The 507,535-nt window shown below is 55.8% G+C and overlaps 5 protein-coding genes and 1 long non-coding RNA gene across 21 annotated transcripts; 3 read left to right on the forward strand and 3 right to left on the reverse strand.

The window, feature by feature from the left end:
- The first annotated feature begins 9,522 nt into the window (after positions 1–9,522).
- On the forward strand, positions 9,523–78,489 carry ELFN1 (extracellular leucine rich repeat and fibronectin type III domain containing 1). 4 transcript variants are annotated; one of them, XM_082713869.1, is made up of 3 exons: positions 9,523–10,347; positions 49,190–49,327; positions 74,783–78,489. In XM_082713869.1, the coding sequence occupies exon 3, from the start codon at positions 75,050–75,052 to the stop codon at positions 77,522–77,524; it is 2,475 nt and encodes an 824-aa protein (XP_082569995.1). In that variant the 5' UTR covers positions 9,523–10,347; positions 49,190–49,327; positions 74,783–75,049; the 3' UTR covers positions 77,525–78,489. The 4 variants fall into 4 exon arrangements, with proteins under 4 accessions (XP_082569995.1, XP_082569996.1, XP_082569998.1 ...); XM_082713870.1 differs by lacking the exon at positions 9,523–10,347 and adding an exon at positions 10,504–10,791; XM_082713872.1 differs by lacking the exon at positions 9,523–10,347 and adding an exon at positions 13,690–13,878.
- A 39,678-nt stretch (positions 78,490–118,167) lies between these two features.
- Positions 118,168–428,737, reverse strand: MAD1L1 (mitotic arrest deficient 1 like 1). 6 transcript variants are annotated; one of them, XM_082714045.1, is made up of 18 exons: positions 428,500–428,737; positions 426,065–426,224; positions 423,004–423,144; positions 420,825–421,004; positions 418,118–418,242; positions 417,213–417,294; positions 416,180–416,310; positions 415,979–416,093; positions 414,324–414,385; positions 369,606–369,692; positions 307,708–307,852; positions 265,156–265,296; positions 249,150–249,206; positions 227,450–227,538; positions 207,486–207,576; positions 187,230–187,437; positions 160,660–160,850; positions 118,168–118,637 (listed from the first exon to the last, which is right to left on the reverse strand). In XM_082714045.1, exons 2-18 carry the CDS (start codon positions 426,212–426,214, stop codon positions 118,479–118,481), a joined length of 2,154 nt encoding a protein of 717 aa, XP_082570171.1. In that variant the 5' UTR covers positions 426,215–426,224; positions 428,500–428,737; the 3' UTR covers positions 118,168–118,478. The 6 variants fall into 6 exon arrangements, with proteins under 6 accessions (XP_082570171.1, XP_082570172.1, XP_082570173.1 ...); XM_082714046.1 differs by having other exon boundaries at positions 428,463–428,533; XM_082714047.1 differs by lacking the exons at positions 369,606–369,692; positions 414,324–414,385; positions 415,979–416,093; ... (5 more) ...; positions 426,065–426,224; positions 428,500–428,737 and adding an exon at positions 353,070–353,091.
- LOC309854676 lies at positions 148,678–157,314 on the forward strand. 2 transcript variants are annotated; one of them, XR_014306347.1, is made up of 2 exons: positions 148,678–148,875; positions 149,895–157,314. It is a non-coding gene; the product is annotated as an uncharacterized lncRNA (long non-coding RNA). The 2 variants fall into 2 exon arrangements; XR_014306348.1 differs by having other exon boundaries at positions 154,196–157,314.
- Positions 428,738–429,520: 783 nt separating the features above from the next.
- MRM2 (mitochondrial rRNA methyltransferase 2) lies at positions 429,521–447,768 on the reverse strand. 3 transcript variants are annotated; one of them, XM_082714066.1, is made up of 3 exons: positions 447,760–447,768; positions 432,958–433,247; positions 429,521–430,665 (listed from the first exon to the last, which is right to left on the reverse strand). In XM_082714066.1, exons 1-3 carry the CDS (start codon positions 447,765–447,767, stop codon positions 430,223–430,225), a joined length of 741 nt encoding a protein of 246 aa, XP_082570192.1. In that variant the 5' UTR covers position 447,768; the 3' UTR covers positions 429,521–430,222. The 3 variants fall into 3 exon arrangements, with proteins under 3 accessions (XP_082570192.1, XP_082570193.1, XP_082570194.1); XM_082714067.1 differs by lacking the exon at positions 447,760–447,768 and adding an exon at positions 434,833–434,883; XM_082714068.1 differs by lacking the exon at positions 447,760–447,768 and adding an exon at positions 434,602–434,871.
- On the forward strand, positions 434,887–445,645 carry NUDT1 (nudix hydrolase 1). Its single transcript, XM_082714072.1, has 4 exons — positions 434,887–434,998; positions 436,465–436,633; positions 444,981–445,126; positions 445,354–445,645. The coding sequence occupies exons 2-4, from the start codon at positions 436,482–436,484 to the stop codon at positions 445,524–445,526; spliced, it is 471 nt and encodes a 156-aa protein (XP_082570198.1). The 5' UTR covers positions 434,887–434,998; positions 436,465–436,481; the 3' UTR covers positions 445,527–445,645.
- Positions 445,951–485,574, reverse strand: SNX8 (sorting nexin 8). 5 transcript variants are annotated; one of them, XR_014306332.1, is made up of 12 exons: positions 485,126–485,574; positions 460,949–461,139; positions 458,767–458,884; positions 458,381–458,502; positions 456,597–456,677; positions 455,515–455,675; positions 454,792–454,924; positions 451,944–452,012; positions 450,190–450,339; positions 449,674–449,823; positions 448,429–448,595; positions 445,951–446,810 (listed from the first exon to the last, which is right to left on the reverse strand). XR_014306332.1 is itself a non-coding variant. In XM_082714053.1 (11 exons), the coding sequence occupies exons 1-11, from the start codon at positions 485,229–485,231 to the stop codon at positions 448,485–448,487; spliced, it is 1,392 nt and encodes a 463-aa protein (XP_082570179.1). In that variant the 5' UTR covers positions 485,232–485,574; the 3' UTR covers positions 445,951–448,484. The 5 variants fall into 5 exon arrangements, 2 of the variants coding, with proteins under 2 accessions (XP_082570179.1, XP_082570178.1); XR_014306333.1 differs by having other exon boundaries at positions 449,674–449,820; positions 485,126–485,260; XR_014306334.1 differs by having other exon boundaries at positions 458,767–460,576; positions 485,126–485,181.
- Between the last annotated feature and the right edge of the window lie 21,961 nt (positions 485,575–507,535).

The following is a 507,535-nucleotide window of genomic DNA, read 5'->3' on the forward strand; positions in this document are numbered from 1 at the left end:
CCAGCCTGCTCCGTGCTGTTTGCCTAAATTTGTTCAACCTCGTCTTCCCACGGGACCCACATGGCCACCACCGACATCTGTGGGGACGCAGCAGAGGAATGCCTAATGAGGACTCGGCGTGGCCCCACCATGGAGCACAGGCTGGGACAGATGGTCTATCATTACCCATTTTTATTAATTACTGGCTCCACGTGCCTCGACTGGCTCCCGAGCCCCAGGCTTGCCGGCCGTGCGAGTCCCAGCTATTCTGGAAGTAGAACCAGCCCTGCATTTAGCTCAACGTGCGTTTCTTCCCGGCTTCCTTTGAGACCAGACGTTTCTGGCTCCGAATGGTCCCCGGGGTACGAGGCCGGCCGAGGAGAAGCAGGCATGCAGCTGCCACCTGCCCGGGAGGAGGCTGCAGAGGGCCCGGTGCAAGGACAGCCTGCGGTGTGGGGGGTACAGCCAGGCGCTGGGGGGCCCCTGGGGACCTAGCTCAGGGCTGGGGCTGCCCGGAAACCCTCCTGATACCTTCCGTCTGCTGGCCTCTGGGAACAAGGGGATCGTCCTCTCCATCTTGCCACGGGGCCCTGCGGACCCCTGAAGCTGTGGCAGGCTTGTGCTCCCGTTGGAGTCCCTCCTGGTACTGGCAGAACCTGGCCTGCTCCGGGCCAGCGCTCCAGTGTCTCATTCGACTTCTGGCAAGTCCCTCTCTGCCCACGGCCTCTGTGAGGGGTCCTCGTGTCCCGCGAGAGGGAATAGAAAGGGACAGGGACCGCCCCTCCTTTGGGGGTGGGGAGAACCAGGACCCCCCCAGGCCATGTTGGGACCCATGGTTGGGGGCTCGCTGCCAGCCAGGGCACCGAGTTCCTCGGCTCTGTGTCCAGCCTGTTAGGCCGGGAGATAATGGGACATGAAGCCCAAGATTTCTAGTCAATAAAAGGCGCCTTGGAGGCTTTTTATATCCTGCTGGTGTCACCCTGGGTAGGCGTTTTATGTGCTGCCCACCTGATGGTCTGTCATAAAGCTGGGTCCTTGCCCTGCTGGAGTCCGTCACTGCCTGTCTGTCCTGGGCTGCTGCCGGCAGAGCCCAGGGAGCGGGGACACCACAAGAAATGGGTTCTAGGAGCAATGCTGGTGGCTCCGTGACCAGAAGAGTGGGGGAACTTTGCAGAGATCCAGGGGAGGCGATGAGGTGGGGGGAGGGGCACGTGGGACATGCCCTGGGAGGCCTCCGAGGGAGACCTGCCTGTCTGAGCTAGGCTGAGGGCCCGGAGGGGCTGGCCTGAGGAGCCACCCTATGGGGGTGGGAGTGGGTGTTCAGCCCTGTCCGAGACAGAGCCTGGTGGGACATGGGTGGTGCATAAAGCCGGCAGCCTCCAGGGTGGAGCAGTGCTGAGCTCCCTGACACTGGAGGAAATCAAGCAGGCCCAGATGCCCCTTGGCTGAGGAGGTTCAAGTGGGAGAAATAGAAAGGCCAGGGTCACAAGGGGAGGATTTTTACCAAAGTAATTATGGGGTGGGTAGAATGTCCTGGAAGCAAACAGTGGAGGGGATGACCTCTGGGGCGAGGGGAGGGGCCCCTGTCGCTCTCCTGCCTCTCACGTGAATTGGTACTTTAATGGAGGCCATGGGCTCTGGTCCACGGCAGGCAGTGATCTCCACAGAGCGGTTCCAGGTGGGATCAGAGCCTTGTAGCTGTAGATGACAGGCCCGCCACGGGGGGTGGCTCCCAGGGCCTGTGTGACCCCGAGCAGCTGAGGCAGGTAGCGATGGCTGTGACTGGGGGCCATGGCTCCAGACTCTTGCTCCTACGTGTCTCTGACCTGCGATCAGGCCAGAGGAGGGGCTCAACCAGGGAGCAGGGAGGTGCTGGCCTCCTTCCCGAGGAACCTGCTCGCTTGCTCCCTGCAGTGGAGGGAGGGCTGGCTAGGATTTCCTGCTTGTGCCTGGCTTCCCAGCACCGTGGGGGCCCCAAGTAAGTGGCCTTTCTATGAGGAGTTGGGACGGTCTGCTCGTGGGTGGTGGGCGGTTGGCCCTTCTCTGGGAAAGCCCCCGCTCTCTGGATTCCCCCGCTCATCCCTGTCCCAGACTCCCAGCCCATCCTTCCCCAGACTGGGGCTTCAGAGTGGGACCTGATGAGCCCCTCCCTGCAAGGTACTCTCTGACCCCACAACCACAGCCCAGGTGACAGGCCATGCCTGGCACCCTGCCCAGCCCAGGACACCTACGCTTGTCCTAAGGACAAAGAGGTAGGACGAGCCAGACCAGGCGTGGGCACACTAGCTAGACAGAGGCACCACCAGCAGCAAAGTGTGGCAGTGCACAGGGGATTGCATCTATGAGGGGGATGATCAGTGGGGGCCAAGGCCCTCCAAGGATCCAGGCTGCTTCTGAGGGTAGGGAGGGATTGGGGGAAGGCTCGCTCCAGCCGCGGCATGAGCTAGAGAATCTCCCCTGGGTCTAGGCCGGCTGATATCCTGGGCACACTGGCTGCCCCCACCTCCACTCTTCCCCACTGGGTCTCTAGAACCTGCTTCAGGCACAGTTGGATCTATGTGTCTCATGTCTCCAGGCTGCACAGGGCCAGCCCACAGACCCACAGGCCCCTCCTCGCAACTCCCGTTGTTTCGGGTAGTGACCAACCTCTTGAGGAGGGGTCACAGGGCAGGGGTAGGAAAGGTATTCTCAGGGTGTGGATTGGGGCAGAGACTCATGCTCCATGGGCTAAAGTACCAGATGCTTCCTGAACATCAGGCACGGGATGTCTGAGTTCTTGGGGGCAGGAATCCCTGGGCAACTGTGTTGCCTTGGCCCTGGGGACTGTGGGAGGCCCTGCTCAAGAGAGTGTGGAAGGAAGGCCGTAGGAGGTGCCCCAAAGTCAAGAGCAGGCCTTTCCCCTGTAACTTGATTCTCAGAGCCTTTTCTCCAGTCATTTTGCCACCTCCTCCAGGAAGCCACCCCGGTTGCCTGGGACAGAATTAATATCCTCCTGGCATTTGCAGCACCTGCTGGTGAGAATATTAGGGAATATTAGTGCCCAGGCTGTGTGACCTTGGGCAAAGGGCTGGAGGTCTCTGAACTTCCTTTATAAAATGGGACTAACGCATGGACTTTCTGGGTGACTGAAGTAACCCAGATGGGGATTGTTGTGGTTGAATTGTGTTCCCTCCCAAAAGACATGCTGGAGCCCTAACCCTCAGCCTCTCCAAGTGTGGCCTTATTTGGAAATAGGGTCTTTGCAGACGATCAGGTGAAGATGGGGTGATTAGGGCAGGTCCTCATCCAATAGGACTGGTGTCCTTAAAGAAAGTGGGGGACAGAATTTGGTCATGGAAACAGGCATGCTCAGAGGAGGAGATGCCATGGGACTGCAGTGGGGTAGGCACAGGCCATGGCACGCCGAGAACTGCGTGGGAGTCCAGACCCCTGGGGAGCTTCCGTGAGAGCTTAGGGAAAGGACCCCATGTGCTGTGGGCTCCCATGTGGCCCCTGGTTGCTGCCGCCAGCAGGGAGCCTCCAGAAGGCACTGGGGACCCTTGTGGGGCTGTTCACTCCCCCCCACATCCTTAATCCACCTCCCCCAGAAGAGAAAACCTGGTGGTTGAAACTATTTTTAAGAAACAAAGTACATCTCGTGCAAATGCCTGTTCTGTTACCTTCTGATGAAGGCCTGTCTTAGTAGGATGAGTGGCAGAGGGGCAAGGGGGCGGGGCTGGGAGCTTGGGTCCCGGCCCTTCAACACACAAGGGGTGTGAGACCCTTCAGGACAGAGAGGAGGCAGCCTTCCCAGCCCACCCGGCCCAGCGCACCTCTGCAGCTCCTGGGGTGTGAGGCCCCGTGCCTCTGCCCATCGGTCTGTCCTTCCTGCTGCCATCTAGCCTATGAGTGGTGGCTGGTCATTGGCCCTGTGCTGGGTCCCGTTGCTCCGAGAGAGCCACACATTTGAGAATTCAGGGTGTCTGCGGGGCAGGGCGCCCGTGTCCTTCCCCATGGCTGCAGCACCCCACGTGACACACATTCTTGATAGCAAAGCCAGACAATTTGGAGAAATAGCGCGGCAGGGGTAGAAAGAGAACCACAAGCACACATCATTCTGCCAAGACTGCCCCCATGTGCCTAGATCCTTTTTCTTCTTACAAACTCAGAATTAGACTTGCTATGCCACAGGAGCCAAAGCCATACTGAAAAAGAACAAAGTCAGGGCATTCGACTCCCACTGTCAGAATTTCCTATGGTAATCAGGACAGAGTGGTACTGGCTGGAGAGAGTGGCAGGAGAAACGTATACATCAGTGGGGTAGAACTGAGGGTTCCAGGGGAAGAATCATTTATTTACAGTCACTTTTTTTTCCAACAAGGACACCAAGACAGTCCAGTGGGGGCAAGAAAGGTCTTTTTGACAGACGATGCTGGAACCACTGGACGTCCACAGGAAAAGAATGAAGCTGGACCCCTACCTCACACCATATGAAAAAAATGAACTCAATGGATCAAAGACCTAAACAAAAGAGCTAAAACTATAAAACTCTTAGAAGAAAATATAGGAGTAAATCCCGGTCTTCGGATAAGTCTTTTTGGATGTGACACTGAAAGCAGAAGCAAGAAAAGGAAAAATCGGTCTTCATCGGAATTAAACACTTTTGTCTGCAGACAATCCCAGCAAGAAAGTGAAAAAGCAACTCATACGAAGGGAGACAATATTTGCAAATTATACGTCTAATGATGGATTTGAGCCTAGAGTATATAGAGAACGCATATAACTCAACAATAAAAAGATGAATAACCCAGTTTCTAAAATGGGCAAAGGACCTGAGTAGGCATTTCTCCAAAGAAGCACATGGAAAGTGCTCAACATTATTAGCCATTGAGGAAACGCGAGTCAAAACCAGGGAGAGGCACCAGGATGGCTAGAACCGAAAAGACAGATAATAGCAAGTGTTGGTGGGGATGCACCATGTTGCTTGGGCTCTGGAAGACAGTCTGAGAGTTCTCCAAGAAGCTAAACAGAGATACCACCTGACCGCGCAAATATACCCATAGGTGTGTTCCCAAGAGACAGGACAACCCAAGCTCGTGCAAAACCCTGCTTTTGAACATTCACAGCAGTGTTGCTGGCCGTGTCACAAAGGCGGGGACGACCCGAACGCTCATTTGCTGATAAATGGACGGTGTGGTCTCTCTATGCAAAGGGATCTTATGGCACCATTTCAAGGAGTGAAATTGTGAAATGCATGACATTTAGGACTCATGAAAACTATAATGTTAAGTGAGATCAGCCAGTCACAGAGGGTCACACATCGTATGATTCCACCGATGTGAAATTTCCAGAGTATTGAAATCTACAGAGACAGACAAGAAATCAGTGGTTGCCTAGGGTTGGGGGCAGGTGGTTGAAGTAGGGAGTAACTGCTAATGGGCATGGTGCGGGGGTTCCTTTTGGGCTGAAATGTTCTGAAGCTGGATGGTAGTGATGGTTTTACAACTCTGGTAGACTCAAACCCACAGAATTGTACACTTAAATGGGTGAACTGTATGATGCTTAAGTTACACCCCAATAACGGTGTGGGACAGAGGAGTCTGACCTGGTGCTTGGGGACCCCTTAGGCAAGTCTTGGCCGCCTCTTGATGTTCAGTCTTCTCTATAAAATGGGGCAGGATGATCTGCCTGCCTTGTTACTGTGGGGACCAGATCAGGTGACAGATAGGAACCCATTTCTCAGTTTAATGTTTCATTTGAAGATTTCATTTTGTATTTACATTTATTGCGAATGGAAATGTACGCGCATTGTACAAGATTCAAATGGGGACATGGTGGAAAGTCAGCTTCGTTTTCTGGGGTGATGGAAATGTTCAATATCTCGATAGGGGTGGTGGTTACCCAGATGTGAACATTTGCCAAGACTCATAGAACTGAGCCCATAAGAACTGTGAATTTCACTGTCAATAAATAACACATTAAAACATATTTTTAAGTAAACCTCTTCCCTCTCTCTGCTCTGTGTCTCCCAGCACCCCACCCCCACTTTCCAATTTCCCACAGGATGCACAGTTGTTGTTTCTTTGCACACACAAGAAGAGAAAAATTTTTTTATATCCCTTTGGTACACAATGTAAAAAAAAAAAAAAAAGCACTACATACACAGATCTACCCTTGTTTTTTCCCCCTAAAAACATACCCGGAGATAAACTCAAACACTGGGTTGGGAGGGGGAGAGGAGAGAGGCTCACAGAGCTGCTGAGATACCCGTATGGCTGTGCTGGGATACGGCTAAGTGCCTCTGTGGTCAGCGGATGTTTTGGATCTTTCCAATCTGCTGTTATTATGAAGAGTGTTTCAGTGAGTAACCTTGCGGATAGGATTCTGTCATTTTTCACAATTGTGAGCAGTATCTGGAGGATAGATTCCTAGAAGGAAATGCTGGGCCAGAGGGTATGTGCATTTGGAATTTTGACGTCGTTTCGGAGATTCCAAGAGTGTCTGCTTCCCTGCACTATGGCAACGGGGTGAGTTATTAAACTTTTTAGTCTGCCCATGTGACAAGCAGAAAATCTCTCAGAGTAATTTTAATTTGCATTTCTGCTGGCAAGTGTGAGACTGGGCCCTTTTTGGTACATTTCAGCATGCTCTTCATTTCTTTTTCTGTTCATAACCTCTGACCAGTTTTTCCCCCTTGGGTATTTTTCTTATTGATTTGTAAAAGCTCTTTATATATGGGGACATGGGCTCTTTGCTTGGGACATAAGTGGCCGTATTGTTTCTTTTGTAGGTTCTACAGATGTTTGTTGTGACTGTAAAACTCTGAGCACAGGAAAAAATTGTCACTATTTTTCTCTGAGTACCATTTTTTTAGAATAGGTGTGGCAGGGGTTCTGGTCCATATGAGTCCCAGACCCTTGTGTTCCTGCCCCATGTCCAAGCACACCCTTGGGTGACTGATCGACCACCTGGACCAGTTACTTGCAGCCAGGCCATCTTTAGAGGAGAGAAGAGTGGACTACAGGGGTGCGGAGACCTTGGCAAGTCCTCTTTTATTCTTTTTTTTTTTTTTTTTTTTTTTTTTTAGATTTTATTTATTTATCAGAGAGAGAGGGGGGAGAGAGCAAGCACAGGCAGACAGAATGGCAGGCAGAGGCAGAGGGAGAAGCAGGCTCCCTGCCGATCAAGGAGCCCGATATGGGACTTGATCCCAGGATACCGGGATCACGACCTGAGCCGAAGGCAGCTGCTTAACCAACTGAGCCACCCAGGCGTCCCAGTCCTCTTTTATTCTGAAAGCATGCTTGATCACCCCCTCTGTGCTGGTGCAGTCGGTGCAGTCTGTGGTACAGCAAGCCCTAGGTGAGTCAGACTCTCCTGCTCCCCGAACTAACTCACAGTCTGGTGAGAAGTCCTGGGTGGCCGGTCCTTGGCTAGGGAGTGCCAGGGCAACTGGGGGCACCGGCACAGATGGAAGGTGGCAGCCCCAGAGCTCCAGGGCCTCCCTTGCTCAGCTCGCCTCTCCCTAAATGGCATGGGCAGGGTGGGTTGGTTTGAATACAAGCAAGAATCTTGCTGTGCTAGTTCCTTCTGAGGGTTGGTCTCCCTGGCAAATGGGACCTGATAAAGGGGCTCACTTGTAGGGTGGCTGTGGGGTGGAACTGAGTTGAAGGGAGCAGCACGCATGTGCCTGACACATGGATGGGGCTGAAACTTACAATTCCCCACGGGCCTGCTAGCCCGTGTGAGGGCGAAGTGTTTGGGGGGACACAGAGCTGGGTACCCCTACGAGTGGCAACAGCAGCGGCAGGTGGAAGCCGGGCTGTGAGGTGGGAGGGGGCGCTGGGGTGTTCCCCACCTGGGCGGTCCTCCTAGCTCCAAGGGGATGGGGGGGGGCCTGGCAGGGTGAGATTCGGGCTGTGTAGAGACATGCAGTGTGTGGGTATGCAGTGTGTGTCTACAACAGAGGCTGTGTGGGGGGCATTCAGGAGGAGTGTCTGAGAGAGAAGACTGAGATCTTGCCTCACAACAGACACACAGAGGGTGGGGAGGGCCGTGGGGGGGGGGGGGCTCCAGCTTTATTTAGCCCAGAGAAGGACTCTCTCCAATCTACCCCCTGGGACCCCTCTTCCCAGCTTGAGGGCTGTCTTGCCTTTTGGGGGGCAGCAACCCAAGTCTGCCCTCCCCAAGAAAACAAGGGCATATTTCAAGACCTCAAGGAGCTGGAGAGGGAGTCAGGGGGTGAACGCAGGAAAGGGCCGAATGCCTGGCGGGACGACAGTTCCTGGGGAACCAGGTCAGGACTTTCAAGGCCCTGGCTCACTGGGCACAAAGGACTTGGGGAAAGGGGCTGCATGCCGGCCAGGGCTACAAAGGAGCAGTGCACCTCCATTAGGGACCTAGGTAAAAGAGACCCCGAGGCCAGCCTCTGTCTCCACGCCCGTTCCCAGGAGGTCTGAGAGCCCCTGCGCCTAGACTCAAGGACAGCACAGCTCCAGACAGTGGCTTCGTCCTTGACCATCAGCCTCTGGTCCACGAGTCCAAGCGAAAGGTGGTGGCTTCTCCCCCACGCTCCCAACTATCCCCTTTTAGGGTATCACCTGCAGGGACTTGACGAGGCCAGGGGTGGGATAGGAGGAGCACGGAGGGTGGGCGGCCGGCGCAGCAGGCTAGATGGAGTTCATGGGCTGTGGAGAGGCCGCTGGACCGAACCCAGACCAGAGCCCCGCGCCGATCCTCGGCAGGACAGCGTTGGGCCCAGCTGCTCGAAGTCTCACGCGTAGCTCCCACCCCGCCCCCGGCCACCTCTTGGGGTGGGGGGGAAGGGCACCCCAGGGAAAACCCCCTCGCCCTCCAACAGACCCCTCCCCTTTGCCGCGCGCGCTCTCCCAGGCACGCAGTCTGGCCCAGGCGCCTCCCTCCCTTCGCCACCCCGGGCAGGAACGCGCAGCAGGTGCGCAGGGCCGGGGGCGGAGTCCGGGGGTCGTGCCGCGCGCCCGCTGGGGTACCCACTCCGCAGCTCCAACGCCGCGGCTCGGGAAGCGGCGCGCAGGCCGTGCCGGGCGGGGGCGCTCTTGAGCCTGGTTTGGAATTTTTACCCACCGCGCAAGCGGCAAGCTAGGGCAGGGGTGGTGGGCAGTGGGCGGTGTGGCCGCTGGGTGTGGGCTCGGGGCTTCTAGGGGGCTGTGGATTTAGAACCCAGTTTAGAGGCCAGCCGAGTGATTTCGGATCCCCGGGTATTCCGGAGGCGAATGAAAGGGAAGGGGGGATTGGTGGGAGGGAAGTCTGCCAAACGGAACCTTCCGGGAATCGGAAGGGGCCTGGGTGATCCTGCGCCCCCACCTTCTCCCCAGCTGAAGGTGGGGGTGAGCAATGGGAGAGCTGGGGGGGAGATCAACTATTTGGGGGAGGGCACGTCCCTGAGAGCCCGACCACCCTTTCGCCCCCGCCCCCCACGTGCCTAGCCCTCCTCGTCCCCGGATACGCGCGCCCCTGCGGGCTGTGCATTTGCACTCGCGGACGCGCGCGCCCACACAGGGTCTGACTTCAGGTCAACTTTCACGCGGCTCCCCGGGTGTGTGTGCACACGGCCGGGTCCGCACGCGCGTGCACACCCTCCGTCCCCGGTGCCCTCCTCCCGTCGCCTCCCAAAGTCTCGACTCCGAGACCTTGGGGGCTTCAGCTCCAAACGGTGGCCTGGGGCGGGGGGCGGGGGCGCGCGGGGCGGGCCGGGAGCAGGGGGCGAGGCAGCCTCTGGGCTCCGCACGCCGCCCCCACAGCGCGATCCAACTTCCCCTCCCGAGGCCCCCTCGGGACACCCCCAGTCCGCCGACGTGCGGGAGCCACACAGCCGCCCGCCCTCCGGCCGCCCCCGCCCGCGTCCCCCGCCCCTCCTCCAGCCCTCCCCGCTTCGGCTCCTACAGGAAACCTTCGATCACGCTCAGAAAGAATGTGCTACAATCTCGGCGCTGCCGCGGCCGATACCGCGCCCGCGCCCGCGCCGGAGCCGAAGCCGAAGCCGGAGCCGAAGCCGGAGCCGCCGCCGCCCCGCCTGCCCGGCCGGCCCCGGGCTCGCAGCGCGCGGTCCCCGCCGCCGCCGCCGCCCCGCGCTCGCCCCGCGCTTGACGCAGTGAGCGCCGCAGCCCGGCTCCCGCCGGCTTCGCTCCGCTCCCGGTCGCAGGCCGAGCCCAGCCCGGCGGGCTCCGGGAGGGGCGGGCAGGGCGCGAGGGGGAGGAGATCTGTCTGGAGCCAGCGAGCCCGGCGGAGGAAGAGGAGGAGGAAGGAGGGGAAGCCGCCGCCGCCGCCGCCGCCGCGCTCCGGGGATCTGGGCGCGCGCGCTCCGCTCGCCGGCGACGGTGGCGCCAGCCCCCGGCCCGCACCCGGGCCCAGGTATGAGGGGGACGGTGGGGTAAGGGGTTACGCGGGGCTGCAGGGGCGGGGGTCCCCTCTGCCGCAGCAGCGGGGCTGGTGGGTCCCCGCCCCTGGGGGAGGCGGGGAAGATGCTCTCCCGGGCGTCAGTGGGGGCGGGCGCGGGGTCCCCGGCGGCTCTTGCGGCCCGGGCCGCTCCAGCCCCCGCGCCCTGTCCTGGGCGTCCGCGCCGGGGCCGAGTTCCCCCGCTCGTGTGGCTTCGGTTGCGGCGCTTTGGGTCCGCGATTTCGGGGCACCCCCCCAACACACACACCCTGGGTTCCGAGGCGGGCGCACCCGAAGTTAGCGGTCGCCGAGCGCCGGCCGGTCAAACTTCCCTCCCCGACGCCGCGGCCCGAAGGCCCGGGACGCCGGACCCCTCGAGCCAGGAGGCGCCTCGGGGACCCCAAAACTTTCCTGACCGCTGTGAGAGCGAAGGACGGGCTGGGCAGGGAGGGGGACAGGGTGGTCTTGCCTGTGAGTGCGAGTGCGTACTGGTAGCCGCGGTGCCCCAAGTTGGCCCCGGGACTGCTCCCCCAACCTAGAACCCCATCTCGTAGCGGAGGGCGGAGAGGGAGCGGACTAAAGGCGCCTAGCATTCGCGCAGCCAGGATGGGGGAAGCAGCGCTCCTCCCTGCGCTTCTGGAGCCCTGGAAGGGGTGTTGCAGGACACCCCCCCCCCCCGCCCGGTTCGCCCGGCTCTGCCCGCAGCTGCCGAGCCCGCGGAAAGGACCGGGTTTGCAGCTATTAATAGGAGCCTGTGACCCAAACCTTTCCAGGCCCTGAAAGCTGCGAAGCTGGGCTTGGCTGCGGGGTGGGGCGGGACCCCAGGCCCGGAACTGGCTCCCTTCCCGGCTCTCATCGTCTCTGTCCTGTCGCTCTTCCCTCCACGCCCCCCCCCCCCCATCCCTGCTCTACTCCCGGCCTTTCCATCCCGGTCTTGGGGTGTCCCCCCCAACTTTTTCTCTTCCCAAACTGCACGGTGTGGCCTGTGGCCGCCCAGTCAGTCGGGGGCCCGAGCCAGATTGGCGCGATCTGAGCACAGTCCCCAACAGAGTCCTCCTCCGCCGGATGGGTGTGGGGTTCCTGGGGCCAGATTGCCAGGGATGAGCGGGGATTTCCTCCCATCAGCGCCTCTTCTCCCAGCCTACACAGTGAGCCGCGACACCTTCGAACGCCCCGCCACCCTGCAGGCCGGTTGCTGCCCCATTTGAGGGGCAGTGGGGAGTGGGGTGGTCGCCCCAGGCAGCCTTGGGGCAATGTGGAGGGCATAGGGACTCGCGAAGCTCGGGAGAGGGTTTGGGGGTGTAGCTACAACTGCCTGTGTAGGGGCGGAGGCAGTGTCCTGGGGGCTTCTCTTTCAGCGTCTCTTCCGCACCCCCGAAGGCCCAGGAGGTTTCCGTCTCCTGCCGCCACCCCATCCCAACACTCAGGTCCGAGCTTGAGTGGATTTGAGGATTGGGGGGGGGGGGTATGGAATACTTCTTCCCGTCTGCGTATCTGCAGAGCTCAGCTCCCAAGCGGCTTGGGGGTCTTTGTCCCCCGGGCCCGGCCCCGCCCCCTCCATTAACTGGGGGACCCCCCAACTGCCTTCTAGCGCTCCCGTGCGGCTCTCGGCAATCTCAGCTTTGGTGGGCGAGGTGTCGCATCCTTTCTCCTTCTCTGGGTCTGGGGGTGGGGTAGGGGGCGTGGATCGCAGTCCTGGGTCCCTGACAGATGTCCTCGCCACGGCGCCGGCGTCTCTGTAACAGATTTAATGACTTACACGCAGACCGCCAATCGGCGCGGACACGGGGGAGGGGCGACCCAGATGAGACTCAGGGGACGAGGTCACAGCCAGAGGCGCAACCTCTGCTCAGGGTGGGGGACGCAGTGGTAAAGACCCTGACCCTAGCCATTGGGTTCCACCTCCTACCTCTGCGCCCCCCATTCTGGGCTTTGCTCTCTGCACCTCCCCACCGATCCTCAATCCTCCCTTCCTGCGGTTGAGGGACCTTCCAGCGAGGACTTCAGTCCCGTCCCCCTCTTTGCCCCCCATTGACCTCTGAGTCCCTCCGTGGAGCCCTGACACTGGGCACACATATACTTGCTTCGGGGATGGCCAGTGTGGGTCAAGGGCGGGCTGAGGCCTCTGGCCTCTGCTTGCAGGCTGCAGAAATGGGCTCATAGCCCTTGCTACAGCGGAGTAGTGAGAAGGTCCTGATGTCAAGTCTGGGCAGGAGCCTAGTACAGTCCCTGGCACGCTGGAGACGTGCATCAAAAAGCCTGCCTATCCTTCTGGAACCAGAGCTGCTTGGCCAGCGTGGGTCTGGGGGAATCAGTCAGAAAGGGAGCGGTTGGTCACCACTGGCAGGGGTTTGCCTCGGAAAGGCTGCATGGGGATCTCCGGTCATTGCTGTGCGTTTTCTGTGTAGAGTGAGGCCAGAGGCTAGAAGGTTGCTTTCTGAGACCTACTAAGAGAGAGGGACCAGGGTTGTCTCTGGGGGAGGATGAGTTTTGCCCCCATTCCAAGTGGCAGCTGGATAGACCTTGTGAACAGCAGGGAGGAGAGGGGAGACTTGTCACCACGCTCTCTGTCCCCTGTGCTCAGGACTGGTATATCTGAGGCTTCCAGTACCTATTTGGTGATAAATGGGGGGCCTTGGCCTCCACCGGCTGGGACAGGAGTGTGGGTAGGGGGCAGCCCAAGGAGAAAGGCTATACACAGCTCAGATGTCCTAAATGGCCTCTTCGCCTTCTTCCCCATGCTTCAGCCCTGACCCTGGAGCCATATGTGAGTGGGGTACACTGACCCCCCCCCATGAGGGGCACCAGCTAACACCCCCTTTATGCATCTACCCTCAACAGAGCTCCAGCAGACAGGCAGGAGGGGGCTACAAAGCACAAATTCTGGCCTGGCAGGGGGTGGCCAGCTCAGAACCTGCTCCCCCCCTTTCCTGGTCAGCCTTCTGTGCCTGGGCAGGGCTGGGGGGTGACTCGCCAGTCCATATAGGACTTGCTTGTGCTGTGGACGTTCATTCATATTCCCTTTTCTGTCCCCACACACTATAGGATTTATCTTGATTTGCTGCCTTTGAATTGAGTCAACTCTTTTGTATGCTCGGTGAATTGCCCAGCTGCTGGCGGGGAGCGGAGAGCGTGCCGGGGGTACTGAGGCCGGGAATCATAGGCGGGCGGGGACAGGAAGCGGGGAGGGGGCGCTGCCCTGGCGGGGACTCTAGTGAGCTAGCAGGCCTTGAGCTGGGAACCTGGCTGGCCGAGGGGCATGCTCAGGCCTGCCCGGCTGGAGCCAGGAGTCCGGAGGGGTCGGGAGGCTCTGTCCTGGGGGCCGAGGCTGCCCCTCGGCCTCTGCTTTGGATGGGCTGTGTGGCGTGGGGCAAACGTCGGGGTCCCTCTTGACTCCGTTTCCTCACCTGTAATATGCGGGAAGAGGGGCTTCCACACGCAGGTTGTGAGGGTCAAACTGAACGGGAAGAGTGTGGGAGAACCCCCGGAGTCATCCCAGAGGTGGGGGTGAGTGAGAGAAGGAAGGGGAGCTAGGGCTGGGGAGGGGGGCGGCCCTACCTGTCCCCCCTCCTACCGCGTTCTCTGCGCCCAGGTCTTCGTCTTTTCCTACGAGGGCCGGACCCACGGGCCCACCCAGCCCTGGCGTGGCTTCATGTGGTGGGGGTCGTGGGTGGCTCAGGTCAGCACCAGCAGTCGCGCGCTCCCCTACCCGCGCGCCGCCCTCCGCCCCCACCTGGATGGGGGAGGAAGGGCAGGAGGGATCGCGAGGAAACCAGCCCTCCTTCGCTTTCTAGTACCCCCTTCCCCGGCCTGCCCCACCCCCCTGCACCCTGCCCCCCCGCCCGGCGGCCGGGAGGGAGGGGAACCGGGCGAGCGCAGGCTCGGAGCCGGACTCGCGCGGGGAGCGAGCGGGCGGGCGGGCGCGGGAGGGGCGGGGGGAGGCGCGGGGCGGGGCCGCGCGCGGATCGATGGGCGAAGCTGGGGAGGAATCTCAATCCCCGGAGCGAAGTTAGAACCTGGAGGACGGCGGCGGCGGCGGCGGCAGGCGCAGCCGCGGAGCACGGCCCGGCGGCAGGTAAGCGCGGCGCCGGGAGCCCGAGGCGAGCGCGGCGGGCGCCCAGCCCGGGACGCGGGACCCAGCCGGAGCCCGCGCTCTCCCCCTCGCCCCGGGCCCCGTGCGCCCTCGCAGCGTGGCGGGCAAAGTTGGAGGAACTTGGGGCGGGCGCGCGGCTCAGCCGGCGGAGCGGGGTCCGGGTTGGGGTCTTGCTCCCCCCACCCCCGCCCCTGTCGCTGCTTCCCGTCGCACCACTGCTTGCTCGCGTGGTCTTGCTCCTTCTTCGGTCTTCTCTTGGCTGCACCCTTCGCCGTCCGCGGCAGGTCGTGTGCCCCAGAGCTGCTGCTGCTCCCAGCGGCCCACCCTCTGCGGCCTTGGGTCCGCGACCCCGGTGGGTGTCCGCGGCACCATCCCCGCCCGGTCTGCCTTCCAGGCGTCTCGCTTCTCGCCACCCGGCGGCGGGACGGTCCCGGAGCACTCGGGGGAGGGGCCGCGTTCCGTGGTACCCCCCGGGGGAGTTGAAGCCCCGGTGTGGGGGTCGTGGGCCTTTGCCTCTGAACTTGGTGAATCTTCTCCACCCCTCCCCGACCTTGTACCCGTTCTCATTGTCATGGCTTTTGGGGGAGTGCAGCTGAGCCTTCTTGCCCCAGTCTGCTTCTAAAGACAGGCATCTGCTTTTCATCCTTTAAAATCCTCGAATCACCTGCTTGAGGGCCTCTGGCATCAAAATCAGACTTCCAAGCATCACCTGCGTGACTTTGGAGGCACATGACTTTGGAGCCTCAGTTATCACATCTGGAAAATGGGGGTAGGATGATAATGTGTAATTTATGGAGGAAACACCACGATGGAGGCTTAACACTGGGAGGGCCCCGGGAGTCCTTTCCTCCAGGCTTGGGAGACCAACCCAGGTTTGCACTGCCCAGCAAAGCCTCAGGTGTGAACTGCTTCTCTTTGGGCCGGTGCATCATGGAGTCCTTGCTTGGATGCAGCTGTAGCTGCCTTTTCCCTGCTATATTGGGCTGAGGGCTGTGCAGAGAGCATTCCCTGGGTCTCAGATCCTACAAGCCTTGGGGACAGAAGCTTTTGAAATGTGCGGAGTGCACGGAGTTAGGAGAGCAAACCTCTCCACTCTGTCTTTCACAGGGGCCATCTCCAAAGAGACCCCCAGCCTCTGCCCAGCCCCAAAAGGGAAGGAGAAATTGGGGCTCTGTTGTTTTAAACCACAGAGACTCTGATCTTTCCCACCTAGGCAGTCCCCTGGCCTCCCCTGCCCTGGGTCCTTGCAGCTTTCAGCTTTTAACTGAACAGCCTTGCGGGGTGGGGGTGGGGGGCGCAGAATCATTACCCCATGCCAGGTTTGTGCTCCACTTTGTCTGAAGAGGAGAAAACCCCAGAACTAGAGAGACAAACTTCAGACAGTGGGGCTTGCTAGAAGGGAATGCCTGTCTTTACTCTGGGTTTAGGGTGTTGGAAACAGGCCAGGACCCAAGCCAGCACTTTGGTCCCTCGTATTCCTGGGCACATGCCCACGGATTGGGGGTGGGGGGCTCTGAACACCTTCCAGTGGACAGACGATGTCGGAATCAGAAAGGTTGGGAGCCATGAGCTCCTGGCATTGGCTGGACCCTCTCCTGGGGACAACTGTGCAGCCCTCCTGATGGTGATAGGCTGGTCGCCTGTGTGGGATTGCCGAAAGCAAGCAATTCTCGACTCTCAGAAAAGCCGGGATAGGCACCTTATCTGAAGGCCTGGCAAACGGGGTTGCGGGGGTGGTGGTGTATGCCTTCACCTGTGGCCAGAGGAAGGGAGGAAGAACAATGTCCCTTTCCTCATCAGCCCCATGGAACTCTCTGGAAAGCTCAGAAATTCTTCCAAATGCCTTTGGAAGCAGGTGCCTCACACCTGGCCTGGGGAGAGGCTTCTGCTCCCCGCACCCCCCAAGGAACAGGTGGTCGTAGTCCCTAGAAGAGCCTAGGGCCAGAGCCTGGACCTTCTCTTAGACTCTGGGATTTGACTCTTTGGACCCTAAATGTCTCCTCGTCAGCATCACCTGTTTCAGGGAAGAAGCATTAGGCCAAAACTGTGGCCGTGACTCAGGTCAACGGAGTGAAATGGAACTGTCAGCCTGGGTCCCACATCTGTGTGTCTTTAGCACGCACACGTGTGCACACACACCCCATTGTAGGTTTCAGAGGGGTTTTCTAAACACCCAGGAGCCGGGGCCCCTGCCCCACCCCCTGTTTCTTCCCCCTTAGGGGCCCAGGGCCAGTCAGCAAAGGACCCTGTTCCCAAGGATGTCGAAGCAGCAGGGAAATTGAGCAAAGCTGCTTGGATTTGGGGTGTTCGTATATCTCCGTGGGAAACAGGCAGACCGACCCTGTGGATGCCCACCGAGTGGGTGGCGGAGAAAACATACGGAGGGAGGACACAGGATAAAAAATGCCCATGAGTGACAGGCAGGAGATAGATCTCTGGGGCCGGGTGACAGGGCCATAAATTTCCGGGCGTGAACCTGGAGCGGCTGTGGTATTGCCGCGGACGCTGGATCCGTTTATCATCTCCGCGGTCCCCGCCGTGCCCCCCAACAGCGCCCTTCCCTTTTTGTTTGTCGTGGATTCTGATTTCTTCCAACACAGGCTCAGGTGTCCGCTGGCCTTGGGTGTGTGGCCGACGGTGCCGCCCACGAGGCGGGGGGGACTGGAGCTCTGACGTGGAAGGGACCTTGCCACCATCCATCCCAGCACCTGCTGTACATGTGGGGAGACGGAGGGCGGGCTGTTGTCTGAGGTTGCAGAGTGAGTGGGGGCAGAGAGGGCGGTAAAGGGGTCCCGTCTCTGTGTAGTGGTTCTGGGCTTACTGGGCGGGCATGGATAGCCTTCACGGCTAGGGACAGCTCCTGTTCCCTGTGCACCCCTGACCTCCCAAACCCCCTGTGCCAGCCGCTGGCCCTGGAGGGGAGCAGGAATGGGGTGGAGCTGTGGCTGCTCGGTTCCTTTCTCTGGGCCTGCCTGTCCCTCGCCCTCCACCCCACCTGCCCAAGTCCGGCAGGCTGAGACCTGGCTTCGTCAAGCTCTCCTGGGGAAGAGGAGAGGTTATAGGGACTATCCTGGGACCTGGTGGCCGTATGGGGGCAGCCCTTCGAGCTGGAAAAGTCCCTGAAGGTTTGCTCAGCAAATATATTGAGGACCTACTGTGCTCTCTGCCTGGAGCCTTGGGACGAGACTGCGACAGAGCTCTGCTGTTGGTGGGGCTTGTGTCCAGGGTGGGGACCCATATTGTAGACACAACCATACAAACGCACACATGCAGGCCTATCTTCCAGAAGGGTCTAGCATCAGCTAGAGGTCACACAGCTACAGGGGGGTGGAGCAGGGCTGGAATCCTCCTGGGAGGGAAGCAGGACCAGGTAGGTGCTTGCCTCCTCCAGGCTGGCCTCAGGCTTAGAGACTAAGCAAGAACAGAGAACCCAGGGCAGCAGGGGCTAGGGTTGACCACTTTCTTAGGGTCAACAATGGGCAAAATTTGGCTCCCTGCTCTGGGGGAGCAGTGGGGAGACTGAGTCACAGAGGCTGGCCCAGCGTCTGAGTACTGGGGCCAAGGCCACACTGAGGCCTTTCAGTGGCAGCCTCCACCCCTCCCTGCCCAGACCCTGGGGCTGTTCCATGGCGCTGTCTGTGACTCAGCCTCCCTTCCTGCCTGACAATGAGCCTTAGTTCCTCAGAATTAATGGCCAGCCTTGCCTTCAGGGTTTCCCTCCTCTGTGAGCTGGCCTCCAGCTCCTCCTTGGGGGACTGCCCTGCCCTAGGTCTGGGGGCTCCCAGAAGAGGGGTTGGGCCAGCCCCCTAAATGGCGGGCAGGATTTGGATGACCTAGAAGGAAGGAGCAGACATCTGGGCTCAGAGGCCTTTGGGGGAGCAGTGAGCGGAGCTGGGGGAAGGGGGACCTTCACAGGCAGCTGGGCAGGGAGGGGGCGGACCCCACACCAAGGCCTGAGGATGCCGTTCAGGGCACCTCCCTCCACCAGGATGGGCTCCCACGGCCATGGGGCTTGGCGCCCCCCATCAGCAGCCCTCAGTGTGGGTCTGTGGCACTCCACGGTGCCTCTGATTTGGCCCTTCTGTATAACAGATGGGGAGACTGAGGCCCAGATAGCACAGCAGGCCGGTGTCAGAGCAGATGGGGGTGTCCGGGCTCAGCCCTGCATCTTGCCTTCACTCTCCCTTGCAGTGAGCACAGGGTCTTTGCACGGCTTCCCTGCCTCCCAGATGGGGCTGTGGAGGCCCTGCCTGCTGCTCTGTGGGGTGAGGGTCAGGGTGTGCACATGCATACTGGCCTGTGGGCCGCAGCCCCCCTTTACGTCAGCTTTCTTCTGTCTGCCCCTCCAGTGGCTACTTCTGCAGGTCGGTGTTTAGGAAGCCCGGGGCCCTGAGAGCCGTCTGTGTCTGCAGATGGGCACCGTGAGGCAGGAGCCCTGGGCCGTTCCTGGAGACGTGCGGGGGGAGGGCAGCCTGGAGGCTCCCCTGTGTTCACCGACAGAATCTGATTTTGTTTCCAGCAGGATCCAGCCAAGGCACCTCCCTGTCATTAGATCCCTTTAGTTTAAAAACCACGGAGACACAAGGGCAGGGCACCATGCACTGCCCCCGCTCAGGCATGAGGACCGTGCAACAGGCTGGGGGGGGGGTGCTAGGGGGAGAACAGCAATTAGGCAGCGGGCTCTTGGGGGCCCTGACAGCACACTGTCTGAGCCATGGGGAGAGGCTGCAGACAGGCAGATGTCGGCTCCTGGCCCCTCCCTAAAGGCCACATCTACCAACCCGTTCCCCCACGCCCATCCCGGAAGCCCAAAGGGCCGGGGACCCCCCAGATGTGTCTCATGAGCCTGTCCTGGGCCTCCCCGCCATCTGCACTGAACGGTATGCCCTGCCTCTGAGCGCCCTCAGAAGCTTCTGGAAGGACCCGGCTGCTGGTCAGGGGTTGGGGGGTGGCTGAGCCTGGTGCTTTCATCTGTCAAATGGGTCTGAAGCATAGCCCGGTCGTCGGATGCTGGGGCTGGGGTGTCACAGGCCCTGGGCAGGAGGCCCAGGTTGTGCGGTGGCTTTCCTCCTCTCCTGGAGCCTGGTGTTCTCTGTAGTGGGAGGGCAGCTGGGCTCAGCGTCCAGCTGAGTGTGAAGGGATGTGAGCTCCGTGGAGGACAAAGTTGCTGCCACTCACGGGGCCCCCAGAGCCTCTGTTTTCTCCCGTTGGGGCCTCAGCCCCACAATCCTAGCTTCCTCGGGGAGGCCTTGGCTTGGCTCTAGTGTCCCTCTGTGCCCTGCCGTGCAGAGGCAGGGACAGAGGGTGCCGGGGAAAGGGCCAGGAAGTGCGAAAGCCCTGGGGAGCAAGGTGCCTGGTGTTGGGGGAGGGGCAAGACCAGCGGGCCAGCCACCAGGAGCAAGAGGCCGGTAGGCGGGGTCAGGGGGCCCCCCACGTCTGGGACGGTGGCAGAGCTCTGGGAAGAGCTGGGTCCCTTTCTGTTTGCCTTGGGGAGCTTTTTGGGGAGTTCGAGCAGTAAGCAACGAGGATAGCTTCTCTGTTTAAGGGATCCCCCTGGGGGCAAAGGCAGGGTTTTTAGGGGTGCGAGTGGGAATGGGGCACCCAGCTGGGAGTCTCTGATGTCTGGGAGAAATGGGGTGGCCCGAATCAGGCTGATGGCACTGGCGATGGAGAGACAGAGGCATAGGCTGCCTGTGTTTTGGCGTCGCCTAAAAAATCAGAGCTGCGTTCCTATAGAGAAGGATATCCTGTAAAGCGAACCATTGCCTATGAGTGTCCGTTATGAAATGAGGCATGCATTGTGCAGGGAACCGGATTGTGTAAAGCAAATCCTCTTGGCCCTTTGACATCCACTAGCATTTCAGAGAGATCTTTCCATGGGAGCTGAACACCCCCCCCCCCCCCCCCCCCGCCGACACAGATGGGTAGGAGGCCCCCCAGGGTGGACGTGGTGCCCAGCCCTCAGGGGGCCGGGTGCAGGTGGAGTGCCAGAATGTTCGTGGCCACGGGCAGGTGAGCTTCCCCTTGGAGACACGCTCCTCGGGTCTGGGTTTGTGAGCGATCGCCTGTGTGCCGCGGCGTGCATTCTGTGTGCACGTGTGTGTATATGCGCTCACACACGCATCTGCACCACAGCCACCTAGGGGAGCTGCCCCCTCTACCTCCCAAAGACAGGAGCAGGAAGCGGCTGTCGCCCGACGAAGGGCACCTTCCCGGCCAAGTCCTCGGGCTCAGGGCTTAGATGCTGGGACATGAATTTGTTGTCTGCTCTTTTTATTTTTTGCAAATTCAGTAGAGCAGACCGAGGGTTTAAAATGAAGGGTGCCTGTTGGGCTCCTGGAGGCCCCCTGCTCAGACTGCCCGCGCCTGTGGGCCTGGGGGAGGAGGGCAGGCCAGACGCGGGCCTTGGAGGCGTCTGCCGTCTGACAGACACAGGCTTATTTTGGTGTCCTCATTATGCTGTCCTCACAGAGAAAGAACATGCTAGGTCTAAAGGAACGTGATTCGCCAGAGACAGCTTTTTAGAAAAACAACTCACCAGAAACCCAGTGTTGCCACCGGCCTTAATCCATACTCGTCGGGGCTGAAGTGGGCAGCTGTGCCCGGAAGGCCAGGACACCCACGCTCTGCCAGGCACAGCGCACACGCGTGCACACACGCATGCACTTACACAGGGCACCTCTCCCACGCTCGTGTGCAAGCACACCACATGCTCTCATCTCTCCGGTGCACGTGCAAACCTACCAGCCGGCTCTCACTCGGACACAGGTGTGGGGACACATGCACACTCACGCCCAGGCCCTGGACGAGTCTGAAGCTGTCGGCACGGGCTCTGGGGTTCTTGAGCACACGCACCGCCGTGCCCAGCCGCGTCCTCTGTCACACCCCTGTGCCGTTGGACGTGGTGCTGAAGTTTCCACACATCTTCGTGCAACCCCCCCGGCGTGCTCCAGCAGGCACACATGCCAGGTGTGCTCATGCCGTGTGTGCCGATGCACACACAGGGGTGCATTTCTCTCTGGCAGGGCTGGGAGGAGGGCTCCAGTGTGCCGCTGGGTCCGGGGCTGTGGGGAAGCCCAGACTCTCGTGGCGCCGGTGCCTCCCCGCTTACACAGTCGGGAGGGGACAGAACCAACCACACAGCACTTACAGCTCCCACCGTCCTGTGAGGGGAAATGTCTGCAAATTCTGAATTCGGGGGACAGTCCCCATTTGGGGGGGACAGGAGATGGGAGGTACTTGGTGGGCCATGCTTCAGAATCAGAGCTTTGGGGCTGTTCCAGCTGGGGACCCGGGCTGGGATGGGCAGGGACTCAACCCCTGGTGCTCGGCCACAGCTGTCTGGCTTCCTCAGCCACCAACTCCCTGTCATCTCCCAGCAGCTCAGGACCCTTCCCTCCTGTCTCTAACTGTCCCTGCTGACCCTAACCTCCATCTCAGGGGGGCTCCTGCAGCCACAGGACCTTGCACCCCGTGTGCTTAGCTCACTCACAGGCCACGCACCCCGGTCATCTTCACAGGGACAGGGAGGGAGGGGCTGTGTGCCCATTTCACAGACGAACAGACTAAGGAATGAGCCGGTGACTTGGGCCAGGCTTGCTGCTCACCAGAGCCCAGATCTGCCCATCACAGACACCTCCCACCCCAGCCCACTGCAGCTGGCCCTCTGCCCATTTTACAGATGCATAAGCTGAGCCTCCCTGAGGAGGGGGAAAAGTCACTAGCTGTTGACAGCCTGGAGCTGGCTCTGGCCCTCGATGCGGAGGAACCAGGGCCCTGGGCGAGGGGCCGCAGGAGGTGCTGGTGGGGCCCAGGCCACCCCCTCTCCACCCCGCCTAGAGTTCTTTGTCGGACATGGTCAGCAGGAGTCTGGGACCGAGGCAGCCTTGGATTTCGATGGTGGGGAAGCAGCCAAAATTGTAGGGAAATGACCCCGAGGTCATGTTTGGAGTGAAATCCTAAGGGGGACAGGGCAGCAGAGGCCGATGGCCTTTGGTGACTCGTACGGTGTTCTGGAGGGACTCTGGTGGTCAGGAAGGCCGGGTCGAGCAGAGGCTGCGTGGTGTGCGTGCAACGTGGCCTTCAGCCGCTTGTCGGAGGGATCATTCACCTACTGTGACATTGGAGGTGCGCGAGCCTCCTGGGGGGTGCTCCTCCTGGTTTCCGCACACTAGCAGAGGTCCTTGTCCTTGAGCACTCCGTCCCCCTGGCAGGGACCCACGGCTCTCTCTATAGACTCCCCTTTTCTGGACATTTCCCATCAGTTGAATCCTACAGCATGTGGCTTCCTTCCCATTTTCCAGGTTCCCGAATCCGTAACCCAGGGTAATAGCTTGTTTTACTTTCGGGGCTGACCAGGATTCCATTTTTCGCTGTACCAGGTTTCATTTATCTATGCGCAGATCTCCGGTGTTGGGATGGTGTAGAGTTTGGGACAGGCATGAATGATGCTGCTTCCTTTGGTGTAGAGGCTTGGCGTGGACATGTGTCTTCATTTCTCGGGCAGGGTCCCTGCGGTGGGACTGTCCCATTGTATGGTAAGTTCGTGTTTAAATTGTTAACATGCGGTCAAATGATTTTCCCATCAACACAGTTGAATGTTTTTCATGCACTCCTGAGATATTCTTCTTACTTTTTGGATACAATTTCTGTTGAAATCTTTTGCCCACGTTAATTTGTCTTACTGAGTTTCGAAACCATTCAAAAGCATTGAGTGAATTCTTTCTACATTTCGGATACAAGTCCTTTATCAGAAGTATGACTTGCAAATACCTTATTCCCAGTCTGTAGCTCATCTTTCAGTGTTTTAAAGGTGGCTTTTAGAAGTTTTTATTTATAGTAGACTCTGCTTTTGTCCATTTTTTTTCCCTTTACTGTGTTCCGTTCTCATTTTTGGTACTTGAGAATTCTTTGCTTAACCCAAGGTCACCAAGATTTTCCTCTACATTTTTTGTTGTTGTTCTATGAGTTTTAGAGTCTTAGTTCTTGCATTTGAGTCTGTTGTCTATTTTTTTTTCCTAAAGGATTTTATTTATTTATTTATTTGTCAAGAGAGATAGAGCCCAAGCAGAGGGAGGGGAGCAGGAGAGGGACAGGCAGGCTTCCCGCTGAGCAGGGAGCCCAATGTGGGACTTGATCCCAGAATTCTAGGATCATGACCTATGTTTCACCGACTGAGCCACCCAGGAGCCCTGCTGTTGTCCTTTTTTTTTTTTTTTTTTTTTTTTTTAGAGAGAGAGAGAGCAAGAGCACACAAGCAGGCAGGCAGAGAGGCTGGCAGAGGCAGAGAGAGAAGCAGGCTCCCTGCCGAGCAAGGAGCCCATGTGAAACTCGATCCCAGGACTCTGGGATCATGACCCGAGCCGGGCGGCGGCTTAACCCACTGAGCCACCCAGGCGTCCCACTGTTGTCCTTTTTGAAGTGACTATTTGGGCACAGTGTGTAAAGGTCTGAGTTTAGTTTTCAGTATATGGAGACCTGATTATCCCCACACCATTTTTATTGAGGACTAACTTCTCTGCATGAAGGGTTCTGGGTAGCATGAGGGTAAAGTTTTGTTTGTGGGGTCTTGCTTCTATTCCACTGATGCTCCTGTCTGTTCTGATGTCTGAACAGCCTTGACAGCATTGTGGGCAAGTTTTTCAAGTGTGTAATGTAAATCTTCCACGTTTGCTTTTCTTCCTGAAAAACTGTTCTGGTTATTCTAAGTCCTTTGCATTTCCATGTAGACTTAAGGATCAGATGGTCAATTTCTTTTTTCTTCCTCATTTTTAGAGAGTGAGAGTGAGGGAAGGGGGAGCAGGGAGTAGCAGAGGAGGAGAAATCCTCAAGCAGACTCCCCACCCAGTAGGGAACCCAATGTGGGGCTCTGTCTCATGATGATGAGATCATGACCTGAGCCGAAACCTAGGGTTGGATGCTTAACCTACTGAGCCGCCCAGGCCTCTGAGTTGGTCAATTTCTTAGATAATTTAGATGATTTAGAAATTGAGAACAATTTAGGGAAAAAAAAAGGCTGCTAGGATTTTGATGGGCCCATGTTTAATTTATCTGTCAATTTGGGTATATTAAGTATCCCAATCCATGAACATGGGATGTCTCTCCATGAATTTAGACCTTTAATTTCTCTTAGCAATTTTTTGTTTTCCATGTGCAAGTCTTGCTAATTAAATCTCTTTTGTTAAATTTATTCCTCAATATTTTTTGATACTATTGTGAGTGGAATAATTTTCTTAATTTCATTTTCAGATTGTTTGTTACTACTACCTAGGAATAAAATTGAGTTTGATATATTGATCTGTTATCCAACGGTCTTGTTAAATCTAGTTATGGGCTAGTTCCAGTGGACTTTTTGTGGACTCCTTCGATTTTTTTTCATACAAGAGCATGTCATCTGCAAATAGGAGAGTTTAACATCTTCCCTTTCAAGCTAGATTCCTATTATTATTTTTCTCGTCTTACTGCACTTGGTAGAACCTCCAGAATCATGCTGAAAGGCAGATGTGCTTTGCTATTGGCCCTGGCTCTACAGGAAAAGTGTTTGGTTTTCCACTGTTAAGTAAGATGTTGGTCATGGTTTTCATAGATGGTCTTTTTGGGCTGAAGAGGTGCCTTGTACTCCTGGTTGTGCGTTTTTATCACGCATGGGTGCTGGGTTTGGTCAGGTGATTTTGTTTTGTTTTGGTTTTTGCATCTGCGACATGGTCATGGGGTTCTTGTCCTTTTGTCTATAGTCGTGTGATATGGGACTGGTTGATTTTCAGACACCAGCCCTAAACCTAGCCTAACTTGCCTTCCTGGGATAAGGGCCACCTATATAATCCTCTTTATATGTTGATGGATTTGGTTTCCTAATCGTGAAGGATTTTTGCACCTATGTCCGTCAGGGATATCAGTCTGTTCTTTTCTTATGATGTCTTTGACTGGTTTTGGTATCAAGGGAAAAAAATGCCAGTCTCAGAGAATGAGTATGGGTTTTCTTCCCTGTTCTTTTCTGAAAGAGTTTGTTAAAGTTCAATATTATTTCTTTAAATATTTGACAGAATTTACCACTAAAGTCGCCTATGCTTGGACTTTTCTCCTGGGGGTATTTTAAATCATTCATTTAAAAATGGTTTAAATCTATCCAGGTTTTCTTGCATCAGTTTTGAAAATTTTTGTCTTTTAGGAATATTGTACTTCATCTAAGTTGTCTAACTTGTTGGCATCAGGTTGTTCATAATATTTCTTGAACCTCTCTTTAATTTCTGTAGGACTGGTAGTGATGTTTCCTCTTTACTAACTGCTTTTATAACTTGGGTCTTCTCCCGCTCTCCATTCTTGGGCAGTCTAGCTAAAGGTTTTCCATTTCTGTTGATCTTCTAAATTAACTGAATTTTGGGTTCATTGATTTTTCTCTATTTTCTTCTGTTTTTTATTCCATCAATCTCAGCTTTATCTTTATTTTTTCTTTCTTTTTTTTTTTTTAAGATTTTATTTATTTGAGAGAGAGAGATAACGAGAGAGCATGACCAGGGAGGAGAGGGAGAGGCAGACTCCTGCCAAGCGGGGAGCCCAACACGGGACCTGGTCCCAGGACCCTGGGATCTTGACCTGAGCCGAAGTCAGACACTCAGCCATTGAGTCACCCAGGCTCTCTATTTCTTTATTTTATTTGCTTTGCATTCAGGTTCCTCTGGTTTTCTTTCTTTCTTTCTTTAAAGATTTTTAAATTTTATTTATTTGACAGAGAGAGATCACAAGTGGGCAGAGAGGCAGGCAGAGAGAGAGACGGGAGGGAGCAGACTCCCTGCTGAGCAGAGAGCCCAATGTAGGGCTGGATCCCAGGACCCTGGAATCATGACCTGAGCTGAAGGCAGAGGCTTTAACGCACTGAGCCACCCAGGCACCCCTCCTCTGGTTTTCTAGTTTCTTCAGGTGAGAACTTAGGTTATTAATTTTTTTTCTTTTCTGATATGCATTAAAATCTATACATTGCAAGAGAAGACCTACTTTTAACTTCCTCTCATAGATTTTGGTGCATTTTGGTTTTATTTTCATTGAATTAAAGACATTTTCTAATTTCCTTGGTGGTTTTTTTTTTTTTTTTTGACTCATGGGCTATTTAAAACTCTAGTTTACTTTCCATATATTTGAGGAGATTTCTCATGATTTATTTCTTTTGTTGATTTCATTTCAGTTCCATTGTGGCTGGAGACAATACTTTCTACAATTTCATTCATTTTAAATTTATTGAGGTTCATCTTACAGCCTGGCACATGTCTGCCCTGGAGAATGTACCATGTGTATTTGCAAAGAATGTGTGTTCTGCTGGATGGAATATTCTATAAATGTCAGTTTGGTCAACTTGGTGATGGTACTGTTTGTTTTCTACAACTTTGCTTGTTTTCTGACTATTGTTCTTGTCAGTTATTGAGAGTGGAGAATTGAAATCTCCAACTATTGTTGAATTGTCTGTTTCTCCTTTTAATTTTGTTGATTTTTGCTTAATGTATTCTGGGGCTCTTTCATTATGGGCATAGTCACATAGAATTATGTCCTCCTGAGATATGGACCTGTTTAGCATTATGAAATGTCACTCTTTGCCTTTGGTTTTCTTTCTTTCTTTCTTTCTTTCTTTCTTTCTTTCTTTCTTTCTTTCTTTCTTTCTTTCTTAGCAGGAGAGTGTGGGGAGAGAGAGAAGGGGTGTAGTGGGGGGAGAGAATCTAGAGGCTCCAAGCCCAGCATGGAGCCCGACACAAAGCTTGATCTCATGACCCTGAGATCATGACCTGAGCTCAAATCAAGAGTTGGTTGCTTAACTGATGGGGATCCTGGGTGGCTCAGTGGGTTGGGGCCTCTGCCTTCAGCTCAGGTCATGATCTCAGGGTTCTGGGATCGATCGAGCCCTGCATTGGGCTCTCTGCTCTGTGGGGAACCTGCTTCCTCCTCTCTCTTTCTGCCTGCCTCTCTGCCTACTTTTGATCTCTGTCTGTCAAATAAATAAAAATAAAATCTAAAAAAAAAATGTTGGATGCTTAACTGAATGAGCCACCCAGGTGCCCAAGCCTTTGGTAATATATCTTAGTCTATTTTGTCTGATACTAATGTGTTCAGTCCCGCTCTGTTACGTGAACTGTTTGCACATATTTTCCCATCGTTTTGCTTTTAACATGGTTGTATGTTTGAACCTAAAGTGCAACACTTTTAGATAATCTGTACTTGGATCTTGTTCTTTTAATCTAGTCCAACAATCTCTGCCTCTTGATCAGGCTGTTTAGTCCCTTTACATTTAACGTATTTTGTATTTGATATGGTTACACTTTTCTTATTTTCTACATGTCTCCTCCTTTTCCTCTTCTCTTTCTCCTTTGTTGTCTTCTTTTGTGTTTAGGTAAATAATTTTAGTGAGCTGTATTAATTCCTTTGTTAATTTTTAAAACTACATTACTTTAAGTTGTTTTCTTAGTGGCTGCCCTGGGGATTAGAATGTGCATCTTAACTCATTGCACGTGATTTCAGATTAACACTAATTTAATTATGGTGAAATATGGAAACTCTGATTCAGTGTAGTCCCATTATCTCTTTTGTCCTTGTTCTGTTATTGTCATATATACTACATTAATATCTGCTAAGGCCCCAACAACATAATGTTATGATTATTGCTTTATGTAATCTTGTTTTAATTCTAATATATAATTTTTTTTAAAAGTTGTTTATTTTAGAAAGAGAGGGCATAAGCTGGGGGAGAAGCAGAGGGAGAGAGAGAGAATCTCAAGCAGACTCCACGCTGAGTGTGGAGCCAAATGTGGGGCTCAGATCTCAGCGCTGAGATCATGACCTGAGCTGAAACCAAGAGTTGGATGCTTAACCAACTGAGCCACCCAGGTGCCCCTAATCTTATGTTTTTAAAAGAAGTTAAGGAAAGGGAAAGAAAGACATTTATATACGCTTTTAAAAAACTATTTAAGCTTTATTAAATTTAAAATTATCCATGTGCTGAACATGGAGCTCGAACTCACAACCCCGATATCAAGATCTGCACTCTCTTCCAACTGAGCAAGCCAGGCACCCTTTATGAACTCTGGTGGCTGCCCACACATTTGCCATTTCTTTTTTTTTTTTTTTAATGATTTTATTTATTTATTTGACAGAGATCACAAGTAGGCAGAGAGGCAGGCAGAGAAAGAGGAGGAAGCAGGCTCCCTGCTGAGCAGAAAGCCCGATGCAGGGCTCGATCCCATGACCCGAGATCATGACCTGAGCCGAAGGCAGAGGCATAACCCACTGAGCCACCCAGGCACCCCACATTTGCCATTTCTGATGCTCTTCCTTTCTCTCCATGGATGTGAATTACAGCCATTGTCTCCTTAGAGCCTACAGGACTCCCTTTAGCATTTCTCCTGAAGCAGGACTGCAGCACTGTCTTCTCTTAGTCTCTGTCTGTGATGGTCTTTAGTTTGTCTCCATGTCTGAAGGGTAGTTTCATGGGATATGGAATTCTTGGCTGACATTTCTTCTTCCAGCACTTTGAAAATGCTACTCCACTGTCTCCTCCCCTCCATAATTTTGGATGAGAAGTCAGCCATCAGTCATACTGTCTTCACCCTGCACAGGATGGACCACTTTCCTCCATTTTCTCTTTATCTTTTAGCTGTTTGATGATGGTGTGTCTAATGTGCAGGTTTTGTTTTCATCCTCCTTGAGATTTGTTGATGTTGCATTTGTCAGGGTCATGTTTTTCATCAAATTTGGGAAGTTTTCAGCTATTATTTCTTCAGATATTTTTCCTGCTTCTCCCCGCCACCCCATCCTGGGACTTCCATCACATGGGTGTTGGTGTCCCTGATGTCCCACTTGTGTGCAAGGCTTGGTTTGTTTTCCTTCCCTACTTTTTCTGTCTTAGGTTGGGTAATTCCATTTGATCTGCTTCAGGTTTACTCATTCTTTCTTCTGCCATCTCTTGTGAAGTTCCCACTTCAGTTAGCATACTTTGGAATTTCAGAATTCTCCTTTTTTGAATAATCTCTCTCTTGGGGGTTCTCTATTTTTGAGTCATTGTCATACTTTGGTTCTTTCTTCTTTTTTTTTTAAGATTTTATTTATTTATTTGACAGAGACATAGTGAGAGAGGGAACACAAGCAAGGGGAGTGGGAGAGGGAGAAGCAGGCTCCCCGCTGAGTAGGGAGCTCCATCCCAGGACCCTGGGAACATGACCTGAGCCAAAGGCAGAAAGCCGACATTCAATGGCTGAGCCACCCAGGCACCCACATACTTTCATTCTTCAAACATAATTGTCTTTCTTAAAAAAAGTTTTGTGATCACTGTCTTGAAGTCTCTGTCTGTTATATGCAACATCTTGTGACATTCATGGACAATTTTTATTGACAGTTTCTTATTCTGAGTATGTTTTACCCTTTTCTGTTTCCCTGCCTGTCTTGCAATTTGGGGTTGAACAGGGGCATTGTAGATAATATTTTGCAGCAGCTCTAGATTCCGATCTCTCCCATCCTTGACCCCAAAGTTGGTATTTTTGCTGTGGATATTTCTGTTTTGTCCCCCTCCCTATTTTAAGTCCTGCTATTGTATTGAATTCTGGCTTCCCAAGGATCGTCTCTGTGTTACTTTAGCCTAGCGGTCAGTTGGTGATTGGTCCAAGGTTGTGTGCAAACACCTGGAGCCGGTCAGTCTTCCACTCTCTGCCAATGAATCTGCCTGTGGGTCTAAGAGCACATTTAAAGACCAGGCAGTTTTCAAGCCTACCTGGTGCTTACTTTCTTCCAGAACCTCTTGTGTCTCCTCTGTGTTATGTCTGCAGGCTCTCAGTAAGCCAGGGATATGTGAATTTCATGGGCCCTCTCTGCTCTCTCCTGTTCATGTGCACAGCCCATCAGCTGGGTGCACATGGAGAGCTTATAGAGCATTGCTACGACTGTCACATTTCATGTCTCTCTCTGTCAGAGTTCCGGCTAATCCACTGGGGTGTTGCTGCCCAAGTCAGGATCACAGGCTCTGCCTGGTAGAATTTCAGGCTTTCCCCATTCCCTTGTGCCGAGAGTGCCACTTATCACGGACACCACTGCTGCTGTTCATGAGTTTTGTGTCTTCTGCTCTGAATCAAATCAGCCTCTGGCAGTGAAGCTTCTAGTTTCGTTGGCCTTCCATGCCCTTTGCTGCCCTATTATGATGGTGCACCAGCTGAGTTGGGAGTGGGGAGATGGGAACAGTTTCAGGCAAGAATGCCCCCTTTACCCTGTCTTATTCAAAGTTCAGCTGTTTTTCATGCTGAAATGCCTTTGGTCAGTTTCTAGGATGTTGAAAATGTTATTTTTAATCGTTTTGACTCTGTTTATAGTTGTTTTGGTGACAGGATTTAGTGACCTTTTCACTCTAGCATGCTACGAGTCCCACCCTGTGGTATTGTCTTTGGAAAACAAAACTCTGAAAAACTTAGCCTATGCAGCTCCGTAAAATCATATGATGGAATTCATAGAAGAAGCTTCTAGATCAAGAAGTGAGACATCACCCACGTCTCATAGTGCTTCTGCTTCTTCTGTTATCACTGCTCCCCTTTCCTCCTCAAAGGGAAACACTTCCCTGATTTTTCACACCATAGATTAGTTTTTCCTGTTTCTGTGCTTTATAGGAACAGAACCACACCATATGTGTGCTCTTGAGGCTGGTTTCTTTTGTTCAACAAGATATATATGCGTGGTCCCTAAACGCCGGCGCGACGCTGTATTGTATCACGTTCATCTCGTCTACCATGGACATACATTTGGGTTGTTTCCGGTCTCTGGTGCTTACGGACAATACTGTTGTCAACGCTCTTGTACTCGCCATTTGTGGGACAGATACCCAGCAGTGGGGTTGTGGGTTTGTTCCGATGTTGGATTTCAGTAGCTACCACCAAACAGATTTCAGAAGTGGTTGTGCTGATTTTTACAGGAGTGCGCCTCACCTGCTGGTTATCCTAGGTCCTTGCCAACACTTGATATTTGCCTGTCCTTTTAACATGAGCCCTCCTGGTGAGTACCTTTTCATAAGTAGATTGGCCACTTGGATATTCTCTTTTGTAGTGCATCTGTTCAAAATCTTGACCCATTTTTTCCCCCTACCGAGCGGTTTGTCTTGATTCCACATTTGTAGAAATTCTTTGTATGTCTATAAACATGTCTATTCTTGATTATGTAGGTTATAAATATCTTCTTCTATCCAACGTCTTGGCTGTTTACTTTCCTGGTTCTATCTTCTAAAGAGAAGAAGTTCTTGGGGTGCCTGGGTGGCTCAGTCGTTAAGCATCTGCCTTTAGCTCAGGTCGTGATCCTGGGGTCCTGGGATCGAGCCCCATATCAGGCTCCCTACTCTGCGGGAAGCCTGCTTCTCCCTCTCCCACTCCCTGTGCTTGAGTTCCCTCTCTTGTGGCCTCTTTCTCTCTCTCTGTCAAATAAATAAAATCTTAAGAAAAGAGAAGAGAAGAAGTTCTTGATTTTATTGTGGTCCAAGTCATCCTTCATGGTTAGTGTTTTTCATTGGCTTATAACAAAATGTTTTCTCATTTCAGGTTCTCAGAGATGCTCTTCCATGCCATCTTCTAAAAGCTTTATTGTCTTACATTTGACAGCTAGATTTGTGGCCCAACCGGCATTAATTTTTTAACTACAGCTGGAGGTAGGGATCAAGTTTCAGGTCTTTCCATGTATTAATCCAGTTGATCTTACATCTTTTATTAAAAATACCATCCATTTTTTATGACATCATTTATAGGAACTTAATCTTGTTTTATGTTGGGGTTACTGTAGAGTCCCATGAAGTCATGAGAAATAATTCAGAGAGATCCCGCATGCCCTTTGGCAGTTCCCGACAGGGATGCCGTCTTGCAGGAGTGTAGTACGGTGTGACAACTAGGATAGGGACAGTGACACCGTCGAGATGCAGAACATCTCCACTGGCACAAAGTTCCATCTCATTGCCCTTTATGGCTACGTTTAGCTCCCTGCCCCCAGCCCCGTCTCTGATCCTGGTAACCACTACCATGTTCTTTCTGTAATGAGGTCTGTCCGAGTATGCTCTAAAAGTGGAATCATATTCTATGTAAACTGGGGATTGGATTTGTTTTCAGCCCAAGTCCCCAGAGATTCACCCAAGTTGTTGTTTTTATCAATAGTCCACTCCTTTTCTTTTCTTTTTTTTTTTTTTAAAGATGTTATTTATTTATTTGACAGACAGAGATCACAAGTAGGCAGAGAGGCAGGCAGAGAGTGGGCAGGGGGTGGGGAGCAGGCTGCCCACTGAGCAGAGAGCCCGATGCGGGGCTCGATCCCAGGACCCTGAGATCATGACCTGAACTGAAGGCAGAGGCTTTAACCCACTGAGCCAACCAAGCACCCCAGTCCACTCCTTTTCTGACCGAGTAGTAATTTCTGACTCAGTAGTAATGCTTTTTTTTTTTAAGATTTTATTTATTTATTTGACAGAGAGATCACAAGTAGGCAGAGAGGCAGGCAGAGAGAGGAGGGAAAGCAGGCTCCCTGCTGAGCAGAGAGCCCGATGCGGGACTCGATCCCAGGACCCTGAGATCATGACCCAAGCCGAAGGCAGAGGCTTTAACCCACTGAGCCACCCAGGTGCCCAGTAGTAATGCTTTTTGACCTTAGCCTCTCCTTGTAGCACACGGTATATGGTAGGTATGCAGGTGTGTGTGCTTTGGAGTAAGCACAATTTCAGTCACTGTCCCTGGCGTATAATGTGTCCGAGGGCTGAGAGTACAGATGAACAAGTGAGGGGACCAAAGCATGGAGGGCCACACAGGGAAAAACACAGATTCCCAGCTCAGTCCCTACAGCTATGGTTGCTAAGGAACCCTGCACGTATTTCTGGGTGTTTGGTATAATTGGGATTTGCCAGCCGAACCAGTTGCCCTGGGATCTGTAGAGGGCTCACCCAGGGAGGCCTAGTCCCACCTTTGCTGGTGGCTGGAACCCAGGGTGCCACAGACTCTCGAGAAGCATGGAACTGGTGGCAAGGGGGAAAATGTATCTTTTTCCTCTATTTGTAGTCACTCTGTTGGATCTCCTAACCATATTGTCTATTCGTGGTCCTCCGAGCCCGCCCGTTTTCCTGGTGGGGCCCAATTCAAAGCCTGTGCCATCGCGTGCCCATTGTAGGCAGCAAGTCTGAGGTTCTCAACCTGGTTCACGTGGTCCTGAAGCAGGGCTGGTGGGGGCTGTGGGGCTTTGCTGGTGCCTTAACTTCCGGTTTTCTCCAAGGGATCTCGAGTTGGGGAGAGGAGCTCTTCCCCAAGCAGGCAGGGCTCGGAGGCAGAGCTCTTGAAGTTCCTGGCATTGTGGAAAGGTCAGGGTCAGGGTTTGGAGACTGGGCTCTAGCCCTGACCCACAGCTGGCAGACTGTATGCTTGCCGCATTCTTTGTATATCTGTGATTGGACACGTGGCTCGGCGAGGTGGTGAGTATAGAGACAGGTAGATGAATTGGATGATGGGGGGCGGTGGACTGTGGAAGGATGAATGAGTGGATGGGTGAATGACTAGACGGGTGCATGGCTGAAAGCTGGATGCACCTATGTGGACGGTATAGATAACAGATGCTCCTGTGGGGATCAGGAGGGACAGCGTCCGTACGGACGTCCAGGGGCTGGAAGAAATGGGAGCAAGAAGACTTGGTTGAAAAGATTAATGTTGTCAAACGGCAGATAGAGACCCTGGGCCCCCTAGAAGTGGCTTGCCCAAGCTCACAGAGCCCAGTGGGAGCAGATCAGGGGCTTGACGCCCCCACTCTGCCCGAGTCCACACTCAGGTTTCTTTCCACCAGCAACCCCCCTGGAGAGGCGGGGTGGAGACCAGGGGTCAGGTCACCGCATGTGAAAGCTGGCAGGGGTCCCGGCACACAGGGCAGGTCGAGCCCCCCACAGGCCAATCTGCAGATCCAGGGGCAAGGTTCTGGGCTCCGGTGCCCCATCCATGACTACTACTATGTTCTCCGCACGTCCAGTGAGCGCCTCCCGGCAGCAGATCTTCATTCAGCCCCTGCTGTGTGCCTGGCCCCATATTAGACCCCGAGGGAAGCAGAGTGGGTAAGACGCTGTGATCCTGGACACGAGGGGGTTTATCACTGCCCGCTCGGGTTTCTTATCTGTAAAGGGGAAGGTTTGGGGCGTAGGCAGCTGAAGGTTACACTGAGCTGGGATCCCCAGCTCGCCAGACCTCGTCTACCCTGGCTCTGCGTCCACGCGCTGGCTACTGGGGCAGGTTTTCTGTGGATATCAGCGGGCTGTGGGAGCTGACCGTGTGATGGGAATCCATGTGGACGACAGCCTCCCCCGGTGGCTGTCTTGGCCCCGCACTGGGGCTGCATCTGAAGGCTGGGGCCAGGGAGCCCGGGAAATGTTTAACTTTGAAAAATGGACCTTCACAGCTCATTAGGCCTCAGCGGCGCGGCCCGGTGCCTCGGGCGGCTGGGGAAGAGGGAGATGCCACGGCATGAAATCACTGAAGTATTTAAAGGCCAATTCTGCATTCCTGAGCAGCAGCGTCAGCTTGCTGAGCCCGGCCGTCCTGGGCCCCAGGATGGGCTGGTGCATGGGTGCCCTGGGAAGCTGGGACAGCTGGGGTGGCTGGCAGTGATGGTCCTGGGACCAGGGACTCCTATCATCTGTCCCTGCAGGTGGTGACCCAGTCCCAGGTCAGACCCTTCTAGCGTCTGTCGTTTCCTGGCTCTGTGACCTTGGATAAGCCATGTCTGACTCCAAGCCTCAGTTTCTCCACCTGCCACCTGCACTGTGACTTGTGTGCCAAACGGAGGACAGGAAATGGACACTGCCCAGGAGGGGTGGGCAGGGGCTTTGTAGCCTCCTGAGGCCGAAGGAGCCTTTCTCCTGGAGGCAAGGAGGCTGGGCGCACCCTCCTCCCCCAGGCTGCAGCCATATTCCAGCTCTCAGCCCTGCTCACTGGACCCGGATAGCTCCATCCAGCTTGCCCAGCCACAGCTGGGTTCTCAGAGGCCCCCTCATAGCACTCTTGCTGGTTGCGGGGACAAGCGAGGCTGTGCCGATCGGGCCCGAGGTCCCTCCCTCTGTCCTCATGGCCACTCACTGTCCACCCTGGGGCAGTGGCTTCTCTCTCCCCAGCTGGGCCAGAGGGCCCTGTGGCCTGGAGGCAGGGAAGGGGAGTGGGTTGCGGGGTGTCTGAGTGGAGCTGAGGCAGCGAAGCAGCACTAGAGCCGGTCAGTGGTGGCCACGGCTGCAGGGGCCCAGCCAAGGGAAGTCGTGTTGCATGAGCTGCTCATTGTGTCAGACGCGGAGCGGGATGCAGGAGGCGCCCGGGGCCAGGGACCCGCGTGCCGGTCTGCTGCTGGAGGGGCCGTGTTCCACCGGACTCTTGGGGCCCTCTTGGCCCCTCCTCCAACCCCAACCCGAACGGCTCTGGAACTTTCTGGGGGCTCAGCGACCTTGCATAAAGTGAGCGCTTTCTCTGAGTCTCTGTTTCTTTAATTGGAAATGGGGAGAAGCTTCCTGAATCCCTCTCCCGGAGCTGTGGGGATGAAGGAGAAGAAAAACAGGCCTCCTCCCTTTCCCAGCAACCAGAGGGGACCATGGTCAAGGCTGTGGGCGTGTGCCCAGCCTGCACGCTCCCGTGTGGACATCTCCGCGGTGGCCGCAGCTCCGTATGAACACAGACAGGTGTGTCCACACACTCCCCGTGACCCGTCCCCATGGCAACCCCCTGCGCAGAGCAGGTGTCTGGGAGACCCGAATTGGTGCTGACAGGTGGGGCCCACGTGACAGGTTCCCCGGAGGTGGGCCGAGCCAATCAGGGGCCCTGGGCCGGGGCTTTAGGAAGATGTGAAGGTGCTTTCCTGTTCCCAGTCAATGCTGCTCACAGACACAGCCAGGAGCCCTGTTTGTAGTCCCATCCTGCTTTGGGGAAAGGGAAACTGAGGATCGAGCCAGCTTGGGGTGGGGGGCCCTGCCTAGCCCTGCAGCTGTGGGCCCCACCCACCTCCCTCTGGAAAGAGCCCGGACTCTGCCCACACCCACCGCGGGCTCCCAGTCTTGGAACTCCCTCCCCATAGGGCCGAGTTTTGCCTCTGCCGTTTGGCTAATTGTCCAGGACCTTTACTGCAAGACCAGGCGGGCCCAGCCGTGCTCCTCCCTTTCTGCCCTGAAGTCCGGGCTCAGCTGGCAGGGTTCCCATGGCAACCGTGGTGCGTCACAAAGGGCCAGGACGGAGGAGGGGATTCCTGGCTTCTCGGTCCTCCGGTCCATCCTCTGCAGGCATGAGCTGTGTGACCCTGGAAGTGGGTCCCGAGCATTCGCCTGCTGCCCAGAGACAGGACACTGTCCCCCCCCGCCCCGACCAAGGATGCCCCCACCTGTGCACCTGCAGAGACCCTCACAGGATCAAGGCCGGCCACCACACTTGGCCGGCCCAGCTGCTCTTTGGCAAGCTTCACCTGGCTTTGAGGGCAGCTGGCCAACACACCTGATCCACAGGGGTCCCATGACCACCCCAGCGGCAGACCCTGCAGGGCTGGAGGCCTTGGAACCTGCCCTTGAGTTTCTTGGTCTCATTGGAACCGACATAAGATTTGTTCCTGAAAAAAAAAAACCCTTTCCAACAGACTCTTGCCTCCCTGACGTCTGCCACAAGCCAGGGTATGGCTGCTGACCACACTTGCCATGCTGGGGCCCTCGGCTCTGCACGGGGACATAAAGGACCCTAGAAGCCAGCATTGGGTCTGTGCCCCTTCCTTCTCCATCAGCATTCTGAGACATTGCAGGTACAGGTTACCGTGAAGGCCATCCGCGTCCCTTGCGTGCTCTGGGTACGCGCAGGGAGCGACCGGCCCTGTGACTTCAGTGCCCACCTTCCAGCCGGGCCGGGCCTGTGACGCGTTGCTGTCGCTCAGTGGGTCCACGCAGATGCTCCTGCTGACATGGGTGCCGGCAGCCTCTGTTCCCTCCATGCTTGCGACCCCGGGCAGAGCTAGTCCACATGGAGGGGGGTCCCACTGGCTCCATCCAGCCCCCTCCCAATGCCAGCCCATATCCTCTCCCTTTGGGTTGTACTTTCAAGGGTCATGGATCCAAGTGCAGGGCAGGAATGAGCTCATTGATACACATCTAGGGCAGACGCTGCCCAGAGGCAGAGAAAGGGATATGGCTCTCCCCACCACCACCCTCCTGCCCCCCACCATGGCCCCTGCTTTTAAAGCCTGGCTGGTATTGGCTTAACTGGTCCCCATTCACTCACCCCCAAACATTTCCCCAGCAAAGCCTGTGGGGCCTACTCAGTGCCAGGCCTAGGGGCTGCAAGACAAAGTCCGTCTTCTCATGAGGTATGCATTTATTGAGCTCCTACTGTGTGCTAAGCCCTGAGCTAGTGTAGACCCCAGGGCACAGCCATGGAGGAGAGGGCACTGCAGCCAGTGGGGGTGACGTGAGTGAGGGAGGAAGGGAGACAGATGCTAGAGTGATTGGGCTCTGCAGAGGTCCCCTGGTTGGGCAGTCTACTAGCGGCCATTGTGAGGCTCCTTGAGGTGGGGCAGCCTGGGAAGACATCTTGGAGGAGGTGGCATTGCACCCCCTGACACTCAGTTTGAAACCCTGGAGAAGCCATTGCCCTTCGTGACCTGGGCTCGCCGGCAGGGGTAGGGAGAGTGTGCTCCCAGCTAGGGAGAAGGGGACAAGGTGGCCTTCCTCCTGAGGTATAGAAGAGAGACACTGCCACCATTCTTGGCGAGAGAGATGCTGAGAGTCAGGTTCCAGAAGGGGTAGGGACTGCGTCTCACGCCTGCATTGCCACCCTCGGAACGCAGACGAGGCTCCGGACAGTCCTAGGACAGCTGTCTCTACCCACCCCCCACCTCCCCCTGCTGGAGGTTATCTGGGCTGTTAGTGGGGCACACGGATGGACACCAACCACAGGCCTCTTTGAGCTCCCACTCCTTCCACAAGCTGGAATGGAGCACTGGGGTGGCCTCAGGGATGTGGGGAGTATATGGTCGGGGTTCCTATCCCAGCTGCCCTCCCACTGGCCTTGGGGCCTCTGACGCTATTACCTTATCCATCGAAAGGATCCACAGTGAGAAGACAGTTGGCCCGGGGACACATCTGTGAAAACCAGCATCTGCCAGATATGCAATATTTTCCCTATGATTTCAGGCCCTTTTCAGGGGTGACCCGCCCCCCCCCCCAGCCCTACCCGTTCTTCTGGGACTACGTAAGGCATTTGTCATCTCTGGTGAACCACTTGTGGATCTGGGAGCAAGGGCACCGTGAGGAGCCCTTGGGCCTTCCCACGGGACACCATGTCCAACAAGGAGGCAGCCGGTCTAGTGGGGGCTTCTGAGCAGGGTGAGAATTGGGAGGGCAGCGACTTGTTCCTGCTCCTCAGTTTCCCCACCTGTAGAATGGGTCTCAAGAGAGGCCTCACCCCCCTGGGGTCGGGTTGGTGGTAGATGAGAGATGAGACTTGTGCGGTAGTCAAGGTCCCTGAGCACACGGTCGCTGCCACCCTCATCACCATCAGCGCTAGCCTGGAGGTCAGCTCGGAGGCGGTGGGCAGAGAGACAGGTGCCCAGGCTGGCTGGATGTGGGCTGGGGTCGAGGCTTCAGTGCTGGCCTGGACGGGAGGGGACAGGAGGGAGTGAGGGGTCATGGCAGACTCCCAGACCTGCTTCCTAGGGGCTTTTCCAGGGTGCCTGCTGTGGGCTCTGCTGCGGGTTTCATGTCCTGTGTGCCTACAGTGCAGTATCTCACCAAAGTTTTACCCAATTGCACTCCAAGGGGACCTCAGCCTCATTTCAGCAAACAAGAAAATTCTCAGCCTCATTTTCGTGTCTCTAATAAGCACGTATCGAATTTACGGCCTTTACATACCACCGGTGAGGCGAGTGCCTTCTGAGAATTCCCGCCTCAGGTTGCTGCGGTCTCTTTTCCCTGCTCGCGCCCCGAGCTCCCTCTGACTTTGCTCGGCGGTTCGGCGCGTGGGTCGCATCGGAGGAAGGGTCCGGCGGCTGTCCGGGTCCACAGTGCGCCGGTCAGCACAAACACGGGTGATATGGGCCAGGCATGTAAATATACATGATAAATAGTCTGTTACTTATTTTTTTATTTCAGAAGGGGTCCCCGTATTTCTTCCCTGAAGGAGGTTTGGAGATGCTGCTGCAGGGTGGAGGCAGGAGTCCCGGTCTGCCACTGGGCGCTGAGCACGTCTACGCTTTGGAGAATGTCCTTCTGGTCTTTTCTTTCTTTCGACACGAGAGTTTGTTACAGTGTCAGTATCCATCTCTCCTTTAAAAAACAAAACAAGGGGCGCCTGGGTGGCTCAGTGGGTTAAAGCCTCTGCCTTCGGCGCAGCTCATGATCTTGGGGTCTTGGGATTGAGCCCCGCATCGGGCTCTCTGCTCCTCAGGGAGCCTGCTTCCCCCTCTCTCTCTCTGCCTGCCTCTCTGCCTCCTTGTGATCTCTGTCAAATAAATAAATAAAATCTTTAAAAACAAAACAAAACCCTTGTAAGAAATCGAAGTGCACAGATAAGTTCCCGAACCGCAGGTTACCGCTGAGCACATCTTTGCAAGGTCTGACCAGCATCCCGGTCCGGAGGCAGAACGGCCCGGCCCCCGTGGAAGCTTCTCGTTCTCGTGCCTTCCCGGGGCCAGGCCCCTCCCCGGGCAGCCATGGTGTCGGCTCACCAGCCACCTTCTCTCCATCTCTGTGCGGAGTTGGACGCTATGCGCTCTGTCTGGCTTTGCTGGTGACATTCACTCGGCCTTGTGGGTTTCCCGTCTTCACTGTGGCGTGGTCCTCCCAGGCACCGAGATACCCACTCTGGGAAGGAGCAGCCTGTCTCCCACGGCTGGACACTGAGGCTGTCTGAGACTGGGCTGCCCTGGATAGCCTTGCTAAGAACCTCCTTCCTTGACCATGTGTGCATGTGGGTATATATTTGTGTGTCCGCCTGGGAGCGGACTTGGTATGTCCGGTTGTTTACTGACCCTGAACGATTTCCCAGTTGCAGAATATCCATCAGCATTACCGAAATGGCCGGGCTGCGTTCAGTAAGGCTGTGCTGCAATTGATTTAGTCATTCTTCTGCTCACTTAGGCTGCTTCTCACCTTTCTCCTTTTCTGTAATAAGTGGCCGTGGAAGTCTTCGGCCATACATTTTTTTTTCCCTCTATGGAGTTATTTCCTTATGAGAGTTCCTTAGGAGGAAGACTGTTGGCTTGAGGATATGAGCTTTTCTCCTACACCCCGTGGCTTTTACAGTACGTACAGGAGAAAACAGAAAAACCTCCAGGAAGATAAGGAATGATTATTGAGAGGACATCAGTGTCAAGGGGAAAGCAGAGAGAGCCCGCCTAGCACTCCTCCCCGATCGCAGCCCTATTTGCATCCCGAGCAAGGCAGCCGGCATCCCCAAACAGTTTATCCTGGCTCGGCCCGTTTTTGACATTTACATAAATGTGTCCGCAGCGTACACAGTCTTACCTGACCACCACCTTTTGGTCGACATCATCTGGGGACGAATCCTAACCCATCCCGAGGTGCTGTCTGTCCCTCCTCATTGCTCTGGAGTGTTCTGTTCCAGGACTAGCCCAGGATCGTTGTCCCCACTCTGGGGCCAGGATGAGCCTCTCTGTGTCTCTTCTGCGCGTGGGCCACCGAGGCAGGTTTACACCAGGGAAGGGGATCACCACCGTCCGGCTGCACAGCTTCGCACCACCCTGTTTCCCAGCACAGGGCACGGGGCTCTCACCTTCCCTGACGCACCGTGTCGCCAGGCTGTGGAAGCTTCTCTGTCTTCCCGGCTCATGAAGTTGAGCATCTTTTGGGGTTTGGGTTTTGTGGCTGTTTGGAGGTCCTCGCTTATGAAGTGCCATTTCAAGACCTCTCCTCATCTTGTTACTGGGGTTTCTGTATTTTATTCATTCACGTGTAGGAGTTCACAGATTCCGAGTGAGAAAGCAAACATTCTCTCCGCATGGAAGGAAGACATCCACCTTGTAACGTTTGTGGCCTGCGGTTTTATTCTTTTTATAGTGTATTTTTAAGAGCAGAAATTCTTCATTTGTGCACAGTAAAGTTTATCCATATATTCTTGTGTGCGTGGGTGGGAAGAAGTCCTTCCTGGCCTCCAAGTCATCAGTGTATGTTTCTGTGTCTCTAAAATACATAGTTCTTTTCCCGTTTGGGTCTGCAATCGACCTGGGATTGATTCTGCGTGTGGTGTGAGGTAGGGGTTCAAGTTCATTTCCCTCCCCCCACCCACACACAACCTAATGATTGGACTGTCCTTTCCTCGCCGGGCCTCCTTTGTCACATCAAGGGTTAATTCCTAGGTCAGTTTCTGAGTTTTCTGTTTTGATCCCTGGGTTCATTTGCCCAATCTCCTATGAAGACCACACTCTATCACTGCAGCTGCATAATAAATCATAATTATCTGATAGAGTGAAACCCCTGCTCAACATAGTTATTTACGGCTAGAACTCGGAGAATCAGCTTGTCAAGTTCCATGCAAAGAAAAAAAAAATCTGCTGGGATTTTGATTGCAGTTGCTGTGAGTCTATGGATCAATTTGCAGTGTTGACTTTTTAATAAATGTTTATTTTCTACTTACTGCAGATGTATACACATCCAGTCCCTGTTTGTGTATGGGTTTTATACCCAGCGCTCTAAGTAAGCCCTCTTATCCATGACTGTATTTAGACATTCTTTGGGATTTTTTTTTTTTTAATGTACACAATTGTAGCACCTGGGAAGAGCTACAGTTTTCTTTCTTCCTTTTGAAGGTGTATCATTTGTGTTTCTTTTTCTTGTCTTACTGTAGTGGCTGAGACCACTAGCAGAGTGTTGGAGAGAAGTGGTGGTAGTGGGCATCCTTGCGTCATTCTTGATCTCAAAGGGAAAGGCCTAGTTCACCATTTGGCGAGTTGTCTGCTGTAGGCTGTGCTCCTTTTATAAGCATTCAATTGGTATCACTGAATGACTCCCAAAGAATTGTGCCGTTTTCAACATAAGCTTACCAGCACTGGGTATTATCTTTAGAGTTTTTTTGTTTTGTTTTGTTTTTGGGTTTTTTTTTCCTGGAGGGTTGGTTGGTTTTTGTTTTTCCATCATTGTTTCTCTGATGAGCCTAAATGGTGTCTTACTGTATCTCTTTTAAATTTGCATTTTCCTGATTATGCAAGAGGTGGAACATTGTCCTACATATTCATCAGCCACCTGTGTTTTGTCCTGGGCTTCGCTTCCTCCCTCCATTTGTTGATACATTGTTGGTGTTTCCCTAACAAATCTGAGTGTGTTCTTTACAGAATGAAGATAGGTGTCATTTCCCTGTCACATTTGCTACAAATGTGTTCCCGGTGTATGTTGTATCTCTTTTAATTTTTGTTATTTTTCTTATGCTCCCTTTCCTTACTTTTATATGGTCAAATCTGCCTCTTTTCTTTTACAATTTATTCTATTCCTCCTGAGCGTGGAAGGCTTGTCTCCCTCCTGAGGACTGAGAAGTATTGAATTCTGTTTTCCTCTAGCTTTTTTTTATGGCTTAATATTTCATATTTAACTGTTTACTCCGTCTGGAGTTGGTGGGGCTGTGGGGTGTGAAGCTGGGAGTTAATTGCTTCTGCTCTTTACCAGGGGAAGGGGCCTCATTTGCACTTCCAAGTCTCAGGGCTCTGGCTTCCCCACATCTAGGCTGAGCGGGAGGAGATTAAAGGGAGGAGGGAGTCAGCCCCCGCATGCAGTCAGCCCTGGGACTGTGGTGCTGTAATTACCTTCGGGACAGTCCCGTCAGCTGCCTCTGCCTCTTTTTAAGTCAAAAGCAGAGAGCTGTGAGCCCAGTTCAGCAACATCCTAGGGCAAATCTCTTAACGTAATTGGGACTCAGTTTCCTTATCTGTGAAGTGGGCATACTAATGACGCCTGTCCGCTGGGAGTATATGTGTCGGGTGCGTCCTGCAGAAAGCAAGAGGTCAGGCAGCCCTGTCCAAATCCTGGCTCATCTGTGCGACCTTGGGCATGTGATGACACTTCTCTCTGGGCCTCAGTTTCTCCATCTGGAAACCAGAGTGACAGTACTGTAGTTGCTCCTCGTGGGGCCCTGGGCCATGTGTCTGGTTCTTAGTTCTCCAGCAGCTAGGCATTGCGGGGTTGTTACTGCTGCTCACCTTTGGGAGAAGGTGAGGAGCGTCTCTGTGGGTGGGGGTTTCCAGTGTGGTCTCTGGGTAGGGCCCTGGCCCAGCTGTGATGGGGAAAGGAGAGTGGGGGTGGGGAGAAGTGGCATGGCACAGAAGGCCCCTCCTCTTGCAGCTCTAAGGGGGTGGGGCATGCCCCCCCCTTCCCCTCCTTACTCCCCCAGCTATGGGGGGATGGGCACGCAGAGCCCAGTCTCTTCTTCCTGATCTGGGCAGAAGTAGAACACGGTGGCACACACACACAGTGCCCGCCCTCCACAGCCACACATGCCCGGATAGCCATGCACACATATCACAGACACACGCAAGCCTGGACACAGACATGGAAACACATGCACGGATAGACCCACCACCTATGTAGACTCACGGGTCAGAAACACATGTGCTCTAATACACAGAGGTGCAGAGACAGTGCGCCCAGCACACATGTGTGTGCACGTGCACACAGGCCATGCACACACCAGGCATGCATACAGCCATGCACACAACACAGGCACATGCACACACACCAGGTACACATATACACACATGTGTGCACCATCCCAGATGCATGTGTGCACGTGGGCACACACTCACACCAGGCGCACACACACACACAACACATGAACACATGTGTACACAAACACACCAGGCACACATGTACATGCATGCACGCACACCCCAGACACACACGTGCACACACAGTCACACTAGGCACACATGCATACATGCACATGCAGTGCATGCACACACCCAAGACACATGTATGTGCACACATTGCACACACCAGGCATGTGCACACATGTGCACACATGTATGCACACACATTGCACACACCAGGCATGTATGCACACACACGTGCACACATGCATGCATGCACAGAAGTACACACACACATACACACGACGTACGCATATGACTGGCAGAGCTGTGCTCCGGGCCACAGCTGGTTTTCAGCTCTCCTGCTCCCATCATGCCTCTGCCTCGCCCTTGCAGACCAGGGCCCTCCCTGGGCAGCTCCCACTCCTGTCAGCCCTCACCTGCCCCGTGCCCCGCACAGTCAGGAGCCTGGCTTGTCCTCTCTGGCACTTCAGTTTTTGAGGTGATGCGGATGGCCTTCTCTCTTCTCCTTGCCTCCTCTCCCCCCCCCCCCCCGGTCCCCCCTTCTCTTCTTACCTCTCCTCCCTCCTGGCATTCACTTTGTAGGAGACACAGCAGGGGTGGGACCTGGGGCAGGAAAGGCCACCGAACCTTCTGCACCCAGGGGCCGCGAGAGCCCATCCAGCTCCCTCCGTAGGGGTCTGCACACGCTCACGATTATCATGAAGATCTGGGACCGGCATGGGACCTGCTCCCTGTGCCTGACCTGCCACCTGGAGCCTTGCAGGGGTGGGTGGAGGAAGGGCCCGTTAGCCTCCCTCAAGACCCCTTGGGATGGAGCAAGGTCACTGGGGGGCAGAAGTGAGCTCAGGACTGGCTCTTTCACCATAGCAGCCCCATAGGGGTCTGCTTGGAATTCTGAGGAAGACCCAAGAAGACCCTAGACAGCTAGGCTTGCCTGCCCAGCCTTGCCACTTGCTCCATGGCTCCCCTCTAAGTGGGAGGATTCTCCCCCGCCCTCTGCCCCCAGCATTCCACCTCCAGGTGTCAGTGCAAGTCCCCAGCGTACAGTAGGGGCCTCACTAATGCTTCTGAATGGCAGGCAGGGGACTTGAGTGGGTGTATCACGATTGCTGAGGGCCTGTGTGTCCCAGGCTGTTGGCTCTGCTGGCCCTCCAAGGCTCCAGGTCCCCTTAGGCCTGCTGGAGTTCTTGGCCCCAGTGAGGGCAGCCCTACCTGTCCCATCAGGGCGTTGGGGAGGGAACATTGGACTTGGGCCCCAAATGATAGGGATCCAGCTGTGGGTAGATCTGGGAGGAAGCCTTCCAGGCTAGGGGGTACCTATGCAAAGGTCCTGAGGTGGCCACATGCTGGGGGAGGAGGAGGGATGTGTTGGAGAAACAGAAAGACAGAGGAGTGGCGGAAGGACAGAGCCTAGAGGAGTGAATGGTACAACCTGAGGTTGGTAGGTGGGGTGGGGCCCCTAGGAGAGCCCCAGGGCACCCAGAAGCAACCTCATTTCCCAGGTGGGGGCCTGGCTCCTCAGAGGGGAGGCCGAGCCAGGTAGTGGGGCAAGTCCGACCCGACCTGGGATGGGCATCTTTCTGCTCGCTGGGGTTCCTCCCTTGCCCAGCCTTGGTGGGTGGTGGGGGGCGGGCTGGAGACTCAGGGGACCCCGTGGGTGGGGCAGGCACAGCTGTGGGGAGCCCAAGCTGCTGGCATCAGCAGGAGCCCCTCCTCCTTACCTCGCCAAACAATCATTGCACAAAATATGCAAATGGTATAATTACTGTTATTTGTTTTGCTGATATAAGTGTTTGAAATGCAAATGTCAAGTTTGGGCACATTCATTTTCCCCACCCCTCACCCTGACGTTTGCAAGTCTACTGTTCAGCCCTGGAAGCAGAATTTGGGGCCCCCCCCTCCTGCCTCTTCCTCCTTCTCCTCCGAGGCGACTGCTCCCCCGACAGCGACAGCAGCTCCCTCTGCAGCCTGAGGGACACCCAGGCTCCCCACTCAGTGGTGTGCAGGGGTTGGGGGAGGCCTTAGAAGGGAGACCTCCCATTCCATTCCCCTCCCCTCCCCTCCTTGCTGTGTGATCAGGGGCCAGTTATACTTGGCCTCTGGGAACCTCGGTTTACCTGTCTGTGTAATGGGCCCCCCCCCCAGCCTCCCGCTGTGGTGTGTCTGATCGCCATGCTCTCTGGCTCAGGAGTAATTCTATCGATGGGTTTGGGCCTCAGTTTCCCATCTGTAAAATCCTGCACGGATGTGTTCCCAGCTGTCACGTGGAGACATAGGGCTCCTGGACGGGTGCACCCCCAGATAGCATGCAAAAGATGTGTGTGTGTGTTTTCCAGGGTGGGTCCCTGCCTGTGGCTCCTCCAGCCCGGGTGCTCCCTGAGGTTTCAGGGCTTCCAGGCCAGTGGGTTCTGACAAACCTGGGCTTGTGTGACCCAGTGGGAGGTACCCACCATCATCCCCATTCAACAGGAAAATCTGAGGCATGGCCTGCCGGGGTTTGTGGTGGTCTCCCTCTTGAGCGTGGTCGGATGCCAGCTCTGTCTAGTGCCTGGTTCCTTTCTGGCGGCTCCCTGCACCATGAGGCCTGAGGGCCGGCTCCTCCTTTCTGGCCTCAGCAAGCCGCTCCCCCTGGAAACCCTCTCCCCGATCTGCCTGCACCTCGCAGCCCAGGGCCAGGGAGGCCCCCTGTGTCAGATCACCAGCTTCACCCGAACCCCACCCGCCGCAGATCCCACATTATCGACAAGGTGCTGGGACCCCTCCGTTTCCAGCTGCATTGCCGAGTGAGGTCTTAAAAGCTCTCGGACCGACTCGGTTCCAGGAGGAGCTCAGCCCCAGAGAGGAGCGAGGCTTCCTGCCAGGCCCTGCGGGTCGACGGGGCTCAGGGCTTGTGCCAGGGATGGCACCGAGAGATGCCCTGGGTTGGGCCGATGAAGGTGAGAGTGGGTGTGATCCAGGGGCCGGTGGGTCGGGGCGGCCCACGCGCGACCTGCCAGCCCGGCCACACTCTCTGGACTCAGCCCCTCCAGGCCGCGTGCCGGTGGTGGCGGGGCGTGGGTGGTGGGCTACCACCTGGATCCAGCCTAGAGCCGGCATGTGGGAGGCCTGGGGTCCAGTGTGCCCGTGAGGAAAGTGGAGGGTGTGTGTGCGTGCACAGGCGTGCGTACACATGTGTGAACAAGCACGTGGGATCCCAGGGGGTGCTCGTGGACAGTGAGTTCTCTAGCCCAGGCACCTAGTCCTCGGTTCTGAGAACACAGCCCACTTGCAGGCCACAAGGCACCTCCGCGCTCAACTGGTTTCCACTCACACGCGCGGTGCCCCGGCTCATGTTCCACCTTCCCAGCTTTGCCCTGAGGTCTGAGGGTGGCCAGGAGCCCGCATCCCAGCCCTTCCCATGGCCCGCCCAGGCTGCAGCCACGCCTTGTGGTTCCAAAGCAGTTTCCTTGTGTAAAACCTGGGATTCTTTGCAAAGTGGGGCTGGGCATCCCGTGAGCACTCAAGAAGCTTGCATCCCTGTTCCCCGCCGGCTTCACTCATGTAGCGGCCGGGGAGGCCGTTTTCAGGCTCCCAGGCCCAGGAGAGGAGAGCAGGCCCTGGCCAGGTGGGCAGCAGGGAGAGGGCCTTCCCGGCAGGTGACCCATGCGGGCAAAGGCCCGGGGGGCAGGAAGGAAGAGGCGTCCAGGTGCCTGGGCCCTGGGCCTCAGCCTGGGGGCCTCCCCAAGACGGGTTTGCCCTTATTAGCATATTCAAACGCAGTCCATTATTATTTCAATTAGCTGTTAGGTAATTAGCTCTAATTGATGAGCATTCTCCCACCTCCCCACATATTTTTTGGTTATTTACATCTGCTTCTAAACCACAATTTCAGGTAATTACGTGCCACTCACTCAGACGTTTGCGTGTGCACACACACACACACACACACACACACGCACGCACCAGCTCTTCCTCACACCACGGGTTCTTTCTTGCCTTCCAATTCCTGCTCCTGGCCCTGGAGCCTGGGGGTTCTTGGCAGGGGTGGTTTGCACAGCTGGGGCAAGGGGCCCCTCTGGCTCCTGTCTAGGCCCTCCTGCAGGGCCTCAAGGGAGTCCCCTTTTCCCGAAGGTGCCACCTGCCCCCTCACCCCTCATCCCATGCTGCATTGTGCCTCCGGGTTTGGTCTGACACTGCACTTTTGTGCTGTGGCCTGGGGCGTGGACATCATTCCCAGCCTCCGCTTCCCTGTCTGCAGAATGGGGACCCAGTGTGCAGGAGTGTGGCTGAGCGGGGCATGTATCCAGGTCCACAGTGAGCCTGTGCGCGGCTGCCGGGCCTGCTGCAGGGAAGGAAGGGAGCAGGGAGGGATGCAGCCTCATGGGCAGGTGGGGGAACCAGTGGTGGGCGGACTCACTGGGCCAGCGCGAGCCTCGGCTTCCCGGCTGGTGCCCTCCCATGTCGTCGGGGACCTGGTCTGGAGTCCTTGCTCTCTGCTCCCCAGCAAGCACTCGCTTGTGGCGTGGAGGTGGGACCTGCAGGGAGAGGCCTTGCCCTGGGTCTTTGTGTAGCCCACCTCCTTGGGGGGTGAGGGAATCAGAGCTGGTCCCCCACACACACCTGGGCTGCAGCAGTTGGGGGACCCACCAAGTGGGAAACAGCAGCTGTGACCAAGGCCCCTCCACCCACCCCCCACCCCCCGCCCCACCTCCCCCTCCCAACCCGTCTGACCTGCCAAAATCTTGCCTCAGGCCGTGTTCCTCTCCCTGCCCTCTGCCCTTGGGCCGTGGGCCTCTGTGGTGTTGGTGTGCACTTGGAGGCCGATTCTCCGTGCATGGGGCCAACAGGATGGATGTCCCTGTGGCTCCTGCAGATGGGATCTTGCTCAAGCTGCGGTGGCTCCCAGCGCCCTTCTCACTGGCGTCCCATTCTGTCTCCCTGCAGTGGCAGCTGCCTGGGTGTCCATGTGTTGTTCCTCTGGGTCCTGGAAGGTGGAGAAGACGTGCATGACCCCCGCAGGGAGGAGCCCGCCAGCCTATACTGCCCCGGTGTGCCGTGTCGCCGCCGGGCCCTAACCGGAAGGTAAGGGGCGCTCTGGCCCATCCGATGCGCTCAGCGTGTTGGGGGTTGGGGGGAGGCCGGTCTTGAAGACCTGTGTGCTGGGGTCACCGTGCAGGCGTTGGGGGAGCCAGGCTCAGGGTCAGGCTCAGCTGGTCCACGGAAACAGAGGTCCCCACATGGAGCTGCTGCCCAGCCCACGGGGCATTCAGGCCGAGGAACGGGCCACTTCAATGTGTGCACAGTGGGGTTGGGGCTCCACCGTCCCCCCTGGTGAGTTGGGGTGCCATGTGGGTTTCATCCTCTACCACCTCACGGTGCTGGGCGCTGTGCTGTGTGCTTCCGTTACATGTCGAAGGCCAAGTGTACGACGCGCCGTGTATTAATAGGGACTCAACCCGTGTATTTGAAAAACAGGGTCTCCTATGGAAAAAGTGACCCGGAATGCCGACTTGAGCGCCTCAGGAAGGGGAATCGGGCAGCCTTCAGGTGACACAGTGGGTGTCCTTGCGGCCTGGGGCGCTGGGCGTGCCCAGAGTTAGCTTCCTCAGCACTGTCCCAGGTCACAGAACCCCTCTTGCCCCCTGTGCATTGGACTCCGCCGTTGGGGGCCTTTCCTGCAGGGCTGGGACTGACTTCTGTTTGCAAACCCAGTTCTGGTGCAGGTGCTCCTACCCGGGAGGTGGCCCGTCTGTTGGAGCTGGGTTGTCCTGGCTCGCGTGACCAGAAGGGGGTGAGTGACTCAATACCTTGAAATGTGTGTTTTAGGGTTTGGAGTTTTGCGACATGTTGCTTGCCTGCTGCATCCGGCCACTGCGATCGTGATACTCAGGCTCTTCCAATTCTGATGCACCGAGAGAAGAGAGGGAGCATTTGGGAATACAGGGCTCTGTCCTTGGTAGCAGGGAGGAACAGAGACTCCTAGAACTTCCAAGGGCATGCCTTCTTCTGCTGGTGTCTTTAGCAGGCTCCCCAGCCTTCTCCATGGCTTTAGCAGGAGACTTCCAGGAGGGGAGTGCCGAGGGGGGAGGAGAGCCCCCCATGAGAAGAAAAGCGGGGCGTTTTGGGCAGAGGGACCGGCTGGGGAAGCAGAGCTGAGGCGGGACAAGCTTAGTGTGTGTGAGGTTCACGGGGAGACCAGGCTCGCTGGAACCTGTGGGCGTGGGAGCCATGGGGTTGCAGGGCGGACAGGGGCTAGGTCACAGGGCGGGTGAAGCTGCCTGGTCATGTTCCTCCAGATGTCCACGGAGTGCCTGCCATCTGCCAGACACTGTGGAGCTAGAGACACACATCCCTCTAGGAGCGCCGAGTCTAGAACGAGGGAAGGGGTGTGAGGTCATACGGTTCATTCCATGTGACGGCTGCGTCCCTTCAGCGGACATCAGGAAAGCCCGGGGTGAGGGGCTGGGGTCTGACCCCATCCCTGCCTCTCATTTCATGGGACAGTGAACAGCACCTACCCGTCCACAGGCCTCAGTTTCTCTGTCTGAAACATGATGGTGTCCCCTGAGGCTAAGAGTTGCTGAGAGGGCAGTGTGTGTGGTCTGGGGTCAGGGTCAGCTCTGACCGTGCCAGGACACAGAGACCCATGCAGCAGTGGGGCAGGCGGGCCATCACAGGCTGAACAGCACCCCTCAGAGGTGCTGGGGCAGTTGGGTCTAGGCTGGGCGGACTTGACGGTGCTGACCCCCGGGCATGGGCCAGCCAGAGCAGGATTTTGGCCAAGACTCCTGGCGATAGCCCTGTGCTTTCCCACCTCTGTGCATTTGCATAGAGCACCCTGTCTCCCCACTCTGCCTGTCCTTGGGGTGGTATGGGTGTCCCATAGACCCTATTCTGATGACTTTTGCATGTAGAGTTTTGAAAGTCACCTACTACTTCTGACCTCCTGTTTCTTATCTGTAAAGTGGAGTAATAACCTCTCCCAGAAGGTGAGCATTCAGCAGGACGTGCAAGTTGCTTGGTATACAGTAGGCAGTTAAGAAATTCTGGTGGTTATGCCCCCCTTTCTGAGCACAAGACAGCAGAGTCTCAGGACGTCACGTCCGAGCAATGTTTATTCTCTGCCTTTTTCGAAGCCCACGCTCAGGCTTCCCTGAGTTGGTCCCAGGTCCCTGGAGCCCAGGGGGAGCCCGGCGGGGCTCAATCCCCCCATCAGCCCCAGACCCTTGCGTCTCTGTCCTCTCCCTCACCTCAGGGCCTCGTGTTCTGCCCCTCCTGAGCCTGGCAGGTGGCAGTTGCTGAGCGAGTGCGCGCCGAATGAATGGAAGGATGTTTCCCAGCCTGGCCCACCTAGGAGGCAGGTGAGAGACCAGATGGCCTGAGGCTCCTGCAGGGTCCGGCAGAGGCATACGGACACCACACGGCGGTTCAGGAAGGTGGGTGCGGGGCGCACTGTTCCCGAGATCCTGCACAGACACAACATTTTATCATGCGGCGAGTTGAACTTTCTCAGTTCTATTCCTGCCTCCCTCCCTCCTCCGTTTCCTGGTCCTGAGGCCTCGTCCCTGGAAGTTGCTTTACTGAAGCAATGACTAAGAGGCCAGAAGGAGGCTTCTGTGTGTTCTGATGACCCCAGGTGACCTGCTGGCCCCAACCCAGCCCTGGCCCTGGCCCTGTGTTCAGCACCAGGGAAAGAGCCACGGCCAGCCCCACCCTGGGCCCCTGGGTGCCGTAGAAGGCATGCTGGGAAATGGAGTCTGGGGGCTGGGGGTCAGCAGAGGCAGAGCCCAGCCTCCACTGTTAAGACCCCTGCCCCCAGGCCTCAGTCTTCTTCTCTGGGAAGTGGGGGTGATGCTTTCCCTAGCATAGCCACTCACCTTCTCCGTTGCACGTCCTGCCCCTCCCCCAGCCTTCCGACAGTCCCCCTTCCCTCCCCCCTTCCCAGAGCAGAGTTATTTATCTGCCTGACGGTGACAGGAGGCAGTGGCTGGAGTTAGAGCTGCTGTCCGGAGATCAGCTGGCGGTTGCAGAGCAAACAGCCCGAGCTAATTAGCAAAAGGTCACTCCAGCTGCTCGAGCCCCGCTTCTGAAGTCAGGCCTCACAAGTCGGGCTGGAAGGAACCTGGGACTTTGAGTTAGTGGCTTGGTTACCAGGACAGCTTCAAACCCCTGGCCACGGCTCATCGCCTGACTGCCCAGCCCACGACTCTAGGCTTCGTTCGCCTAGAGATTCCCAGCACCAGGGGTCCAGCCGTCCGCCCCCTGCCCCAGGCTGGACAGTCCACAGACACTGTGTCCCCAACCCATGTTGGAGGGCGGGCCTCCCCCACAGAGCCCAGGGGCAGACTGTCCCCAGTGGTGGAAGTGTGGGGCTGGGCAGTAGCCGCCCATGTGCCCCCACATTCCCTCTGTGTTCTTACTGTTTTTCTTTAAGTAAATTCACTTTTAAAAAACTTAAATAAATACATTTATTTAAAAGGGAAGTTTTATAGCACTACTACAAATGGAAAACAAGCCTCCTTTGCCATAAATAGAATTCATAATCATAAAAATAAATTCAGTGGAAACAAAACAACGTTATTAAATTCTAGTTGGATGCTGTAGCCCAGGGGAGGCTTGGAGCCCAAGGCCTGCTGTTGCTTTATTAAAAAGGGAGAACAGGAAGTGTGCAGAGGTGTTCAACACTTACCAGCCCCAAACCGAGACTTTCTTTTTGATGTAGTTAGAAGCCCTGAAAAGAATTACATTGAAGGTAACTTTCTTCATAAAAGAATTCAGCATTATTTTCTGCTGCATCAGCCAGGGATTTGGTTTGGCTGCATGAAACGGAGACCCTGTCTTATGATTGAGCCCCGCATAGGGGCTCCTTTCTCATGGAAATATGGGATGGCTGTAGTGTTGGTCCACAGCCCAAGGAAGCTGTCAGTCATCACCCCACATAGACTTCTTCTTAGACATTCTTAGCATTTGTCCTCATGGCCTCGAGATGGCGGCGGCTTCTCCAGCCATCATGTCTGCATTCCAGGCAGGAAAAGCAGTGGTGAAGAGAAAGGAGTGTGCTGGCTGAGTCGGTTCCTTGTTATCAGGAAGATCATGGTGGGCACTGGAGCCTGTGCTCTCACCCACCATGGTCCACTGTTGCCTCACGGACATTCTCACTGAAGAGTTTGCCTGTTGGCTCTATATTGATGTGCTGTCTGTCATTTTCCAGGCAGTAGACCCCGGCCGTGAGGTCACATGCTGGCATCTGTGGAAAGAGTCACGACCCATCCCAGGGCACCCTCCTGGGGCCTCCCCTTCCCCCACACCTGGCTTCTGCTGCCCACAGTGGGCCCAGCTCAGGGTGGACCCTGTGCTGTCCCCACTACCCTTCCCTGTCCTCACCACCTGTGGGGCGAGGTGGGGGGTGTTGCTGGAGAGGGTCCGGGCTCAAGCTGCCCACCTCTGGGCTGCCCACAGCTCTCTTGGAGTCCTGGTTCCCCGTTCTCCCTCTCCAGCCTCCCTGAAGCCCCTTCTTGGCAGTTTGGTCTCTCAGCGGGCAGCCCAGCAGGCCGCAGGGCTGCATTTCTGCTGCTATAGGTCTTAATTTGTTTTCTCATTTCTCTGTGGAATGCGCATCCTGGGTTCCTGGCTCTAATGAGCAGGAGGAGTGGGCGGGCCTCGGGGTGCCTCCCGCCTCTGGCCTCTCTCTGGCTTGCAGGCCCTGGGGACCCCTCCTCTGTCGGTGCAGGGCTCCTGGCTCGGCCCCTCCTTGCCACAAGCTTTGCTTTTCGGCCTGAGCTGCTTCTCGCCTCCTCCCGTCATAGATTTTATTCCTGCCTCTGGCCTTTGACCCCTATTTTTGCCACCAGTGCAGGGGATCCCACTACAGACCCCATTGCTAACCAGCTGTGCAGTCAGGGGCAAGTCACTTAACCTCTCTGTGTTCTTTGTGTGACGGGGACCACAGCAGATTTTCCTCAGATCTCTGATAAAGTGAACGAGAGGCGCCCCGCCTGTGCCTCTCCTGTCCTCTCCCCACCAACTCCGGCTTTGTGGATGTCCACATTCTGCACACATGTGTGTAAGCATCTCTGCGTAGGTGTCCCCATGGCCCTGGGGGGCTGGGGGCTGCGGTGCCTGTAGCCATCCTGCCCTGTCCCCCGGCTCCACGTGGTCAACGCCAGGGACTCACAGCGGCCTGGCGCCCCAGCCTGTGGACCCTGAATCCGGCATTGGAAGTGGGTCAGGGGGTCTGCGGAGAGGGGGAGGGTCTGGCAGGGAGGCCTCGTGCAGCCATGGGGTTGATGGGAGAGGAGGGGAGCTGGTGGGGGGAGAGGAGCTTGGAGCAGCCCAGAGGAAACCAGCAGACAGGGCTGTTTCTCACAGTCATGATCTGATACGGAGGGACGTGGCCCAGAGCTCTGGCAAGGCTTCTCTGCCAGGATGAGGGGGAGGGCGCAGCGGGCTGGGGGAGGTCTCCCTTCCTGAGCACCTACTCTGCACAGGCTTTCCATCCTAGTCCAGAAGACTCTGCACCACCTCCAGTACTGGGCCTTCCGGTCCAGGGGCCCTGAACAACTGCCCCAAGGTCTGCAGGTAGAGGGAGGTCGTGAGTCCTGCCCAAGGCATGTGCCTGGGGGGTCTGACATGCGCCCACCTTGCAGAAGTATCTGGGCTCTCTGATGGGGAGGAGGGTACACAGGGGCTGCCTGCAGGGACTCTGCTCCAGGCTGGCCCTCGCCCTGGCACACGGACGTCCCCAGCCTGGCCGCTTGGCACTGGGCCCTGAAATGCGGTGTGTACATCAGCCGGTGGCTCTTCTGGGCTTGCCAGCGGCTGCTCTGAGTCTCCTGGGGAAGGCAGGTGGGGGCAGGGCCTGTGCTGCTGTCCTACTGTGTGCTCCCACAAGCCTAGTTCTGGCTGGGGATGTGGCTCAGGGGGGCGCCGACCCTCCCACCCCAAGACACGACCATGAATGCACACCGGGCTTGGGACAAGAGATGCTTCCCGCATCTCCACTGTTCCAGGTGGGGCCTGGGATACAGCCCCCAACCCCTGACAGCAGGGCCTCAGGAAGTCTGTCATGTCTTCTCCTGAGCATCTCTGCCTTTCTGAGTCTGGGTTTGAGCTCTTCTGAGGCCGGCAGGGTTGGCCTTCCCCATTTTTGCCTCCGGGAGCATCTAGGCGGGCCTGAGGTGTCCGGGGTCCTGACCACTCGCACAATGTCAGCGAGCTGAGTGCCACCCGTCCCTCCTCACCACGCCCCGGAGGTGAGCTCCCCACCAGTAGTATCCTGTCAGGTAGCCCTGACCCCCTCTAGTGCCCCTTTCCACATCCAGGGTCTGGTGTGGACACACGTGTCCTGGCAGATGTCTGTGGCTCAGAGATTGCTCCCTTCCCCAGTCCCGCCTGCCCTGGTCCCTCCTCCGTGTGTGGCCAGGACAGGTCCCCCTGCACCTGTCCCGTGTGCGTGCTGTTGGAGCCCTTCATAGCCGGACTGTGTGTTGGTGGCTGGTGTCAGCACAATGGACAGGCACCTGCTATCCATGAGAATGCATCATGATGCCCTGGGGTCTGGGGTCAGCTACGTCCTCATGCAGACCGCGCTGGTTCTCTGCCCAGTGCGGGCCAAGGGGACAGAGGAACCCCAGACCAGCATGGCTCTCTGAAGTTCTTATAACTCTCTCATAATTTCTTATGTCCCCAGCTCCCAACGGCCGGGCATCAGTGGCTCCCTGGGGCGGTCTGCACACCCTCCAGGGTAGGGCTTCTCCATGTCACTGCGTCGGGACGGCTTTTGCGTCTCTGTGGCCGCGTGACAGCTTTCTGTCATGGCTGCACCGCTGGGAGCTGTCTGTCTGCCTGTGGACGAGCGTTTGGGTAATGTCCGGTTTGGGGCTATCCGAGTACGGCTGCTGTGTACACCCTGGACTCCCGCACAGGTTCCCATGCGCTCTGTCGGGCGTATCTCTGCCTCTCGGCTCCGCCCACATCCCTCCCTTGCCCCTCACTGACCGGGCTCCTGCCCCCTCTCCCGCGGACTGCAGATGCTTCTGCTCGATTCCCTGCACATCCACAGTTGTTCTGCAACAGTCCCTTTTCCATCAACAGCCAGAGTCGTCATACGTCGTCTGCGCCAAACCTTCAGTGGCTCCCTATTGCCCCTGAGATCACATCCGGTCTCTGGCAGGGGCACCGGGGTGAGATCAAGGCTCCCAGCAGCCTCTCGGGTCTTTTCACCCCCACCCTCCTGGCTCTTCCGGCCTCCTTGGCCCCTTCCCCTGCCCTGTCTCCCCCACTGCCTTTGTAGGGTTGGTCTTTCACTGTTCAAGTCTCTGCAGAAATGTCAGCTCTCTGGGGGAGCCCTCCTGGGCCCACAAGACCAGGCTGCGTCCCCGGCTGACCCACGTACTGGTTGAAACTTGGGCGTCCCTCTGCAGCCCATTAGCCCTGCCTCTGGCACGTGGCAGGGACTCGCTTGCCAGGTGTGGACTCTGGATGGGCAGGTCAGAGCTGCAGCCCCCATGGTGTGGGTGCACGATCGGGGAGCTCCAGCGTGGCGTGGTCAGTCACCCAGCCGGTCCGCAGAATGAGGGACCGCCGACACGGAGCCGGTGGGGACGTGTTCCTCCCAAGGCAGCTGGCACGAATACAGAGCTGTCTTGAGAGCCAAGGACATAGCAGGGCCCAGAGGGCTGGCCTCGGACCGTGGAGGGATGGGCACTGTGGTCCAGCAAGGAGGACATCCCTGGGGAGGCCCATGGCTCCTGCAGCCTGGCCCTGGTGGGCTCTGGCCACCCCCACCTCTGTCCCAGCCCCAGCCCAGTCCACAGCATCCCAGCATGCTTTCCCGTGTGAGCCCAGCCTGGCCGGACACCTCTCCTTTCAACCCCACAGCACACCTGCTGTCCTCCTCAGGAAGAAGCCCACATCCCTGAACCACCCCCCCCCCATCTGGACAAAGCCTCTACCCATTACCTCTTTTGGGAAGAAGAAGGCAGAACCAAGGGGGTGGTTCTGCCTGGTCCGTGAGCTTCCTCCTCCTGCTTTTCATTTCCCCAGAGGCCTTGTGGATTAGGTCAAGCCCCTGTCCGTGCAGGGGGCCGGGTGGGGAGGGAGGCCTGTCTAGCCTCCAGAAGGGGTACTGGGCCATCGTCAGCAGCCCAGCCCGACCTGGGGGTGAGGGCAGGGGGTAGACCAGATGGCCCTTTGTCCCAGCCTTTGTGTGGCAGGAATGGCAGCGCGGGGCTCTGGCCCCGAGATCCTCAAAGCCCCTTCCTGCTCCAGGTCCCCGCGGGCCCTTGAGACCACCTCTCCCTTCCCGGGACTGGCTCCTCCTCCCCTGAGCCTCCTTCCTGTCTTCGTACTTAGGTCTCTCTTCGTGGGATGGGTTGGTATGGTTATCTTGATCCTACAGTGCGAACGTTGCTTCGTTATTACGGGAATCAACCGCAGCTAAATACCGAGTGCGCTCAGCCGCGCTTTCTCCGGTGGCCCCCGGGGCTGTCCCACTGTCCCATCCACTCTCCGGCCCGGTCCCCGCCTGGCCTCCCCCCAGCCTCCACCTGTTTCCTCCTCAGCAGAGCGAGGACGGTGCACGCTTCTCCGCTCCTTCGCGGTGCTGCGTGTGTGCTAACGTTTACAGAAATGTGCGACGGCGCTGGTAAAGTCAGACCTCCGTGGCGGGAAGCCGCCGTTCCGGTGACAGGTTCCCAGCCCTGCGGGGCCGCTGCGGGCCTCCCACGAGGCCGTCACCAGCCAGGTGGCATCTCTGTCTGCCAGCCTGGGCACTCGACCCCGCTGCTCCAAGGCCCCCATGGGTACTGGAGCGGCAGGCAGGTGGGGGCAGCCTCCTCCCACCACCCCCCCCCAATCCCTGCCCTGGGCTACGGCACAGCCCCAACGCCCTGGAGCTGCAGGAGGGCTGGAGAGAGCTCAGGAGAGCAAAGCCTTCATCCTGGTTGTGCTACAATCTTCTGTGTGATCCGGGGAAAATGCCTTTCCTTCTCGAGGCCTGAGTGCACACCCTCACAAGGCTGAGGCCAATGTCGGGAGGTTCTCTCGATGTGGTTCCTCAGGCACCCGGCTTCGTGGCCACCCCTGTCTGCCGCTGCCCAGCCCTGGCCTGGGCCGGGCACACAGCCGCTTTCAACACCATCAGACGAGTAAAGGCCAGAGCTCAGGGCCGTCGGTCAGCTTGCCTGTTTGTTGGGCGCCAAGCTACACACCTGCCAAGCTCCATCCGTCAAACCTTTCCTCCGCGTGTGGTCAGATGCGGGAGGGGGTCAGGTTTGAGGAGGGCCTTGTGAGGGAGGGACTGTCTCCAGACACCACGGGTCAACATTAGTGCTCTGACGACCAGGACGGGGGACACCCGTGACCGGGGCAGCCCTGGAACAGAAAGGAGATCTGTCTCCCCTCTCTCCTCTCCTGTGACCCTCAGGCTCTTTCTTCCCCTCTCTGGTCCTCAGTGCTCCCGTCTCTGCAAGGGGGGGCCGTGCACACCTCGCCGAAGGCCCCACGCCTGCAGCTCCTGGGGCTGGTACCCCCACCTTGTGTTTAGCCTGATGGGGGGCCTAAGAGCCTGGGCCTGGTCCTTAAGGCCAGAGAAAACAAAGCATGAGCCAGAATCTGTGTCCCAACCAGGACAGAGGACACATGGCCCGTGGCACAAACGCAGACACCCAGGCCCTACACTGGGACCTGTTGAATCAGGAGTAGAGATGGGTCCCGGAAGTCTCTGTTTCGTAAAGGCTCACGAGTGATGCTGACTGTTTTCCTGGTTCTAGGCCACCCCCCTGCTGGGGGAAGTGCCCTCTCTGACATCCAGCCTCTCCTTGCACACCTCTGACGACGGGGAGCTCAGTCGCACACAGCAGCCCATTCCTTTCCAAAACATTTAAAAATGTATTATAAAAGTATTGCAGACTTCTCAAAGATTTAAGAAATCTCAAATATTTCACTAATTATGAAATATTTAATACAGCTAAAGGTGTGAAGAGTGATACCCTGAGAACCCGAACACTGTCCAGCTGAGTGTCAGTCCCCGCCCCCCCGCCCCTGCCGGGGCCTCTGTGTGCCCCTCTCAGACCACCGCCACCCGCCACCTTTCTTTCTGAACTTTCCATTGTGGTAAAATACACCAGAATTGGGCTCATGGGCTCCGTGCGTCTTGATCTTTGTGCGATGCCACCTAGGTGTTTCCCAGGGAGGCCGTGTGTGTTAAACCTTGGTGAGCAGACTCGGGGAGTTCTCTGGGAGGGTGAAAAGGTCCACCCCAGGGCCTGGGGTCCTGCTCTGCAGGCGGCCTCTCAGCCAGACACCCCCACGCCGTCCCTCCCACCTTCACGTCTGTGCTCCGCCAGCTCCGTCGCTTTCAGACGCGCCTTCCTGGGTCTGTTGGCTGCATCACGTGTGGGTAGGCACTGGGGCTCTGGGGCCAAGGTGCCTGGGTTTCAATCCTGCCCCATGACTAAGCAGCTGTGGAAACTCAGCCAAGTTCATTAACAACTTCGTGCCTCTTCGGTTAGGTGCGTAATACTACTTCCTGCTTCACAGGACTGGTCCCAGTTCTGAATAGTTTGATAGACGAGAGTTTAGCTCCTAGAAGGTGCTCTAGGAGTGTGGGCTCTGGTCATGTTCCTTGGAGTCTGGAGCCAGATGCTCTGAGCACAGGCTGAGCCGTGCTGCCTAGAGCCGGGTCATCACCTTCTCTGTTCTCCCTGCTATATCTCTATTAAGTCAGCCAGTTACCTTCTCAGGTGGCCACATTGACCTGTCCAACTGGCTCTCGCTTCATTCTTTTCCCCACGGGTGATGTAGAGCCATGCTGACCCCTTTCTGGCGTGCTTTTTGCCCTGAGATATTCGTCGAGCTGGAGGGAGTGCTTGGCTCCCGGTCCTGGCCTTCAGCCTCTGTCCCCTTCCTACAGGTTCTCAGAGTTCATCAAGGCTGCTGCTCACACGGATGACGACAGAGCCCGGAGACCTCCCCAGATAGCCCTGTGGGTGCCCCCCAGCCCCTGGATGTGTTCTGCACCTCCCCCGACTCTGCGGTCACTCTGGGTGCGCGGTCACTCTGCCACCCAGGCAACTGCCCTGTCTTGTGCATGCCTGCTAACTGGCCCTATCCCCTGTGGGAGGCTCAGTCCCCAAGAATGTCACACTGTCCTCTAGGAGCCTTTGGGGAGGAGCGAGTGGGGGCAGGTGCCCCTGGCCTCCTAGCACCTGCCGGGCAGCCCAGGGACTGGGGTGGTGACCCCTGGAGTCCCAACGCTATGTCCCAGAGTCCTTCCCTGAAGTCCCTCCCCATAGCCGTCACCGGGGCCTGACACTGGGGGTGGGGGGTAGGGTGCGGGCGGCCAGGGGGGAAAGCAGCTCCCTCCACGCACAGAGGTGAGGCCGGTGGCCGGTGGTATCTCTGACGACAGACGGACAGACGGCCGGCCGACAGACGGAGGCCCAGAGCCAGGCGGGCAGGCGGTGAGGGGGCGGAGGCAGTGTGAACCGAGGCAGTAATGTGCTTGGCGATGAAGGATCGCGTCGCGGAGGGGAGCGCGTCCTCACACCCCACTTGGGTGCTTTCCAGCACTGTCAATTACGCCGAGAATTGAATGTCCTCCAGCTGCTCCGGCGGTCGGACTCCTGCCCGCCGCGAGACAATAATTAGACGCCCGTGTGTGCGTGCGGGTGTGTGCGCGTGAGGTGCGGCGGGGGCAGGCAGAGGGCCCAGGGCTGCCGGGTCACACTCTGGGGACACACACGTGAGGTTGCCACAGACACTTCCTCCCTGCGGGTCTCAGGGGCGCTCGATACAGGCCTCCCCGACCCTCACCTTGAAACTGCCCCGGGAGGGGGACCCAGGTCGCCATCTCAGCCCAGCCCCCTGCCCACCATGCTTCCCGGCTTCCAGTTTCACTGACCTTGGCCCTTTGAAGGCTCCAGAGAGGCTCTATTTAGAACAGCGGCATATGGACCTCGCTGGATTTCTTGCTCAGACATATGCTGGGAGGCATGGCACAGCCAGACGGCGCTCCGGTCCCCCTCCCCAGCCACACACGCAGAGGGAGGCCTGGCCGGAGCAGTCCCTGGCCCCACATGGTGGTCCCCAGCACCCCTGGACCTCAGGGACATGGGTGGGACTGTGGGAGAGGGGAGCCCGCCATCCGAGGGCGTCTGCGGTCACTTCTCACCTGGGAAGGGTCCCTGAGCACCTCTTCTCCCAACCGACCCCGCCCCCCAGAACACAGACCAGTGTGCTGCTTGGGGGATAGCATTAGGGAGAATGGAGCCTGTGTTCCCCACCTAGAGGAGGGGCGGGGGGCTGCCAGGTGCCCCCTCCCACGGGACATGTTCTGCATGTTCTTAAAACATGTCTGTGTCCCTCCCTGGGTCAGAGGCTGTGCCGCTGGCTGCCCAGCCCCCACCGGGACTTCCGTTCATGTCCTCGTCCAGCTGGCTGACTGCAGGCCCTTCCCCAGAGCCGTCTGGCAGGGGGCTCTGGCCGTGCCCCTGAGGGTTCATGCTCAGCTCCTTGCACTTGGGAGCTCTGCTGTTCGCACAGCAGGGAGAGCTGAGGGGTCCGGCTTGGTCCTTCCCCACCCGGAGCTTTCTGGAGGGAGCCCCGCCCCTTTGCAGTGTCCCTTTGGGCCAGAAAACCAGTGGGAAGCAGGGCCAGACCGAGCTCCCAGGACCCTGACCCCCGGCTGGGCCCCCCAGCAGCCTCCACTCCCCTGCCGTCAGCCCGATGTTGGGGGGCAGGCTCTGGTCGGCTCCATGGCTCCTGCCCCCGAGCCCCGGCCCCTCCCCACCCCCACAGAGCGTCTCGATGACTAACAGCAGAGCGGCCCCTTCCAGATCAATCCCATTGCTGGTCTCACGGCTATAATTAATGTTTGCTGTGTCATTAGATTGATTTTTTATGGACTCTGAGAGCTGGCGGGCCCTCAGAGGGACAGCTGTGGGCCGACTGCAGCCCACCCCCTGGGAAAGGGGAACCCAACCCTCCAGCTGCCCAGGCCTGCCTGCGCCCCCTGGACTTTGCATCAGCTCTTCTTCAGCCCTGTTCCCACATCCTGGCAGCAGCCAGAACCTCACGCGGCCCTGTCGGGTGTGGCATGGTGCACGAACACGCGTGTCTTACCCAGGCCCCTTGGTGAACCTGCGGGCTCCGTGCACTGTTCCCACTTCCCAGAGGAGACAAGATGCAGCTGAGAAAGTCCAAGGGGTCTGGGGGCAGATGGTTTGCACCCCATGAGCCTCTGCTTCCGGGGACACCTGCCACACTGGGTCCTGGCTGTTCCCAGACGTGGCTGCGTTTACCTGTAAGCAGGGGCCCATGGCCCCGTTGGTCAGGGAGGTAAACTGAGCCTCCAAAGTGAAGGCATCTGCACAAACCTGCTGGCCTGGAGAGCACCAGGGCCTGAGTCTCTCGCGGGTCAAAAACACTGTTGTCCAGGCCACTGCCCAGGGGCGTGGGCATGGACGGGCCTTCCTTGACCCACACACCGCAGGCCCCGCCCCTGCAACACCCCCCCACCCGCCCGACCTGGCAGGCGCCCCCTCCTGGACTGTGAGGGTGAGGAGCTCCCTGTGATGGGCGGGGTGGGGGGGGCGGTGCGGGGCTCTCCCGCTCCCTGTCACTGTCCTGCTCTGACACGCGGCATTGTGTCATGTTGCCATGTAACAAACCACGCCGAAGCTTGTCGCTTTTGGTGGCGGCAGCTGCGTCTGCGTGTCAGCGGCCGAGGGCCATGCCCAGGACAGATAGGTCTCACTTCTGGCAGCGCTGGTGGCCAGTGTGGTCAGGACCACCAGATTCAAGGGATGCAGAGACAGACATCCTGTGCAGGGGTAGGTCCAGGTCCCAGCATGGCAGGCGGACAGTGAGATGGTACCATCTTCCAGGGGTGTCCTTCCTGCCAAGCCCCTCACTTCTGCGGGGTTTCTCCTCAGAGGGGCCATTCTGAGAGGGTCCGGGCCTTCCCTCATTTTGTGTTTTCCGTGCCCCTGATGCCCGACGTGACGTCCATCCGTCTGCCTGTGGGTGACAAGGAACACAGACCAGGAGGCCCTGCAGGGTCCTCTCGGCGGGTGGTGTCACAGTCCTGACCTCCCCCAGGCTGGTGTCCACTTTCCCAGCACATTTCCCTGCCGTGTAACCGGCCTGGAGCTAACCCCGAATCATGAAAATGTGGAACGTACTAACAATGAACGCAGGGTGACAGTCCCTTGACGGAGTGGTCCGTGGTGTTTGCCCACATGGCTTTGGGAACACGTTCGCCGGGGAGGGGCCCCAAGCTCAGAGACCCGGGAGTCTCACCGGAGCGGGAAGCTGCTGTCTGCAGGAAGTCACCCCGGTGAGAGAGGGTGAGAACAGCCCCAGACTGTGAACACTGTACAGAAACGAGACCTCACCCAGATCTCACCCCGAGGATGGCATCAGAAATCCTCTCGGTGAGATACACACAGATCCCGCTTCCCAGAACGTTAGGTCATCCGCTGTGATTAGGTAGGATTTATCAGAAGAATTCAGAGATGGCTTAATAGTGGGGAAACCTGTTAATATAATACATAACAACCTCAACAGGTTGGCCGCGGGACCCTGTTGAGAAATGACAAGAAGCATCTGACAAAATCTAGCTCTGGTTTTCCGATCTTAAAGGAACTGCTAAAAATGGAACCGGGGATGGTTTCTCATCCCGGTCAAGAAACTGTGTCCCAACTTCACAGCCAAGACCATGCTAAATGATGAGATTTTTCAAATTCCTGGGAGTTCAAAAACTTTTATTTAAAAACAAAAACAAAAACAACCACCACCAACAGAGCCCTTTATCATTGTCCAGAAATCCTGGACATAGCAATAAGACATGAAACAGAATTAAATGCGCTGTCTCTGGGAAAGAATTGTAATCATTTGCCGGCAGCCTGATCGGAGGCCTGAGGAAACCAAGAAGCCACTGAAGTGGTCACTGGAGAACTTGGCGAAAGTAGCGGGCTGGATATTGAACAGACACACACAAGTCAGTCATTCTCATCTGTACCCACTACAGCTGGTCGGAAAACATAATGAGATCAACAGTCCCCGCTCCCAGTGGCAACAACACACACACCCCGTGGGATTCCCACGAATGCAGTTATGAGAAAACTTTGAAATCATCATGCGGAACTCTGCAGAGTCTTCCTGGGAGACCAGAGGGACAGCGGGCGTCACGGGACAGGCCGTGCTGAAATATTACAATCCTGAAGGTTCTTCCGAAGTTAATTTGTGAGGCTCCGTGGGGTCCCACCTGCGTCTTGGCTGCGTGTTTGGAAGAGCTGTGCCCAGTCACCTGGGAGAGGGATGCTGAGCCAAGGTTCTGGAAACGGAGAAGCATGAAAGGGTGTCTATCATCCTCTGTGGGCAAGCTCATTACAGAGTTTATGTCCCAGGGACGTAAACAGGGCCGTTTAGGCGTCACAAGAGGGGCGAGGGGCCACTGATAACAATGGCGCGGTCCCCAGCAGAGGTGTCCATACCAGTGCAACCGTGAGCCACCTGGCAGGGTGTGTATCTGGGGTGGGGGGGGCTCCACGCATAGTGCCACCGAACAGCAGGTGTGTGGAGACCGTCCAGGGAGAATCAAGACATGGAGCTACCCTCCCTTCCAGGTGACGGACTGAGCACCTCCACAGGCTCAGTCCCCGTCCACTGCCTACCCTGTGCCTGGGAGGGACGCGGAAGAGCCAGCCACCCGTGCCTGCAGCCCCCAGTCTGGCTGACAGGGCAGGACGCACAGGGGCACAGCTGGGCCACTTCATGCTTATGAGGGGAGACCCCAGCCCCTCTTGGGAGTCCAAGCAGAGACTACAGTGGTGGCTGGGGGATGTGTCCCAGGCTGAGAAACAGCAGCTTAGAGAAAATGCAAGAGAAGCAGGTTGACCATCGTCTTACAGGGCAAGATGGGGGCAGAGAGAGGTAGACAGGCGGGGACATGATCTCTCTTGAGGGCACTGGAGAGCCATGCGGGGTTACAGGGGGAGGGCAGGCTCGACCTGACTCACCCTGTGGGGCATCACAGATCAGCCGAGGGAACAGATGATTCACTATATGGTGTTGGACGTTTCATTGCCTGTTGATATGGGGTTGGGGGGACCAATTTTACCCCTTCATCCCAGTGAAATGCTTTCTAGGTTGGACCATAGAGATGTGAGCAGACAGAGGTGATGTCTGCTCTTAGAATGGCTCGGGGCTCCCCAGGCCGCCAGGCAGCAGACCCCGTGCATGTGTGTGTGTGTCTGTGTGTGTGTGTTTGGATTCAGTGACAAATTAAGAACAAGAGTCTGGGCCCAGGCCTGCCCATGGTGCTGGATTCCCCTCCAGAAGCCTCTTTCCTGGGACAGGAGCCTGAGGTCCCTGGGGCACAGGGGCTGCAGAGAAAGGGGGTCTTGTTCTCAGAGCTCCCGGGGAGCCTGGGAAGGATCCTTGCCCCTGGGAGCTGCAGCAGCCTCCTGACAGGTGTCCATGAGGGGCCCTCGAGGGAGGGGTGGCTTCTGGAGGGAGAGGGCCTGTGGGGGGGGGGTGGTCCTGGCTGTGGCCGAGGGGGCGCTGGGCAGGCTGTTTGGTCGGAAGCCCCGTGTTGGTCTGGTCATGTGGGGAGAGAGCCCCATTTCCGACGCGGAGACCCCCTGCTTGCCAAGGGACCCTACTGGCTGTTCTTCCCCAATCTTGGACTCTCCCCAGGACCCCTCACCAGAGTGAAGACGCCATCCCAGCATGGCCGGTGATGCCGACACATAGCCGGGGGCCCGGTTAGCCCAGGGACAGAGTGTGTCTCGGCTCTGTCCCTGGCCCGGGTGGGGTCACCGATGCTGCTTTAGGTGGGACTTTGCTTTGGACCTGGTTTCCCCCCTTCATGTGATGTTTGAGGAGCTGACTGCTGTCTTACAACCTCTGCTTGAAAACCATGCCCCAGATCTTTAGTGCAACTCGTAGTGGCCGGAAACTGTGCTCGGAGAAAATCATCACAGCAGCGGGGACTCGAGACAGGACCTGATGGGTGAGCAGGGTGGGCAGCAGTCCCCGTGTCTGGGTGCATGGCCCCGGCTGGTGGAGCTTGGGGACAGGGGGGCAGTGTCCCCCGAGGCCCTCCCAGCGGTCTACGTTGCCCTTTGCCGGAGATGCGAAGAGGGACAGAATCCCCGTGCCCAGAAAGGGCTCCCAGAGCTCAGGGTTCCTGGGGGTTTAGGTTCGACTGGGAAGAGCAGAACCAGCGCATCTCCAAGTGCGGTCTCAGGCTGGCCATCCCTCAAAACAACTGGAGAGATTCAGGTCAGACTAAAGATAGAACTTCCTGGCTGCCAGGGTTAGGAGGGTGTGATGGGGAAGAGTGCCAGGTGTCCCTTGGACACCCAGACCCTTGCCTGGAGTCTGCAACATGCTTCCCGACGGTGGGGGGTGGGGGCGGTGTTCCTGGAGAGGGTCACGTGTCGCCGTCCGGCCTCCCTGGAGGCCAGCCAGCCACCCTCTCCCGGTCCCTGCCAGTGCCTGAGCAGGAAACCATCGCAAAGTGATTTCTCCCTCCAACAGTGCCGTACATCATGTTTTTTTAATTTAAAAAGATGCCCAGTGGAAGCATAACAGACCATTAAATGTTTGGATCCCTAATTAACTCAGAGCAGCCGGGAGCTGCGGGGCCTGGCGGGACAGGGACGGAGGGAGCCCGGCGTTGTGGGGGCCAGACTCCAGCCCCCAGCCTTGCCTGGGGCCTTTGCTGCTGTGCCTGCCCCTCCAGGAACCCTGGCCCAGCCCCGCCCCGGGCTGCAGCTTGGGTTCCAGCTGCAGGGTTTCCCCTGGAAACCCCGGGGTAGGGCTGGAATTACCAAGCGAAGTGGTGGATTCTGATGCCATGTTCCCTTGCCCTTGCTCGGGGGGAAAGCCTGGGCTTGCTGGCTTTCCCTCCTCTCCGTCTTCCTGGGGGTGCTCCCACACAGGAGACACTCGCTGCACGTGGGGTCCTATAGGAAACCGGAGACCACTGCTGTTTGCATGCTTGCTGCCCATCCCGGACTCTAGCCAGGCAGGCTGAGGCTCCGGGCTCCGGGGGACGCCCAAGGTCACTGGGTGGGTGAGGTATGTCCTCCCTGTTCTCCCTGGGCCCCATCCCGTCACCTTTCCCGGCTCCCTCTGCATGTACCCTTGTGGGGTGGAGGGCAAGGGACAAGGGACGGTCTCTCCACCGTGGGCCTCCCAGCCTGCCTCCCAGAGGACGAGGGCAGGGCCAGCTGAGGTCGGGGGCTTGCCAGGCCGACCCTGTGGCCAAGTCCTGAGGTTGGAGCCCGGCTGAGTCAGCACTGCGGGCCGGCCGGCTGCAGGAGCCCGGGCCAGCCTCCGTGGGTGAATACGGAGCAGGAGCAGGGAGGGCAGGCTCAAGGTGGGTGATGAGGCTGGGGACGGCGCCCGCTCGGCCCCAGTGCTGGGGGCACCGGGATGGGTAGCTCCTGAAGTCAAAAAACCCCCAAGGCCTGTCCTGCTGGCCTGCTCAGTCCACCCACACGGCCTGGAACAGTGCATTCCCTCCCCTGCCCGCCTGAGGCCAAGGGGCTGCCCTAGGAGGAAATGAATATAGAGCGCGCGTACATGCAGGAAGGTATGGAGAGTAAGGTCGTGTTACCCTCGCCGTGAGGCTGTGAGGGATAAGCCCCCGTGATCTCCATCTGCCAGAGGAGGAAACAGGCCCAGAGAAGGCCAGTGACTTGCCCAAGGTCACACAGCCAGAGCGTGGAGGAACCAACATTCGTGGCCCGGCCTGGGGGCCTGGAGCCCCAGCCGGTGGTGTGCCCCATTCAGGTGGGCGGGCCCGGCCCCCCTTTCCACCACCACCACCCCACCCCGGGCTCTGCTGGCCCAAGGCCCTGGCATCTGCCCCACAATGGCACTTCCCACTGTGCCCGTCGCGGCCCCGGGGCCTCTGCGGCAGAGCCCGGCTGCAGCGGCAGACAAACGTTCGCAGTAAACATGATCTATCGGCCAAACATTGGAGTGGTAAAAAGTTATCGATCTCTAACTTCCCGCCCATCTCCCCGCCTCCCCGTGTGCCTGGCGCTCAGCCCGTTTCCCTCGGGATGTGAGAGTCGGGCCTTGTGCAGAATCCCCGGGCCAGCGCTGGCCCCCAGTCTGGGCACTGAGATGGAGCAGAGCAATGGTATTTTTAGGCAGGTGATTATGCAAATCTGGCCATGACAAGTTTAAAAGCCTGGAACCACCATATTTCTTTATTTCATTAGTGGCAACATGTCGGCAGGGTTGACATGAGGGAACAGAGGTGGGACCAGCCTCCTGAGCGCCAGCGTCCCCCCAGGCAGCGGGTGGAGGGGGCAGTGTGTGCAAACGCCAGGTGGGGGGGGGGTAGGAGCCACCACGTGGGACTTGGGGCACCTCCACTTGGAGGCACCTAGCTCAACCCTTTCTTTAATGTTATAGGTGGGGAAACTGAGGCTGGGAGCAGGCCAGGCTGGGGCAGGTCCCTGTCCCTGTCCTCCCCCACTGTCGCCAATTTTCCCCACAACCCCAGGATTGAGAGGGAGGAGGGGGTCCCGCCTGCCAGCCCAGTGCCACCATCATGCCTCAGGCTCTCGGGAACAGGGAGTCTGGGTTCCTCTCCTGCCACCACGCCCTTCCACTCTGGTTCCGAGACCCCTGCCCCATTCCTGGGCACCCTGCACACCCTGCGTGGGGGCTGTGCTCTCATCACACGTGCCTTCTGCCTTCTCCTTCTCACCTGGGATGCCCGGTAACCCCTCTTTGCCTAACAAACTCCTACTCACCTACTAGAACCCTTCACATGGCATCTCCTAGAGGAGGCCTTCCCTGATTGCCTACAGTTTTCCAGCATCTTCCTGGTACTGAGCAGGCCTCCCTCTCGTTCCCTGCTGTTCCCCCAGTGCCCCATCCGTGCCTCAGGGACCTGTTCCTAAATATCCGCTGCCTGGCGCGTGTCCCTGCTGTGGACGAGGATGCGAACGAACGCCAGGGCCCTCCTGGCAGGGGCTGGACCGGACGTGGGTGTGTGCGGGTGCGTGCGGGTGCGGGACCGTCACACGTCTGGTATTTTCTGCAGTCAGGCTGGGCCTCACTCTGAGTGGCAGGAAGACTCGTCCCTCCCTGCCAACCCCAACCCCCCGCCCCAGTGCCGTCCAGATGTGATGCTTCTTTAGGAAAGTCCAACTTCTTTCTTTCTGAGGGTCCTCTCCAAGCTCGTGCTCTCCCCGCTTCCCTTCCAATGGCCAGATGCTGCATCACCCTCCAGGACAGGCCCCTGCCCTCAGCCGGCCAGCTCCCCTCCCGGATGAATACACCTGCTGGGGGGCTTACACTGCCCGTGGCTCCCAGACAGGGCTTTGCACCAGGCATCCACCCTGGGGTCCCCTAGAGTGCCCCTCTAACAATAGCCGAGCACATTTATAGGGAATCCACCCTCCCCCTCTGCATTCTTGGGGTTCCGTCCAAGCCCCCAGCTCTGCACGCCCCGGGGCTGGGGAACGCTAGTCACCCCTGCCATCTGCACCCCCCCCCCAACCAGGCCCGTCCCTGGGTGGCCCCGTGAGCACCTCCCCATCCCTGCAGGCCTGGGTGGGGCCAGACACCCCCTGGGCAGCCAGGGGCTCCAACTGCCCCCTTTCCAGGGGGACCCTCCACGGGGAGCTGTGGGGTCAGTGGAGCAGCTCGGGTGGCCTGAGTCCTGCCTGACTAGCTGAGGCTCCCTGGCTGGTCCTTTCTCCTGGGCCACAGAGGGCACTGTGGCTGTCCCCTGTCCCTGTGGAGGGCAGTGATGAGGCTTAATGAGGTGATGGCTCTGGGACTTGTCCCCATGGTCATGGTGATGACGGGAGGGGAGCCCCTTTCTAGGCCCTACTGTCTCTCCTGTCCCTCCCCACTGGTATCTGATGACCTCAGGACAGTCCACTTCAGTGACCACTGTCAGATCCCCCAGGCACATGTGAACATGCATGTGCAGACAGGCGTGGGGCCGCAGATACAGTTTGGCACACAGGTCCCTATACACATGTGCAGACACACAGAAGGCTGGCTGTCGTGTGTACGTGATCCGCCACTGTGCAGGGCACCACCTGGGGCTGGGGTGCTTTTGGTCTCTGCTGGGACATGAGGGGGCCCCAGGCTCTACACCCACTGACTAAGGGCAGAAGCGAGGTGAGCAGGGACTGGCCCCGAGGCTATTCTGGTCAGGGCCAGAACTCATGCCCCGTCCCATTGGGACGTGCCAGGCTGCACCTGGCCCATCTGTCCTTCCGAGGTGTGGGGTCTCTGTCACACGGCCTTGCAGGGGCCAGCGTGAGGCGTCCGTGAAGGGAGGGGGCAGGGGTCCAGCAGGATTCCTGGGGCTGAGGGAACGTGCTCAGGGTTCTCTGTCCATCAGGCGAGGTGTGCACGGAGAAACACTGTGGGGGGCACTGGAGTGTTTTTGCCAAGTGAGGACATGAGGCCGACGTGTGTTTCTCATCCCGCTGGATGTGTCTGAACCCGCAGGTCAGAGGCGGCTCGGGTGATGTGGCTCACAGTGACGTGGGGTGGTCTGGATCCCTGCAGGGCAGGGGTGGGAACAGCTCCCTCCCACGGGTCCTGGGGAAGGCGGCATGTTTGGCTCCCATTTCACAGATGAGAAAACAGAGCTGACGGCCGATGCCTGACCCCATGCAACTCCTGCCTGTCAGCTGACGCTCTGGGCGGGAGGCGTCCCAGCCGGTGGGACGTGGGGTCTGGGCACTGGGGGCAGGGAGGGAGCCAGCAGTGACTCCAAGTAAATAAGCAAGTACTGGGCAGGGGCTCGGAAGGGGTGCTATTCCGATGGGGGAGCTGTGAGCTCTAGGATCCGAAGCTCTTGCTTGGCGGGGAGGGACCAGGCCCTGCAGCCAGAAGGACGGGGGTGGTGCACACGCGGTGGGGGGGGAGGCGGCGGATGGATGGGGCCCCAGCAGGCGAGGCCTGGTAGGTCCCGGTGGAGCCTGGGTTTTCCTCTGCTCCCTCCTGGAAGAACGGATGTCATCCCGGGTTGTGGGCGGGGATGGCGGAGTGGCAGGATCCCATGACCGTGCTCCAAGGTCCCCCCGGTTCCCGTGGCTGCGGTGGGGAGGGTGGATTGTGGGCAGCAGGAGACGAGGTGGGAGCCCGGCCAGAGGGGGCCGTGGCTTGGACCAGCGCGGCCTCGGCGGCAGAGGCCCGGAGACGACCCCAGAGACCCAGGGAGGTGGGGGGGATGCTTTTGCTTCTGGGCTGCATGTGGGGAGAGGGGAGAGCGTGCTCCAGGATGGCGCACTGGTGTGGGGTTTGAGGAATGGGGGAGTGGGGCACGAGCTCACAGGTGGGGGGGGGAGCTGTCCGTGAGCCTCAGGGGCGCTGAGATCCCCTCGGGGAAGTGAGCAGAGGCGGTGACAGCTGAGGCCGGAGTCTGGCCTCAGGGGCTGTGGAGGGGACCGGTCGGGAGGAGCGGCTGCTCCCAGACCTGGAGCAGAAGGTGCTCCAGGAAGAGGCTGCTGTGGAAACAGTGTGCCCCCAGGGCTGGCGAGATGGGTCGCTGGTGACCATTCGGGGTGGACACTGCCTGGATGGGCTGGAGGGGGGTCTGGTCAAGGTGCTTCTGTGGAATGTAGAACTACGCTGTCCAGGACTACAGTACAGCTCGAGCGGCCAGCGGCCACATGGGGCACCACGAGTCGGCAGGGATGGTGTGGAGGGAGAGGTGCTGGCAGAGGGACCCCCGGCCTGCAGGGGTGCGGGTGGCAGGGTTAGGTGGGGGCTGCTGTGACACAGGCCTGTGCCTCCCACATCTATGGGTACGTCTGTTTCATGAGTGACCAGTCAGGCATGGAGGACGACGTGTGTGTGTGTGTGTGTGTGTGTGTGTGTGTGTGTGAGAGAGAGAGAGAGAGAGACGGGGGTGGGGCTGGCGCTGGGGCCCGTTACCGACGATGGGCGGTGAGCGAGTGAGTCCAGGAGGAGGGGGCAGGCCAAGGGACAGCATGCCACCTGAGCAGAGCCCTCCCAGCCGATCAGGCCGTTTCCCTGGGCATCCGTTTCCGCTCAGGATGCCCAGTCCCTGCAGCCGAGGGCCTCCTGGAGGGACGAGGTGCCTGCAGGTGTGGACACCTAGCCCTAACAGGAGGACGGGGCCACTTGCACTGGGACCTCAGACAGGTCTCCCATTTCCCATCTGCACAGTGAGCTGTAGAAGGAGAATCCTGGCGTCCCTCTGAGGCCAGGTCTTGGGGGCTATAAGAGGGCAGAGGGGAGCAGCCAGCAGGGTCACACCCAGACTCCTAGCATGTCCCTCCCCCTGAGGCCGCCCATCCCCCCCAGAGCCCAGGCTCTGGGGGCAGGCATGGCCCACGAAGGTGAGAACAAGACACCTGCCAGGCCAGAGGGAGCGCCAGAGGCGGGGGGGACGTACCCTGTCCTCAGGGCAGGGGGGCCAGCCCTGCCTCCCTCATCACATGGCTGGCCTGGTGGAGGCAGCTCCGGGGGAGGGGGCGGTTCACAGGGGAGACAAGACGGGTCCCCAGAATCATGTGCCTGTCCCAAGATGCTGCGTTCCTGGACGTGGGCCCTGGGGAGGGTGGGGCTGGGCGGGGGGCTCACACCCACCACATGGGCAGGCTTCCATGGAGCCGTGTTCTCCCGAAGGCACCCCTGTCTGCATGCACGGGTGCTAACATGGGTCCCAACATGTGTGTTGGTACAGCCTCCCCCTCGCACATGCAGACCCCAGCTCCCACGTGTGGGAGCCTGCCTGCGGGGTGAGCCCCCCGTCCCCCACCACCTCCCTCGCCGCACACAGACCCACGTGTGCGTGCTGCTCCCAGAGCCGCCAAGGGGCCCAGCGGCCCTGGCGGGGGGCGGGGGGGGGGGTGCAGGGAGAGGCCTGTAGCCTGGAGGCCGTCCCTCCTCCACCGGAGTCTGCCTGTGATAAGGCTTCTTCAGGCCCCTGTAATCCTCCTTAACTTGACTTTGGGTTATTTTGAGCAAGAGATTAAAGGTGATTACAATCAGCATTGCTGAGACGCCACACTTCCTAGACAGGCTCTACGCACCTGCTTTCAGCAGCGGGAGCCGGCCTGACCCTGTTGCCCCCACCTGCCTTACCCGCGCCGGGGGGGCCCCTGGTGGAGGGGCAGGGGCAGGTACTGAGATGCCCTCCGTCCTCCCCAGGGACACCATGCAGGGACCCCACCGTCCCCCCGACAGACTCCCTCCCTGTCCCACCGGCCAGGGGAGGCCCCGTGCTTTGCAGGAAGTCACACAGCCACAGGCTGGCCAGGAGGACCTCGCCCCGGGTCCCTCCCCGTCCCATCTGGCCCCCATCTGCCCCCCATCTGCCAGTCACTCTCCTCCCCAGGAGCCAGATCAAAACAGTGCTCTGTGAAGTTTCCGAAGGGGAAGAAAATCCATTTCACATCATTATATTTTGTTCCCTAATTTAAGCTGCCTCAGTGCAGACTAGTTGCAAACGTCAATATCCGTGAAATACACTCAGCTGGCTGCCGGCCAGGCCACAGAGCGGTGACAGAGGCCGGCTATAAATCCAGATGTTAACGAGGAAAGGCATGCCTGCTCTTCTGTCCCGCAGGAGACCTGGGGTGGGGGGCAGAGGGCGGGTCCCCCAGACCAGAGGTCCTCCCGTTGGCGGGAGCTGCTGTGTCCAGCCCCATCTCCCTGTGCGCAAGCTCCCCAGTCTGACCCAGGAGGGACGGTCCCATCCTGGGTCTGTGCAGGGGCCGGTGGCCATCCCCTCACACTTGTCTCAGGAGCTGGCTGGCAGAGCTGGGAGAGATGGGGCCTTTCCTAGGCCCCGGATGGGGGTGTGGGTGGGCACGGGGGCTTCTTGGCAGAGTCACTCCTCTCTTCCCAGCCTTTCTACTGGGATCCACCCACGAGGGGGTGGTGGCAGCCTCCTTTCTCCTGAGACCATCCAGTAGTCTAATTTGGGGAAACTTAGGGTCAGAGGAGTGTGATGTGTGCCTTGACCCAGTGCGGGAGGGCTCAGGCCCCCAACCTGGCCGTCCCTAGGGCCGGCTGCCTCCCTGCGCCTCCCTGGAGGGGAGCCAGAGGCGCCCTAGGCCCTGGAGGAATTTATGTGCTGGGGCTGAGGACCCTTAGGCCAGGGCTCCAAGCACCCTCTGCAGGTGGCTGTGAGTCTGGCCGGGCCCTCCTGGGAGAGGACGTCCCTGATCCCCAACCGTCCCGCAAGTGGCCCTGCCTGTGCCAGACCCATAGTCCTTGAATCTCCAGGGCCCAGCCCAGCAGGTGGGGTTTTGTCGCCTCTGGGAGGAAATGGGTCTGGGGGCCGGGGAGGGCTTGGGATGGGGGCTTCCCTTCACTCCCTCCCTCGAGGCACAACCTGTCCTGTGCCCTTCTGGTACCCAACATTGTCCCGTAGGACCATGGGCTCCCCCAACATGCCTTCTAGTTTGACTGGGCAGCCCGACAGGGCCTTGCTCCTCCGCGGTGGGGCCTGCCGGAACCCCAGCCCCTCCTGATGCTCTCCCCTCTTCTGTCTTGCCACAGGACCGTGGAGCTGGAGGTGCAGGGTGGAGCAGTCCAGACGCCCGGGCCGATGGGGGAGGCGACCACGGCCTCGGCAGGACATAGGCGCATGACCGGGGGCCTGCGGCACTGAGGGTGGCAGCCGGCTCCCAGTGCCCACACGACGCCAGCATGCGGCCTGGGACAGGACACCCCTGAGCGCGAGCGCCGGCCCCTTTGGTTCCTCCAGGGTCTCCCGGCCGGTCCCGCTGGGCAGGCGGTGCGGGCTGTCCCACGGAGGCCGTCCCCATGGCTGGGTGCCTCTGGGGCGCGCTATGGGCGTGCGTGGCGGCCGCCATCCTGCTGCACGCGGGCGGCCTGGCCCGCGGAGACTGCTGGCTGATCGAGGGCGACAAGGGTTTCGTGTGGCTGGCCATCTGCAGCCAGAACCAGCCGCCCTACGAGGCCATCCCGCAGCAGATCAACAGCACCATCGTGGACCTGCGGCTGAACGAGAACCGGATCCGCAGCGTGCACTACGCCTCGCTGAGCCACTTCGGCAACCTCACGTACCTCAACCTCACCAAGAACGAGATCGGCTACATTGAGGACGGCGCCTTCTCCGGCCAGTTCAACCTGCAGGTGCTGCAGCTGGGCTACAACCGGCTGCGGAACCTGACGGAGGGCGTGCTGCGCGGGCTGGCCAAGCTCGAGTACCTGTACCTGCAGGCCAACCTCATTGAGGTGGTCACGCCTGGCGCCTTCTGGGAGTGCCCCAACGTCGTCAACGTCGACCTGTCCATGAACCGCATCCAGCGGCTGCACGGCACCACCTTCGCCGGCCTGGCCCGGCTGTCCGTGTGCGAGCTCTACAGCAACCCCTTCTACTGCTCCTGCGAGCTCCTGGGCTTCCTGCGCTGGCTGGCTGCCTTCGCCAACGCCACGCACGCCCACGACCGCGTGCAGTGTGAGTCGCCACCGCTCTACGCCGGCTACTTCCTGCTGGGCCAGGGCCGCCACGGCCAGCGCAGCATCCTCGCCAAGCTGCAGTCCGTGTGCACCGACGGCGCCTACGTGGCTGAGCCACCCCCTGTGCCGGGACGCCTGCCCCCGGGCCGTGCGCCCCCACCGCCCCCGCCCCCGCCGCCCCCCGAGCCCAGCGAGCCCCCCTGTGCCGATGAGGACTGCTTCTCCGGCGACGGCACCACGCCGCTGGTGGCGCTGCCCACGCTGGCCCCCCAGGCTGAGGCGCGGCCCCTCCTCAAGGTCAAGCAGCTGACACAGAACTCGGCCACTATCACGGTGCAGCTGCCCAGCCCGTTCACGCGCATGTACACGCTGGAGCATTTCAACAACAGCCGCTCGTCCACCGTGTCCCGGCTGACCAAGCCGCAGGAGGAGATCCGCCTGACCAACCTATACACGCTCACCAACTACACCTACTGTGTGGTGTCCACCAGCTCTGGCCTGCACCACAACCACACCTGCCTCACCATCGGCCTGCCCAAGCCGCCCGGCCCGCCCGGCCCCGTGCCCAGCCCGTCCACGGCCACGCACTACATCATGACCATCCTGGGCTGCCTCTTCGGCATGGTGCTGGTGCTGGGCGCCGTCTACTACTGCCTGCGCCGGCGGAGGCGCCAGGAGGAAGAGCACAAGAAGGCGGCCGCGGCCGGCAGCCTCAAGAAGACCATCATCGAGCTCAAGTACGGGCCCGAGCTGGAGGCCCCCGGCCTGGCCCCGCTGTCCCAGGGCCCGCTGCTGGGCCCCGAGGCCACCACCCGCATCCCATACCTGGCAGCCAGCGAGATGGAGCCGTACAAGCTGGCAGAGAGCGGCGAGACGCCCAAGGCCAGCAAGGGCAGCTACATGGAGGTGCGCACGGGCGAGCCTGCGGAGCGCAGGGACTGTGAGCTGGGCCGGCCCGGCCCCGACAGCCAGAGCTCGGTGGCCGAGATCTCCACCATCGCCAAGGAGGTGGACAAGGTCAACCAGATCATCAACAATTGCATCGACGCGCTCAAGTCTGAGGCCACCTCCTTCCAGGGCGGCAAGGCCGGCACCGGGGCCGTGTCCGCGGCTGAGCCGCAGCTGGTGCTGCTGTCGGAGCCACTGGCCGGCAAGCACGGCTTCCTGGCGCCCGTCTACAAGGACGCCTTTGGCCACGGTCTGCAGCGGCACCACAGCGTGGAGGCGGCCACCGGCCCGCCGCGTGCCAGCTCCTCGTCCAGCGGCTCCGCACGCAGCCCGCGAGCCTTCCGCGCCGAGGCCGCCGGCGCCCACAAGGCCGCCGCTGCCGAGGCCAAGTACATTGAGAAGAGCTCCCCTGCCACCGACGCCATCCTCACTGTGACGCCCGCGGCCGCCGTGCTGCGGGCCGAGGCCGAGAAAGGCCGCCACTACGGCGAGCACCGGCACTCATACCCCGGCTCCCACCCGGCCGAGCCCCCCGCGCCCCCCGCGCCCCCGCCCCATGAGAGTCTGGGCGGCCGCAAGGCGTCCATCCTGGAGCCGCTGACCCGGCCGCGGCCTCGCGAGCTGGCCTACTCGCCGCTGTCCCCGCAGTACCACAACCTGAGCTACTCCTCCAGCCCCGAGTATGCCTGCAGGACCTCCCAGAGCATCTGGGAGCGCCTCAGACTGAGCCGCCGGCGCCACAAGGACCACGAGGAGTTCATGGCGGCCGGCCATGCCCTGCGCAAGAAGGTTCAGTTCGCCAAAGACGAGGACCTGCACGACATCCTGGACTACTGGAAGGGCGTGTCGGCCCAGCACAAGTCCTGAGCCCACGGCCCGCGCCCACCCCGCACCTTCCCCGGGACTCGTGACGCCCACGGGACCAAAAAGGACACAAGACCCACTGCAGCTATCGTAACCCAGAGACTCCCACGCAACGCGCCACACACGTACACACGCGTAGACACGCACAGAGACACATGCACACAGACACGCTCACACAGGGAGACACGCGCATGCGTGCACACAGACACGCTCACACAGATGTGCACATGTGTACACAGACGTGCACACAGACACGCTCACACACAGACACACACGCAGCCAGGGTGGAAGCCTGGGGCCCCCAGAGAGCGCAGGGAGGGGGCGCTGCCAGTCCCAACAGAGAATGAGCCGTGGCCTCCACACACCCACACACACGTGCGCGCGCACACACACACACACACACACACACAAGGGACTTGAGAAAACTGTGTCTGGGGATGGGGGTGGGGGAGGGGACTTTTTTCATTCTCTTTCCTCTTGGATTCTTCTCTGCCTTCTTGATCTTACTCTCTGTCTTTATTTTCTTCCTTTTTTAAACAAAAAATAATAAAAGTCAAGTTCTCTTAAAGACATAAAACGCTAGACACAGAGTGGCCACCCGGCTCCTCCCACGACTGCCTCGCCCAGGTTTGCTGTGGATCCCTGTGGGTCCCCTCCCCGGTCCATTTCTTTGCTGCCAACTCCAGAGGCCACCAAAGAGGCACAGAGCAAGCGAGGCAGCCGGGTGGCCTCCAGGACCTGCCCGGAGCCCTGTGGGGCGCGAGGGGCACTGGGGAGGGCTGTGCCTGGGGTGTGGCTGGAAGGGGCGCGGGCTGGGCGTATGTGCTCTGTCTTCGTCCCCACTGTACGCTGTCGTCCTCCCGTTGTACAGAAAAATATTTCTATATTTGCAATGTTTGCTGTAAAACGAGAAAGAGACTATGTCTACTAAAAAAAAAAAAAAAAATCTGCAAAGGGAAAAACCCAAATGCTTGTACTGGGTTTTTACTCTGGGGATTTAGGGAATGATTTGGGTTTATGTGCTGTTTAGTGGGGGTTTTATTGATTTAGGCCTTGGGCTGGGGCTCTGGGGTTACAAGCAGAGTTACCACTAAGCCCTCCTCCCAGGAGAATAGGAGTCACCCCTGGAGACCCAGAGCGGGGGAGACACGAGAGCCCATGCCAGGTTGGAGAGGGGGCAGAGGCAGTGTGGACAGGGCTATGTGTCTGTGACGCGTGGGTGTGAGTGGGTGGCCAGAGGTGATGGGTGGCTGATGCGGCTTTGCCGTTGAGTGGGGGTGAGCTGGAGAGGACTGGCAGGTGAGTCAGAGTCGGGGGTGGGCCAGCCTAAGCCCCTTGGCCAGACCCACAGACAGCTCACTGCACGGGCACCTCGCCTTCCCCAATGTGGCCCCAGATCTGGAGTTAGTAAGCAGTTGGGAATGTATGAACCACTCCAGACCGTCCAAACTCCAAAGCAAAGCCCCCGTCCATGGCCAGTGCCAGTGGTCTTTGCTACGGAGGCCACAGTCTCCCTCATGCCTGGCCCCAGTCCTGGGTCCAGCAGAGCCACCTTCCCTCAGGGAGTGGGTGGCCAGGGCCCTGCGGGGACTCCCTCCCTTCTTCTGCTGGCCCTGAGGCTGGCCCACCAGCCTCACCCCATCTCCCCAGCGCTGCTGGCCTGGCCACCCCAGGCCCTCCCTGTTCCTTCCTAAGGCCTCACCCTCTCTGCCAAGGGCAAACGCAGACTCAACCGAGGAAGACCCGATTGGGCATTGGCGGGAGAAGGTGCTGGATCCCAGAGGCAACAGGGACCCTGGGAGATGTTGGGGCGGGGAGCAGAGGGGTGCAAGCGGGTTTTCAGAATCTGGCAGGTCAGTAGGAAAGGAGTCAGGACTGGAAACAGCTCTAAGATCAGCAGCCTCTGCTAGTATACCTCCAGGGACAGGGAGCTCACCCCTCTTGTCAGCTCCTTGCAGCTTTAGGTCACTCCCTGGGACTGAGGGGAAACCAGTGGCTTCCCACAGGGCCCAGCTCCCACCCCACCCCTGGCCCTAGTGGCCACGCAGCACTGTGGACAGGCCCAGTCCGCCCCCCACCTGCTCCTGACCTCTATGTCAGCCGACCCCGTTGAGGGCCTGTGTATGAGGCTTGTGTGGAACACATGACCCTGACTGGTCCCCATGACCGGAGCCCCTCCAGAACGGGTCATCTCCGAGGACTAGGTACGCCTCCTGCTCCCTGCTTGCCCCGATAGGCCCAGGCCTTCCCAGCCCCGGGCGGCTCCTCAGTCTCTGCCATGGGGCCCTGGGAGGACAGTGCAGGGAGCCTGGTGATGGGCAAGGGGGCCCAGGGAAGCAGGGGCAGGAATGGGGTGGGGAGACCCAGAGAGAGCACTGCCTGGCCCAAGGTCACAGAGTGACGTGGGACAGTCCTGGCCAGGGGACAGAAGTGGGGCCAGGCCTCTCAGCCAGCTGCTTGCTGTCACCGAGGAGATAAAATTGGCTATTTATAGGGGCTTGGAGAACAACGGGCACAGAAGAGAGGTGCGTGCCCTGGGCAGGCAGGGCGGCTGGCCAGACAGACCAGGTGTGTAAGAGGGACACGTCACCACCAGGAGCACTACCCCGGGGCAGGGGCCTTGGGGGAGGGACATGCAGAAAGGGGGAGGCAGGTGTGTTGTCTCTGGAGCAGCCAAGAAGCCCGTTCCAGAAGCACAGACCCTCCCGGGAACAGCTAGGGCCCTAGAAAGGCAGCTGGATGCCCAATACCAGGCCCATTCCGAGACACAGATGTGTATGTCACCGTGCCCTTATTTGAAAGAGGTAGTGACATCAACAAGAAGCAACAGCATGGGATGGGAGAGACAAACACTTATTAAGCACCTAATGTGTGCAGAGCTCCATGCGGGGCACTGTTGGGCCCTGCCCCCACCCTTGAGGAGCTCACGGCCATCAGGGCACCTAAGGCAGAAGCAGGTGACCCAGCTCAGGGTGGTGCGAGACCTAGGAGGCCAATGAAAGTGGGGAAGCCCAACAAAGGAAGAACCTGGAAGGCTTCCTGGAAGGGGTGGTGTTTGGTCCGGATAAGGGAATCGTAGTGAGGAGGGGGTTGGAGGCTACAACATCAGGAGAGGTTGGCGTCCTGTGGGCTCAGGACTGAGCTCTGAGTGCAGGCTGAAGACCTACAAGGTACACCCTGCCCTTATCCGGGATCGGCACTCCGTGTCCCCAAGGTGCCGAGTGGGCAGCTTGCCAAGGTGCCCAAAGGGCAGCTCTTGGTCTGTCAGGTGACAGCATTCGAAGGCCAAAAGCAGACGCCCAAACCAAGGTTCTACCACTCAGGACCATGGCAGACGCTGCTGAGACGCCTGCCCCTCCTCCACCACTCGGGGTCACGGTGGTGGCCGAATGGCACATGGGACCAGACTGGTTATTCACCAGGTATCCACAGACACGATAACACTGCATTGCAAACAACCCCAATGCATTATTGCTCACACCCCCGGAGGGTCGGCGCTCTGGCTCTCACTCAGCCTGTCTGTGTCCTTGGGGCGGCTGGTGGGGAAAAGGGAGGCAGCTGACACAGACGCAGGAGACACAGACGCAGGGAGGGCTGAAGAGTTAGGTCTATCTGCGCACAGATGCCAAATGCGGGGAGACCTCAGAGCACAGGGAGCAGCAAATCCAAGACGGGTATTCCTTAGGTTTCACACATTTCTCTCATTCAAACTGCGATTACAGATCGCCTACTGTGTACCGGGATGCTGGAGACGTCAACGACACCCGTCTGCTCCTTTGAGAGTGACTCAGTCACGGCGCCCACAGGAAAAAGGTGATAACACATCGCACAGTAATTCAAGGGGGGATGCCTACAAAGGGACGCTTTCCGGAGAGAGGGGATAGGGGACCCATGCAGGATAGCAGCAGCCATGTGGGCAGCTCATGGTGGCCCATCGGCATAAGGGAGAAGTCACGGGACGAACCGTTGTCAGAGACCCGCCAGTGCCCTGGAGAGGGGCCTCCAGCAGAGGACCACCAGCCTGAGCTGACTCCAAGGAGGGAGCAGGGGCCCATGTGTCCCCCCCATGCTTCTCCCTTCCCTGGCAGGGCTCCCCTTGGCTGAACAGCCAGAACCCCAGGACTCAGCCCAGGGATGAGATCCATACTTATCAGTCAAGAAGGCAGCAGAGAAGGACGTAGGGAAGGGAGGGGGCGAATGGGAGAGGCAGCTGCTGACCTGCCAGCCCAGCAGCAGTGATGGAGTGCCAGGGGGGACATAGAGGAGGAGACTGTCGGTGCCTCGTACTGGGGGAGACTTCTTGGGGAGGCCAAGACCCCAAAGGACAAACAGGCTCTGGGAGATGAGCATGGGACCCACCCTGCCCCAAGGGGCAGGTAGTACCCAGTGGGAGGTCAGCGTCTGGGGCAGTGTGGGGCCAGGGCTGCTGGGACCCCCAGGCTGGGATGGCCCGCCTTGCAAGCATAAAGAGATGAGAGTCAGGCTATAGGGGCCCCACGATGGCAGTTTCTAGAACAACCAACCACCTCTATTGATTTTTTTCTTATCTCAAAAGTAATCCTTTTACTACATAAACTTTAGAAGAGAGTTAACCATAAAGAAGAAAAGAGCAGTCACTGTCTCACCATCCCAAGATAAGCCATGGGTCACATTTTGGTGCGTGTCTTTCTAGTTCCTCTTCTCTACAAATGCAGCAGGCTTGGGGTTTACATACTATCTACCACCGACTGTGCCAAGGAACGTGTTCTTGCTTTCTGTACTGCGTACCTCCCTTCTGGTGCCTCCGTTCTCCTTGAGGGGGTGAAGGGTGTGGCACATAGAGACGGGAGCCACACCAGGATGTTTGCAGGATCTAGTAAAGGCACTGATGATGTGTGTGTGTTGCGGTGGGGGGGATTGCCGCTAGTGGTTGAGGAAGAGGGAATGAGGCTTATTGCTTCATGGAATGGCTGGTCTTCACTAGCACCATGGACAGCTCACCCACCTGCCCCAGGCAGACTGGGTGGTACCAGGAATTAACGCGGGGGCAGGGGTAAACATGCGGTCTGGAGGGAGCTCTCCTTCCGTCACCGCACACCCATGGCACCTTGTCTCACTCCACTGCATGACCTTTTTGTTCTTTCTGGGAGGTTTTTTGTGTTTCAGTTTTTACAATGTGAAATAATCATAGGGCCACCAGAAAGAGTACATAGTCTCCGAACTCCCCCACTCCCCGACGTGAAGATCTAACTGTAGTACAGCACTGAAAGCAGGAAGGTATTTAGTCTGTGGGTATAACTGTGTTCACCAAGCTACGGATCTTACCCAGCATTCACCAGCCTTCACATGCACTCCCGTGTGTGTGTGGTCTGCAGATGTGTCCGGGGTATACGGCTTTGTGTAAACGCCACCACGGTCATGACGCAAAACCACCCCCATGGTTCTCCCCCATGCCTCCAGCTCCATCCCTGTCCCCTGGCCCCACTAATCTGTTCATCTCTGTCCTTTTTAGAATGTTCTATAAATGGGATCAGACACTATGTAACCTTTGGATATTGGTTCTTTCACTGAGCATAGGCCTTTGAGATCTGTTGGGTTCACGCATGTATCTGGTATGTTCCTTCTTATCGCTGAGTAATATTCCGTTGTATAAATGACATGCACCGTTTGACCATTCGCCTCTTGAAGGACATTTGGGTTGTTTCCGATTTGGGGCTATTACAAATAAAGCTGCTATGAAAATCTGCATACAGGCTTTGGTGTGAACTGAAATTTTCATTTCTCTGGGATAAATGCTCAGGAGGGCAATTGCCAGGCTGTGTGGGAAGTGCCTGATTCCCATCAGGAACTGCTCCCCTGTTTTCCAGCATGGCCGCACCATTTTACATTCCCATTTTAGATTCCCGAAATATAATTTCTCCACACCCTCGCCAACAGTTGGTATTGTTGCTTTTTTTTTTTTTTTTTCATTGCTCTCATAGTTTTCTGGTAACATCTCGTGGTGCTTTTGATTTCTATTTCTCTGATGTCCAGTGTTGTTGAACATCTTCTTATGTGTCTACTTAACCATCAGTATCTCTTCTCTGAAGAAATACTTATCTTTTACCCATTTTATGAATTTTTTGTCTTTACTGCTGAGTTTTGAGAGTTCTTTGTGCTTTCTAGATACAAGACTTCTGTCAAATATGTGGTTTGCAAACATTCTCTCCCGTCTGCAGCTCATCTTGTCTTGTCCACCTCTTAACAGGATCTTCTAAATTAAAAACAAAAGTTTTTAATTTGTTGAAATTGTGTTTTATTATTTTTTTTTATTATTTTAGGCTTTTGGTATCATATTTAAGAACTCTTGCCTGGCCTTGGGTCCTGAACACGTTCTTTACATTTTATTTTAGTGAATTTATAGTTTTACTTTTCTTTTCTTTTTCTTTCTTTCTTTTTTTTTTTTTTTACATTTAAGCCCATAGCCCATTTTGAATTCACTTTTATAGAAGTTTAGGTCAAAGGTCCTTTGGCCATTGTGTTTTTGTCTGTGGACGTCCAGTTGCTCTCATACTACTTGTTGGAGAGACTGTCATGCTTCTATCAGATGGCTTTTGCCCCTTCATGAAAATCCAGCAGCTGCACTGTGAGGGTCTCTTTCTGGGCTCCCCAGTCTGTGTTTCTCTCTCCACCAGCACTGCGCTGTCCCAAGTGCTGAAGCTATAAGGTGATCTGGACACTGAGCACAGTGGCTCCTCCCACTTCACTCTCCTTCAAAATTATTTCAACTATTCAAATGTCTTTGCCTTTCCATATAAATTCTAGAATAAGCTTGTTTTTATCTATTTTAAAAATCTTAGAAGGATTTTAATAGAAATTGTGACAAACCTACCGATAAATTCAGGGAGAACAGACACCACTCTTTTTTTTTTTTTTTTTTTAAAGATTTTATTTATTTATTTCACAGACGGAGATCACAAGTAGGCAGAGAGGCAGGAGGGGGAGGGGGGGAAGCAGGCTCCCTACCAAGCAGAGAGCCCGATGCGGGGCTCGATCCCAGGACCCTGAGATCGTGACCTGGGCCGAAGGCAGAGGTTTAACCCACTGAGACACCCAGGGGCCCCCAGAAACCACTCTTGACTCTTCTAAGTCATGAACATGATATGCTGTTCCAGTTGTCTGAGTATCTTATTTTCTATGAGCGTTTTTCAATGTTCGGCATATAGATTCTGTACTGGTTCTGTTAGATTTATATCTATTCCTTTTTGTCTTTTTAGCAATTTTGAGCGGCACTGTTTTAAATGTCAGATTCCCTGTTTGTTGCTAATGTGTAATAATGTGATTGATTTTGGTGTTGGGCTTGTTCACGGCAACCTTGCTGACCTCACTTTTAGGACCGTCTCTTTTTGTGTCTGAGGATCATCTTCTCTCTGCAGTGTGCATTATATGGTATTAATATATCCACACATTTTGGGGTGCCTGGGTGGCTCAGTGGGTTAAGCCTCTGCCTTCGGCTTAGGTCATGGTCTCAGGGTCCTGGGATCGAGCCCCACATCGGGCTCCCTGCTCGGCAGGGAGCTTGCTTCCCCCCGTCTCTCTGCCTGCCTCTCTGCCTACTTGTGACCTCTCTCTCTGTGTGTCAAATAAATAAATAAAATCTTTATATGTGTGTGTGTGTGTGTGTGTGTGTGTGTGTGTGTTTTAAAAGCCAGTGGTTGCATAGTATATCTTTTATCATTCTTTTACTTTCATCTTATATATATAATTATATTTCAAGTGGGTTTCCTGTAGGCGGCATATAGCTGGGTTGTGTGTGTGTGTGTGTTTTAATCCATTCTTTCATTCTCAGTGTTTTAATTAATATTTTTAGACCATTTAGAGTAATTATTGATGTGTCAGGGCCCAAGGCTGACATTTTATTATTTGTCTTCTGTTTGGTCCCTGTTTCTTGTTTTTCCTGTTTTTCTTGTTTTCTGTTTCTCGCCTACCTGTTGGTTATTTTAACCTTTATAATTTGCTTTTTTCCCCCAATCCATATTTTCTTAGTGTATCTTACTATGTATGTTTTTTTAATGGTATATTACAAAATGCCTATGTAACTTACCACAATCTAACTGGTATCAAAATTTCATCACTTCCAGTGAGGTGTAGAAAAGTTACTTCCATTTAGGTCCTTATATCCCTCCTAAAATAGAACTGTCTTAACTATTTCCTTTACATACATGGAGCCCTATATCACTCTATTGTTCTTTCCAACTTCCTGAAGTTTCAGGCCTCTTTCTGTTATAAATTTCTTTCTATTTGGAGAACTTCCCCTAGTAATTATTTATTTATTTATTTATTTGTATATTTATTTATTTATTTTTAAAGATTTTATTTATTTATTTGACAGAGACAGAGATCACAAGTAGGCAGAGAGGCAGGCAGAGAGAGAGGAAGGGAAGCAGGCTCTCTGCTGAGTAGAAAGCCCAGTGCGGGACTCGATCCCAGGACCCTGAGATCATGACCTGAGCTAAAGGCATTGGCTTTAACCCACTGAGCCACTCAGGTGGCAGGGCTACCTTTAAAAAATTACTATAGGGTCCCCTATAGTAATTTTTTAAAGGTAACCCTGCCAATGATAAATTCTCTTAGTTTTCCTTCATCTGAGAATCTCTTTATTTCCTCTTAATTCCTGGAAGATATTTTTGCTGGACATTGAGTTCAGATTTTCAGAATTCAAATTTTCTTCCAGCGTTCCAAAAATGTCACTTTCTGGCTGTCATGGTTTTAGGTGAGAAATACGCTGTTCCAAGAGTGGCTCCTTTGCAGGTGTTCTGTCATTTCTCTCCAGCTGCTTTCCAGATGCTTTCTTTGTGTTTAGTTTTCAGACCTTTGATGACAATATGTCTCAACACAGATTTTTTTTCCTATGTAGAGTTTGTTCAACTTCTTGAATCTGTATGTTTAGGCCTTTCACCAAGTTGGGGAAATTTTTAGCTCTTCAAAATATTTTTTCAAGTCACTAAAAGTAGGCTATTTGTATAATCACTAAAGTTTGAGATACAGCCAAGAGCTAGGGCAGGGTTGAGTGATAAGCTTCATCTCCCCCAGGAGGCCACTCCTTCAAGGCAGGGAAAGGGGCTGCTTTCTCATACACAAAAACACCCACACACAGAGAGTCAAGGAAAATGAACATAGAGAGGAGCATGTTCCAAATGAAAGTACAAGATAAAACTTCAGGAAAAGACCAAAATGAAGTGGAGTTAAGTGACTTAACTGTTAAGGAGTTCACAATAATGGTCATAAAGGTGTGCACCAAGACTTGGATGAACAAAGTGAGAATATCAACAAAAGGGTAGAAAATACGAGAAAGTACCAGAGAGAAGACACAGAACTATGGGGTATAAAAACTGAAATGAAAAATACAGAAGGGGCACCTGGGTGGCTCAGTGGGTTAAGCCTCTGTCTTTGGTTCAGGTCATGATCTCAGGGTCCTGGGATTGAGCCCCGCATCGGGCTCTCTGCTCAGTGGGGAGTCTGTTTCACCTCTCTCTCTGCCTGCCTCTCTGCCTACTTGTGATCTCTGTGAAATAAAAAAAATTTTTTTAAAGAAAAATACAGGGCACCTGGGTGGCTCAGTGGGTTAAGCCGCTGCCTTTGGCTCGGGTCATGATCTCAGGGTCCTGGGATCGAGTCCCACATCGGGCTCTCTGCTCAGCGGGGAGCCTGCTTCCTCCTCTCTCTCTCTCTGCCTGCCTCTCTGCCTACTTGTGATCTCTCTCTGTCAAATAAATAAATAAAATCTTTTTAAAAAAATAAATAAATAAAAGAAAAATACAGAAAAGGGACCCAGCAGCAGATGAGATGAAGTAGAAGAAAGGATCAGAAAACTCTAAGATGGAGCAGTGGAGCTCACCAGATCAGAGAGCAGGAAGGGTGAAAAGGAGTTAAGATAGCATAAGGGTATTACTGAACAACCAGGGGACCAACAAGTAAAAAACAAAAAGTAAAAAAGTAAAAAGTGAAAAACAAGGAGGCCATCTTAAAAGCAGCAGGAGAAAAACAACTTTTGTGTACAAGGGAACTCTTGTAAAACGTTTACTAGCTTTCTTGGCAAGAACTCTGCAGGCCAGAAGGGAGTGGTATCATGTATTCAAAGTACTAGAAGAAGAAAAGGTTTTAACCAAGGATATGCTACTCAGCAAAGTTGTCATTCAGAATGCAAGGAGAGAGAAATAGTTTTCTAGGCAAGCAAAAGCTGAAAGAATTCATCACCACCAGACCAGCCTTACAAGAACTGTTAAAAGGACTTTTTAAAGCTGAAACAAGAGGGTGCTAATTACTAACAGGAAAACATAAGAAAGTATAATTCTCAAAATTCAGAATTAATCCACTGTTGTAAAGGTGGTGGGTTAGTCACTTACAAAACTGGAGTGAAGGTTAAAAGACAAAGTAGTAAAGGATAGCTACAATCATTTATTAAGGGAAACACAAGATAAAAAGATGTACTTCATGGTATCGAAGACATAAAGCATGTGTGAGGGGGAGTGAAAATGTAGAGGTTTGGAATCCATTAAAGCTTCCATTGTTATCAACTTAAAACAGACTGTTACAAGTGTAAGTTGTCTTATGTATGCCTCATGGTAACCAGAGAACAAAAGTCTATGGTAGACACACAAAAGAAAAAAAAAAAAAACCCAAGCACACTACTACAGGAAATCATCAAATCACAAAGGAAGGGAACACGAGGAACAGAGAAACTATAAGACACTGGGAAACAATGAGCAAATGGCAAGAAGTACATACCTATCAACACTTATTTCCACATAAATGGACTAAATTCTCCAATAAGGAGACACAGAGTAGGGGCACCTGGGTGGCTTAGTCATTGAGTGTCTTAGTCATTAACCTTCTGCTCAGGTCATGATCCTAGAGTCCCAGACTGAGCCCCACATCAGGCCCCCTGCTCAGTAGAGAACCTGCTTCTCTCTCTTTGCCTCCCCCAACCCCGCACTCCTGCTCTCTCCCTTGCTCACTCTCTCTCTCTCTCTCAAATAAATAAATAAAAATATTTTTTAAGAAGATGCAGAGGAGCTGAATGGATTAAAAAACAGCAGCAACAACAACAACAAAACCCAAGACCCACTTATACAATGCCTGTAGGAGGGAGACTCACTTCAGATGTAAGGACACACGGAGACTGAAAGTGAAAGGATGGGAAAGATATTCCATGTTCATGGAAACCAAAAGAAATTTGGGGTAGCTATACTCCTATCAAACAGAATAGAACTTAAAACAATGATTATAATAAAGGGGGAAAGAAGGGTTCTACATAATAATAAAGGGATCAATCCAACAAGAGGATATATTTATAAACATTTACTCACCCAACATAGGAGGAGCACATAAGTATATATAACAAATTCTAGCAGACCCAAAGGGAAAAGTCAACAACTATAATATAAAAGGAGGGTTTAATACACTTACTCAATGGTTAGATCTTTCAGACAGAAAGTCAATAAGGAAACATTGGCTGACATGTCAGACAGGAGGAACCTGACAGATATATACAAAACATTCTATGTAAAAACTATAGAACACACATTCTTCTCAAATACACATGGAGAATTTTCCAGGAGAGATCACAGGTTGGGCTCCAAGTCTTAATAAATTTAAGAAAATTGCTATCATCTCAAGAATCTTCTGCCCACAAGGGCATGGAACTAGAAATCACAAGAAAACTGGAATACTCACAATTATGTGGAGATTAAACAACATGCTACAGAACAACCAATGGGTCAAAGAAGAAACCAAAGGGGAAATAAAAATATACCTTGAGATGAATGAAAATGGAAATACAATATACCAGAACTTACAGACTGCAGCAAAAACAGTTCTAAGAAAAGAAGCTCCAGTGATAAATGCCTATCTCAAGGAACAAGGAAAAAGCTCAAATAAACCCCCTAACTCCACATCTCAAAGAACAAGGAAAAAGGAAAACCCAAAGCAACTAGAAGGAAGGAAATAATAAAGATCAGAGAGGAAATAAATGAAAGAGAGCCTAAAAAGTCAGCAGAAAAGATCAATGAAACAAACAGCTGGTTTTTTTGAAAAGACAAACAAAACTGATAAACCTTTAGCTAGACTTACCAAGAAAAAAAGAGAGGACTCAAATAAATAAACCAGAAATGAAGTAAGATGTTATAACTGGTACAGAAATACAAAGGATCATAAGAGACTACTATGGAAAATTGTATGCCAACAAATTGGACAAATTAGAAGAAACGGGCAAATTCCTAGAAACATACAACCTACCAGGACTGGATCACAAAGAAATAGAAAGTCTGAACAGACTGGTTATTAATAAGGATATTGAATCTGTAATAAAGAAACCTTCCAAATTAAAAAAAAAAAAAAAAACAAACAACCTTCCAATAAGCAAAAAGTCCAGGACCATATGGCTTCACTAGTAAATTCTACCCAGCCTGTAAAAAAGAATTAATACTAGTCCTTTTCACATTCTTCAAAAAAAAATATAAAAGGGCTTCCAAATTCATTGTATGAGGACAGTGTTACTCTGACATCAAAACCAGACAAGGATGCCTCAAGAAAAGAAAATTATAGGCCAACATCCATGATGAATGTAGATGCAAAAATCCTCAACAAAATATCGACAAATTGAATTCAACAACACACTAAAAAGATCATATACCATGATCATATACCAACAACACATTAAAAAGATCATATACCATAAATAAAATAATAATATTTTATTTATTTATTTGAGAGAGAGGGAGTGAGCAAGAGAGAGAGCAGGTGTGCGGGATAGGGGCCGGCAAAGGGAGAAGCAGGGTCTCTGTATACATTGCATATACCAATAAATGATATATGATTTATTCCACGATGCAAGGATGGTTCAACATCCACAAATCAAGCAATGTGATACACTACATTAACAAAATAAAGGATAAAAATATTTGATCTCTCAATATGTGCAGAAAAATCATTTGATAAAATTCAGTATTCTTTTATGATTAAAAAAAAAATCTCTCAACAAAGTGGGTACAGAGGGAATGTACCTCAACCTAATAAAGTCCATACAGGACAGGCCCACAGCTAACATCACACTCAATGTTTAAAAGCTGAGGGCTTTTCTTCTAAAATCAGGAATAAAACAAGGATGTCTACTCTCATCACTTTTATTCAACATGGTGCTGGAAGTCCTAGCGAGGCAAGTAGGAAGACAAAGAAAATGTCCCCAAGTCAGAAAGGAAGAAGTGAAAGTGTCACTATATATATATATATTTTTTTAAAAGGTCTTATTTATTTGTGAGAGCGAGCAGGGGCAGGAGCAGAGGGAAAGGGAGACACAGACTTGATGTGTGACTCGATCTCAGGACTGAGATCACAACCTGAGCCGAACCAGGAGTCAGATGCTTAACTGACTGAGGCACCCAGGTGCCCCCCAAAGTGCCACTATTTACAGATGACATGGTATTATATATAGAAAGCCCTCAAGACACCACCAAAAAGCTATTAGAATAAGTTAATTCAGTGAAGTCACAGCCTGCAGACTTAAAGTACAAAAATTGGTTGCATTTCTATATAATCTAATACCAAACTATTAGAGAAATTAAGAAAACAATACCATTTACGACTGCACCAAAAAGCTTAAAATACCTAGGAATAAATTTAATCAAGTTGGTGCAGTCCTGTACACTGAAAACTAGGATACCGATGGGAGAAATTGAACAAGACACAAATAAATGGGAAAGTATTCCGTGCCATGGATTGGAAGAATCAATACTGTTGAAATGTCTGTACTACCCAAAGCAATTTATAGATTCAGAGCCATCCCTATAAAAATTCCATAGAATTTCATTTTTCACAGAAATAGAACCAACAGTCCTAAAGTTTGTATGGAACCCACAAAAGATGTCAGATAGCCAAACAAATCAATCTTCAGAAAGAACAGAGCTGGAGGCATCACAATCCCTGATTTCAAACTCTATTATAAAGTTAAGGGAAATGAAACAATATGGTATTGGCAAAAAATCAGACACATAGATCAATGGAACAGAACAGAAAGCCCAGAAATAAGCCCACATATACATGGTCAACTATAATAAAGGAGCCAAGAATATGCGATAGGGACAGGACAGTCCATTCAATAAACGGTGCTGGGAAAACAGGCCAACCTCCTGCAGAAGAAAGGAACTGGACCCCTACCTCACCCCATACACATGAATCAACTCAAGAGGGATTAAAGACTTGAGTGTAAGACCCAAAACCATAAATCTCCTAGAAGAAAACACAAGTAGTAAGCTTCTTGACCTCAGTCTTGGTGATGATCTTTTTGGATTTAATGCCAAAGGCAATAAAGGCAAAAATGAACAAACAGAACCACATCCAACTGAAGAGATTTACAAAGCCCAGGAAACCATCAGCAAAATGAAAAGGCAACCTGTGGAATGGGAGAAAATATTTACAAATTGTATCTCTGGTCGGGGGCTAATGTCCAAAATATATAAAGAACTCACACAACTCAGTAGCAAAACAAAAATAACCTGACAATTAAAGATGGGGAGAAGACCAGATGGGCATTTTTCAAAGGAGACATACAGATGGCCAACGGGTAGATGGGAAAGCACTCTACATCACTCATTATCAGGGAGATGCAAGTCCAAACCACAGTGAGGTATTACCTTCCACCTGTAAAATTGTTGTTATCAAAAAGACAAGAGGTAACAAGTGTCAGCGAGGCTGGGAGTTAACGGAAGCCTGTGCCCTGTTGGTGAGAAGGCAAGCTGGCTGCAGCCCCTCTAACACAGGGCAGACATGCCTTACCATGTTAAAAACAGAACTAGCTTATGATCCAGCAACTCCACCCCTGGTCTTTACCCTAAGACAGACGCTAACTTGGAAAGATGCTTCTTGTGGCAGACCCCATGATCACTGCAGCATTATTCACCACGGATAAGACACAGAAGCAGCAAAGTGTCCGTAGATGGACAAATGGATTAAGAAAAAATGCAACATCTACACACGCTGGAGTAATAACCATAAAAGAAGGAAATCCTGCCATGGACAACAGCACTGTTGGGTCCCGAGGGCATAAACTAAGTGAAAGAAGTCAGAGAAAGACCAATAGTGTGTGATCTCACTTCCATGTGAAATCAAAACCAGAACAAAACCAAACTCACAGATACAGAGAACAGATTGGTGGTTGCCAGAGGTGGGGTTTTGGGGTGGACAAAATGGGTGAAGGGGGTCCAAAGATGCAGACTTCCAGTTATAAAAATCAGTAAGTCCTGGGGCTGTCCCATACCCCACGTTTCGTGTGGCACTGCAGTTACCACACTGTGCTGCGTCAGAAAGAAAGTTGATCGTAAAAGACCTCACCACAAGAAAAAATGTAACTCTGTGCTGCGATGGATATTAACAAGACTTACGGTGGTGATTGTTTCACAACATACACAAATACTGAACCACCATGGGCCACATCTGAAACTAATGTAATATCTCAGTTATATCTCAATTAAAAACATGTTTCAGCCCACATTCTTTCTTCTCTTCTTCTGAAACTCTGCTGGCACAAGTGTTAGATTTTTCATTGTTGTTCACAGATTCCTAACAGTTTGCTCATTTATTTCCAGTCTGTTTTCTCTCTGTTGCTCAGACTGGGTCATTTCCAAAATAGGGCTTCTGGTTTACAGACTCTTTTTTCCCCCTGTTGTCTCTAGTATTCAGCTTGTCCAGTAAATTTTTAGTTTCAGTTCTTGCATTTTTTGGTTCTCTAATTTCCATTTGATTTTTTTTTTAAGGTCTTCTATTTCTCAGCTCAGATTTTCTTTTTCATGTGTTTCAAGAGTGTTCATAATTGTTTGTTGAAACATTCTTTAGGATTGCGGCTTGAAAATACCTGTCAGGTAACCCCAGTGTCTCCCTCATGTTGCTGTTGGTTGTCTTTTCTCATCCAAGCTGTGATGGTTACGGTTGTGGGGATGATACGTGGTTTTTACTGTGTGCATCATTGTTGTTCTTTAAAAGTTTCTCTCTCTCTCTTTTTTTTTTTTTAGCATACAAAGAGTAGTGATATTCAGAATCATTAATGAGTTGGATAAATACAGAACCAGCCAATGGAAAAAAGAGTAACCCTAGAGGCAGACTCTACACAACCAGGATGTCCATAACAGTTCATCTAGCCTCATGAGCAGCCCTGGAAAAATATCTTCCTGAGCTCTCTGGAAATATGAACTATAATTATAAAAAAATCCTTTTTCCTGTTTGCATTAATTTTTGCTATTAGATGCATTGCTCGGGTCTCCTGTGGGGGGTCTGCTCTCTGTTTGTATTCAAGAGAGATGCTCTCGTGAGCTCACTGTAACCTTTCATGCCTAGACAGGGTCTGCCAATTTTGGCGGCAAGAGGGTGAGCCGGAAGGACGTTTTGTTGGGAGACACCAACAGACGATTCATAAGGCTCTTATGCTTGGGCCAGTTTCTCTAAAAGTTATCCTCTAACTTCCCAAGTGCCCTCATCTGGGAGGCAGGGGAGAGGAGAGACCCTGACCTTCATCCTTGCTTTGCATAGAGCCCTTCTCTTCCACTGCCTCTGGGGTCCCTGAGCCCAAGGTCTTTGTGGTTCTCCCTCCCCTGGGAGTAAACTTATAAACAAGAAAGTCACCCGGTGGTTTTCCTTCTTCAACCGGTATAGTCACTATATCCTTCAGATCGTCAGCGCTAAGATTCGTGCTACGTGTCACGCACTCTCTCCTCTCCCATGCCCCTGGAAGGGCGTGCTATCTGTGAGCCATCCTGGGAGACTCGAGAAAACAGTCACTCATGTTGTCTCCCGTGGGACTTAATTCTTTCCTGTACCTTGCGTTGAAAAAGGCTACGGAGCCTCTGTCCTGTCTTATGGCAAAGGCGTGAGCACTGGTGACCTGTGTCAGCTGGTCTTGGCCACGAGCTGCCCCGCGGCGATGGGCACAATCTCTGAGCCCCTACATGGCGGGTGGTGCAGATCACCCCGAGGGCGTCCTGCAGGAAGGCAGCAGGTGGAAGCAGTGGCAGCAGCTGGAGTGCGGGACGGCAGATGGGTGAGCACAAGCCTGTGGCACCTGCACAGGGCAGCAGCGGCATCTGGTGTAGACCCCCACAGCCACACGCATGAGCACTGGCTTCTCACAGCAAACCCATCCTGTCTCATCACTGCCTCTCCGGGATGCGAGCGGGATGCCGTTCCTGGCACACTTATAAGAGAAAGGTCGCTGGGACGAGCTCTGGTCCCCACTGGTGCAGCGGACCCCAGCCCCCAGCTGGTGCACATCATTCTGGACTCTCCTTAGCCTCCTCCAGCATGAGGCTGCTGGGGCTGGGGGAGTGGGGGGGCACATGCTGGGTAGCTTCCTCATTTCCATGGCAGCGCAGAGAGATGGCCCAGAAGTCACCCAAGCATCAGATACATTCCTCCCTGTCTCCCTCATGCAGGAGCTCCCTTACTGTCCCATGCCCATCCTGGCCAGGCACTCGCTGGTGTGCTGTCCCCTCTCTTTGCCAAAAGGAGCCCAGCATGAACAAGCAGAAGCCACAGCTCCTTGCCCCAAGTGGCCGTATAGTCCTGTGTCTGCTGGGCTGCTCCCACACAAGATGCCACCCCCTCACCCCAGGTCGCCTGTCCCTCTGCGTGTGCCCCTCCCCGCCCACACTCACATGAGCCACCTGGTCCCAGGGAGGGGCTCCTCTCTGTCACCAGCCACATCTATATTCGGCCCCTCACCTGTGTAGTCAGGAGGGCCGCCTCTCCTGCTAAAGTTTTAGTTCGGGATCTCTGGAAGCAGAGCCCGGAACAGGAATGCTCGGCAGCAATGGAGGAGGCCGTCCTGGGGGGCACTGAGGGCTGCAGGAGGGGCAGAGGAGGGAGGGTAGGTGGGGAACTGGCCCCTCCTGCGAGGAAAGTCCCTCCTGTGCCCGACTACCTGGCGATGATCCACAGGGAAGGTGTCAGGCATGGACGCAGGTGGTGGCCCGCAGTGGCCGTGGGGCCCCAAGGAATCCGGGGGGACCTCTCCACGCCCACCTGCCTGCTGCACCTGGGAATGTGACCTGGGCATGCATTTGACTCTTAAAAGTTTTGAATACTTTTTTTTAGCAAAATAGAGCCATCTTTCTTCTTTATAGATTCTCCTATGATTACAAGACTCTGTGGCCGCCTAAGCTGGAAACCCAGGTGACCAGCTTCTGACTTTACCGTAACACTGACCTCTGCTGTGCGCTGAAGGGGGACAGCTTGCCGACCCTCGGGATGCCAGGAGGGCACCCCTTAAACTGCCCTGCCTGCGGCGGCCGCCAGTCAAAGGAAGCCCCGGCGCAGGGTCCCCCTCCCCTCCCTCCCCACTGGGGACACGGTGCGCCGTGGGCTCTGATCCTGGCCCGCCCCGGACAGCACGCAACACGACCTTTTCTTTCAGTTTGTAATAAGGCCTTTATGCCACACGTGCAAGGCTTGGGAAGGTTTGTGGGTCTGATGATCCTAGAAGGTTTCTTCCGAAGAGTGCACCAGACGTTCAACAGCATCATAGACCCACCCAACCCGCACCCATGGGCTCCAAACCCCCGTGAAATCCTCTGGTGCGCTCGTGGCTGCCTCTGGGCCCGGAGGCCTTGGCTCGCTGGCCTGTCTGCCCCTCTCCACATCTGTGCTGCTTTCGTTCCTTTAGCTGCTGATATGTTTACTGTCCACTGGGTCAGGCTCCTTCCTTCGTCTTTTACAGCTTCAGTTCTCCTTGGCTGCCCTGGTGTGGAGGGTGCGTGTGTGCGCCCGTGTGCATGGGACCCTCCCGTGTCTTCCTTCTGCCCAGGACTCCCCATTTCCCGGCAGGGAGGCCTTCCCCGTGGCACTGTCCCCACTGAGGGGGTGACACGGGGATGAATCTGGTCCCTGGGCACAGGGATGCCTCCCCGCTCAGGCAGGAACCGCTGGTCCCTTGTGAGATGTGGTGTGGGATTCCAGGAAGGAAACAGCTTCCTCTTCTCTGGGGTTACCCCCGCCCCAGAAAGAGGGAATGAGTCTGGGGTCTGAGAAACGCAGCAGCAAATAAGCATAGTTACTGAGCACTTTCGACCTACCGGGGACGTTCTCCAAATTTCACAAGTACGGACACAGGTAACCCAACCCGATGTGCTCGCCGGGGGTGATGCTGGCGGCACTTAGTGCCTGGCTGGACCCCAGCGTCGACATCCAGACTGGCGAGTGCCAGTCGGATCTGGGCTCTGAAGGGAGGCCCCACTGACCCACTTTGCATACGAGGAACCGAACCTGGAGACGTTTACACCGTGCCTCGGATCACATTGATGGCCGTGGGGTGATCCAGACTCCCTCCTAAATCTGGAGAGTGGTCTGGGAGTGGACAGCCCACAGGCTGCAGGGGTATGCCCTGGTGGTGAGCTCCAGTGCCCAGCTGGGAGGACGGCCATCCTCTGTCGCTGCAGGAAGCTGGAGGGACGGTCCTTGGTCGCCTGTGGGACACTTGTACACAGAGCTGAGGGCTCTAGGGTGTTCTCAGCCTTGAGGGAGGGGAGGCTGGCTCTCCGGGCTCAGACCCTGCCACGCTGTCCTCTGCCCCCTCAGCTTCCCAGCTGCTTCTCGGCACCACTGACACTGGAGACAGGGATGTGCTTAGGCTGGGGTCCAGGGGTGGGGGGACCTGAAGCTCACTGCTGAGAACGGACGTCCAGACCCGTGACTCTGCTTGTGCTCTCCCAGTGCTGGGATTGCCAGCGGAGTCACGGCAGGCCAGAATTAGCTCGGTCCCCTTGACCAGGGCCTCATGGGCTGCCGCCCGCATTTCTGAGAGTAGGACGAGAACTGACATCATCCCATCACCACCAGACATCCACTCTCGGGGACATGGTGGGGACAGGTGAGGGTCACCTGCCAGCCTTGCCCCCCTGTACCACTCTCCCGTGTTTCTTCTGTGTTTCAGGTAGGCTGGCGACCGGGCTCGGCCAGCCGGAACGTTCCATCCCTCTGGTAGGGCTGTGCTCAGCATGTGACACCTGACATGCCCATTTCTGTCCCCGGTTTGGAATCAGGACGTGAACGGCAGCAGCGAGCGGGGAAGGGCAGCTGTGAACGTGGTTCCCCTGCGCTCTGCTGAGCTCCAGATATGCAGCCCTTCTTGTAAACACATCCTCAGATTTCAGAAAACCGAATCGTCTTCAGAGGTAGAAGTTAGGCAATGGCTTTGTTTTCTTGATACATTCTTTAGTTTTAAAACAGAAACAGGCCAGGGCGCCCAGGTGGCTCAGTGGGTTAAAGCCTTTGCCTTTGGCTCAGGTCATGATCTCAGGGTCCTGGGATCGAGTCCTGCAACAGGCTCTCTGCTCAGCAGGGAGCCTCCTTCTCCCTCTCTCTCTCTCTGCCTGCCTCTGCCTACTTGTGATCTCTGTCAAATAAATAAATAAAATCTTAAAAAAAAAAAAACGGGCCTTGGAAAAGGAATAGTTTTGATTTTTAAAAATCACGTTCCATCAACTATCTCGCTCATAAGCCAAGACTTGCTCTCTCCTGAACCATGATTACGATGCTTGTGGTTTGCTCCGACCCGCCCGGTGATAGGTGCCCTGACAAGACTTTGCAGGTACCAAATGGGGAGCATAGTCCGGAATATCCAGGAGGCTCGGTGTGATGGTGTGATCACCGATCCTGAAGAGCAGGGACCTTGTCCCTCTGGGGCTGGAGCTGTGACGGCAGGAGAAGGTCAGACAGGGAGGAAGGACCCGTCTCGCCACTGCCGGGCTCCGAGGGTGGAGGCCACCCGCTGGGGGCCGAGGGTGGGGGTCCCTGGAAGCTGGAAAGCCCAGGACACATCTTCTCTCCCGGAGGCTCCCCAAGAGCTCCAGCCCTGCCGCCACCTTGGTTTCGGCCGGTGAGGCCTCACGGGGACTCCCAGCCTCCCCCATGGTCAGCGGGCGGGCGTTACTCCGAGCCACTGTGGCGGGGAGGACTTGTGACAGGGCCCCAGCCGCCCCTGCTTCCCCAGGCGCACTCCTCAGCAGGGGAGTGAGGCCGGCAGGAGGCGCTCACACAGAAAGCCCTAAGGACCCCATAGGGTCATGAACTTGCTTTCCGGCTAGCTGTGGGCTGCGGTGTTGGGCTGCACGGGGCCAAGCGTCAGCGGGAGGCAGCTCTCCCCATAAACATTGCTCTTGGCAGGGGATGTGGTGGGAACGTGCCTACGGGAAGCCCGCGTGGGTGACCTGGTTGGGGTGGCCGTCACTGAGCGCCATGCCTCGGGGCGGGGGGGATCAGCCCACAGACATGCAGCCGCACACAGGCTCAGGGCCCCAAGTCCCAGATGGATGTGTGGGGGGCTGGCTCGTCCTGGAGGCTCTGGGGAGACCCCGTCGTGGCCACGCCCCAGCTGGTGCCTGCGCACACCCCATCTCCACCTTCACCCTCCCGTGTGGTCCCCGCCATGTGTCTGCGTCCCGATGTCCCCTGCTTGCAAGGACGCCAGCCAGACCGGGCAGAGCCTCCCCCAGCAACCTCATCTTGACTTGGTCATGTCCTCATGTCCCGAATCCGGTCACTTTCACAGGCACTGGGGGTTAGCACTCTAATGTCCTTTTTTGGGGGAGGTGGTGGGGGCACACAACTCAACCCGGCGTCCCTGAGATGCTCTGTCTGCCCCGGTGGCCATGGCTCTGGCCTGCTCCTCCTGCGTCCTGGACAGCGTGGGCCAAGGAGTACCTGCCTCTGGCCAGACCTGACCATGCACCTCCTCGAGCAAAGTCGCCTGGTTCTGGTGACCTCCTTCGGGCGGGGACCTCGTCACCTCCAAGGAGAGCAGCGCTGACTTGAAAGTTCTCCAGTTTCTATCCCCGAGACCTTTGGCCTCTCTGACTCCACGCTGTCATTATCTGAAATAGGCTCCTTTCCCACGATGCCCCATCCCAGAAACAGGATTTGTGTTGGAAGACTTCTTTTTAAAAAATTAAGGTCTTGGTTTACAGACGGTAAAATCCAGTTTCTCTGCGGTACAATCATAAGAATTTGGCAAACGCTCAGAGCCGTGCAAACACCCCTCGTAGCTCCCTGCCCTCTGCACCCCACCCCCGGCGCCCTGCGGGCCTCTCAGCTCCCGGGGGGTCTGCCTTCCCTGCCCAGAGCTGGGCATCGCTCCCTCCAACTCAGATGACGAGCGGGCTGCAGGTCTGGCTTCTCAGGTCAGCACAATGCTTTTGGGATTAACCCCAGGTGGTTGGCGGAGCTGCTGGCTCACCCGCTCGCCGGCTGCAGGACATCTGGCTTTTCTGGGTGTTTTGAAATGGACAGTAAAGCCACGAGGAACTTTCAGACACGGACTTGTGCGTGAACGGAGTTTCTGATTTTCTGTGCTTAAGCCTTTCCAGCAAACACTTAGAGCCGTTCGTCTATTTGCCTTGTCCCGAGGGCGATGTGCTCATTCTCCACATGCTTATTTGCTGCCCACGATCCTCCTTGGAGACACGTATGTTGAGATATTTAACCCCTTTTTTAAAAAAATTCGCTTTTCTTACGGCTGAGTTTGGAGACTTCTTTGCCGAGGACAGGAGCGTCAACGGGTCTGCGACTGGCGCGTTTCCTCCGCGCCTGGGAGGGCCTTTTCCTTCTCCTGCTTCATCCCGATTTCAGCCAATTCACCCACAGTCTCTCGTTCGGAGTGTGGGCTTGTGCTTAATTCTGAGATCGCCAAGGTTTTCTCTCATGTTTTCTCCTAAAAGTGTTCGTTTTCGGTTTGGTATTTGGGTCTGTGATCCGTTTTTTGTTTTGTTCTGTTCTGTTTTTTTAACTTTCTGCGTAGAGTGGGAGAGTAGATCAAGACTTGGGGAATTCATGTGTTTCGCCAAGTCTGAGAAGTCTGGGCCACAATTTCTCCAAGTCTTGTTTGGGTGCCGACTTCCCCTCGCCTCCTGGGGCCTCGCTGGCAGAATGTTATTCCGCGTGGTGCCGCCGCTCGGGCTCTGGGGGCCCGTTCCTTTCCCCGGCTTTGATTCTTCCGTCTGTCCTTCAGAGCAGTGATTCTTCGGATCCTTCTGGGGACCCCGCCCCCCGCCTCCGCTCTGCTCCTGGGACCGAACCCCCAATGCTTCCTCCCGGATGCTGTGCTGTTTCAGAGACAACATTTCGTTTGGGTATTTTCCAGTTTGTTTCTCTGCAGAGAAATTCTATCCTCCTGTTCGCTTCAAGACTGTTGACCTTAAGCTCAGAAGGATGGTCCGAAAGTATTGGCTAGATTTTCCGGAGTCGAGGAATTCTGGATCACGCCGTGCGCGTCTTAGCCTCTCCGTCCGCTGGATACTCCAGAGAACGCTGCTTTCTTCTTGGGGCTTTAGCCAGTGGTTAGACCCAGACCTCAGGTTCCGGTTCCTTCTGGGGCGGCGGTTCCAATACCGCACAGTTTCCAAAGTTGGGTCTATCTGGTGCGTGGGCCGCTGCGAGCTCAGTTTGGGATTTGGGCGGCAGCCCCGTCCCCGGGCGTCTGTGCAACAGCTCGGGCATGAGGCAGGACTAATGCTGGTTACACACAGAATCAGGCTGTGCCCCCAGAAGCCATTCTCCCCACTGATTTCCAGAAGCCCCTTCGCCCCGTGCTACGCCGACACAGACGCATCTCTGCTCAGCTGACCGTCCTGTCCTGTCTTCGAGAATGGGATCGCTCCCATGCCAGACCCTCACCAGCAGCTCTCCCCAGGTCCTGGTAATGGGGAGGCCAAGGCTCTGGCTCTTCCGGACCCTTTGGTCTTGCCTGCAAGTTCTAAGGTGGGTCTGTCCAAGTCCTACAAACATCCCATGTGTTCTCCCTGTGAGTGACCACCTTGTGGCAGTGCCGGGCCTCTAGAACACGTGCCCTTCTCTGTTCCAGGCGTGTTATTACGGACAGATGGGATGCTTTCTTTTCTTTCACCTGTTGGGATCTGTTGAGATGACCAAAGATTTTCATCCTTTGCTCTGTTACTGGGGAGAAGTGCACAAGCCCGTCCGTGCTGAAGCACCCTCTCAGCCCCCGGGACAAACGAAAGGGGTAATGACACGTTATGTGGATGTTTAATGTGTCCGAGGGGGGTCGGCTATAAGAAACACCTCCGGGATTTTGCGTCCGTGTTTACCGGAGGCTGCCCACGCGTCCGTCCTTCTTCTTGCCGTCCTGCTGGGGGTGGCCATGAAGGTTTTCTAATCGTCACAGAAATAGCTCGGCAATGTTCCCTTTTGTTCTCTTTTCCAGACGACTCTAAATAAGATGGGAATCACCTTCGGCCTTGAATCAGCCTCGCTAGAACCTGCCCGTACAAAGGGCTGAGCCGGGTGCCTGGGTGGCTCAGTGGGTTAAAGCCTCTGCCTTCAGCTCAGGTCACGATCCCAGGGTGCTGGGATCGAGTCCCACATCAGGCTCTCTGCTCCGCAGGGAGCCTGCTTCCTCCCCCCGCACCTCTCTGCCTGCCTCTCTGCCTATTTGTGATTTCTCTCTGTCAAATAAATAAAAATTAAAAAAAAAAAAAAAGGGCTGAGCCTTGGTTTTTCCTGTTATGGGAAGATTTCTAAATCCCCAAGTTTTCGTTGCGGTTACCACTCCGCTCGGGCTGGGCCTTTGTATTTTTCTGGGAACCTGTCTGTTTCGTGGATGTGTTCACAGTCCCAGCAGAACTCCCTCATTAACTTTCAAATGCATCCGGTCACCTGTGGCTGCGTCTGCTTTTCCAATCCTCGAACTCTTATTGCTGCTTTCTATTAGAAAATCGATCGGTCTTGCCTGACGTCTGCCAGCCCCGCTTCGTCCGCTCAAAAATCCAACTTTATGTCTGCCCGTCCCCCGCCTCACACCGTCACCGGCCAGTTCATTCATTTCTGGTTTCAGTTTTCTGTTTCTCCCTCCGTGTTCTGCGTTGTTGCTAACTTTTAAAGTCAGATATTAAATGCATTACTTTTTAGTTGTTTTTTATTTTTTTTTCAAAGATTTTGTTTATTTGACCATAAAGTAGGCAGAGGCAGGCAGAGAGAGAGAGGGAGAAGTAGGCTCCCCGCTGAGCAGAGAGCCCCCTGCGGGACTCGATCCCAGGACCCTGAGTTCATGACCTGAGCTGAAAGCAGAGGCTTAACCCACTGAGCCACCCAGGGGCCCCTTTAGTTGATTTTATCCCCACATATCCATTTATGATTATAAATTACCCTCCAAACACCACATGGTATTTATTTCATTATCCTTTTTAATGGTATTTTCATTGTTATTTAATCTTAAAAAAAATTTTTTTTAAGATTGTTTTTGTCAAGGAGAGCGTAAGTGGGGGAGGAGCAGAGGGCGAGAATCTCAAGGAACCATCCACGACCCTGAGCCGAAATCAAGAGTTGGGTGCCTGACTGAGTACCCCAACCAGGTGACCCGAGTCATAAGTACTTTTTAAAATTTCTTACTCTTGAGTCACTAGAAGTGTATGTTTAAGTTCCCAGATTGAGGTTTTAGGGTGTCTTTCATTGTTACAGATCCCAAGTCTGTTTTTGCGGGGATCAGAGAGCGCCTTGTCTACACCGCTGGCCCCCCTGCCCGTGGAGAGCAGAATCAAGGCAATCGCTTAGTCCCCCCGACGGGGTGCCCTGTACCCACCAGCAGATCATCTCCCATCACTGCGAGGGGAGCACCCCAAGCCCCTCCCAGATCAATTGCGTTGCTTCCATTACCCAAATCCTTGAAATCTTTCCCAACGTGCATGGGTCTGTTCTGTCGCGGACGAAGGGGCTCGGACGTCACCTGTGTGGGGGTCTGTGCCTCGCTCTGGAGCAAGATCCGAGTTACTCTGTACTTCGTGAAGCGGAAACTTAACTCTTCCTGTTCCTGGCAAAGCTTTCTGCATCTTGATTACAATGTTCGTCTCCTTTTTACTTTCGGTCTCTCGCCGGAGGGAAGTCTTGGGCGGGTCTCCCCTAAGCCTCCGGTGCAGGAGCGCGTGGTCTAGCTCACCTGTGTGCTCTGCTCGGAACACGATGTTTCTGCCGGACATTCAGACGCATTTCTGCCGTTTTCTCTCACTCCACGCTTTGTCCTTGTCACGCTTGTCTGCAGATTCTGTCTTTTCACTCTCTGATTCCGAGGCTTTCCCCCTCTTCCTTCCTTCCTCCCGTCTTTCCCTCCTCCATCAGTTTGCCCATCAAATGTGTCTTTTTTGGGTTATTCTTAGAAATGCACACCTGATCCAACGGAACATAAAATTAACCAATACTGCCCCTGTCCCCAGATACCATTTGAGAACGTCGGGATGCTTCTGGAATTCAGCCCCCGGGCTCTGGTGCCCTCCCTGTGGCTGCGTCCGACTGGTTGTTCGGGGTTTCCCGCCCTCAGGATGGATGTCACCGCGGTGGCGTGTTGCCCGTGTCCCGCAGCCTCAGGCCCGGAGGACCCGCACGTGTTGACGCGGACCTCCAGACGTCCGCGTAGGGACTGCTCTCCTTTCCCACCAGTCCTCCAGCCTCCAGCCCTCCCAGAATCCTGCATCTGCTGCACGTTTGAAGGACAGTTTTGTTGGGCGTCCAATTCCACTGTGTTTCGTAACAGTTATGTTCCCTCTGAGCTTGGAGCCCGACGCCCTTCGGCTTCTCCGCCTCCCTGCACAGGTCCCAGGAAGTGGCTCCCGTTTGTCCCCGAGGGAGCACGGGTGGATGTGGCCCCCTCCTGCATGGCTCTGAAGACACCATCCTGGGGTCCCACCTCCTCCTTCTGGAAACGGCCATCTGTCCTCGGCTCTGGGACACTCTCAGCCACGACCCCCTTCAGAGGCGCCTCCCCACTGCCCTGGGCTTCTCTGTCTGGGGCACTGACCTGATACCCAGCCTCGGTCCACTGCTGGGGAGGGGGGCGGGGGGGGGCTCCTCCTTCTGCAGCTGCCCCTCCTCCCTGCCTTGCCCCTGCCCTGCACGCTGGTGTCTTCTCCGGGCTCCTTCCCCCTCCGCCAGCTGTCTCAGCTCCCCTCAGCTGCATTTGTGGTTTAATCTTTCTAAGGAGTTAAAATGTTTTGCGTGTGTGTATTGGTCCTATTTTGTTCCTTTCTTACCCAGGTTTTATATTCTCTCACGTTGCATCTTTAAACATGTTTGTTTTACAGCCTGCTTTTGCAAAGTCCAAAGTCCAGTGTTTACCGCGTTCCATTCATTATCTGGGGAGATCATCTGCGTGTTGCCTTGCTTTCTTGTAGGTTTTGTGATTTACGAAAACATTTCCTATGTATGTGTGTTTTACATAAATCTATAAATAATTTTGCTCAACCTTGACCCTGGAAATTCTCTGAGATCTGGGCTGAGAAATGTGCGTTTGTTTGGGGCAGACACCCAGCACACTACAGGATCACTTCCAATTAGAATTCTTACCTTGCCCTTTTCGGAGTCATGCAAAGAGCATAAAATTCGGTGTGTAAACCCGTATCAGCACTGACCAGTGCCACAGATTCCCAAAGGAATTTTTAAAACACCCAGACTTTCCTCCGGACTCAAGGTGAGACCATTTCCTCCCTAAGAATGGGGGCATTTTCTCCTTCACTGTTTGGTGAGGGTGCAGCAGGTCTGAGTACTGGTGTGAGGCTGGGGTCTCTGGCCCCACCCACCTGCATCCCAGGGGTGGGGGGGGGAGCTGGGAGCCCCCCCCCCAACCCAGGGCACAGAATAGCGGGCAGCCAGCTTTGCCCTTGGGCACTGCAGCTGAGACCCTCCCCCAGCTCCTGGCCTCAGGTCTCAGGTTTCCCTTGTCATTCAGACTCCCAGTCCTGGTCTCTCCCAGGCAGGGGTCTACCTACTGGGGGAGGGGGACAGGGGGCAAACAACCCCAGGACCTTGGGTCCTGCACTTCTCCGACTTTGGCTCACAGCAGGGCACTTGTGAGATGAGCTTGCTGGGTCCCCCCAGAGTTTCTGATTCAAACCTCGGAGTATGGTCCCAGGTTCTCAGGTGACGTCCCCCAAGTCCTCCCAGGACAGTGCTCCCTCAAGCATACCGCACACAGGGGTGGGCACAGCAGCGGGTTTCAGTGAAGCCACCCTCACTGCCTCAGAAGTGGGGTGCCAACAGGGGCGCCCCAAGAATCATCCAGGTAGCTGACTGAGACGCACACTCTACCTGCCATTCGTGCTAATACGGGCTGCCAGGAGCCAGCCTTAGCGTCTACAGAGCCTACTAATAATGTGGTTTTTTAATGAATTCCATGTTTCATTTATTTCTTCTCCCTAGTTTCCTTTTAGGTATGTTTGATGTCTGAGTTCTTGGCTTTCATTATTTCTCATTAAATGATGGGAATGTGGGGTCCTGTTTCCCTCTGGTGTTCTGGCGGAATCCCCCGTTCTCAATACCTGACATTCTCTCTATCCTTACAGAGTTTAAGGGGTGTTTTATTTCCTTTTCGAATGGACTAGTTTAGGAGAATATTTTATGAGTCTAGCCATAAAATGCTTATTAATTACAAGTTATGTTGCATCGCCGTTTGGGGATATGGTATCATAAATATTGATTTTTGTTGTTGTGTTTTGAGATACTGTCAATCTTCCTAAATGTTATACAGGACTTAAAAGGTATGTTCTCTGATTGAATGAGAAACAGTAGGAACATATTTGTGTCTTAAGTAAATCCTGGTAATTATGGCACTCAGAGTTCCTCCAACTTTTCTTGTGTTTGCTTCCTGGATGGAGTTGTGCTGTGTCCCCAGCTCGGTGCCTGGAAGTTTCCAGATAGCAGTACAGGTGGGGGCAGCTGAGGGGGCTGGGGGGGGCATTCAGAGAGGAAGCCCAGGGGGTAGAGGTGGGTTAGGCTGCTGCCCACGGAGCCTCTCCAGCTCTGCCCAGACCGGTTCGTGTTTGTGGGCACCCTCGCTTGCCCCCACCCCTCCCTGCCCAGCGGAGCACCCCCACGCCTCCCGGCCTGGATCTGTACTCTGAGCCCCAGGGTGCCCTCTGGGTCATCCCGCCTTGGCGCACACTTCCTGCCCGCCCCACTTAAACGCCGTGTAGTTTCTCTCCGATTAGATCTGGATCAAAACTCGAGAAATGAGACCGAATAAACCCGAAGCCACAGGACAGAGCTCATCCAAACAGCGGGGCTGTGCAGGGTGAGAAAAGCAGCCACAGAAAAATCTGCAAAACCAAATCTGGTTCTTTGAAAAGCTCTGTCGAATGAACACATCTTTAGCTCATGGATGAGGAGGGGGAATCAAACATCACCGGTCTCACCGCAAGAGAAGGTCCGAGGGACTGTTTCCTATGAGCCCCTGCCTCCTGCAACCCGGGCACCATGGTCCACGAGTGGCGCAAACCACCAGAACTCGCTCAGAGAGCAACCCTGCGTCTAGTGAGGCGCGAGCCTCCAGTCCCGGCACATCCCCTGCACACGGCGATCAGAGGGGTGACCGCACGCGGCGCAGGAGGATAGCACGCTGACAACACCAACATCTGCTGAAGACCTAGGAGAAATGAGATTTTCAGAATGTGCCTCGGTCACACAGACCCAACCCCCTTTTTGAAAAGTAGCAAGTTGAATCCAGAAACGTCTGGCCAGGATGGGGCACTGTGACCAGTAGGGCTGCTTCCAGGAATGAAATGTTGGTTCAACATTAAAAACAAGAAAACCCCAGTGGAATTTGCCACATCCACGAAGGAGAGAAGCCGCGGGAGGACCTCACCAGGTGCAGAGGAGCCACAAGTGTTCGTAATAAATACTCCGAAAATCACGGGCTGGACGGGGCTGGAGTCTAACAAGGCTTCAAGCTACCGGGGAGCGTCCGTGCTGGGAGGCTGCACACCTGCCCCCTTTGCAAACAGAAGGGGACACCAGCGTCTGCGCCCCTGGGGAGCACGGAGCCGTTCATCCCGCCCAATGGTCTCAAGAAGGAAAAGGGAGAAAGACTGCATTTGAACAAGTAAATCATCTTTACCTGCAGACACGACTGGCGTGCACCGTGAACGCAAAAGGATCTACGAACCACCAGGACCATGAGTTTGTGCAAGCTCAGGAACATCTGACTTTGGGACTCAAAGCGGCAGGGAGGGAGGAGGTCCACGGAGGGAGGAGTCACGAGCCATGGGACAAAATGCAAAGCCCAGGAACAAGCCCCCCCCCCCCAATAAGGTGCCATGGCCATGACCTGGGCGCTTGGAATCCTGGGGCTGGGGTGGGGGGGGTCACTTGCAGCTGTGGGTCTAGAACGACTGGATGTTCCCGGGGAAGAGGGCGCCTTCCCCTCTCACCGGCCGTGAACTCGGTCTGAGATGGACCCCACAGCCCAGCATGAACACTCATAACGTCCAGCTTCCAGGAGGAAACAAACCTACAATGTCTGCAAATCAGGAGGCCATGAACAGTCTCCACTACCACGTGAATCCACGGACCCTCACAGCATGACGGACTGTGCTTAACTACAACGAGAAACTTGCGCTCGTCCAGAAGTTTGCAAGCCCGCAATCTGGAACGCGGACGGACGTCTGACAAAACGTGTGCGTCCCGGATCGTGTGGAGGAGTCCCCCCACATCGGTGAGGGAAAGGGAAATAACCCGATTTAAAAGCAGGCAGAACCCCTCTTGACGTCTGGCCACACGCACATGGGGGCTCCGCGTCCCCACCCCATCCTTGCAGCAAACGCGGAGCTGAGCAAACAGCACCAGCAACGCGCAGATCCGGCCGAGAAGCGAGGTCCCCGCGGGAGACAGAGAATCACAACTCACCGGGGCGTGGGCAGGTCCTCAGCTTGCGGGCGGACACCTGGGCGCGAGGGGCTGACGGCAGAGGTGGCATGGTGACGCTTGGGGTTCCGTTCTGGGGACCGCAGACCCGTGAGAGCCTCATCTCCACAAGTCCTACCTGGTTCTCCCCTTAAGTATGGAAGAAAGGCCACTTCCTGCTTCCTGCCTCCTGCTTCCTGCCAGCAGAGGGAAGAGGTCCCACCAGATCAGCCAAATCCTGTCCCAACTCGTCTGCCTGGGACCAGCCGTTAGCCAGAGCCCACCTGGCCTGGCGGGGAGGGGTTCGCAGGTAGATGGAGCCCACCTGGCCCTGGGGGTGGGGTGAGGTTTGCAGACGCTCTGGCTAAAAGAGGCTACCTGTGACCAGCACAGTTGAAGACCGTCAGCCTCCTTACGGGGCAGGAAAACACAAATCAAAACCTCAAGGAGATACTGCTCAGGAGGGTGGCTGAGGAGCAGGACGGATGCCACGTGTCCCCAAGACGGGGAGTCCCCAGGACGCGGAATCCCGAGGACGCTTTTCCGCGGAGTAGGGGTGGCCAACCCTTCTGGCCGCAGCTGGGGACACTAACTGAGGCCGAATACAGGTTCCCTGGACTTGGTGGTGCCAGGCACGCCCCCCGCAGAAACGCCCAGAACACTCGCCCGAAGGAGGGGACCCAAGGTCTCTGTGGGGTCCCGACCTTGAAGGGCAGCACGAGAAACCTCCCCAGCTCCTGCCCACGAGAGAATGGACGAACCACTGCTTGCCCCTATGGCGGGGTTCTTTGTGGTAGTGGCAGTGGGTGCACCCAGGTTCGCCACGCGCCGGCCCCCGCAGCCCAGCAGACACTACCGCTCACGGGAGCCCAGGCAGTGCTCCGGGCTCCAAGACACGGCCTCTAGCCAGGGCACAAGGACAGTGGGTCTAAAAACACAATGTATATCCTTTCTGCTAGAAAACGCCAACCACCATCTGAGCCGTCCGTGAGTCAGCCACGGGCCACCGGCCGTGGGGACAAATGCGATAGTAACAAAATTGCTGGAACACGGGGGATCTGCGAGGGTGACCCAGGACACCAAGGGAACAGGTGCCGTTGGAAAGATGGTGCTGGCCGGCAGGTTCCTCACGCTCTCACGGGGCGAACCCGGCTGGGATCTTCCCACTGCCCCCAGGTGAGGGACGGGCTAAGTGTCCGGAGGTCACGATCCCTCCACTTCCGCGGGTGGCATCATCCCAGCGACACCGTCTGCTCCCGCCACCGTGGCACATCGCGACGAAGCTGGTAGAAACAGAAGGGTGAGGGCTGCTTGCAGGAAGATGATTTGGAAGGGGACGAGGGAACTTTCTGGAATGTCCTGAGCACAGTTGGGGCTTGGGTGGCACACGTGTACTGATTTGTCACTGAAGGCTTTTCCACCTCGTGTGTTCGTTTTGCTTCGAGGGGAACCAAACCCCAGCATCCGGGGGGCATTCCAGTCGGCCTCCCAGATGCGAAGCTGCCCGGGATTCCTTTGAGATGCGTTAGTAAGAGGGACGGACGGACATGTGATAAAGCATTCATGCGAGGGGAGGTGTGTTTGTGTTTCCTGTCCAAGTCCTTCGGCTCCGCTAGATGTTCCTCTGTCACAAGAAGCTCGGGGGAATGAAAGTTGCTCGGGGCATCGTGGTTGGCGGGGTCCCGGGCACGACATTGAGGAAAAGGAGCCAGACACGGGCGAGCTCACACCGTGGAACTTTGTTTACAGAAAGTCCAGGAGCAGCCCAGCTTCTGCAAGGGTCGGGCTCCCAGGATGTTTTGTGCTGGGGGTCCCTTATGATGTATGCATTTTACTAGTATTTTTAAGCTTCAGTAAGAATTTACACCATGGAAACGCTTGGGTAAACAGGGATGGACCCGGAGGTCTTCACCCCGGGCAAAGGCTCCAGCTGCCCACGGCCCCGCGGTCGTCACCCTGAGGCCGTATGCACGATCTCTTTGACATAGCACCCCTGAGTCCTCACAAGAAGCCGGAAGCCTCCCCTGACATCCCAGGGCCGCTGTCCTCGTGGGGCGGGTCGCCTGTAATTGAGACGGCTCTGTGGGGACACCGTGGCTGCTGGGGAGGAGCGGAGCCCGACGCAGACCTGCCCGCTGGCACGAGCCTGATTTATGAGGGCGTGGGCGGAGGAGGGCCACTCGGGGAAGAGGACGCCCCGTGGCAAACGCTGCCGAGACAATTAGTTATTCGTGTGGAAAAAATGAAATTGGATTTCTGTCTCTCGCCATAAATAACAGTCACTGGTAGAAGACAGTGCGGGCTCGTCTTTGCCAACTCCCCGGGTCGGGGAGAGACGCGAGGCCCGCAGCCCGCACACGAGTGGCACATCGGCGGGAAGAGCATCTCCCGGAGGGCGTGTGGGGCCCAGTGAGCCGCCGGCTCACCCCTCGGGGGCCTGGGCTGCCGTGAGGCCGTGGGCGCGGCTCGGGGTGCGCGGGGAGGGCGGGGGTGGGGGGCTGGCGCCCTGGGGAATAACAGGGCTTTCTCTCCCAGGACCTGGCATTCTGCTCCTCATTAAACCCTAAGGAAACGGTCAGTCCTGAGCCCAAGGAGACTCACTCTGGGTCATCCTGGGCCCACGTCCACGCGGCAGGTGAAGGGACACACGCGAGCTCAGAGCGTCCCCACGGGGGAGTCCGGCCCAGAGGTGGAAGGGCACAAGCACAGGGCTCGGACGCCAGAGGCATCACACGGGTGGGTCCCACGCCGCGAGCGCGAGAGCAAGCTGAGTCATGTGCTGTTTCCCGTGTGTGTGACCCCAGCAGGAGGTCGGGGGGTGCCCCGCTCAGGGCCGTGGGGAGCTGGGGGGCAGAGGTGTGGTCACGGACCTGGAAGCCCTCCAGCTCCACGTGGCGGCGTTGGGAGGGTCCCATCGCGGCCCACGGTGCACCCCAGATGACACCGTCTCACCCAACAGGTTCCCCTAGGACACGACTGAATTAATGAAGAACAGAAGCAGAGCGTTTCTTACGCCCAAGCATCACGAACAACCCCGGGCCCGATCAGTGAGTCATGCTTCCTGCTGCTCGCGGGATGGGCTTCCAACAACATCTGCGCTCACTCATACCGCCTTAGTGCCTTGCACCAGGGCTTGCCATCCCGGGGCTCTCGGCGCCCTCGAGCCTTCTGCTGGCTGGACCGCGTCTTCGAGGAAGAGCCTTGAGCAGGTGCGGCCTTCCCCTTCCTTCTCCGCCAAGTGCACCCACTCCGACGTGGGGACCGCGGCTCCCATCCGTCTGTGTGGGGCCGCACTGCCATTCAGAGTCCCGGTTTGAAGGGCGGACACCTGCCGCTCACCTGTTTCCTCTGGAGGGAGTCCCCGTTCCAGCCCAGATGCCCTGGAGGTTCGTCTGACGCTCACCTGGGGGTTCCTTCAGCTGGGAAGTGGGGTCAGGGGTCCCTCCGCCCACCTGTCCTCTTTCCCCTCACGTAGACCCTGCCCAGTGCGCCTTCCCTGGCCTCCCGTCCCTAGACTTTGTCCCGAGTCATAGTCACAGGTTAGAAACGCAGCCCCAGGAGCCCTTGCTGGGCCCAGTGTGGTCGGAGCCCATGCTCAGAGGGACACCGTGTCCCACGCAATGACCTGTGTGACATCATGTCCCCTCTTGAACCCGGGGCTGGGGATGAAGACACAGGGGACGGGCACTGTCACTGAGAAGCAAGCTCCGCCCTGGGCCTCTGCCCAGGTGGTCGCCGCCCAGATGAGCTGTCACGGGAACCCCCTCCCCTCCTAGCGGGATCGCCCGTCTCTAGGGGAGAGGAGTGTCTCTGCTCTCTGCATGGTGTCTGATACTGTTTATCTGATACATCTATTAACCGTATTTCCCTAAATATTTAAACACTTGCACAATTAATGAATCCCAACCAGAAAAATTAACCAATAAAATTTCCCAGATATTTAGATATTGATTATAAACTTTCATCAAATGCTTCTAAATGTTTAATTAAAATCGCTAGCTAAATATATCAGATTTGTTTCAATCGCTATAACCGCCTTCACAACCAGGACCAACCTACGTGCTAAGGGCAGAGTGTCTTTGTCTTCCCCAAATTCTCATGCTGAGGGCGGGACCCCCAGCGTGACTAGAGACCCTCCAGGAGGTGGTGATGGTGGTGACCGGGCCGTGGGGCTTGTGTCCAGACGAGACAAAGGGGACGCTGAAGAGCTCTCTCTGGCCTCGGTGAGGACACCACCGTTGGCCCGAGGCCCCCCGCCAGCATAGAGATATGGGAACGTGATTGTGTGCTTTTGTGAAAAGGCTGCGCCCCGCCAGGAGTGTGGTCCCGTTGGCAGGGTGTCTCTCAGTGTGAGAAAAGCCTTAGGTATGGTTTCTGACCCACCAGCTGCCCGCGGTGCCTCTTCTCTGCTGTTCTCACGCCTTTCCACGGGTGCGGGGACTTTCCAGAAATACAGAAAGGACATGCCCTCCAGCGGCCTCGCCAACACGATCTGGGTTCTTCTCAAACTCACGTCTTCCCTGTGTCCACCCCAGTGAAGCCGGCCGGGGGGCTGGTCCATCCCCATTGGGGGCCGCCGCCTGCAACCAGCTGCGGGGACCTGGGTGGTGCTCCCGCTCCAAGCAGTGCTCACACCACCCGCGGACCCATGGCACCTCCTTGTCCTGGACAAGTAGCATCCCCAGGAGGTGGGGGACCCTCTTCCTCCTCGGGATAGCCCTGTGGCTGGTGTTCTGCAGATGCAGCTTTGCCACACATGTGTGCACACACACTCAAGGGGAACAGTCCGCAGGCACCGTGACAAGTTTCTAGGTGGTGGAGTGACATCTGAGACTTTCCTAGACTTTCCAAATGTCTTCCAAAGACCGGCGTGAATCAGAACAAAATATTCCCAGACAGGTTTGTTTCTTAGGCAGGAAACACCACCGCTGCCTCCAGTCAGGGATGTGGGGGCAAGGGGCCTGCTCCCCGAGCCTGGCTCATTACGCAGCGGCCAGCCATGGGGACCCGGACCCCCAGGCCAGGCCAGTCACACACAGGCCAGCCCCGAAGCGGTTAAGAGGCGCCACCAATGCAAATCAGGTTTAATTAATCCTTTTCATCAGTTGCAAATATACCTTCTGAACCCTATTAAAAACATGAATATGCAAATGCAGACCTTTTTAAATTCTCATTTTCAAGGACTTGGTGTTGGGGTTTGATTAGTGAATTCCGTTAACAGCCTGTAAACCTGGTGCAAAATTTAATTTCCATTTTAAGTTAAAAAAAAAAAAAAGAAAAAAGTCATGAAGGCTGTTGGTAATTGAGCTAATTACGGTGTTATACTAACGAGACCACACAGGGAGCCCCAGCAGGTGGAGGGGGCAGCAGCCGGGCAGGTCCCAGTGGCTCCTGGCGCCCTCTGGGCGGGCCCCCAGCTGTCAGTCTATTTTCTGGATGTGGAGACTGAGGCTCACGGTGGGGAGGAGGCTGGGAGTCCTCCAGGCCACCATATGGCAGCTGGGCTCCAGGGGAGGAGGGTCCTAGAGGAACTGAACCTGCCTTGAGCCACCCTGCTAGGGCCCTGGTCTGTGGGGGATGCCGCTCACCGCTTCCTGGCTCTGCTGAGTCCCCATGAACTCCAGGGTGACCTGCTGGGACATCCCCTTGTCTTATTAATTAAAGACAAAGACAGTCTGACCCATGTTGCGAGCACAGGAAGCCTGGAGGGGCCCGTGGTGCGAGACCCGGTCCTGTCCCCATGGAAGCAGGCGATGAGCACAAAAGACAACACTGGGTTGCCCAGACGTAGTGTACTGTAACATGAACATCTCCTTAATTATTCATGAGGATTACACATTGAAGTGACATTTTGGAATCATTGTGACAGCATGACCTCACTTCACCTTAACCTCCTCTTTCCAGACCCCCATCTCCCAATACATCACGTTCCAAGGTCCTGGGGCTTGAATTTGTGGAACACAACTCAGCCCCTCACGGGGATGGATTAGGCGAGACGTGGGGATGGCAAGATGTGATGGGACCGGCGGGTCTGAGGAGTCCGGGTCTCAGAAAGAGTGACAGTTAGAAACCACCCCCAAACCACCACTCATTCTCCAAAAGGTACATTTGGGGAGTCTGGAGCCGAGCATGGGGCTGGGACCAGAAGCCCAAGAGGAAGGTTTATGAGCAAGACGGACTTGTTAATTTCAGTCTGGGACTTAGTTCCTCTTTTGTTTGTCTTGTTTTGGCTTTTGTTCATTTTTTTTAACAGAATGACCCAAATGGCTCAGAACTATGACAGTTCTGAGAAATGCTGTCAATTTTAATTTAAAATGAGACTCGGGTGTTTTTGTACATTATTGTTTTCAATAAAACTTCCTAAGTGTTTTAGGAAGAACAACAGCATAGCCCCAGTGAAATGCATCAGTAGATGCTTCCACAGAAAACCTCCAAGATGAGTCCCTGAGAACAAGGAAGCTTTAGAAGCCATGGCTACTGCGCCAACCCCACCCGCCGTGCTGATCCAGCCTACTTCCCTGTGTCCGCACGTTAGATGTGCCGTCCGTCCACGTATCTGAAGGGTTTGGCCGGGCTGAAGGGTGGCTCTGTGTGCGTTGAAAATCCGTTCAGTAAGACGAGTGGCAGCTGCACTCGGACCCATGCTCCATCACCAGCCCCTGTGCTGTGTGACTTTGGGCAAAGCTCTGCTCCTCTCTGGTCTGGAGCAGGACAAGAGGCCATTGAGCAGAGTCATGCACATGTGAGCATGTGCATATACATGGCACACACAGCACATAGCCACGCACATGCAAAGGCACACACCTACAGGCGTGCACAGACACACAGTCCCCCACGTCCACACGCCTGGACCTTGCTTGGCCCTGGCGTCCTGGTGACGACAAACCATGAGGGAAACAGTCCAAGGCAAATCCAGGAGCTGGGGTCTTGCAGAACATGGCTGGGAGGGCTGGGCATGTAACCCAGGACAGGTCCCTGCCCTTTCTGGACCCAGCGTCGCTGCAGGGTGGGGAAGAACTCCCAGGTGGGAGGGAGCTTTGTCGATTAGGAGGTTTCCAGGCTTTGCAGCCTCTGGTCAAATGTGGATTCCCATCGGGTTGGTCCAGGCAGGCCAACCTGCACCTCTAACAGCCCCCAGGGCTGCTGGTGTGGTCCCCACGTCATGGCTGAGGGAGACTGGGTGCCAGTGGGGGTGGGGGTCCCGCAGAGACCCCAGCAGGCGGCGCTGTCCTCCCTGGAGCCTCCAAGGAGCTGGAAGGGGCCCTGTCGCTCTCAAATCCTGTTACATCCTGCCAATTAGAGTTTATCGCTGTGGCACTAATCCCTTAAAATTAGTCATTAGCGGCTTAAGAACCATTTAGCGTCGGGTGCCCACTAATGAGTTGGCAGAAGTGGGGATCTGCCAGAAAGAGCCAGAACTTTCGTGGCCTGGTGGCTGGGACCTGGCTAGGACCACGCCGTGAGCTGTCTGTGCCTCCCCGGCTCCCCGAGTGGGTGGCTCCACGGGGCCTGGACCAACTCCAGCAGCAGTGCCTGAGCCAACCTGGGGCTGGGGGTGTCGGCGGGAAGTGTGCTCCCCATCAAACCCGGGAGTGCAGGCCTTGGAGGGAAGGGAAAACCCTGCCATCAAGCACAGTGATGGTCCACTGCCGGCCAGCCCTGTGTTGGCGCTGGGCGGGCAGGCTGGGCCCCAGTGGCTCTGCAGCTGGAAGGGGCCTTGGAGACCCTCTTTCTGTGGAGGGAGGAAGTTAGGGGCCGTGGCTGGGATGAGGCCCATGTCTGGGCATCTGGACCCAAGCCAAAATGCGCCTGGTGCCCACCCTGCAGCCAAGGCTCCGCCAAGCTGAGACCTAGCGGGCACCCTAACTGGAGAGGTGACAAGAGCCTCGGGGATGGGTTAGGGATTCTGGACAGAGATGGCAGTGGAGTCCTGCAGCCAGGGGCTGCTGCCTCCTGGCATGTCGGCATTGGGCAGGTGGTGGCCATGGGACCATGTGTCCTATGGCCAGTGGGAGGAGGGACTGTGGCACAATGCAGCCAATTCCTCAGCCCTGACGCAAAGCTTTCCAGAACATTCCTCTCTTGCCCAGGTTGGTGTTGTAACCAATAGTACCCACTTGGCGGGGCATCCCACGGGGCCCCTGGGCCTTGGTGCTCACCACTCCCTTGGCTGCCTGCTGGGCAGAGGTAAAGTTTCTGTCCTATCTCTCGGCCTATCCCTTGAGGTCCCAGCTGCTGCCAGGGCCCAGCTGGACCCCCCTCCTAAGCCATCTCAGTGAGCACTAGCCCCCTCCCACCACAGGGATGGTGCTGGTACATACAGACTTGCTTGAGCAGAAGGGTTCCCACACCTCCCTGAAGGCTGCTGGTGGGCAGGATGAGACCCGGGGCTTGGCTTGGGCTGGCATGTCCCCCGTGCCTAGAACAGAGCCCCGCACACAGTGGCTGCTCACAAAGATCTGAGGGGATGAGTCCACTCTGAAGCCGGGACCCCCAGGAGTCTTCTCCCCGTGCCCCACGAGGAGCTGGTCCGGAGGTGCTGCTGGCTCCTGCTTGGGGAGCGGGGTTCTGAGTGTCGTCTGTGTGGCGGATGTGAGCATGCTGGGGGCTCGCAGCACGTGGTGCCAGGGCCACAGAGGGCACCTCGGGCTATGCAGGGCATGAAGTCCGCCACACTGGGCCAGAATCCCCATTCCAACAGGCTCATGGCCTGGAAGCCCCTTGACCACACCAGGCTTGTTCTCTCATCTGCAGAGTGGAAAGAGCCAAGGTCCCCCACTCCCCGGCTGTACTGTGATCAAAGGAGCCAGGGGGCTCGGGGGCCCAGCAGGAGAGCCTGGTGGACTTGCAGCTGACCTTGGTGGTGGCTCCGGGGCAGGCCTTGTCTCTGAGGCCCATGTCCACAGTCCAAGCTCCAGAGCTGAATGGCCCTGGTCTCCTTCAGCTTTGCTGCGTATGGGGACTTGGGGATGTGGGGGCAGGAGGCCAGGGCTGGGGGTCAGGATGTGCACCTAGAGGGGACACTCAGGGCACGTGCCCCCTGGGCTCCAGGGAGCAGGTGGACCTAGTCTGGCCCCATCCCCTGCTGCCAGGGGCCTCAGAACCCACCACTTGGCAGCATTGGGGTGCTGAGGCTACTCCCCCGGCCTCTGCTGGGCTCAGATAGCGGGCTCAGTGCACAGCATGATTGTGTGCCTGTGGTGAGGCTGCCCGGCCACGGGCTGGCGCCACTGACGCAGAACCGGGGCGGCTGACGTCAGGACTCATTTTCCCCATGACTGCTGACAGGCCTGGCGAGCCGAGCTGTGCATGTCAATGAGGTGGGGCTCCGGCCTCCCACACCAGGCAATCCGTCTTCTGTCCCCCCACCTCCTGTGCCGGGGGAGGGGGCGGACCCCACCCCAGGCCCCCCAGGCCTCCAGGCCCCCGGTTGGCGGGCCCCCTCTCACGCCCGGAGCTATGAGCACAGAGGCCGTAGTCCCTCCCACACCTGCAGGTCCCCTTCCCAAGCAGGCAGCCCCTGTCGCTGGGCCCCAGACTGGCCTGCAGCAAACTGAGCCCTGGGTGCCCGGGTGTGCACACTGCTCGTCCCAAGGGCACTAGACCGAGGATGGGACTGTGGAAGGGCTGGACTCTTTTATGGGGGCCTGGGGTTTCAGAAGACCCCACCCCCATGATAGGCCCGGCGAGTCCCAACCGGGCTTCCACGGGCGGGTGCTTGAAGCCTCCTTCCTGGCCAGGATCTGAGGCCGCACCCCAGTCCACATGGTAGGCAGGTGGCTGGAGTCTGGAGTCCGGGAGGCGCTGTGGGCACTCGGCCCCATCTGAGCACCTGCTCCACTTCCTGTGCAGGCGATGGTGGCACCTGGGCCGCGACCCACTGCCCCCTGGTGTCCAGTGTCTGCCTTGGGGCCAAATGGAGGGTTGGCAGAGCGAGCCTGTCCGCTCAGACACACACAGTGAGACAGGCAGGGTGGCCAAGGAGCAAAATTTATTTCATGAGGAGCAGGGATGTCGGCCAGCAGCCCACACTGGGGAGGGGAGACCACACGGCCCCCAGGCCTCACCTGGACCTGCCACAGCGCACGTACTGGGGGTGGGGGAGGGTGGATTCCTCTGTCCCTCTGGCAGCTCGGCCACCCGCTGGCTCCAGGGGACACCCACAGGGCTCCTGGGAGGAGGGCCAGTGTGTGGCCCCGGAGCTGGACTGGGGGCGTCGGGGGAGTGGCTGCCTGCCTCCCCCGTGGAGCTGACTGGTCGGCTGCTGCCGGGCGTTGGGCGCGGGCTAGGCCACGGTCTGGCGGCTGAAGAGGTCGAGGGTGAGGGCACTGAGGAAGGCCGGGATGCTGTCTTGCCGCAGCAGGTGCAGCTCGATGAGCTCCTGCACAGAGCTCGAGAACGCCGTCTCCAGCAGCTGCATCTTGGCGCCCGACGGTCCCGTGGCCTGCGAGGGGAGGAGGGACACAGGGAGGACAGCGGTCAGCATGGTGGCGGCCTGGGGCTGCCCCTTCCCCTCCCCTCGGGCCCCCCCACGACAGGACAGGGAGCAGTGGAGACCCTGTCCTATGATGCCCCTGGAGGGTTGCTGTAGGTGGGGGTCAGACAGGTGCAGCGCTGCCCCCATGCCCAGCAAGGCTGGGCGTCTCCCCCTTCGCAGTGGGCGGTGGTCTCACCCACGTTTGTGGGACCTACAAGACTGCTCCTCCCGGTTGTCCCATCTAGCCCTCCCCGTCCTCAGACCCCGGCGCAGGGCAGCTGCCTGCACGTTCCCCAGCTATGCTGGAAGGCTGCGAAGCTCTCTGGGGGTGCCGACACCCCCTCCTGCAGCCCAGGGGATGCAGGCCAAGCCGGAACCTCATGCCCACGCAGGCACTGGCCACTGGGTGGGGCGCGGGGCTGCCTCTCGAGTTCACATTCCATCTCTTCCCCATCATACCATACTGGCCACAGAAGAGGGGGTTCCCACAGGCAGCACTGCTGGGATCGTAACTCCGCTCAGGTGGCCTTGCTGACAATACCCCTCTGGCTCAGTTTCCCCATCTGTGTAGTGAGGGAGCAGCAGTCTAGAGTCCTGCTGGCCTTTAGGAAGTGGCTGTCAGGGGGCTGGGGGGCCGGGCAGTCCCAGAGAACACAGGTGTGTGTGTGTGTGTGTGTGTGTGTGTGTGTGTGTGGTTCCAGCTTCAGGGCTGCAGAGGGTGTGGAAGAAGACAAGTCTGTCCCACGGTGACTGAGACCAGCCTCCAAATGCCTCAGCTCCAAGCACTGTGTGGGGCCCAGGGCAGGGCTCCCCAAAACCAGCTGGCCGTCCCCTCATGTGCAACTGGGGAGAGACCAAGGCCCCGAGTGCTGCCCCCCCCCCCCCAGGTCACGGGGCAGGTCTGGGCAGAGCTGGGCCTGGGCCACAGGGCCAGCTCTCCAGGCCAGGTGCTCCCGGACACGGGGTAGAGGACAGCCAGGGATTCTGGGCCGGAGTGTGGACAGAGACCTCAGGGTGCCTGAGCACTTAGGCAGGGGATTCCCAGTGCCCGGGAGACTCCCAGAAGCAGGGAAGGCTGCCTGACCACGGACAGCACCCTGCCGGCTCTGCTGTGGGCCCCACCTGGCAGGGAGCTGAGCCTGGGGAGTAGGAGCACCTGGGGCCGGCGGTAGCCCTCAGGAATGCCCCCTGGTGGCAGCAGGCTGGGGGTGTCTGGGGGCTCCTGCCTGCCGGATGGGCTGGGAGCACTGCTAGGGAAGGTGGGACTGTTTGCCAGACAGGGACTGTTTCCCTGTGTCCCTTGAACCCCGTTCAGCAAGGTGAGTGGCAACGGCGGGGTGGCATATGGGGTGTCAGGAGCTGAGTAGGGTCACTGGGGGGCAGCACCCCCAAAAGAACAACTTCCTTCCCACTCTGCACATGGAACCTGGGCAGCTCAGGGGTGGGCTGGGGACCACTGCCTGCCCTGAGGACCACACTGCCCCCTGTCTGGAGAGTCCCCACTCTGGATGACGGAGGATCCCTCTTTCCTGGACAGCTCTCATGAGGAAAGCCTTCTCCCCTGGGAACCACCCCTGCCACGCCTGCTCCCTGCTGTGGATGCCTCGGGTCCTAGGCCTGGACCGGCCTGTGAGAGGGAGGTGCGCTCCCTCCGAGAGCCCAGAGCCGAAGAGGGCTCAGCCCTCCCACGAGCCCGGAGTGTCCCCCAGTGCTCCCCGCACTGGTTTGCAGTGCAGACAGGCCTCTGCTCCCTCCTGAGACTGCTCCCCCCTCCCTGAGCAGCCAACCCTGTTCCCTTGTCCACTCCTACATTTAGCCTTGTCAGAGTTCAACACAAACCATTTTTAAACAAAAGTAAGAGAAACCACTCTGACCTTTTACCAAGAAAATCCTTTCATTTCTGCCTTCTGCTCAAATCTGGATTTCTTCCCCTAAATGTCACAGGGGCTGATTCTCTGCAGCTGTCGGGGGGAGAAGCCAACGCAGGGCAGGGGGGAGGTGAGGGAGGCCACGGCGCTCTCCTGGCTCGGCAGCTGAGGGACAACCAGCCCCTAAACCGGGGACCTTCACTCTGCACGGCGGGCCTGCCTGGGACCCCTGCCCCCAGGATGGAGGTGGTCTTCCACCAGCTCAGATCGAAGAATGTCATTCTCTGCGTGCCTCCCCAGGTCCCCCGGGGCTGCGGACATGGACCAGGCTTTGTTTGCACGCATCAAACGTCCCTCGTGGCTTCCAACCCCGAAGCCCCATCTTGAGGAGCAGCACAGCAGAACAAGCCAGCACAAGGCCCGTCCCGGACACATCAAGTCCACAGGTCTGGTATTCAGGAAGCGCTGACGGTCACTCTAGACTGCCAGGTACATGGCGACACTGGCTGTACCCGGGGCCCTGGAGACCCCGGGCCTTGGGTGGGCTAGAAGGAGGTGTGACCAAAGCCATGTTCTCATCTCAACCCAAGTCAAGGCAAAGCCAAGCGTTTGCGACCCACCAGCCGCCACTGGCCGCACCTGCCCACTCCACGGTCGGAAGGGCCGAGTCCTCGCTCGGTGTGGCGCCATGCGGCTGCCAGAATGCGCCCCTGAGTTCGCGGCGCGGATCCATCTCTGCCAGGCTCCGCTGTGTGCAAATACCACCCAGTCCCCAGGTACCTTGTAAATCACTCTAATTAGGGGCTGTTCACTTAAAATTAGAGAGTGATTTTTTAAAAAGCAAATTGCCCAGTAAGACGTGTTGGCTGCGGCTGGAAATATTTATGGGCTGACGGCTGTGTCTCTGCCTCCTCTGCCCCCGGCGTCCGGGAGTGACAGGCTGTGGTGTGGCTGGCAGCTGCCCTGTGGCGTGAGGGGCCCTGTGCCACAACGAGGCCTGCGCTGCCCACGGCTGGCCGAAAGGCGTTCCAGCAGCCCAGACCTCAGCCAGGCCTCGCCTCGGGGCCTCCTCCTCCTTCCGGATGGCAGGGCAGGGCCTCCCTCGGAAGGATCGGCCCAGACCTCATTGAGCAGGTCTGTCCACCATGGCATGTGTCTGTGGGGAAGGGTCAGTGCAGGGGAGCTGGGGGCGTCATGGGCCGGAGGGTTCTGCCGCTGCGGGTCAGTATAAGCGAAGTGTGCGGCGCTCATGCGATGCCTGGCTTGAAACGGATTTTTTAAATGCAGTCTGGCCACCCTCAAGTCTATGGCATCCCAGCTGGCAGACGCTTTGCGACACTCCTCTCATGAGATGCCCTGAGAAGAGGATTGTCTGCCTGAAAAGCAGAGACAAGAGCTCCCATCAATGGTCCCCTCCCAAGCCCCCCAACTGCAGGGGTGGTGAGCCCTGCAGGAAGGGCCTAAGCATGAGGGGCTGCCTGCCACGTGCAAGGTCACCTTTTGCTTAGGGCACCGACGACTGTCCCATGTGTGAAGAATCAGGACGAATCCAGAGATGAACCCACGGCAAGGGGTGGGCCCCCAAATCCTGATCTGAACAGACAAGACGTGCACAATGCAACAAAACTATAAAACAGGGAGCAGAAATGCTACTCCCTCAGGACACAGGGACCTGAGTATCGTTTCTGCGAGACTGTGGCATCGCACCTTGTCATGACAGGGTACCATCGCCTCCGGGAGCGGTAATGCAGGACGACCTGGAACACCCTGGGGTCTGAAAACAGAAGGCGGCACATGTCACAGTGACTCAGGAACCTCAGCTCAGTGCACGAGACACGAGAGGTCACATGGCCCACTTCCGTGGCCAGTGGGCCCAATGGGATAAGGCATGCCATCATGCCTTGTGGGGTGCACAGGGCAGAGCCATGGGTGACACGGAGCGCTGGGTGCCCTGCTAGAGAAGGGGGGGTCCGCCGGGCATTGAGGCTCTACCTCGGGAGACCAGAGGAAGAAGGGAAGAGTCGAGATCAAGGGGAATAAACAAATTAAAAACAGGAGAGAGAGTTACTGAAACTAGAGGCTGGTCTCTTGAAGAACAGCAAAAAAATTAATGGAGGAAGAGAAAAGACAGAAGTTGCCAAAATCAGAAATGAGATCCTGGAGCTGTTACAAGAATAAGAAGAAAACACTCCGAAAAACTGTTTATGCCCGTAAATCTGACAGCCGGGAACGGAGGAATCCCTTGAAATCCCGGGGCAGCAAAACTCAGCCAAGATGAAGCAGAGACCCGAGCAGCCCGACCGCTGCCGGAGAGACGGAGTTTGTGACTAAGAAGCTCCTCGGAAAGGAGGCTCCCGTCCCAGATGGTCTCACGGGGAAGTTTATCAGATATGTAAGCGGGAGCTACCACCACCTCATGTGTCCCTTCCAGCCAACAGAGCAGAGGGAAGGCGTCCTGCGCAGAAGCATTTTCACCGACACCCACACGCACAGCCGAGAAGGAAGAGTCCACACACGCGGTTCCCATGAACTCAACGCAAAAACCCTCACTGGATTTCAGCCAGTCGAATCCAGCAACGTGTGGAACAGATGACCAGACCCAGCTCGGGCACCTCGTTTCTGCGTCAGGCTGGCGGGGTGAGCCGCTGGGATGACAGGCCAGGAGGGGCCGCAGGAGAGCCCCTGCCAGACCCCACAGCCACTCCCCATGAGACCCCTCCGCAGGCCGGAGTGGCGCCGGCAGCGAGCGCGTGGGGCTGGCGTGGTCCTGGTTCTGGGGACGCCACAGAGCTCCTGGAGACAGCCGCACCAGCAACACCCACCACCCCCAACAGGAGGGCAGGAGCCATCCACGCAGGGAGGAGGCTCGCCTCTTCCACACGCGGTTCTGGGGCGGCTGGACGTTCCTACTTAGACAAGCAAGAATTTTGACTTAAACCTCTCACCTCATGCAAAAGTTAGCTCAAAATCTATCACAGACTTAAACATAAAACATAAAAAAAAAAAAAAAAAAACAACAAACCCAACAACAATACTTAAAACAGAGAGAAGAAACATTTTAAGATCTGAGACCAGGCAAAGAATTCTCAGACTAGACCCCAAAGCACAACCAAAAAAAAACAGAGATGGACAAACCGGATGGACCCCAGGCAAACGGTCACCGTCTGCTCCTGACAGAGCCAGGAGCAGGAGAGGACAGGCCCACCTGGGAGGACACACCGCAGGTTCATGAGGGGCCCAGAGCTGCCAGTCCTGGGTCTGGGCCCTTCCAGCAATGTCAGGCGCAGCGAGGGGCCGCCAGGTGGGGTGGAGCCAGGCGCCCTGCACAGCACCAGCCACGGGGACAACCAGCCTTACATCTGAGGCTCTTGGACGCTGGGTCCACTGTATCCCCAGGACATGCGAGCATGAGGCGGCCACAGTCGGGACAGGCAGCGGGGGAGGCACGGACAGCAGCCCCACGCTGCCCTGCCGCCTCACCCCGCCCATGCGCTCGGATGCCCAGAGGCCGGTTCTCGGCTCCCTCACCGGCTCTCACCAGCTCTGGGTGGGATGGTCGTGGCTGCAGGGGCCAGGGGAGGCAGGCTGATCAGTGGCTGTCTTCAGTGGCATGAAGACTCGCGTACAGATCTGTGGGCAGCAGGTTACACACTACGTCTAACTGGACACAGCCCCAGGCGGCCCTGCCTGCCGTGAAGTGTGGCCGTTCCCCTCTCGGCCTTGTCATCGGCGCTGCTCCTGGGCCTTCATGTAGGAGGGAGGGGAGGGGCAGGGACGAGAGCCTGGGGACCACCATGTGGCAGGAGGTCAGGCCAGTTCAGGCAGAGCCACACTGTGCAGCTCGGTCCCAGGTGGGGTGGCTACACAGGGACAGGGCAGGGTGGTCCCCACGGGCCAGTGAGCACTGACCGTGCTCCGTGCTCCTGCCCATACCCCTTCCCGCCACCACTCATGGGCACCCCGGGCCTTTGGGAATGAAAAGTTCCTCCACACTGAGACACTACCTGAACTATGTCCGCGGACCCCTCCACCGGGGCAGCCTCCTCTGGGTGCCGCCCAATACCCAGGCCTCGCACTGGCTCAGACCTAGCTTCAACCTTGGCTTTACACCAGGAAGCTGTGCAACCCTGGGCACTCCGTCAAACCCCAGGTCGTGTGTGTACACTGGCCGTGACTGAGCAGAGAGGTCAGGTGTGTGAGAGCTCCCAGCCCGTGGGGATGCACACAGAGGTGACCTGCTAGAGCCCAGGCCACGAGGGACAGAGGCAGCCCCGCAGCGGCACCACGAGGACGAGCCTCCTCCCCACCAAGCACCAGGCCCGTGCACCTGGGCTGCACGCGCACACCGGCTCCTGGAGCTGCTAGAGGAGACATACTGTATGGATCTGGCCGCAAGAACACCCAAGCGCTCCCCACTTCAGAGGACAGTCTGGGTTTCTCAAGCTGAGACTCTGACATGGCCCCAGATCTGTCACGTGCTTACAGGTGATCTGGGGAGACAGCCGCACCTCGTCCGTCGGGAAAGCACCTTGGCCTTCCAGGGTGGAGAAAGCCCCGTGAGCTTGCACCGCGGTGGTTCATGCTCTCCCTTGTTCACACTCACACCCACAGAAAGGGTGTGTAAACAATGAAACGTAACCGCGAGTAGCTTGGAGAGCAGAGATGAAACACGGCCCCTTACGGTTTTCTGCACTTCCCAGATTTTTCTGTGACTGCACGTTGTAACTGTAATCAGAAAAAGGCCTAGCTAAATTATATTCATGGAAGCTGAGGAGTTCTGAGAACACACCATCCTTGCCACATGCGCATGTGTGGGGGCCACACCGGCAGGCTGGGGCCCGGCCCTGTGCGAGACCCAGCTGTTGTGGGGACGCCCTGTGTCTGGGACTGGGGCCACCTGCTGGTCTGTAGGGCAAGTGTGAGCTTGGCCCTGGAGGGGCACCTGGCTGCCAGCCCCAGAAGCACCCCACCTATAGGCATGCGAAGGCCAGCTGCCTCCTACCCCGAGGTGTCCCGGGCCATGCGGCCGCGGGTCGTGGTGGAAGTCACCTTGCCACCTGGCCCACCTGTGCTCTGCATGGGGAGATGGGACTCCTCCTCCATGCCGACCCCTAGGACGGTTTTCCAGCCTGCACGCAGCTGCTCCTGCTGCCTAGAAGACCTGTCCCAGCCCCTGACCCCGAGCCTGCCGGCCCTCCCCAGGCCACCAGCCACTCTGTGGGCTTGGTCTCCCTCCCTGTCCACTGCGACTTGCCCCCACCCTCGAGGCCAGGCTGGGTGCAGAGGTCGCTCTGGCCACTGCTGCCCACAGGTGCTCCCAGAACGCCCTGCACAACACCCCCCCCGCCGGCTCCGGCACCGGCTCGTCCTGACCCCCTGGTGTCCCTCAGGGCAGGGCAAGGCTGTTCTTCTGAGGGATCTGCCAACATGGGCAGGCCGGGCAGACGCCGCCGCGTGAGCCAGCAGGCAGAGGGACACGGTGGCAAGTGGGTCAGGACAAGCTGGACAGAATGCTGAGGAGGCTGTCCCGGCATGAAGTTCCAGAGAACGCGCTGGCAGAGAGAATGTCCAGCACGCGGGGAAATAGCTCACCCAATTATCCCTGCTTAATTGTGCCGAGAAAACGTCTCAATGCTGCATGTGCTAATTATACCGGCGGTGCTGGAATTACCGGCCCGGCGAGGGGCGACCTCTCCCAAGCGTGATCTGTGGGGAGGGCAAGGCCAGGCGCCCCCACAGTTGCAGATCCGTCTCCAGCCCGCGGTTATTATTATTCCCCTATTTATACGGCGCCGCATCTTTCCTCCGGCGCTCCAGTTTGCACAGCTGTTCCTGCAGCCTCGCGGGGGAGGGGCAGCAGGGTGGAGGCGGGCTCGAGGACCCAGGGTCCTTGCAGCAGCCTCGCCTATTTCAGCCCGTGAGCCCAGGGCCAGGCTCTGCCCAGCTTCTCCACTCCTGGCCCAGGCCTCCTTCCCGGACCTGCGCACACAGGACCATGGGCGCGGTGGGAATATGCGGGGAGTCCTGGGACACAGACACCGTCATGGGAAGAAGGTGGGGAGAACTGTGGGGGCCGAGGGCCGAGTGCAAGGAGCCACGGGAGGGGTCTGAAGGCCCGGCGTCCTGGGAGAGCTTGGGCCGGCCGGACCTCATCCGTCAGATGGGCTGGACCCCAGCGGCCCTCAAGTGCAAGGACGTGACCAAACAAGAACCTGGAGGAAGCCCCTCGTCTCCCGTCCAGCCAGGCTGGGCCAGGCGGAATGCCTGTGTGTGGGGCTCATGGGGCAACTGAATTTTCTGAAGAGTGACTGAGTGATGCAGGGACAGAGGGACGCTGCCGGAGACCAGGGCTCCAAGAGAGCCGTGGCTCCTCACCTCACCTCTCTGAGCTGACGCCCTGCAGCGTAACGGGGCACGTGGCTTTTGGCTCCCAGCGTGGACGTTAACTCGCTCCTGTTATGGTAAGCTGATGAGGCAAGCTGCCATGTCACGAGGATCGAAGGGGGCCTCACCCACACCCCTGCAAGCGCACTCAGGAGACTGGTCCCCGCCAAGAGATGCGAGGCAGCTGCAGTGTGGACTTTTGGGAGGAACCCACCACCACGCTTGTTGGTGACAGATGGCTGACGCAGGATGACAGAAGAGGTAGCCTCGAGAAAGAATGGCCCCAAACACCTGAAACGTGAGGGGAACTACGACCTGGCAGATCTGAGAAGCCCGACGAACCCCAAGCACAAAAGGGAGTTGAAGGGGATGACACGGAGGCGTGTCATATCCAATTGCTCAAATCAGGTCAGTCGGCACCTTACACAGGCAGAGGGAGCCAGCCCCAGGCCCGCAGAGGCACAAGGATGTGGCCCGGGGATGCCACAAAGAACAGCAAAACTGAAACCCGTGAACCCAGAATTCCACCCACGTGTCATTCAGAATGTGAGAACTGTCTCAGGACAATGAAGCTTGAAACACGGACTCATGCAGTACAGACAGGAGAGGGCCCTGTCCCTTCCACAAATGACACATGACGACATGTGCTGTCACTTAAATCTCCCCAAAGGACAGCTGAGCACTCACACCACAGACCTAACACCGTGCTGGGAGGCTCAGCGTCTGCGCGGAGCGGACTCAGCAGGAAGGCGAGCGCCGGGTCAGTGGGGTGTATGCGGACTGGGTGGGCACGATGGGGTTCTCACGCCCCATGTTGCGTGAAGGCTGAGATGCACAGAACAAATCCTGCTGCAACCCACAAAATCACAAAGAATCGTAGGTACAAGATCAAAAAAGGAGACTCGCGAGTCTGTACGAAGTGGTTCACCTCACACAGAGGAGCGGTGAGCTGGCAGTCGGAGCCCGGTCGGAGCAGGAATCGGCGCCGGCGTGCATGGTCTGACGAGCCCAGCGGGAAGGCAGGGGCCGCACAGCGCACACAGACGCGGGGCTTGGCCACACATGGCTCTGAAGAAACACACCTCAAGCGTGAGGACACGAGGAGCTTAAAAGGAAAAGGATGAAGGAGTTCTGCCCCCTGCATGTTAGCCAGAATCCAGACTGGCCGTGTGGACATCGGACAGGGTAGGCCTCACAGTGAAGAGGATCACGAGGGAGAAAGGCCGTTTCGAAATGATGAAGGGACTGATTTATACATCGACTGAGAGAGGACAAAAATACGAGACGGAACAGACAAATCCAGAATTACAGTCAGAGGTGTCAACGCCTGTCGCTCTTTAATTGGCGGAAAAGATAGAAAATCGGCAAGATTTTGATAGATGGAAGATAAGAGACTTGACAATATTATCAAAGAACTCAACATAACTGACATTTACAGGAGAGCCCTCCAGCAGAATACACATTATTTTCAAGTACATTTACCTGGAGAGACAACAGTCTAGACCTTAAAACAAATTTCAGTGACTTTAAAAGGATTCATGTCGCAAAGTATGTTCTCCGACCACAATGAAATTAATTCAGAAACTAGTAACAGAAAGGTAATTGCTGAATTAATTTTCACAATTTTTGGGAACTGAGTAACCTACTTCTAAGAAACCTCTGGGTTAAAGAAGAAACCAAAAGGGAGACCACTAAGTCATTTGAACTGAATGAAGATAAGAACAAAATATCAGAATTTGTGGAATGACTGAAGCAGCACTTGGGGGAAAATTTTAGCACTGACTGTCTACATGAGAAAAAAAGAAAAGTGCTCGAATCAGTGACTTAGCTTCCACCTAAGAAACTGAAATGAAAAGGGCAAATTGGACCCAACATGAGAAGACAGGAAACAAAGATCAAAGCAGAAATCAATGAAATAGAACGCAGAAAAACAACACGAAAAAAAAAAAAAAAACCACAGCCCGAAATGTCTCATGTAGACAGACACAGTCTGGCCACGCTCATTAGGACAAAACGGAGAAGGCACCTGATGGGGTCGCGGAACAGAGGAGAGACGCACGTGGTCCCACAGGTGTCGAGAAGGCGACAGGGACCACAGCCGGCAACCGAGTCCTGGGAGGCCTGACGACTCAGCTAACACGGACCCAGTCTCCGCGAGACACAAGCTGGCCAAGCTCACCACAAAGGAGATGGACAACCCGGACGGCCCTGCACCTGCTACGGAAAACCTTCCCTCGAAGAACTCTCCATGGCTGGGTGGCACCCCTGGAGAATCCCACCGAACACGCCAGGAAGAAATTTCAATTGGACATAAACTCTAAGAAAACGGATGAGGATGGACACTTTCCAGCCCCCTGTGCGCCCAGCATCACTGTGATACCAAGATCAGGCAGCGACTTTCCAAGGAAAAAACCAGACTATAGACCAGTAATCCTCAGGGATACAGTAGAGATCCTCAACGAACAGGGAGCAACGTGTGCCCAGTAACCGGCACAGAGTGCGGCACGTGGGGTAGACTCAAGTGGGGTCTATCCAAAAGGCAAGACTGGTTTTCCATCAGAAAAGCAATCATAGTAATTCCCCATATTAACAAAGTGAAGAAGAAAAGCCAGACGATCATCTCAACAGATGCAGAAAAAGCAGGGTCCACGCCCGCCAGCATTCTCCACAATAATTCTCAGCAAACCAGGGTCTGGAGAGAACTTCCCAGCCTGACAGACGATGCCTGGGGGTAACCCACACCCCACACTGTCCTCACTGGCCTGAGCGTGAACGCTGGCCCTCCGGCGTCAGGCAAGGGTGCGCAGCTCCCCACTTCTGCTCAGCATCACTCTGGAGCTTCTAGCAAGCAAATAAGGTGAGAAAAAGGAACAAAAGCATCCAGTTTGGACAGGCAGAAGTGCAACTGTCTTTGCTCAAAGACAACATCATGGTCTGTGCAGAAAATCTAATCAAATGTATTAACAGCTACTAGAACTAATACACGAGGTTAGCAAGCGTGCAAAATAAAAGATCAATACACAAAAACAAACTGCTTTGACACTGGTGACAGACCTTTTACAATAGCGTCAAAATAGTAATCGGGGATAAAGAGAACAAAGCTATAAGCTAGTGCGGAGAGAAACTGTTCTCGGCCCGGTGTTGTTACAATGGATCTAGGAGCTCAGTTAAACCCTAACCAAAACCCTATCAGACTTGGATTGTACAGGTGGATCAGAGGAGCCCAAAACGAATATGGAAATGCAAAGAATGGAGAACACTTCAAACAAGTCTGAAGAACAAAGCTGGAGGGGGACAAGGGACGGTGGTCCTGGCACGTAGACACCTGCCTGCCCCTCCCGGCACGCCTGGTGTGTGCACGGTCCTGTCACAGGAGGCACCGTCCACTGTCCCAGCAGAACAACTGTGTGCCCAGCCCCTGAGTCTGGCCCTCCGCTGGGACTTCCAGGCTCCTCTGCATGCCTGTGACATGCTACGGGATCCTCATGCCGCGTGGCACAGTGTGTGTGTCCATCAGCAGCAGGGGCGTCGTAAATCTACAGTGAGCCAGCAGCTGAGGGCCCTGGGGTGTGGAGAGGTGTCAATGCCTGGTCTTGTGCCATTAACAGAGCAACCTGCATGGGACTGGGAAATTCTCCCCTGCTGGGCCCAAGTGGCCTCCCTCCGCCAGCACTGCTGGACACTGACTCCAGGTCCCACATTGGTCGGGGCACAAAGAGAGGAGTCCTGGGCCCGACAGTGTGGACAGGACGGTCCAGAGGACACCAAGGCCAGACAAGGGGGGTGGTCACCTGACTGGGGGAGCCTGAGCATCTGCAGGACAGTCTGGACTGTGGACATTGATGCTGGTCTGAGCTGTAGCCTCTTGCGTCCACTGGCTGGGCCGGGCTGTTCCTGCAAGCCCGCACTTCACAGGTTGCCGGCGAGCACAACTAGTGGCCTGAGGGCCCACAGGCCACCGGTGTAGTCAAGGTGCTGTGCACCAGGCACATCTCGCTAGCTCTGGGCCAGAACTATCCCTGTGACTAATGGACTTCCAGAAAGTTCCACCCCCACAGTCACGCTGATGCTCACCCGGATGGCGGTGTGATTTGAGTCTCCCTCCCCACGGAACAAGGGGCCGCTGCTTGTGTGCGGGGTTCCACTGGGAGGAGACCCCCTCTCTCGGGACTGTGTCTGCCACCGAGTGGAGGTTCTCCGTCTCCGCTGGGGACGGCAGGTGCTCCCTCAAGGTCCACAGCCCTCACATGCCTGCCACTGTCCCTGTGCCGACCCCTCACCCTTTTGGCGTTGGTATCATCTGCAAATTGCCTTATTTTTCATCTTTGGCAAGGCTGAAAATCTGATCATGAAAGGAGATTTTCTTTTTTCTTTTTTAATTAGTACTTGGTAATATCACCAAGCTGCGAGTTTATGGCTTTGTAGATCTTGTGTTTTTGACACTAATTACTCACAAAGGCTTTTTAAGCCGCATTTCAACTCTGCAACTGCCATGCCGGTAATTAAGCAAGAGAGGAAGAGGCAACGGATTCCAGGCGTCACACTTGGCCCTTCCGACCCGTGTTCTGGCTTCCGTGTGGCTGCAGTGCCCATGGCCCTGGCAGGAACTCAGCCCCTCCCAAGGCTTCTGTCTCCAGGCGTCCAGGCCCTGTGATCCTGACAAGGTGCTCGGGTTCTGCTCCACACTTGGGGGCCATGTTTCAGGGTTCTGGTGGTGGGAAGCACAGGAGTCCTGGGAACCCACAGGGCAGGAGTAGTCCATAGCCAATGGTCTCCTGGAGCCTCATGGGAGGGCCTGGCTCTGCCAAGGACACACTGTCCACCTCCTCGGTCTTCCTTTCTCATGGCCCTGTGGGCACTTGGCTCTTCAGACCCTCGCTGAGCACGTACTACGTGCCCTCCCCTCCCTCCTGCCAAGGGGAGGTGAGTGTTGAGCTGTTGGGGGTCCTGGGAGGCCACATACACTTCCGCCCTGCCTGGGGCACAGTGGGAAAACCCACCTGGGACCCTCAGCAGAGGTGCGGTCCTGAGCAAGCCCACCAGCAGGTCTGGGGCAGGGGCTCAAGGCTACACAATTCTGGGGCATGACGTTCTCCTGCTCCAGGAGCATCCACTGAGCGCCCCCAGGAACCTCCCGGCAGGCAGGGCACCTGGGGAACCAGAAGCTGGTCACCCTGGGCCAGGACACTGTGCAGCGGGCGGGCAGCTCCTTCCCGCCCTTTCCTGTAGAACCCACAGATTCTGGGATGGTGATCAATCGACTGAACCGGGCAGCAACCCTCCCGTTGTCCCTGCGTGGCGGGGCTGCACCTGGGAAAGGCTCCCAGGTGGGCTGGGCGGATGCAGTTTCTGGTGCGCTGGCCAAGGGCTGTGGCTCGAGGAGTGGACAGACCTCATGGGCCTGCCCGGCTGACTGTGCTCGGCCCTCCTTAAATACAACTGGTTAGTCACACTTCAGTGTTTTTTTTATCGCAATCCTATTTTAAGATACAATTAAAACATCTCATTGCCAGAGTGCACGGATCCTACTGAGTCTTTCCCCTCATGCCAAGGAGTCAAAAACAAAGGCGGGGTGGCGATTCGGGGACCATTCTCATTCCCAAAGTGGCAGGCCTGCTCAGGACCAGTCCCCGAGGAGACCCGGCCCCCCGGCACACTGTGCAGCCCGGATGCTGCCTCCTCCAGACCATGCCGGGGCTGTGTCACATGAGAGCCTCCCTCCAACTCTGCCTGTCAATGGCACTGCCATCCCGCCATTGCTGTGGAGGAATAGACACTCCAGAAGTCTGGGCTCTGCAAACACAAGTACCTGACAGGAAAGAGGCTCTGGGATATCAGTGAGCCGAAGCCACCACTGGAACATTCATGCACATCAGTGCAGTTTCACTACAGCTGAAAAGGGGCTGAAGAAAGAGCTAGCAAGTTCGGACACCGCTGGGCTGGAGACCACGTGCCTCGCCCATGCCGGTCCCACCCAGGTCATAGCCCGTCCCGGGCCTGCGTGAACCCCGCCATAGGCCCAACACTCAGACTCTGGGAGGCAGTGGCTGCACACACTTCTGCAGGACCCTCAGTGATAAGGCAGGCCTGAGCCCAAGACTGGTGGGTGGCTGGCAGGATTCTGGGAGGAATCCAGCAAAAGACGGTGGGTGCCCAATAGGCAGACCCCGGGAAGAGCCCGCCACAGCCGTGACGGAGGCAGGTGGAGCCATGGTGGGGTACACGGAGCCTGTGCAGTGGTAGGGGCTGCAGTCAGGCTGGGGGCCGACACCTTCCCCAGCATTTCCCTTTGCCCTGTGGGAAAGGGAGGGGTTGGGGTGACACGGGAGCCCAGGGCTGCCCTCAGGATGATGTGACCCAACTTTCCCCATGAATGACTCCATTTTCCCTTCGGGGCTTTTGGTGGGGGGAACACCCTGGAAGCAAGCGGCTCTGAGCTTGGCTAGAACGGGGTGCCTCTGGGGCATCTCCAGTGGGAAGGGATGCAGGACACCCGCCCTGCATGCTGCCGTCCAGGTATATGGCCAGTGAGCTGTGAGTGGGCAGGGAGCCACGGCTGCCGTCACCTCCGCTGGGAGTCTGAGTGGCAGGACAGGAGAAGGGGCCACAGTGATGCTCAGGGCTGGTCTCATTCATCCTGTGCACAGAAACCACCCAGGCCTATAGGCTGCCGCCACCGTGATGGACACGGCACAGGTGGGCTGCAGGGGCTGACCACAATGGGCTAGGAGGGCTCGGACACAGGTCCCCTGCTTCCCACCACCCCACCTGGCAGACTCACTGGTTGCCAGGGAGCATGCCAGCTGGGGGGGCTGGGAGGCAGCAACTCACGCTCCACGGTGCAACTTGATCCGGCGTGGCTGTGCCCAGAATCCTGATGCGGGAGAGGCTGTAGCTCTGACCTTGGCCAATCAGGCAGCCCTCCCGGGTCCTTCACGGCCCGTGGCTGAGAAGTCAGCAACCCAAAAACAAGAGTTGGAACACAACCCACTGGCCTGTCTTTCTCCCTGGTTCCCAGAAAGGAACATGCTGACCACCACGTCTCAGGCCAGGTGCACCAGGAACCACGGGTCACTCACTGTGGCTCCCTCCACGGGTCCTGGGGAGATGGCGGCTGGTGCTAGGTGACAGCTCCTGACCACAGAGCTAGCAGGCTTAGAGGGGGGTGTTATTCCAAGGCCCTGGCACCCAGAACTGGGTCGGGGGGGACTGGCGGGTCTCCATCCACCCTCCAGGGAGCACAGCCAGGGTGAGAGGCAGTTTGCCATCACTGGGCAGGGTCTCACCACCAGGGTGGAGGCCACCGAGACGCAAGGACACCAATCAAACAAGAGTCATTTGCACCCAAAATGTCCCCAGACTGAGGGGTGATATGGGACCAACAGTGTCCAGGCTATGAAGAGGACGCAGGACAGGAAGTGGTCGCCAGGATGGTGGGGTCATTGGAACCAAGGCCTCCCCACTTCCCTCCCCCCCGGGCAAAGAGCCAGCTGAGAGCAAAGGGTCCTGGACTCCCTCGCCGCACGGCCCTTGGAGGGAGACGCTGTGTGTGCCCCTGCACTGTTCCGGCCCCGAGCGGGCCCACCCCTCACTGCGGCCAGGGCTCAGCACGCGCGCTGCTTCCCTGCCCCCAGACAGTAAAAGCCAAAGGGCGGAAGTCCTTCGTTCTCTGCAAAAAATGCTCGGACTGATGTAATTTGCGTGTGCAAAATGTGTGACGTGCATTTTCCAGCTCATCAGCACCTCAGCCTGCACGAAGCTGCTGTTTGCTTTCAGACCCGTTTCACGGGGCTTGAGTTATATTATGGGATTTTCTTCATCCTGCAATAGGAGATTTCATGTCTTGCTGATAACTCTGCATTTTCATTGACCACATTCATCGGAAAAGGAAATTTCAAAACGTATTCTGCAGCCATAGGCTGCTCGGCCCCAAGAACTGAATACAAGTGATCTGCTCACATCCGGCAGGTATCTTCCTGTGATTTAATTTCAGAAACGATTTTCTAAAGGACTTGAACGTTCCTGCCCGTCCTGGGAAAGGGAAGTCACTGCTCTCCTCGGGGTGTCTGAGGAGCACGTGTGTCCTCTCTCACTGAGCTAGCACCACACTTCTCTCAGGACGCGTCCGAACGTGCTGGAGCGGCTGAAGCCGTGGCTTCCACACAGCAGCAAACCAGGGGGCAAACCAGGCGCAGCTCAGGCGGCCTGGGGAGCTCAGTGCACAGAGCCTTCAGCCAGAGTCCCCTACACTGCCCAGACAGGAAGGAGCCTACACAGAGTCCCCTACACTCCCCAGGCAGGAGTCACTTCCCAGGTGGAGACCTTGTCCTGTGGGGTTAGATCCAGTGTCGCTTACAAGCGTGAGGCAATGTTTTAGAATTTGGGGACCCAACATAAAAATTGGGAGCTTCCAGCTTCTTTGAACCCCGAAGCCCAGCATGCCCCACGCTCCTCGGTGGCTGAGGCTGGTTACCGTTCGCTTCCATGGAGGCTTCCCTTACAGGCAGGCCGCCAGGGTTGGGAGAGGAGGGGGAGGGGCTACAGGTGTTTGTGAGACGCTGGCCTGCCCTGGACACGGGCTGTGAACTACAGGGACAGGAGGAGAGTTAGAGGCCGGGCCCACCCTGGGACACAGTCCAGTCGGGGAAGGAGGATCAGTTCACTTCATTTGGGTCCAGCAAGGACAAGGCCCGGGCCTGCGATGACCTTATGTCCACAGCATCCCAGGTCCTTGTGCTAGAGCCGAGCCACCCATGGGGCACGGCCGAGGCCCCCACAGGATAGCCGTGGCCATGCTTCATCGGTAACACAAAACAACGCTCTTTCCATCACCCATCACCCCCTCCCCGGAACAACACCCCAAGAGCACTACGGGCATGGTCCGTGCCTTTTCCTGATTCCCACTGTGATGCAGTCACAGTTGTGCCAAGTCATTGGGAGAGCCCTGTGGGAGGTCAGGGAGGCTCGGGGATGCTGGGTGGGGGGGTTGGAGCCTCTCGGAGCCCACACGCATCCTCATCCCTTGCGGCTGCACCAAGAGAACCAATGGCAGGGCTGCGAAGGCCTTGCTGGGTTTGCACAACCCCGAGAAGACCGCCCCTGGGCCTGACAGCACAAAGGTACAAACTTGGAGATGCACGCAGGTGTGGGAGGGTCTGGCTTCCTGCCTGGGAATTGCCCTAAGAGGTCCCGATGGGGGAAAGGGAGATGGGCCCTGACTTGGGGCAACATGGCTTTGGGGCCAGGGTAGTGTGAACGGTGCAGGCCTGTGTGCCACGCTGGCCACCAGGGCCACTCTCTGTGGACACAGGGTATGAGAGTGGTGTGTACGAGAAAAAGGGCTCCCGCAGGCCCGGCCTTGAGACAAGCAATGACCCTTGAAGCAAGGAACAGCATGCTTTGATGTAGAAAACACCAGTTAGTTTTCCAGCAGAGCATGCGACCTTAAGGGGATCTAATTTTCCGGACAACCTGGCAAGGTGCTGGCTCTCTGACTCCCACCAGCCTCCACCTGAACTCTGCCCACGCAGGAGCTGGGCCGAGGCCGCCCTCCAAGGCAGAGCTGCTCCTGGACGGGAGCCCGCAGTGAGCACTGCACCCACTCCTCTTATGTCCAAGTTCTGTTCTTGCTGCCAGGTAGTCAGAGCCGCAGGGCAGAGACTGAGCCTTGGGCCGCTCAGAGGAGGGGACTCCTGGAGCCAGTGTCCTGACAGAAAGGTGGAGGGACCTGGTGACAGTGCTCTTGGATGACAATGAACACAGGCCAGGCCCAAGCAGATGGCCGGCAGGCGGAGGGGTCACGTGCTGTCCCCTCTGCCAGAGCTGGGGGCTCGAGCAGCACTGGGGAGAACCACTCATCACAAGCACCCTGGTCAATACCTGGCACCAGCCCTGAGACACCTACAGACCCAGGGCCAGGACGAGTCCCTGGCAACTCCAGGAAAGTGTCCCTGAATCCCAGGCTTCTCTGGCTGGAAGGGCCAGAGGCAGGCCAGTGCTGGACGGCCTCCACGGGCGCCAAGGCACAGAGCAGGGGCAGATGGCAGTGGGTGCCTTCCTCTCTGGTGTCAGCTGCCCGGCACATGGAAGCACCCTAAGTGCCACCGTGGCCTCCACCATGCCGAGTAACAAGGGCGAGGAGCGTGTGTTCCCCGTGCTCCAGGATAAGATCACAAATTTGAAAGGATCTCTTGGCAAGTCACACATTAGCGAACGCAGTGAGCCCAGCGAGCAGAGCCAGGACTAGAAGCTGGGCAAGACCGGCATGAGGAAAGGCACCTAGGTGCCCCCCCAACCCCCAAGTGCGCACAGACCTCCCCAGTGCTCTCGGCCAGTCCACACTCCAGGAAACTCAGGGAACCCGCCCCCCTAAGGACCAGAGTGCTTCCTGGCAACAGAGTGGGACAGGTCAAGGAGGTGCAGCTGGGCTGTTCAGGAGTGCTGTGGGGGGTGCGGGGAGGGGCTCCAAGGTGCCTGAGTGGAGGGCCGGGCCAGCAGATGTGCTCCGGAAAACCTCCAGGCTAAGAGCGGGCACCCCCTGTCCTGCAGTGAGACTCCGTGTCTACCGTCACCATGTCCGCTGGCCTGGGAGGGCCCACGGGGACAACTGACATCCCTGGGGGGCTGCAGCCCCAGGTGCCCCCAGCCCAGAACCTCCAGTTGGGGAGGGGCTGAGGGCGACTGCCTGGGCTCTGGGGGCCCCCAGGGGCAGATGGGGGGTGGGCAGCTCGGCAGGATGCCCCAGCCCGGCAGGGAGCCGACATTTGAGAGCAATCCGGGTGACACTGTGTGATTTAAAAGTTAATTAAACTGAGTGGTACAAAGTCTAACAGCCCCAGGTGTTTATTTCCAAAGAGCATTTGGAAGGAAAAGGGGAAATCTAATAAAAAGCTTTGTGAGGCATTGCATTAGGAAGTAATCACATCGCTAAATCACCGGCCTCTGCAGTGGGCCTCCTGATGCCTGCGCTCCGTCCCTGCCCCTGCCTCCCCCCACCCCCCCCACCCCATGACCCTTCTGGCCCAGAGAGGGTGCTGCAGCTAGGCCTGCCCCAGCAGCGCCCTCCAGGGGTGGCCGTGTGTGTGTGAGTTCCCCAGTTCTTGCATTCATCCTTCAGGCACTGGCTCGCTTGCCCACTACCAGCTCCTCGGTTCACACTCACTTGCTCACCCACCAGCTCCTCGGTTCACACACTCACTCGCTCGCTCACCCACCTGCTCGTCCATTCACTCGCTCACTCGCTCACCAACCCACTCATCCGTTCACGCTCTTCCTCGCTCACTCGCTCACCCACCCGCTCCTCCGTGCACGCATTCACTCACTCACTCGCTCACTCGCTCTCTCGTTCCTCTGCTCGCTGGCTCACCGGCGCACATCTCTCTCCACACGCTTGTTCCCTCACTCCCGCATCCCTGCCCTGAGCACTGGCCAGACCACCGCGGGAGGTGGAGGGGAGCATGCAGGCCCCACTGGGACGCCCGGGGTCACATCTGTCAACCACAGAGCAGGAGGCAGCATTTGGGGTGAGACCCGCAAGGATGTGTGGGGTCAGAGGCATACGTGGGGGATTCCAGGCCCACAGGGACCTCGTGTGCTGTCTGGTCCAGACGGCCACCTCCTGTGGATGGCGCTGACCCTGCATGGGCAATGTCCTGACAGGGAGCTCACCACCTCACAGGGCCACCAGCATGTGTCACCGGCTGCAAGCTGCCACCCTGGACATCCGTTCTGCCCACAGACGGTAAAGAGATGGTACAGAGATGGTGGGAAGTCTGAACTGGGGCTGGGCTCCCCGGCTGCCCACACAGAGCTGCACAGGAAGCCTGTTGCCCTGCTCAGCACCTGCCTCAGGCCTGCTGGGGTGGGCGCCCTACTCACATTAATTAAGACAAAGTAAACAACAGTGTTTTGAAAAACGCATGTTTCTATGTGATTGCTTTTTTTAATTGGTTGGTTTAACATTTGAAATTTGATTTAATTTCAACTTGATTTTCCTCACCATGGGGTCAGGCCCGGAGCCGGGGAAGTCATTACCGGAGTTTCTGTCATCAGTGGCGGGGACCCTGGAGCATGTGCACCCCATCCCTGGGTGTCACCGTCAGCTGATACCAGGGCGGTGGCACTCGGAGTGAAGGGGGCAGGAGGAGGCCGCTGCAGGGGTCTGTCCTCATGGTTCCCCCTCCTCCAGGGCCCAGGCTCCTGGGGTGTCTGCACCCACCAGGACAGACCCACACACCCTTCCCGCCCACTCTTGAGCTAATGGGGGACAGCTCCGGGCAGGTGTAGGTGCTGACCAGTTCATGGGCAGCCTGTCCTGTGTGGGAGCCACCTATCAGCTGAGGTGTCTGTGAGGCAACACAGGGCTGGGGCGGCCATGACGGCCTCAGGCAGGAAGCTGGCCTGGAGTGGAGGGCAATCCACTCCCTGTGGCAGGCAGCCCGGCCATGCACCCTCTGAGCCTCATCCCCTCCTAACACAACAGAGGCTGGGTCCACCTGGGAGCCCAGTGGGAGGACAGCATGACACATGCATCCAAAGAGCCCAGGAACTCTGCCAGCTGGGGATGTGCACTAACAGCAGCTATATCACGCTCCTGGTGCCTCCCCATGCCCCAAGGGCACCAGAGGGCAACCAGCCATCCCCTCTGCTCCAACTGCCCCCCTGCCCACAGTCCCACACTACGGGCAGAAATGTCATGTGCCACACTCTCCAGCCATGTGTTCTCTACACATGTTCCATGTTTTCCCATCTCATGTCTGCAGGTGCTAGGTCCTCTGCCTTTGTAATGGGCTCCTTGTAAGGCCCTTCTAAAGGGCTGCCTCAAAACCTGATGCTCCTGTGAAACCTCCCAGAACCTTCAGACAGAATGAGCTACCTCCTCATTTATTCATTCCTTATCTACCCACCCAACTACCATCTGTCTGTCCATCCATCCACTGACTCACTCACCCATCCACTGTCCGTCCATCCACTCACCCATTCATCATCTGTCTGTCCATCGGCTCACCCATCCACCATCTATCCGTCCATCCAACCACTCACTCATCCATCATTTATCTGTCCATCCATCCACTCACCCACCCATCCGTCCATCCATCCACTGACTCACTCATCCATCCACCATCTTGTCTGTCCAATCCGTCCATCCATTCACTCACCCATTCATCCACATCTATCTGTCCATCCATCCATCCACCCATCAGTCCATCCACCCATCCACTCACCCATTCATCTACCACCTGTCCATCCACACAATCTGTTTGTCCACTCACCCATCCATCCATCTACTCCTCCATCTACCCCTGGTCTGTCTGTCCATCCTGGCTGCTGGCTCCCACTCTGGCCCTGGCACCCATAGGCTTCCCCCTTCCCTGCCAGTAGGTCCTGGTTTGGTTTAAATGGTGCATTTTGCAGAGACCAGCTCTGGTAGCACGTGTCCCATCACATCACCAAGGACTCGGGCTGGCCCCAGCTCCTCTCCCTGGTTTTATTTCCTGGAGGCTGTCTGGCTACCTACTATCTACAGCCATGCAGCCACTGCCCAGCATGGGCCAAGAGCACATGACCAGAAGCCCAAATGTCTGTGGCCTCTAGCCCTGTGTTCCATGGAGCCTCTGAACCGTACTTCTGGAAGCCTGATGGGGAAGAGGGGCTCCCCAACCTCCACAGGCATGTGGGGATACCGCTCACACTAAACTCACATGGCAATGTCCCTGTCCACGCAGCACCCATGTGGACACCAGGGTTACCCTGTCTGCCCATGTGCATCTGCCTCACATGTCAGACCCACCACTGAGCCCCTTGTCATGCACTGTGCTTGCCTTTGAAGGCCTCCCTTCCTCCATGTCAGCCTGCCCAGCCCATCCCAATGGCACGCTCCACCCTCCGCCCAACTCGGATGCCGCCTGACTGCCCCCCTCCCCCAGCAGCCCCATCAGCCTGCCTCCCTCGACTTCACCGCTCTGCCCTGTCCATACATCCTCCTTGGAGCTGACGGTCCACGGGCCTCACATGTGCTCCCCGCAGCCTGTCCTGAGGCAGGACTGCGATGTCCTGGCTGTAGCCGCAGGTGTGGCCCTGGAGTGGGCGTGCAGCAGGTGCTCAGAGTGTCGACGGGAAAGAGTCATCACGGAGGAGAGGGGAAGAGTTCTGGGTCTCAGAACACCCAACAGACACCTGCTAACGTCCCTGACCAAGTCCCCCGGCCCCATCCGGACTCAGTCCAGTGAGAGCTGCTGCTTGGAAGCTGAGGGAAGGGAAGGAAGGGCCCCAGCCCGGCTCCTGTAAGCTGCGCCCACAGCCACGATACACGGCCAGCAAGCTCTACCCACGTGCCAGACACACACGTCACGGCAGCTCTGCTCGCTGCAGCTGAAGAATGCACACAACCAGAATGACCACCAAAAGACAGATAAACGAGACATGGTCACACACACTGCAGTGTCACTAGACCCTGACAAAGGAACGCTGTGCTCAGCCCTGCTACACGTGAACCAACCCCAACAGTCTGACGCGCGCGAGAGAACCCGGACACACGGGGGTGCGTCAGGGGCTTGCTGACGTGAAATGTCCAAGGGCAGAAAGGGTGCTGGGTGCTGGGGCTAGGGGAAGGGGACAGAAGCGGGGCATGTGGACACACCACCCGGGGGGAAGGCTCACGCATCACCACGAATACCCTACTAACAGTCCTGGGTCGCCCACCTGAAAAGGGTGGGTTTTGCGGTAAGTGAATCACATCTCAGAGACACCCCATATGGGCGCGAGGAATTTGCTGGGGTTACTTCAGCAGACAGACCCGTCTTCTGGAACAGAGGCCAGCAAAACCACGGCGTGGGGGCCAAACCCACCATCAGCATCTCGTAGGTAAAGCTCGATCGGCACACGGCTGTGGTCGGTTACGTGCTCATCTGGGACTGCTGGTGCCGGACCCCGGCGTGGCCCAGCAGTGGTGATGGGGAACGTGTGGCCTGCAAAGGCCCATATCTTCACTAGCGGGTCCTTCATAACTTCGTCCACCCCCACCACGCGTGCTCTCAAGGGACAAGCCCCCCCTCCCCAGACAAGCCTCCTGAGGGAAGAGAAGCTGGGGCGTGTGTTGGGGTGCACCCGTCACAAGGCCTCAGGCCCGGGGCAGTGTGGGGCCAGCACCTGGGCTGGGGCGCCCTCCCCGCAGCCAACTCGGAGTGTTCCCTGAGCAAGACAAACACTGCCTTACACTCTAGTGCTAGCGGCCTCACCATGACGAGGTGAACCTTGTCCCATGTAAGCATGTTCCCATTACTATCTACAGAAGGGGAAGGGCTGGGAGGCAGCACAGGGTACCCTGGATGACACATGGAGCTCCTCGGAAGACAGAAGCCACCTGAAGCCCAGACCTTCCAGGGGCCTGTTGCAGGCGACAGCAGGCCCCCTTCTCTTCTACCAACCCAGGGCCCAGGCTCTGTTTGGGAGGCACTGAGGCACTCAACCTGGGGGAGAAGGACTGGAACTTGGGGTACACCCTTTCCTCCCTGAGCTGCCTGGGCTAACGTGATACGGCCACCACAGCCAATGTCATGGGATCTGTGGGTGTGACAGACTTCCTGGGGAGACCTGCCTGGGGTTGGCCCTGCTCCAGAGGCCATACCAGAGGGAGAGGGCGGGTGAGTGAGATAGAGCGCAGCACGGCGTGGGGCCATGGAAGAAGAAACTGGGCTGCCTGGTGGCAGGGGACAGAGTCAGTGAAGAGCAGTGACCGGGAGGGCCGTGCTGGGGCAGCCCCCTGGCCTCCCAGCTCTGCCTAGGACCTTGGTGGCCAGCTGGGCAATGGAAGTGACAGTGAGGAGGGGAGATGCCCCCACGGTGAGGCAGCTTGCTCCCGGCCACCCCAGGCCCCCAGGTGGCAGATGCCACGCTCCATGGTGCCCAGTTTGGGCAGCAGGGCCATGGAGGTCTCGGGACACCCTGCCTGCTCGGCCCCACGCGCCTGGCACTCTCCTTGGGAAAGCGGCTTTCGTGTTATTCACAGTGGTGGTGTGGGGGTGGGGGCAGACAGGAAGACGCGGCTCTTTACAACTCGACTCAGGGTCAACAGAGACCTGAGCAGGGCACTGGGTTAACACCAGTGCCGTGCCAGGAAGCCGGCCCTCCCGGTCACCAGAAGCTGTGCGCACCAGCCCCTGGAGGAACAGCCTCCACAAACTGTGATGTGAACTAATTACGTTTGCACAGTTAATCAGGACTGGCTGCCTCAGAGACGCAGCGTCCACAGACGCGGAGACGGGCCGCAGGGACACGGGGCAATGGGTCTAGCACGTCAGCCCTCCTGCCTGCACGTCCACTCAGACACAGAGGCCCAGGCCCAGGCCCGGGCCGCTGGTAATGCTCCCGCACCAGGGTCTTGGTGGCTCCAGGAGCCAGACGCGGGCTTCCAGGGACCCGCAAGCGCCCCGGGACCACTGGTCCAGCCTAGCTGTGTGATAGCACCTCCTACAGGCACCCCTGTGACGGGCACCAGGGGCCAGCTGGGGGTACCGCTGGTGGGGTTGGCGGGGGCTGCTGCCGCAGGATGACAAATATTGGGGGGACGGACCTGTGTGCCAGGCCCAGAAGGGAAGTGGGGCCGGAGCGCCCGATCTGGTCCCTTGGGACTTGCTAACAGTCACCTAGACTGAAGCAGGACCCAGGTGTGGCCTCCAATCTGTGATTCCCCAGCGCCCGGCGAACCCCAAGAGGGGCCCTAGCCGCAATTCTTCCCCCTGCCCTGGCTGTTCCTTGTCCCTAGCACCGCGGTAGGGAACGGAAGTAAAGGACGGTAATGGACAAGAGCCCCTCACTGAGGGCCAGCGGATAGGGGTGTGAGCACGGGCCAGCCATCAGCTCCTGATGTAAACCAGTCACTAAGGAAGACAGAATTCCACCCATGTAGAAAGGCACTGCCCAGATAAGAATCACACAGTTAAGACACCATCTCCCATAAGGAGAAGCAACACTTGCTTGAAGAAATCCTCGGTCCAAGTCCTTTGGGCGCTGTCCTGCTCTGTGGCCCTGCCTGAAGGGGCAGGGGTGAGCCGAAGGGTCCTTCCTGGTTCTTCTAAGTCAGGGTCGTGACCCTTCTGTGGCCCTGAGGGGGTGGGCAGTGGCAGAACTGGGATGAAAGCCCCAACTCCTGCAGGACCGAATTAGCCAGAACCTTCCAGATCCGTATGGCTCCTCGCTCAGGCTCCCTCTCCCTCCAATGCTTGGCAGCTCTTGAGGACAGCCTGGGCTTCCCTGGCCTCTGATCCTGTGCCACGCCCTCCCGTCTGTCTTCAACAGCCAATGCTGAAGGCGATGTGTCCATGAGACCTCCCCATGCTGTGAGCAGCCGCCCGACACAGCTGCCCCTGTGATGCGCTCAGGACCCTCTCCAGCCCTGGCCTGTGTCCGCACAAAGAGCCCGCACGGTGCTGATGGCCATGGTGGTGGAGCAGAGAGCTGAACCTGCGCGTGGAAGACACACTAGGCAGGGCTTGCTGTGCACTCAGCTGCCAGCCCACCCTTGGTGTGTTGGGGACACCCCCCCGTGCAGATGGGTGCTCTGGAGTGCCAGGGCCTGGACACAAAAGACCTAGAAACAGTGACTAGTCATAGTGGCGCTGATCTCTGGCTCACATGGCGCAGAGGGTCCTGGGGGGAAACACGTCAGACCAGTTTGGGGGTGTCTGCTATGGACTGATGTGTCATGCCTAGATGTACAGGCTAAAGCCTAACCCCACTATTGGGGTGCCAGGAGATCAGGAGGGGTGTCAGTGCCCCTACAGAGACCTAGGGGAGCCCCCTCACCCCTCCCGCCGTCAGAGGGCCTGCTCCCAGCTTCCGTGGCCTCAGCGTGTGGCCACCTGGCTGAAAGGTGACCCCTGCAGCATGTGGTTGAGCCGGGGGGCCTAAGAGTGTCCACCGCTGCCAGCACCAATGATTCTCCCTGCGAGCCGTGGCCCTGCCCTCTGGCTTGTGGGGCTGGTCAGGGCCTCTCCCTGCCCGGCTGCCAGGCCCGGCCGCACTCTCGAGGCCCAGTACCTCAGTGGGGCTGGCACCCCAAAGCGGGCAGCCAGGCACAGGCAGCAGGGGCATGCAGCTGACGCATGAGGCTGGCGGAAACCTTGCTCTGCGTGCTGCTCTGACGTCCCCTCCTCCGGTTTCTGTCACAAGACGTCAACGCCACCCTGGAAATGGCAACTTGACCACACATAACCCCTCCCAGCAGTGGAGGGGGGACTCAGGGAGCCGGTCACAGGTGCAGAAACCAGCACAGCCCTGGCCTGCCTCCGCTCTGCAGACCATGCTGGGCGTCATCAGGCCACCCCTTCACAGGTGCAAAGCTGAGGATGGGTGGCTGGTTGGGGAGCCAGAGCAACCGCCTGGCTGAGTGGCCACCGGGGGCCGGCTTGAGGTGAGGCCACATGAAGCCCACCCTTTGTGGGTCAAATGTTGGAGGCCCCGCTGACCTTCAGCCAGTGGTGAGACAGCAGCTGGCCCAGGCGCCATGCCGCCAAGCTGGACAGGCACCCTCCTGCCCCATGCAGTCAGCAGTAAGGCCTATGGCGACAGGGCCGTGACCCCTCACTCCCAATCATGATGCACGCGTGCCCATGGTTCTCCCAAATCCAGAATCCTGGGGGTCTAGCCACCAGAGCCATGGCCTTCGCTGGACACAGGTGCTCTGGGATGCTGCCCAGGCCGGCCAGGGAATGCACAGCCCTAGGCTGAGGTTGTCATTGTGGGTATCACTCACTGCCCTGGGCATCCCTTCCCTGAGCCACAAGGAGCTGCACATGATTACTGTTAGCTCATGACTACGTTTCCACACTGTTGGCTTCTGTGGCAGTCACCCCTTGCTGCTGGGAAGGGGGGCTGCTCCAACAGCTGCACCTGAGTTCTGGGTGGCCCCCACTCCTGGCGGGCTACTGCTCCCATTTCCAGACCTTGCCATGGGGGCAGCCCTGGGCCTGGCCATGGTGTGCCTGCACCCAGCTGTGCACACAGGGTCCCCTTCTTGAGGACCTTGTGTTCCTGGGGTCCCTACGAGGCCCACTTCAACATCCCCTTGCTCCTCAGAGCTCCGGGGCACCTTGCATGGGCTCACACAGAGGCTGGGATTTGGAGGAAGGCAGATGTGGATCTAGAACACAACCGGTTGTCTGCCTGCCCCCACCTCCCGCCACACCGGCAGATTCTTAGTCCCTAGCACCAGGCGTGAAGGCTGGGAGCGCACAGACACACGGGGACCTGCCCAGGGAGAGGAAGCACGCCGGGAGGAACAGATGGTACAGGCAACGCTCACCTGGAAGGTGTCAGGTGCTACAGACACAGCGAGCCAGTGGGGATGTGCTGGGGGGGTGGGGAGTCGGGCAGAACCCCGACAGGCACCGGGGGAGAGGGTGGAGGCTCCTGGGGAGCCTGGCGTGTGTGTTGCTCAGGCATCTGCTTTCTCGGGAGCACCAGTGGGTTTGAAGGAGGCCATGGATGGACCAGTCTGGGCTGCAGCGGGCGGCCATGCGGCGGGAGCCCTGGGTGCGGCAAAAGCGCTGGGGTGGCCACAGCTCCAAAGTCCCAAGGAGGTGACGGCATTCTATCTCTGATACGTGTCTCCCACACTGCTCCCCCCAAGCCCTGGACAGCCCGTGGTTCTACAGGAGGCCACCTGGGGCACAGCACGGGCATGACCTGTTCACGGTGTGACGTGCTCACGGCGGGGAATGGCGGCGGTGTTCACTTGCGGTTTGATGTGCTTCCATGCCCACACTTGCCATTGGTGGCCACGGGACTGGGCATGTGCCCTTCATATGGTTCTGCTAATGCGTTGGACAGACCATGCAGTAGCAGTCAATTTCATGTCAGCCCTGAGGATGCACGGCGCCCAGCAGGGCCTCCCCTCTCCCCAGGACGAGGCTTGCACTCATCTCTGGCATCCTGCTGCCCTTATCCTTGGGCTCCAGGGAGCAGTGTAGGTTCAGCAGGCAGACGGTGTCCCTGAGTGACGACCAGCACCAGGCCTTGTTGGCGCCCAAGCCTGGCCCCGAGGGGAGGTGTGCTGAGTTAACGAGACAGTCAATCCCAGCAGCCAGGGGCAGAGACTGTGTCCCCAGAGAGAAAGTCAACACCTGCCCCGGGGGGGGGGGGACGGCCCTGGCCTCTGATCCACAACCCCGCTCATCCCGAGGTCAAAGTCAGGAGAGGAAGGGCCCTACCCAGTCCCCACAGGATGTGATGGCCTGGGGGGAGGCGGAGCTAGGAGGAGAGCCTTGGGTGGACAGACCATGCCAATCCTGGCTCAGTGCCTTCTGCCTGGAGCCTCAGTTTCCCTGTTCCTGGGGGTGTGGAGGCAGCTGCGTCTCTGGTGAAGTTCTGAGGACTAAGGAGAAGCCGTGGGCAGGGAACAGAGATCATGGCCCCACACAGGCCAGGGTGCCCCTCGGGCTCTCCATGGCTGGGGGTCTCCCACTGTGGAGAAAAGCAGCCCAGATGCAGTCACTCAGGGGCGGGGAGCTGCTGCCTCCAGAGGGGTCAGGAGGGTGCCCAAGGAGTGTAGCCCTGGGGCTGTGTCCCTGAGGAAGACATACACTGCCATCAGGCAGAGAAGGGACACAGAGGAGCGGGCATGGTGGCAGGATGGGGCAGTGTTCAGGGGAACAGGATGCTGTGCCAGGCAAAGGCCCTGGGGTCTGCGGCATGGGGAGTTGGCCGGCCCTCTGGGGCTGGGGGTGGTTTCTGGTTAGAAGTCACTAAGCACCAATGAAAGGCCCAGCCTGCCAAACGCTGGGCTGACATCTGCCCCGGCCATAGGGTCACGTCGTTGTGTTCCTTCATGACACGGGCTCTTGCTTAGATCTCTCTCTGAAGAGAACAAAAACCACAAGCCCAATCCCTCAGGAACACCTCTATGTTAACCTCCCAAGGGGACCCTTAAACGCCCCGGGAAGCCCGTCGGGGTACATGTGTGTTGTGGGAACGGGGGCAGCACCTGTGCCAGATGCTTGAAGTTCAAGGATGGAGGATGTCTGGGAGGTGCGTGGAACTTGGTTTGGGGCCAGTTCACTCCTCTCGGAACACCCCATGTGTGCTGGGCACATGAGGGGCCATGGGGACAGACCTGGGACCTAGAAGGGTTCCCATGTCCACTCCTGCCATTAGCAGGTGGAGAAGGGCAGGCCTGGGCCTCAGTGTTCCCGACTTGCTGGCTGGACCCGGACCCCTGCCTGCAGATAGGAAGACTTGGCCAGCGAGCGGACAGCAGGGCGCTGATGGGGGCTCATGAAGGCACTCAGAGTGGGGGTGCAGGTGACTGTCCCATTGCGTGGCAAGGGCCACTGTGCTGAGTGGGCCAGGAAGCAGTGTTGGGAGCCTGAGCAGGCTGGGGAGGGAGGCTCTGGGGGAGAGCAGAAGCTCCCCCACCACGTGGCCAGGGCGCATCTCTAGGGGCAGGTGGAGGGGAGGGCCGGCCCTCTGATCCTGACAATGCAGGAGTGTCCACACAGTGTACAGGCCACGTGTGCCTCCCTTAAAAACTAAGAGGGGTACTGAGCTGCTCTCACAAATCAACATCACCCAGGGCTGGTGGCTATTCACTGACCGCCTGGGGGGCTCAGGCATGGGGCTGCCTAGGGAGAACATCTCACGCCATGCCACCTGCTACCCGCCCAGGAGCAGAAGGCTCGGGACCCCGCAGTCTCTGTCCTGCTGTGACGACCACAGGAGAGGACCCATGGCCCTCCTCCTCTGCAGGTAGGCTGGGCAAGTACGAGCGGGCGAGTCCCCAGGCATCCAGTAACCAGGCCCCTGTCTGGGGAAGGCCCCTCCCTTCCTGCTGCACCCCAGCTCTGAGCAACATGGCAGGCCTGCCCATGCCTGCACTGGGATCTGTGCTCGTGGCTGAGGCTGACGGCTTGTGGGAAGCAGGAGCCGGCAGACCAAGGGGAAACTACCACGGAGAACAGGTCAATTTGGGGGACACTGTGGGCAGGTCTGAACCTCAGTCTCACAGCCTTGCGGCTGCTCAGAGCATGAATGTGGGCAAAGGCAGGGGCTTCACCACGTGGGGCGGGGGGCCAAGTGCAAGAAAGGTTCGCGGAGGCAGAGATCTCTCCAGGAAAACCCCCAGCAGGGGTGACACGACTCTGGTTACGATGGATTACGTGTGCCCGGGTGGTACATGGTTCACACACACACGGATGGATCATGCGCGACACATGCTGCACAGGCTGGCCTGTGCCTCCCAGCTTCGGGGCTGGAGCCTCTAAGGAGGAAGTTAAGGTAGACCGAGGTCATGAGAGTAGGCCCCAATCCACCAGGCCTGGTGTCCTCCCCTGGGAAGGGGGGAGATGCCGCGGACCCACGGTGCCCCCGCCTGGCATGCGCCCAGAGGACATGCCACGTGAGGCACAAAGTGGAGGTGGGAGGACGCGCCCAGCAGCCGAGCCGCCAGCTCCATGGCCGGTGCCGGGGGTGCTGAGCTGACTGTGCCCCGTGTCCACAGCTGTCTTATTTGGTACAAACCCGCCAGGCAGCAGCCACTCAAGCCCTGACATGTGCTGTGGGCTGTGCTCTCGTGTGTGCGCGTGGGGGGCTGTGGGACAGGCACGGTGGTCATGGCAAGGCCTTCACCCCGGCCTGCTGCTCAGGCTTCCATAAGCCAGCACTGTGGTGCCCTCTCCGGGGGCAGGGCCAGCTCGGTCCGCTACTATCCACCCCGCGCGCTCCATGGGACCCCGTGCACTGGCCCAAACCCTTGTGCCACCCCGTCGCTGTGCCATGAGGCCCTCCTGCCCCACTCCTCTGCTCCCCACACCTGCCTGCTATCACGGTGCCCCCACCAAGTGCTCAGACTGTCCTAGCTGATGGTACAGAGCCCGAGTGCTGCTGCGGAATAATGGGGAGCAGGTGGCGGCAGGCTTCGGGGGCTCATGGGGATTCTCGATGCTGATCTTTACTTTCATACATTTACAATTTTCCCAAGTGAGAAGTGAAAAGAGCAACATCAGACCCCCCTGAGGAAAACAGAGGCCACTACTCCCCTGGACCATCTGTTGCCCTGGGAGGTCTGCGGGACGAGCTGCTGCAGCTCCCGGAGGGCGGGGCCCACGGCATCTGTGCGGCCAGGGAGAGCATGCGTGGGGACGGTCCGTCGACATCCTGTCCCGCCTCGAGTGACCTTCTGCACACCCAGGCCCAAGGCACTTCCGGGGAGGGAAGGAGACACGGGATATGTGCGGAGACAGACCGTGTCTGTGTGTAATCTCAGGGGTGATTGGAGCCCCCAGAGCCCACCCTGCTGTGTGCTGACTGGTCTTCTTAAAACATGAACTGGGGACGTCCACGAGGGCATTGGAACCAGAGCTGCCTTCATGTGGTAAACGACTAGAGAAAATGGATGAAATACACACAACTGTGCGCAGATGCTGGGAAAACAGCTGCAGCAGCCCCAGAGAAAGGAGGCATGTGAGGGGCCCCTCACTGGGTGGGTGGCTGGCCCAGCGGCCCTGAGGAGCCAGGCCCTGCAGGCCAGAGCCCGTGCAGGACGGAGCAGAGCAGGAGTACTCCGTGACCTGGGAAGGCCCCCAGGGTGCACAGGGCCTCACTGACCAGAGAGGAGTTTCCGGTGGGCATCCGGGCCTTTACCAGAGACCCCGGAAGGCGAAGGTCTCAGCAGCAGCATCTAAGCAGCCTGAGAATAAAAGCAAACTAGTGAGCTCTGAGCACGCTTGAATACCGGCCTCCAAAAGAGCCAGTTAACCAACTTGCCAGCCAGAAAAAGGCCACTGCTGATCAGAGGAAGACACTCAACCACGTCATGTTCAGGAAGTACAGCAAGTTAGGAAGCATGCAGAAAAGGCGACTGTGACCGGTAACTGAGAGACATGTCCGCCAACAGGAAGAGGCTCAGAAATGAGGCAATCAGCACAGCAGGCCCTGAACGCGGCAGTGACGAATAAGTTCTCGGTTCATAAGACATGGACACGGTGAGCATGAGGCGAGCGGCCCTGATGATCCTGCCTCCTGGGCCTCCCGTCCTAGAGAGTCGCCTCCTATGCGGTCCCCTCACAGAGATGGCAGCAGCGATGGCCCCGTCCGAAGCTACGTAAGTCACCCCGTCCTATTCCACAGGCATCGAGCAGTCCCCAAGAGCGCAATGTGGCGAGCCGTGAAGCTTCCTGCCAGGAGCTGCACGGTGTGTCAGCAGGATGTGTGTGCCCCCTCAGCCTCCTGCCTGGGCGGAAGCCCAAGGGCACCCCTGACACAACACTCGCGGGGCCCTGGCCCTCAGACACTGGGACGTGACAGGCGCTTTTTGCTCTAAGGGATTTGTTACAGGCGAACGGGTAACCGAAACGGGGGTGACGGTGACCTACGAGAAAAGAACCGAATGGGTCTGTTGGATATGACAAACACAGCATCTGAGACAAAAAACTTTCCGTATGAGGCGCACAGCAGATGAGCAGCTCCCAGAGAACAGGTCAGTGAACTGGAAGATGGAGCGACAGAGACTATCCAAACCAAGACACGGAAACACAAGCACGCAGCCAAGTGACACCAAGTGACTTTCTGGGAGTGGGGCCAGAGCTCCCGGAGAGGCACAGGAGCAGCACATGAAGAATGACAGCCTGGACTGTTTGAATCTGGTGAACTATGACACCACAAACCCGAGGAGCCACTGGACCACAGCGAAGCGAGCACAGAAAAAAATCCCACAAGCAGCCCAAGGCCAGGAGACCAGGTCCACAGGGCGAGGCCAGATCACCAGCCTCGCAGGTCCTCTGGGTGTCCGGGGGCTCAGCCCCTCGTGTGCCCCGGCACTCACTGTGGCAGATGAAGGTGGTGGTGTTCAGGGGGTGGCTGACAGTCCGACAGTCCGCAGAGCGTGAGAGACCCAGACTGACTCCCAGCCTGACTCTCCCCCAAGAACAGGCGCTGCGGTGTGCTTGGGTTCTCCAGCGATGCTGCCTAGGGACCCGAGGCACAAGGATGTCCCCGGGGGACAGGCCTCTGTGAGGTTGAGTGGAGAATGCATCTCCTGGGGCCTCATCTGGAGGTGTGACCCCCCCCCCCCCAACCCAGTCAACACCGTCTTGCCACAGTGAGCAGACCAGCAGACAGACTGGAGGACCAGGCTAACCATCTGAGCACAAAGGAACACCCGAATCAATGAAGGCAGGACCACAAACAGTTCTTCACGGGACTGTTGAGCCCATCACTGGGATGAACATTTAACCGGGTAGAAAATGCTCATAATCCGGCGTTGAACAGAGCAGGAGACAAAACTCCGTGTTTTGGGCCCACTTCACCAGGAAACACACACGAACAGAAGCGGGCTGCTGACCAGCCCACGCTGCCCCCGGACACGGGGTCCCACGTGGTGAGAGTTACCCTGCAGGCCCAGCTATACTTGGATAGGGTTCCCACAGCTGCTTATATGATCAGGACCCGGGCCTCCGTGTGGCCACCAGGCAAGCATGGCCACCAGCGAGGAAGGAGGCATGAGTCCAGGTGGCGGCCCCAGGGGAGGCAGGGGCTCACCTCGCTGTGAACGTGGACTACACGCTCTGCTCACCACCCCTCCCCCTCACGCTCCTGTGCTTACGGAAATAGTCCACTTAAGCCCTCAGCCCCTGTCTTAAAATCTCTTGAATGAGCTCCTGATGCTCTCGGAGAGCCGACATGCTGCCCTAGCCGCCAAGGTGCTGTGTGCCCCAGGCCCTGCTCCTCATCTGCCTCCCCTCAGGCCCCCTCCAAAATCCCTGGGATCTAGCCCCAGAGCCTTATTTCAGTTTTGAGGATACCTGGGCCCCCTTGGCCACAGGGCCTTTGCATAAGCTGCTGGAGTTGAAACCAGGTCTTCCTTTGCACTGTGCTGATCACAGTGTGAGGGTCCCCTGTCTGCTGGAAGGACAGCCCATCTGCTTGGGAAGAAGCTATCATCCCAAGAAATCACCAGCCTTTCCCGAATGTGTCTTGTAACCAGAAAGGCAGCACTGTACACCAAGTCAGCCAGCTCTTTACTCATGTTCATGAATTTTCTTCCGAATGTTGGGAGCCTTTCCTCATCCAGAATTGAGGGCTGTGTCCTGGGATCCCAGCTGCTGTCCAATCCCCCTAAACAAGCCAGTCCCCCCACCCCAGGAGGGTGGACACCAGAAGGCGCAGGCTCTGGCTTGGGCATCATCCAGGTTAGCCTAAGCCTGGCCTCTCCTCCTGAGGCCCCAGGGACAAGTATGTCTGGGCAGAGGGGGCTTGGGGGCCACAGTGCACTCCACACGACTACTCGGACACTCTAGGTCACCCTGATTCCTGAGCCTGCTCAGCTGAAGAAATGAGAGAGGTTTTGAAGTCAGCATGTATTCAAACCAACTCTATTTGAAATTCAGGGGACCCAAAAAAGGCAAATTCAAATTAAAGTGTCTATCTAGACTTCATTGTTACAGCAGGAGATTGGAATGCTCCACGAGTAGCTTTCTTCCGACAGGAGCCTGTGCGTGGTCTCGACTGCCTGTCAGGGGAGGGAGCGAAGGAGAAACAGCACAGCTTCCCCCCCTCCCCCGGGCCTCCCACGCAGGAGCCCTGTTACTTCTCCACTGCCTGGCAGGGCCGCATCGATGCCCAGGCTCACCCACCATTCTCCCGCAACCAGGCCTCCATCCGCACAAAGCGAGGGCAAAGCCGGGGGCCACAAGGGAGGAGAGCTGGTGGGACTAAGCCATGTTCCTCCCAGGAGCAGCTGCATTCTACTGTCAGGGGCTCTCTGTCCAAGCCAGCAGGAGCCCCCTCCCCACGCTGGGCAGCCCACACACCACACACCATAGCCTTGACACCAGGCAGGGCGGCTCCCGCTGCCCCATATCCCCTAACATCCCCCAACAGGCAAGGCTCCCCCGCCAGGAGGTGGGGACGGAAGATCAGGTTCACCCAGCAAAGTCTGAGTGCCCTTAGGGTCCTTTTCTCCTCTTCTTTAAAAATCTGAGAAAACAGAGCAAACCCCCTTCTCCCGTGATTACTCAGCTTAGAAATGGATACTCCAACTCTGATTGTAGGATCTGATTTGAAGCAACTGGACAGGGAAGGGACTGAGGGGTTGGTGGGGGAGGGCAGGCATCCCACACGGGTGGGGACAGGAGAGCCGCAGTGGACCAAGGCCAGGCTGTGCCTGCCCTGTGTCCAACAGGCCTGAGTAGCCCCGGGCAGGATGTTCTCGTGTGCGGGTGAAAGTGCTGGGACACTGGTTCCTGCGAGCTCTCTCCTACTAGTGGGGCGTCTCTGCCGTAGGATCTGGGACTCCTGCATGGGAAGACAGCAACACGGGAAGTGGCCTGTGTCAGCCAGACACTGCACAGGGACAGTGGGAACCCCCTCCCGCTGCCGAAACACCATCAGACCATCAGGCCCACAGCAACCAACGCAAAACTCACGGCGGGGAGTGGGGCATGTCCCCAGGCAGCCTCAGAGAGACGTGCACCCAGCTTCAGACCGGCTCCTCTCCTGACACGAGGCCCTGGCATGGGGCTGCACTGTGGGGCTGTTTTCGGGTCAGTACCTAACAAAGGGAGCTGTCCCTGGGGCACAAGGGGCAGCTCCTGCTCCCAGAAGCCCCCCTTCCTCCTCCTCTAGCCAAGAGCTATTGGTGTGGCAACTGCAAGGCCCACTAGGCCTGTGCCAGCAAGATGACGCCACATGGACATCGCCCCACGGCATGAGCTTCTCACCTCACCACGGCCTTGTCCAAATCCCTTCTCTTGCTTGGCCCAACCTCCCCGCCTCCGGACAGGGCAGCACTACATCTCCCCAGCCTGGCTCTGGCCTCTTTCCCTGCCTCTGCTGATCCACAGCAATTGCTCCCATGTGAGGCAACCTCTGCAGTGGGTGGCCCTGTCCTTGGTGCCACAGGAGGCTGCCGGCCTGTCTCTGCCCATCGGATAGGGGTCCCCTGGCAACAGTGCCAGCCAGGCCCAATGGGGCTGGTGTGAGCCAGGGCGGTGGAGGGAGGCTGTGCTCTGTGGATGATGGGGCACGGGGGAAGGCCAGCCGGCAGAGCTGCTCTACTGATTCACGAGGCTGCCCTACAAGCAGAAGAGGCTGCAGGCACAGGGGACAAAGAAGAAAGCTCCGTCAGGGAACAGCACGGCCTGCGCAGGCCCCAGCCACAGCCAGGGTGTGGGGACAGAACAGCCACGAGGGCTGGGGTGGGGCCGGTGGCAGCCATACACCCAGTCCCTTCTGGGGGCAAGCTGGGCAGACACAGGGGGCTCAGCCTGAGCCTACGTCCCCTCAACAATGGACGACCTTGGGCAGGACCGGCTCTGCTCCTCCCCGGGGCCCAACAAGCGGGCATCTGCTGGCAGAGGACCGGAGGGGGCAGGCCCCAGGTCCGTGGAGGTGCAGGGAGGCTGCCGGGGCCCAGCAGGCAGGTCCCAAGGGGGTAGCAAGAAGCAGTGTGGCCCACATGCCCACCCAAGGGAGAAAGCCCGCTGTCATGACTGCGCGGTAGGAGCGAGGTATGAGCCCCCGTGGCTCCTCCAGCAGCTGCGGGACACACATGACCTCCGATGGGCGCCCAGACTGCTCTTCTACGGGAGAGGCAGGGAACTGCTCACAGAGGCCTGTCTGCACCTTGGCCTTGGCCCCAGGACAGGCACCAAGCCCTGTGCGCACGTGCCTGCGGGGACTGTGTGTGACGCTGTAAGATCTCAGGGCTGAGTGCCAAGAACCACACGGTCCAGAGGGCCGGGTTCCTTCCCACACGTGGTCCGTGGACCCTGTTGTGAGGACCTCTGAGGCCGAGTTGGCCATCAGGTGCACACAGAGGAAGGGGAGGCTCACAGAGGTGAAGCCCTGTGAATGTCCCATACAGCCCAGGGGAGGCATGATGACAGTCACATTCCATAGCTCTGACCCCAAGTCTGGCGCCATTCACAACACAACAGGGGCCATCCCTGCAGCCCAAAGGGTCACTTCCATCTAGAGACACTCCCCCACTGTAAGCTCTGGGCCCACACCAGAGAGGCCAGAGCCTCAGCCGAGGTGCATCCCGTCAGAGGAGGTGCACCGCCCAGGAGACCCACAGCATAAAGCGAGCTGGAGGCCAACACACTGCCTGCCACCTGACCTCGGTCTCCACTGCTCTGGGACCCTCAAGAGACTGCCTTCCTGTCCAGCTGCTTGGGGGGCCCGGCCTCTGCAGAGATGTTCCCAGGGGCCAGGTGGAGAGGCAGGCGCTGGAGGAGCCCAGACAGGTCCTACTTCTCGGGGACGCCACGCCTGAGCGGGGTTGTGAAGGCCGGCTGACCCAGACATGTGAAAGCGAAAGAAGAAGCCCCATCCCCAAACACTGGTCAGCAGATGGGAGGGGCAAGGCGGTCCTCAGACAGCACTGGGGCAAGGCTCGGGGAGCGGGCTGCCACCAGTGTGCCTCCAAGCCCCAAAAGCAGAGCCCAGAGGGGAGGGATGTCCCCACACGAGCCAGACTTCTCCTGGGGGCGCCTGGACCCACACAAGCAAGCATGCGGGAAGGGTGCTGCCCACACTCCCAGGGAGCACTGCGCGGCAGCAGGTCGGCCCCTGGCGGGTTCCTGCAGTCCCCGCGTCCCCAGAGCCCTCGCTGTGGCGAGTGGAGTCACTCTGGAGTTTCAGGTCCCGGCCCGCACGGGGTGTGCACTGCGGTCCTACCTGGCCTCCACTGGCGCACGCTGCCACATGCCCTGGACAGACAGGAGACCCCAGGACAGCAGGTGAGCCCTGGACGTGGCTATGCAGCCTTCGAGCCACTCTGCCGCAGCCAGTAAGCTGGGTTCTGCCTTAGCGGCCAGCCCCAACACCATCCCCAGGGCCAGGCCGAGAGGACATCACACGCCGCACAGCAACCCTGACCACAGCTGGACCACACAGGGCGTTGGCACGAGACTCAGCTGCCATTGTCACCAACCTCGTCTCCTCCCTGCAACAGGGCCTTCTTCCAGGAGGCGGGCCGGAGGGCTCCTGAACCACAGCCACACAGAACGACGGGACACAGAAACCAGGGCTCTGGCTGGTCCTGGGAGCTCACAGGCCCCTGCACTGGCACGAGGGAGAGCCAGCTTTGCTCTGGGGCAGGTGTGTGTGTGTATGTGCGCGCGCGTGCACGCATCCAGGCCCCTGCTGGGCCAGAGCTCCTGCCTTCCTTGGAGTGGTGGCCCCAGGCTGGGCAGCTTCCCCGCACACAGCCAGCATGTCCGGACCGCTGGCGCCATGTGTCCTTGCACAGAGCGCACGGGTGAGCCTGAGCCTCAGTCATGGCGGCGCACAGCTGCGGAGCCCGCTCAGCTGGGACGGTGCTGAGCTATTTCCAACTCTGCCTCGGGCCCCTTCCTGCCTGAAAAATCACTTGGGAAAATAAAATACCATAAAGCAAAGGGGCCAGAAGGCTATGCCTCAACGTGACCCCTCTCCAGCCTGATTCCACCACCACCACTGTGGGAGTCTGCCATCAGACCCCAGATGGCAGGGCCCCAACACCTCATGGGGGCCGCTGGGCCTCCCCGTCTCTCGGGCCCATCTCTGTCTGGCAGCTGCTCACGCTCAGGACTGCCAGCCCACAGAGAAGACTGCCCTGCTGCCCCACTGAAGCCCTTCTGACCCCGGGGCGCATCCAGACTGAGCTCACCACTGTGCATGGGGAAGCTGAGTCCCACGGGTGCAGTGACCCTGCCAAGGGCTCCAGGGCCCCTCACATCCCTTCTTGGGATCCTGGAAGCCAGTGAGTGTCTGCAGAGGGTCGGTCTGCCTTCTACTTAGCTTCTTACACTCTCTCCCCCATCTGTCTGTCCTCAGCGAGCACCCTGCCCATGCCAGGCCCTGAGCGGGGAAGTAGACAGAGGACAGGGTGGGATGGGGTATCCTGTCCCTCGACGGTGAGCAGGCAAAGGTAACAGGTGATCAGCAGTCGATCAGAGTGCCAGGTTAGAGCACTCCTGACAGGCCAGGCAGCTCCAGCCACGGGCCCCACAGCCCTTGGCCCAGAGGAAGCTCAGAGGCTCAGTGTCGTCGGTGTCCGGGAGGCCTTTGGCCGAGCATGTGAATGCACGCACACACCTCCGGAGGTTCTGTGGAGACTGCCCGCTGTGGGCTAGCTGCTCCCCACAGCCCAGCACTTCCTGCCAGCAGAGTCACAGGGGAGACGGGGCCACCACGGAGGCAGCCTGGGGCCCTACAGCATGCAAGCAGCAGCCACCTCTCCAGGTCCTGCCCAGCACTGCCCAAGGTGTGGCAGCTGGTGCCAGGGTACTGTCCCTCAGGACACTGGGGAGCGTGTCTGTAGACAGAAGGCTGAGCCAGCCAAGAGGACATACCCCACCCACCCACCCAACCCCTCCTGTGGGGTGGCCCATGAGCTACGAGGAAGGCGCCACATGGATGTGCCCCGAGCAGCGGGTGCCCGCGTGTGTGTGAGCAGCAGGGGGAAGCTTCAGTGGAAGAGTGAGGGAGGAGCTGGAGTCGCCTTGGGGGTGAGGGATGGGGGACTGAGGCTGGCAGGCCCTCATGGCCACATCGGGGAGCCCAAGAGGCAGGTTCGTGTCCCGTGCAGGATGAGGACACTGGCTGGGCGGGGCAGGGTGGGCATCACCGGCAGAACGGAGGGGAGAGTCCCTCAGTCGGACCCACAAAGGGGTCCAATGTAGGGCCCAGGGCCCACGCTGGAATCCTGGGGACTTACAGCCTCGCCCTGAAGGGAGAGACGCACATTCCGGGCAGGAAGGGTGTGTCTGGGGCCCCTAGCTGGCCCCAGATCCCTGTCCCTCTGTTTTACCCAACATGGCTTCCCATCCTTTCTAAAGAGCCAGGATGAGAAAGACAAAACCCACCATCTGTTCCTGCCCACACAGCACCAGGCACCATGGGGTGATGGGGGTGATGAGACTGCACACGATAAGAAAACCAGTGTCCTTGGCAAAACTGGACTTCCAGGGAACCAAGACACAGGGAGGCAGGTAGCCCACCTGTCCAGAGCCATCCGCGAGGAGCTGGGCTGGCTCCCGACCAGTAGGGCCCCGTGACAGGCACGAGAAGACTCTGCCTCCATGCCCTGATGGGGGTCTGATGCCCTGTTGGGGGTCTGGGTAGGGGGAAGCCTGTGCCTGTGCCTATCACATGCAGATGTCCATGCACATGTGCACACATGTACGCTCCTGGGCTCTGTTTCCCGGGACGCCCCCACACCCCCATCCCGTCCCAGGAGGCCGCGCAGCGCCAGCCGAAGGAGATCCTGACCCACTAGTCACACTCTCTCAGCTGCCTGGCCTGCGGCCATCCTCCACGTGGGCCACCGGGGCATCTAGGGGAATGCCTGAGAGCAGAATACAGGAGGGAGTGCCCCCTGCCGACCGGTCAGGGACTGCCCTGTCCTGTGTCTGGGTCCCCTGCTCTGTGTAGAGGCAGTGAGGCTAGACAAGGACACGGAAATCACCAGGCCCGTTCCATGGATCCACCCCCAAGATTTCCAAAGACAAATGAGAGAAACGGCTCCTACTTCCGGCCAGTCCTCCCCATATCCTGATGCTCAGGAGGGTTGGGAGCTGCCCTAAAGGCTGGGCATGGAGAGCAGGCGCCCGTGCTTCCAGGACTCTGCAAAGCTACTGGAAAGACTCTGTGCACGCCACCAGCCTGGCGGGCCCCTGCTGCACCAAGCCCTGGCCAGAGCTGGGACAGGGTGCACATGCCTATGCGGGGGTGCTGAGCACAGTCAGGCCTCAGGCATGGGCGAGAGCTGAAGGTGGGGAGGGACAACAGACCATCGGTGGGGGGCGGCAGAGGCTCGGGGGGATGGCAGAGCGTCTGAGGGATGGCAGAGAGTTGAGAGGGGGATGGCAGAGAGTTGAGAGGGGGACGGCAGAGGGTCTGGGGGGAATAGCAGACTGTTGCGGGGGGCGGCAGAGAGTTGGGAAGGGGAATGGCAGAGGGTCTGAGGGGGGTATGGCAGACTGGGGGGGATGGCAGAGGGTCTGGTGGGGGGCATGGCAGAGGGCCTGGGGGTCTGACAGTGACTTCTGCCTATCTCCACTCTGTGGTGGCTGCCCAGAGCAAATTGTACATCTTTGTTAATTTACTTAACGTTTAAAAGAAACCGTGGTATTTCTACAAGATATGAAACAACGATCAGCAATGCCGAGTTCTCCCAAGATGCGGGACATCACACAGGAGTGAAGTACGTTTCTGACGGTTTACACAGACACCTATCGTGTCCTGTCCGGAACTGCACCCTGGCAGCATCTCCAGAGAGAGAGTCTGGGGCCAACACGGGTCACGCAGTTCCCGCCCTCCTGTGAGCTGGGGGTCCCAGCCCTGGCCTCACCAGCAAGCCCGAGTGCACGTCCCACAGAGTCCCACGGAGGGAAGGTCCCTCTCCTGTCCTGCAGTGCAGCATGCTGGCCTTGGCCATGGTCCAGTCCTGAGGCGCCTCCCTGGCCCAGCACGGACCCTCACCCCATTACTCCAGCTGTCCCCTGAGCACAGCTGGTGTGGGCTGCCCAGGGCCTCATTACCCTCTCCCTCCCAGCACACAGGGATGGCCGACAGCCAGAGGCAGCCAGATCAGGGCCTGGTGCTTCCTGCAAAGAGTCCCTGGGGGGCAGGGCAGAGCTGGGGGTGGCTGAGAGTCAGGAGATGCCCCTGGCCCGGGCCCCCGCACACACACAGTGAGGCTGATCCCGCACACACGCCATCGTCCAGCAGCGCAAACGGCGGGTCCTGGCAGGCCCTACCTTGAAGATGAGGCAGTCGGCTTTGTGCTCGGCGTACATGGACGTCAGCCGGTACTGGTTCTCTGTCGTGATGTCAATCTGGTAGCCAGTGAGCGCATAGCAGACTTTCCGGAACTCCTGGATCTTAGTCTGAAAGACCTCCTTGAGCCGCTGGTTCTTCAACTCGGCGCTCTCCACCTGCTTCCTCAGCTCTGAGGGGGAGAGGAGAGGAGGTGAGCCTGCAAGCCGGGGTGGCAGCAGGGGGCCAGAACTCCAGGCAGAGGGTCCAGGAAACTGGACAGGCCACCCGTGTCAGCGAGCCCCAGCGTGTGCGCTGTCTGGGAGTGAAAAGTGTGGGCTGTAAGCAGTCTGCGCTTGTGCCTCCACAGAGAGCAGGGTTCTGAATGCCAGACCCCCTCCAGGCTTTGAGCCCCAATTCCACCCCTGGCCTGGTCCCTTCCTGAAGGACAACCAGGGCACATGGAAGCTGGCCCAGGTCGGGACGTGGGGGATGCAGGGACCAGCCCCTGGCCACAGCCCTCAGGCAGGAGTGCTCTCTGACCAGGGATGCAGGCCTGGCCTCCAGCCCTGGTTCCCCCCACACATCTGCAGCCATGTTCTTGCCAAGGGGCCAACGCCCACCCACATGGGCCAGGATGGAAAAGCGCTGAGTGGAGGGGGGTCTTTGAGAAGAGATGCCTTAGAGACTCATGACCATGTTCCCTGGGGTTCCCCTGGCACCCGGAGACAAGGCCACCAGGTAGTCAGGCCCCTTGGCCCCCTTAGCCCCCATGTGGCTCTAGCAGCGCCATTCAGGGCAGAGGCCCCTGGGCCCACCCATCATTCCCACCACAGTCTAGGGCTGTGCAGGAGAAGATGCTGTGCCAAGTGCAAAGCCATCAGGAGGCTACACAGCAATTACCACGGTTCTGTCCCCCATGGTGCCTTCCCAGTAATGAAAGCTCATTACCCCCCCCCCCCCCCATTCATTAGTGAGGCTGGCTCTCCTCGAACACCAGTGTAGCCTCTGAAACCAGGAGCTTCCCAGTGGTCCTGTCTGGAGCTGATGCCCCTGGGCCAGAGAGAAGTCCCCTGGCCAAGGGCGTGTTTGGAAACCCCCAAGCCTCAGAGCCGGTCACCCCAGCTCAGAGCCCTGCCCATCGTGATGGGGACGGCAGCCCCTTGTTCTCAGACCGACACCCAGGCCCAGGCCTGTCAACCACCAGCTTCCTGGCAGGGCTGAGAGCAGGTGGTCCAGTTGGACAGCTTAACATGAGCAGATGTGGGCAGGGTCATTTCCTGGAGGAGGTGACGGGGATAGGGGACAGGAAGCCTGCCTTCTGGGGCGGGAAACCCACTGCAGACCCTGTACCCGCTCTGCCCTTCCTGACCTGCAGCCTCAAGGCCCTCCCCCTGAAGCTCCTGGGTACGAATCAGGCACACAGTCGTCTCCAGAGGTGTCCACACGAGGACAAAGCCGGACCCCACGGGACCCTAAGGGGCCATAGTGAAGTGCGGCGTGCTTCAGGCCATACCACCGATGAAGGGAGCCCAACAGCCACACACAGGCTCCCACAGGCTCTGCGGCTGCCTCAAGGCCACAGGGAGGATGCGGGTTCTCTGCTTTCCAAACAAGGGCCTGTGGGATTAAGAGCTTGGCCACGGGCACCTGGCACAGGGAGGCCTTCTGCCCCAGGCCAAGCTCTCGACAGCCCCCTGCCCCTCACATGCTCCAGGTGGTGCCAGGCCTGTGAGCACAGATCCTCTGTCTCGTCTGCACTGCCCGTGCCTCTGCTAGCAGCCTGGGGCCGGCCACATTCTTGCTCTGAATGCGGCTCCCTGCTACCAGAGCACAGCTCCTTCTGGCCTCTCCGCCACACATATCCATCCCCATGCCCTGCCCTCTCTTGCCCCCCATCCAACACACGGTGCCGATGGCCCTGGCGGACACTGTCCTTCTGGAGCAGCGCGCCTCTCCACTGGGACTTGGGCACGGAGCCCTGGATTAATCAAGTAATCAGACTATGAAATCCAAGGGGGTAATTGGCGGCTCTGACCCCACACTCCTCCCTGTGTCTCTCGGCCAGCCCACTGAGGATGGGTCCACCAGCGGGAGGAAAGCCCACTCCACCAGGGAAAATCCACTGACCGAGGTTCTGAGGCAATATTTCACCCCTGTCAGAGGCTGCACGGCCTTTAATGGATCGCAGATGTCCACAGGGAAAATTAAATCTTGGTAATAACAGAGCCTGACCTTGGAGAAGGTAGGAGCCCCTTTGTCCACAGGCACCAAAATGCTGCCCTTTCCAGAGTTCATGGAATCCCACGAGTAGACAGGGCTCGGATCAGGAGCGATAAGCCTGGCCACCTGCCAGGTACCCCTGGGAGGGGCACCCAGGTGCCAGGACCACACGCCAGGCAGCACGCACACCCTACCCCACATAGCCTGCTCAACAGCATGAAGTAAGTCCCCCATCACCCTCTGACGGGCAAGAGCAGGGGTGCCTGGGTCGGGGCGGGGGAGTCGCCACAAGGTCCCACAGGCTGTCAGAGGTCTAAAGAGGGCTCTGACCCCGGCCTGCCTGGTGCGGGTCAGGCGAGAGGCAGCCGCTCTCCAGTGAAGTCACCTTAACGCAGCGTGTTCAGGAGGGACACTCTGAGTTCTGGCTGTGACTCAGGGCAGAGCAAAGACGGTGCTCTGACCTCCCCCTTACTCTGCTGGTCAATTGCTTATATAAACGTGAATGAATAATTCACATGATGGTTTGGATTAAATAAATAAAAGATGTGCCTTTTGCCTTGGAAATGCCATTGCTCTGATGCAGGCTCTCCTCGGGAGCGAGCGGAGCTTTCCTCTGGGCGGGTTTGGTGGCCTGTGCCTGTGGCACTCATGAGATGCTCCTCCACGTCCCAGAGACCAAGAGCCCGAGACCCCAGGACCTGTGGGGACCACATTCTGCATCCACATGCAGGTACCCTGCCACAGCCATCCCCAGCGCCAGGCCTGCTGGTGGCAACCGCACGTGGGCAGGACTGGCAGAGCAGACAAGTGGCCTCATAGGGTCTGCTGAGAGCCTGGACCACCCACCCCAAAGCTCTCCTGCTGGGTGCACATCCCGGGGACCACCAGACAGGATGGAGACCTCGTGCCTGGGGCGCCTGCACTCAGGCCCGGAACCAGCCCCAGAGTCGGGGGGAGGTTGTACCCAGCCCAGACTTGACCTCAGCCCTGTCCTGCCCCCACCCCCACCCTCAACACTAGTCTCCAGCTGCGCTGGCCGGGAGACTATGCCGCCCCAACCCTGACCACGGTCTTTCCTCTCTAGGCTACTCCTGCCGCTCCTTTCCTCAGCAGCCCTTTGCTCTCCAAGAGTCCTTGGTGAGGGACAAGGAAGGCCGATAGACAAGTGGATGCCAAAGAGAGAACACTGTCGCCAGGAGCCCGAGCGTGGAAGGTGGGCATGGGCAGTGGGGTCTGGAGCTGGGGCTGCGTGCCAAGGTCAAGGGGCCATGCCACCTGTCCCCAGCCATGTCCACGGGGCCCTTGGATGGCTCTGCCCTCCACCCTCTGCTCCTCATCTCTGACCAACACCTGGCTCCTCCTGGAGTCCTGGAAGGCAGCTGGGAAAGCCCGTGGGAAGGACACAGAACAAAAATAAACTGTTTTCCATCTCTCCATTATATAAAGGCTAGCAGGAGAGAGCGCTTCACCCGGAGAGCAGAGATGTCAGGATAAAAGAGCGGTGGTTATGGGCACATAACTCTGGAGACCCAGATCACAGTCTGAAATTCAGAGAAATGTTTTTATCCTGGAGGGGTGAGGAGCGTAAGTGAGAGGCCGACGGGCGGACGGCTGGAACTTCCCTGCAGAAAGCCTCTTCAGGGCCCCAGCATGCGGCCGTGCTGGCCCGCAGAGCCCACTGTGTCTCCACTTTGCTAAATGTGCACGCGCTACTGTGGTTTAATCCCCTTCTTCCCAGTTTGCTGGAGAAAGTACAGGAAGCTGGGTGGGCGGGGTGGCGACAACTGAGGTCTGTGCCCCAACAGACCACTGACCTGGGTTCAGGATGGAGACCAGGCCCCCTGCTCTCACAGGCTACCGACATGCAGCCCTTCCTTCCAAGCTCCCCTTACTCAGGAGTGCTGAGAAGCACAAGCAGATAGGACCACACAGAAACACTTTCAAATACGCCAACGGTTCCTAGGAGGGCAGCTGGTGGTGCACGTCCCTCTGCACCAGTGGCCCGAGTGTGCCAGCGAAGTGCCTGGGTCTCAGCCTGATGTCCACTCAGAGCTGCTTGGCCCTGCCAAGTAGGGCCAAGTAGACAGATGCATCTCCAGCCCTGAGCACCTCAGCCTGAGCTCCATCCTGGGACCCTTCAAGGCCACGGCTCCCCATCAGTGGGCTTCCCTGACCCACATCTCAGGCCAGAGGATTCCGACAGCAAAGCAGGTGCTGTCCACTGGCCACCATCCCAGCCACCCTATGGGAGGTCAGCCCCTTCATGGTGGAGGCGGCTGGCAGGGGAGCACAGCTGGGACTGGGAGGTGAGGTGGCTGAGGCCCCGGGCCTCCCCCCACAGTCAGCCTAGAGTGGCCCTGAAAGCCAAGTCAGGCCCTCTGACAAAATTCTGAGCTCTGAAGGGAAGATGTGATCTGGGTTAAAACCCTCTGCTGGTGTGCCCGGACGGCTCAGTCAGTTAAGCATCCAACTCGACTTTGGCTCAGGTCACAATCTCAGGGTCATGAGACTGAATCCCTGTGTTGGGCTCCACGCTCAGCATGGAGTCTACTTGAGATTCTCCCTCTCCCTTTGTTCTCGCCCACTTGAGCATACTTGCTCTGGAGCACGTGCTCTCTCTGTCAAATAACAAATAAAATCTTAACACAAAACAAAACAAAAAATCCCCTCTGTGGCCATCAGGCCTTTGCCAAGCAGCCCAGGCCGCCCCTCCAGTTGCTCCTGGCTACCTTTATCTCACGCTCTGAATGAAACACCACTCTCCTCCTCACCTCAGGACCTTTGCACATACCTGGAGCAGCTCCTCCTGGTTTCTAGCTGACTCCTAGTCATCTGACCTTCAAAACTATGTATCTGGGAATAGATCCCATCTCCTGCTCTATGTTCTCAGGGTACATGACAGTGCCTGCTTTAGCACAACAGAGCATTTTTAAAAGCTCCTTTGTGTTACCATTATTTCCTCAGCAGACTCCGAGCTCAGAATAACCAAGGACTAGGGCCTTTTGTCCCACGGCCTCCCTTCAGCACCTCAAGGAGCCGGGAGTACAGAAAATGCCATTTCTGCATAAATCCTAAATCATAACCCCTAGAAAATCAGTGTGAACAAAAGTAACGTACACATGGGGCTTCCCTGTAGACAGGGCAGATGGAACATACGTGCCCACCCTTGAACACGCGTGTTTGTCCTTGCTCCGCACTGCAACTGCTGTGGGAGGGGAGGTGGTGGCAGACGAGTGGGGTGAGCAAGATCTTTGAAGACAAAAAGCAGACAGAGGAGAGGAACCAGGCTTGGCAGACCTGCAAGAGTGGGGACTCACCGCCTTGGGCAGTGGGGAAGCCGACTGGAGCCGGGGCTCAGGGTCCATATGGGGGCACATGTGTCCTTCCTGTCCCCCAGGTGATGCCTCGCCCCTCAGGGCAGCTGCAGGAAATGCCGACACCTGCCCCCTTGCAGCCAGACTCATGCCCAAGGGAAGAGCTGGAGCCCCCCCCCCCACCAGGGGGAGGGCAGCAGCTTGCTTCCTGAGAAGCCAACCAGTAAAGTGTGGACTGGCACCCACACCTGCTGTCAACACCAGTGCAGGGAGGTGGGCAAGAGCACGGGCTCAGCAGGAAGAAGTCAAACTGCGCCAGCAGACACAGTGGGGTCGGAAGTGGCCTGCATACCCGCCCCTGCTTAGGATCCCTGGAAGGGGGCCAGGGCTGTGTGTCCCCATGTCCAGCAGACCAACCCCAGCAGGGATGCCCACCAGCCAGCTACCTGCCTGGGTGGGGACAGAGGCCCTGGGGAGGGCAGTAGAGAGGATGGGTGAAGGGTCAGGCTCAGGGCAAGCACACAGGGCAGGGAAGCGGGGTGGGGGCTGGGGGCCAGGGACCAGGCTGCTGCTGGCCAAGCCATCAGAGGCGGGCCAGCCCGGCTCCTGCAGTGGAGCTTTGTTTAGGAGCTGGAAGCAGCTTTTGAAATTTTCCTTTGGGGACTCAGGACAGAGTCATTTTTCTTTCTGAGAAGTGAATAAAAAACACTTAGCCAATGCTACGATTTTCAGGCTTAAACAACAACAAACAGCACTAATATTTCACCATTAGCAACAGTGGCCCTCTGAGCCCAGGCTGCTCCAGGCAGCTGTTTCTAAACCTGGCGCCTGTCTGGGCCGCTCCAAGGGCAGCGTGGGAAAGGCAGCAGCGTGGGAAGGCTTCGAGACCGGCCCGCCTGGAAGGAGGCAGCAGGGTGAGGCCCAGGGGCCAAGGGTGCGTGGAGTGTCCCCCACTTTTCTAAGAGGCTGGACAACCAGCTTCCCGCTCTGTCCAGACCCTGAGGCTGGCGTGTGTGCCCTGGCCCTTGGACACTGTGCCCCTCAGCTCTGGGCATCCCTGGCACTGCACTCCACAGCCTGGAGGGGTCAACAGGGCAGAGATGAGGGCTAGCGTGCCCTTGGGGTCCACGCCAAACAGGTGCTTAGCAGTGGACAGTGACAGCATGGTGCCTGTCACCCACTGCCCCCATGCTCACTGAGTTCTGATGCACAGCCTGTGCCCTGGGCACATGCACCTGTGTCCCCCATGCTCACTGAGCTCCAATCCATGGCCTGTCGCCTGGGCGTGCCTATGGGGAGGCTGATTGATTGCCTGGCTCCCCAGTGAGGAGGCTGAGGCCCCAACAAGGGGTGGGCCCACTGTGCGCCCAGCAGTGCTGGCTACAGCTGACCGGGGCTGGTAGGCTTCTAGAACAGTGTTCCCTGTTGGCAGTCTCTGGCTGAACTAAACGGTCAGGTGCCCAGGCAAGGCCCTGCAGGGCAAGAGGGTCAGGAAAGACAGCACGCAGCCACCCCAACAGGCCCCCCAGGACACCAGCAGCTGGGCCAGACATTCCAGAAGGACAGCTGGTGCTCTGGTCACCCTTGGCCCCAAGGCCTAGGAGGCACATGCCCAGTCTTGGCAATGGGCATGAGGCAAGGGCAGTCCCATCCTCTGCTGTGCACAGGCCCTGGGGGAGCCGCGGGTCTGCAGGTCAAGGTCCCGAATTGGGTGTTTGTTTCCTTGGGTTCTGGAAGCTGGTGATGGAGCTGAAGGAAATGCCAGCCCAGTGTCCGGAGGACACACACATGGGGAGGGAAGCAGAAGGGGGCAGCGGTTGTGCCCATGTGAACCAAGCCACAGCAGCGCACCGCGAGACCACAGGAGCAGCTCTTTGATGTGGACGTGCTGGGTCTGGAGAAGTTGGGGCACAAACTGCGTCCCCATATATCTGAAGGGCCCGTGGATGAAAGCAAATGCGTTCTGAGTTGACCCCTGCAGCTCAAAAAGGAGCAGGGAGAAGACCAGCCTCTGTAAAGAGGTGTGTCCTGAGGACAGCCAAGTGTCAGGGCGATGCAGGGCCTGACATCCAATGAAAGAGCGCCTGTACCCCTGCACCTTGAGAGGCTAGTCCCTGGGGGTAGTGCAACGGGCGCCCCGTCCACACTCCCACCACATGGGACCATGCCGAGGGCCGAAGAGCTGGGCTGGGCCTGAGTTGTCCCTGTGGGAAACGTCCCTGGGTCTCTCTGGCAGGTGCATAAGAAAGGAGGTACGGTGGGAGGGTGGTGCTGGTTCCGCTTGTGCCCAAAGCTGGGCCACATTTCCGGGGCTAAATTATTCACATCTTGTAACTTCTAACTATTTTAGTTTTACATTTTTAAATATTTAATAATTAAGCATCAAATATTTATGCAATTTTATCAACAACTATGGGAGCTGACCCTGCAGGGGCTGTGACTGTGGGTCTGGGTCCTGGTCCTGGCCGATGGTGCAGAGCAGGGAGAGACATGCCTGCGTCAAGAAGGGGTCCCATGCCTCTGGGACATGCACAGGAAAACCGCAGGGCCACTGCCCTGATTCAGCAAGTGCATCCCCGATGGGCTCTTTCTGCAGGCTGCCGTCCCATCCCAAAGGCAAACCCAGGAGAGGGCCCTGGGAGGCTGGCAGGCACAAGGGGCACCTAGGCAACCTGGAGAGACATGTGTGCCCATGCCTGTGCCAGCCGGGAGGTCTGAGGGCCCCCCGCTTCCCTGCACAGCACTCAGGGAAGCCTTCCACGGAAGGGCACGGTGGACGCTGCTGTCCCCCCACTGCGGGCCTCAGGGACCGGTGGATGGGTCCCTACCACCCACTAGACACAGACTTTTGCCTTCCTAGGGAAAGGTTCGTTTGAACAGCCTGCAGCCGGAGGGCCCCTGGGACAAGGTCTCTCCATTATGAGCCCATGTTCCCCTGCTGGGCCGGAAATTGCACGTTTTACACAAGAGAGAAGACATTGGCCTGGAATTATATGTAGATGAGCGGCGTGTGTGCCCACCGCCGGCTGCCTGGCAGACTCCCGCCCTGGGTGAGCTTGGTGCCAGCTTTCAAACAGGGGCATCTCTGTGTGATTAATGGCTCACTCCACAAGCAGCTTGTCACCTTGCACAAAAATGATCTGAAAAGACACCAGCAATTACAGCCCACCAGATTATGGGGTGGGAGAGTCCTGGGGTGACAGGCGGGAGCTCATGTGATATCATATTCCCGGGAAGGCTCCCTCCCCCAGCACGGAGAACAGAGAACAGTCGAAGCCCCAGAGGATGCTGTCCCCCCTCCCTTGCCTCGCTGGGCACCAGGCTCCCCACCCCGCTGCCTCTTTCGGGAGTGGAGGACCAGCTGAGCCTTGGTGGAAGGCCATGGCCAGCCCCTCGTCCGGGCAGCTGACAGATGTGGGGTCAGGCCCAAAGAAGGTCAGTGCCCTGTTCACTGTCACCCGGCCAGGAAGCAGAGAAGTCGGACATTCACACCAGGACTTTGGGGCAGGATGGGTCCCCCAAAGGCCACCAGGCAGCGCCAGTGCTGTCGTGAGGAAAGAGCTCTGGACACGAGGTGCCCCCTCGGGTACAAAGTCTGGCCTCAGATGCTCGTTGGAGCCTTCCTGGCATGCTACCAGCAGGGGCCCCCCACCCGGGGATCCCAACGTCCCAGTGTTCATGCACAAGCTCACAATCCTCTGACTTGGTTTCACTTGTTTGGTTGTTTGGGGGCATTTCCTGCAACTAAAGCACATATCCCATGAGGGCAGGGTCCCAGGCTCGATGAGGGCTGGGAAATACGTACCCTGCGGAACCCACCAGCTTACAAGCACAGTGACTCCATGAAGCTATGTCATATCTCCAGGGGTGGGGGACTGGGGACCAGACAGCTGGAAGCACACTGCCCGAGGCACGCCCTCACAGACACACACAGGCCTGTACACACACATGCGTGCTCACACTCGCAGCTCCGCACGCACACATGTATGCTTACACACTCTCACACATCCACACATGTGCGCTCATGCACCCATGCATGCACACGTGCTCATATGCACACGCTCACACACCCACCCACACAAGCCCGCACACATGCTCACGTGTGCCCACATATGTGCGCTCACACATGCAGGCCTGCACATACGCATGTGTGCTCACACACGGACACATACGCAGCCCCCCACCACACTCATGCACATACACGCTCACACACACACAGAGAGGAACGCACACGTGCTCACATACCCCTGCCAGAGCCAGAAGCCATGCAGAGTGGAGAAGCGCTTAACAGCTCCATCCGATCACAAACCCCGATGTAAACCGGAGAACACCACTGCTTAACACAAGTTTCCGGCAACTCCTTTCACACACGCCCCGGCAGGTGGCCTGCTGGGCTCACAGAGCAGCGGCAGCCTGGGGCCAGCGGGCAGGACGGCCCACAGCTGAAGGCGCGTAGGCCAGCAGCGGTGGCAGGGTCGCTCCTGCTCCGTTCCACACGGTGTTCCGCACGGTGCACACGTTCCTCATTTCCAGCAGTGGGCTCCCAGAAGCCGAGTTCCCGGGAAGGGGTGCTTCCTCTCGGAGAGGGAAGAGCCTCTCAGAGCTCATCTTTTATTGACGGAGTCATTTTCAAGTCAATCTGTCTGCTTTGGGCGAGACAAGATTTTAAATCTTTCTCTCCCAGCTTTTGAGATGTGGCAGTCTATTAAAACCTGCCAACGTATGTGGCCAGGCCGATGAAGGCAGAGGATGGACAACCTGCTTGGTGGCTGTAGCCACCCACAGACCACAGGGTCTGGAGGAGGGACGGCGGGGGGAGACAGAGGGTGGGCAGGGGGCAGCGAGTCAGCCCTCTGGGGATCCAGAGGGGTGAGGACGCAGGCTGCCTGCAGGCCAGGCTCCCCGGAAGGCAGGGTTTGGGGTGAAGAGTGTGCCAGACACATAGCCCCGAGAGGGAAGCAGCGCTCTGAAGCGGCAAGCAGCAGGGACAGCCGGCAGCCCTGGAGCCTGGGGGCCCCCTGGGGGTCTGCATCCCAGGGGCTCTGCCAGAGCCAGGCTGCTACTCCAGGCGCCCCTGATCTGGTCCATGGCACATAGCTGCCCATGGCAGACAGAGCTGCCAAGTGCCAGGTGAGGCTCGGAGAGGCGAAGGGGCCTGGGGGAGCACACCCAGCCAGCGGAGGAACTGCCAGGACGAGAGTCCAGCCCGGCTCAACTCTGCAGGCACGGCGGGACGCAGGGCTCTCCCGGACAATGGCTGCTGCGCACAGCACAGTCCCTGCGCCGGAACTCAGAGGTGCCCATTCTTCCCCGGGGAACCCCTTCTGCCCGTCTCAGGCCCAGGCTCTGCCTCTAGCCCAGCCTGACTGCGCGGGACTACAACATGCACCTCCCCCAGATGCCACAGCAGGCAAGTGGAGACACTCCCGGAGCTCCACAGCAGGCTCGTCCCCCACGCTGTCCGCCTGGGGTGCGCAGCCGCTGTCCGGGGCTGCCAGCAGGGTCCTAATGACCTTGTGAAATCAGAGGACGTTTTCCCATCAAGATGAGTGACTGAGACAGAGGCTGTGGGGAGGTGTCTGTGTCTGAATCCCAGAACCAAGGCAGAAGGACCGGGCAGGCAGGAGTGAACGAAGCAGATGGAGATGGAGCTGGTCCAGGGGCCCAGGGTCCTCATGTGGCTTCTACAAGGGGAAGAGGCAGGAGCAGAGCGGGCCTGAAGAAGACGCATCACTGGCATGGAGATCGGGGGTGGCCTGAGAGCCACAGAAAGCAGCCACCTTCAGCAGCTAGAAATAGAGATGGAAGAGGACCCCCAGAGCCTCCGGGCGATGCAGCCCTGCCAACACCTTGCTGTCAGCCCCAATGTGATTTCTGATCCCCACTGCTGCCAGATGAGACCTCTGTGGGTGTAGGTGACCTCCACTGTGGCCGCAGGTGCCTGGGGGCATAGGTGACCACCATGGTGGCCTGTCTGAGAACCATCTCCCTGCCCCCAACAGCAGTAGCAGGAATAAGCCCTCACCGTGACCAGCCCCGGACAGAACTTTAGAAGGGCTGGTGACTTCTTTATTCACCCAACAAGTATGTGACAAGAGTGAACTGCATGTCTGGCATCATTCAAGGCTTAAGGCACACAGAGTGGACAAACCTCAAAACCTCAGGTCTGAGGGAATTATGTTCCCAAAGGGGACACAGACAGAAACACACACAAGCAGAGTAAGGTGGTCTTCAGAGCCGTTATGCCGTTAAGTGTTAAGAGAACCAGAAGGCAGGGCTGGGAAGGGGCTGCAGTGTTGACAGCTGGTCACAGCGGACCTCCAGGGAGGCAGGGAACAAGCAAAGCACAAGGTGGGCAGGAGGAGGCCAGTACAAAGGGCCTGAGGCCGGAGGCAGCTTGGACCATTCGTGAAAAGCAAGGACAAGGCCAGCAAGCCAATGCGGAAACGGACACGGGGGCGCCAACGGTAAGGCTGGGCTGTGGTCATCCGCCCACAGGGACCAGCGCGCAGTCCGCGTGCTGCCGTTCCTCTTCAGCAAAAGGCCCGTGCGAATAGTTCCTGATTCTGCTAGCTGAAAGAAACCCAAAGAGGGTTTTCTCACTTTTATAAAAAAGGCAAGAAGCAATAGTAGCATTCAGTGTTGGTTCTGCAGCAAGCCCTCAGAGGCAGCGAGCACCACTGGCAGCGTGAATGGCCCCACAGCTCCTTCCCCAGGAGCCACGCGGGGCATCCCGGCATCTAGCCGCCAGAGCTCAGAGCCACAGCTGTGCACGTCTATGCTTTCTCCTGACCGATTTGATGCATCCAGCAGCAAGCTGTGTTGGAGAGAGGTGGTACTTTGGGAACAACCAGACGTCTAAGTAGGAATAAATGAGCGCCGGACCCTCCTTCACATCACATATAAAAGTTAGTTTGATACAGAGCATAGAGAAGACACGAGTAGATTCGACTTCATCAAAATTTAAAACTTTTGCTTATCAAAAAGCAGCATGAAGAAAACTATCACAAGAAAACACTTCAAGCGTTTAAGCAGAGTAGATGTGAGAATGACTCGGAAGATGTGGGAACGCCCTCGCCACTGCTTGCAGTCAGGGAGACACAAGCAGGGCAGACGGCACACCGTCAGCATGCCCGTCAGCACGGCCGTGCCCAGGGGCCAGAGAATCAGTGGCGCCAGGGGCATGTGGGGCACGGGCGGGGAGCTAGAGATGCTGCCGCTGCTCCAGAAAACAGCTTGGCAGCTGCTTTAAAGGTTAAATACAAGCCTGCCCCCATCACACCCCAAGAAACAGAGCCCTTGATTCCATTCCTACCCCATGCAAGCCTCGTGGTCCCACATCCTTGGCAGTGACATTCCAGTGAGCCAGGAAGAGGACACTCCCACGCATCCATCAGCGGACGATGGCCCAGACAGAGCGAGGTCCACACCATGAGTGTTACTTGGTAGCACACATGACTTCATGGCCGGACCTTGAACACATTTCAGTGTGTAGCAGGTGGCAGACATGTCACCAGAGGCAGAATGCGGACTCTGGCCCCACAGCCAGAGTGGACAGTGGGGACAGCAGGGCACCCCTGCTGTGGGCAGCAGGGACCCCTCGGAGTGATGGAAAGGCTTATCGTTTTGACGGTTGCAAGCCTTGCATATTTACTAGAAATCGCTGCACGCTTAAAACAGGTAAAGATCAGGACTGTTTGTTTGAAAGGCTATTAGAAGAGTTCTAGGGTTACAGCGAAGCTGAGTGGAAGGTATAGAGATTTCCCCCATGTGGACACACAACACATCCTCCCCCACACTGCGGGCCCCGTGGCTCCACGTCCCATCGGCGTCTGGTGCTAACCGTGTTCTGGCCCGTGGCCATTCTATCAAGGGGTGGCAGTGTCTCCTGGCTGCCACGGGAGTTCAGTTTTAAACACGCAGATTTTGCAATGCCTCAGACACACCCAAGTGGGGGTGTCCAGCAGAGGGACAGGCCCTACAGACACAGCTGTTCTCTGGACAGACGCCCACCGAGGCCTCTTCTATGTGGTTACCACAGATGCCCCCACCCACTTCCAGTCCCCAAGCAGGAGGCCTTGCCCAGGGCAGCAGCTCCAGCCTCGCACCCAGCGGCTGTCCTCAGAGCAGAGGGGAGAGGATGGATGGGACGGCAGCCTCCTGGTCCAGACAGAGCCGAGGCCCAGAGTCCAGGCAGTGGGGCCATCGGAGGAACTGGGGCCCACGGAGCAGGCGAGGCAGGGCCCCTTGCTCTGCCGGTGTGCTGCAGGCCCCGGGGGCTAAGTATCAGGACTTCTTTACAACTCCAGTCAAACACCCCACGGATGGTGTTGCCCTTCACTACCCGACCCTGAGAACAAACAAGCAGCTTGGGGACAGAAGGGCCTGGGACACGTGGTGATGAAGTCACCAACCACTCCGCAGAGCCTCCTGTCTGGAGGCAGCACAGGAGGGCGGGGCCTGGGCATCTGGACTCTCATGACCCTGGGCTCTGGGCTCTCCATGGAGGCCACACCTGGCCCCCCACGCACCAGCAGCCCGACCCTGAAGCTGCCTTCCCTCCCCGGGCCTTGCTTCCTGCCCAGCCTTTAGAGACACTGCGGACCCTCTGAGGTGAGGCTGAAAGGGTGGGCTTAGCGCATGTTCAGGGCACAGGATCGGGGAGACCTAGGATCCAAGCTGGGTTGAACATCAGGGTCACTAAGAACTTGTTACAGTACCTTCGTGGGGACTTCTGGCCCAGACAGATGGAGTGGACTTCTCCCTCCCAAAGACAACTCTGTGCCTGGCCATGCCGGGGGCCACACAGCAGAGCTCAGAGGGTGGGGGGAGGAGGAGAGAGGCCTGGGGCCCGGCACGGCACGGGAGCCATAGTGCCACAGCAGAGCAACTCGGGACCCAACCTGGAAAAGGAAGGTGATCTGGACCCTGTGTTTCCAGCCCAGCAGGAGGAGGCTGGGGTGTGCCCATGGGTCCTGGGGCCAAGCACGAGGATGCTGCATGTCCGGGGGAGTGCTGGCTCCTGGCAGTCGAGCCACACGAGTCTGTGCCTGGGGCCCTCCCTGCCCAGAGACAACGAGGTACAGCTGAAGACTCACCTACCGAAGTAAATTACGAACTTAACGCAATTCCAATAGAAACGGAAACCTCCCCAGCCTTTTCTTGAACTTGACAGAGTGATTCTAAAGTTCCTGTAGAATAATAAACAGGTAAGAAAGTCTCCGAATGACAAGGAACCCTTCGCTCTACACCAGATGCTAAAACATACCTGAGTTCCAATTAGAAACAAATATATAATAGAGATAAACACAGTCAACAGGAGACACAAATATAGACGCTGTTATGTATCAGAAGCTCGCAAAGATAAAGGCAGGTCATAAATATGAGGAACAAAGAAAGCGCGATGAACGGGAGCTGGGCGATCACTCATTGGTTTGGGAAGGGGTCGAATTAGACCCTGACCTTACTCGACACACCAAGGTAAGTTCCAAGTAGATCTTAAAGTGTGAAAAATAAGCCCCCCCCAAAAAGAAAAGAAAATCCCAGAAGAAAACAGGATTATTTATCAAAAGGACTTCCTAAGCTTAAAAGTAATGGTATCAATAGAAGAGAACTCAAAAACAGTTCAAACTTTCTACAAAATATAATCATAAAAAAAAAACAATAAGGAAGTGATCAAGGAGCGTGAACTTGGTGAGACCACAGTGGAAGGAGCAGGTGAGACACACTCTTCCTTGTTAGTGAGCAAAGGAACATGTTAAAATGAGGTACCATTTGTATCTAAAATTCTGAAAACTGTGCAGTATAATTGACACTTTTTGGTGTCTATAAGGCCACCACCTCCAACACTCAAGATCGCCTGTCACCCTGGACAGCTAACTGCCACATACTTTGTGCCCCTGGCCCTGGCACCTGCCACCATACCTGTTCACCGACCTGCACTCTTGCCCTCCTGAGTGTCCTGTCTCGAAGACCCTGCAGGGTGCTGCCTGGGGTCCAGCTCCTCCCCTAGCATGGTGTCTCTGAGGCCCCTCCAGGCCCCCAGGCGGTCAGCAGAGGGCCACTCTGATGCGGAGCAGTGTTCCACCCACAGACAGACCCCTGTTCTCCACTCACCCATTAAAGGACATTGGACTGGTAGTGGATTTTGGTGACTATGTGTGACACTGCTGGAAATATGCGTTCCAGTTCCAGGAAAGAAGAGGGTGTGAACTCAAGCCTGCCTTTCAGTGAAGGGGCTCACACTGGAGAGAGTGCATGTCCCACTGGTCCCAAAGGGAGAGGCCGCAGGTGGCCGAGGGTGGGACCAGAGGGCCAGCAGCACCAGTCCCACCACCCTCACTGCAGGAAGTCCCCGCACCAGCCTGGGCGAGTGGACACACGCTATGAGCCATCTTCTCATCCAGAGCGCCTCGTGTTTCCTGTCTGGTCAGAGCACTGCTCGAGAGCATGCAGCGTAAGGATCCTCTGTGAGTTTGCTGGCCTCACACCCAGGAATTGTTTGTGCTAAGAGTGAATAGAAACGGCATTATGTTCCTGACTTCGGTGTCCACGTGTCTGCTGCCAGCGCATCACGCACAACACATGTGCTTCTTACACTCTCGTGTCACATCAAGTGTGTTCAGCAAGGCTGCAGGACACGAGGTCAGCTGGATCACAGGAATCCATGCCGGTCTCACTTCGGCAGTCTTCGGGTTTGTTTTTGCTTCTTGGGGTTTTATGCACCGAGGGTCATCCACAGAGGAGCGCTTCTGCTCCCTCCCTTCCTGTTCCTAAGGCTGCTCGTCCCTGGGGGCCCACACCGGGACTCCCGACACACTCACTCGGGTTGCTAGACCGCCTCTGCCTTATTTCTCATCTTGGGGAAGCACGGATCTGCTGTGAGGGTGCTTGCAGACGCTCTGTGTCAGGCTGAGGAAGCCCCCTCTCTATTTAGTTTGCTGAGAGTTTTCCTGGGTGTTGAACTTTGCCAAATTACCCCAGCAATTGGTTAGATCACATTGATGTAGTGGATGACATCAATGGATATCTGAATCCTGGAATAAATATAAAAATAAGTTCCTAAGGGTCTTGTTTTCTGTCCTGTCACTGGTTCTCTAATTGGGGTAATATTTGCTTCATAAAATGAGTTCAAAAGTGCTCCCTCTTCACTTTTCTTGAAGAGCTTGTACAGAGCTGGTAATTGTTCTTTCCTTGGTACAATTTGCCAGTGACAGCACCCGGGCCTGGAGACGTCTTGGGAGGCATCCTGATCGGAGCTCCAGCTCCTGCAACAGCTATGGGACTGTGGGGCTAGCTCCTTCACAGCGGGTGAGCTTTACAGTCGGAGTCTGCCAAGCTTGGCTGCTGTTGCTTGTTTATTTGGTTCCTGGTGTCCCCGCCCCCGCCCTGGACGAGGCACTGGAGCCTGGGCTGGATGCCGCGAGCGCTGGGCACAGGCAGACTTGAGAGAGGCAGGAAAAATCCCTCCTCTTCCTCATCTCATCCCCTTCTCCTCCGGGTCCTTGGCAACCCCACAGAGGTCCAGGTGCTGTGCCGCTGGGTGGACGCCTAGCCCTTCGAGAGCCATGACCTCAGCACAGTGGGGTGAATCCCAGCTGCAGAAGTACACAGCAGAGCAGGGAGGGAACCGGAGAATGTGGGACGAGGGGAGAGGGGACTCCGAGGGGTGTGCCTGGCACCCACACGGGCCATGGAGACTGTGATGTGGCCCAAAACTGAATGGTTGTGGAGGCACAGTTGTCCACAGGCACGGGGACTGCCCTCTCAGTCCACCTACACAGCCCGCCTGCTGAAACCGACCGACCGAGATGAACATTCTCCACAGAGCTGCAGAAACACCCAGAATCTCGCAACATGGCTTTCAAAAATTACAGAACACATCCAAAATTAAGCAGCACATGGAGAACCAACAAAACACTAACCTGCTAGGAAACACATAGCCAACAGGTGCCGACCCAGGATGACGGAGATGGCAGAACCGCCAAGCAAGATTCCACAGATGCCCCACAAGGACTTTGCAACGCTGTCTGCTCAGAAACAGCATTTAGCACTGGAGCCAGCTGTGGAAAGCATGTCTGTGTACAGGTCCCCTGTCCCCAGAAGCTGCCACTTGCCTTTTTTTTAACTTACAACACCATTATGTGCAATCTGAGTTTCCAATGCTCTGTGCCTCTTATGCTGAGGGCAGGTTATCCAAGAGACTGGAGAGGGCTTGTCAGAAGCCGTGGAGGCCGGAGGGAGAGAAGCAGTGTCAATTTCCATAATGCTCACAGTACCCCTCACCTACAATTAGCAGGGGCGTCCTTCAGAAGTGAGGGCAAAACGGGGTCACCACGTGGAGGGAACCCCAGGATCCTAGTCCCAGCATACATTCTCTGAAAGAAACACCCAGGGAGTCAATAGCAGAAGGGGAACTTGGAATTTCAGGAATGAAGACAAAGCAACAGGAATTCTAAATGTCTAGGTAAAAATCCTGAGCCATTGTGTGTGTTTGTGTGTGTGTGTCCAAAGAGATACAATGAATTTAAAAAACCCTAAGATATATAAAAATGAGATACTAAAAAATGTTCAAATGATATGGAAATCAGTAGAAATGGGAAAACAGGAATAAAACACAGAGGGCAAGTAAAACTAATCATAAATGGCAGGCCTAACTCCAAACGTATTAAAACATTACATTAAATATAAACGATCTACACACACTGATTAACAGACAGACTATATCTTCCTGTCATGTGCACACAGAACATTTACTAAGATCGCTCAGTACTGGCCATCGGACAAATCCTGAATTAAAAAACAAATTATACAAAGTGTGCTCCCTAAATGTAATGGAATTAAACCAGAAATCAATAACAGAAAGCCACTTGGAAAATCCCCAGACATTTTGAAATTAAAAACACACTTCTAAATAATTTATGAATCACAGAAGACACTTTAAAGAAAACCTGAAAAATTTCTGAACAAAAATGCAACTACAATGTACTAAAATTTGTGGATGCAGCTAAAGCAGTACTCAGATGGAAATTTATAGCATTAAATGCTTATTTTAGAAAACAAAACAAGATCTCAAATGAGCAATCTCACTTTCCAGCTTAAGAAACCAAACAAAGAGGGATGCCTGGGTAGCTTAGTCGGTTAAGCTGCTGCCTTTGGCTCAGATCATGATCCCAGGGTCCTAGGATCAAGTCCCGCATCGGGCTCCTTGCTTGCCAGGGAGCCTGCTTCTCTCTCTGCCTCTGCCTGCCATTCTGCTTGCTTGTGCATGCGCGCTCTCTCTCTCTGACAAATGAATAAATAAAGTCTTTAAAGAAAGAAAAATGAACCAAAAAAAGAGCAAGAGGAAGCTGAGTAAGCAGACCAAGGAAGTAATAAGGAAATGAGCAGAAGTCAGTAAAATTGAAAACAGAGGAACAATACTGAAAAACCAATAAAACCGAAAGCTAGGTCTTTGAAAGACTGATCAAATGGATAAATTTCCATCAAAGTTGACAAAGGAAGTAACAAAAGCAAAGACACAAATTACCAAAAAACCCCACAAACTACCACAATTCACCTAAGAATGACCACATAAGCTGATCATCCTGTGGTCATAGTCCACGTGTGCCGCCATCACAGAACACGGCAGACCGGGTGGCTTATCAACACAAGCTTGTATTCCTCACGGTTCTGGAGGCTGAGGAGTCTGAGATGAAGATGCTGACAGATTTGGGGTCTGCTGAGGGTCCAGTTACCGGCTCACAGACAGCGTTTTCTCACTGTGTCCTCACGTGGTGGGAGGAGCAAGGGAGTACTGAGGGCAGAAGTCCCATTTGTGGGGGCCCCATCCTTATGCCCTCATCATCCCCCAAGATCTCATCTTCTAACACCATTGCATTGGGGATGAGGGGCTCAACATACAAACTGTGTGTGTTGGGAGTGGGGTACAACTGTTCAGTCCCTGGCTCCTGTAAGTATTAAAAACCTTCGGTGACCCAAAGCTACGGGTCCAGATGGAGTCCAGCAGGTGTGTACAAAATAGCTAAAGAGGAAGTAATGCCAATCTGACACCAACTTCTCTAGGAAACAGAAGAGGAAGAAACATTTTCGGACTCATTTCATTCATTGTGCTGATAAATCAGACAAGGACAGGAGGAGGCAACTATAGACCAATATGAACAACGACACCAAAATTATTGACGAAATATTAGCAAGTTGAATTCAGCACCATAAAATGGAAGAATATGCCACAACCAAGAGGAATTTATTGTAGGAATACAAGGCTGGCCCAAACTTGAAAAATTTCACAAGTAGTCCTCTACACTGACAGCCTAAAGAAGAAAGAACGCACGACCTTACCCACAGATGGAGACCCAAAATTCAGCATCCTACCTGACAGACATGCTCCACAGTCTTGGGGGGCTCCCTCAGCCTGACGGAGGGCACCGACACACGGCCTGCAGCTCCCAGCACCGGTGGCTGGGAGGGATGGAAGGCCCCCCCAGGAGGTGAGGAACACGGCTGGCACACCCGCATTCCGCACCACTCAGCAGAGCACTGGGCTGCGGGCCAGGCAGGGGACGCGGGTGCCCAGGCGTTATGGGAAAATATGGAACAGTCCATCTTCACAAATGGCACGACTACAACGAATAAAACCAACATAATCCAAACAAGACCCTCCCCAAATTGGTATGTGGTTCTGTGAGGTCCAAGGACACAAGACCAATCACACTCCTACACACAAAGCAAGATCAGCTGGAAAGAGTAAGCACACACCCAAACACACACACACACACACACACAGATTTAATTCCAAGAATTTCAAACAACAACCAGGAAACACTTCAGGACGTTTCTAACAGAGCACGGGAACGCTGAGGAAGGAAACACAGGGAAGCCTGTGTTGTGTCCTTCCACCGCAGGGGTACGGCTCTGCCCAGACTGATGTGCAGACCTAACGGAATGCCCGTGAACGTGTCAGCAGGATTTCCTGCAGACACAGAGGAGCTGGATCTCATGTTCATGCGAAAAGGCAGTAGGACGAGAACGGGCAAGGTGCTCGTGAAGAGGGGGCACGAGTCCGAGGACTTGTGTTACGGATGGAGGGTCCAGCTATGGCTGCCAGGCAGGCTGGCAGTGACGCGACAGACATGTAGGTCAGGGGCACAGGACCTCGGAGCAAGGGTAATTCACTGGAGACTGAAGAGGCTTTTCCATGGTTGACGCCGGAACAACTGGACGTTCAGCAAACTCCTCAAAACTCATCCCGATGTAAACCTCACATTGCACGCAAAACTCAACTCTATGCAGATCACCGAGTCAGCTGTAAGACTAAAAAACTCTTTATATAAAGTAAGAAAAAAGTGTCTTGACCTTGAGTCAGGCGGGGCTCTCAGATGAGACTCCCGTAAAAGGAACATTAGTTATCTGAGCACAAATGAAAAATGTCTGCTCTGAGAAGGATGCTGCGAGAAAATGAAATTCCCTGAACTCCGTATAAAGAACCAATAAAGGGGAAGCTAGAGCAGAGACCTGCCCCAGAGGACACAGGGCCGGCCCAAGGTGCTGCCGGGGCTCATCCTCGGACAGCGGGGAGCGCCAGCTAGGACGGGACATGCTGCATCACCACACACACATGCACGCTCGTGAGAACTACCCTGACAGCACCAGCGTCCGCGGGGACACATGGCCATGGGCCACGTATGGACATTGAAGGAAAAGGGCCAGTTTTCTGGAAGCCAACCACGGGCTGACCCAGCCATCCCCACCAAGAATGTGCCCTGAGAAAATGGGCTAATGCTCCCACAAGCACCTGTGTGGTGGTTTCCTGTGCCTGGTACTCTAATATCGGTGTGTTTGGGTGCGTCTGCACCCGTTCTGGAAGCTCAGGTCGATGTCTGCTCTGTTTTAAAGCCCCTGTGGTGCTTTTCAGACTCATCCCAGGTGTGTGCCACTCAGGCACCAGCCAGAGGCCTAGTAACCCAGGCCACCCACCCTTCCCTCCTGCTCCTAGGCCTGGGGAGGGAGGACTGTTCTGCAGGGTGGGTGGGTCAGTAGACGCCCAGACCGGGACCCTCCTGCAGCTCACAGGGTCTGTCCCTGGGACAAATGGGAGCACTCATTTGGGGCAGGGGCGCGGGTGGCTGCAGGGACCCTGCATTGCTCCCTGGATTCCCTAGGCACGTCGGTCTTCCTTCCCCCAGCAGATGCGGCATTCCTTGTTGGCGGCACACAGGGACGGCTCTAACTGGGGCCCCACACAGGGCTGGGCACAGGGGACCCCTGCCTGGAATAGCAGCCCTTCTCTCCTCCTACTCAGCCCACGAAGCTCAGCTGAAGCCACCTACCCTGGCCTGGGAAGTTGCCCAGCCGCCAAAGTCTGCCCCTCTTTTGGCCCTCTACACCCAGGGCCCGCTCCGAGGCCCCTGACTCCCGTGGCTCTTCCCCCATTCTGTCCTTAGGGCAGGGACAGGTCCTGCTGCCACCTGTGGGCCCAGAAGGCAGCCAGCAGCCAGTGCTGCTGGTAACAGGAGCGTGTGCCTTGGGGCCATGGCAAGCCTTCCCCATCTCCTCCGTGGCGGCGCCCTCCCCTCCCCTCCATGTGAGCCAGTGGAAGCTGGAGGTGGCTGCCTCACCTGAGGGCACGAGGGTGGCAGAAACTCAGAAGGCCTGTGCCTTGTGGAGCCACCCCATCATGCTGGGCACCTAGACGTCCCCTCTTCGGCTCATGATCCATGGCCCACCCGTGGCCCACCCACGGAGGCCGCTGCAAAGCCCACAGAGAGGATGGCACGGTGAAGGGAGAAGCAAGCTGCTCTCTATGCCCCAGTCCGCCTCCCCCGGGGAGGAGCTCCAGAGCCCACCACCCTTCCCAACTCAGGGACACCCTGGGATCAGCTGCACCCACACAGCCAGGCTGTGACAAACCTCATCACCTTCACTGTGTTGCTATCAAAACCCGGTTATTTTAATATTAATGCATTACCTAATTAAGCTGCAATTAATAATCTCCCTGGCCGAGCCCGGGTACTGCAGGGGGCCCTGTGGGGAGCCAAGAGCCAGCTGGGGGAGGCTGAGCATTTTGGTTCCTGTTGACCCAGGGGGCTGGGTCCTTGCTAGCGGTCATTGAGCAATTCCTCTGTCAAAGATCCACAAGAACCTCAGACCAGCTCTCCCCCGAACCCTGAGAGCGCAGTCAGCGAGGGTGGGTGGCTGTGCTCGTCCCCCCCGGCCCGGCTAGCCCAATGGGCCATTCCCCTCCTGTTCAGCCACGCTGCTCTCCTCAGGAGGCCAGCCTCCCGCCGTTGGTCCAGCTGTCTGCCATGTGCACCTGCACCATCTGAGGGCCCTGGGCACCCGCAATGAACTCGGGGTCTGTTCCACAAGGCCAGCTCAGAGCAGACGGCAGCCTGTCTGACCCTTTACGTCATCTGTCAGGGAACCACTCGAGCTTCTATAAGGTCCGTCGGTCGGTGCTATCCCTGAGGTGCCCAAGAGCGGGGGCCCCTGTATGGGTTTCCTGCCTCATCTCTGGCCTTCCGCCAATGCCCAGACTGGGGCAAGCCTGACTGCTCCCAGTGGCACTGGTCGGCATAGCGGAAGGCCTGGGCGAGGGGTACTGCCGCTCAGAGGTGTGGTAGGGCAGGTGGCCTGTGAGATCCGGGGTAGAGAGCAGCAGCGTGGGGGACATCTGTTGGTGGCTGGAAGGCCCCTGGAGCCCCACTGTCTAAGGCGCATCTCTGGGGTACTCAGGTACACTGGCCAGGGACTTCAAGTGCTGAGACTTCAAGTCACTGCCCAGCAGCCTGGCCCCGCGTGGCTGGGGCTGCGTGCCCCGCAGATGACCTGGGAGCCTCAGGGTGGGCATGCTGGCGGAGCACCCGGAGCCTCACAGGCAGAAACAAGTACCCCACTGCGTCATCTGCGCGCTTGCCAGCCGGTCAATAGTGGCCCAGTCGCCCGCCCACAGGCTCCAGTGCTAACCACGAGGCGCCTGGCTATTCTACCGTGATCCCTTGAGGCTGGGTCCTACAACCACACTCACCGGGTGGCCTCTGCCACAAACATGACACAAATGCCTGGCACGAGGCCATGGGAGACCCAGCAGAGGTTCTCAGAGCTCCTGCTCTCACCAAGCCCACAGGAGCAGCGGTGCCACCACGCCCATGCGCCCTGCACCTCCCCCACAGCGGCAGCTCACCCGGTGCCCCGAGGGGGCCCCATCCCTAAACGGGTTGTGGCCTCGGTCTCTACGGACCAGCGCCAGGGGCTCAGTGAAACTGACATGCACCGGCCTTCACAAGCTTGACCTGCACGCATGCCTGAAATTCTAGGCTTCGGTTTGATGCCAACTCTGTTGCACAGGTAGGTCACAGAGAGTCTTCGAGAGTCCAGTGGCGGGATGGGGGGTATGTCCCATTCCCCTGGGGCATTGGCTGTATCCACTGATTGGTAACTTCGGTACTAGGTCCTCCCCTGGTGGACCCATGACAGTGTTGGCGCTCCTGTGTCAGACAGTGAGGCCATGCTTACCACCGTCAGACCTCTCCCTGGACTCCCTGCCCTGAGTCGCTGGTGTCAGGTCCCCACACTGTCCTGACCGCAGCCACGTGAGCAAGGCTGGACAGGAGAACAGGACTCTCTCTCCTCCCGACACCTTCTGCTGCCCCTGCAGCTGCGGACTGTCCTGTTTCTCCAGCAGCTCCATTTTCTGGGTACTCGACTTGGCAAACCCCTACTGGGTGTCGACGTTGGAGCACCCTGACCGTTTGGTACGCATGATGAGCTGGGAGTCCAGCACTCAGGCGAGGAAAACTCTAGTCTGCACCATTTCTCAAGACACTGGACACCTTCCATTCTACAAGGTACCAAAACTTTCTGACCAGTTTCAACCTGCTCTGGCTGTTCCTGGGGCAGCTGTCCCGGGTCTTCCCCATCTCTCCACAGCTGGCGCTCTAGCCTTCTGTATCCACATCTTGCTCCCTGGCTCTTGCCCTCGTTTCAAAGGTGTGCAACCTCCACAGGCCTCATGAGAGAGGGAACCTCGAGCTAGCGTTTTCTAGACACTGAACGTCAGAAACAGAAGCAAACTCCTCCCTCGTGGGGCTGAGCATGGGGCTGGCTGTGAGCTACCATCTGGTCCCTCGGGCACACAGAGTTTGGCCCCTAGTGGCTTTCTTGCTCCTCAAGCCACAGTTCAGAAAGGAGCAGCCTGTTTCTCCCTCTCTGGGAGGTGACAGGTGCCCTTGTCCCTTTGTTGAGAAGCCTCACTATGACAAGTCCCAGCATGGGGAGCCTCCCTCTGGCCAGCGGCGAGTCCCCTGGGCCCCCGCCCTCTCCTGGAGCCACCAGAGGAGCTGCAGACATCCCATGTCCCTTGTTCCTTTATCTGACCTTCTGCTCTCCTGTGCACATACACTCCCCCAATTTTCTAAGTCTCCTGTTTAGCTTTTCACTTCAGTTTTGGTATCTTTAACTTCCAAAAGTTCACGTGTTTCCTCTTTGAAAAAAGTAAAGCAACACATCCTTCCTCTCTGAAGACGGAGGCTTTGTCTTTTCACCTGTGCTGTTCTCTCCCTCCTGGGACTCTGCTCACAGCGAGGGGACAGGCCTGGCAGGGTGCCCCATGTCAGCTGCCACAAAAGGAGCCCTTCCAGAGGGTGTTGTTGTGGTGGGTGAAGAGAAGGGGGCGGATTCGGGCAGGGGTCCCGGCACCCACACGCACCAGCTCTGAGCTTACTTCGCTCTTTCCATCCAGGGACCCTCTGCACACCACAGATGTGTCTGGCCCAGCAGGCCTGACACAGAGCCCAACATCCTCGGTCCCTAATGAGTTCTGGGGGAGGTCCTGCCAGCATGGGGCCTGCTGTTTGGGATTCTGGCTCTAAGAGAATAACCTTGGTTTCCTGTTTCCTCTTTTCATTGTTGCTGGGGGCAAGGCCACTGCCTACAGCAGGGTGCTGAGTGGAAGGCCTGGGGACCAATGCCTGTCCTTGTGCCCTCTGGCAAGTGCCCTTAACCCTCTGCCCCCGGGGCCACCTGCCACCACCACCTCCAGCCTCGGGGGCTCTGGGGCACCACTTGGACCCCTCTTAGCTCCACCCCCTTCAGCCACCCGCCCACCAGCGTCCTCGAGTCTTCTCTGTGGGTTTGTACTTTCCTTGAAAATGAAATACAAAACCCCCAAACCCCTCACGGTTAGGCTGACAGCAGGTCGGGCCAATGGCAATGGCAAACGGGGCAGAGAGGGGGCTGCAGCCAAGACCCCCGAGCAAGAAAACACGTGCAGAACAAGTCCTGGGTAGGGCTGGTAGAGTTGAGGGGGACAAGACGGTGGCCAGAGCCCTGTGCCTCCATGGGACAGAGGATCTGCCCAAGGAGGTCGGGAGGGGCTTCCGCAGGAGGAGCAGTGCCGGAGCGCAGCTGGGAAACATCAAGGGAATTAGGGGCCTCACCCTAGCTCACTGACGGCTCAGTGTCCCCGTCAGAGCTGTGGCGGGATAGGCTGGGCAGCCCGCGGAGAGGCTGGCTTCTGCACTCGGCCCTCACCCTGGACAGGGACCCAGGCAAGTCAGGCTCCCAGATATGCCCCCTTGGCTGGTGGGTCCCTTTGCTCTGCACTGGCCGGGAGGCTCAGCACGGGACTCAGTGGGAACAGGAGAGTTACTTGCCCACATGGGCAGTGACGAACCGTGGGCTCAGGGACTGTCGCCCTGGTGTGCAGAGCTGCAGAGTGCGGGTGAGGCCGTGCTCATGTGCCCCGCTCCTGGGCCCTGCACCAGGGCTCTGGACTCCACGAAAGGTACTTAGATCCATGAAAGATGGTCCCCGTTTCCACAGAGCATTGGATCGACTCGTGATTAATGGGACACAGATACACCGAAAAATGGCACGAATCCGTGTGAGGGGCTGGGAAGAGTTCAGCCACTTGTTCCCCCACGGCTGCCAGAATCTCTTCCCGCCGTGACCTGCGGCCCCTGAGGGGCTCATTCCCAGGTCCTCCCGCAGCCCCCTGCGCACAGGATGGCCCACGGACGCAGTGGGGAGGGACCTACCTGTTAGTTCCTTGGATGAAGGCAGACTTGCGGCAGCCTCCAGGTCAGCGGGGACAGGGCCGCCTCGCTCCAGGGCGCGCACGAGCTCCCGCAGCTGCTCACACTCCTCCTGCAGCCGGGCCTGGTCCTCGCGGAGCCGCTGCTTGGCCGCGCTGGCCGGGTTCATGCTCATGTGCAGCACTTTGGTCCTGCTCTGGTCGTAGCCACCCTGCAGGACCACGGGGTGGGTCAGCATGGCCTGGATGGACAGCTTTGGGGATGGACACTGGGGGGCTCGGGCAAGGATGGCCACCCCTTTCCTGGGCCTCCACACCTGACTGATGAGGCCGTGGTGCTGTGGCCTGCCTCAGGGAGCGGCAACGGGTAGCTGGGGGAGGAAAGGCAGAGAGACCTGGAGACAGCCCTTCGGAATATCGCAGGTACTCGGGCTGCCCGGGTGCCTGCCCATCTCCTCACACAGCACCTGGAAAAGCGCACAGGCAGGGCATCACGGGAGTCTGTGCACTCCAACACGCCACTGGCAAACATTCACACCCAGGGGCCTGGCTCCCACACACCCCGCTGTCTCGAGGTCCACAGATGCAAAAAACAACACAAACCTGAGAGAAAGATTGAGACGAGAGCTAAGTGCCCATGCGGCTGTGCCACACATCCCTGTCACTAACAACACCAGGGCAGTCATCAGCTTACCAGTTTGGACGCGGCCCTTGCTCAGCTGGGAGTCTACACACACGTGCCGGTACAGCCGCCTGTCTGCTCTACACTGGTGTGCGTTCCCGCCCATGTCCACCTGTGCACCCCACCGCGACAGGGCCCAGCCCAGCTCCCTCCCCCGCCGCTGCCCTAGCAGCCCATCCCCCACGGGGCTACCGGGTCCAGCATCCGCGGGCCGCGCGTGAGAAGTGCCGCTCTGGACACAGGCCCTTGTGCCTCTGGGTTCAGCCTCTCCACTTCCCAGGCACCAAGGTTGGCCTCTGTCCCACCTCAGGGCGCTGTTCCGAGCACAGGAAGGTTGCCCTCACATTCGGGAATCTAGCTTGGGTGCTGGCCTCACGGATGACGTCACAGTGACGCACATGTCCATGCTCAGCGTGCAGTCAGATCAGTCAGTGTTGACAAACGCACAGTCACGTGTCCCGTCCCACGCTCACTGCCCCCACGGTTCTGGCTTCTCCAGAACGTGGCTAGCAGAGCCTTTTCCAACAGGCTTCCTTCACTTAGCACCGTGCGTGGAAGGCTGCACCCCTCCCTTGCTGGCTTGCTGGCTCCTTTCTCTTTGGTGGTCTGCAGCATTCCTTCATGCGGACGCACCTGTGTACGGGTCTGCTCACTTCTGAGGGGCGCCCTCGTCGCTTCCAGTTTGGGCAGTAATGGAGAAAGCCAACATGAGCAGTCCCGGGCAACTTCTAGGACAGAGGTGTGCGAGTAACTGGGTCCAGCCTTCTGTAGCTTCACCCACCGCCTCCGCTGGGGCCCCTGCGCCCCCTGTGCCCCAGGACCACCCTCGCTCAGCCAACAGACCCCCTCGGTCCCCCTCTGCTGCTCCCACCTGCCTGGCAGCTCCTGTTCTGGTTAGCAGACACCGCCCCACTCCAGCCACTGCGGACCCGCCCCCTGCCCAGTCCCGGAAACCAGCATGAGTGTGGCCCTGTGACTGGGCGAGGCCATTTCCCTGAGGTTTTATTCCCAGTAGCCAGGAGAGGCTGGGAAAGATGCCTCCTCCCTCCTGAGGCTGCAGTTGGGAGAAACAAGGCCTCACTATCTGCCACACGTCCCGCCTCTTCCCTCCTGGCCTGGAAGGGGCCGGTCCACCCCAGGGAAACAAGGTCAGCAACACAGACATGGGGAGCGAGTGAGTCCTGGCCTCCGTGTGGAGCTCAGTAAGCATGGGGGGAATGACTGGAAATCTCAGACCCAACCCAGGGCCCGGATGAACCCCGCAGCCTACGGCCAGTGAACATGCCTACGGGGCCACCTGGCAGACGCCACGACACATGACAGTCTCAGCAGTGACGACCAAGAGCCACCAATGCACGGACAGACGGAGCCCGGGGGAAGGATCATCTCCCCAGTAAATGGTCTGGGGGCAAGGGGATGCCCCAATCACCCTGACCATACAGCACACATGAACCCCGACTCCTGAGGGAGGGCAAACTGGGAAACACAAGGTAAAACAGAACCACGTTAGGAAAAAACACAAGAGGACATCGTGACCTTGGAGCAGACAGAGGCTTCTCTGAAACAGGAAAGGTGCTGGCCACACGTGAACACAAGCACACTTGACTCAGAGCGAGAAGGCGACGGCAGAGGCGGACGCTTGAAATACAACACCTGACACAGGACTCATGCCCAGAATCCCTGGAGGACTCACACAAGCAAGACAAGCATCAGACAATTCAAGTTTTAAAATGGGCAAAAAATGCAAACACTTAGCAAAAGTGTCCCAAAGGCCAACAAGGCAGGAAATGGAGCACAAATTAATCGTCAAAGGGATGCCAATTAAAACGGCCGTGAGATAACCCACATGCATCCCCAAACACCTGCTGGCACTGAACAGATGGGAAACACCAAGCACTGTGTATCCAGTGGCCAGTGCTTGTACAGGTGGGAACAGGAACGGACACAGCCACCCCAGAAACACCACTTGGCAGTGCGTGTGCTCAGGGAGAGCAGATGGATATCCCATGGCTGGCAACTCCAGGCCTTGCACAGACAGCCACCGGGAGTCAGGCACCAACAGGCCCTGGTCTTGTGGTCCACGCCCATCAAACGTAGTGTGTGGTCCCCATGTGGAGGACCGTCCAGGAGAACGGGCGTCACAAACAACACAGAGCAGCAAGCGTCCGACGCAGCGGAGCCCACATCAAGGTCTGACGGCACCCCATGGCGGCAGGACACACTGCTCTGGGCAGTGAAGGGAAAGAGGGGCCAGCTGGGGGGCTCCAGGGTGTCTGTGATGCTCTGCCTCCTGCTCAGGACGCTGGTTACCAGCGGGGTCAGTCAGTCAAGGGAAATCTGTTTCTGGTATCCCGCCCTGTGGCTGTGATGGGAAGGGAAGCCATGACCCAAGGACCATCCAGAAACTCACGGGGAGCCGAATGCTGGACTCTCCCAGAATTTACTCACGCTTGGGAGTGAGGGAGGCACACACATGAACAGATACATACGTGTACGCACACATGTATGACACTCGTGTGCATATGCACACATGTACACGTGTGTGCGCACACATGCACACGAACATGCTCATATGCACTCATATAGGTAGACACACATATATGCTCATACACCGACATGTGTGTACACACACGGATGGGCACACAATGCACAGCCTCACACACACACACATACACAGGTATGAAGGTCAGAGAACCCCAAGGGGAAGGGGAACTAGGGACCCCTGCGGTCCATGGGACCTGCCTCTAAGACCCTAATGACCCTGGGTCAGTTTGAGGGGGGGTCCCAGCCTTTTGCCCTCATGCTCTTGGATCTGCCAAGAGCAGCTCCAGTTTATGGTCTGGACGACTTGCCCTGTGGCCCAGGCGAGTGGGGGTGGGCTGGAAGCCAGGCCTGGGAAGCTCCCCCTCCACACAAAATTGGCTCCTGGGGGCTCAGGATCCAGGAGATGCTGCCTCCTCTGTCAGGAGGGATGTTTGTTGGGTCATAGCACCAGCCATGTCTCTCTGGCCGGCCCTTTCCGGCCTCCCTGACAAGGACAGGGGCCACAACAGGGCAGGGGAGGGAGAGGGCTGCCTCAAGGGCCTCAGCTCTGCCAAAGCAGAGAGCTGGCACTGCTTTGAGGAAGGCCCCGGACCCACTCTGGGGCAGGTCCGAGGTTTCCCTCCAGCCAGGTGCTCCGGGAGGCCCAGGTCTGGATGGGCAGATGGCCAGGAGGCCGCTGGCCCACCACCCCATCCCATCTCTGCTGGCGAGGCACCTGGGCCAGAACAACAACCACGGCCAAACTTCCTTCCCGCCTGATCCGCCGTTCTTTGCCCTCTCCTCGACAAGAGTCCCATTTCCTACCGCCTTTGTGAGTCCTACCCCCACGTTTCTCCTCTCTCTTCCCGGAAAAATGGGATGGGGGAGGGGCAGAGCCCTTATTCCGATCATCCCACTCCCCAGGGAAGGAGGCTGGCTGCGGACACATCCGTCAAGTGCGCCAGGGTGAGAGCACGAGCTAAAGCTGCCTTGGGTGTGGTCCTGCCCTGTCACTGAAGGACAGTGCAGCCACCGTGGGGGCCCGGGGCGGGACCAGCCACCAGCCCAGAACACCTGCAGGTGCCTGCAAAGGGGAGGAGTATGGGGCTGGGGGAGGGAGCAGCAGGATCCTCTCCCTTCTACATGCCCCCTCTAAAAAGTAAAACACCTTCCAGGTGTTCTAGGCACAGGAGAAGGCAGCCCATAAGCCCCACGGTACGAGGGGAGAACAGCTTCAGGCCAGCAGCCACGGCCCCCTGAGCCCCTCTCCACTAGCATCACCTCGGAGAGAGAGAGGAAGGCCACCTGCGGCCACCAGAGGGTGGGGGCCCGGGACTCCGAGGAGCCTGCTAGGGAAGGCACTGAGTGGGGAGGACTCGGGGCTCTTGATGGGTTTCTGAGAACCTTGTAAAAATCCCAAAGGAAAAGAGAGATTCTGTAGCTTTGGCTGAATCATAGACTCTGAGACTAGAAGGCAGTGTTACTCCTCGAATTTGAACAGTCTGGGAAAGATAAGCAAGTGTGTGAAATCTATCTCCCCACACAGCCGGGCAGAAGCCCGGTGGCAGCAGACGGCCTGGCAGCTTGCTTTCTGGGCCCTTGTGGGCTGGGGTGAGGACCTGGCCACATAGGGAGGGAGTGTAAGGCTTCACGGGCACACGCCTCCATCCACCAGCCCATTTGGTGTCTGCACTGGGCACCCAGGAGTAAGCCATGAGCTGTGCAAAAACACAGACCCAACTCCTGTCACACTCGAGTCCCCAAATGCCATTCTTCCTTTGGTTTTCCTTCAACCCTTCAAAAGTGTAAGAACAAAGATGGATGAGCAGTCCTTGGGCCTGGACCCACTCCTGGTGAGCCAGAGAGTCAAGTCCCTTCTTTCCCCAGCCACGAAGTAGATGCTCCGGCTAGAGACGGGACGTGACCGCTGATGTCAGGGGGCTGCACAGGGAGGCAGGTGTGGGGTGAATCAGGGACCCGCGCCCGGACATTGAGGTCCTGGAATGTCATCCTCTGTTATGGAGATGCCAAACACACGTGGGTGGGAAGGAGAACCACCGCTCCCATCCTGGACCATGACATCCTGGGGGTGGTCCTCCCCTTGAGGGCGAACTGCGGACATAGAATACATGTGCTAGGGGATTTGGGGATCCAGCAGGGCTCAGCCAGATGGGGTGGACAGAGGGAGGAACCCAAGCAGGGAAAGCCTCACCATTTGATGAGGGTCTGATGAGTTGGGACAAAGGACCTGCTCCCTGTAGGAGTCAACACAAGAGGCCCAGCATGGGGAGGCCTTGGGTCCTGGCGTTTACAGTGAGGGTGGAGCCATGGGGTTGGCACCCAAGCCAATTCTGCTGCAGCGAGAGTCATCTCCCCAGTCTCGGGGTGACCTGCAAAAGCTCCTGCCCCTCCCAACTCTGGCCACAGACAGCAGAATCCCCAACTGCTCCGTATGGTGGGCAGAGGCCACAGTGTCCTGGCTGGGATGACCTCTGACCTGGTCCTGCCCTGGGAGCCCCAACAGGCTGATGGCAGAGCCCAGCGGACAAGGTCCCGTGGCCTGGCCTCCACCTCCAGGGGGGAGGCACCTGTCATGGAGATGGCACCTGTGGCCAGCGCCAGGGTGAGCTTGGCTGCGCCCCCCCAACCACTCACCATAGCCTTGAGCTCCCTCCCCTGGGAAACATGGATGGACCCAGCCCTCAGGAATGTCAGGGAGTGACAGTGATGTGCTCTGAGGTCCGTCACGGACCATGAAGTTTTGTGCCACCACGAACCATCTCCACAGCACGTGGGCAGTGGGTAAAGAAGACAGAAGGTCTCCTGGGCACGTCAGCTGATGGGGGACCACAGCCAGACTCCCCGGATGTGGGACTGGCTACTGCCCTTTCCCTCCATCTGTGCGGAGCCGTAAGGACCCAGCAGGGCAGGTGGGGCCACATCCCTGACTCTGCTGGAGAGGACGGCCAAGGGAGCTGGGAGGCCCTCCCGAGGGGGTCTGGGGCAGGGATGGGGGCTGTGGTCCACACTCCAGGCTCACCCCTGCATTGCGACGGGCCTGCAGAGGGGGTCAGGGATGGCCAAGCACAGCTATCCACTGTCTAGGCGGCGTGGAGCCTGCCAGCCCTGGGTCTTAGGGAGTGAGCTCCCCAAGCAGGCCGGCCCCCAGAGAATCAGGCTGGGAGGCCGTCACATGCCCTATAAACCTATGGCAAACCCATCCCAGGCGTCCTAGCCCACCGGGCATTTTTCCTCTCTATGGTCAAACTGACAAGTGAGCCTAAAGGCACATCCGCTGGCGCCATCCTGACTGCGCCTGCTTCTGCCTGAGGACCAGTGTCCAACGCTGGTGCCCCACTTCTGGGACCGATACAAGGATGGAATAGCAATGCGCCTGCGGCATGACCCACTCCCTCCCCCCAGCTGAGGGCAGGCTGCTTCTTGGGAGACGGTCCTGTGCATGAGCACCCATGGCAGGCCTAAGCCCCCTCTCCAGACAAGCAGCCACAGCAGGAAGGTTCCAGATCAGGTCTCAGTGCCCACTGCCCCACATATCTTCCCCATGGAGTCCCCCACAGCCTCTAGGTTGACATGACGCATCCAGGTCTGAGTATATGCGTGTGTGGCCTGCCCTCTTCTGAAGCATCAGGGACTGCACGCAGCTCCCTGGGACGAAGACCCCAAAAGAGACCTTGACTCTTCCAGCCTCCCTGCAGGTCCACCCACTGAAAGCTGGAGCTAGTGCCCAGGGAACACGAGCACAGTCACCCAGATGCCCGTGCCGAGCAAGGAAGCTGCTGTGTTAAGCCACTATGTTTTGGGGTGTTAATAACAAAGCAACAGGACAGGACGCTGTCTCTCAAGGAGGCCATGAAAGAAATGAGATGAGCCCTAAGGGCACCCTGGTCACCATCGGGTGGGCAGCAGGCTCCTGGGAGGCTCCAGAGCCAGACTTTTGGGATTCTGCAAAGAACAGTGCCGAGGGGTTATACTCCAACCTGGGTAACCACAGTGCCAAGACAGTGCCCCACCGACCCTGGCCCCGGCCCGACTGTGGAGGACAAGTGCGAGGATACACAGCTAGCTGGGGGCAAGGCCAGCCGGTACCGCTGGGTGGGTGGCCCCAGGCCCTCCTCCTGTGCAGGGGCTGAAGTTCTGCACTGCAGCACGAGGAATGAGGAGCCCCGCATAGAAGCCCAGGGTCACAGTGCATGCCCTGTTCCCTCCCATCTGTGATCACGCTCCGTCTTTCACAAAACCCTCATTTTAGGGGAAACAGGTAGAGAGTGGGTCAGGGCACAGAGGCTTGGGGCCCTGAAGGCTGGGGCAGATGGTCTGGGGAGACGACCCTAGTGGTTTGCTGTCCTGTTTCCTGGAGATGGCTATCATGTGGGCCAGCAATCCTTTCCACGAGTGGGCACAAAGCAAATATTCAGGTTTTGTGGGCCACACAGCCTCTGTTGCCACTGTACATAGGCGGCCAAAGATGAATGTAGACAGATGGGCACTGCTAGGTTACAAGAGAGCTCTATTTGCCAAAACACACGGCCGGCTGGACCTGGCCCACGGGCTCAGGTTTGCTGACCTTGGGTGGGAAGAATCTGAGCAGAAAAGTGGGAGGGGGAGGAAGGTTCTCCTGCAGGGACGTGCTACGGGCTGTGTGGCAGGCCGCACCGAGGCTGGGCCAGAGGCTGGTTTCCAGAGTGCTGGTGCCAGTGATGGGGGGGGGGGGCGTCCCCAGCCCACAGAGCCGAGCCAGAGCACACTGAAAACAATAGTGAACAAACAGTGCTGGCAAGGACTAGAGACGGAAATAAGCACCCACAGACCGGAGGACGGCATGTGTGACAATGACCGCACCCAGCTGGTGGGCACGTGCCCTTCATCCCGCATCACCCAGACGCCAGCTGCTTCCCAAAGTCACGTGGCACTGCAAGGGGTTTGGGAGAACCCTGAATAACCTGGCCACCCTGAAGGGGGTACAGCACAAAGACCCCCAACTTGATTACAGGAGCCACACACTTGGATGCCGGCCCTGGTATAGACGAGGAGCTCACCGGAAGAGAATCCAAGAGCCCACAGGAGACCCTCCCATCTACAGCCAGCAATTTTCTCCAGTGCTGCCAAGACCACTCAACAGGGAAGAACAGTCCTTTAATACTCGTGCTGAACCATGGGACATCCACAGGCACATATGTGAAGCGGGACCCCTACCTCACGCCATATGTAAAACCCAACTCCAAATCAAACACCTAAGCATAAGAGCTAAAACTACAACTCCCAGGAAAAAAGCGTGAATTTAAGCCTTCGTGACAATGGATTCCACTGTGCATTCCTGGACAGGATGCTAGACACAAAGAAGAACAGAAAAAGAAAAACAAACTGGATGTCATCGCAGTGAAAAACTTTGTGCTTCAAAAGACACCTTCGAGAAAAGGAAAAGACAACGTACAAAACAGGAGAAAATACTTATGAGTCACACATCAAGTATGTGACTTGTACCCACGATGCTGACTCAGTGGGGGACAAAACCAGGTAACAGATTAAAAGACAGGCAGGGTCTGAAGACACACTTCTCCAAGGAGGAGACACCAAAACAAGTAAGTATGTGACAAGATGCCCAAAGCTGATGTCATTGCTCCTCAGAGAAAAGGAAACCAAAGTCCCCCTGAGATAACAAGCCTTGGCGAGGGCGGGGAGGAGGCCGAGCCCCCAAGGAACACTGCTGTGGGTATAAAATGGTAACAGGCCCTCGAGTAGCTGGATGTGGAGTCACCATACAGGCCAGCAGGCCTACACACCGGGGTCTGCCTGTGAAGAAATGCTCACAGCATCGTTATTCATGGCAGATGAAAGGCGGGGAGAACCGCGTCCGCACAGGGGAATGTTACTCAGCTCTGACACCGGCAACGACACACGTGCTCCTTAGATGCACAATGCTCAGGGAGAGAAGCCCCTCACAGAGCTCCGCCAGGACAGGACCCCACACAGGTGGCAAGTGGGCCGGGAGACAGAGGTATCGCAGGGGCAGGGCACGGGATGGCGTCCTGAGGTAACGAGAGTGGTCCGCCACCTGCAAGTCCACCAAAACCACCAAATCACTCTCATTTCAAATGGGTGAGGTACGTGATACATAAATCCAATCCCCATACAGCTATTTTTTTAAAAAGAAGAGAAAAAAAAGGCAAGTGGCGGGGTTAAAAGCTGGCATGCAGATGGGAGAGCAGCCCCAGGCCCCGTGAGGGGACATGAGCTGACTGTGGCACAGGCCCTCACCTCCCGCGTCACCCTGGGCGGGCACCCCTCAGCTGTCCTGTCAGGACCCGAGAGCTGGGCCCGGCCCCACCAGTGGCTCTCCCTGTCTCCAGGGCCTCAAGAGGCACCCAACCAGCGGCTAGGCCACAACATCTCTGAGCCTCCTGGGCACCCTTGGGCCTCCATGGCTGGTCAGAATCTGTCGCCACGGTCCCCGCTGAGGGACGTTCCCTGACTTCATGTTCTCAGACCAGCTTCCTGTGTTCAGGCTCCCAGCAGGCCCCCATGGCTGCCTGGACTGGCTGCCCTGAGACCCCGCACACTGCTGGGCCCCCAAACTGGGGACAGAGCTCTTCTGTCTGTCCTCCCTAGAGATGTCCGGGGAGCCGGGCCCCTCTGCTCAGGCCTGTTTCATCTGAGTCTTGACACAAGGGTATGTTGGGATGCCTAACTAGCACATGCAGACCTGAGACCACAAGGTAGGGCACCGGCCAGCCTGGGTCCCAGCAAAACCTTAGCAGCTGCCTCTCAGCCATGATCGCAGCAAGGCTGGTTGGCGGGGAGGGAGCTGGGGGTGGGGGGGTGCACAGGCGGAGTCCCTGAAGCGAGGTGTCCATGCCCTGAGGGCCTGGGTGTGCCGTTGGCACCTGCCACCTGGAGGCTTCTACACTGAGCTCAGAAAGCTGAGGGCTGGAGGAGGTGAGGGGAAAGTGAAGCTGGTGGCTGCCATCGGGGCCCCTCAGGAGTCTGCCCAGGTGTGAAATTGGAAAGCGTACATACCAGGAGGCCAAATGCTGTCTTCCCAGGGTCCAGAGAAGACTGGTTCCCAGGGCAGCTGCCTGTAGGCAGTGGTCATCCTAGGATCGCCCACAGACCCCATCCTTCTCCCCTCCCCATGCCCTGTGGAGCTGTCAATAGGGCAGACAGGCGCTGACCCATGTGTCAGGACCACGTGGCTGGGCAGCGCCTGCTACACCATCCCCTCTCGATGCAAGGAAGCTGTCCTTCTGCTTCTGTGTGGGCAGCATCGTGCGGTGGACCCCAGGAGGCCCAGGAGGGAAGGGAGACGCCCCCGGCTGGCTGGTCACAGGATGTCCAGCCCCCGAGAGCAGGGGCTCCCAGATGCTTCCAGGGTGGGGATCCCGTGAGGATGGGGAAAGGGAACCTGGTGCCTCGCCCATAGCCAGTACCCCATAAGGACCCAACGAGGGGAGCCAGTGGCCCTGCACCATCAAGGGCTGCCTGCGAGCTCCCACCTGACTCTTTGGGCAGCATGTGTCATGGAACCTCTGCTTCGCTGCCGACCTCCCATTCGGAGGACAGCACAAGCGCCCAGGGAGCAGAGCTGTTCCCGAGCACTACCATCTGCCATGAGTGGTTCCCGTGGGCAGGAGTGCCCAGCACAAGGGACAGAGTGGGCAACTCTGCGGGCATCCGTGACCAAGGGGCAGCTCTGAGTGTGAAGGGGACATGGCTGCCAGGCACTGAGATGTGTCGTCCCCTTAATAGATTCGCAGCTAAGACGCGGGCGGTCCTGACAAGAATCTCCAAAGGCCAAGTTCCAGGCATCCTCAGACAAGCTGGTGAGATTCCTCACGCAACACACACCTATGTCACTCGTGGCGGGAGCTGGCGCTCCTGCCAGAGAACGACCTAGCTGAAGCCGACCAGGGCCAGACAGGGGTTGGCCAGGGTCACGGGGACATCTGCTACACATTTCCAGAAGGGACCTGCCTCTGTGACCACCAGCCGTGTGCTGGGGGTAGGGGGCTGGACCGCAGGGTGCACCCCGCTTGTCCCCACAGCAAGGATTCTCCTCTTGCTCCCCGACTCCATGCTAGCTGGGGAGAACGGCCGCTCCCTCTGTGTCCGGGCCCGCGGGGGGTGGGTGGCAAGCGGCACCAGGGGCCCCTCTGCCCCAGCCTGTGCTGGCCCTCTCCCATCTGCGGAAGACTGAGGGCAGTGGCCACCATCCCTGAGGGCCCTCTGGGCCAAAGTGCTCACAGGCCTGCACAGAGAGCGAGCCCTGGGGGCCCTCGCCCGGCCTATGGCCACACGTGCTGTGGACAGCGGCCCTGGCAAGCCAGGCGAGGAACTGGTTGCCCCTTGGCCCACGGCCCGGGAGGGAGGGCGCCTGCTGCCAGACCTGACGCGCATACCAACGGGCCCTGCTGGAAGAGGCAGGGACGCGGGGAGAATTAAACAGCACGGTTAAGTAAGTGCTGGTCCTCATGCATATTTATAAATCACCCGGCCTCTAAGCTAAATCAATCTCTCTCCCCTGGCTGAAGGAAGCACAGCTCGGGGAGAAGAGCAGGGGCCTCAGGGGCACCTGCTGGGTCTCGGGGCCTCCCTGGGCCCTGCCGTTGTGACCCTGATCCCGCACCCTGGCCCTGTGTCGTCTTCTGCCTGCTGCCCCTGAGCCTGTGGACCCGCTCTGCACAGGCCCAGGGCTGGTGCTCCTGAGGCTCAGGAGCTACATGAACTTGGGCAGGTTCCACAGGCAGTGGGGAGCCAGCAAGGATCTTGCTCGGTGCTTAGTGGGCTCCTGGGGACATTCCCTGCCTCTGAAGCCTTAGGCACCCAGCAAGCCTTGTCCCCCAGAATGGGGGAGCAGGAACCCATGGGACAGTGTGCCAGCTGCATGTGGACAGTGTAGGGAGTGGTGGCAGAAGTCACACAGAGCAGCACAGGCTGAGCTCCGTGCCAACACCCCCAGCCTGCCGGATCTCTAGCACCATGAGCAGCCAGCCCACTTCTTGTCTCAGAGATTCAGAAACTGAGGCCCAGAGCAGATGGGAGACCCACACACCTGCCCACGACTGGTCACTGGGGGTGTGGGGGGTAGTAAAGGGGATAGAAGCCCAGGGGTGGTAGCCACAGAGGCAGGTCCCTTCCTCAAGCCAGAGGCATTTCAGTGAGGGGGCAGCAGGTATTTTGCAAGCCTCCATCTGCCCTGGGCCAACATGGCCGAGGAAGAGGCCCGGGACGACATAGGCCCGGCTCCTACCTCCTCCATTTCCCCTCGTTCCCCAGGACAGAGGCTTGATTCAGAAGCTGGGCACTCACCATCCCCTGTGGCCAAAGCCACCACCTCTCAGTGGGCTGTCCTGATTGATGACGGGGGTCTGTGTGCATACTGTGTCCAGCGCCACAGAGCCAGCCCTGAAGGAACAAGCCACGGCAGCCGGTGGGGCCATGCCCCCTCGGCCAGTGTCAAGGAGACAGGAGCAGGATGGGATCCAAATCCAGGCTGCGGGCCTCACGGGGAGAAAGTGACAGGCTGTGAAAGGGGTCTGTGGAGGCCATCACCCACTGGGACAGGACCGTGGTGTGCAGGGTGGGGCCGGGTGTCTTGCTAGTCCTGGGACACTCCCAAAGGACAGGAAGCCCAGAACAAGTGCTCCCTAAGCTGGCCTTCCTTTAGCCCGTCCTGAATCTCTGGTCATGGACACCTCTGAACTGGTCATGGACACCTCTGAACTTGATAGGGGAACTGCTGTGATGGCCAGAAAGCCCTGCACTGGCTTCAGGACAACAGGTCTCTCCTAGCTCTGCCCCAGCAGCTCGAGGTCTTGGTTCCCAGGAGGGACACTGGGTGCTGCTGGGCACAAGGCTGTAGCTGGCTGAGCAGGGCCCAGGACCCATGGGTGGTCCTGGGATGATGGCGCTGCCTTTGCCCACCAGCCTCAGCCTGTGGCCGTGACACTCCAGCCCCACTCCAAGGAAAATTCACCTTGCCTTGAAGGGACACACATGACATCTCATCACACCCAGCCTCTAAGCTCACAGAAGGCTTGGCTGCCCACATGCTTATCTATAAACTTGGTGAGGAGCATGCAGAGGGCGAGGTATCAGCCCACGGTCTGAGAGCAGCGAGGCTGCGAGGGCCACCGACAGTGCGGGGCCACTGCACCCTGAGCCAGCGCTCCCTGTGCCAGTGGTTCCAACACAGCCAGCGGCAAAGCGGGCAAGCTGGCACCCATAGTCACAAGATGGAAAGGCCCCATGCGTACATAGGGGAGCGGGTGGGCGGGGCAGCAGCCTGGGGGGCTTGAGGCCTGCGGGGACGCTTGCTGACACCGGCTCATGGGATGACAGGGGGCTTATATGATTCAAGACACATCAGTCTCCTTATAAAAAAATCAAGAGAAATCAGCGCCTGTGGAAATGTCTCCATGCAAGTACACATCAGCAAGCTGGCTTTTTTTAGTCCTCGGCGTTAATAAACATGAGCAGCCGGGCGCCGCGGTGGGGAAGGGAGGCTTAGGCTCTTTGCTCAAGCATCTTGTTTTACACATCCATCCAGGAGCGCGGGCCTGGGGCACATGCCTGCTTGCTCACTCCACGTGTGAAGGGGCGCACGCGGCTGCCCCAGGCTGGGTCACAGACCGCTGGAGCGGAGCCCCGAGTCCGCATGTACGCTCATACAGCCGGGACACCGAAGGGAAGGCCTCTGACCAGAGGCAGATGCGACCAAGAAACGTAGGAGATGAACACCTGTCAGCGTTAGGGTGGGGCACAAAGGGGACCCCACAAACGTACACAGAGCGGTGTTCCCACAAAGAACGGTAACTGTCCTCCTGCGTCTGCGCCCCCAGAGGTTCACTCTCCTCTCACGAAACCTAACAATGTCCACATTGGCTGGGGAACTAGATACGTTCATTCCAGGGGGCACATAAAAATAAACAAGAGGTACCAGAAACATCCTGCAGGAGCAGTCACAGGGGCAGGGAGGAGGGGACACGTCATCCCCGGGAGCGTCCCAGGCCTGAGGGGACCGCACCTCGCACCAGCGAGGGCAGGCTTTGCAGTAAGCGGTCCTGGGGTTATGGGCACGAGCCCCTTCTAGGGAACAGGCCAATGTCAGGCTTCATACCTGGTAAAACACCAGACCAAACCCAAACGCCGCAGTAGCCGTAGATTTACACGTGAAAACAAACCGCCACAGAGAACTCCTTCACAACCTGAGCCACAGACGAGACGTCGACAGATGCACCTGTATGAAAACTTACATACCCAAAACTTCCACTTGCTTAAAAACGCCTCAAGCAAAGTCAAAAGACAGATGATCAATGGGAAAATATAACTCACAACTTAAAACAAAACACCTCAGCTCCTCATAATACAAAAAGCTCCAAAAAATCAACACGACCAACAACGCATTTGAAAAACAACGGACCAAGGACATTAACACATATGAACATATAAAATGCCCTCCCTCCCGCGTGTAATACAAGGACTGGAGGTTGAAAGCATGCTACCCCCCCACCTGCAGGGGCAGGAGGTCTCCCGGTGGGACAGCACACTCCTGGCGAGCCTGCAGTCCACGCCGTCCCCCATGGGGGGCAGTGGTCGCTGACAGACCACCATGAGGCACCATCCGGCAGAAGCCACCAAAAGAAGTACAGGCACCCTTTGATCCGGTTTATCCTACACACATGCACACACATAGAGATGCCGGACACAGGACACGCGCCACAGCCACGTTTATGGCCGCAGAAGGGGAAGACAGGCCACAAAGAGGCACCGAGTTCAGTACGTTACAGCACATCACAGGGACACATCAAGTGGCCATAAGAAAACCAATGAGACCTCCCAGATCTGTTACGTGAACAACAAGGGACAGAATGGTTTGAAAACAGGTCATCTTTGGAGTTAAAAGAGGGGCTGGCACTAAGAATTTGTTAGGGGAAAAACAACCAGCAGTCAAAGGAGATCCTACACAAGAGAAACACCGTGAAATGCTTCCGGCACCAACCTGTCCCAGCCACCGCAGGACGCAGGGCCAAGCTGCTTGGCCCCAGCTTCCTCCAGAGCCCACTTCCTCGCCGTGCCACCTGCTGCTGCACCCCCAGGTGTGCCCCGCTCGTCCGCACCCCGAGAGTGTGGGCTGGGAGCCAGGCAAGGTCGCTGCCCGCAGAGCTCACGCTCCAGAGGACCGACCCATAAAGAGGTCCCGGATGTGGCCTGAAGGCACTATCCAAGCTGGCCCCAAGGAATGGGCAGGGCTGGTGGGCAGAGATGGGGGTGGGGAGCGCTCCAGACAGCGCTCCTGTCAGCATTAGGGTGGGGCACAAAGGGGACCCCACAAACGTACACAGTGCGGTGTTCCCACACAGAACGGTGGGCAGAGATGGGGGTGGGGAGCACTCCAGACAGCTGAGGGGAAAGCCAGCTGGATGCGGGGGGCCTGTGGTCCTCACACAGAGACCCCAAGCTGTCAGGGCAGGAATGCGAGCCAATGGTGCAGCAGGAGGCATGGGCCTCTACTGGGGGAATGGAGGCACAGGGCATGGGGGTCCTAGGACTTCAGGGACCTAGCTCCTTCATCTGCTTGGAGGGAAGGACCACTCTCTTTCTTCAGCGACCGTGAGGCCTTCTATGTGTGCAGCTGATAAGGAGCCTCACTGGGTGCTGGGGCAGGAGTGAGGGGTGACTCCCGCACAGCCAAGATCAGCACCTGCCTGTCGCAGACCAGTTGTGGCCATGCCTGGCCACTGCCAGTCTAGCGCCCCTAAGCTCTGGTCACGCTCATTGGGGCTCACCCTTAATGCAGGCATCCTCAGCACACGGCCTGTGGGATTTGGCCCCCCTGGGGAGGGGCCCAGAGAGCACTGCAGACACATAGGCAGAGGGCCAGCCAGGGATGGGACACGCCCAGGGTCATGGTCAGTAGCTGGAGTCCACAGGGGAGGCAGGAGGGTTCTGAGAAGCAGAGGTCAGGCCTGCCTTGGGCTCAGTGCTCCTGGGCAGGTGGGAGCGGGTGGGAGCAGGTAGGGTAGAGGAGGTCTGTCCCCTGGAGGGGGCCCAGGCTGGGCAGGAGGAACCTGCAGGTGGGAGGGAACCAAGTGGGCACCCGGGGGCCATCCTGTCACAGCATCAGTGGGGAGAGGGCAGGGTGGTGTGAGGAGTGCAGCTCCCCCAACCTTGTATTCAGGAAGAGGGAAGGAGGTGGAGGCCGGGAGGGTCTGATGAGACAGGGCTGCTTGCCTGCTGACGCAGGGACAGGAGCGGGGACGTCTCCACGGGCACCGTGAGCTTTCCGCTCACAGGCAACCCAGCAATTTTCTACCCACTCCGTTTCCAAAAACGATACTTATTTCAAATGTCACTGGGCTGCAGTCTGGTCCCCTTCCTGAGCAGCGCTGCTGGTGGGCTATGGGCAGCCCCACCCAGGCTGGGGAACCAATGGCGGGCTGGGGGGTTGGGGGGGGTGAATCGGGACCTGCGCCCACCCCGGCTGGTCACCTGGCTGGATACACAGCGTGATCAGGCAGCACTGAGGGCAGCAGGACGTGGGCTCCTCTCCCAGAGATGAATTCTGCTTGATTACATGCATGCTGAAGCATTTACAGGGAAGGGTGCAGATGTTTGCAATTTGTTTTAAAATGCATCAAAAAATGGTAAAAGCACTGATGGATGGTGGAGGGGTAGCATCAGGGGGCCCCCACGCTCATGCCAGGATGTGGGCGGTGGGAAGTGGGTCTGCACGGAGAAGCTTGTCCGGCTTTGCTGGACATTTGAGGACATTTGTCGTGTACTGGGGCCAACCCGGTGGGGCTGAGGGCACAGAGTGCACGTGCGTGGCCCGGCTGTGCTTTGCACATGTGGTGTCCAGCCTGGGTCAGGCTGCTGACAGACATGTGGCCCCCAGCCCTGGTGCTGCCATGTCTGGTCCCCTCTTGGCTGCACCTGTGGCCCATGACTGTCACAGTCCCCAAACCTGGCCCATCAGAACCTCCAATGTGGAAAAGCATGTGTGTTGTCATCAAGGTGATGCACAGGATGGCGGGGTTTCTACTCACAGCAGTCGCAGCAGTGGCCCTGCTTGGCTGGCAGTGAGACGCCCAGCCTGGGGGCTGTCACTACGGTCATCAAAGTGGCCTGACTGAGACCAGGGTCACAGCCACCACCCACGTAAGAGCCCACTCACCGAGAAGAGGCCAGTGGGAGGTCAGGACTAATGAGACGTGTCCTGCTACCATTCCTCAATCATTCTCTTGACTCTGGGAAACTGAGACCTGTGCAGAGGTGTGTGGGGCACGACTGGGGTGGGAGGGAGCAGGGAACCCAGGCAGGGAGGACCAGGGCTGTGGTGGTCCTGCTCCACGGCCACCAGTCCCCCACTCCAGCAGCCACACGGGAGCACAGGGCGCCCCCTGCCTCTAGGCCCAGACATCCAGGCCGTCTGTCTGCTCACTCCCAGCCCTGGAGAATTCTGGACCTGTCCAACCCATCCTGCCTCTACAGAAGGTGTCTGTGAGCGAGCCATTCACAGGCTAGCAGACCGCAAGCCTCAGTTTCCCCATCACTAGAGGGTGGCATGAGCGGGACAGCTGCAGTTCCCCCCCCCACGCCCCCGGGGCGGCTGGCGGGAGTCCCCTCTGTGGGCTGAAGCACTAGGACGAGTGCGGGGACAGCCGGGCCCCGGCTCCATGGCAGGCCTGCCCCCAATGCCGTCCGGGTACCCAGAGTGAGTGGAGCAGCAGGCGCACACCAGGCTCGGAGCGGTAACCGGAGCTGTTTCCTCACCAACCAGCTGTGAACTAATTACAAGAAGTTCTAACTAGTGGCGCTCCCTCTCCAAGCATATGTTCCCAATTAAGTCAAACTGCAGCTGATTTTAATCAATCTTCCTTGAAGCGGCCCAACTTGAAGCCTCTCGCAGAGGGAAGAGGGGCCAATGGGGGGCATGCGCTCAGGAACGCCGGAGCCCCGTGGCCGGACTGACCCCGTGAGGCGGGGGTGGGGCTCACTGGGCAGTAGGGGGCGGACACCTGGGCCTCGGCCAGACACTTCTCAACCACTCTGCATGACCAGCACGGCCGTTCCCCTGGCCTTCACTCCTGTCTGTCCCGGGAGTCTGTGGCTCAGCCGGGCCGCAGCTCACAGGTGCTTGTCATGAGCCGATGAGGGGATGGCGTCTGGGTCAGTCGGACAGAATAGCCGCTGCCACAGCCAGAGTCCCAGCCCCCTGGAACGGCCGGCTTAGCCCCGGGTGCCAACCTCTGCCTGCTCACGGCACCACACAGCAGACCCGGGCTGGGGTAGCCCGTGAGGGGAGCAGACCAGGAGACCAGGAACAGAGTTCCCAGCTCAGTTCTGCCCCTTCTGCTGGGTGCCCTGGGCCGAATGACAGCCCCTTCCTGACTGGACGTTTCTTCATCAGGGAAACGGGGTAGTGCGATCTCCCACTGGCGATCATGGACACGGAGAAAGGTCTTCAGAGCACAGCGATGGTGCATGGCTGACCTTCCTGAGACAAGACCCAATCTCCATGCAGAGACAGCCCTCGTGGATCTGAGCTGCAAGCAGGAATATGGAGAGGCTATCACAGTCCCCCCTCCCTGCCTCTCAAGGTCAGCGACAGCACTGCTGCAGGAACAGCAGGCCTGGCTGTGGGACACCTGCCGGAACAGAGAAAGCAGGCATGTGTGACCATCTAGAAGCTTCTACCACCCACTCCTCTGCATTTCAGCCCTGCCGCCCCCATCCCAGGGCTGCAGCCAAGACTCAGGGAGTCCCGCCACATCCACCCACATGCACCTGAGCCCCAGCATGATGGAGACCTGGCCCCCAAAGCCTGCCCCCGAGGCTGGGCTGTGGTACCTGCTGAGTCCTGACCGGCTCCCAGGTGGGGAGACAGACACCACCTGGCCCCATGGGTGGGAGCCCAGCCCCTGGGCCATGAGTAGCTCCAAAACTTGCTGCAAGGCCTCTGCCCCACCCGAGGGCCAGTCTGGTGTTCAAAGTATCTCCACCCAGGAAGACTCGAGATGGGAAGAGAACTGGACCCCACCTCCCGCCATGCTGGCACTGGTGGTAAACATCTATAAGCCATGGGGCTCACCTGCACCGCACCCCAGAGATCCTGCCAAGAGTCACAGCAGGCTCCCTGGAAGCCCAGAGGCAGGGAAAAAGGAAATGAAAGATTTCAGCAGGACTCCATGCACCCCAATCATGGCGGGGGGGCCTGGGCCACTGTCAGCCCCGCTGGCAGGCTGCACCCAACCGGACACGCAAGAGACACCCACCAAGCCTGCTCTGACAGGGACCAGCTGACAGGCAGCCAGGGCCGACCTGCCAACAGCCCAGCTCTCCCTTCTGAGGCCCGCGGCCCAATTAAACCAGCACAGCTCCTAGCGCTGACCGCCGCCAGCCGCAGCCCACGGTGCCGTGCCTCATCAGAGTTGTCACTGCTCCCGACTCCCAGCATCGGTAATAAAAAAGAGATTTGATTTGCCTCTAATAGGTGTCAAGATAAAATCAATGGCCTGTCCAAAATCTGGGTAATCATGAACTTGCAGGTTCCTCGCCATGGAACAATTCAGAGAGGAGGATAACAACGAAAACCAGAGAGAGAACCGAGTCAACGGCAGTGTGACTTCGCGGCTGCGGGAGGTGGGGACGGGCCTGGACACAGACCCCAACAGAGAAGGTCCCTGGGGGTTCTCAGCCACTACACGGGCCATAGGCTGTGGCTGGTGTAGTGGGGAGAAGAGAGGGGAAGAACACCGATGGAGCACAGGACTGTGGCCCTGGCATGGTGACATGTGGGCCAAAGGTAGCACCCCTCTCTGCTGGGCTCCGGGACACATGCTCTCAGCCACCGAGGGGTGCGTGTGTCCTGGGAGGTCCCCGACTCGGCTTAGTCTGATGAACCAGAAGACAGGGCGTCTATGGGTGTGGGAAGCATGGACACTGACACGCAGGGAGAAGCCAGAGAGCAGGGTGCACCTGGGGAGAACACGGAGCGCTGGGAGAAGCCTCCACCTGTGGCCACCCGCCCACACGCACCTGCAGGGTGAACCGCTCGAGCTGCATTTCCAGCATCTTCTTGTCTTCTTCCAGACGACTGCGCTCCCCTTCCAGTTCCTCAATCTTCAACCTGCAAGAAGAGCCGGACCATGAGGACACAGTCCACAGCCCACACATCCGTTCCGACAGCCAGGGTTCCTCTGTGGGGCAGGGGGGTGGGAATTGGTTCTCGCACAGGCGGGGAGTGCGGCCCACGTGTCTGCTCTGACGGAGAGGGGAGGGTGCTACAGGGGATATTCACTGATCACAACTGGGGGTGGGGTGCAGGGGAAAATGAACCAGAGGCAGCACAGGTAGGAGCCTGCATGTGTCCTGCACCTGTCGGTCTGCTCACAGCAGGTGTGACCACATGTTGTAGAGGACACAGAACCACAGAGATGGCCTGAGGACGGGCGTGGGCTGGGGAGGGAAGCTAGACTGTGGGGAAGTGGGCTCAGTGCCGACACAGGCATGTGGCAGGCTTCAGCTCACTGTGAGAAACTCTTATTTTTGTCTTCATTTTTTTTAAGTTAATTTTTTGAAAGGCACTACATTCACGTGATTTACAAAGCAGAAAGCATGTCCAGGAAGCAGGGCCCGGCACGCACACAGGCTAAGGATCAGGGCCTTCCCCACCACTAGCCAGAATGGAAAACTCTCAATTCATGGATTATTCAGGAAGGTCTTGGCTCAGGAGCGAGAGATAATTATCTCCAGACTGAGAAGTGCTCCAGGATGGCCTAGCAAATCACACAAGATCTGAAAGGACCAAACTCTTTCCAAGAAACCTAATTGCATCTCTGAAAAAGCTCAAGAAGATTTATATGAATACAAAAACATTCAGAATCCAACAAGCCAAACTGCAGTGTCCGCCAACTAATCAAGGCCTAGCAGGCATTAAAAGAAGTAGGGAAATATGACCCATAATGAGGAGAACAATCAATCAATTGGAACCCACTGAGAACGGCAGACAGGAAGTAGCATCCAAGGACCGGAACAGCTATTCCAAGTGTCGGGACATGGAAGCAACAGTCCGCTGTCCAGCAGCTCAGCGGCTGAGGAGCAAAGAACAAGATGACCTGATCCCTGGAGGGGAGGCCCCAGCGCCCAGGCTGACAGACACCCTGGACAGGCTAACGACACAGTCAACGCAGCAGGAGACAGGATCACACTCTTGAAGATTAAAGAAAGAAAACAACCCAACACACAAAACACCCTAAACAATCTCTAGTGAAATAGACAAGAAAAGGAATATTTAAGGCTGACAGGGCCGTCCCTGAGCTGTGGGGCCATCACGGAACCAACATCTGCATGAGCGGGGTCCCTAGAGGAAAGGACAGGGACAGAGAGAAGGACAAATGCTGCAAGAAAGCCCCACATTTGATGAAGAGTAAACACAGACCCAAGGAGCTCAACAAATCCCAAGCACAAGACACGTGAAGAAAAATAGCCCCAGTGCACATGTGAAACACAAGAAAAATCTTCAAAATGCTGAAATAAGAAAACAATGCCAACCTAGAATTCGATTCCCAGTGAAAATATTCATAAACAAAAACAAGACAAAGCTGTTCTGAGGTGAACGAAACCTGCAAGAACGTGATGCCAGCAGACTCGCTCCGCAAGCTCGGTCGAGGGAAGCCCTCCTAGCAGCAGGATGGGGACACCGCAGGGACAGGAGGATCCATGCAAAGGAGTGAGGAGCAGTGGACAGCGTGACTATGGTGGCAAATATGTGGCCTTTGATTTCCTCTAAGGATGGCTAGCTTCTGTTTGCAGCTGGTACACAGCTGACAAACGCTATCACAGGACTTTCAGACATGTAACACAGTGACCCCATGACTAACGTCACCATCTGTCCCCACACAAAGTGGCTGCATGGTCAGGGGCTGCCTTCCCTGTGTTGTATGTCACACCCCGTGACTCACCTGTTTTATGACCACAGGTCTGTACCTTCCAATCCCCGCCACCCACTTTGCCCACCCCTCCCCTTTGGGTAGCCAGCAGTTTGTGTTCCTATCTGTGAGTCGTTTCTGTTTCACTTCATTTGATCACTCATTTTGTCTTTTAGATTTCACATGAGGGAAACAATACAGCGTCTGCCTTCTCTGACTTAGTTCACTGAGCATAACAGCCTCTAGGTCCATCCATGTTGTCACAAGTGGCAAAATCTCATTCTTTTTTTTTATGGCCGAGTAATATTCTACTGTATGTATATACTGCATCTTCTAGCCAAGATACAAAAGCAAATTACTGTTTTTTGAGAAGACTGTTTCAACAACACTAATAAAATGTGTATTGGGGTTTGAGGTAGAATTATAAATAGAATGTGTGACACACACAGCACACAGGCTTGAGGGGAAAATCAGATACATGTAGTTACAAGGCTGCATCACTTGCAGGAAGACTGTGGTATGTGTAACCCCGAAAATAATCCCTAAAATAGCAAAGAGCAATGACTAGTAAGTGAAATAAAGGAAATAAAATGAAACAAAATATACCCAATGGATTAGAAAGAAAATAGGAAAATGGGGAATGCAGAGGAAGAGATGGGACGAATAGAAGATAGACCGAGGCGTACCAGTCGCCACAGGACACGTGAGCCTACATGCAGGCCGTCAAAGTGGATGGGACAGCAGACCCCAACCATGGGCTGCTTACAGGAGCACTTGTGATACAAAGAGGCACACCTCCGTAAGATACCAACGCGGAGAGGACAGCAGAGAAGGCTGAGGCACTGCTGGTGTCAAGGTGAATTCCAGAGCCAAGAATGGCACCCACAAGGCAGTCATAATGACAAAGGGGCCAACTGGCCAAGAGAACATTACCATCCTAAGTGCGCATACACTAATGACAGCGCTTCAATGGAGACGCGGCAAAACCTGATAGAAATGCGGGGAGAAACAGCCAGAACCTCAGTTACAGCCAGACATTTCATATCACTCTCTCAATCACTGAGAGAGCGAGAAGCAAAAAACCCAGGAGAAAGTAGACATGAACAACATGATCAGCCAGCTTGACTCAAGTGTCCAGCAGGAGCCCTCTGACTAGTACAGCACAGGGAACAGTCTTCTTGGGTGGACACACAGTATTTACCAGCACAGACAGAGGGTGGGCCATGCAAGGAGGCTCCATCAACGTGCTGAAAAGGATTTTTTAGTAATTCAAGTTACCTTTTGTGTCCCTAATGGAATTGAGCTACAGAAATCAACAGAAACCAAAGAAAGATAATTGGACAGCGTGATCCACAACAGCATCCAAGAACACAGAGCACAGGGAGATCATTCTGGAAAAACTGTCAGAGGCCTGCCCTCTGATAACTACACAGGGGTCCGCAGAGCAGTGGGGAATCAGCATGAGCCCAAATACATGGGGTACCCGTGGCCGTGGCTGGAGGGCTGGCCTGATGAGATATCACTCCTCCCCACACCGTTCAAGAGAACCCAAACCATCCCAGTCAAATCCCACACATTTCTCTGTACAAACAAGCTCATTCTAAAAGTCACATGGAAATGTATCAGGCCCAGAATGCTCAAAACAACAATGGGGAAAAGGTTGGGAGAGCGAACAACCTAATTTCAAGAACTGTCGAAAAGCCACAGTGACCACAATAGCCCTGGCCTGAAGTCAGACTGAGGAAAAACAAGAGGCCCCAGAAATAAACACCTACACGTGGACAGTGTGTTCTGATACATTTTCAAAGGCCATCCAGCACAGAAAGGATGCTTGTTATGTTGTTGTTGTTTTAAGATTTAACTATTTTAGAGAGAGTGAGAGAGAGCATGCGTGCAAGCCAGAGGAGGGGCAGAGGGAGGGGAGGAATCTGCAGCAGACGCCCCGCTGAGCACCGAGCCAGACATGAGGCTTGATCCCAGGACGCAGAGCTCACGACAGCCTGAAATCAAGAGTTAGACTCTTGTTCGACTGAGCCACCCCAGCGCCCAGAAACAATGTCTGTTTAACAAACAGTGCTGGAACAGCTGGGTATTCATTCAAAAACAAAACAAAACAAAACAAAAAAAACAAACCTCAGATTCTATAATGTGTATAATATAAAAAAATAACTCAAAATGGAAATATAAACCTCCACATAAGTTGAAAAATTATAAAATTCCCAAGAATATACAGGAAAACATGTGAATCTGGGATAGGAGAAGTTTCCCAGCTACAATAGCCAAAACATCACAAATAAAAAGAAAAAACATGATACAGATTTCTCTCTAAAAGCCTCATGAAGCAGCGAAATGGCGAGCGGCAGAATGGGAGGAGACGCCTGCAAAGAAGGTGTGTGACAGAGGACCCGTGCGAGAACGGACGGAGAACACTCAGACTCGGCAAGGAGTAGGCTGCCAGGGAAAAACGACACGAGTGGGGACACTGTGCCGAGCAAGACACCGATGGCGACCAGCAGAGACACTCCGCGCTATTGGTCATTTGCGATACAGAGTCCAAACCACAGGCAGAGGCCACCGTGCACCGGTTATGGTCACAGCGAGGAAGGCTGCGGGCCAGGTGCTGGCAAGGAGACCCTGGGAGGCCGTCTGCTGCCCGCGGGGATCCTGGGCGGTGCAGTCACTCTGCAGACAGGCAGATTCCCAAACCAGGGCAACACGCCACCGCCAGCCATGCCACACGTCGGCGGGTACCTGAGAGAAGAGAAAGTACGTTTCCACACGAGGACATCATTTAAAGCTGCTCTGTCGGAGATGAAGGCCAAAAGCCGGGGAAAGTGAACGGCTGGCCCCAAGGGCCCGCACGGACACACGGCGGCATGTCGAGCCGGCAACCACAAGGAACGCACTGCCGGTCTGTGCACACAGATCTCTCCGAACAGCGAGCACTGACACACAGGAGTGGACTCTGCGGGAGTCCATTCCTCTCCAACTTCAAGTGCCACACAGTCCGCTCCAGTGAACGCAGATGAGCAGCGGCCTGGGTCGGGGAGGAAGGGAGGGTCTCAGGCACTGGAGAGCAAACGTCGGGTCGCAGGAGTGTGGTGCCCGACAGCGGCGTGCGGGCACAAGTGTCTGCAAGAATGTCACACTACGCTCTGACCGTGTGCAGCTCACTGTCGCTTACATGGCTGATGTGCCCCACCTCCCTCCTGCGTAAGCCCGCTGCAGGGGCCCCCAGAGCTGGGGGTACTGGCCAGATCGCCGACATGCACCACCCTCACCGACAGGAACCGATGGGAACTGATGGGAACCGGGCTCTGGTGGTCAGGCTCCAGTGTTGCTGCCCTTCCCTGCTGGGTCATGGCTTCGCCGAGGGTTGTACAAGGAGGCATCCCCTAGAGCGGGGGCAGGGGGAAGTCCAGGACCCGAGGCGGCCTCAGAGAAGCCACCTTCCAGGAAGGACTCCTGCATCTTGGGCGCAGGCTGCGTGAGAAGGCCTGCTGGGCTGCTAGGCAGCAGGATGTTCCAGATTCTGAAGGCTGGTGAGCATGTGCCCTTGAGGGCTACATTCAAAGAAGCAGGCATGTGGCTGCAGGCGCGTCAGTGAGACGGCTTGCTCTCGTTCAGCCCACAGTTGGGAGGACAAGCTTACACCACTAACACCTGTTGACACATTTTAACATGGAGCACTTTCTCTCCCTGGTCCTCCTCTTCCAGCAAGCTGTCACCTTGCCGAGGGAGGGAGAAGGAGCCCACTCACAAGGCTGCTTTGCCTTCAAGTGGTTCAAACAGATCTGTGTGTGTTTCTAGAAGCTGAGGACCCCCATGTTTTGTAGACGTGGAGGTGCTTTATAACCCAGACACCACCCCAGGTCACTGCTTGAGAAGTCTCAGCCAGTCACATGGGTGTGTGTGTCCAAGAATCAGCTAGAAGACAGTAGCTGCTTGCTGTTCTCACTGAACTATGAAACAGTGATGGTGTGGGGACGGAGTGCCAGGAGTGAGGCCCCAGAGTGGCCCGGAGAGGGGACAGCCAGTGGCAGTGGCCCACGATGCACCTGTCCAGGCTGAGCACCCACAGATCCCACCTGCACACACTACCTGTTGCCTCCTCCTCCCTGATGGGCCCTGACCGCCGGCTCACATCACCCCCGCGGCCTTCCCCATCCCGTGCATCACACGCCCACCCTGCGTTTCCAGCACAGAGCAAAGTGTCAGGCTCACACAGCCCTAGATGACCGTGTCCGCACACAACTGTCGGAATCCCACAGAGGAGGCTGGAGCATGGAGAGGCCGACGGCCCAGGCTCTGGGGTCAGTCATACACAGAGCGGGGGTCTGGCCATGGACCAAATGTCTGTATCTCCCCAAATTCTTATGCTGAAGCCCACCGTGAGATGGAATGTGAAGGTAACCACAATTCACTGAGGTCATAAGGGTGGGACCCCGCGACGGGGTGACCCTCCCTGTCAGAGAGAGATCTGAGGGCTTAGGCACACTGTGCCCAGCTCTCTGTCCTGTTGTTGCAAGCCTCCTGCAAACCAAAATGTAATCCAAAATGAACAGTGGGCATGAAAGAAGGTTACGGGTATCACTCCAGACAAGATACTCGTTTCTCACTTCCTTCATCTATAAAACTGGGAAAATAATAGTCCATACTGGTTTTTTGTCTTTTTTTTTTTTTTACAGCTTGTTTTAAGAATTAAATGAGTCAGTGCTTAGCACATAGTACGTGCTCATGCAAGAAAGAAACACGGAAAGAAGGAATGACAACAGGAGGAAGGGAGCGAGCCGAGGGGCTATGTTGACACTGGACATGGCACCAGCCGCCCGCTGGAAAGAGGCCACGACACAATGTGGAGGCACAGCATGGAGACCCCGTGGGCTGGGTACCAGAGGCGGAGGAAAGCAAACTGAGCAAGCATTTTGCAACAAGCAGATGCTGGCGGCAGAAAGGGCTACACGAGCCATGGACCAGGCAGGCCTAATGGATGTGGGAACAACACACCCCCCCCCTCCCCGGGACAACAGAGTCCTTCACAAGGACAGGAAAGCATTCTCCAAGACAGATCGTATTCCTGTGGCATTTAGCAAACCTTTACACATTTTTAAAACCAGAAATTGTACAAACTATATTCATAGACCATAACGGAATTAAACCAGAGATCGGTAACAGACAAGTAGCAGGAGAATCTCTAAATGTCTGAAAGTCTAACATCGCACATCTCAATGACACGTTGTTTGGAGAAGCGCCTGATGAGACTCTAAATTACGTTTGCGTGAATGCGACAAGAACACGACACAGCTCACTGCAGGACGCAGCTGAAGGGGAGCAGGGACACTTCCACTGGAAAACAAGATCTCAAATCAATAATCTAAGCCTCCACCTTAGAAACTAGACAGAAAGGGAAAAAAATCTACCCAGAACAAGCAGAAGGGAAGATATATAAAGAGCAGACATCAGTGAAACTGAAAACAGAAAAACAAAGAGAAAAATGCAAGAAACCAAACACTCGTTCTGTGAAGAGGCCAGTGACACAGCGAGCCTCCAGCAAGACTGGCAAAGAAAAGACAAAACAGAGGACACAAAGTTATCGTATCAGGAGCGAAAGGTCTCCCCTTCAGATCCTCCAAACCAACAGGAAAGGAGCCATGTACACAGCTGTGTGCACAGAACCTGCCAGTTCAGGTGGGATGCACCGATGTAGCAATCCAGCCGAATTCTCCCAAGATACAGCACACAGCCTGGGTAATTCCAGGACTAGAGGAGACGTTACACACGACAGAAACATCCAGGCTTAGTTGGTTTTACTGGGTGCAAACGGTTAGGGAAGAAATGATGCCAGTTCGACACCATCTCTTCCAGAAAACAAAGGAGAAGGGGATGCCTCCCAGCCCGTTTCACTGGGTCAGCATTATGCTGTACAAACCCAGACAGGCGCAGCCTGGAGAGCCACGGGGCCGGCACCCCTCATGAATATGGACACAAAACTCATCAACAAGATGTGAGCAAGCCGAATCCAGCAATATGTGAGAAGGACAATACATTACAAACCAGAGGGCTCACCTCAGGGTGTCAGGCTGGTTCAATACTGAAAAATAAATCAACAGAATCTGCCCTATCGACAGTCTGAAGAAGGAACACCACATGATCATACCAATCAATTCAAGGGGAAAAAAAGGACCTGAAAAAATTCAGTATTCATTCACGATAAGGAAGAGAAGGGAACTTCTACATGCTGACAAAAGGTACCTACGAAAAACCTAGAGTTCACCTCATTCTCAAGGGCTTCAGACTGAATGCCCTCCCCCAAGACCTAGAACACAACAAAGGTGTCCGCCTTCATCATCCCACTTCAACATCGTGCAGACGTCCCAACCAGCACAAACCACAAGGAAAGGAGACCAAAAGCATATCACTCGGCGAGGACCTCAGCTAATCAAATTAACAGAAAACAGAACATCCACGTAGAAAAGTCCAAAGAATTGGAACAAAAGAACCCTCATAAAACTGATGAGAACATGAAGTAAGGTTTCAGGATACAAAATGAATAACTACAAAATCAATCATTTCTAGGTAATAGCAATGTATGAGAGCAAACCAAAACAAAACAAACTTTAGAACTGACATGAAAAGACATACTTAGGTCCAAATCTAATAAAATTAGACATGAAAGCTAGGACATTACTTCTAATGTTTTTGGAAATAAAAAGGACTGCCCGATAAGACCACGGATGACTAGACACAGATTGGATAAATGAGACTAATTCCTAGCAATTAACAAACTACTAAAACTGACACAAGATAAAACAGAAATCTGAAGAAACCAGTAACAAGGAAGGAAACAGAAGCAGGGATAAAACAGAGCAAAGAAAAGCGCAGAACCGCACAGCTTCATGGGTGAGTTCCACCAAACATTCACAAGGGAGTAAACATGAATCCTTCCCAAATTCTTCCAAAAAGTTAAAAAGGAGGGCATCCTTCCAAATTCATTCTACAAGCTCAGTGTTACGGTGGTACTCCGTCAGGCAGACACCATGAGAAAACCCCAGACCAATGACCCTATTCAACAGAGAGGTAAGAATCCTCAACAACATACTAGCAGACGGAATTCAGCATCATATTGAAAGGATCATACACCACAACCAAGTGGGACTCGTGCCAGGAATGCAAGGTTGTCTCAAAATATGGACATCATTCAATGCAATACACCATATTAATAGAATAAAGAAAAACCTCACATGATCATCTCAACACACACAGGGAAGCCATCTGACATACCAGCAATACTCAACTACCTGCAGAGAGGGACTTCAACACGACAAAGGCCTATTTGAAAAAACCCACAGCTATTACCAACCTCAGCAGTACAAGATTGAAAGGTTTTCCTGTAGGATCAGAAACAGGACAAGGATGCCTGCTCTCACCACTTCCATTTGACATACTACTGGAAGTTCCAGCCAGAGCATTTAGGCAATAAAAAGAAATAAAATTTTCCACACTAGAAAGGAAAAAGTAAAACTGTATTTGCAGCTGCCATAATCTAGAAAACCCTAAAAAAATTCTGCAAAACCAACACACACCTGTTGGAGTTAATAAATGAATTCAGGAAACTGCAAGCTATAAAATCAATTATGTAAAATTCAGTTGTATTTCTATATGCGAGTAATGAATAATCTGAAAAGGAAATTAAGAAAATAATTCCATTTATAACAACATCAAAAAGAACAAAATACTTAGGAATTAACTTACTCATGGACATAAAAGTATGTATATTGAAAATTGATACAGGTTATTAAAAGCAATGAAAGAAGGGGCACCTGGCTGGCTCAGTCAGAAGAGTATGTGACTCTTGATCTCAGGGTTGTCAGTTTGAGCCCCAGGTTGCATGTAGGGATTACTTAAAAATAAAATCTTAAAAAAAAAAAAAAAGAAGAAAGAAATGAAAGAAAACCGAAATAAATGGAAGGCATCCCATGTTCAGGGATAGGAAGACTTGAGTGTGGTTAAGACCTTGGAAGAGTCCAAATAATCTTGAGAAAGAAGAATGAAGCTGGAAGACTCCTACACGCTGCCCTCAAAACTTACTAGAAGGCAATAGTCATTGGAGAGGAATGGGCTTTATGCAGATAACAATGAACAATGTGGATGAATGTCACTGAAGCCAAGTGAACAAAGCCAGTCTCAGAAGATGACATATTGTCGAACTCCACTCATCAGACATCACTGACAAACGTGGAGAAGGTGTCCGTGGTTGCCACCGGGTCAGTGGTGTGCAGGTAGGGAAGGCACAAGGGGGATTCTGAGGTGATGAGATTAGTTTGTTCTCTGACTGAGGGGGTAAATAAAATTCATAGAATGGCACCCCTCACGAAAAAAGGTAATTTTACTATATAAATAATTTGTAAAAAGATTTTATTTATTTGTCAGAGTGACAGAGAAGGACAGAGAGAGAGCAAGAGAGAGCACAAGCAGGGGGAGTGACAGAGGCAGAGGGAGAAGCAGACTTTCTGCTGAGGAAGGAGCCTGATGTGGGGCTTGATCCCAGGACCCCGAGATCATGATCTGGGCTGAAAGCAAACGCTTAAATGACTGAGCCACCCAGATGCCCCTGTAATAATTTTTAAAGTAAAATATAAAAAAGCTGGTAATGTTCTATACTTTATCTGTACCTTAGTGTGATGGCAAATACATGTGTCCACATCTATCAAACATGTCTCCAGCACCAGGTGGGGGTGAAGGTAGGGAGTAATTTTATTGCTGACCTCCTTTCAAGATTTTTATTTATTTATTTGACAGACAAAGATCAAGAGTAGGCAGAGAGGCAGGCAGAGAGAGAGGGAGAGGCAGGAAGAGAAGGGGGGGAAGCAGGCTCCCCACTGTGCAGAGAGCCCGACACGGGGCTCGATCCCAGGACCCTGAGATCATGACCTGAGCCAAAGGCAGAGGCTTAACCTACAGAGCCACCCAGGCACCCCTGCTGACCTTCTTTAGAACCGAAGGTGCATGGTGATAATAAAAGGAAAGCGGCTTTGTATTTGGTTTCATTATGTTTTAACCTTCTCCAAAGAGAACGTACCATCTTAGACCTGTGTCCAGGGGTACAATGGCACAACCTAGCCACTGGTACTCTGCCAGGCATAGCTCCCTGTTTTTTAGGGATGCATTTTTAGGGGCTGTATTCTTTTGTAGGTTCACTAGCCTCAGTAGAACACTACTTCCTAAAACCCTCTTTGGACAGTTGGTAGAGTTCTGTAGCCTAACGCGGAGAAGGCACAGGTGCAGAGCCTGGCCCACGGAGAGGACTGAATCAACACTAGCTGCTTTGACTGCAACAATTACTGCCACTACCAGAGCAAGGACCTGTCATCACTCGCCAAAGTACGATGCATCAGAATTCTAGACAGAGCCAGACTTCTGTGGTCCAAATACCATCGGGCTTCTGAGATCTAGAAAATATACTTGCACGTCCGTCAGAACATGGACCACAGCAAACGCACAGAGATGTTTATCGCAGCTTGCTCTGAATGGCTGAAAACTGGAAACAAACTCCAGAAGTGGATTAATTAACTCTGTTTGGTTATTTTATCCATTGATATTTATAAAGAGTCTGTAAAAACATGGGAAGAAACAGGGTTTGAATGCTGTGCTTCCCTGTTTATAAAACAGAGGTGAATGGGAGGAATGCCATGACTCCAGGAGAGGTAGTGGTTCATCTACAGACTGAAGTGCAATCTCCCTGAAAATCTCACTAAAACAAGAGCAAAGGCTTCGCTTTTTATTTTTCCCTATACTTTGTACTCCCACGAGGACAAAGAAAACAAAGGAAGGGACAACATCAAAAGACCTTTAGAAGCCAGAAAGCAGATGGAGGAGTGGTAAATAACCTAAAAAGCTAAATCCGGGGCTGGCCGTGGAAAAGCCAAGAAAATTCTACAGTCTCAGGAACAGGCACTACCAGTAGTCACTTCTGGAAACAGGGTGAAGGTAGGGCTCAAACTGGAAGACTGTGTGGAGGTACTTTTTTTTAACTTTGTAGGAAATAATTACAGGAATTTGCAAAAAATGTACAAGGAGGCTCATGTGCTCTTCACTTAGCCTCCCTCTGTGGCAACAACGTGAAGCAAATACATATCAATATCAAACCCAGGAAAGCGGACCCTGGGGCAGCCCCCAGAGGTTCCCACTTGCTGGCCCTCGGGAGATCCCACTGTACGTGCAGATCTGTGTAACCACCACAGTTAAGATGCAGAACTGGGTCAACATACAAGGCTGCTCACGCCATCCTCCTGGAGATACACGCACCCCTCACCCCCCCAAACTCTGACAACCTCCTCTGTTTTCTGGAACAGACCGCTTAAAACTGATGTTAATTACTCTTCAAGTTCAGAATTCTTGACGGACACCATGTAGGCCTGGAAATATCTTTTGGGGAAGCATTTTAGTCATGAACTCGGTTGGTTAATGCTTGTAGGACTATGCAAATGATCTATTTCATGTTGGTTGAGGTTTGGGAATCTGTGGATTTTGAGGAATTGGTCCATTGCTCCTAAGATAATGCACTTGTAAGCCTAACCCTGTCCACAGAACTCTCGTTATACCCTTTAGATGGCTACGGGACCTAGGGACGCCCCCATCTCGTTCCTGGTACGGGTGACTGCCTTCTCTTTCCACGTGAGTCTGTTTTGCAAGGAGTTTATTAATTTTATTGCCCTTCTTTAAAGAATGTTTCATTTCAGTAATTTTTCTTTCTTTTTTTTTTTTTTTTTTTTTTTGCTTTTGATTTCCTTATTGTTTGCTATGTATTCTTCGTTTCTGCTTGTTTGGGGCTGGAGGCTGGAATAGAAGTTTGGGAGCCTCCCCCTTCAAGGGCTACCCACTGCCTTGGTGCTGACGGAGCCGTGTCGCAGGGAAAGACCACTCAGTTGTGCTGACTTCTCCTTCGAGACTTCCTTTTTCACACACAGGCTATTTAGAGGTGTGCTGTCTAAGGTGCAAGTGGGAAGAGATGGTCCTGCTGTTTTCCTGTTCCTTCTAGTGTGAGGTTGGTATGGTCAGAGAGCGTGCTCTGTAACTGATTCTTCCAAGTGTGTCTTCTGACCCCGGACACGGTCAGTCTTACAGAATGCCCGGATGCCTGTGAAAGGGGGGTTCCAAGGAGCGTACCAGAAACGCTCTCCAGACCCTGTGGTTGGCGGTGATGCTGAGTTCCTCCGTGACTTCACGTGGTCCCTTTCAGTGGTCCTGCCATCCGAGCTGAGCAGAGGCCTCGACTGTGCACGTGGATCTCTCTTCCTGCCATCAGTCCTACCGCTTCTCACTTCACATTCTGAAGTTCTGCTATTCAGCAGAAACACACTTGGGATTGTAGTGCCTTCTTGCTACACTGGTCTTCGTGTGATGCACCTTTGTGTCCACGGCAACCTTCTTTGCTCTCAAGTACATTTTATCTGGTACTAGTTAATGCGGCCATGTAAACGATGCCCCATCTTCCACCCTGCTGAGAAGGCTGTGGCTGAAGGAAGCTTGGTCAACAGAATACAAGCGGTCCTGTGTCTTCACCCACCTGCTAAGCTCCATCTTGTAACTGGTGTGCCTAGATCACTTCCATTAAAAGTAATCACTGATTTGCTTGTGCTTAAATCTGCCGTGGTGTTATCTGTTCTCTGACTATGCCTCTGTTTCTCATTTTCTGCCCTCCTTGGATGCATTCAAGGGAAATCCTCTGTATTTTACTGACAGTACGGAGTACAGTGCATGGTACAGCTGTCTCCGTGGTTGCCTCAGGCCCTCAAAGGTACACCTGTCGCTCAGCCGATGGCGTGACAGGACACGGCAGTCAGGAGCAGAAGCAGAGCTGCCCCCAGGGCCCGGCCCCCCATGTGCACGGAGCGCCAACGCCATGTGCCAGTCAGCAAGTCAGCGAACACAGGGGCGGAGGACAGCCCACGCCCCTGCCCTCCCCCCGTCCACGCATCTGTCCTCTTGTCCGGGACGCTCCCTTAGTCGCTGGGCATGGGCGGGTCCCTTGCTCACACTCTGGGGACGTCTGGCTTCTCTGCTGCCCCTTGAAGCACACTGTCCCCAGCTGGCAGCTGGTGTCCCTCAGAACATAAACGCCCCTGTGTGTTCCCTCAGCCTCCACAGCCCCCGAGGCCAGTGCTGCGCGGCTCCAAGTAGCGTCCCTGAATACTCCTAGGCTGCTTCTCTCAAGACTCTGTCTCTAATTTTCAGGTTAATTAGGATGTGCCATGTGAATTTCCGTGGTCGTACACGGTGTATGGTTCGCGCCCAGCTTCTTAAATCCACGTTTACTCCCCTCACCAAATCTGAGGCATTTTCAGGCATTGTTCAGATACTTTTCCAGCTCTGGTCTTTCTCTTGCTTCTGGGGCTCCAATTAATGCACGTTTATCTCTGGGGCCCCGATCCCAGTGGCTCTGCTCCCATCTGTCAGCCTGTTTCCTCTGTCTGTCTGACTGATGCCATCTGTCTGTCTGCCTCTGAGGTCCTGACTCTTGGCCCCAGCCCTCTCTGAGTCCGCCCGTGAACTCTGCATTTCTGCTTGCTGGATTTTCCAGGTCAACAAAAATTTCTGTTGGGCTCTTCTCCTTCTTCTTCTTCTTTTTTTTTTTTTTTAACTAATTTCTTCTTGGGGTGCCTGGGTGGCTCAGTCATTAAGTGTCTGCCTTCGGCTCAGGTCACAATCCCAGCGTCCTGGGATTGAGCCCCATGTTGGGCTCCCTGCTCAATGGGGAGCCTAACTCTCCTGTTGCCTGCCTCTCCCCCCGCTTGTGTTCCCTCTCTCACTGCCTCTCTGTCAAATAAACAAACTAATTTCTCCTTCTTTGTTGAGGTTTACCATTTTTTCCTTTGTTTAAATAAGATTCCAGCGTTTTTATGATTGCTGCTCTACGGTCCTTGTCAGATAACTCTAACACCCACGTCGCTGCTCTGCTGCCCACTGTCTTTTCTCATTCACGTCATGACAGCCTGGGTACGATACGAGACTTTTTACCACATCCTGCAACCAAGTTCCCTGCATCTGGCAGGCAGCCCTGGATAGATGCAGTGCCTGGTCCAGGAAGTGGGCGCATGTCCCACTCCCGTGGGCCATGTTCATGCGATGCTGGTAGAGGTGGACACTGCACATGGTAGGGTGTAAGCCAGGCTCCCCATGGGGTCCCAGGGACCCCGGGGACGGGAAAGCAAGGGCCACCTCATGGCTGCTACAGGGCAAAGCGCAGGCTTCCTGCTGGGCCTTCTGAGCCATGGGCAGTGGAGAGGGGGGAGGAGGCCCCCACTGTTTTGCTCCAGCTCTCAGATGCAGGGAAATCCGGATAGTGGGCTGCAGGAGGCCAGCTCACCTCGTTCTGCTGACACGTGCAGCGCTGCCCGCTCTGGGGCCTGGACAAGAAGACGGGTCACCACTGGCCCAGCAGACAAGGGCCATGGGGACTGAGTGCCCCTGCTGGTTGTCGTGGGTGGGTGTGCTCAGGAAGGCCCTCCCTCGATCCCCCGATGGATGTGTGTCTGTGGTTCTTCCAGGTCAGAGCCTCTGCAGCTCCCAGTCCAGGGGCTCAGGCAGAGGCACAGGGAGCTCACCACCACCCTGCTCAAGTCCCAGGGTCCCACGTGGGCCACCTTCGCTCCCCTTCCGGGTCTTGCCTGCCTGTGTGTCATGCTGGGTTTTGAGTCATAAGGTGAGGATGTGGGCAGGACAGGATGACTGACCAGAATGGGACTTGGAGATCTTCAGAAAAGCCAGCATCTCTGTTTCCCATCACCCTTTTCTCTCCTTGTCTTAGAAAAACACCACAGGTTTATTTTCTTCAGAGAGAAAACAGCAGGTCTCCGGGCCGAGGAATACCAGATAAAGTGCAATGTCACCGCGGTGGCCAGGGGACTTCGGGAAGGTTTCCATAGTGATGCTGAGCTACCCCGTAGTCCTGTCCTCTCAGTTTCCAGGCGATGGTAGCACCTACGCCTCGCAGACAGGACCAGTCCCAAGGCCCCTCCAGGCCCTACCTGCCCCATGAGCAGATGGCTGGGCCCACCGCACTCTGGAGGTCGGGGTGAACCAGACTGAGAGAACAGGTCCGGTTTACACCCACCACACTGACCTGAACATGGAAGCAGCTGAGACAGAACAGGCTGCCCAGAGAACGGAGAGCTACACTGCGGACACAGTGTGCTCGTGAAGCCACAAGGCGTCTTATGTATAAAAGAATCCTCAAGGAACAACCCAACAACAAGAAATTTTAGGAAACATCACTTTAGAAATACAGTAAGAACAGGCTGATAAATCTCAGAGAATCTTACAGAGAGTAGAATAAAAAGATAGAAAATAAAACCAAAAATCTTTTTAAAACACAGCACTAATTCAGGAAGTTCAACCCCCAGATGATTGTAGTCTCAGAAAGAACTAGAAAAACGGAAGAGAAAAAAATAATACAGAATAACCCACGAGAATCGGCAAGGACTGAGGGGGCAGGGCCACCAGAGGCCACTGAGTGCCCACAGAGCACATGAGCACAGGCCCGAGCGGGTATCCACAGCAGGTGGGAACAGGCTCCAAGGAGAAGACTCGGGCCCAGAGATGGCCATAGGTATACGCCTCCCCTGCTGCTGGCTGCACAGGTCAGTGCAGGGAGGCCCCATCATTCTGCAAGTGGCACCCGGCCCACGGGCAAGACCACCGGCTGTAGTCTGCAGAGCTGCAGGCTAGCGGAGGGGCCCGGGCCTGGTGGTCCGGCCACTGCTCACAGAGGTGCCTGCAGCCCAGGCGGTGGAGTCCTGCTGACCACCGGCTTCCTCTGTCTACCCTCCCGATGAAGCAGCCAGTCGGCAGGGAGCGTGAGGCCACAGGGGGTCCAGGTGGCTGCCCTAGTCTCCCTGGCTGATCCTGAGAAACCTGGTGCTGGCCCAGAAGCTCATGGCCTGTGAGCACCAGGCCCGGAGGGCTGCCTCACCCTGGCAGCACCACCGTTCCACTGGGACCACTCACGGAGGCCCATGGCCCCAGGTCTATAGGAGAAGGCAGGGGCAGCAGGTCTGAAATGCAGGGAGGCTGGCTGTGCCCTCAAGGCCTGGGCTGTCCAGCAGTGCCCTCACCTCTGAGATCAACCAACCTTTCTGGAAGCTCAGGGGTCAGGGCCCGTGTCCTCTGGATAGTAGACTCATGGGTGCACAGAAGACGGTGCTCGTCAAGGACTTTTTCAATGCAAGGTTTTTTAAAAAAAACAAATAAGAGTCTACCACCTGGTCTTCTGGAAAGGGCGTGGGTGGGACCATGGGGCACATCCCTTTGGCCCCCGAAGCAGGGGTCCCGGGGTAGCGGAGAGGGCCTGGAGCTGGGCCAAGAGCAGTGGGAGGGGCCAGCAGGTGTGAGAGAGCCATGCGCGATCCTAGAGCGACTGAAGTCCACCTGGCCACCGAAGGCACAGACACACTCGGGACTGCCAGTGCTGCCCTGTGACAGCAGAGAGCGGAGCACCAGGATTTGTTCCTGGGAAAAGGTCCACGGGCTCCACCTGAATCTCTGCGCACATTCCCTAGTTTGCTGGTTCAAGAGCAACGTTCCGTGTGTGTGCACAACATCACGTGTGAACCACAGGGTGGACGGCGGGGAGAACCATGGGATCAACGGCGGGGTGAGTGGTGGAGTGATTGGCAGGCTGAACGGCGGGGTGAACCGTGGGGTGAAGGGCAGGGTGAGCGGCGGGCTCCACCCGCACCATAGCAGTGGAGGGGCTGGCAGAGCCTCATAGCCACTGGTCCCGGGAAAGGGACGGGGTCGGGGGCTCCCCATAGCTGTGCTCAGTAGACCCCAGAGCTTGCCTGGCAGGTGTTCTCGCCACAGGGCTGAGGGGGAGCACACGATGTGTATGGCCCCAGCCTTCCCTCAAGCGGCCAGATACTCGGGAGGGCAATGAGCATGTGTCCCGGCAAGTGGTCCACACAATTGCTGACCCAGTTCCAATTAATTAGCCACAAAGGCTCATCTCCCATGGTTGCTTTCACCAAACGAGATGGTGGAAACAGGCAGCTTTGATCTTGATGTACAAGATATCATTGATGAAGCCTTTTATTTAGATTTTTAAAATAAATATAAATGTATACACCCAAAGTGTGCCCGCCATGCAAATGTTGAGTGCAGCTGGCCCTGGTTGGCTAACAGCTAGCTGACCAGGGCCTGGACAGCACCCCCGCATTCCTGGGGAGGGCGCGGTGGGAGGCAGGATCACTGTACCTGGCAGCTCAGGTCCCAAGCACCTGCTGCGTGGCCGGGGGTGAGGGCCCTAAGGCAGAGTGGGGATGCTATGTCTCATCCACGTTCCCACACTGTGGGGGGCTCCCAGGGAAGTCCCCAAGGCCCCTCAGGATCAGTACCAAGCACGCTGTCCTGGCCCAGCTCCTTGTGGGGCTCCCGTGGGGAAGCCTGTCCGCATCCCAGAACTTGGCTATGCCCCAGGCGTGCCCGGAGCCCCTCTGCCGCCCCTCCTCACCCACCTACTATCAGGACCCCCACAAACCCCACCCTCTGACTGCAACAACTGTGCTCATCTGTGGGCTGGGCCTGCTCCGGGAAGTCGGGTGTTGGAGAGTGTTTTCTGCATCTCTGCACACCAATGTTCCCACAAGTACTCAGCTGATGCTCGGCTGGGAGACAGCTGCCCCCCGGCCAAGCCCCTCTTCCAGGGCCCCACTCTGAGCAGCCAAGGGCGCTCTTACAGATGCGATGGCCCCTTGGTCCTCAAGGCTCTGTGGGCCCCACTGCTCCTGGGAATAAGGCCACAACTGCAGAGGGCCTCGCCTGGCCTGGCCCGGTCCCCAGCACGCTCTAGGTCCCTCTCTATCATGGAGTCCTACCTCCCACGTGTGTCCTCACATGCTGCCGCCTCCCCCTCTCATCCTAGGTCTCCAGCCGTGCTCAGCCCACCCCCGGAGCCTCCCAAGGCCAGCGGACTCCACAGACTCGGGTTTTCCCAGCCCGTCTGCCATGCTTCGGCAGCCCAATGCTACTGACCTGATTTTTCGGACATCCCTTCTCATCCCCCTTACACTGTAACATCCAGGAAGACAGACAACAGGCGCTCTTGCTCGCCCTGCCCCGTCCTCACGCTCAGCCCACGGGATGCCTACCACACACACTTGCACCTGAACAAGCCCGGGAAGAACAAACTGGTGAGTGCAGGACCACGGGGTCCCCAGGAACGGCTATTTATGACGCCAAGCTCCTGACACGAGTGCAGCTCTGGAACAACGGGAGAAACCTGGAACCTAGAAGGGGACCATCACCTGCACACACACTCTGCGGGGACGTCTACAGCCGGCACTCGGTCTCACACCCAGTTCTCTCAGTCCTCACAGGAGGGCTGTCTGCCCAGCACAGACCGGGCCATAGTCCCAGGGAGGGCACAGGGGCCAGCTCATGCCCTGACCCCAGCCACATCCCCAAGCAGCAGGGTCCTCATCCACTCTGTCTCCCTGACCTAGAAGAAGCTCCCAAGGACAGGATGCCGGGCGCCCTGTGCTGGCCTGTGGCAGGTGCTCAGAGCACCCCGAGCCCAGGTGGCTTGGCCTGCACTTGCTTTGCACAAAGAAATTCTGGGGGAAGGCCGTCTACTTGCCCATCAGCCACTTTCCAGTGTCAAACTGAAACAGCAGGGCCAGCTTGGGGACCCAAGGGGAGCTGGGAGAAGCTCCTTCAGAGTGCTATCTCAGTCTCCCTAAAAGCCTCCTCCTTCAGGACCTGCGACCACCCCCCCTTCCCAGGAAGCCGGCCGTGCGCTCTGTGAGGATAGGGTTAGGGGGAACTAAGAAAGCCTCTGGGGGAGACAGCTGTGTCCAGCTGGCCAGACACACGGACGGAAGGTGGCCTGGCTGACACTCTTCTGAAGCAGGGCTGTCCATGCCCAAACCCGGACAACCCCCTACTGCCCCCACAGATGGCAGGACCCAGGACGGGCCTCAGTGCTGGGGGTCAGAGCCGAGTCTCCGTGCGGAGGGCTCCAACTGCACAGAGTGTGATCCAGGAAGGCAGGCCCAGAGGCCGCAGGTGCTGACGTACCGGAGTGAGCTGGCCTCCTCCCTGGACAGCGGGAAGCTCTGCTCGGCAGCACTGGTCTGGGACTGCAGCATCTTCACCTCCATCTCCAGCTACGAGAGAGCACAGGCAGGTCAGGAGGAGTGGCTGCTGCAGCCCGCCCCATCCCCACGGGCCACAAGAACCCGAGATCCCGCACCCGGCTTCTGGGAGAGGGGGTGACACCAGAGGCAGAGCCACTGGGGGCAGAGTTGCCATTGTCTGGGCTCCCCTGTGTCCCAGGGGCCCTGGGCAGCCGGATCTCACAGCCTACAGCTCTCAGCACCCACCGCCGGGGCAGCAACAGACATACGCTCGTTCCGGGCCACACGGATGGGAAACATCAGAATGGGGGAAAGGGGTCACAGCAGCTGGAAAGAACACAGTCTGAGTTTACCAGTGCTTTGATGTGCTCTAATAGTCATGGTCTTTTTATTTATTTGCTGCTTTGAATTCCCTTGCAGAAGGACAGTGACGCACAGGTCGCCTGGAAGGGAACGGGAATTTGAACTAACTAGGAGTGCTGGGGGACTGGGACAGATGCAGAGGCTGAAGAAGGAGCAGAGAGGGGGTTCCTGCCTGGTGGCCCAGGTTCACGGACAGGGGCAGTGGCAGAGGCCTTCACAGAAGCGAGCCTGCGAACTGCATACAGCCCCCAGAACTCCTGCTCCTCAAAAAGCATGCTCCTTCCCCAACCCCACCTCCTTGCTGGAGACGCTCGCGATGCCCAGGGCTATTTCTCAGGGCCCTGTCTGGCAGATGTGGCTCTGCATCCATTGATCTGGCCAGGGTCAGTCTGTCTGACCGCTGTACGTCCAGCTCTCAGACCAGGAGAGATCCTTGGTAACCACCACGCAGCCAGAGAGGAAATCGCATAACCAGGATGGTCTGCTCTGGCCCAGACGGGGGTTTCAAGGCTCCTCTGTGGGAATCTGAATGTCCCAGAGTGGACAGCGGAAGGCAGGAAGAGGTGCCTTTCTCTTTTCACAGGGCTTTCCTGGAAAGTGCAGCCCCACGGCTGGTAGGCACACCACCAACAACACGGACCTGCCAGCCTTTGCCACTCCTCATCACACCAGACCCAGTCAATGGGGCAGATGTCTCCCAAGGGACTCTGACAAGCCGGGACTCATTAGAAATTACCTCAGTCAGCGCAAAAAGCAGCTCAGGGGCGAGCTGACAGGTGTCTCAAGCTCCAGGCCCCACAGAAGCATGGACAATGATGACAACAGTCCAGTGAGCACTGATGAGGGCAATGGACAGGGTCACAGGGCAGTCATCCCTGCGGGTGGCCTGCACACAGCTCCCAGGCAGTCCCTCCCCACAGTGGCCTGTCCTGATGCCCCAAGGCTACTCGACACCCCCCCCCCCAACTCTGCATGCCAAGGGACAGGTGACTTCAGGAAGAGACCTCCTCCCACGCCCACCCAAAGGTACAGGCTGGGAATGACGAGGCCAGTCCAGGTCTGTGGACCTGCCTCACTACCCTCTGGGCTACACAACTGAAAACCCTGCCCCTTCCCCAGAGCGGCCCGAAAGCTCCCCAGCCTGCACCAGCAAGTAGATGACGCCGCTGTCCTGAGCCAGGAACCATCAGGATCTGTGGGAAGGGTGCGGACAGATCAGCGTGGCCCAGGGCTGGGGGACCAGAGAGCGTCTGTCTATATTATCTGCCTAACTGGGCCTGAATAAGCAGCCTTCTTCTCAATAATGTCCTTTCTGAATTGTTCCTGGAAAAGTCCTCTTGCAGCAGCTTATTGAGGAGTTCCTAGGCCCAAGGCTTCCAGTCTGCATGAAGCCCTGTTACCAATCATCTAGGTCCCAGGTGGGACCACCACACACGCGGGTGACTGCAATCCTGCTGGCTGTAGAGACCAAGCACGAGCAGGAGTGGCCTCCATGAAGTCCCCAGAGGAAAGGAGACAGAGCAGACACACCCACCCACACACACCCACCAGTGCCCACTGGCTGAGGTCCCCCTGCACAGACAGGCATAAAGAAACCATGCCGTGGCCCCACAACGCGGAACAAGGCCTGCTCACCTTCCCGGAGAAGTGGTGCCAACTGTGTCCGGAGCCCCTCTTGCCGCCCCCCCCCATCCCCACACACTTCCCCACGCTGGCCAGGCTCCTCACTCCTTTCTGATGCCGTAAGACACTTATGCAGGGGCTAGTGGCCCAGGACAACTCTCCCGGGTGGACAAGGAAGCAGCAGAGTGCAGCTGGGCTGATCCGTCTCCATCTCTCGAGCAGAGGCTGCACATCCCACAGCGGCAAGTGCCCACACAGCAGACAGGTGGTCTCTCTGCAGGGATGTCCCAGTCCCAGCCCCAGTCTGCCACCCCACCTTCCGTGCAGCCTCGGGACCCGAGGTTCAAAGGTGGGACACAAAAGGTACACAGCCCAGAGGCCTCTGCAAAGCTCCGTGGTCACCCTGACCCTAGCTGCAGTCCCCTGGAGCCGTCCGGCCATGCGGCTCCAGGAACAGCACGGGCTCCTGCCAGCAAGCAAGACCCGGTACTTCCCCTCATTTCTCTCTTTATTCACTGTTAGGAAAACGCTAAGACAGCCTCACCTTGTCTTGTACTCTGGCTTTCTCACCTAATCTATCTGGGAGAGATTTCCAAACCAGTGTGGAGCGCACCTCCTGGTTCATGTCTGTGGCCCCGCAGAACCCCGCCATGCGGGCCTCCCGTCTCTCGCTGACCCGTCTCCATGGACAGAGGTTTCAGCCGCTTCCCACCCAACAGCATGGAATCCATGCCGCAGCAGGTGGCTCTTGGATGCACTGGTCCCCTCGCAGGGTTCCTCCTGTGGCCGACCTACTGGCCCCGACGTCCCTGTAGGAGGATGCTGAGGAGCGATGGCCATCCGCCGACGTCCGACTCCACACTGTCAGTGAGTTTTGCATCTGCCTCTGATGTCCTCTTCCTCTGCCCTTGTATCCACAACAATTCCAGGGTACTTTCACTCCCCCGCCTCAGCCCTCCCCTCAACCAAATCAACAAAACAAAAAACCAACCTTTGTAGGAAACTCTGAAGTTGTGGTAAATGCACAGTCCAGGAAGTCAGCGCATGAGGGGGTGCCGTCAGCCCCACGCACCCCACACTGGGAGCGGGGCTTGTGTGTGCCCTGCGGTGTTGCTGTTGTACGTGGTGCATTTTCTTACCTAGCTCATGTCTGGATGTGCGAGTCTGAGAAGCCCTGCGCGGCAACCCTGTCCCCAGCCTCACGACCGCGGGCTGCTGAGGCCGTCTCAGTGGGCAAGTCCGGCACACGGTCACGTCCGAGGTGCAGGCAGCAGCCTCCCTCTGCCAGCCCGAGTCTGCACCTGGGCGCCCGGAACCCTGGGCATCCTGTGTCTGTCTGAGGCAGCCCTGGAGCGGAAGCCCGTATCTTCCTCCACAGCATGTCAGTTCGAGGTTGAAATAGACACACTCTATCATGTCGAGAAATTATCCATATGTTCACGTTTTATTAAGACGAATGTTGGGTTTAAATTCCTTTACGGCAAATATGGAGCACTTGCCCTAAAAAAAAAAGCTGGCAGCTCAGCGCAGGGATGGGGGGAATTGTGGGGCCCGCCCTGGGCCTGCTGGCTCCCTGCCTGACCCTTGGGCCTGGCGCTCAGGGTGGCGTCCACAGCCTGGGCCCCGGCGGACATGATGGCCAGGCAGCACAACTGTCGCTCACCTCTCAAGAGCCTCCCTCACCATGCTCGGTCAGCATGCGTGGCATACACGGGGTCTGTGCTCTGTCAGCCCCACAGAATCTCCCCCAAACCGCCTCAACCCGAGGTGACTGTTTTCTGTTACCTCTCGCTGGGGGAGGGCAGGAGCAGCCAACCTGCAGACTGTGTATTCAGTCTCAACATTTCAGTTGCGCCCAGAGTCAGTACTGCTGTGGTACTTCCATCTATTCTTTTTAGACTGACTTCCATGTTTGCTCTGTCTCCGCCACCCTCAAGGTGCAGCTCAAACATGGTCGAGTGCAGGAGCCACAGCCGGCTCTGTGGGGGCACCTGCAGGGCACCTCCGAGTAGGACCAGGGGGCCAGGCACCAGGAGGACTCCCACACGCCCTCCCTGCCAGAAACTGATTATCCTCAGTCCTCATGTGTGTGGGGGGTGCGTCTGCTCATTTTTCACTGGGACTGTGAAATGATTCATGCATTTAACTAACTTTATTTGGGGGCACAAGCACTTGGATTTATTATTTCCACTACTTTTCACGTTCTTATTAACTTCTGCTTTGTTCTTCACGAATTCCTAGTTTTTGCTTTACTAGGGCTTATTTTGTTTTCCTTTCCTAAGTTCTTGATCGGGGTCTTTAATCTATCTCTATTCACGCTTTCCTGCTCAATAATATAAATATTTAATTCGCGATTTTTCTTCTCAAGCCCGCTCTGCTTCCCACAGGCTCTGAAACGTGTTTTCTGGATTCTGTGCACTTCCGACCCAAGAAATGCTGAAGACAGAGGCTTGGGTTCTGTTTCATTTTTGTTTTGTTTTGTTCATAATCTCAAATTCATCATGTCGTGAGCAGGTGCGTGTCTGCATTAGTTCTGCCTGTTTGAGCTCAGGAAAGTTTTCCATATCATCAATATACAGTGAATTCTGGCGAACGTTTCCCATGAGTGCTTTATAAACAGCATTCTTTAGTTTTGGGGCTGAGGGCTTTATCTAAAACAGACTGTACCTTCCATCACTACTCTTGGTCCATTCGAAATACCAGGTCTCACAAAGTCAAACTCTCCCCTGATGTCCTCGAGGACTTCCCTGAATCTCTCCCCATTTCTGCTCTTTCTGAACATCGATGATGTATCATCATCTTGTTTACTTTTTTGTGTGGAACGAGTCTGTATCTCTCTGTTCTAGTGGTTGCTTTTGTAACTCTTCCTTTGACATAATATCTACACTCTTCTGCTTTTGACAGTCCCTGTTCACCTCCTGCAACGGAAGTGTGACCCTTCTCACTGCTCACTTTCAACAGTTAAAAGTGCTCTCACTAAACGACATTAATTTCAAATGCTTTAACCTTCAGCTACCATGGTGGGAACACTATCACTACCATGACCGCTCCTGTCTGCTCCCTTCCAGAGAATTTCCATGAAACACATGAACTCTGTGTTTACAGAACCCACAGCAACTGCCTGGCCCTATTTCCTGACCTCCCTATGCTGGTCTCAGTCTTCCAGGCCTGTGGGTTCAGCTGTGGCTGCCGCTCCTTGTAGACACGCACCCCGGCCCTCAGGCCTGCCAGCTCCAGCTAAGCCTCTGCTTCGGCCCCACAGACACTCCCGGATTCCTGCAAAATGTTCACAATTTTCGCCTGCTCAAGGTCGGGTTATTAATTTTTTCTGTGAAATTTTTTTTCTGTTATTGCTTTTCTACAAAACGTTTGGGTTTTACAAAACTGTGTGATGTTGCCTTTATTACTCATTGGTGAAGGTGATTTTCATTCAATCCAGCTTTGTGCAAAAGGGCCACACTGCAGAAAGGACAGGGTGCCTTCTCTTCTTCCCAATCTGACCAGGTGGCTCCAAGTCCCATGCACCCTCCCGACTTCTCTCTCAAGAGGGGAAGCCAAAAGCTCTCATCTCCATCTCCCGCTGTGGCCGTGCCCTGGCGGCGGAGCTGGTCCACGGGCTGCTCCTTCCAGAAGCGTTCTCTCTGAGCAGCTTCACTGCGGGGCTCCGTCTCCCACGCCCCGCCACCACCTCCGCTGTGAGCCAGCTCCCTCCCGTTAGGGGCTTGGGTTTTAGCTGAAGTTCTGTTTGGCCCAAATTTAGGTTTGCCTTTTTTGGCTTTTATTCTTCTCGGTACTTTTGGACAATTTCCAGGAAAGGAGGAAGAACTGCTGACTTATGCCACAGTGTTTGAGGCCAAACAGGCCCTTTTAACTTGTAAGCTTGACTCCTAACTAATAGGCTTTCCACTTCACCCTCTCCCACCCTGCCGGGGCCCAACACCACAGAACTCCGAGGGCTACAGGCCACATGTGCTAAGGCCCACGAGGAACTGCCTCAGCCCTGGGAAAGCCTGCCCCACCCTAGCTCCCCATCCCGGGATGGTGGGCGGCACACAAGACACATGGTATCTGTCTGCCAGTCAGTCCCCTGCTACCATCCACACCAACCTCAAAGGCTACCTTCCCCACCAGTCCTCCCGAGAGGGGAGTGCCGGCCCCTCTGCGCTGCTGAGCCGTTCACTTCCAGTGTGTGACTCTCCTTTCCCACCGGCCCGGGAACCCCTGAAGGTGGACACACTGCCGTCACCTCTTTACCTGATTCCCAGCTCAGCCGGAGTGCAGGAGGCAGGCCAGGCCAACGGGAAGGGGCCCAGGGCACATGGCTGACCAGTACACGCCCAGGCTTGGCATGTCCCTTGTGTGTGTGGTCCAGAGCAGCGCAGCCGTGGAAACGTGGACGGGCCAGGCCCCGCCAGGACAACACAGGGCAGGGGGTGGATCCTAGGTAAAGACGCAAGGAAGCACGCCATCCAGGAGGGAGAGAGACCCAGAACTTCTTTACCCACCAGACACCCAATTTCAGAAACTACTTAAACGCATCAGCATTTAAAAGGAAGGAAACCAGTTGGGTTTGAAAGGGGCATGGGAGGAGAGATGTGAGCAGTGCCACTGCGGGTGCCTGGGAACAGCCTCTCTCCCGGTCCCCTCTTCTGGGGGGTTCATACTACACTGTGCAGGAGCCCTTGGGCTTGTTCACATACAGGCTGAACCTCAATGTTCTTATCTGTAAAGTGGGGACAGAACCTCCTATTCCTGAAGTCTGAGCAGGAAGCGAGAAGACCGAGAGGAAAGTGCCCATTCTAGGGCCTGGCACACTCCAGAGCCGGAGTCCCGTCCCCACGGTGCCACATGGCCACTCCTCTGAAGGGTGCCCAGTGCCTACCCTCAGAACCTCCCTCCTCCACCCTCAGGCCCGGCCCTGGCTCGCTCGGAGGCACAGGAGAAGCCATGCTGCTAGGAGTTGGCACTGGAAGAAGTGAAAATTGGAAATGCATTAATATTGCCGTCTGCAACTACCTATTTCATACTTGACTGAGAAAAATCTGTATCTGGAGTTGGTTTAGAAAAAAAAAAGAACAGAGGACTAATTGGATTGCATCTTCTGAGAGACTTGCTAAATGACAAAACCACGAGGGCTGCTCTGAGAATCATTCCAGGACCACGGCCAGCTCCCAGGTCAGCTCGGAAGGGAGGACCCTCAGAGGGGCTGTCTGTAGACACAACACATGGACCGAGGCAGCATGAGTGATAAGGCTCAGCTCAATAAGCCAGGCACAGCCTGGATGAGGTCCTGGGCTCACAACGGCCCACGGGAGCCCCTCCGCAAAGCTCCCTGCTTCATCTCCACATGTGTGTCCCAGAGAGACGTTGCTCTGCCTTTCCAACCTCTGAAGTTAATACGCAAATTTATATTCCTTTCTTGGGCTCACTCTCAAATTAACAGGCATAATTACCAGCAGCGCCTGCTCCAAACGACTCTAACGCCCAGGGAACCCGGCTACTGGCAGACTGTGCTCACAAACGGGGGGTGCCCCTGGGGAATTCAGATGTGCCAGCCCCGCCCACGGCCCCCCTGGAGGCTGCTGCTTCTCGCTGCCTAGCCAAGCACGCTGAGGCCAAAGTGGTCAACCTTCCTCCAAAGCCAAGGCGGGCTGACATCCCCGCCACTTTCATGCCAAACCCGAAGCCGAACACGCATGGGGACCAGGGAGGCAGCCCTGCAGAGGGTCAGGCACCAGTTGCCCTGGGCCTGGCCAAAGGACCCTCTACCCCCAGCCTCCCTGGCTCCAACAATGAGGGAAACAGAGGCTACCACTCACCCTGACGCCAAGGCCATGAACTGCCCAAGACTTGATGGCTCCCCTCTGAGGCTGCCCGAGGAGGAAGTCGGGCAGCGCAGAACCTCCCAGCCTGCACACAAGACTCTGGGGACACCAGCAGCCTCCAGCACAAAGGCCTACTGGGCGGGAAGACGGCTGAGCATTACCATCTTGCCTTCTTTCCAGAACCTCACTTCACATCACGTGCACACACCACTAACTCAAACAGTACGGAACCACTAAAAATACCCATTTATTGGCTCAGAGCCCAGGCCAGCATCCACCAAAGGACAGGCCACCCAGTCGAGCCTTTATTTGCAATGGCCAACCGCAGCCAGCGGTCCACACACAGCACGTGCCCCAACCACAGGTCCTTACTGTCCCTCTGGCTTTCTGCCCCAGGAATGCTGAGTTCTGGAGAGGCTGCTCCCACCAAGCCCTACACCGACCTCCAGGTCCTCACAGGGGCCAGGAGCATGAACCTGGTCCTCACCCTATTGCTGAATGAATTCGGGGTTGCCTGGAATTCTCAGTCCTGACTCCAGACCACAGGGAAGGCACTGGTTCAATGGGCCCCCAGGAAAGTTTTGCACTTCTTGGGCAGACATGCACAGACAGTGAAGAGCACCAGGAAATGCTGCCCTTGGGACTTCTGCCAGCCAACCCACAGCCAGGATCTGGGGGCCTGGGGTCCCTGGACACTTCCCACCTGCCTCCCAGGGGGCTGTGCCTCCTCAGGGGCCCCGGTGCCCACACATCAGGGCATCTTTGCAAACACCTGCGAAGGAGCGAGAGCCCTAGCTAGGCCCTAACCCTCCACCTCTGGCAGGAAGGTCGCAGTACGACATCTGATACTGAACATTAGCCAAGTCTACACACGCAGAAAGATGTGCCTGCTGAGAAACCACACTGTTACCTCGGACGCAGCTGGACACAGACATGCGCAGCTTCAAGGACAAGGACTGTCCCGGGTGGAAAAGAGATGCGGGAACAGTGGGGGCAAAGGCACAGAAGCATGGAGAACATGGACACATGAGCGATCAACCACTGAGATCCTCACATCGGAGACCCCACTCGCGCAAGTCAGGGAGGCAAGCACCAGCTGGAGCCACCCCAGACATCCATGTGGACCCTGTGTGGTCAGAACTCCAGACCACCAACCGGCCGCCAATCCCCATCTGTCTGACGTGGGAAGAAGGGGAGCAGCAGGGTGAGAGTGTGGTGTGCACGGGACAGGAGGACACAGGACAGGACAAGGTCTATGGAGTAGGTCACGGCTCAGGAGGCCCCACCACTTCTCAAAGTTACTACTCGTCCTCCCATCAGTCTGCAGAGATTAATGGAATATTCATACACAAGTGAAAATCCCCTCTACAAGCCGGAGATTAATACAACAAAGGCTGGCTGGCCTCCCAAAAGGGATCAGAAACCTACTATTTACCCAAAGATTCCACACCAGGACTCACTTCCCAAGCCCTCTGAGGGCAGATCTGCTTGGGGTGCCCCAGGCCGAGCTCCCACCAGTACTCCCGTCTCCACCCTGGTGGGGACGCTGGGCGGAGTCCACGGGATACTCAGCACCCGGAAGCCAGGATGGGAACTGGGGCCACAGACTACAGACTGAGGTCCCATCCACACAGCCACAGGGGCGGGAAGGAGCCCTGACCAGGCCAGGGAACAGGCCTAAGTTGACCCTAGCCCTGGACAATCGGGCAAAGGCCCTGGTATCAGGAAGTACTCAGTACATCAAGTGTGATTTTCTGCAAATCTGTGTTCACAGAAGACTCTGAATCAATGACATACACCCTGGCACCTTCTGGAAAAAATGCCCAGTGCTCTTAAGTGAAGCCAGGTGTACAACAAGCTAGAGGGAAGAGCTGGGCCAGAGGCTTCTACCGTCAGCGCCGTCTCTGGAAGACTGGAAGGCTGGAAAGCATGAGGCAGGCCTGCTGGCTGTCCCAGCCTGCTATCCCTGCTGAGGAGGCAGAGTGAGGAGCACGGGGTGACAGTGGCAGCCAGACTCCATGGAGCAGGGCGCCATGCAGGGTCTCCCACAAGTACACGGCACAACCCTGATAGGCAGATGCAGGACAGGAAAGACCTCCGGACTGAAGAGTAAACCAGGAGAAGGGATGAGAGGGAAGAGCACCTGTTCCGTCCAGCCAGACTCCAAAGCCCCTCACTCATGGGGCATCCAGTAGAGCACCCCAGAAGGCCGAGGCCCAGGCCTGGTGATAATTGGCCCCAGAACTAGCGCTGACCCAGAGCACCCCAGAATGTCATCAAGATGCCACCCGGCAGATTGGACCACTTCTAAGGAGCCTTGCTGCCTCCCTGAACAAAGCTCACATGGGTCTCTGGCATCCACCCAATGCAGGTGTTAGAATGAGCACGGAATGACTTTGAAACAGTCCACATAACTGAATGCTATACTTTCAAACATCAAATAGAGACACACGGGGAAAAAGGAAGACCGAGGCAAACTTTGTAGAAACGTAAACAGCAACACTGAAAATAAAAATGCACAGATCACTGTGCTGGAAGATTAGGTCAGGGAGGCTGGAGACACAGCCACAGGAACGATACACAATGAGACAGAGAGTGGGACAATTTTCAGAAAGGAGAAGAGCACATGTGGCCTGGGGCACTAGTCCCAACACCCCCAACTGTGGGTAACTAGACACTCACAAAGGATGAGGACAGTAAGTCCATGGAGCTCAGAAGCGCAGAAAACCCAAACACAGGTGACACAGCAAAGTGCAGCAAGGCACACCATAATCAAACCACTCCCCTCAGGGATGAAGAAACCACCGGAAAGTAGAGAGAACAGGTGAGTTACATGAGAAGGTCGATGGAAACAAGGCAAGTCCAAGTCAATGAAAAAACCCCTCCATGGAAAAGAAAAATCATGGCAACCGAGAAGTGAAGCTGAACAAACTGTCAAACATTAGCTAGACTGACGGAGGGAGAGATAAGGGCCCATCTGCCAATGGCATAAAAGGGAGCAGAGTCACTGCTGCTGACCTTAGCAAGTAAGAAGGATGTTCAGAGTGTCCTGGAGCAGCTGTCCACCAACAGTCAGGCCACCTGGACAAGTCAGACCAACTCCTGGAAATGCACAAACACCAAAACTGACTCTAGAAGAAGTAGAAAATCTAAACAGACCCGTGACAAGTAAGGACGCTCAATGAGTACCAAAGACATGCCCAGGACCAGGTGGCTTCACTGGAGAATGCTACCAATCATGTAAGAAAATTAGCACAGAATTTCCAAATTCTTCCAAGCAGTTAAAGAGGAGGAATGCTTCTCAGTTTCCTTTATGAGGGCAGCATAACCCCAAAACTACACCCAGAGAAGGCACCACATGAAAAGGAAACTAAGACCAAGAGCCCTTAGGAACCCAGGCATATAAAACCTCAACAAACCAGCAGCTAGCCCCACTGGCGGCACCTGAAAGGTTCACACACCATGACCAAGTGGGCTTTCTACCAGGAATGCAAGAATGGCTCGACATACAAAAACCAATTAATACACTGTACCACATTAACAGAATGAAGGGGAAAAAAACTATCATCACAACTGAGGCAGAAAAAGCACTTGACAAAAATCCAACACCCTTTCATTATAAAACATTCAATCAAGTAGGAGTAGAAGGGAACTTTCCCAAGCCAATAAGGGGCATTCACTGACACCCACGGCTCACATCATCCTCTGTGGGAAAGGACGCACAGCTTCCCCCTAAGATCAAGAACAAAACAAGGATGCCTACTTCCAGCACTGCTATTCGACATGGCACTGGAGTTCCAGTGGGAGCCGTTAGGCAAGAACAAGAAACAAAAGACCTCCAATTGGAAAGGAAGCAGTAAAGCTATCTCTACTCACAGATGACATGATCTCATAAATTGAAAATCCTACAGAATTCACAAAAACTACTGGAGTTAAAAGAATTTGGCAAAGCGGCAGGAAACAAGACCAACACACAAACATTGGCAGCTTGTCTGAATACCAGCAGTGAACAATCAACAAAGAAACCAATTCCATTCACAAGAGCATCAAAGAGAATAAAAAACTTGTAAGTGCAACCAAGGAGGGAGTACATACACACTGAAAACTATAAAACAGAAGAGAGTAAGCCTGAATAAATGGAAAGACATTCTGTGTTCATGGGTTGAAAGACTTAATGTGGTCCAAGACAGCAATCTTCCTCAAAGTGATCCATAGATTCAATGCAACTCCTGTCAAAATCCTCAGTGTTTTTTGCAGAAATGGGGAAACTGATACCAAAATTGATATGGAATTACAAAGACCCCAACAGCCAAGATCAATTTGAAAAAGTAGAAAGTTGGAAGATTCACATTTACTACTTTCAAAACTTACCACAACGTGATTGATAGTAACCAAAACAGCACAGTGTTGATGAAGGGCTGACACACATACCAAGGGACCCAAACGGAAATTCAGAAATAAAGCCAAGCATCTACGGTCAAATCATCATCAACAAGGGTACTGACACTTTCTGTAGGGAGACAACAGCCCTTGAACAGATGCTGCCGTGACCACTGGATGTCCACAGGCAAAAGAAGGAAGGTGGACCCCTACCTCACACCATCAGAACTATTAAAACCTAAGTGTAAGAGCTAAAACCACAAAACTCCTAGAAGGAAACACAGGAGTAAAACTTTTACGACCCTGGATGTGGTAACAGTTTCTTAGATATGACACCAAAAACACCAAATGACAAAATTTTAAAAAAAGACAAAATGTACAAAAGGCAAAACCATGTGCACACCAAAAGACATTCTCTAGAGGAAACAACCCACAAATTACTTATCTGATGAGGACCCAGTATCTATAATTTATGAAGAACCCCTAGAGAAGTCTTGCAACTCAATAAAAAGATTTTAAAAACTCAAAAATGGATAAAGGATCTGAAAGCACATTTCTCCAAAGAAAATATACAAATGGCCAACAGGTATGTGAGGAAATGCTCCATCCACATCACTAGCCATCAGGGAAACGCAAACCAAAACTACAGCGACATGCACCTCATACCCACCAGGACAGTGACAAGTGTTCCTGATCCCTCTCTCATTCCTGATGCTAGTGATCTGTGTCTTCTCTCCCTTTCTTCCGGTAGTCCGGCTGCAGAGCCCCCACAGTGCAGTCTCATATACAGAACTCACCTCCGAGTGTGAGACCCAGAGGGTGGGGGACAGATGAACACTTTCAGGTGGAGCTCTCTGGGGTCTGGACCCTGAGCAGAAGCAGATGAGAGCGGAGTGCCAGAGCGGCCCAAGCGCCGGGCACAGACCTCCACGGCAGCATACCAGGGTCAGCGTGGACCAGCCTCTGACTTGCCTGTTTCCTCTGGTGACAAAGTCCCTCCCTCCTTGCAAGGAGGCCTGGCCTGCCAGGCTCACTCACAGCTCCAAAGCATCATTAAACTTTAATACTAATGGTACTCAAGGCTGGCTTGCTAGTACAGTATAACCTTTAAATAGAGACTGTGTATTTCAGTTTAATTTGGGAGGATACACAGCTTGATCCCAAGGGCCTTACCCGGTTTCATGAGGCCACAACCAACAGGAGATGCCTCTCCCTCGACACGATCCAAAGGAACCCAGCGTTGGGGAGCGCCAGAGGAAGGATGATCGAACCCCTTATCTGTTCCATCAGTTGCTCCCAGGACACACAAGGGCCCCCCTGGGCCAAGGACCATAGGTGGTACTGACGGAGCCAAGGCCTGCTGCATCTCAGGATTCAAACCGGGCTTCTCCCCAGAGCCCAGTTAGGGTAAGTGACTCAGATGTCCCAGAGAAGAGACAACGCTGAGGTCAGAGTGGGAATCCTGGTCAAAGGTCATTTTTCTGCTCAACTCTGGCCCATCATGCATCCAGGAAGGTCCCTGTGGTGGCTGCTGCTTCCTGGGGAGGGGCGAGGGGGCCGAAACAGAATGCCCTCATCATGTTCCATCCCTTCCAGAGGGACACACCTGATATGACAGGCCAGAGGCCACAGGCAGTCTCCGGAGGCTCTCCTGGGCATTTCCTCATGAGCACAGCTGGTCACCCAGGCTGGTACATGCCTGCCTACACCTCAGACAAAGCAGCCAAGGTGGAGAGCACATGCAAGCACAGTGCCCACCCTCCAGGAGCTGCCCCCCACGCTGGCATACCTGCTAAGAAAGAGGACCCAGCGGGCAGGCTGGACAGCGCCCCAGGGGCCATTACTCTCAGGGCCAGAGACACTGGCCGGGGCAGGCCGGCAGCAGGTGACAGGAACATGGTGAGAGAAGACAGAAAGGCCCCAGAGAACAACTTGGAGAAACCCAGTGTTTCAGCTAGAAAAAACAACCAGAAACGAAGACAAACACTGTCCAGATCAAGAGGCAGCACAGGCAGCTCACGTCCACCTGGGTCCCTAGAGAAGGTTCTGCTGCCCCAGGCCCAGTTCCACAGAGGGAGACACCTATCCCCAGGAACATGTAGAAGGAGGCATCCAGGTGCTGCTAGAGGGTTCCAGTGAGGCCGCCCCCTGCAGGACAGTGGCTGTTAACACCAGGAGCGAGACTGTCAGAAAGTCCAGGAAAACCCCATGAGAATGGAAACCCCCTCTCCAGAAAATGTGGCACAGCTCTGAGGACTCTGGGCCCTTCATGTCTCCACAGGTGATGTCATGGATGCTGCTGAATGCCCCAGCTTAGCTCTTCCTCAGGGAGCTCACGTAGGGGCACCAGGACACCCACGTTCCCACACTTCCCAATTGGGGAGGCAGCAGGAAAAGCCTGACTCCAGAGGAGCAGGGTGGCCATGGCTACCACACGAGCCTCCCCCTTGGGCCGAGGGCCAAAGGAAGCAGCCACCAGACCCTGGCGGGCAGAATCCAGTCCAGGTGAGCCCCTGCAGAGGACCGTGGGCACTATGGCCAGGACCACATCTGATCCAACTCCTCCCGAACACACCGGCAGGGCACGCAGCGGACGTGTGGGAGGGGAACCACAGCGGATTTGATAAAACGGTAAGCAGCAAAATGACGTAGCATGGACATGGTAAGACCTGGTAGTTGAGAAGGAGCTAGGCCAGAGAGGGTCACTGCAGAGACGTGAGACATTTAGAGGAAAAAGAAACACTGTCCTTAGAATGGGGCAAGCAGGACAAGGCCTACTGTGGAGAATTTCCCTTCCCCTGGAAGGAACCCCATGGTTTTTAAAGATAAATTAACCAATTTCGATCTGTGGCTGTTCCAGATTCTCACTGTGTCTCAACTGTGTAGGCTGGGGCCTGTGGGAGGATTCCATCTCCTCATCTGGAGTGCCTGCCTTCTCTCAGCCCCTCAGCCCCGGGAGAGGCCCCGAAGGCTTGTGGTGAGCATGGGGCTGTCAGCCAGGGCTGAGAGCAACGTGAGAAAAATGGAAATGATCAAACACCTGGGGAGAGGCCTAACAAGAAGCATGTAAGACGCATGGAAACAAGGGACCAAGCTCCAGTGAAGGCGTGAAAACCATGGGGACTGAGCCACGGCCGGTATCACGGATGGGAGGTCAGTATTGCAGAGTCTACGAGCACAAGATGGCAGGATTCCTCTGACCTGACGAGCTAAGTTCAGCCGGGACAGAAAACTCGGAGAGGTCAGGCCTTGCCAGTCACTCAACATGCTATAGCTCTGGGAACTGCACGTTCCTCTGTTCCAGACAGGAACAAACCAAAGTGCTCCCTCCACACTGGGGAGCTTTCTTCTCCTTTTGTGTAGAGATCCAATTAAGAACCAGAAATTATACCATTAGACATTTATTTCCTAGACTAAGAAGCCATCTTCTCAGGACAGTGTCCCTAAGACGTAAACAGATCTTTTTAAGGTAATAAATCATCAACTTCTTGTTAGGTCCTTGCAAACCTGGCAAAACCAAAAAGTCTCCACCCCAGGCGAGAGGCCCAGCAGCACAGGATGCTTCCGAGTCCGCCTCTAGTCACTCGGTACTTTAAGCCCAAGTCCCGGGCTCGGCCCTGCAGGACGGCGCTGTCCACGAAAAACAGTTGGCGTGGACCAGCTCCACAGTGCCCACCGGCCTGCCGCCAACCCAGCCACTCACTGCATCTGTCCCCCTGTCGGGTCATGGCCAGGTCATAGGAGGGTCTGCAGCGAGGACTCCAAGACACGGTCCAGTACAACAGTGAGCGTGGGTCCAGCACATGCGAGTGCTCTGTACTCGGTGGCCACAGCATGATCCCAAGCAGGGCCACAGTGAGGATGACGGCTGTGATGACTATCCTGCGCCCACAATGAGCGCGGAATGGGAGGGCAACATGTCCTATGAAGGGACAGCAATTGGGGGAGGCAGAGGATGTTTAGCTCGATGCTGAGGGAAAACTCAGGCCCATGAGACAGGAGCACATTCCGAGAGGCAGAAACAGCATGGGGAGACACAGAAGGGTGAGGGAAGCAGTGCACAGAGGACGGCAGGGCCCTCAGTGAACACACGCATGTAGAAAGGCGTGGAAAGTCCAAACAGCCACCGCGAAGTATCCTGTTGAGGAAACAGTCGCCGAATCCGACCTTTTTACCACCAGGATGCAGAGCTATCCAGTCCCCAGCATGCGACCCCATCTCTCCCTTAGGCGCTACATCTTAAGATGCAGGACCATCGTGGCCAAAGGCAGAGAGCCCCAGGCTGGCCTTTGCCAGCGTCCAACGGGGAGCACCTCGAGGAGGAGGGGACCCAGGGCTGGACTCTAGACTCCCACATGCTGGGGCTCGGGGGACAGATGAGCCAGTGCGGCGAGGGCAGCCAGCACCATGCTCTCATGAGCCGTGCCTGAGGGCAGCCATCAAGGGACAGCAGCTGGAAACCAGCTCATGTCCCTCGATTACCCGGAACCCTCCAGCCCTAGGCGCCTGCTGGGGACTCTGTTCTCAGGGGCAGCCCTGTACACTGCAGGTCAGCTCGACGCTAACTTCTGCATATACTTCATCAAGCCCTTCTCCCTCCATCCCTAAAAATGGCTTCCTGGCTCCCAAAGAGCCACCCCAGGCACTTTTCCCTGGGGGCCAGCACTCAGCAGAGCCATTCTGAAAGGCACACGAAGCTCTGGGCATCAGACACTTCCCAGATGGGGACGCTGACCATATGGCCTGTACTCACATGGGTCGGTGCAGGCAGGAACACAAGGGACCTTCCCACACACCTGAGAGTGCTGAAGGCCCAGGCAGAGGTGTGTGCCGACAGCAAAGCCACTAGAGCTGGAACTCACTGGGACCCAGGCCTCTGCCTCCTGCTGAGTAAGGGGGGTGTGACAACAGGGCCACCTAGCAGGGCTCCGAGAGTGGACGTGTGCAGAGCTCTTGGAACAGTGCCCGGCTCCCCATCACACCAGGGGAGTGTGCAGTAATACACTGAACCCTCACCATGTGTATTCGGGGCACTCAAGAACCAACCAGCCTGCAGATGCCCACCCCACGTCAACCCCACTCCATGTCGAGTGCTCACTCCATGCTGGGCACTGGGCACCTGAAGACACCCGGACGTAGCTTGGGTATGGACGAGGCAGCACTACCACTCAGGGCCACCAGCCGGCCAGCAGCCCTGCTACCTTCAGGGAAGGCCCACCTCCCGCACTGACTACCCCGAGCCTACAGGACAGCCAGGCACACGGCCAGCATGCTGGGGTTCAGCAGCAGATGGCACACTCAGACACTGTTCTATGTGTGTAGAACCCTGCGAGGGAACAGGCTGGCCAAAATCCGAGGCTGCCACCAGCCCTGGGTCCCTGCATGACGTCCCCCATGAGCCTGCGTGACTCCCCCACCACAGATGAAGTTCTCTGGTGGGGGCAGGGTAATCATCGCCCCCCCCCCCCCACACTTGGTTGCATGGCAGGATGGATCCGGGATGAGAAACGAGTCACTGTCAGTCACAGAACCGGGAGATTCTTGTAATAATTTTCCGGAAGGCAGCTGGCAACGCTGGGAGGCTGCGATAAGGCCTGGTTCTCGGGCGGCAGGCACATACGGATGCTGGCTCTCAGCACTGAACAATGGGAGTGCACACAACTCCTCCTGGCTTTCCCAGCACCCCCCACTGCTCTCACGGTTCCACACCCATCAGCAAGGCACACGCTAGGGTGTACAGCCCCTCTGCAGAGCTGAAAATCGCCGCTCACCAGTATCTCCGACCATCTGCGCACCAGCCCCTCGGAGCCGCAGCTGGCGCTCTGGGATGGAAGCCGCAGGCTGGGAGAGGACGCATGGAAGCCGAGGGCTGCGGCCCCACAGACGCTCCTCAGCCCAGGACAACGGGCCTGCCCTGCTGGGATGTGGCCACACCATGCACACTCCAGGAGCATCTGTTGCAACCAGTGCATGGATGGAACTTCTCCCGCCAGAGCCCTTCCTGGCTGATCCACCACGGGCCTGCGCTGGCCAGTGCAAGCCCACAGGAGCCAGAAGGGGACACGGTACTCAAGGCAGATGACAGCATCATTACCCAGAGTCGTGAGGGGTGTCATTCCCCTTAAATCGAAAAAGAAATCTTCACTTCCTGCTCCCTGGAGTACATAAAATATTAGAGGGATTTTCATAGTTATAATCAAAAAGCTCATTTCTCCAGCCACCCCTGGCCATGTCTAATTAGGGTGAGGGATGTTAACGATACAACTATGGCCCAGGACATCTTTCCTTGTGATATTAATTGCATTTAAAGAGAAAAGACTGAATTCTGCCATGCTTCCTAATTAGCATACATTTGCTAATTAATAACAGAAAGGCAAACTGTCTTTGTCTTGTCATCTGCAATTAGCTACAGATGTTTATATTCTTTTTTCTCCCCTTTCCTAAATAGTTAATCAACTTAGGACCCAGAGACATCAGGCTGGGACAGGTGGCACAGGACCCAGGCCGTCCCCAACCCACCTGGACAGAGGCTGGGGGGCACATCTTCCTGCGATGAGAGGTGCCCTCCGTCACACCCATTGCCACAACTGTCCCCAAAACAGGCTGAGGGCCACAGAGTGAGACCCACAGTGGCTTGGTCCCCATGTCACAGGGAGCTCTGGCCATGGACCCTGCTTTGAACTGCCACACCAAATAGGGTTTCCAAGCAGGGCTGGACCTACTTCCTCATGGGCTAGGGGCCCACCTGGACTCACTGCCTCAGAACGCAGAGGTGCCGCCAGGGAGGATGGAGGAAGAGGAGGGCCCAGGGGCCTCTGAGGGAGGCCTGCTATACTCCACTGGGTGCTGCTGCTAATCGGGAAGCAGAGAGAGAAGAGAAACAAGTGGGACACAAGCTCAAGATGTGACAATCAGAAGGCAGCTGCCAGCCACAGCCCAGATCTAAAGGAGCTAGCATCCCTTAGACCTCCCGCCTATGTGTACCAAGCACTGGCGCCTCCAGGCTCCAGCCGGGAGTGCACTGGGGGAAGAGCCGGGTCCCCACCTGCCTGCCCAGCTCTGCGGGGCTGGAGCCACGGGGACGTTTCGCCCAAAGCTCCCCAACGAACGTGTTCCCCAAAGGCCCCGCAGCGCTGGGGAGGGGCCCCTGAGAGGAGGCAGGGGCGCCAGGTCTAGAGCGCCGCCCGCCCTGGCTGACGTCAGCAGCACCTGGGCAGAAGTGGGTCCCCCACCCCACAAGTTCCAGTATAATCGGTCCAGAGGTGGAACCGGGCTTCAGTACATCAGGGCTCAAGGGAGCTTTACACAATGAAAAGAAATGTCATGGGCAGAGAACAAGGGAACACACAGGTGGGAAAGCTGCCCTCCAGCCCCACGTCCCTCGGGTATCCCCATGACGAGACGCAGCGGACCCTGCGGCCCCGCTGTGGGAGCTCCTGCCCTTTCCAAACCCTGAGGAGCCAGGGAAGGAGGGCTGGGCCTGCGCTCGGCATGGCTCCATCTTCATTCTGCCTGCCTGTGTGCTCGGCATGGACACATGCCCTCGGGCACATTTCCCTTCAGATCAAAGCCGAGGGGACGATGCATGTTGACCCACAAATCAGGGTCTCCCCCTGGCTTTCTTCCCCCCACCCCCACCCCGCAGGTCTAGAAACCAGGCAGGCCGAACTGCAGCCCCGGGCTTGTCCCCCGCCCACAGTCTGTTAGTCGTGCACACACACGCGAGCTAGGCCGTGCTGTTTACAAAGCTTCCTACCCCAGGCTCACCGGAGGCAAGCGCCCCTGCCGGGCCCTGCCAGAGAAGGGCAAAGCCTCTACACGGAGGATGGTGGTTCCCCTCGGTCAACAGTGACTGCCCCTGCGGAGAACTCAGACACTGCGGGGACCAGATGTGCCCTCGGGCCCTCATGGCGAAAAGAGCGGGCTGACTTACAGATCGAAGAGCAAGTGCGTGGCATCAGGACGGTGCTGCGGGGCTGCCTCCCTGCTCCTGGCAGGTGGGGCTGCATGTCCCAGTACTGGAGCAGCCTGACAGGGCTCGAACCTCAGGCTCTGCCTTCCTGGCTAGGTTGACTGGCTTCAGAGGACCCACACATGCCAGGAGTCTCGAGAGCTTCAATGTGGGAGCTCACACCCCAGGCCTAGGCACCCAACATCCTACAGCATCTCAGACTCCCATGCTTATCTCCTGGCTTGCCCTCCCCAATCTTCCCATCCCACGGGGGACTCCTCTACCCACTGCTGAGGCCATCCTGCCATCCTTGACCTCTGGCCTCACACTCTAACTAAACTGTGTCTACCTTTGGCACGGCCAGTCTGACTGATGCCCACCATACATCCCGCCAGTTAGGGGCTCTGAGCACAGTCAGCCTCAGGCTCCCGGGTTCTGGAGCCTGGGCCTCATCCCCTCTCATGCCCAGGCCCCTGCCTCACAAGGGGGCAGGTTTCAGGTCAGCTTGGCCCCGCCCTCCACTATGGAGACAGTGGCAGCGGCAATAAGACACAGTTGGATAGCCTGAGGTGGTGGGGGCGGCTGTAGAACGGATGAAACATCCCCAAGGACCGGACACGTCAACCTGTGGGCCACTCCTGTGTTGCAGGTAAAGGCAACCTGCTCAAGGTCAGGAGCTGACAAATGATGACTGCACACCAGGAACCCCAACCTGTGACGTGAGTCCCTGAGCCCGCCCCAACCCCAACTAGTTGGTGTGTGGCCTGGGACAGAGCTGCCCCCACAGCACCTCACATGTGTCCTGTGGCCTCCCTGTGAATCTGCTGGTTGGGTCCCCACAGAGAGCAGACCATGGGCCAGAGCAGGAGGCAGGGCCTGCAGCTCGTATGAGACAAAGATGCCTTAAAAGCAATGCTGTCTGTCCCCCGATGGTGGTAAGGAAGTCTCTCTCAGTGTGGGGCGCCCAGGCCAGGGCCAGTCATGCCGGCCCACAGCCCACCAAGCCCCACACACGGCCCACCTGGGGAAACGTGGTCCAAGAAGGTAGCATACGGCCACAAGGCCACCCGGCCAAGAAGCACACCTAGTGCTCAACAGGGCAAAGCGGGCTGCAGGGCCAGGCGGGTGTCTGTCTGCACACCCTATGAGGTGGAGTTGCCATGGGCCCAGAGCCAGGGTACTACCGAATGACCACCTGGCCATGGGGGTCAAGCGGGGATCACAAGGGTTTTCACATTGACTCCATGTCAAGCAGGTCAGGGAGCAGAGCAGAAAGGGCACTGGGGTCCCCACATCAGAGTCCCTGGGGGCCAGGCTCCAGCTTCCAAGCCCCATGCCCGTCCCATCCCCTCCTGCATTTCTGCGAGGGGACACTTTGTGACCATCAGAGACCCGCAGGGTTGCGCCTGACAGGAATATGATTCCTTCCGCGCCCAGGCTTGAAGATCCCCATGCCCCGGGCTCCCTGTGGCCACGGAGACCACCACCAAGAGACTCACCATGTCTGCTCGTTGCTTCTGGCCTCCCAGCTCCTCCAGGGCCTGTGACAGCTGAGCCTTCAGGACAAGACAGAAAGCAGGTGTCAGTGGACCTCCCGCTGCCCCTCTCCACTGCCCCTACCACCCCACTGCCTGAGGTCTTGAAGGCTGCAAGGCGGCCCGGGGACAGGGGTGGAGTGCTGGGACACACAGTGGGAAGTCCACCGCCGAGCCTCGGAAGCAACAATGCAATCCTGGGCACAGAAATGTTCCTGATGGAGTTCTCCCACCCCTGGCACCAGGAGTACAAAGCACGCCCTCCCACCAAGCTCATACTCTGGAGGAAGCTACGGAGGTAACATTTCCAATAGGGCCAACATCAGGAGAACCCCTGACGCCCCCCGGCCACTGTCCCCTAAACGGGCCTCTAGGATCCTCCCTGGGGGCCTGGCCCACCCCAGGACAGAGATGCAAGGGAGGCTCCTGACCAGGGACAACAGCAGGGCCAGGCCAGGTCCCAGCAACGCAGGCAGGAGCTCAGGGGTGGCCACCCTCCCAGCCTGGCCAGTGCAGCAGGCATGCTACGTCTCCACGACACCACAGTGAAACAGGCAGCAGACCAAAGTCCGGGGCTGCCCACCAGCACCCAGGGCCGGGTTCCCAGGCCCTCATCACTGCCGTGTGCCCCTGGCCTCAATGCCAGAAGCATGGTGAGCAGCCGGCCAGGGGTCCTGCATGGATGCCTCCTGAGCAGCATCAGTCTAGGACACGCCATGCAGGGACAGAAGCAGTCATATACCTTTCCCAGAAAACAGTGAAAACAGATGCAGCAAGCAAATTGTGAGGCCACTACCTTACATGCCAGTAGCCACCTCTGTGCAGAAGCACCAGGGACACAGGTGCTGAGGTGACCGCTACAGAGTCCGTGCCATCACGAGGAACAGCCTGACCCTGAGCAGAGACCAGAGCAGCCTGCAGACTGGACACGCTGTCCTTCCTAGAGCGACAAGCAACAGACATGCAGAGGTCATGCACGGCCTCCATGCTCAGGGCACCAAGTGGGGTCCCAGCACCCAGCTTCCAAGGTCTGCAGAAGGGCAGCTGGAAGGTGGTCGCCAACGAAGCCGATGGTGTTGGGTCCTCGGGCTGAGGGAGACCTGCATCTTGTCGCGACGTCTGGGTGCACCCACCAAGCTCCCTAAGCACACCCACTCCCAACACGCCAGCCCTGCCAACGAGGCCAGGGCTCCTGAACGCTTGTCAATACCTTGCAAGGCCACGTGACCAACACTCCCAGGAGCGGAGCTGATAACACGGCGAACACAGGCGGGATGGAAATCACCGCTCCAGCAGTGCAGTCTGCTAACCCCCCCAGCCACAACACCAAGCCGAAAACCCAAACCAAACACTGCTCATTAGGCCCGAGTGCTAAGCTTCATGCCAGAGCCCACCTGCTTTGGCCTCACCTCAGGCCAGGCACAGAGGGATGGGCACAGCCATCAGGAGGGTGGGTGGAGGGCTGGCCGGGGCGGGGGGGGGGGCACAGGTGGGCCAGTAGGGGAGCTGGGGAGGGAGGCTGGCAGGCATTGTGGAGACCACCTCTTGTGGGCAGGACATGACGTCTGAAGGAAAACTGAAGGAGTAAGCCAAGGGAACATCATGCTGCAACTCAGGGCCACCTGGGAGAGGCCACACGCACACTCACAGGGATAGGATAAGAGCCATTCTGCGTAGCTGGGATGTGGCCCACCTGGAAGCGGGAGCGGCTCCCACTCTTTCAGGCTGGCATCTGTGCGTGGCTTGTCAGGGAGAGGTGAGTGATGCAGGCTGCCCCCCAGGTGGAAGGCCCTGGGCAGTGTGGCCACCTGCCCCCAACACCACGTGGGCTCCTGCTGGGGATAACCCCACCCCGCCTACCTGGTCAACAGCAGAGACAGAGCTACAGAGCAGTAATGAAAACCACACGACAGAGAAGAGGGCACAAGACAGGTGTTTCCCAGAGGGCAAAGCACCTGTGCCAACGAGCACAGGGACAGGCCAGCTGAGGTCTGCCATGAAGCACCAGCTCACACCCATCTCACCAGCAGAGACAAAGAACTTGGGCGATCCCAGCCATCAGGACAGACAGCAGGGATTAAAACTAGGAAACCACTCTGCAGCATGACTTGGGTTTTGCCTGAAGTCTAACATGCGTCCCCTCTCGCTCAGGGATCCCACCCACAAATGTGTTCACAGGAAACCACGGGACATATGACCAGCTGTGTTGCGGTGGCCACCATCGGAAACTGCCCAGTGCTCCACGGCAAGGGGTTAACCCACAGGCTGTGGTGTGTCTGTGTGCCCAGTGGGGACACCAGCGTCCCCACACAGCTCTCGAGTGTGAGGTCAGCCAGGAACGAAGGAAAGGCGAGGGCTGAGTCTGCCCATGGGCACACCAGGTGTCAGCCAGGCTCTTGCACTCAGACTCGGCAAACGAGCCGCAGAAATGGAGCGGTGACCACCGAGGCAGTCTGGGCAGCAGAGGGACCCACCACCAGAACTGCAGATGGGTGCAGACACGTCACCATGGTCTCTGCACCGACGCGTGCGAGCAGGGGCGCAGAGACCGTGATGAACAGGCAAAGGCTGATCCAAGATGCTCGGTGCCCTGCTCAATAGCCCAGTCCCTGCAAGACAGAGATGCAGGTGGTGTGCTTCTCCAACCCTTGCACGACTCAGGGCTCGGAAATGGCACAACTTTGACAGACACCCGTGAGGGCTGCAGAGATCCCAGGGAACTAGAAGAGCTGGCAAAAACGGGACTTGGAGGACAGTCAATCCCATCTTGGGAATGGAGCGTTGGCCTGTACCTCTCCGAGGAAGTCCCACCTCGGGGCAGCTGTCAGAAATAATGCCGCCTAGGGAGTGAGGCCAGGAGGCTCTGCCACCCCACTTCTGGCCAGGCCAAAGGTCCCACACAGTGCAAGAGTACCTGTCATGCTCAATGAGACAGACACTGACAACTACTGTGTCCCACAGAGGTGACAGGAGAGCAGAGGGCGCTCCCCCCCCCACCCCCGAGGTGCTCCACCAAGAGGAAGGAGTTATAGGGAAGTGTGCCCACAGGCAGGGAGGGATCACTGTGGCAGACTGTGTGTGTCACACCCCGACAAGAGGGAGGCTGGAACACAGGCCCCTGCACCCTGCAGGACGAGTCAGAGGAGGCAACGGTCCATTCTACTACATGAAGGCAGAAGTTTCTAAGAGCAAGAAGCACACCATAACCAAACACCACCCCACAACCTGTCTATGGCCCCCATAGGAGGCCCTCTGTGTCCAGGACCCCAAGCATGTGGGAGGGCTCAGGCTGGGGAGGACATGGGGTGGGGTGCTGACACAAGCCCACAGCCGAGGAGCCGCAGGACCGGGGGATGGGATGGGTAGGGGCAGGCAGCATAGGGCGAAGCCTCTTGCTGGGTGGGCTGACTCTCCTCAGGGCCAGACCCGTGGGTGTGGGGCGGGGTGGGGGGGGCGTGTGCCCTCTGGCTCATGCACATGGAACAGCTGGTGCCAAGGAAGCTGGGGAAAGGGGCAGCAGAGAGGCCCCCAAGGGACTGAGGACTGGTCACCCTCACCCAGACTCTAGCAGCCTTCACTGGCTGCGTCTATGCATTATGGGACACAGAGGCCACAGGGGACCAGCGAGAGAGGATATGCATGCTGAGCGGGCACTGTGGTCCCAGTGCTGACGAGAGAGAGGAGACTCCTGTCACACAGCAGCCGGGCTTCCAGCAGGGACAAAGGGCGGGTGGGGAGACAGGAGGAAGAGGGCAAGGCGGGCAGCTCCCCGCGGCAGCACAGTGGGCAGCCACGGCTCAATGCAGCCGCATCAGGACTGAACAGAACTAGCCACAGCCCAGGGGACACTCCCAGTCAAGCAGTAAATATGGTCCATCCAAGTGTACCCATGACAGATGACAGCCCTGCAGGAACACTGGTCAGAAAGGTGTCCAGGGCCCCCATGTGCCACCCCCAGTGCCAGGCACCTCTTCAAGTGTCCCCCCACCCTGGAGTGTGCTACCACAAAGCAGCCCAGTCAGCGACCAGGCCTGAGTCAAGGTAGGCCACACAGACAAGGAGACCTGTGCGGTGTGCTAGCCTCATCCGCCCAACCCCGTGGATGCCCTGGACCCAAGATCCCTGCACCTCCTGGCCCACACCCAACACCAGAAGGTTCTAACACACCAGTCTTTCCAGAAGACTGGGAAGTGGGCAAGATGCTCGCCCAGCCCTGATGTAGGCACAGAGCCTACGGGGCCTGGGCCTACTGGAGCGGTCAGGCACCTGCCAGCCCCTCCTACCCCAAGGCCGCTGGTGAGAGCCCATCCGCTGGGCCTTAGCTTGTCACTCCTTCCTACGGTACTGTCCCTACAGGTGTCACCCCCCTGGAGGGACATGTTCAGGACAGCTGGGGAACAGCTGGGAGCAGGAAGCAGCACCTGGCCAAGGCAGCAGGCGGGCCCAGGTCTACCCGCGGGGTGGCCTGTCTACACAGAAAGCCGCTTGTCGATGAGAGCAGTTGCCGGCCAGGATGGCATCTGTTCGAAGCATTCAGCCTGCCTCCGCAGGGACTTACTCCCGCCTCCCCCTTGAGGTTTCTGCTGTGGCCAGGCTGCTGCCTGAGCAGGAGAATGCCATCAGACCTCCCGGACGCGTCAGCCACAGGTGGCTGGACGCAGGCTGCGTCATCTGCGGCATCTGTCCCACTCACAGCAGGCAGGCTCTCGGCGCCGCCTGAGACACTGAGGCCTCAGGGAAAGCCAGGCTCACACCCAGGAGAAGAGAAAGAAGGTGCACCCGGAGCCCTCAGACAGTCGCACGAGGTCTAGAGGCAGGGTGGCAGTGGTCACACTGCCTGGGTTTCCTACAGTCCAAGCAAGGCCCGTGGACCACATTTTCAGGACCCCAAGAAGGGCTGTTTCCTTCCTGTAGCCAGCATTCAAGTGTTGGAGGCTGGGTGGAGGGCTGGAGGAACCCACGTGTGCCCCAGATGTGGACTCAGATGTCACTCCTGTCATCCAGTCTGGCTCCGCACCCAAGTGTCCTCACTGGGAAAGGAGGGAAGGACGTATGTGACCAGCACGCTGGTGTTCGTCCTGCACATTGGGGGTTACGGAGGTAATGGGACTTCTCAGGCATGAGGCTTACAGAGGGGCTCAGAAGGGAGGCTGGGGGACAGGGAACAGCAGGCTGGCTGGAGTCCCCATCCCCTGGGTCCGTCACAGCTGCAAGGCTGGAGCACATCCTGAAGGTGCGCCTGCAACAGCGTCGGGCGGCCTAGGCCCTGAGCTCCAGCACCCCCTGCCGACCCGGGCCCGAAAGGCAGTGGGGCTGGCTGGAGTGCGGATGTATGAAGGCGGCACGGGAAGAGGGACATCGGGTGCAGGGCCCAGGAACTCCCCAGAAGGCGGCAGGCCCAGGAGCACGTATCAGGCAGACAAGGCTGCCCACGAGACACATCAAGCCCGGCAGCTCCCACAGCCCTTCCTGTTCCAGAGATGCGTCCTCCAGCCAGGCCTGCAGGGGGCCACTGCGCTCAGACACATGTTCCAAGCCCACGCGCCACATGTGACAGGTGGAGGCTGCGCCAAGACCTTGTGTGGCTATTTTTATCTGGAGGTGAGAAGCCGCGACAGAGGATCAGCACCCGCCGGCAGCGGAGCCCGGGCCCAGCAGAGGGGCCGACCCACAGGCCGGGACGGGCAGTGGGAGAACGGTCTGATAGGGTTGGGGAAGATGCTGAACACAGTCTCCACATGCCTTACAGAGAGGAGCAGGGAGGTGCAAGCCCAGGGAGTCCAGGGTGCGCCGAAGTCACAGGCTGCACAGAAGGAATGAGACAGAAGCCTCAGACTTCCTGCCTTTTCTCTACTTCAAATGCCTTTTCTCTACTTCTCAGACTTCCTGCCTTTTCTCTACTTCAAGAAGAAGGGAAAAGGAGGGCGTGTGGGTGGCTCAGTGGGTTAAGCCGCTGCCTTCGGCTCAGGTCATGATCTCAGGGTCCTGGGATCGAGTCCCGTGTCAGGCTCTCTGCTCAGCAGGGAGCCTGCTTCCTCCTCTCTCTCTCTCTCTGCCTGCCTCTCTGCCTACCTGTGATCTCTCTCAGTCAAATAAATAAATAAAATCTTTAAAAAAAAAAAAAAAGAAGGGAAAAGGAGACACCGACCAGTCATTGGCCCCAACCCACGCCCACTCGTGGTTTTTGTCTGGCAGAGGCCCCAAAGAGCCCACCCTGCATGGACAGCAGCCACAAGACAAGCTTGCTGCCATACCAGCGGTAGGATGCTCCCGGGGCTGCATGGTAGCCCAGGGCCCGGGTTCTATCAGGCGACCCTGGTGGCAGTGCAGCCCGTCAGGAGAGATCCATGCCCCAAGGCCACTGCTGCTGTGACCCAAGCGGCCGACACCTCTCCATACGCAGAGCATACCCAGGCACCATGAGGCTCTCCCTGGTGTGCCTCGTACCCAGTGCAGGGCTCGGTCCCTCCCGTTCAGCGGGCAGGGCTCTCAGAGTGTGAGTGGGGACCAGTGCGGTCAGGTAACCTGGGAATTTGCCATAGGGACAATGTTTCAGCCCAACCCCCACACTCCCAGAGTCACAGCCTTATAGGGAGGGACCCACAGCCCTTCACGCCCTTTGGACATGCACCAAGTTCAAGAACCACTGTCACAGAGGTTTAATTTGGAGCCAGACACAAAGAAGCCAGTCCCAAAGTCACCGCGTTCCTGCTCTAAGACAGGAAACAAAGGACTGGCCTGGGACATCAGCAAGGTGTGGGGCAGGAGTCTCCGCTGTGACCCCACAGATCACGGGCTGAGACGACTATCCATAGGGGAGGACAGAAACAAAGAACTGCTCTGGAAAGATAAAAGTGACAAAACTTTCGCAAAACTCAGTAAACACACACACACACACAGACACCTGACAGAAAATCGGAAACGAAAAAAGACATTGCAACAGATAACACAGAAATACGAAGGTGCGTAAAAAACTACTAGTGACAATTACCAATATGCAGAATAACCTGAAAGAAACGGACAGACTCAAGCTCTCAAGAATCTCAAGAATAAAACCATGAAAAAGGATGTGGGGGTGGTGCAGTGGTTAAGGTCTGCCTTCAGCTCAGGTCATGATCCCAGGGTTCTGAGATCAAGACCTGCATCAGACACCCTGCTCAGCGGGGAGTCTGCTTCTCCTTCTCCCTCTGCCTGTTGCTCTGCCTACATGTGCTCTGTCAAATAAATAAAATCTTGGGGGGAAAAAAAAGAAGAAGAATAAACCAGGAAGGAACAGAAGATCCAAACAAACCAGTAACAAGTAAGAAGGCTGAATTGGTAATAAAAATCTCCCAACACAAAAGGCCCAGGACCAGTTGGTTTTACCAGTGAATTCTACCAAACATCTATTTAATAAAAGAAAAAAGACTTATTCATTTATTTATTTGCAACAGAGAGAGTGAGCATGCCAGCATGAGCCGGGGGAAGGGGCAGAGTGAGATGTAGAAGCAGACTCCCCACTGAGCAGGGAGCCTGATATGGGACTCAGTCCCAGGACCCTGGGATCATGACCTGAGTTGAAGGCAGACGCTTAACCAACTGAGCCACCCAGGCACCCCTCTGCCAAACATTTAAAGATGAATTATTACCAATTCTTCTCAAACTCCTCCAAAAAACCAGAGAGAAAGGACCACTTCCAAACTCATCTTACAAGGCCAGCATTAGCCTGATGCCAAAGTCAGGCAAAGATCTTACAAGAAAACCGAACCACAGTCCAGTATCCTGATGAACACAGATGCAAAAATCCTCAAGAAAGTACTAGAAAACCATTTTCCACAGTACATTAATAGAGTCACAATGTGTGCGCACGAGTGGCTCTGTTGGTTGAACATCTGACTCTTGATTTTTGGCTCAGGTTGTGATCTCCAGGTCATGGGATTGAGAGCCCCATGTCAGGCTCCATGCTCAGCATAGAGCTGCCTAGGATTCTCTCTCTCCCTCTCCCCCTGCCCCTCCCTCCACATGTGTATGTTTTTAGTCCCAAATAAATAAATTAAAAAAAATTTAAAAAGAGGGTCACACACCATGACTGAGTGGGATCTATCGCCGGGATGCAAGGATGCACAAATCTGTCAATGGGATGTGCCACATTAATGGGATGGAGAATAAACATCATATGATCATCTCAACAGATGCACAAACAGAACTTGATACAACTTAACATGCTCTAATGATAAAAATCAATTAGATACCAATGCACAGTGCTTCACCATAATAAAGACCACACAGGACAAGCCCACAGCTCACGTCATACTCAGCAGTAAGAAGGTAGTGATCTCCCCCTGAGGTCAGGAACAAGATAAGGATGCCCTCTCTCCACTCCTATTCAACATGGTACTAGAAGTCCTAGCCAGAGCAATCAGATAAGAAAAAGAAGTAAGAGACATCCAATTCTGCAGGGAATTAGTAAAAGTGTCCCTGCAGGTGACATGATCTAACGTGTAGCAAACAAGACTCCACCAGAAATCCATTAGAACTCACCAGTGAATTCTGTAGAGTTGCAGGATACAGAATTGACATGCAAAAGTCAGGTGTGTTTCTATGCACTAACAATGAACAATTCAAAAAAGAAAACAATTCTATTGCAACAGCATAAAAAAAAATAATAGAACACTTAGAAATAGATCTATGCAAGGAGGTGAAAGACCTGTAGACTGAAAGCTATGATAAAAATCTGATGAAAGAAACATAACGAGACACAGATAAATAAAATGATATTCTTCATGCTTATGAATGGGAAGACATACTACTGTTAAAATGTCCGTATTATCCAAAGCAAAGTATAGATTCAGTGCAAACCCAAAATTTTTTCACAGGGACAGAAAAATGAATTCTAAATTTTGTATAGAACCGCAAAAGACTTTGAGTAGCTACAGAAATCTTGAGTAAGGAGAACAAAGCTGGAGCATCACGCTTCCTGATTTCAAACTACCATAAAACGGTTGTAATCAAACCAGCATAACAGCCTAAGAACAGACACGCACACCAATGGGACAGAACACAAAGCCCAGAAGTAAACCCATGCATATATGCTCAACTAGCACTTGACAAAGGTGCCAAGGATTTGCAACAGGGAAAGAACAGGCTCTCGAGGGACCGTGTTAAGAAAACTGGACATCCACGTGGAAAACAACAGTAATAGATCCCCAATCTCACACCACACACACAAAATCAACACAGAACAAAGATCTGCAACCAGAAAAATCCTAGAAGAAAACAGGAAAAGCTCATTGACGTTCACCTTGGTGACTGACTTCTTTTAATCTGACACCTAAAGCACAGGCAACAAAAGTGAAAATAAACTAGTGGGACTACATCCAATTCAAAAGCTAGTGCACAGCACAGAAAACCATCAGCAAAATTCAAGGCAATGGGAGAAAATACAGAATGGGAGGAGATATTTGCAAACCATCTATCGGATGAAGGGCTAACATGCCATACATGTACGGAACTTGTGCAACCTGGTAGCAAAAAAACCCAAACACCCAACTAAAAATGGGAAAACGATCAACATAGAAACTTTACTGGAGGATACAAATGGCCAACCAGCACATGAGAAGATGCTCAGCAGCCCTCACCATCAAGGAAACTCACATGAGGACCACCGTGGGGTCTCACCTCACGCTTGTTCGTGTGGGGATCCCCATCCAGACCCCGGCGCTGAAGGGGATGTGCAGTGGCGCAGCCACCGCGGGAAACAGTACGGAGGCTCTTCCGAAGATTAAAAATAGAAATATGACCCATGTGATCCAGTACTCCAACTGCTGGAAGCATGTCCACAGGAAATAAAGTCACTCCCGCAAATCAGTGCCTGCACTCCGGGTTTGTCATGGGACCGGTCGCAGCAGCCGAGACCCAGGAGCAGGCACAATGCCCGCCAGTGGCCAACAGACGAGGAAGCGAAGAGGCCGTAGGCCCCGCCATCTGTGACAAGATGAACGAACCTGGAGGACATCACACTAAGTGAAAAATACTTAAAACAGAACTGGAAAGAAAAACACTACGAAACCTCACTTACATGCAGAATCTGAAAACGGTGAACTCACAGAAACTGAGAAGAGAAACATGACTGCCAGGGGCAGGGGTGGGAGGGCCAGGGAGGTGTGGGCGCATGCGTGCACTCTGCCGATGGGAGGTGAACAACACCTGGAGACCTCGAGCACAGCCCGGTGACAGGACCAGAGCACTGCACTGCCCCACGTGCCTGAAATGTGCTGACGGCAGATCTTCGATATTCTTGCTATAGGAAAAAACCGGCTGAGCTAGGCCAGGTGATGCAGGGGTGACAAGCTGGACTGTGGTGGTCACTGCACCACAGGCGTGGACACCTAAACATCACACTGTACCGCTGGATGAATGCAATCTGTATCCGCCACTCCCGCCTCAGGGCGGTTGGGATGCCGGTCTGCCAAGTCCAGTGTCCGCCCTTCCCCAGGGGTCCAACAAGGCCAGTCCCCAACCCCGGAGTCCAGGGCTCCGCTGATGTGTCTGCACAGAGCTTGCCACCAGCCCGACTCCCCCACCTCCTCCCTCAGTCCTCTGCACGAGAGCCCAAGCCTCCACCCAACACCTGTCTCCCGTGAGTCTCCCTGCCCATGCACTCGGAGAGCACTCCCCAAAGAGGGGTCCCCGAGCCTGGCTCGTCTCACTGACCCCTTCTCATCTCCCTTTGTCCACCACACAGTGACTGCCTTTCAATGCTGTCTACAGATTTTTCAGTTTTTTGTGTTTTTTTCACAGGATAGTGACCCCAAGTTCTTCATGCAAGGACAGTAAGTGGCTACTTTCCTAAGTAGGAAAAGTGGGCCCTAGACCTGTTGAACTACCCGGGGCTCCTCCGGAGGCCAAACCAGCCCTGGCCAGACAGGAGGACCCGAGCACCATCATCGGGCTCCCATGAGAATCATTGGAAATTGGGATTTTCCGCATACCTTCATGAAGCCAACAGCACCGCAATCTGTTTTAATTAAATAAATCAGAAAAACAAATCAGGCTGATATGTGGAATCAGGGTGGCGTGAGCTGCATATTTATAGCTCTGTCGACACAGGAAGGTTCGTGACATAGGCTACGAACTTCTGCAGCCGCTTTATTAAGTGAAATAAACAAAATCCATGCAAAACGGCACAAACTTCACCAGAGACACGCTACTGGGATTCTCCCAATCTCAACACTTCCAGCTTGTTCCACTGAAACGTGTCTGCCGGACTCAAAACGTGCTCCACATCAGAACAACCTGATTAAGCTGAAGGAGCGAAAGGCAGCGGCTCACAAGGAGCAGGGAAGCTTGTCAAAATCCCAATACCCCCACCTTCCCCGCTACTGAACAGAGGGTCCCTGGAGCAGCTCTCTCCCTGTGCCTGCCCAAGGGCACCTGCTAAGCTGGCTTAGCCCCCCCCCCCCACCATGGTGGCTTCACACAAGCAGCAGCATGCCAGGGGTCCCAGGAAGAGTGGGGCTGGAGCGGGCATCCTGTAACTACAGCCGGCACCCAAATCCAGGCCTCCCGCCTGTTTTGTCAATAAAGTTTTATGGGCACACACCCATGCCCATGCCCACGTCCCACCATTCACAGAGGGCCCAAAGCTGCTTTCAGCAGCCACACACAGCTGAGCATGTGGCTGCAGAGCCCACAGAACGTACTGTCTGGCCCTTGATGGGCAAAGCCAACCTACCAACCCAAGTGAGAAGACATAGGAGCTTAGGGTGAGGGATGGGGATGGGTTGAGGGAAGCCATGGCAGAGAATGGGAGGAGGGGAGGGTAAGACACACAGGGCAGCCATGAAGGCAGAACACAAAACAAGGAAGGAAATAAAAGGAAGCAGCAGCAGGTGTGGGGGTGGGGAGCAGAGAGATGCGCACACTGCACCTATCACGCATACCCGACTTCCAGCACGATCATGTTCTCCCCCTCTGTCCCCCTAGACCCTGCCTTCTAGACAGGCAATCCATCAGGGAGGCGGGGAGCTGCACAGAGTTAATCTGCCTCGGTAATCAGACCCCGAGGGCTGTGGGGTGATCTCCTTGCATGCACTTCGTGGCTCCCCATGGCCCCTGAAGGCAACACTGGGGCCTTGCCAGTGAGCACTCGGAGCACCACTGCTGGTCCAGGGCCCGCATGTGTCCCCCAAGCGATGGGTGCATCCGTGCAGTGACAGAGGTCTTGCCCGAGAGACACCAAGGAATCTTAACAACCAGGTTCTACGAAGTGACATAACTTGTCACTGTGTGTCCGTATGTAATTCTCAACTAATACACTTCTGACAGGCCTTTCGGGGCAGTTGAAAGCTCTCAAGTTCCTAGTATGTAAAACATCGCTGTTTAATAACCAAGAACAGGAAACCCTGCCCCAAGCCCTGGAGAGCAGCACCCCGTGGCCTGCAGGGCCCGGGGTCAGCACATGACCTGGGTGACCGAGAGAGTAGGTTCCAAGCTGGGGTGCCCGCACCTGCTCCCAGCACCAGCGTGCTGCCCCTGCCCAAAGTGGACGAACAGCTCCACTCGCTGAGCCATGGGTCTCTCCCAGGGCTGGCTGCCCACTGAGGGTCAGGAAGCAGGCAGAGCCGAGGCCACAGCCCCTCTGCCACCTCCGAGGACCTGGGGCCTCAGCAGGGAGGGGCTGGGGGCTCCTTTCTAGAGCGCAGCCCCACAGCAGAGAGAAGGGGTAAAATGGGCTTCAGAGACGCCCTGCAGTCGATGGTCTGGACCCCAAGAGGGTGTGGTGAGGACACAAGACCCCATGGCAAGGCCATGGCAGGCTGGAGATGGGATGAGGGCAAGTAGGGCTGGGCCCCCCAGGCTGCCACAAAGCCAGGGGCTCCATGAGCCTGTGTGAACAGCGTGAACCCACCTGCACCTTCCCATACCCACCACTCTCCATCCACCAATGGGGACACACATCTGCAGGACTCAGCTCTGCTAGGCCCATGTCTGGGTTTTGGTGTCCCACCTAGAAGGCAGGCTCTACCACTGCCTCCTGGAGTCCACGAGGCTCCTGAACCTGAGAGACCCCAACTCACGGCCCACGGCCACTACCACATTCCTTCTGTCCCAGCCACTGGCTCCCAAGGAAGCTGTGCATCAAAACCCCTGTTTGCTGACTCATGTTGGCGGGGGGTGGGCTGCATCCCTAGCCTAAGCCTGGTCCCCCGCCTGGCCAGAACCGACCACACCAAAATGCCTCCAGAGGTTCTCCTCCGCCCGCTGTGCAGAGAGGGTCAGCACGGTGGCTGGGGATGGGCCCACCTTCATGGGGGTTGGGGGGATAGGATGCCCACCCATTCAGAGACTGAAGCTTGTCACAGACGGTGACAGTGGGAGGGGCAGAGCTGTTCGGCACCAGCTGCCACATAGCACTCCCACCTCTCACTGCTGGCATTACTGGGTGGGCTGATCTTGGTGCCACTGCTCTGGACACAGCGGGCACGGTCACCTTCACATCCACGTCATCCCTGAGCTCATGCAACTCTTTCCTGAACCTGGGACCCACCACCAACCCCCTCTGAATCCCTTTCTTTTCACGACAAAGGGATTAGTTCTTAAAGCTGGGCCTCCTTCTCCCTGACTCAGACCTCCCCTGGGTGGTGCTCGGGGGCAATAGCCTCCCACAGGGGAAGCGGGTAGTCCTGGTGCTGCCAGAGAGCCAGTGTGGGAGAAGGTATGGACTGAACCTGGGCCGTTCCCTCTAAGGGCTGCACAACCTCCAAGACGCTGACAGAGCCACCCCCGGGCCCACGTGAGACTGACCCCTTGCTGGGAAGCCTGATGACCTTGCGGGGCCTGTGGAGGGAGCCTGATCTCTGTGCCCCTGCCGGGACCGAGGCTGTGACGCCCGGGAACAAGAAGGACTTTGTGCTTTCCCACTTTTTCTACCTGTCTACCACGCTCTCGTCCTCCAGTGACCACAGAGAGGGGCCATCTGCGTCCGTGCTACCTGGAGCACTTCTGTGACATCATCGAGTGGGGCCGCCCCTGCTCGGGCTGCCGGAGAACTAGCCAGACTAGCTCAGACAGCATGGGACAGCATGAGCGAAGTGGGCTCTCTGCGAGGATGACGGACATCCCCACAAGTGGATGAGCCAGAGCTCCTCGCAGGCCCCTCCCATGCGCGCCTCATCCTGATCCGCGCACAACCCCGAGAGCAGAGGCGCCTCAGCTCCAGCAGCCAAACTGAGCTCATCAGGCACACGGTCCTCCAGCAGAAGGAGCTCTGTGGATCACGCACATGGCAGGCCTTGCCATGGTGTCCCTTACCCTCACTGCACCCCGACACCGCCCCCAGGACGCATGTCGGAGAGCCACCTGTCAGCCTCCTGGGGAGGACACCCTGCTTCCAGCACAGATGACGAGAGAGGGGCTCAGCAATGAGAGTGGGAACAGAGGATGAAGAGACACTGCCTGTCCCCACCCAAGGCCTGGACACAGGAGCAGGACCCGTGGCTTTGTCTGCTGCCACCTGGTGGGGGCTGGGAGGCGCACAGTTCTCCACACGGGTAAACCCAAGCCTCTGAGCAGGATGGGACCACTCCAGGTCCAACCCTGGGGATGCGCTGACCCAACCATCGCCTCCACACTCCAAAGGCTGGTGTGTGTGGGGGGGGGGGGGTGCCTGCTGATCACTAACACCTGAGTAAGCTTCACTTCACCTGCTTGCTGATGCTCCAGAAAGGCCAGGGGACAGTAACCGGTGGGCCGCCAGTCTCCCTATGCTCGGTCCACCCTGCAGGCAGCAACCTGGGCCCAGTGTGTGTGGGGGTGCTGCTCCTGTGGAGGCTAACAGAGCCTGTTGTAGACGACAGGGTGAGGAGGGCATGTGAAGAAGGACCAGACAGGATGTTCTGCTGGGAGGACCAGGGCCTCTGTTCTAGCAGGCAGGACAGTGAGCAGAGCCAGTGAACGGGCTCTGAGGCTGCATCTCAGGGTCAGCACCCAGCCTCAAAGACGGGGATCCCAGGAAGCCAGAGTTATGCATTGGGGAGTGTCTCTCCCAATGCAGATCTGGGTCACTGGGGCCTGGGAGAAGGGCAGGAAACCAACAAGGGGCTTGCCTGCTTCTGGAGGGGCCCAGCTGTGCCCACATCCAGGAGCAAAGACAACAGTGACCAGGACAGAGAGGAACAGACCGTGGTGGTAGTGACGCTGGCCGAGTCTGGGCATCCTCTACCTGTCTAGACTCGCCCAGGACTCCAGAGGTGGGTGGATGGGAAGGCTGGGTGATGCCGTACTACACTGCTGACCACAGTAAGGGGGAGGAGAGAGTTAGGGACCTTCTCTGCTGAGACTAGGCCAGTCCTGAGCAAGTAGGCAGGACTCCAGGAAGGGAAGACTAGGAGGCGAGTGGGGCCCATGGCAGGGAGCTGAGACAAATTGGGTGCCCATCTGTCCACCAAAGCCTCTGCTAAAAGCCGTTGGTGGGAGGGGCGAGCCCATGTTGGAAGCCTCAGGGCCAGGGGCCAGATGTGCAGGTCCAGTGAGCTAAGACGGGGTAACCACGCCGGTCAGTGACAGCCCTTCCTCACCTGACATACACAAAACTCAAACAGATGGCACCAGAGGTACCAGATCTGTCAGCCTTGTAATTAACTGATTAGGGCGCACAGGGCGCACACAGACAGGAGGAATCTCTCAATGAAAAAAATGCCAGGGACGACTGAAGGTGTCAGGGAGCCTTCCCTGCAAATCCCTCTTCATTAATGTTTCATGTGGAGCCAAATGTGTCGTAATAAAATGGCTATTAATGCACTTATATTTATGATGACTCCCTCAGCACGGCTGGAGCTAACCTTTCCAATCAGAACTGAAGGTCTGTCTGTGACACTGTACTAGCAGCGGTCCCCTGGTGGGCCACCCTCTCCCGGGCCACCAGGTCACAAGCGGGGCCAGCATGCGGAAGCCAGCCGGGTGGCTGGCCCTGCGCCCACCGTACACTCACCTCCATCTCTGAATTGTGCGCGTGCACTTTTTGCACCATGTCCTCGGCCTCACGCATGCGACGCGTCAGCTGGGGCGAGTACTCGGCCGCAGTCAGCTCACTGTCGTAGGAACCCAGGATGGCGCGCATGCCGTCCCGCTCCTGTGGGCACAGAGGGCAGGGGTCAGGCTCCTCAAGAAGTTCATGACCGTTCATGACTGTTTAGATTCGCAATGACCTGACAAAACCCAGCCAGGCCACCATATGGCCCCGAGTTGCTCTAAACCAGCAGCCTGGGTGTGACCAGGGTCCAACCGTGATCCAGGCACTCCCCACAATGGCCTGGCCTTGAGCTGCAGATGAGTGGAGACCTGGGAGGCCAGAGACCCCTCCCTGAGCCTGCTGACGCCCCCAGCTGTGCAGAAGCCCTCTACCCCATTCCAGCAGGCACACCCAGGTTTCATGAGAGGCGGTACCAACCACACAGTGGGAGGACCAAGCCACAGAGCAGCGTGCCCAGTGGGGCCCTATGAGAACACCTGCTGAGGCTGAGCATGCACCAGTCAGGACGCTGGAAGAGGTGCATGGTTTCTCCCACCCACAACTGCAAGATGCCTTCTCCAGGTGTTGACAGAGGGAGACAAGCTTCTGGAGGCCAACCAGGAAAGGCAACAGCGACCTAAGGTCCCCGGGTCCTTAGGTCCCAGCAACTGAGAGGCTCTGGAGGGCCTGCACAAAGGGCGCCCATGCCAGGAGAAGAGCTGCTGTCTCCCCTGTGAGCTGCCCACCGCCCTTTCTCACTCCCTAGGGGCCTGGATTCTTCCTCAGCCTGAGCTGGGGACAGGCACCCCATTTGCCTCCGTGCTGTCACCTGGGAAGCCCATGTGGAGAAAATCAAGTCATCATGCAGAAGCCCAGGTGCTCTGAGCATGCTTCTCATATCCTTGTGCATGCGAACATCCTGGGGCGCTTAGGGGAGGTCAGCTTCGTCTCCACAGGTCTGGTGGGGCCTGAGAGTCAGTTCTACAAACAGGCGCCCAGAGAGGTTGATGCTGCGGAATGCAGGACACAGAGCTCCATGGCCTCTGCCTGGGGCTGGGTTTGTCCCAGCTCTACTGGGCCAGCTGGGCACCGGAGGCCCGAGCACTCACCCCTATCCTCCGTTCCCAGACTAGTGGGGTAAGCTGCCAGTCTCAAAGGACGGGTGGGAGGATTGATGCCGTCACAGACGCTGCGTCCGCGCACTGCCCCGTAAGTGAGGCCCAGTGATCTCATCCATGTTGGCAAACAGATCTCCACGGGTTCACAGGCATGTCCCGCGCCAGCCCTGGCACTGCTTTGGTCCCTCAGGACCCCAGTCCCTCCCATCCGGACATGCTACCCAGACCGCCTGTACCAGCACAGGCTCAAAGGCGCATTCATGGACCTGCAACAGCCCCTGACTTAGCGTCCTCTTGGTGGGAGAGACCCTCCTTCTCGGGTAGGACTGGAGGAGGGGCAGAGCTCACAAGCCTCAGGCCCGCTCATCACTCCAGCGTGGACTCCACAATTAGCTGATGACAAGAAATTCAATAAGTGAGAAATTAAAGTTACAAATCCACCTGGCACTGGTCGCACATCCGTGGGAAATCTGTTTCCAAAGGAAGGTTTATGGAGGCTCCTCATTTCATTGGAACGCTCTATCTTGGTATTGACTTTTTCAGTTGGAGCTACCAGAGCGCTGCTGGCCCAGAGGGCGAGGGGCGGTGTGGGGGGCTTCCCTTCAAGAACAAGCTGCAGTCATCTCCTCCGCTGACCCCCTCCACCCCCCAACACTGCTCTTCCACACGAGGCTCTTCTATCACGTTCCCAGGGGAGCCGAGGATGGAAGGAGGAGTGCATGAACTAGCAGATTCATGGTCTGTCGTACCTGTTCAAGAGATTGTTTTGTCATTACTAGTAAAAGACCAAGAAATGTGCCGGTTTGATTTGATAATGACTTTTTAATGAGTGATTCCACTTGTGGTGAAGTTTGCTTCGTTTCCACTTGAGCAAATGCTGGTGATTAATCCCTGAACAAACAGACATCCGGTCAGGGCCGCGGAAGCCGTGGAGACGCGCCCCGAGTACAAACTGAGAGATCGCTGCTGCCAAGCCCTCCGAAGGTTGCACATCCACCTCCCGCCCCGAGCCCCAGCGTGTGCTGGGTGTGTGAGCAAACCAGCCAGCAGCTGCAGGCACGACCATGTCTGGTTCACAGGGGCAGAGGGTCTGCCTCTTCTGGTGCTGCTGAGCCACGGCAGGGACAGAGCCCAGAGGTGACATGCTACTCTCAGCTGGCAAGATGGCCCTGACCAGTGTCTGGATGAGCTGCGACTCCCAGGTTCCTGAAGAACAGGCCCGCCCTGGGGGACTCCCCGCACCAAAATACCCCGGCCCGTGGTCCTAAGGAATGTGGTCCCTCACACGTGCGCCACCCTCTCATGTAAATGGACCCTAACCGCCCCGCTCTCCTCCTGAGTCCAGAGGGAGTGGGCAGCCCTGGAGTCCGGGGCAGGAGCTTCCTGGGGTGGAATGGAATTAGCCCCCCACACAGGGGAGAAGCAAAAAAATGTGGTGCCTGAACAGGAGGGAAGATCAGAGAACCAGGATCGAAAAAGTCAGTCTCCCCAGTGGGCAATCTTTAGAACAAAACCGAGAGTGGCGCACATTCACAGGCACACCAGCACTGCCTGTGGGCGGACGACCACACGGCAGCCCAAGGCTGCAGGTGCATGCAGGCACGTGACAGGAGGATACAGAGCTCCTGGCTAGAAAAGCAGAACCTCACTCCAAGTGTCAAACTAGTTCCAAAGAGAAAGTTCTAAGGATCATAAGGTCATAGTAAAACGAAATAAAAATAAAACTAGATCACAGAGCAGAGCACAACTGAAAACAGACCCGCAAACACAAGAAGGAGGAGGATGAAATCTATAGCATCAGGTAATAGAACAACCAGAAGCGGAAGAAAAGGTTCACAGGGTGTGTGTCAATAAAGGGATTTACCGTATCAGCAAGAAACAATAAGCAAGTTTAGAACAAAGACAAAAAGCAGACTAAATGAAGCTCAACAAGGTAAACAAACAATTCAAACACTTAAGTAGGTAACACAGCAATGGGTGCCGTAGCTAAAGAGACACTCAGAGCTACAGAAGAGAACATGAAGGGACAAGCCGGACAGATGGGAGCCAGCTGCCGAGGGTCCAGGCAGAACAAGGGATAACATTTGTGAGGAAGGGCAGGAAGGACAGGAGGGGAACCACCCACGTCAAGTAACTTCCAGAAGTGACCACAAGCCGCAGCCTCAGCTGCAGCAGCCCGCAGCCCGTCCGGAGCGCGAGAGCCTGGCCGAGGCCCCAAAAGCGTGTCACGGGGAGGGCGGGAAGACGCTGCGGCAACAGGGCAGGGAGGGTGGAGGAAGCAACAGCTTCCCCAGAGGAGGCCACGCAGGACGGACCCCAGGACGCAGGCAACCGTGACTGCATGAGGTCACCAGGTGCCCAGACTCTAGGGTGGGACAGGGCGCATGAACGCAGCTCCTGGCCTGCCAACGAGGAACGCACAGCGGCGACACTAGACACTTATATAGCTAAGACGCTAAAGTCGCGCAGGAGGTGGGGAAGGAGTGGCACGTGCACGGCACAGGGCACAGGCGCATGCACACAGCACAGGCGCATGCACACGGGCACACACTCTCTGGAAGCTCAGCCAGACCCCTGGCAGCCTTCATATGGGTGAGCAGGGCAAGGCAGGTAGAGATGTGCTTCTCACTGTGCACCTGTTCATAACTTCTCAACTTTGTGATGTGGAGGTACCATTCAGCGACGTACAAATCAGAAACAGAAATTCAAAAAACAAAGAGCTAATATAAAATATAATAAAAGCCTTTAAGGGAGGCCTGGGGCCTTAAATTGTTCCAACAGGGATAAAGATATCATTAAGCACCTGCTACATTAAATACGCGTGAGAACCTCTAAAAGAGGAGACATGGAGAAAAATGTGAGAGAGGAAAACAATGCAAGAAAAAATTCAGCAGGAAGTCTATAACTTTAGTGTCTGCATTAGCAACCCTGAAAACTAATGAGCCAGCCCATCAACACAAAAATAAGAGAAAGGATAAAACAACACAGGAACAGAGTGGAAGGATGAAACGGGCATAGAAGAACCAGAGGAAACAAAGACACAGCATGTGGCAATAGCCACTTCCCAAACTGAAATTAAGAGAGAGAGAGAAATAAAGAGAAAAGCAGAGCATCTCAGAATAAGGGGCAGTTATGAAAGGGGTAGGAGCTGCACTGAGACACCAGTGGCCGAGCAAAGACTTCGTCATCAGGGGAGATCTTCCAAACCTCAGATCCAGCGAGCTCAGAGAACCTAAAGCAAGATCAATACCACAGAATCTACACTCTGGCACCTCCTGTTCAAACTTCAGGAAACCAAAGACAGAGAAACCCCAACAGAGCGAGGTGGCACCTGAGAACAAGAGGGAGTGAAAACGTCCAAGCGCTAAGAGGAAAATGCTGGGTGAAAGTGAAGAGGAAATACAGACATCCTCAGACAGAAACAGCATGTGGAAGCATTCTCCAGAGAGGAGCAGTTGGTAGCAGTCAGAAGCTCGATCTACATAAAGAAAGCGTGAGCTTCAGAGAAGGGGCTAGTGACAGCCAAACCAGTGTGTCCCTTCCTCAGTCTGCACTGGCCACCATGCCTCAGTGGGGAGGTGAGTCAGTGGTAGTGCAGTGAAAAGGGACAGAGGGAGGGCCTGGGGGTGCAGTAGAGTCAGGCTCCTGCATGCCCTGGGAAGAGGGACAGCGCTGCTTCAAAATGGGCTCTGAGTCGGATACAACCGCACACTTAAGGACCACCGTGAGAACACATCACTTAAGAACTGTAATTCGTGAGTTAACAGAGAAAAAGAAAAAAATGGAGTCCTGTAAGACGCTCCTGAAAACCAAACCAGGCAGATCAATAGGGAAGAATGAAAAAGAGCCAAGAACAAGTGTCCACACAGAAAATGGCAAGAAACATCACGGCTGCCGAACAACTGGATCAGTATCACTGTGAGTGACTAAGACACGCTAACTGAAAGATACAGTCAACATGGAGTAAAAAAAAGAAAGAAAGAAAAGGACCCAATTATATGTCTATAAAAAACCCACATTACAAACACAGACATAAAAGTTAAGGGGTGGAGAAGGATACATTGTGCTAACCTCAATCAAAAGACAATGAAGCGGATGGGGTAAATTTATTAATCTCAGGCAAAGCAGACCTCAGGAAAAAGAAATACCTATCAGAGATAAGAGGGGCATGCCATAATGATAAAGGGGTCAGTATTCCTAAAAAGACATACCAGTCCTAAACACACATGCACCTCACAAGAGAGGGTCGAAATCTGTGAGGCAAGACTGATAAAGCAGCAAGGAGAAACAGATGTATCTCCTAGTGTAGCTGGAGACTTCCACACCCTCTATCAGTAATTGACAGATCCAGCAGGCAGAAAATCAGTAAGGATATAGTTGCACCAAATAGCACCATCAATCAAAGGGATCTAATTGACATTGATAAAATACTTCACCCGCCACCAGCAGGACACACATTCTTCTCCGGCTCGCATAGAACATTCACCCGAGACAGACCACATTCTGGGCCATAAAACACACCTGGACACAATTAAAAGAACAGAAATCATACTGAGTAAGCTTTCAGAGCACTCTGGAATTAAAATGGAAGTCAATAACAGGAAGATAGCTGGAAAACCCCAAACTATTTAGAGATTAAACAACACTTCTAAAAAACACATGGGTCACAGAAGTCTTAAGAGAAACAGAACAGTGTTTTTAACTAAATGAAATGAAACTTAACACAATACGCAGCAGGGTTTAGAGGGAACAGCGAATGCATATTTTAGTTTAGGAAAGAAACTGAAATCAATCATCTAAGCTCCCATCTTAGAAAACTGAAGAAAGAAGAGCGCTGTAAGTTAAAGCAAAAGAAAAGAAGTAATAAAAATTAGAACAGAAATCAATGAAATTGGAAACAGGAAATCAATTGAGAGAAATCAACAAAACCAATGTCTAGCTGGCTGACCGAGATTAAACAACAGGGAGAAGACAGAAAACACTAATATCAGATGTGAGAGAAGGTCATCACTACTAATCGCGGGGATATGAAGAAGAATAGGAGTATTATGAACAGACCCATGCCCAGAAACTTGGTAACCTACATGAAACGGACCAATTCCCAGAAAGGCAAAAACTACCACCATTTGCAAGAAGAGAAAGAGAAAATCTGAGTCGGCTTATATCTATTGAAAGAAGTTGAATTAATAATAGCCTTCCTAAAAACAAGGCACCAGACTCAGATGGTTCCACTTGGGAATTCCACCAAATATTTAAGCATGAAATTGTACCAATTTCCTAAAATCTTTAGCAGAAAACAGAAGTAGTCATACATACATGTTTGTGTGTAATACTATAATGGTCCACACATGACATGTACTTGTCAAAACCCACAGACCCACACACGAGCAGACCTTAAAGCACAGATGTTAGTTAGTGGTCCTGTGCCCAAACTAGTGCACTCAACCTGACAGCCATGGCCACGGAACATGCGGGATGTTAGGTCAAATTGTGGGATGCAGGAAAGAATACAGGGGCTCTGTACCATCGCCTCCATTTTCCTATAAAGAAACTGTCCCAAAAGCAAAGTTTATTAATGAAAATATAATTCTAGGTATAGTAGAATATTTATATCCCTTCTTAAAACAAAACAGAAAACAAAGAAACCCACAAAGAGCTGGAGAGGAGACAGCGGGCAAGGGACTGGGCACAGGAAGGAGGTGGCTTGCTCCTGTGCTCACTCGGTCTGAGTCAAAAGACACACAAGTCCAGGCTCAATGGGCACAGCTGCATGGCAGCTGACCAAGAATTCCATACCTAGCAAAAATATTCTTCAGACGTCAAACTGTAAGGAACACATTTTCACACTGGGAAAAACGGAATTAATTGCTCAGCATCAGACCCATACCGAAGGGCATTCTGTGAGCAGAAGAAAATGATCCCAAGGAAATGATCCCAGGTGGATGCCCAGGGATGCAGGTGGTAATGAAAAAAAAATTAAAAGGGTGAGTATTATACATCTATATGAACATACAAGGCAACAGTAACTAACTGGACTGCTACATGCAAAACAATGAAACTGGCCCACTTTCTTACAGCATACACAACACCCTCAACATGGATGAGAGGCCTAAATGTGAAACTGGAAACCATTAAAATCCTAGAAGAGAACACAGGCACGGCCATGGCAACAACTTACTCGAGAAGTCTCCTGAGGCAGGGAAGACAAAAGTAAAAATAAAATACTGAGACTTCATCAAAATAAAAAGCTTCTGCACAGCGAAGAAAATAATCAACAAAACTAAAAGTGAATGGGGGAAGAGATTTTCAAATCACATCTCTGATTAATGGTTAGTATCCAAAATACAAAGAAGTTACAAAATGCAACACCCAAAAAACAAATAATCCAGTTGAAAAAGGGGCAGCAGATGTGAACAGACATTCTCCAAAGAGGACAACCAGAGGGCCAGCAGCCACATAGGAAGATGCTCGACATCACTCATCATCAGGGACATGCGAGTCAAAACCACCAGGAGGTACCACTTCACACCTGTCACGGCGGCAAAAATCAACAACAGAAGCAACGGCGGGTGTCAGCGAGGGTGCGGAGAGAAAGGATCCCCCATGTGCTGTTGCTGGGGATGCAAGCTGGTGCAGCCACTCTGGAAACAGTATGGAGGTTCCTCAGAAAGTTAAAAAGAGAGCTATATTATGATCTAAAAATTGCACTACTAGATATTTACCCCCAAAATATGAAAACACTAATTAGAAAAAATACATGCACCCCTGTGTTTATCGCAACATTATGTATAATAGCCAAACTTTGGGAGCAGCCCAAGCATCCACTGATTGATAAATGGAAAAAGAAGCTGTGATATATATATTCGTTCCGCACTGTGGAGTATTATTCAGCCAGGAAAAGGATGAAATCGTGCCATTTGCAATGACATGGATGGTTCTAGAGAGTATAAGGCTAAGCGAAATAAGTCATAGAAAGACAAATATGTGATTTCATTCATACGTGGAATTTAAGAAATAAATGAGCAAAAGAAGAAAAAGAGGCAGACAAAAAAGCAGACTCTCGACTGTAGAGAACACACTGATGGTCACTAGGTGGGGCGGAAACAGGTGGTGGGGACTAAGGGTGCGCTTGTGGAGATGAGCACGGGGTGTCGTATGGAAACAATGACTCGCTCTATTGTACACCTGACACTAAACATTACACAGTATGGTAACTATCCTGGAATTAACGTTTTTAAAAAATGTAACGATGGTATGTTTTCAGCTACAGAATGTGTGTGTGTGTGTGTGTGTGTGTGTGTGTTGTGTAAAGTGCTCAACAATAACAGTCTGTAAATGGATAAAAGCTCAATAGATGCTGTGTTTTAAGATCCTTTGAATCATCTAGAAGAGAGAGAAGTATTTATTTTTTTATGAGACTGTGACAGTCTGTTGTAATCACAACAGGCACTAAAAAATTGCATTAAAGCATAATGACAAGATGATGAGGGGGAAATGGTTAGTCTACAACAAAGTATTAAAAACAAACAAAAAAGAACACGAGCAAAAGGCAGGTAGTGAGGTGGTTAGTCTAAAAGCACGTTTATCCAGCGCCTGGGTGGCTCTGTCAGGCTAGCCTCCAGCTCTTGATTTTGGCGCAGGTTGTGCTTTCAGGGTTGGGAGATCAAGCCCTATGTGGGGCTCAGCACCCAGTGGGGCGTTTGCTTGAGATTCTCTCTCCCTCTGCTCCCACTCACTTGCCCAAGTGCACTCTCTCTCTGAAATAAATAAATAATTCTTTGGGAAAAAAAAGGGCAATCTATCACTAATTGCAACTAAATTACATATTTCAACTAAAAAAAAACAAAAATTTTCAGACTGTATAAAACTACAAAATCTATCTCTAACCTGTGTAGAAGCGACATCATAATAAAATAATTAAGAAACGATCATAACAAAACTTGAGAAAGTAAAAGGCACAAAGGCTATATTAAAAGGAAGCTGATAACATCCGTATTAATATCACACAAAGGAGATTCAAAGATCAAAAGAAATTATAAAGCCTATTTCATGATAATAAAAGGCTAAATGGACCAGGAAGATAATTATTTTCAGTCTATATGGGCCTAATAAAGATATGCTGCCATAATTGACAAAATTAAAGGGAGAAATAGGCAAACTTACAGTGAAGCTGGGAAATTCCAATGGTGGTCTCTCAGGATTGAAAAAAAAGGAGAAACATCACAGAGGACATGGAAAATCTTAACAGTATGATTAACAACTGATATGCAGAGACTTAAAAGACACTGCATTCAACAATGCAGACCGCACGTGATTCTGATGGGTACATGGACCATTTACAAACATCGGCTCCCTAGGGGGTCATACAACACATCCCAGAGTGTGGTCTTTAACACAATGGAACTAAGCTATAAATAAATAATTTGGTGATCACAAAATGTTGGAAATTAAATTTATTTTTAAATAACCTGGTAGTCAAAATAAAAGTCACACTAAACAGGTATTTTGAAATGAATGATAAGAAAAACATAACGTATCTTAACTACAGCACGCATCCATGTTTACAGCCTGAAAGGCACAGGAGGGAAAAAAACAATCATCAAGTAGCTCAAAAGTTAGAACAACAAATTAAAAAGGAAAAGGGAAAAGTATACAAATAGAAGTTAATGAGGCAGAATACATGTGGTACAGAATCAAGAACGCCAGAAGCCAGTTCATTCAAGTGAGCAGTAAGACCAACAAACTCTTCGTGAGACGGCTCGAGAGAGCAAGCACTTACACAACCAAACAGCCAGACTGAAAAAGAAGACACAGCCGCAGATCATCAAGATGAATGATCATAAAGAAAATCCAAATGACTTTGAACTTATTAAAATAAATCAAAGCCCCAATTTAAAATCTTCCCAACAAGAAAACCCAACAGGCACAGATCTCTTCACTGGTGAAATCTACCCAACCCTTAAAGAAGAAATACCCTGATCTCACAAATGCCATCACAGAGAAGAGAAAAAAAGAATCCCTGACTCATTTTATCAAGCCAGAAAAATCTATGACATCAAAACCTTATAAGGACTTCGGAAGAAATGAGAATTAGTTGTCAAAATCTCATAAACACAGAGGCAAAATCCCCAACTGACTTACTAGCAAATCAAACTAGGCATTACTTGGGAAGGAAAATCATACATAGGTTTGCTTATTCCTGAAATGCCAGCTCGGTTTAACATTTGAAAATCAATTAATTTGATTTTCCACATTAACGGAGTAAAGAAAAATCATACGATCATCACAGTACATGCAGAAAAAGCATCTGATAAAAATTCAACATCTATTCATGGTGAAGACAATAAACAAAAATGCTCTTAGCAAATGAGAACTGGAAGGGAATTTCACCACAGTCCACAACAGGGAAAGTGTTCACACTTTCCTTCTGACATGCCTGTTACCAAAGCACTTCTGTTTGAAACAGAGCTGGAGATCCTGAGCAGCAGCAGAAGGGGAGAATGGCCATAAAGCTACAAGGAAGTAAAAACTATTATGAGTAGGTGACACACTGTGAACAGAGAAAATCCAATGGAATCCACAAATAGCTTATTTTTAAAAAGTTTAGAATGTTGCTGGATCAAACTCAATAATCAAAGTTTAATTCTATTTCTCTGTGCCAGCAAAAAATTGTTAGAAAAACAAACTTTAGAGAAGATGCCATTTATAATAACGCACAAAACAAAAACACACAAAAAACAAATCTATGAGGTGTCTACTAGAAAGCCCTATAAAACACTGAGAGGAAAAAGAGATGACCTAAAAGCACAGAAGCATACATACCATGTTCATGGATCAGATGCACCCTTACCAAGATGGTGCTACACCCCCAACAGAGATCTCAGCAGGCTTACTGACTTCTAAACCCCACATGAAAACATAAAGGGTCATCACCAGCCGAGGCAGCCAGGGAGGGAGGACTGGCTCTATCAGGTAACAGGGCTGAGCAGAGTCCCAAGGATGCAGGCAGGGTGGTCTGGGGAAAAAGAGAGAGAAACAGACTGGTGCAGAGGGGGACCCTGGTTTTACCACATAAGCAGCCCAGTGGGGTGGTGAGAAAGGAAGCGTTTCATAAGTCGAACTGACAGGACATAGTTGCCGGGGAGGATGGGGGGAGCTCACCATGACACAGCCAAGCTTTGTGCTCTGAGCCCTCAGTGTGGAAAGGCCAAGCGGAAAAGAAGATAATACTGACACATACATTAGTGATCATGGGACAGGTGAGGGTTCCGTAGAGAGGACATGGGAAATGATAACCAACAAGGAATTTTCACATGATAAATTAGACTGCATTACAGTTTGGATCTTTTAAGTCGGAGAGAGCGAAAGCCAGCTACAGGCAGAAGGTATCTGCGTGCAAAGACTAAAGGCCAGCATGCAGAACACATGAGGAATTCTTACTGATCATAAAGAGAACAGCAGATGAGAGACAACTAGACAGTGGGTGTGCCGGGGGCCTCACTAGAGGGGCCTCCACCCGCCGGGAGGCACATGAAGAGATGTCCGCCCCCATCCACACCCTGGGAAATAAACACAACTGGAGACACAAGCAGACCCACCACCCATACTGACATGCAGCTGCCTAGCTGAATGACACGCTTCAGTGAGAGCAGGCTCTGGGGCAACAGGCGTGCTCGCTCACTGATAGCAGGTGTGCACCCTGTCGCACGCACAGAAGTGGACCCCTCCCGTGCCCCACGTCACATGCCCGTGGCAGAGCAGCTCACTCCTGGGTGCTCAGCCACCAATTCAGATCTAAGTGCACCAAAAGACAAGTGGAGAACATTCACACCAACACCGTTCACCCTTGCCCAGAAATGGAGAAACTCAAAAATTATACACGGATGCATGCATGAAAAAGCATAATGTGGTCCACTCAGAGAACAGAAAGGAAGTAACTGCCCACAGAAACCTGATTTTGAGCAAGAGAAAGCAAATACAAAAGATTACATGTTGTAGGATTCCATTTACATAAAACTTAAAAACAGGGAAGGGGGTGTGCAGTGTTCAAAGCAGAAAGGCATCGCCTTGCGCGGTGGCATGGGAAAGGGGGGCATCCTGGGTGCCAACGATGGCACTAGCTGAGCACAAGGGACCGGCTTTCCTGTGACTCACAGGCTCGTCCTCTTAGGACAGCTCTTGATGTACGTGTGCTGCAGGCCAGTGCAAAGCTGAAACAAATAAATATTAAACGAGATTCTGTAGTTTTAGAAGCATGGCTGTGGCCGTCCAGTCACACTAAAAACAGCTCATCATAAAGGAACCATCAAGACCAGAGACCAACTCCTTGAGGCAGCTGATCCTCAGTCAGGTGGTGGCATGGCGGGGCTGCCCCAGTGAATTCCGAAAATCATACTGCACAGTCTGGAAAGGAGGCGCCTGGGGGATTCTGGGCAAGGATTGCTGAGGGTGAAAACTTCAGAAGGCTGGCCCAGAGCTTGGATGACAACGGAGTGACAGGGTAAGGACCAGTGAAGCATGACAGAGTCAAATGTCCACAAATCGAGAGCAAAGTGCCCCAGAACCGATGCCAGTGGTGGGGGAGATGGGAAGCCCTGCCAGGAGACCTGGGCTGTGTTCCCAAGAATTCAGCCTGGGGTCTCGCAGACAGCGCTTTTCCCCACACTCTCCCAGAGATGCTGGGGGCAGGGGGGCGAGGCAGCAAACGCACATCCCCTGTGAGGCCAGCGACATCCTGAAAGGCACAGGGCTCGTACAAATGCTGGGCACTGCTAAGCTTCCACAACAGGCAGCAGAATGCTCAAGAAAGCAGCAGAAACTTCATCTGGGCTTGGTGAGATGCTTCTAAACACACCCATGTCGCCCTGGTGGGTCCACTAGAAGAGCTGGCCCATGGTCCCACACACCACTGTCCCCATCTCAACACAAAGGAGCAGTCAGGCCCGAGACCCCACTCCCAGCAGTCTCCGGGGGCCTCGGGACCTCCTGTGCCCATGGCCACCACACCTGACAGCAAACACCTGATGACACCTCATTCCCGCCTCTGGGTTACCTACCACCTTCTCTGCTGCTGTGACTCCTTGCAGTCTTCGGAGCGGCTCACCTTACCGCCCGGAGAGCAAGGCCAAGCACTCCTTCCTGCAGGCTGGCGGGCACAGGGCAGGCCTGACACCGGGTGGGTCCACCAGATCCTTGGGCGTCCCCCAACGGCAGCAGGAGGCCAGGAGCCGGCCCCAGCACAGACCACGGCCCTCCCCAGCCCATCCTCGGCCAGCAACTGTGGCCAGGCAGGGGAAGGGGGAACCTGCTGCTCGCATCCTCACCACCAGCCACGTTCCCTCAGTCTCAACCTCCCAATGAAAAGCCCTACAACACCTCTTATGGAAGAAGCAGGAATCAACTGAGATTTCCCAAAGCAATTTTACTGAGATTTCACACTCCCTAATACAAATTGCATTTCATTTATGGTGGGTGTAGGACACGTCCGTGGCCATCGCTCCTGACAGCAGCGCGGTACACGCGTGCAGGTGATCCAAACAGGCAGCCTTGCGTCCGTGCCGTGCGTGGGGGGGCCACAAGGGTAGAGCGCGAGCTGCCGTGGCCTGGCTCTGGGTCAAGCACCGTTCACTGGAGCTGGGTGGTGGAGGGATGGTCTGATGACTGGGGTCCCGGCCAGCTTGCCGGAGTCAGAGTGGCCCCTCCCTCTCCGAGCCCTGTCCTCCCCCACGGCTGTAAAGCAAAAGCTGAAAAAGATGGGCCGGCTTTCCCCGTTGGAACGTTTCGGCATGGGTGCCAGAGCTCAGGTGGACTCCCCACGTGCGAGGTGCCCAGCGAGATGGTGACTGCACGCCACGGCTCACTGGCCCTCTCCTTCACTGCGGGGTGCCCAGTGCCTGGCACAGTGCCCCAAAGCTAACAGCCATTCAGTAAATATCCACTCGGCCATCATGCGAGTGAACACGACAGTCCGTCACGCCATCTTCGGAACAGCCCGGGGAGGCAGGGGCTCACCCTCTCAGGTGAGGAAACAGGCTTACCGAATTCCTGAACTTGCTCAACGTGACCAGGGTCCTCAGGCGCTCATGACGGCACTGAGACCTGAGCTCAGGTATGCAGGAAGCAGGGGCCGGAGGCTCAGCTGTCGTGCTGAAGGTGGCGTGGACACCAGGATGGAGACACATTTTATAAACCTAGGCTCCATGACAGCTCCTAGTCCATGTCCCTGGGATCACAGAGCATAGGAAGGTCACGGGCAACAGTGACCCCAAGGTCTTCACCACTCACTACAGCACCAAACCCCGTGCCTCTAGGACACAGGACATGACCCAGTTACTTCTAATTTTAAAAGTCCGTCCTCAAACGAGAAGATCAGACACTAGACAGGCTTTGTCCCTCCACCTGGCCCTCCCCAAGGAGCTGACCCCAGAGCTCAGGGAGGGGCTCCCCCTGCCAGACCTGCCTTCGGAGCACTGCTCTGCTGACCAGACAGAAATCTAGACAGGGGCTCCGAGCTCAAGGACCCGTCACTGGGAAGCATCCCCAACAAGGCCAACGGGGGCCGCGCTGCTCTGCACCCTCAATTGAAAGTTCACATCTGGGGTGCCTGGGTGGCTCAGTCGGTTAAGTGTCTGTCCCGTCCTGCATCGGGCTCTCTGCCCAGTGAAGAGCTCTGCTTCCCCCTTTCCTCCTGGCTCCTCCTCTGTCTGTCTCTCTCTCTCAAATAAACAAATAAAATCTTGGAAAGAAAGTAAGTAAATAAGTTAGCTCGTGTCCAGTGGCAGGGATGTCCCCCTGAGCTTAGAGTAGCTCTACAAGAAGCCCTGCTCTCCTAGACCTCAGCGCGGGAAAGAGTTGGAAGTAAATGCTGAAAAAGCAAGTAGGGCCAGGAAGGAGAAAACATGGGGGAGGTGGGGGTGAGGACGCCTAGGCAGAAGCCCGTGGCAGCACACCAGGAACAGGACCAGCCCGGACGGCAGGGTGCATCAGGCATCTTTCCAGAAGGACAGCAAAGGGGCATCGGCTCAGGCGACTCTCCAAGCCCCACCTTCTACCCTGCAGCGCCATTTCCACACACGGGTTCCTTTCCACCCCTGGGTCCGCGGGACACCCCCACCCCATGCATTGCTCTCGCAGCTTGGCCACGTGGCCTCATGCCATCAGGGTCTCGGCACACGCATGCTGACAGCCCCACAGGGCCCAGGACACCAGAAAGCTCACACCCAGATCACCTTCACTCATCCCATAAACACCGCGGGCCACCGACCACCGGGTCCCCAGGACGGAGCAATGAACGAAAAGGCCCGCTTTCAGCTTTTCACACTGCCACGTCTATGGTAGATCCTGGACTCCAGGCCCCACGTGGCACCAGGGCAGGCATGAGTGAGTGACTCTGCCAGGGGCCTCGGTTCTGTCAGCGAGGAAACAGGAGGAATCTCCTTTCATCTGCTTATGTTTAAGACCAAGTAGGGTCATTTATGTAAAACCCATAAAATCAAGTTATTCTTACCCCCACCTTCTTGGAGTGTCTTTGCCCATTTAACAGCAAAATACAAGCCTGTTTATTCCCACTGAACCACTGGACTGGGGCCGCTCAGGACGGGGTGGGTTGAGGGGACGGCCCAAGATGGGGGACCCACTAGAGTGGGTGTCCCAGGGCAGGGGCCTGCTTGGGTCGGTGGGGGGGGAATGTCCCAGGAGAGGGGCGTCCCAGGACAGGGGCCCTGCTGGGGTGGGGGGTCCGTCCACACACTCTGTGGCCCACCATCCGGCCATCATCACAACTTCCTATTTAGGTCAGGACTCTCTTTGCCTCCCTGACCACACGGCGACTCCACGGGGTAGGTGAGACCTTCATTCTTTGTCTTTCCCGGCTGAATTTCCGACACCCAAGACAATACTCGGCAAGGAAAAGATGTTAAAAATATAACTGCTGAACAACTCGCAGTACTTGGCGGAAGGGCTCTGTCAGTGCCTAGTCTCCCAGTGAGTGACCTTCGTGGTCAAGAGCATGGGGGCCAGCTGCTGGGCGGTGGGGGGGGGGGGCTGCCTCAATGTCCCTGCAGCAGCTCTGTGAGGTTCACAGGTTAGGAGGGCTGGCGAGCTACTCCCTTGGCCCTCAAGTCTCCAGACCCTCCCAGCCTCTGGGGGAAGGAGGGAACCTCTCCCCATGGCCCCTCTGCCCATGTCCCCCCACCCCCGACATATTGCAGTCACGGGCCCTTCCCAGGGTCCCCCAGGCCCGCACTGGCACTCGAGATGGAGGGACCAGTCAGGCCCTGCAGGGCACTCTGGCCTCTGACTTTCTAAATCACACATGATGGCTTCTTGCCACTGGCCTCGAGCAGAGCCAAAGGAGAGGCTGCATCTCCACACTGAGTGTCCCTGTTCCAGGTGCTTACAAGGCTGACACTGCTCCCAGCTACAGGCCTGCCCTTCCACTGCCCAGCAGGCCCAATATGGGGCTGGTTCCCGAGGGGACAGCTGTCCCGAAGTCTCTGTGTGCAACTGCCCCTCCAGGCCCACCGGCCAGCGAACAGGGTGGCAGTGCTGGAGGACTCAGGGACAAAAGCTCCTCTCACCCCACTCAGCTGAGGCTTGGAAAACAAACGGGTCACAGAACAGAGGAGCCCAGCCAGGAGAAAAACAGACCCCCACTTCCCTCAGCAACGAAAGCAGCGGCGCTCCACGGGACTGGGGACACCAGCCCAGGGACTCACCAGGGACTCAGAGAAGCCAAGGCAGCTGCTCACACTGGCGGCAGCCTCCCGGCTCCATCACCACAAGGCAGAGAAGCCACTGCATCCCGGACCGGAGCACCCCCGCAGGCCCCCTCACCCCCCGGCTCTCCTTTTCCTGAAGACAGGCAGCGAGACAGGCAGGAGGGAGGCCTGCATGGCCGAGTCACAGCCGGATCAGGGGCAGCTCACCTCCCAGGGGCTTGCAGGACCATGACGGGATCTGACTAAAGGCCCCCCTCACCTCTATCCCGCGCCAGCGGGCACCGACTCCTTCAGCAGCAAAGGTCACACGGTTCAAACAGCAATGAGCGCTCGACATGGCACAGACATTTCAAGTGGCCAGCTGACTCTTCAGAGCACGACAGGGCAGCCATAGGGCACTACCGTACAAATGTGACTGCAAAAACCCTTCATTTGCTTGGCCTTCCCTGCTTCTCAGATGCCCTCCCCTTGCAGGGGGACTAGACTCGGGCTGCAAATCTGGCTCTCCCACTTCCTGGCAATGCTTTCTGGCAAGCTACCGAATCCCCGGAAATCTCCTCCCTCCTCTGGAAAATAGTGTCGTCTAAGACGAGAGAGGACTGAATGCAGTCTTGGGCAAGGGCCACAGAAATCCAGTAAGATCCATCTCTCACGCAAAGCAACATGACATGAGCTGCTGATGATAGTGCTGACGGACACGCCTGCTGGAGGGGAGGTGCGCTGAGCCAGCAACGCTAACCCAGGCTCCCAGCAGTGCTCCTCTCCTATAACCAAGAATTCCAGGCTCCGACACACATCTTAAGAAATGAGTCAGAGGGGCGCCTGGGTGGCTCAGTGGGTTAGGGCCTCTGCCTTCAGCTTGGGTCGTGATCTCAGGGTCCTGGGACCAAGCCCCGCATCGGGCTCTCTGCTTGGTGGGGAGCCTGGTTCCCCCTCTCTCTCTCTGCCTGCCTCTCTGCCTACTTGTGATCTCTGTCTGTCGAAAAAATAAATAAAATCTTTTAAAAAAAGAAAGAAAGAAATGAGTCAGAGATGGGGCCACAAGTTACATCCAAGGATGCTGTTCCCACCACCAAAACTAATAAAAAATTAAAAATAGTCTAAATTTCCAATCGTTTTTCAAAAACTGTTTAATGACCAAGCATTTGTCATGATAAATGTTAAGTGACAAACACGGGACACAAACAGGTCTTGTCTGTCCTGTTCATGCCCATTCTCCTGATACCTGGAACACCTGCGGGAACACAGCTGACCCCACAGCACCTGGCCCTACGGTCACCAGCCCGTGATGGATGGATGGACGGACAGGTGGATCGACAGGTGGCTGGCTGGCTGGATAAACAGATGCATCGGCGGAAGGATGGAGAGACGAATGAATGAATGGCTCGATCAAAGGAGAAGGAGGGAGGAAGGAAGAAATGAAGGAAACGTAAAAACATGATTTCAATGCCACCTCTGGGTACAGGAATTAAGGTCTTCTTTTTCTTTTTTTTTTTTTAATTTTTTTTTTATTATTTTTTAAGATTGTATTTATTTATTTGAGAGAGAGATCACGAGTAAGCAGAGAGGCAGACAGAGAGAGAGGGGGAAGCAGGCTCCCTGCTGAGCAGAGAGCCCGATGCGGGGCTCGATCCCAGGACCCTGAGATCATGACCTGAGCCGAAGGCAGAGGCCTAACCCACTGAGCCACCCAGGCGCCCCAGGAATTAAGGTCTTCTAAAAGGTCTTCTTCATACTTTTTTTTTGGAGCATCTGAAAGCTCCCAAATGTGCATTATTATAATCAAGGACAAAAAACAAAAGAGGCATTCTAGGTTTTAGAAGGGTTCAGGGTCCCAAGGCACCTCTAGACACATCTGCCTGGAGCCCTCACGATGCTGACTGGGGCCAATCCACAAGGGGTCAGAGACCTGGAGGGGAAAGGTCACAACCCATGCCAGCACCCGAGGATGGAAATGCCTAGGCACAGAGGAGGAGAGAAGGAATCACAGTAGCTTGGAGTAGCTGGAGAGAGACGGTCCGACCAACTCCAGCCCAGTGGCCCTCCCACCGTGTGTAACCGCCACCTGCCGGAGGACACTGGCGTTCTCTCCACTCGGGGCTGGTCCGCATAAAGCTGCCAGGAATAGTCCCATATGTCAGTTTTATTTCTTCAGGATACATGCCCAGAGTGCAAGTACTGGGCCATCTGGTCACTGCGGTTGAGCTTTCAACAACGGAGACGTTATAACCCAGAGTGCTGTGCCCGTTCACGTGTCCGCCAGCACGGCAAGGGATCCAGTTTCTCCGCAGCCTTGCCAGCACTTGGGGTTGTCACCACTTTTTATGTTAACCGTTCAGAGGTGTGCAGCGATCCCTCACTGTGGTTCTCCTCGCATCTCCCTGCCGGCTCTCAGTGCTGAGCACCTTCTCCTACACCCATCCGCCATCTGTATGTGCCAGTTTTCTAATTAGATTTTCGCTGCTGTGGAGGGTTCGGGGTTCTTCAGACATAGCCACTAACAGTCCCGGTCAGACACGTGGCTTGCAAACATGCTGTCTGCACGCCTCTCTGCAGTCCGGACTAGGGTCTCTCATAGCGCAGAACATTCAGCCGTTGCAAAGTCCAGTTTATCACTTTTCCTTTTGACGAATCGTGTTTTCGATAGCCCGGTCTAAGAACTCTTTGCCTAGACCCTGAAAATTTTCTCTTTTTTTTCATAAAAGGTTTGTACTTTTATGTTCCACATTTAATTCTGTGGTTACTTTTTATATGAAGTGTAAGGTTCGGTTTTTTGCCTGTGGGTGTCTAAGTGCTCCAGGGAGACCTGCTGAAAGGCCATCTTTCTTTCCCCGAACTGCTTCTGCATCTTCCTCAAATATCAGCTGACCCAAAGCAAGCTGAAGAAAGGAAGTAATAAAGATGAGAGCAGAAGTAAGCAAAAAGGAGTGCAGAACACAACAGAGAAATCAGCAGAGCCAAAAGGTGGCTCTTTAAAAGAGATCAGTAAATCAATAAACCTTTAGCTAGGCCAACCTGGGAAAAAAATACAGAAAAGCTTCAGGTAACTGAAAGCAGAAATGACAGAGGCAGTATCATTGACCTTATGGAAATAAAAAGAACTATAAAAGAATGTTATCAACAACTAGACACCGAGTCGCCAAGAATCTAGTGAAATGGACAAATTCCCACAGACACAAACTACCAAAACTGACTCAGGAAGAAATAAAAAGCCTGACGTACTGAAGAGACCAGCGAGCCACCCGCAGCTCTCTGTCGTCGCTGAGAAGCCCATCGGCCCTGCCTCTCCTGTCCTGGGGGTGCAGAGAACACCTGTGTGAGCTTGGGCTTCTGTTCAGATGGCGCTGCTGTGTTTCTCCAGATGCACTGCTCCGTGCAGGGGCACACCTGGCGGGTTCCCACTGCTCAGTCTCCAGGTTCAGGGACGCCTCCCACAGCTCCTGCCTTCCACTACTGAGCTCAGCCACCACGGGCTCATTCATACTTCCAGCTACAGTCTAACGCATCCAGCTCCACAGGTGCTCAGGGCCCCTGGTGCTTCCGGGTGACTCCTCCAGCTCCAACCGTGGGATAAGACAAAAAAAGCAAAACACCACAGGGTGTTTCCTAGGTCCCGAGGTCTCCAGCCACCACCTTCCTGTGTCTTTTATGTTTGTTTTACATATAATGTCGAGGATTGTTAGTTGTGCTTAGCAGGAGAAGACACGACTTCTCCATCCTCCTAGACAGCAAAGTGTTAGTCGCTCTCTACAAACATTCAGCAAGCTCCGTGCTGGGCACTGCAGCTGACCAGCTGGCCAGACGCTCGCTCTGGTAAGTAGACAGTGTCCACCATTGCTCAGGCTCTCCGGTGACATTCCCAATGTGTGAATTCAACCAGACGAGGAAGGGCTTTGAAGGCATCTAATTTAGTGATGGACCACGAAACCCTCTCTGCCTGAGGAAGGTAGGACTCCATCAAATAGTACTAACCTCCATGCTGAGAAGATGCCACTGACCACCAAGGCCCCCAAGGGGGAGGGGAAAGCTGGAAGAGAAACTCACTTGCTCTGTTCCAGCAAGGCACACGGACAAAAGTCAGGGAGGACGATCCCCCTGTAAAAGGTGTGGTTATAGAAAAAGAAAATGACACACACACACTCCCTCCACAGATACACCCCCGAGACCTCTGGACACTGCAGCCCAAGCATGGCCTGTGATGGCAGCCGCGTTCCCTCATCTACCCACACGCATTTCACAGGTCACCCACGCACCCCACATGGTTTCTCCATCTGGAGAGCTGTACTAAGAGCCAGAAAACACAGCCACCAGCTGGCCCTCTGGGCAGAAAGCCCCTCACCCCGGAAACTGGGCTGCCTGCAAGGACAGAGCTGCACTTGCAAAGTTTGGACTCCACTTTCTGCGTCCTCTTTCTTTATAAAATTGCTTATGCAAAGAGATTACCATGCATAATGCATTCAATTATGCAGCGTAAGATGCGGCCTTAATGGAGAAAATTCAAGTCAGCCTTGTAGACACTTCAGGAAATATTAAAAAAAAAAAAAAAAAAAAAAGACTGTGCCACTGACTTTCAAATGTGTTTGAATCTGCACACCTCTCACTACCCATAGGGACACAATATAAATCTATAAATGAGCGCTCATCTCATTTCCCACTGTTTTCCTGCATGATGAGGTGCCTGGAGCTGACACCTTCCTCATTCTGGGCGGCAGGGCTTGCATTAGCATGTAAATAGCTGGCAGATACAAGGAAATGAAAGCAAGGAAGAGCTCTTTAATTAACTTTAATCCTCTGAAAAGCCATGCAGCAATCTGCTCTGACAGGAGGCCCTCCCTGGCCCAGGGGGGTCCTGCCAGGACAGCACTGGGGGTGTCTGCAAGGACCGGCCTGCAGAAGGGACAATTGGTATGTGGCCCACAAAAGGCCGAGCCACAGCTGTCCCCTGGAATTTGGGCTGCTCCACCAAGCCCACCTGCCCAGACACAGGATTCTGGGCCCTGAGGTCTCTCCCAATACAGTGTGCGGGGAGGTCCCATCGGCCTCGCCAACACACAGCACGCTCACACAGAGACAGTGCTGAGTCCACGGCAGTGGGAGCGGATAGCCAACAGGCCCCGGAGAACCTGGCTCCGGACGGGTCCACACACCTCCTTCTGCAGGCAACAGGGAGGTGGCAGTGGCTTTGAGGCTGTGAGTCACTGGGTCCAGCTGGGCTCACAGTATGTGGCTTCGCGATTCTGCGGGAGCCTGGGTCACCGCTGGCCACAGTCTGGCAGCAGGGGCTCCAACAACGTGAGAAGGTACAGAGGAAGACAAGGGGTCCAAGGCGGCCAGATGCCATGGGCTGAGCAGAAAGCACACGTCGGGGCAGGCACGAGAGGATTCGAATTGCAGCAAACACTGAGGGCCATCAGGGCCAGTGGCCTGCACGGCTCTAAGGAGGCAGCTGCCAAGCCCTGACACGGGGCTGACCTGCCATCAGAGAAGCCCTGACCATCAGCTCCTCCCGAGGCGGCAGAGGGCATCGGGCCCAGCGGGACCATGTCTGGATCCCACGCAGCACACCCACTGAGCCAGATCCGAACGTACACACTCACTCTGGGGAGTCACGCCACCATGACAGGGCTGCAGGTCTGGCCATAGGGCGCCACCAAGAAGCCATGTGCTTGGAATGGTTCCCTAAAAACATGAGCACTCCCAAAGAGACTGGCGTGCAGTCTGGATTTTACCCACAAGGATTTACAAACTCGGTCTAGTAACAGAGGCAGCCGAGGCAGCAGCCTGGAGATCGGGGCTGACACGGGCTCCTGTGCTCCAGCCACGACATCCTTGGTGCCCCACAGCCTGCGCGGTGTGCACTTGTCCTGCTCAGTGTCACCAGGTTACACCAAGAAGAGAAGGCAGTGTGTGCACGGAAGCCACCTGCTTGAGTGACAAGCACAGCAGGGAAGGAGGATGACAAGCACCGTTTCCCGTATCAAAGGCACACGGGTCACCTCCATGTCCCCAATGCAGAGGAGGGAAGTTAAGGGAAGGGGCCATATCCCATGCCCCTCCACCCCACGCCCCTCCATCCCACACAGGAAACAGAAACTCAGGTGGGAGGTCCTATGCCCCAAGCCACACAGAATCTGAGCCCGGGCCTCCAAGCCTGCCTGGTAGCATCACTGTCTCCAGGGCGGGGCCACCAGGAACCAGGGATGACAGGGAAGGTCACCCACCCCATGACCTCAGCGCCCCCAGTTTGCACTGCTCTCCACATCTGGAACTCAGTCCCTGGATGTGGGTCTAGAGTCTGCGGGAGGCATGACCAGGGCTTGGCTCTCCACCCGCACTGCAGTGAGATGGCTATTCTCCCCAGTTATTTCATACAAAAGGGAAAAGTCCCTTTGAAACACGGGTTCCCAGCCCCTCCAGCCACCAAGCCCTCTCCTTACATATGCCTCTCATTACTGCCCAGCACTTCGCATCGATGCAGAGCCGTTCTTCCCGGGGGCTTACAGGTGGCTAAATGAGGCCAGCTTACACGGGAATAAATCACGCTTCTGTAACTAGCAATATTTCTTTAACCGGAGGTTAATAAAAATCACTGGCAAAGCCTAACCAATGGATCTAATTTATTTAGAGACTTTCATAAAGCTGGGGATAAAGCCCTCTGTAAAAGCTTAGTGCAGAGCCCCAAGGGAGCACCAGCAAAGAGGACATCCCCGAGTGGGAGCTATAAGCCCCAGAGCAAGGGAAACGGCAACCCGAAATCCTACGAATCCCTCAAAGGAAGGGAGGGGAGAGCCAAGTGGGAGATCATGTGTCGCCCCAAAGCTGCCGTACTTGGCCAGACAGACACCCACACATACTCTGCAGGCCAAGCACTCAGCTCTGGGGAGCACAGGACACACAACAGGAAGACAGTCCACATTACTCTCCTGGGGGACCCAAGGGAGGACAAAACACCTACCCAGGAGAGTGCTGCCTGCAGTGTGCAGCACCCCAGACCACATGCATGAGCCCCCAAAGACCACACTGGATGCGTGGGTCCTGCATGGCAGAAAGGAGCTGCAGGGCCAGCTGGCAGGGGGCAGACTCAGGGCTGGACCTGTGTCCCTGAAGCAGGAAGCCCCCACCTGGCTCTTCGAGGGCTCCAGCCAGAGACTCTGTGGCTCTGAACACCCCCAGGGCACTTAAGGTGGGCGGTCTGCCGGCAAACAGGGCTGTGCTGAGATTCCCCCTTGCCCACTTGCCCATGCCTTCAGAGTGGGGGGCACTGCCTTCCAAGGACAGCACTCTGCGATGACACAGCTTCTCACAGTCGGTCACCATCTGAAGGCTGCCTGGGCCAGAAAGCTCGTCTTCCTGTGCGCAGCAGGGGGCCGGCCAGCCTCTCCCAACCCCAGATGGGACCCTGCAAACCCCAGAGCAGCAGGAGGTCCTGTCCTTTTCTCCTCGGGCCATCACAGTGGCTGCTCCGTGAGGGCACCACCCCGCTTCTTGGCCAGAGGCTTGACGGACAAGGAAAGAAGCTTTAAACACAGTAACGCTCACTTGAAACTTCTGGTCTAGAGAAAATAAAAACTTTAGAAGGGGCAAACTCAGGAACTGTCTAAATTCTCCCACATTCTTCCAGAAACCCTTTAGCTGGAAAGCACATCCATAAGCTATGCAAACATCTTCCAGGCCTGATGTCCGTGACAAGAACTAACACACAACAGACATGACACAGTTCCCTGCTTACACAGTGGCCTCACACTCACCTCTGGCTTCCACTTACATCTACTTACAGTACCCGGTCAGGCAAGGAACGGGCATCACTGGCCCTTGGTCCGGAAGCCAGTCCTAAGCCCCAAGCAAAAGAGGAGAGAGAGCCTTGTGGAGCCCACGGTCACTCCCTCACAAAGTGCATACTGGACCGTTCCCCTCTGAATTCCCGGGGTATGAAGCCATGCACTGGGCACACCACATGGTCTCTCATGCGAACACGACCTTCCTACAGGTCCAGAGGAGACACACAGCCTAGGTGAAGGAGGGGGCCACCAGTGGGAGGGTCCGCAATCCACCACAGACCCAAGGGTCCTCCCAAGCTTCTCCTTACTGAGACCACCCTCCTGGGCAGACAGCAGCCAGCACCCCCTCCCCAAGCCCCAGGCACTGCTGGCCAATGTGAGTGTCACTTCTCCCTGTTCTCTAGATGCAGTGTAAGCCGGGAATGACCCATGGCAAAAGCAAGCAACCAGACTTCTGAGAAGGGACCGAGAGATGCCTCTGTCTTGGCCCAGAGCCACAGCATGAGGCCACGGTGGATATCCAGTCCCCCCCGGGGCAATACCGCAAGCCCAGAGATGTGGCACACTGTGGGCCTGACTTTGGAGCCGTGCTGGGAGCGCCGTGGTCTGCAAGAACTCCCTCCCTCCTCCTCAGAGGTTTATCAGGGGCAGTTTGGATCTTTATGGGCGAAGTTAACCAAAAGATTATTGACTCTGAAACACTCTCCCCGCATTTGACTGTTTTCCATTTGATGATGGATGATATTTAATACCTTCCAGTCTGAGTGCACTCTGGGTCTGTAAATACAGATCCCACTTTATTGCTACTTAATAACTATTACGACAGCTAGGGCTGGTCCTCATCTTCTGGGCCTAATGTTCCATGCAGATCTCCTGGGAAAAGTAGCCAACTACATCAAACAGCCGGCTTTCCAGAGAAAACACACATGCACACTCACACATACATACACAACCACGCGTGCACACACAGTGCACACATAAAATGCACACAGACGGCGGCACTCCATGAACACTCACATACCACATACATGTGCACAGTAACATACACATTCTCACACCCCAGCACACACAGGTACACACACTCACACACGCAGTCTCTGACACGAGGAAGCAGCAACAGGGACAGGCGGGAAGGAGCTCCCAGCCAGTCTCCTCACCCACAAAATGGGATTCTGCCAATCCTCACCCACAGTGTTCTAAGGACAACTGCATTCAGGGAAATCCGTCAGCATGACAAGGGTCAGCCGTCACTACTATTCATTTGGGTGTCTGCCGTTGGCTTACTGTAACACAGACACGCAAGCATAACTGTCAACTTGGAGCACACCACACCCAGCCCCGCACAGAGGGCATGGACGAGCAGCTCACCATGTTGCATGCTGAACCAGCAGCCTGTTCTCACACTGCTGATGCACCATGAGGGGCTGGCCTGGCGACCGCCACACCATACAAGCCCAGGCAATCCCCCCACCCCACAAGCTCGGCTCTGCCCAGGGCAGGGGCTCTGCACGATCCAGCCCATGTGTGCTTCTCAACCACTGAGTGCAGGCATAGCCGAGCTACCATTTGTCGGATTCCCTGCTTCTCTCCCCCGTGTCACCTAGGAAGGTCTCGAGTGATTCTCTGGAGCGGGGTGATTTTGAGAGCAGGGCTGATGGCAAGTGTGTGCTGAACGATCCACTGGCCTGGCGTGAGCACCGGCTCAGGATCACACAGCCTTCCCCAGCACTCAGATGGTAATGCCCTGTCCTGGGACAGGCCACAGGCATGTCTCCACGCAGGACAGGAAGTGAGGGTTCCAAGGCAGGGTGTCCCGAGGCAGAAGCCCTAGGCACAGAGCCCCTGAGTTCAGTTACAACTTGGGCTTTCTAAGTCTCAGGTCCAGGCTCTTCCCCCAGAAGGGAGACACTGGGAGCCCAGCTGCCAGGCCCCAGCCCAAGTGCTGACTCGCTTCCTGACACAGCTAGGGACAGACCTTGGGGGGCCACCCACCCAGGGCAGCCAAGGGTCAGGGTCACACACAGACTCAGAGGGCCTCCCGTTCCTAGAGAGAGGAGGAGAAAAGGGCAGCCCAGCCGGCCGTGGAAGGAGAACGGCGGTTCCACACCCCCAGCAGTAGGAGTCCCAGGGCAATGTCAGGGACACATGTGCCACATCCTCTCCTTCAGGACAAACCTTGGTGCAAGTCGCACCTACCTCATGGAAAACCCAAAAGGCCACTGCAGCCTTGGATTTTGCTACAGCCTATGGTAAGTTTGCAAGCCAGGAACCACCCTGTGGTGGAGACAGTCTCAAGGAACAGCTCAGTGCCTGGTGTCCCCAAGCCCCCTGGAGGCAGCCTGGAGTGAGAAAGGCCCCGCCCCAAGACAGAAGGTGCAGGGTCCCTCCCCGACATGGAGGCTGTGAGGAGCCCCCTCCCAGAGTGAGAGCCCACATACTCAGGGCACAGGCACCTTTCTGGACCCCCTCTCTGGGCTGGCACAGGGAGGACAAGTCAGGGAGCAAAAGCCAGCAACAGGGAGATGCCTGGGGGCACCCAGAATGCAGACATGGCCCAGCAGGCCTACAGCGGAACAGCCCCAGGCCAAGGGCAGCCAGTGGAGGTCAAGGGCATCTGGGTACCCTGAGACCCTCAGCAGGTCCAGCAGCAGCAGGAGGTGTGGCTCCTCAGAGCAGTGGCACCTGAGAGGCACCTGGCCAGGAACCACTCTCTGAGTGCCACCACCACCAATGCCACCACTGTCACCACTGTTACTATCACTGGCAGCTCTGTTTCTGCTCAGGTCAGGTCATTCAAAGATTGTGATCTCTTCCAAACCAAGTTAAAAAGACAGCAGATCTTCATAGGATGGGAGGGGGTTTTAGGGTGTGAACAGGGACACGGGAGTCCAAGGTCTGCCCGTGGCACTCGGGCCCCTCTGACCACCAGGGCTGCGTGGGCACTCCTTCCCCCAACACACGCCCCCCCCCCGGCCTGGCGCTAGTAGGCTTGCACGGGGCTTTCCCAGTGAGGACACTCAGGCTTCTTCGCCAAAAACCCCCTGCTGCAGATGCCTCAGACCCTAGCAGCCAGGATGCTGAGGAGCAGTGGGAAGCACCCACCCCAGGACCTCAGGAAGCAAGACAGAAAATACTTCAATGCTGTACTTCAGAAATTCAACACTCAAGCAAAAATGCCCCATAAACAAAATAGTAAATAGCAATGAAGATAGCCCCAGCCTCCTGGCCCCCACCCTGTGGGATGGCTTGGAGTCTGGATCCATGCAGGACATGGGGACATGGCCAGCTAGGTAGGGCATACAGGCCTCACAAGCAAGTGTCACTGGAGAAGCCCTGTGCTAGGAGTGTCTCTAGGGGCTGAGGTCTCACCTGCTGGCAGAGAGGCATCTGAGAAACCAAGCCGAGGGTGGAGAACACACCATCCCTGCCCCCCAGCCCTGAGCGCCTTCCACACCGGTGTGGGCCGAGCAGGCAGCCACAGGCCGTGACGCCAAAAGGGCCAACCTCAAAGGAGGAAGGATCGAAGTGCAGCTACATGGAGATGGAAGCATGCAGGGGACATGAGAGAGGACACCGTCCACTTCCCCTTCCAAGAACAGCATAAGTGATGGCAGCGACCAGGCAGCCAGCAGGCTTGTTTGATAGCCGAGGCCCAGCTCCTCCACCACAGTCGGGAAGCCCTAAGGTGATCACCTCCGTGTAGGGAGCCCGTGATCCAGGGTGTGCACAGGACAATCCAGGAACCTGGGGAAAATGGGAGGTCCTACTCATACTAATTTTTTTAAAACTTTCCAAGTAAGTGCACTGAGATTGAACTCTTTAGTCCTTCATCACTGACCGTGAGTCACAGGCTTCTCACATGCTTCTCAAGTAAACACATATGTGTCGCAAACCTTTTACAAGGGCATACAGTCCATAAGTCCAAAAACAGGGAAGAGCCCCAGGTGGCCCGGGGGCCTCACGTTTGTACTGGGGGCGAGGGTGGGGACAGGACAGGGTGCGGCCTGCAGCTATGCTCTGGCACACGGGGTGGGGACAGCAGGGAGCAGGCTAAAACCAAGGCCCCACACACAGGCCACCCTCCGGACCTAGAGGAAGAGGACACATGTCCAAGCCCTGCACTCCCGGGGCACAGCCTCGGCCCTGCCCTGGACATTGGTCCGAGTTACAGCTCATCTCCCTTCCCTCTGCCCCTGGGAGCTACCATTCTTTTAACTTCCACTGTTGGGAGGAAAGACACCATTTTCCAAGCTGCTCATTTAGGTCCTAACCTTCAGTACTGACAGGTCTGTATCCACAATGTCGCTGCAAGCACTTCTGACGCCCAAACAGCCATCGGCAGTGGGCAGACGGGGTGGCCCGGGGGAAGCGGGCCCTTGCTCACACAGGGCACCGCACCAGGGCCCGAAGGAAGGTGGGAGGGGCCGCTCGTAGGCAGAGGCGGCAAGTGCCGACAAGAGACAGGGAACAGAGCTGGGATGCTGCCCTCACCTTCCACGGGGCCCGAGCAAGTTACCCTCCCCGGTCCGATGGACACTTAGCAGACCCGTCCTGAGTGCCCCGACACACAAAGAGCCTCCTAACAGCAAACTGCTGATGAACACAACAGAGCAGGCCCTTCCCTGTCCGGAGCAATGAAGAGGACAAGTGAGCCCGGTAGCGGGGAAGGCTGCCGGCGAGAGAAGCAGGGCAGCCCAGTGCAGCCCCCGAGGTCCATGGCTGGACGGTGGTGGTTCCAAGGGTGCCACACCACCCCCCACGCCCTCTCAAACCCCAACTTAGTAAACATTTTCCAACTGGGGAGGGATAGAAGGCACTTTGTTTTGATTTCATTATATTTCCTAAAACTGCTTTTCTAAGACTGTTTCTGCAGCCTTGACCCGGTTCCAGCTGCCTCCTCGGTGGGTAACACGGTGACAGGGGTGACAAGTCTGCAAATGGCGTGCTCCCATAACAAAACACGTGCATTTTTTTTTTACCTCAGTGGATGTAAGAGAAATGTCAGCCTAGAAAGGTAACCCGAAGGGACAATATATCAACACCTAAAAATTAAAATTTGAAGATCCGATGCAGGATCCGAGAGGAGCCTGCCTAGCCTTGGAAGGAGGAGGACTGCTGCGTTAAGCAGGACAAATGCTAAATTAGAAACCACAGGCTGGGTGACGTACACTGCCCTCTTCCAGGCTTTTCTCAAGGATCACGCAAAAGTGATATGAAGGAAGAAAGAAGCAAGGTCTGAATCTGAGCCTGAATTTAAAGGGTGTGAATCACTGCCCGGGCCTGCCCCACAGCCGGGGCAGGGACTGAGACCCCAACTCACAGCAGAGTCCCGCACTCCACCTCGCAGACTGCTGCCGAGTTCCGAGCCCAGATCCTGCCGTTCCCCAGTAGCTGGTGGCTCCCCGGGAGCTATATGCGAGGCTCGAGGACGGAGGTAGGAGGACGAGGAAGTGCAGCGCAGACCCTACCAGGACAGCAGGACAGCAGGTGTGGGGACGAGAGCACAGGCACCCAGAGGCCAACAGAACAAATGAACACAGCAGGAGGGGTGTTCCTCTGGGAGGTGGAGGGGATGCAGAGAGGACATGACCATGGTCGCTGGAGGAGAGCAGGGTGTGACAAGGACTAGGAATGGATGTGGACAGTGGGGGGCCTGCAGACATCTGCAGAGACTTCAGCAACACCAAAGACCAGCGGTCAGCACTGGGCACCCACGCAGACAGAGACATGTCACCGTGGTGTGCGAGGTCTCCACTGTGGCACACCCCTGGGCCTGGTCCAGCACAAGTCCGGGTAGAAGGACCTTACACTGGCTCTGAAATGGACTGGACTCTGCATTCAACATGGTCCACTGACCTGCAGCCCAGGTAGTGCCTGGGAGCCAGGCAGACAGGCCGGGTCTTGGGCCCTGCGAGGGCCACTTACTCAACACCACATGCCCCAAGATCCCACCTGATCCGTAGGCAGACGAAGGAGCTTGCCGTAAAGGACTGACTCGTGCCCTACAGAGGGACAGTGCAGAGTCCACAGGACTACTAACCTCTCTGATCTGCAGCACTCTCGTCCTTAGCATGGAGGAGATGGGTGTGACGAGGGGCACACTCAGGCCTCTGCCGGCCACAGAGTGTGTCTGTCACATCAGTCCGGGTGTCGTCAGCACTCCTCTCTGCCTATGGAGAAACCACCCACAGCCGTGCAAAATCCATCTATACCAAAGGCCCAGAGCTCCAAAGGACCCGGTGGGAGCTACTCAAGTCTTGCCTGATGAGGACAGGCTGAGCATCAAAACAGAGAGAAGGGGGACAGCAGAGAAGGCCAGGGTGCCCCAGGAAGGGTGGGCCTCGAGGTGGGCAGAATAGCCCCCCACCTGGTCAAGGTCGAGCTCCTCAGCCTCATCATCTCAAGTCATAGGGACAGAGGGCTCTGGTCCAATTCTGCCTGGCACACTGTGGCAAGGCACACAAGGCATGGCACACCCCCCAAAACCACGTGCCAGGTCAGCAGGCCCCAAGACATCCCTAAGGGCATGTATGTGGATGGGAAACCCTGACAATGCAGGCCCCAGAGCAGGACAGTGCAGACATGCTGTGGCTTAGTGACTGTTATTACTCAGAAACGGCCACAACGCCCACAGCAGCTTCCATCCAGTAAGGACAGCTGGAATGCCCCCAGACAGAGGACTAAAAACAGACTGCCCAGAGGCACTACCCCTCTGCACACGCCAGATGCATCCCTGCCTGTCTCCACAGCCCCCCAGATAGCTGCAGATGTAAACACACAGTCAGGAGAACCTGCGCTCACCATCTCTGCGCAGAGCATAGATCGCCGTGCGGGATGAAGCTGGGGTGGGGGCCGGCTTCGGAAGGGGGCAGGGTGCAGAGCAATCAAAGTCACCGCACTGGGGAGAGGGCAGAGGGCGTGCACTTGAGAGAGCACCCAGGACAGACCCAAGCCAGGCCCTGTTGACAGCCGGCTGCTTCTCAGGAGACAGGGCAGGTACTGGGCACTTTCCGCCTTTCCTTCTGTGCTACCTAAGCCCGGGAATTTTCAGCATTAAAAAGGAAGGCGTACAAGAGAAATCCTTTTAATAAGATTAGGAAACTTGTGGGCTCTGAAGAAGGACGCGGGAAGAAGATGAAGACTCAGATCAGAAGCAGCCACCGTTTCAGTTCTTTTGGGAGAGAAATGGAGGTAAGAGGCTAGGATGTCAAGCTGTGCACAACCTGTCTGGGTTCAGGCACCAGGAGGAGCCTGTGGCCAAGGCCAGGGCGGCTGGAGCAATGGCTGGAGGTGCACCATCAGAGTCTGCTCCCCGCCCCGGCCTCCTTCTCTCATGAGCCTAGTCCCCATCGATGCCAACTCTGGTAACCCCCACTCACCTGGGAGAAGCAACCAAGTGCCCTGAAGGCTTATGTGCACCCAGTTACACACTCGGCAGTGAAATGCCTCAAGACCAGGAGGGAGGCCAGGGGCAGGGAGCCAGACCCTACCTGCGGGGCTCCAGCCTCCAGGGTCCCCCTTCCCCAGTTCTGTGTCCCATGGGCCCATCAGGAACAAAGGGCCCCACCCCACAGAGTTTCTACAAATAGGGAAGAATAGGGAAGAGACACAGCTTCCTCGAGGAAGTGTTGGTGCTGAAAGCATTCAATGCGGAACACACTCTTCTTGTGTGATCCAGACACTTAAGTTGAAATTGTGCATCGCACGAAAACCTGCATACAGGTGTGTATGGCATGCTCCTTCAAACTGCCAAGACCTGGAGGCACCAAGATGCCCCTTGCTCAGTGAGTGCGCAGGTGAACTGTTCTGTCCAGCGCTGAAGAGGAACGAGCCATCAGGCCATGCGAAGACACAGCGGAACAAGGGCAGCCCGACTGGAAAAGCTACACGCTGGGGCACTCCAACCATATGATGCCTGGAAGGGGCACAACCACGGAACAGGGAAACATCAGTGGCTGCCCAGGTCTGGGGGTCACATGGGGACAGGGATCTGAGGGCAGTGACCGCATTCTGGGAGCTGACACGGCAGTGGCGCACATGGGCCATCATGAATCCTTCCAGCTGCACAATGCACAACACCAAGGGCTAGCCTCAAGGAAGGACAGGCTTCTGTTAACAACCATGGAGCAATAACGCTGTGTGGATTGTACCAGATCGAGCTCCAAGACAGGGGGCTCGCAGGAGAGCTACTGCTGAGGCAGGGCAAGCGGGACCCCGGCAGTCGGTATTTGCCCCATAATGTCTCTATAAACATAAAACAGCTCTAAAAAACAGCCTATGAATCTAAAAACACAAAAACTTTAATGTCCATACTGTAACTATTCCATTTATAGAGTATTGTTGAAATGCCCTATTAGTAGAGACGGCAAACACAGCAGGGGACAACTGGGCAGATGTGCTTTCAGGGCAGCACGTGAAAGGTCTTCACAGCGGTGGAGCTTTCGTGCAGCTACACATGTGCAAGCACGACAAAGAACGGGTCCCCACCGCCACACATGCGCGCACACACACACGTGCACATGTGCACACACGCACACACACACACACACAGAGCAGACACCAGATGCCCAGCTTTGATTCTGCACTGCAATCATGGGAGACGTTTCTAGGGCAGAAGCTGCAGGAAAGTTATGGGGGACCTGTCCCACCATCTTCACAACTTCCAATGGATCTACAGTCATTCACACAAACACAGAAACTCAAACCTAGTGACCAGGCCCCAGCACCAGAGGGTCACCTGGGGCCCCACTCCTAGCAGACTCCAGAGCTCAGCAAAGTCACCACAGCAGTGCTCCCAGGCTCTCACCAGTCTGCTCTGTCCCCTAGAGGGAGGCACACCTGGGTTTGGAGCACAGGCCTATGCAGTCACTGTGCCCCAGAAGGGCCCGGCGCAAAGGCCAGCACGCAGAGCTCACTCCAGCAGGTTCCACGGATGAGACAGCAAAGAAACGGGAGCGGGAGCATGGGTCCCCTCCATCCCTTCGCAGCACCCCATCTGCCTGCACTGTGGTCCTGAGCACGGGAACCTTGCGTGAAAGCCGGCTCTTACAGGCTCTTACAGAGACATTATGAGAAAATATTCGAAACAGAACAATAAGAAAAATAACCCACGTCAAAAATGATGGGGTAGGCATTTTAGAAAACAACAAATAGGGGGCCCAACTGGCTGGGTAGGTGGAGTGTGCAACCCTTCATTTTGGGTTGGGAGCTCAAGCCCCACTCTGGGCACAGGGATTACTTAAAAAAAAAAAAAAAAATGGAATTCCATTAATCCAATAAACAGTATCCACCAGAAACAAACAGCACGTTTCACCACTGGCGGCGAAGTACCGAAGCTCCCCGATCTGCACACAAGGACAGAGCCCGCATCACTTCCGCGAGGCAGTCAACGGGTGGTCCCAGCAATAAGAGGGAAAGAAAACAAGGAAATGAAAGGCACGAAGGCTGGAGAGGAAGAGGCCAGGCTCAGCTCTGCCAGAGCTGCTTTCCAAGGAGCAAGTTCAGCACGACTGCTGTGCACAGGGCAGCAGCCAAAACCCAAGGGCATCTCGGCACACCAGTAACACATACGAGGTCAGAGTCCTCAGAGAGGCCATGAAAACTGCACTGGAAACAGAAAATGCTTGGGAAAGTGTCTAATATAATGCATGTAACATGGGATGTTCTCGTTCAGAAGACAACGTGCAGATGTCATGTCTTCCCACACTGATTTACAAATTCACTGTAATCCTTATCATATTCCAGCAGAGTTTTTCACGTAAATGGACAAATGGATTCTGATGTATATAAGGATACGCAAGGACCAGAGTGAGCCAGGGAATCTTAGAGAAGAACCAATGTGAAGGCTGACTACCAGGTACGGACACGTCATAAAGCTGTACTACTGAAGACAAGGTGGCAGGGTAAAAAGACAGAGAGAGGCAATGGAACTGAACACAGAATCCAGAAGCTGGACCGTCCAGGAACACCACTCCACGGGAAAGGGCTGGTCTCTCAACAGATGGTGCTGTGCCAAATGCATGTTCAACAGAGAAAAAATAATCTTTCTGAGAATTTTAAGTGAGGTATAACTGAAACATAGCATTATTTTTTGGCATACAACATAGGATTCAGTGTTTGCATATGTGGCAAGATGATCACCGGGGTAAATCCAGTTACCACCTGGGGGGGAAAGAGCCTAACACCCACGGCTTGTCACACCCAAATGTCAATCCGTAAAAGGTGAGACAATAAAGCAGTCAGAAGAGAATAGCTAACCATCTCCATGACTTTGGGAGCCATAACTGTGGCAATTGAGGTCACCAAGGCTCAGGAGGTGCTGATGCAAAGGTAACAGAATCCGTAAGCTGGTCTGCGCTAACATTAAGAGCCATTACTCGTCAACGGACACAATCAAGAGAGAAGCAGCAAGCCACAGATGGGAGATGTGGCAGTATGCATCTCCCACGAGAGTCGTGGTCAGAATATGGAGAGAACTCCCCGAGAGAAGGGCATATAGCTCTAAACCCCCACACGGGGAGGGCCCACCTCACTGAGCACCAGCAGACCCAAACAACAGTGGGGCACCCCCGCAGCCCACCAGAGCTCTACCGAAGCCAGAGTCACGACATTCTGGCATAGACGCGGGGCGCCCACAGGGCGGGTGTCCACAAAACAGCCTGCAGCCCCGGTGACGCTGAGCCCACATGGTGGACATCTTCTGCCAGTCAGCACCACAGCCTGGCATGCCTGACACAAAGGAAGCCCCTAGGAGGACCTCCGACCACCTGTCTGCTCCCCAGCCAGTACCTCGACCCAGCCCTCCCACCACCACGACCACCACCAGGGCCACCCCCTCACTAAGGGAATCTTTCAAGGGTGGGACGTCATCACTACCAAACCACGCACTCTAATCCCCAGGGTGGTAAGACAGCCGGGGCCTGCATCCTCCTCTCAGAAACCAGTGCAATGTGGAATTCGGGCTAGGGAACAGTTAGGATATAGATAAAAGAGTTAAGGGAAGTGTCTGCTTTCATTTGTTTTTTTAATTTCTTGCTAAAAAGTTAGCTTTTACTGCTGAGGTTCTATAAATAACAAAATTCTATAACCATATTGTGGAATATTAGGGGCACACTGGAAATAGCTCATTTCAAATAGGAAAATGGTTTGTGCTCACCCAGTTCTGGAAGCCAATTTTCAATTGCTTAAAATAGTCATGGTATTTTACCAAGGTGATTACACTCTCAGCTATCAGTAACAATTAAACCCTGAGACGGGAGCCGCTTAATAAGGTCTCAAAATAAAGCCACACGCTCCAAGCACTGTAAGCGGAAATGTCAAGCACACAAACAGGGCCCGCAACGGGACCCGGGCGCACAGAGCCCAGCCGGCAGGCCTGCAGTCGGCCTGGCGCTGAGCTGCGGCGGCAGCAGGGAGCCACACACACCACCCTGCCGGGGGGGAACGGGTAGGGGAGGGCGAGGGGGGTCTCTCCTCAGCAAGGACAGGGGAAGACCAAAGACCCCACAATATCAGGCCTAAGAACAGACACCACGGAGGCACCCTGAGGAGGATGCACCTGAACAGGAGCAGGCCAGGCTGGGGTGGGACAGACATGCTGCAAGCCCACGGGGTCACTGCGATCATGGCCACACAGTGGGCGTGCCCCTGGCATGCAGCAGGCCGGCCACACCCCCGCCCACACAGACAGGCCTGATGAACGACTTCATCATCCCCCTGGCTGGCCAGACGGGACCCTGCGAGCCGGACCCAGGGCTGCGCGGGAGATTGCTATCGACCCATCGGGAACGTGCCTTCGAGCAACAGTCAGTCTAAGCCATCAGTCAGTGCCAGGCAATCAATAGCCACTCTTTCCCGAACTCAGCAAGGCCCATGAGTGCCAGGGGTCAGGGCGAGGACGGAATGAGGCCAGGAAGGGCCATTGGGTTCCAACCTGCTGAGACAGAGAAAATGGAAATTTCATGCCTTGGGACCCGGACAGTCACCTTGCAGGACAGAAAATGCCCAAGAAGACAGCCAGGCCAAAACCTCACAAAGGTGGGGGCAAAGTCTGGGCACAGAGGGCCACGGGGTCCACAGGTGGGGGTCACAGCTGCCAGCTCCAGTCATGAGGCACTGGTTTGACGGGGCTCTCCCACAGGGATTCTAACTCGGCCAACAGAGAGGGCCCGCAGCTGCTGGCCCCCCTGGTGTGGTGATCCGAGGATATGGAGGACAGCGGCATGGCCACTACGAGGACAGGAAGGTTCTTCCCATACTCGCCCATGGCCAACGAGCAGATCTTGCCAGAGGGACTCATTTAGCATGAACACAGGACCCACGAGCCCTGTGTGCAGCAACCGCTTCTCTGCTCTCGAGTCCCTTCCAGTCACCTTCAACACACACAATGAGCACACCTGCTTGACCCATGGGAAATCTGTGAGTGGGCATACTTCATAGAAGGGGTGCTGACTTCTCCCAGAATTGGGCAATTCCTGCGGCACACGGCAGCTGGGGCCGGGAGGGGCTGCCCCTTCTGGGTGGCACACCCACCCCATCTTCCGGTCGACCCTATCCCATTGCGCAGGACCACTCCCCACATCTGTGCTCCCCACTGGCCTTGAAGGCACCTAAGTCTCCAAGACTTGGCGTCCATAGCATAAACCATCCGTAACTGCGCAGGTGGTAGGCCATGATATGCCATGGTCACCCGGCAAGATGGGGACATTTCTGCAGATGGAACTAAGTTCAGGGACCCTGAAACCAAAGGATTAGGTTGCCTTGGCCCCAAACTAAGCCACAAAAGCTGGGAGAAGCAAAGAGTTTTGCTGGTGTGGGCAGGAAAGCCACAGAGATATGCAGCGTGGCCTCAACCCCCCAGGGCCTCAGGGCCCTCAGGGAAAGTGTGAGAAAGAACGTGAGCAGGCGGCAGCAGCAAGGACAGCCAGCACGGATGGGACCCCTATGGTCCTGCAACGCCCAGCCAACCTGTTGCAAACTCTCCCCAACAGCCTCTGCACCAGCACCCCACAAGGCTGGGGTTGCCACCCGATGCGGTCTGCTAGGACCTGGGACCCTAGGTCCTACGAAGCAGCCAGGCCCGCCCAGAACTGTGAGATAGCACCCTCGTGCCATGTCCACTGCTACCCATGGCCATCGACCCATCGGGAACCACCGCAGCAAGAGAAAACCAGCAAACGCACGCTTGGCATATGGACGAACCATGCTGGCCCATGTCCCCACACCCCATGCCTGGACACCAGCTCGGAGCTGCCGCCCCAGAAATGCCCCTGGGCTACCACCTCCAGGATGGTGAGGAACTACCTGTCCCCAGCTCCCAGGGGCCACTGATGCCGGGCTCCATAGTCGCAGCCAGAGGAACAAAAGCTCACAGCCACCCAAAACCCGGGCATCGTCGTGAGTCGGGGCCTTTGTAACAACAAAACCTGGAAGCCATGAAAACACCACGTGACGCCCGGGCATACGTCTGTTGCGTGCCCACTTCATGGAGTCCTGCTCAGCAGCAAAAAGGGACCACACACTGATACGGGCACAAACTGGGCAGATCGGGAAGATCCACAGAGTGGAAAAGCCAGTCTCCCAATGGCCACATGCCAGACGATTCCATGTTTACCATGCTGTTGAAAGGATAACACTTTAGGGACAGAGGATGGATGAGTGGCCGCTGTGCCCAGGCCATTGTGGGGCAAGTGAGATGAGTGTGACTGGGCATGTGTGAGGCCATGCAGCAACTTGCCAGCGGCGGCTATGCCAAGCCACACGTGACAAGAAGACAGATATACACAAGCGTGTGCCCGTATCAGTTCGTGGAACCATGACATAGAAAGGAAGCACCAAGGAAGTGGTGAAGGGTGTAAGGAAACCTGTGTGCTATCCTTGCCTTCCTGTGATGTGTAACTATCTCAAAACAAAAAGCTGGGAATACGAAAAGTCATCAACAGGGCTAACAAGACGGCAGGTGTCAGGGTTGGGGGGAACAGGGATGACCCACACGTGTGGGTTAGAGATGGACACGTCCATGTGAACCCATCCAGTTCACCGGAGCTCGGGAAAAGACCCAGGGCAGCATTCCTGGGTACGCGCACACACGAGTTAGGACATGCACACGTGCATGCATGCACAGACAGGCTTCCTGGCTCTGTGAGCTGATAGGGCCTCAAAGAACCAGCAAACCCATGCCCACTCGGATCCTGACGCTGCCCTTTAGGGCAGCAGGTAGGGTCCTGGAGGGGTGGCTGGTGCATGGCTGGGCAGGAGATGCTCGGGACGCGCCCAGGGACCCTGCAGCACAAAAGATGAAGAAGTACAAGGGCTCCACCCCCACGTGGAGGCTCGACTGGAAGAGCCCCCGGCTGCCGGGGCCATAAAACCAGGTAGCACTGGACTAAAACCAAAACCTACAGTCAATATTCATGGCCCATCTGCTATAAATAAATGACTGAATTACTGACACAACGGGAAGGAGAGTCGAATCTCACGTACAAGAATTTGGAATGGGAGCTACTCTGCACGGGGACCGTGTTCCCAAGTCCACTATACGGACGGACACACCCTGATAGACACAGCTCGGCCACATAAGCGAGCCTGTCCACACAGCTAAGTCACGGCTGATGCCCTGCCCCCAGGCAAGGAGGATGAAAGCCGCTGCCTTGCGACTGCCGAGGTACCACTGCAGGACATCTGAGCCACACTCAAGGCATGAGAGTTATCCAAGCCGAGGAGTCGGAGGAACCGTTACAGCCTGAGGCGCCAAGGAGAAGTGACCGCTCAGTCCCGCTGGGATCCCAGGACAGAGCAAGGGCGGAGGGTTAGCTAAGGGAACAGGAGGAAAGCGCAGACGTCAGTTAGTGATGCCGGTCAGGCCTGGTTCGTGACCAGTAATGACTGCACCACACTGACGTGAGGGGTCAGTACAAGGGAGACGGAAGGCAGCAGACCGCGTGAGGACTCTCTGAGCTAGCCTTACCTTTTTTCTATCAATCGCAAACTGTTCTAGAAAATAAAGTTTATTAAACACAAAAGCAGTAGCTGTTTGAAAGCAAACAAGACCTTATCACTGCGTCCCAGGAGAAGAGCAGCCACCAGGCTGGGCAGGGTACCGTCCCCAGCTGGATGCTATCCAGGACAGACCTCGCAGGGAGGACAGCCCCAGAAGCCCAGGGCCTCCTACAGATCCAGCCGTGAGAGCTCCCACGAGGCCGGACAGACAGCCCTGGAGACGGAGCACCGCATGCCCACGCATAAGCACATGGCGGCGGTCCCGGGATCCCCACGAAGACTCCCAACCAGCCACAGCATCCTGCGGCCCCCCCTTCCAAGCAGAACTGTAGTTCTTAGGCTGCCACACACTTGGGGGATGGGAGGGGAGCTGCATCCCCCATGAGCAGGGGGCACGCCCTGTATCTGTGGATCGTATTTTTCCGTCTATGATGTATCCACAAGTAAAGTCGGTTGCTTCTGACCACGCCCACCCCAGCCCCTGGCCTGACAACCACCGATCTGTTCCCGGTATCCATGAATTCAGCGTGTTCAGATCCCAATGTGAAATCATGCAGTATTTGTGCTTCTCTGACTTGTTTCACTTGGCGCAATTCCCTCCGGGTCCCCCCCATCTTGTCACAAATGGCGGGACTTCCTTCTTTTTCATAGTGAAGCGATATTCCATTGTGTGCCGATGCCACGTCTTCTCTGCCAGCTCCCCTGCAGCCAGGCACCTGGGCTGCTGTGAATGCGGGGGAGCACACACCTGTTCCACACGCTGGCTCCGCTGCCCGCGGGGAAACACCAGAGTGCACTTGCCGGATGGCGCGGTGGTCCCAGGTTTCCATTCCTCAGGGCCCTCCAACCCGTTTCCTCCTTCGTGGTTTTCACATGCCTCACGAGCACTGTCCACACGGGAGCCAGTCAGGCTGGCCCATGAGGCTCCTTTAGCACACCACAGCCCTGCTTGCTCTGTGGATGGCAAAACGGGGACCCAGACGGATTAAGCACATTCTCCAAGGGAGCTTCCCACGCTGGGGATTGCAGCCTGGCCTCACTCCCACATACAGAACATCAGGTCCAGGCGTCCCTCACCCCAGCCACAGGAAGCCCCTCCGTCTGAGCTGAGGATGCGCCCTCCGGGCAGGCATGCCATCCACCTCTTGTTCCCTCTGCCCTCCACGATCTGGACCGATGCCGGCAGCACGGGCTGCCCCTTCATGCCCATGCCCCCAAATCCTGCACGAGACTCTCACAAACTGACTCTCTGGCCCCAGCTCCGCCACGGCTTCAGCTCCAACAACTTCCACCACACGGGGCATGAGCGTGGGGCTCAGTCGGTTGGGCGGTCGGCTCAATCTCAGCTCAGTTCACGATCTCAGGGTCATGAGAGAGAGCCTCCTGTCAGGCTCCATGCCCAGCTGGGAGTCTCCTTGGGAGCCTCTCTCCCTCTGCCCTTACCCGCCACCCGCTGCATGCAAGCACACTCTTTCTCTCTAAAAAAAAAATGTAAAAAAAGGAAAACTTCCATCACAATTAGCAAACGTGTGTCACTGCTTCCTGTCCCGTGAGACTGTAAGTGCTGGAAGGGCCATGAACCCACCCACGCGCAGAGATGAGCTGGTGGCACACAGTACACACTGGAGAAGGAAGGGAAAAAGAAGTGGCGGCACCAGGAGGCGGCTCCGTAACCCTGACCGTCACCCACCACAAGCACCCAGGCCTAAGGACCGTGTCCTCACCTTTGCCAGAAGGCTGCCAAGATCCAGGACATGGCGCATGAGGGGACGCTGCATGACTCTCCCGCAGAGACCAACCGCAGAGCCAGGATGTCGGGGGCAGCCCCAGGGACCTCTATGCAAAGGCTGGCCGAGCATGACCTGGGAAGCCCCCTGGACCCAGGGCCCTGAGTAATGTCAAGGCTCTGAGTGACAACATGGCATGACAAGGAATGTGCTGGAGAAGCCATGAAATGGCAGGCTTTTTGTAGCTGAAATAGGACTGTCCCCTCCAAGCTTCATAAGCAGGAGGTCCCAGAGGCTGAGAGTATGAGGCATAACTCCTGGCATCCCCCAGGTAGACCGTCTCTCCCTGGCATGGCCTACAAGGCCCACACAGTGTGGAGTTTGGGGCAGCAGGAAGGTGTCTTTGGCCAACAGGCTGGACAGCCCACATCCGTGCCTGGAGAATGTCTAGGGCCAGATTCAGGCTTTCTCGCCCCTGTCTCCTGAAACTTCAGCAACCAAGGGAATGTTTAAGTAACACGCTGCCTGCAGACTCCGTCCAGCTAGATATCAGAAGCTTGTCAGGCACAGGAGGATTAGAGAGAGCCCTGTCTCCACCCATAAGGCTGGGAGCAAGAATATTCAGCCCAGGGTATCTGGCCCCAGAGACCCAGGCCAGCCCCCACTTACCCTGTGCTCACAGGTCCCTGAAGGAAGGGAAGGCTGCCCTCACCCACAGCCTAGGGCAAGGTAGACCCTGCCTGCGGACTGGGTCAGCACAGCCCCAGCCCTGCCCCTCACCGGAGCACTAGGTGGTGGGATGGCCTTCCAGAAGGAGGCCCACACCTGGGCCCTCTGAGTCCCAAAGGAACCAGCAGGGTTTGCTGAAGTCTTTGCTGGGATTCAAGAACCTGAGAGCATCCCAGGATAAAAGGCCAGTTTGAGGAAGCCACCATGACTCTCTGCTTTGGATGCAGGGAAATGGACGCTCTTCTGTGGGAGAACACAGGCAGCTCCACACAAGCCTGACCAGTCAGACCACATAAACCACTGTGGTTAACGGTGCCCTTCCCTTGGTAGCGATCTGGACAACCATTCAAGTCTGGGGACCAGGTGCTCTAGCTAGACGTGGCAGGAACAGGCTGGCGGCTGCAGGTCGGGATAGCAGGCCTCCCGAGCAGGGCCAGCCCGGGCACCCTACCACACCCCGTACCTTCGTCAGCAGCAGGACCCGCTTCTGGAGTCTCCGCGCCAAGGCCTCCTGCGTCTCCCGCTTCTTCCTCTCCTCCAGCAGCTGGCTGCTGACCTGGCGGACCTCCTCCTGGAGCTGCTGCCGAGCCTTCTCCAGCCCGCGGGCGCTGCATGAGAAAGGCGAGAGGGCAGAGCGGTGAGACCTGGCCCGCGAGACACCACCCCAGCCACGGGCCCCCCGGGACCAGGACACGCTCGTCACGCTGGTCCCAAAATAGAGCTGCACGTGCAAGCGGCACGCTGCCATTTCCTCACTGGTGAATAGCTACTTAGAGCTTTTCAGGAGTTTCTGGATTTCAAAGAGACACCCAGGGTGATCCCAGAACACGCAGGCGGCGGGGGGAGGGGGAGCTCAACCCCACACACAATGGGGAAAATTGTCGGCAACACAGCGCTCGGGGAGAAAGCACTTCTGAATGAGCTAAATTAGCAGCAAGCACTTCCATCCGGATCCCAGCAGCCAGATGTGCAGCCGTTGGGGTGAGGGAGCCCCCTCTGCCCGAGCTGGGCCCATTTCCCCATGCAGCCCGGCCGGACGCCAACAGGGGTGAGGACACCCCAGGGAACCGGGGCACCAGGGTGGCTGCTCGACGGGCCACAATCCCGGCACACCGACCTTCCCTGTGGGCCCCACCTAGGCCATCCCCCTCGGAACCGACCCTTCAGAAGACCATGGGTGGCCCCATTCAGGACCCCGCAGTCCTGACGGCCCATGAGCTAACACCCAACCCCCTGGCATGGCCACAAAGCATCTCCGGAGCGTTGTCTTTGCCTCTCTTTCCCCCAAAATGCCCTTAGTGCCCCTGTCCTGCCAGGGACCACCCTCTACTTCTGACGTGCTCTCAACAGCTGCCAGTGCCCAGCACGCACAGGAAGAAGAATCCTTGAGTCCCGAGACAACATAGCTTCACTAGTCTACACCCGGGGTGGCCGTCCCCAGGGCCTGATGGAGGGGAGGATGACCAGGGCAGCCCCCTAGGAAGCGAGATCTGTGGAGAGGGGTTGGGAAGGGAGGCGTCCTGGGAAAGGACCCTCACTGAGGAGCCAACCTCTCCGTGCAGGGAAGGTGCCTCTTTCCACAGGAAATCCTTACCATCTCAAGAGCCCTGGGGAAGCAGAACATACATCTGGACTATGCCATGGGGGTGCGGGGCGTTCACAGGAGCGACGCCGGGGAGACAGGAGCACGTCAGGCTCGGGCTGAGGGCCGCGGAGGGCACCTACGGGCTCAGCCACATCCAGCCTCCGACTGCAGCCTTTCAGCTTTGATCACTCAACTTGGAGAAAACCTTCATCTATGGGGACAACAGACAATGCCCATTTCTTCTCTCCCACACATAAGCACAGAGTTTTGTTTTTCAATATAGAAGTGAAGGGGACACACGCAGAGAGGAGAGAGTGGACCATGGACCATGGACCGGGCCCCTCACTCTCACCTCCCTTCGGCCATCCCAGAGTCTCACACCCAGGTGTGACCCAGCTGCATGCCTGACTGACCGCTCCCGCCCCTCCAGGTGCTCCAAGATCAGACACATAAGAACAGGCACACAGAGCCACTTGAAACAGTCCTATTAAGAGGCTATTTTGAGTTCTAACTCCATCTAAACTCTTCATAGGCCAACCTGATAATCAAGCACTGTGACGTCGACCCCAGAATCACTGAACTCAGGTAGGCAGCTCACGAGGGCTTGGAATCCATGTTCCAACACGGGCGACTGAATTCGACCAGCCCCATTCCCTCACTCACGCATGCCAAGGCGAGACCACAGCCAGCATTCCATCGACCCGAGCCACTCAGAAGCTGCCCTGACCACCAGCTCGGTGGGGAAAGCCTGGGGGAAGTCTGTCAAGCCCCGTGCCCCATAAAGTGGCAGCACAATGCCCTCATAGCCATGTGGGGGTCAGATGGGAGACCACCCCAAGAGCAGGTGGCAACTGGGCGGGGGCAAGCTGGGGCACAGGATGCCTGTGTCTTCGTCTCCTGGCTGCCAGCTCACTATGTAAGCCCTTAAAGCACCAGCAGGCCTCTGCCCCCCGGTGTCTGACTGGAGCCCAGCCCAGTCCTGACATGTCACAGGAACAAGTGTGTCAACTCAGAGGCAGCACCCCCGTGCATCTGGCAGCCCCCACGGAAAGGTCACTGGGCCTTTCAGAGCGTTGGGGCTGAGCTCAGGTGAGCAAAGCTCTTGGGCCCAGTTAGAAAGAACACCTGCTTCTCCCAGTGGTGAGACGCTTTCCAGGAAAGCAGGAAGGGAAGGAGTAACACCAGAGGACACATGACCCTGCAGGGCAGGCACGGGACAGGCACCATGCCCGCAGCTGTGGGATGAGCTCCACCCTCAGGGCTGTTGGCCCTGCGTCCCCAGGCCTGCCGAGGCCTGACACTTGGTCGGTGCTCAACTGTCCCAAAGCCGGAGGGAAGGTAAGATTCCCCCCTGAGGGCAGCACAAGGGACGCCACTGAACACTCTGTGGCAGGGCCCAGCACCATCGGCAGCTAGAGGCACTCAGCCACTCACCCAGCAGTGACAGGCCCCAGCGACAAGCTCTGTGGGTCCTGTGCAAACCCGGGGAATGAGAAACACAGGCCTGACCTCATGGGTCAGCAGGCTGATGGGGCACAGAAACCGCATGGCTCACGTGAACCAAGAGAACATGACACGAAGGGTCCTTGTTGCTACCTGTCAAGCCACAGCCGAGACGGAAGGAGAGAGCCGTGACGTCACAGAGCAGCCCCTACAGAAAGCAGTCAGTTCCTGGGGCCGTGGGCACCGCTGGACCAGTGAGTCAGACCTCTACAAGGCCCTGCTGGGACAGCCTCCCCCCAGCCCCACCCCCTCACAAAACAGGGCCGGTGCACACCACTCAGCCACCACCACGGGCACAAGATGGTCGAGAGGCAGACACACAGGTATGACTGGCACATGAGAGGACATCCGGAGGGGGGTGAGGGGGCATCCAGGGCACAGGTCTGTCACGTAGGAAAGGAGCAGGGGAGGGTGACCCCAATGTGGGCAAGGACGGGGCTTAAGGCAAAGGGTGTTAGAGCAGAGGAGCAAGTGAGAGACAGGAAGTGTAGACCACCACCCCACCCCACCCCCGTTTATATGCCCACCCGGCTGCAAAGGAAAGCAAAGCGCGGGCCGAGGATAATGAGCCAGGTCTGTATACAAACTCTGCAGAGACAGAGGAACGGCTGGCGGCACACTCAGGGGGCCGGCCCCACGAGAGGGATTCTGGCCGGCCCCCACGACAGAAGGGGAGGAACAGCAAGGCCCTCAGGAACTAAGAAAGCCCAGCCTCCCACAGGAGCACGGTTTTCCGTTTCCATGAATCCGGCTAAAGTGCCCCAAAAGAGTTGTTCAAACTACCAGCCGACAGATGGCCCTGCCCTCTCCCCTACATACCGAGGGGCAGAAAGAGGCTCCACATATGCGCCGAGCCCAGGGCCCTGACCCATGACACCAGCGCCTGGATGGCCAACTCTTCCCGCCGGGATGCCTTCTCCGGTGAACCTCAGCCTTTCTTGGGAAGCGGAGGAGAGAAAACTCATAAAACATTAAACTGCTAGTTCCAAGAGTAAGCTGAACTCTGGGGTCACTGGCATTTCCGCAAGCCTTTGGGAGTCCAAAACAAAGCGCTTAGTGCTTGAAGGCGAAGTCGGCATGCCTATCGATCAATGCCTTTTTGAGCGGGTGTCTGCTGCGGGAGACGAGGTCTGAGCTTCGGAGAACCATCTTTGTACTGCGGCCCCTTAGCGTCCGCCTCCTCAGCAAAGTCCCGGTCGGAGAACACCCACTTTCAGGGAACAGAGGACACAGCTTACTCTGAAGCAGCAGGAGACATTTTAATGACCTTCCTGGAGACGCGGCAGAAGCAGGCTCTGGCCCTGTGTGACCTCCGCACCTGCCCCCCCCCGCCCCCCACAGCTGTCTGTGTCCTCCCAGGATGAACATCAGCCTCCCTGCGTGTGCAGAAAGCCCAAGGACCGGCCACCACCTCTGGGAAGGACCTGGACAGGGTGCTGCAGTATCGCAAGAAGGGCGGTCATCCCCTGGTAGAGCTCTGCTCCGTGTGCGGGGCCCAGGCCTCGTCCTGCCAGGCTAGTAAACATGGAGTATGTGAACGCCAACAGCCATTGCCAGACTCGAACTCAAAACAACTCCAAGCCAAGCAAACCTTTATCCAGGGCACTTGGACAAGGTGCTGGCACATAGCGTGGGATTATGCTGACCACTGCAGACCGCTGCCCAAGGGCGTTAACAGCACAGCACAAGCTAAGCCATGGGGTCTCCAACATGGACCTGATTTCTACCAAGTACACTTTTGTGCAAAACTAAAAAAAGATTAACCAAACTTTATTCACATTAACAAATTTTATTCACATTAACAAAATTTTATTCACATTAACAAAATTTTATTTTATTTAGGGATTTTGCAAAATTCCTAAAGCATCTGCCTTCAGGCTCTCAGAAATGTAGAGCAAGCCACTAACTTCTCCAATTTAATAGACAGGAAAATTCTGGTCCCCAGCAGTTCACTCACTCACACAAGGCCCTGTGCACCCCACAGCACCACTGTCCAGGCCAAACCACTCTCAAACAGGTGACCCTGTTCTCTGTCTAGGGTACTCAGGCTCCCAGGCTGAGTCGGGACAAAGAGACACACACAGGTCCAGCCCCAGACACGATAGGCCCTGGCAGCAGCTGCACCCACAAAGAGGCTGCCAAGCTCTTGGCTCCATCAAGGCTCAGCAGGGAATGCTAGGAGGCTGAACATTCTAGAAGTCTCTTTGTCTGGGAGAAAGAAGGGGCAAGCCACAGAAAGGACAGGGTAGGGCTAAGGGCCAAGGAGTGGACAGCAGGTCAGAGTCAGCTGATCCAACACAGGGAGGTGTAATTGGCGTGTAGGTCAGGTGCTGCTCCTGGGCACAGGACACCCACGCTGTGTGACACCAGGCTTAGAGGCTAACATGGGTCACTAGCAGCTGGTGGAAGGTATAGTAGCAGGGTGGAGGGGCAGGGGGTAAAAGGGATCAGCACATTTTCAACAGATCACAGACAAGCAACACATTACACACTAAATGTCAGCCCCACACCTCAGCCCCCTCCCACTCCTACCAGTCTTCCTGCCTCCATTACCCAGGTCAAGGCACATGGTGGGCACATGGCCAGGAACGGTCTCCTACTTCCCATGACCATCTCACAGCCTTGAGGTGACGCCCATCAGATCACAAGCTTCCCTCCTGCACCTTGCTCTAAATCTTTGTTGTTTGTGCTCACGTCAGAGTTTCTAGATTCACGTGTGTTTATCCGCTTAATGCCTCTGCCCCCAACTGTGTTCCACCCGGCCAAAGAGGAATGGACTCATTACCCTACACCTGAGTTTGACCATGAAGCCTTCAAAGGCACGTCTTAAGGTTCTGAAGGACGCAAGCTCCACCCCCAGTCCCGCCCCTGAAGTTCACTGATGGCTCAGGGCTTCCAGACCAGCCAAGGACAAGAGAACAGATGTCCGGGCCTCAGGAAAGGATGGGAACGGCCCAGCTTGGGGGGGGGACTCAAGCAAGCAAGCAAGCAGCAAGGGCTCCTGGGAGTGGACATCAGAGAGACACAGATGGGTTTTGGGGAAACTTGACCCAGAGGAGGGGAGGGCGGGAGGCACAGGAGGACCCTGCTCAAGGCCAGGCTGAGGACAGTGTGCCCTGGCCTGCTCAAGAGGGATCCACCAGTGACAAGCACTGAACACATATGGAAACCGAATGCCTTCCTGAGGAGCCCCGGCGGAACTGTCCAACGAGACAGCATCCCTGAAATGGCACACACATCCTGTGGCCACAAGAAACACATGCCCAGCCATGTTCCTAAGAATGTGGCAGGGGGCCACACAGCAGCTCCGGAAGGCAGGGACACAGAAACACTCTCCCAGAGGCAGCCCTGTGCCACGGGCAGGGTTCTACTCCCAGCTCCCTGCCGAGTGAGGCTCTGGCTGCCGCTGGGGCTGGGTGCACCGCCTGGAAGCCATTACACCCCACACAGCCCACTGCCAATCCCAAGGCACTCAGGAGAGTGGGGCGCTGACAGCGGCATCCAGAGAGCCCTGGACTGCCCTGCTGGAGAGATCCAGCGGGGGCCCGCTCAGCATCTGACTGGTTGGATGCTCCCAGCAAGCCTGACCTTCCACTTCCTCCCCAGTAAGAAGGAAGCCACTCACCTCTGCCCTGCTCTGCCTGAAGGCGACATGGAATCTAAGGAGACAATGTGGAAAGAGCAGAGCACGCATGAAGTCCCCTGCCGTGCGCCTGCCCTTGGGGGTGGGGGGGCGTGGATTAACAGCCGGGGTGGAGTAGCCACCATGCAGCCTTGTCCATGCTGGGAAAGGCCTCCTTGACAGACCCCAGGCTGAGATTTGCTCGTGTACACTTGCCAAAGCACATGCGTAACAGAAGATGAAAGCAGAAGTGAGCAGCCAGGGTCTCTACGGACGGCGGAACTTGGGCCGCCCAACATGCGACGGGCTTGCAGACAGAGGACACCAGCAGCCCGGTCCTGCCAACCCGCAGGAATCCCAGGAGACGGCCCCCAGCCCTGCCGGCGAGGAAACGGGCCAGCCCGGAGCCCCACGTGCACGGGGGCACCCTCCCCACGTGGGGCCAGCCTTGCCCGGCACCACGAGGGCAAGTCTCAGAAACAGCAGCGCAACCACAGGCTCTGTCAGTCTTGCCGCGTGCTAACTGTGGTACAACAAGAACCATGTGCGGGGGGAAGGAAGCGAGAAGAAGACAGAGGCAGGTGGCACCTCCTCTGTGGGTCCTGCTAGCACTCATTAGAGGGGCCACATCAGCGGAGCAGCGAGCCTCATCCCAGTGCCCCATGATGCCCAGGCTGGGTGGCACGTGGCTGTCTTTACACAGGCCATCTGATTCCCGTCCTCAATGTATCCAAGTGTCATTACACATTTCTCTGAAAAATAAAAATGCAAGCCCGAACAACAGAAACAAAACCAGAGAAGGAAGGATTCGAAGAACCTGCCCAGAGGAGGGGCAGGAGGCACACACCAGGCCCCCTGCCCGTGGCCTGGTGCCGCCTTGGACAAGCCTGCTGCCCCAGCATCTCCAGCCGGATGGCCGGGTCTGCACCATACACCCCCCTTGAGATTGAGAATTAACCTTGTGGTTGCAATTCAGTCCCACTGTGATGAATCATGTGGTCTAGCCAATCCGTCCCCAGCCTGCAAACACACAGGTGGGGCTGCCTCCGAATCACAGGCATGGGGAGCCCCTGCGTCCCCCAGTGCGGGCGTGCCAGGCACACGGCAGGATGAGCTCATCACCCACCCCAGGCCACCCAGACTCAGCAGGGCAGGATGTGGCAGAGGCAGAAGGCACTCAGACCCTCACGTCCTCAGGTCCCATGGCCACACCCTGGAGCTGCTGAGGGGATGAGGGTCTGTGCACAGTCCTGGTCCTAACACAGGAAGTCACACGAGGAACAACAGGCAGCAGGGCTGGGCAGGAACCCAGCCAAAGGGGCCTTGTTCCTGTTCTTTCACCCGAGCTCGGCTAAGCGTCCACCACTGTTCATGTCGCATCTGTGGCCGCTTTCATACAACACTCTGTGGCCCAAAAGGGCAAAAGCCATTCATGACCTGGCCCCCTGCAGACACCGGTTACCGGTCCCTGCCTCTACCACACGTGCCGGACTTAAGGTTCGGAAAGGCAGGAGGCAGACAGACCCCACCCAAGGCGCTCCCCACCAGCCTGCTGGCGGCCACAAGCACACCTGCTGGCATGGAGGGCCCGGGGCCGTGCACGTGCAGTGTTCATTCCTCTTCAGAGAGATGATGCCCGAAGGTACCATCAGCTCGCTCACCTCCATCCCTTCCTGTAAGACTCCCAGGCCATCTCGTCTGCACAGGACCAGAGCAGCCCCAGTGTTAATCCACGGCCACCATGCCCCATGTGAAGGCGGCAGCTGAGGATCCGTCCAGGGCAGCTCCAAAGTTGGGCTGCCCGGGCACTGGGGCTCCATGGAGGAGCGGAGCTGGGTGTCCTCCCACCTTCTCCATGACTCCGTCCGAAGCTGGGGGCACGGTGTACAGCCGCCCTAGAGGGCATTCCACCCGGCCTCTCCTCTAAGTTGACAGGGGAAGGCAGGAGGCACGGAGGCAGGATAGGGGGTGGCAGACGAGCCAGCAAATCCCCCATATCTCTCTCTGGTGTCGGCCCGTGGCCCATTAGCAGCTCCGAGGTGGAAGCACCCAGCGGGCCAAGGATCGATAGACCGCCGAGTTTCGGCGAGCAGAGCTGCGGCCTCTCTCGGCACAGTCTGCAACCAGCACCTGCGCTCTGGTAGCATCCTTCCAGCCACCAGTGCTGCCTGATTAATAAAACCCATCCTGCCTGCCTGCTTCCCCATCGATTTCACCATCCTCGACCCAAAGCACAAGTCAATACCCAGTTAGGTGCGGCCCCTGTGTGTGGACGCTGAAGCTGACCCCCTCCTGGAGGGCAGCTGTCTCCCCCCTACCCTGGGGAGGAGCCCCCATCAGGGATGCAGGACACGGGGGCTGCATGGGGGCACACAGGGAGGAGCGCTCCCTCCACGGGGATGACATCCTGGTGCCTGTGGCGGACAAGCTCTCTAAGGGCTGGCACCCCACTAATAAACATCTCTAAAGCATTTTCCCATGCTGAACAACAGAAATGAAAGGAGAAAATGAGATTTTAAAAAATCATTAGTTTCTCTTTTACGTTTTTTTAGTGAAGCTGAGATGAGAGAAGCATCTGCTCACCCATCACCGTGTCAACACAGCAGCTCACTTATTAACCCCACTTCCTGCTTGGCGCAAGGCTGGGGCTGGAGAGCTGACACTTGAGAAATGCCAGCTCCAAGCAGTTTATTTCCTCTTGAACTTTAACAACTGACTGAGACAGAAATGACCTTTAGAAGGAAGGGCCAACGCTCGTCGGGACTGCGGGAGCATGGCTCTGCTCCGCGAGCAGGGCCCCTGCCACGGGACCACGCCCCTGCGGTGACCAGGTACCTGGGCACAAGGGCTCCCAGCTCTCCCTCTGAGGCAGTGGAGGCCGCGTGAGGGCTCCAGCCACACCGGGACGACTGCCTGCAGCGTGTGCCCCGGGGCCAAGCATCACGTGGGACACAGCTAGCTTCAGACCTGGCCTCCAACACGTGCCAGTGCAGGACCATGGGCCAAGGACACGAACATTCCCCAACACGCTGCAGGCACTGCCTCTCCCATCACCTTCCAATCTGTGCACCCAAGGGGGGCTTGAACGAACAGCGCCAGCAGGGGTAACGGGGTGGTGGTGGACATTCAGCTCTACTGCCCAGACCGGATATTACAGTTCCAAGTTCAAAAGTGTCTGAATAGATAGTGTAGAAAAATAAAGGTCTGGTGTAATTACAAATGCTCCATTAATTTTCTGAAATCTCTGGAGGAGAAAAGGAGCCTGGCCAACAGAGAGGACAGTCGTGTCAGTGCCAGACATGCCACGTGGTCCCATGGCCAGACTCGGAAGAGGAGCAGGTCGTGGGAGCAGCTGCAAGCAGTGAGCGCCCACAACACACACTGGTCAGAGGTCATGCAGGGACACCATCTGCCAGAGCAGGTCCGAGAGGAGAACACTAAGAACACCCAGCCTGCCGGCCCATGGCTGGGGACACTGTGGCTCACCCATCATGCCCCCAAACCTCCCCAAGGCTTCCACAGCCAGGCCCCAGGAAGCACCATCAGAGAAGGAAGGAAGGAGCTGGCAGACAGGACAGACGCAAGGATGTGATCTCAATGAGGAGAACCGACTGCCACGGCCCATCTTTCTTCCTGCTGCAGACAGGGATATAGTCCTGAGCCTGTACAAGGCACGACCACTGGCTTGGAGGCAGCCATAGACTCACTGTTCACGCAGCCGACAAATCATTGCAAACCGAGTGTCGGACACCCACCCAGGGAGAACAGACACGAGGGGACAGCCTTCACGGAGCTCACGGGCAGGATGAAGGTCATGACAGGTCTCGGGAAAAATGTCTTACCAGCAGAGACAAAGAGGACAGGCAAAAGGACTTCAAATCCCATAAAATGCTCCAAGGCCCAGCTTTGTTTTGCCCACAGACGCCAAGGCTCCAGCAACCACCTACATACAGAGACCGATGACCAGACATGCCCACACTGTTCACCATGGTCATGCTCCCACACATCACACATGAAGACCTAGGGACTGGAAGACCATGTTCCCTGAAGTGACCCCTTCATGGCCCATCACAGAACTCCAGGGAGCTGCAACGAGTGGGTGCCCCCCTTGCAGTGCCTCACTCTGACACAAGGGGACGCACTCCCAGAAACCTGAGCCCTGGCCCTGGCCCCACCAAGGAGTGATGAGCTCTGAGTTCAGACTACCCTGAGGTCCCACTGAGCTCTCGTCTACTCCAGCACCGAGCCCACCCCACATCACTGGGTGGACTGCTGGGTTCCGACCGCCTCCTGGCTCCTGCGAGCAGCACGGCTCTCAGCACTCCAGTGCAGGTTTGCAGAGGAACATGCATTTTCAGTGCCCTCGGGAACAGCTCTACACATGGCCATGCCAGGCTGGACTCCGCATGAACCTTCTGAGGACCCATCAGACTGGTTCCCACAGCGGCCGCACCACCTGGTACCCTGCCCGCTGTCTGTGTGGCTTCCAGTTCCTCACAGCTCGACCAACACTGGTTACTTGCCATCTCTTACAGTCACATTCCAGAGACCCCACGTGTCAGTGTCAGGTCTTTAGGATGACGGAAGTTCACTGCTCCAGGAGCCACACCCTCCTCCCCGGCTCCTGGCCATCCCAGCCGGCGTGAGGTGGCATCTCACAGTGGTCCCAATGCTCCCATGTGACCATTGCGCATCTAGAAAAACGTCTACTTAAGTCCCTTGCCCTTTGTATTTGCAGTGAAATATACATAGCATATGTTTTAACCTCTGCTAAGCACACACTCCCAGGGCACTGAGCACACAGGCACACTGGTACAGCCCCCACCAGCCATCTCTGAATGTTCTGTCTTCCAAACTGAGACTCTCCCCATGAAACACTGACCCCTCCCCTCCTCTGCCCCTCGCCCACCCTCTACTTCCTGTCTCTCTGAGTATGAAGACATGACTCCGGGGACCTCCTATAAATGGGATCCTACAGTGTTTTCCTTCTGTCTGGCTTCTTCCACTGACCATCGTGTCCTCAAGGCTCGACTATGCTGGAGCGGGTACCAGACTTCCCCTCCTTTCAAAGGCTGAACGATAGCCACGTTGTCTGGACACGTCCTATTTTTAAAATCAATCATGGATTTCCCTGCTGCCGGGCCGCCAGGCCACTTCCCACTGCAGACTAAGGCAACTGCTCCATCTCCAGCCGTGGGTGTGCCAGCATCTGCTCAAGCAGCCCATCCTCCACGGCGCCTGCCCCATGTCACACGAAATGGCTGCAATTTCTCTACTTCCTTGCCAATCCCGGTTTCCTGAGTTCTTAATAGCCGGCATCCCAGCCACATCGCATACAGGCCATCTGTGTGTCCTCTGTGGATGGATGGCTCAGGCCCTTTGTCCATTTTTAAATTCAGTTTTTAGTCTTTTTGACATTGAGCTGTGAGAATACTTTAGAAGTTCTGGATGCTAGGTCCCCATCAAATACATGATTTGCAAGTCTCTTTTCCTATTACGTGGGCTGACTTTTCCCTTCCTTAATAGTGTCCTTTGACCCACGTAAGTATTTCATTTGGATTCATTTGGATGAAGCACTCTTTGCTTCTGGCATCCTAGTTAAGAAGCCACTCCCTAGTCCAAGGTCACAAAGACTTAGGACACCAATGCTTCTTCCACAAGTTCATGGTGTTAGCACCTGAGTCACTGTATGTGTGCCTAAGGCAGGGGCCCAAACGGGAGCTCCTGAAATTGTCTGCACACCATGAGATGAGGTAGAAAGGGAGTCCTCCCCTTCTGTGCTTTGGAATAGTTTGAGAAACACTGTGTAAGCTCCTTCTTTAAACATAAGGCAGAATTCACCAATGAGGCCATCTGGTCCTGGGACCTTCGCTGGGAATATTCTAGCGGCTGATTACTAATCACATCGGTCCGTCTACAGTTCCCGTCTTCGAGCCGCTCTGGCACTCCGTGTGTCTCACGAGACAGTCTAGTGTGTGGGTGCACAGTCCCCCATGGTGCTCTCCCAGGCCCTTCTCCCTCCGTGGAGCAACGACCCCACTCCCACTCCTGCTTTGCTGACCCTTCTCCCCCATTTGCTCAGTCAGTTCAGCTAACGGTTTGCCCATTTTAGTCGTCTTTTCAAGTAAGTAACTTTCTATTTGTTCTTTTTTTCTATCCTCTCCTTCGCTCATCTCTAATTTGTACTTGCCCCTGCTTGCTGTAAATTTAGTTTGCTCTTCTTCCAGCTCACTAAGGTGGGACGCGATCTTCTTGTCTTCGTGCAGCCCTTAGAGCTGGGAGCGTCCCTGTGAATGTCGTGCGTGTGCCCCGCTCACCCACGGTCATTTCTAATTTCCCATGTTTCTCCCTCGACTCATTGGTATTAGGGAACGTGTGGTTGATGTCCTCTGGTCTATGGATTTTCCAAATTTCCCTCTGTTGTCTAATTTCCATCCCTTTGTGGTAGGAGAACACACTCTGTGTGACACTGGACGTTTTAAACGAGGCACATTTGCTAGCGTGACTTGCAGTCTGCCCTGCACGACGCCCCCCAGACCCCGAAGAGGGTATGGATGCTGTCAGAAGGTGAGCCCCAGTGCCTCCACACCTCAACCTCCTCACCCACAAATGGGATAAAAACCCCTACTCGCTAGGTTCTTACATGGGGGCAAGGAGAGGAGGCCCGTCGGTGAAGGTGCACACCAACCGCGGGCACAGTGCGAGCACGGCAACAGTCAAGGTGAGCTCGCAGGACAGCAGGGCTGCTCAGGCGCATGGGCTCATCCCGCTGAAGCCGGGTGATACTGTGGTTTACCGTGAGGCCTGACGCAGAACCTCAGTGGCAGGTGGGGAGGAACAGACCCACAGCACAGGCACCAGCAGAGGCTCGGGGGGCCGCCTGCGTGCAGACGCCGCCCAGAGGCCATGGCGGGCAGGGCTTCTGGTGCTACTGGGAGGACAGCAGGCGCTGTCCTCGCTGTCCCACACGGCCTGCGAACACAGACCAGAAGCCGCCCACTGCGCCCCGAAGGCCGGAGCTTTCTCTCGATGGGTCACCCTGCCTCCTGAAGGGCCCCCTTCCTGTGTGCACATCACCAGCGCCTTTCAGGATAAGAAGCCCGTTCAGCAGTCCCACAGGCCTGCGGTGCCCAGCAAGAGGAGGAAGAAGGCTGGTGACAAAGGAAAGTGCTTCCCTTCACACAATTTCTTCACAGGAAATGGATTTCAAAGTGGCCATCTGTCTATGAGATTAGCATCCCAAAGCTACACAACCACACAACCAGGGAGCCTGCTCTGGCTGAGCCCAGACTTCATCACAGTAGTAGAAAAAGTCCCATTTAAATGATAATAGTGCGAGGTGCTTACACAGCATTTTTCCAGAAAGAAGATCCCAATGGCACCTCACTGCTTCCGGGCCCAGCAAGGACTCAGGGGCAGGCCCAGGTGGCTGGACCACACCCGCTCCTCTCTCCACAGGCCCCCTCCTGTACCTGGCCAGGCTGTGTCCCTGAAAAGAGGACAGCAAGCTGAGGGCATCCTTGCTCAGGCTGAGCCCCAGATCCACTTGGGGCACACCCACCTGGGGCAGACTCACCTGCCTGCAGCCCCCTCTTCCACAGCCTCTCCCTCTCCTGACCACTGCCCCAGACAACCGCTCCTTTAGACGCCCTTTTCTTTCCCCACTGCTCTCTCCCTGGCCTCTCCCACGGTCTCTCCCACCGGGCCCAGTCCCTGCACAGCCCAAGTCAGAGCCAGCTCCCTAGCTCCCACAAACCTCAGCATGGCACACAGTGGGCCCTTCCTCCACCCTACCAGACAGGGAGCTGCGGGAGGGCGACGCCATGCATGGTATCCAACACCTAGGAGGAGGTGAGGAAAACACCCTGAACAAATGAGGGGAAGACAAGGAGTCCAGTGCACCCAAGGCTGGGAGACGGGGGGTGGGGTGCAGCAGGGGAGTGCCACGTGCCTGCAGGCATTGGCGAGCATAGGTCCAGGAAGCACTGGGGCCAACCAGACGCTGACCCCTCAGATCTGTGCACAGGGAGGGGGCCCTTGGCACTGCAGTGAGGACCGGAGTCCCGAAAGGGAGAGCAGCAGCTAGAACACACATGGGAAGCAGGGGCCGGCATCAGCAATTCAGGCCTTGGGGCGAGCGCTCCCCAGCCATGTGCGTGTGCCCGGCTGTGTGCCTGGCTGAGCCAGCACCTCTGCCACAGCCCATGTGCAGTGTGTGTACCAACCCCCATGACCAGTCCATTGGAACACCCAGAGGAGAAGGGAGCTGCCCTGCAGGGATCCCTCACTCGGCTTTCCCTTCCTGCACAGTGGGCCAGGGCCACGCCAGCAGCTCTCAAGCGGTGGGCCAAGCATTCCAGAGAGAGGAGGGAGAGAGCGAGCGGGACCCGGCAGCAGACGAAGGGGCAGGAGCCAGGCATAAGCATGAGAGCACTGTGCACGGCAGGCAGAGTCGTGCGGCTCGAGGCCTGGACTCAGACATGCGGCCACTCCAAAGCGACTGTGGTGAAGACGCTGACCACGACGCTGAGCACGACAGTGACAAGGGCAGCGGCTCTGTGGGTGCCGGCCCTGCACACAGCACTGTGCACCCTCGGGCTCCGGTGGTCTCATGCCAAACCCCAAAGGGAGGCACTCATAACACCCCCAGGGAAAAGTAAAGAAAACAGGGTCTGGGAAGGCTAAGACTCAACTCAGTATGGAGCACAGCCAAGACCAGAATGCCCGTGCTCTCAAACACTGTCCAGAGCAGAAGTGTGGCTCCCGGCTCACAGAGCTGAGCACTGTCTGCCTGTCGGACCGAATGGGAAAAGCCAGGCAATGTCACAGAAGAAAAGACCCCAACATGGGCAACAAAAAAGATAAAGTACAGTGTAAAATCCACTGGAAGGTAATTTTAACTACCAGGAAAAGCAGAAAAAGACAAACCAGCAGGCACATCCTGGACAGTGTATTCAAGAGTCAGAATCATTAAGACGCCAACTCCCCTAAATGAGCCTGTATGTTTAAGGCAACGCCGATGAGACCTGCCCTTATTTGAAATGAGGCCACCACACTTAGAGCTCATGTGAAGAAAGCAACCGCAACCGGGACACGGAGAAAGCACAGAGAGGATCCCACCACCCGGGCCCACGGACACCACACGCAGCCACCGGAACCAAAGCCAGGCACGTCCTCACGCTCAAAACAAGGAAAAGGGACTGAGACCTCCTGTCCGAGGAGCCAGGCATCGCGGAAAGACTGGCTGTCCACAGGGTCTCGTTAGGACAACCAGAGGTCTCTGGACCACACAGCGAGAGCCCGCTGCTCTGAACACAAGACAGGCTCAGCGGTCAGGGGTTCCAGATCCAAGAACCAGAATACGACAGAGCAAACTGCAGGAGACCGTTCCCGACTGAGGAAAGACAACGTCCACTCCACACACTCACACGGAAACAAAAACAAAACAGAAGCACTGAAAGAAAAGGCCCATAGACTCAACTAGATAACAATTAAAAATTAACAACTGCAGGAAAATTTCATGAGCAAATAGAGGAAAATGTCAAACTGGGAAACCATATTTCCAGACAAAGGACTAATTTCCTCAAGCTATTAAAAACTCCTCCAAAATTACTTTTTAAGAAGACAGAAAAATAGACAAAGGCTGTGAGCAAATAAGGAGAAAAATACGTTAAGTCACATCTACGCTGAGAGCACTTCAAAAGGAAGACACCCGAAGGGTCAGGAAGCACTCACAGAGGGGTGGGGCGAGTGACGAGGACAACACACGGGAGGAGCCACCCCTGGCCTCGCTGCACCTACGAGACCCACCACAGCAGGTACCGCGAGGGCGAGAGCGAAGCAAACTGGTGGCTTCCCCCAGGCGGAGCGCAAATGCCACACTCTGAACCAAGGACACGCTCAACCAGACCTGCACAGAAATACTGCCCACGTGGGAGAAAGACCAACAAGCCGGGGGAACCCCGCCACAACCTCACTGGGCAGCAAGGGGGACCGAACCCACCCAGCAGCCAGGGGCAGGGCAGGCCCTGGCGGGAGGATGCACGCGGTGTCAGCACCTGATGGGACGTAACGACCCCTCGATAAGGTGCTGTTTACTAGGTAATGCCGCCATACCGTGTTCCCCTAACATCAGACGCCAGATGGCTGGGACTGGGCCGCAGGAAAGGGGTGTCCTCATAGCATGGGACAGGCCTCCCTGCAGCCCAGCCTAAGACGTGGGCAGCTCAAGCTCCGTGGGAGTCAGACACCCATCCAGGAGGGCACAGCCCACGGCCTGCTTCCTTGAGACCCCGCTAGGGGCAAGGCCCGCCCCACACGGCTGCATCAGGCCGGGACACCTGACAGGAGGGAAGGCGGGCTCCGGAAACACACCAAACCCAAAGAGGTTTGGAAGGGGATGAAGCCGGCCCCCAGGAAAGGATGAGAAGCAGTAATGACACAGGTGAAGAGCTGGGCCTCAGCCTCAGAACTAACCAAATCTCAGTCATGTGGAGATTCAAGACAAGGGCTGCCAGAGCCCCTCCAATCAGAGACTCCAGATCTATCACTCAGCCGGTGACAAGGAGCAGGTCAAAGACTGAGTGGGCGCTAGCCAGAGAGAAACGCACACAACCACAGGCACCGCCCGCCCCTCCTCCCTGGGGCCCTGGAGACGCCACAGAGGGGACGGACGGTGCCCCCGACCGCTCTGCTCCTCTCAGGTAGAATGCCAAGGTGGCAGGGGAGTGGGGTGCCCTACATCAGGGCAAGGAGCAGCCAGGAATGCTGAGGTCACAGACGAGCTAAAGCAGGGAGCTGTCGAGGAAACGAGATCCCCGGGACTGTGAGACGAGTGGGGCCGAGACAGTGAGCACGTGTCTGTTAACAGGACTTCCAAGTGCACCCCACTTCCTCCCTCTTCTAGTCTCCACACAGGGCTGGGGCGGCACCGGAGCTGGGACCAACTTATGCCACGGCTGCGAGGGCAGGGCTCCACAGCCTGTCGGGACCCCCAGCCCTGGACACACACAGAACCAGCCAGGTGTGGGGGCCCAAGTAAAGTACAGCCAGCGTGCACAGGGTCCTGCCCATGCTGAGCACGGGGTGCTGTCCCACAGGCCCGGAGTGGGGTGAGCGCAGGGTGCGCCTCAAGAAGGGTCTCAGGAAAACCATTGAAGCACACCTTGGTGTCCAAGCAGCAAGGCACAAACAAGCCCATCCAGGTCAGAAATCCGGCCGCCTTGGGAGGGGTGCTGACAGAGAAGGTCCTGCCGTGCGCAGGGGCACGGCCAAGCTGACGCCGACCATTCCTATTCCGATCTCCTGTGGGAACCTCTGAGAGCGCGAGCTCCTGTCCAAGGTCAAATGGCACGTCAGGGGCGGGGCCAGACCTGCACCCACCCTGGGCTGCGGGGGTGCCCCCCACCGCCTGCAGTTGCCACTGAGTGAGCACCAGGACCCCTGCGTGCTATACCAGCCCAGACGTCTTGTCATATAGGACAACATGCGGACTTTCCTGGCACCAGTCCCAGGCTAAGGACTCCTCAAGGAGATGGCCAGGGATGCAGACAGGTTTGCTGATGTGTACCAATCAGAGTGTTACTTAGGAAAATGGAAAAAATGAAAAACGTATCTAACAAGTTGGGGTCGATAGAGCATTCGTAAAGAAAGTTACAGCCAAAAGTTGTTTTAAAGGAATATTTAACACGGAAAATGCTCACAAGATTAAACAAAGAAAAAAGACCCAAACCACAAACTGCACAGAGTGCTACACTTCCCTAAAAATAGTATCAGGAAAACACCGATTCTCCGTGAGCAAGGATCTTAGCCAACACGTTCACGGTGGTTCTCACAGGACAGAAGGACTGTGGGAAACCTTTATTCTCAGCTGTCCTGGTTTTCTTTTGCTTTGTTTTTGTCAAATGCTGTAAATGAGAATGGATTCCTTTTGTAACCACAATCTTAAAAAGTTACTCAAAGAGCTCTGGCCTGCCCCTCTCCGTCCGTCCGGGCGTGGAAGGCTCCCTCCCAGCACATGGGCCGGGGATCAGCCGGCCCCCGTCGCTGGCACGTCCACAGCCAACGGCATGGACACCAGCGGCCACAGACCCTGGGCACCAGCCAGCTACAGGAACCGGGATGAGGTGGCCGGGGAAGCTCTGAGCGCTCACTGGGGCCGACGGGGCTGGGCTGGGCCCCCCCGAAAAGAGGGCACAGCTGGGAAGGCGCAGGATGGAAATGTCAGGCCGCTGTCTGAAAGCACAGTAGCTGCTCCCAAGGACATGGAAACAACTGGAGAGACAAGCAGCACAAAGGAAACCATAAGAGAAGGTGAAGAGCTAGCCCAGAAAGGATGACCCCTAATGTGGGGACTTAGGAGGGCGGGGGCTTGGGAGGGCGGCAGCAGGCAGGGAGATGGTGAAGACGAGGAGGAGGTCCCAGGCAGGGGCTGGGGAACCACGCAGGTTTCAGAGGCCACTGCAGAGACTGGTCAGCTTCCCCTCAGACACGAAGCCGTTGGAGGGTTTCAGCAAAGAGTGCACGCCATGACCCACATTCTTATTGCCCTGTGAACGCTGTTGGGGCGAGGTGTCCTCAGGGCGTAGCCAGAGGTGTCACGAGGAAGCCAGCGGGTAGTGTGACTGTGACAGAGGAGACTGGTTCCATCCCAGACATGCACCGAGATCCGGCAGGATCTGGCCTCGCTACCATTCCCCACAGCACGCCTACCAGGCAGCGGGGCTGCTCCCACAAGTTGCCTTTCAGTTCCTGCCCTGCCCTCCCAAGACCTGCCCCGCTGAGCCCCCATAGGAGGGCCTGACTGTCCTTCCAGGAACTGTGACCCGGCTCCATCCCTGCCGCCCACAGGCCACAGATTCCACTGCCCTTGCCCCCCTCCTCATCCCAGTGGGAAGTCCAGCATCAGTGAGAACCATTCCTCTCACTCTGCACCTCTGCTCCCCTCCTGACTTCACCACAGGGGCTGACGATGCCCAAGGCTGCCACCACTGCATCAGCCGCACCCCTGCAGCAGCACAATGAGTATTGCTGAGGGGAACGCAGGGCCTAGCTGGCTGGTGCCCCCTGCGCAGTCATGCCACGTCCCTGCCCCGCTGTGTCTCATGACCATTGCAGGTACCTATCTCCACCAACCTCAGGCTTGGCCACAGAGTCCTACTTTGCATTCCATGGAGGAAACAAAACAAACCACACCTTCCTTCCCCTGTGCCCACTCTGCAGCCCCTCCTGCTGCTGGCCCGGATGGCGGCCCATGTTCCAGCCACAGCAGACCCGGATGCCGCCTCCTCTCATCAGTGACGCACTCACCTCCAGCGGAGCCCATTGTCCCAGCCATCCCGTTAATATGCATCCTGAACACAGCCCGCCTCCTCAGCTCGTGTGCCCTAAAGACCTCAGCGCAACTGGCTCACCCATCCCCTTTGCAGAACTCACGCGAGCCACCTCGCTCCGGCTCTGGGCATGCTCGCTCACTCACACGGGCTTGCCCCCGCACCTCCACAGAACCCACTACTGTCAAGGCCATGACAAACTCCACGCGGCAAACTTCTGCAGGGTCGTCTTAACAGGTCAGCCTGAGGCAGCCACACGTCCAACATCCCTGCTCTGTGACACACCCTTACCTGCAGCTCCCAGATCCCCCTCAACCCAGGCTCCTCCAGAGCTCAGCCTTCTGGCCTCTTCCTCCTCTATGTACACTCATCAGAAGGAAACGGGTGGACAGATGGACTAAGAAACTAAGGGAACAGCCCCAAACACGCATAGTCAATGCATACAGTGATCACAACAGTCCAGCAGGGAACGGTGGGTGGTCTTTTCCAAAAGTGACCAGGTCGACCAGCTAGTCACCTGGCACAGGAGGCTTCTGAAACCCTGCACCTCACAGCATGCCACACAGGTGGACAGGGGATCTAGACGGGGAAGGCAAATAAGACAGCTCTTGGAAACAAACACGGAGTGCTTTTCTAAGTAATCAAAGATGTCTTGAAAGACACAAAGAGAAAAAGCTGATGAGTTGGGCTGGAGGAGAACGAGTCTGCTACACACACACACACACACACACACACACACACACAGGTTATCCAAGGAACCCACACAGATCGGTGTGTATAAAGCCAACGACATGATGGGGAAATGGGCACAAGACCTGACTGCACACATCACAAAACTGGACAGGCAAGCGGTCCCAGGACACAATGGTGGTGAGAGACGGTGTGAGCAGGGCTCCCGGCACAGCACGGGGACAACAGGCTGCCGACCCTGCCCACCCACCATGCAGCACACACAGCGGCCCAAGCAGAGAACCACCCAAACGCCTGCCAGCAGCAGAGTGGTTTGGAACCCAGGGAAAACTTGCACAAGGAAGCATCACAGAGCGGTGACAATGGACAGACAGCAACACCCAACACACAACTCTTGGACTGTGTGTGAGTACCACACACGTGTCTGTGCTGTTCTGCACACATGGTATCAGGAGCTCTGTCGAGGCATACACAGGGAGGAATGCACATTTACAAGCCGGCCCGGTGGGGCCAGGACACCAGGGAGGACTCTCGGGAGGGGAGCAAGGAGAACACGTGCAGAAGCCACAGCATCCGTGGACACACACTCAGGGCAGTGCAGAGACAGGGTGTACAGCATGCTCAGGGGCAGCCCCCAGCCCGGGGTGGGGGCCCAGGGTCTTCTCCCAGGAAGACTGTGCTTCCCTGAGGAGGGGGAGAGAGTGTCAACAGCAAGGGTCTGGCAAGGGTGGAAAATCTCAGGGCCACCTACACGAACCCCCAGCCACCCACTAAGAAAATAGGGATGTGACATCACCTCGGAGGGCACAGAAATGAGGAAGCAGGTGCCGCTCACCACAAGCATGGGGTCCCTACCTGGACAGGGAGGATGGTCTCCAAGAGATTGGCCCATCAAAGGCTGTCCTAGTCGGCCACAACCAGGGTTCCCAGAAGAAAAAGGAAATGTCTCCCTTGTATGGTGGGTTGGGTACAAACCCAGTCCCTCTTGAACATGTGGGCTGGGCTGTCTACCCCCCAGCGTCCCTACCTGCAAGCTAATGTATGAGATCTGGTTCCTAGGTACAAGCAACCCCGTGGCTGAACATGAACCTGGCTCTGGTTTCTACTGCCTAGAGTCCATGTCATTTCCTGCACTGGTTCGCACCCCAGGTTTTGCATTTTTCCACTGCCTTCCTGGGACCCCAATGCCCACTTCTGCTTTGTTCACCATGCACAGGGGGCAAGAGGTGGTGACAGGGGCTTCAGGCAACATCATGGAGGCAACATCATGGAGCTCCTTTGCAAACGACACAAGGGCCAAGGCCAGGGTCACCAAGAAGCAACCCCCATGGCAGAAGGCTGTGGTGCCAGGAGAACCTTCTCGTGCCTGTTTCAGGCAGACCCGTCAACTCAAGCCCCTCCAAGGAACCCAATAACCAACGCCAGGGCATAGGCTGGCTCAGGGAGCATCCACCCAGCATGGCTGAGCCCAGAGCTGGGCAGAGGACACAGAGCCCTGGCAACGCACATGGGTGAGAATGTGAGCTCCAGCCCCAACTTCCACCCACCCCTGCCCCTGAATGGCTGTGTGACTCTGGGCAAGGGTCTTTACTCCAGAACCTCAGTCTCCTTAGCCCCCATATAGGGACCCTCTGTTAGGCTGGAAGTAAGACCAGCAATGCCAAAGAGCACTGGGCATGAAGGTGTGACCAGCCACAGAAGTCATCACTAGTGGGAAGACACCCACTTTCAGATGCACACTGTGGGCCAGGCAGCAGCCTCCTCTCTGCCTCAGTTTCCCACTTCCTACACATGAAGCATCTGATGACCGTGGACACCTTCGGCTGTCATCAGCGCCACAGCAACACAAGACCACGCCCAGCACGCAGTACCTCTGGGGATGAGGTGAGATGCAAGTGACAAGGACCTAGTCGAGTCCCTGGTAGAGCAGGCCCCAGGCTGCATAGCTCTGCCTTCTTAGGGTCCCCCTTATTCCAAAGACACACCTCACACAGCTTCAACTCCGAAGATTCCAGGACAACCTCAGAGTCCGACATGTGCAGCCAGCCTCCACAAGAAGCTCCACAGAGTGCCCCATCAGTCAGGCTCCACCCACAGAGGGTGCTCAGTCAATGCTGGCCCACTCTTTGCCGAAGGCAGGGACAGTGCACAAGTCTACCTAGTGAGAACATGCCAGCTTGGAGCAGGGGGAAGACAGGGCTGCGGGGGTGAGGGGGAACCAAGCCCACGGTGGGGCGGTCAGCATGGGTCGCCCAATGGAAGCCGGCCGCATATAGCAACCGTGACCCCAGCCCAGGAGGAGGCCAGGCATGTGGCAGCATGCCCTTATGTGTGCACGCAGTCCTGCCTGGTTTGCGGATAAGGGGCATGAGCGATGCTGAAAACACACAGCATGTGGCAGTAGTGCAATCTGTGTGCACCCACAGGGCTGCAGGCCAAGGGAATGAAGATGGGAAGACACACTGGCCCAGGGAGCCGTGCGACCTTACCCAGCAGCTACATGGGCAGTGAGGGAGCTATAGAGGGGGACAGCAGGTGCTGCAGGCCTGGAGGCTGCACGGGGAACAGCAGAGATGGGGGCAACGCGGCCCAGGGCCAGGCAGGACTCCAGAACAAGGCACCTGGAGTTCAGGAGGTTCCAGCCAGAGCCAGGGTGACTTTCCCACCCCGGCCTGAGACGCCCACTGGCCCGCAGCACAGCTGGGAACACCGGCCTTGTCCCCATGGAGCTTGTCAGCAAGGGCGGCCGTCCCCACAGCGGCTCGCACGGCCGCGGCTTCATCAGTATTCAGCAGCACTTCGCTCCCCTTCTTTTGTGCCACAGAGATAAGTAGCATTTCTAATCTCTGCCATCTCCCAGCTGCAAATATTCAAGCATTCCTTTCTTTTTATTTAAAAAGTAAAATCTCATTTTAGATTTGCAAGACAGACAGCTACCCGTCTCCACTATACTAACAACCCGCCACCCAGAGGCCAGGCAGGAGTGGAGAGTGGAGAGTGCGCATCAGGGTGGGAGGTATGGAAGTGCCAGGAACCTGAGCCAGAAGATCCACGTCTTCAAAATCCACCACACAGGGTCAAGGCCTCCCTGCCTCAGGCCAGGAACCAGCTCGGCTACCACGTCCTGGTGGCACTCCTGAGGCCCAGGCCCCCAGGCCGCATGTCCTCCAGGAACAATCCCCCGAGATGGTCCATCCGGCTGGGAGGCCAAGACACAGGCAGTCCTGGTGCCGGCGGAGTGCAGGAGGAGGCCTGAGCCCTCGTGGGCTTATGCTCCACATGTGTTACTGCCACGGCTAGGGGTGCCTGCAGGGTGAACCACACACAGCCCAGAACCCCAGGGCAGGTTGGGGGGCCCAGGGGTTCAAGAACAACCTGTCAAGAGTCTGGGAGGAAGAAAAAGCAAATGGCAGGAGCCGGCTGAGGTTCCAAGCCCACAGCCAGCGGCCTGGCACGCCCCCGACAGAGACCGACTGGAAAACAGGGAGCAGGCCAGCAAACCCCACCTGAGTGATGTCTGAGATCGCGTTTACTCCCGAAAGCCCATGTGAGAAAGCAGTAGCTTCTTAAATTCTGGCGTTTTGGCAGAAATAAGACTGAAAAGAACGTCTCAGCTACACACTTCTGAGAACGAAAAGCGTGCTTCCTAAGGACAATAAATGCCGCCTGGTCTGGCCAGTGCCCAGGGTCCTGCTCTGAGCCCCGCCTACCCGGGACAGGCGGCTCCCAAGAACCCCCTACACGCGCACCCATAGGTGGCCACAGCCTGACGCTGGTGCTCCTGCACGCAGGAAGTAGGGGAGAAGCACGGTGAGGTGAGCCTGGGCCCCAGGCGATGACCACTGACCTCATCCTGGCAACTCATCCTGTTACCTCCTTCTTCAGTAGCCGCAAGGCCCAGATGGATTGGAGGATGGGAATGGGGTGCCCCCACCCATGCCCACAGCGAGCCCCGGGAATTTACAGAGGACCCCACGAGAGGCAAGAGTCTTCAAGTGTCTCTCCCTCAAGCTCACCTCGACTCTGCAGACACGCCTGACAAGTTGACAGGGGTGTTGAAATTTCACCATTTACGTAACAGCTCAGTTATTAACAGAGTCTCATTTGCACGTGTCAGAGGAAGAGAAAAATCACCTAATTAACCACTTTCCCCATCAGCAAAAGGAAGGGAGTCGCGCTGCCAATTTGTTTCCAACTCCTCTCTCCCACCCTCTGAATCTGCTCCCTTTAATCAGAGAAGATTTACAATCCTCTGCCATGCGGGACAGGGAACGCTCCCTTTCCAATTATGTGCGTCTTAAGTAGCCAACCTGAACAGTGTCCTTCTACGCATGGAGCCCACTACCAAGGGGAGACCCCCTCCACGGTGTCCAGCAGATGCAGATGGCTCTTTCACCAAAGGATCCTTGGCCCTGGAGGCCACTCAGAGGCAGAGAGCACCGGGCCAGAGCGAGACTGGGAACAACAAAGATACTCTCCCATCAGCTGACCCAAGTGCACAGCTGTTGCTGGCTGGTCTGCCGGGCCATGTGCTCTGCAAACTGGCCCCATGCAGCCCCGAGCCTCCCACGTGCCCCATAAACGCTCAGATGGCACAAGGAAAGGCAGCATGCTCCGCAGTGCGGGGCAGGCAGCAGAGGGAGCCACGAAGGCCTCACTCACCCAACGCCTTGCACCTGGGGTGTGGGCCTCTCAGGGCTCTGGGCCCTATTCCGTGGCACACAAGTAATAGTCCGCTGCCACACACAGGCTGCGGGGAGGACACAGGAGAGAACCAGGCCCGGCGGCTGCACTTACCACCACCAACAAGTGCACTGGGCATCCAGACTAGACCTGAGGCCTACCACCCGAGGACAGTGCGGCGCTCTCTCCTCCTTCCCCGAGAAGGTATGCCGCACAACAGGCTGAGCGGACGGGGCACTGGGCCTTCTCAGGATGTCAGCCCTATAACCTAAGGAGAGCAAGGACAACACCCTAGGATCACACCCCAGCCCCCATGAGCACAGCCATCCAGGACCCCATCACGCAAGGCCTACCCTTGGCCTTGTTCCCTCCCACCCGTGAGCTCTCTCATGCAGAGACCCCCCTACACACCGCCCACCGATGGGGAACTCCTATCATGCCAAGCCTCAACGTCAGGGTCACCCACTCCTGCTGTAACAAGCCCCAGCCAGCCGAGGCAGGTGCCCCTTCATCCTACATTGTGTCCCAGGCTACCCCCCATAGCCATGCTAGTACATGTGGCTCCTCGCCAGAAGACCAAGCCCATGGGGCCTGCTCCTGGGACAGCACACAGCAACTGGAAATGCTCCATGACGGTGCTCCCATCTCCGAGAATAAACGCAGGAGCAGGGGCGGGGAGCAGAAAGGAGAGATGAAGTACCCTGGAATGCCCCCCTCCCGGGATCCGTCTGACAGAGGCGGGGCTGCTGGGAACGGAGCACAGCCCACCACCTGGCACATGGAGAAGATGTGGACTGAGCTCAGGGGCTCTGGGACTCCACAGGCAGCAGCAAGCTCCCACCACCACCACCCCTCCACCCGCCAGGTGTCAGGGGGACCACTGGTTAAAGCAATGGAGGGAGGGGGAAGGCAGGGCACACCACCCACCCAGAGAAGCCTGCCGCGTGGCACAGCACACTCAACCGCGGAACAAGAGTCCCCCGGTGGCACCTGGAGCCAGACGGACAGTCCCAGATGATGCCCTGGACTCTGGGAACGTGGTGGGGAAGAGTGTGAGACGGGGGAGCCACCAGTCACTCGAGTCCTGATCCCAAGCTGCCAAACAGTTCCCCAGGCATGGAAGAAAAGGCCCCCAAGAACCCAGCAGAAAATGAAAATGAAACATTTAGTCAGTGTCTGAAAACCATCCATGAGGAGAAGACGTGTAGCTTCAGCTGCCTCGAGCAGAAGCATCTTCAGCCAGAGGAATGATGACCAGAGGGCACCCCCCGTGCCCCACAGGCAGCTGTGGTCTGGAAGCCGCCACACGCCCACGTGGGCCAGGCCAGGGCAGAGCAGGTGACAGTGTACCCCGCCCGGCCGTGTCAGAGGGGAGCCATCACCAACAACTGGAGGACAGCCCAGGGACGCGGCGTGGTCCGCAGAGACCGCGGCTTTACATTCTGGATCCACACGTCCAACACTCTGCTGCCTGCAGGAGGCGGCCCTCCCGGGAGAGGGCTGGAGCGCGCACGACGAAGGATGAAATGTCAGCAGCGAGGAGAGCCGTGCAACAGCGCTCTCGCGGAGGAAGCTCCCCTACAGCCAGCTCTCTGGTTTAAATGAATTTACTCCTCATTAAATTCTTAACCTGAAAACATAACTGTCTGATACTTCCATGCTTCATTCTGACACCCCGAATGCCTTCTCTGTGGACAACAGCACCGCCAAATCCCACTGTAATTATCCTAAGCCAGGGGAGCCTGCTTTGCTCGGCGCATCCATCACCCGGCTCCACTCTGGGGCCTTGCGCGGCCCTCCACTGCCCACCTGTGGTGCAAATGCCCATGTCAGATGCCCCCAAGCCCTATGAGGTGGGTAGTCATAAAACCCTAGCCCGAGGACGGCTCCTGGAGTACGAGCAGGGGACACATCCCTCCCAAACACTTCACCACGAGACACACAGTGTGCTTTGAGCCCAAGATGGGGGCCCCCACCCCAGCCACCCAAAGATAGTCCTCCCTGTCCAGGGCGGGATGTGGGAGCAAGGGAGGGACCGGCCGTCTTCCCACAGCCATCTGGGGGTGAGACGTGCTTGGCCACCACAGCCCAGGACAACGACAGGCACTTCTCACTGCAGGTGTGTCAGCAGCAAACAAGGAGGGGAGGGCCCCAATGCCGGGCACTAAGTGCTATGAAGAAGACAAAAGCACAAGGGCCAACTTAACCGAGGGGTCCCAGAAGGCGGAGCCAAAGGGCTGGCCAGGCACAGGGAGAACACAGGGTGTCCTGAAGGCCGGAGGATCTGCGTGACCCCAGGAAGCAGCCTAAGAGAAAGGAGCCCGACCGCTGGAGGCCAACACGTGGGCCCCACAGGTCAGGCGGTTCTGCCCACCCTGCAGGGGACCCTCCTCTGAGCACTGCTGAAGGAGGGGAGCACTGTTTTCTTCTCTCCCAGCAGCAGGTCGGCATGCTCTGCTCACTGGCGACACCCACCCACAAGTGATGGGCCCTGCCCGGGACCGGGTTAACCGCTTTCGTTGTCGGCACCAAGTTCAAGAAGGCAGCTTTAGAAGGAGCCGATGCCACAGCAAACGCACCAGCACCGAGTCCCCAGTGCTTCTACCTGAAACCGCTAGAGAGGACTTGGCTGTCACAGATGGGGACGCCACAGTGCAGAGCGGCTCCTCCATGGGCACCAGCGCGCTGGGACCCAAGGATCCGCCAGACACCCAGAGCTCTGCCGTCCAGGGCTCTCAGCCCCAGACACGTGTCCAAGCTGCCACCCCGGACATGGACACAGTACCTGGGCGCCTGTCACTGTCACTGCTGACCTGAGTCGGATTCGCCTGGCAACACCCCGAGCCTTGCACCACAGAGCACCCAGGCCCGCGGCAAGCGGAGTTACAGTGACCTTCAAGATGCCCTATGCAGCCACCTAGAGCAGAGGGGACAAGGCTCCCCTCCAGGGGTTCAGAATATACCTATTTAAAATCTGCTGACCAAAAAACTCCAGAATGGATCACTTTTAAATAAAAGCGAGTGGTGAGTTTCGCTACATATGGTAACGTTTCCATTAAAACAGAACAAACTCAGGGGTCCTATCAAACCCGTTCCGTTCCGGTGGGATTCGTGTCCGCTGTAATCGGGCATTCAGGCTCCGACTCATTAACATAGCAGGCTTAATTGGCATTTCATGCGGGCATTGTGCCTCTGAAATGAGCAAGGTGTAATTATGGTAAAAAGAGCTCTCTGCCGGTTAGCTGTGCATTCATATCTTTCCCAGCCTCCAGAGAAGCACAGATGTTCCATTGGAGGACAGAGAGGAAGATGAGCAGCTTTCAAATGACTCCTTTTTAGTTTAAAACTTTATTTAAAATAAAAAGTTATTTAAGTGAAATTTACAACACAGTGTCTCCTCTCTTTGTCTTGCTCGCTATAGGGCATTAACTTTCAAAAGCTGGCTCCGCATAATTTGATTTTTCATTTTCAAATGAACATCTGTGTTTAGGTCCAAAAAGCTCTTTGTTTAAACATACAGAGCCCTAGGAAGGGTCTGAACAAAGCCTTCCTCTGTAAACACTTGATTACCAGGAAGGCCTGCTTTTCAGAGAGATCCAGGGGTTGGTAGGTGGGGGGAGGCTTGTGCTGGCTCGCTTTCTTTCGTTCTTTAGAGTTGGTAAGAAACTTTCCTCTTTTCAGAGCAGAAACAACAAAGGCGCTCCCTTCGGTGACTGCTTGGGCTCAGTGCTTCCTCCCACAGTGCGGACAGAGCGGAAGGACGGACAGAGCAGGAGGAGGAGGGCCACCCAGGAGAACCTCGGGCTCCAGGAAGAAGCAGTCTCTGTGATAGCAGCCCAAATTAATCCCACTCTTGCTTCCGCGGCTTATGTCGCCCTGCGAGGGGGCGTTAGCAGGGCCATGCCCCGGCTCCCCGCGCCCACCCTTCAACTCAGAGCCCCCAAACACGACTGGACCACTGTGAGTACCATGGGCGATAGGCTTGCCTCTGGAGACCCCAGATGGAGTCCTCGACAGTGGGACCCCAGCTCTGTCCTGAACTGGAGCAGGACCTCAAATATCGCTTCCTCCTCTGTCGATGTGAACAGTACCAGAGCTAGGCTACCGCGAGACCACTAAAGGCACCCCCAGGATCAGGTGCAGAAAACGGATTTTACGAGCATGCAACATGAGTCAAGTGTGCACTGGGCCCCACGTTGAGCCCCATGTGAGTCAAGCCCCACCAAGACACTCAGAAGTGGGGGTTCCCAGCAGCTGTGTGGGAACTCACAAGCCTGGGCGGCATGGGGGGAGGGACTGGCCACGCTGCTCCTCGCTGTCCATGCAGAGGAGGAAACTGTGTCCTTCTGGACACCGACACCCTGCGCCCTGGTGGACGTGGGAAGTGTAGCACAGAGCACACTGCCGCAGTGTGGGTGTAAACAGTTTGCAACACTTCTGTGTTTTTATAGCGCTATATTTAGAAACCTCTAAATAAAACCCACGGAGAGTGTTGCAATAATATACATTTTTTAAACTCACTAATTGAATGTTGCCATTACAAGTGCTATTTTGGACCATCTGCTAAATATGTAATTTAGGAATTAAGATTCATATCTTACAGGATACGCTAATTATTCCTCTGAATGCATCCGGGTACTTTCTGAACACACCCGAGGAGGCCCGGGTGAGCAACAGCAACACCCCCGGCCCCGCGGCATGGGGTCAGGACCCCAAGAGTGCCATACAGGGGCCCAGCACAGTCCGGAGCCATTGGGAGCCCAGGAAAAAAAGGCAGTGAGCATCACAGGTGGCACGTTCCAACCCCAAAGTGCTCTGTTCTGGGTAGTAAGTAACAGGAACTTCCCCATAGTAAACCAAAGCCTCTCTCATAAGGCTTCTGACCGGGCACAGTGTGTCCAACATCCACCTCCCGTCCCAGAAAACAGCACCTCAAAGAACCCTTACACCTCCCCTGGCTGCCAGGCCGCATGTTAGTGTCCATGGCGCACCCCGGGTAAGTGATGGATGCTGTCCCCAACCTGGGTGCAGTGTCCTGCAATCCCTCCTGCGAGCCATGCCCAAACATCAGGCAGATCGCACAGCGGCTGGGAGTAGCAGAACTGTCACCTCCTTTCATGCGATGCTCTACTTGTTGCAACACAGGCCAAGAAAGTTTACTTCTGACATCACAACACCTCGGTGATTCGCTCCACGTGACGTGGACCGTGGCATGGCAACAGAGGCCCCTCCTCCGTTCTCACTGTAGACAGTGGTTTGCTCTGAAAGGGTGCTCTTTTGTCCCAAACAAAATTCACCGCGCTGAAGGATGCACCGTTTCAGACTGCTCCAAAGCTCCAGGGCTCCACCACAGCTATCACAGACCCATAACCACTGTGGCTCAAGATCTCCACATCATCCGCCTGGGCAAAGACATCCAAGGACATGCCCGCAAGAGGGAGGCTCCATGCACTTCACACAGTCCCCAGAAGTCTCAGCAAGTCCCTGAGATCCTTCCGTCTCCCACTCCCTGGCACCTTGCACGCAACTGAGGGATAAAAACCCAATCAAAAACAGTAAAGTATAAAAAGTAAAGAAAATGTTCATATGAAGTCCCTATGGCACAAGGAAGCTAAGTCGCTGGAGGGAAAGTAAGTGAAAAGCAAAAGAGGAGCAGAGAAGAAACGCCACCGGGGAAGGACCTCACCCTAAGCGGCCACCGCAGACCACGTGCACCGCACATCCGCAGCAAGGCTGGGGCGGCCATCCTGAAGAGGAAGGTCTAGCTATCGCCCCAGGGCAGGCCAGCCGGAGAGACAGCCTGGGGCGCAGAGAGAGAGCCTGGCCCAGAAGAGAGGGGCACAGCACCCCCTCCAGTCCTCAGAGAAATGAAATAAATGATGCTGCAGGCGGAGGGAGGGGAAGATGAACAACCATAGGGCTTCCCAAGTGACGACAAGAAGAGGAAACACAACCAAATGGTGTGGGAAGTCGGAGGGAGGAAACAGGCCCCACTTAATGCACTCAGGAAGGCCAGATAAGCCCACCCTCCAACCCCAGGAATAGAAGGATCTGGATGGGAAGCAAGTGCCAGCAGGGCTGGGAGGGGAGGCATCGGGTGGCCCAGGAGCAGGGGTCTGAGCCAGATGGGGGCCGGGAGGGGGTGCGCAGGCTGTAAACCCCCTGTGCACCACCCACACCCGACGACAGCCACTGGGATCAAACAAGTGCCAAGGCCGAGGGCGGCAGGATGCGCGCGGCTGCGTGCTCACACACAGTGAGCAGACGCAGACCCGTGGGGCAGGTACTTGACTTAAATGTAGGGTATGAACCAGCCATCCTGTCCAGGTATCTAGTCCTGAGAAATGAAAACTTGTGTTTATACAGCCACTTTATTCCATTTTACTAAAAACCAAGGCAAAGGGGATGCCTGGGTGGCTCCGTTGGCTAAGGGTTGGCCTTCAGCTCTGGTCCTGGTCTTGGGCACCTGGGATCAAGCCCTGAATCCGGCTCCCTGCTCAGCCGGGAGCCTGCTTCTCCCTCTCCTTCTGCCTGCTGCTCCAAGTGCTTATGTTCCCTCTCTCTGACAAGTAAATAAATAAAATCTTAAAAAGAAAAACAAAACCCAAAAATGCAACACAGGCATCCTCCAACTGACTGACAGAGGAGCAAGCCCCAGTCCGAGTACACAAGAGACCACCACTCGGCTCCCAGAGCAGCCACAGCACCAGTGAGTCCTACACACATTCAGGCATGGGCATGAAGCCACCAGAAGACTGCATCTGGTTGGACCCCGGCACTCGGGAAACAGCAAAACCCAAGGACCAGAGCACAGGCAAGTGTTCTTCATCAAAAGAAGCCAGAGCTCCTTGGAAAAGTGGCTGATTCCCCAAAAGGCAGGACCTTGACCCTGGCCCAAAGAACAAAGCCAGCCTCTGTTCTAAGTCTCCATCTGGGAATTTAACCTGCAGCCAACACACAGGGCATAGTCATGGCCCCGCTCTGACCTGCAGGCAGTGGGAGCCGGGTCTCCTTTCTGCCTCCTCACACACGTGGCTCTCAACATGTACACACAGAGGGGCCAGAGGCCCAACTCGCTCCTCCGTTATGTGCTTTTCTCCCAGGCCAGCGCTGCCAAAACCGTCCCAGCCAACAGACCCTGCCAGTCCAGGCTTCTGGAACCACATGACGGACAAGTCCCTCTCAGCCCTGCTCAGATTCTCCCTTCCCTCAAAAGGTTTAGGCAGCCGCCACCCCCACTCCCCAGTCTGCAGCCTTCATGCCCTCCGTGGGCCATGAGGATGTGGGCGCTGTCCAGAGCCATCCTTCAGGAGGCGGCACTGTCTCAGCCTGGGCACTTCCCTTCCAAAATCACCGTCAGACCCAACAGGCTAAATGAAGCCCCACACACATGCTGTCTGGCACTCTACCACATACACACGTCTTTCTAGAAGGGGAAGCGTCCCTTTCACAAGGGCTCCACATCTCTGCTCCACGCTCCATGCAGACCAGGGCTGACAAGTCGTGGCTCAAGACCCCAGACTCCCCCTGGGAGCAGTCAGCCACTAGGAAATCCTGCGGGCTCAAGGGCTGCTTTCCAAACCTCGGCCCCGATGACCAGAGGTCAGCACGGAAGAGCCCGCACCTGCAGGGCTGCACAGGGACCCATGCCAGGTCTCCAGAGGGAGAGGTACTGCGCCCAAAGGGCAGGGGGTGCCCGCTGGCGGTACACGTGGCTTCTGCTGTGCTTCACGTGTCTCTCGTTTCTCCCACCCACCTCTCCCTGCTTCCCCTCCTGCACTGTCCCCCTACGTGAAAGTCAGAACAAGTGTCCCCACCTCTTTAAACAGAGGAGAGGCTCCCAGCCCAGAGGCTGTGTGCCCCTACCGCACTGGGCCCACCTCCACCCACCCTGACAGAAGTCCCTGTGACACTCGGGCATGAGGCCAGGGCTTCCCCTCCTTCCCCTGAGACACTGCGGAAGGGGGGGGGGGGGTTCACAAAACACGCACTTATTTTAATCGGGCAGAGCTGGAAGATGCCACCCAAAGCAGCTCTTTGATTCATGACCCCCGGCTGCGTCACGACTGGCCCCCGCCCACAGCTCCCGTGGGCACTCCGACCTGGCGGGAAGGGTACAAACCCCAGCTCTAGCCGTACACTTAAGTCAGCTGCAGGTGGTCAATGGAAGGACAAGAGGTTAGGGATTTGGGAAACGCTTTCAGTTGAGAGACAATGTACCCCAAAACCCAGGGTGCTGCATGGGGAGGGGAGTCCTGTGCCAGAGGGCTCTCAGAGGCCTCTCCCCAGCAGCAGCCACAGCTGTGCCCCGGCCTCCAGCTGAGCACCCTGTCTTCCTGTAAAAGGGCCGAGCCCGAGAACTGCACTCAGCAAGCCTCTCCTCACTCCACCTCCTCCTGGGAAGATTCCAGGGTGTCCCCATCATCAGACAAGCTCCAAATCGCTCTCCATCCCAAGGTCTAATGCCAACCTGGCCCCTCCATTCCCATCAGGCCTCTCTCCTGAAAGGCTATAAGGCACCTCCAATTTGTACACATGCAAATTAAGCCCAAAGCCTTTGGACTCTTGTTCCTCCTCCCAGTTCTCCAGATCAGCACCTCTAACCACACAAGCTCAAAGCCAAATGTCCAAGAGCCACCCCTGTTCTCTCTGCCTTAGCCGCCCAGCACCGCGCTCCCACCCTCGTCCTGTCTGTCACTGAACCTCTGGGACTACTTCCTTATAGCCCGTATGCTCCCCCAAATAGCCACCTGTCTCCTACTGATTTCCCACTGGCCACTCCCACCCCAACAACCATCTTATGTAGTATACCTTGCAGTAAAGTAGAGTTCAGATCACATCACCCCACATCCACTCCCCAGCCCAAAACCCTCCATAACTTCCTCCTAGGCCGAAAATAAAGTCAACACTCCTAGGGGCAGCCCTCCCTGAGCTAGCCACAAATCACGTCCTCTGAAAAAGAAGAAGACCATGGTCCACCAGGGCTGTACATGGATATAACCCGCAAAGCACCAGAAGGACAGCAGGGGCACTGCCAGGTGTCCGTGTCAGCCAAGACATGGACAGGCCGCCCACAGGAACCTCGTGCCCAAGACTGGCAGGGGGAGATGCCTACAGGACGGGCAGAGCTTCTGGACCCCAAGGCAACATCCTCCTTCATGGGGCGGGAACCTGCCGCTTCCCCTGTGTCACCCCAGCTCAGCGCTCCACGCCCCCAATGAGACTGGCTCTCAGAAGCTGCCGCCAGCGCCAGGAGCTGTGTCTGCCCTCCCTTTGTTTCCCCAACAACACAAAGCCAAGGCTTTTTTAAAACATAAAACATTATAATTATCTTGGCACATCATTCCAGGAGATTTGTAAACAGGAGCATGTGCCGGAGACGGCAGAGAGAAGGAGGGACAAAGGTGGGAAAGCACGGCACCTCGAACCCATATGGCGCGGCAGCGTTGGAGTTCATCCTGAGCAGAAGCCACAGGCCATCTCTGGGCAACAGAGTGGACAGCATGGCCTGGTCTGTGTGGCCTCTGTGGACACAGCAAGGCCAAGGTCTTCCTTCCCTCACCCAACACTGCCCACAGTGACCGTGCACACAGACAGGTGATGGAGTCCAGCGAGCGCAACAGGGCTGCCTCTGACGTGTAGCGCACAGCTGAGGGAGGAGATGGCTACGGAGCACAGGCCTACACTGGACGCACTCATAGAAACGTGCAGTCCACAACATGGTCCCGAGACAGGCGCCAACGGTCCGGCCCCAGGGTTTCACGGGGAGTCTGGACATATGTTGACTGCGGGGCTTCCGGCCAAGCGGACACTCCAGGCCCAGGCTCCCTGAGGGCAGGAACCCGATGGCGCGGACAGGTCCTGGCCAGATCGTCCCTGGAACTTCATTAACCAGCTGGACTTCCACATCTAGTGCAGGCACTGAGAATAGTGAGGACAGGCCCCGGGGTTGCTCCCGGCCGTCCAGGGCGAAGGGCCCCACGGACGCCTATGAGGTCTGTGAGTAGCCAAATGCCAGCATTTCATTTGGCATGGCCAAGGAGCACTTACCCTCCTGCCTGGCGCTCCCACATGCATGCTGGCACAGGCCCCCCGTGCCATGCGGGAAGCCCATTAGCAGGTTCATTTATCTTCCTGCTTTTCAAGGCAAGCCCTCCGAGTACACCACAGAAGGCCTGGGCAGAGGACACCGCTGCAGTCAGGGCAGTCCTCAAATTGTGCCTGCAGGAGGCCGGGCAGCTGCCAGCAACGGCCACTGCACCAGGGCCTACCCAAGGCCCCACACGCGACTCCACCCACCTCCCTGGACCTCTGTGAGCTGAAGCTCTACCCCTATCAGGAGCCGACTGCCTGCCGCTGGCCCATGCCACAGGGACACACAGACCCGTACAGACCCATGGACAAAGTAGATGAAGCAGAGACAGGCAGGGAGGGTCACAGACACACACACAGATAAAAATGGAGGGAAAATTCCGGAAAAAAAACCCCAAGTTGTTAGTGACTGCCCTAGTGGGCGAGCCTGGCAGGTAGATCGCCCGAGACCTCTGGGACATAAGGAGGAGTCATTTCTACATTTCAGTTTCTCATTAAATAACGAACGAGAAACAACCAGGCAACATCCCAATACCTCACTGCAGCAGCCCAGGCCCGGAGCAGGCAGACGGAGCTGGTGCGTTTCCAGGGCCCTGATCTCACGTGACTGCACACAACTTTACCTCCAGGCCCCAGGACACTGGTCTCTCTACAGCCCCAAGCCATCAGGATGAGGTCAGAGCTCCAGCGCAAGCACCAGGACCTCCCCCGTGCTCCTGGCCCACAAGGCCACAGTCACCGCAAGGACAGAGCGGTCCTCACAACACAAGGGAAGCCACGGGCTGGGCCTCACCCTGGGTGGGGCGGGGCCCATCATATCCAGCTACAGACAAATATGGAGCTGCCCACAGACACCTGTCCACTCCCTGGTTCTTACTCATCTTGCTATAAGCAGTACCGTTTGATAACTGCCACATAATAATCCCCCACCCGATCCTGAACCACAAACCAGGCACAGACGCCCTCACACCCGCTCCCGTCAACTGAGAGCTGGCTGTGAGACAGCCCAGGCTCACGAGGCAGCGGCATGTCACTGGGCACAGGTGGCAGCACCTTGTCCCTGAGCCTCCGAGGGGGGAGGGGTGGCAGGGCAGGGCAGGATGGGGTGGGGCCTACACACAGAGACACATACTCCAGAGCCTCACACTGGACCACCAAAGGGACAGCTACCGTTCTGTCGCCAGCACTCCCTGCTCCCTCCTGTCCCCGCTAGAATGTCCATCATGTCCTGGCCACAGGGGGTAAGCTATAGAAAGTGGGGCACACAGACGCCTCATCCCAGTGTGCTGAGGCTGGCCCGGGGGCAATGAGGGACTGCACCAGCTCAGGGACAAAATGAAGTCCCCAAACACTAAGACAGAGGCACCAGGCAAGCAGCAGCCAAGGGGCCAGTGCAGGCAACACCTGATGGTAGGGGACACCGGGCAGCAGGTAGGATGGAGAAGCACTGGTTCTGTGAGGCCAACACCGACCTCCCAGCCACTCGCGGAGGTGACACGCACTGTCTACCTAGGCTGGTCACAGGTGGGCTTCCTTCTCTTGCAACTTATACCTGGGGGTCTGGGCCCGAGACGGAGGTGCAACCAACAGAGGCCGGCTCCTTCAAGGACACACACCGGGGAGAAACGTGCAACCCAAGGGAGACAGCAGCCTGAGCAGAGCAACAAATCCAAGTGCAGATTTATTGGGACCCTTGGTGCTCGGAAGCTGGTCTTGAGGTAATTAAGCCTATTTCAGAGTGGGTTTGGCAGGAGGTGCCCGATCGATAGACCCCCTCTAGCCGCGTGTCCCTGCAGGTAAAGAATCAATCAGGCAAACGCTCCCAATCTGTTCCCGCTGAGCCAAGAAGCAAAGCTGTTTACCATTCATGCCCAGAAATGAATAAATAAAGCCGCCAACTAGTCAGCACCCTCTGTTTCTCTGGCACAAGCTTTTTAGTTACTTTGAGAAAGCCAGTGCCCCCGCGTGGTCCTCCACTGAAGCGCAGACAGCCACACATGGCTGTGCGCACGACGCAGGGGGACGGCGACTGGATCTGGCCATGGACGCCACACAGCCCCGTTTCCCACAGCTTCGCTGCCGGAGACACAGGACAATGCTCACGGGAAGCTGCCTGGCTCAGGCACCAGCAGCGACGCGGCCTCGACCCCACACTCATGCGAAAGTCACCTCTTCTTTCAGTGCTGGGCACTTTAGCAAGGACAGGGAACCCTACCTCTGAGTCCAGGAACCCCGGTCTGGGAGAAGCAGCCTTCCTTTGTCCACAGCAGGGACACTGAAGAGCAGAAGTGCCCCCCAAGAGCCGTGATGGTGGGACTGTGTCTGGGAGAGGAGCTTGCCCTGCGGGGCGGATGCTTCAGCTGGGAGCCCAGGACGCAGAGGGGAGCAAGCAGGAACACCACCTGCCGCGGGCCACACATGCCAGGGCAAAGCTGGTGGCGATGCGGTCGGCCACGGGGGAGGCCCCAGCAAAGCACTGGGACCGGCTCATGATGGTGACACTAACTGCAAAACGAAGTCAGCCAGGCACCCTGCCACATGCCTGATGTGAATCAGCACCCCAACCGTCCGACGGCCTCAAGAGGTACCAGATGTGCCCGCCTCTCCCAGGTGAGGGACCCACAGGCTGAGCCCAGCACTAGGCACTCACAGGCAGCAGGTGGCAGGACTGGTCTCCGGACCCAGCTCATGGATGGCAGAAACTGCTCTCACTCCTGCAGGGTCAGCCAGAGAGCAGGAAAAGAAGCCACCACACCTTCAGAACCCACCCCCGCCACCCCAGGGGACTGTTAGGAGGGTCAGGGGAGGCCTGAAGGCAGGGACATGTGAGGGGAAGGGAGAGGTGGGCGGCTGAGAGGAGGGCAGCTGTGGCTCACACAGGCGGGTCCCCTGGACACAGGACGCATGGGACAGGTGGGGACAGGCAGATACCAGCAGAGACGTGACACAATGGACATGGGCTGGGGCCCCTCCTGAGGACGTGCAGAGCACGGGGCAGAGACCAGCTGGGGAGAAGGCGGCACGTGGTGTCGCCCTGTGGGGTCGTCCTCTCCGTCCCACACTCCAGGTATCCACCAGTGTACTTCCACGAAGCAGGTGGCAATGCCTTCCCCAGGGCGGCCACACAAGATGACCTGTGTTTTCAGGATGAGATTGCCAACAGGCAGTTTAAAACATCCTGCACGCCTTCCTCTCAGTGAGAGGAGACACCGGACCAGCTCACTTGGCTCCTGACTGGTGAGGCGCAGGTGAGAGGCTCCTGCAAACCTCCACATGGGAGAGGACGACACGCCCCCAGCCCTCCCACCTGGACGGGAGGGTGCCAGCCCTCCAGACATGGTTGCAAGGCTGGGCACGGTTCCTGCCTGTTTCCAGCCACTGGCTTCCTAGGGTCTTTCACTGGTAGCTCTTACAGGAAACCAAGCTGACAATATCAAAAAGGAGTCCTGACATTTGTCCAGTCTCAGGAAGAGACTCCCAAACAAGTCAGTTCGAAGGCTCTGTTTGAAAGCGAGCCAGCACACAGCTTCGAGGAGGCAGCCCATTAGCGCCCGGCCCTCAGTCCCTCTACCTGCTGACATCTGTGGTTCTGTAGATGAGAAAGGCCAGTGGCGGCCTGCCAACCCCTTCATGGGAATGATGCTCCCGTGCTGTTCCTGCCGGGGTGGGAGGAGCAAGGACCAGGGAGCATGGACCGAGCTGGGTCACTGCACTCAGACTCCTCCACCGTGGGGGGGGGGGGGGGGCGTAGCCTCCCTCTGCCCTGGCCCAGAGTGCATAGAAGTAAGAGCTTAACATGTGGCCCACAGACCAAAAACTCCCACAAAGCACCCCGCAGAGGATCCCAGTTCATTGAGCCGAAAATAAAAAAAGAGCGGAAGTAAAAACAACCATGGCACAGGCAGTTTCAAACTGCATCTTTGGATCAGGAAAAACCTAGCTCCCCAGACACACACATAGAGAGGAGCAGAGTCCTGTCCCACTGAGCACACACACGAGCACACCCCACCCCCTTGCAAGGTAAGGTGAGAGCAGCCATGGGGCTCGCACGCGGCAGGGCCAGTACACATGCTCTGAACACTCAGAGGGAGGAAACAGAGTCGCCAGGGGCCACTGCCCCACATGTGGACCCTTTGTGGCTCTTTCGTGCAAGGCACACGGCTGCACAGCCTTGCTCTGAAAAGCCAAGCGTGAGGAGGACTGGCTGCTGCGCTCACTCCCAGGGTTTGCGAACAGCACACTGAGTTCCTTCGGCATGGGAATCATGCCACGCTCACGCATCAGCCCCACATCGAACACTGGGCCCCGTCAAGGCGGGGGTCCGGCGATGGCACCACCCGCCTCTGCTTCAGGCTTCATTAGAACCGCAGACCTCACAATACATAACCCAACTTCACACTGCCAGGCGACCTGGCTGATAAATCGTGTTCCCGTGCATCGAACAGGGCATTTCAGACAAACGGTGAATTAAAACGGGAGATGTGTAATAAAGCAGTCCGTCTGAGTAATGACACACGCGTCACAGAGGCAAGCCCGGGGGAAGAATAAACACAAGTGGGACGAGGGCGGCTGCAGTCCGGCTCAAGGGCCTCTTGCCAGCGCTCTCGTGGAACCAGCCGCTCCTTGCGCCGCCAGCACAGCTGGCCACGCGTGGGTCCACCGCTCCAGCGGGTATCTGCGTGGTGCTGATATGAGTGGGCTCCTCACCCTGGGTCCTGTGCGGGAATACCTAGAAGATGTGCCCACAACTCGGCGTCACAGGCCATGGAGATAGGGCTCTAGGAGCACGGAGGGGTGGCTCTAGTCTAGTCACAAGAAGAGGCAGAAACCCGCATGGAGAGCAGCAGGAAGACGAGGCCAGGGCAGGAAAGAAGGACCCGGGACAGCGCGGCAGAGCACAGCTGGACTCTATCTGGCAGCACAGCAGAGGCCAGCAAGTTGTGACCAGGTGCTGGCCCGGACACCTGCTAGAAAGGCAGGCCCCGCGGGCTACGAGGTGAGCAGAGAGGAGGGGACCGAGCCAGGGCAGCTCTTGGGCAGACAGCACAGGCCCAGGACACGGTTCGGGGACCAGTGGCACTGGGCAGCATCTAGCTAAGGGGATATGGCAGCACTGCTGCCCCTGGGAGGAGCTGGGGAAGGAGAAGCCCCACAGCCCCCCAAGAGAGTGGTCAGAGGCCCACAACAGACACGCCCTGTCCGCAGCAGCGCATGTGACAAGCCTGCTGCATCCTGGGGAGATGCCTGGACAACAGACTGGTCACCGGGGGTCTCGGCACCAGATTCCCACATTGCTGGGCCACCACGAACCCCACTTCAGTCACGCCGCCGGCACTGGGGACAGCGGTCCAGAGGACAGCACCCAGCAAGAGTGGCCAGTCTGGGATCCGGTCTGGGCGGGCTCCAAGCACCGGCTCTGTGACCTTGAGCTCTTAGCTCTGCGGCTCAGGCCACCTCTGGTACCGCGACAATGAGTCCAACCAATGCCGGCCAAGCTCCTAGCACACAACGGGCCCTTGATAAACAGAAAGCATTTTAATCATAGTCAGTGGTTACAAGGATGCACTGAGGCCACTTCGGTTCACGCAATTCGTATCTGGTCTGTGCCATCGCCCGGTGGCTGAAGCGTTCCCCAGATTGTTTCCAAATCAATTTGGTCTTCGTGAAGCCAGATGATTATTCCGTTCTGCACATATTCCTCAGACATCTCTGGTCCCAGACTAATTATTTGGCATTTCTGTCACTGAACTGCATTTGTCAGCAGCTAGCTCAAGCACGTCCTGCAGCCAAGGGCCCTGCTCGTCACGCCATGTGGCGTCCTGGGCGGCAGAGCCCCAGGGCCAGGCCGCGGGCTCGAGTGTGGCCCAGGTCACTCTCCGGGCCAGCGGCCGGGAGGCAGAGAAGCACACACCGTCATCAAGGACTGAGACAGTTCAACTCCCATAGAACAATCCGCACATCCAGAAAGGATTCGTGGGAAGCAAAAACTGTGAAGGCTGTTTCGAGGAAATGACCGTTGAGAGCAGCTTGGATGACCTGCTTCAGGGATTTCAGAAACCTCTCTGATGGGAGTGACAGATCAACAGGCCCGGCCTGGCAGGTCATGTCTGGGGCGTGGCCGAGCTGGGAACAATATGGTGCAGTTAAGATCTGTCTGCGAGCGCACTGGGGCTCCAGCCTGCAACCTCCGCCTACACAGGTTTGGGGGCCCAAGAAGTCCCAGCGTAACCACTGCACAGAGCTCCCCACGCCCCTGGATGCCCTGGCACCAAAGCCCCTCTGTTCCCCTGAACTCAGGAGCAGCAAGGGCAGCTGCTAGGACCAATCTCCCACAGGAGGAGCCTGTTCCTCCTCAGCCTCCCCATACCCTGCAGCCCCTTTCTGGCCACAGCCTGCTCTCCAGCCCGAGCAGGACGACCACCTGCTGAAGTCCCCGGAGGCAGCAACCACTCCGGCCTCACCCATGCTGGAACCCACTCTCCCTTCCCCACCCGCACCCCCACATGGCCAGCCAGGGGTAAATTTGTGGGGAGTGAAGGCAGAACCCAGAAGATGCCAGTGGGAGGGGGACAAGCACTCTCATGGCCTCCGCTCCCAAAGCTGTGTCACGCAGAGGTGTCTCGGGTCCTAAGGAGAGTGCCCACTGCTGCCAGAATGGCCCGGCCAAGCAGAAGCGACACTGGACCCCACCCGGCAGCGCTGGGGGCAGGCCGACATGAGAGGCCACCGCAGAGGATGAAATGGGATTTGTGGGCGGGCAGCACTCTGATCTTTCTAGGCTGAGAGCCAGTGGGAACCAGTCTCAACAGCTGCCAAGAGCAGAGTGAGTGGCATCGTCTCTGTGACAGGCCTGGCAGGACCCCATGCAGAAGCAGCAGACGGAGGAGGATGGAGCTTCTAGTCGGGGCCTGCTCAGCTTCTGTGGAAGCCTGGGTGCACTGGAACAGCACAGCAAAGTGAGAGACTGATCTCTGCGGGACCTTTGTGCCTTCCGTCCCCAAAGGGTCCATGGAGCTGCGGTCCACAACGCCCCCTCTGCAGCCTCCTGACCGGCCTCCTGCTGATGACAAGGCTGCTGAGGAAAACCAGTTTCCCGAGGCCCAGTGGTAAACAAGACTCCAGGACATGAAGCCCGAGGGACTTCCTCGGCTTCATGGAGAGGAAAGCAGCCACGGCGATCTGTGCCTCCGGAGACAGCCAGGCGGACACGCTTGTCTCTCTGACAGAGGAAAACAAGCAAAGCGGACACACCGCAGGGCCCACGGCTCTCTGCCCACAGTCAGAGACACAGAGTTGCCTGCACACACGAATGAGGCGGTCCACGAAAAGCCACAGGGGTGACAGGGAGCATCACACTCAGCACACTGCCCGGCAGACAACCACCCCCGGGGTCCTGTCCACAGCACCACCATCACAGGGGGCTCACAGTGCTGTCCTCTCAGAAAATCAGGAACCCATAGAGGAATGGGCAAGCCCAGGCTGTGAGACAGAAGAGCCAGTCCCTGAGGACAAGGGACACAGCTGCTACATTCCCCTTGTATCAGAGCAGCCCCGCAGGGCAACAGGTGGGCCTCTGTGGGCACAACACTCTCCACCCAAAGCCAAGGACAGTGTGTGTGTGTCTGTCCTATGACCCTCCCTCCCAGAACTGGACGGCCTCTGAGTCCTAGCACCTACCCCCTTCACTGAAACCCTAAGAGCGTGTCCCGAACCCACCTGTCCAGACACACCAACCCCCTCCTGACCCCCACTGCTGCCAGGAGCTCAGACTAGATCACAAGCCCCACAGGGCTGACCCCAACGATGGCCTGCCGCTGTCCACTCAGCCAACAGAGGTGGGCACGAGAGGGGGTACAGCGGAGGGACAGATCAAGAATCACTGGGGACCACTAGCCATGGCTGCTTCTCCCCACCACTGCCTGTAAAGCCCAAGATTTTTTTTTTTTAAGACTTTTTTTTTAAAGATTTTATTTATTTATTTGACATTTATTTATTTATTTGATCACAAGTAGGCAGAGAGGCAGGCAGAGAGAGAGGAAGGGAAGCAGGCTCCCTGCCTAGCAGAGAGCCTGATGTGGGGCTCGATCCCAGGAACCTGAGATCATGACCTGAGCCGAAGGCAGAGGATTTAACCCGCTGAGCCACCCAGGTGCCCTGAAGCCCAAGATCTTCCCAGCAGTACAGAGAGCAAGGACCACTGTGCCATCAGGGCAAGGAGAAAACCAAAAATACCTGGAGGTGTGACCCACAGGGTGGCCTGCTGGCTGTGGCTCTAGGGTGCCCCAGGGGGCCGCACACAAACCACAGCATAATCCTGGAGGACCACGTCTCTCCACAGGAAACTAATTTCTGCAGATGTTTCATAATTAACACTAAGACATATTATAGAGTAAATCACAAAAATGTCACAGAAATGTAAAATGAATCAGGAAACTGCCCCAAACGTCCCACTGGGGCGGCTTTCCCAGCAGACATGCCCAGCACTCTGGGCCAGGCAGCAGCTAGCACAGCCTGGGTCCCCATGTGGAGGGCTGCCAGCAGCCTCAAACCGGCCACACAGGAACCATCCAGGCGCTTCCCCACAGTGCAACCACCATATTCTGGGCCAGGGGCTCAGGACTCACGCTGATCCGGGTCTCCGCCCAGCAGGAGCACCTTGCTGTCTCCTCTAGGCCCCTGAACACAGTCCAACTACAGGCAACGGTGCAGACACTCTTGTCTGACCGAGGGGCATCTGGGACTAAGAATCAAGTCTCTGCCTATGGACAGGACATAGGGAAAGGAGCCTGGGAAGCCCGTTACCCTGAGCCAAAAGGGGTGACACGGAGTGAGCCACGGCCTCCGGGACTCCCGTTTTCCCAAACAGAAGCTCATACAGGTCTTTCCTCTTGCCCTGCACTGCAAGCTTCTGAAAGGGAAGACAGGCTACCTGCTTCTGCGGGGACCCCACAGCTGGCCAGGGGCACAAAGCAGAGCCCATGCCGAGACCAGTGTGATGGCATTTTGGGAGGGCTCCGAGGCAGTTGTGGCCCAAAGGCTTAAAAATGCAAAGGACCAGCGTTCTAAGGACTGGCAACACGTAATCCCGCTCATTCCTCTGGCTTTTTATGAGAGGCTATATTAAAAATGGCTTAAACCTAATAAAATCTGTTACATTTATGGCAAGAAAATATGGAAAGATAATAAAATTAGCAGAGCATAGAAATGAGAGACTACTAAACACCCTTGGCTCTCCAACAGAAACAGACAAGGAACACTGGACATTGTTCAACTGAAAGGAATTTAAACCAATTTAAAAATTCAAGTTCATGTCTCCTTCCCTGCTGAGCCTTGTCCCTGGGGACACCAAGCACAGCACCCAGGTCTCCCAGCTCATCCCCCTGAACAGTAGCCTGGAATGTGCTGCCTGGGACCCCTATTTTGATCTGGGGTGACTGCCGAGCAGCCTGGTACATCTCTTCCCACACATCTCACCTTCCAAGGGCTCCTGTTACCCAACCCCCTACTCCTCTACTTTCATCACCCACCACCCCTGCTCCCCGGTTGTGAGAGCTAAGGTCACACCAGGGCCAGGAAGCACAACGGTCCTCACTAGTCAAAAAACAGATCTGTTTCTACCAAAACAGTAACCAGCAGTCGCAAAGTCCTCCCATCCCCCCCTGAAACCCTACTTGGAACCAGGGCCCGTGACAGCAGGGGTGTCAGGTGTTTTTAAGAGGCTGGTGAAGGGACACACCTTCATGAACACAGATCTGGGACTCCCACCTTCTGACACAGCGCAGCCCTCTTGGCTCCATGAGGCCCGAAAATCAGACTGGGCAGAAAGGACACGGCCATCTGCACTTGTCCCAAGATTCTAAGCACTGGGACAGCTCTTTCTGCAGGCCCGTCACGATCTCTGTTTTGTTTTGGCTCCATAGACATTATTTTGTAGGGCAGTGTTAGATTTACAGAAAGCTGGGCAGATTACAGAGATGCCCCGAACCTCGCGCCGGCTCCCCCGTTAACACCTTAGGGAAGTATGCTGCACTTGCCCCACCTGAGCAACCAACAGGGACACGTTACTAAAGTACAGAGTTTACATTAGAGGTCACCTTTCTACAGAGTTTAACAAATGTAAAATGTTACATGTACACCCATGTCATAAAGAACAACTGCACTGCCCGAAAAATCCCGTGCTCAGTCATCCCCCACTCCGGTCACCGCCCCCGCAGTCACACCTTCTCAGGAACCCCCCCGGCCAACCCCCGGCTGGAATCCGCAGTCGGGAGCCGGCTCAGGAACACGCATGTCAGGGTCCCCATGGCTTTGGAGCTCACATATCTGCAGCACTCAAGTCACCATCCACCGTCCGCACCGCCCATGGTCTGGCCGTCCACCCTGACTCCAGGGCATCCCAGTCATGTCTCAGCTCGGGCAGCTGTGGGTAACGCTGCTGTGAACATCCGTGTGCAGGGGTCACTCGGACACACGTGGTCAGATCCTGGGGTAAATGCCGAGGCGTGTGGCCACTGGACCATACACAGAGCGCACGGCTGGTTTTGGAAGAAACCACAGGCCCCTCCCGACACAGCCACACCTTTCCGCGTTTCCAGCAGCCACTTGTGAGGGGCCCCGTGGCTCCGCGTCCCGCAGGCATCTGGTGCTGACCATGTTCTGACCCATGGCCATTCTGCCAGGGGGAGGGGGTGGCAGGTGGTGCTGTCTCCTTGCTGCTTTCCTCTGCGTGTCCACAAGGACGCACCACGGGGGGAATCTTCCCCTGCGGGTGTTCACCGCGCAGATGCCCTGGGTCACGGTGTCTGTTCCGGTGAATGCCCACCTTGTAATTGGGCTTTCTCACTACTGAGTACTGAGAGTTCTTTGTAGGTTCCGGATCACAGTCCTCTCTGAGACACATGTTCCCCCAGACTGAGGTTTGTTTTTTCATTCCTTAGCAGTACCTTTCACAGAACGGAAGTTTGTAACATTAAGGAAGATCAGCTTATGAAGCTTTTCGTTCACAGATTACGCTTTTGATCTCTTATCTAAAAAATTATCGCCAAACCAAAGGTCAGCCAGACCTGGTCCCATTACCTTCAAGGACTTCCGTAAAAGTTCTGCATTTTACTCTAGGGTCTATGACCCATTTGGGGTTAATTCTGGGGCAAGGGCTGTGTCAAGATGCATTCTCTGCAGGAGGACATCCAGTAGTTCCAGCCTCTGCTCCTTCATCAAAGCTCATCCAACTGTGCTCCTGGGGTCTACTTCGGGGCTCTGATTCTGTTCCACTGACCCACCTCATTCACCCACTCCGCACTGTCGCCATCACTGTGGGTTTGTGTTATTAAAGACAAGCGCTTCACAGACATCTTGTAAATGTTCGTCAGACTCATGACTCAGTCGGCCGGTCTGTCTTCTTCTGTGCTCACATAAATAGGTTTTCAACTTCACATTCTAGTCACTCCTTGCTGGCATACAAGAGCGTGCATGACTGGGTCCTGTTCCCCTCGTATCCTACAACCCTGCTATAGTGGCTGGGAGTTCTAAAAGTCCTTCAGCTGATTCTCTGGAATTTTCTGCACAGACAACCATGTCATCCACCAACGGTGTTCTTTCCTCCCTCCCACTACACACATTTCCCTCCCTTGTCTCATTGCATCGGCTAGGACTTCCAGCATAAAGTCAAACGACATCCTTGACTTGTTTCCAATCTTGGTGAGAAAGCAACTAGCTTCTTTAAGATTCCATTCATTTATTTGACAGACAGAGATTACAAGTAGGCAAAGAGGCAAGCATGGGGCGGGGCGTGGGGTGGGCGGAAGCAGGCTCCCTGCTGAGCAGAGAGCCCGATGTGGGGCTCGATCCCAGGACCCTGAGATCATGACTTGAGCCGAAGGCAGAGGCTTAACCCACTGAGCCACCCAGGCGCCCAGCACCTAGCTTCTTATTTGGAAGAAAGAAATGTCTGACCACAAGTTAGCTCTCTAGCACAATGAGAAGAAAAACCTGCCCATTTAAAAGGTCTCAGTCACCAAAGAGCTCGAGTGAGTTCAGCAGCCATAATTGTGTCTGAGAAGGCCCCATCCTCTCGCTCAGGGCTGTTCTTGCATACCTTAGCCCCTTCAGGCACACAGCGGTCCTACTGCTCTCCAGAGAACGCCTTAAGCAAGGTCATAACTCCCCCAGAAACCTGGTGGGAGTCATCTCATACCAACCGGCCCCCCCATGAACCATCTAAAAAGATACCTGCAAGGAAAATCCGCTCTGCTACAAAAAAACAGAGGCCTCCTCCTTCAAACACCCAACGTGGGGCAAAACAGGCCTCTCTGGGATATGTAGGAGTAACAGCTTCCAGAGAAAAACCAAACGAGGGAAGTCTTCCCGGATGTTCCATGACTGGTGCTCGTGAATTTCAGATGGCAAAACATCACAGGATGCCCTCTAAACTCACAGCAACACCACAAGGAAAGGCAGGACCACCCAAAGAAAGTGTCAGACGACAGTCTGCACCCCCTCCTCCAGCAACCCCCTCCCCAATCATGAAGAGTTTCTGAGCACCAAGGTGCTGCGAGGACCTCCCAGGTCCTCCCACTTCCACCTACAGATCTGTATGAGGCCAGATTTTTTTCATATATTCCAGCTAGAATAGTCCAGCACAAGAGGCTGAGTGCAGAAGCAGATGTGAGAATCCAGCCGTCTTCCATTTAACAGACATTAAAAAGATGTGTAAAAATGTAAAACAATGTCATTCTTCTCACCACCTCCTGTTTCAGAAAATATATCTTTTGTTAAGTGATGAGTTCCTTTTAAGGAAATTATAAACATATTATCAATAATTTTTAAAATTTTATTTCCAAAAACTGACTACTGAAAAACAGAACCCTTACAAACAAAAGCTCCTTTTTTCCATAACTTTTTAGCGTAAAAGACTCCTAAGATGGCAAGGCAAGGGCCTGTGGTAAGCGTGGGCAGGCAGGGGGTCCAGCCGCAGCCAGATAACGTGCTGGACTCTCACCCCCCAGCGCACAGACACAACGTGCGCATGCTTACAGTCAATACGAGGGCATCGTGTCCTAACTCAGACAAAGCATGTAGTTAACAAAGAGTCCTAACTATGAATCTCTGGAGAGATATCCCAAAAATCTGCATCCTTGGGGTATCTCCCTGCACGTAATTCTGAAGCAGCCAGCCTATAATGTGAGCGATTCTGGCATTCGGGAAGCATGAACAAGACCGGGAGCGCCTTTCCAGTCTGGTGGATTCGCTGTTGTCCTCTCTGTCCAGGCAGCAGGAAAGCTCCTCCCGCGCAGGCCTCCACTGCTCACTTCATCCAGAAGGTCTGTGGCACCAGCCACGGCAATCAGGTGCCCTCAGGTGTCCGGCGCCTGACAACAGACTGACCATTACTGCCCACGCGTGAGGAGATCACTGCTGCTCTTCCTCCTGGGTCTACTAAACCACTTCTCTGCCTCAAGTATCAGACAAGGGTCAGGAATAAAGGTCTCGTGACCCTGAGGAGCGACCTGCAGTTAAGCCAACCATTGAAAAATCAATGCCCGATGAGAGGCAAAATGATGAGAGCCCCCCAGGGTCTGAAGCCAGATGCGTCTGAGGGCATGGCCAAGCTCCAACCCGGAGGAGGTCCGTGCAGTGAGACCAGCGCACACGTAGGGTACAGTGTTCTGCATGCAGGTGGTGCGAGGGGCAGAGAGGACGACGTGTGTGAAGTTTCTGGTGCCCTCACAGTGTGGCACCAGCACATGCTTCTGTGCTCTCTGACTTATCCAGTTTCTAGCAGGCTCTAGGGAGACCACTCAAGAGGCACCAGCAGATGTGTGTGCCGACTGATGCCTTCCACAGGCCACTGTTCCCAAACGAGCTGGCCTGAGCTAAGTGTCCAGGCTGTGTCCAGGCCGTGTCCTCCACCGTCTCAGCACTGCCTCCCTCCCCAGGCCTCCTCTGGGCTAGGCTACCAGGCAGAGCAGGCTTTAATGCACTGCCAAACACCACAAAAGTGCACTGACATTGCCTTACGACATCAGAGGACTGCTAACCTGCACTCGTCCCCCAGAACCTGAAGGCACATTCCCAGGTTCGCTCCTTACAGTGACCAGTGGCAAGCAGGCTCTACGGCCCATCAAGTCCACACAAGGCCATCGGGAAACTGAGAGATGTGTCAACAAGGAGCCTTGAGTCTTCCTCCCAGAAGGAGGCCCTGGGCTGAGGAAATGGGATGGTGAGTCCAGGAGGCTTGACCACCTGCTTTGGCTCTTGCCACAGGGGAAGCAGGGAGGGCCAGTGGCTGCGTCTACATCAGTCCCTTTGCAAGTTTCAAGGCTCCGTAAGATCTCTCACTATCTCCTTCTTACCAACAATAAACAACATTCAGGTATCACCGGCCTCTAGTCATGTCCCAATGTATGTGGACACCTACATTCTTGGACAGGTAGGGGGTACTAAAGATGATTTGTCTGCCCTGGGAGCTGACCCCATCCCCATCTCTGAGCCTATCCTGAGCACATGGAAGTCACCAGAAAAGCGCCAGGACAGACTGTCATTCCAGCAATACCAGAAGCCAGTGGGGCGAAGGATACACCCTGTGAGCCCCCACCAGCAACAGGGAGAAACTGGATGTGGTCCCTTCACCCAGAGACCCCAGGCCAAGGGGGTTCCAGTGTGGGCCAGGGTGACGGTCTGGGTATGGGGAGATCCAACACCTGTACCTTCTGTCACTGTGTCCACGAGTCCCAGTTAGGCGCGGAATGCCACCCTGATGGAAGCTGCCGGCACTCACAACACTCCCTGTGATAGGAGGATGGCCACTGTCCTCTGCAGCCCAGCCTCACTCGAGCAGAGCCATGCAGGTGACCCTGGGCGAGGAAATCGCTGGGTCCCAGCCTCATAATCAGTGACACTTAGAGACTCAACAACAGACGTAAGACCTCATTTCAGCTTTGCTGTTTCTGCACTGTGCGTCTGACGATATAAAAACTTTGAAAGTTCATCATCGTGTGTTCTAGACCTCTATGTGAGACTTACAAAGGCCTCTCTGAGATGAAAAAAATTCCATGTTAAAAGAATCAAGAGTCCAATGAGCAGGAAGCTCTGCAATCAGGAGGGTTCCATCAGCAGCCCCGGCCAGAGCTGAAAAAAACCTCCCTGCCCTGTTTCAGTCACCCTGGGAGCTCCAAGGCCCTTCTATTACCCGGACTGCCAAGAGCCCCCGTCTGGCCCTGTGTCTGCGACACACCAAACCACAGCAGAGGCCACCGCAGCTACAGCTCTGCATGTTCTCAAGCCCTCCACGGCCCTGGAGCCCAGCTTGGCCCCACGCAAAACCCCAGAGCCAAGGGCATCCTGGGCACCCTGCTCCTTACCAGTGTCCGGGGTCTCCACTCAACTCCCTTCGACCCAAACGTCCCAGAAGCTTGGCCCAAACACAGAGAAATGAAAATACCAGTACGTCTTCAACCAGCTCCAGGCCAGCACCTCCCACATCCCTGAAATAATCCCTCTCCACGGAGGGGGAGATGGCACGGAGAGGGCGGCCAGCTCCGTCCCAGTCCCAGGCGGGTAGCAGCGAAGCAGCTGCCTCCCCTGGGCCCAGGCCCTGGGCCCGCACAAGCTACCTTGGGTGCGAGTCCATGGCTGGCACAGGGCTCTAGTGACAGGGACACCTCCCTCATGGGCACTGAGGACATGGCTGGCCCACCAGGTGAGACTGCCAGGTCTAAAGGGAAGGGCTCAGCCCCTTTTAAAATCCAGAGCCTTGTTTACCTTATGTTCTGTCTCCAAAGGGACATGAGTGACCCTGGCTCCTGGAGGAAGGTAAGGTCCCAGTTGGGAGAGAACCAAGGGGAGGGCAGGTGCCTGTCCTTCTTGCTCTCCCCAAGGGGGCTGACACTTGGGCCGGGCTGCAGACTGGGGAACAGGCCGGAGGCCCACCCTGCCCAGTCCCTGCCGAGGGCACAGCCACCCCAACCTAGGACAACCCCGCTGCCAGGGTAATTTTCCTACGGCAACTGCTACAGAACTAACTGCCCAGAAACGGATTTCATTTTAGGGATGAAAATTCCTTCCAGTGCTTGAATAAAAGGAGGAGTTTCACATTTTATCCATTTCCACATCCCTGAACAATAAAAACCTATTTAAAAGACCATGAATATGCAAATTCCATTTTAAATATGGAAATGCAAAACACGTAAGAAAACAGTCTGGGCGTGAAGTATTAATGGCATCTTCTCTTGCTGACAAGAGACAACGCGAGCCGGCTGCCACGGCAGAGGTCACAGGATGGCTCAGCCCTGAGGAGCAGCCAGAGCCCTGCCCTGCGCCCACGCCCTGCCCACACCCTGCCCTACCCACCCCTCGCCCTGCCCTACCCTATGCCCAGGCCCTGCCCACTCAGCCCACAGCCTGCCCTACCCACCCCATGTCCTGCTAAACCCATCCCACACTCTGGCCAACCCCTACCCTTCCTTACCCTGCCCTGCCCATTCCTGGCTGGCCTCCGCTACAGACCCCTGCTCTTCCGGACCACTGTTGCCCCACACCCTGCCCACAACCACCACTCTACCACTATGTCCCTGCAGCACCACAGGTCCAAACCTTGTGTCCCTGCCGGCACAATCTCAGGCTGCACTGGTGCCAGGGCAGGGCGCACTGACAGTGCCTGGGGAGCACATGGAGCTCTCCCTCAGCTGGGACGGCCCAGCCAAGACAGGCTCTGTCTCCCAAGGACAGACCAGCTAAGCCTCAGATTTGGGAGAACCGAGCACAAGGTACCCTCCTGGCCCAGAAGCAGAGGGAAGCAAATACACGCCAGCCGGGCAGGGACGCAGCTAGAACAGTCCATGCGGAGGCTCAGAACCAGCAGGTCTGCATGTGGAGCAAAGGGGACCAGAGGCCAGACACAGAACTCCGCTGGCAGGGCCCGCGGTGACACACACACACCACCTCCAGGCAGAACCCCTAAGTGCATCCACAGGAAGGGCCCCAGAAGCACAAGGCTGATGACTGCCAACACAACAGAGCCAGTCTTTAGAAAATTCTGCCATCCTATGTCCAGGGAGCTCACGGGACTTCAAGGACCTTCTGATAAGGTCCTGAGAAGAAAGCAGGGACCAGGCCCCTCTCTGTTGACAGCAGGAGGAACTGAAGCAGAACGGACGTTCTTACAACTCCACAACCGTGCTCCTGGCAGCTGGCTGAAGATGAGGCGTCTGAGAGCCCAGAATGCACATTTACATGTCACAGGGGATTCTGTGCGCTTACTGAGTTGGGTGACAGTTTGGAGGTCACACCACGGAGGCCATGGCAAAAGAGCCAGCGAGCTCTCCAGCCACAGAGGGCACCGACCATGGCAATGGACCACCACACGCACATGGACCCCCACTGTGCACAGCCCGTGAGAGCTGCTGTTCTCGCACAACAAAGCACACGCAAGCCGTCCAGCTCATCAGAAGCCTTGGTCTTTAAAGGGCACGTCCCACGACCAAGGCCCTATGGTCATCCCCCCGAGGCCACTCTCCCAAACCTGCCGCTTTGCCGGCAGCTGCCCTGTGCCAGGGTGGCACCGCCAGGAATCCCAGCAACGTCTGCCGATGAGCCCAGACTTCCCTGGGGAACCCATATGTCCCCTAGGGGGAGGGGACCTTAGTCTCCGGGATAGAAGCCAGATGGTTACAGTCCAGATGATGAAGGTGACTCCTACCTAGCCCAGGCCAAGCTGGAGATACATTAGCAAAAGGCCTGCACCCGCCCCGCACATCCCACCAACACCGGCCAGGAGCCAACCGGCAGACCCAGAAACGGCTGCTTGAGAAGAAGCCCCCCAGCGCTGAGCCCTCGCGCTCTCCCCCTCCCTCCCTTACCCTCTCTAACGGGCCACAGAATTTACAGGTTTGGTACTCCCACTGGGGAGGCCCCAGGGGAAGCTCGGAGGACCGGACTGAGCGGGAGAAAGGCTGCCAGTGCCGTGGGCACCACCTCACGTCGGAACACGGGCACTGCAGGCAGGTGCCAGCAGCCTTTGGGCCCCGAGGGCTGGAAGGCCCGGGGTGCCTCTGCTCAGCCGCGACTGTCGCAGGGATTCCTGGGCTCTCTCCTTCCTGCCAGAAGTTCCAAGCAAGGAGGGAGGGAGTCTGAAAACCAAAGTAAGGGCAGCCCAGCAGTTGGCCAGAGCCCTCAGGCAGACCCCACACAGCAGGAGGGCAGCAGTCCCAAGGGGACACACCTGCTCCACCCCAACCGCCTCCAAGGCCCAGTCCTAATGTCCCCTCAGGTGACAGAGCATTGGGGCACAGCCATGGCTCCGTCCACATGTCACGGCTCAGTGAAGAAGACAGGCCCTGATTTGCAGACAGGCCAGTACCAGCATGTGTGTGCCAGACCCAAGACCAACCTGAACGGGGGCTGCGTATGCTCGGACAAGGGAGGAGGCTGCCTTTCACTGAGCTCTGACAGCGGCCGGGTGCTGTGCTCGGTGCCTGCCTGGTCACCACCACCCTACGAATCAGCCAGTGTCATAACCCTGGTTTGGGGTATAAAGAAAATGAAGCCCACACAGACGCCTCAACCCCATGGGCCAATACTCAGGTCTGGCCTCCCTGGTCGTCAGCCTGGCTTGGGCAGCAAGGCACCCCAGCACCCTAGCAGACACGCATCCGCATGGTCCAGCCTGCTGGGAGCCAGCCTGCGGGTGACTACAGGGATGGTGAGGGACAGAAGCAGGACACAGAAACCATAGGCAGGGGTTCCCACAGCCAGAAGCCCCTCGGCTCCCCACACAGGGCTCAGTGCCCACCCAACTGTAGTCTGCAGTCCGACGGCTGGAGGAGACCCCAGCCAAGGTCCTCCCAGGACAGACGTGAGGGGTCTGCGCAGCAGGCCAGGCAGGCAGCCCCCCTCGGCCCTCACATATGCCGTTCTCAGGTCATTATTATTTTTCACAATCTGGCCAAATCTGATTCAAAACCTGCTTGCCCCTAGAAGCGATCCCGATCCACCTCGTGGCTAGAAAGCAACCACGTCTCCTCTTGGAACCCACACCTTTTCCTTCTCCGAGCCTCGGCATCAGCACGAGAACACATGTACAAGCACACGTGCATCCAGATGCACACACACCCCGCCCCCACAGGGTTACCCACAGCTCCCCCTCCTGCACCACCCCGAACTGCCCTGGCAGTCAGTGTTCCTCGAGGCTCAGGCAGCCCAGGCTGCAGCATGCGATGCTTTCCAAGCTGGGATCTCAGTGACCGATGCCCGCCTGTGCAGAACGACACCCTGGTCACAGCTGCACTGAGGACACCAGGCTGTCTCCCCTTGGGCACCAGCCATAAACCTGGAGCAGGAGAAGCCTTCCCAGCTACCATGAAACGGGTTACAAAACCCACTTTGTAGAGAAAATCAGCAACGTGTACTCTCCAGTGGACGTCGTGTGACTGGCTTTAAGCCGTTGGCCTGCCGCAGTGTGGGGCAGAGCAGACCACAGTGAAGACTGGCAGCACCACGGCCAAGATGGGGTGCAGGAGCCAGGGGACAAGCTCCAGGCCAACTGCACGCAAGACAGGTGCCAACTCAGCCAGCCCCACTGCTGCAGCCTCCACAGATTCAGAGAGGGAGCGGTTGACGAAGGACTCGCAAAGAAGGAGAGGTCCCAGTGAGTGATCCCCCCATCCCCTAATCCTGGCAAGGACGAGGACAGGAACACTGCCGGGGGACATCCCCACTGACCCCCAGTCCTCGCCAGGTAGGGGTGAGGGGCTGGGCACTGCTGGGGGACATGCCTGCTGACCCCCAGTCTTCACCAGGTGGGGGGAGGGGCTGGGATCGTAGGCACTGCCGGGGGACGTCCCCACTGACCCCCAGTCCTTGGCAGGTAGGGGTGAGGGGGTGGGATTGTGGGCACTGCCAGGGGACATCCCCGCTGACCCCCAGTCCTCGCCAGGTAGGGGTGAGGAACTGGGATCGTGGGCACTGCCACAGGACGTCCCCGCTGACCCCCAGTCCTCACAAGGTGGAGGTGAAGGGCTGGGATCATAGGCACTGCCGGGGGATGTCTCTGCTCACCCCCAATCCTCATCAGCAGGGGTGAGGACATGAGAACCCACAGAGACACCACTGCTCAGGGAATCGACAATGTATCCTGGGGAAAGAGAAAAAGATACTTATTCTTTACTGAACAGATGTGCCCTGGGCACCGATCCTGTGCTCACGGTCCCTGCACTCTCATGGAGTTCACACTCAAATGGAGAAATGCACCAGGCACACATCAACTGGTCGATCAACGCATCAGATTAGTGCCAGGAAGAGCACAGAAACATTCGGAGGCAGGGGGTAGCTGCAGCCTGAGCAGGATGGACTCTCCCACAGGAAAAGGTGAGGATGGACACACACAGATGCCGCCATGAAGACCAGAAGCATTAGCCCTCCGTCAGGGAGCAATGCTAGAATGTTCTAGAACAGAGAGGAGCCCTGTGACTTCCTGACAGAGGAGGTGAGAAGCATGAGGTAGGTGAGGCCCTGGGCACAGGGAGGAGTGACACGATGGCGACAAGGACAGGAGAGAAAGGCAAGGCCCCAAGGGCAGCAGCAGACCACAGCCTACTGGTGAGTGACACAGAATGCCCCAGAGGGTCCTGTACATGTGCACCTGCCCGAGGGACAGTCTGAGGCCCATCTCAAGAGGCTCCTCTGCACACAGACCCTGCGGGGCAGGAAGTGCTAGTAGGGCCAGCCTCGCAGTCAGGTGGGGACACAGCTGGCACCCACGTGGCCGGCACTTGGACTCAGGTGCTCTGCAGGCAGAGCCAAGATAACCGCCTGTCGTCTCAGTGGATTGAAAAGTCAAGAGGGCCTGGCCAGGTGAACGTGTGAGGCCTGTGCACCCCCAGCCCCCGAGCCTCACACCTCCAGCACCGCACTCACTCACTGCACACCCCGGGTCGCTCTGGCCAGAACCACAGCGGCGACCCCAACCACCCAGACCCAACCCCTGCTGGGGACAAGGTAGACGAGCAAGCACATGACGAAGACACATTTAATTACAAGACACGCAGTCTAACGGGAAGTCTCCCTGAGGAGCGAGTCAGCCTCAGCCACAGAGAAATTCCAAGTCAGCCACGGCCTGAGCAAAGTGCCAGGGCCAGCAGGGACAGAGGTGGGCACAGCGTGTCCCGCTGCTGAAGGGGGGCTGTGTGGCAGAGGCGGTGGAAACGGGAGGGGGTGGAGAAGTCAGCAGGGGCAGACACCAAGGGAAGGCGGTAGGGACAGCAGAGGCAGCCAGTGGGAAATGCTGCCACGAACCCTCGTCATCTGAAGGAGATGGCAGCCAGTGGTGAAAGAGAGTCCTGGATTCCTGAACATATGGGGCATAAGGAACAACCCAGAGTCAAGGAGAGGGGCACACACTGCCAGTCACAGCAGCCAACTGAGGGGCTCTTGCCCGGGGCCACCCATGCAGATGTGAGGCACAGCAGCAGGACACCATGTGGTGCCCAAGAGCACAGCACCCACTCTGACTCCTTACCCGTGAAACCCTCGCCAAGCCAGGGCCAGCCTGTGCTGGCCACGAAGTACAGTCACGAGTGCAAAGGGTCTGGAGCCCAAGCCGTTCCCGGTGTAGCCGAGGGGATGGACCAGGGTGTAGGGGCTACAGCAAAAGGGCAGCCAGCGTCGCAAGGGGCCGGGGCTTTGCACGGAATGCTGTCCTTCCACCTCCAGCCAGCGCTGCCCCGAAGCATCCCCTTCATCCCCTTCCCCAGAGAGGTGGAAGGAGAAGTAGAAGCAGGGGCACAGCCCAGTGAGGGGGAGCCAGACCACACCCTGGAAGCTGATGGGGGCTGGACAAAGCCAGACCCAGAGCTGCCATCCAGAGCACAGCCCACATAGGCAAGGAACAGAGGGAACCCAGCAGAGGAAGGGCACCAAGGAACAGAGCTAGGCAGCCACAAGGAAGGTCATGAGTTCTTATGTGCCAAGACTGCCATCATCACAACAGGAGGACAAGGCTGTCGATGACAACGGGGGCACGTGATGACAACACCTGCTGCATACTGACAGCTGGCTCATCAGCGAGGAGCCGGAACAGGGACATAGGTTTATTGTCGCAGCTAACCCGCGTGCCAACCCCACAAGGGGCCAAATCTCCTGCGCCTGCTACATCTCCATGTTCTAGATGAGGGACCCTCAAGGACTGGTCCCAATGGCACGTGGCAGAGCTGAACTTTAGACCCTGGACTAAGGCCATGCAGCCACACCCGGAAGCTACAAACCAAACATAAGCGACCACTTAATGTTACATTACAGATGTGGTTTTTCTCCCACACTGGCCACAGTGCAAGGGCTCCATAGCTACAGGAGAAGAGCATCACCGGAAGTTCTGTCAGATGGCCAGCCTAAGCCAGAGAGACAGCCTGTCTACCCAACATGGTGCGGTCTACACCAGACAGACAGACAGACAGACAGACAGTGTAATCTACCCCAAATGGCCACCCTAAGCCAGACAGCCGATCTACCCTAGACTGATAGCTATCTGCCCCAGACAGAGCATGGTCTACAGCAGAAAACTGGGCTCTGACCTCTGCATGGAAGCAAGCACCCAAGGAAGATTCCCAAGGGCCCAGGACATAGCGCATGTCACTATGACTAATTCGCAGGCTCCAAAAAGGTTGGAGCTTCCAAAAATCTCATCACTTCCTCCCTCCACATGGGAGCCCCCGACGCTGTACACTGTTTGTGTGTGCTGGGGGTCAGCTCACCCCCAGCCCCAGAGAGACAGCACCACGGGTCTCGATGCACCCACGGCCAGGTCCGCGTGCTCACAGCATGAGTCTGGGCCTCCCACCGTGTGAGCGCTGTGACCAGCGCAAGCTGATGGAGCCCGGCCCAGCCTGAGGAAAGGGTCCCGGTCGATGGAGTCACCGAGCTCACAGGCACGTGCCGGTGTCTGTGGAACAGATGCACCACTACAGACTGCCACCAAGGAACGTGTGAAGACAAGGCCTCAGACATGGGCTGCCTCGGCACCACCCACTGAAGCCCGTTTACACCGAGCAACACCGGGAGCTGGCCACACCAGCAGGGCCCCAGTCCACACCCCTGGAAAGCCCCAGGACATGCTCCTGCAGAGACAGTCGTGGCTAAGACCAGAGTGAGGCCTGGGGAGGGGAAGAGCTGTGGGGCTGGTCCTGATGAAGGCCAGTCAGGTGATCACAGAGCCCCGGGGAGTCCCAGAACTGGAGCACTGAGGCAGGAGGCAAATCCGGGCCCTCCCAGTGACAGGAAGTACTCCAGCCAGCCCAGCAGGGGGCACCCAGAGCCCAGCTGGCGGGCCCTGCGACCGCCAGGCACAGTCCCACGGGGCTCACCGGCCAGTGGTCCATCACTGTGCCTCTTCAGTAGGGCTGTTCGTTCATTCCTTCAGCCGATACACGCTCACTGAGCAGCTCCTCACCCATGTCCTCTGCGTCCCCGGGGACGCCGTCGCACACAACATGCCGTCCCTGCCCCAAAAAGCCTGCGGCACAAGCGCAGGGCATACAAGGAACTCGGCAAGAGCACACCGGGGCGGCATCGCCAACCAGAACGTATCAGAGCAGGAGCCCCACGCAAGGAGATCGGGCCTCGTGGGAACAGATGCCGGAGTTCCAAGCAGGAGCTCCAGGCTGAGCAGGACCTCGGCACTGCTCAGGCGCCCAGCGGCCCGGGGTGGAGTCCACGGAGACACTGAGCACGCCTACATCTCTGACTGTCCACGGCCTCTCCAACCTCTCTCGGACCCCACGAGCTCCTCAACACACCAGGTCCAAGGCAATTTCCCGTGCACCCTCCATCAACACACAGACAAGGTCACCGCCGGTCTTCATGCTTCACGGTTACACGCCCCCAGGCTTGTTCTCTCACCTGACGTCACTAGTCCTGCATGCCAACCCCAAGTCCACCCCCTTCCGGGCCTCCTCTGGGCACATATAGGAGACGACTCATGTCACCATGTCCTCAAATACCCCAGAGGCCGCTCGTGCCCTGTCCCCCACCAGGCACAGGTCTACCTGACGCTGACAGAGCCTTCTTCCTCAGCGCGCCACAGTCCCGTGACGGTTATCACCTTTCTCATCTGACAGGAGGCACAGGCTGACTCCTCTGTCCAAGGACACACAGCAATTCAGTGGCTGGCCAGCCTGAGCTAGAGCCAGGGACCTGCTGGAGCTCCTAGCGCAGCATGAACTCCACCCCGATGTACAGAAAACGGGTCCTCAGTCATCATGAATCTTCTGTGGCCGTCACCGGCCTTGCTGGCCTCAGGACAGCCCAAGAGCACCATAACTCACACAGACACACGATGACAAAGATGACAAGGCCTAATCACACTCCAGACGGTTTGCGAGGACGGCCTAAATGCTGCAGACAAACAGCAAGGAAAGAGCCACACAAAGAATTATGACCAATATGCCGATCTCAAGTCCCCCTCGGGGATGACAGGGAAGCCATCAACCTGTGGGCTGCCAGGAAGACGCGCAGCCAAGGGCACCACCTCTCGGAGAGGGGGACGGGCAACATGAGCAAGGACTCCCTCCCACCACTCATTCAAGTCCCCTTCACCAAGCAACAGCCTCCTCCAAAGGCTGCCCAGGGGCCCCCGGCACCCCCAGTCAACAGGGAATGAAGTCGACTGTCCTGCCTTCACCAGGGCTCCCAGCCCCCCACATAAGGCCACAACCCACAGACCCGGCAGCTGCCCGGCAGCCGGCCAGTGTGAAGGACGCCCGACACTCAAGTCCTCTCCGTGCTGATCAGGAAGGGCCTCGCATCACAGGGTCCCTACCACCTCATCAGGGGCCTGCCCGGCCATCTGTCACATGTGAGCTTGCTCCCAGAGGGGAGCCAGGGGTCTGGAGAGGTGGACAAGGTACCACCACAGGAGATGGCTACTCCCAGAATGGAGAAGGGAAGGTCAGCTCTGCGCTCACTACCGCAAGTGAGCTGGCTGTCGGGGCCTGTGGCTGGAGCGGCTCTTGCCTCCACCTCCCCGTACACGAAAGCCAGCCTTCCCAAAACCTCAGGGTTTGGCCTGAGAAAAACGAAGGCGAGTTTTCTTTCCTTGAACAGTTCATTCTGTTTCAAATGCAAAGTAAAGTGAAGATCGTCTGGAAAAATGTAAAAGCTTTAATTTCAAATCACTCTTAACACCCGTTTCATCTGACAGTAGCTTTGAAAGCAAAAGGCAATCTTTATCGTTTGAGGTTTTTAAGCTAAATTGACGTGATTATGTCCAACACAACCAGATGCTTCTAAAAGCCAATTTTCAAAGTGACATCAACCCCCCAAATAAGAAATCCTTCCCTCTGGCTACTAGTGAGCCCTTAAGACCCTGCGTCCACACAAGGCTGAGGCCGGCTGCTCACAGACCCACTCGCCCGTGGGGACCCGACCCCACTCAGCGGTCGGCCCCCTACAGAGCCCCACGGAAGTGGGCCAGCCGCAGACCAAGGGACCCCATCCCGTCTGGAACAGTTCTGTGCCTGGGCCCATGAGGCTGGAGGGGCATCTGCTGGCAGGGGTCCTTGTTCCAAAGGCCTCCTTGTTCCAAAGTGGAGACCCGAGAAAGAGGCCTCTCCTTTGGCCTGCGGATGGGTCACCTGAGCCCAGAGAAAGGAGGCCAACCACACAGCAGAAGCCAGGGGCAGCCTGACGGAGAAGCATCTGGTCTCTGCCCCCTTTCCTGGCAATGAGCTCCTAAGACCCCTAGGGTTGCTGAAGTGGTAGAGCATCTCATGACTCCTAACAAGCCCCTTGCATCCACTGTCCCGTCTGAGCTAACAAGGGGGCTGCAGAAGGGGCCAGATTGAGCAATCACCCCCGTGGGGGTTGGGGGGTGGGGCCCGAGCTCCTCCCCAGCAGCCTATAACATAAGCATGATGTAAGCAGGGAGACACCATCAGACACACACACACACACACACCCCGCCAAGCCCACGCAGGGCTCAGACAGCTGCCGAGCTGGGGACACACCGAGGTGCTGGGAACAGGGCTGTACCCAGAGATAATAGGGAAGCACTCACCCCCCACCACCACCCCTCACCCAGGCACCTCTTCCATCTGGCTGCTCAGACTGCAACCTTTGCAATAAATCAGTGATGGCACAGAAAGCATTTTCCTGAATTCTGAGTCATGCTAGCAAACCCTCAAACGGGTGGGGTGTGGAAGGAAACCCTGGGTTTGGAGTCAACCAGGGCAAAAGCTCAGGCGGCCCGAGGACCCAGGACTTAAGATCGATGCATGAAGTGGGGCAGCTTATGTGACCAAGCCCTTCCCCGTGGGGTCGTGTCAGGATGGAGTGTAATGACGGAGCGTGTGCTGGCCTCACGGGGTTAGGAGGGAAAACCTAATGCTGAGCCTGCACAATGTCACACAGCTGCTGGCCTCCAGGCCTCCCACCAAAAAGGGGGACTCCTTCCTCACTATGCAGCCCCAGGCAAAGGTCTTCCCTCTACCCACGACCGAAGGCATCTCTCTGTTCCTCTCTGGGGACCTTCCTGAGCCCACAGGTCTACCTGCATGCAAACACAAATGCACTGCCCGCCTGGGCTCAAGGCTCCCCACAATCAGGGGGTAACTTGGAGCTCACACCCCAACAAAGCCAGGGTTCCCCGATGCCGCACACATCCTTCCCAAGGCCCCCAGGCACGGGAAGGCAGGGGCAGCCGGGCATGTGGCAGAAACGTGAGGCCTCCTGCACCCCTCAGACAGACCCAGCTCCCACTCACTCAGCCCAAGGCCAAGGGAGCAATGAGGTGGAGCCGCTAAGCCACACCCAGGGGGACACCCACACTGGGGGCTCCACCACCCCACACACGCCCGGGCCGCCAGGCCTACCTGGTGGTGATGGTGTTGTTCCGGTCCTGCAAGGCCAGCTCCCGCTGCTGCAGCTCAACAACAAACCTGGACAGGTCTTCCGGGGTTCTGCAGGATTGAGAACACATGGTAGCATCAGCCACCTCCTGGAGAGGACCTCATTTTGCACAGGACAGCCGCCAAAACCATGCCAGAAGCCGAGGAGTCACAGACCCAGGAGGGGTGGCGTCCGTGTGTGGCTCCCAGGCCAGTGTGGCACGTCACTGTGCGCACACCATGACCTGGGTTCCAACCGCAGCCCATCCCTGGCCATGTAATAACAGGTAAATGATTCTTATTTGACACAACTCCACTTCAGTTGTAAGAACCGGTCAACAGCGAGCCACCAGCGTCACCCTGCAGAGAAGGGCAGGGGAGCTGGGGGTTACTCGGCACAGGTCGTGTGCCCGTCTCCCTGGAACCAGCGACGGGAAGATAGGCCACAGCAGATGCCCCCACAGACGATGCCTCGTCATGGTCACGCTGCTCCACGCTGCCCATCTCAGCTCCCATCCAGAGCAGCCCCACTGCCCTGTCGCCACCTCACAGAGGAGGAAACAGAGCCTCCAGGTGTCAGGAGTGGCTCGCGGCGCACTCCTCTCTGAGCAGCACTGGGCCGCCACCGAACCCTTCTGAACCGGATGCCAGCATGCAGCAGAACACCTGCGATAGACTATGATGACAACCAGCACGGTGGGCGTGGTCCCCACACAGCGCATGGCAAGCAAGCTAAGGGGCTCCCTGGCCCGTGAGTGGCAGCTGAGCTCTGGGCCTAAGAACCAAGCCGGGGGCCATGGGTGGGAGGCACCACAGCCTCCTCTGCCACTGAAGGAGCCACGGGGGCTGTGACAAACCACAGGAGTGGCTACTGGTCACTAAAGGATCCAAAGGCTCTCTCCCTGGCCTCCAAGGTCACCACAGGGCCCGGCTCCCACAAGCATCCACCATAGGACTAGGCCCCAGGGGTCTACCTCCCACAGCCTTGCCTCTGGATATGGACATGTCACCCCAGTGTTACCAAACTCTGCGGCAGTTCACCCTGTGCTCGCAGTGCTCTTTCCTCAAGAGGTCTCAGGACAATCAGCACTCCCTGGAACAGGGACCCTCCCATCACACCCCCAGGCTGCTCCCCATCCTGCCTGCCCCACTCGGCATTCGCCTCAGGGTCTCTCAGTGTCTGCCGTCCCTAAAACAGGAGCTCACGGACCTGTGACCCGTCCGCAGTCCATGACACCCGTATGGCCCGACTGGTCACACACCTGGACATCTGCAGTCCGCACCCTTTCTGCAGGTGCTCCCTGGCTCTCTCCCTCGCAGATGCCCTCACGGACTCCCCTCCTGGCCACCTGAGAAACAGCCCCTCACTGGGCCTGAAGGAACCATGGGGCAAAGGAGCAATTTCTCCCCGCGCTCCTCCCCAGACCACGTGATCATCTGGAAGGACCTTGGGCAAGACTGAAATCCAGCACAGTGAGGGCTTGAGCCAGCCTTGAACGCCAGCTCCCATTCTTCTTGGAGCTTCCTCAAGTTTCCCAACCTCGGGGAGTTAAAAATACAGACATAAAAATACATCTTTTCAAGCCAAGAGGTATTTTTTTCTGAAACATTCTAGAGATAGTCAAGCTGTTGTTTCCCTGTGTCACCCAGTCCAGGGGTACATGAACAGTTACCAAGTCCGTGGGATGAGTCTAATGAGAACGCGCCAACAAGCCAGCATGTGCCTCCACGTGGGCACTACCCCTGGCCCTGCCCTCGCTTCGTGGGGATGCAAATGGGCACCGCGTCTTCTGCCTGAGACAGCAGCTCAGGCCGGAGTGCTGGGAAGGGCCCATGGACAGGACCCAGTAGCAGATGACCACGGAGTCTCTAGGGGTTCTCGGTGACCAAGGACGGGTCACCTGCAGCTCCCTCCAGGTAGACGCCTTCCAGAAACCCAGAGGCCAAACGGCAGAGTCAGGAGCATGTGAAACAAGCTTGGTGTCCTGAGGTCCAGATCTGGCCCCAAAGCCGGGAGTTAGACACAGTGGACAACCAGACTCAACCTTCACCCAGGCTCTCTTATCTCCTCTGAACATATTTTGAAATGACACAATTTCATAAAGAGGGAAAATTGAAACGGTTCCAATCGGGAGAAAAGTGAACCGAACACGCACTGTGAAACACTCCACCCCACTGCAGGCAGGGCACCAGCGGCCCCTGGGGCTCCCACCCAGGCCAGTGCACATGAGGCCGCCCCCGCACAAGCACAAACACACACAAACCCCAGCGTCCTGGGTCTCTGCTCTCTCAACCAATGCTCACACAGAGGCCCTCAGATGCCCAAGTATTGAGGGACTGCTGGGCAGCCATCAAGGGGCCTAGCTCCACATTCAAGTGAATGAAGCGGCAAGCCAACGTCCCTCCGTCCCCCAGAGAGCACTCCGTCCCCCAGAGAGCACACCAGCCACGCACACCTGGTCCACTTGCCTGAGGAGCGGGACATCCACAGTCTAGGTGGCCTGAGTTTGCGCTGCCCCTCCCAGAGCATCCCCACACAAACCACGACACCCAGCCATGGAGATCTGGACGGCACACCTGTGGCAGACCCCCCAGCAGGCTGGTCCTTGGCCCGGGTCCCAGCGCCCGAATTCTAGGTGCCACCATTCAAATGAGCCACCCCCTCCTCGCGGCGCAAGGATGTGGGCTGCAGGGACTGCTTCCCTCACACGCCCAATTCCAGAAGACAAGACTGCATGGCATGATGCCCACGCATCAGCCGGCCTGCAGCTGCTGGAGGGCTCACGGCCACCATGCAGCCCTTTCCTCGGTCGCCTGCGGGGCCGACACCTGCGGCTCTGCCTCTGGCTGCATCCAGACTCTGGTCTGCAACCAGACTGTCCTGACCAGTCACCCCTGCAAGCACCGGGCCCCGCTTTCCTCTAACAACCCAAAGCACAGAAAACCAGCAGGCAATACTCAGGGGTCTCCCAACGCCGGCACATTCTCCCCGCAGAGATGGAGAACAGGGGGACCTTCTTTCAAGGAAAGAGTCAGCCAGGGTTCAGTCACCGTCCAGACAACTGCAAGCTGACTCGCGGCTCAACAGGGCTCCTCTGAGCAGAGCCCCAAACCCGAGGAACCAGACATAGCATAGCACAGTCACCCAACAAGCCTTGCACACTCTCTAGCCACGTGGGTGCAAGAGGACACGGGAGCCTTTGCAATGGTTTTTGTAAGGTATACAAGCCAACCCACATAACACTGCGGGGGAAACAAGACACAAGTGACAGTGACGGGTGACATCTCACTGCATAAATGAGGAATACCAGGTCCAACTCGAAATAAGGAATCAATATGTTAAAGTGTGTGGGATTTGGGGCACCTGGGGGGGCTCAGTCAGTGAAGCATCTGCCCTCAGCTCAGGTCATGATCCCAGGGTCCTGGGATAGAGGCCCTCATCAGGCTCCCTGCTCAGCTGGGATCCTACTTCTCCCTCTGCCTCTCTCTCTCTCTCTGTCTCTCATGAATGAATAAATAAAATCTTTAAAAAAAAAAAAGAAAGAAAGAAAGAAAAGAAAACACTCTCTCAGGTTCTCTGTCAATTTGACATACAAATATTTGATTCCAGGATTTGGTCTAAATCTAAAAGAATCCCAGAAGACTAGGCCATGACCTCCACGACCCATGCTTCGTGACAGAGGCGCAGAGGACAAAGCAGACAGCTGCATCCCATGTCAGGTGGCTGGCGGCCAGGCCCCTGCACCGTCGTCCACACTCAGGCTACTTTCACATCATGAGCTACTCACGTGAGAACAGGAAGGGGAGGTGACGGGAGCAGCATTTTGAAATGCCAACATGTGTGGGTCTTCTCATTACAAAAATACACACACTGAGAAGAGCAAAAGCCAAAAGCCAGATGGACTAGACCAGCAATGCGCCTGTGTGGACAGCAGGGAGAACACACGTGGGAAGAGCCAGGCCCCCATCACAGAGGCAGGGCACCCTCCAGTTTCTATAATTTCTGATGAGAACATCACAAATTATAGAATTTTTTCCTAAAGTTTTTTCCTAAAGTTTCCTGAAGTTTTTCCTAAACTGTACTTTCAACCGATGGAACCTGGGGACCACAGTGACTGGGGCTAAGCCGAGAAGACTGCACATCTGGCGAGGGGGCTCACAGAGCAGCTCATGGGCCGAGCCCATGGGCCTTCCGTCCTTCCATAGGATGCCAGGACCTACACTCTCATGCTGGCGTCCCGGCAGCTCACTAAGGCTGGGCTAGGCATGGGAAGCCACTCAGGCCTCCCCAGGTTCATAACACAGGTCAGGGTCCCCAGGCACACTCTGCACAGCGCATGCGGGCCCGAGGGAGACCGGCCGTTCTGGAGGCCCAGGCCACCCTCCCCAGTGGCCAGACCAATGGCGGCAAAGGAGGCAGACCGGCATGTGTGCACAATGTCACATGTCATGTCTGTATATGTTTCTCCGCCCGTGCTCTCCAACTTACACAGGTCTGGACACAGAGCACAGAGGACAAAAGATGAAGAGCCCAGAAGGCAGGGCCGAGATGCCTGGTATGTCTCAGGGAAAGGGGGACGTGCAGGCGGCACTGTTGGGGGGGCCCATAGGATGGGAACATGGACAACTGTTTCAGCCCTTCCTCCAGAAGCACTCCCTCCTCCTCCCAAAGGACCAGGTGTGTCCAGCAGGTGCTCAGGGAAAGAGCTCAGAGGCAGCATTCCTAAAACTGCACCAACAACTTCACAAGTCCAGGCTCAAAGAAAACATGCCAATGACACAGGCATGTATTTACAGAGCACGCTCAGAAAAGATTCACCCCAAATGGATGCCGGGGGCACCTCCAGGTCAGGGCGGAGACCAGCAGTGGCAGTCAAAGGGATCTTTAACCTACGATAAACTACAATAACCTACGTGTCGGAATACAAATAAAACTTGAAACACCCCCCCATGCAGTGTCTTAACTACGTGCAAAGAGTCGTTGGAAACGTGCAGCTGGAGAGCAGAAGCCAGAGGCTGACAGCACCTGGGGCTACCTAGGCGAGCTCAACGCAGCATGACCCGGGGCGGGGGACAACGGGGGAAGGGCATCCTGAAGAGGCGATGGCTGGGGACAAGGCAGGAGAAGCCCTGGGAGCCAGGGATGGAGAGCCATGCCCACAGCGCCAGCCGCCCGCCGTGAGTGGCTAGCTAGGGAGCGGAGAGCTAGGCCAGCAGGAGGGATTACTGAACTGCAGCCTTCACCGGCATCAGGTCACAGAACAGGGGCCAAAGCACCTCCAACGGGCAGGGCGCCGAGTCTCCAGAGACCTCCTGGCCTGTCGCAGAGCCACAGCTGTGCAGAGATGTTTTAGCAAGTGCTCTGGGGCCTGGCTCGGCGCTCCCGGCCAGCCGCACTCGGCCCAGACACAGCACGGGAGCACTCAGACAGGAGCGTCAATCTGTCCCCAGACCTGCACTTCACACACGATGAGGCGGAAGGCCTTCAGAGGGCCTCCGGATCCTGGACTCGGAAATGACAGGAGAGTGACAGTCCCCACGGCAGCCCACGCTGTGACAGCTGCTGCTGACAACGCTGGCTTTAGCTGTGAAGCCTTTTAACTCTGACTGGTGGGCTTTCAAGAGGAAAGACGTCTTTTTGTTCACTCTGCAGCTGAATTCTGACGCCAACTCAGCTGTGCACAGCACAGCGGGGGCCTGGGGGAGTCACCCCGCGGGGGGCTCTCAAGGAAAGGCCGTCCGCCCAGCAGCTCTTCTTCCTGAGGCTCATGCCAGCAGGTGCCAGGTCTCCCATCCGAGCCCTAAATCCCCATTTTGGGAGATCCAGAGGACTCCAATTTCTAAGACAACGCTCAAGCTCACTTCCCAGGAAACCACTCTGCCCAGGAAAAAGCCCACCGGGCCCCGGCTCCCGGGAGTGGCTTCAGCCAGGCATAGGGCCCTATAATAGGGGGACAAACCCCACCGCAGAAAGTAGGCAGAACCAGGATTAGAAAACGCTGCACCACAAAACTTGGCTTAAACCCAAAAGGAGGACAGACATTCATGACTGCAAAGCCACAGGGGCAATGGGATGTCCCATTAAATCAGATATTTCTTGATGACAGGGCACAGCTGTGGGAGGACATGGGGCTGGGATGGGAGAGAGTGGGGGGGACTATGTCACCAAGCGCTGACTTAAGATAAAACCTGCTGTCTCAGGATGGGAAAAGCAGCGACTGTTTTCCCAAAGAAAAGGATGAATTCCCTGTGACCTGGACGTGGACCAGGTTCTGATGGGGTCACCCTCAGTGGCTGTCCCTGCTGCCCCCAGGCCTATGGCTACAGAGCTGGAGATCAGACACTCCAGAGGAAGTGACCACTGATGGTCCTGAAACCTCAGGCACCCACAAAGGTCATCTGTTCCTCCCCCTACTCCGTGACACGTTGGCCAAGTGGTAGACAGCAGACATCCAGCGTAGACAGCAGTCATCCACACATCTTCTAAAACTGCCTGTCTTCCCAGATAAAGAGAACAAGTGGCTCTTTCCCCCACAGAGAGGTGCAGGCCAGTTAAGAGACAGGGTCTCAGCATACACCCACAGGCCCCTATCCCACTGCAGCCATCCCCCACAATCAATTCATGATGCTCTCACTCAGAAACAAAGGCCTCTCTCCCCACCATCACACTGCCTGCCTGACAAGCTACTGCCCGTGGACAACCCTCCCTTAGGCCCCCGCTGCCCACGGGGAACACTCCGGAAGGGTCTGCACAGCCTACCCCTGCTTGACAGAGCCTCAGCCCTCCTCTCCACTGGAGCACCTCTGCACAGTAGCCTCGCTCCCCATGCCCGAGTCAGCCCCACCTGTGCTCTCCCTCCCCGCCAGGCAGGGACTGGCTGCGAACCACCACACCCACCCCCCTCGGCTCTGCCCATCCTCCCAGGACAGCTCCACTCCTTCTCCAGTCCCTTCACTGGCATCTTCCTGCCGGGTGCCTCTCACCCCCGCCCCTAACCCACCTCGTGCTCCCCACCCCCTCACCCTGGGCCGGACCCCCAACAAGAGACTCGGGGTCCTGAGTTCCAGGATTGCCCACCTGCGTCCTGGACAGCTCCTGGCTAGAGAGCCCTTCCAGCTCCTCCCACCCCACTCCTCTCCACCCATCCTGGCTCTCCTGTGACCATCTGGGGGCCTGGGGGGCCATCTCCTGCATCTCATCCTTGCCTCCAAGCATCAGCTTGTAAGCCAGCAACCACAGCGAGCACTTAAAATCTAAGTGAGGCCTCACAGCTCGCATCCAACTGAGCAGCGCATGCCCTCCACAATGCCAGGGCAGCGCCAAAGTTGCCCATGGAGCCCATGGAGCCAGCACGGCCCGGCCTCCCATGGGCCCACCCCAGGGCCTCTGTGCACCCCTCTTCTGGAAGCCTTCTCCCCCAGGTGCCTGCAGAGCACATCCCTTGGCTCTCTCAGGTCCCTGCTCAAACATCCCCAAGGTTTCCTTTGGGCCCGCCCCCACCAACCTGCTGGAGCCCATAGCCACGGCCCCGAACTTCTGTCCCCCTGCCTCATGCCCGCCCCTTCACAGAGCCCCCACTTGTTTACTTGTTCTGCTTCAACTAGAATTCAGGCTCCAGACAAACACTGCTGTTTTGTTTCGTTTCTTACACTGTCTGTGAACCTCCAACAGCACTGGGCCCAGGGCAGTAGGCTGGCCATAAATATTAGTTGAATAAGTAAAAACACACATTATCTTTGCAGAACAGTAACTAACAAAACTGAATCCAACCAGAGCTGGAATTCAGACCAGCAGAGCAGAAGTTTAGAATTGCTGGTTGAATAAATCACAGTGCACCCCTACAATGAAATCTGTTTAAAAGAGAAAAGAAGAATCTTTTTATATGTGAGAAGGTCTCAAAAGTGTTCTGCTAGAGAAAAAAAAAAAAAAATGGAGCAGAACTAGAGCGCTAGGCCACGTTTTGTATGAAAGAGACAGGGTATAAGCAAGCGTGGCTGAGCTGGTTTATAGATGCATAAGAAATGTCTAGAAGGACAAATGAGACAAAAACAGCAGCTTCTGTAGGACAGGATGAAAACTGGAAAGCATTACACTATTTAAAAAACAACTGTGAAGCTTAGCGCTGTAAATTTACATTGCAGAGTTAGATCTATCCCATAATAAGTTAATGCATGAAAGTCTAGTCATGGCCATTTATAATGGAACAATTGCAGGCTATCCACCAACAGTGTTCGGCTACATGTACCAGAAAGCCAGACACGTACCAGCAGGAGGCTTCCTACGTAAAGTCACCAGGACTGGCCAGTGACCCCACACACAGGCGTCACAAACCTGGTAAATGGTACAAATGCACAAGCCCCCACCCACCAAGATGCAGACTTCTCCAAATGTGGGTTTTCAAACTTGAGTTCCACCTAACATTTTTACAGACACCATGAACCACCATCCACTATTTCGGCTGTTTCCTGAACATGGACACCTGCAACCTTCCTGAATCTTCCAAACCCCCACCCCCACCCCCCGGTCTATCTCCCAGCCAGGCGCTGTGTTCAGCAGCCATGAGCTAACAATCCTGTGAGGCTTTCCGAAGCATTCAACAGTGTTTTCATGGAAACACGGCTTCCCTCACACATTTATAGGTTACGAGCCCCCATGACACTGAACGAAGGAATCAGGGTCATGCGTGCACCAGCAGAGACAGGAGCTTCTCAAGCCCAGAGAGTACCCTGCCTGGGCCAGGTTCGCAGAGGCCAGCCAGCTCCAGAAGGACGGGGTTCCCACTAGGCTTTGGAGGAGCCACTGTTCTTCGTGACTGGGGGTAGAGAGACAGAGGAACATGCATGTTCCTTAAAGACATGCTTTTCCACGTATAAAACATTTCAAATGTTTACAAAATGCAAACAAGCCAGCATACTGAGCACTCGCTATGTTTCAGAGACAGACGGGAGCCAAAGGACAGAATCGAAGTCCATACAGCCACTCTGTGGGTGGTGGCAGGAAGGGAAGGAACAAGGAGTGGGGGTAACATCGAGGAGGTCAGGACGCACCATGACAGGCCGTGGCTCGCTGGTGGCACGCGTGCCCTCAGGTCCCTCCACAGGAACGAACGAACCATGGCTGGAATTCCAGCAGCTGCAGTCCGACCTCCCCTCCGAGGCCTGCAGCAGGACACTCAGTTAGTGAGGTCAGGACTGTCGGGGTGGAGAGACCCCTCCTTACGTGACTTTGGCACAACTACAGACTCCCCCACATGGAGACCATCTACGAGGACAGCTGCAAGGACAGCAAACTCCCGGCCACGGTCAGCAGCAGCCACCTGACCGCGCCCGGCGAGGCCCCAGATGCTGCCGTCCATCGGCCAGCAACCCGGCTTAACCGCTTCAGGGAAACGACTTACACAAGTCCCCAGACATGTAAATAAAATGAAGAAATTTCAGACTTACAGTTGCTGCCTTCAAATTCCTTCCCCCAGCTCAGGCAGGATTAAAAGGACTTCAAAGCAGCCTGGGTCCCAATTAAGCCGGTGTGACCACCCCAGGGATGCTAGAATATTCCTCTGACTAACAAGAGGCGCTCTTTGAACTGTCTGAGCTAAAAAAAGCTCTCAGAACCTTTCAAACAAACCCCACAATTTTCTCTCCCTGCTCCCTCAATCTCTGGAAAAGTTGATCTCTTGAACACTTTAAACATTCAAAAAGGCAGCTACATAGTGGCCCCAAAGCCCACTTTCGCCAGGAACTCGAACAGGGCAGCAAGCAGGGGGCTCAGGCATAGCTGGACACAGAAGGACACATCCCTCCGCAAACGTGAGCCCTGCAGGCAGTTTCGCAGGCTGAGAGGACAGCCGTCATCGTGCACACCCGAGCAGTGGCTTCGGGGAACACTTCTCCCGACACCAGGAAGGCCGGGGGTGGTGGGGACTGGGCTGGTGTCAGGGGAGGAATCACAGCTCACGAGGCCAGATATGCTGCCACAGGCCGGGTACCCCAGCCCCACAGGGAAGAAGGTGAACGATGCGGCAGGAAGGTAGAGGCGTGTGAGAGGAAGGGGACATCACGCCCACCTCCCCGCCAGTTCACCCACGCCATGACTCAGACATGCTAGACCGCCACCTCCAACTGTCCACTCCTGGTCGCAACCCCTCCTGTTCAAGAATTACAAAACTCCGAACAATAAATTCAGTACCCCACCCCCACCCCGGCCCACACAGCCTGCCCGTGGGGATTTCTTTCAGCAGAGAGACAGCGGCTAGCAGAGCAAAGAAGGGAGAGTTAAAGACCAGGTCTGCCGCCTGCGACAATCAAAGGCAATGCAGGAAGAGAGGACACTCCCAAAACGAGAGCCCACACAGCGAAGATGCTCTGAACCTGCCAAGCCACACAGGAGGAAAGGGCTCAGAACCGTGAAGAAGCAGCAGACCTGCTAGAGGCCCAGGTCCAGGCCCAGGCCCAGGCAGTGGTCCCAGTAGGGACCCCCAGATGGCTGCAGAGCCCCGGGCAGGTTACTCTACCTTTCTGAACATGGGTCTATCTATCCGCAGGTGAGGAAGGGACCAGGAGAACAGGACCTACTCTCCTAATCTAGGATTCTGTTTGCAAAACAAAAGTGGCCCGAGGATCTGCTCCCTGTGATGACAGCAACAAGGTGGAGAACAAGCCCAGTGAGGCCAGGTCCCCAGAGCAAGGGTGCACTGAGTGCTGGGTGCCTGAGGCACAAACACAGGAGGGGAGTTCTGGGAGAGTCCGGACAGACCCCGGGTCCTGAGGGCCCAGAGCCCAGGCAAGCGGCCCCATAGCTGTGCTCAACACTCTGAGTTTTATTCTCAGTGTGATCACAAGCCACTGGAGGACTGAGCAGGAGGAGCACAAAGGTCTCTATGTCCATTCATTTTAGAGAGAGGGGGGTACACAAGTTTATCCTGCTGTTTACAAGACAAAGAAACAGCCCAAATCCTCACCTGCAGGGAAATGGCAGCAGCCCCACCCAAGACAGCTGGGCAGCCACGGATCAGGTGCCATGAAGGGTGTGTTGCCACCCAGCACGAGGACACGGGACATGAAAGGAAGGCTGTCACCCACACGCAGGGCTACCAGGTCTATACAACGACACTGAAAATCTAGGAAGATGGACAGGACTCCCTTGAGGAACCAGTTTCTATCTATATGCATTCCACCACTTGGTAAAGGATGTTACTCATGAAACATGATTAAGAACAAAGTTCTACAGCCATCTTATTCTACTTTGTTGTCAAGAAAAACAAATATATGGACATGAATTGTTATTTACCTGGAAAAAATGTCTTCTCCCGACCCACAGAGCCAAGAACACACAGAGGTCCCCACCGCAGGTACCCACCTATGCTCAGCAGGGGCTGGGCACCACGCCCCGTGACAGGACAGACCATCACAGCACAAGAACACGGAGCAATGAGCAGCTGGTCTGGGAGCCACAGTGGGGAGCAGGTGAGTTTGGGGTGCAGAGGGGCTCGCAGAAAGCTCCGTGAGAAAACGGGTTCCAGATGAAGCCTAAATGACAAGCAAAGTGTCCTCCCAGAGAAGAGGGAGGGCGTGGGGCTCTAGCACTCAGGCCACACGGACTCTGGGCTGAGGCCAGGGAACTCTGGCCATGACTCCCTGACTTCATGGATTCCAGGTGCTGCCGGAAGCAGCTCAGTCCAGCCACAGGGAGAGGCCATGATGGGAAACTGGGGCCAGCCTCCTGCATGTCATGAAATGTCCCTGGGTGAACAAAGCCAGCCTGGATGTCCCGTCCCCACGCGCAGCATTTGAGGGACTGCAGCCGCCAGGTGCCCTGACCACCTACAGAATCCTGCAGAGGCGGTGGCTGGCACCCAGGACAGCTCAGAAAGGGCTGCAAAGGCAGAGCCCAGGGCCACGGGGTACCTGTCAGCCGAGCTCGGTAGTAAGAGCACCAGACAGAGTTAGTGCTCAGAGCTTCACTGAGAGAGAGCCCTTGGGAGACTGCAGCAAAGAAGGCTCTAGAAAAGGCCACAGTGGAGACAGGAGCCACAAGTGGGCAGCTGCTGAGGTTTTAACCGCCCAAGAGCAGGGCTGGAGCGACCAGGGAAGTATTCTGGAGATGGACAGGAAGTAGGGAGGTGACGGTGGATGACAAGAACCAGGGCTCCAGGGTGGAGCAGAGAGGGTGTCATTCCCAGAGACAGGGAATGGGGCCAGGTGCTTGGGGCCGAGAGGCAGAAACACGGGTGGCAGGCTGGCCGCCCAAGGGCAGTCCCCTCACGACAATCCCAAGGCCTCAGCTGGAACAGGTAACTTGCCAACACAGGCAGGATTGAACGCTGCATCTGAACGGCCCAGATTTCCGGGCTGCTGCAGTTGAAGGCTGCGGCCAAGGGCTGGCCCAGAAAAGGGAAGGGGAAATCGTTCTGACAATCCCGATGTTAAGCTGAGGGGCAGCCGTGGCACACACAGCACCCAGCTGACCCACCCTCCTAGGTCACCACCCCACCGTACAGGCCCCCACACAGTGACGGGGGAAAACGGTCGCCTGAGGACGCAGCCCCAGGACTGGCACCAGGCTGGCAGGATGGTCCGTGTCTGACAGAGCCTTGGGAACCACACATGGGCACACACACACTTGCTAACATGCAGCTTTGGGCCCGGAGCACCTGGTGACGGTGTGATCCGTTTCAGGGGAGCACAGCAAGTGGCCCTCCTGGGTCACTCCTCTGGGCCTCTAGTTAGAGTCCCTCCCACCTCCCCCAGTGGTCCCACCAAGAGCAGGCCCACAGAAGAGGCCATGAGCAGGACTCCCCAGGACACCAGTAGAGACCACGTGTGTGACCAACGGGGCATGTGACGTGGAACCTCCAGTAGGCAGGTTCCTCTGGCAGCACCCTGTACAAACCAGTCTTCTTCAAACCAAAAAAGAATTCTTTCGGCAGGGAATGGTCTCCTGGGAATGTGAGTGGCACTGCAACAGAAGGTAAGGCCAAAGCGATTCTCTTACAAGGACACGAACACTACTCCCCCCTGGCCTTCCTCCTCCCCTGAGCAGACACTTGCTGGGTCAGGGTCCCAGGACACTCCAGGGTCGCAAACCCCAGGACCACAGCGCTCACACAGATCACACGGAAGCAAAGCGACACCAATCATGTGGGAGCCTGACATGGCGGTGTTCGTGTGGGCTGCTCGCGCGGGCTGCTACGGCAGGAAGGACAGCGATGTCACTGACTGACGGCCCCTTCCCAGGTGCAGCAGAGGCTGCACGCGTCAGGCGCTGAGGGCAGGTCCCACCCGCTGACTGCAGAGGCTTCTCTCCACACGTCCGCCTCGGCCAAGCTATCCCCTGACGTGGAGGTGCCAGCTCTCACCACCTTCTTCCAAGGACGGTCCCAGATGCCAGTCAGCCCACCCGCCACAAAGGGTGATGACGATGGCTGGGAGCCCGCAGGAAGACACACCGTGGGCCCTGGCCTAGGTCTTTCAAATGTCTGCAGGCCCCGGAGTGAGGACATGGCTGTGTCCCACACCCTGAGCAAGAAACCCACACAGACCCGGTGATCTCAGGGGCAGATCTGGGGCAGAACGGCAACTCCTCTTGTCCCAACACCGCGGTCCCGTGCCCGGCTGCACACCCCACTCACCGGTCCACCGGCTCATTCTCGGGGAACCTCCTCTCCTGTCTACAAAACTTACCTGCATATGTACGTTTACAGAAGTCACACAAAGCGTAGAAGAGTTATGCAAATTGGCAGACCTCTGCCCCTTCTACTCTGTCTCCTGCAGCAAACGCTCCAGATTATCTGAGCCAGTATATTCTCCAGGCAACAGGCTCATATTGCTACCTTGCCGGATTTCTCCCGTTTGGGGAATCACCTACGACTTCCCGTGATGGACTAGGAACGATCCAGCCGGCACACGCGTGTGGACCACACTACACTCCCTCCCGCCCTGGACGCCAGCAATGACTCCCGGGTCCCACCTCTTACGACAGTCAGTAGTGATGCCCAGAAGACGCACCAACACCATTCACACCATGGCCACGCGGGACACATGCCCTTCCCACTTCCCATGATGCTTTGACTTTTCCCTCACACGCTTGGTTTTCAGGGCACTTAGGCCGGACCCCACCCTGAGCTCTCTGAATCCACACACCAGACCCAGGCGTGCAGGCGCAGGTGGCGGCCCATCAGCTCCCACAGGAAGAAACTTTCCCAGACCCCCCTCCCTGTTCAGCCTTCTTCACACCTGAGGCTCCCTCCGGCTGTGTGTCCCTGGGCCGCACACCCAAATCCTCACTTTCTCCTTGTTTTCTAATAGAATGCACCCTCCAGCAGCTTTCTGGAAAGGAATGTGACGAGATACGGTTTCCGAGACTCTGCAAATCCCAAAATACCTTCAGTCTGCCCCCACACTGGACTGTCAGTTTGACTGGGAATAGAATTCCAGGAGGAAAACTATCTTCTTGCCAAGTCCAGAACACACGCACTCTGCCAGATTCCGATGCCGCTGTCAGGAGCCCAAAGCCATTCTGATCCCTGATCTGTAGGTAACATGCTTCCATTCTGCGAAAGGCTAGCCAGATGGCCTCTAGATGCGAACGCTCCCACCAGGGCACACCAGCACCCACGGGCCAGCCACTGCTCGAACCACCCCTCACATCTGGACACGGTCCACAAGCACCGGCCCTTGACCTGGTCTTCCCGCCTGCTCTTGTCCCTTTGTTCTTCCTGGGACATTTCCTCAGCTTTTCCAACCCTAGGAGTGATTCTCACACCCACTCCCACAGGCCCGAATGCCCACAGCTGCTCCTGTCCCCTGTGTGCTTTTCCCACACAGCCTTTCCTTCTTCTGGGCTAAAGCGGCTACTCTCCTCGGAGGATATCTGTGAGAAGCCTTCTCTTTGCACAGCCTGCATTTCCTCCCGGTTGCTCCGACCCACTTGCTGTTCTGGTCTCCCATCTTCCAGGCTGGAGCCTCTGCCCAGACACCATGTACACTGGGGGAGGGGCTAGGACAGGCGGGCGCCGGGGCCCCCCTGCCTCACGAACCAGGCGGCACGCAGGCCAGCCACCTCGGGCCCAGTTCGGCATAAACACGGCGGAACCCGCTCTCTGGGAGGCACCCCATCACAGAAAGCAAGCCCCGGCGGGGCATCCACCACACCAACCCCTGTGTGTGCTGGGCTGAGGGCAGGCGGCCGACCACACTGCCCTGAGGAGGAGGACAGGGCTCTCTCTGCCAGCCTCAAAAGACAACTTCCAAGGACCCTCCTCCTCCACGTACATCACTGCCACTCCAGACATGGGACAGAAAGCAGCCGTGCTTCCCGGAAACATGGGGCCGTCCATCGAGCGGGCTTGGCTTCCACCACTGCCCTGCTGGCCCTGTGTCCTTTCTCAGATGAGCTGCATTCATCACAGCTCCATGACACTCGTCCACCTCCCAACGCAGCACTGTCACTTCCTTCTACCTTGTCCCCATTCTCTGGAGCCCTGCCTTCCACACGGTCTTCACTACAGCTACACCGGGCCTCGGAAGGAGACAAGCAGATGCTGTCCATCTACCTCCCCTCGCGCCCTCACTGCCCTCCATACCCAAGCGGTGCAGCTGCCAGTCAGCCAGCCACAAGTCTTGGGCTGGTGTAATGGCCCCTCAAGGCGGAGAGGAAGCCCCCAGAGCTCCGGCCTGCTGCCCACGAGCAGCTAGGCCATCAGCAGCTTCAGCCCTGGCTATGCCCACAGTCCTCTGGAAGGCTGGTCAGAGGAGTCAACCCAAAGAAGGGAAAAGAGGGAAATTTAAAAAAAAAAAAAAGACACAATCAACAAAGTCAAAACTAACTATTTAAAAAGGCCAAGTTGATAGACATCTGGAGATTGTATTGAAAAAAAAGACAAGGCATGAATGAACAACACCAAGAAGGAATAACAAATGTCATCACTACAGACCCTACAGACGCCATGAAAAGTAACCCACAGTTCTACCCTCCAGCTCCGTCCACACAGTCGCACAGCCCAAGATTTCATCCTCTTTAGAGCTGAGGAACGTTCTGTATGCACCATCGGCAGGCACAATCGCTAGGGTACACAACACTGCCACAAACATTGGGGTGCACGGATCCTTTCAAACCAGAGTTTTGTTAGTTTTCTCTGGGTAAATACGCACAATGGAGTAACAGAGTCTTAAATACAGAGGAACTGGTGGGGGCCACAGAGGAAGGGGGCAGGGAGAACAGGTCAAGGGCACTAAGAGCGCACCTGTCACAATGAGCACACATGATCACTACTGTACATCTGTGTGTTCATTATACTGGGATACAGGATACGTCAGTAAATACACACACGTGCATAGAAGAAGCCGGAAGTCTAAGGACGTGAATGACACTGCTGAGACTGGTTACTGCTGGCTGGAAGGACAGGGTGTTGGGGCACTTCCTGGGCGCCTCCCCACAGGCACGTGTCCCTTTCCAGGTGTGAAGGAGGTCTGCACACCAGAATAGTGGGCCATTGTATGCGCTCCAAAATCCTAGGAAATCATTATCTCCTTGAAACTTCCTACATTTAAAAAATTAGCATCTATTAGAAAAAAAAAAAAAAAAACCCTATGACTAAAATCACACTCAACAGCGAAATATTGACTGTCTTCCCCAAAGACTGTGAACGAAAGCACATCATCACCGCCGCTGTTTCAGACAGTACTGGAGGCCCTCGCCGGCTAACAATCCAAGGGAAGAAATAAAAAGCAAAGAATTCAAAAGGAAGAAATGAAACTGTCTTTATTTGCATACAGCAGTACTATTCATATAGGAAATCCTACAGAATCTAAAAAGATTCACTGGTACTAAGAGAAGATTTAGTGGAGTGCAAGATACAAAGTCAACGTAGAAAAAACTGTGTAACGTTTCTCACATACTCATTAGCAGCAAATACTGGAAAGTGAAATTTTTTAAAAGTTCTATTCAAAATAGCACCAAAACTATAAAATATTTAAGATTCAATATGGCCAAAGCTATGCAAGGTCTCTTTGTAGAAAGACACACCCTGGAAATAAGCGGTAAGTTCCATGGCGAGCGCTGTCCAACCGGAAAAAATCTTCTGTGTGAATCTGTCCAAGTCCAGTGTTAGGGGAAGGACTCTGGAAACCCCAGGCTCCCACAGAAGCCTGGGAGATCTGCCCGTGCCCCTGCATCCCATGAAGGTATCTCCTCAGGAGAAACACTCATCACAACTCCCTCTAAAACTGCGCCACGTCTGTGGTGACAGAGTCCCATGGGCACAGTGCCTGGCACTGGACAGTGACGAGGCGGTGCTAATGACCAGAGGTCTGCCATGATGGGAACCGCTCAGGAGCCACTGCAGCGTCTCTTCCCCATGAGTCCAGAACTTTCCAGGCCATAGCTCCCAGACATGACAGTGGAGTTTCACAAAAATAAAGATGGCAGAGCTCCATTCCAGACTGACACAATCTCTTCATCTGGTGGTCTCTGGTACCTCCCCAGAATATTTTGTCTCAGAATTATTATTTGCTCCACCTACGAGGCTCTAACAATCATGCTCACCCGTTTTGATGAGTCAGATGTTAATACCTGCTGACTTCTTTGAAAACAGGATTAATCATTATCCTGACAGAGATTTTTTTTTTTTTAAAGATTTTATTTATTTATTTGACAGAGAGAGATCACAAGTAGGCAGAGAGGCAGGCAGAGAGAGAGAGAGAGGAGGAAGCAGGCTCCCTGCTGAGCAGAGAGCCCGATGCGGGACTCGATCCCAGGACCCTGAGATCATGACCTGAGCCGAAGGCAGCGGCTTAACCACTGAGCCACCCAGGCGCCCCAGATCTTTTTTTTTTTTAAAGATTGTATTTATTTGACACAGAGAGAGAGAGAGCGCATGCGCACACATGCACAGGGACAGAGAGGGAGGGAGAAGCAGGCTCCCTGCTGAGCAAGGAGCCTGACGTGGGACTTGATCCCAGGACTCTGGGATCACAACCCGGGCCAAAGGCAGCCGTTTAACCGACTGAGCCCCCCAGGTGCCCCACAGATCTCTCATTTCTTTTTTTTTTTTTTTTAAGACTCTTTTTTTTTTTTTTAAAGATTTTATTTATTTATTTGACAGAGAGAAATCACAAGTAGATGGAGAGGCAGGCAGAGAGAGAGAGAGAGAGAAAGGGAAGCAGGCTCCCTGCTGAGCAGAGAGCCCGATGCGGGACTCGATCCCAGAACCCTGAGATCATGACCTGAGCCGAAGGCAGCAGCTTAACCCACTGAGCCACGCAGGCGCCCAGATCTCTCATTTCTTAACGCTGCTTTCACCCCGCCACAGAAACAATCCCACGTCCTCCTCTGCTGCGTTATTCTTACTTATAACAAGCTCATCAGATGTTTCACAGTGAGGATTTCCTGTCACAAGTTAGCCAGAGTCCTGAAGCCTCTGTCTTCTGTGGACAGTTGTGTTTCATTCGGAGGTCCGCCTGGAAGCTGGAGGTGCACCCCGGCCAGAGCACACATCTCCCCCAGAGGAAGACAGTCTCAGGCTCACAGAGAAGCAGTGAGCCAGGCATTCCGTGTTCCCGGCCCCAGGTGCACAGACGCAGGGTACAGGTTATGAGGTGACATCTCCAGATGCATCAAGAAACTGAGTCAAGATTTCCTCATTCTTAATCAAGAGCAGAGGACTTCAGATGTCAGCTGACCCAAATGTCGCTGGGTAAGAACTACTTACACAAAACAAACTAAAAAGAGAACTTTATCAAGGTTATTTGTGGATGTTGTCTGAAAGTTCTACTTTCTCGGTTCCTTTGTAAGCTCTCTGACCTACAACAATTTAGTGAACTTGGCTTTGGTAAGAAATGAAATTCGCAAATGCTATCTGACTGCACTGGCCTCCCAGATTCAGGGACTGTGACGGAGTCTTCCTTTTCCTGGCAGCACGGGTACCTGTGCAGTTCTAGAAGAACGTCTCTGCTTTTCAAAGAGCACAGGACTGCACCAGCAGACAACCAGCACCCTGCCTGGGGCGTCTGCATCTCACAACAACACTCACACAGCAGAGCGTGGCGAATCACTTGTCAGGGTCAGAGGATGACTGTATTTTAACAGGCAATGCCAACGAGCCCCAGGAGCACAGCCCAGCCCCCGGCTTATAGGTCGTAAGACCACTCCCAGGAATGCCAGGAAACTCAGGGTATCTGGGGGCCTCGAGAAAAGAGGAGCTCACCCGAATTTACAGGTATGACGGGTGAAACCTGGTGGAGAGAATGCCCCAGGCGCGGTTTCCTCGCCTGCAGAGAGCAAAAAGAAAGCCTATAAATGTTCAACCTGAGATTTATTATCTAAGTTTCTGCAGAAGTTAACTTTGTGCCTGGTTACGACAGCCTAGCTGTAGGGCTCTGCAAGGCCAGAGAGAAGGCCTCCGTGTCACACCAACACCCTGAGTTATCCTCTGCAATACTCCGTCAGTAGAACCCACATCAACTGTCAGATCAAACCCACAGACACCAGCCAGAAGAATCTTTCTCTGAGACTGCTATCATCACAAAGAGAAGGGCAGACCTTCAAAGAGAAAAAGGAAAAAGGGAACTTGGTATCCGTTCTCACTACCCCTCAAGGCTTCTTCTCACTCCCGTCATCTTTGAGCTCTGGTACAAACTGGTAAGTGGAAGAAAACAGACAGTAACGCAAATACCACCCCCAGAAATATGCCTTGTATCTTGTGAATGCGGTTCTTTCTGCCTTGTAGAACTGACCGTTTCCCGGGTCTAGCTTCCTTGTGACAATTAATCCCTGTTGCCTACCACTGCAGCTTCAAGTCACAGACACAGCAACATGAAGAGCTTGCCCTTTATAGAGCGGGGCGCGCCATGCAGTACGTTCACAGCGCCGTCTACCCGCACCGCCGGCTCCCGGCACAGTGCTCTCTGCGTCTCCTGACGACGCACTGGAACTACAGCTGAACCCGTCTGTCTTCCGAATCTGCTGTGACGAGATCCCCCTTTGAAAATAAATAGACGGTACTTTAAATTCTCCTTTGGACCAGTTTTGAGACCTTACTGGTTCCTCCTTCAATTAGTATTGACACCTCCAGATGAATAAATACAACCTCCAAGGTCCCTCTATTGAGAATTACAGAACACTGATGCAAAAACTGAAATGAATAGAGAGACGACACGAACTGCAAGGGTCAGTGTCGTTAGACATCAATTCTTTCCAAACTGATCCACAAACTCATGCAAACGCAATAAAAAAAAATCACAACAGGGTTTTTGCAGAGGCTAATGATCTACCTCTAAAATGTACACAGAAAAGCAAGAGAAACTTCCACTGTTAGCAATCTTAAGGGAAAACAGGGGCACCTGCGTGGGCTCTGCTGGTGAAGCATCCGAGTCTTAATCGCAGCTCAGCACTTGATCTCACGATTGTGAGTTCAAGCCCCACACTGTGCTCCATGCTGGGCATGGAGCCTACTTAAAAAAGAAAAAAAAAAAGAAAGAAAGGAAAACCAGCATAGGAGACCGGCACTGCTCCACTTCAAGACTTAGCAAAGAACCACAGCAAGGAACAATGGAGGCCAGACGCAGACCGCAGCGAACACACCACCTTTATCTGGTCGTGGGAACAACAGCACAGGAAAAGGAGTGACTTCTCCAAAACCAGTGTTCAACCTGATCAAGCAGAGGTTAAAAAACAGACCCTTGGCTCTAGCCTTGGGCTGCACATGAGCTGGATCACACAGCCGCACATGAAAGATGACGACAGAAAGCTTCTAGGAAAAAAAACACAGGAAAATTTTAATTCTCAGGCACAAAGTGGCAGAACCCTCCGTAAGGCACAAAAACCACCCCCCATAAAAGGAAAAAAACCGATACACTGAATTTCATCAAAATCAAAATCAAGAAACACCATGGAGTGTACACTAAGACACCAGAGGCATAATGGCAGTGGTGGACCACGACCGACTACATCTAAGCGAGAAGGGTCTGACAAGGTTCTGTGCCGAACTCAACCCTCGGCCCTCAGAGCCGTGTGTGTGTGCGCGCGCGCGCATGTGCACGCGCACCTGTGTGTTAGCATTTTCTGTGCACAAACCACACCTCCTACACAGGTAGTCCCACTTCCCTTCCCGGGACTGTGTCTTTCATGCTCCCATCTCACAGCACTAACAGGGGTGTGGTGCTGAGGCTTCCCTTCCTCTCCACTCCTCCCAGCGGACAACCACAACTGACCTGCCTTCCCACGCAGATTCTCCCTTCCAACTGCTCAGACCCACGGCCAGGCTTCAGTTAGGGTACTTTCTAACTGCCGAATTTCTACTTGGTCCTTGTTCATTATTTCCATATATTAATATTCTCTATTTCTACTGATTGTTCTCCCTGTGTTTGAGAGACACTTTCTTGTTTCTTTCTGTGTCTCCTAACTGTTGAGAATGGGACACTTCAAATACTCTCACATGGCAGCCCTGAGCAACCCCACCAGGGGTTGCTGCTGGCTGCTGCCTATTTTGCTGTTTATGTTCTGTGACTTTTCTGAACTACTCCTGTCACAACCATCCCTTTGTCGTGTGCAACACTCAAGTTTGCTCACTGGAAACACAAATGGGCATCAGTGAGCTAGCATTCCACGACCCCAAGGACAACCATGGTCACGTGCTTGGAAGAGGGAGTGAGGAAGCTGAAGCCCCCCACATGGCGGACGGGGACGTGAAATGCCGCAGCCACGGTGGAAAACGGTCTGGCAGCTCCTCACAAAGGGAAAGAGAGAAGCGCCCAATGACCCAACATCTCCATTCCAGGTATTTACCCAAGATGACTGAAAACACAGATCCGCATAAAAACCCACACGAGAATGCTCGGAGCACCACTACTCACCATAGCCCAAACCGGAAACAACCTAAACGTCTGTCAACAGATGAACGGACAAACAAAATGTGGCCCATCCATCCAACAGGCTACTAGTCACTCACAAAAAGTCACCAAGTAGAGATGCGCTACAACACAGACAAAACTCGCAAAGACAGCGCCGGATGCGAGCACGTAACACGGTTGGGCTCCATCCCTATGAACCATCTGAGCAGGCAGACTCGTGGTCGCAGAGACCGAGGTTGCTGAGAGGTCCAGGAGTTCTCCTGAGGGTCCTGAAAAGGTTCTGCAATCGGGCTACAGCTGCACGATCTTGAGAATATCCTGAGCAGCGCTGACTCACACTCTTTAACACCGTCAATGTTATGGAACGTGAATTCTACTTCAACAACTAAATGAAAAGCCAAGCCATCGACTAGGCAAAACTATTGGCAAGACATACACAGTCGCCTCTCAAACAGCACTGGTGCGAGCTGCAAGGGGCCCCTCGTGCACAATTTCTTCGATACTTACAGGACAGTGCTGCGCATGGACTTCCTCCGGCTCGCTTCCTCCTAAGCACACAGCACAGAATTTCTATCACATGAAATATGGGCATCCTCTATGTTATCAGTATGGCTTCTGCTCAACAGCAGACAATCGGAAGGTAGCTTGGTGGGGGGGAGTCAATATTACGTGTGGAGTTTTTACTGCAAGGGGCGTCGGTACCCCTAACCCCTGCATGTTTCAACGGTCAACCTCTGCTGCAGATCAAGCTGTGGCGACTGTCTGAAGAAGGCCACCTCGGTGGAGAATCACTTTCCCAGAGATGACAGCAGACCCCAGTCACTCACCCCTGGTGTCCGGCACATCGTTCTCATGAGTGAGTGAAACACACTTCTCACCTCACCTCATGGAAAACCTCCAAAAGCACTTGCTGCCTGGGACCATCAGAAGCTTTCAGATAGAAATGGGGATTTTAAAACATTTTTATTGGCCACCATGAGCTTCACGACCTCTTATTTTTACAGACTGTCCAGCATCTGTTGGTGATGTGATTTTTGTTTACAATATACAATAAACACAGTACCATTTAGAAGATCTGCACGACTCCCTGAACCGGTATTTTTCCAATGACCAATGTACAGTATCCCACAACCACACATGCATAACATGCCCACTCAAAGAACCAGACAGACCAGTGCACAGAACAGGACGAGAAGCCACTGATGGGTTTCAGGTGCCGCACTGCAGTGGGCCTCTGGCAAACCATCCCTTGCAGAAGAGCTCACGTTGCTAGGATGACAAGACGAACCAAAGTAATCTACAAATTCATTGCAGTCCTTGTCCAAGTTCCAATTAATGTTTTTTCCAAGAAACAGAAAAGTCAATCCTAAAGTTCCTGTGAAATCTCAAGGGACCCAGAATAGGCCAAACAATATTGGAGTGGGGGGAAGACATCGCAGTGGAAGGGTTAACACTTTCTGATTCGACAGCTTATCACAAAGCCACAGTAATCGAACCAAAGTGGCACTGGCGTAAAAAGCAGACCAGCACACTTTGCACACTCATAGAATAGAACAGGCCTCCAGAAATAAACCCTTGCATATCCAGGTGAAATGATTTTCAACAAGGATGCCAAGACCATTCAGTGGGGAAAGGACAGTCTTTCCAACAAACAGTGATGGGACACTGGACATCCACAGGAAAGGAAGGATTCTGGACGCCTACTTCAGATTATATACAAAAACAAACTCAAATCAGATCAAAGGCCTCCACGTAAAAGCTAAAACAGTAAGACCCAGAAAGAAACACAGGGGGGAAGCTTGCAGACCCTGGGCTTGGCAAGGACCTCTTGGGGATGACATCAAAGCACAGGCAACAAAGGGAAAGACAGAAGCTGGACTCAGTCTAAATTTAACACTTTTGTCCGCAGGACGCTAGCAGGAGAACAGAGGGGATGAAGTACTTGCACACCCCGGGATCTGATAAGGTCTGGCACCCAGAAGACACAAAGAATCCTCACACTCAGCATCAAGAAACAAATAACCTGAGAAAGATGTGACAAAGGACCGAACACACGGGTCCTCAAAGACACACAAACAGCCAAAAAGCACGTGAAAAGATGCTCAGCACCACTCAGAACCAGGAACCTGGAGATCAAAACCATAGGGAGACACCACTTCACACCCACTAGGGTGCTTACTATCAAAACAAGCCAAAAAAAAAACAACAAAAAAGTGAAATAAGCAAAAGCAAACAGATAATAGGTGTTGGCAAGAAGGTAGAGAACTGGCACCCTGTGCTCTGCTGGCGGGAACGTAAAATGGGGCAGAAGCTGAGCAACAGGGACCGGGGCTCTGTCAGAGAAGGAAACACGGAATTGCCACAGGATCCGGCAGTTCCGCTGCCACGTATAGACCCAAAGAACTGGCAGTGGGGTCTGGAAGAGCCATCTGTACGCCCACGTTCAAAGTAGCATTATTCACAATAGTCAAAAGGGAGAAGGAAGCGACACACGTGTCCACTGTCATGGGAACAAACAAGCCGTGCTCTAGGCACAGGGGGCTGCGCTTCAGGCTTCACAAGGACCCGAGACTCTGGCGCCGCCCCCAAAGGGGACAACCACGGAGACGGCAGCCTCAGTACAACAGGCCAGTGACTAAAGGACAAACCCGGTATGAGCATCTCACCCGTGCGAAGGGAACAGAGATGGTGGTGCCTGGGGGGTGGGGGAAGGGAAGCGAGGGTTTCATGGGGACAGACTTGCAGGTTTGGGAAGACGAGAACGTGCTGGACACGGTGCGGACGGCCGCACAACCATGTGAATGCCGGCGAACCAGAGGCTTTACAACGCTTAAGATGGACGTTTCATGTTATCTATATTCTATCACGATAAAAAAAAGAAAAGAAGAAAGAAGAAACTAACTTGTTTGGGAACTGTAGCGAAGACGAATGCCCAGGACCACCTGAAAACCCTGCTAAGTCATGGTCCCCAGGACTGTGGGGACACGGGCACCCGGGCACATGGCAGGCAGAGCAGACAGTCATGCAGAGGACAGCCCGGAAGCCAACCGACGCACACGGACACACAGCAAACACACACAGTCACGTTCACGATGAAGTACATAGAATCTTAACTACAAAATAATTCTACAAACTTAGAACATAAAAGCACAAAGAGGACACAGATATCCTTTCCCCCAACAATCCTAATCTAACAGTTGACCCTAAAGAAACACCAGTAAACATCAGTGCACAGGGACAAGGCTATTCATGAGAGCATTGTTTATAACTGCCAAGGATCAGAAAACATCTCAGGCACGACACAGGAAACAAGCCTTTCTGAAATAGTGGCGTTTCTCAAAGAATAAGGAGGTAGCTTCTGGAAATCCCATGTTTTTGCCCAGGTGATTATGAAATGTGTTTGGTTTTCGTTTTTTTTAATAGTATGCATGTAATCCAGAATTAGGATGGGGGTAGCCCGTCAACCACCAATCCACAGTTGGGGCGCTGAACAGGGAGGCCGCCAGAGGCCGAGGTTCCCCCCCCCCCAGCCCCTCCTCCAGGATAAGAGCTCTGAAGTCAGAGAGGCAGCCCAAGGGTGCACATGCACCCTGCAGGCCGTCAACTGCCCACACAGGACAAGCAGCACAGGGCACAGCGGAAGGGAAAGGATGCTCAGACTCGTTGGGAACAGGTTCTCCAAGGAAGAAAGTTTACAACAGATTCTGAGAAAGAACAGGGAGAAGGGGAGCTTTTCTCCTCCACCTGCCTCGCTCCTGAACGAGCGTCATGCCCCAAGGAAATGACAGAAAAGATGTCATTAATAAATGATTTCAACTTTCTTTTCAATGGTGCTGAAAAGTATATGCAAATCCATCCATAATTACGTTTAAAAATTCCATTTCATGGGATAATCAGACTTCAAAAAACTCAATTTTAGTTTTAATCAGATTTTAACAAGGATATTAAGTCCATTTCGTTTAGAAAAGGGGAAAAAATGTGAATTTAACACAAAATGTATTCAAGCTTAGCCCCGGGAGATAATTAAATAAAATTAATTTGGCAAGGGTTGTCAGTAAATGGAAGCGCTCCAAACCGAGGTTCGTGTTTCTGATGGAAACAAAAGCAACTCCTTGCCATACAGGCAGACACACGGCTCACGCCCCTTGAGGAGCAGGCGGCGGCCCATCCTGGCGGCCCATCCCTGGCAGCCAGGGAGATGAGGTAGCAGGAAGGAGAGTTCTGAAGACTCCCGGGGTCCAAGCGGAGGCCTCGCGGCCCACGGCATCCAGCCATCAGGCAGCTGAGACACATGCCCAGCCCAGCTCCGGTGGCCTACCGCCTCCCCTGCAGAGGGCTTCCCCTCCTAGAACAGGCAGAGCCTCCTACCCTAGCCCTCAAGACCCTTCCCTCTCAGCCCCTCGAACCGTGACCGTGCTTTGCTGGGGGGCAGTGCGGGGACCACACTGAGCTCGTTCTCTGCATGCCGTGATCTCTCTGTACGCTGTGATCACTCGGCAAACAGCTGCTGAATGGAATGGGCAGCAACGCCTGCCCCGGGAACTCGGGGCCACCAGAGAGCAGGCAAGACAGACACAAGTGTGGTTTAGCCCAGGCCCCTGAGAAGGCCTCCCTACATGAGATGCACACCCAGAGCCAGAACATACCCAAACCCATGCTACGGCCACTCCCACTAACTAATGCCAACGCAGCTCACGTCCCAAGACCAGATCCTCCCAGAGCAGAAACAAGGAGGAAGAAGACTGCCACACTCCTTAGGGAAAACAGCAAGCAGGGGTGTGAGCCGGTCAACCCACCCCACAGCCCGAAGCAGGGGTCAGCACGCTAGAGCCGCCGGGCGCAGTCAGCCTACCACCAGTCTCAGCAAAATCAAGTTTCTGCACAGGCACCCGCTATTCCATCAAGAAAACCAGCCTGGCAAATGGACAAAACAGGAGAAAGTACATCTTCTACGATGGGGAATCCCTGCGTTGGGTGGGAGATGGGCCAAGTGGGAGGCAGGGGTGGAGGAGGCGGTGGCTTCCAGGGACAAGGTGAGTGAGTGGCAGGGATGGCCGGCACGCAATCAACGCAGCCATCGCGGCCCTACGTGGGACACGGCAGCGAGCCTGCAGCAGGCCATCACTGTGCTGCACTCACGAGACCAGCCCCAGGTCGTGTCAGCAGAACTTCAAGAAAGTCCTATCCAAGAATCAAGCTGAGCCGTGGCCCCTTCTGGGACACCTAGGACACTGTGGCTGAGCACTAGTAACCAAGAAAAGATGCCCCAACTAAGAGAAACTTCGGGAATAGCTTCTGGTGAGTCCTCTCAGCTCACAAGCTAGTAAAAAACCAACTCCAGCCTTCCCGTATGAGCCCAGAACGAATGAGCTCTGAATTAGAGGCACCTACTCTGAGACCCGCGTGCAAACGCCAGACTTGCTCTCAGTGACAACATGTGACCGCCCTCCTTGGGAAGGGCAGTGCACTCAGGAGACGTCAGGCCAGCAAACCCCTGCCCCACAGGCAAGGTGGAACCAGAGAACAAGCCTGAAAACAGAGATGTGTGTGTCGAACTGGCCTCCGCACAGGCTCATGAACATCTCCTACCAGCTCGAGAGCTGACAGACGGCAGTGCTCTGAAAAACCAAACAAGAAGTAAGTCTGCTCCCCCACCGCCTGCTGTGGGAGGCCGGTTCAGTTCCACGGAACTGAGAGCAGTTTGCACGTAATAAAAAATTCATTGCTAATCTTCTAACTCAGCCGCCTCCGAGAACAGAAGAGTGTCATGTTGCTCCCCCAAAAGTTCCGTCTTCCTCTCCCAAATAATTACCGTCTTCCTCTACCTCGCAGAGTCTCCCCCATCTGAAAGGCAAATTCCAGCACCCGCCAGAAGGTGCTGAGCCCTGAGCAAAGGCAGGGAGGTCAGCCCTCCAGACGGCGAGCAGGCCTTCTTTGCCAAAGATCGTCTGTGAGCCATCGGGCTTCAAAGAGCTGCTATCGGCTGATGGGCAGCACGCGCGCCTGTGCCGAGTGTTCCTCGGGCTAAGTAGTTGGGCAGCACCCCAAAAGAAGCCTGAGACACCAGCAGCAGGCAGCTCAGCTCCCAGAGACACAGGGTCCAGCGGCACGGCACCACGTGGCCAGCCAGAGGGCAGCGGTGAAGGAGGGCAGTGGCCACCATGCACTGCGACCAGCCAGGCAACCCAACGAGGGTGGCACAAACGTGCTGCGTGACCTTGGCCAGTGAGCCCCCCAGAAGCTCTGGTTCCTCGTCTGCCAAGTGGGGATAATGGTGGGCCCCCCTCATCCACAGCTGAGGGGAACGTGACCAAGACAGCAACCAGGAGCTGGCCTAGGCGGCCCCTCCAGGGAGACCCTCCAAGGAGACCCCTCGAGGGTGGCCCCAGGTCCAACAGAGCCATCCTGTCGGCAAGGTCAGCCCCTCTTCAGAGCAAAGCCTGTCTCGACACAAACAGGCTCTGGAGCCTCATCAGCCACCGATTTCCAGACCAGAAACACGTCTGGCCATCTGCCCACCAACATTATTCAAACCCGGCAAAGACATAACCAAGGTCTGACTCCAACTAAGTCAAGCACTTCTGCCAAATGCTGCTGCAGCAAGTTCTCCTCTCTGAGCCTCAAGAGGCTCTCCTTCGATTCTGTTTGAAGCTCTCTGTCCTCGTACCGTGAGGGCAGAGGCTGGCTTGCGTGACGCCATCCCCAGAACCAGCATGAGATCTGCCCAACAACATAGCCTCTCACAAAGGCGCAGAGGAGTACGTGATTAACTTTTCCCAAAATCTCAGTTCTTCAACAGATGACAGGGTCAGCAGGGAACAGGCGCTCACCTGCAGAGGAAACAGCAGCCACAGCGGAAAGGACCTGGCCTGGCACTCAAGCCACCTGCATCCACCCCAACTCTCGAAATGCCCACACAACTCGACCACCGCTGCCAGCTCTGTGCTCAGAAGCAGACTGTCCCCCTGCACCCGTGGGGGCCGTGCCACAGGGTTTGGACACCTGTAGTAGACCACCCACCCCACAGACATCTACAGGCAGGGTCTAGCCAAGGACCAAGACCGTGTCTCAGAATTCAGGGAAGGAGAGGCCATGGAGAGGCCACAGAAAGGAAGCACTTCCTACCAAACAGCGGATACTCCCCCTGCCACCACAGACCTAAGTCCAACCTCCACAACAGGACCCAAAACACCTCCTTTGACCCCTGCCGCTCATGGGCCTCTGCCAGGCCCCCACACACTGGCCAGCAGCACTTGGAACCGGAGGACATCAAAGTTCGCCAGGTCCCTCCAGCTTAAGTGGGTTCGCGCTGGCCACTTCCCCTACCTGGAGAAAGTTACCAACCTCTCAGCTGAAGGTCAGGCACCGCCCCTCCCAGGAGTCGTGCCTGACACACCTGTGCACCAGCCTGCCCACTTCTGGGAGGACTCAGACACCCAGCATCCGGCACCAGCCAGGCATGCCGTAAATGCTCAGGCATTGTCCACAGGTGGGCAACAGGCAAGGAAAATCTGTAGGACACAGCGTGAGGCAAGGGGAAGAAGACAGGCCTTGCTGTCGTAGGAGGGATCCAGCCTCACCACCACAGAGACCCAGTAGGGCCCTGCCCACCCCCTTTCCCCATCTCATTCCTAACAGGATGGCTCGGGTCTCCAGAGAAACCAGAGACACCAATCCCCACCTTGCCAACCGCCATGTCAGGTAGCCAATGTTTAGGAAGGACCAGCTCCCTGACCTCCTCAGAGCCCGCAGCAGACAGTAATCTCTATCACCGAGCTCTGATTAAACCAGCCAACGACTCAAGCCACCCAGACACTCTGCTTAGCACAGCTCCCATAACACTGAGGACAAAGTCTGCAGAGCAACGAATTTGTTTTCTGTGTGACCTTCAGTTAGGTCAGGCCCCCAGAGCCTCACAGAAAAGACACAGCTGCAAACCTGCTCACGTCAGGGCCCTGAAGGTCAGTAGTGGGCTTGCCACTTACAGGACAGGTCCCGTTGGTCCAGCGCATGTTCCAAAGGCTTCCCGCCATGTCTTCCTGGACCCAGAGGCCTCCAGGAGCCCATGCCTCTCATCCTGCTGCAAAGCTGGCCATGTTGCCCCAAGGCTCACAGACAGGCTCACAAGCACGTACACACTAGTCCGCAGGAAACGCCCCACTCAAGACAGAGCCGCGGGAGCTGCGTGCTGAGAACTGAGGTCCATGCTTTCACAACATCACCGCAGGACACCAGCGGATCCCACGGGTTTGCTAGAAGCACGGAACTCCACCACAGTCCCATCACCTCTTCTCCCATGCTTGCAGGCAGAGGCTTTACCAATGTCACAACCACAGCCCCACACCAGTCCATGGGCCCACTCACTCTGTGACCCACCCCGACCCTTCTGGTGTCACTAATAACCTGCAAAGACATAGGTTGGCGACAGAACAGGCAAGGTTCTCATACAGACACAGCACAGGCAGACCCAAGGAAAGTTGCCATCCCGTCTCCCAGGATGTTCAGGGTCCAATGTGTCCCGAAGTGTGTTCATTCCACTGTCACGGTCCCCAGGCAGGGTACAGGGACAGATCTATGCTGCTGCCTACCACATGCCCTTGGCTCTGCCTGTCAATGCCTGGCTGCCACCCCTGTTCTGCAGACAAGGAAGCTGGGACTCAGGCAAGCCCACAAGCACCCTCTACCGCACTGCCTTCCCACCAGAGAGACACCCTGATGCCCAGGCATCTTCTGTTCCTGACCCACAGCTGCTCCCTCGGCTGGCATGGCGAGGTCTGGAAGAGGCCGGAGGATAGGGAGCCCAAGTGAGCTCTCAAATCTAGACCTGCGCACACGTGACGATCCCCCCCCCTGGGTATTTCAAAAGCACACGCCCTCAACAGAGTCCACAGCTCTCCCTTCCTAAAGGCCAAAACCCATCCCTGCTTCTGCCCCATCTGCCCGCACCCTTCCTCCCAACCCCCCGTAGGGCTGTGATCTCCTGTCTTGTATGCCAAGGACGTCTCCCAGCCTCAGCTCCACAGTCCCTGTGGAACTCCTGATCCGCACCGGAGCCAGTCACCTTGGCGTGCAAAGCCAACCTGTCATGGCCGGTTGTCCTCCCTGTCCGTCGGCCTGCTCAGTGGCCCATGGCCTCTGTCCTATATGGCACACTCACCCTTGCCTTCAGAGGTCACCCCAAGCCTGCCCTGCCGCCTCCCATAGCACTTCTGCCCTGGGCCAGGCCCCCCCACACCACCATGCCTCCCCAAGTGCAGAAACCCCTGTCCAAGGGCCAGCTGCCCCTTCGTGCTATCTGTGTGATCCTCTGAGGCAAGAAGTGTGTGCGAGGGAGGCCACACCTGGTGCACAAACAAGCCCACCGTGCATTGCGCCCATGCACAATGGGCACCTCAAGACCAGCATGACAGCAGGGACACTGGGCAAGGACAACCTGCAGCCTCAGAGCCCCACTGCACTTAACCCAGCCTGACACAGTCCAGGAGGAACGCTTCTGAGAAGAGCTCCGGGGGCCCCTCCCCAGGCAAGAGATTGATAAAGCAGATGGAACCACTGGCCAGTACAAACAGACATCCTGAGCACGGGCCTTGTGACGTAGAGTTAATGAAAATCACTGAAGCAAGCCGTCTGGAACAGATTCATCTCCTCCAAGGTAGAGGGACTCGAAGATTAAGGGTGGAGAAAAGGCATGTCGTCCAGTGCCCCACATGCACTCTGTTCCCAGCCCTCCAGGGTCCTGCACTCCTGTAACAAGCCCCACCATCGAGGCACAGCTACCCGGAGCCCCACAGCCCTTCCAGCCATCACTGAAGCTGTCCCCTGACTGCACGACCACCACACAACAAAGCATCAAGTGCCTTGAAGAAACCAGACTCTCGGCAAGTCACACACCAGGGCATCTGATTCGGCGCAGCCGGGGCTCACCGGGACTGGTGCTGGCAGACACAGGAGCTAGGGGGGCATCCGTGTGGGTGTGTGTGTGTCAAGGCGCCAGAGCCACCAGCACCAGCAGCCCTGGGAAAGGAAGCCAACGGCCGACGGCACACAAGGAGACTCCTCCTGACCAGAGCTCACGTCTTCCGACCACAGAGCCACACGAACACAGTGTTTGTTCACGCAAGGCTCTCCAGCCCCTCAGGATCTGAAATCACACCAGCTGCTCCACAACAGTTTCCCGAGGACCACGGAAATCACAGACTCGACTCCCCCCTGCCCTGGCATCAGCCTCTGGGCTCAGAGCTGCCTGGCGTCCCCATGTGCTACTGCCCCTCCACCAACACGTGTGCCTGCTCACGGCAGCAAAGGAAGCTCAAGACGACAGCCTTCAGAGTCGAACCCGAGAAGCAGTACGTGGACACGTGTGCACAATCAGCCTGTCTCAAGGGGGCGTCGGCCTGGGGCTCCCTCCATACCCAGCACGGCACCGGCTCCACAAGGCAGACTGAAGAGTGCGGGTGCACAGAGCCAGCTCTCCGGGGCGAGAGTCAGCTCAGGCTTCCCGGCTGGCTCGGCCTGAGCACACCTGCTGCGCCGCAGCCAGCAGCCCCTATGTGGCCTCCCAGACCTCGTCCTTCCAACAACTCCCGATATGAGCACCTCCTGGAGGGCAGCCAGCTGCCACAGACCCGGAGCCTGGGCCTCTGGCACATGGAGGAGGCCGAAAAGAAACAGGAGAACGCAAGGAAGAAGCCAGTGGCAAAGACTCCAGTCTTTCATGAGAGGACACTGCAAACATGTGCAGAGTGACCGCTACCGCACGACAGACCCACAACCGCACCAGGGCCGGCCACCCATGCTTCCCTCACTGGGCACCCACTCGCCACCGCCAACTCCATTCGTTTTACACCTGTTTCATACCATCAATTTTACCTCATAACAACTGCACCTAAGACCTGGGTCACAGAACATTGACACGAGACCGTGACCACATCCCTACTGAGACGGCACCCCATTGCCTGGAGGGCTCTGGCTGCTCCCTCCCCAGCCAAGCCCTCAACACCAACTTCAGGCAACCGCCGTGCTGGGACCTTGGGGACAGTTTTGCCTGCTCTAAAACAATTTTTTAAAATTTCATTTGCTTTCTCTCTTCCATTCCTCCCTGATTTGCAGAGGTCTCTAACAAAATGCTATTCACAGAAAGCCGCCTGACAGCCAATCTTATCATTTACGTGAGTCAGGCCATTACCCTGGACCCCAAGCCCCGTTACAGGCCCTCACTGTCACTGCGGTCACCAGTCTAGAAGTCCCCACCCTCGGAGGAGAAATGAGTGTTAACAGCACTCAGCCACTGGCTGGTTCTCATCCCACAGACACCGGATTCCCTATTTCCATAGACTTCCAGGAGCCTCCACGTACCACAGCAAGGGAGGCAGAGGGCCTAGGTGGCAATTCCGTGCACCCCTCACCCTCAGCTTCAGGGCAACAGTGTCCTTTCCCTCTTTGCCCTCTGCACACGCTCCCTCCACACCCTTGGATGCGTGTTCTCGCACACAGGGACACCTCTGTACTCCATTAGCCCGACCCGAATTCGCTTTTGAGTGAGAGAGGGTAAAAATGACAGGGGAATGACATCTCCCCAGGCAGTTTCCCCACAAAGGGCAGTGGGCGGGTTTCCCTCCCGGGGCCTACCCCACATCCCACTCTGGGAGCGGGGTGGAAGGAGAGAGGGAGTCTGCCAGCACCGTCTGCACGGGTGCGCCTGCGTGTGCCGCGGCAGCCCCAAGGCTGCAGGGCCCTGAGATGGGTGAAGGTGGCCCGTCCAGCAGGCACCGTGCCGTTCCCTAATCTGCCCTCCCTGGCTTCCTGCAGCCAAGCCAGCTCTTGCAGCTAAGGGCCATGACTGCCCCCAAGCCATATTGCTGCCCAAGCAGCTGGCCTGCTCGCAAGCCCCAACGCCCAGACCAGCCAGAGCCGGCCATCCCGAAGCAAGACACGCCAGATGACCCAAGAGCACATGCGAAGGCTTCCTCCTCTAGGCCCGTAGAGCAGCCTCAGTCGGGAGCACGTGCTCTTCAATGGAGGGTCAAGAATGCTAGATGCAAACTGTGGGCACACAACCCAGGTCGCAAGCCCATGGCGGTCCACAGGACACACCCCTCTGCCACAGAGGCTCCTCCTTCCACCATGGTGTGACTCACTGAGAAGTACAGAGACACTTGCTTTCAGCGGCCACAGGCCACTGGGCCCTCGGGCACCAGCCCACACACAGTCCATGAGCAAGGGACACCCGGCAGGGCAGGAAAACCAGGCGCTTGCTCAGGAAGGGCCACTAATTCCAAGCCCCAGGACAGGAACTCCACGGCACCAGCCACATGGAAGAGGCCACGCTCGGTCTGCAGACAGACAGCCCTCACTGCTCCCAAACAATCGGGGAAAGGCAACCTACCTCGGCACAGTTCCCCAAGCTATATGTGGGTGGCGGGGGGGGAGGCAGGATCCACCCACCCTTCCTGCCTTCGACTGTCTCATCTGTGAATGTCAGCAGCCAAGAAGGAAGGGAAAGACACGTCCATTCCTTGTGGAGTGTCACTGCCATGGTGCCTCACAAAGCAAGCCTTTGTCTCCCCTCTACAGACTAAGGCCTGGTGAATGAGAACAAGAAGGCTGACCCAGCCCATTCTCCCACCCCCTCTACTCTCCCACTGCCCCCACTCACCTCCTCCTCCCACTCTCCCACCCCCCCCCCCAGCAAAACACCTCCCCCCACCAGCACTCCCAGCTCCCATGACAGACATTCTGCAGGGAAAAACACCCGGGGCCACGAGAGGAACCCAATACAGGACATGCAGGATGTGCACACACGTGGCAAGTACTTTAAAACAGAGTGCCAAGTCCCTAGGCTTTAGGCCACGCACCTGGCTCCACCAGGAGGGGACGGGGAGCACTCCGAGGCCACTGGAGACAAGCCCACCACAGCCTCCATGGAACTAAACCCTGGTGAAGACGTCAGGACAGGAGGAACCACTGACCAGGGCCCTGCTCCAGGCCCAGGGTCTCTACTCCTGCCCAGTGCCACCCGCCAGCCCAGGGAGGACCCAAGGCAGGTCAAGCAAGGAAGAGCAGGGGATCCAGAACAATGCCTCCTGGTCCCACCTCCGCTCCATGCAGACTCTGATCCGGCAGCACCGAATCCGTGCGGGTGGTCGCCAATGCCCCCTCTATCCCGGTCCACACTCCAGCACCTACCCACACTGGCGCTCAGGTCCACCTGCCACTGGGATGCCTTCCTCCTCCTTCCCCTGCTTCATCCCCATCCCCAGGGGAACACACACACACACACACACACACACACACACACACACACACACACACACTGCAGGTCTGAGAAGAGTCTGCTGGACGGGCCCGGACGCCATCCCCCTGACCGGGGGGCCTGAAGCCCACGTGGCGCCAGAGCCATCGCATGTACCATATGGAGACCCCAGTGACACCTCGGCACTCTGTCCCTGAGGCGCCCAAAGGCAAACGGCACAGCTGAGGATGGGGGAGGGAGGGAGGTCTGGACTTTGCACAGGGTAACAGTGTGAACCTCGCTGAAGAAACACAACAGCCAGCATCTGTTCTTTAAAAGGTAATTCTGGGGATACCTGGGTGGCTCAGTGGGTTAAGCCTCTGCCTTCAGCTCAGGTCATGATCTCAGGGTCCTGAGATCGAGCCCCGCATCGGACTCTCTGCTCGGCGGGGAGCCTGCTTCCCCCTTCTCTCTGCCTGACTCTCTGCCTACTTGTGATCTCTCTCTGTCAAGTGGATAAATAAAATCTTTAAAAAATAAAAATAAAAGATAATTCTGCTTGGCCTCTAAGAACATGGACCCGCCCTGTTGCTGGGGCTCTGCTTCACGGACACATGGGCTCCCAGTCACTCAGTGCTCACCAGGATGGCCACCCTCCAAGCCTCGGCCCCCAGCTCATGCTGGCAAAATCAGAACCCGTGTTCCCAGGCAGCCACCCATGCATGAGTACTGAGGTGTGCCCACCACCTGACCCCGCACTCCAGCAATTCAACACTGAAAGCCACCTGCTCTGCCCGAGAGGACAGAAGCCCTCTAGCTTCGGACACGAATGAAACTGACCGTGAGGAAGGACATCAGCGCTCAAGGCCCCATGCACTTAACCGGGTGTGATCACTCCTCACAGCCAGAAAGCTGACATCCAAGGCTGTCGGGTGAGGAAGCCCAGAGCTAATGCTGCCCGAGTAATCAGCCCCCACTGCTCCCCTCAGCCTGCCCAACATGGCAGCCCCAGGGACTCCGAAGGCCATGGGGGCTGCTAGGAAAACAGGCAAGGCTACCCCAGAGGCCTCCAGCTCTGCGGCTGCAGCCCCTCCCCACTGCTGGGGTGGGGGCGTTGTGGGGGCACTGATGAGGGAGAGCCAGATCCTCCCACACTCCCAAGAGGAATTCAGTAAAGCCTCTCCAAGTCCACAGAAACCAGACACAGAGTTGCTCCTCTCTCTCCAACATAATCCCCTGAGAACCCAGCAGAGCCTAATTTGTCTAAATCCTTCTGCTATCTGGCTTTAGACTTTTTAAAACCAATTTAAAAGGAGGTACAGAAGTAGACGAGCCGTATCTACAGAGCTGGAGAAAAGCCCTCCAAAGTGCTTCAAGCACCGAGCCAGAAGTACAAAACACAGACGCCCTTCCATCTGGGACCAGCCCCATCATCCTCGGGACCCCAGCAAGCACATGCAGGGGACGGCCCCTGAAGAGTGGGCAGAGCTCCTCTGGGAGAGCGCCTCCCTGTTTCCATTCCCCGCAGGGATGGGACACACAGAGACAGAGGGGCCAGGACTGTGCCCGGACTCGTGTGGGCCCACCCGCATGCTTCTGGAAAGGCCACAGTTGGGCCCGCGGGGGTCAGGGATGCCGCTCCCTCCACACCTCGCTGCACACACCCACTTGCAGCAGCAGGCACAGGCCAGTCAGACTCACATCTGAACCTCACTGGGGAGCCGGGCACAGCCAGGGGCCGCTCCCCCGGGGCCCAAGACAGGGCTGCAGCGGAAGGAAGCCAGCTGTCAGGGAGCTCTCTGCTACACTTGTCTTCTGACTCCCCCCGGAACACAAGAGCATGAACAATACAGGCACCTTGTCACCGAGGCCAAGCAGGCCAGAAGAGGCCCCATCCTAAGTCACAATAACCACAGACAGAAAGACACAGGAACAAGCAGTCCTAACACCCTCAAGACAGCCAAACGCTTACTAAATGCTACTGGCTGCCAGTCCCCCGGTGCTCACAAAGGCTAGCCACCCTCCAAGCCCCCAGGGCCTCTGAAGACAAGCCCCTGCTCTTCTTTCACAAGACTGAAGACGGCAGGTAACCAGTAAAGAAATCAAACAAGTGAAGGTAGAAGCCGGGGCTCAGCCACCAGGAGAACGACCGGCTACTTAAGGCCAAGAGTAAATCGCGGGAGCACCTGCTTCCCCTTGGCCTCCACAGGGTGGCACGGGGCTGGGATGGACTCCGAAGCCTCCGGCCGCCACCTGCACACCTCTGGGGGCCACTGGGGCTGGAAGCCAGCACAACACCAGGGCACAGGCCTGATGGAGAGCCAAGGGCGGGTGAAGGCACCTCTCTGGGGCCGAGCTGCAGGAGGACAGCTCTCAGCAGACAAATGAGCATGCAGTGGAACAAAAGAAAGGTTCATGGCTGAGGTCACAGAGGTGCCAGCACAGGAGGCCAGAAGGTGAAGCCCTCACCTCCCTCCTCCTCCTCCTCCAGAACCCCAGAGGAAACCAAACCAAGACCAAGGTGCCTGATAGCCTGGCCACCCTCCTGATAGTCAGCACCACCTCGTGTACTGACGGATCCAACACCCAGAGGATCAGAAGTGGCGACCATAGTGACTGTGGCCATAAGAGTCCAGGTTGGTCAATGAGATGCTCTCTTAAAAGGAATCAGGTTTGAAGTGGCGGGGGGGTGAGAGGTTGGGGTACCAGGTGGTGGGTATTACAGAGGGCACAGATTGCATGGAGCACTGGGTGTGGTGAAAAAAATAATGAATACTGTTTTTCTGAAAATAAATAAATCAATTTAATTAAAAAAAAAAAAAAAAAGGAATCATGTGCCCGGCCTCACCCACCATGGGACACAGGCCCCAAGACCACTCCCCTGGCCAGCAAACAAGTGCTGCTGGGAAGCAGCCCGGTCAGCAGCTGATTCCTGTGCTCACTGCAGGTGACCCTCACTGCAGGTGACCGGCCAGTTTCAGGGACACCAGGCTTCAACAAAACCTGTCCACCCTTCCGCCTCCCTGCGCCCGTCAATCCCATCAAAGCTGCACGCTGCCTGACAGGCACCACGCCCTCCCAGCCGGACTGAAACCAGGCCAGATCCAGGCACAAAGGGACAGGGGAAGAAGCCAAATCACAGAGGCACACCCGCTACCAGCAAACTGCTTCCTCCATGAGATGAGAGGCTTGACTCCAGAGGGCCTCACCACGCATTCCACACCCCTTCAGTAAGGATCCCCCCAGGTGGAAACTGCTCAACACGCTTGTTCAACTCCAACCCACTGGAGGTCCCTGCCCTCCTCGCTGTGCTGTGGCTCCACGCTTGGAAAGCATGCTGCCCAAACCCAGTAATGCCACTCGTGTGCCAGGACAGAAACATAAAGCACTTTTTGGAGGGCAATTTAGCACCATCTGTCCGTTACAAACATGTATGTCTTTTGAGATTAAAAAAAAAAAAAAATACCTACTTCTAAGAATTTGTCCAACTAATGAGGCCCTGCTTCCAGGGGCCTGAGATCACTCAGAGCTCGTCCACTTTACACTGTATAGCCCTTCAATTCAGTAGAGCTCGCTGCTGGTGCAGAAGTACCGGTGGAAATCGAGTGACGAGGTGTAGAGGACCCAGACTGAGCACCGAGTCAGAGCTTGCCACATGAGAATGTGCCAGGCGGTGCCCAGACTGCGGGGTCAGGTGCCCCCCGCTGGAGGAGCCAAGGGCCCCCTTCTCTGACAAGTCGTGCATACTGGGCACAAGGGCCATGTGATGGGGACCGGGCAGGGTGAGGAGCATAGGGGTGGGCCCCACCCAAAATATAAGGCTTTATAAAGCATGCCTCAGCACCCCTCCCCAGCCTGCCATCGTCCACGGGTCCCCTTCATGGAGGTGGGATGCGTGACTGACCACATGCACACCCAAGCAGCTGCTGTGACAGCCAAGGGCACACAATTTCTGGCACAACGTCAGGACCCCTCTAGCTCCAATCATGTCCCAACCTGAGATGTGGGGAGCCAATCACCTGATAGCCACTACAGTCAGTTTTGCCTTTGTTAAAATTCCAAATAAAGGGCATCACACGGTGTGGCCTCCAAGCACCTGGCATCAGCAGGACTTGCGTGCACGCACAGCAGTCTGGCCTACCCCAGGGATATGCCATGTTCCATGAACCCACACCTGCTGATGGACATGCCTGCTGTCCCTACATTTTGGCTATTAGGAATCAGGCCACTGGGAACATTTAGGGACAGGTCTTTTTGAGATCACATTTTCATTTCTCCTGACTAGGAACCCAGGATACCATTGCTAGGTTCTGTCATAAACATAATGGAAACAGCCAAACAGCTTCCCAAGTACTTGGGGCTGCCTTCCCAAGTGCTTCCCAGGGGCTGACCTCCCCTCGCCCCTGCAGCAAAGGCACGACACCACTGCTCACACCCTCACCCCTGCTGTGGCCTCCCTCTGATCCCAGCCACTCTACTGAGCCAGCCGCAGTACCTCATGTGACCTTCACCTGCACCGCTGAACAACAACGATGTGGAACGTGTGTCACGTTCTTATTCCCTCCCGTCCGCGGACCCTCTTCTGTAAAGTTGTCTGTTCAACACCTTTTGCCCAGCTTTTAAAAACTGGCCGTTGTCCAGTTCACTCGGAAGAATTCTTCACAAATCCTGGATACAAATCTTCCCATCAGGCCTCTGCACACACTGCAAGTACTTTCTCCCTCCTAGAACAGGGTTTGCCTCTTCTTTATTGTAACTTTTTTCCAAGAACAAACGTACTTTTTTATTTTAGAGAACTCCAACTTACCAAGTTTTCGACATCTTTGGTGCATGCTTTTGTGTCCTAATCTTCCAGAAGTCTTGATTTTCACCCGAGGCAGATGCATGCCCCATGTTAAGAGACAAGAATCCGGACCTGACCACACAGACATCCCACTGCCTCAGCACCGTTTGTGGAACACTGACTCTCCTGCTGAATTATCTCATCACCTTCATGGAGACCAACAGACTCCATACTTTTGAATTATTCCTGAACTTTTTAGTCTTTTCTGTTGATGTGTATGTCTATCCTTATGCCATTACCATGCTGCCTTGACCAATATGGTTTATAACATGTCCTGAAATCAACCTTTGTAAGCCCTTGGTTTTTTTCACGAACAAGCCTATAAAATTTTAGAATCAGTCTGTTGGTTTCTACCAAAAAAAGCTGCTGGGACTTAGGCTGGAACTGCACTGGAAGTACGGACCAATTTTAGCAAACTGGCACCCCAACAACACGAGCTCCTCCGCTCCGCGAGCACAGTATCCCTCAGGAAGAACTTATACTTTACAACATACAGGTTTTCATCAAATTTACCCCCAAGCACATCAAGTTTCTGAGGCCACAGTCAGTGGCATGTACTTCCAGTGGCTGGCTGCCAGTACGCAGAAATTCAGTCCAGCATCATGAGTTGTCTCTGTAACTGCAAGCCTGTTAGGCTTACCAGTTCCGGGTAGCCCTTCAGAAAGTCCTTGAGCTCTCCTGTGTGGGTGATCATCTTGTCTCAAACCACAGGCAGATTTACTACTTCCTGTCCGACTGCACACCTTTCTTTCCCCTCCCATCTCTGCCCTGGCCTGCATGGCCACTGCCACAGATGGGGAAAGGGCATGCAAGTGCAGAGTCGGCGGGAACTGTGCCGGGGGCCCTTCCACTCCTGCATTGCTTGGAGGTTTGCATCGTGCAAGGGTGCTAAGCTCTCACAAAGCTTCTGCACTACTGAAACAGTGTGCTCCCCCAAACCTATTACCACAGCGAACCACACGAACCAGCGCTCTGAAAGATGTGCCCTTATGTTGCAGCAGGTGCCCCTTCTGTTCTACTGCCCCTGCCCCTCCCCCATGTTATTCCTTCTCCGGTGCCCTAGACAGTCACATCCACGCTGACACGGATGCAGAGAGTGTCTCCTGGCATCCGCTTTGAACACCTTCAAATCCTTCTCCACCAGGCCACGCACCCAGAGCAAAGCTGTCCAAAGCTGGGCATGCTCTGTGTGCTGCTGCCAAATCCCTCACTCACCTTTCAAAGCCCTGAAATAAGGACATCCAAGCATCACACCCACTCACCCTCCCTTCCCCACTGCAGCCTCCCCCAGGTGCATGGCACCCCATCCAGCCTAGAGCAGCATTCCCTCCCACCCAGGACTCTCCAAGTCCTGAGGCCCACCTGTCTCCAACCCAGGTGACCTGCAGGCTGGAGACAGGTATCCAGCAACCTCCAGGTGGACCAGCCTGCATGGCAGGTGAGAACAGAGCCAAGGGGCTTCCCTACTGGTTTACATGGCCTGACCCACCCCGGCTAACTCTACCCAACTCTCCTGACACCCCTGGGCTCCTTGGGGCCTAGGAAAACCCAAACTGGGAGAAGGGTGACAAGAGTCAAGAACTCCAGGGGGTTTTGGTCTTTCCAGGTGTCAGACCTAATCTCTGTTCCCAACCTCTGTAAAGCTACAGGGCCCTCTGAGAATCTGCGAAATGCCACAGCCGTGAGCACAGCGGATAGCCTGTGCAGAGAATATCCGGTCTGAAACATCAGAAGCTCACAGACACCAAGCATTTAAGGAAGATAAAGAAGCTAGTGGAAAATAGGTTAAATGTGGGACAGCCACCAGGGGCGGGCAGGACAGCGAACAGGGGCCAGCCAGCCGCCCACAGGTGCCCTCACACCCCTGCTCCTCTGGCCCCAGCTGTAGCATGTAAGTCCCACGCAGAGCGGCAGAGGACCAGGAAGAGCGGCAGGCAGCAAGTGTGGGGCCAGAAATCCACAGGGACCCTGCAGCTATCGAGGTGCAGGGATCAGGATCATGGGGGCAGGGGTGCCACCTAGTGGTGGCAGCCCTCAAAGCCCAGGAAACACTGGACGTGGGCCAGGACCTGCGGTCATGACACATGCCAAGTGAATGCTTTCAGTCCCAAAGTGACAACAATGCCTTAGCCTAAACACCAAGAGACTCAAGTCCGCCAGCTCACAAGGCTCACCTTGTTCCTCCAGCCCCTACTTCCAGGGCATCTGCTGCACCCCAGCCCACTGCCATCGCCCTGGCTGATTGTGCTTTGGTTGGGGGGCACACCCCTGAACTAGGACACACCCACAAACATGTTTCCATGGGAAGAAAGCCATGTTCTAGAAAAGTCCTTCCATGAACAGGTGTGAAAGATGAGGCACAAGCTACCCCCCACAACACGAGGGCCACGCTGGGGACAGACACACATCTAGCCATTACTCAGCACAGTCTGAACCAGTCCTCCCGTCCCCTGCCACACGGAACGTGGCAAGGGTGATGGAGGGCATCCATCCTGGACCCACTGCAGGCAGTTCTACCTCCAGCCACTCAGACAGCAGTCTCAGAGCTCCTAACCAATGCCCACCCCTCCCTCCCACGCTTCCCCTGCAGGGACCCCAACCTTTCCCTGTGCCCTATTTCCCTCTGCACGTTTCCCACTCCATATTCAATCCCACAAGATGTGGGCTCCTACAAGTCACTGTCCCTGCACAGAAATCTCTAACTGCCCCAAACTCAGCAAAAAAGGAGAGCCAAACTCCTCCTCGTAGCACTCAAGGTCATGCAAGACTCAAGTCCAGTGCCCAGCAGGCTGACCCATCTGTACCCAACTCTCCACACGGCTCTGATGACAGAGTAAACACAAGTCTGTGATCCACCAACTGTTACATGACACATGTACTCACGTCGGCGGGGCAGCCTGCCTGCTGCCTGGAGCACCCTAGCACGGATATAGGGGTAAAGGAGAGGAGCCGGGGTTTCCAAAGTGCCCCCGGAAGGGACCAGGAACAGGTGACAAAGCACATGAAAGAAAAGCTGCCCCCTACAGGATCCCTCCCCAACAGCTGCCAGGAGCCCAGGACCACGAGGATGCCCCACCCGCTCCTCCAGAAGCCTCCGGCCCCTCGGCCCCTCAGAAGGGACGGCTCTGCAGCATGGTACTGTGCTCCTCCCCATACGCACAGTGAGGCCTGCACTGCACTCCCAGTAAGAAAACCAGCCCAGAGCCAGGCACAGACTTGAAGAGGGGCACCCTGGCCCGGGGCCGACAGAGACACCGGCCTCTGCTCTACATAGCCCACTCTCCTATGGCCGACCCCAAAGGGCCTCAACACCCCTCTTCCTCTCCCTCACCGGGCCCGGCCACCCACTGAACACACAACACACACAAGCAGGCGACCAGGCAGATGACCCACCCCAGCTGGCAGTCAGCGCCCTGCACGCCAGCCATACTCAGGCTGGAAGTGAGACCAAAGGACCGAGGAGTAGCTGCACCTCCCCTCCGGGCCAGAAACAGCTGCCAGCTGGGCCCCAGCCCCAGGCCTGACTGATGCTGTGTGCTTTGTGGCCCATGCTGTGCGTTCAGACTTGCCAGCAGCTGGTCTGATCGGGCATGCGTGGGCCTCTGATCTCCTGCACAAAAAAGAAATCAGGGAGGTTTCTCTTCTGACGAGGCTCCCTGGGAGCAGGACGGAAGCCTTCCGGTGAGTTAATAAGTGCAGAGAGCCTGAGGAAGCACAGAGCAGCTAGGCCCTGCTGGGCTGGCCCTCCAAGAGCCTGGGCCCCGCAGGTGCGGTTCAAGCGCGATCAGCAGCCTCGTCTGTCCTGTGACTCAGCCATGCAGAGCCGATGAGGAGGCACTTTCAAGGGATGCACGATGGAGTCAATAATGCTGACGGGAACTGCCACAGGGTCCAGAACCAGCAGCAGGACCATGTCATCACAGGACAGCTCTTTAAAGAAGGTTCTCAGTCTTGGCCCAGTTGCCCAGAGCAACATGAAAGACAACCGAGGAGCTACAGTCTTAATATCACCCAAGCAGACAAAACAAAAGGCTCTTGAAACACCGCAGCTCCAAGGACTCATCTCCCACCAGCTCTCTCCCAGACTGGAACCACCACACAGTGATGAAGCTACAGGCAAGAGCCAGTCCGCAGCAGACCCACAGAGTCCTGGGGACCGAGAGACAGGCAACCACGCTGGAGGGACCTCAGAATGACGGGCAGCAGAACGTGTGGGGCCAGGGGCAGGCGGCAGTGGAATGCTGCCCACCCTGGCCGTCCTGCCCACTGGGAACAAGACCCCAGCTGCCCACCCGGCAGCCCCGCCACGGCCCCTCCGCCTCCTGCCGTCCCCCCAATGGCAGCAGCTTACAGATGAGCCGAGGCTGCTGCGGGGACCTGCAGGGCACGACAATCCTCCACAACAGTGTTTTCTCTCTGCCCCCCAAAACCCAGTTCATCTCCACTGCTTGTTTTTGCCGAAAAGGAATAGCCTATCCTGAAAGCAATGACTCCCTCAGCATCCACAAAGATGCCCTTTCAGAAAGCCTGACACCCCAGGGCTATCAGATCCCTGCTAGCGCTCTGCCAGCCGACCTTAAATAAAGAAGCTATTAGGACTTCGGCAAGAGGGTCACTTTCCACCCCAACAGTGTAAGTATCTCATCTGACCTGAGCATCCCTGGCCAGAGCCGCCCCGACAGACTCTAGCAGGGTGGCTTCTGGCAATGCCAGGGAGCCAGGGCCGCACTCCCAGCCGTGCCCACCGGCCCAGCACCCCAAGGCACTTCCAACCCCCACCTACCTGATGCTCAAGCCCGTGGTCTGCTCCAGCCGCTCCCAGCTCTGCAGTTTTGCCAGCAGCTTCTGGAAAAACAGGGAGGTGAATGCTAAGAGCACCATAACCCCAGTATTTCCCTTCCAAGGCCTCTGCAGCCACCTGGATCCCTTCATCACACGACCCCACCTCAGTCCCCAGACCAAGGAGCCTCCCACAAAAGTGACAGCAATGAGGAGGATGTTACATCTCCCTGATCCCTCAGAAGAACCTGCTCATATCTCTGAGCGCCAGAGCACCCCAAGCCCGCTCAGGAGCCAACGGCTTACTCCCACAACAAGCAGGCTCAGCGCCTCGCCCGTTCCTCCGTCCCATGGAGTCAGGTCAGAGTCTCAGCGCACAAAGCACCACCGAGTGGGGGCAGGGGTGGCAAAGAGCCTTGGGCTTGCTCCCATAAAAACAGCAGGGCAGACCTGAGTGCTGAAACCACAGGAATGTGCTGCCTCTCCCACGCTCCAGGGGCTCCAAGGGACACCGGGCCCCCAGGGCAGATGCGCTCCTCTCAGCAGACATGGTAAACTAAGGCCGGGGGCCCCCGCAGGGAGAACAGGAAGTGGGACATGTCCCACCTGGCACTGCACGTGGGGCTGCCTGATCCTGCATCTCACACTCTCCCACGCTCACCCACGTCCCACGTTAGAGTCCTCCCCACCTCTTCCAGAGACGTAAGAAACGTCCGCGAGGACCATGCGTCTCTGTCTGGCCTGCCCCACCTCCAACCGGGCCAAGCGCCCTGCTGGCTTCACTGCATTCGTGCCATCACTCGATGGCCCTTTCACATGCGGCGCAGAGGCTGGTGAACGACTCTGTCACTAGAGCCAATGCTCAGCGACCACCTACCAAGGGCCAGGCCTAGTTTAAGCAGGGGACGTGAATTCATTAAGCCCTCAAAACCCTGCAGGGCAAACACCGTTACTCCTCATTACATAGGCAGACGGAGAGGTTAGGTAACTTGCCCAGGGTCACAGAGCCAGCAAGCATTCATGGCAGGATTTCACGCAAGGCAGCGTGACTCTGGAGACCGGATCTTAACCAATTTCAGAACTGCCCAGAGGAAACACTGCTCGGTCTGCAGCTGCGTCCTCAGGTGGAGTTCGCATGTAAGCCAGCATCCTAGAGGAGCTCGGCTCCCACCCTGTGAGGCCACAGGCTGCCCGTCTGGCCAAGTGCACACTCCCACCACCTAGGAAACAAAGAGGGCCCGCAGCTTGTCAGTGACGCAGCACAGGACAGCAGGACCCAGGGCCAGAGGCCAAAAGGCTAAGTGCCCATGTCCCTCGTGTGCACTGGGCGAGACAGAGCTTCTGCGCCCCCATGTGCGCAGGGAGAAGGGGGTCGGGTCCTCCCCACGTCACCTGATTCCCCGCCCTGTGTCCCCCACCCACATGGAGATCATGACCACCGGCCCCCTGTGCTCACCCAGCCGAGTCTCCCCACCGCCGACCGGCTCATGAGCGTCCGCACGGGACACCACAGTCCTGTGGCCACTCCTCATCCCACCACACCAGTCCAGCACTTCCACATTTCAGGGTGGGGGAACCAGAATGCCAGACTGAAACCCCAGGATCCCCCAGACAAAGGACACCCACAAGGAACAGACCACTGTCCCCCCCAGACCCCACCTCCTTCTCCAGCTCCAGGACGACCAGACTTTCCTGCAACTTCTCCTGGCGTCCCAGCCGCCGCCGCAGCCCCTCCAGCTCCTCCCGGAGCAGCCCGTTGGTCTCCCGCATCTCCCTGGCAGGGACAGAAACAAAGTCCCTCAAAATCCCACAAGCCTGAGAGGAGGAGCACAGCCTGGCCCCAGCCTGTGCCCGCCTCACCGCAGGTAGGCGCTCTCCTCCCGCAGCTGCTTCAGCTCCCTCTCCAGCTTGGGCAGCCGCACCAGCTCCGACTTCATATTCTTCACGACTGCGGCATCCTGTTCCTGCAGGGACAGCTTCTGCTCCAGATCCTGAATGAGGACAGGGACAGAGGGGACAAAGTTGACCACTGTGGCCCAGCCCCCCTCCAAAATACCAGGTGTACCCCTGTGCCACGTCTGTGTTGGTCTCCAGGGACACCCCCGACATGGTGTTACAGGTTGGGGTCACAATTCTGTGCCACCCTGCCCTCGGGGCTGGGGCCCTGGTGCACACCTATCCGAGGACAGGCAGCCAAAGCTCCCTAAATAAACACATTGGTAAGACACAGCGCTCTTCCCCTGCCAGATCCGCTCCTGCCACACTAGCACCCGTGGAACAAGCGAGTCTTCTCCATGTTGACGACAGCCTTTCCTTTGCCATCTGCAGTCCCCTTGAGACACACTGGGGACAGCTGGCATCCATCAGTGACAAGTCACTGAACAAGCTCAGTGCATGAGATCAGGACCAAATCAGTCAGTCAACAAACATTAACAGGGCCCAGCTCTGTGCCAGGTACAGGGTCAAGCAGCATGCACAAGGTGACACAGGACACAGATAAGGTCTCTGCACATCAGGTCTGGAAGAAAAACAGGCACCACATTACGCAGGCAAGCACACTCTGGCAGGCGGGCCAGAGGACTGAGCAGGAGTGAGGTGCCAGAGCCGGGCAGGCCCCAGAGCAGGAGAACAGCACGAGAGCGAGCAGAGGCAAGAGGAGCCAGGAGGCCCGACAAGAAGGCAAAGCTGGAGGGAGGTGGGGGGCAGCAGCCCCAGCCCCAAGCACAGGCAAGGCACACACAGTGATGAGCAACCGTGTCAATAGTTTACAGTGGGCACGGGCCACTCATGGTCCCTGGACACCCAAGCAAGCCCCAGCTAAAGCGGCAGGATAACTGAGACCACCACCAGGACACCCCGCAGGTACAGCCTACTCTGAAACAGAGTAACGCACCCTGATCCTCTGCTCCTGGTCGGCCCTGGCTTCCTGGCTGGCCTGGAGCTCCTGAACCTTCTGATTAGCCTCCTGACATTTCCTGTCGAGAGAAAAGCACATCATGTGCAGAAAGAGGTAGGTGGTAAAGCCAGCATTTGCCCTCACCCTGGAGGCTTTCCTGAGTAAGCCCCAGGCCCCAGAGCACTGTGGCCTCGGTCTCCTCAGACTGGGGTGCTGGCTAAGTAGACACCCCCAGCTTTCTTCCCTCGCCTTTGCTGCACACCCCAGCACAGACGAGGGCCACAGACGAGGGCCCTTCCGTGACCGCCCCCCCCCGCCACACCCCCAACCCCGCCCAGGAGAGTCCAAAGCTCTCCTAGGACACCACCTGTGAAGGGAAAGGCCTAGATCACTGAAAGAGAATTCCATGCGCGCTCAGAACGTGGCCTCCGCCTGGACAGCCCCACAGCCCACCCACCCCAGAGGCGCCCCACATAGCCTTTAAAGCCTCGCTTTTTGCTTCTCTGCAAGCAGGCATCCCAGTCCCCGGGGAGGGAAGAAATGACTGCTCCCAGTCACTAACAACATTAAGTGTTGTTCCCAGAACATTTAAAACACTCATTGTCCTCACTTCAGTGGCCCCTACGCCGGCAGCCAACAGCCTATGGATAGGGAAGACAGACCGGAAGGGCATCTGTCCAGGCTCAGTGTGGACAGCACACATGGTCAGCCGGTACTCAGACCACAGAGGGCACAGGAGGATGAGCCCGGGCCTTTCCATTCACGGTCTCCCGCACCAGTAACATCCGGACACACAGCTCAGCATCGGCCCCAGAAGGCTTCAGGCCGACTGGACCCAGGGCGACCCTCAAGCAGGCTCATCTGGTACCGGGACAGGGCCCTACCCCAGCACAGCCACTCACTTGTGCTGCAAGGCCAGCTGCTCCTTGAGCTCTTGCTTCTCAGACTCCAGGCTCTTCACCTGCATCTCCTGGTTCATCACGCTCCACTGCAACTCGGAGACCCTCCCCTTCAGCGTGCTGATGGTCTGGAGGGGCAGGGGGCACAGCTGCTTACAGGCTGTGACGCATATGCAGATGTTGGCTCCTGACCCACACACCCACGGACAAATGCCTTCGAAAGAGCCTGCACTGGCCACCCCCTCCAGCGGGCAGGGACCAAGCCACCTTCTCCTTTACAAAATGCGACCTGGGAGAACACCACCCCTCAATCAAGTCCCAGAGTATCCGGCCTGCAGCCTGCCTCACTTTCCCTCAAGCAAATGGGAAACCACTGGGTCTCAGTGATGGACTGCCTGCCGAGACAGCCTTGTGCCCCGTGACATCTGTCACTTGGGATCCTCACTTATGTCCAATGTGCTTGTGTGGGTCTCCCTCCACACATGCCCTGGCCTCTCCGCCCCGAATGAGCCCCTACCATACCCCCACCCCAGATAAAACACTCCCCGTGAACCACAGCCAGGGCCTGCCAAGACGTCAGAAGCAGGGGACTGAGGCCATCTTCAGGACGGAGGGGCCACGGGAACGCCCTGCGAACCTCATACTCTCAAACAGAGGGCAAGAACGGGGCCAGACATTCACCCTTGGGGAAAGTGCAGGCATGCTCTCGGCCAGATAGCTGGGGCTGGGGAGGCTGGCCCAGGGCCAAGCTTCAGGACTTTTAGGGACAGACCTGCCACCCTTGCATCAGACGTACCCTCACCAGATGACCTCCTAGTGACCATCTGGTGATTGTTCTCTGTCTGTGGCTTTCCCAGGGGAAGCCAGCTCACCGACCAGACCACCAGGGAAGCCCACTTAGAAACGTCCCTATAAATAACCTCCCAGAGTGGAGGACAGGGACCTGGTCCAGCAAACTCCCTGCAGTTCCAGGGCACCCCTGCCAACAAGGAGGCCTGACACGCTCTCACCTGACCCAGGGGCCCATGCCAACCCAGGAACCACATTCCCCAGGGGAGGCCAACACAGGCCGTCCACCTCCTGCACTCCATCCATCTGCATGGTCTGCTCTGTTCCAAGGATGCCCATCAACCTGGGCATCACAGAGGAATGAAGCTACGAAACTACATCTGACTAGGAAAACAGCCTTTGAGAAGTCTTCGGGAATCTAATTAACACATCCTGGACACCAGGCGCTGCGCAGGACACAGGGTCAGACAGCCGGCCACACACAGTACCCGGCTGTAGGGAAGCCCGGTGGTCAGCAAGAGGACTTCCCAGTGACGAGCACACGAGCCAGGCTAGGTGGAGAGAGAGAGCATGTGGGGGCAGTGACGATGGAGTCACCAGGGAAGGCTTCTCCAAGAAGGTACAAAGAAACAGAAACAAAATTTACGGTCCTCTGTCCCAACTGGCCGCCATCTCCCCACCCTGGACCCCTCTCTCATCCTCTTTGCAACCTGTGTGGCAAGGGCCCACCCCACCACCTTGCTCTTCACTGAACAGAGCACAGGCCCTGCCTTCCCCCGTGGGCCCCAGACCAGCCTCTAGAACACAGCCGAGGCAAGCCAAGGGTGACACGGGGACTTGTCTTGAGGCTGATCACAGCTCCTCTCCTGCCAACATCCACATCAGAAGACAGATGTAGGAACAACCTTAACATGCTCCCCAGCATTGCCAAGGCAAAAATAACCTGCAGCCTGCTTCCCGAGATCTATCAAGTAGAGAAAAGCACGCAGAGACAGAATACCAATGATCCCGCGCCCTGCTCCCTCCCCAGGCAGCTCTTCATCGTTTTCCTCACTGCACCTGTGATCCGCAGCGCCACAGCAGAGGGACAGGGAAGGTCAGGAGAGTCCAAGCTCCACCAGCAGCAGTGTTTGGGCTCTGTTTCTAAAATTTATACAACCTTCAACTGGTAAAGACAGTAAGGACTACAGTTCCTCTGTGTCCCGGCTTCAAAGACATTCTCAAATACTAACACACCTGCTAATAATCAAAGAAATGCAAATCCAGGGGTGACACTTACATCTTCGGAAAGGGGGGGTGGGGAATACAAGTATTTCCAGAAGATACCACCATCCATGACAGGTAAGGCCACAGGGAAACCAGGGCCCTCAACAACACTGCCAGGACCACACAGCAACTGGTAGCAAAAGCCAGACACTGTCCCTGGAGACCCAGAACCCCACTCCTGGGAATACGTCAAAATCAGTAACAGAAGCGAAAAGCTACCTGCTACCCACTACATACATGTGCTCGTATGTACATTTACCAGGATATGCTGAGAAAACGTGGGGCAAGTTTTTAAATGATGAAATGCTAGGTGTTTGATTTATGAAGGCCACAGAGTGGAAAACAAGTTGGGTTCACTTTTTTTTGAGGGAGCGGGGAGAGAGCAGGAGTATGGGCAGGGGAAAGGGCAGAGGGAGAAGCAGGCTCCCCACCAAGCAGGGAGCCCAACTCAGGACTCAATCCTGGGACCCTGAGATCATGACCTGAGCCGAAGGGAGATGTGCCCCAGGTGCCCCGGAAAATGAGTATTTTTACTAGGATTACGACGACCGGAACACTGCGCACAAAAGGCAAGGAGGCAGAAGACTGTGCCCAGCACCCCAGGGTACCCACGCCCCTCCCCCCAGAAACGCCCCCATTCCGGGACAGCCCTCACCTCCCCCGCTGCAGCAAGGCCGTCCTCCTTCTCCCGCAGCTTCTGGCCGGCAGCGGCCAGGCTCTGCTCACACAGCCTATGGCGCTCCAGCTGCTCCTTCAACTTCTCCTCCGCCTCAGCCTCCCGCTCCTGCAGCTGCCGAATGCGCGTCAACAGCTCCTGGTTGCGGTCCACCTCGCGCTGCCAGAGCGGACAGAGTGAGCAGGACAGAGACCCCCCAACCCTGGTACCAGTCATGCAGGAGGCCCCGCACACACCACGAGAGCTGAGGTCTCCAGGCACATCCTCTCCTGCAGACCGTCTGATACTGGGAAGGCAGCCCCAAAACTGAGACTCCTCATTCTCCCTCTGATGGACCCGGGTGGGACGGGGCGGGGGTGGGGGTCTAGGGAGTCGGCAGTCAGCCACTTAGGAGCTCACCCTCATCCCCAGAAGCAAAGGGACCACCAACTGGGCACCTGATGCTGCTGACCCTTGGCCTCTCCCTGGGAGGCGGTGCAGCAGGAGACCCCACCGCACTCCCGAGCCGGTGCTCAGACCAGGCCTCTCCAGCCGGGCACCAAGAAATGCTGAATGAACGCAGACGGACATGGCCCGTCGAGGGAACTGCAAGTCTGGCCTCTTTCCACAATGCAGGGCCCTGAGCAACCCACCCCAGAGAGGAACCTAGCATCTCTATTCAGACTGCCCGTCCCAAGTATGCAGGGGGCAGTCCCTGCAGGTCCCTAGACCTCAGACAACAACCAAAATGTCTCCATCTGAGAGGTTCTGAGATCCCCACCCACAGCCAAACTGGCAGGCCCTGAAAAACCATGATAGATGTCTAAGGCTCAAAGGGACAATTTGAAAGCCACCGGCTCACATGGTTCCGGGTCACATTTAGCCATGTCTGTGGGTGGGAAGGGAAAGCTCCTCGAGGACCCGGGATTAACTCAGCCCTGCACCCTTTGATTTCCCCAAGAAAAGACTTCCACCAACCACGCAAGGATCCACTCCTCCAACTCATTCCAATGTATTCTGAGCACATATAAGGTGCCACGGCCTGCACTGCACCCTGGAGACCAAGGACAGCCCGGACCGGTCTTGCCCTTGGAGGATTAATGGCACAGAATTCCAATAGCTCCACCCTGCTGTCTGCCTGAGAGCAAGGGCAATAGCACCAACACCCCCTATAGCCCTAATAATAGCACCAACACCCCCTGCAGCCCTAATAATGCACCTTCAAGAGCAGCAAGATTCCCACAGCCTGTCCCTTCCCACCACTTCCTACGGGACTATCCTTCCTTAGATGACCCAGAACATGAACTAAAGCCCCATCTTAAGAGGAAGGCCTGGGTGCAATGCCAAGGCCACAGGACCCACTCACAGGCCATGTTCCTGGGCTACTAGACCCACATGGCACACCACAGCCAGAAGCCTGCATATTAGGGTCAAATACACCCAGTTAGCTTCACATCCCTGAAGACATCGCTATTTTTACAGGACCAAGAAAGCACACAAACATGCCACATAAGGCCAGAATGAGGCCAGACATCTACAGCTGGGGAAAGCGTAAGCAGGTCAGAGACTTGCTGGTCCAACGCTTTGCCCGAGTCTTGGCAGCATTTCCACAGATCATGAGCACTTATTGAAAACCTCTGGCAAAGTGCTGCTGATCGAACCGAAGGAAGGGATTTACGACCTCAGTAGAAACCAAGCACATTCCCTAGGTAATGGGAGTGGCACTTACCCAGTTTGCCTTGGGTGAGCTGGGGACAAGAGAAAGTACCCCCAAGACTGGAGATCCTGGCTCTGAGGCCCTATGACCACGTGAGCAAGATTGGTCTGGCCTGGACTTGGGATGACACAACCCCATGACTTTCTAAGCCTGTCACGCTGCAGTACCTGGTATTTCTGCTGGGTTTACACCCCAATTCTTTGGATGGGGCGGGGGTAGAAGGGAGAACAGGCAGCCCAGCAGAGAGGCATGTCCTGGCCGGGCACACGTGGTGGACAGCCATCCCCTGTGCTCTGCCCCCTCACGGACATCAAGCATAGCTGGTATCTGTGGCCTAACAAGGCAGCCCCAGTAGCCCAGAGGCAGAGCATCCAGGCTCCCAGCCAGTAGGCTCACCTGCCTTATGGCCTGGCAGGCACCGTGCATGACGCCCCAACACCGGGGCCACCTGCTCGCACCCACCTCGTAGCACCTGGCACTGGTGCTGGCCGCCCGCTCCAGCTCCACTCGTGCTCTCTTGTGGCTCAGCTCCATCTGCATCTTCTCCCGCTCCACCTGGACCACCTGGGACTTGGAACGGATCCGCTCCGCTCGTTCCTCCAGCTGACCAGGTCACACCCGGGGGAAAGAGAACCCTCAGCAGCTGTGCCAAATAGGGGAGCGGCTTGTCCAACACTCACACTGAGCTCCTGCCGCCAACAAGGCCCATACTCAGCCTTGGGGAAGAAGGGTGGATGCGGGGCCCTTCGCTGGAAAGTGGGTGGGAGGAAGCAGTAGACAAAGAGGAAATAACAACAGGAAAAAAAGGTAGGCTCTAAGATGACAGTGTGTAGGCTCATTCTAGAAAAAAGGGCATGTTAGTCTCCTATTGCCGTGTAACAAATTACCACAAACTTAGCAGCTAAAACCCCCTGTTATCAGTCAGGGTCTATGGGCAGAAGGCCAGGCACACCGGCCAGGTTGTCTGATCAGGGTTTCACAGCTAAAATCAACAGGGTGGCCAGGCTCCAAACTCACCTGGACCTTGGGATCCTCTTCCACACACAGGAGGACTAAGGTGCCGCTTCCTTGCTATCAGCCCCAGGCTGCTATCAGCTCCCAGAGACCACCCACATCCCTTGCCATGTGGCCCTCTCTACCTCCAAAACCAGCAAGGGAGAACCCCCATATGTAGACTCCCTCTCCTGCTCTGAGTAAGTCAGGCCCACCATCTTCAGGCTGACATGTTGGCAAAATCCTGCTGCCACGAAACCATTTTAGTGGGAGAAAGTGTGGTCCACCAGGCACCAAGGACTTAAGAGCCATCTTAGAAGTTGGGCTGGCATGCAGGGTAGATACATAAAGGTGACGTCCAGCCTGGAAGGGCCTCAGAAGACACACCAAACAGTTTCACGGAACCAGTGAGTGTGCCAAGGCCTCATCTGCATATGGACCACAGCCTGACCGTTCCAGGCATGGCTACTAACACAGCAGCTCCCGGGCAGTAGAAAGAAACGCCGAAGCTCAGGCTGCACCCCACAGATGCCCAACCAGGCACTTCCTTCCACACAGAGTCTCGGGGACTCTCAGGCACACTGCAGCTTGAGAAACACTTGCCTACAGCGAGAGGTTCTCAGTCCCACCAGGGACATTTGGCGACATCTGGAGACACTGCTGACTGTCAAAAGAGGGGGTGAGAGCCAGTGTTTGCTACCAGCCTCCAGTGGGCAGAGGTCAGGGATGTCTCCTAACATCCTATAAGGCAGAAGCAAGTCCTGCCAAACAAAGCATTCTCCAGCCCCAAATGTCAGCAGTACCGAGGCTGAGAAGTCCCAGGCCAGACGAAAGGCATCTGCTCTACCCAACCCCTCACATACTCTTCAAGGGCCTGAGTCCACACTTCCTTTATCCTCTGACATTTTCTCTCATTTCAGTTCACAGCGGCTGAAGTGTGGGGGTTCCGAAGCCCACCCTCTGCCACATTGACTGGCCTCCCTATCTCAGCGTCAAGGGCCCAGCCTCTCCAAAGGATGGTGGCCCCCAGCTCCCGTGGGCACTACTGCACAACTGCCAGGAGCCCCAGAGAGACGGGTCCGTGGCCACATCTTCCTGGCACAGGGACTGCATTTGAAGGACAGTAACTGAAACACGTTTCTATTTAAACCAACCTCGTAGCTCCTGGCACTGGTGCTGGCCACCCGCTCCAGCTCCACACGTGCTGACATGCAGCACAGCCAGACTATAAACCCTTTCCCAGAGAAACAGGAGCATAGAAAAAGGGCAGGGGGCGGGGACTGCCAGACTCTGCAGACCTGCTGGTTTTCAGTTCCCTCACCTGCTGTCTGGGGCGGCTGGGTAGGACACAAAACCGCTGCTGGAAGTGTGGGGACAGCACAGGGCCAGATCAGGGCCCCCAACCGGTCCTGCAGCTATAAGACTCTGACCAGCTCACTCTGCCTAGGGCATCCACCTAAGGATCCCCCACACAGAGGCGGCCTTCCACAGCACTAGCTTAGTGAGAAATGGGCCTCTGAAATTCTAAATCCTATAGTTCTGATAGATTGGCCAGAAGTTTCCAGACATTTGCATCAACAAAACTGGAACAATTTTTTAGACTAAAGTTGTCAACTTATTTTTCCAGTGAGCAAGAGTCAAGAAAACACAAAAAACAAAAAACAAACAACAACAACAAAAAAAAAAACAAATACCACCGTCATTTCCAAAAAGTGCTTTGACACCAAAAACAAACGTTAAAAAATCCAACTTTGGAATAAAAAATTCTCTAGGAAAAAATGGCAGTGAGTAACTGTCCACTAAACAAACAAAAATCACTCAATTATTCAGCAAACACATGCACACAAACACAGGAGCATTTGTTTAAGCACAGGTTGCCTGGGCCTCCTCAGGGCTCTCAGAGCCACAGGACACCACTGTCTCTGTCCCAGGCCATTAGCAAGGACCAGCTCCCACTGCAGAAGCAGGGGACAGCAGCTGCCTGACACGGCAGTGATGCAGACTGGCAGGGGCCGGGGCCAGGCTGCACACACCACCCCCTCCTCGTGTGGCCCCAGTGACCCCTGTCCCCGTGAGACTGACCCCACAAGTCTGTGGAAGCTCAAGTCCTCCAGGAGACCTGGCCCCTCTTTAATGGGTCTACAGCAAGCATTGCTAAGAACGCTAAATAAAGTAAAATAAGACTTCTTACAGCAAAACTATAAAAGGCACATCCTGGCAGAGGGAAGCCAAGATCTGCCAACAGACACACCCAGTCTTTCTCTTTACTTGGAGACCCATCCACGTGGAGGGCACTCACCTGAACTACCTGGCACCTGAACAGGCCCCAGAGAACACTCCCCCATACAAGGCACTCACAAGTACTTCCTGCTGGAAAAGGAACTGCCAGGGCACACACCTTCCACCCAGAGAACCCCCCCACACCCTACAGCACCCATCTTCCACCCAGAGACCACCCCCCGCATCCCAGGGCATACACCTTCCACCCAGAGACACACACATACCCCACCCCGCACCCCAGGGCACGCACCTGCATGCTCTGCTGATACTGTGTCTGCAGAGAACCTGGGGCGGAGGTGACAGCATCCAGGCCAGACCCAGCCTCCACCCGCTGAGAGATGAAGTTGTTCAAAGACCGCAGCGTGGACAGCACAGTGGTGTTTTCCCCCAGGTCATCCATGGCCACTTTGCTTTTGGAGGAAGACAAGGGAGGGGTAACCGTGAGCCTCTGCAGGCACCATGAGCTCTACCAACAGCCCTACTCTCCCAGGGCTCTCTCTGAGTCCTTACACGACCCTACTGTTCATAAGCACATGTTTGCAGTTAGCTGGCAGCCAAGACTCATCTGTAAATTTGAGAGCCACTTGGCAAGGATGCCACGAGGACCAGTGTCCAGCATACATGTCCAGATGGCAGGGCTGCGACTGGCACACGGTTCATCACTCTGCCTGTAACTCCACACAGGACATCTCAGGCAGCACAACGGGCCAACTAGGTCTTTCTGCACATATTTCACACCTCATGAAAGTGGCACTTCAGAAAGTTATAGAACAGACTGGAACCCAGGTCTACGTCTAAAGTCCAGTGTGTACTGGACTGCGCAAGCCAGAGCATGGAGGAGAGAGCATGAACAACAGCAAAGAACCAGCATCTGTGGGGCACCCCCAGGGCATGCTTAAGCATCTGCCTTCAGCTCAGGTCATGATCCCAGAGTTCTGGGATACAGCCCCGTATCAGGCTCCCTGCTCAGAGGGAAAACTGCTTGTCCCCACTTGTGCTCACTCTCTTGCTCTCTAATAAATAATTAAAATAAAATAAAAAGAACCCACATCCCCAAACCTGTACTGACCATGGCCTGACGGCCGCCCACCCACCAACGGGTGGGTAACATCCCAGGTACAGTTAATGAGCAAAGGTATTAATTCCTACAGGTACATACCACATTCCACTTAGGTAAAAGGCCTGCTCACACAGACTATCCTAAGGATTTTTTAAAAGATTTTACTTACTTATTTCACAGAAAGATAGAGCACAAGTAGGCAGAGCAGCAGACAGAGGGAGAGGGAAAAGCAAGCTCTCCACTGAGCAGAGAGTCTGATGCGGGGCTCCATCCCAGGACCCTGGGATCGTGACCTGAGCCGAAGGCCGCCGCTTAACTGACTGAGCCACACAGGCACCCTGGACTTTCCCAAATATTAGACTGAAAATGCCTCCCAGCCAACACCCCAAAGGAAGAAAGTGAGGAATCGTAGTTTGACTCTGAATTCCTGTTGGAGGAGAAGGCCACGTTTGCATCCTGGACAATACACCTGTCTTAACCACTTCTCAATCACACTGTCAGTGAAAAACGGGCTGGGAGACAGAACAGGACAAGCACTGAGTGCTGAAAGCCTGGTAGATACAGGCCCAAGCGGCAGGAGATAGCACAGGACTGCTCCAGAAGGCAAACCCCTTTGTTCCTCAGGTTAGACTGGGGCCATACTCTCCATCCCCTAATGGGAAACTTAGCCACCATGTTCTGCTCCGGACAGGCCATCCCCTGTAAGAACTGATGCATGTAATCCACTGGAATGAAGAGCACACACAGGTTTTCAACTGCCTGGAACTAAGCCGCTGCACAAGGCACGCGATTAGGCAGCAGCTCAAACTCCATCCTCTTTATGCCACAGACTCCAATCTTCAGCAACCCAACCACAGAAACCCAAGCCCCGGGAAATCACAACCCCTGGGGGGCGCGCAGAGAGCAAGCTGCCTGTCAGCGGCCCTTGTCCGCCTGGGCACCGAACCAGTACTTCTGCCACCACTGGCAACTCCGGGCACAAGGCCGGCTCCGCCAGACCCCAGGAGCCGAGTCGGGGTCTGCCCCGCTCCGACCTCCGCTCCTCTCCCCACCACCAAAGCAGACGGCTCGAACCGCAGCCCCCCTCCGACCCCGCTCCGACCCCAGTCCCGGCCCCGTCCCCGCCCCGCTCCCCGCCACCAGAGAAGCCGACTGGGACACCCGCTCCGCTCCGACCCCGCTCCGGTCCCGGTCCCTGCCCCTCGCACCGCTCCCCGCCACCAGAGAAGCCGACCCCGCTCCGGTGCCGGTGCCGGTTCCGGTCCCGGCCCCCGCCCCGCTCCCCGCCACCAGAGAAGTCGGTACCGCTCCGACCCCGGTCCCGGTCCGACTCTGATCCCGGTCCGGGCCCCCACCACCAAAGAAGCCGACTCGGAACCCGGCCCCGCTCTGGCCCCGCTCTGACACCGGTCCCGGCCCCTCACCCGGCTCCCCGCCACGAGAAGCCGACTGGGACCCCGGCCCCGCTCCGAGGGACCGAGCGCGGCGGGGAGGAGGCCAACAGGCAGGAAAATGGGACAGCGCCCGCGTCCAGCGCGTCCCCCGGCCCCGGCCCCTGCCCCGGCCCGCCACCCACCGGGGCGCCCACCTGCGCCCACCCTGGACCCCGGCGCCAGGGAGCTAACCTCAGACCCCGGCGATCGCCGCCGCCGCTCAGATCTCCCTCCTCGGCGCCCGCGCCCGCGAATCGCGAGACCTGCCGCCGTGCTCTCGCGAGACTTGGGCAGGACGCGCCGTAAAGACCCAGGTCCGTGCACCACTGAGTCCTGGGAGCCCCGTGAGCGCCCCGGAGCCGCCGGCCCCCGGGAGACCTCGCCGGGGGGCTCTCACCACAGGCTAGCCAGCGGGCCGATCGGGGATCCCGCCCCCCCCCAGTGGGACGGACATCCCTTGGGACGGTGGCCTCTCACCGTATTGTGTGGAATAGCACCGCCCAACGGTGGCCTCCTCAGGCCAAACTTTCCTGCTCTTGACAACTCCTAAAATTTTGCTGCACTACTGATTTGAATTAATACATCTTTACTTTTCTCTGGGCTCGTTGGCAAAACAAAATACTCTGCTGCTAGGCTATCCTCCCAGGGCCCTCTGAGCTCCTACAGCCAGAGACCCTCGTCTAGTAACGGGGGTCATCGTCCTTCCTGAACCTCCTCCTCCCTGTCAGCCCCCACCCTGACGGAGCACCCAAGGATCTGCACCAACCACCCGCCCAGGGTCTGGAGGGTCTACTGCACCCCAAAGGTCTGACACCCCCCCAGAGTCTGAAGGGTATGCACCCCCCAGGGGGTCTGCAGGGTCTGCACTGTGCCCCAAAGGTCAGAGTCTGAAGGATATGCTCCCCACCCCCACCCCCGGGGGCTCTGGAGGGTCTGCATACCCCCCCAGGGTCTGGAAGATCTGCAATGCCCCCCAGGGTGTGAAATAGGATGGGAACAGGGGAAGTGCTGGGGGTAGGACAGGGGAGTCTCAGACATAACTGACCACCACCAAATATAATGGAAAAATGCTAAATCCGGCTTTCAGCCACTTCCGAGTGCTAGACTGAGATCTCGGGCCCTCGCGGAGATTATGGGTATCTTCCATCCCTGAGATTTAATCAGTGATACAGTCAATACACTCTTCATGAGGGATGAGCACGCCTCTAGGAAATGGCTTTGGAGAAACCAATTTTTATAAAAACAAACTTAAAAGCATGGAAATCCATTAAAATCGCACAGTCTACATTGTTCCGTAAAGCCTCATTGAGTTCCTGGAAGAGAGTAGAAGGAAATAGATGCACACACTACATGGTTGCTTGCTCAGGCCACTGCCAGTCTTGGGGACCCCCCCAGGATTCCAGGAACAAAACAAAGCACATCAACCCCATGGGTAATTCACACCAAATGCCTTGAAGATGGGATTAACATATCATCCACCAGAGTGGTGGAGATTAATCCCCAGCTTGAAAGTTGAGGTCTGCACACTTAGCACTATATAAGCAAAATAACAAGGAGAAGACTGACTGCTGCAGTCAGTCGGTCCAGGGGCAGGGGTGGAGACTTTCTCTGTGATGTGACAGTTACATGAAGGTCACACCAAGGCCCAAGTGTGCTGCCAGCACCTTGCCACTGTCCTTTCATCCTTTCCCCTCCGCCTCACGAATCACATCCTAGAGACGGTTTCTGATGGTACATCCCGGCCAGCGAATATTGTTTTGTTGTACCTTTTTGGCTTCAAACAAAGATCCACTTATCGTGCCTCCTGCATCCCCAGTCAAGCCCTGAATCCACTCCCCGCCCTCCTGCCACACTCCTGGCAAGAGCTCAGATGACACTTGCAGTGAACAAGGCTCAGAAATGACGGAAGAAACTCTCAGTCCTCTGCAAAATCCTTCCCTCTTTGGTACTGTGTGGCCAAGAGGTACACCTCTGCCGACTCCTTCCTGCTGGCTCTGGGTTTCACTGTCCTGGTGTTCTGGAACTGCCCTGTCAGTCGCTTCCGTAACGCCAGGCTCTGACTTCCAGCCCACGTTTTGCAAAGGAATGTTCCGCCAGGCTCCAAGACATCTGGAGTGAGGTCCAGAAGGGACGAGCACAAGCCAATGAGCCTGTCGTGATCCAGGCTGCGGATCCCTGTGGCATTGGGTGCCATGTCACTCAGAATCACATCTGCTCTCCCTCCAGGAAGCAGTTCTCGGATTCTCTGGAGGGTTCTTGGGTCAGTCACATCAGCGGGGCACAGGAAAGTTGCTCCTTCCAGGGGGAACACGTGAAGAAGATCAACCCCAAGCACAAAGCCAACGGGAGCACTGGGATCTAAAGAAGAGAAAGTGATTCCATTATTTACATCCTGAACCATCCCTCAGAAATACAAAGAGAAAAATGGAAATAAAAGGTCAGGAAGTCAGGACGAAGGACAGGAGCAAACTCAAGAGAGTAGACTCAAGGCCCTTCCCCAGCTCTCTCCGTCTACACAGACATAGCGCAAAGAGAGGCAGTCCTCAGTCTGCACGGGAGGAATCTGGGCCTGGAGAAGAGCTCCTGTCCCAGAGCACAGGATGTCATGTTACCTCCTGGGGCCTGCTCGCTGTGAGAGGTCTTACCTGAGTAGCCATTCTGACAAGCCAGGACAGAACAGGACCCACTAATATATCTACTACCTCTGCAGTCAACACATCCGCTCTCCAGCTTAACCCAACTGCTTTCAATGCAGAAGCTACCAGAAACAAGCCAAGAAAGGGGTACAGAGACAGGAAGTCAAGGTACAGAACCCAAACCCTTGCACAGGTTTCAGCGGCACTGATGGCGCAATAAAGATGCCACTGTTTCACTCGCCCCAAGCAGGACCCCCTCCTGCCTGCGGGACGGCAGCCCCCAGAAGTGGGTCTCCCCCCTCACGGCCCAGGTGTCCCCATCGGAGGCCCTCTCCCACACCAGGGAGGGCCCCCACTCTGCCAGCACCCACGGGGAGAGGGGGGCACCAGTTCAGGGTGCATCATAGACTTGCTGGTTCCGTCTGCTTAGCAGAGGCTATTCCATGGCGGGGTAACGTGTGTTTTACTTTATGTAAAGACTGGAAGTCAGGTACTTTGTAGAGTACATTTTTCAAAGGAGAAAATACCATTTTCATCCCTGGAAAGGAGGACATTCTACATCTCATATCTCATGTGTTATAACCTGGCGGGGAGGGGTCCACTAGAGACAAATGGCTTGGGATTTTCTTCTGGGAAGAAAAGAAACCCAATCATTTTATCCACACGTCTTCCTGTAGGTTAAACTTGGCCATCTTTATCCTTCTCCTGAAGAGCAATTACAGGGATGGGAAGCACTGAAATCACTTGTTGGATCTGTGGGTAGGCTCAGTGGTAGGAAAAGGAACTGAAGTCTCTGACACAAATTCCTTCACTCAGGCAATATTTATTGAGCTAAAAACATTTTTTCCCACCTGTTCTAGAGCCCCTGCAGGCATCCCATCACAGTAACGAGGCTGGATCTTAGACGTGAATGCAGGGAGCGGCACTCCCAGCCTCTGCTTTCAGTAGACCAGCAAACTCCTCTGAACCCCATTCTTCAGTAGGACAACATGTGACAGCGGCTCTTGTCAATCGGCCTAGTTCACAGAATGCCAGGGATGGTGGCAGCCTCCAATTTTACGGCAGGAAAGAGAGGGAGGGAAACACACTAGCAGAAGACCTGGGAGGCACGCTGGTGCCCAAGGGGAGGCTGGCCAAGCAGTGCCAGACAGCAGTCCTCTGGAGCTCTGCACAAGCATTTGAAGGGACAACGTGGTTTTCTAAACTGAGGGTATAGGATCCCCATTGATTAGCCAGGGGAACCATTTTCATATAGAAAATCTTTGACAGGGCACCTGGGTGGCTCAGTGGGTTAAGCTGCTGCCTTCGGCTCAGGTCATGATCTCGAGTTCCCGAGATCGAGTCCCACATCGGGCTCTCTGCTCGGCGGGGAGCCTGCTTCCTCCTCTCTCTCTCTGCCTGCCTCTCTGCCTACTTGTGATCTCTCTCTGTCAAATAAATAAATAAAATCTTAAAAAAAAAAAAAATCTTTGACAATATCCTAAAATAAAAAACGGCAACAGCAGAGTCCCTCAGGCCAAGCTGGAGGGGAAAACCCAGAGCCCCAGCGGTAGGTGCTCCTGGAACAGCCCCAGCAGGACTGTGGGGAACCCCTGGGCTTCGAGGACCAGGGCCTGGGAACCCCTGGGGTTGATTCAGCTGTACTGTTGCAGAAAGATGTCAGTGTATCAGTAGGTGAAAAAATCCAGCTCCATTAGGGCTCCAAATCAGCAAGAAGATTGTGGATGTGAGATACTAGCGTTTTATTAAAGAAAACATACATATATAGTTATGTGTGCAAAAGCAAACTTTGGAAGGGGGCATGCCGACATGTACGCACAAACATGGTGTGATTTAAGGTGCTTTAAACCTGCACTAGAGCCTTCTACCGTGTCCGTCGTTTCAAAAACATCAGTGTTCTACTTTCACCCTTCTTACTACCAAACAAGCCACCAAGTGGCTTGGCCACCCCCAAATTCTCTGGTGGAGGGCAGCTAGCTCACGCCTGCTGACCCAGGGTGGTCAGGGGCCTTACCTGTGCCCGCAGCGTTGACCCTCTGCACGGCCACCTGGCTCCAGGCCCCGGGGGCCGCCCCACAATCTAACACCCGGAGGCCAGGCCGTAGGATCTTGTGCCTGTCGTCCACCTCCAGGAGCTTGAAGGCACTTCGGCACCGGTAACTCTCCACCTTCGCAGCCTTCACGAATGGGTCCTTAAAATGGCGCATCAGCCACAGGTGCTCAGCCCCGGTCCGACCCTTGCAGTGACTCCCAGCAGCATGAAACCTTTGACACCGAAGGGTCGCACCTATCAGCTTCCAGGACCTCATGGAGAAAAAGGGAGCAAACGGGCTGGCGCCACACAGACAGGAGGCTCCCTGGTTCAAACCACATGTTTTTAGAGACGGTGCCTGCAGGCCCGAGGGGGGAGGATACTTGGCAAGCTACCCAACCCAAAAGCAGGTGGAATGGGGTGAACTGAGTCCCTCCCCAAATGCATGTGTTAAAGTCCTAACCCCAGTACCTCAAAATAGAAATGATCTTTAAGGAGGTGGTTCGGTTAAAATGAGACCATACGGGTCCGAATCCAGTATGACTGGTGTCTTCATTTAAAAAGGGACACGCGTGCACATAGGAAAGACTGCAGGTGGAGACACAGGGGGAAGGCAGCCATCTACAGGCCAAGGAAAGGAGCCTCAGGAGAAACCAGCCCTGCCCACAGCTTGACCTGGGCCTGCAGCCCCCAGCACTGGGAGACGGAAGTCCATGCCGTTCCAGCCGCCTGGCCTGGGTTGCTTTCTCACAGCACCCAAGCAAGCCAGCACAGCAGTCGTCACCTTGTAGGGAAGTGGACTTCAGAAGGAAGACTCGAACATCACTGATAGTCACTTTGTGTCAACCAACGTTATTCCTGCCCTGGTTAATACTACTGTTAATACCAACGACAGTAACTCCTCCTTGCCCAGTACAACTTTCCCTTGGGCTCTGTGGGACTGCGAGAGAACCCCCGAGGACAGGCCCTGGCCTCACTTAGCTCCATGGTTGCAGAGGCCAACACAGGGCCTTACCCGTCACACCACCTTATGCAGCTGAACTCTACCTGTGTGACCAGGTGAAGGACCATTTCCAAGTCTCTTTGGCAAAGTCAAGTTTTTAACAGCTTATCGACTGCCAGGAGCTCCCCCGACGTCCCCTAGTGAACTCACAGCACCACCCTACACATTTCATATTTCTATATTTCATATTACATATTTCTATATTTCTAAATTCTGCATCCACGTTTCTGATGGAAAGAGCCTACCATCATCCCCATGGCTCCAGGCCAAAGCCCCCTCAACAACCAAAGCATCCTGGCAAGATCGGGACACACCAACTGCAACTGCTGCCTTCAAAAAGCGTAAGGGGTCTCCTGAGAGGAGCACAGAGCAGTCCTGGGCCCCAGAACCAACTTCCACAATTGGGGGAAAGGCTGGAAACGAGTCACACCCACCTAGACCTGCAGATTTGCCAGCTGACCTCCAGCGCCCACCCACGTCTGGGGTTCAGCACAATGGCCACTCGTGGGAGCCCTCACAGCCTTCAGACCTGATGTGCCCTTCGCAAGCTTCACCTCCACTTGCAGCGTCTCCCCACCTGCCCCCAACTCTTTCCCCACCCTCCACCTGCAGCGCCCCCTCACCTGCCCCCTCCGCCCGCCCGCCACTCCTTGGGAGCCGTCCGAATACTGGCTTCGTATTGGAAGTCCGCTCCTAGGCACTTCGCCGGGGATGCCCGCGTCCGCGCCCCGTTTCCGCCGCCGGAACGCGGGACGCGTCCCTGGCCACTCCTCCTCCCCGCCTCACGCTTGCAACAGGCGCTCCGTAAATGCCGGCTGCGCGCACAGCCGCACCAACGTTCCAACCTCACTCACCCAGCCATAGCGGCAGACCCGCCGCCGCCACCCGCACCGGAAGTAGCTGCATCACTTCCGGCCCGAGGCCACGCCCCCGGAAGCAGCACCCGGGTTCCGAAAGCGCGCGCGGAACGCGGGTTGGAAGAGCAGGGATCGGAGAGCCCGGGAGCAGAGCCCGGGTCTGGTGAGCTGAGGAGAGGGGAAGGCGCGGGGGCGGGGCCTAGTGATCGGGAACCTTGGGGGACTCGTGGGACCTGGGAAAGGGGAAGGGGCGGGCGGGGCCGGGTGATAGCAGGACCGGGTAGAAGAGGGCCGGGCTCGGGGACCTGGGGGGAGAGGGGCGGAAGGCCAGGTGAGCAGAGGTCGGAGGAGTGGATCCGGGACTGCGCGGTCTCATAGCCCGGGGACCTGATGCCCCAAGCCCCCGCGCTGTGTAAGGCCGGCCTGGGGCTCTGCGGATAGCGGATATCACCGTTGAGAGCCCTGGGAAGGGGCCTCCGTCTACAGTGACTAGACTGGGACCCCATGGCTAACAGATAGGGCCGCCCCATCTGCGACAGCCTCCCAGCCCCTGACCGTAGGTAGGCTCTCCGAGGACCCCAGCGGCTTCATCCGGTATCTATGCACCAGCAGAGCTAGACCCAGACTTGGGCATCGAGTCTGCCCTTTGAGCCCACTCTGCCTCTCAGCTTCCACTTCTTCCTCTGGAAATGGAAAAAGCAAGTCTTAGCTCACGGAGTTGTTGGGTTTGTTAAATGAATACTTTTTGAGACGCGCATAGTGAGTGCTTCCTAAGTGGTCGCTGACGCTCCCAGGATCCTCTTCGTCACCAACATAGTTCACTGGGAAGCCAGGGCTCTGGGCCAGAGCTCATGAACATCACGACAAAGCACGCAGGCATAGAGACCCACCCGCAAGGCCAGACCCAGCTGAAAGTGCCTTGGGGGACACGGGAACTTCCCAAAAGGATCCCTACTCCTGCTCCTCATCCAGCGTGGACCCCAGGGGGAGACACTTGTGTTCAGTGGGCCCCAGGCTGCACTGGGGCTGCATGGACAGGGGACCTGCTCTTGGCTCTCCACCATATCTCCAGCAGTCACAGTTTTCCTCAGGACCATGCTCCCCTACTAGAGCAGAAGGGGGCCCCTTGTGGTTCCAGTACAAGATCCCAGAGCAGCAATGGTTGTCACAGGCTGGAGGGTGAACCAGCCTTCCTGGGGGGGCTCTGTGCCTTCAGGAGCTACGCACTCCCTGGGACTCTGCAGGTCAGCTACTGCTGAGGGGCAGAAGGCAGATCCCCATAGGCCAGAAGAAGACCCCACTGGTGAAAAGGCCACGGGCTAACCTGCATGGTGATGTTGGCACCTGGGGGTGGACCGCCCTCCAGCTTCTGTGCTCAGGCGGAGGAGGGGTTGACAAGGCCACCTCGTGCTGGGGTCCTGGCCACTGTTGCTGCTGGCTTCGCGGGGCCAAGCCCCTTTCTAGCCCGGAAGCCCACTTGTTCAGAGGTGAGCATGTGGGGGAGGGCTGGGAGATGACTTAGTAGGCTTCCCCTCCCTCCCTTCCACAGCACATTCCCATTTCACCTGGCCTCCATCCCACCCCATCTGCACCCAGATCAGGCTGACCCAGCCCTCTTGCCTTCCTCAGGGGCTCTCCAGGGGACCATGGGCACTTCCAGGCTCTACACCTTGGTGCTGGTGCTGCAGCCTCAGCGAGTGCTCTTGGGCATGAAGAAGAGAGGCTTCGGGGTCGGCCGCTGGAATGGTTTCGGGGGCAAAGTTCAAGACGGAGAGACCATCGAGGACGGGGCCAAAAGGTGAGGGAAGGGTGGGCCTGACCACACCACCAGCTCCCGAGGGGATACGCTGGAGCTCCTGACCGAGCCCTTGGGCCTCCGTTCTTTCATCTGCAGAATGGGAATGACAGAAACATCTCCTGCCTCTCGCAAAGGGTGTGGAAGGGCGGCAAGTGCCATGTGTGTGCTCTGTGTTGCTTGGGTCGCTGGGAGTGGCTTAAGGCTGCAGCTTCTTCTAGCTATGGGGCTGGTCCAACTCTGGATGTCTTGGTCTGTTCAGGGGAGCCAATGATGAGCCTTTCTGTCTCAGCCTTTTCAAGCACATGCACACACTCCCTTAATCCTCAACACTTCCCAAGGGCGGGAAGCAAAGCCCAGAGAGGCCAAGCAGCTTGTCTGCAATCACACAGTTCTCCGATTTCAAGCCTTTGCCCTTCTTTCTCCTCATAGGCATGTGCAGATAAAATGAAATTGTGTGTAAATGTCACCAAGCACTACACAAGCCTTCACCATTAGGATGCTATTCTGAAGAAAGCTGGCAACCTTAATTAAGGCCGCTTTCCCTGGGCAGGGAACAGAACCCCACACGCATACCAGTGAGGCTCCTGGAAGGGAAGAAGGCTACAGGCACTACAGCCTGGTGGTTCTCGAGTTCAGGGTTTTCTAAACATGACAACCCCTGAGCAGCAGTGCTCCCACCACGTAATGGGGCATGAACACATGTCCTGTCCTGTTCTTCCTTTGATCGCCGGTCACCAAGCAGACTTCACGGTGCATGGCTGGCCCACAGCCCAGTGTGAAAAGCCATGGCTGCACTGTCCATGGCATGCACCTCCCCGTCATGGGTCCAGGACCCAGCACGCCACAGGGTGTCATTGGTCTTGGCAAGTGCGAGGTCATGTGACCGATCCTGCCTGGGGACGGCACAGCAGGGACAGAGCCCAGTCTGCTGACACTCTGGCATCTGGGCCTGTGAGCTGCCCCGGTGGTAGGCTGGGCTGCAGAAGAAATAGCATGGAATATGGACAACCAGGGGGTGCCAGTGGGCGTTCTGCCAACAACCCAAATGTCTTTGTTCTGCTGAGACTGTTCACGGGGTCACCGATCTTTAGGGCTCTGCTCAGTGTCAGGACACGGGAACAGGTCCCGACCCACCCTGCCGAGCTCTCATCTAGCCTGGCTGCCGGGTTCATGAGGACGTGTGTGGAGAGTGGGCCTAGTGGACACCCAGTAGTCTGGGGCATGCAGAATAAAGAGCCTGGGCAGATAACCAGGCAAAAGGGAAAATTCCCAAAGGACCTGACGTTTGGTCCGAGCAGGTGGCAGGTGGAAAGTAGCACCCACAGATGCCCAGAGGCTGGAGGGGCAGGACCATGCAGAGGTGTGCACCGTGGGCCTCGTGGGGTACAGACAGCTTCACCTCCATTCTCTGCCGTCCTGGAGACAAGCAAGCAAACTTCCAGGCCTCTGATTTCTTAGGGCCTTTCCCTTCTGCCCTCTCTATGTTCCGCATTTCCTGATCGAGGCACATACGTAACAAAGCCTCACTCACCCCAGATCCTCAGTACTGAATGTGATGGTGGCCTTCCTGCAGGGCAGGTGTGGGATCAGGCAGGAAATGTTTCCTGGAGATGAAGCAGGACATGCTCTCTGTCCCGGGATGGAATTTGAATCCCTCTTGGTCAGCCTCCAGACCTAGACCTCCCCTTCCCACCTGGACTCCCCGCTCTGCCCTCTCCCTCCTGAGTCCATTCTCCACATGACCCCCAGGCAGCCTTCCTGAAACTGCATCGGGGTCTCTGTCTCGCACTCATGCGTGAGGTCCCTTTAAAGCGTCCGGTACCATTAAACCAACCTCGTGTGTCACCCCTAGAGCCCCCTGGGGTCCAGCCACACCCTTCTCCCGCCACTGCCCCTCAGATGCCCCCAGCTCATCCTCCCTCCTCGCCTGGCTGCCCGCCCACCACAAACTTCCCATCTTGGCAGGTGACCACACTGACCCTCACAGCTAATGATTCCTTTCCCTGCCATCCCCACACCCCAAAGCTCCATGAACCACACTGGTCCTGAAGTCCGCCTACACCCATCTTCACCAGGAACACTTGAGAAATGGGCCCATCATGTGGCCAGCACAGCGATCAGGAGATGGAAAGGGCCACCTCTCCGCTGGCCTCTGTCACAGTCGAAGATTCGGTCTGTTCTAAAATGTCCCAAGAGTGCAGTGACGCATGTGCGCCCTGGTGTGTGCCACCCGGTGCCCCTGTGCATTTCTGCAGCTCACACACCAGCCTTGTCCGCCGTCTCTGTCCTGTGCCTGGCCCCTGGCTGTTCCCAGGTGGCAGCCACCAGGGGCACCGCCATCAGCAGTCCCAGGTTACCTGTGCCATGTCATCTTTTCTGGTGGCTGCTCCCCAGGGCGGAGCATGCAGAGCCCCGGGTCCTGCTCACAACCTGGAGCAGGAGCTCCGCCAGAGGTGCAATCAGCAACAGGCACTTTCTCTGATTTCAGCTGCTCTGGAGGGACCCAGGCCTCCATGAACTTGTGTTTGCCCCGAGGGCTTGAACTGGTGCACCTGGTCCGTGTCCACGGGCCACTTGGATGTCTGGTCTTTGTGAACTGTCTGCCTCAATCTTTTGCCCATTTTTTAAAAACTGGGTTGCCTTTTTTTTTTTTTTTAAGAATTTATTTATTTGACAGAGATCACAAGTAGGCAGACAGAGAAGCATGCGGGGGTGGGGGGAGGGGGACAGGCGCCCTGCTGAACAGAGAGCCAGACGTGGGGCTTGATCCTGGGACCCTGAGATCATGACCTGAGCCAAAGACAGAGGCTTAACCCACCGAGCCACCCAGGCGCCCCTGCCTGTCTTATTCTTAAGGATTTGTAGTTCTTTATACACTTCCACATCCTTACTGATTTCCTGCTTGAAGTCTCGCACGAGGATGGAGAATGGATTCATCCATTTCTCCTTGGAGTTCTGTTAGTTTTTGCCTGCTGTCGTTTGACTCTCTTTTGAGGCACATGCGTGCATGTTAAAGATTGTATCGTGGAGAAGTGGCCGCTTTACCCACACATAATACCCATCATTATTCCCAACGCCTGAAATCCAGGCGGATATTCCTGCTTTCATTAGTTCACATAGTATGTTTTTCTCCACTTACTTTTGATCTGTATTTTTTAATCTTTATCGTTTTATCCTTCATGCCTGTAATCTTTCTATCCACGTGGTTCCGTGCAGACAGGTGGTCTTGCTTTCTGATCCCCTCCGACCATCTGCCTTCCACGGGAGCGTGTGGTCCATTGATGTTCCAAGTGGAGACTCCTATGGTTGGGTTCATATCTGAACCCTTGGTCTGAGTTCCTGTTTTTTTGTCTTCCTCTCCTTTTCTTGGTTTTGTGGTGTTAACTGAGCACCTTCTAGGAGTCCATCCATCTCTTTTTTTAGCAGGTCAGCTCTCCTTATGTGACTGTTCTGCTACTTGCCCCAGAATTTACAGCTAATCCAGGCGCCGTCCCGTCCCATGGGCAGTTTGCCCGCCTCCTGACAACAGACATCCCAACTCCAGCCCCCAGCCCGGTATCCTTGTGGTCGTTCCCTTTATGTAGGCATGTGGGTGGCGCACACACAGGGTAGAAGGAGATACATCCTGTTACTTTGAGCAAATGGTTACCTGTTAACATCAGTTAAGAGTTAAAACTGTTTCACTTTGGGGAGCCTGCGTGGCTCAGACCTTTCAGCGGTTAAGCTAACCATCTGCCTTTGGCTCAGGTCATGATCTCAGGGTCCTGGGATAGAATCCCATGTCAGGCTCCTTACTCAGCAGGGAGCCTGCTTCTGCCTCTGCCCCCCTCCCCAGCTCATGCTCTCACTCTCTTGCTTTCTCTCTCTCAAATGAATACAATCTTTTTTTTTTTTAAGATTTTTTTTTTTTTTTTTTGACAGACAGAGATCACAGGTAGACAGAGAGGCAGGCAGAGAGAGAGGAAGGGAAGCAGGCTCCCTGCTGAGCAGAGAGCCAGGTGCGGGGCTCTATCCCAGGACTCCGAGATCACGACCTGAGCCAAAGGCAGAGGCTTAACCCACTGAGCCACCCAGGTGCCCCATGAATAAAACCTTTTTTTAAAAAAATTAAACTGTTTGATCTTGACTTCACCTACTCCTTCCACGCTCTTGCATTCTCTGTGCAGATGCGAGGTCTGATCTATCCCTTTCCTTCTAAGAATTTGTTCTCGTATTTCTTAGCAGGCAAGTGTGCTGGTAATAAGAGTCCCTCCATTTTTTTTTTAAGAAAGTCTGTATTTCACCTTCCCTTTCGAAGGGAAGGGGAGTACAGAATTCTAGGCTGGTGGGTTTTGTTTTTTCTCCGAACTCTAGCTGGCCTACTTCCTGTCTTGCCCACCCTGCGTCTCAGGAGTCAGAGGTGAGTCCTACCCTGTTCCTCTCTGGGGCGGGTGCTTTCTGCCTCTGGCTCCTTTCAGGACTTTTTTCTTTTAATATATTTTTTAATATATTTTTTTTTTTTTTAGATTTTATTTGCTTTATCTTAGAGGGTGTGTATGTGAGTGGGGAGAGAGGCAGAGGGAGAGAGAAAATCCCAAGCAGACTCCACACCGAGCAAGGAGCCCAATGCAGGGCTCAGTCCCAGAACCCTGAGATCATGACCTGAGCTGAAATCAAGAGTCAGGCACTCAGCCAACTGAGCCCCCAGGCGCCCTGGGTCTTTTCTTTATCTTTATTACACTTTGAAGGTAACGTGTCTGACTTTCGTCATATTTGGTCTGCTGAGATCCAGGACCTGTACTTTGATGTCTGACATTAATTCGAGAACATTCCCAGTCATGTCTTCTTGTCCTTCTCTCTCTCCTCCCGCTGGTGTTCCTGTTACGCGTGGTTCCTGTTTCCTGGCTGTCCCACACCCTGGATATTTTGTTCAGTTTTTTGCGATCTTTGTTCTCTTTGCTGTTCTGTGTTTGGCCGTTCTGTCGAGATGCCCTCCGGCTCACAGTCTTCCCCCGGCCACGTGCAGCCCCCTGCCGGTCTCCTCTCCGTGGCTTGCCTCTTTGTTCTTAATGATACCTCAATGAGCGCAAGTCTTCTCTTAATGGGATCCCGGCTACAGCTTTTTCTTTACAAGGCAGCATTTCTACATTCTTTTAAAGAAATCTTTGCCTATCCCAAGCTTAAGGACACATTGCCCTAAGTTTTCTTCTGGAATGTTCAGGAGTGTTAGATAGCCGCCGCTCCATCTTGGGATGGATTTTGGGGTGCAGTGAAGACAGAGATCGAGATTCATCCATCCCGATGTCTGGCTGCCACAGCATCTTCTGTTAAGGAGACCACATCTTCCACTGCCTGCAGCCCCCCTCTGGCATAATCACAGGGCAACATGACATGGAGCCTGATGTCCATTTCCTGTGCCACTGTACCCAGTGCCACACAGAGGTGTCCACAGCCAGATGGGTAACTGAGCTGCTGTGCTGGGCCCTGGCGTCTGCCCTCCAGACACTCGCTTGACCACAGAGGCCGCCGTGGCCCTGGACTTGTCGCTCTGTCCTGGCCTCACCAGAGGTTACATCCCTCATGGAGTCAGCGAACTTTTATTGTCAGGCTCACTCACAGCCATGTTCTAAAGGTGCCCGTTGTCCTCAAAGGCTTGGAATCTTTCACACTCTGGAGGCCTCATCCAACGAGTGGGGCCCTGGAGGGCGCTTCCTCCTGGCTGCCCCCTGGTGTCCACAAGGGCACATCGTGCCCCTGCAGGCAGCATGCTCCCCCTGGAGGACCTGCTCCCCCTGGAGGACATCCTCCTTGGCCACAGAGCAGGCATGGTTCCCATGCTCAGAAGCAGAGGGCCGGGCCATGGTGCCACAGACATTCTTCACGAAAGCAGTGGCAGGCCTACCCTGAGGCTGAAGGAAGAAGTTTGGCCCCACACAGTCCACCCAGCGGGCTGCACGGCCCCACACTGGCTCCTGGACTTGGGGTCAGCTCTGAGGCGCCCTCTCCAGGAATCCCAGCTCCTCTCCCCAGGACCACTGGGGTACCAGCCCAGTGCCCAGGATAGAGCCAGAGGTCAGGACCTCTCTGACAATGGAGAATTGTGCCCCTACCCCTGTGGTTGAGAGGGAGGGGCCCGCTGGCACTCTAGTCCATTTTTAGTGCTCAGGGCCCCACAGGCCACAGGGATGACCAACTCCAGCATCAACCCTGGGCCATGACAGCTGTCTGGGCTGCTGGCAGGAGTGGGGATGGTCTCTGCAGGGAGCCTGGCCCATGCCTTGTCCACCATGCTCCCCTTATGCCCTTACGGATCCCAGAGCAGGGCGCAGGTTTCCTCACCGCAGACCTGGGGTGGCCACATAAGCCATCATCCCTGGGGAAGCAGCTGTGTGTGCAGCAAAGATGCAACATTCTTTGGGGGAGGGGGTGTAGGTTCCAGGCGCTTGGGGACCTGGGGCCCGTCAGAGTCAGGTTTGGGCCCTGGAGGGGGCCAATCTCTCTGGGTGGAGAGGTCCCATCTCTCTGGCCATCATACCAGACACCCCCAGCATGATGGCAGAGCACCATGTTCAGAGAACCTCAGGAGGGGCTACGGGGACCCCCACACCCACCCAGAGACTTGGCTGCTGTCATTTTGTTTAACGCATGACTCACCCTGTTCTCTGCCATCTGGAGAGCTGAGCATACAATCCGACACTCTAGCAAAACTGAAATTGTCATCCCTGCTAATTATCCCAGCCTGTGAAGTGAGGTTACTGATATTTCATGCACTGCTGTGTATTCGGGGAAGATTAGCCAAAACTAGTCAAAACACAAAATCACTAGGTGAGGTTCTTCAAAATGAGGCCCACCAGCCTGCTGCCGGAGTGCTGGGGGAGGCCCCACGGGGAGCCAGGCCTTTGAATTGGGGAGCTATTTGCACCCCCAAGTGAAGACACATATTCATGTTTTTAGGTCAAGTCTAGTTTTAATTAGCCGTGGCAGTGAATAAATTCCAGCTTTCAGAACCACTCGGGCCTGGTCTTCAGTGGCAGCCGGCTGCCATGACGCCCCCACAGGCCTTCCCGGGAGCTCGGGGTGGGTGCTGCGCGGAGGAAGGTGTCTGTGGAATCGGAGCACTGAGACCCCACGTGTGTGTGTCTGTGTTTAGTGAGCAAAGCAGCTTCCCTAGCTTCTCATTCCAGTACAGGAAGCAATTATGCATTGTGTCCCTAACAGAACCCAGAGATCAAAGCTTAAGGAAAATAAACAACCTTCATTGCATACAACTCTAAACGGTCAGGCATGAGAACACTTACAGAAACAAATAAATACAGGGCAGGAGGGAACCGAGACTCCCCCAAGAAGGAACAGACAGAGCCCCACTGCTGCCACAGCCTGGAGAGCCCACAAGTCCCAAGTATGGAGCTTCCAGGAAGCGCTGGCTGCTGGACCACGAGTGAAGGAGGCAGTGGAGCCACTAGCTGGGCAGACGTGAGCGGCTCAAAGCGTGCAAGCAAAATGACTCCTCGCCGGGGCCTTGTAACCGGTCAGCCGGCCACTGTTACCATCTAGGGACCCGCACTGGTTGGGAAACTGGCCAAGCTTCGGGAGGTGTAAGGGCTGCTCTGCTCCCGCGTGAGATCTGTGGGCACGAGCACATGCATCGTGTCTGCAGGCGTGTAAAGGCATACATGAGGGAGACAGCCCAGAGATTACACAGTACTGGTCACAAGTGCTCCTTCTGGGGAGGTGTCCAGGGGTGCTGGCCACATTGTCTGCCACAAACATGTGGTCTGGGGATACTGTGAAACAGGCCAGCATCAGAACATTCGGGGGCAGCCTGGTTCTGCTGTCATGCCTCACACTTGTGCTGGGGTGGGGGGTGGGTCCCCTGTGATCAGCTGTGGGGGAGCCACCTGGAGGGTTGGGGTGCCTCCTCGGGAGACCACGGGAACCTGTGTGTGATCCTGTGCTTTCTGAGCATGGGCATGAGCAGAGGGGATCTTCGGGTTCCAGGCCCAGGTGCCTGAAGCCTACGGCCCGCAGAAAGCATCTGTGTGGCTGTTGCCAGCCCACGGGAACAGCAGGAGCTGGACAGGGTAGGAGGGTCCCAGTTCTGCCGCCCGCCCCCACATGGCCCCCAAGCAGCTGACCTCGGCCGGGTCTGGGCTGCCCCGTGGCTCGTGGGCTATTGAACTGGGTTGACCTGTCTGCCCTGAACCAGAACTTCTTAACAGAATCAGGATTTAAACAGTCCCCAGATTAACTGTCAAGTCCTGCCAGGTCAGGAAGTGCTCGCATGTTCCGGTTGCATCCCCCCCCCGCCCCCCTGCTCCTCCACATCCCCCCAGTGCCTCGCTGTAATAGCCACCAACCCCACCTGCAGGGAGCTACAGGAGGAGAGTGGTCTGACCGTGAACACGCTTCACAAGGTGGGCCACATCGTGTTTGAGTTCGTGGGTGAGCCTGAGCTGATGGACGTGCACATATTCTGCACAGAGAGTGTCCAGGGGACGCCCATGGAGAGCGACGGTGAGTGTGGGAGTCCGTCCCTTCTCCCTACCCCAGCGGGCAAGGGGAAGCCAGGTCCAGGTCCCGGGAGGCAGGTGCTGCGCCAGCACCCAACTCTAAGCCCCGTTCCTCTTCCACAAAGGGACACAGCTGGGAGGACTGAACCCCAGAGCGTGTCCAGTTCCTCACAGATGTGCAGTTGCAGCCCAGGTGGAACATGACACTCTTTTCCTTTCCACCCGCTACAGAAATGCGCCCTCAGTGGTTCCAGCTAGACCAGATCCCCTTTGCGGACATGTGGCCCGATGACAGCTACTGGTTTCCCCTTCTGCTTCAGAAGAAGAAATTCCAGGGGTACTTCAAGTTCCAGGGTCCCAACACCATCCTGGACTACACGCTCCGCGAGGTGGACAAGCTGTAAAGGAAGGAGAACCCTGGCCCCTGCGGGCTACAGGACCCTCATCACCTGCTCAGAGCCCCAAGGCAGGGGTGGGGTGAGGTGGGTGGAGGCGAAAATAAAGACCCTTTGCCTTTTCCACACTCCTTGCAGACCCTGGTACGGCCAACCCAGGTCCATCCTCAGGAAGCTGCCAGACGGCTGGTCATGACCACAGCCTGGAGCAGAGAGGACAGCTGGAGGGCCGGGCGCTGCCTTGTGCCATGCCACAGGTTCTTGTTGGGACCTGCATGGGCGAGAAGCTGTATCCTCCTTACTCACCACCCTGACGTCATGGGGAAACTGAGGCAGTCGTGGCCCAGGGCTAAAACCCTGGTCTAATTCACCAGAGGCTGTCCACATCTCTGACCGCCAGGAAGGGGGGAGGCAGAGAATGCACAGCTTTACCAACTGTCATAAACAGGTTTAATGGTTTTTCGTGCTTACGTAAAAATCTTGGAATGTAGGCCGTTTGTGAACAATTCCAGTTTACTGGGTATAGTAATCACTGACCCCCACAGCCTCATAAAGTGCTCCGCACAGCAAACTGCATCCCCGAGTGGGGACAGAAGCAGCCCAGCACCAGTCCATGCGGCCCCATGCGCACCCACATCAGAGCCTGCGTCTTCTGCTCCTGCCACACATCTGCAGGCCACAGCAAGTGAGCGAGGTCCAGGCTGGAAGGTCCTGGGCAGGGTTCCACTCCAGCCTTGCCACAGTACAGAGCAGGGCTCTGGCCGGTGCCATCGGACTGTGCGGGCCATGGACGACAAGGCCATCCCACCCTCCTGGGCAGCCTAGGCCTCCCAGGACATCACTGAGCACAACAGCCCAGGCACAGGGGCACATGGAGGCTGTGCGTGGGACCAAAGGTGGCCTCTACCGTCCCCAGCTGAGGGCACCAGGAGGACGTGACTCCCCCACCCCACCCCCAGCAAGTCTTATCTGTTGACCTCTCTGCAGGACCTTGGGGAGGTAGGGGTTGGGTCAGAAACACCCCTCCAGCCAAGAGCAGCAGGCCAGAGTGGCTCCCAGCTTCCATGGCAAGAACACAGTCGTCCGCAAGTCCTCTTCAGAAAGCACACTGCAATGCTCTGGAGCTGGAAATCTCCTTGGGCCTGGGTGAGGAGGCCCTCCCTTCACCAGCCCTCCCGCCTTCATGCTGCTGCCCAGCACGTGCGAGGCAGGGCCTGCTCAGGGTGTCTCCATGGTCCTGGGGTGGCCCGTCTCTCACCAGCCATGGCCAGGGCATGTGCGGGTGAGCAACAGCTGGTAGGGACAGAACAGGAGACTTAAGGCTCCTGCTTTATGGCTCAAGTGTACACAAGGCCGTGGGAGCAGCCCTCAGGACCGCACAAACCCACTCACAGCACCTGAGAACCCATTTCTACAGTGGGGGTCAGAACGCAAGCACCACCCAGAAACAGGCCAGTAACCAAAGCAGCTCCTGATGTGGTGGGCTCTGCAGGCACACTGCCCTGCTCCCTCAGAGCCCAGGAAGGCACAAGCCACCCTCACAAGGCCACAGGCTGGGTAGGGCACAACTGGCTTACCACCACCACCCCACACACCCCCACAGCTGCTCTGCCAGCACAGGCAGAACCCATGTGTGGGGTGGGCCCGAGTCCCCACCTGACACGGTTGTCCGGCCAGACCAAAAGGACACGTTCCCCCAGACTGCAGTATGCACAGTGCCCTCGGGGAAACCCACATGCCTGCGGGTACAGAAGTCCCCCTCGGTCCCCATGCCGTGTGAAGACACACAGGCAGACAAGACCCAAGAGAAGCCCTGCACGTCTGCACGCACCCCCAGAAGGCGTGAATCTCAGGAATCCTGCCGTGAGGTCAGAACCTCCAGCCCCACTCGGGGCCAAGGACAGTGAGCTCAGAGGGCTGCAGACCTTGGAGGATGCACCCTGCCTGCGGACACAGAAGGGATTCCTAACAGGAAACACCCAGGACCTCGACACACAGGAACCCCAGACTCCTGAACAGATGCCCTCTGGGCCTGTGCGTGTAGAGGGAGGCTAGAAGCAAGGGTCTGAGCGCCCAGAGCAAATGAGGTCAGTTTAAAGCAGGTCAGCCATGGCAACAAGGCCTCCTCCTGCCGAGGCCAGCTAGGACACTGCCCCCACCCGCCGGCCTTCCTGTGCCCTTCCAGCCTCCAGGCTCAAGGTGCGGTCTGCAAAGAGAGGGGCATCCAGGCAGCTGAGAGAACAGAGCCATTGCTGCACTGGGACAAACAGATGCAACAGCTCACCTTGTCTCCAACAATGCAAACCGCTGGGCACACACGCGTTAGAGAATGAGCGTACACGCAGGTAGAGGAGACACAGGACACTTTCCCCAGAGACTAAGCCACGGCCCCCACAGCACTCCCCCAGGCTTGTCTCCTAGAAATTAACACCGTCTGTGCGCCCAGCGCCCCCCCGAATCCCCACCCCACACACACTCACACTGCCATGCCCACACCTTCCCAAGACGTCCTGCTGGCCTCCAGGGATGTGCCCGATACAGCCACCTCTCATTCGACATACGGACAGTCCTGCCCTCTGTGGGGCCAGCTCATCCAGACCCTCCCGACTGCTCTAAGCCCCTGGGGGACCCTGCACATGGCCCCCCAGCACATGGGAACTATCCCGCTGCCCTGCCCCCTGGGGATCGGAGAAAACCATTCCAGGGACCCTCAGCTTCTCCCAGCCAGACGCACAGGCACAGTGTGGCAGGTGGGGGCAGGGGGTGGTCGGGGCAGTTGAGCCGATTCCTGTGGCCTCCGCCCTACTTTCCAACCCCACCCCCACCCGGCCCGGACATCAGCCCAACACCGGGGACCCTGCGGTGGGCAGGGGCAGCCGCTGTCTGAAGGGAATTAAAAAGAGGGACACACCATTTGGAAAGAGGTTTTAGTGAGGCCGCCGGAGCTCCTGCCCCAGGCCTCTGGCACTAATGAGAAGACCTGCTGTCCTGCAGGGGCCCCGGCGGGAGCAGGGAGCTGCTGGGTCCCGCGAAGAGGCAGCTGAGCTTGGGCTGCAGGTCGTTCCACACCTTGCTCATCTGGAGGACGAGAGGGAGCACGGCGGGATGAGAAAGGCCACGAGCTGGCTACACGCCCCAGCAGACGGCTCTCCGTAAAACCCCCGAGGAGCCCCAGCATGGCCCATGTGGTGCCCCGTGCCACCTCCCCCAGCACCGCCAGACCAGGGGGCCACTGGCCCTTCCCTTGCCATCTCTGCCCCTTCCTCCACTAGGGACGCTGAAACTGGAGGGAACCACACGCCCTGCACGCGGGCCAGAAGGTGGGGCCTGCCACCTTGACCACTCTGCCAGCACTGGCCCCCCAGGGTGATGGGTCACACATGAGGGCTTCGCCAGAGGAACACACAACAAACGTGGCTGTGGGAGTCAGATGTGCGGCAGCCACCAGCTCACACTCTGGTATCTGGGTTGAGGAGCGGCTACCGGCAGCCCAGGGAGGAGGGAGGCTCGGAGCCCACTCCCCTGTGTGGACCTCCCCCAGAGGGGACAAGCCCCTTCCTCTCTGGCCGCTGCATCAGGACCCTCGCCCATGGACAGGGACAAAGCAGTCCCAGACGCTTGCAGCCCATGGCCCTCCGCATCCCACGCCCATCTTGGAGGCGCACAGTACACACCATGTTTTGGAATGGAAACTTGGCACAGAGGGTAAAAGGCACAGCCGAGTCATGGGGCCAGGCAGGCAGCCGCATACCTTGCCAAGTCTCCAGACATGCAGAGCACCTGTTCCAAGCAATTCAGGAGCCGCCACCCAGAGGACGTGAACCGGGGTCTGTACCAACCCCTTGCCCTCTCTGCCTGATGCGTCCCATCTCTTGTCTCAATTCTGGGGATGCTGTGCTTTACCCGACTCCAAAATTCCTCCAGGAGAGGAGGAATGCTGCTTCCTTCATGGTCTCACGCTGCACCTCCCCCCAACCCCATGAATCAAGGGGACAACTCTGCCACTGCTGTTCAGGGTACATGTAAGACAGCAGCTGTGACCAGGACTTGTTTCCAGGTCCTGTGCTCCCCAGCTCGTGACCCTTCCCTGGCAGTTCACGAGGCCAGCAAGCGCCAGGCTCCCAGGCAGAGCCCAGGCAGGCACGGGGAGACCCACCTCCTTGTGCCCTTGGATCTGCGAGTTGACAAAGGCCCCGAGGATGTGGGAGGTGAGAGGCAGGTACGCGTGGACCAGCTGCGTCTCCTGGTGCAGGCAGTACAGGGAGAAGTAGCTCCGCAGCTCCATTGTCTGGATGGCGTTCTCCTGCTGCACACACGAGCTACCCTTGCTCCCAGCCCCGCAGACACAAGGAGCACTGCACCAACACGCCACCAACCCCGCCCCGAGCCCGCCACCACCACCCCTTCCCCGCAGCACCACCGAGGCAAACTCCAAGCCACTTGCCCCAACCAGGCATCCTGGAGGCACTGCTCAGGACCACTGCGGGGCCACCTGCCCACCCCAGAGCCCCCCGGCCCCAGCTATATCGCCGGCTATGGCGGCCCCAGGCAGAAGCACTCTGAAAGCCCAGAGCCAGGCCCCAAAGTACTGCTCCAGGGTCCAGCCAGGCTGGGCATGCAGCAGCCCCGTCAGGCCTGCTCACAGGCCACCCCATCCCCATGCGAGAACCACCTCAACGATGCGGGACTCCAGCTGCTCCACCGACTCAGGCTCACGGCTCTGCACAGCAGCGCTCAGCATCTGCCTCTTCATCAGGCTGTACTTGTGCAGGGCACGCTGGTGCTTATGCAGCACGCCCTTCTCGTGCCGCTCGCACAGGTCCTGGGGGGAGGGGCAGCTGCACTCAACCACCGGCCAGAAGGGCCCCGGAGCCACCCTCCCTCCATGAGAGGCAGCATGGAAAGGGGAACTACGGGAGGAGACACACGCTCCAAAGTCCGCACTGTTCATGCATGAGCCCCTTCCTCTTCGGAAACCGCTCACACCATGCCCACTTGCTCCACGCTCAGCATGTGTTCGTGGAACAGAGCCGCTCAGGTGACAGGCCCAGGGTCAAACCAGGATGGGCTGCAGCACACATCAGCACCACAAACTAAAAACCCACAAAAAAAGGTCCTGTCCACAAGGGAAAATGGACAGGGACAATGGAAGGTGGACCGCCGACTTCCCCGCTGCCCAGTGACAGGAAGCCCATGTCCCTCCAGTAACAGAAAGGCCCGTCTCCAAAAGATACACTGGCATTTCCCAGGGACCCTGAAATAGCCCCAGTCAGGAATCCTGTGGGAAACACTGGCCACAGAATGACAGTGCTGTGATCTCAAGGTGATCTGACTACCATCCATCTTATTTTTTTTTTTTTAAAGATTTTATTTATTTATTTGACAGACAGAGATCACAAGTAGGCAGAGAGGCAGGCAGAGAGAGAGAGAGAGGAGGAAGCAGGCTCCCTGCTGAGCAGAGAGCCCGACGCGGGGCTCGATCCCAGGACCCTGAGATCATGACCTGAGCCGAAGGCAGAGGCTTTAACCCACTGAGCCACCCAGGCGCCCCACTACCATCCATCTTAATGGAGAGATCCCTTCTGGAACCTTCCTCAAAGTACTGGGCACAAATATATACCCTCAGCATGAAGGATTCTCTGCTTCACAGACACTCTAGCCCATCACCAACACCGCCCCAGTCCAGAAGCCAGCTCTGCACAGAGCCAGAGTCGGACTGCCCAGAACCTCTGCCCGAGGAAGAGACAAGCTCCCTCAGCACCAGACCAGCCCCTCAGTTATGTGGTGGGAGCTACAACAGTCACACACACACACGTCCGCAAGCACACACGCTCACATGCCTACATGTACACATGTGCCTGAGCAGTCACATGCACATGCATATGCATGTGTGTGCATGGACGTGTGTGTATCCCCAGGTGCACCCATGCTCATACACATGCACGTGTGCACACAGATGCCTACATATGCGTACACGTGCACATAGTCATGTGCATGCATATACACTCATGCATATGCATGTGCACACAAACATACCCATACTCACACCTATACACACTCATACATAAACACAAATGTATACACGTTCACACAAGCACATACATACACACTCGTGCACACCCTCATACACACACACAAATATGCACACACACACAGCTCATGCACATGGATACATCCACACATACAGGCATACGTATATGCTCACACGCATGCGTGCACACACAGCTGCCACTCTCAGACCAAGGGAAGCCAGAGAATTGTCTGCACACCTGCAGGGGCCACAGCCCAGAGCACCTACAGAACCTGCCAAGGGGCAGTAACACTGGCCAGACTGCCTACGGCCCATCTTCCCTCCACAGCCCTGGGTTCGCGGCCCTTCATCGTCAGGAGTCACACCCATGAGAGACCATGAGAGACCAGACTCACTTTATACGACTGGAGCAAATCCAAGAAGAGGTTCAATTTCTCCACCACGTCATTCTCTTCCTGTTTGCCCTAGAAAACAAGGGTGGGTGACCACGCCAAGCACCACAGGACCCACAGACCCATCCGTAGGCCTGAGCTGGCTCTCCCCACCCCCAGCAGCCACCAGCCAGCTCTGCAGAAGAGCCCCCTTCCCACATGACAGACCCCCAACACAAGGCAGGGAAGCCACAGAGCCCTGCAGCTAGATGAAAACTACGGCCTCAGTTCCCAAGACCACCTGCCCACTTATGCTCACTGTTTGACACCCACGTACAGTTGGCGCTGGGTTGGCTTCCTGGGAACCCTCCCTACTAACACTGTGCTCACAGCCACATGTCCTGAAGGGCTCTAGCACAGCTCATGGCCCTCAGCCACCAGCACTTGCCGAGCACCTCACCCGGGTGTTTGCTGAGCACCTTGCCTGGGTGTTTTGCTGAAACCTCCTAGTCATTCACCAAGTGCCTCTCTCAGGTGTATGGTGAGAACCTCACCTCTCCCAGGTACAGTGTGGGCTCCTCAGAGAAATGAGCCCCTTTCACAACCTCTAGGGCTCCAGCAATGGCATGAAAAGCTCATCTCAGAAACCACACATCAGACCGTGTGTCTAGAGGGTACAGCCAAAAGACAGAGAATGGGGAAAATGAGGAGGACAAGTCTGACCAGGTTACAAGCACTTCCCTGGGAGCCAGGGGCTCCTGCCCAGGTTCTGCCACCAAGTCAGGGGAACCAGGACTCACACCTGCTGAGCTCAGAGGTTCCAGGCCACTCATTCCCTCACCTAAAGCCAAGACTATCCAATAAAAGTCACAGGAAAATAACAGGCATGTTCCAGGTTTTTTAAACTCAGAAAGGAAAACACCAAAGGTCCACAGGCACCCTGCTCCCTCCTGACTGGGTGGAGGGGCACAGGAGGATGGAGGATGCAGCTGAGGGGCCATTCCTGCTCACGTCACTGGCTAGGTCCCAATTCTCGTCCACACAAGACCCCAAACCACCATCCCATCAGTGTGGAAAAATACAGCCCACTGGGAGTCTCCATTGTCCCACTGCGGGGACAACCTGGGGCCCCTAACAGGTCTGGGAAGAATAAAACTAGGCTATGTGGAAACAGAGTTAGGAAAACCAGCCCTCGGATGTCCATCCTCGTGCAGTGCGAGTGAACAGTGCTGAGTGAGTCCTGAGCCGTGCTGGGTGAAAAGTCCTGACGGTTGTTTGATCCAGTTTCACATTAAAACTGTATTAATTTCACTCCAACATGAAAACCATGAGGAATAGTCAGGAAGTGGCACTTCCTCAGACATCACATTTCAAAGCAGCATCCCAGAGCTATCAGAGAATCTCAGAGCTTGGGGGCAGGGGGAGGGGGAGAGGTTCAAATCTATGAACTTGAACCACATCAGAAGCCTGAACCCTCTCTCCCTCTTCAAAGGCAGAAACACAGCATTCAAATCCCAGCTGGAAAACACTGGAGATGACAGAGTTAGAGGAGTTTCTGTTCTGCGTGATGCCCAGGGATTCATGGCACACCCCTACGCGTTCCCCCACCCCCGCATGAGGCTACCCATTGAACTGGGAGCTATGTGGGCTCAGGACCTAGGTCCTAGCAACAGGACAGCTTCCATTTTAGATTTTAAAGTGAGCTTTCAGTAAAGTCCAGCAGGCTCCATAAAAAGTGTCTGAATGACCTCTTCCACCCTTGCATCTCCCAGACAGGGAAACAGGCACAGGGAGCAACGGAACCCGAGCGCAGGCCCAGCACAGGACAGTGGCCGAGCGCGGAGCAGGCCTCCTCTCTCCGCAGCCGCACCTCCAACGGCACGGTGCCGGTCCTCCCACGGTGCACATGTGGGCCTCTGGCAGGCCTGGACAGGGACCGGGCCCAGCGTCAATTCTAAGAAATGCCAACAACACCCTGCGCTCAGTTTCTAACGGAAACACACAGGCACCAGAACCACAAAGAAAACCCAGGACTTTCCATACCAGCAATGAGATCAAATCTCCTTTTTGGCACTCAGAGACGTCCTGGGCCCGAGGGCTTCACCTCAAGCCTGAAAATCACCCAGCTTCACGGTCGGAGGGTCTGCTGCTGTCCCTATGTCCTCTGGCCCGCTACTAAGGAGCTTCAAGCGTCACACTGGCAGCAAGGCCCTTCACAAGTACACCGTTTTCTTCTATTTGAAACCATCTACTACCAGCCTAAAGTCCATCTCCCCAAGAACCAGGCTGCCAACGCTCACCCTCAGAGTCACCTAGCGATTTTACAGCATAAACGCACGCAGATGAGCCTCTCCGTCTGTCAGTAACCTCCGGACCTTTGCGTCGATCCCCGAGGACCACATGGCCCCTGCAAGTGTGGCGGAAGCATTTCCGGAGGCTAATTGGGTCTCTAGGGGGAACGCAGCGGGGCTCTCTTGGGCTACTAGAGCTTACTAACTGTCCTGGTTAAGTTATCGAGGAACCGAATACTTGCTGACTAGCACAGCCAAGTGGAAACCATCTGGTCCACCCAGATGCATCCAGGGAAGTCCTAGATTAGGTTTTCAAGGACAGCTTACAACTTCTCATCTCAGCAAAGTCAACTCTCAAAGGGCTAGAACCCAGTCAGTCTTTGTCACGGGCAACCCTCTTCAGAGTGTCAAGGGCTCATGGGGAGGCCCTCAGAACAGGTGGTGACGTGCGGTTCCTACCGAGGCCAGCACCCACTCGCTCTGGACTCAGGACTCCGAAGTCTGAATAGGAAGCCATGCCGGCGTCCATTCCCAAGGCAAGGGCTGTTGGAACAGGCGCCAAGGAGAAAAAGTTCACTCACCTGCTGGGCAGCTTTGTCAGCAAGCAGGGCAAATTCCACGGACAGGCCTTTCAGCGCCTGTTTAAGGGACCCCCATGTGCTGCTGTTCAGAGAGGCCCAGGATGGCAGTGGGGTCGTGTCAGACCCCAAAGCACTAAGGAAACAAGAAAGAGAGGAGACAAGACACTCAAGGACTGGGAGCCGAGCTGGCCTTTCAGCCTAACGTGTCATCCCAGGGCACCCTCTACTCCATGAAAAGGGGTCCCCAGGGCCACCTGAGCATCTGCCAGAAAGGCAGGACCTCAGCCGCCGCCCCACCCCAGGCCTCCTGAACCAGTCCTGGTCAGCAAGCCCCCCAACCCACCCAGGGGACAGGTGTGCACACGAGGGTTTGGGAGGCGGAGGTGTGTAGACTGAGAAGGAGGGCATGGTCCTGGCTGCCTGTCCCACTACCCCTCCACCCAGAGGAGCATGAACAGTCTGGTGTCCTTTTCCAGTCTAGTCCTGACAGCAGGGAAGACCTATGTAGCACAGGCTTGTGTGTTCAGGGATCCACGCTTCCCTACCTAAATTCCCCCATTTTTTTTTTTCTGCTAAATTCCATAATCCATTTCCCCAACCCTCTCCTTCACCTTCTAAAAGTGAAACAGGTCAGAACCGGCAGGGCTATGGTAAAACACCTTCTGCCCCGTGCGCTGCAGATCCCTCCCCCGACTGCCCTGCATAACTAGATGGGGCACCTGCCTCAGCTCCTTCCCGAATATGAGAAGGTCAGCAGCATTGTCGATGGCCCTGGACGCGATCCGCTCCGCCCGATCTCGAAGCTTGTGGAAGCTGTTGTAGATGTTCCGAATGAGTTCCCGGCTGACAGCAAACTGAGTCTGGATGTCGGCCGGGAGGAAGTCCTGGCAGGGAGGACAGCAAGGCTGTGGATTACAGGCTGTGACGGGCCTTCCGGAGACGACGCCCTTCAAGAGAAGGACAAAGCCCTCCAACGGAGCAGCTCGTCAGCCCAGACACTAGGCCATGTGGGGGCCTGCTAGGCCCTCGTTGTCCAAAAAAAAAAACAGAAAGTATCATCACGCATACACCACAAACACCAAGCTGAGTGACCCCAGGAGATGGCGATACTGGCATAAACTGAAAGTGGATCCAACCGGAGGTCCTGCCAGAATGTGCTCCAATGATAAACTTCAAGCTCGAAGTGGCGTGGATGAATCCTGACTTTAGGGGCCCCACTCTTCCCTCAAGGGGCACTTTTTACCAGCTTTATGGTTAACTACTCGTTAGCGTTAATAATGTTAACTACATAATGCTTAGAAAACAGAAACCTTAGTAAACGAAAAAAGATAAGAGTCCACATTTCTGCGTGGAGAAGCAATTTAAGAAGGAAAAAGCTACCCAGTAGCCACCTTAATTCTTTTTAGAGACAAAACAGATTTGCCAGATTTTACAATAAACTAACGCAACAATCCCACAACCCCTGCAATCGGAGCCTGGTGACCCGGCAGGAGTCCACCTGGATCACAAAAAGCCTCAGAAGTGGCAGGAGAGCTGGCGGACTCTGAGGCCAGACCGCATTCAGCCCCATCCGGGTCGGCTGCTCGGCGGGTCTGGGATCCTGGCAGCCTCTCGGGGCCGTCTCCCCATCTGTGAGATGGGCAGGTCACGTGCTGTGCGTTGGAGCAGGTGAAAGGAGAGTCGAAGAGAAAACCCGGCGGCGAGCCTCAGCGCCATCCCCGGCACATGGTGGAAGCAAGAGAGCATGACCAGGTCAAGTGGTCACTGCCAGGACTGGATGGTGTGCATCACGACGAGAGAAGTACCTTGGCCCGGGGAGCCAGCTTACAGTTCATGAATTCATCTCCAACACACTGAGCTGATTCCTTTAACTTGTTCTGCACATCCTGCAAAGGAAAACAGAAACAGGCCGTATCTACCAGCTGCAGAACGGTCTGTGTGAGACCAAGGAGGCCAGCAGGAGGCAGGACACAGGCCCTCCGCAAGAGGGCTGTTACATAGGCATCCCCAGAAGACCTCGTCACTGTCTTCCCGGATTTCTTCCCATTGACCTTAACCTTAGGTGGCCTTCCACAGACAGGAAAGCCTGGCATAACCACACCAGCACCACGAAACCTCTGGCTCCAGAGGGGAGCTCTCTCTCCAGAAACATAGGAACTCCCGTCTGCAGAGCAGGGATGCCCCCCATTCCACAGCACCATGTCCTGGTAGGTCCCGCCACATGGGGCACAGAGACGAGAGCTGAGGTCTCCTTCCTTCGGACAGACCCACAGGACGCAGCCCCACAGAGCCCCGGGAGGGCTGATGGGCTTCACACAAGTCTCCTCAGCAAAGCCACAGCCAAAACCAGGACCCACAAAGAGCCACAGGAAATACAGGCAGAGAGCCTCATCTGCAGCTTTTTACGGGTCAGGGAATTTTAGAATTTCAGAGAAGCCTGGAGGATCGTCTGTCCTAATCTCTCATTTTACCAGAGGAAATGGAGTCAGGGAGCTCTTAGGAACACCCTATTTGTGTGAGGAAAGGGTCAGAGGGGCCTCACACCCCCAGCACAGGGATGCTGCCTGGCTCTGTGCCCAGTGCATGTGGCTCCCAAGTCCCCCCACATTCCTCTCTGACAATAACGATTCCTGCGTGAAAGGAACCTGTCTGCCCGGAGTTCCAAGGCCCATACTAAGCTCAAGAGCAGACAGTCACAGCAAGCATTCACGGAATGTCTGCTTCACGTCCCAGAAAAGGGATGATGGTGACAGGTACCCCTAGGCAAGCAGCAGGAAAGCCTTCTCGAGGAGGTCCCAGGCCCCTCTGTCTCACGGGGTGTGTCTGCCTCTGTGGCTCCTCAACATCCAGCATCTTTCCCCAGTGGGAGAGGGTGGGACTGAGCCCCGCCCAGAAGGGGTTGCAGACAGCAGGGCCCTGGACTACTCCTGGTGGCTTTCCATACTGGGAAAGTACGCAAGAAGGGGCAAGAAGGGGTTCCCTCAGACAGAAGATGCCCCCGCTTATGCCCCAGGTACAGCGACCTTGCTGGAGCCCCTCCACCACCCTTGCTCCAACCCCAGCCAGCGAGCAGGCTGCTCTTGGGACAGGGCAGGGACTTCCTCCCCAACTGGAAGGAAGGGCTCTGCCTTGCTTCCCGAGGCTAACGAACACAGCTGCTTGGTTTCTAACAGAAATTAACATCCATGTGGAGACGGTTTCCCAGGACGTGGTCTATCCTGCAGCTCTGTGAAAAGGACTCAGCTCAGTCTTCCAATGTCACGTCATCAAGGTGGCCTTATTTGCTTTCTGGGACACTGAGATTCATTGCAACCTGGGGTCTCCAGCACTTCCATAACCCTTACAAGCAAAGCCTTCGGTAAACAAGCCTCAGCGCCCACAGCAACGGTGCTCCTAATCTCCAAATCCTGCCAGGTCAAAGCCAAGAATGCCTCCTGACCCCACCTTCCCGTTATCCGGGAAGAAAGGAAATCTCACTCGGGGTCGTCACGTGTGCTGGACTCCATCAGGGCACCCACGCGAGGACAGGAAGACAAGCAAACTGAGTGTCGGGAAGCTCAGGCCCCACCCGGGACAGCGAAGTACTCACAGGACCACTAAAGGACAGGAACAGCCTGAGGGCCACGTCCTCGGAGAACGGAGGGTGCCGAGCCACCAGATTGATGAAGCGCCTCAGCGCCCTCCGCCGGGCCTCGATGAACTCCCGGTCGGCTGCAGGCAGAGAGCACGGGCTCAGCAACGGGCTGGGCAGCCGCCCCATCCCAGCCCCCCGCAAACACACCCCAGTAGGGAAAGCCGCCAGGAGCAGCAGAGGTCCTGCTGTCCGCACCCACAGTGCTCCCCACTGTGCAGACCGCCAACTGGCAAGATGGGCTCGGCTGCACCTGCCTGCTGGCCTGCACCAGCCTTCCCAGCACCATGGCCTCTGGCGCCCCGAGGTGTGGCACCCCGGCCTTCCCGGCACCCCGGCCTTACCTCCCAGCACTCTTTTGGGCGGCAGGGCCGGCACCATGCGGTAGGGGAACTTCTGCAGCAGCATCTCATGGAAAACCACGAAGTCGTTGTACCGTCTGTACACAGAGGACTTGAAGCGCTGCAAGACCAGGGCTCTGTGCTTGGACTGGACACCAGAAACCGCCCCCATGTGCCCCCGCCCCCGCCAACAACCAGAGCCACAGGAGCGCTGTGGCTCGATATCCCCCACCCCGAATCTCACCAGACTCTACCGAAGACAAGTCCCGTCCCCCCGGCAGTGCTCACACAGCTGCCAACACTGCCCGGAGTGATCACTCTGCCCACCCACCCATGACCGGGCTCTCCTGAGGACCGCACACTTCTCACAGGGGTCTGCCCCAGCACAGCCGCCCCGCCCCCACCCTTACAAGGCAGCACATGCAAACAACGCCTTCTTCACTTCGTCCTTGGGGCACCCTCCCATACAGGGTCACACGGTGCAGGCACGACAGGCATGACAGCCTCCTGGGAGAGCGCTGGCTGTCACGGCAGACTAGACACTGCCCAGGAAGGCCGGACACACAGACGTCCCATCTCAGACAGACCCGCGGGCTCCATGACAGCCAGCCCCCGCACAGCAGAGGAGCCCACCCCGGCTCCAGGTCAGAGTGCACATGACACACACGCACGAGCCACGGTCTGCAGGCTGTCTTGCTTGTAATTGATGCGGCTCAGTGAGAGACACCTGTCTGATCCTGATGGCTGGGTGCTCCAGGGAATCAGAGCTGTGCACACAGGAGGGGAGGGCCAGTCACCAGGGCTTCAGGGCAGAGGGATGGACAGTGGGACACAAGGACTTTCAGGGCCGTGAACACTGGGGGACACCATCAGGTAACACCGGTCATCAGCATCCAGACCCACAGAATGCACACCCACCCAGAGGGACCATGGCACCAATTATAGTCTCTGGGTGACGATGACATGTCCGTGTGTGGTTGACTGTTGTCAGATGCCCTGTTTGCGGGACACAGATCATGGGGCAGCCCATGGAGGAACGGGGCTCAGGACAGAACGTGTGGCCCTGCCACTGCCAGAACAGCATGTCTTAGAAGGTGGCCTGCACACAGCTGCCTCCTTGAGAAAATGTGTATCATGGGACAACAGGCTTCCTGAAAGAACAGGAAAGGGCCAGCTGCTGGAGCCACACAGGGGAGGGTAGCCCCGACACCCAGAGCCACCGCACCTGCAACAAGGCCCGGAGGGAGGAGATGTGCCCGCGCCCAGGGGAGCAGCACCCACATGCATGCTAGAACAAAGCTGATTCACAGACTTCAGCCTCTGTAGCTTGAAAACACCTTGACACACACACCCTGTGACTGCAGACTCCCACAGCACACACACACGGCCGTTCGGTTTGGAAAACGTGTTTCCTCCCCGGGATGACACGGACCCTTCCAACTAAAGCCCCACAGCGGCCCAACACTGTCATGCCAGCACAGCCCCACTCCACCTGTCCTGGGGCGTCCCGTGCTAACACAGTGGGACTCCACAAGCCCAACGACGCTGTCAGCTCATCGATGACTTAATCCTCGGTTTCTGAACAAAAACTACCCCAGTATCTGATCTAACAGCACCAGGATATAGAAAGAGAATGGAGGGAAGCCTGGGGGGTTCAGTCGGTTGAGCGTCTGCCTTCAGCTCAGGTCATGATCCCAGGGTTCTGGGATTGAGTCCTGCGTCGGGCTCCCTGCTCAGCAAGGAACCCGCTTCTCTCTCTGCCTGCCGTTCACTCCTGCTCTCTCTCACTCTCTGGTAAATAAATAAATAAAATCTTTAAAAGAAAGAGAGAGAGAGAGAAAGAGAGAAAGAAAGTTAGTTAGCACCGCGGATGCCATCCTGTCACTGCACAGACGCGCGGCCAGGTGCCCAGCACCTCCCTGGAGAAGGAAGCGCTCCTCCGAGCAGCTTCCCAGACACAGGGCCAGGGAGGGCAGGCTGAGCGAGGTGGGGGTGTGGCTGAGCCAGACGGAGACACGGGGACACCCCAGCTGTGCAAACATCTGTCAGGCGGCTTGGCTCTCCGTGCCTGGTGTCGGCTCTTCCCTCTAAGACCAACACACAGACTCCCTCGAGGCCCATCCCCCCCAGCGCCACCCCCCACCCAGCCTCCTCTCCCAGCGGGCACATGCCGCCTGCCCCTCACCTGGCTGGAGACCTCGTATTCCACATGCTTCAGGAAGAGGCCCTTCTTCCCAGGAATGAGCTCCACCTGCACAGTGTCCCTGGCCAGCAGCTCCTGCAGGGTGCAGGACAGCAGCAGCGGGTTCCCCTGTGGCATCTGCATCCGACTGGGATGCGGGTCCCTCCGCTGGCTGACTTGGGGCGTGGGCGAGTCTGGACAAGAGATGGTAAATGGCCAATAAAAACAGCTGCTCGGAAAAGCGGAGGCTGCCCCCGGCCGGCCCTCCCACCACCATGTGCTCCCTCAGCACCCGGACCATCACCATGTCACCCCCCTTCATTCAGGCCATGGAGCTTCTGCTCCTAAGAGTCACCACCATGAGGCATCCAGCCGACCAGGAGTCAGCAAATACACCCATGGATCCAAGACCAGTCAGACTGAGTTTTCAACTTGGACAGGAAAAAAGTGAGCTCTTTACAAGTTTCATGGAAAAGAGTCCGCCATTTCTCTATAGCCCAGAAAGAGGTTAAAACTGAAGAGCGAGCCGTACAATTTCTCCATCCCACCATTTCTACAGTGAACACCTATGACTCCGTGTGCCAAAAGAATCATTCCAATTCCATGCAGGCAAAAAAACCCCATGCTTGCTTAGAGCTAAGATTCCCAATCTCACAAGTCTAAGAATCACTCTGCTTCCCTACAGGCAGGAGCCGCCCACCCCTCACAGAGCAGCTAGAGGCGGAGCAGAGAGATCACAGGCTAACAAACACGGAAGTCATGTTAAAAAGCCAGTTTGGTTTTTAGTACACAGAATTCTTAAGAAACAAAGTTCTTTTGGGTTAAAAAACAGAGTAAAGTTAAGGTACCCCACAGAGGGGGAGGGGGTCCTCCTCTAACCAACACTGCTACTAGTAACCACAACAAAATGTAGATATCTTTCCTCTTTTTTCCAAATTCTCCACAACTTGGTTGTATCATTTTTCATGATTTCCTTCTTAAAACAACACTTCAAAGTAAGAGTATGGCTTGTATTCTAAACAGAATTAAAGATAAGATTATCTTCATCCGTTAAATTACTCAGCATTTTAGAATTGAAAATGTAGTTGCCTTTAATTGACCTTAAAGATTAAAGAAAGAAAATAAACTACGGCCTTAATGCTTACTTGAGAACCCCAAGGGCCTCATAAAAACTCCACACACAAGCTCAGTATTATGTGCCCTAAAGCAGAAAGCCCCCCCCACCCCCCGAGTGTAGGCACATACCCTAGGGTGAAAACCTCCCGCCGGGCGCAAGGAGAAAACAGAAGCAATTCTAGTTGTATTTCCAGCTCTCCTTCCACAACGTGACACTCCTGTGACAGCAATACACCCCACGTGATGCAGGACAGCCATGCACATAACTTCCTAAATGTGTATTGTGTGCATGTGCACGCATATGTGTGCATAAGCATGTAAAGGAGTGTGGTATGTGTGTGCATATGTGAACGTGTATATGCACGTGTCTGAATGTGTGTGTGTGTTCATGAGTGTAACTGTGTGTATATATGGAGGTGCTACATGTATATAGTGTATGTGCGAGTGTATACAAGTGTGAGGTATGTGGGTATGTATATATGCGGCTGTGTACATGTGTGTGTGCATGAGCATTTAAGTAGATGAGTATATGGGGTGTGTACGTGTATAAGTGTGAATATGCAAGTGTGTCTGTGCATACAAGCATGGTTGTGTGTATGTCATGAGTGTGTACATGTGTGTGTACATGTATGTATATATTAAAAGTCCCCAATATCTTAATGGCCAAAATGTGGAGACCACAGATCCAGAAGGTTCTCCCATCCTAAGAACCCAGCCCCTTTCCGTGTAAAAATATTTTGCTGGCCTTAAACTGTTTATCCACTCTCTTCAGGGACCACATGTCCTCTCAGTCAAGGAGCCAACAAGTGTTTCTCAAGTGCCCACTCGACAACAGTAACGAACACTGCAGGCTCACTGAGCTCACTAATACGCATTCCGTACACGGCTATGGACGGTTCCCAAGGCTGGGCACAGTACGCGAGGATCCAAACTCCAGGGCAAATGGGAATCCCACTGTGACCTAACTTTAACAGCACCCTGATCATGAGAAAAGGGGCCCAAACGCCGCACCCAAGCACAAGCTCCAGGAAATACATCCCTGCTGCTGGGGGGCGGGGGGCGGGGTGGTTTTGGCACGCAGAAGGGCCTCAAAGAAAGTTTGCCAAATTACTGACTGCCGCTATTTACTGCATTTTCAGGAATGAAAAGCAGCATGTCTGGGAAAAACAAAGTTTTGTGTAATCAGAGCACAGAATATGTGGACAGACAGGAAAAACGAAGTCAAAAGGTACCAGGGGAAGAACATTTTTATCAGAGAAGAGATATGCAAATACCTATATCTGAAAGGAAACTTGTATCTGGAATACATAAAGAACTCTGATGACAAAGTAAAAATAAAAGACAGACACACAACCCAATTTAAAAATGGGCCAAGGATTTGCATAAACATTCCTCCCAAGGTATACCAGTGGCCACTAAACACATAAAAAGATGCTCCAATATCCCAGACCGTCATGGAAATGCAAATACAGCCATGGTAAGATACCACCCACTGTGGCAGCTCTCATCTAAAAGAAAAGAAAGACAAGGACTAGTGAGCACTGGCCAGGATGCGGAAAGTGAGCACTGGCCACACATGCTGGTGGAAGCCGTCTTCCCAGCACGTCCACACAGGTACAGCGTGTACACAGGTACACATACAGCGTGAGAGGCAGAGCCCCCATGTGAGCCCGCAGTCCCACCGGCAGGAATACCCCCAAGGGGTGAACGCGGATGTCCAGACAGACACCTGCAAACAAAGGTCCACAGGAGCCAGAGAGCAGAGAAACCCAATTGGCCACCAACTGTCCAGGAATAAACTGAAGTGGGTGGCTTATCCGAAAGGACTACTAGTCTGCTGTACGAAGGGATGCAGAACAGACTCGCTACAAGACAGACGGACCTAAAAACACAATGGTGGAAGAAGCCAAACAAAAGAACCACGTATGGGATGAGTCCGTGCAAAGTACAGAAACAAAGCGGATGGGCACCCGCCTGGGGGTAGGGAGCAGCGATGGGAGAACTGGGAAGTGAGGACTGGAAAATAAGGGGTTTCTTTGGGGGTTGATAAGATGCTCCCAAGTTGTTCCCGGCGAGGGTGCACCGCCCATAAACACGCCAACACCACTATGTTGACAGACGGCGTGACGGCAGTGTACGGAACACAAACAAGAACGAGGAACGCCTTACGCGTAGAAGGTGGGCGACTCCAGTAAGTGGCAGAAGTAAGAACCTCTGAAAATCCTTCCCTCGAGAAAAGCAAAAATGGTCAGAACTCGCAGAACACAGGAAACTGAAGATGTGTGGCAAGCCAGGGTGTAGTATCACTGTGATGATTACTTAAGTCCAAACGAGGCCATGCTGGGGGCCCCCGGGTGGCTCAGTTGGGTAACCATCTATCTGCCTTCTGATGGGGTCATGATTGCAGACTCCTGGGATCAAGCCCCACATTGGGCTCCCTGCCCAGCAGGGAGCCTGCTTCTCCCCCTGCCTCTGCCCTTCCCCCTGCTCATGCTTGCATTCTCTCCCTCGAGAAAATAAATAAAATCTTTCATAAAAGAAAAAAAAAATGAGGCCACACTGGAATGGGGCAGGCCCTCACTCCAATGTGACTAGAGTCCTCATAAGATGAGGGAGGACCACAGGAGGCCTCAGAGACCCCCAACACACAGGGGTGGGCACATGACAGCAGAGGCAGAGACTGAAGCCACGTGGCCACAAACCAAGAAGGTGGAGGGTGGCCCATGGCAGCCAGATGCTGGAAGGGGCAGGAAGTACTCTCCGCTGTGGGCTGGGAGCGCACGCAGCCCTGCCCACACCCGGATCTCAGACTTCCTACCTCCAGGGCCGTGAAACATTTCTGCTGCTTCAAGCCACCTAGTTTGTGCTTTGTCACGACTGCCACACGACACTCACAACAGACTTTACGGGAATTAGTTCAGAGAGGTCGTTAAAAAAAGTCAGCGATATGCAGCAACACCTTCGGGAGGAGGAAAATCTGATTTCCAGAGTTGCCACATTATATTATTTAAACCGTCCAGTTAACAACAAAAGTTTGTAAGACATGCAAAGAAATGAGACAGGATGGCCAAACACAAGGAAAAAACCTCCACCAGAAACTGTAGGTCAGCTATTAGAAATAGGTTCCAAGAACTAATGGGAACCATCTCTAAAGAGCCAAGGGAAAGTAGGAGAACCATGTCTCAGCAACAGAAAATACGGATTTAAAAAGTTGTGCAAGAGAGGCAGATAGAAATTCTGGATTGGAGAAGCTCAATAAAGGAAATGAAAAATTCACTAGAGGGATGCAACCGCAGATCCGACAGGGCAGAGGGGAAGACAGACCAACAGAGATTGTCTAGTCCAGAGGACAGAAAGGAGAACAAATGAGGAAGATGGACAGACCCTCAGAGACCTGTCAAGCACACCAACATCACCATCATCAGGAGCCCCAAAGCAGAAAGGTGCAGAACAAATATTTGAAGGAATGGCCAAAATTTTCCAAAATTTGATTTTTAAAATCCCAGAATCCATGAGGCACCTGGGTGGCTCAGTCAGTTAAGCATCTGACTGTAGGGTTTCAGCTCAAGTCATGATCTTGGAGTCGTAAGATCAAGCCCCATGTCAGGCTCCACACTCAGTGCAGAGACTCCTTGGGATTCCTTCCCTCTCCCTCCCCCATCCCTCCCCGCCCCTGTGTGCACATGCACATGCTCACACTCTCCCTCTCTCAAATAAATAAATAAAATCTCCCCCCAAAAATCCAAGAATCCAAATAACTCCAACTAAGATAAACTCGGGAAGATTCACAACTAGACAGATCACAACTGCACTGTTCAAACCATCCAGAGACAAAGAGAAATCTGAAAGCAGGGGGAGACCAGCAGGTGGGTAGCTGACTCCTCAGAAGCCCCAGAGACCGCAAGGCAGTGGGATGGCACAAAGTGCCAGAGGACAGAATGGTCCACCCCATTCTACAGCCAGGAAAACTATCCTTCCAGAACGGAGAAGAAATTAAGACAGCCCCAGAGGAGCAAAAACGGCAAATTTACCTTGGCACCAGCAGCCCTTCCTTGCAAGAAATAAATCCACATGAAGAACGAGAACCAGAACTACACAGGTAAATATAAAAGGCAGCAGAAACTTACTCCTCACTTGTTACTGTTTTCCTGCTTGACTTAGAAGACAGCTGCATTGGGCAAGCCCACAAATCTGCTTTGACCGCATATCATTTACAGGGATACATTCTGTAGGACAGGGAGGGAGCACGGAGCGGAAGGTAGCTGTACGGCAGCGAGGTTTCCACACACACCTGAAATTACACTGGTACCATCCAAGTTGGACTGGTACATGTTAAGATGCAAACTGTGACTCCCAGGGCAATCCCTAAGAAAATACCAGAAATCATACAGGGACCAAAACAAAGAAATTTCAACAGTACACAAGAAAACACCTACTTGATGCGAAACAGGGCACTGTCAGAAGAACAGAGGAAAGATAGACATAATGAGGAAAAGATAATTTGGGGAGCACCAAGAAGTCTTCACTAAAATTTGTAATTAAAAAATAAATTAAATTAAATTGGGGGGGTGCCTGGGTGGCTCAGTGGGTTAAGCCTCTGCCTTCAGGTCAGGTCATGATCTCAGGGTCCTGGGATCGAACCCCACATTGGGCTCTCTGCTCTGCCTGCCTCTCTGCCTACTTGTGATCTCTGTCAAATAAATAAATAAAATTTTTTTAAAAATAAATAAATAAAATTGGTAAGTAAGAGGGAGTTTTCGCTATCAAGCACGTACTCGTACTAGGCTTGTTCTTTTCTTGATGGTTAAAGTAAGATAATATCCGAAGACAGAACATACACTCAGTAATGATTACCAAATGGTCATGTGCTGCCGAAGAATCTGAACTCTGACCACAGGAGAAGCTAAAAGTCAGAACAAAAAAAAAAAAAAAAAAAAAATTTTCAAGTCAGACTCCAAGTGGCACCTTTTAACTCACAGACACAGCACGCGCTCCTGATGGGTCCCCACCACCCGAAGAAGAGCCCCTCCGGAGAAGCTTCAGTTTTAAGGAAGCTATGGCCTGAAGTATTGGCTTCCTGAATGAGGACATCCATGTTTTAAAAAAAAAAAAAAAAAAAAAAACTGCTTAGGAAGGAAAAGAGGTCATGTCAGATCAGCCACCTGTCCTATAATGGCCCACGCACCACGGAAAGAGCGGGCACACATGGAAGAAGACTCTGGTTTTCTGTGGGAGTGAATGTCAAGTTTGCAGATAGGACCTCAGCACTCTCATGAGAGAGACACACTGCGCGCCCACCCAGCCCCGACAGGTGATGCAGACAAGGAGAGAGGGGGCTGGGCCCCAGACTGAAGGGCTGGAAGGATGGGTTTTGACGGCAGATATACATGTGCTGATATCCGGTGTCTCACTTCCTCACCACGTAGCCAGGCAGGTGACTACCTCCAAGCTTACCACTTATCACCAGTAAGAAGTGGGTAAGGATGCCTGCCCCTTACCCTCGGTGCACCTCGATGACCATAATAACCCCTCAGAGGCCCCCTTAGCGGTGTGCCCTCCCGGCCCCAACCCTTCTGGCACCAACCTGCTCAACCATGGGGTTCGGACCCAACCGGAAGGCCAGTCCAGCACAAGGCCTGGCCTGGACACGCCACCCACAAGCCACTGGGAGGAAAGCCACTCCCACACCCGCAGGCTCAGACCCGCAGGCTGATTCCTCCTTGCCCTAGTGGCCCTTGTGGGGAAACAACACAACAGAGCTAAAAATAACTAGCTCCTAGAAATCACTGGTAATCTCCCGGCCTCCTTTCCAGATTCTGATGTTCAACTTCAAAAAGTCTTTGTGCATCCATGGACTAAAAGGTAGACCCAACTGCCCATAACAACAGGTGTTTGGGGCACTGAGCTCCAGGCCGGCTGCAGACCAAGGCCTCACGCATGGCAGGAGTGAGGCTCAGGCCCGGCTCCTCCGGATACCTCGCTACTGCCAGACAGCCTGGCAGGCGACAGAGAAACAGGCGTCACTCCCAAGCCAGCCACCAGGGCCCCATGGGACCCCCAGTGCACACCTCTGCCTCTCTGCAGCTCACGAAGGGTACCAGTCAGTGAGCCATCTTCAGCATCCCCTCAGCTCGGAAATGCTGTGATTCTCCAAGCCAGCTATCCACCAATGAGACACAACAAAACGTTCAACACACCGAGCCCTCCCAACACATTTCCGTCAGAGCGTGTGGGTGGCAGTCCTGCCAGGGGCACGCACGCAGAGACGGCTAGCCCCCCATGCTCTGACAGCAGCTATCAACCAGGCCAGTACTCACCCAGCACAGCCAGAGCTTTGGGAAACCAAGAGGATTTGCCCAGTGAGTCACACCAGTACACAGGCCTGTGCTTCACACTAAGCCAGCCTCAGCAAGCACCGAGGGCTACAGAAGTCACAGGCCATGAGACGCTGCACAGAGGGCGCAGGCCAGCCAGTCCCAGGAGCCACCCCTCGGGATGCACAGTGACCCACGCCCAGGGCTGCAAGGAGCTCGTGCGGGTGTCCCTAACTGCGCTCAGCCCCACCACTGCCCAGGGTCCTCACCGCTTGCACAGAGCCCCTCCCAGCATCAAGGGCTTTTCAAATCTCGATAGGTCATTTGTCCCCCAGAAGCAGCCAGAGAGGAAGGTTCCCACTGTCCGAGTTTAGTAGGAGGGTACACTGGGACATGTTCTAATGGCCTCCAAGTTCACGGTTCTACCACCACGCAGATCCACCATGACCGCCATCCTCGGCCGCCCATTAACCAGAACACGGAAGGACAAGGGCCAGCGAGGGACGGCGCAGTCTTGGGGGACCAGCCTCCAAGCAGAAAGGCATCACCTCACAGAATAAGGAGAATCACCCCGAAACCAGCAGCCCCACTGCTGGGTCTCTCCCTGCAAGAACTGGAAGCAGGGCCATGAGGATGGGTCGCTCGCAGCACGAGTCCCAGCAGCCAAGTCCTGCAGATGAACACGACATGGTCTGTCCACACCGTGGAATAGTTTCAGCCTTAAAAAGGAAGGGAACAGGGCACCTGGGTGGCTCAGTGGGTTAAACCACTGCCTTCAGCTCAGGTCATGATCCCAGGGTCCTGGGATCGAGCCCCACATTGGGCTCTCTGCTCAGCAGGGAGCCTGCTTTCCTTCCTCTCTCTGCCTGCCTCTCTGCCCACTTGTGATCTCTGTCTGTCAAATAAATAAATAAATAAAATCTTTAAGGAAAAAAAAAAAGGAAGGAACCCTGGCACCAGCCCCAACACGGATGAACCTCAGTGCCTGGTTAAAGAAGCCGGGCACAGAACAACAAACAATGTGGGATCCTATTTATAGGAGGTCCCCGAACTCATCAAAATCACAGACACAGAGACAGAGAGTGGACAGCTGGGCCAGGGGTTGGGGGGTTGGGGGGGGGGTCAGTGTTTCATGGGAACAAAGTTTCGGTTTGGGAAGATGAGAAAGTTCTGGAGACAGACGGTGGTGACAGTTGCACACTAGTGTGAATGTGCTTAACGCCATGAACTACACACCTGAAAATGGTTCGAATTGTGGGTCATGGATGTTTTACAGCTGAAAACCCACACAGATTGCTGGGCTCATTGCCAGAGTCCAGGCTGAGGCCTCAGACCCTGAGTTTCTAACAAGCTCCCAGGGGCAGGGGCTGCTGGTCCAGGGGGCCACAGTTTGAGATCCAGCCAACAGGGATGAGCAGAGGAAGGAACTCAGCACCTTGCCTGGACCCATGGAAAATCTGACAAAAATCAGGCAGGTGCTCATAAATGTGGACACCATGCTTGGACTCATCATCATAGAGGGCAGTGACCAAGGGCATTCCCAGAGGACAACTCTTTCACCAAAATAACAGGAAATGGAACTAGCAGGGTCCCCAATTTTCAAAGGAATATTCCTCTTCAGGCTCACAAAATAGGTTTCTACATCTGATCCAGAACTGTCCTAAGCTACTCTGTTTTTCTGAAATTCAGCTATTCTCAGGAAACGGAAGCAACAGTGTCTTCATCCTTATGGTGACCACGGCCTCAGAAATGACAGCTCAGCAGGCGGACAGCCAGGGAGCACCATAAACAACCCTCAGGTGGGTGGCAGACCCGTTCCTGGAGCTCAGACCCACAAAAACTCGCACGGCCCCAGCTTTGCTACCGCTCGGATGTAGCTTTCTCTTACCAACCTACATCATGGACCATTATGACATTTTTTTTTTTAAAGATTTTATTTATTTATTTGACAGAGAGAGATCACAAGTAGGCAGAGAGGCAGGCAGAGAGAGAGAGAGAAGGACGCAGGCTCCCTGCTGAGCAGAGAGCCCGATGCGGGACTCGATCCCAGGACCCTGAGATCATGACCTGAGCCGAAGGCAGCGGCTTAACCCACTGAGCCACCCAGGCGCCCCATTATGACATTTTTTAAAGAAAGAAAACAACTCCAGAGGCACCCAACTCCTGATTTCGGATCCAGTCATGGTCTTGGGTCCTGGGATCAAGCCCCGCATCTGGATCCACACTATGCAGAGTTTGCTTGGGATTCTCTCTGTCCCTCTGTCGCCCCCACCAAGAAAAAAGAGAAGAAAAAGAACGCCACTCCCCCTACAGCGTGCACATATCTGATTCCCCTTTGCACCTACTCCCCACACAGACAGACCCGCAACATACAGGGGATTTTTTACACACAAAGTGTGTTTCCACCTGTGTACATGACCCCATTCCTCTTCCAAATTTTCTGTAAAAGCAAATACCTCTTGGGCTCTTTGCCACTCACATAACGCAATCACCACGAACCCTGCTCTCCCTTCATCAAGCTCTGTTCTTGGTACTTTATAAATGCATTTACGTTTGTCTTTGCTGTGAAGTATCTCAAACGTACATAAAAGTACAGAAAATATCAGACTCCGTGTATCCACCATGGAGATTTCACGGATGATAACATTGTGCCATGTGCTTTTCTGAAAAGATGGCAGCTACAGAAAACACATTACAGGGCACACCACCACTGCCATCCGCCAGCACCCACTGCCCCAGGGCCCGCGGGCAGCATCTGCAGGCAGGCCAGCGTGCTTCCCACATGTCCACACGCATCCATAAAGTGCACACAAGTATTATATTTCATGTATACAATAAACGTAATCATCCCCTTTGCGTTTTCTCGTCCGGAAGAGAGCACAAAGTGCACACATCAACTCTGCTCGACTCCGTGCCTGGCAGGGTGGCTACACCCAGACGGAGAGAGGGGACACACAGGCTCCCCTCCACTCCCCGAAGGTGACTGCCACCTTTCAGCCCCACACGTGACTTTGGTCCATCGTTGCGTAAGTGGCATCAGGCTGTAAGTCCCCCTGACTCTGCCTGCTTCCACTGGGCATGCTGCGTGAGGCCCGCCCATGTCCCCGCATGCCGCAGTCACCACTACAGACCCCACCATGGGCTCAGGCTGCAGTCTAGCTCCTCAGTCTGCTGCTGGACACCTGGCTAGCTCCTGGGTTTCCCTCGGATGCGTGGCGCTGCCAGAAGCGTTTGGCACAGGGCGGTGGTGGGCACGTACACTCCCTTCTGCTGGGTACGGTCCTTACGGTGAGGTCCCCCGGGTCACAGGTCTAGCTTGGCCAGTACTACCAAGCTTCCTGAGCAACCGAGCCACATCCCACTCCCGTCAGCAAGAGGCCTGGCTGCCTCACACCCAGGAATCTCACCTGATTCCCCCTCATCATTTCGGTAGGGCCTACACTTCTCCACCACGGCTGCCAGCAAATCATCTTTTCAACCGAGCCACATCCCACTCCCGTCAGCAAGAGGCCTGGCTGCCTCACACCCAGGAATCTCACCTGCTTCCCCCTCATCATTTCGGTAGGGCCTACACTTCTCCACCACGGCTGCCAGCAAATCATCTTTTCACCTTGATTTTTTTACCTAAACCACTCTTCTGTCTTCCTAAGAACCTGGAGTGATTGCACAAGATCTCAGGTATACAACTAAAAATCAGGGAACCAGTCTCCCGCTAACTGTTCCCAGCCACTGAAAATGCATGAAGAATAGCCTCATTCACAAAACATTCTGCTCCATTTTTTTATTCTATGATTAGCATCAATTCCTAGAGAATGCTACATTTTTTTCCTGCTAATGGACACTTCCCTGGATGGCTTTTATACACACCCATGCTGAGTAAGACTTTTTTCAGAAATCCTCTTCTGGGGGTGCCTGTGTGTCTTAGTCGTTAAGTATCTGCCTTCGGCTCAGATCACGATCCCAGGGTCCTGAGATCAAGCCCCACATCAGGCTTGTTGCTCAGCGGGGAGCCTGCTTCTCCCTCTCCCACTACCCCGTTTGTGCTCCCTCTCTCATTGTGCCTCTCTGTCAAATAAATAAAATCTTAAAAAAAAAAAAAAAAACGGGAAAAGAAACCCTCTTCTGAGCATTAGTGCAGTGACCTCAGTAATACCACAGATGTACGACAGCAGCATTCAAAAAGAGAAAACCAGTGCGCTTTGGTGGCTCCGTCGGTTAAGGTCTGACTCTGCTTCAGCTCAGGTCACGATCCTGGGGGTCCTGGGATAGAGGCCCATGTTGGGCTCCTTGCTCAGTGCAGAGTCTGCTTAAGATTCTCTCTCGCTTCCTCTGCCCCCACTTACACATGCACACTCTCTCTGCCTCTCAAAGAAAAAAAAAGAGAGAGAGAAAGAAAGACTGAAGAAACTGAAATTTTACTTTCCTGCCTGTGATCAGAATGGCAAGCCCAGAGAGGAATAGATCCTCGTGCAAGGTTTCCTCACACCTGCCCCTCCAGCCCCCACAACTGTCCCTTTCTCTCTTCTCAACCAGCCAACACTCCAGTCCTGCCGCCCCTCTGCTCGCCTCTCTCTAGCCACGGCAGGCACCTGTCACTTGGAGTCTGCATGCTGTCGCTCGCATGCGGGGGCCACCCCCTTCCCGGCCACCTGTAGGCCGGCTCCTCTACCTCCTTTGAATCTTGGCACCAACATCACTTTCCCATGACGTGTACTCAAAGACAACTGCAACTTGTCCCCTCTCCCCCCTTCCTCGTGCAAACACAGGTCACTGGCTCAGTGCATCTGGAAACTGTCTGCCTCCCCTGACAAGACCATCCTCTCCAGAACAGCAGGCCTCCTCCCTCGGCCCACACGTGGTGTCCCGGTGATCAAGAACAGCTCGCAACACAGAGTAAGTGCTCAGGAATCACTTGCTGCCTCAATGAAAATCCTCAAAGTCCTGTGAGCGAGAAAGCCACATACAGAAATGGAGGCCCGCTCCAATCTCGTGGGCAGGGAAGCAGCCTCCTGCCCACTCATCCGCACCAAATCTCATCAAGGTCCCCCCGGCGACAGGAACCCTGCCTCAGTGAGCTACACGTGGTGAGCCCCCAGCAGGGACCGCTCACGCTGGCAGCACCTCCGCACCCCCGCCACGGCCTCCAGGCCAATTTGCGGCCATCGTCACTGTTCCCCAGAGTAACTAATGCAAAAACGCTGATTGTACAAAGCCGTAACGCGTCATACGGATAGTGAACCTGCGCAGCAAGGGAAGAAAGGTTTTCATCTTCCTGCAACAATTCAAGTGTTTTTACCTTGAAGCAAAGTAAAAATAAACAATCTCTTCAGGTCCTTCCAAGTCCTCGGGTACTTCTTAGCCGAGAATTTTGGAACTGAATCCTCTCCAAAGCTCAGTTCAAACACTCCTGTAACAGCAAAGCGTTTCCAAAGCTCCGTGAAGAGGCCTGTGATCCTTTCCTACTCTCTGGGCTGAATCTCCTCGCCGAGCCTCCACCTCTCACCCGCAGGCTTCTCCCACTCCTGAACATTCACCACGTCCCCACCCCAGCTCAGGGAGCTTGGGCTCCCCCACGCTGCCAAGCCGGGGGGTGGCACACAGCACGTGCCGCCTGTGCTTTCCACGTATGCAGGAACACGGCTGGAACCCAGCCGCACACCATACACAAGAGCTAAAAAACGCAGGTCCAGGGTCGATTTTGAGAGCGCTAAAACTGCAAACTCTGAGCAGAAAATACAGAACCAGATCTTCCTGACCTGAAGTGAGGCTTCTTAGCCGTTGACACCAAAGGCACACACAACAAAAGAACAAAAGAGATCAACTGGGGGCGCCTGGGTGACTCAGTGGGTTAAAGCCTCTGCCTTCAGCTCAGGTCATGATCTTAGGGTCCTGGGATGGAGCCCCACATCAGGCTCTCTGCTCAGCGGAGAGCCTGCTTCCCCCTCTCTGTCTCCACCTGCTTCTCTGCCTACTCGTGATCTCTGTCAAATAAATAAATAAAATCTTAAAAAAAAAAAAAAAAGGACCAACTGGACTTCATCAAAATTAAAGGCGGTCCTGCTGCTAGACACCATGAAGAAAGCTGAAAGACAATGCACAGAATGGGGGGAACGTGGAGGAATCGTGGATCTGATAAGGGGTATGTGTCTAGAATATACAAAGAAATTCTTAAAACTTGTGTTTTTTTTTTAATAAGACAAACTACCCCAAAAAATAAAATAAAATGAACTAAAAAGTAAAAAGGCAAACTACCTAATTTTAGAAATGGATGAACGATTTGAATATACCTTTCCCCCAAAAATACACGAAAGGCCAATACGCACATGAAAAGATGCCCAACAAGGAGATTCCATCTCACACCCACTGGGATGGCGATAATCAAAAAGACAGGCATAAAAAGGAAAAACAAACAAGAGGCACTAACAAGTGTTGGTGAGGACATGGAGAAACTAGAGCCCCATACTTGCCAGAAAACAGTCCAGCAATCCCTCCAAGGGTCAGAGAGAGACTGCCATCGGACCCGGTCATTCCACTACCAGGAATGAAAACTGTGTCCACACAAACAAGGGTGCATGGACATGCAGAGCAGCACTATTCACAACAGCCAAAACGTGACCACAGCCCACACGTCCACCAACCAATGAGCAGGTAAGGTACAGTCTCAATACGATGGGCCGCCACGCAGCCACACAGCATGATGGTGCACCAGTCCGTGCTACCCCGTGGATAAACCTGACCCTCAGTGAAGGAAGCCAGGCTCCAAGGCACACGTAACACAGGACCCAGAAGAGGCAAATCCATAGGGGCAGAAAGATCAACAGCGCCTAGACTAGGAGGAGAGGGACTGGGGAATGAAGACTGACCATGAAGGTGTTGGGGTTCCTCCCGGGGGAGACGAGAGGGCCCAAAGACTGAGGACAGCGACAGCTGCACACTTCCATGAATACACTGAAACCACCAAATTGGGAGACTTCAAATGGGAGAATTATGTGTTTGTGACTGAGACCTCAGTGAGACAGTCACATGTGTTACAAATTCCTGCTCTTCTCTCCAGCTTGTGGATACAAACTGCTTCTCACCGCCAGCGCCATGCCTGGAACACAGTGGCCTGCCACCTTGAACAAAGGTATCTACCAAGACAGGGAAAATCATCCACCTGTGAAACCCTCCGGTTGTTCCAGGCTCAAACAAAAAAGTCCAGCTGGCGACAAGACCAGAGAAACTCACAGTGGCCCATGGGGTCCCTGTCACCCCTATGACCAGGAAGCTACAAGTCAGAACTAGAAGCAGCCACTGAATGCCCGAAGCAAACAGAGTTGCCCTTAATAAATGTGTCTCCCCACTCCCCTAACTCTTCCCGCAAATTCAAAGACAGTGATGAAGCCGGCCATCCAGACAGCTGCGTGTAGTACCCACCAGCATCCAAACCGGGGCCATTCCCAATGGTCCCATTTCTTTGTGTCTGGAACCTTACCGAATGCTTCACGTAACGTCTCCTTAGCCCTAGAGAACCCCGTAAGCAGGTGCTTGGTCCCACTTTACAGATGTGAAAACAAGGCTCAGCTGGCAGCAGGGTCAGCCCAAGGTCACAGAGCTGGCCAGGTGAGTCTGTCAGAGCCAGAACCCGCACCAGGCTACCTGATGATGTCCAATCCCATGCTCGCTCCCTGACTCACGGGGAGAAGAGCAGGGACAGGCACACCCCATGCCCGAAGCCACAGCTCAGATGGTCTCAGCACACGTCACTGACTCCTACGCGACTGTGAACCAATAGCTCACCTCCCTCACCTCGCTCAGTTTTCTCGTCCCTAAGATGGGGACCATACGATCGACATCACTGTCAAGTTGCAAGAATTTTTTCTTAAGAAGTTATGTGAAAGCAGCTAGCATGGTGCCTAGTGCTCCAGCTTTTCTTTTCCAAAGGACCTACAGACCAGACATGGAACTTTCAGATCAAACCCCAGACCAAGCGAATTGCAGGCCTGGCGCGCTCGTGGCTGCCAGCACTGGGCTCTACACGGTGACAGCGACGACGCCTGAAGTTCCATGCTAATCACAAACAGATCGAGGATGGCCCCAGAGGTCCCGGGACACAGGAGAGCCACTTACACACAAATAGGACATTCTAAGCTGTGAGGGCTACCCCTTTCCAAGGGAGACGCAAGAGACCAAACCACAGAAGGGGAAAAAAAATCACGGGTCTGTTTCCTGACGACATCACAAAACTGAAGCTGAGTGCCAAAAACAGTCACCTCTCAGATGACTTCCTCTGACTCAAACTGGAGCAGGAGGAACCAGCACAGGGGCCGCCCGATCTCTGCTTCTCCATGAAGCTCACCAAACCTGCTTCTCAAAGGGCCCCATTCAAGTTGGGTTTATTCCTCAAAAAACCTCTTTGGTCTCTCACTTTTGGAATGTTTATGTGGGGAGGCCCAAAGATTTTTTTCCAGCGTTTAAAAGGAATACTGTTTTAGCTAATTTGGAAAATCTTAGAATAACTTACAAAGAAGGAGTTCAAAAATTCCAAAAAGAATCACATTCTCTCTCTTTAACCAAATTCAATCTGGTTTTGGTTTTTACTCTTTCTTTAAACCCTCACCCCGGGTCTGGTTGGTTCAGCCTGAAAGTGACTCAGGTTTTCTAGGATCTCTTGCCGTGGAAGTAAAAATATTCCAAAACATCCCGCAGGCCTACGTGTGTCTCTATCCCAGTGAAGACTAAAAAGCCTGCATTCACAACCAAATGAGGCTCCACTAATAAAATTCCAAGCAGTCACTCGTATTATAAGCCAAGTGAGATACAATTAAATCCATCTGAACAAACCTCAACTGGTCTATGGAAGGAATCACAAAAAGTAAGACAAGGTCCCTGCCAGCCAGCTGCCTGCGGGGTCGACAACCAGGAATGCCATTCATCAGAAGGAGAAAGGAATGCCCCGGAAACTGGCATGAACAAACTAGGAACTGGGAAGAATGTCACAGTGAGAGAAGTATGTAGTCAATCTTGCCCGCACAGCCAAATGTGTGCTGAACGTGGAGACCCAGTTTTCTGTGCAGAGAAGGCTGGACTGCACTCTGCTGTCTGCAGCCCCAAGACTCCAGAATCCGTTCACTCGGATCATCGGAGTGTCTTCATGAGAGGAGGGAACTCGGCCGTGATCTGCGAAATTTGTTTTTGAGCACTGTCACATCCTGCTCAGCAGGAAGAAACACACTCCGTTCAACATCGACCCCCAGCCCCCTAGAGTGAACTGGGGCTCCGACAGGGACGCGCGGAGCCCAGGCCAACGTGCAAACCATGCGGGGCCCGGTTCTCCAGCAAAACCACCGCCGCCCACATACACACCTCCTGCAGTCATCCCACCACACCATCTACTGTGTGTGCACCCGCTTCCTAAAGAGAGAAAGGCGACATCCCACAATGAATGGTCCTCCGTGGTATTTCGAGAACGGTCACATAGAACAATCTCACTGTTCGTAAAAGGTTCCAGAGAGGGGAAGTTCACGGCAGGGAAGGCTACTTAAGTGAACCCTGGGGGAGGCTCGTGAAAGGCAGGATCACGACACAAGCCCCAGGGGGACTGGAGCAAGGTGACACTCTGATGCCACCTCTGAAACAGAGCCACACGCTCGGCTGCATGTGAATCCCACTCTCGGGTCCCGGGCCAGCAACAGGACTGCTGCCGCCTCAGTTTCCCCATCCGTAAAGTGGGGATGTGATAAACAGCCGACTTTGCAGAGTGACTGTGAGGGGCACCGCATCTCCTCCGTAGACCCCAACAGAGCGTCTGACACACAGGAAGCCGTGCACAAGGCTTCCTCAGCAACATGACCCGTCCTCTGCTCTGTGAAGATTGCCCTCTGTGGAAGCCTCTTCAGCCAGGAGAGAGAAAACGGGATACTGTCTACCTGTGACAGTTATCTCGGGAAACATGCCACTTCCACAGGTCACAGCTAACCTCTAAACTCTGCCGGCACTCCAAGAGACTCCCACCTTCGCTGTTTTCACGAGAAGGAAGGCCTGTGGCACATGAGACACCCCGAGATACAGAACTGCACTTACAAGCCTTCCTCAGAAGAGCAGCAAATGCAACCTTCAATCTCCCACTGGTGCGAAAACCCAACGTGAGGGACGTTTCTCAGGAGCTGAGAGGTGACCTTACTGTCCCCAAGACAATTAACAGTGCTAAGTCATGACTATCGCCGGATTCCTTTACGGTAGATGGCCTTGGCCAAGGACATCCTGGGAACTGCTGGTGACATCCCCAGACAGCTCTCCAACTGCAACACAGGCCAGCAGCCCTTAGGTCTGGGTTGCTGCTTTTCTTTTCCCAGGACCCACCAAAACTGCTGAACTCACCAGCACTGGTATTATCCAGACACAGACATCAGAAACAGTGGAAGCCAGGGCGGGTGGGGGGCCCTCCTGCTGATTCAGGGCAGAATTCTCCATTGATTCTGACGTTGACACAATCACACGTATATTTCACTACAAATACATTTCCAATATGAACTAGAGAGTAGAACCCAAGAGAGTTCAAAATGCCTACAAAACCACGTTAAAACAAGACCCCCTGTGCCCAGCTCTACTGGGCCAGCCTTATCGTCAGCAAGTGCACCTGGCGGCTTGGGATCGCAGGGCTGCCCTCCAGGTTTCCTACGTGAAATAAATACCACCACCTGGGTGTGACATGGCTACAGGCCGTGTAACAAAACTGTATCTCCAACACACACACAGGTGGACCAGTAAAAGACCAGCAGTACCTGAACCCCCACCCCTGCCCTGTATGCCTTGGAGGTCAAACCCCCCTCTCTCCTACCAGAGCGACCACTGCCAACTTTTCACGGCACTTTGCTTGCTCTTCATTCATAGTTTCACCACGCAAGGAAGCATTCTACGTGACAGAGTCAAACCCTGCATGGTTTTTAACTTGACAGAAACCTAGGTCACCAATGTGTGTGTTTTCTCTTGCAAAGGGCCCCAAAGAGGTCACCCCAAAGGCCTCTCCCCATTCTCAAAGCCGGGCAACCGAGCTCACAGAGACTCTGATTCTGCTGCACAGCAGGTAACAGCGTCACCTGTGAGGTGGCGAACTAGCTTCGTGGGAGACAGACTGCTGACCAAGTGCAAGCTGGAGGTCAAATTTTACCCCTGGTTCAATTCAAAGAATTGAAAACACAGCAAGAGTGTCTTGAACACAAACTGCAGGACATCAGCACTTCAGCAGCACCAACAGACAGCCTGATACCGGGCACGCAGGATTTCAACAGGCAGTGATGAAAGCTGTTTTTTGCAGCATAAAAAGAATGTTCAGTGGAAAGGCCAGGCTATAAGGGGCACATACACCATGAGGACAGCCACATAAAAAACATACGCACAGGAGAAAGGAAACAAAGTTGATCCTCAAGCAACATGGGGGTGAGGGGCATAACCCCACCCCCAGCACCGCTGAAAATCTACATGTAACTTCCGACTCCCCAAAAACTTAACCACGCACAGCCAGCTGTTGGCTGTAAGCCTCACTGGTAGCAGAAGGTTAATTAAAAACATATTTTGTATATGTAGGATATACCCTAACCTCACAATAAAATAAATTGGAGAAAAGAAACGTTAAGAAAATCAGAAAGGAAACCCATTCACGGCCCCGCACTGTATTTACCGCATACAGCTGACAGCGATGCTGCTCACGAGTCAAGGGCAAGCCAAAATGCGGCGGCTGTGTTAAACTGGCAGAATTATGGGCGAGTTCTCCGTTCACCAAAAGTTTGTACTGGCATTACGCTCTTGTACAACAAACATTCTCCTCCAAGTGCCAATTCTCATACAACAGTGTAATTTTACGCCACTTTGCTTGCTCTTCATTCATAGTTTCACCACGCAAGGAAGCATTCTACGTGACAGAGTCAAACCCTGCATGTTTTTTAACTTGACAGAAACCTAGATCACCAATGTGTGTGTTTTCTCTGGCTTCTCTGGAGTCCCTCAGCAGAGGGACCAGACACAAGTCTGGTAAGACTTGTGGTGAGCAAACTTTACCAGCACAAATCAGGTATGAAAGATTCTTGGGAGAACCACATAAACGGACTTCTAACCCACAAGTCTCTCCTCCATACCGAGCTTCCCTGGAATTAATCCAGCATCACATAATTTCCCCTCGCCTCTGCTGAGCACACAACCTCCAAACGGGTCAGGAGTCCTCGAAAACCCCACCAAACACCGCTCCACAGGCAGAAACAGCCAGTGGGCTCCCCTCCAGCAACGCAACCAACAGAAAACGTCAAGTGTGGCATCAGAGTCCCCCGTAAGCCAAACGACAGATAGGACATGCATCTCAGCCATTCTGAGGCCCCTGGGCTACAGGGTATTTCAATCCTGACTGTTTCAACAAAGAGCTTCTACCCCTGAAGTCTGGTTACGGTTTTTGAGTGATTCTATAATAAAAACACAGAGAGAGCGAAAACACGGCAGCTCCTCAGAGTGTAACAGGATCAAGAGTCACGCTCTCCAAATACTCTGGGGGCCAGGCGTCCCCCTGCGCCCCCCCAGTCAGCCCCACTTCACACCCAGGCCACCCCTCCAGTCTCTCCCCAGCAAGCAGGACGAGCAAACATCTCTTTTTGTGTTGCCTGTTTCTTAGGAAGGAAAAAATATCAAAACAGAATTCCCCCGCCCAGAACACATCACTTTCTTGCTAACCACAAATTCTGGCAAATCTGTTCTACATAATACTGATTCCGTTAGTTCCTCTTTCTTCAAATTGACACATTTTACCTTGCAAATTGTGTATGTCTGTAGGAGAGAGTTTAAAGGCCAGCACAGCAAACTTAAATCATATTTCCACGCTACCATTATCAAATGAAAACGCGATACTATCCTTAAAAAAACTTCCAATAAAAATTCTTTTCAAACGTCTCAGCCTTTTCTACAAAGCGGATCTTACTCTAGATGCTGGGAGGTGAAGAAAAATAATAGTTTCTGCCTACTGGGAGCTTACAATCAAAATGTGTGTAGTGATGCCAAGGAGGATGGACAGGAAGAGTTTTTTCCCGGAATGCAAACAGCACACTGAGGTATAATTTAACCCACATGCATACATGTTATGTGACAGCTCAGTGAATTCTGACAAATGCACACCCAGAGAAGAAGCAGGCGAGGGGTGGTGGCGGGGCCAAGAGAGCAAGGAAATCGGCCAGGCATGCAGAGAAGGTGGGTGCCCATGTGCAGGAGCTCAGATGATGAGCAGAGCTCAGCCGTGACCCCAGAGAAAACCAGGAGACAAATGGCTGGGAGCTTCCTAACCAGATGGAATGTATGGAATGCCATCCAGTGAGCCACTCCAACAGAAGTGAAGCTGGTTCCCCCGTGTTCTCAAGACAAATTTAGGTCCATCGGATTGCAGAAAGCGGGGCCACGATACGCAGCAGTCATGTGTGTGTTTTTATCAGGGCAATCTCAAAAACTCCAATTACACAGTCACGCATCTCTCACATTCATTCCTTGCCATTCTGACCGTGTCCCAAGTGCTGAGCTTTAGAACCTCCCAACAGGACCCTGAAATTAAATCTCATCCTGCACTGAGAACAGGATGTTCCCAATGGACACTGTAATAGTAACAATTTTAATACAAAATCCCCAAAGGGCATGTGTTCAAAATGAAAAAATGCACGGGACAAATCAATAAGGGAAAAGACACACTCCTGAGAAAATGGGCAGGAGATACGAATGGTGAGTTGAGAGAGGCCGCACAAGATGAAACTGTGGCAAGAAACTAAACCCCAATAATACTAGAGAAAACGAGGTCCAACCAGAAATGAAACACTTTCTGATTGTAAGTCTGAAAGGAGTTTGTAAGAATAGCAGGTAGCGTCCAGGAGGTTATGAGGAAATGATGTTCTTAACACGGCACACTACGGTCACAGCAGCAAACTGGCAGGACCCGCTGAGAGGATAAGGGGTAGGTGTCTGCTAAGACGAAAGATGTGCACACCCCACAAACCAAGGATGCCACTCCCACTGCTCATGGGAGGCATAATAATACCCCCCAAGTGGTCCACAATCTCAGCCCTGTAAACGGAATCTGTCATTTCCACGGTAAAGGGGAACTAAGGTAGCAGCAGATGGAATGCAGGTGGCCAGCCAGCAGCCCTTAAAATAAGCCACAGGGTGTGGATTATCCAGGTGGGCCCAATGTCGTCCAGGGGTCCTCAAAAGTGGAAGAAATAAATAAGAAAAGGGAAACCAGAGAAATGACAGCCTAAGAAAGACGTGACCCATGGTTGCTGGAGAAAGGGGACCAGCAGCCAAAGAATCTGGGAGGTGTGTGCAAGCTGGAAAGGCCAGAAAATGGATTTTTCCCCTGGGGCCCCCAGGGGAACGCAGCCCTGCCCACACCTGATACTAGCCCCAGGAAACCTACTCTGGACTACTGACCTCCATCCAGATCTGGGAGATGACAGATTCGTGTCGTTTAAGCCACCACATTCGTAGTAATTTGTTATAGCAGTGGCAGAAAACTAATACACTGACTTAGGGGAATGTGGGCACATGTGCTTGAGGAGATCCACGTTTCCTAAGTCCATATACGTATAAAACATAAGAACAGGAGAGAACCCATCCCAAACCAGTAACGTCCCCTCTTGTAAAAAGACAGTGATAGCAATCAGTGTGAGAATTTTCACTTAACAGATACTGTTTTACTTTTTTTAATTAAAAAAATACATTTGCCCACATATAGCTAAAATGAAAGTTACATTTTTAGGGAGTTACAATTCACAGATTGAGCTCCAAAGCATTAGAGTATCAGACTATTTAATGCCGAAAAACAGGGAACACCATTTTCTCTGAAAATCCCAAAAGCACTACAAAGACCTAGACCTCACAGTCCCTACAATCAATATCACGAGCGGGTTCTGCCTACGTGGACGGAATACCAGAGAGAAACTCCATTCTACACTCGTAAGCACAAACCCTTCAACAAATCAAAATCAGCCTTGGTTACGGTGTGAGATAGACATTTATGGTCTACGGGCAAGATTCAGCCTCAAACCCTAAGTTTTCTGACTCCACCTCCCACCCCAGCCATGACTCCCACCTAGACACGCCTCCTTAATACTTGCCCACTTTGGCCAAGTCACTTGCTTCTGGGTTTTATTTACCCCAGTGTAAAAAAGGTTTGTTCTGGGGCGCCTGGTGGCTCAGTCGGTTAAGTATCTGCCTTCAGCTCAGGTCATAATCCTGGAGTCCTTGGATCGTGCCCCACAGCCAGCTCCCTGCTCCGTGGGGAGTCTGCTTCTCCCTCTGCCCCTCACCCAGCTCGTTCTCTCTCTCCCTCAAATGACTCAAATCTTAAAAAAAAAAAAAAAGAAGAAGAAGAAGAAGAAGAAGAAAAGAAAAGGTCTGTTCCAAGAAGAAGAAGAAAAGAAAAGGTCTGTTCCACCACTTCACCTGCCTGATAGGACAAAGGGTTTTTAATAGAATGAAATGACAGAGTGTATCCCAACAGTCCATGAACCCCACTTGGAGACTCACCTGGCTATAGAACAGTACGCTGTAAACAGCTGCCGCACTGTCGGCAGGGTAAGCACGCCTAATAAAATCACCATAGCCCCAAAGAAAGACAACTACCATGGTTATTTCCCCCGAGTCACAGGGAGCGCAAGCTTGAGAGCTCGTGCCATCCACAAGTGGCAGCCAATGGCTGAGTCCCCCAGGACACGTCGGCCACAGCACCCATGCCTACGAAGAGACCCCCGAGGCCCCACGACATCCAGCAACTGGGAACTGTTTCATAATCCCAGAGTTAATAAGCCAATGACAGCCTCCCATTCCGAAGAGTGACCAGCCAAGGGGTCCAGGCTGGGGCCCTGGGATGGGTGAGGTGGACTGCCCACACCAGGTTCAAATGTGTGATCTAAAGAACACAGTGTTCTAAACAACAGCAAGAGCCATCACATGCTTCCCCTCACACGGCTACAAATGAAATGAAAAATAACTAAAAACCAATTCTGGAGGTGGGGGGACTTCATTCCGAACGCAGACTCACCCACAAGCTTTTACATCAATGGGCCCAGTCCAATGCCCACCAGCAACTCCGGCAGCTTCCCAGCCACTCCCCTGCCTTCTCTCCCTAATGAATAAGCACTCTGGGAGCCCTCCAGGGGACACCTCGTCAGACCCTCTCCCCAGGCGGAGTCCCTCAGCCTCGTGCCCCATGCCAACCAGCTCCAAGCAGCAGCAGCAACTCCAACCAACACCGCCCCTGCAACTGTTCTCTAACTTAGAGGACTAGAGCAGGGAACTTTTCAATACGGAGCATCCTAGAAAAGCCAAGCCTCGCTCACTCTTTTCCGAGCTGACGCTCATCCCCTGGGGCAGAAGCGCTGAGGGCGAAGTATGTCCGGGCTGCGCATAGGAACTCACAAGTCCTGGCCGGCGCGATTTCTTGTCCGAGTCCCGCCAAGTGCCGGGGCTGCGCCCCACGCGGCCGGCCGGGGCGGCCCCGCGGGGAGCGGAATGGGGGGCCTGGGGGATGGGGGGACGGGTTTCCGCCTCGAGGGGCTTGCACAGGCAGGCGCGGCCGGGACAAACCTGAGCAGGTGCTCGGGTGCTCGTGTCCCCGGGCCCGCGTTGCGCTCCGCAGCGTGGCAGGGGCGCGCGGGGCGCCAGCGCGCAGCCAAGGAGTCGAGGGCCGCGGGGTCACGGGGTGGGGGGCCAGGGGCGGGCGCGATAGCAAGGGGACCGCCAGCCGTACCTGCCGCCGGCGGGTCCGCCTCCTCGTCAGCCTCCGCCTCAGCTGCCGCCGCGACTGGCGCCGCGCCTGCCTCCCCGGGCAGCCGGTCCATCACGCCGCCAGTCATGTGAGCGCGCGCCACGTGACTTCCTCCTCACAGGCCGGCCCGCTTCACCACGCCCACCTCCGCACGCCCCGCCCGGGCCCAACCCAGTCAGGCCCTCGTCACGCCCCTTGTCCGGCCTCGCCACACCCGCTCCGGGCCTGCCACGCCCCTTGCCTGACTTCACCACGCCCACCCCAGGCCTGCCACGCCCCTAGTCCGGCCCTCCAACGCCCCACCACGCCCCGCCCCGGCCACGCGGCCACCCGGAGGGCTAGCCTTAGCTCCCGCCCGCGCTCCCGCTTCCCGCCGCGGGCTCGCAGCCGGCGCAGCTCGCCCACTCGTTCAGCAGCCGGTAGTCACACTCACCCCCTTGTCCGCTTACTCGGACTTCCGCGTGGGCCGCTCCCCACCCCCGCACCCCGCACTGCGCGTCCCTCACTCTCCCTGCAGCCTTCAGCCCTTCCCCTAGGCTCTCGCCCCGCCCCTCATGCACCCATCCCCCACCCACTTATTTGTTCCCCCCCTCGCATTCTTGCGTTTATCCACCCTCCCACCCCGGCTTACTCACTCATCCCCTCGCTGGCTCGCTCCTTCACTCATTCGTCCACCCGCCCTTACTTACTCACTCCCTCGCTCGCTCGCTCGCGCACTCATTCATCCGTCCCCGCACCCCGCGCCTTGCTCTCTCACTCACCCACACACTCACTCGCTCATTCATCCCGTCTCTGGCTCGCTCACTCACTCACTCACTCATTCATCGGTCCACTCACTTGCTCACCTGCTCTCTCGCACACCCGCCTTACCGTTCACACCCCCCACACACTACCCCTCCCTGACCGGAGGGCAGGCTGCCCAGTGCTGGGAGCCCAGGACACCTGGGTCCATTACATACTCCCCACCCCACCCCCCCAATCTGGAGGACAGGTCAGCAGAGGAAGTGTCCTGGCTGTTCGAAAGTCACACTGTGGGGGGTTCAGGGAAGGGATGAGGGGACCCCTGGGTGAGGCAGAGGGGATGAGGAGTTAAGCAGGAGGAGAAGGCAGCGGTCTCCAGCAGGCACAAAGGCCCTGAGGCATCATCAAGCAGGTGCTGGCACTGCGGTCCTCCTGGAGCTAAAAGTGTGGGTGCAGAAATGGCAGAAGAGGAAGCTGGAGCCCCAGGAAGGGCTCCATCCAGGAGGGCCTCCTTTCCAAAGCAAGGAGCTAGGACCTCCTGATTCTGATGCCTACCAAAGCCCTCTGGGAGCTGGTTACAGCGATCAACAGCCCAGCCCTAACCCATCTGGGTTCTTCCCCAGGAAGTCCCTTCTCCTTCCTACAGCTACCGGACCGTGCTCTGGTTACACATCACCGCATCCAGGACGTCCCTGGGAGCTGACACAATCAGAGACACTCTTTGCCTCCATAACCTAGCAAGTGCTGGCCCCTGCTACACATGGGCTTCCCCAAGTCATGGGGACAGGGGTGGGGGGCACACAGAAGGGTCCTGTGATACACAACCCTCCTCTGATGCTGCTTCCTTCCGCCACCCTGGCCTTGCTTTCAGCTGCTCTTGCATCAAATGATGAGCTCAGCACTTTCCCTGACTCTGCATCTCTCCACCCCCCAAACACAGACAGACACACACACACACACACTCATTCTCTCTATCTCTCTGTTAATGTCCCTGTATTAGTCAGCATGTATCTCTGTCCCTCACTAGATGATAGTCTTTACTAAATATCTAAGAGTTCACTGCATTTTCCAAACTAAAGCATTATACGAAACACAGATAGACATTATTCAAGAATGGCAGCATAAATGTCTTATTTTAACAGCCCTGACACACACCCACACAGCCTCTAGCTCAGCGGTTCTGCAGTTCTGGATCTTTGCTGTGCTTTCCAGTCACCTGGGGAGAGTTCGAATATACTCAGCCCCCAGAAATTCTGATTTGATTCATCTGGGGTGTGGCCCAGACTTGGTGTTTTTTTTTTTTTTTTTCCTTAAGCTTCCCAGATGATTCTAATGAGCAGCCAGGTGAAGGACGACTGCTCTACGTTGAAAGTTTTATTCCTGCAAACATTGCCTGGGCATTTCCTAGGTACTGGATTTTGTATGGTGGGGGAGGTGAGTGGGGAGCGGAAGGGTACAGCAGGATTCTCACGGCAGAGCGAAGCAGCTGTTAGGGCTGGAAACATACGTGTTGTGGGAAGAAAGGGGGAAGGCCATGGGTTCTGACATGACCCGTTCTGAATGCCAGAAAAGGGAACTCAGTCCTCTTGGGTGGTGGGCTCCATTGCCAGGTATCTCCAATGGTTAGAAAGTCCTCGGAAATGTGCACTGAACTATGTCTACCTGCAACTTCTTTAGATCCTCACCAGGAAGACTAATCCTTACACTATTTCTCTTTCATTCAGGGAACAGCAAATAGAAATCAGAATTTCTGGCTTTTTTTTTTTTTTAATATTTATTTATTTGTCAGAGAGAGAGCGAGCAAGAGCGAGCACAGGCAGACACAGTGGAAGGCAGAGTCAGAGGGAGAAGCAGGCTCCCTGCGGAGCAAGGAGCCCGATGTGGGACTCGATCCCAGGACGCTGGGATCACGACCTGAGCCGAAGGCAGCCGCCTAACCAACTGAGCCACCCAGGCGTCCCTAGAAATCAGAATTTCTGGCTTTTAAAACCTTTCAATTAATGGCAAGAATCCAGCTACATTAAGACCGTTCAGGGGCGCCTGGGTGGCTCAGTGGGTTAAAGTCTCTGCTTTTGGCTCAGGTCATGATCCCAGGGTCCTGGATCGAGCCCCACATCAGGCTTTCTGCTCAGTAGGGAGCCTGCTTCCCCCTCTCTCTCTCTCTGCCTGCCTCTCTGCTTACTTGTGATCTCTGTTTGTCAAATAAATAAATAAAATCTTTAAAATGCTCTGAGTACTGTATCCTCCACTATTCATCTAGCTGATCTATTTGTCAGGATAAGCGATACCACGCTGGTGCATTTCCGCAGCCTGAAATAACAAGGCGATTACGCTCACCATAGTCTCTCGGAAACCCAGCACGATGGAGCGGCCACTGTCTGGGATTTATGCCATCGTGACCAAGTGAAAGCGCCCCTGGAGGGTCCAGCATGAACACCGAAATGCTCTGGTCCAGAAGTGACACGACGTTCCACTCGTGCCTTCTTGGCTAGAACTAGTGGCGTGGCTCTGCCCACCCACGAGAGAACTGAAGGGATGACACCACCCTGTGCCTGGAGGACAGAAAGCCAGAACTATTTTGCAAACAGCGGTCAATACTAACCACACTAACCGAACTAGCGTTTATTGAATACCTGCCTACTATGTGCCAAGCCCTTTTCTTTTTTTTTTTTCTTTTTTTTTTTTAGATTTTATTTATTTATTTGAAGAGAAATCACAAGTAGAGGGAGAGGCAGGCAGAGAGAGAGGGAAGCAGGCTCCCTGCTGAGCAGAGAGCCCGATGCGGGACTCGATCCCAGGACCCTGAGATCATGACCTGAGCCGAAGGCAGCGGCTTAACCCACTGAGCCACCCAGGCGCCCTGCCAAGCCCTTTTCTAGGTGCCTTTTATCGGGAGGCTCCTAGACACCCCACAGTAAATCTTCTGGAAGAGTAGCATGATTGTCTCCATTTTCCAGACAACGAAGGCAGAAAATCCACACGCTGAGATGGCAGAGCTGGTCCCCAGAAGAGCCAGGATTTGAACCCGGCCTGTCCAGTGCCGGAGACCACCCTTGTAGTCCCTGAGACATTATTACCCCGTGGCTATAGACCCAGCCGTTACCCCTCAACACTCTCACTGTGGAAATTCCAGCCCCCTGGAACCTCTTGTTTGAGGAGGCTTGGGGCGCCAGTAGCGTATGGCTCTGTAAATCATACCGGGGGAAGGGGAGGGATTCTAAAGGCAGGGAAAATGGTAACAAGTCGTGGATGATTTCGACGGCCCCCACACATTTATTAAACTCGTATGTGACGGGCTCGGTGCTGAGTGATGAACCAGTACCAACTCACTTCATACCACGAAGGTCATGAAATCAGACCCTCCGGGGGTGCCTAGCTGGCTCAGTGTGTTGAGCGTCCCACTCTTGATTTGGGCTCAGGTCGTGACTTCAGGGTCATGATCTCAGGCAGTGAGATCAAGCCCTGTATTGGGGTCTGTACTCAGCATAGAGTCTGCATCTCTCTCTCCCTCTCCTCCCCCGCCCCCGTCTCTCAAATAAATAAAATCTTTTTTTAAAAAAATAAAATTCTCCTGTGACCCTCTAAGATACCTTCTGAAGTGCCCATCCTAGAACTCCCACGTGAAGCAAAGAGATTTTCTCACACCCTCCAGGAGCCCTGGGAAGGTTTAAATATCACAACAACATTGGGTTCTCTTCTTTAGACGCTGGACAAGCTACTTGACTCTCTTTAGCTTCTGCATGCTGGTGTGTCAAGTGTAAATATCAGCGGTTCTTTATTTCAAAGGTTTGTTCCCCAAAGGATAAGGTTTAAATAAGAGATGTCTTCTGGTAGTCTGATGCAGAAGAACATTCACCCTCCTTCCTCAAACATACAGATGTGCTGGCAAAAATTGTCCCCTCCTCCTGAGATGTTTTTAATATGTTCCCAGCACCTTTTTTTTTTTAAGATTTTATTTATTTATTTGACAGACAGAGATCACAAGTAGGCAGAGAGGCAGGCAGAGAGAGAGGAGGAAGCAGGCTTCCCGCTGAGCAGAGAGCCCAATGCGGGGTCCCAGGATCACAGGACCCTGAGATCATGACCTGAGCCAAAGGCAGAAGCTTAACCCATTGAGCCACCCAGGCGCCCCCATTCCTGGCATCTTAAGCAAGAAAGCGTACCTGATACAGCAAAGATTTTTTTAAGTTACAGCAATGAACTAGAGCGGAGACCAAGTGACCCACAGAGCTTCGAGACGCCATCACAACCCTGGGAGCCTGGGTTCCACGGCCAGAGAGCGAGATGGCTGGAGAGCAAGGGTTGGGCCCCAGAGATATGGGATATGGGATATGGCCCAAACCTCCCAGAGAAGAGGAGGACTGACAAGGAGCTAGCCTGTCCACCTTGAGAAGCAACGTGGGAGCTGGCTGTCCACACCACACCAGGAGTGCAAAAAGAATGGCCCTCGAGGCGACCCCACTCTTAGGTATTTCCGCGAGGGAAATAAAATCGTACACCCACCCAAGAAGGCTCATTCCTCGAAGGCTCCCTCAAATAGCTAAATTCTGGAAATACCCCAAATGTCTGTTAACGACAGCCTGGGCGAGCATATGGCCATGGAGACACACACAATGGCATGCCACACGGAGGAGCACACAATCCTGGCGCTGGTATGCACGAGGGGGGCTGTCACTATCCAAGCCCCTGCAAACTGTGCAACAGGCTTCCGAGGTGGGGGATGGGCAGAGACTGGAAGAATTCCGAGAAGCATGAGAGAAAGAGCCTAGATTGCCACGAACAGATTGTCAGCAGACACAAGCGTGTTAACAAGTCGGTTCGGGAGGACTGGGGCATAGAAAAGCTACGTCGTCTTAGATGGTAATACTCAAGCTGTCATAAACACGCGGCTGGTAGATTCCCACATGACAGGCATCTCAGGGGAGGCCTCCGAGGGAAGCAAGGAGGGGCGCCTGGGTGGCTCAGTGGGTTAAGCCTCTGCCTTCGGCTCAGGTCATGATCTTGGGGTCTTGGGATCGAGCCCCACGTCGTGCTCTCTGCTTGTCAGGGAGTCAGCTTCCCCCTCTCTCTCTGCCTGCCTCTCTGCCTACTTGTGGTCTCTCTCTCTGTGTCAAATAAATACATAAAATCTGGGGTGCCTGGGTGGCTCAGGGGGTTAAGCCTCTGCCTTCGGCTCAGGTCATGATCCCAGGGTCCTGGGATCAAGCCCTGCATCGGGCTCTCTGCTCAGCGGGGAGCCTGCTTCTCCCTCTCTCTCTGCCTGCCTCTCTGCCTACTTGTGATCTCTCTCTCTCTCTCTCTGTTCAACAAATACTCAAATAAAATCTTTTAAAAATATATAAATACATACATACATACATAAAATCTTTAAAAAAAAGAAGAAGAAGGAAGCAAGGAACACGTTCCTGGAAACCAGGGAAGAAGAGGTCCTGCCCTACAGGGGGGTAGCCGGACCTTGTGCCTCCACGGACACGCAGAAGAAACCATCCAGGTGACCAACAATGGTAAAGTTAGGGGACTCCCAGCCAGGAAAGCGTGCTCTGGAGAGAAAGCCCAGGCTGTGTGTGCACCTGGAAGGGATCAAAGCTGTAGCAGTCATCACACCAGGAGCTCTTGGAAGAGCAAAGAGCAGGAGCAAAGAACAGAGACGAAGACCCATGGATAAACCTCTCCCGGACGGCACGCGTGGAAGACCGGCACGGTTTCTGATCGTCCTATATCGCCAGAACACTACCAGCTTGAATGGGGAAGGGCAGAGGAACACAAAATGAAAGAAAGCTGTCTGCCTCTCAAAACAATGCAGGCAGGAAACAGGCGGAAAACACTCTCTGCCTCAGACGCATGCTACCCTTCACAAAAAAGGAAGGAAGACTCCGGGTGGAGCCCTGGGCGCCAGGGCCAGAACCTTGAGCCACAGACAACAAGTCCCAGGCCTTGAAACTTGACTTTGCTCCGCTGGGTTTCAAGATCACGTGGGACTGCAGTCCCTCCTTCTTCCCACTGCCTTCCTGAGTAAATGGGAAAGTTCATGCTTATCCTGCCCTTGTATTTGGGGATTGGGTCATTTGTCCTCTAGGAGCCCAGATGGAGAGGAATTTTGCCTCGGGATGAACCATAGACAGACACTCCCCCATATCTGATTTATCTTATTGAGATGGGGAGATTTGGGACTTGGAATCGTGCTGTCATGGGTTGGGACCCTGGGGGACAGTGGGGTGGGAGGGTGTATTTGTGTGTTGGGTGGATGTGAGTAGTTGGGAGCCAGAAGGTGGGCTGTGGTAGACCCATACCAGCCCCTCAAAGAGCGTCTAGACCCCAGGACCTGTGAATATATTACGTTATATGGGAAAAGGGGACTCTGGAGATGGGTCAAGTTAAGGCTCTTTTTTTTTTTTTAAGATATTATTTATTCTTTGAGGTAGAGTGACAGAGAGCAAACACAAGCTTGGGGTGGGGGCAGAAGGAGAGGGAGAAGCTGACTTCCCGCTGAGCAGAGAGCTGGACGTGGGACTAGATCCCAGGACTCTGGGATCATGACCTGAGCTGAAGGCAGACGCTTAATCATCTGAGCCCACCAGGCACCCAAGTTAAGGCTCTGCAGATGGGGAGAGAGTTTCCTGAATTAACTGGGTTGGTCTGACGTCATTACAAGGAAGACACCAGTGTCCCCGTTAGGGAGAAGGCCATGTGATGATGCTGGAGGCAGAGACTGGGGTCATGTATTCATGAGCCAGGGAATGCCAGCAGCATCTAGAAGCTGGTAGCGACAAAGAATGGAATCTCCACTGAAGCTTCCAGAAAGAACTATTCCAACCAACCTCTGGATTTCAACTCATTTCATACTTGTGACCTCCAGAACTGTTAGACAACACATTTTTACTGGTTTAAGCCACTGAATTTGTGGTGCCTAATGCTGTTGAATTTCATACTTAAAAAACGATTAAGGTGGTGAATTTTATGCATATTTTACCACAATTAAAAAATTTTTTGGAGGGCGCCTGGGTGGCTCAGTGGGTTAAGCCTCTGCCTTCAGCTTGGATCATGGTCTCAGGGTCCTGGGATCGAGCCCCACGTTGGGCTCTCTGCTCAGCGGGGAGCCTGCTTCCCTTTCTCTCTCTGCCTGCCTCTCTGCCTGCTTGTGATCTCTGTCTCTGTTAAATAAATTTTTAAAAAATTATTTTCAGGATGCCTGGGTGGCTCAGCAGGTTAAGCCTCTGACTCTTGATCTCAGCTCAGGTCTTGATCTCAGCATCGTGATTTTAACCGCCATATTGGGCTCCAATTATTTTCAATTAAAACACACACACACAACTTCCTTACAACAAAAACCCGTGGTCCAGATGGCTTTACTAGTGAGAGCTACTGAACTTCTAAGGAATAAATGAAAGAAATGTTATATAAGCAGAGCTTTTTCCAGGAATGCAGTTGTTTTAATTGGTTGAAAGATCAATGTAACTCACCATGTTAGCAGAAGAACCACATGATCATCTCATATGCAGAAAATATAAATTGAAGAAATAAAAAACAATCATGCAAAAAATGCTCCCTGAAATGCAGGAGGAAAATGGACAACATTCAACAACCATTTTTTTAAGATGTTATTTATTTATTTGACAGACAGAGATCACAAGTAGGCAGAGAGGCAGGCAGAGAGAGAGGAGGAAGCAGACTCCCTGCTGAGCAGAGAGCCAGATGTGGGGCTCGATCCCAGGACTCTGGGATCATGACCTGAGCCAAAGGCAGAGGCTTTAACCCACTGAGCCACCCAGGTGCCCCTTAACACCCATTTTATGATGATAACGTCTTCAAGCTGATAAGCACTATCTTTGAAAATCTCAAGCTGAGTTCATGCTGAACAGAGAGGGACCAAATGTTTTCCCCCTGGGATTAGCCAGAAGGCAAGCTGGTCCCTCTCACTTCTAGTCCACACTGCCTGGGAGTCCTCACCCACAGAGGACAAGACGAAAACTGGAAAGGAACATGTATGTGGAAGTATCTAGGAAATGCGAGGGACCCATACCGTCCACCACCCCGCCCCAGACCAGAGCAAGGGAATTTACAGACTGTGTCTCCGTATCCTAGCAATAGACAGATGCCAAATGAAACTGAGAATCAGGCCATTTTCCCGACGTGTCCAAACGCATAGAATCCACAACATCCAGCGCGAACCCTCAGGTAAACTACGGACCTTGACTGTATAATGAGTCAGGCCAGGTTCACTCCTGGCAGTGAGCGCATAATTCTGATGGGGAATGCTGATAAAGGGGAACAGGCAATGCATGTGTAAGTGCAGCGGGGGACTACTTGTGATCACTGTACCCCCCTCCTTTTGTGCGTTTTTCTTTTTGTGAATCTTAAGCTGCAGTAAAAAGTCACCTTAAAAAAAAAAACTGTTTCCAGGACGCCTGGGTGGCTCAGTGGGTTAAGCAGCTGCCTTCAGCTCAGGTCATGATCCCAGCATCCTGGGATCAAGTCCCACATCGGGCTCCTTGCTCAGCAGGGAGCCTACTTCTCCCTCTGCCTGCCAGTGCGCTTGCTCTCTCTCTCTCTCTCTGACAAATAAATAAATAAAATCTTAAAAACAACAACAACAACAAACCATTTCCTCAAACTTTTGCGGTAAAAGTGTGATATCCAAATCACAGGCATTAGAAGAAAATTATCCTGATATGTCACAAGGAAACTACAGATACTGTTCCCCAGGAATGCAGACACAAAAATCCTTAAAGGGGTGTCTGGCTCGGTCAGTTAAGCGTGGGACTCTTGATTTTGGCTCAGGTCATGGTCTCAGGGTCCTGGAATGGAGCCCTCCAGTGGCCTCGAGCCTACTTAACATTTTGTCTTCTCTCCCACTCCCCACCCAAAATGCACACATGGGCACACATTCTCTCTTTCAAAAAAAAAAATTCTTGGGGTGTCTGGGTGGCTCAGTCAGTTAAGCATCTGCTTTCAGATCAGGTCATGATCCCAGGGTCCTGGTATCGAGTCCCACATCAGGATCCCTGCTCGGGGGCGGGAGGGGGGAGCCTGCTTCTCCCTTTCCCACGCCCCCTGTTTGTGTTCCTGCTCTCACTGTATCTCTCTCTGTCAAATAAATAAATAAAATCTTTAAGAAAAAGATGATAGCATGTATAGTGAATTCTATGGAATCCACGGAGGCCACAAGAATTTGTAATTAAATTTAGCAAGGCACAACATCAAATATAAATATTGTATTTCTGTATGTTAGCCATGCACAAGTGGAAAATGAACTTTAAAAAAATACCAAAAGCATAAAAAAGGGAAATATTTATGGATAAATGTTTAAAGATACGGGCTAAACTCCAATGAAAATTATAAAACATCGCTGAGTGTGTAATTCAAGAAGACTGAAATATTCATATTGACATATTGTTAGGATGGCAATTCTTACCTAGTTGGTCTATAGATGCTTATTCCGAGCCGCAACGGTAAACAAGTCATTCCATAGTCATATGGCAGAATACTGCCCAGCAATAAAAAGAAATGGACCGTGGACACAGGCAACAACATGGATATATCTCAAAAGCATTCTGCTAAGTGAACAAAGCCTAACATAAACTAAATATATTTTTCCATCCATCACGAACTCTACAATAGGCCAAGCTATATGATGACCCATGAAAAGGAGGTCTAATTTGTAGTGAAAGAAGGCGTGATGGTGGTTCTGTGCTGTGGAAGGGTGCACCGGGGAGTTGTGTTGGCTGATCGAATGTTCTAGCTTGGGAGCACCTAGGTGGCTCAGTCAGTTCAGCATCTGCCTTCAGCTTGGGTCATGATCTCAGAGACCTGCGATGGAGCCCCACATAGGGCTCCCTGCTTGGCAGGAAGCCTGCTTCTCCCTCTCCCACCCTCCCTGCTTGTGGTCCCTCTCTCACTGTGTCTGTCTCCATCAAATTAATAAAAAGAAAACAAATAAAAACAAAGTTCTAGTTCTCCATAAGGGTGTTTGCTGCACTGACATTCGCACGGGTCTTGTCCCAATTCTTTGATCTCTACTACATAAGATATGTGCATTTTTCTTTTATGTAAATTCCACCTCAATAAAAACTGGTAATAAACCACCAGCTAAGAATCTCCTATTGTGCAAAAGTGTAAAATAATGCATGATGAAATACAGATTATTTGGAATTGATGATGAAAGTCCTACTTATCCAAACTAAAGAGAAGCAGACCAAGCCATGCTTAAAGGGAAACGTATAATCTTACCAGCACATGAGAAAACATGCAAGACAGAACATCGGTTAGCTCAAAGGTCACCTCTAGATACTACAAGAAGAGAGGAAACCCCTCTGTTCCCTGGGGGAAAAAGAAGAATTTACATTTGCTTCTATTGGGTACTAAGAAGATGACCAATCTGAGACCACTGTGCTTTTGAAGCTCAAGGTTTTAAGACCCCGGGTTTGGACTACAGCTCCTTGCAAGGACAGGTGTGTGGTTGAGCTTCTCAGAGAGAAGTGTCCTTTCCAGTTGGTGCCAGGCCATCTCTGCTGTATCCAGCCAGCTTTCCTTTTAATTCCCCGCTGCCGCTGGCAAAGGTCAAGTTTAATTTTGCTCCTGTCTTGCCTTGGAGGTATGTGTGTGTGTATTCATATAGCCTTTGGACTCCAAGTTTTAAGGAATAGTGGCTTTCCATGATTTTTTTATAAGATTTTATTTATTTGTTCGACAGAGAGAGACACAGTGAGAGGGGGAACATAAGAAAGGGAAGTGGGAGACAGAGAAGCAGGCTTCCCACTGAGCAGGGAGCCCAATGCGGGGCTCCATCCCAGGACCCTGGGATCATGACCTGAATCAACGGCAGACGCTTAATGACTGAGCCATCCAGTTGCCCCTCTTTTTACAAGAGGGTACAGAGCCCAGGCTTCAACCTGCTGTGCACTATGAGGCTATTTGGAGAAGCTCACAGTCACCCAGGCTGCCAAATACCCTTCATGCTCTCCCTGCCCCATGTAGAGTAATTCTGCATTATCTCTTCACTCTCTTCAAAGCTTATAACAGATGGTTCTTACATTTTATCTAGAATTTACTTATTTTCAGCAGAATTAATCTAAATACCCCATCTAGCCTTTTTCTCAAACCGGGAGGCCCAGGTGACACAGGCGATAAAGACAACTATTGATAATTGTGAGTATCGGCATGACAAAGAGAAAAGACAAGCCATGGCCGAGAGAAAAAACTGGAATACAAATAGGTTTAAAGATCACAAACAGAGTGTATAAAGAGCTCATACACTCAGTATGAGGCAAAAGATAGGCATCAGTAACTCATCTGACCAGGAAATCCGAGAGGCCAAAAAACATATAAAAAGATGTTTAACTTCCTATTAATTTGGTATACTGGACATTTGTCATTTTTTGGCCACTGGGGATTTGGAACATTTCTTTTTGTGTTTGAGGAACTCCCTCCTCTGAGAGTCTTTTCCCACAATGTCAGGGGTGCCTGGGTGGGTCTGTTGGTTAAGCATCTGACTCTTGGTTCCAGCTCAGGTCTTCATCTCAGGTCATGAGTTCAAACCCCGTGTTGGGCTCCAAGTTGGGTGTGGAGACTACTCAGAGGGGGAAAAAAAAGGAAGAAGAAGGTGCAACATTAGACACACATTTTCCAGCTGCGCCTGGCCAGGCTTCCCTTCAAGGTTGTGGGATCGTGAAGCAGAGAGGCTTCCCCATAGCACCTGTACCCCCACATATAAGTGGAGGCAGGGCGGGGGGCTTCCACCAGTGTCCAGGGGCTATTGTCCATGGTGCTGGGCACTGACACCTGTGACTGGGCAACAGGACAGCGTCGGGAAGCCCTTGGCCCCTCTGCTCTTTCAGCAACCCCAAAGATTTTGATTGCTTTAATAATTTTCTTTTCTGCTTTAATCCGAAATGTATCTACCTCAGGCAAATGCAAGTTCAAACAACGACAAGATAGAGACCCTTTTCTACGCAGGAGATGATGAGAAACAGAAATATTTAGACACCACTGGAGTGAGTGTAAATTGGTATAGACACTTTGGAAGACAATTCGTGGGTGTCTAATAAAGCGGAATGCAGGTATCTTAGGACCCGGAAATTCCACTGCTGGTCACATCCTCTAAAGCATAGCTTGTGCCAACAAGTACAACAGTCTTCACTGGAGAGCTATTTATAACACCAGGAAAAAAAAAAAAAACCACCCTAAACCCTACTTTGATGTCAATGGAGTGAATAATACATTGCAGTATATTTATACACCTTGTGAACTAGAACAGAACTTACGAGATGGAGAGATTCTGAGAAGGACACAACACTGCAGAAGGACAAGTATAGTATACTGTTCCCGCTCAGTCAGAGACAGAGACTTAATGGGCAGATGTGGATCTGAAGATTGGTGGTTGTGTCAATGACTACATCTCGGTTAGCATAGGACACTACAGCTTTGCCTCATTAGGAGAAATGGGGCAAATTGTCTTCTTTACCACCACTGCCTGCAAATTTGCAACTAAATTAATAAAAATTTAATGTAATATGAAACAATGTATATATTATTTATAGACACATGATGGTTTCTTTCTAGGAAATGGGATCTGGGAGAGATAGACAAGGGACCAATGCTGTCCCGAGGACCCCGTGAGCGTGAGTTAACACGTGTGAAGCACACATAGCAGGGCCTGGCAGTTGGGTTCTGGTTAAGCCCAGCGTGGTTGGACTGAGATAAAAATGCTCCCCCTGCCCCCGGTCCCCCATGATCATGTTTCGAGGTCAGTTTCTCAACCGATGTTGCTGTCAGCACTGGGAGCAGAGGAGACAAACAAGTTGTCCAAGGCCCCTGGAGCTGAACTGGGACTGATTGCTGATCACACCCCAAGTTAAAACAGGTGCATGTCTGAAGCGAAGGTTGGAGGGGCTGGGTCAAGTGAGAGGGGGAAGGCGTTTGTAGGAGTTGGGACTGTATTCGACCTCTTGAGTCCTTCTATCCTTCCTCATCCCCATCCCCACTCAGTGAGCTTAGGGTCAGCCCCTTTTGGATGAGATATCCTGGAGAAATGAGTCCTCAGGCTTCCCAGGATGTTAGGAATTTGAAAAGGAAAGGAGTGGACAGCGGCCCTAGTTCCTCAGCTGCAAAGGGCGGGCCGAGGGCTCCCTCTGCAGGCGAGTAGCTGCTTCTGCAACATCTTCGTCCTTCCCCACACTCAGTGGGGACCCCCCCCCCCGCGACCCCCCCCACTACACCCACAAAGACCAAGACTGTCAGCTCAGTGTCCTGTTCAAGGGTACCTAGCCAGAAGGCAGGAGGACTGCCCCAGAAATGGTGGTCTCAATAGTAATGTTTTAAAAAAAAATAAACATTTTATTCTGGTAAAACATGTGCAACATAGGGCTGCCTGGGTGGCTCAGTGGGTTAAGCCTCTGCCTTCAGCTCAGGTCATAATCTCAGGGTCCTGGGATCGAGTCCCGCATCGGGCTCTCTGCTAGGCAGGGAGCCTGCTTCTTCCACCCCACCCGCCTGCTTGCCTCTCTGCCTACTTGTGATCTCTCTCTGTCAAATAAATAAAATCTTTAAAAAAAACAAAAAACATGTGCAACATAAAATGTACCATCTGAACCATTTCCAAGTGTCCAGCTCAGTGGGATTAAGGACAATGACACTGCTGAGCAGCCATCCCCACCATCTGTCTCCAGAACATTCCATCCTCTCACATTGAGACACTATCCTATCCCTGTTACTCGGTGACCCCACCCCTCCCCGCAAGTCCCCCGCACCAGCCAAACACCAAGGTCTGTGATGTAACCCAGCTTCTGTGGCCAGTCATATCCCGCTGTACCTTTCTCTGGAAAATGGTTTCCAGGCTATGCCTGAGCTCCTGCTCTCCCTCCTGGTAACCCTCGGCCTAGAGGTCCCTGGCGTGGGGTCCACTCTGGCCCCCGGCCTCCACGCGCAGAGCTCCCGGGGTGCCAGGTGAGGCTGGGGCTCAGCTGGCCTCCATCCCCCGCCGTCCTCTGCACCCCTCACTCTTCACCATCTCCCCTGAGAATACCCCATCATCAGCCACCTGCCCAAGGATCCCCACTGAGGCCCAGCTCCTGGGGAAGCGGGCCTATGGCACTGAGGGAGGGCGGCTTTCCACAGCTGCTGAGCAAGAAGCTAGCTCTGCCTTCAGATGTCAGACCCCAGAAGCTGCACTCCCTGCTCCTGCTCCTCCCCAGCAAACTCAGCCCAAGGCCTGAAACATGAATGTGAGAGCTGACCCTACTCCGGGGCTCCCTAACTCGGTAGTCACCCCAATGTGGCAAGACCCAGAGGTCAGGCAGCCCCAGGACAGCAGGCCAAGCACAGGAAAGTACGTTTCGAAGTTCTACCACAGAGCCACTCCAGATGACACAGGACCCGCAGCCCCGGGGGCCACTAGACTCTTCCAGAAAGTTCCGAGGACCCATGACAGAGGTCAGAAAATGCAATAGTTATTCAAACAGTGCAAACAAAACAAAACACCAAAAAAAACAGAACCAAAAAAACCCACGGCTCTTGACTGTATTTATTTTCCATTTATAATTGTTCTTTGGCTGATTTTGAAAGTTTGATTCTGATTGAACTGTAGATGTTAAAGTGATAATATTTGAATACATCGTGTTAAACAAAACATTATCAAAATAGATTTTATCTTTTCTTTTTATGCTTGTTGGGGAGACAATTCCAGTTACCCATGTGACATAGTTTTATTGGACAGCACTGATGTCCTGTGTGCTAGGAGCGGGCTGGGCCACATCAAACTTCATAAGAAGGTCAGTATTTTTTTTTAAGATTTTATTTATTTTTTATTTGACAGGCAGAGATCACAAGCAGGCAGAGAGAGGAGGAAGCAGGCTCCCCGCCGAGCAGAGAGCCCAATGCAAGGCTCGATCCCAGGACCCCAGGACCACGACCCAAGCCAAAGGCAGAGGCCCCAACCCACTAAGCCACCCAGGTGCCCCTAAAAAGGTCAGTATTAACCCACGGAGTTCTCCCCAACTGTGGTCCAGCCCCAATCTTACATCTTTAATGTAGTTACTGATTCATTCGTTCCTTTATTTATTCAATCATGCACTCACGTCAACAGACCTCTCCAAACACCTGTTACCTGCTGAGGCCTCTGGCGAGCTCCAGAGCTCCCCCAGAAATCGCAGCTCTTGCTCTCAATCTTCCTGAGTGACTGAGGTTTTCCCACTGCTTCTGTTCCCTGGCTTTATCACGGAATCCCACCTGCTTCCTCTTGCAAACCGTATTTACATGTTAGAGTCAGAGGCGTGTATCATGGCCCTCTACCTCCAAATGCTCCCAGACAGTTGCCCGAGAAGAGTGATGTTCTCTTACATCACCTAAGCAACAGCTGTCAACTTCAGCACATGTAACCGGATTCATACGTCATACCTAATCTTCTGTTTGTATTCCAGTCTTGTCGGTTTTGTCCATTCACCCAATAATAGGCTTCAAAGCATCTTTTTCCAGTGCCAGATCTTGGCTGGATCCTGCCAAGATCTGGCACTGGAATTAGTTATCATGTCCCTTTGGTTCCCAGGACCCTTCGAAGCAGAATTTGCAGGTGAGTAGACTGTGGCCCACAGAAGCATTTGAATCCATCATCCGAGGCCACTCACGCAGTTGGTATCAGAGCCGCTGTCCTGGTCAGCGATGGGGCTCCAAACTCTTGTGATGTCTGGTACTGAGCTGCACCCTCTTTAACGTTGTTTTCTTTTTTCTTTTTTAAAGATTTTATTTATTTATTTGACAGAGATCACAAGTAGGCAGAGAGGCAGGCAGAGAAAGGAGGGGGGTAAGCAGGCTCCCCGCTGAGCAGAGAACCTGACGTGGGGTCGATCCCAGGACCCTGGGACCATGACCTGAGCCGAAGGCAGAGGCTTTAACCCACTGAGCCACCCAGACGCCCCTTAACGTTGTTTTCTTAAGGAGACTTCACACCCAGCACAGGGCTTGAACTCACAACCCTGAGATCAAGAGTTGCATGCTCTCCCCACTGAGCTAGCTAGCCAGGCCCCTCCAAGCTGCAGCCTCTTTTTTTTTTTTTTTTTTAAAGATTTTATTTATTTATTTGACAGAGAGAGATTACAAGTAGGCAGAGAGGCAGGCAGAGATAGAGAGGAGGAAGCAGGCTCCCTGCTGAGCAGAGAGCCCGATGCGGGACTCGATCCCAGGACCCTGAGATCATGACCTGAGCCGAAGGCAGCGGCTTAACCCACTGAGCCACCCAGGCGCCCCAAGCTGCAGCCTCTTAATGAGGATATCTTTAGGAGAATTTCAAATATATGCACACTGATGGTGGGAGCTTTCTTCTGAGGTCTCCATGAAGATTGGCTGGTTTGGAAAAATGTGACATCATCTTACAGCTGAAGACGCCCTACTCTGGCCCCATCCATTCCAGACCTAGACTGACCCTCTGCTGAAACAACCCAAATTTCCAAGGGCCAGAGGAGGTATAAAGAGGGATGTGGTCTACAGTGGAAGGCTAGCCAGCAGGGCAATGGGCGAGCTGTGGCTTTGTACATGATAACAAACTAATCTCATAAGCATAATGGAGGGGCACCTGGGTGGCTCAGTGGGTTAAGCCTCTGCCTTCGGCTCAGGTCATGATCTCAGGGTCCTGGGATTGAGCCCCGCGTTGGGCTCTCTGCTTGGTTGGGAGCCTGCTTCCCCATCTCTCTCTCTGCCTCTCTGCCTACTTGTGATCTCTGTCTGTCAAATAAATAAAATCTTTAAAAAATGTGCATAATGGGAAAAAAGTGCAATTCCAGGAAAAGACATATAAATAAGAACAATAAACATGCATTATGTTCTCTAATATGTATGACACACATCTTACTAGACATGTCTGTATACCACATGTGTGCTTTTTACATTTATGATGTCCTTGCCTTTCTCTATAGATGCACAATTTTACTATATGTGGTACTTCACACTACATGTGGAGGGCATATAATATACGAGTTATATGTAAGCTTGTGTATGTTACATATAAATATGTATTTACTATACATTTTACTATATATTTATCACTCTATGTATTTACCCTGCATGTTTACTCTATATAGTATTTTATTTATAATTTTACCTTATAAGTATACTCAAATACCATAAATATTCTAATATATAAAACATGCCATGTATATAATAATTTTACTAGTTATGTGATAAGTATTATACAAAATACCATACACAGATGAAATACTACATACATTATATTTTGTCCATACAGATCTATGTTATATCATGTATAAACCTATACTATAGATCTATCACGACAGACAAGGGTGTGATAAATAAACTTTATTGCCCTCCCTGGACAGTCACTTGTATGCACAGTGGCCCGGCGTTGGGCCGCCAGTGTTCTGAGCATCAGCATCTGACCACCATGGGACAGGCTGTGATCTCAGATTCTACCCACTGAAGTTCTGTTTTTAACTGGATAGAAAAATCACAGAGAAAGTGCAAATCTGTTTAAACACCTGGTCTCTCTTCGAATGTACATACAAAGCAATTTTGCAAGTAGAAACTTGGAGAGCACCCTGCTGGTTTTCAATTTTCCCTCCGGAGTTGCTTGCTTTGTTCCATGTTCATTTTCTTTTCTCAGTGCTTGGCTTCCTCCTCTCCAAAGCAGCGGTGCCTGGGTCGGGGTTCAGTGGCAAAGGGGCATGAGGAGCCTTCTGGGAGGGATGAGTGCTGGAGACCGTGGCCTTCTTGATATGCAGACCTCACGGCCTCCTGGATATGCAGACCTATCTGAACCCACCCAACTGCTCCAGGACTGTAAGCCCTGTGATGTGCAGGTGCGTTTCTCGCCCCAAACCCCACAGCCACGGGACGGCAGGCTGGCTGGGTACAGATCACGCAAATCAGGCCATCGGAGAGTTGACTATGTGGCAGGTGATCAGGGACCCCTGGAAGGCAGGCAGGGACAAGGGGCCCTCCACCAAGAGGAAATCACCATGAAACCTTTTTTAAAGAACTTATTTGTTTATTAGAGAGAACACACGTGCTCCTGCAAGAGAGCGAGCGAGCGAGTGGGGGTGGGAAGCCAGAGGGAGCAGCAGACTCCCACTGAGCAAGGAGCCTGACACAGGACTCGGTCCCAGGACCCCGAGCCCAAAGCAGACGAGAACCCACTGAGCCATCCCGGTGCCCCAGAAGCCCACCCTTAAAAGAATTTTACACCACCCACCCAGGAAGGAGCCCTCCACTCTTTCCCCTGTGATAGATAGGTGACAAAAACCTGATCAGATGACAGGTACAGAGAGGGTTAATCAGATTTAAAAAGCCCCTAAAACCCCCTAGATTTAGAGACCCCGGTGACCACCTTCTCAGGTCCTTGGGGGCGTCCTACTACCATTTTGCTATCACTCAATAAACCTTTCTTTGCTGCCCACCACTCTGTCTAGTCTACCTCCTCATCTTTTCCTTAAAGATTTTAATCTATTTGTCAGAGAGAGAGAGAGAGAGAGAGAGAGCACAAGCAGGGGGAGGAGCGGAGGGAGAGGGAGAAGCAGGCTCCCCGCTGAGCAGGGAGCCTGCTGCGGGGCTTGATCCCAGGACCCCAAGATTTTGACCTGAACCGAAGGCAGACGCATCACCGACGGAGCCCCCCAGTGCCCCGACCTCCTCATTCTTCGAAGCTGTGGGACAGAGAACCACGGGCACCGAAGGAGAAAAAAAAATCCCGTATCACGGGCACTGTTCTTTCACATACGGAAGACATGCACAAACATCTCGTTTCGTTTTTCCAAATCACAATAAATCCAGAACCGGCGTCCACTCACCTGGCTAACACGAAACTCAATCTCACCTTTCTTTTTAGGGGAGGTCCTTCAGGCCGCTGAGTTTGGGCCTCGGTGCTGACAAAGCAGCCCAGGTGGGTCCACAGCTAGGAGGTGAGGCGGGAGGGCCAGTCCCCTCTGGGACATCGGGTTCCTCCACCCTTCAGAACCTGGCCCACCATCTTGAAAATACTTCTGCTTCTCCCCTGCCTCCTGCCGAGTTACCTACTGTTATCACTTCAGCTTCTGCCAAGAACGTAGGTTCAGTGACGTGAAATGAATCCCCCCCCATTGTCTCCTGGGCAAGGGAAAGCACCCCGGGCTCCTCCCACCCGGGGCTCCTCCCACCCGGGGGCTCCTCCCACCCGGGGCTCCTCCCACCCCGGGCTTCTCCCACCCCCGCCTCAGCCCTCCCGAGGGGGGATGTGGCAGAACATTAGCCCATCAAACTTGTGACTTTGTGGGAACTCTAAATTTCACCTATAAATGCATTTAAGTTTTAAAGATAGGGTCTTGAGGTGTTACGATGATTTTCTGGCCCCAAGATGCATGGAGTCACTCTGGTCCTCACTTCTGGTCCCTGCAGGTGGCCCGAGGACCCAGGAACCCAGTCTCTGCAGTCCCCACACATCACCTACCCTGAGCTCCGTCCTTCCTTCCCTGTTCCTTCTGACCCCAAACAAGGGTGACTGTGTGACCCCGGCGGATCCGAAAGGTTCCGTTTTTCTCTTCTTGTTCTCTTTGTTCTATGGAAGCTTCATGCCTTGCTCCCCATTTCACAGTTCTCCGAATGGAGACAGTCCACTTTGCCAAGTGTTAAATTAGGTTTGCATCACCTGTGTCATCGCCTTTAATCACGTAACAGATGAAAATGGGAACGCTACCTCAGGAAGGCCAGCAGCGGGCCACACTCAGCCCTGGACTACAGGTCTCTCTCAGCAAACATCCTTTTGCCTGGTTTGTGGGTAACCGTCATCTGTTATTGGTCTCCCTCAAATGAGTCCATTTAACTCACACGTGGAGAACACTTACACGTCCCAGTTGTTCTCTGATGATCCACTTTGTGGGGAGAAAGGCCGTGGATCTCTCTGTACTGACGTGGAAAGAGCTTACGATAAACCAAGCAACCGACGGTGCCTTATGGTACCTGGAGCATGCTGCCACTTGTGTAAGAATTGTCAATCGAGTGTTTAAAAGGCCAGAATAAGGAAGGACAAAGAACAGACGGAAAATGGTCTTAATCCCAAAACGAACGGTAATTGCAATGGCCACAAATGAGATAAACGTTCCCCTTAAAAGCAAAGATGACCAGATTGGATTAAAAGGGAGGTCTTACTAGATACTCTCTGTAAAACCCTCTTTAAATATCCAGCTATCCAGAGATGACAACAAACACGGACTGGGCAGTTCAACAGGAATTTATTCTCTCAGTTCTGGAGGTGGGACATCTGAAATCAAGGAGTCCGTGGGTTTTTTCTTCTGGAGACTCCAAGGGGGAATCCGTTGCCCAAGCCTCTCCAGCTTCTGGTGGTTGCGCACAACCCCTGACCGTTCTCGGCCTTGGCACCCACCACTTCCTGTGCCTCTATCCTCACGTGCTCTTCCCTTCCGCGATCTGTCCAAGTTTTCTCCATCTCATGAGGACACTGGTCACTGGATTAGGGCCCGCTCAACTTGCCGATGTCTGTGAAGACCCTGTTTCCTATAAGGTCACATCCACAGGTGCTGGGGGCTGGGACTGGAGCGTGTCTTTCCAGGGGACACAGCTGAATGCAGGACACCATGCAAACACTGATCAAAAGCAAGCTGGAAGTCAGCTTGGAAGTCAGACACAGCAGACTCCAGAACAGGACATCATAGTGGGAAGGAAAAGGAGTATTTAAAATGGGAATGGGGGAGGGGCGCCTGGGTGGCTCAGTGGGTTAAAGCCTCTGCCTTCAGCTCAGGTCATGATCCCAGGGTCCTGCTCCCCCCCCTTTGCCTGCCTCGCTGCCTACTTGTGATTTCTGTCTGTCAAATAAATAAATAAAATCTTTAAAAAAAAATAAAATGGGAATGGGGGAAAAATAATAAAATAAATAAAAAAATAAAATAAAATGGGAACGGGGGTCAGTTCATCCCAAAGGCAAAGCCACCCTCATTGTGTGTCTTCATGTCCTACAGAACACAACATCCAGGAAGAAAGGGACAAGACAAAGGGGAAATAGACAAATCCATCACAAGAAGTGGAGATTCCAATATCTCTCTCTGAGCAATGGTAGAGCCAGAAAGGTTTCCGAAGGTTTGAACAGCACTGTCCACCCACTCGACCTGACACACCACACTCCACCCAGCAGCCACAGTACCTTTTCCAAGCCGACGAGGAACCTTCACCGAGGTGAGTCACGCTATGACCAGAAAGCAAATCCCAAATTTTAAAAAGGACCAGAATCCTACAAAGTATGCTCTCTATCCACGACATCATCACACAAGAAACTCATTTTGGAAACCTATCTGGAAGATCCTCAAATATTTGGAAATCAATGACACATTTCCAAATAAACTGTGGGTCCACGAGGAAATCATCACGGAAATCAGAAACACCATTTTCAACAGAAAGACCACGTAAGTCTGTGGGATATAACTGAAGTAGTGTGGGAGGGAGAATTACAGCCTTCAGTATTCAGAAACACAGCCCACACAGTATGTGAGATTCGGACCCTTGTCCCTCCTGGGACAGAGTTTCTGTACCCTTGCAGCAAATATCGTTATTTTATAAGGGTCAAGAAAGGTTGCTTCCTTCCTTTTGCTGATGCTTTTGCATTTATTAGCTAAAATTCTTCTTAATAGAATCAACTATTTTACCTTGAAGCATAAGGTAAAATAC

The sequence above is a fragment of the Mustela nivalis genome, assembly GCF_964662115.1.
Source record: "Mustela nivalis genome assembly, chromosome: 19".
In the NCBI taxonomy this organism is placed as follows: Eukaryota; Metazoa; Chordata; class Mammalia; order Carnivora; family Mustelidae; genus Mustela; species Mustela nivalis.

Coding starts and splice junctions, on each gene's coding strand:
- NUDT1 (XM_082714072.1), top strand. CDS start 436,482: ATGGGCACTTCCAGGCTCTACACCTTGGTGCTGGTGCTGCAGCCTCAG. Junction 436,634..444,980: donor ATCGAGGACGGGGCCAAAAG/GTGAGGGAAGGG, acceptor CCCCACCTGCAG/GGAGCTACAGGAGGAGAGTG. Junction 445,127..445,353: donor GACGCCCATGGAGAGCGACG/GTGAGTGTGGGA, acceptor CACCCGCTACAG/AAATGCGCCCTCAGTGGTTC.
- SNX8 (XM_082714053.1), bottom strand. CDS start 485,231: ATGACTGGCGGCGTGATGGACCGGCTGCCCGGGGAGGCAGGCGCGGCG. Junction 455,676..456,596: donor AGCTGGCTCCCCGGGCCAAG/GTACTTCTCTCG, acceptor CCTCCCTGCCAG/GACTTCCTCCCGGCCGACAT. Junction 449,824..450,189: donor TGGAGTCCCGCATCGTTGAG/GTGGTTCTCGCA, acceptor TCGTGTGTGCAG/CAGGAGAACGCCATCCAGAC.
- MRM2 (XM_082714066.1), bottom strand. Junction 430,666..432,957: donor GGTCAACGCTGCGGGCACAG/GTAAGGCCCCTG, acceptor TCTCTTCTTTAG/ATCCCAGTGCTCCCGTTGGC.
- MAD1L1 (XM_082714045.1), bottom strand. CDS start 426,214: ATGGATGACCTGGGGGAAAACACCACTGTGCTGTCCACGCTGCGGTCT. Junction 416,311..417,212: donor ACCAGGAGCAGAGGATCAGG/GTGCGTTACTCT, acceptor GTCCTCATTCAG/GATCTGGAGCAGAAGCTGTC. Junction 307,853..369,605: donor AACAACACCATCACCACCAG/GTAGGCCTGGCG, acceptor TTTCTCATGCAG/CGCCCGCGGGCTGGAGAAGG.
- ELFN1 (XM_082713869.1), top strand. CDS start 75,050: ATGGCTGGGTGCCTCTGGGGCGCGCTATGGGCGTGCGTGGCGGCCGCC.